Source organism: Meriones unguiculatus, chromosome 6, assembly GCF_030254825.1.
Source record: "Meriones unguiculatus strain TT.TT164.6M chromosome 6, Bangor_MerUng_6.1, whole genome shotgun sequence".
In the NCBI taxonomy this organism is placed as follows: Eukaryota; Metazoa; Chordata; class Mammalia; order Rodentia; family Muridae; genus Meriones; species Meriones unguiculatus.
Window position 1 is genome coordinate 43,844,636 of NC_083354.1, and position 493,875 is coordinate 44,338,510.

General features: G+C 42.3%; 7 protein-coding genes, 4 long non-coding RNA genes, 2 other non-coding genes and 2 pseudogenes across 31 annotated transcripts in view; 10 read left to right on the forward strand and 5 right to left on the reverse strand.

Moving 5' to 3' along the window:
- Hemk1 (HemK methyltransferase family member 1) overlaps positions 1 to 9,767 on the forward strand; it is a 12,308-nt gene extending 2,541 nt beyond the window's left edge. For 4 of the 8 annotated variants that reach the window (XM_060385327.1, XM_060385326.1, XM_021662080.2 and 1 more), the window contains 10 exons: positions 451 to 793; positions 1,302 to 1,393; positions 1,692 to 1,785; positions 5,602 to 5,736; positions 6,031 to 6,095; positions 6,362 to 6,411; positions 8,100 to 8,208; positions 8,942 to 9,037; positions 9,179 to 9,292; positions 9,397 to 9,767. In XM_060385327.1, coding sequence (XP_060241310.1) covers positions 551 to 793; positions 1,302 to 1,393; positions 1,692 to 1,785; positions 5,602 to 5,736; positions 6,031 to 6,095; positions 6,362 to 6,411; positions 8,100 to 8,208; positions 8,942 to 9,037; positions 9,179 to 9,292; positions 9,397 to 9,433 — 1,035 coding nt within the window. In that variant the 5' untranslated portion in view covers positions 451 to 550 and the 3' untranslated portion in view covers positions 9,434 to 9,767. Of the gene's footprint in view, positions 1 to 450; positions 794 to 1,301; positions 1,394 to 1,691; positions 1,786 to 5,601; positions 5,737 to 6,030; positions 6,096 to 6,361; positions 6,412 to 8,099; positions 8,209 to 8,941; positions 9,038 to 9,178; positions 9,293 to 9,396 lie in introns of those variants that run through there. The other 4 variants (XM_060385329.1, XM_021662096.2, XM_060385331.1 and 1 more) reach the window with 4 other exon arrangements.
- A 15,865-nt stretch (positions 9,768 to 25,632) lies between these two features.
- LOC132654658 (uncharacterized) lies at positions 25,633 to 31,349 on the forward strand. Its single transcript, XR_009592325.1, has 2 exons — positions 25,633 to 25,893; positions 28,920 to 31,349. It is a non-coding gene; the product is annotated as an uncharacterized LOC132654658 (long non-coding RNA).
- On the reverse strand, positions 30,748 to 36,304 carry Cish (cytokine inducible SH2 containing protein). Of its 2 annotated transcripts, XM_021662055.2 has the most exons (3): positions 35,928 to 36,304; positions 32,553 to 32,773; positions 30,748 to 32,339 (listed from the first exon to the last, which is right to left on the reverse strand). In XM_021662055.2, the coding sequence occupies exons 1-3, from the start codon at positions 35,945 to 35,947 to the stop codon at positions 31,807 to 31,809; spliced, it is 774 nt and encodes a 257-aa protein (XP_021517730.1). In that variant the 5' UTR covers positions 35,948 to 36,304; the 3' UTR covers positions 30,748 to 31,806. The 2 variants fall into 2 exon arrangements, with proteins under 2 accessions (XP_021517730.1, XP_021517735.1); XM_021662060.2 differs by lacking the exon at positions 32,553 to 32,773 and having other exon boundaries at positions 35,928 to 36,262.
- A 3,642-nt stretch (positions 36,305 to 39,946) lies between these two features.
- Positions 39,947 to 41,357, forward strand: LOC110564353 (small ribosomal subunit protein uS2-like; annotated as a pseudogene).
- A 1,529-nt stretch (positions 41,358 to 42,886) lies between these two features.
- On the forward strand, positions 42,887 to 74,449 carry Mapkapk3 (MAPK activated protein kinase 3). 2 transcript variants are annotated; one of them, XM_021662037.2, is made up of 11 exons: positions 42,887 to 43,043; positions 43,291 to 43,567; positions 65,823 to 65,962; positions 67,069 to 67,133; positions 67,552 to 67,631; positions 69,302 to 69,425; positions 70,505 to 70,580; positions 70,949 to 71,073; positions 71,857 to 71,942; positions 72,161 to 72,241; positions 73,035 to 74,449. In XM_021662037.2, the coding sequence occupies exons 2-11, from the start codon at positions 43,343 to 43,345 to the stop codon at positions 73,185 to 73,187; spliced, it is 1,155 nt and encodes a 384-aa protein (XP_021517712.1). In that variant the 5' UTR covers positions 42,887 to 43,043; positions 43,291 to 43,342; the 3' UTR covers positions 73,188 to 74,449. The 2 variants fall into 2 exon arrangements, with proteins under 2 accessions (XP_021517712.1, XP_021517719.1); XM_021662044.2 differs by having other exon boundaries at positions 43,030 to 43,162.
- Positions 74,450 to 96,428: 21,979 nt separating this feature from the next.
- Positions 96,429 to 405,483, forward strand: Dock3 (dedicator of cytokinesis 3). 9 transcript variants are annotated; one of them, XM_060385339.1, is made up of 54 exons: positions 96,540 to 96,851; positions 123,824 to 123,907; positions 151,246 to 151,286; positions 171,805 to 171,860; positions 194,259 to 194,355; positions 209,838 to 209,986; positions 218,444 to 218,528; positions 232,247 to 232,288; positions 232,893 to 233,047; positions 256,641 to 256,722; positions 263,652 to 263,712; positions 264,948 to 265,095; positions 287,013 to 287,101; positions 288,512 to 288,637; positions 299,005 to 299,129; positions 300,714 to 300,876; positions 301,484 to 301,590; positions 302,117 to 302,288; positions 302,873 to 302,970; positions 304,566 to 304,649; positions 307,066 to 307,166; positions 309,593 to 309,674; positions 316,840 to 317,010; positions 321,115 to 321,307; positions 324,707 to 324,834; positions 330,614 to 330,760; positions 333,194 to 333,292; positions 344,653 to 344,747; positions 347,033 to 347,108; positions 347,482 to 347,582; positions 347,846 to 347,904; positions 351,205 to 351,353; positions 359,646 to 359,731; positions 362,213 to 362,239; positions 362,361 to 362,456; positions 366,380 to 366,440; positions 366,557 to 366,650; positions 370,659 to 370,807; positions 371,751 to 371,837; positions 373,239 to 373,343; positions 382,856 to 382,997; positions 384,296 to 384,462; positions 384,614 to 384,700; positions 385,152 to 385,331; positions 385,917 to 386,000; positions 386,113 to 386,229; positions 389,392 to 389,513; positions 390,623 to 390,761; positions 391,329 to 391,410; positions 396,415 to 396,533; positions 397,528 to 397,615; positions 400,917 to 401,039; positions 401,524 to 401,606; positions 402,418 to 405,483. In XM_060385339.1, the coding sequence occupies exons 1-54, from the start codon at positions 96,815 to 96,817 to the stop codon at positions 402,925 to 402,927; spliced, it is 6,150 nt and encodes a 2,049-aa protein (XP_060241322.1). In that variant the 5' UTR covers positions 96,540 to 96,814; the 3' UTR covers positions 402,928 to 405,483. The 9 variants fall into 9 exon arrangements, with proteins under 9 accessions (XP_060241324.1, XP_060241322.1, XP_060241323.1 ...); XM_060385340.1 differs by having other exon boundaries at positions 396,433 to 396,533; XM_060385335.1 differs by having other exon boundaries at positions 96,542 to 96,851; positions 391,263 to 391,410.
- LOC132654925 (U6 spliceosomal RNA) lies at positions 174,776 to 174,879 on the forward strand. Its single transcript, XR_009592527.1, has one exon. It is a non-coding gene; the product is annotated as a U6 spliceosomal RNA (small nuclear RNA).
- Positions 204,369 to 212,289, reverse strand: LOC132654660 (uncharacterized). The gene is made up of 3 exons (XR_009592327.1): positions 212,187 to 212,289; positions 204,801 to 204,889; positions 204,369 to 204,508 (listed from the first exon to the last, which is right to left on the reverse strand). It is a non-coding gene; the product is annotated as an uncharacterized LOC132654660 (long non-coding RNA).
- LOC132654958 (small nucleolar RNA SNORA48) lies at positions 226,333 to 226,475 on the reverse strand. The gene has a single exon (XR_009592559.1). It is a non-coding gene; the product is annotated as a small nucleolar RNA SNORA48 (small nucleolar RNA).
- Positions 245,239 to 245,549, reverse strand: LOC110565664 (large ribosomal subunit protein eL39-like; annotated as a pseudogene).
- An 852-nt stretch (positions 405,484 to 406,335) lies between the features above and the next one.
- Manf (mesencephalic astrocyte derived neurotrophic factor) lies at positions 406,336 to 409,467 on the forward strand. Its single transcript, XM_021627033.2, has 4 exons — positions 406,336 to 406,493; positions 407,121 to 407,248; positions 407,941 to 408,082; positions 409,007 to 409,467. The coding sequence occupies exons 1-4, from the start codon at positions 406,409 to 406,411 to the stop codon at positions 409,189 to 409,191; spliced, it is 540 nt and encodes a 179-aa protein (XP_021482708.1). The 5' UTR covers positions 406,336 to 406,408; the 3' UTR covers positions 409,192 to 409,467.
- A 156-nt stretch (positions 409,468 to 409,623) lies between these two features.
- Rbm15b (RNA binding motif protein 15B) lies at positions 409,624 to 414,201 on the forward strand. The gene has a single exon (XM_060385345.1). It carries the CDS (start codon positions 411,200 to 411,202, stop codon positions 413,870 to 413,872), a length of 2,673 nt encoding a protein of 890 aa, XP_060241328.1. The 5' UTR covers positions 409,624 to 411,199; the 3' UTR covers positions 413,873 to 414,201.
- Positions 414,202 to 417,207: 3,006 nt separating this feature from the next.
- Dcaf1 (DDB1 and CUL4 associated factor 1) lies at positions 417,208 to 473,925 on the reverse strand. 2 transcript variants are annotated; one of them, XM_021657035.2, is made up of 24 exons: positions 473,771 to 473,925; positions 467,031 to 467,148; positions 465,058 to 465,134; positions 461,917 to 461,990; positions 460,827 to 460,940; positions 459,993 to 460,130; positions 457,511 to 458,020; positions 457,097 to 457,198; positions 453,181 to 453,339; positions 451,377 to 451,556; positions 450,032 to 450,241; positions 446,190 to 446,359; positions 443,668 to 443,792; positions 438,862 to 440,125; positions 437,965 to 438,163; positions 437,275 to 437,357; positions 436,669 to 436,753; positions 434,589 to 434,822; positions 434,127 to 434,220; positions 433,543 to 433,647; positions 433,048 to 433,121; positions 432,495 to 432,596; positions 423,675 to 423,927; positions 417,208 to 418,200 (listed from the first exon to the last, which is right to left on the reverse strand). In XM_021657035.2, the coding sequence occupies exons 2-24, from the start codon at positions 467,138 to 467,140 to the stop codon at positions 418,145 to 418,147; spliced, it is 4,518 nt and encodes a 1,505-aa protein (XP_021512710.1). In that variant the 5' UTR covers positions 467,141 to 467,148; positions 473,771 to 473,925; the 3' UTR covers positions 417,208 to 418,144. The 2 variants fall into 2 exon arrangements, with proteins under 2 accessions (XP_021512710.1, XP_021512709.1); XM_021657034.2 differs by having other exon boundaries at positions 417,208 to 418,203.
- On the forward strand, positions 444,757 to 451,439 carry LOC132654659 (uncharacterized). The gene is made up of 3 exons (XR_009592326.1): positions 444,757 to 444,826; positions 447,513 to 447,630; positions 451,318 to 451,439. It is a non-coding gene; the product is annotated as an uncharacterized LOC132654659 (long non-coding RNA).
- Positions 473,309 to 478,256, forward strand: LOC132654661 (uncharacterized). The gene is made up of 2 exons (XR_009592328.1): positions 473,309 to 473,465; positions 474,524 to 478,256. It is a non-coding gene; the product is annotated as an uncharacterized LOC132654661 (long non-coding RNA).
- The last annotated feature ends 15,619 nt before the right edge of the window (positions 478,257 to 493,875 follow it).

The following is a 493,875-nucleotide window of genomic DNA, read 5'->3' on the forward strand; positions in this document are numbered from 1 at the left end:
TACAACAGTTTCAGCTTCCAAACAATAATAGTACATACACAGTGTCACAAGCAAAGCTCCCAAGCATGACAGTCGCCTGCCATCTATTAGCCAGTCCCTGGTGTGTGATATACTGTCTTCCATGCCCTTGACATTCACTGATGAAGGCACCACATACTAGAGAGCTTGTATTATTTTCTCAGGTTATGGATGAGTAAACTGGAAGCCAGAAACAATGACTTGACTGAGCTCACTCACATTGAGGTCTGACATAGGTGCCCTACTCCCAAGCCTACACCTTGGCTATTAACAGGGACCAGGCTCTACCAATTCAACTTGGAAATAACATTACTAACAAAGACAAAAAGAAATCAGATAGGTGGTTGAGCATAGGAATATAGTTCAGGAGGTGATAGACTAAAAGCACATTCTTTTCAGGTAGTTCTTTAATCTTTCCACATCTTCCTCTAGGGTGACAACATCTGAGAAAACGGCCCAGCCCAGGGATCACTCCCAGTCCCAACCTCAGCAACTGATAGCACAAGGGAGCTTGGAAATCTTTCTCCAAGACATGAAGCTTTGGGGCCGAATTCTTTGGAGCCTCCTCTCTGGTCCCAGGGGAAGAAGGGGAGTCTCCCAGGGCTGGGCCTTCAACTCACAGAAGTCTCATTCATGTCTGGCTGGGCTGTTGAGTGCCACAGAGATGGTGAGCCACTGGACACGGGTCTTTGAGGAAAGAGGTATCCCAGAGGCCCGGGAATCCTGTGAGTACATCGTGGCTCATGTCCTTGGAGCCAAAACAGTTAAGTGCAATGTAAGATAGTACAGGAAGAGGGAGGAGGGAGAACTCAGGGGAACAGATATTGAGGAGGTTTTGTTTGGTTTATTTTTTTATTTTTATTTTTATTTTTTTAAGACTCATTTATTATTTATATGGCATTCTGCCTATATACCAGATCTCACATTAGGTGGTTGTGAGCCACCATGTGGTTGCTGGGAATTGAACTCATGACCTTTGGAAGAACAGCCAGTGCTCTTAACCTCTGAGCCATCTCTCCAGCCCCCTGTTTGTTTTATTTTTTATTTAAATTTTGCCTTAATCAGGGAGCTTAATTGAGACTGGTGGGATTTTGTGGAACAAATATTTCAGGCAGATAGTTATTCATTCGTCCAACAAACTTACTACAGTATGTTCCAGGCGCTATGGGTTCAGGGATGATCAAGTTGCTAGTGTTGAGTCCACAGACATTGTCCACACAAGAAACCTGGGTGTGTGTCCCTAGACCAAGGAAACCAGCCACTCACATTCTCCATGGGGACAGTTTCAGAGCCTGAGACCGGTACTTCGGACCAAGCTTCTGACCCCTCAACAACGGGAGTCCATTCAGGAGCTATGTAGCCATCGGTTACAGAGGTAAGCACCGGTGGACAGATCTGAGAATTCTACAGAGATCCAGCCATCCCTGGTTCTACCAAACTACGGTCAGGGAGGATTGAAGTGCCTAAGGACTAAGGATCTGTTGGGGTAAGGAAGTAGCAAGAGCAGGATTGGTGTAGTAAATTGGAAGAAGGGAAAGAGGGAAGGCCTAGACTGTCCTAGGGTAATGCAGATAGGATCCGGCCTGATAGCCTTCACAGTAGTCCTCAGTTCAGCTCTGGCCTTATTAATCCTGGTCCTGGTACTGATGACTCCCTGGATGCTCCTCCTGCAGGATGCCAGTGCAGTATATCCTTGGGGAGTGGGACTTTCGGGGGCTCAGTCTGAAGATGGTACCTCCAGTGTTCATTCCTCGGCCAGAGACAGAAGTGAGTATATATCACTAGGACAGGATGGAGAGGAGAAAAGGTTCAAGGTACCTGTCTTGCCCTCAACTTCCTCCAGGGGGTGCTGGGACCCCATGGTTGCCATTCACAGCATCCTTCGACACATAGGTCTTCTTGCTGGCTAGGTTGGCTGAGCCATGATAAAGGACCCCCTCTTGCCCTCTCCCTTTGACTCTCTTCACATTCTAAGCCTCTGCCCCAGCTCCAAGGACTGGAAGTGACACAAAACGCTCCAAGTAGTGCTGTCCCTGTGCTCAGTTCATTGTGGCCATTTCTTAGCTTTCCTGTAGGCTGGCCAATGGCAGACTCGGCCCATGGGAAATAAATGGCCTTCAGCAGCTTAGAGAGCATGGGAGAAATAAAGAGGGCTGTAACTGGACACCGGAGGCCTGGTATGAGTAATGTGACCTTAAAGGTGGTTGCTACAGGTGGTGTTGGCCTGTCTGGTCAGGCCATCTCTGACATTGTCTGGTCAGGTGATTGCTTGTGTCCTTCCCTCAGATTACTAGAGCTGGCAATTGTGTGGCCCATGCATGCTGCTCCTTGGGTACACACCTGATGTGGGAGAGATGTGTTCCTTTTTTGACTTCTTACTTTATTGATGGCAGAGCTGGGAGCTGGAGAGTGGGGTGTGGGGTGAAGTGGGGCCACATAGGGCATGATGAGAAAAATCAGAGGGCACTAGACTCTGAAAAAGATTATTTCTGCAAAGATATCCCGGTACATAAACATTCTTGAGAACAGTCTGTCCCATTCCACCTCTGCTAGCCAGAGCCTTCGAGCTGCCCATCTTTCCCCCTTTCAATCTCTGTCCCTTGGTCATGAATCCACCAATATGTCTGAGAGATGGCTCAGTGGTTAAGAGCACTTGCTGCTCTTTCAGAGGACCCAGGTTCAAGTCCCAGAACCCACACAGTGGTTTACAGTCCTGTGGGATCTGATGCCCTCTTTTGGCCTCTGTGGGCACTACATGCACATGGTATGTTGATATGCATACAGGCAAAATACTGTACATACACATAAAAAAAAGAATCCTCTGGTCACCTGGTTTTTCCCTTCTCATGTGGCAGAATGACAGGAAGTTTGAGGCCTTGAGAAGTCACAGGGTGGTCAAGAAAGGGACCCATGGGCAGCATCTGAACTTTCTGACTCTGTCCTCTTTAGAACTGGGATGATCTGGGATGGGGTACAGATACTCCAAGCAGGATGTGGGCTGTCATCTTCAGGCTTTCGGGGGATCGTTCTATAGCTTCCCCCAAATATGTGACTTCTGCTTGCCATCCTTGGAGACTGTCAAGGCTTGGAACATAGCAGGGAAGCTGTCATGGTGGCCTTTGCATCCTCTTGGAGCTGACCTGGTGTCTGCCATGTGTCTTGGGATTCTGAGTGTCAGGTATGAGCTTTCAGGTCCTATGTGCCCCACCTACTTGAGGTGGGTCTGGGCCAGGAAGGCAGCTTTGCTGCTGGAGCGGGGGGGGGAGTGAGGACGCTGTGGTTGGTTGGGAGGCCGGGTCTGCCTCACTCACTGTACAGACATTTCTGAGAACTCACCAGGTTTGCCCCCATGGGAAGCCACATCAGACGGGGGTGCTTTACTAAGAAATCAAGAGGACGTGGCCTGTGGCAGGGCGTGGAGAGAATGGGTGCAGGGGAGGGGGTCACAGAGCCTGTATTCTTTATCCATCAAAGGGTGGTTTTTGATGGTGGGTGTGAAAGTCTGAAATGCAAATTTGCAAGTGGCTTGTGGCCTGATGAGTTTGGTTTTCCTTGGGGGGGTGGGGACGGGCAAGAGGGTGGCTAATATATACAGTGGGAAACCTAAGGCTGGTGTGAGCTATTTGCATCTCCATCTGGCATGGTATGACTGTGTATGCTTAGAGGGGCTCAGCTGCTATGACTGTTTCAGGGAGGCAGTCTATCTGACTAGGGCCAGCCCACCAGGGATATGACCTTAACAGAGGGCGTGTGTGGCACTTGTATCCTGAGACCTCAGGGCTACCTCCATAGGGGTTGTGGAGTACTTCTGGAGTCCAGGGAAAAAACTGAAAACCGCCCATTCCCTGCCTCTGTCTCATATTTCTCTCCTGCTGTACCATGTTTTGAATTCTTGCTGGATTCAGTTGGAAAAGATGCCCTGCCTCTGTGACTAGCTTGGCTCAGAGCCAACAGCTTTTGGTAGAGGGAAGGTCTTCACTGCATAGGCAAGAACTTTCTAGACTTCCTGGATGTGGTCTCAACATAGTTCCCACGTAGTCCGCAGATAGTCCTACAGTTCAGATGAGATCTCCATGGCAGAAAGGAGGGAAAGAGGCCACTGGTAGCAGTGGGGGCCTAGTCTGTCAGCGTCATACCCTGTGCCAGGTGGCCATTTGCATAGATGGTGTGTGTGTGTCTGAGGTCAGGGATGCCTCTGTGAGGTGGCTAGCCAGTGTGGGCTGGCTGAGGGGTCATCCTCCAGCCAGAGTGGGCTATTTGTGGCCAGGAAACCCAGAGAAACTCACACCCCTAACACAGGCTGTCATTTTGCTGGCCTTTCAGCCTGCTCCCTGTACCACAGCCTCTCAGTCACAGCCCTAGATTGCAAGTTCTACACTGGTCATAAGCCCGGTGCTCCTCACTCACTCCTGGCACAGGACTCAACCAAGCTTTCTCACCTATGAGCAGTATCTCTTTAGTACAGAAGGGGCTTGAGACAGAGAAGGCCAGTCCAACTCTCTGGTGTCTGTTTGCTTTGGACTTGTTTCCTTTGGTGTGAATGAGCACTGCCACTGAGATTGGGGCCCTAGAAGGACAAATGCCTTTTGGGACTCAGCAGGACAAACTTAAAAGCAAAGTAGGTTTGGATGACCTGGTGCCGTTTGCTCCACCAGCCCAGCTCGTGGGTCAGACCCAAGGTCTTCTCATAATTTAATGTAAGAGAGGCAAGCCCTGTCCTAGATCTTCAAGTCATGAAGATGGTAGAAACATTTCAGCTATGGAAACAGCAGCGACCTTCACCCTTCATTCCTAGCTCACCCTGTATACACCATATATGGCCTGTGTAGACAGCAGATGGTGGATGAGATACTAAACCCTCTGGCATTCATGCTGATGGTGTCTGAAAGTATCCTCCTACCACAGTTTTGGGTACCATCCAGACAGGCTCCTACTGTGCCCCTTTACCATGTTCTATTTGTGCCATAGCCACTTGCTAGTATGAGACTCAGGCAGGGATGTGCTCCTGTCCCATTAAGGGAATTACTTGCCCTTTTGGCCTAGGAGTCTCCTGGGAAATTCTCAAAGTCAGCTCTTTGAGAACACTGTGAACACACCAGGTACCTCTGCCGTATTAATCTTTTCCCCATGGTACTGGGGTGGAACCCAGGACCTTACAAAAGCTAGGTAAGTGCTCTGCCTTTGAGCTATATCCTCACTTCCAAGCCTGATTCTTGACCACTGTGAGCCACAGTTCAGGCTCCATAAAGGGCTTTTTGGGTGTTAGTGTCTATATGATTCAGTGGTGACGATCCAGCACATCAACACAGGCTCTAGAAGCAGGACCAGGCACAGAGGATTGGCCGTCAAATATGGGTGTGTGATTCTGACTACCCTTTACTGGGTTGCTGAGAGAAGTGCTCAGTTTTGCAGATGAGTAAACTGAGGCATGGAGGGATGGCATGAGCCACCCAGGGTCCTTGCGAAGATCAGTTTGGCCTTGGTTATCCCCCACCCTCCTTCAGTAGGAGCCAGCTGCCTGGACTTCCTTGTCAAGGCACCCCAGGAGCACTCAGTCTGATCCAGACCCTCTCTGCCCTCCAGGAACTAGTTGAATGGGTCTTAGAGGAAGTTGCCCAGAGGGCCCCTGCAGTGGGACCCCAAGGTGGTCCTCTCATTCTGGAGGTGGGCTGTGGATCAGGAGCCATTGCTCTCAGCCTGCTGAGCCAGCTCCCCAAGGTAAGCCCCTCGTCCCTCTACCCTGCCTTTAGCACATGGAGATAGTCACTCACCGTGCCTTCCACTGATCCATCCCCCACATCCCTGTGCTAGAAGCATGCAGGGAAAGTGGCCAGATAAGGAAGGTGTGCCCAGCCCAGCGTGATCATAGCCTCTGACTTCCATCGATGTCTGTCTGGTTAGAGCCTAACTACAGGAAAAATTTGTTACATATTTCTTTCTTCTTAGGAACTAGGGCAGGATCCCTAGGCATCTCACAGAATTCCATTCTCTCTTTCTTTGTTCTTGGAGCAGAGTCAAGTTATTGCTGTGGATAAGGCAGAAGCCGCTGTTAGTCTCACCCGTGAGAATGCTCAGAGGTAGGTGGGCTGTGAGGTCCAAAGGCCAGCACTGGGGAGTTGGACTCTGCCTGGGACCTCAAACCTCCTAGTGTCTGGCTTCCACTCTTGAGGGAGAGCTTCGATGAGGGTAGCCCGGCATTGGCCCCATGGGTTTAGGAACAGATGGATCATGAGCAGTGGCTCTCATACTGATCCAAGAAGGGCTCCCTTTCAAGCTCCTGGTCCTTTTAGCCAAGGGTAAAGGCTTGCATCCTATACTCACCAGCATGTCTCCATCTCTCCAGGCTTCAGTTGCAGGACAGGATTCAAATCATCCCCCTTGATGTGACCTCAGGTAACTTCCCCTATACATATTCCTGGGGTGGGGATCCTGGAGAAAGGTGCTGCTGGTGGGTGAGACACTTCAGAAATGGGGTAAGGGTTTCCCAATAATCATACCCATGGACCATCTCAGACCAGGCCTTGCCGAGGACTGACAAGGTGCTATTGTCTGTGGGGCCAGGGAACTGTTGGGGGAGGGGGAAGAGGAAGGGGAAAAGGGGTTCAGCAAGAGTGGGGTCAAGGCATGTCCAAATTCCAGAAATGTCATCCTGAGATTGGCAGGAGTAGGACCACGACTTTAAACAACCCCCCTTCCCCCAGGGCCTGCATGCCTCTGCACATTTAGCCCTGTGCCCCAGCCCTTGCTCTTTTTGGGAGGCCATATAGCCTGCACCAGGTTAAACTTCCTTTCTCCTTATAAGGTAATGTCCAGCAGCACCTGGAATTTCTCCTTATGCAAATTAGGCATCTTCAGCATCCTGGCCCTGGCCAATGATATCACTCAGCATACATCAGCCCCTACTCACTCATGGATCCACACCATTACAGCTGGGCAAGTGGGCCAGGAATGGCAATTGGCTTCTTGACTGACCTGACCCATGAAGGGGCTATCCATCGGGCCTTTTTTTTTTTTTTTTCTGCTCCTCAAGACAGGGTTTCTCTGTGTAGCCCCTGGCTGCCCTGGAACTTGCTCTCTTTGAGACTGGCCTCAGACTCAGAAATCTGCCTGCCTCTCCTCCTGAGCTCTGGAATTAAAGGTGTATGCCACCACTGTTCAACCACAGGTCTCTCTTACCTGCTGGATCCCCTGTATGACTGTTAAGTTTAACTAGGGTTTGTTTACTGTGAAGAAGTAAACAGATGTTCAAAGGAAAGCAATTCAGAGACAAGTATGGCAGCTTATACCTGTCATCTTAGCAGTGGTGCGGCAGGAGGATTCCTATGAATTCAAGGCCTGACACGAGAACATAGTTCTAGACTAGGATGGGATATAAAGTGAAGAACATCTCAAAAAAACAAAAATCAAACAAATTAACAACAAAGAGAAAACCTTAGGACTAAAAACACACATGTGCCTTCCCTGTGCCCCCCTGGCCTGGAAAAGGTGATCCGGCAGTGCCTGGCATGTGGCGGACTTAGCAGTATCCTCAGGTTTCCAGCTCCAGTTCTGATTTTGTTGTTGTTTGTTTGCTTGTTTTGTTACCCACAGAATCCCCTAGCTTTGAGTGTTATAGACCTGGTTTAGCATCTGGTACAAATGGCACCCAGGAACAGCCATAAGGGGTTGTCTGAGGGCAGCAAGCCTGGCCTCCTTGTGCTCTCAGACTGTGTTGGTTATAAAGCAAAGAGTGGCAAGGCCAGGGAGCTGCAGAGCAGAGAAGCCCTTCCTTTGCCTTTGTAATCAAGGAGGGCTTGCTGGAGGCGTCACTTAAATATTGCTTAATGAGGAGGCCTTGATAGGGAGGAGAGAGAACATGGATATTCCAGGTGAACAGCTGCATGTCAGAGCTTGTCCGCTCCCAGCCAGCCTGCTAAGTAGGGACTCTGGCTACTAATCTCTGAGTCTGGCTTATCAGGTTTAAAGACGGGCCCACAGTATAACTTGAGGGGTGGGACTGGCTAAGGGACAAGGTGGCAAGTGGAGCTGCCAACTTTTACTTCTCTGAGCTTGATGCTATGCATCTTTCTCTTTGCCCACAGAGGGGCATTGGACACACCTTCTGCCCTGTGCCCCCGTGGACTTGGTGGTCAGCAACCCTCCGTACGTCTTCCACAAGGACATGGAACAACTGGCTCCAGAGATCTGCAGGTACAGTGTGGGTGGGACAGCAGAGAAGGTCTAGTCGGATTGGTCGGCCCCTGGAGGCCCTCCCATCTGGAGAAAACAGTGCAGTGTTGAGAGGCATACTGTAGAGCCCGCAGCCTTCCTGGGGAAGTTTTTGCCTTTGCACTTCTGACTCATGGAGGCCCTACCCTCTGAGCACCCCTTTCCTACTTTGAAAGAGGAGCAAGCAGTAGTGCTTGCAGGGCCATGGGAAGGACTTAGCATCAGGCATAGTAAAGCCTTACAGAAGGTACTCATAGGGGCGTGTGTCATTTTATACAAGACCAAGGCCTAGGAGGAAAGGTGCCTTGTTAAAGGTCTCATGAGGGCTTAGTGGGAAAGCCATCCTGCATTCACATGGCCGGAAAACCCAGTATAACCACATGAGCACTGGTAATATGTGTTGGGGGCTGGCTCCTCTTTTCTGGACTCAGTCAGGATCAGCCTTAGATGCCACGTTGTGGGAGCCTCATGCCCCAAGGGCTGTGTCAGTGGGACTCAGCAAGCCCATCCAGCCTTGCTGTATGGAATGTGTCTGCATGAGAGAGGAGAGAAGGAAGAGCTATAACCATTTAGGAACTACTTACTAATGGGTCCTCAGCTTACCTCCCAACTGGAGTCTTAGGTCTCAGAGGGCCCTTTGTGAAGGTCTGCCTGGCTTCTCAACCCTGGACATACTCCTCCCCAGGCTCTCACCTTGCACTGTTTTCTCATTCAGTTATGAAGATCTGGCGGCCCTGGATGGTGGTGAGGAAGGCATGGACGTCATTACCCACATCTTGACCTTGGCACCCCAGCTCTTGAATGCCTCTGGGTATGGACAGTAGCCTCCTCTTCCATTGTGTAATTGGCATGCCTTGGCAATCACTGTGCCCCGCCTCTTACAGGCCAGACAACCTAGAAGCACATGTCCTGGCCCTGCCTAGTTGAGCTGACCCATTTCTCCTCCGTGTAGAAGTATCTTCTTAGAAGTGGACCCAAGGCACCCAGAGCTTGTCAGCAGCTGGCTTCAGAGCAGGCCTGACCTGTACCTTAGTCTTGTGGCTGTCCGTAAAGACTTCTGTGGGAGGTAAGTTCTCATTGCCACAGCACTTCCGTGCGCTTCAGCAGCCCCACTGCTTGTATATTCCTTAGAGCGTAGATGGCACCCAGGTACTCGCCCTGTCTCCTCAGGCCCCGGTTCCTGCATGTCCAGAAGTCTGCATCATAGTGTGGCTACTTTGTGAACACCTGGCCAGGATTCTAGCCTGCTGGGCGCACCTGGCTGCCCCTGCATGGGTGTTCTCAGAGGAAGGTGTACAGTGCCTTCCCAAACCCGAGGTGTGGCCCATGGTTCTGTGATTCCTCATGGTGAATGTTTCTAGAAGACGCGGAAACACAGAGGGAGTGTTCTTCCCAGGGCAGCAAAGAACAGAGACTCAAGAGCTGGGTTTCCAGCCGAGCGCTATCCTCTCAGTGTAGGGGCCTACTTGGTGTTCCTCTTGGTGAAATTGCTGTGATGATATTGGGAAGTGTGGCCAGTAAAGTATTGAGAGAACAATAAATGGTGAATCAGTGTCTTGTTTGTGGATCCCTGTCCCCCATGTATGGACTAGGCCCGAGAGCCTCCTTCTACCCCTCCAGCAAGTCAAGCAGACAGTCTATAGTATAAGATAGCACATGATGGTAGGGTTGGGGAGGCCCAGTTCCAGCCTTGAACACTGCAGGGCCTTCACAGAAGAGCCTACTCTGGCATAACATCTACCCCCAGCCTGGGTATGTCTTCATACACTTCCTTGACTGGGCCTAGGCTGAGCATGGGGGCTGTGTCTGCAGGTGAAGATAGGGCTGAGGGTCTTTGAGATGACCCTAGGGTTGTATACCCACATTCATGTAAGTGAAGGTTTGAGACAGTAAGGTGGAGAAAAAAACAAAACCCACAGGACTTTTGTTTGTTATTGACCATCCTTTCCAAATATGGAAATTCAGATTTGGAGTTGAAATAACCCACGTACCTCTCCTTGTTTGGTGCACTGACATATGATCTTCACCCAGCTCTGGTCAGATTCCCAGCTACCAGGGTGCCTGAGACCAGCCTGTCATAAGCAGCACCAGGAAGCCTATCCAGGTGGTGAGTGTGGATACAGACCGCATCTGAGTGGCTCATAAAGTGCGCCGACACCAAGCAAGTTCATTCCACTGGGCTCTGCTGCCGCCCTCAGAACTTGCAAGGGCCCGACTGAAAGTGTGTTCTGAGGCAGTGTGTTCTGATTGGCAGCAGCTCTGCCAAGACAGCTGGGTTCCAGGGCAGAGCCCTGCAGTTGGACCTTCATCATCTCCTTTCTCTCTAAGCAGCACAGAAGAGCATTCTACATGAGTCTGTCAGTCTCCACGAGTCATGTAGAAGTCTGTTCTACATGAGCAGAGTAGAATGTTCATCCTGGCATCTGAATGCCCACTGTCCAGACAGGAGGGTCCAGGCAGGTGGTAAGGCCTGCCTGAAGTCCCTTGATACAAGGGATTTAGGGATAAGCCCCATGAGAAAGGAAGTTAGGTCCTCGCCTTCTGAGCATCTGTACTTCTGGACACATATCTGATAATACTCATAAGTGATATCAGCTACTGTGGTTGATGGGTATATTTGTGCTGGCAGAGATCACACTGAAGGTCTCAGAGCCCCAGGATCTGGCCCTGTGACCTACCCTGTGTCCAGCCCTAGATATGTGGCCCTCAAGCTATCTCTGGCTTCCTTTGAAGGAACGAGTCTGGGCTTCCCCTCATGCCTGTTCCAGAAAGAACCAAGGAGGGTAACGGTACACTCAAAGTAGGGCTCCTCACCTCCCAAGCCTGTGCCATTTGACCTTTGCTTGCCCAAGCCTGTTGGTTGCCTTCTCTCTCTTGCCTTTGCCCTTTGGCCCTGGCTGTCTTCAGACATCTCAGGGCTGCTGCCCTGACCCCACAGCAGTCTGTGACCTCTTGTCTCAGAGCTTGGATTATACTCAGTGCTCATTTCCCTGACAGTTTTCTCGGCTGGCCTCAGGCCTGTTTCTGAGGTAAGTCCTTTGGGGAGCCTTCGGATCTGGCACCTAAGAGAGTACAATGATGGATCATGACAGCGGAGGGGCAGGTGGGGTCATTGGAGCAGGCTCCACCCTTGGGACAACTTCCTTCCCAGAAAAATGTGGGGCTTGACTCCACTGGGATAAAAATCCAAGCCAAGTAGAGTGGCAAGGCAGGGCCTCCAGACTGTATCTACCCGCTTAATTTGGCTAAACATTGCATTGCCATACTGGAGCCATATCAACCCAAGTTAAATTTGAGTCTGTCCCTTACCAGGATGTGTCCTGGGACAGAAGACTTTGACTTAATCAGCTTTGCCCTCCAAACCTTGATAACCGGACCAAAGTACTTTACTGGAGAGGGTGGTGGTGAGATTTTCTTGGTACATTGTGGGCGTCTCATCGCCTGTACCTTGCTGGGTCAGCTTAGCACCAGCAGGCAGAAACGCTGCACTGAGCAAAGGAAAGAAGGCAGGAGTTTAGTGCTGGGCTCTTGGTGACTGCTCCCTGGAGACGGAGTCACCAGGGGCCGCCCTCCCCCTCACTGATTCTTCCCGTCAGGGCCTGAGTACCTGAGGCCCGAGCCGTGGCAGCCAGCGGCTCCACTCTGGGAAAGCCAGGCTCCTATGCCCTGCCCTCCTCTCTCTCCTGATGGGAGTGCCAGAAACTTGGCACAAGTCAAGGACTCCCTTGGGGACAGCGCAGGAGAATGCAATACACACAGTGCTCTCCAGGCCCTGCACGCCCTGAGGGCTTGAGGCCAGAACCTGGGAGAGCGATTCTGTCCCCTCCAGAAGGTGGGGAAACTATGGTCTTAGCTCACAGTTGGACGGTTTTTGTTTTTGTTTTTTGTAGCTTCCCATGGATTAATCCATGGGGCTTATTCAGCTACCGTATTAAAATGTGTCCCCAGCTAGCAATTTTATACCTGTTCTGCATGCCCACTTCCATGGCAGCAGGGCATCTTCCCAATCTCTGCTCTAAGCCTTAACTAGATCCTTAACTAGATCCCAGGACCCAAGTATGGTTTCTGTGTCCTGCAGAGTGCTGTTGAAGAGGTGGGGAAGACAGTTCTAAGAAAGGCCCTAGGATGTGTCTCGCTGGCGCCATTAAGTAAGCTCCTGTCAGGACAGAGGGTTGCACCGCTGACAGGTCTGTGAACTGCTGCTATGAAGTTGGAAGCCCTTTAACCACTGCAGCCTGGCCTGACTCTCCTTGTCCACCTTGAGATTCCTTACTGCCCTGACCTCAGCTACCCTGCAGTGCCCTCCTCTAAACACCTTCCCCTAGCCCGGGCAGCACATCCGACGGAGTGCCCTTGCCCACCACTGCCAATCCGTGTCACACCTGCTAAACTCCAGCACACCTTTCCTGGCCTCGTGTTCTAGCCGTCTCCTACCCACATCTCTGTCAGTGCCCTACTATAGAACTGTCCCCCGAACTAGGAAACCTTCGGGTCTCATTCTGGGAATCCCTGTGAGACTGTCACATCCAAGTTTAGTAAGTGTCCACCGATAACTGACAGGATATCCATTTTCTAGACTTGAGGCTAGAACTTCCTGAGTGGGCTGTATCTGACCTGACAAGAAGCTCTCACATATTCCAGTCAGCAGAGGGAGGAAACCATGAGGTCTGGCCTCCTGCCTGGGCCAGGCAGCTGTTCAAGCTGAGCCGTAATGACTTTGAGGGCTCCAGTGCACCTGACACCCGCCCCGAAGCAGTGCCAGGAGAACAGGCTGTCCTTGGCGGCAGCGGGAGCAGGAGCCAGGTTTCCTGGAGCTCTTGGCCTTAAGCAGCCCCCAGTCAAGGTGGCGACTGGTGTGGTGGCCTGATCGCTCTCTCTTTTGTTTGTTTTTATTTTTTTGAGGCAGGGTTTCTCTGTGTAGCCCTGGCTGTCCTGGCACTTACTCTGTAGACTAGGCTGGCCTTGAACTCAGAGATTCGCCTGCCTCTGCCTCCTGAGTGCTGGGATTAAAGGCATTCGCCACCACGGCAGCCCTGGGTTTGAGACTAACAAAGCAATCCTATTGGCACTATAATGGCAAGACTCCTATATCCTTATCCCTCAACCCATGACTATTACTTTATATGGCACGAAGGATTTGGCAGATATGAATAAAGATCATCTGTGTGTGTGTGCCCCTGTGTGGTGTGTATGTATTCACATGAGCATGCAAATGTGTGTGTACATACATGCACATAGAGGCCAGAGGCCTCAATTGCCACCTTATGTTTTGAGACAGGGCCTTTCACTGACCTGGACCTCACCGATTACCAAAGCCCCAGGGCTCCTGCCTCTGTCCATTGCTGGGGTTACAGACGTGTGCAGCCATGCCTTGATTTTACATGGGCGCTGGGGATCCTGACGCAGGTCCTTGAATTCATGGAGCAAGTAGTTTACCACTTGATCCTTCTTCCCAGGCTTGCAACTCAAGATCTTGAAAAGGAAAAAGTGTCCTGAGTTGTCCACAGAATGCAGTAGGATCACAGGTGTCTGTAGGGAGGAGACGGGTGTCAAAAGTGAGAGGAAATGGGTCGCTATGGTGTGATTGCAAGGGGAAGGAGCCACGAGCCAAGGAATACAAACAGCTCCTTCCCTAGAGCCTCAGGAAAGAATGTCATCCTGCTCACACGCAGTGGAATTCACTTTGGGTTTCAAACCTCTACGATTGTACAGTGTGGTGGTGTATGCGGTTTCAAGTTTCAAAATCTGTGGTAATCTTATACAGCAACTGTAGGGAACTATAGCTCTGGGCTTGGGCCAGTCAGTTTGTATTCTTTTTTTTAATTTTGATATTGCACTTATTGAGTTTGTGTATTCCAGAGCATGCAAGTGGGTGTCAGAGGAAAACTGTAGGAGTCAGTTTCTGTTATGTGGGTCTGGGGGATTAAAGTCAGTTCTTCAGGCTTGGCCTTCAGTGCATTTACTCAGAGTCATCCTGGCTAGCCTTCACCGTATTCTTGTGACAAAACCCCGTACAAGGAGGAAAGATTAGTTTGGCTTAGAGTTTCAGCCCAGTATTGCCTGGCTCCTTTGGACATGTTTCAAGAAACATGCAGAAACATGGTAGGGGGGAGCTCCTCATCATAGCAGCCAGGAAGCAAAGAGAAGAAAAGGAGTCCAAGGACAGTGCATACTTTATGGCTAATCTTGGTTGTCAGCTTGTCACACCTGGGAAGCAGAACCCTCAAGTGAAGAACTGTCTCCATCAGATTGGCCTATATTCCTATCTGTGGGTCGTATTCTCAGTTGATAATTGCTGCCAGGGGTCCTGCCCACTGTGAGAAGTAGCAGCCCTGGGCAGGTGGACCCGGGCTCTATTAGCTGACTGAGAGCCGGGAAAGTAAGCCAGTAAGCAGCGTCTCTCCGTGGTCTGTACATCAGTTCCTGCTTCTGCGTTCTCATGTGAGTCCCTGCCCTGGCTTTCCCAATCTGTAAGCTGCAGTAAACACTTCCCTCCACAGTTGGAAGGGGAAGTTCACACACACACACTGCTGTTGCTTTGACACAAGGTTTCTCTCTGTAGCCTTGGCTGTCCTGGAACTCGCTCTGTAGAGCAGGCTGACCTCAAACTCACAGAGATCTGCCTGCTTCTGTCTTCTGAGTGCCGGTATTAAAGGCATGTACCACCACCACCGTCCAGCCCTTAGACTATTTTTAATTACGTGAGGCCTGCCTGGATTTTGGCCTTTGGCCTGGCTTCTCGTGGGGACATGTGGTTGGCCTAGCACACACACTCTCTATATGTGTGTCATGCTGTGAGCTGAGTACAACAGCCTGTGACTAAGCAGAAAGCCTGGTCCCCTTGCATGTCAGTGGGTAGCTGGGCTCTTCCCAGTCACCCAGGCAGTCCTCGCTTGGGTAGGACTGTGTCCCTACTTTATTCTGAAATTAAGTGTGGCTGTCCCTGAGGATCTTGCTGTTCTGGTTGTCAAAGCTGGAGTAGCCAACTGGTACATTTGGACCCTGTCCCTAGCCAGTCTGAGGCTGGGTGAGGACTAAGGGCCTGTGGTGAAATCTCACCTAGACAAGGTGTGGCCCTCTTGAAGCCACAGTCTTAAACCAGTTGTCACGTGGAGAGCTTCTGGAACTCTGTGGCCAATGTGCTACATTTCTGGGCTTAAGAGAAGCTGAGGACAGATAGTTGAGATGGTTGTTAGCTCCCATGTGAGTGGTAGGAATTGAACCTGGCTCCTCTGGAAGAGCAGCCAGTATGCTTAATCACTGAGCCATCTCTCCAGCTCTGGACAGAGGGTGGGAAGGGGCTAAAAGCAAGGTTTTTGTGCTGAGTTACAGGGTCATGTAGGCATTGGAGTTCTTCTTTCTGGGTCATAGGAAAAGGAAAGTGGCAGAGACTGCCCAGTCTCTGGAGTTGGCCGGAGCTATAGTGGAGGCAAAAAGCGTTCTGGATCAACTGACTCCCAAACTTCACTGAGGAGCTGAATCGGGGTGCTGATGAAGTAAGGTATAGCCTAAGGCTCTGATTGGGACCTGAGGAGATTGGACTGCTCTGGACTAAAGACTGGGGATCTGGAGACAGTGAGTCTAAGCGTAGAGGATACTGGGCATCCATATATGACCACATGGGAACACTGCATCCATTTGGGAAGTTGCTTCCAGGCCTTGGGGCTGGCAGCAACAGTCACAAGACATCTGCCATGAGACATGAGCACATCAAGGATGCCTGCCTGGCCCGTTGTCAGGATAGAGTGAGGCCTGCCCTGTCCATGGTCATATAGCTGCAGTTTGTGCCTAGCCCTCTAACATCTGGGCAGGAGAGGAGGTGAGCAGGCCACAGAGGCCACCTGCATCCCAGGGCATCACAGAGGGCTTGGCAGCTGGTGAGAGGCAGAGACCAGACCCTTAGGCAAAGGAGAAAATGGCCAAACCAAACAGCACCGATCTCTGGTGAGCTTCCTCTTGGCTGCCCTTGGGTGCCCAGCTTTCACGCCTCACTGAAGAGGAACCAGACAAGGAGGCCTGGGTGTGGGGGAGGAGGCCTGGCAAGTAACTGGTACTGTAACAGAACCCCTGTCTCTGGAGGTGAGGTGGGGCTGGCAGACGTCACACTCTGGTTCTTGACTGGCAGGTGAGGTAAAAAGGTAAGTCCCCATCTCACTGTGAGGAGGAAGCACTTCAGGGCCCCAGGCCTGGAAGGTTCTGGGAGGAGGCACCGGATGGATGTGCCTAAAATCCCTTTTGGAGGCACTCCACTGCTGAGGAGTTTTTTTTTTTTCCTCAAAAAGGCAGTCTCACTATATAGCCCTGACTGGCCTAAAGCTTGCTGTGTAAACCAGACTGGCCTCAAACTCAGCAGAGATCCCCCTGCCCCTTGACTCCTGGTTGCTGGCACTAAAGGCATGTGCCTCCTTGCCTGGTAAAACGCTCCTTCATCTTACCCCAGCCCCTTACAGCTGGAGAGCTTGTCCCTTTAAGCCAAGTTTCACGTGGCGCTCAAATACATATGTTAAAAAGGTAAAAGCATTTTAATAACCTAATGTTTAAAAGTTGAAAATCTTTCTTAGCATAAAGTCCATCAACACGAACAGCAAAGAACACTAATGTCTGCACCAGGGCCTAAGATGGGATTTTTTTTTTCATTTAAAGGTGTTTTTAATTTAATTTTATATGTATAAGTATTTTGCCTGTCTGTATGTCTGCACCACAGGCATGCAGGACTTGTGGAGCCCAGAAGGGAGGCTTCAGATCCTCTGGAACTAGAGCTATCGGCAGTTGGACACGGGTACTGGGATTCAAGTTCCAGTCCTCTGTAAGAGCTGGAGTTACACTGCCTGAGGCCGGTGCTGGGGACCAAAGCCAGGTCCTCTGGAAGAGCAGAAATGCTCTTAACTGCTAAGCTGTCTCGCCAGCCCCAAGCGTTAGAATTTCATGCTGGCCTAAGCTTCCACTTTCTTTCAGTGTCTCTTATTCTTTTTCTTTCTTTTTTTCTTTTTTTTTTTTTTTTTCCTGAGACAGGGTTTCTCTGTGTAGCGTTCACTATCCTGTCTCACTCAGTAGACCAGGCTGGCCTCGAACTCACAGAGATCCTTCTGCCTCTGCCTCCCATTACAGACCTGCACCACCACGCCCAGCTTTCAATGTCTGATTTTCATAACCCAGGACCACAGATCAGCTGGGAGTGGTGGCGGTGCGTCTGTGGCCCACCTGACAGTCTCCGACTGCGGGGACAGGAGAAGGTTCATTTCAAGCCCAGATCTCGGGAAAAACGCTGAGGTGTTACAGCGGTGGGCTACACCTGCTTGAGTCTGTGGTGCAGCTATCATTACCATTACCTTTAATGATCTGGGTGGGGGTGGGGGTGTATGCACGCTACAGTAGACCTTTCGTGGTCAGAGCTCAGTTTTTTGGAGGCCATTCTCTCCTTCCACATCTACGTGGGTTCCAGGGATGGAACCATTCACCCACTAGGCATGCACAGCAACTGCTTTCCTCACTGAGCCATAACACTGGTCTAAAATAATTTGTTTATTTTTTATTAATTCTTTTAATTAGCATAGAAGGTAATAAGTTTTCATTGTTAGGTTTTCATATATGCATGTATATACACTGTATTCCCCTCCCCACCTCCTTCATCCCCAGTCACCTGAGACAGGGTTTCTCTGTGTAGCCCTGACTGTCCTGGAACTCGCTCTGTAGATCAGGCTGGCCTCAAACTCAAGAGATTCGCCTGCCTCTGCCTTCTCAGTGCTGAGATTACAGACATGAGCCACCATTTCTGGCTGCATTGTATCTTGTTTTTATTCACTCCCCACTGCTCTCCCACCCCTCTTCCCCTCTCTTGTTTCTCCTCCTCCTCCCCAAATGGGCCCCTTCTGCCTTCCTGTCATATGTAAGTGTGTATAGGCACATAGAGAGAAACGTTCTCTGTGTATGAGAGAAAGCATTTGATATTTCATCCTGCCCCTCATTACCCTCTTCCTCTCCTCACACAGTCCCTCCTCTGCATACTTCCGTGCCGTACGTATGCTTGTGTATGTATTCTACTTATGAGAAGAAACGCTGGCTATTTGTCTCTCTGAGTCTGGCTTATTTCACTTCTGTTCCAGCCTCCCCACAGTGTTTATTTTTAAATATGAAAAAGAGAAAAGGGGAGGTAAGAAAAAAAGAGGAGGGAGGAGAGAGAAAGGAAGAGGGAGAGAAAAAGAGAAAGAAAGAAGGTTAGAGAAGGCTCAGCAAGATGGGGGTCAAGGTCACTGCCAAGCCTGATGACTGTGTCAGCTGTGGAAGGAGAAAAATGCAGATCGTCTTACCCTTCACATGCACATGGTGGCATCCACGTGCACAAATAATGTGACACAACAAATAAATGTTAGTTTGTTTTTTTTTTACATTGCCAGGCAGCGGTGGTGTGCCTTTAATCCCAGCACTGGGGAGGCAGAGGCAGGCGGGTTGCTGTGACTTCAAGGCCAGCCTGGTCTACAAAGTGAGTCCAGGACAGCCAAGGCTACACAGAGGAATCTCCTCTGGAAAAACAAAAGCAAATAAACAAAAATTCCAGTAGGTGGGGAACCAGGAGCATCATTTTCAGTGTTGACTGCTCTGTTCCTGAAGCCTTCAGTGTCCCCAACTCTCCTGTCCTAGAGGCTCCTCCTCCCACCCAGCCTCTGTCACAGCAACTGAATCTGGGCCATGTCTTTCTGAACGGTCCCTGGAGTCCACAGTCCTGAGCTGGCTGCGCAGGACGTGTGCCAGGTACATGATCCCTGGTTTGAGACGGTAAAAAGAAGGTCTAAGCAGTAGGCATGGCCTAGGGGCTTCCCCAAGCCTCATGGTACCTTTAAGGTGGGCAGAGTGGGGAACCAAGGGCCCCACAAAGCCTCAAGTTTCTCCGCTTCTGGGTATCTTCATTTCTGGGAACTGGCTGTGCTTTGGAAAGAGAGAAATGAGAAGCAAAACCCTTTTGGGCCCCAGCATTAACCTCCCCCCCTTTCTATCTTCTTCCGCTGAGTCACAGTTAAGAGCCAGGCACCTCAGCCTCCCTAGGGCCACCCGGGTGGGGCAGGATTCAGGGTCAGGTGGGGACACAGCATCTGAGACGGATTCCCTGCCCTGCCAGCATCCTCTGCAAGTGGCTAAGGGCTGAGACCACCTCCCCAAGCTTAGGGGAGGGGCAGCTGAGAGCCTTTCTATGTCCTGTCCCTCCCATTTTCATGTCACGTTGTTCAAGTGCCAACTGTATGCCGGAGCCAGGATGGTAGGATGGCTCAGATGGGCTTCGGTTCCGTGTCGTTAGAGAGCTCGTGGCTAGGATAGACACAGACTCCTCCTGATTGGCCCCCAGTGATTGAGTCTGGGTCTTTAGGATTTCTCTTGTGAGCAGTGGCAACCCACACACGTCTTGTCCTCCAGAGAGAGCTGGCCATCTCATACACACCTACACAGAGAACTACACACATGCCTCTTACAGGAATGCACGTGTCCACGCACGTGCAGGGGTGTGGGACTGGAACGCTGGCTGGTATTTATGACGATAGCTATCCATACAGAACCTCCCAAGGGTGGAGGGGCTGCACACTCTAAGAACTGGGTCGGAGCTCTCTCTCTCTCTCTCTCTCTCTGTGTGTGTGTGTGAATGTATGTGTGAGTGTATGTGGAAGTGTGAGTGTGTGTTTGAGTGTATGTGTGTGTGTTATCCTGTCTCAGAGGCCCAACCACTACCTCTGAGTCACGGCTGCCTGTGGAAACTCCAGCACATCACCCCCATTTCATAGAAAAGCAGGCTGAACTCTGAGGGTCTCCCTGACTTGGCTGGCCTAGGGCCACACAGCATTTTGGGAGTAGGCCTGGGGGGGGCTACCCAGGTTCCTGACCTTTTTTGGCTGGTAGTTGGAGCCTGAAACCCACTAAAGGCTGTACTCTATCAGCCACTCAGGAGGCTGTTGACTCAAAGAACTCAGCTGAGGACCAACCTCGGGTCTTCTGAAGCCTCAGTGACCTTTCTCCAGGCTTTCCTACTCACCTTTGCTAACACTGTTGCAGCTTCCTGGGATCCATTCTCTCTAGCCTGAGTAAACCAGCATCTCACGTCTGCTGAAATGTCCCCCACCTTCTCGCATCTTCTGGGATCTTCCTGTGACTCTAGCCTTCTTCCTTCTAGCCTTTGTGACCTTCATGTCCACCCACCAAGGCTAAAATTGACCCCTGTATCACTTTCTCCTGCCCTTTATATAAAGAATTATGTTGGAGGGGCATAGGAGAAGAAGAAGGAGGGAGGGTGGGATTGGGGAGGGGTGGGGGAGGGGCTACAGCTGGGATACAAAGTGAATCAACTGTAATTAATAAAAAGAAAATAAAAATTAAAAAAAATAAAGATTTGTGTTGGGCTGGGGTATCTCAGCGAGTAAAATGCTCTGGACCCACATAAAAGCCAAGTGTAGCTGTGCCCACTTATAATCCCAGAGGCTGTGGAGGTGGAGACGGGGATCCCTGGGACTCGCTGAGGCCAGCCTGCTTCATGAGTTCCAGGCCAGTGAGAGATGCTGTTTCAAAAGAGTGCCTAAGGATGACTCCCACGGTTGACCACTGATCTCCACATTACACGCGCGCGCGCACACACACACACACACACACACACACACGCACATAAACACTGTGAAATCTAAGTTTGTATCCACCATGTAAGCAAATGACTTAGACATCCATATTGTCAAAGACCCGGGCAGAAAACATGAAGCTTCTGGTTTAAACAAGGGACAGGGTACCTCTACTTTATTGGGAACAAGGGCTGGCAGTTCCTCAGCTAGGCTGGCAGGGGTACAGAAGTGGGAGAGGACTGTGGCACACAGTCTTCGAACATCCTGCTGGGGCTCCTTGGCATCACTTCCAAAAAAGCTGCTTGCTTTAGGGTCCTAGTCTCAGGGTACTTCTGGGGAATGCAGGGAGGCCATGTCTAGGAGGAAGCTGTGTCTCACAGCCGCTGCTTTGCGCCCCCGGGAGGGGCTGTGAAGGGCATTTTGAACATTGTCTCCCTTTAATCCTGAAATATTTCCTCTATCTAAGAATTCATGGTGAGGTAGACACCGATTTTTTTTTTTTTCCCAAAATTACTCTGGTATCACTTGTTGGAAATTACATCTGGTCGGTTACCATTCTCTCTTCACCTGCCTGAAGCCTGTTGTTCGAAGTACTATCCAAACCTATTTAAAAAAAAAAAAAAAGATTTCAGATATATTTACAAAGGACGCAGGGCCATTACCAATACCAGGGACTTGATACCACGTGCCTGGTGCAGTAAGACAAGCCTGTGATCCACTGCTATCATAACAGTGCCGGGAGACATGGGCAGCTGTCATGGAGGATTTGAGCTAAGTCAACTGAGAGGATTCGTCTCTATGAAAACATTTAACACGACTTAATAAAAACCTCAGGACTAAGGGTGGGCCTCAGTGGTAGAGCAACAGCCTGGGATATAGGAAACCCTGGGTTCAGTCTCTAAAAAAAAATTTTTTTATTAAATAAAAAAAAAAAATGAAAATTTAATTTTACCTCATCTTCACATTTGACGTCATTAATATGGTATATAATTTATTGCTTCAGTTTTTGTTGCTGCTGTTGTTGTTTTTATGAGCCACGATATTCCCTGTTTTTGCCAGGCTTCCTGGAACTCACTCTCTAGCCTAGGCTGGTCTCATACTGCCGGCGATCCTCTCCCCTCAGCCTCCCAAGTTAATTCCTTTTAATCAGTTAATGATTAATTTTGCATGTGTGTTTCTCTCTGTGCGTGGGAGGGTTGCCAAGTGGGTGTCTATGAAAGTAGGTGCCAGTGGAGGACCTTCAGGAGTCTTCCTTGGTTTCTCTTTGCCTTGCTCTTTGATGCTCTCAGGCTCTCAGGCTCCTTTGCTCTCCTAATGCTGGAAGCCCAGAAGGCCGCCCTGCCCCGCCCCCAGGGCACTTACGTGGGTTCTGAGGAAGAGAGCTGCTGAGGTCAGCGTTTCACCTCCTGAGCTATCTTTAATGCTAATAAATAATCTCACCACCAACAAAAAAGATCTGTTTATTCTTATGTGTGTGACCGCCTGTGTGTATCTGTGGGTGCTACGGGTGTCCCTCAGAGGCCGGAAGATGACATCAGAATCCCTGAAACTGGAGTTCCAAGTGGCTGTGCGTACTGGGAACTGAACCTCTAAAGACCAGCAAGTGCTCTTAACTGCTGAGTCATCTCCCCAGCCTCGATTTTGTTCTTTCAAAAATATTTGGGAGTGGGGGAGCTAGGGATGCAGCTCACTTGTGGAATGTCTGCCAAGTACGCCTGTTCGATTCCCAGCGCTGTATAAAACTGTGCAGGATGGCATATGCCTATTACCGAAGCACTCAGGAAGGGGCAGGAGAGTCGGAACTTTAAGGCCCCATCTCAATAAATATAAATAAATAAATATTGATCCTATATTTAAAGTACTGTCAGTTTTTGGTATTTTTCATTTAACCTAACTTTTTTTTTTTTAATATTCTTTGGTTATACTGTGTTACTTTAACTTTGTAAATCATTACTGTCAAAAACAATAATTAGATTCAAGTCTTGTAATAAATGACCTTGTACGTGATTATAATAACGGGATCATCTTTTCTAGAATAAATACAAGAACAAGTAGTGCTACAGGAAAAACAGAAAATTCATTATGAGCTAAGTACATCTCTGTTTTCTTACTTAAATCTCAGACCCATCAGAGAACACCAGACACAAGTATATTCTGAGGTTCAAAAATCCTTGATATCAGCTGGGCATGATGGCACTCACCTGTAATCTCAGCACGGAGGGAGGCAGAAGCAGGTGGATCTCTGTGAATGCAAAGCCAGCCTGATCTACAAAGCAAATCCAGGACAGCCAACCTTGTCTTGAAAAAAAAAACAAAAACAAAAACAACAAATAAACAACAAAAAAAATCTTTGCTATCTCCTAACTTTCAGACTTATGAAAGCTGTCCATTGCTATGTTTGTTAAGAGGCTGGCACATAGATTATTAGCAGTTTGTAGCGTATGATATTTCAATGTTTAGATCTGTGTATCAGGACCTCAGCTTGTCCCTTGGCCTGGAGCACTGCGCACATCAGGGCCTGTGCCGCAGAGGGAAGGAGGTGAGTGTATCCGCAGGTGCTTCTTGCTACCATGGGAACCAGAGGAAGTGCTCACATCCACAGGGGCCCTTGATGAAGGGGAAGCTAGAGAAGTGGGGGGGGACCCAGAGAGAAGATCTCAAAGAAACATGGACCGGTCAGAATCTACAATTTATTCAGCACTCCTTACAGTGACGCCGTAAGGTAAATGATGGCACTTTACAGAGGGGGAGACTGAGTTTCAGGGACATGCATGACTTGCTGGTGACCTGGTTCTGCAACCGTGTGAACTGGCCATGGGCATTCCCTGCAAACCCAGCACTCTAAGCACCAATCCCTGCACTGAGCCGGCCTCAGTTCTCCACAGCAGGCTTTCTGGCCTAGGCCAACCTACCCATGGTCAGGAACGGAGCTCCTCCCAGCGAGAGAAATGCAGACTCCCACTTTTTATCAGCTGCACTGGTAAAAGGGGCTGCAGTTGTTCTGGGTGGCTTGCACTGCCTTTCTACAGAGGTTTGAGGGTCTCTTTCTTACAGGCCACCTCACAGCTACTTCCAGCCGCCGCCCTGGCCTTTGCTCCCAGGACCAGCTTTGGAAGGGGGGATTCATCTTCTCTGAAACACGTGGGTGGATAGGTTTCAGGCTGGGAACGGTGCTCAGGGTGGGCCAAATACTGATGAGTAACTGAGTGCAGAGGCACACGGGTGAAAACCAAGGCACCGGTAGGCGGGTGCTTGCCCAAGGCTGCATGGCTGAATGATGCTGCCGGGAGAGCCCCCGACGACTCCATGCTGAAGCTGGGCCCCCCGTACTAAGGTGCGGGAATCCGAAGCCAGGAACGACACCAACCTGGAGGCTGCCTGGAACTAACAGGAAGTCCCCTCAGCAAGACCTGGCCCTGTTGACCTCCCCTTGCGGTCCCACTCTCTCTTACAGCCCTTTCCCCTAACCTGGCAGTACAGGCATATCTAACTCCCCCTTCGCCTACGCACAGGCGCCTTTTGATGCTGTCCACATCCATGTCTAGCTGCTCACTCTGCCCCAGGTTGGATACAAAATACCTTACAGGCCACACCAGACCTGGGCCTTCTCAAGGAGAGGCTTTAGTGTGATGGTGGAGGTGGAGGAAACACCTTCAGTCAAGGAGGGCTTCCTGGAAGCGAGGATCTAAACTGAAGCTTTGATACTCTTTCTTCCCGAGGTTACTTGATGTCCTCTAAGCCTCTCCCTTGAATGGACATCAGGTTCCAGGAAGTATCCCTGTCTCTGCAATGCCAGTTCCAAGAACAGCAGCTCCTGGCAGCATTCGCCTGGCATTCTTTCTTAGAACTTACTGAGGCCTCCAGAGTCTCAGGGCAGGGAGAGTTGGAGGTATAGAATGGGTAGAAATGACTTCTCAGCCCGGTGGGGTGGCACACGCCTGTAATCCCAGCTCTTTGGGAAGCATAGGTAGGCGGTTCTCTATGAGTTCAAGGCCAGCCTGGTCTACACAGCAAGTCCAGGACAGCCAAGGCTACACAGAGAAACCCTAGCTCAAACAAACAAACAAACAAACAAACAAAATGATTTATCTACAGAGAAAGCCCTTCATGAGCTGGACATGGGGAGGTGGTCCTAGACTGTCAGGCAAGCGGGAGTAAGCACACTGAGGTGGGCCTAGGAGGTCAGTGAAGTGAAATGCCTTATCTCGAAGTCAGCCGTGGGGACGGCCTACGAGTTTTTCCAACACACAAAGGAAAATGATTCCCTGGGCCCATCACTAGCTTCCACTAGCTTTCCATACTCCACTCCCCATTCCGCTAGCCCGGTGCCTAGAGTTCTACCCCACGGAGGTAGGCCCAGGTCTTCCCATAGCCTCAGAGGAGGCCTTCATCACAAAACACCTAGAGGCAAAGGCGAGGGCACAGGATGGCAGCTTCTCAGCAGCGAAGGGTCTGGGAGCAGGCCTTCTGGGGCCTTGAAAGAACGTGACACTCACAGCATGCATCCTGTTCTGATGTTACTCTTCCTGCTGAGGACTGAATAAGTCATCCCCCCAAGTCCCCCAGCACGCTGAGTGGGTGCATGGGGTCAGCGCCTTGATGGATGAGCAGAGACAAAGTCCAAATTCCCTCAAGGTCAGTTGGGCCTCTCCTCTGGGGATCTTCCACCCACCCCACCTCTGAGCTGGCACCGGGCCTGCCCTCCCGCCTGGGACCTGCCCCAGCACATTGAGCAGCCAGTTCCTGAGAAGCGTGGAAAAGCTGTTTGGTTTAAAATTAACTCCCCCGCGCACCCTCCCACCAGCCCTCCGCGGAGTTCTTGGAAGAGGCGCTCTGCTCTTCCCGGGAAGAGGCCTCTAGCCACAGCTGCTCTGATTCTGGCAAAAACACCTCACCCGGGGTGGGGGCGGAGCTGCCCACACTCTGCCTTCCCCGCCCTCCGCGAGCACCCACAGGTAACAACGCTGAGACTCGGGAGAGAAGGTGGGGATGGTCAAGCTGCTGGAAGCGGGTGCCGGCGTGCCCAAAGCCCACACCCCCCAACCCGGATAATGACCGGCTGACTCCAAGTGCAAAGGTACAGGACGGTGTAGACCTAGCCCGGGCACCTCTCGAGTAGGACCCGGAGCAAACGGATCCCACAGAGAGTAAACCCAGAATTTTGGCCGGTGACCAGAACGCATGTGTCAGGATGATAAAAGCAGCCTGCTGGGGCCACACGGCTTCGCCTGTCAAAGCCGAGCCTACCCTGTCCATACCAGACTCGTGCTGGCAAGCTCCCAGGGGCACAGGCGCCCGAGTGCCACACCTTTCCAGGAGGCCTCGTCACCATGTCAGGCTACCGGGGAGACCATCTCCATCTGCATAGGCCTTGGTGGCTCTGAGCTTTGAGGAAAAGTTTCCCCGAGGACATCTCTCCTCTATGGCTCCTCCTACCAAACTGTCCCCTGGAAGCAGCTGAAGAAAACAGAGGAATGTTGGCCAAGGGGAAAGGTCAGCACCACGGGCACACTGGCAAACACACACACACACACTTGCACATGCGCACTCACACACACACACACACTCTGATGTGGGCAGAGGGGAGTATAAAATGTTCTCAGGAAGAGGCAGAGAGCTGACAGGCGCTGAGAACAGAGCCTTGCCTATACCGGTGGGAACTGAAATCTGTATCTCTAGTGGAAATAGAGCCCATGTCTGGGGACAGGAAAAGTCTGGTCTGGTTTATTGGTGCTAGGGTCGGGGAAATCCCCAGAGCAGGGTTCTGCTTCTGGAAAGCATTTGCTAGAGGCCATGCCCCCTTCAACCACACCATCGGAATGTTTGGAGAACAGTAAGTTCCTTTGTGGGTAGAGCAGTCCTGGAGGGCTGCTTGGAGGAATTGTAGTAGCCCCAAGTTTCCCCAGCCTTTTCCCAAACTACCTAACTGCACCCTGGCCTCTGCTTGCTTCAACTAGGCTCGGGTAATGGAGACCATGGTCCTTCCTCTGAGTAGACAGCTTTGGCCTCCTTCTGCCCTCAGTGGGCTGCATCATCTCCACCTCAGAGATGAGTGCTGGCTCCCATGTACTTGGCTTTTCCCCAAAGCCAGGCCCAGCCACTCCCTACTCACCCTCTTCTCTGCTCAGCTCTTCTGGCCAGAGCTGACCCCCCAGGGACCTCCTCTAGCTTGTGTCCCAGACAAAGATCCCTCTCCTGTTGCCCCACAGTGACCACTGGGGTGCCCCTAGGCTGGCTGTGCTGCTCCACTGAGCCAGAGAGGGGTGGGGAGGCCAAGGGTAACCTGCTTTGGATTAAAACTGGTCTAACAGGTTGGTGTGAAAAGGGTTGCTCCCGCCTGCCCAGCCCAGGCTCTCCTTCTAAATGAAGACAGCCTCAGCAAGATTAGGGAGGGGGTGGAGGGCGGGGAGACGGCAGATGCCCTGTGCACATACCCCAGACCTTCCTGCCTGCTACACAGGAAGATCTGATTTCAGGCCCCAGACCCCTGGCCCTTCACTTCAGCCCCAGACACCTAGCGTAGAAGGGTTTCCATCTGAGAGTCATTCAGATGCATTTAGCTTTGGTCCAGCTGGATCTGCTCAGACGGCAAGCTAAATGCTGGACTCAGAGTTCTGGGGCTCTCAGGACCAAGGGAATGTTGTTTGACTCGGTAACCTTGAACGAAACATCCCAGCGAGACGCTGGCCGGTTCGTCCATCCTTCGGACAAGAGATGGCTTAGTGGCATCTGCCCCAAAAAAACGTTCCAGAGAGGATGTAAGCCCAGAGAGGAATATCACATAAGAGTGCTCGCCAAGTCCATCTTCCTGTTCCAGGGCCAGCATCCTCTCTAGAGAGCTCCTCCCAATGCCTCTACCCTTCTCTCTGGCCTCTGAATCGTGGCAGGCTGAGGCTTCAGGAGGCAGGTCTTCAGAGGCAGGGTAGAGGAGTGGTTACACAAATAAGGTCTCAAGACAGGCTTATGACCCTAAACTGGCCTTGGCCACTTCATAAGCCAGTGTCTCTCAGCCTTCCTGATGCTTTAATACAGTTCCTCAGGTTGTCGTGACCCCAACCATAACATTTCTGTTGCTACTTCACAGCTTCACAGCTGTAACTTTGCTACTGCCGTGAATCGTAAGGTATTGTCTGTGTTTAGGCAGCCCCTGTAAGAGGGCCGGTCAACTCCCCAAAGGGGTCATGACCCCTGTAAGAAGGCTGATCAACTCCCCAAAGGGGACGTGACCCACAGGTTGAGAACCGCTGCTCAAAGCCATACCTTCTCAGCTGAAAATGGGGACAGCCTCTGTCAGTGCGAATTAATGGGGAATGAACCACACCCAAAGTTGCCACCCTTGCCTCCTCCAGTTTCCAATGGCACCCCACCCCCCCTAAATTCCATACTTGTGAATCTTCTCACTGGCTGCCTGCTTTGAGCCCTCACAGAGCCATCCACCTGGAATTCTTTAGAAATGAGCTTCAGAGCCCAGGATAACCCTGCTAGACTGAGATGCTTAGCCATCTAGACTAAAATCAGTCCCGGCCCCCCTGCCCTCCCCATTCCATGCCAGAGTCTAGGCTTGGCTCTGCCCGACAGCCACCGTACTCATCGTTCCCAGTGTGACCAACCCCTGCTCTTCACGCCGGCTGCCAGGCTCACTGCCACCTTACTGGGCGACCCCATGCCTAAAGCCCCTCTCTGCCCCCGCCTCCTGCCTTTGCTTTCTTCACTCCCTCAAAACTTGCCCATCTGTTCACTTGCTTACTCCCTTTCTTGCACTAGCCACAGCCCCATGAGGGCAGGGGCCATGTTTATCTTGTTTCCTCCTGGGTCCCCAGGGCCTTGATGGAGCCTGGCTCAGTTAGTAGCCAAAGAGCACTAGAAGAAAGGGACACACACAAAGAAGGGACTCAGTCGGCCAAAGGTTACCACCAATCACTGTTTGGATATTGTGCCAGGTCCAGCATGCCCACCCCATGGCATACCCTTCCACTCTTATCAGTACCCACAGGATTGCCCTTTTTAGTAGCCCAGGACCATCCTGGCCAGCTGGTTTCCTTTTCCTTTTAGGCTTGGCTTTGGGGTCCAGTGATGATGTGTTTTCTGCTCTCCCTATCCCAGGCAGGCATTGCTATTCCCCGCATGTAAAGACTGAACTGTCAGTAGCTGGCAGATCCTTCTCAGGAAAGCGCCGGACTCTGCCTTGAGGTGAGTCAGGGGTGGCCCATTGCCAGGCAGGCCTATGGCTCCAGTGCTCTCAGCAGGCAGAGACAAGGTGGATAGAAACAATTGTCAGAGCTGGCACCCGGTTGCCTGTCCCCATCTCACCGAGATGTCTGGAGGCAGAAGGCCAGTTAGGGTGAACGCTGCTCTGTGCTCAACTCTCTGGGTGGCCTCAGGCAGGCCCTGCTCCTGGTATTTGAACTTAGGGTAGGGAGTATTTGGGCCCCAATCCCACGGAGTATGGGGTCCTCGCTCAGACTTGCACCTGGCAGGCATTTTTAAGACAGTCCCTTGTGTGAAGAATGGGGTTTTCTGATTCCTTTTGTTACAGCAGCTGAAGTGTCCAAGTTGTGACACCATGTGTGGAGAGCCAGCCTCTGGCCCCTGAGTGCTACAATTTTTCCACTCAATGACTCAGCTCTGAGGGAGCGGGAGGTGCGAGGTAGAAGAGCAATAGGGATCGCCTCACATATTTTAGGAACCACAAGAAGGCTAAGATCAGGGTTGGAGAAAAGACCCTACCAAGGCCATGATAACAGTTGGACAAGGCACACTGTTGGGCCCCACAGCCAGTAAAGGTTTTACCAGCTGCCGGTGGCAGTGAGGAAGGTTTCAGACTGAAGAGCTGGGCTTTGACACTACTCCTAGTTTTTAAAAAAAGTATTATCCCTCGTTCATTCACCTCTTGTTCACACTAACCCAATGTTTGTTTGTATTTGTGTGTGTGTAGGTGCACACAGGCCAGAAGAAAGCATTAGTTTCACTAGAGCTGGGAACGCTGATTCTCTGAAGGAGTAGCAAGCGCTCTTAACCTTTGAGCCATCTTTCCAGCCCTCACAGTGTCATTCCTGTGCTTTGTCATGACTGCCTCTTTGACTGGGCCTCCCTGATTCTAGGTTGTTTATTTTCTTAGCCTCTTCCTTATCAAGATGCCAGTCCTCACAGCTTCCTGCGCTCAAGCCAACATTACAGGCCTCCTGTCATTTGCCACTTCTGCTGGTCTCAGGACCAAGAACACATCCAGAATTGTTTCTGCAATAAGGTCTGAAGGCTTTGAGCAGTTTAGAGGAGCTTTGCCCTAAGGCCCTCACACCATACTAGGATCCCAGCAGCCTAAATAGTTCCGAGTCAGACCATCAACCCTGGACAGTGTTCATTTTAATTGTACTTCTGATGTAACAAGATCTTGACTGAGAGGGTTCACTGACCCCAGACCACGTGAGCCAAAATTCTGACACTTCCACCCCAGGCCAGACCCTACCAGCTATTGGTCACTATCCCTGACCCACTGGCCAGGAAGAGCCCTCACAGGCCCCGCGACCTGATCCTCATCCCACTTTAGTGCCTTTGTGTCCATTGTACTTTCTCCTTGTAAGGCTGGCCTGAGTCCTGTGGCTCCTCAGGTCAGTGCCCTCTGTGCCCACTTGCACTTTGAATGGATACTTCCTCTCCACACATCTCTTGGGCTTAGAGCTCTTCTCCTGCCCGCTTCCTCCCTACCCAGTAGCACAATGGATAGCACCCCAGAAGGGATGCCAACAGACCTTTATCTCCTGTCTCTCATCTCCCGAGGAGAACAAGGGGGAAGGTGAGAAGAAAGGCGGCTCTGTTTCCTGCACCCCTCAGTCCCCGGGTAGGGACTGCCGAGTCGTTAAGGTTCCGCGCTTTGGCTTTTCCAAAAAGGGATAAACTACACATGACTCCAGGAGCCCCACAGAAGGCTTCATAAATGGAAGGCATAATTTTATTACCATTACAGAAAAACCGGTGGAAGGAAAACTATCAAAGTGGTTCTCGTGTTATAATAATTGCTTTATAAAGTCTTGTCAGGCATGTATGTATTCCTCCCTCTCTCACATGCAGGCAGCTTCCTGGGCGGGAAGAAGACATGAAAGAGCTGCATCAGCAGCCCTAGAGCCAGCGTCCCTTCCCTGACCCAGCACAAGCCCCTCCACGGGGGCCGCACCACAGAGAAGCCAGCTCTCTGAAGCCATGCCACTGCCCAGTGAGGAGAGGAGAGTGAGCTCTGTGTTTCTGGCTCCTGTCTGTCTGGTTACCCAGCCTCCCAAAAGAGGCCAGGGAGAAAAAGAGGGCGACCCTATACGCAGGGGGTCAGGGCCTGGACATTCGGGACTACTTTGGGCCCAATAATACGACTCGGGGTGAGGGTCTCCACAGGGAAGAACCAGAGCTGGGGGTCTTTGGACCACCCAAGGCTTAGGGCAGAGAAGTGGGATGGCTCATGCCATCATCTGACCCCCGACCCCTGCCAGGAGAATAAATAAATAAATACTGTATAACTATGTAGTCCCTCAGCCCAGCCTGCTTCCCCCTAAGGGGGCTGGCATCACCAACCTCAGTTCTTCTGGCTGATATTCTCCCAGAAATGGGCTTCTGCTCTACAGGTGGGGAGGGGGCCTGCCCTACCCATCAGATTGAGAAACCAGGCCTGGGAGACTGACAACATTTGGGTGGCTAGGGCAGGCGAGTGAATGGGGACCTGGGTCCAGCCGCTGGGGTGAGACGAGGTCCTGCCTGTCTCACTCTTGTCTGACACATGACTCACCACAAGGAGCCATATGGGACCTGGAGGCATTGACCTCAGAGTTGTGTGGCAACCCCTCCTCCACCTGCCTTGTTCTTGCTGGCACTTTCTGGCCCAGCTGTCACATGCATGCTGGCACTGGGATGACTGAAGAAGGGACAGCAGGACTCCAAGTCCAGCTAGGGCCTGTGTCCCCTTCAGGGTGTAACTGTGTGAGGCAGGGCAGGGTGCCAGGCCCAGTCAGAGTTGGAAGGGGTACTGTCGGAGGTAGTCGGCCATGCGCCGGGGCAGCGGTAGGCAGTCCACGTCGGCCACCAGACGGTTGATGACCAGGCGACACAAATGCTGTAAGCTGCGGGCGCTGCTTCTGCGCACAAAGGGCTGCACCAGCTTCAGGTGCACAGCGGTGGCCACGGGGACGGGCAGCACGGGGTCGCCAGGGGCATCTTGCTTGGGCATAGGCAGGGCAGGAGCGGGAGGAGGATCTGGGCTGTCACTCCGGGTGTCAGCAGCACAGGAGGCCACATAGTGCTGCACCAGGCTGACCACATCCGGGAAGGCCAGGATTCGAGGTCTCGACAAGCAGTTGGAGTCCAGCCGGAAGCTAGAGTCGGCATACTCGATACGCACATTGGTGGGGCCGCGGGTGGTTTTGACCGACAGAGTGAACAGGTAGCTGGGGTGTGTGCTATCTCGTACTAGGAATGTGCCCTCTGGCATCTTCTGTAGGTGCTGCCGGGCCTCGCTGGCTGTAATGGAACCCCAATACCATCCTAGGCAAGTAGAGAGGAGGACTGGTCAGAGTGGAAATTACCTAAGGGCACCAACCCAGGTGCCCTTCACGTTTCCGTTTCCCTGGAGATAGCTATGTCTACCATCAGTCTTAGGGGCAGGACCAATCTTCCCAAACCAGAATCAAAGTCCATAGAGCTTAGCAACTCCACAGACTTCCCACCACAGGGTCTGTGTCTCCCCTCAAGACTCACCAGACTCCCGAAGGTAGGAGAAGGTCTTGGCTATGCACAGCAGGTCCTCCTCAGGGTCTAGCACCTTTGGTTCACTCTCTGCCTGGACAGGGGTCTCCTCGGCCACCTCCTCTGGGAATGCCCCAGTGGGCAAGGGCTGCATGGCTGGCCCAGGCAGCTCCAGGGACTGGGCCCACAGAGGCCGCTGCCCAATTTGCTCCAGAGCCAGCAAAGGACAAGATCTAGAGTGGGCAGATGGGTAACAGATCTTCACTTTTAGAAAAGTCCTTTGCTCGCTTCCCTCAAATAAACAGATTGCTAAGAATAATTTATTTACTTTTATTTTATTTTATGGTGTTCTGCCTGTATGTATGCGTGTGTGATGATGTCAGATCCCCTGGAACTCTAGTCACAGACAGTTGTGAGCTACCATGTGGTTGCTGGGAATTGAACCAGAGTCTTCTGAAAGAGCAGCCAGTGCTCTTAACTGCTGAGCCATCTCTCTGGCCCCCAGTTTTGTTTTTTTTTTTTTTTTTTTTAATAGCAGGGTCTCACTATATAGCCCTGGCTAGCCTGGAACTTGTTATATAGACCAGGCTGGCCTTAAACTCACAAAAGATCCACCTGCCTCTGTCTCCCAAATGCTGGGACTAAAGGTGTGTGCCACCACACCCAGCTCCTATATACAAATCTCTCTCTCTCTCTCTCTCTCTCTCTCTCTCTCTCTAGTAGTGCTGAGAACTGAACACAGAGGTTCACACATGCTAAGCAAGCAGTGTTCTACCACTGAGCTATATACACCCATTCCCCCATTTTCCTGGAACCTCTTCTGAAACATTCTTTTCTACTCTCCTGCATTTACTAGATACAAATTAACCCTCATCTTGTATCACCAAAACCACAGACCATTCCCCATGAGCACTTTCAGCATTCCTACCACAAGAATCGGGAACCCACCAGTGCCAAAGCTGTCTCACAGTTGTGCCCTCCTGGCTGAGGTAGCCTGTTAAATACCACCGTAGCTGGTGGAGTCACAGCATGGACTAGGGTGGAGTTCTCAGGAAGACCTTAAGATTACAGTAGAAAGCCTAAGGTTACAGGGTAGCTTCCTCTCCATAGGGGTATCTGTTACGGGGGAGAGGTGTGGAGCGAGGAGGGGCGCTTCAGTCCACACTGGCTAAAACTTGAAGACTTAAATAAGCTCCTACCCATACCGGCTAGAGTCCCATCCTGGGCTCTGCCCCTCCCAGCTGAGGGAAGCCGGTGTCCTCTAAAGGCAGTGGTGAATCTCATCCCTCATAATATGGGCTCCCACCAAACGGCAGGGTCCTCAGCCCACATTCCAGAGTCCACCTGTCAAGCCAGCCCTGCTAGGTTGTATGGTGTTTATGTAGTCCGCTCCTCTCTGTTTGTGGTTTCCCCTTCCAGATGAGGGCCTCCTTGCCCTGAGGGGTTTGCAGTATTAGAGGGCTGGGGTTAGGGGAACTGAGGTGGCTGAAATCTTCCTAGAGAAAGCCCACCCAGCAGGTGAGTCAGGGGCCCTGCTTCCTGGGGAAGAAAAAGTTGGCTCTCTCTCATCTTTAATAAAACACGTCCCCAGGCCTCCGTTCTGTGTCTAGTTCCCTGTTGAATCTTAGGACCTCAAGATAATGAAACCCTAGGCTCTGCCCATACTCCCTGGGGAAGGCAACAGTGTATCAGGTATTGCTTGTAAACAAGGGGTAGTTAGGAGCTGGTAGCAGTTAGCAAGGAGAGAAGCCAACCCTGGGGGCGTTAAGTGGTTTTTAGAAGGTCATGGTCCTGTGGCCACTCATAAGGAGGGGTGACAGGCTCTGGTCCACCAAGGGTTTTTCCACGCCTCCACTGACTGTGCCGTGAGAGCTCTGGAATCCCACTTAGGGTGCTAGAGGCAAAATTTTGAGGTGACCTGCCGGCTGGGGCCCATAGCCTGATTCAGGCACTTTTTGAGAGCCTGTGGGCAGCTAGCCAATCACTGCACAGCCTCTGCGGGAGGTGTGACCAGACAGCTTAGTAAGGCCCCTGGTATAGATCGCCTTGGGTATACAGTGGGCATCTCCGGGGCCAGTATGGTGTCTAGGTGCAGAATGATTACGTTAATCCCCACAGGTTACTGGGGAGGACTCCTGGGGAGGGGTGCGTCTCCCACTGTGTCATCACCGTGGGGGTGCGGGCTAGTGTGTTCCAAGAACCTGTGTGTGCATGTCTTGGAGTCTAGCCATCAAGTCCCGCCTGAGGACACATGCCAGTGAGATGAACCAAGCCGGGGCAGGGTGGGATACATTCCAGTCTGTTAAAAATCCTTTCTCCAATACCCCAACCCTGGCCCTGAGGTTCCCTGGGCCTTCAGTGAAGGCAGTCAGAGAGGCCGCGGGGACCCAGAAGAGAGAAGGGGGCCGCCCAAGAAAGAAGGCAGTGGGTGTGGGTCTGGCTGAGGAGTCCCAGAATTCAGAGACTGAAGGAACGTGGTGGGAACTACCAGGGAAGAGTCTTTCCAGAACCTCCGCGTCCTCCTTCTGGGACCCAGGGCTGCTTTAGAGCGAGCGCACTTCAGCCCGGCCCCACGTCCCCCTCCTGGGACCCAGGGCTGCTTTAGAGCGAGCGCACTTCAGCCCGGCCCCACGTCCCCCTCCTGGGACCCAGGGCTGCTTTAGAGCGAGCGCACTTCAGCCCGGCCCCACGTCCCCCTCTTCCTCACTTGGTACAACTGCTCCTGGACCACCCAGCTCTCCCCGGGTTGACTATATTTGCTCTCTCCTCGGCGCTTCCTGAATTCCTGATCAGTGATTGAAAGAGGCTGCTGAGACCTAGGGCGAACAGGTGTGCCGAGACCACTCAGCTGTGGCCAAGACTGATTATTTTTTTTTTAGATCAAAGATCCACTCTCACCAGGCTCCCATAGTCCATGCCTCCGGGAAACGTTAGGGAAGGCAGGCTTTAGTCTTTATCCCGCCGAGACCTCAGTCTGGGCTAAGAGAAGGTGTGGAGTGCTTCGGGACGGAGGAACGAACGCCCGAACGGAGAGGGGTCTAGGAGCTGCTCCAAGGACACTGATGGGTGCGGAGCTGGAAGGCTAGGTAGGCTCTTGGGCTCAAACAGAGGTCTAGACTTGTGAGCCCCGTCCTTGGGGACCGTTTACAGTTGGCGCCAGCGAGATCTGAGGAATGGGGGCTCCTCCCACCGCGCGCCAGCCCCGTTTCCCTACCCATACTGTGCGTGTGTGTGTGCGTGTGTGTGGGGTGGGGGTCTCCTAGGCACACCTTTCGCACGCCATCACCCTCAACCGGTCGAGCCATCCCAAATCCCGCAGCTAGCTCGAGGCCTGTGATTTCCCGGGCTTCCCGCACGAAGCCCGGGCAGAGAAAGAACTGAGCTTACCCCTGTACGCAAAGGACCATGTCCCAGAGGCAACGGCCGCTCGAAAGTTGGGGCTCGGCGGGGACGGAAGCAGAAGGGAGCCAGTGGGTGCCGAGGGCGCGGAGGTCAGGGTCCCGGGGCGCACGGGCGGCGATCAGGGACTGAGAGGCGGTGGCGCGAGCAGCTTGGAAGGACAAGGGGGACGGGCTGGGCAGGCGGGGCGGGGCCAGGCGCCTCCTAATCTTTTGTCCGCTGAGTCCCAGCCCTTCCCGGAAGCCGCGTCTTCCTAGAACCGCAGGCTTTGCGGCGGCCGGGAGGGGAACAGGGGCGCAGGCGTCTGGGGCTTTGGATTGAGAAAGGAAACACCTTTGACAGATTTCCAAGAACTTTCCAGGAAAACTGGGCGGGAGCGTCTGGAGCTGACCAATCGCATCGCTGGAGGTGAGCCGAGCAGCCGGGCGGACCAATTGAAATGCACGGACCCTGGACTGACGTGACCGAGTGGGGCGGGACCTAGAGACTGGTAGAGAGAAAAACTGGGTTAGGGGCAAGTTAAGGAGGAATACGGACGCGACTCCGACAACTCGAGGCCAGATTGTCTTCCGTCTGCTTCTTTGGGGATGGGTGCGCTTCTCTCCCTGCTACCTCGAGGGGCCCTCCTGCCTGGCCGCCCCTAGCCGAACGGAGGTTGTGCTAGGGCTCCCTGTTGGCTCTCGCCTACAGCGGGACGCCGTGTGGTGGGTTGGTGAGACCTGAGATCTGGAGAGAGACTTGGGGAGGGGCGTGGAGTGCCTAAGGGGGCCGAGGAAATAAGCAGGTCCACTGTGGTTACCACGGCCTAAAAGGATTCAGGCTACGTCTAATCTTTTGTATAAAATGAGCCCATCCCGTCTGTGCCTGATCTGAGTGAACCTCCAGTGGGGGGAATGAGCCTCTTATGGAGACAATCAGCTCCCAGATAGATAGCCCAGTCTGTGGGTTGGTGAGGTCCAACCAAATGCTGTAAGAAACCCGAGTTCAAGTCAAGAGAGACTGTTTGGGGATGGGATCATAGAGGTTAGGGACAGAACAGCGGCGCTGTTCTCCTGTACAACAGAGAACTTGCAGTGTTTTATTCTCAGTAACTCACCAGGGACAGAATGCAGGCTGGCCCCAAACTTCTGAGTGCAGGACTACAATGTGGAATTACAGGCTAAGCCACCACGTCCGGTTTACCGAGGAGCGTACTGAAGGACTATGGAGTCTGTGAGAACTCCCTCCAGACCATCGGTCCAGGCTATGCAGATATAAGATCTGGACGAGCCACTCCTTCCACACGCCCGGTGTGCGGGACTCTTCCCTCCGCACGTGATGCTCCACCCAGGTTCCTCAGAAAGGGTAGCTGTAAGATCGTTGGCAGGGCTGACAGGCTTCTGGCAGTATACAGCATCCTGAGTAAGTGGCTGGGGTTTTCCCCAGCACAGGCAAGGCTTTGGCTGCCCCACCCAAGATAGAGAGCTACAGATTAAACCCTGTGAAAAGGAAGATAAGAAATGACTCCAAGGAACCCAGATCTCCGTAGCTGCCTTGGAGGGGAAGTTAGGTTCCGAGTAGCCCAACCAGGGCTCCCAGACTACAGCAAGGTAGTGGAAGTTTTGGTGTCTTCAAAAACTCAGCTGTGTTCTGTAAACATGTTTTTGTTTTAATCCCAGGTGTGGAATAAGGGGCTGATTCGGATGGTCCACAGCAGCAAACAATTTGCTTCGTGTATGGCTTCTGAGAGGGGACTCTTTGCCAGCTACAGATAGTTTAATTCCGAGGACTCTGGTGGGGGAATGAGAGAGAGAGACTATGAGGAAGAAGGTTGCTGATGCCCCTCCCCCCATCACTGGTTGCTGTTGATGCAGTTTCAGAAGAAGTTGGAGACATCCTGAAATGAAGCTTAGACTTGCCCCAAGGAATCCAACAATCCTAAGCATCAGGAAGCAGCCAAAAACAACTACGACCCCTTTCCCCACTGACCTTCTCTCTCTCATCTAGGGCTAAAGGGTTGGTGGAAGGGAGAAAGCCCTATAAGAAACCAAAATCAAAGTAATGCGTACAGGGCAAGGAGCCAGTTTCTTGGAATGTGGATAGAATGGAGTTGGGGTACCCAGAGAGCGTGGGCTCCCTGTATGGCTGCTAACTCTTCAGTGGGAACTGTCTGTAACCACACTGGTATGAAAATATGGGGGATTTTAACAGGTGTCATGCAACAGAGCTGTGTTTTTCACTTATTTATTTATTTATGAGACAGGGTTTCTATGTATAGCCCTGACTGTCCTGGAACTCACTCTGTATAGACCAGACTGCCTTGAATTCACAGAGAGATCCACCCACCTTTGCCTCTTTCGTGCTGGGATTGAAGACATCTGCCACCGCTGTCCAGCCTGATTTTCTTTTTTTTTAAATCGTGGGTGTCTTCATGTATCTGTAGGTGCCGTGGCGCTCACACGGAGTCAGAGGCTAACCTGAGGGTGTCACTTCTCTCCACGTAGTATGTGGGTTCCAGGGCCAAATGCTCACTGTGACTCCTGAACACTTACCGTGTTTGCTAGACACTCAGCAAACTCTAGTTTCATTTTGCAGCCACAGGATTAGATATTACAGCTAGCAAGTAGTGGATTGCAGCCAAGGCCCTATATCCTTCCACACATTTCCTCTCTAGGTCATGGTAACCTGAAAACTCCTAGGCATCCTTCTCTGTCCTCACTCTAGTCTCTATCAGAGCATCCAGGTATGCCCTTAAGAGCATCTCCTGCAGAGGTCAGGGAATAGGACGTTCTGTGAAAACTATTTTCCCTCCAATAGTCTTTTGTGAAGTTGACAATGTTATGCCTCTCACCTGCATCCCGGGAACCGGGGTGTGGTCCTGTTCTGCCCAAACTGCCTGCCTACTTGCCTCATTCACGCTCTGCGCAAGCCCGTGGCTATTTCCTCATTACTGCGCCAGTCCTCCCTGACTGCTGGGCCCACACTGCCACCCAGTGCTCATCCTCTTTCAAGCCCTCCCTTGCCTGATAGTCCTAAGTGAGTCTTTTTCTAGTGTATTCCTGTTGTTTCAGGACACTTCTGCTCTTCCTCTCCCGGAACAACCACAGATGTGTCACAAGACTGCACAGCAATAGTCCCCCAACATCTGCTTTCTATCCTCTCACAACGAGTAGGTTCCCTTTCATCAAAAGGCAGTCGTGGGGAGCGGGGACAGCCCTTCACCGGGCACTTCACTGGATGGTCTGTTGGGTCTCTGTAAGCTGCTTCCCAGGCTCCCATCTCTGTTCCCGTGAACGCACAGCTGCGATGAAGGGCTAAGTGGGAGAGCCTGCTGCCAGGAACCCAGCTTGTTCCGGATCTTTCCAACAGTGTGTTTATACAAACACATATTTCGCCACACCAATCGTAAACAGCTGGACAACCTTTGCTTATGATTGGCGTGCGGAATATGTGTGTTTGTAGAACCACAGGCATTATAATGTAACATCTTGTTAGTGAGTGTGAGTGTATGTGCGGCCGGGCATGCGTGCCATAGTGTAAGTGTGGAGGTCAGAGGGCAACTTGGCAGAGTCTGTTCTCTCCTTCCATCTTTGCATAGATCCTGGGGGTTGAGCCTAGGTCCCTGGGCTTATGTAGGAAATGTGCATCTATCCACTGAGCCATCTCATGAGCCCAAGAAGGGCTTTTTTTTTTTAAATGGGACTACTTACTTTTTATACTTCAGTGTGGTTTGAACAATTGCAGCAAGCAAGTTTGACTTCTATAAATACAAATTTTAACAAAATGCAGTGTTTGGTGGCTCACATCTGTAAATATCACACTTGAGAGGTTGAGGCAGGAAGGGTCAAGAGTTGAAGGTCATCCTTGTCTACTTAGTGAGTCTGAGGTCAGCCTGGGCTACACAAAAACCCTGTCTCAAAAAGGAAATTAAATGCTTTCTGTGCTGCCCAGGGGTGGGTCTGTACAGCACTGTTCTTGATTCCCATTCTAACTTAAAGGGAAGCTCACACAATGTCTGAAGCTGTTGATATCCCGCAGGTGGAGGAGGGGAGGAGGATGTCCTTGAATTCCTTGCCTCAGAAACTCACTTAAGAGGCACCAACCCTGACACCCAGATGGACCAGTACATCTACAAAAGGAAAAGTGGTGGTATCTACACCGAAAATCTGAAGAGGAGCCGGGAGAAGCTGTTGCCCGTAGCTCCCATCGGTGCCACCCAGAACCCTGCCGATGTCAGCGCCATCTCCTTCAGAAACACTGGCCAGTGACCCCTGCTGAAGTTTGCTGCTGCCACTGGATCCAAGTGCCGGCTGCTTCGTGCCTGGGGTCGTTGCTAATCAGATCCAAGCAGCCTCTAGGGAGCCATGACTTCTAGCAGAGTGTGATCCCGGGACTGACTGCCAGCCCCTCACAGAGGTGTCTTATGACAGACTGTCCTTTGCACTGCACGGATGTTGCCATCCCACGCAACAACAAGGAAGCTCACTCAGTGGGTCTGGTGTGGTAGGTGCTGGCCAGGGAAGTACCTGAATGTGTGGCACTATCTCCCGTGAGCACCCGTGGGAGATCATGTCTGATCTTTACTTCTACAGAGACGCAGAGGGATTGAGAAGGAGGAGCAGGCTGCTGCTGAGAAGGCCGTGACCAAGGAGGAATTCCAGGGCGCACGGACTGCTCCAGCTCCTGAGTTCACTGCCGCTCAGCCAGAGGGGGCAGACAGGCCTGAGGGTGTTCCGGTGCCCTCTGTACCCATCCAGCAGTTCCTTACTGAAGACTGGATCGCCCAGCCAGCCACTGAGGACTGGTCAGCAGCTCCCACAGTTCAGGCCACGGAGTGGGTTGGAGCCACCGCTGAGTGGTCCTGAGTGGCCCTTGCAGACACCTGAGCAAAGGGAGAAAAGGTGGAAGGAAAATAAAGTTCCTAAAAGCTGGTTAATTAACTAACTAAACAATAAACAATCAGACTTAAAAACACAATTATAAGAATTCTAGAGTACAGGGCTGGAGAGATGGCTCAGAGGTTAGGAGGACTGGCTGCTCTTCCAAAGGTCCTGAGTTCAATTCCCAGCAACTACATGGTGGCTCACAACCATCTATAATAAGATCTGCTGCCCTCTTCTGGTGTGCAGTTGTACATGCAGGCAGAATACTGTATACATAATAAATAAATAAAGCTTTAAAAAATTGTAGAGTAATTAAAATCTAACCCTATCTGGGTGCAGCGGCACACGCCTGTAATCCCAGCATTCAGGGAGGCAGAGGCAGGCAGATCTCTGTGAGTTCGAGGTCAGCGTGGTCAACAGAGTAAGTCCAGGACAGCCAAGGCTACACAGAAAAACCCGTTCTCAAAACAACAAAACAAAAACAATATAACCCTGTTTTAAAAATTATTTTATTTTTAATTATGTGTTTGTGTTTGTGTGTGGGTGTCTGTACGTGAGTGTGGAAACCCAAGGAGGCCAGAGGTGTGGGATCCCTTGGAGCTGACTTTACGGGTGGTTGGGATGCACCTGATGTGAGAATGGAACTTAGGTCCTCTGGAAGAACGGTATGTGCTCTTTTTTTTTTTTTTTTTTAAAGCTTTATTATTTATACAACATTCTGCCTGCACACCAGATCTTACTATGGATGGTTGTGAGCCACCATGTGGTTGCTGGGAATTGAACTCAGGACCTCTGGAAGAACAGTGAGTGTTCTTAACCTCTGAGCCATCTCTCCAGCCCCCGTTATGTGCTCTTAACAGCTCTGCCCCTTAACTGTTTTCATTCATTCATTCATTCATTCATTCATTCATTCATCTCTCTGTTTATTTATTTAGGAGAGAAGACATTTTTACAGGACGTACACTGATATGCCCACCCGGAACCTCTAGCCTCAGTTGGCTAACTTCCTGTTCTTTGGGAAACCCTGTTCACAGAGAATGCGACCTTGGTGAGCCTTGGTCTGTGGACCGAGGTCCTGGTGGCTGCAGTTCTGAGTCTGGCCTGTAGATGGCAGCAGAGACCGGTTCAGAGGGTGCCACCCGCTCTGTAACAGCTGACACTTAGGGGAAAGCGGGGTCTAAAATGTTCTTGACGGGCTAAGACAGGCTATGAAGTGGAGGTCTACACAAGAAATGTCAAAGCTGATAGAGAATCTGCCTCTGGGACGGGATACAGGGATTCTAATGTTAAGATTTTTCGAGACAGGGTTTCTCTTTGTAGCAGCCCGGGCAGTCCTGGAACTCGCTTTGGAGCTTAGGCAAATCTCGAACTCACCGAGCGTGCGCCGCTACGCCAGGCAAACTTTAGTTTTTAAAAACATAGCCTCACGAAGTAGCCTGGGTTGGCCCCACAATCCTCCCGCCTGAGCCTTCCTTGCGCCGGAATTACAGGGATTCACCACCACGACACCAGAGACGCGAAACAGAGGCCCCCAAACCCCCATAAGATGAAAAGCGGATGCAGCTGAGCAAACGGGAAATCAAGATTCAAGAACGCTCCCAGGTGTGTTCAACCTGCGGCCGAGGGGCCCGTTTGCACTGTGACCCAAAGCACCTGGAGATGACAGGTACATTGCAAAATCAAGGGGTTGGCCAGGAAGTGCACAGAAAGGAGAGCTAGCCTGGGCTAAAGAGATGAGGCGTGGCGGGTTAAACAGCAACTCGCCGTTTCCCAGGACGGCGAATCCGGCAGCGCTCAGCCACCTGGACAGTTGGGCGTCCACAAAGCCCCCCGGCGGCCTGCAAAAGAGAACACCGCGCTCAGGAGCGCCCGAGGGAAACACAGGGTCTTGCGCCGTCACTTTTCTAGGTCGCGGATAAAACCCGAGATCGGGACAGACGGCAGTTGGTGGAGTTTCAATCAAGGCGACTCGGGGAGGCCACGCCCCATTCTGCCCCGGCTCAGGGGCGGAGCCTGCCAGGGGCTCTGCCCTGGCCAGCCTAGCCCGGACTTGCCTGGCCCTTTAAGGCTGACCTAGCGGGGCCCCAAGTCCGGATGACGTGCCGGGAACGGGGGTGGGGGGTCACGTGGGGCGCGGGCGGCGAGACTCTGAGCCCAGGGCGCCCCTCGGCTGCTGGCTCCCGGCCTTACTATCCCTTGCCCCTGTCGTCTGCGACAAGGTTTCTGTCTAGTGCGTTGCCAGGTACGCCTTCCCTGGACCCCGGGGTAGCCGGCTCCCAGGACCCGGCGGCCACTCAGCGCCTGACTCCTTCCCTACTCGACACGTGCCCGGGCGGAGGGCTCACCTCCCCGCTGCCGCCCGTAGGTACTCCCAGGCAGTTTCCAGCTTGTCTCGGGCCAGCAGCCCAGTCAGTCTAGTTCTGGAGAAACCAAGGCTGGGGTGTGTCCCAAAAGTCCCGGTGGGGAGTGACTCTCTCCCTTTCTCTCAGGTGCCTCTGGACGCGCCAGGCTGGGGCTCCCTCCGAGCGCCCCGTGGGGGCCATGGATGGCGAGACAGCAGGGGAGAAGGGGAGTCTTGTACCCCCACAGGGTGCGCTCGGTGGGCCCGCCTTGGGCGGCGCTCCGGCCCCGAGTGTGCGACGGGAGCCCAAGAAGTACGCGGTGACTGACGACTACCAGTTGTCCAAGCAGGTGCTGGGCCTCGGGGTAAACGGCAAGGTGCTGGAGTGCTACCACAGGCGCACTGGGCAGAAGTGTGCCTTGAAGGTTAGTGATCCATCTCTCTGGGAGGACCTGGAGGGGCCGGCAGCAGATACCTGTGGGTGCAGCTAGGTCTGGGGTCTCTATGAGCGTGCGCGCTCAGCGTCATGTTTTATTTTCATGGTCTTCCTCAGAGCCCAGACTCATGGTCCTCCTAGCCTCACACATGGGGAAACAGAAGTTGAACCTACCTAAGACCCGGGTGTGTCCCAGAGAGCAAGGGGAGGAGTCCGTGTGGGTAGCGCTGTTGTACCCGGAAGGCAGGAGGGAGTGGCTGTCCGGTCTGCTTTTCTGGCTTGGGCTGTGTGTTGGGGGCCCAAGTGGTGCTCTCACTGCTTTGCTGTTCCCTAAAAGTAACTCCTGTATGGAAATGGATCTAAGCTTCCTTCCGCTTGAGGGCTGAACCCCCAAGGCTCAGAGTGGGGTTGCTTCCTCTTCAGGGTCCCTGCCTGCTTAGGCTGCGCTATGGGCCTCTTAGGGTGTTCTTTGACTACTGGCCCCTTGTAGAAAGGGACAAGCTTTGCTCCTAGGCTGACCCACCCTGGACAAAGAATGGGCAACCATTTAGTCACGTCATACCCAGGGTTCCCTAGAGGAAACATGGATGTAGGTGGCATGGAGGGAGTGGCTTGGAGTAGCTGATCTCACTACCTGAATCTGGTTCAGGCACACAGTTCCTGCCCAAGAAGCCCTACCCCTACTGGTGTCCTAACCCTACCCCTATCTATCCCACGACCCCAGAATCGCTGGGATCTTGGTCCCTGGGAGCCTGACTCAGTTGGCGGTAGTGCCAACGGCCCCTGGATGGTACAGCGTGGTGGAGTGAGAGGCTCCGGGAAGTTAGTAAAGTCTTGTTTATGGCAGCCAGAGTGCGGAGTCCGATAGCTGTGGCTGTCATCTCTACCTTGTGTGTGCCAGCTCTGTGACCTTGGTCGATAGCTTGGGCTCTTGCAGTTAAGTCTCTGACTTTGTTCAGGGAGAAAGAACGGGAGTTGATGTGAACTCAAAATGAGATAGAGCTCACGGAGTTCTTGATAGAGGCCTGGAGGAGGCTAGAGAGGTTCCGGACTTCCTTGAGGCTCTCGATCTACAGGAATGTGAGTGAGGACCTGAGCACCATTCTCTGTCTTCCTCTGGTGTATCGGGGCTGAGAGCAGAGGAAGTCCGCTCACAAGAAGGACTATGGAAGGGTTCATGAATGTGGGTCAAGGGCAGGGTAAGGACTGACCTTGGGGCTGGGACCTAGGTATAGCTTCTTTATCCACTAATCCAGCAGTAAAAATGAGCTTTGGGGTCCCAGGCAGGGGTTTTCTGAGTGCTTCAGCGAGAAGGTGGCTTTTCTAATGGCAGATTTGTATGAGGAGATGAAAACTGAGCCCTTATCTTCTCCTTTGCCTGCAGTTGTCCTGCCTGAACTAAAAGGTAGCCTGGGAGAGGGTGAGTGGCTGATTGGGACCGGAAAACCTTTTCTCAGGTCCGAGGCTTTGACCCTGACCCTCTGAGGTTCAGATAGCGTGAGCAAGGCAGGGGTGGGTGAGAACCCCGGTTTTTCTGTGGCCCAGGGCTGGGCCTGCACCTCCCCCACGGATGATATCTGACTGGAGAACTTGTGACTGCCACAGCAGCCGCTCTGGCTCCTCCTATTTTAGGGCCCCCGTGGCCTCCCTGTCCTGGTCTGGCAACAGTGGCTGTCCTGAAGTAGTTTCACCTCTGTACCCCTTAAGATTATGGGTGAGCATGGCTTGAGGCCTCTAGGATCTACCCCTAAATTGACCCTCAAGGGGGGGATTAATGTGGCCCTCACTCTAATTCTTTCTGACCCCGGCTCCTAGCCTTTGTTGCCCAAGAGGTCAGACAGTACCTAGCAGGAAGCCCAAATGCAGCAGCACCTGTGAAAGCAGGAAGATTGTGGTCATTGTCCCCGTAGCTACTGCCATTTAGTGGGTCCATAGAGGAACAGGCCTGTCCCACTTTCCCCCTTTCTCCCGGCCTCTAACCACTGACTCATTCTGGTGTGGCTCGTGCACAGCAAGGCCTCTCTCTCTAGGCCTTCCTAGTTTCTGTGACCAGCAGATATTTCCATGGCTCCCCAAGCTCTTGTGCTGTACTGTTGGAAATGGAAGGTGGGGGTGCCTTAGGGAAAGTATGGGGTGCAGCAGTCCTCCTGCTGACATCTTGTGCTCCTTCTCAGGCCTAACCAATTAAAAACAGGTGTGACCATAGCGCTTAGTACCTGTACGTAAAAACTTGGAAGGCCCCAGGGAGACCTGAGGGGGAGTGGACTTGGGAAGAGACGTAGGGTCCTTTCTTCTGCTCTTGCTGCTGGACAACAGGGCTGGGTCCCTTACCTTCCTATCACCACAGCCTAATGGAATCCCCTCTGGGCCCCCAGTGCCCCCTCTTCTCTAGACTGGAATGGTCAGATGGGCTATCTCCAACAGAGTCTTCCAGATGGGGTCCCTACATCCCCTTCCCAGTGTCAAGGTCAGGGAGTGCCTGTGCTGCCTCATCCTGAACAGCTCTCTTCCCGTTGGTGCTGATGGCTGACTCGGGCTAGGCTGCTCTGGGGGTGTGTCTGGAGGACCACAGCAATGTCCCGAAGCACAATGCCACAGAGGATCTGTCTTCTTTGATAGATGACACCCTCGAGACCCGGACAGCTTCAGAGTCTAGACCACCAGGGTCTTAGACTTGACTCTATACACTTTGAGCCTCTGAGCAGGGTATACGAGGAGGCTTTCGTAGTTTAGCCCTCTGGTCTTTGCTTCCACTGGTGGCTGACTTTCTCCTGTAGCGGAGTCATTCCCACGTTTGGAGGCTCAGTCCCACTGTGGCCCCTTCCAGGAAGCTGTCCCAAGTCTCTGATTTTCGGAGCAACGGGATCTTCCTTGCCCCTAAAGCTATATTGTCTTTGAATCAAAGCTCCCCTTCCCCACCTGGGCCCAGGGCTTATCATACAGTAGTGGCTCATAAATCCTTGTTGCCAGAACCAAGCTCAGCCCTTCGGAGTTTTGGAAGGAGCTGGACTTTTCCCAGTTTCGCCTACTGTCCCGGTAGGGGCCTCTGGGAAGCCTGAAGAGGAGGAAGTAACCGGCTACATATCTGCCATTGGGCCACACCTGTGGGCTGATGGGGCTTTCTCCTGAAAGAGAGCCAGAGGGAGAAAGAGGCAGAGAAAGAGAAGGAGGAGAGGCCCGAGGTCGCCCCACCCTGTTGCCTCATGGGCAGGGATGGCCTGTTGGGGCGGGTGCTGTAGAGCTGGATTTGAGGCTAGGTGGGGCTACCAGGCAAGACAGGCTCTTTCTCATTGGGCACCCACCACCCCCTCACCCACCATCTCCAGACCAGTTAGATCAGTCTCTGTTCCATGTTACTTAACCAACAGGTCAGAAGCGCTCAGATGGGCCAGCGGCTCTGCACAACAGAGTCCCTGGAAATGAAAGGGTTTCACTGGCCAAAGATTCTCACCAGGAAACTCCTTGCTTAGAAGAAAGAAAAATATCTGAGGAGTCTGGTGGAAGTTCCTGAGCTGTCAGGGCAGATCAAACAGTTTGCTTAAGCAGGTTTCAGAAGAGCATCAAACTTGCAAAGTGCAAAAGAGGGTGTAGCTTGGGCTTGAGTGTCCTGAGATTGTTATATCAGGGGCTTCTCAATTTTTTCCTGCTTTACTGGAGAAAGTTTTACACATCTCTGGGTCTTTAGATATATAAAATAGGTATACGATTCATACATTTACTGACAGTAAATCATCAAGGCGTTTATTTTAAATGACTCTGTTGTAGCTATAATATTTCATTTATTATTAATATTTCATTTATTAAAGATGAAAGCAAAATCCCATGCTAATGAGATGAATGTGCTTGTTTATTTTTGACAGAAGGCAATCTTGGCTGAATATTGGACACCATAGGACTTACAGTGTTTTTCAGAGTTGATCAATATTGCGATTTATAATCATTAAGGCATTTTTGCGTAAATATTACAAGATGGAGTTGGACAGGGTAGCACATGCTTTTAATCCTAGCTCTTGGGAGGCCGAGGCCAATGGATCTCTGTGAGTTCCAGGCCAGCCAGGGCTACACTGTGAGATCCTGACTCTAACAAAGAAGTGTCCAACATATAGATGACCGAGCAGTCCAAGAGCATTTGTTATTTTAGCAGAAGAGCAGGGGTTCCAGTCCCAGCACCCACATGGTGGCTCACAACTGTTTGTAACTCCAGTTCTAGGGTATCCAGTGCCTTCCTCTGTGGGCATCAGACACACACGGGGTACACACACATACGTGCAGGTAAAACACATAAGAAAAGAAAAGAAAAAGGCAGAAGTACGTGTAGGGCCTTTTCAGAAATTGTTGGAAATTCTGTCCTAATCTCAAGCCAAAATCTCTTTTAATGATTTATTTTAAAAAATATAACTCAACTGTGCAACCAGCAATTTCAAAAGTCAGATAATTTAACAATGTAATTTAAAGCTATGGCAGTATAATACACGCTGAGGAATGAAGGTAGGAAATTATTAAAGGTCTTGTTTTCTATGATTAAACCATTGTGCTTCTTGTAAGAGCAGACAACTGTGTAAACATGGCTTTAAAAAAAAAAAAGCCATGCCATTCATAATGTACAATTGTATTAACTCTCAAGTGAGGGAGGTGGTTTCAGGCCGGCAGCTTCCTTGTTGCATCGGATGATGGCATGAACATTGCAAAGTGTGTTTGTTGTGCGTTTAGAACAAAGGCTGCAGGGAATGATCGGAACAGGCCAGCATTTCAGCAAGCACCTTGGATGCATTGCATGTTTGGTTTTCAATTTCTTTGGTGGTTTTATATTCAGAAACCTTTTACTATTTCCAAATATCTGACAACTCCCACATTCAGTGAGGCAACCCCATAAGGGGTCTCAACCCACTGTTTCAGACACAATACTTTATAGCATGCTTGGTGGGCTGCCAACCAACCTTCGAGATTTCCTCTGCTGGTCTTCCAGAATTCCACCCCCCCCACCCCCATCCCAGTTCCCTGCTCTATCCAGGAACTAATGCCAGCATTGCTTGGTATTTTAAATTAAAAGGTGTTTTCTAAACATTTATTCATTTGTGTGTAGATGCACACACTTGGGCGTGTGCATACAGTGGCCTGTCTGTGGGGGTCAGAAGTCAGCATGTGGGAGCCAGTTCTCTCCTTCTACCACATGGGGTCAGGACTGAAGCCAGGTTGTCAGCTTGGTGGCAATAGTCTTTGCCCTAAGCCATCTTTAACAGCCCTGGTTGTGTAGATTTATTTTCATTAGGTTTATTTTATTTTAAAACACTGTGTGTATACACTTGTATCTGTGTGTGGGTATGTGCATACGAGTGCCGGTACATGCAGAGACCAGCAGAGGGTGTCAGCTTTCCGGGCTGACGTTACAGAGCTGCCTGGGTGCTGGGAGGTAAACTCAGGTCCTCTGGGAGAGCAGTAAGTGCTCTTCACCATGGAGCCATCGTCTCTCCAGCCCCTGGTTCTGTAGCTTCTAACCTGCCCATGAACGGCTAGCTGACAGTTTCCTAGAGAAGTCCGTCTGGCAGGCCTGTCTCTAATGTACAACATGCACTGTTGTAATGAATTCTCATCACTCTCTGTTTATGGATGAGGACACTTAGGTTCAGAGAGACCATAGACTTGCCTACGGTAGATGGCAGGGCTGGGGTAAAGCCTAGGAAATTTGATACTAGTCTTGGCATCCATGTCACCCTTACCTTATGCAAGTCCTTGAAGACAAGGGAAAGCCTCTGAGACCTGGCCTCTATGAGGGTGCTGGCACTATAATTTTATTGGGAACCTTTGCATAGTCCCACCAGCTTAGCCCTCTGTAAAACTGTCATGTTGACATGTATCTGTCCTGTTCACTCACTGGGTGGGAGTGTGTATCTGTGACTACTCAGGTGTGATTTGATGATATTGGTGTATAAAAGTTATGGTGGATGTGGGGCTCCTCAGGCTACAGAGTTTGTCTCAGGCCTCATGAAATCGAGCCCACTATACTGGAGCCCAGTGTAGCACAGACATGAAGTTTGGCTGCTGAGTGTGCAAGAACCATCTGGGCTGGGGTACAGCGGGGGAGGGGCCTCTCTGGAGTTGCCCTGTGTAATCCGGGCCTCTGGGCTGAGTAGGAAGTACAGTGGCAGAGAATGGTCTGGTGTGTGTGACAGTGCATCTGGTTTAGCTCCTTAGCACTTGCTGTGGGCTACCACTTCCTCACTCTCAGAGCAGGTCCTGGCAGGATGTGGCTGATTTCAGTGGGGCCCATGTCCCAGGCTTGGGAAACAGTGGCAGGACTGAAGAGCTTTGGGGAGGAGGGTAATCGGGAAAGCACCATTGCTGGGAAAGCAGTGGGGATGTCTGGGTCAAATGGGCTATTGTTTAGGGTCTGGTCTCCATGACAACAGATGTCTCTTTATCTTTCCTGAATTTGGAATTTGTCCTCTTTGCGTTATCATGGGAATTGGAAAACCCTGGCTCTGTTGTCTCTCAACAGAGCCCCTGTGGTGCCAACCTTGTGGCTGGCAGCAGATGTTCAAGTGTGACGGAAATTAGGCAATGAGCTGAGCTCTGTGGTTGAACCTGGGTTTGTGTGTATGTCAGGGAGCAGGGTTCAAGTCTCTGTGGCTGTAACCGTCTTTGCATGTGTGAGGAGACTGCAAAGGCTAGCACACACTCTCAGAGGGTTGGGGTTCTCCCTTGGGTGGCTCAGGTACAACTTTTTGGTGGTACCTTATTGGCCCTTATCAGATCTCTGCTGAGTTCCCTCTGCATCTGGAGGAACCAGCCCTCATGGAGTGGAGAGGATGGTCTGAAGGAAGCTGGGTTGCTGAGCTCCTCCCCACTCTTTTGCCCTTTTGGAACTAAGTGGATTAGATTGTGGGTTTCAATTGTGATAGAAGCCCTGCTGTGTGGGAACCTCAGAGGCTTTTCCTTGAGCAGGAATACAGGGCACCCGCTTTGGGAACCAGAACTCCCCTCCCCCCAAAGCCTTTTCAGCGCAGGACAGGGAGAAGTTCCGAGAATATCGATTTTGCTTTCAGTGCAGGTTTGGGTTAACTCTGCCACTCTCTTTGTCTTTGCCGCTTCGGTTTCTTTGCCTCTTTGTCCCTCCCATTTCTCCTTTCCCCGCCCATTTCTCCTGCTTGTGGCTCACCCCTCCTCTCTCAGGCCTTGCCACTGCTTGTTTCAAGTGTTTCCGGCTGGGATGGGCTCTCTGCTGTGGTCCCCAGGCTGAGGACAGGGTTGGACAGGTGCTGGGGCTTCGTTACTGGTCAGCCCCCTCCCCCATACTCAGGGGAGGGTGGGGTGGGACAAGTCAGTGGCCTGGCTGTACCCGTGCCACTCCCAACGTCGCCTACTTCTGTCAGCTTTGACCAGGTGCTGGCAGGACAGCGGAATCAGGCGCACTTGGGCTGAGCTGTAACTTGAGGCTTCCCTGTGGAGAGTGGGAAGTCAACTTTAGCTGCGGTCGCTCCTTACTGGATCTCTTTATGGCCCAATGGTCCAAGAGTATTGCTTGGACAACAGTGTGACGAGGCACATTCTGACTCCTAAGGTTAGCTGGCTGAAGCCAGGAAAGCTCAGAGCCTCAAAACTAGCAGAGGAGCCTGGGGGAGACCGGGAGGGCTTACTTTGCAACCTGATTCTGGTTCTGTAGGGTGGGGCAGAATTCGGGCTGCCCCTGCCCTATCTGGGACGGTTCCCTAAGACTTTTTAGACTGTATTTAACTCTGTTACTCCAGTAATCTCAGAGGTATTTCCAGACTCGGAGTGGCCAGGGCCTGATCAGCCACACCCACTGCTCCATTCCCAAGGGGTTCAACCTCTACAGGGGACAAGAAATCTTGTCTTACAGATTTCTCCAACACGAACAGCGCTCTTCTTGGGATGTGGTGGCGGGCCTAGTGGGTCCTTTCTGTGATCCCTGGTAAGGCAGCTAACCAGGAGCTGGAGGAGAGAGAGGAGAACCCCACTTGCTGCTAAATGCAAACAGCAGAGTCTGAGAATGAGCATTCCCCCGACACCCCATCCCACCCCCTCATGGCTGCACCCACCGAGGTTCAGAAAGCCAGAGTAACTCACCCATGTTCACAGAGCAGGGTTGTGTCCAGGCTGGGCTAGATCTCAGGCTTGGCAGGTGGCCAACCCCTGGTCCTCTGCCATCCTTCCCTGTGTGCCAGAGTCGGCCTGTCTGTAAAATGAGGGGCAGCGTGCTTTGCTTGGCAAAGGGTCTCCCTTCTGACTGGGATACTTCGGGTGGTCAGTGCCAGGGAAATGGGCTGGAGGAAGTCTTAGTCTCTCTGTTGGGGTTGCTCTTGCAAGCAGTTGGGCTGTAGGATGGAGACTGGCCAGAGGATGCCCCAGGGTGCCTGTCCCTCAGCCCTCAGTGAATGGTGTTGCCAGGGAAAGTGTCAGCCGCGTGATGCCACCAGCAGGGTCTGTAGTCAACTAGCGACAGGAAGCTCTGGGGTTATGACTCAGGTTTGGGGACTCCTCTCCATTCTCCTCCATGGCTCAATTAAGCGTTTGAGTCAGGCTGACCCAATGCCAGGGAGCATCCTCAGAAGGCCCAAGAGAGCAGAAATGAGTCATTGTAGCCCATCCCCTTCACAAGGGTGTCCCTTGGCAGTGCCAGGCCACCATCCTGGTCACCAAGAGGGCAAGGTCTCTCCCCTCCTCCTGATCATGGCCATGGCTCTGTGGCATGGCTCTCAGAGACAGGACAATTCTTCTGGAAGCTGGCTAGGTATTGGGGAGTTAGGCAGGAACAGGACTAGAAAGGGCCTTGGGGTGGAGGAGGGGGTCAGATGAATCTGGAAGCTGGGACACATCACCAGTGCTTCTGGAGGAATCTGGATGGAGAGATGGCTGCTTAAACCCATACAGACCTGTATGGGGAGCTGCAGAGACACGGATGGAGCTAAGGAAGAGGGAATGATGCTGAGTTCAGCTGATACAGGCTTCAGAACTGCAGGGCTGGAGGATGGGGTCTGAGGCTTCCCTAGGGTCTCTTATCATGCCTGTGATGGGATCTAGGCCACCTTCCCTGCCCTCACTTCATTTTTTAAACAATTATCTATCTATCTATCTATCTATCTATCTATCTATCTATCTTCTATCTACTTACTTATTTTTTTATGTGTATAGATGTTTTGTCTGCTCGTGTGTCTGTGTATCACTGCATAGCTGGTGCCCTCAGAGCCCTGGGAATAGAGTTACAGACAGTTATGAGACGCTGGATGTGGGTGTTGGGACTTGAACCCAGGTCCTCTGGAAAAGCAGCCAGTACTCGTAACCACTGAGCCATCTCTCCAGCCTCCCCACCCCCACTTCTTATAGTCCACCATTTCCATGACAACCAGAGTCAGAGAGACTATTTTCTATTCTTTTGGGAGTTACAAATGCACTGGCTCCCTTTTCTCTAGAAATTGAGTGCCTCAGCAGGGTCGTCTGTGCATGGCCTCGTTTGTCCTGGTCACCCGAACCCCATGCCAGCTGTGTGGACATCGCTACAGCACAACTGACCAGTTGAAGCACATATTTATGGCCAGGCTCAGATCTGCTCATGAAGACAGATCAATGAAGGGACGTTACTTCTGAGATTGAAACAAAGCACTGTAAAGTCTCTGTACTTAGGAGGAAAGACACTCTAAACTATTGTGGAAGAAATAGTACTTGGGTAATGTTAATGTTTAACAAGTATGGAGAGGTTTTTTTTATAGTTTAAAAAAGAATATATATATATGTATGTATATATATATATATATATATATATATATATATATATATATACATACATGTATAGGTCCCCCCACCACCTCACCCCCTGTGTAACAGCCTTAGCTATTCTGGACTCACTACATAGGCCAGGTTCCAGACTGGCCTCGAACTCACAGAGATCCATCTGCCTCTGCCTCCCAAGTGCTAGGATTACAGGTGTATGCCACCACACCTGGCCCTACTTTTCATTGGGTAGAATGGCATCCCTTTCCCTCCTCTCTTTCTGTGTATGCGTGCACGTGTGCACACACACGCACATGAATGCTACTTGAGTCCTTTTCTTTTCTTTTTGTATTTTGGTTTTTCAAGTCAAAGCTTCTCTGTGTAGCCGTGGCTGCCCTGGAGCTCTCACTCTGTAGACCAGGCTGGCCTTGAACTCAGAGATCCACTTGCCTCTTCTTCCCCAAGTGCTGGGATTAAAGGTATGCACCACCACTGCCCTGCCTGAGTCCATTTTTATTGTTTGTGTATGTATGGTTTCAGGGCTGACACTGCATTGGAGCAAACATTAGTTGCTTGTAGCTCTTTGTCTGAGGTGGGACCCTGTGAAATTTCTACCTGCCGATTAATTTTTAAGTTTATTTTTTGCTTTTAATTGAACTTTATGGGTATGAGTACTTTGTCTGTGTGTAGGCCTGTGCATGACTTGTGTGCCTGGTGTCCACTGAGGCCTGGAAGAGGGCATTATCACCTGGAACTGGATACAGATAGCTGTGAACCACCATGTGGGTGCTGGGAATCAGACGCTGGTCCTCCAGTGCTCTTGACTTTTTAGCTGTCTCTCCAGCCCCATTGCATTTGATTTGACAGGGGAGAGAGACAGAGACAGACAGACAGACAGACAGACAGACAAGCCATTTTTCTTCCGAGAAGTTAGACGTAGGCAGCAGACAGACCTTTGAGTGTGCCCTTGCAGGACTCACAGTGTTGCTTGCCCCTCTGAAGAGCTGAGGTTATTTTCTGACCTGTTAGATCGCCCCCCGAGTCCACATCTACCTTTCTTTAAGTTCTGGGAAATGGGGAGGAGAGCCTGAGTTTGTCTTAGGGCAAGGCCTGGACGAAGCCAGGAATCTTCAAGCAAACTTGAAAAGCCGTGTCCACCCCCGAAACAGTAGTCCCCAGTGCATCCAGTGTGCACTTGTCATCATGCTAATCTGAACTGTTCATGTGTTCTCAGTCTATCCCGGAGATGGCCTGGAGAATGAGTACTGTCATTTTCCCCATTTTCAGACTGGGCCAGCCATTCAGAGGTATGAAATGGCCTACCACTGGGGAGTAGGGGGACAAATTAGCCTTCAGTGTTCGGGTATGTCTCATCTGAAACTCTATGGCCACAGCTGCTCTCTTGCCATGTGTGACCTGACGCACCCCCAACTAGCATGCATGTGCCCACTCTCCTTGCCCCTGAGTTTTACTCTATGCCCACCAGATTTGGCCCCTCTGCCTTTATTTCTAGGTTGTCTGAAACTGGCAGGAAGCAGACAAACTGAGGCCATCAGAATTTAATAAATTGAAGGAGTCTGTTCTGAGACTTGCTGACATCAAAATGTGCCTTGGCTCTGCTGTCAGCTGCGCATCTTGGGGAGGCTGGGGTTTGGTGCAGCAGCTGATTTCCTCCTCCCAGAATCTCATGCATTGTGGTCAGAGAGGTTCTAGCCTGCCAGGAATCCTGGCCTGGGTCTGGAAGGGCACAGTTATTTGGGAGCCCCTCCGTGCACCCGGGCAAGGGTGCTCTGCAGGCAAGGGTACAGCTCCTGAAAGAAGGGAGAAGAGAGGGAGCCAAGGCCAGTTCCCCAGAGCTAACCTTCCCGTCACACAGGGTGGTGACTCATGCGGAGACCCCCCAAATCCTTGAGAACAGAGAGTCAGTGACAGCATTCCCTGCCAAGTTTTGGGCCTGGCACCAAGGTGGGGCCTGTAAACGTTTGTGGGATCTGGGAATGGGCAGGCCTTGCTAGGGAAGAGAGCAGAATCTGGGATGCCAGGGGACTTCTCAGACTTGGGGATGGCCTCATGTGAGTCACAAGACCTAAGGAAGCCACAAAATCTCTGAGCCACAGGCTGCTCAGCTGGAAAGGGTAGGTAACAGTGCAGCTGTTGGAAGGTGAGAGCTGCGGCTATAACATGTCTAGGACAAGGCATGGGCTCTGCCAACATCTGTCACTGTTGACATATCTGCCAGGCCTGTTCTGGACCCAGAAGTATGGGGTTTAGGTTTAGGAAGGACTGGCTAGCGTCTCCCCCCACTCCCCAGTTTGTTTTTCTCTAGTTGATGTGGTGGGTGTATTGCCCATTCAGCTTCACACCTACAGAAAGAAGGTAAAACCTCTCTTTTTCTCCATGTATGTGTGTACTTAGAAGCCAACAGCTCTGGGTTCAAGTGTTGGCTCATTATCTGGTTGTGTGACTTTGGTAAGTCGTGTAGCCCCACAGAGACAGCTTCCCCATGTCTCCTCTGGATAGGCTGGTGAGTAAAGTGTGAGATGTGTCGGCAGCACAAGCACGGGCTACGCACCAGGGGAGAACAGTTGCTTTGAAAGGGGGTGCTCACATTGAGCCCAAACTGTCCTTCCCTAGATGTCTAGCTTGGGCCTGGACATTTGGGGGTCATTGGTATCATATGAACTGACCTCTCTGGAACTTTGCATCTGCAGAGGAGAAGGTAAATGACCAGCGGGCCACAGAGGACAGGCTGTGGTCAGGACTTAATGAAGTGCAGCCTGGTCTGGCTTGAGGCCAACTAATCCATAGCTGCAAAATTGGTTCCATTAGCTCTCTTAATGAGCTACAAAAGCTGGGAAAATGAGTGTGCGAGAATAATGGCACATGTCTGAGGCTCTAATTTGAAACTGTGGCTAAGAAGTTAGATTTGACATCACTAGCAGCTCTTTAAATAGCACTGGTACTCTTGGGGGTACGGCCACATGGAGTGTGTGGGGGGAAATAGGGGAGTCGTGACGCCTTCAGTTTTATAAGGTCCACGCTTAAAGAAGCTCCCTCGTCGAGCCAGGGAAATGGCTCAGCGGGGAAAAATGCTTGCCACCAAGCCTGGTGATCTCAATTTGATCCCCAGTACCCACACGACGGAAGGAGAGAACCCACTCCAGCAAGGCATCCTCTGACCTCCTCCACATGCCTGCTATGGCACACGGGATCTCACAAGCATTCAGGATCTCACAAGCATTCACATGCACACAAGATAAAAGCAAACAAGTGTTAAAAATATTAAAAAGGGAGCCAGGCATGGTGGTGCCACACCTTTAATCCCAGCACTTAGGGAGGTGGAGGCAGGCGGATCGCTGTGAGTTTGAGGCCAGCCTGGTCTACAAAGTGAGTCCAGGACAGCCAGGGCTACACACAGAAACCCTGTCTCGAAAAACAAAACAAAAACACACACACAAAAAAGGGAAGAAACTCTTGTCTCTGCACCCTGAACTGACCAGGATGGTGTTTGCACCCAGGCCTGAGGCTGCAGTTCATGTTCTCAGCAAGCAACAGAGTCAGAAGAACACCCTGGCAGGTGGGGATCAGGTGGAGGTGGAGGCCAAGGGCAAATAACCCTCCCAGAGTTAAAGGCAGGGTGGTCTCATAATAAGTTGGAACCAGGTGTGATGGCACATACCTAGAGTATCCGCACATGGGAGGCTGAGGCAGGGGGATCCCGAGTTGGAGGCCCCCTGGGTTTCATGGTAAGATCCTCTAAAACAAGCAAAAAGACTGAAAAATGAACTCCACTATTTCAATGGTGTCTTTTATAAAAATAGAGGTAGCCCCCAGTCACTGTAGAATCAGGAGACAGAGGGACTTTGAAGATGGCTAAGTTGGAAACTCTTGTCAAGGAGGAAGCATGGTTTGTCTTTTTGTTTTCTAAGATAACACATACAGTATTAGATTTTTTTTAAGGCATTTTCAAACTTTTTTTTTTTCTCTCGAGACAGGGTTTCTCTGTGTAGCCTTGGCTGTCCTGGACTCACTGTGTACACCAGGCTGGCCTCAAACTCACAGAGATCTGCTTGTCTCTGCCTCCCCGAGTGCTACAGGTGAGCACCACCAGGCCTGGTCCATAATTTGGTTTTGTTTCTCCTTCTTTTCTTACACTCTCCTCTTCCCCCTTCCACCTCCATTAGCCCTCTGTTGGCTTCCACATCACGTGTTCACATGTGTTACCCTCAGAGACCTCTTCTCCCCACAAATACCTGTCCCTTACCCTCCCTGATGGCCCCCTTTCTAATTTTAGTGCTTTTGCTTATCCATAGCCTCCTCTGTGAGAATATGGGCTTCCTACAGAGAAAACAGTATGAGTCAAAAGCTGTATTTTCCTGTATCACTTTGTTCAGTTCTTTCGCCCTAGTGCTTGAAGTGGGGCATGAACGACCCTGGTTTATCAACAGCTGTGAAGGCAGTGTGTCAGCTTGGTGTCTGCTCTGGCCAGAAGCCAGGATGAAACCTCTTACGTGGGTGAGAAGTGTTAGAGGGAACATACTAGTCCTTGGCGTTTGTCTCCTCTCTGTCCTCTGGTGTAGAACAGAGCTGGAATCCAAGAAAGTAAAGGGTCTAGCTGGTTTGCTACCCCCAGCCAGCAGGTCAGACAGGTACAATGTGCTAAATTGTCTTTATTAAAGATGTCCATATTATTATTATTAAAGATGCCCACATTAAAGATGTCCATTTGTATCTTCCTGTATCTTTTGCAGAATTACTGTGGAAGGTGTTGCTGGAATGTTTTGACTGTTGATTGCAAGCATCAAACTAAATGTAGAAAAATTCAAAGCAATTACACTAAAATCAGGGACAGGGTTGGGTTGATACTAAATCCCTTTTGGAATTTGGTCTCTTGTAAAAGCAAGAACAAGTACCTGGCTTGCTTCTTTGCCAAGATTTCCAGGAAGCTCAGAATTAAAATCTGTCTTTGTTTATAGTTACAAACTGAAATGGGTTTCTGGTAATTTTTGTCTATTCGTTCTAGAGACAATCAAAAGCTTTTGCTTCACTCGGCTTCCATCGTGCTTTGGGATTACATATAATGCTGAAATCTTGTGGTTAGTTGGCAAGGTACAAGATTGGAGTTTGGAGTGGTTCATGGGTAACTGGGAGAATGAGGTCCAGGGCTTGTGTCTGTGGAGCTGTGTGTTAGCAAGACACCTAGAGATTCATCTTCTCGACTGTTACTGTCTCACTGATGGGAAAGGCTGAAAGCCAGCCCTCAGCTGGGTGATGGTGGTACATGCCTTTAATCTAGCACTCGACAGAGGCAGGCAGATCTCTGAGTTCAAGCCCAGCCTGATCTACAGAGTGAGTTCCAGGACAGCCAAGGCTACACAGAGAAACCCTGCCTCAAAACACAAAAAACAGGGCTGGAGAGATGGCTCACCTGATAAGGGCGCTGTTTGTTCTTCCAGAGGTCCTGAGTTCAATTCATAGCAACCACATGTGGCTCACAGTCATCTATATTGGTATCTGATGCCCTCTTTTGCCATGTAAGTGTACATATAGATAGAGCACTCATACATAAAATAAATAAATAAATAAAATCTTAAAAAAAAAGGGTTCCAGCCAAGACTACATAGTGAGACTGTCTCAAAGCAAACAAACAAAAGTCAGCCCTCTTCTACATAGGGAAACTCTGTCTTAGAAACAAAACAAAAACAAACAAAGAGGAGTCAGCTTTCTTCCTCTGGAAGAAGTGGATGTTCCACCCTGAGCGGAAGCGCTGCCGAGTGCGTGGGCAGCAGGTGAACCAGCGGGGGCATTTGGAGGTTGTGGTTGTGTTAGCAGCGGTGGTAGAGTAGGCTACCTGTCCAGACTGATAGTCTCGCTGCCTTCCGTGTGAGAGGCAGATGGAGATAGTGTGATCACTTTGATTTGAGAGAGTAAACTGAATCCAGGGACCCAGGATGTGAGGGGGTGTGCGCGCGTGCCAATTAGCGGCCCTTCTTGGGCCACCGGAGACTGGAAACGAACCTTAAGAGCTGTCTCCAAGGCTGTGTTTTTGTTGCTGACCTCTCAGCTTCGCGTGATAACTCTGGGAAGACAGAACAGGTTTCTAGGTTGTGGCCAATGGCAGGATAGCAAATGTCCTGCCATGGAGACAGGACCTCAGTGGGAAAAGGATGTCTAAATGGAAGTTTCCAGGCCCTATCTTGGGCAAGGCTGTCATAGGTTGAGTAGTGGCAGCAAGACCATCACTCTAGCTTGAGGACCTCCTTGTGGCCAATTCTCTGCTAGTCATGTTGGAGAAATTGAAGCTATTGGAAGAAGTGATGGACAGATGGTTGAATCCATTCTGAGAGTCACCAAAACCGAGACTGAACGCATGCATACCCAAATGCCTAATTCCCACCCCACCCCAGACTTCCCACACACCTTGCATATACCCCACGCGTGCTTTGGCAGGCATGCACACGCCCACCTTTCTACGTACGCGTTTACTTGCCTGTGTTTATACAGCTAGTCACACATTGACTTGGAACTTAGTTTCCTCCATCTTGTGCAAGCCCTGTGGCTTTCCAGCCTGTGGCCACCCCTTCCTCTCATCTCTCAAAACTCGGTTCTTCTCTCCCAGCCTCCACAGTGAGCCTGGAGGCCCCAGGGCAATGACTTCATCTCCCCGAGCCTCTGTTTCCTTAATCTGCAAATCGAGGCTAATGGCTCCCACCCTGCTTGCCTCACAGGGTGGCACCAAGCATTTCCATGAGATAAAGGACGGCAGAGGGTTTTTCTAAATCGCAAATTGTTTTCCAAACAAACAAACAAATGCTGCTGTTGTGTTTTTAGCCCTGGAACTCTAGAATCAGTCCACCCTCACTAAGCCCTTATTGAAACTGGGCAGAATTCTGAGGTGGTACGGGGCAGGGGGTTACAGTGGGGGTGGGACTAGCTTTTCTGAGGCTGGGTTCCACCTGAGGATGCCAGAAGGGCACCAGCAAGTCACTGGCTTTCTAGGATCTGGCCATCTGGCTGCCAGTTCTGAGAGCAGGAGAGAGAATTTGGCAAAGGTGAGTGAGGGGAGAAGGCAAAGTGGAGACCCACTGCATCGAAAGCTTAGGCCAGAGAAGTGTCATCTGTTCCAGGGCAAGCCACCTCAAATTCAATGCTCTGCTGAGCTTCAGCGGGGTCCAGGCTTCAGCTATAGTCAGGAGCCCTGAGTCCTCAGAAGGAAGCCTCATAGTGTATGTGTGCATGTACACAGAGGTCCCTCTGTGTGGAGCTATTTGTATCTGTTGGGTACTAGCTGCTGTTGTGGAGCTGCCCAGGTGTCATTACTGATCCCTCAGCTTTGATGGGTCCTTGAGGAGCCCAGGAGACACAGTATTCTATTGTGCAGGCAATTCAACTGGCCTGCCTCTAGGGTCCTGGCAATGTCCTATGTCAGTACCTGTGTCCTAAGACATCATCTGGGCCAGGTACTTAGTGGCAGGTCTGCTACTCCCTCTCCCTCTCGCTTCCTTCTCTGTTGCTCTCTCCCCTCTCTCTGTTGGGGTGCCCTCACCCCCTACCATGTCTCTCTCTCTTTCCTCTCTCTCACTCTCTATCCAATAAATGTCTTTCATACTAGATCTGTTGTATGTGTGGCATATTTTAGAATATATCTCAACATTGTGATATGTTATATATTCAGAAGGGATGTTGCCTCCTCTGAATAGACCTGGTCTCAGGTGTGTGGCTATGGGGCCCCTCCATGGGCGGTGGTGTAGCAGTGGACACAATAGGGACTTTGCAAGTAGGCTCTGTCCAAAGGATCCCTTTGTAACTAAGACTTGCAGTTTTACATTGGGGAAACAGAGGCCCAGAGAGACAAGGATGTACTAAGAATAGAGTCTGGGCCTCCTGTGCCTGAGCCTGAGCTCATTCTCATGCTTAGAGACACCTTTATAGAAATTCTGAGAGAAGGGCTGGAGAGATGGTGGCTCAGTGGTTAAGAGCACTGACTGCTCTTCCAGAGGTCCTGAGTTCAATCCCCAGCAACCACATGCTAGCTCACAACCATCTGCAATGGAATCTGATTTCTTCTTCTGGTGTGCATGAAAACAGAGTGTTCATATACATAGAATATATAGATCTTTTTAAAAAATTCTGAGACAGGCCTTTCTGTATGTAGCCCTTGCTGTCCTGGAACTTGCTCTGTAGACCAGGCTGGCCTCAAACTCAGAGATCCACCTGCTTCTGTCTCTTGAGTTCTGGGATTAAAGGTGTGTGCTGCCACCACCTGGCTTGGGGACGTCTTTAAGAAGGATCATATAGAATCATGAACTTGCATGAATGTAGTTAACTTGCCTTGGGGACTAGAGTAAGTTGTCATGTGTCCCCAGAAGAAGAAGTAAATTCTGGGTAACTGGGGAAAACAGAGGAGGGATGTACAGAAAGGTTGGTCAGGATGTCATGCCAGTCCTTTGTGGACCCTGCCTCTTGCTCCTATCTTGTTCTCACAATGCATTGTAAGAGTTTCCTCCTTTCATTCCTCCTTCATGGATGGAGTCAGGCTAATTTACAAGTAATATCAGAGACACAGCTGGGCTCTGGCAAGGACTGGGAACCCGGGTTGATCAAGCAGACAGATCCTGCTCTGTGGACTCACAGTTGGATGATGGAGGCAGCAGGTTGCTGGCCTTGGGAGAGATTGGGAGAGCAGTCATGTGATCAGGGATTAGTTCCTTCCTCTCTTTGTGCTTCAGTCTCTTATCTGAAAGATGATGGTGCTGATGTCTTCCTCTCCTACTGTTTGTATCCTGTTCTGAACAAAGCCAGGCACCTTGAAAGTATGGAGTCTGTGTATATTTGTTTAGGAGTGATCAAAGGAACAAGCTAATTGTAGGCTGTGAGCACTTCAGCGAGGGAGGTAAAAAGGGTTCTGATGTGGGAGCCTTGTGGGGAGCTGGGAATGTTTTCCATCGCAATGAGGGTGTGGTTCCCAGGGTGTGTAGGGTTGTCTAAACTCATTGAACCTGACCTGTGAAACCTGTACGTTTTACTAACCGTAAATTATACCCAATAAATAAACAAACAGAAACTATCTAGACAGAAAGAAAAATAAAGGGTGAAAGGAGACTGCTGGAGTCCTTTTTTAGGAAAGATGGTGAGGAGGGCTTCTGGAAGGAGGTGACTTTAAAGGGAGGGGAAGAGATGAGGTGGAGGAGGGGAGAGGAGGAGGCTCTAGCTATGGGGAAAGAAGATGAGGAAACTTGGGTTTTAGAAGAGGTTTGGAAGCTGACAATGTAGAGTGCTTCACCCCCAGCACTTCACAAACCAGGTGTGGTGGCACATGCCCGTAATCCCAACACTCAAGAGGTAGAGACAGCAGGATCAGGAGAGCAAGGTCATTCTTGGCTACATGGTGGGTTCAAAACCAGCTTGGCTGGATTCAACGGTGCACACCTGGAATCCCAGCACTCAGGGAGGCAAAGGTAGGCGGATCTCTGTGAGTTCGAGGCCAGCCTGGTCTAAAGAGTTCCTGGACAGCCAAGGCTACACAGAGAAACTCTGTCTTGAAAAACTAAAACAAACAAATAAAAACAAACTCAGCCCTAGCTCAATGAGACCTTGTCTCAAAAAACAGAAAAAGGAAGGAAAAAAAAATTCAAACAGATTTTTGGGGCTGTGGAGATGGCTCAGTAAGTAGGTAAATACTTCCTGAGTTGGGAATCCCCAGCCCTCAGGTAGAAATGGGTGTGGCCGAGCATGTCTGTAACCCCAGTGCTGGGTGGGAGGAGGTGGCAGATACTAGGGACTCACTGGCCAGCCAGGATATCTGAAACAGGGAACATGGGGTTCAGTGAGGGACCCTGTCAAAAAAAAATATTAGGGTATTATGGTTCAGTACTTAAGCACACCCACACGGAAACTCACCACTGTCTCTAACTCTAGCTCCTGGGCATCTGACACCTTCTTCTGGTCCCTTTGGGTGCCAGACCCACATTCAACGCACATACATGTATGCAAGCAAACACTCATACACATATAATAAAAATTAAAAAAAACTGGAGAGGAATAGAAAAAGGCACCCGTTGTTGACCTCTGGCCTTCACATGTTCATGAACAGGCAAGTGCACACATACATGTGCTTACATACAGCACACACACACACACAGATTTGAAGCTATGCTGAGGGACAAATCAAGGTGGCAAAAGTGACAGACTGGGAGATTTCTTGACAGTTGGGCCCCTGAGTGGGCCCAAGTTCAGGGCCCTGACCCCTGTGGTCTCACCTGCAGAGAGAAGAGAGGAAGCGTTTGTTGATTTACCGGCAGCAGCCACTGTCCCATCCATGCCTGGGCCTGTTCTCAGGGCCTTGGTACTAAAGGACTATTTAGTCTACAAGGAAGGTGGGGTAGGGGCTCTGTCTCTGAGATGCTCCTTCTGCTCCTCTGTGGAGGCCCAGCTCCAAGCTTCTGGGACTGCTCTGTGGCCATCCTCTTCCCTCCCTCATCTCCTCTCTTCTTCCAGACCCTGCCATCCTCCCCTCCTTTGTTTGCCCAGGAGCCCAGTGTTTCCTTTGAGGACCAGCCCAGGGAACCCTAGTCCACCTGTGTTGCTTTTGCTCTGCACCTGCTGTAACCTGGCTGGTAAAATGGAGGGACGGCTGTTTGGGTATAGCAAGGGCAGCCTCCTGGCCTGGACAAACCATTTAGGGCCCAGGGATAGCATGTCAGAGGCCTTGGCCCACAGCAGTCCCAGGCAAACTACCCCGGCCAGAGTAACAGAGAAGGGAACCCAGAACTGACCGAGGGGCACAGGAACCCCTTTGCTCCCTGTATTTCTTGTACTGCCTGTATTCCTACGCTGAAGAAGAGGGTTGGAGGAACAGCCATTCCAGAAGTTACCATTTTCCTCTCCCTTCCCTGGGGACACTGCCCTATCTTTATCTGAAGAGCTTTGTCTTAATTGGGCCTTGTATAAAAGTGGTCTAGCTCTCCCCATCTTGTACGGGGGAAACTAGAGGCTAATGTGTCCTAGGTTCCTACAAAGATGATTGGATCGCTAGTCCACAGCCCTCCTCAAATAAGAAATAAAATGTCTCTGGTCCTTGAATGATCAAGCCTGCTGGGGGTGGCTTGTCACTATTGTCCCTGTTCCGGGCCCTCTCCCCTGTGTGCTGACTTCTTTCCCAACTCCTCTAGGCTCTCTCCTCCGGCTTTGCTCATTTCGGATGAGCACCCTTATGGAAGGCAGCCATAGCCCAAGGCTGTTAACCTGAGTGAGATTCCCGACACTTGTCTGCCTCATGCCCACTTCACTGAGATGAGTCTTGTGGGAATGACTGTGTTATTACTACATTTCACAGGGTTGTGGGCTGTGGCTTGGAGCTGTGCACACTTATTTAAGGGCACAGGAAGTTACTGGAGGAGTTCAATCCCAAACCTACATCCAACTCAGCTCTCATTTTCCTCAAGTTGGGTCCTTCCTGCCCTGTTTATGCCTCTGTGCTATAACCTAGGGTCTGTAGGCGTGGGATGAGGGTGAGGTCACCTTGAGGTGGGTTGCTCCATTTCTCTAGCGTCATCCCTTCCTCTCCACAGAGATCTCAGGGAGGCTACAAAGTTACGCCGAAAGCTGGAGGTCATAACCAAGCAACTTATTTTATTTATTCAATTTGTGTGTGTGTGTGTGTGTGTGTGTGTGTGTTTTTAAAGGGCAACTTGCAGAACTTGGTTCTCTCCTTCTACCTTGTGGGTCCAAGGGATCAGATTTAGGTCAGCAGGCTTGGCAACAGGCACCTTAACCCACTGAGCCATCTCACCAGTTCCAAGAAATTCATTTTAGAACCACTTTTCTTGGTAGTGACAGTTTTATTTCTGCACCCACTCCTGGAGAATGTGATGTCTTAATTACATTTGCTCCTGCGAGAATGCAGCTTGGTCTTCCTTCACCGGGGGCCAGGTCCCAGAGGGCTAGACTAACGGACGCAGCCCTCAACGCCTCTTTAGCTAGCCTGTGTATGGTGCTAGTGTCTTCTCTGTTTGCTGGCTTTCCCTCTTGCCTTTCTCTAGCACCCCACTTTCCCACAGAGACACAGAATGAGGAACACAGGGCCTGGCATATGCAGATCCCAATCAGCCCAGATAACTGGGGAACCCTGTCATCAACTGTAAAAATGAGGCATAAAAGATGTATGGTCCCTGGCCTGGCGCCCCATGACTCATGTCATTCACCACAAATCTTGCTCAATCTCCACTTCATTTTTTTTTTCCCCTGAGAAAAGAAGTAGGGACTTTTCTGACCCCTGAACTCCAGCCTGTCACCCAGCTCCCACGGCCATCTAGACCTACTGGCCAAGCTCCTTGTGCCTAGGGCTGACCCCTTAAGTCCAGAGCCTCACTGGACCGTAAGGCAGGAAAAACTGGATTTGAATTTTCACTCTGCTCCTCGTAGATAAATGTCCGGTGCTTGGGCAGGCCACAGGTCTCTCTGAGCGAAGGGAGGGGAGTGAGCACGAGCCTGACGCCCCGGGTGCCTACCTCCTACAGCTCCTGTACGACAGCCCCAAGGCCCGGCAGGAGGTGGAGCACCACTGGCAGGCCTCAGGCGGCCCTCACATCGTGCGCATCCTGGACGTGTATGAGAACATGCATCACGGCAAGCGCTGCCTCCTTATCGTCATGGAATGGTAGGCGGGCACCCTGCCTTCGAACCCCTCTGGTGCCCCCTCAGGATCACTGCTGTCCAAGGGCTTTCTCCTTCAGATAGCAGCTCTGGGTACCTCTCCAGCTCTAGAGGACGAGACAGTCACGGGCCGTGGATCTGTAGAGCTGGTTACCAGGGCATTTCCACAAGGGCAGGAAAAATACCACCACGGCTCTGTTTCCTTCCTGGACAAGACTTCCGCTGCGCAAGGAGTTGTCAGAAAAGGCTGCCAAGCCCTGGATGTGTGGGCAGGGAGCTTTGGGGAGGGGCAGATACACACAGCTCCTTGGCTTTCTCCCTTCCGTGGGACCTGTAGTCCTATTGGATGCTGGTGATGAGGGTGCCAGGAGCCATCAGCTTTTTCCACCTTGGGCTTCTGCCACTAGCGCTGGGGCTCAGTCTCAGCCTTCCTCAGACCTTATGCCTCCTGTCTGGGTTCTTTCTGTCTGCCTTTCAAGTTAGCTGGGCTGGTTAGCTGTTTAGATTCAGGGGTTCAGTGCTGGCTCTGCCACCCACTAGCCGTGGGACTGTGGGCACCTGCTAATCTTTCTGAATCTCTGTAACTCACATGTTAGATGTGGAGGAAGATCGTAAGGAGGCATTCACCCCGAGCCTGACTCTGTTCCAAGCTCTCCCTGTATACCACACAGTCAAGCTTCATGACTCTTGGGGGTTGGTGTTATTATTCTCCTTTAACAAAAGAGGTAGGCGAGGAAAGGAAACAGACCAGGGTTAGGTAGCAGTGTACGTGAACTCAGGGCATGGCAAGCATCGAATACTCAGAAAGCAAAAGGCCATGAAGGTGACAACTGACATGTCATCATGCATCTGGGGAAGTACCCACAGATAGTGTTGTGGGGAGTCTAAGGCCTCACAGCCAGGCAGAGCCAGCACCACAGGCAACATAGGAGTTTCCGGGCAAGGATCTGGCCTCACCACCAGTTTTTAGTTCTGGAAGTTCAAATCAACCCACCAGAGCTGACAGCCCACCATCTGCCAGGTTCTCCATGGCTCACAGGCCTAGACCCCTGATCCAGGGCAGAGTGAGTTGGTGATTCCCAGGTCTCTTCCTTTCTGCTTGTCTTGCAGCATGGAAGGTGGTGAGTTGTTCAGCAGGATTCAGGAGCGCGGTGACCAGGCTTTCACTGAAAGAGGTTTGTGTGGACCCTGGGACCAGTAGGGAGTGAGGGCGGGAAGGCTACACTGGAGTTGCTGTGACATAGCAGGCCAGGCCTGCCCCTCACTGAACCTCAAGATTCACTCAAGAACTAAAACGAGTGAGATGGAAAGTCTCATCCCCTCAAGGGGTTCTTCCTTTGGATCTGTGAGGAAGAGAGTCTTGGTTCTGACCCATGGTGGAATTGATTTGAGGCAGTGCAGACCTGAGGAAAGAGGCCTTAGAACATCCCTGGAAGAAATTGGAATGTCTGGACGGGAATCTAGGATGGAAGACCTGGGTTGCAGGACTGGTGTGCCAGAACGTGCTCAAGAGAGATTACAGGCTGAGCGCCACTCAGGTCACATGACTGTTAACTGACCTTGTGTCCTCCCCTCCTCTACCCGTGCCTGCAGAGGCTGCAGAGATAATGCGGGACATTGGCACTGCCATCCAGTTCTTGCACAGTCAGAACATCGCCCACCGGGATGTGAAGGTGAGCGGCCAGAATGCAGCCTCGGGGACAGGAAAGGAGTTACTCTCCCAATCCCAGCCCCTGATGGCTCCCAGCACTCACTGAGTCGAGGCTAAATTCCTTGCCTCAGCTTCCCAGCTCAAACTGCTTGTCTCTCCTCCCATGGTACAACACACTCATTCTGCTCTTGCCAGATGGACCTCCTTGTTTTCTTCAAACACTGGGTAATCCCAATAGTAATGAGAATAACTGCCTATTTCCAGCCAGTGGGCCCCCGACAAGCATCTCTTTTAATCCTCACCTGGCTCTGTGGGATAGGGACCATTGCCTATTTCATAGTCAAGCAAGCTGAGGCTCTTCAAGCAATGAACTGTCTTGCTTTAGGCTGTGAAGTTGTTGCTTTGGGATTTATTCATTTGTTCACTTGCTCAGCAAGTCAGGTCTCCTGTGAAGTTCGATATAAGATTTAAACAAATTAGGCCACCAAACAACAGCATTTAAATAGAAAGAAGCCATTTGCCGGCTATTTGAGGAAGGAACCCAGGTGGTCCCAGGCTGATTCTGCTTGCCTTCCCAGTGGATGGGCTTGAGACAGGAAGCATAATCCTCCAAATTTTCTTTCCTGGGAAAACTGCAGTCTCCCAGGCAGCCCTACATCCATATAACACACACACACGCTTCCATTTGCATACACATAAGCATTGGTGTGTGAGCCACGGTTAGCACAGAATCTTTTTGTTCCTCTTTGTGCGTCTGCTTATTTCTTCCTAAGCCCAGACCTCGGAGAGTGGAGAGGCTAGCTGACATGCCTCTCTGGCAGAGGCATGCCAGCCCGTGCAGTCACCCTTTGATTCAGGATACACAGGCAACCCACCTTCTAAATCTTTGCTGTAGCTTAGCCCCTGAGCAAACTTCTTCTTAAGGGAAGAAAAGCTGCCTTCGAGCAGAGTATGCTAAACTGCTTCTTTGTTTATTCCAGTCCAAGGTCAGGTCGTCTCAAACAGAACCTACGAAACAACTCCCACTGCATCCAAACTGGAGCACTATTCTTCCACCCAAGTTTTGCTTGGGCATTGTCCCTCCTGCTCTTTGGCATGGACCTAGATCCTACCTGTTCACTAAAAGCCAGGGCTTTCAGGGCTGCCTTCTCCCTGGGGCCCTGTGGGCTGTCCCCATCTGCCAGCCCCATCTGTGCTTGCAGCTAGGAAGATTTCTTCTGGGTAGCTCCTGGGGTCTGAGTTGGGGGCATGTGCTCTCCACCTACCCCCCTGAGTGAGCAAACTCAAGTGGGCTTGGCCTGCTGGCTTTGTGGGCTTCCTTCTGGCCTGGGTGGGGGACATGTGCTTGGTGATAATGGCTCATGAGCTCTCTGTCTTCTACCCCAGCATCCTTCTGGCATTTCATGGTATTCACACCAACTCAGAAACAGAAGTTTCTGCCTAGGGGCTTTCTGTGGCACCTGGTCATTCATGGACTTGGTGGAGCACCTGCCTTACTTTTCTCTCTGTGAATGAAGGTGCCACTTCCGATCCTTGCTGGTGGTGACCAAGGTCCAGGTCTTTTCATAAAGCAGAGCCAGCTTATCATGTGTTGGGATGGAGGCACAGAATTTGAATAAAGGTTACCTTGGGGCTCTGTCCCCTCCTGGTACCTTCCTCTATACCAGTGCTTTCTTTGTCTCCCGGATGCAGCCTGAAAACCTACTCTATACATCCAAGGAGAAGGATGCTGTGCTTAAGCTCACTGATTTTGGCTTTGCCAAGGAAACTACCCAAAATGCCCTGCAGACACCCTGTTACACTCCCTATTATGTGGGTGAGTCTCATGCACGTGATTTGTCTCCCCCTTGCTGTATACTGCTGTGGCACGGGTTAGCCAGTGGGTTGTGGAAACCGAAGAGTTAAAGCCTGTGGGGAGGGAGCGCTCCTGTCTGCACGGAGGCGGGTGACGTGGGGGGCCGGAGGCTGCAAAAATATTCTTCCAAACTTCAGCTTCTGCTTTTGAAAATAGATCCAGGAAAATTCTGGCTGTGGCCTGTGAGCTGAATGACGTCACAGCAGCTCTAAATATATACGTGATAAAAGGCTGCCATCAGCTCAGGACGGAGCCCAACCGCGGTTGTTTTTCTCTGGTTTTCATCTTCATATTCAGAAAGTGGGCAGGCCTTTTCTCCTACATTAGAGGGATACGGGGTGCTAGTCACCTGCTTTGTGGGAAGGGGTCCCTTGAGTCAGGAGTTAGGTGGGGCTTGGGGGTGTCCACGTACTTATGATTCCCGGGAAAGCTCCAGGCAGCCTCCAAGATTGCCAGAGGCCCCTGTAACAGGTGCCCCTTCCCGGAGAGCAGGGCAGCTGAGGGGTAGGAAGCTCCAGAAACAGCCTCCTGTTTATCAGAGCGTATCCTTCAGGACTTTAACGCTAAGTCTGGCCTGTCGACCTCATTGCACCGATTGGAAGACTGAGGCTGATGGGAGGGTGTCTAAGCTGACAGTGGAGTGCAGAACCCTGTGATGTAGCCAGTGCATTCAGGGAGCTGAGGGATTTGACACAACGGAGCTAGCAGCCCGAGACCCTCTTGTCAGTGGCAGGGGTCTCCCCAAACTTGGGGCTCGCCTTCTCCCCTCCTCTCTCTTACCAAGTTGAGACTGGCAGAGGGGCCCAAAGGAGCTAGGGGGCTGTCTGGAAGCAGTTTCTTTTTTATTTTTCTCTGGGAGCTGTCTCTCCTCCCCCTACTTCACACACATGCCGCCTTCCCAGAAGGTGCCAGACGCCAGTCGGCTCTGTCCTATCTCCCAGCCTGGGTACCTGTTCCTCACCTTACCCAGGCTTAAGACTCCTTCCTGGGCCCCAAGACCCCCGGGGCTGAGAGATCTCCTGTGTCCTCTGCTCTGGTAGCTCCTGAGGTCCTGGGTCCCGAGAAGTATGACAAGTCATGCGATATGTGGTCCCTGGGCGTCATCATGTACATCCTGTGAGTACCGCTCCTTCTCTGACCCACCCAGCCCTGTCTCAGTCCTTTGCCTCTACTTTTCTGTGTGTATCACCAGTAGCATTTCAGCTTCTCACCCCTTGTGCCCTTATGGAGGGATTTCTGCATGTCATCCCTAGGCCAGGTTGTCTTTTGTTTCTTGTGTTGTGAGACACAATCTTTGAAACTGCCCGAGGGCTTCCTCATGTTAAGGCTGATGGCATTGCTGGGATATGTTGAGGAGTCCACAGGGCTGGTGCTATTGCTGTTGGTGTCTGGCTGCCTGTCTCCCTAGTGACAAGGTGAGAATAGGCCTGCCTGACCCCAGTGTGCCCCGACCCTTGTACCAAATGACCTCTTCTTTTCCCCAGTTTGTGTGGATTCCCACCTTTCTACTCCAACACTGGCCAGGCCATATCTCCAGGGATGAAGAGAAGGATTCGCTTGGGCCAATATGGTTTCCCCAAACCTGAGTGGTCAGAGGTCTCTGAAGATGGTGAGTGAGCTTCTCTATCCAACCCAGTCCCTTCAGCCTTCATTTTTGGGGGGATATCCCTTTGGTTGTCCAAGTGACCTGCGTTCAAATACCAGCTGTGTGAGCCTAGACAAGGTTTCTGAACTTCTCAAGTCTCAGTTTCTGTATGTGTCAAGTGAGCTCAAAATTTGTCTCCTTAGCCAGGTGCACACCTTTAAGCTCAGCATTTGGGAGGCAGAGGCAGACAGATCTCTATAAATTTGAGGCCAGCCTGGTCTACAGAGAGAGTTCCAGGACAGCGAGGGCTGTATGAGAGACCTTGTCAAAAAAAATAATAATAATAAAAATAAAAATAAAAAAAAGCCTGCCACATGGTGGTGTGTGCCTTTAATCCCAGCATTCAGGAGGCAGAGGCAGGAAGACCTCTGTGAGTTCAAGGCCATTCTGGTCTACAGAGCTAGTTCTAGGACAGCCAAAGCTACAAAAACAAAACAAACAAACCCTCTATTGAAAAACAGCAACAACAAAACAAATGAAAAAAAAATTGCCTCCCCAGGACTCTCTCTTCCTTGTAGTTTTGTTCCTATTTTCCCTTCTAGATAGCAAAAACAGTTCTGCTTTGCATTAATTATCTGTTGTTGCTTAACAAATTATCCTGAGTACCTAGTGACCTCAAACAAGAAGCTGCTGTCAGCCCACCATTTCTGATCATGAAGAATGGAGGAGAATCTATAGCCCTTGTATGATTCACATGGTGGATTGAGGGACTGCAAATCACTGCTCTCTCTTTTCTGGGTCCCCTAGCCAAGCAGCTAATCCGCCTGCTCCTAAAGACAGACCCCACAGAGAGGATGAACATCATGCAGTTTATGAACCATCCTTGGATCAATGTGAGCATGGTCTTGACCTGGAGTGGAGCTGGCAGGTCTGGGTGCAGAGCTAGACTGGGACCTTGTACACTGATGTATGGTAACACCCCACCTATAGCCCGGCTTTGCCACTGTCCCATTTCCCCACCAGAGAATGGGAGAAGGGTATGTGGTGGAGGTAGCCTATGTTTACCATACAGTCTCCAGGCTCTAATCCACGACCTTGGGGTGCCTTCTAGCAATCAATGGTGGTCCCACAGACCCCACTCCACACAGCCCGAGTGCTACAGGAAGACAAAGACCACTGGGATGACGTCAAGGTGGGTAGATTCTGTCTCAGTCTCTATATACTCCAGGGTAGCATTTTCTTACAATCTGGAGTTTGGCTCTTCCATTGCATCTAGACGATGTCAGTGACCGCCCTGGTGATCCAACCAGGGAATGCCACTGAGCGCTGGGCTGCTTCAATTTCCCATTTAGGATTAGGTGCTCATGGGTTGCTCTTTAGGGAGGGGACTTTAGGCTAGGGATTTGATGAAAGGATTTGGGGCCTAAGCATTGGCCATAAACTCTCTTAAGGCCAACGGCACTCATGATAGGAACCAGCATTGTTTTAGACATAGTACAGGTCAGGTGTGTCCTTATGCGATAGTATCAAAGAGCACTGAGGATTCCAGGGCACAGTCTCAAAGCTTCAGGCCCTTGGGGACCCAGGGAAATGTCGTTGTCTGCAGGCCTTGTGGCTCTGTGCAGATGACATTGGTTCTGTCCGAGTAGCTTAGGTGTGGTCCCACGGAGTCATCTGTTTCTTTTGCCTTTGTGAATAAATTCAGCGTCCAACACACACGTGCGAGCGCGCGCGCACACACACACACACACACACACACACACACACACACAATTGTAGGGAGAATTTTGTGCCCCGGAACAAGCACATAGTGTTCTCTGGAGCAGTGCGCGCGCATGCGCACACACACACACACACACACACACACACACACACACACACACAGTGTGTGTGATATCATTGAGGGTCTTCTCAGGCACCAAAGTGATGGTTTTAAATGTTGGCCTGTCATAACCTCCTCTTTCTCCCACACTAATGGTACACAGGAGGAGATGACCAGTGCCCTGGCCACCATGAGGGTAGACTATGACCAGGTGAAGATCAAGGACCTGAAGACCTCTAACAACCGGCTCCTCAACAAACGGAGGAAAAAGCAGGCGGGCAGCTCATCAGCCTCACAAGGATGCAATAACCAGTAACTCAGGAGGCCTTGGAGGAGCCAGAATGACAGACTGCAATGTCCTGAGGCTCTGGCCAGGGGGGGCCGGAGTCATTCTTATAACAAAACAATAATTCTGTTGTCTTAATACATCACATTCAACTTGAGGATGAAGAGCTTGGCCCAAGAGTCCCAGCCTAAATCTCAGGCTCTAGAAAGCTGCTGGGTCTCAGGGATGGGGAGCCCTCTGCTACAGCTGAAGCATCTTTGTGGCTTGCTTGGCTGAGGGCACAGCTCTGTTCTGTCTTAAGACATAGCCTTACTTCTAGGCCACTGGGAGTTGTGGCGGACCTAAGGCTTTTTTTTTTTTTTTTTTTTTTTTTTCCTACAAAGCCATATCCTGCTGTGTGGGCAGATGGGTCTGGCCTTGAGAAAGGTATCAGGCCATTGGTTGCTATGGCGACCAGAGGCCATGTTGCTGTCTGTGAATACAAAGGAGGAAGGAGGGACAATCAAGGGTCTACCTTCTTGGGAAGGTTTGTCTCTCATACACTGGCTGCCCCTCCCCAGGCTCGCTTCTTTTTGGTCTGCCAGAGGCTGCAGAGCCCAGCTTGCTTACTTCCCTGGGTGGCCTAGCCATGCCTTACTGTAGCACCAGCCCATATGACACCCAGAGAGATCCACTCTGTCTGGGGCCAAGCATCCTGTCACTACCCCCTTACCCAAAAGGGAACTTTTCATCTCAATTGAAGGTGTGGGTATGTGTGTTGGGGGCGGGTATCCTTAACCTTTTTCCATTTTGGAAAACTTCACTGTGACAAAAGCCCCCCCATCTTTTACTGCTCACCGGGTCTCAGGTAGGATAGCCCCTGACTGCTGATAGCACGGGCTACCTTTGGATATACTTTGTGAAGGGGAGAGCTTGGCTCCCTGTTATCCAGGACCTCTTTCTGTACTCTGATCAGGCCTGAGTGGTGAAGGGCTGCTGGGCCATGCTTCCAAGGTCTGGTCCTGGCTTTAGCCTGAGCTGGAGCAGAGAGGGTCCTTCTTGGCTGACTCCACATTTAGCCAGCTCTTCCCTGCCCTGCCCTGCCCTGCCCTGCCCTGCCCAGCCCAGTCCAGGTTAGCGTCCAGGCGCTGGGTGCTTGATGGGTGAGCTGACAAGTGCCTGGCACCCAGCCTAGTTCCTAGATCCTGGCCTTTCTCTCTGGCTGAGAAACCTTAGGTCTTATCAGTTAGAACAACGCTGCTGGATTTTACATCCAGATATTAATAAACACATTTTTAACATTTTTCCAATGATTCCCGGGTGTCTTTTTGTCTAACTAGGTGGATCGAAGTGGTCAAAGGGCAGCTCCATACCCCGACTGGTGACTTTATCCTGGCTTGGAGAGGGTGCTTCAGGCCTGGTAAACACAGCAGGCTGACTCCAGCACCTCTGCCTCATTCATCGTAGAAAGGTCAGAAGGACCGAAGGATGGCAGCTGCCACCTGCCTCCAGCTCTGTGCCGCCCCTGTGCACTGTATGTGTGACACCCACCCCCGGCCCTGTGTGTGCCAGTGTCTGCCCACAGTGGCCACCCCCAGCTGTGTGCCAGCCTGCTGAAGGGCGGGCAAAGTGCCTGCTGCAGCGCGGAGCTATTTTCAGAAGCTGCCAGGTTTCATTTGGCAGTGAGAATATCGGGGAGGGGAGGGGTGGTATGCTGGAAGACTGTCTTTTCACTACTCTAGCAAGCGAGCACCCTCACCCCTTGGGAGCCCTTGAGGGCAGCCTCAAGGGGCCTTCACGGTGGCATTTCTCCTCCCAGCTTCAATCTTGAAACCTCACAGTTTTTCTAAGAGCTCATCTGGCTTGGGCAGGGCTCACTCTCTTCAGCCCCTCTTCCCTCGGGGGGGGGGGGGAATGGAGTCGGGGAGCGGGGAGGAGAGGGGAAGGGTGCAGAGGTGTTAGAAGGCAAACACTCCAGAGATATTCTGCTGCTTCCTAGCTTGGTGACCTTGGGCAAGTCCCTCAGCTTTCCTGACTTCTAGCTCCTTAATTGGATACTGCAGATGAGGATGCCCATCTCATAGTGTTGGCTAGGGGGTTGGGGTGGATGCCATCTGTGCAATGCTTTTAAGAGAGTGCCTTTGGTGCCTGGTGTGAGCCCAGCCCCCTTTAGCTACCTTGGTACCCAAATCCAATCAGAAGAAGAAAACCTACGGTGGTCTGAGGAGGAGGGAAGCTCAGTCCAGGCACACTTTTACATCTGGGACTCTGTAGCCATAAAATTAGATCTCCCGTGCTTGTGGGGTCTCACTTCCAAGGATTTGCTCTTCAGGATAGCAACGTGTGGGCTTTTGGGGCCATTATTGCAGCTCTGGACTTTAAAGGAGGTCCCCATGATGCCTGAGGTTCAGGTCAGCATTCCTAGTGTGCGCTCTAAGGCTGGAGAAATGCTGGCCGTGTTGGAAGAACAGACGGCACACAGGCATAGGTGGGTTCTTTTCTATGTCTGAGACTTATGTTAGGTACAGAGTAGGGGGCAGTAAGAGCTTCAGGTAGGGTTCTCACCTCAAGGAGTGTACATTTGTGGGAGAGGGGAAGAGGATACCGGGTGGCTAATAGGGACTGAACATCCGCTGTGTACCAGGCACTCCCATTAAGTACTATGCAAATGTATAGCATTGAATCATGGCCTTCATGTGGTCAAGGCAGTTTAAAAATTCATGGGCACTTTAAACCAAAGAGAGAGTTTATGCAACCTAGGGGACAGGAAGGGTACCTGATAGGTATGGGGTTTAAGTATAGAATGGCTGGGACCAGACACTCAGGGACAGACTACCCTAGGGCTCTTCCAGTTTGTATTTCTCCTTGGGGCTAGCCTTGACTCTCTGCTGTACCCACTTTCTCCAAAGGTAAGACCACAACTGCAGTAGTTTTAGAAGTCTGTTATCAGATCTAGCGTCCTTCTGGCAGCCCCAAGGGAGACTTATTTAGTCGGTCACACTCGGCCCATTGCTGTTGCAAGGGTTTGCAAGGGAGGGAGCTTGCCCTCTTAGGCTCTTAGGGAAGAGGTGCTGTAGGGCAGAGACGTTAAAGAAGAGGGTGGGAGAACCCTCTTATCCTTTTGTCTCTTGTGTCTCCTTGGCCACTTTCACAATCGCAAGAGAAAATCTGATGCAGTGATAAGCCCAGCTCAGGGCTTGGCCCCCTGATCTCTGGCATTAGATATAGTTACCACAAGCCAGGACTGGAAGTTGGTATGCTGGGGCCTCAGTGTAGCAACCTGTGAAATGGGCGATGGAAAATGACAATCAGATGGTATGTGTTAGATGAGCTGGCTATGCATTCACACGAGTTACCGTGGTAGCTTCTTTAGGAGCTTTTAGAAGATGGTGTGTGTATTTATGTGTGACAGATATGCTTATATGTATGTGTGCAAGAGAGGTACTTGTGAATGTATGTGTAACAGATCTCTGTGTATGTACACACACACACACACACACACACACACACACACACGTGCAGGGCCTGGGTGGGGGAGCCATGACTCTGTCCTCAAAACCTGAGGCTGGCCGGCTTCCAGCAGCTTGGCTCATTGCTATTCTATACCAGCCCCTCTCCACCCTCGCCCTCAATTCAGCCCCTCCACCGCAGCATCAGAACCGAGCCTCAAAATACAGCTTGCTACAGCCTCTGCAGGGGTCTCAATATTTCCTGGCCTCTTGACACTCTCCCCCGTGAAAGGCGTGAGGGTGCAGTGGGAACTGTATTGCCTGGTTGCCTAAGGTTGAGCCTCTGTAGCTCTCGTGAATTCTCAAAGCTGCCTTCCAGCTCAGAAGGGTAAAATCCCTCCTTTTGTCCCACTGAGCAGCCAGCCCGCTTACCCTTTGGAATCACAATCAGCAGACAGAAAGCCCACCTCATACCCTATGTGTAGGATGGAGCCTACACCTAACCAGACCTGAACTTTGGTTTGCCCCAGGCTTTGGTCAACGCTGTACTCATTTTTGAGGTTCTCTGTCAGTAAAATAAGATGTTGATTAAGCATGACCAGAATATTCCAGCAGCTTGGTAGACATGTTGCCAACAGCTGATAGACTGGGAGGCATGTTCTGTGGTCTCAGGCGGCTTTGCTGGGTCTTAGGTCTCTTCTCTATTAAATGGGAGAAACCCCTTACAAGGGTGGGGGAGGACGATGGGTAGATGAACCCCCCAAAGTCTTGGTCACCAATATTGGTTGTTAGGTGGGCCCAGCCATGTGGCATCCTACTAAATCTTTCTCTCTATTTCCTCTACCCCACTCCCCCAATATAGCTGCTAAGTCAAGGGAGCCAGTTTCTTGGGGCTCAGGGAGCTAGTGAACAGCAAGACATGTTTGTTGGGGGTGTGAGGCCACCTACTGGTCACCCACTTAAGCATTTTGTTGATACCTACTATGTGCCAGAACTTGGAAGAGGGTGCGATCACATGATGATGAACTTTCTGCTTGCTGACTGCCTGCTGCGTGCTGGGCCTTACCTGGGTCACTTAATTTAGTTCTCTATTAATCAGGAACATTTAATAGGTGGAGAAACTGAGCCCACACTCTTAGCCTCTGTATAATCTCCCCATCTCCATGCTACAGGAGGCAGAGGAAGGAACTGCTATTCCTGGTCTTGGCTGTAGACCATCACGCAAGGCCTCTGAGAGGTAGTAACACTGCAAACTCAAAGGGTACACCAGATTTGGATAGAGAAATTAGGGAAAGGGCATCACAGCTAGCAGATGCGGGGTGAGGCAAGGCTTTCTGTGGGAAGAACGGAGAATGCGTCCGCCGAGCAGCCGAGAGGCAGCGGTGGCAAGGAGTCTCATTTCTTCATCTGCCTGTAGGAAATTAGGAGTGGGGTCCTCGGTATGATGGTGGACACCTACAGCCCGCTTCTTCCTCTATGTGCCCCCAGGGCACGCTCACGTGTGCCACATTTCCCACCCTTACCCTTCATTCTTGCCTCTCCTAGAGACACACCCACCTTTAATGCCAGTTTGTCAAACCATCCATCCACCTCCTCTTGCTGCTGTGGCATTTCCAGTTCCCTCCAGAGCTGGCTGTCAGAGTTGGAACTGGGTCTCGTCTGTGTTGGACTCCTGAACTCCCAGCATTTGGTGGAGGAGTCCTAGCTCCTTGCCTCACACCTCTGCTGCCAAGAGAGAGCTATTTTATATACTGGGATTTCTCTTGAGATTTAAATTGAGCATGAATTTATGTGCTCTAAAAAAAGTTTATGGACCACTGCACGAGACATTATCGAAATACACCCTCAATGCTACAAGGCGAGTGCAACAGTCCTCAGTTTACATATGGAAAAACCAAGATTTGGAGTAGTTCAGTGGCTTGCTAAGGTCCAAAGCTGGAGAGGACAGGAGGCGGGGCTCTGGTGTGGCAAAATGACCTCCAGGTCGTCCTTTCTCCTACTGTGCCTCCCCTCAGAGGGTCCAGATTCTGCAAAAGTTGCCTCTGCTTCAGGTACCGTGTCAAGTGTCCACAGCGAACCAAGGGCAGTTGACTCCCGCATGGGGCAGAGATTTTCTGTGTAGGAATGAGGCGTGCTTCTCAGCTTCTCCACAAAGCAGCCTTTCATCCCAGTGTGTATGTGTATCCCAGTCCAGCCTGCCTTTCAGGTGGTAGGACTTATAAGCTATTTGCTCCAACATAGTTACCTATTTTAGGAGCTAGATGAAGGGTCTTGGGCCAATGAAGAAGGCCAGTCTCTTGACTGGGCCCATTGCAAGCAGAGCTTTCAGCTCAAGTTTTGTGTGCCAGATATATCTCACACAGCCTCCCTTATGTTTCTGTTCTTCCAATAGCTTCTGAAGCAGAAGTTAATGCCCATATTGCAAGCAGAGTCCTTGGAGCTTGAGCAGCTATGTCATGGCTAGGGACAAGGATCTCCATAGTCTCTTCCTAAAGAAGTCTGCCTCTAACCAAAAAGGGTTGGTGCTCTGCTCTCTTCCCAGATCTGTTCTAGCTGAGATGTCACTGACCTGCCCTTCTCCTCTCCTGATCTTCATTACTCCTGGTTACCAGAAGAAAAGGCTTCTGTGGCTGTGGCTCCTGACCCTGAGCATGGACGAAGGTTTAAAGTCAGGGTGTTTATCCGCAAGTGAGAACACTAGTCTTACAACCTAGGCTCCTTTTTGGCTCTAGACTTTTTTGACAATCCCTTTAGTCACCCTGAGTCCATTTCTTATTAGGGTGTATGGGTAACAATGCCTGTCCCTTAGATCATGAGACTAGAAAAGGTAAAACATGACATTCTGTAGAACTCCTAGCTTGTCACAGGTCCTGAAAAAAATTCACCTCGCACAGGCATCTGTGTGGGGCATGATGGCATTCAGAAGTGTTGAGTCATGGGTAAGAGCCTCTGAAAGGAGGCAGCCTTTCTGGGAGGGGCTGCGTCAGAGCTCCTGTCTGATGGAGCTGCCCACATCTTTTGGGTCTTTTTGTGAAGGTCCCTTGCCAGGCATAGTAGGCTGTGTTACGAGGCTGCCAAGGCTGCTAGAGAGACAAGAAAGGCAGGGAAGGCTATGCTAGACAGGTCCAGCGACCCTCTCCTTACAGGGTGGTAAAGGGAGAGAGAGGCTGTGGGGCACAGGCCTACACGCTATGGTGGTTGGGTAATGGAATGGACTGGCTCTGGGTGCCTGCAACGGGCAGGCTTCCTGTACTCTGGCTGGAGCAGGCTAAGCAGAGGGGTCTCTATGTCCACAGTTGGAGCCCACAGTTGAGAAGTCAGGTCATAGATAGGGACAGAAGGGACAGAGAAGACTGAGTAGGGGACATTCCAGTAAAGACACATGACCAAAAGTTGGCTATAAGGAGAGGAAAAGGAAGGACATCGCAGGCAGAATGAAGAACAAGTGCCAAAGCTTTAGGGGTAGCAGAGAGGTAAGGAGTCTATGTTGCTCCTGGAGAGGATTGTTTCCCATCAGACTCTCCCTAGCAGGAGTGAGCATGTGGGCTGTCTATGGGGTAGAGTTGAGGTAAGGTTTTCTCATGCAATTCTGCCTAGCCTGGAACTCACTCTGAAGGCCCAGCTGGCCATGAATTCACAGAGAGCTGCCTGCTTCAGCCCCTGCCCAAAAATGCAGGGATTAAAGGTGTGAGCCATTGTACCAGCTGAAATAGGTTTTTGGAGGTGTCTTTTACTCTATTCTGCACTGACTGCACAGAGCAGGTCAAGCCCAGGCCTTAGGGTAGCTTGGCTAGATGTTTATCAGTCTCTTCTAGCCTTTGACTCTACAGAAAAGCCATTGGCTTCTGACATGGCTTCACTGTCTTATTGTTGGTAATAAATTGAATTCATTAACCTATAGATACATAGTTTTATGGGGGCTCTTAGCATCAGCAAACCCAATGGCTGTGTCTTTTTATATGTAAAAAGATATAATTCATAGGGCAGGAGAGAGAGGTGGCTTAACAGATAAGAGCGTGTACGGCTTTTCCAGAGGACCTGAATTTGGTTCCCAGCTCCCAAGTTGGGTTGCTCACAACAGTCTGTAATTCCAGTTTCAGTGGGAATCTGATGCCTCTTGACTCTGAGGCCACCTGCACTCAACACACAACCCCCCATGTATGTAAAATTAAAAATAATAAAAATAAATCTTTAAAAAGATATAGCTCAGTTGGGCACAGTGGTGTATACCTTTAATCCCAGCACTCAGGAGGCAGAGGCAGGCAGATCTCTGAATTTGAGGCCAGCCTGGTCCTACAAAGTGAGTCCAGTATAGCCAAGACTACACAGAGAAACCCTGTCTTGAAAACACTAAAACAAACAAACAAAAAACAGGCATGGTGGTGCACACCTTTGATTCCAGCACTTGGGAGGCAGAGGCAGGTGGATCTCTGCGAGTTCAAGGCCAACCTGGTCTACAAAGAGAGTTCCAGGACAGCCAGGGCTATTACACAGAGAAACCCTGTCTCAAAAACAACAAACAAACAAAAGATTCGAGCGTGTGTTTTGTTGATGTGCATATGTACACAACCCTACATTTGTGTACATGTGTCCAGTGGTTGGAGGTCAACATTGGGTGTCACTCCTCAGTTGCTTCACCACTTGTTTTGAGGCAAAGTCTCTCACTAAATTCAAGCTTGTCAATTCACTTAATCTGGATGGCCAACAAGCCTCAAGAATCTTGCTGTCTGCCTCCCCAACCTGGGATTATAGGCATGCACAACTATGCCTGGTGTTCACATGGGTGCTGTGGATGGAACTCAGATCTTCGTTTTTGCACAGAAAACACTGTACATTCTTAGTCATCTCGCCAGCCTGGAGATAGAGCCTAGAGAGTGTGCTCTATCTACTTGCCCAGGGAAAGAGGGGCCAGGTTCCTCTTGGTGAGCTCTCATAAAATTGGCATTTCACTTCACTGGACTTATGTAGATGCTTGGTAGGCACATGCTCAGGTTGGAGTAATCCAAAGGTCTCTGTAATAGTCATATATCATAATCTCAACCAGCAAGAGTCAAGTGCCTCCTTCCCCCAGCTTGTGATCCGGACTCCCTGACTGCACCTGAAGCTTAGAGCTGTTGATAGCCATAGCCTGTCTATAATGGAGCCTCTTTCTCTGGATGAAGATATGGTCAGCCCCTACAGGCTGTCTGTCCTAGGATGTGGTTCTAGAATCAGAGCTGTGGAGATCCTGGGGAGAGAATGGCAGCTTTGCTTGCTTGTTGGTTTTTGTTTTTGTTTTTATTTTTGTTTTTTTGAGACAGGGTTTCTCTGTGTAGCCTTGGTTGTCCTGGACAGCTTTGTAGACCAGGCTGGCCTAGAACTCACAGTGATCCACCTGTCTCTGCCTCCCTGAGTGCTGGGATTACAGGTGTGTGCCACCATGCCCGGCTAAGAATGATCTCAGGGCTTGAGGTAGGTTTAGAAAAAAAAAAAGAGGGGACTTGGGACAGGTCAAAGCTTGACTTTGGGAAGAGCCAAAGAGTCAGCTGAAGCCAGCTATAAGAGGTGTAGCATAAGAGGATAGGAATATTGTCAAGGGACCACAAAATGTTGCCATAGGACAGCTACTCCTTCTATACTTGACTTTCAGAGTGTGCTTTTGGAAGGTTTTTGTCTTGCTGCTCTGGAGGTCATGGGGGTTACCTCAGAGAGCAAGCTTCAAAGAGTAACTGTTTTCACCTGACTTTGCCTGTAGGATTTAAGGACACAGTGAATTCAAGGGAGTGTAGGTTTTATGGGTATGATGGTTTGCCTTGGTTATCAGCTCTGTGGCATTGAGTATCACCATGGAAACATGGGCATGCCTGTTGGCAGTTTCTAGGTTAAGTTAATGGGGGTGGGCAACAGCACCGCATGGGCCGTGTTGCTATCCTGAATAAAAAGAGGACAGTGAGCTGACAACCAGCATCCATACCTTCTGCTTCATGATTGTGGATGGCCCTGCTGCCATGCCTTCCAGCCATGAGAGACTGCAGCCTTCCACTGTGAGGTGACATAAACCCTTCCTTCCTTAAGGTGTTTTTGTTAGGTATTTAAGCAGCACTGAGAAAGTTAACAAATGAAAGGGGGGATGGGATTCTACAGTTGGGTCAGAGGACCTTGGGTCAGATGCCAACACTAGTGGTCTCTCTGGCTAGTGGTTGCCAAAGACAGGAGCCTGTTGGAAGATGTTTTTGTGTACTGTGTATTCAAATGCTGATTTCCGTACCCAGAGATCTTATTGCAGTCCAGACTTTGGCATTGTCATTATTATGAAGCATCTCTTGTCTTGGTAAGTTGTAAACATTGTTCTCTATCACCTTCTGATTGTAAATAAAGATCTGAACATCCAATAGCTGGGCAGGAGAGGATAAGGTGGGACTTCTCAGCCCAAAAAGGTCTCAAGAGGATGGAGAAAGAGCAGCCAGGGTGAGACTAAGATGGCAGGTAACAGGTCACATGGCTGGGAAGTAGGCCAGAACAGTGTTAGAATAGCTGAGTCTCTGCCCAGCTATAGTGCCTGAAGCTTTTAATAAATATAAAGGTCTCTGTGTCATTATTCAGAGCTAGGGCGGGCATAGAAAAGACATTGCATTTTACAGGTGCCACCTTCAATTTCCTCACCATTCAAGAAGCTGTTCAAGGATTCTCTGCATCTAGACATGGGTTTAAAAATATAGGCTGTTTCTTGCATTGGTAAGGGGGAAGAGAACAACCTCTTTTCCCAAAGTATGCCCCATAGCTTTCAGATTTGTTTTCATGGAATGTCACTAGATCAGGCACTTCCCGAAACTCAAGGTTCTGAAGAATTTCCAAGTTCAGTGCTCCTTGAAGACTGGCCCTTTCCAGGAAATGCTGGAGCTCTGGGACCAGCTGTTACATGTGCTCTTTTTGTTTATTTGTTTATATTGTTTGTTTGTTTAAGTTTTTTTCAAGACAGGGTTTCTCTGTGTAGCCCTGGTGGTCCTGAAACTTACCCTGTAGACCAGGCTGGCCTCAAACTCAGAGTTACCTGCCTCTACCTCCTGAGTGCCGGGATTAAAGGAGTGTGCCACCACCACCTGGCAGTTACACACAGTCTTAGGCAAGCCTCTTTTCTTTGGATTCTCTATTTTATTGTCTGCAAATGGCCACAATGATGCTCCCAAGGAGCATCATATTGGGAGAATTCGATATGAAAACACATAACAAAAAAACACAGTCTCAATTTGAATTCAAAGTCTTATAGTGGCGGTATACCAGTATGGGGGGAGTTAGGAGACAGCTCTTAGATGAAAGTAGCAAGTGATATGACAGAAGGCATAGGGTGTTTAAAAGTCTAAGGGTCCTGAGTTCTGCAGAGGGCTCTACTGTAAAGACACTGAAGTGGTCCATGGATTTATGAGAACACACAGTAGTGAGGCCAGTAGCCACCACTGGAAGATAGAATCCTGTTTTTCAAAGGCCACACATAAACTTTTAGGCCACTTGGTCTACAAATGAGTTACAGGACAGCCACTCCTACACAGAGAAATTCTGTCTTGAAAAACAAAAACAAAACAAGACAAAATTACATAGGGCTCATGAACTTGAATCACCTTCCGGTCTTTTTTATCAGGAGTGGGATCAAACTTCCATACCTATGCACAAGATGGACTGACTGACAGGGTAACAAAGCCTTTTAGCAAAAGACAAGCTCCAAGAGTTCCCAGCCCAAATCCTTCAGCTGCCTGTCCCCTCATGCTCTGGAAGCCCTGGCTCATCTCAAGTGAAGACCAAATACATGCTTTGTATTTCCAGGCCTGATTTGTTTGTTTGTTTGTTTGTTTTGTCCCTCAAGACTACAGGATGTTCATGTCCTGGTTCTCATGGGGGCATTTCACTGTTTGTGTCTGTTTTGTCCAAGCAAGGAGCTTCTGAAGTCCATGTTTGTAATAAAGTTTACATAGAACGGCCAAGCATGGTGGCGTACGCCTTTAATCCCAGCACCCAGGAGGCAGAAGCAGGAGGATCTCTGTGAATTTGAGGCCAGCCTGGTCTACAAAGAGAGTTTCAGGACAGCCACTGCCACACAGAGAAACTCTGTCTTGAAAAACAAACAAACAAAAACAAAAAGAATTATATAAAATGGAATCTGAATGAAAACTTAGATAATTTAACCAGTTTACCAACCAGGATAAAGAATCTCTGTCACCTCAGTTTCTTTTCTCACTTCTTTTCCCAAACTCAGCAAACACGTCTGATTTCTATCATCACAGACAAGATTTGCTTATTCTAGAAGCTCATAAAAGGGACTTTTACAGCATGTACAGGCACAGCCCTTTGTGTTTGACTTCTTTTGGAGATTTATCCAAGTCGCATTAGCAGCCCTTTCCCTTTTATTGCTCCTTGTATTTTTAGTTTTTGGATGCTATTGTAAGTGATATTTAAGAATGTTTTAATTCCCCAGTAGTTTATTGCTGGTTTGTGGAAGTGTTATTGTTTTTCTTACATTGATTGTGTATTCTATGATATTGCTAAATGTGTTTATTTGCTCTTCTGTTCACCACATAATTATGCTATCTGTGAATAAAGACAGCTTTATTTCTTCCTTTCCAATCTTATTTTCTTTTCCATTCCTTCTCTCTCTTGTGCAATAGGAACTCATAACTCAGGCTGGCCTTGAACTCACAATCTTCTTGCCTCCACCTCCTGTGCGCTGGTCTTACAGGTCGGTACTACCATTCCTGGAACTTCCCTTCCAGTCTGCATGGTTCTGTTTTCCTTGCCTCGTTGAATTGGTGGTAACTTCAGTTCAATACAATATACAGGCTGAGACTTAAGTTCTCAACAAGTCCTTATTTTATGCTATGATTCACAATCAACTCCTCTGGCTGTCTGGGAACAAGGAGATTGAGATTTCCAAGAGGAAGAGGGAGATGGTTTGGCTTCAGAGAAAGGAAGATCTGGATGAATTTGGAGTTAGAGTCACAAACCTCCCTGTGGATAAATATGAGAGATGGTGAGGGTACCAAGGATAACCACTAAAGTCATTTGGAGAGGTGGAAAAGCTTCCCCTCGAGATGAGGAGACTGGGATGGAAGCTTTGCCACCTTCTTTTCAATATGCTATATGACACTTTTGATCTTTGGAAGGTAGCTGTAATAATGCAGTTTAAAACACTAGGAGACAACATGACTTAGATGTGGTTCAAAGCTGTAAAAGCAGACAGGAGAGGAGAGAAGCAGAGGAGAGAATTGAGAAGAGGTGGTGGTTTGGATGAGAGAGGCCTCAGGAGGCTTATGTATTTGCATGCTTGGCAGAACTCTTTGGGAAGGATTAGGAGGTTTGGTGTGGCCTTGTGGGAGGTGTGTCACTGAGGCCACTCCCTGAAGATTCGAAAGTCCATGACATTCCCAGTTAGACTTCTCTCTGCTTCATGCTTGTAGATCAAGATGTAGGATCTCAGCTACTGCTCCAGTGCCCTGCCTGCTTGCTGGCTGCCATGCTTCCCATCATAAAGGCCATTAACTCTCACCTTCTGAAACTGTACGCCCCCTAATAAGCTCTTTCTTCTAGGAATTGCCTTCATCAGTGTGTCTTACCACAGTAACAGAAAATAACTAAGAGAGAAATAGGGATTAAAGAAAGATCCATTAGTTGCTTTTTTCATGACCACTGGCGAGAAGGCAGGGGTAGTGAGAGGCTGTTCTTTCCTGTCATAGAGGATCAGGAAGCAGGGAAGAGGGAACACTGAGCTGAGCCCGTGCTCTCACAGATACAACGGAAGGTATGGATCATTAATGCCCTCGCTGTATCTCTCACTCCACTCAAGTGCACACGCAAATTAACCATCAAAAAAGATGAGCAGGTATCAGGAAAGTAAACGGATAGCGAGCAGCCAGGCAAGAGAAAAGCAAAAGAGAACAGTTGTCCCTTGATATCAATGGAGGATTGATTCCAAGATCCGCACGTGTACTAAAATCCGGAGATGCGCCAGGCTCTTATGTAACACGGCATAGTATTTGCATATAACCTATGCAGACTCTCATAAGTACTTTAAATCATCTCTAGATCAGTTTTAATACTTAGTACAATGTAACTGCTGTGCTAATAGCTCTTATACTGTTTTGTTTAGGGAATAATGATGAGAAAAAAATTTGTGTTCAGTACAGATGTAATTTAAAAAAAAAAATCTATTTTCCAATGTTGGTTTAAAGCACTGATGTGGAAATCCGCAGATCTGGAGGCCTGACTATATGGTTTATTATAAGACTCTGAAATGCAAGTGTTCCCAGCAAGAAAGAGCTGGTTAATGTGTAAGATACTGCGGAGTAGGGAAAGTAGGACAAGGACAGAGAAGCAATCATGAGCGCCGGCATTGCAGGCCTCCTCTGTAGAGTCGAGGCGGGCCTTTCTGCGGAGCAATAGAGCTAGAGGCCTATTGGGTGGATGGAGCGGTGTGCGGTACCACGTGGTGGTGATGGAGGCGACGGAGGAAACCTTTCTCCTCCGCCTCTTCAAGAAGCTTTGAGGTGCTCTTGGTGATCAGAGGCCTCCCTGGCCACAAAGAAAAATACAGGCTCAGTGTCCTGCAAGGCTGGGCTTGGGGGCTGGCAGGCAGGGCAGGTCAACTGAGCTAGGGAGGATGAAGCAAGTGTGGGAAGGAATCCCTTCGCAGTGTCGCAGTGTTGCTGTCTCTACGGCAAGACCCTCACTGGGACCGTCGGTCCTGCTCATTTCCAGCGGAGGTGAGCTCCAAGGAAGGCGAAAGGGCGGGCTCCAGGCTTGCTCAACGCCACGTCCTGCCTGTGGGTGTTATTATCCCGAGAAAGTCACAACGCTTTATACAGTTGGCTTTCGGGTGGAAACTATACACACACATTGGGAAACTGCAGAAAAGTGAAGGATTATCTTTTGACGCATTTTACTCTAGTCTGTACCCACGTGCACTTGTTCTTGCATAACCCCTATCATTTTTCACTGAATGTTGGGTAATGCATACTTTCTATCTTGATATATGGCTTTCTTGGTAAAATTGCATGGTGTAACATCTCTTGGGCAAGCAATTCTATGTATGGTCATTTGGGTCATATCTAATATTTATAAACAGCATTATATTGAATTTCTATAGAAATAGAACTTACTCAATCCATTTCTACAAAACAAATAATTACATGTTTTTGGCATTTATAGCCATATTGTTGGTGGGAGATCAACTGGACCCACCCGACTTAGAATACCCAGTCCAACACTCCTAACTGCCTACACGTTCGTCATTTAATTAAAAAAAAAAGATGCACCAAAGAGGGGTCTCATCATAGCTTCAATTTGTCTTTCTTTTGGTGGTTAAATAAGATGCTCATTTCCCCCATCTGTTCATTTACTGATTCTATTTCTCTCCATGGGAGCAGCTCCCAAAGAAGGATTCACATTGGTATCTTTCTCAGCAAGGTCTCTGAATGGCTCCCTCATCCCTGCCTCAACGGTCCTCACCTACAGGGCAGAAGGTGCCCTCTAGGACACCATTGGCTCTCTCTATAGCCACTTCCTGTGGGCCTCACAGAAACTTCAGGAAACACCTCTTAACTAATTTATTAGTCTAGTCCCCACTGACTGCTCAGAATTATTTAGTCTGTCTCCATCTACTGCTGTGTCCCCAAAGGAGATTCCGGGTTTTAGTTTGACTTGCTGTGCCTTCTTCTATGTACCTCTATTTCTTCCTCCCTCTCTATCTCGGTTTGTGAGACCCTCTTCCTAGAGTACTTCTACTTCCTCCTTGCCTGTGCCATGTCAAATATTCTCTGAGACATAGCTTTCTTGACTGACATTCTCTCAGTCAAGCTTTCTTGGATTTTCTTCCAGTCCACCTAGCCTCCAGCCTGCCTCGAAGTGTCTGAAGCATCTGCAGTAGATAAGAATCTAAAAAAAAAAAAAAGCCATCAGTACTGCAGTAAGTAATTTTTCTCTCCTTCCATTCAACTTCTGAATAAGTTGAAAAAGGAAGTCCAGTAGAGGTCAAAACATCTCTTATTATTATTATTATTTTGGTGATACAGGCTTTGTGGAGGAAGCAGCTTAGTGTGGAGCTAAATAGAGCTACAAACTGACCCCAGAATTCTTTTTCTATCCCTCCCCTAGTCTCAAGTGCTCTGAGGGGGCTGCTCAGATGCCATAGTCACGAGAGGCACATAGATGGAAAGGGACATCAGGAATGAGGTATTTGCTGCCCTTTCCATAGAGGATCCCTCAAGAAGAAATGCTAAATCTCATCGGCAGTTATGATCTTGTCACTTTGTGGATGTTACTGCCTCGGCTACGCATTGACCACCTTAAGGTCCAACGTATAGAAGCACTTCTTATCTACTCTGTGCTTTTAGTCAGGTGAAAAAGAGATTCACCTAGCAAGCACACCCACTCCAGCCAAATCTGAGATTCTGCTCTCTTTTGAGGGCCTCGTTTCTCTATTGATGACGGCCTAGTTATGCAAGCAGAACTCATGGGAATGGGTTAGGAAGCTTCCATGAGGGTGCAGGAAATGAGGACACTGTTGTCCTTGCGCTAGAATAGCAGGGACACCCAAATGAGAGGTGGCCTAACTCACAATTGTGTCAAGAGCTTCCTGAGCCTTTACTGGACTTTGTGGTGGATGACCAGTCAACAAAAGCATAGGGAAATGACATATTTTTCATTTGTCAGGGATTCATGGACAGAGCCAGGTTGCTGATTCTGCTGGTCCACTGCCTCCTCCTGCTGCTTTGTAGAGGAATCTGAGCCCTCACAGAGTCTGGAGCCCACCTGCTAATGCCTGGATTCCAGAGCTGTGGGTGCACACACATCATTGCACCATGTAGAGTTAGAAAAAGATCTCTCTAAAAATAACCACCGAGGAATATTTAATTTGATAGCAAGACTGTGACTAATCCATGAAACAGAGAGTCTGTGTGACAAGACACAGTACAATAATGGGGAGAAATTCATGTTTGACCTTTAAGCAAGTGCAAAATGAAACATATCTATGCCTCAGCAGCCGAGGACCCTGTGGCTGTAGGGAGAGTGACTATGAGCAGGGGATTTGATGGTCGTGGTGAACGGATGGCATTTATAGATCTCGAGGGTGTTGTTTCATGAAGATAGAATGGGGAAATCAATATTTTTGGTGTTAAATAGAGAGAGGAGGCTGGTGCTCATCTAAGTGCTGGCTGATAAAAGGTAGATGTGGACAGCCAGCTGAGCAGGAGTGATCAAACCAATTCTCTCAGCCTGGCTTGGCAGAAAGGCAGGTCCTACAAATTTGTGGAGACCCAGTGTTTCTGGGTCTAACATGGGGAGAGCAGCAAGATTCCAGTGAACTTTTACTCCATGCCATGCTCTTTGTTGAGAATTTTACAGGCATTATCTTATAGGCATCTCTTGTACTGAAAGCATTATAATCTTCGCTTGCTAGATGAAAATGGGTTCAGAGAGGTTCAATTACTTGCTTAGGGTCACACAGTATGAGAATGTCCAGGACTGAATAGGAGCCCAGTTCTGAGTCCAGAGCCTTAAGCTCTAATCTTTATTCCAATGTTACTTGAAATTTGTAGTAAGATTAGGAGTGGTCTGGAGTGAGTGGGGCTGGGGATGGGAGATCTGAGTGCAAGGCCATCCAATGATGAGTTCTCATAAAAAGTTTCAGAGGATCCTGGCATGGCGGGTTGGTAGAGCAGTATTACTTCTCTGATTGTTTTATAATTCATGACTGCATAATAAGTTCTGATCCATCGCCCTCAGTGTTAATTGTAGAGTAGGTTCCATTTCTTCAAGTTTCTCTTCCTCAGTGGCAACAACGTGGATACTGTTTCTGTTGCTCTCTGGGTCAGGACCTTGCATTTTCTAAGCACATATTCAAGGTCTGTTCTCGTGACTCTTTCAGGTTTTTTTTTTTTTTTTTTCACTCTCTATAGAATGTTTCTCAAGGAAAAAAAAATTCAGCAATGGTCCCTGATCGGATTCGGGCCCAGCTGTTTCCCAGCATGCTTAGTGCTCTTCTTTCCACTGCATGCGCAGAGTTGTAGGGAAACAAACAAACTGCTAAGTCTGCACTTGGAGCAGTGGGTCCCTGAACTCTTCTGTGGTTCTGGAGACTAGGCTGTGTCCTTCTGAGCCTGAGAAATGAGGGCTGGAGTCCGTACATGTAGGCTGTGTCGAGAAAAAAAGAGGGATTAGCTCAGGGAAGAGAGAGAGGCCTGGAGTGATTCTGGGTGAGGAGGGGCCCTAGTTTGATTTTTATATAGTTAGTCTTTATTTGGTGTTCAGAAAGTTGGGAAATGTGCAGAGATAAGCTCTGAGCCCAGTACTCAAGTGGACTCTTGCTAAATATACTCAAGATTTCTTCTAAAAGCTTTGTCTGCAGGCTGTGTCTTACTCATGTGTCTTAGCATGGCTTGTTAGGGCCTGACAATGTCTAAAGCACAATGTCACAAGACCCACCAGGGTCCCAAGACCTGGACCTACCTTTTACTGCAGACACCTCTCTTCCCACTCTCTGCTTATCTGCTTACATCCTAAGCACCTTCGGCAGCTTTTCTAGTACATCTACCTCCCCAAAGCTCTTTCTGTCTAGAATGCTTTCTTTATTTGGCTGATTCATCTGCTTCACTAGCCTCCAATTTAAGTATCATTTCCTCCAGGAAGTCTTCCCTGACTTGCAAACTAGGTCAGGCTCCCTGACTGGTCCTCCCTTCCTACATTAGTCTTGAGTCTCTGATTAGAGATTTGCTTATGTGGTAACTGGTTCATTTTTCTCTTTCCCATGATTAGATCATAAACCCTTTTATGAAGAAGACCATGAATATCTTCTGTCATGACCCTTGTCCATAATAAGTGAAGGAATGCTGCAAAAAAAAAAAAAAATCTCATATTCTATGTGGTAGGCATAGGAATAAGGCCTTAGTTCCCTTCTTGGTCCCAGTCCCACAGCAATCGAGATACTGGGCAAACAACAGCTTCGTCAAGGAAGCGGGCTTTGTTTTGCACTTCAGTGAGTTGGTGAATGCATTGCAATTGGTTGCTTTTTATGTGTAGAGAAATTACCTCTGTCCTGATTTGCAATATCTGTGCTATTTTGGGCTGTTTTTCTCTTTTGGGCCTATTTGTATTAGAGCAATAATTTCACCATTTGGCTACACAGAGGCTCAATTAATATTACAAATATGGTCCCATAAAATTCACTTCTTGACATTAGAATGTTTTGTTGCTAATTACTCTCCAAGGTTTTTAATTTCAATCGCCCCTTGGTGACTTAGTGTAGAAATTCAAGGGCAAAGTTATTTCCCCCAAGAGGAAGGAGAACTAAGCAATGCCAAGCTTCTATCTGTTTGCCCTTCCTTCTGGGGGTATCTCACTTTGTAACTTGTTTTTGCTCATTTCCTTAGTCAAAAAATAATAAGTAAATGGGAGCTTTATTGGAACAAAGATATAAAAGGAAAGCCTTCTTTTACTAATGTATTCAATTCAAAGGACATTTACTGAGTGTCTACTGTGTGTGATAGACATCCTCTGGGTTAGGCAATGAGGATGACAAAGAAGGACATCATGTTACTGTCTCCAAGGAGCTCAGTGCTGGGTGCTTCAGGTTCTCAAGCACATTTAGACACATCTTGGGCTGTTCCTCATGGTGGGACTAGATAGCCACAGCCCATCCAGAAACGCCCTATTCAATCTTCAGGGGCTGAAGTCAGAAGAACCTTGGTTTTTCCCTCATTTGAAGACGCTGCAAAAAAAAAAATCTGCATTTTAATAATATTTTGAATGGGTTGATTAAATAGGAACAGATGGTTAAAGTTTGTCATTTTAGGAAAAATAATGAAATATTGCACTGCTTAATCTGTTTCTCTTTCACACTCCTCCCTATTCCCTCCCCACTGCATAGAGAGTCATTGCAAAAACAACTTAAGGCAAAATGCTAATAATGCTTTTTTTTAGCCACTTCAGGTCTCCTTACCTGAAAGGACCCTAATGCGGGCAGCTATCTCTGTGTGCTGGGTTAGCCCTTTGTTCTTGGGCTGCCTCAGAGGCAGCTCCTTACAAGGTGTCAGTTTGGTGCGAGAGTGGCTACCTGAGGTGTTTGTCTTCACAAAGAAAACTAGCTCTGCAGGTGTTCTACCAACCAGAGGAGGCTCCCACCTGGAGGGTGCCAGCAAAGCAGAGGTTAATTGTGTGAGTCTCATTCTTTGCTCCTGGGCTTTGTGCAGGTAGAAGTTCCTCCTGGTCAAGGGAAGGCAGGGTGCTGCTTCTGTTTGCATTCTATTTAGATTTGCCTCTATGCCAGATGCATTTTTCTGAAGTTTTCTTACCATTCTGTTTAGACAGAGCATCATGTGAGATCAACTGCTGGGAGAGAAAAGTGAGTGCTGCTTTTTCACGCTCACCAGAAACTCTTGGGAGAATGAGCATCGTGTGCCACATACCCACAGCTTGCCGGCTTCAGTAGCGAAAGCCTCCAGAATGCTCCCGGATAAACATCATCTTTGTGGCCACACATTGTTTTATGAGCTGAGTCATCAGCCTGGCTGGCTCCTTAAATGCTGCTGTCTGAATCTCCAGGCAGAAGGGAACAAGAAGGCTTGAAGTGCAAGCTGACAGAACAGTAGAGGGTCAGCCTCATCTGCCAAAGCTGATGAGGGATCTGCCATTCCAGAGTTTGCTCATGGTAAAAGGATTATTGATCAACTGAGGAAATATGATACTTTTCTGCATTTCTTATACACTATTTAGGAAATCTGTTTCATTATAGTTACTTTTAATAGCCACTAGTATTAAGGGATTTCCTGATGAAAATTTGATTTCTTCCCCAGTCATCAAGTTGCAATTTATCATTTAAGGTAATGAGGCAAAACCAAAAGTGATGGTGACGTGACAGGACAAGCTGTCTGCAGACTTCTTTGTTTCTTAAATTGTTCTACCATGTTTGCCTTTTTATATAGCTGTTCAGTAAAATGTCTCACAATTAAAACTGATGTTCTTATAATAAGGACATTTATTCTGATTGGGAGATTTGTGATTTGCTAAAGCATCCCGGTTCTCTTTGTCATCCTAAGTTATTATGGCTTCCATAGAAATGCAGGTAGAGTATTCACCAGAGAGTATATGTGATATTCCTGTTAGGTGCCAGCCCCTGTTAGCCTCTGTGTGGGCTAAAATAAATGAAATCCTTGCCACTGAGGAATAAAATGGATGGCTGTCAATGTGCCAAGCAGACACATTCCATCTTTTAGAGCAAGGTGGAGGAGTAAATGCTACAGGGGAAAAAGGCCCTGATAGTAGAGAAAAACTTTGATGGAGGGCAGCTGGGGAGTCTTTCTGGAGAAGGTGTGAGGATGAGTTTCAAGCGGGAGAGGTTGTGGGCTATGGGCTATAGTTCACAAAAGCCCCATCAAATCAAGAAATGGTAGATATACATCCAGTGTTTGGAATTAGGACAGCTCTGGAGAGTTCTGGGAGAGCAGTTTTAGGTGGTAAGCTTAGAAATCAGATAGCGAGGGGCTGAGAACCAAATACATTACACTGACACAAAAGGACCTGGAACAGACAGTTCTGTTCTGAAGTCACACAGGAGAGAGGCGGAAGAATGAATGGTTGAGGAGTGGTGAGGTTACTGACAAGCTGGTCGTCCTAGGGTAGCAGGAGCCTGTGGAGCAGGGCAGGGTGAAAATGGGAGACAGGCTTCCAAAGGAGGAGCAAGAGCCCGGGTGTTGGCAGGAACACAAGGAAACTGGCTAAAGAGGACACAGAGGTCAGGAAGGATTCTGATTTTTCAGATGCAAGCTGGAAATCAGCTTATGGCTGAGAGGGTTGTGCGTTGAGGGTTATCAAGTGGACTGAGAGCCTGAGGAAAGGAAGGCTCAGACCAGATGCTATAGGGACAGAAGAGCAGGTGCTAGGGTCCTGCTGAGGTCTGATTCTCCACAATGTATGCTGTGTCCTTTCGCTCTATTTCAAGAAAACAACCTAAATTTAGTGCGAACAGCAAGAGTAAAGGAGTCCAGAATGTCCTTTCACTCCTCCTTGCTCCCACCCCCCACGTTCTCCTCTTACAGGTTGGAATTAATATTCTCTGACCTCTGAGCTGAGATGAGCAGCAATAGGGTGGATTTTCTTTGTTTGGAAATGGGAGTAAACTTTGGGAAAACTGGACCTTAGGCTCTGCAACTGTCATATGCACACCAGTCAAGGGGATAGAAGTAGAGGATGAAATAAGAGCTTCGTGGGTGTTTAGAAGACTTGTGTTGCTTGGACCCACCAGGTGGTCAGGGCCCTCTGGAGAGAGCTTTGTGGGAATGTGGTGCCATTATGTGGTATGCCCTCCATGGCTGACACTGTCCTGCGGGGTGGGGTGGTCTATGTTCCTGGAAGAGCTAGCTAAGTAAATAAGGGAATCTCTGTTGTTTTGCTTTGGTTCTTTGGATCCCTCTTTCCACTTTCAAAGTGTATCTGGTTATTGACAAATGCAATTGTTCACAGAGAAGACATTGTCTGGGCAGGAGTGGCAGCCTTCATTGGTGGAGGAAAGAGTTCATAGATCACGAGGTAGTGATGAGGACAGTCAGGACGCTTTGAAGAAGAAACCAACAAGATCTAGCAATTACTAAGATACTTTTGAATTAAAAAAATTTAAAAAGCAAGTTCTCTGTATGTAGCCCAGGTTGGTCTCAAACATAGGAGTCTTTTGCCTCACTTTTCAGTACTATAATTACAGGTGAGTGTCACCGTGGCAGTGGCACCAGAATATTCTTATTCTACCCTTGCTTGTCAGTTAGTGGCCATGCACTAAATGTTGAATTGTGTGGGGGCTCAGAGGCCAGAAAGATGACTTTAGCCTAAAGCTTGCCTACAAGCCAATACACTGAGAGTCCTATGGGAGAAAGATTAGAGCTGTTAGATACAAATGGATACCTGAAATCCCAGACAAAACAGGTAAGGGGGAGACTGGATAAATGGCGTTGGCACTAGGGTACTGCTTCTCCAGGGGACCTTTAAGGCTTCCTGGAATAGAGATGCTGAGGTGGGCTTTGAAGAACAGGGCACCCAAGAGTGATAGCGAGGCACGACACCAAGGTTTTGAACTTAGAGTGCTGGTGACAAGGCATGATTGGATACATGGTGGTTTTACATGTAGAGTCCCAAAGTTCCCCGTGTTGGCCGAGCAGTGACAGTAGGGATCCTAAGGTCATGTTGGTAGCCTTCAGAGCAATGGATTCTTAGGAGGGGAAGGGGGAAGAAAGTTCTACAAGGGAGCCTCAACTCAGGAGGGCTGGAGGCCCCACGGAGGCTGTGGCATAGATCTGGTGTAGACGACTAGACACAGTTCGGAGAGGAAAGGTTTCTTTGCTAGGAAGGCTGCTAAGCTTGCTCAGGCCCCACACTCTCAGCACAGCAGCCAATTCAACAAAAGGACCCAGGAGGTGTTAGGAGGCCTTGGCCTAGATAAGGCACCCTAGGAGGCCGGGAACCCGTGCACTTGGTTGCTCTGAGGCGATCCCACTCTGCCAGACCCTCCCATGGCAGTAGAGGACCTTTCAGAGGATGTGGCGGTCACAATGAGACGAGTTTAGTGACGATGGCTCCCTTTTTGCCGGTTCTCCCCTCTCCGACCAGAGGGCGATCGGCCATCTCCGTGCGCCTGGCGGGAGGCACCGTGCCCTTCCACACGCAGGACCGCGACCCCCCTCGGCGCTGGCCGCAGCCAAGGGCTCCGGGTGGGCGGAGGGACCCGGCCTCCGAGGCCGGGCTAGCCAATAGCCTCTCGCAGATTTCCCTCCGCTGGCCCGCAGCGGCATCTCGTGGATTCGCGCGCGGGCTCGGGCGGCGCGAGCCCGGGTCCTGCGAGCCCCCGCGCGCCGGGGAGCGGCGCATGCGCGGGCGTCCTGCGAGCCCGCTGAGGCGAGGCGAGCCGCGGCGGCGCCGGGGAAGCCAGCGGCGGAGCGGTGAGGGAGCGAGCGGCGGCGGCGCGGCGACGGACAGGGGCCGAGCCCTCGCCCGAGGAGGAGCCGGGGGCTGCCCGGCCGCCCGTGGAGCGTCGCGGGCAGGACCGGGCGTCCCGAGGTGGCGGCGGCATCCCGGACGGCCTGGGAGGGATGCGCCGCCTGCCGCCCCGCGCCGCCTGACCGCCCGCCCCCGCCTCGCCTCGCGGTGCGCCACAGCCGGGCCCGCGGCCGCCCCTGCGGGCCGTCCCCTCCGCGCCGTCGCCCAGCCGCCGCGCCCGGCCCGGCCATGTGGACCCCCACGGAGGAGGAGAAATACGGCGTAGGTAGGTGAGGCCGCGGCCCGGCGGCGGCGCGGGGGCCGGGGGGCACCTGCCCCAGCCCCGGGCCCCGCCTCGCCCGCTGCCCTGCCTCCTCCGCCCCTGCCCGCAGACGGTGCGGCCTCGGCGCGGGGCGCGCGCGGGGCGGGCGCGGGGCTGGGCCGGGCTCTGGGCGCGGGAGGGCGGCAGGGGGCGCTGGCGGGGCGGCCTCGGCAGGGGCGGCCCGCGGGAGGGGCCGCAAGGCTGGGGCAGTTGCGGGAGGCGTGTGGTGTGCGGCGCGCAGGACGGTTTATCCGGGAGGACGCGTTCCGAGACTCTTGCTTTCTCCAGCAGCCGGAAGCCTCGAGCTTAATGAGTTTCTGCACCAAAGTTGATGAGCCCGATGGCGGTTTATTTCCCGACTGGGATCTTACCAAAAAAAAAAAAAAAAAAAAAAAAAAAAAAAAAGATGCAGAAACGTTGACATCATTTTCTCAGTTCAAAGTGATGCAGATATTTTTTTGTCTTGCTTTAAGTATCAGAAATAGTTATCTTACTACCGTGGGGGAGTGTTTTAGACACACATCACTGTTGAAGTTTATTGTATTTTGTTGACATTTTTTTTTTTAAATCTGTTTTCAAATGAGAACGTTACTCCGTAGTTTTTCCTTAACTATTAGGTGAAACTCCGGAAGGCTTACGATTTCTTTTAACATTCCATTTCTTTAAAAAGAATATTCAGTTAAGGGACAGAGCGTTTTACTTTTACAATGTTAGTATTTCGTGGTCATTACACGACAGGAGTGCTCAGCCACTTTACATTATTGGAAATAACGTATCGGGTTTACTTAGAAATATCTAAAATGTTGAGTGTGCAGGGTTTTTCTTTCTTAGCTTGTGGATGGAAAAATCTAAGAAAATTTATAGGCAATATACTGCCTAAAGGCAGATTATTTCAATTATTGCAACAATTCTATCATTATTTTGTTCACAATTCATTACAAAGTAACTTTGTAAACTGCGGTGGTAACAATTGTTTCGTAATACCCTCGGGCAAGGTGTATAAAAAGAGTATTTATAACAGAGAAGCCCTCTCTCTTGTTCTGAAAAGTAACATTCCAAAGTTTGTAATTAGCTAATGCTACAATGGCACTGGTAAGAAAGGTTCCAAGTCCTAGAGTCTTTTGAAAAGGGATTAGGAAATGATGCGCACGCTGGAATTCACCCGCTGGGACCCCTTACCTTTTCTATTTAAAGCATTCCTTGAATACTACGTCGATACTGTGGAATGAGGAGGTGACGGTTTTTCTTCTGACTAGACTAACAAGCAGTTTACGTGAAAGTGGTCGGCTGTCCGGTGGTATTTGATGGATTTCTTTTCTTCAGGGGAGGACTCTCAAGTTGTAATAGTGGGGTTCAGAGTGCTGGCTTCTTTTAGCTGTTGCTTTGGGCAAATTACCTAAATCATTTTCTTAATGTGTAAATGAGGGCTCACGTTCACATATCTTGCAGGCTGTGAAAACTAAACAAGCACACGCTAAGTAGTTCGTAAATGTTAATCCCCCATTAGTACTGAGAGAGTGGTAACGCCGTGATAACACTGGGTGTGTTAGTTCTGAGACCCATAATTAAAGCCAATCAGAATAGGTAGATGTGACTCTTTTAAGTACTAGGATTTGATGTGTGTTGTACCAAAACAAAAGATGGAATGAGATTCTTGAATTCTTTGGATTGTGTGCTCAGCATTAGAAAAATTGTTATTCTCCGTGGAGGGCCCAGCTCTGGGTACAGGGCAGATCTTAAGTGCCTGTTATTCTCAAGACAGCTTCTTTGCAGCTGTCTGGTTCTGGTATAATTTTGATGCTTTTTCTTTTCTTTTCTTTTCTTTTTTTAAAGGCAAATGCTCACTATTTCTCTCACAGTTTTCTTCAACTGTCTTTTCCTATTATGGTCTAAACGTTTTTGTTTAAATTGCTTAAAACTCAGGCCATTTTCCCCCTCTAAACACGTTAGGGGCTGTACTTCTAGGTGTTTTCCTAAATTCTAATTCAATCTGTAAGATATCTTCAATGTCGTACTTAATAATGAGAAAACATGTCAATTAAAATGATTTCCCATTTGTTCCATTGTTTAATTGCTTTAAGGACTATTGTTTCAATAAAAAATATTTTGAGTTCAGCTTTGATTTTTTACAATTAAACGTTTATTTATTTATTGCCTTAGCCCACTGAGCCATCTAACTGGCCCCAGCTTTGCATTTTGTGATGAAGTTGGAACACAGATTTTTGTTTCTGTTTAGCAATTTATAGTCCTACATTTAGGAGGAAAACATACTTTCCATCAATCTGGAGAACTGTGAGAAGGAATTCCCAATGGTGGTGAGGGAAGGAGTCCCTGTTGCAAAGTCTCCCTCCTCTGCCCTGTAAGCAGTTGTTCCATTGTGTTTTGACATGTGTAAGGCTTTTGAAATCTAGTAGTAAACAACTTTTTTTTTTTTTCCTGAGACAGTTTCTCACTATGTAGCCCCTGGCTGTCCTGGTACTCACAGAGCTCCACCTGTTTCAGCCTCCTGAATACTGGAATTAAGGGCATGTGTCAATAAGCCCAAAATGAACTTCTTTCTGCCCTTTAAACTTTATGTTTACAGTGAAGGAGCTCTGTACAGGTTACAACATTTCTGAATTATTATTATTTTTCACTTAAGACTGTCATACCCGAACTCCCTTTTGTTACAGTATTCTGTGATTGGCTTGAGAAGGTGGGAAGGGCACTGCCCTTTTGTAAAGATGAATGATGTTCCTCCAGGTTGCTCGAGGAACCCAATTGTGTCGCCATATGTAGATCCCAGAGTTGTCTTAATATGGTCTCTATTATAAGATGAATAAAAGGATCTCAGAGTTTGCTTTTCTTTCCTTCCTGCCTTTCTTTGGTCATTCAACAGTTATGCATAGTCCTTTTAAATTTTTTTTTTTTGGCAGAGGTATTTTATGCCATACTTGATTGCTTTTGTTCTTTGCTAATATTAGGAGATTCTTTGTGAATTTTTTTTTTCTCTGTGACTTTGAAACAAGGTTTTACTCTATGGTTCAGTCTGGCCTGAAAGCATGATTCTTTGGAAACTTTTCTGTGTACATATTTATTTCTTAGGTTGTCTTTCCAAGGAACGTCCTGCTCTACAGTGCATTAAATAAGAAAACACTTGTCCTTTATACTGATTGTGCCCAAATACCAAACAGGGAACCAAAACTAAAAACAACACTTTTCTCACCCTCTATTAACACAAACAAGAAATGTCCCCAACACATAAAAATGTAAGTAAATTCATTTATTCAATAGATGATCAGCAAAAGTGTGAGTGTGTATTAATTATTTTGATATTCTAGATGTGTGTGCTGGTTAGTTTTCGTCAACTTGACAAAATCCTCTGGGAAGAGGGAATCTCAGTTGAGGAGTTACCTATATCATACTGGCCTTTCGTAAGCCTTTTGGGGTATTTTTCTTGATTAATGATTGATATTGGAGGACCTGGCTTACTGTAGGTAGTACCACCTGTGAAGAGGTGGCCTGGGCTTTATAAGAAAACAGGCTGAGCAAGCTACAGGGAGCAAGCCTGTAAGCAGAATTTCTCTGTGATCTCTGCTTCATTTTCTGCTGTGGCTTCCTCTGATGAGGAACTGAAATCTGTAAGCCAAATTACTGTAATACGAAACTGTAATCTGAAAGCCAAACCCTTTCCTCCCTAAATTGCTTTCAGTCATGATCTTTAGCTCAGCAATAGAAAACCTAACAAAGAGAAGGTGAAAACTGCCTCAAAAAAGCCACCTTGTTCCTACCACTGCTGTCGTTAGGTTAGAAACAAACAAACAAACAAACAACAAAAATCTCACATGGATATGCCAGGCTGGCACTCTGCCAATGAGCTGCCCTATGGTAAACTTTTTAATAATTCAGAACATTGATTCTTGTTGTTTGCTATTTTTCAGTTCTTTTACTATGACATATTTCCCTCATTACCCTCCAGAATACTTAACGTGTAGTTTTGCAGTGCTATATTTATTTTCTCCTAATTACATTTTTTCTTTAATTTCCTATACCTTGGTTTTCTCAAGACCAGGGTATGTGTATACAGTCTTTTATTTTTATTTAAATAAATCACTAAGTTTAACAGAAATTTAACTTCTAAGGGTCTGTGGTAGAGCCTGGTGTGGTTCATACCTCCTTGAATTGAGGAGACTCAAGGATCAGGAGTTTGAGGAGAGAGAGAGGCAAGGGAATGAGGGAAGACAGAAAAACAGGATGAAAGAAGGAAAGAAAGGGGATAAAAAGATCTGTAGTACAGAGGAGTCTGAGGTGGAGTGGGAGAAAGAACCATCCATCATTGTTCACAATACTTGAGTAAATCCACTGGTCACTAGACTAGCCTGAAGACAGTGGCTTTTTTTTTTTTTTTTTTTTAAAAAGAGTTTCTCTGTGTAGCCTTGGCTGTCCTGGACATGCCATGTAGACCAGGCTGGGCTTGCCTTGTAGACCAGGGTGGCCACAAAGATCTGCCTGCCACTGCCTCCCTGAGTACTGGGATTAAAGGTGAGGGCCACCACGCCTAGCTGACAGTGTCTTTTTTAGTTATTTTATGGCCCATCAGTCCCAGCAATGAAGGCCAGTTTTTGAAGCCTCTGAAAGAGAACCAATTCTTCTTTTTGAGGCCAAAAGAGGAATAGATGTCACATCTCTAGAACTTTATAGTGTTCTGAAAAACAAGGGTATAGTCTGCATTTTATAATCATAGGTTTAGTGTTTGTAGGGAGTGTTAACATTTAAGATTTTACTTGAGCATTATGACAAGAGTAAAATAACAGATCTAAGCTACATGGCTAATAAGTCCTGAATCGAAATTAGCATTTTTTTAATTATTTATTTATTACGTATACAGTGTTCTGCCTGCATGTGTGCCATTGTACCAGCAGCAGGCAGCAGATCTCATTATAGATGGCTGTGAGCCACCATGTGGTTGCTGGGAATTGAACTCAGGACCTTTGGTAGAACAACCATCTCTCCAGCCCCTGAATTGAAATTTGAACCCAAGATTTCAGAATTCTAAGCCACAGAGTCTTCTCTTTCACAAGAATTTATTATTATTATTATTATTATTATTATTATTGTGTGTCTGTTTATGTGTATGTGTGTGTTAAATATGGGTCTGAGTGTTGACAGATGAGGTCCCATGGTGGTAGGAGAAGCTTTTGGGATTTGGTTCTTTCCTTCCACTGTGGGTTCCAGGGATCAAACTCAGCTTGTTAGGCTTGGGCAACAAGTGCTGTTTTATCTAAGTTACCCTGCCAGCTTTACAGCTTCTTTTATTACACCCTTTGCCCTTGAATACAGCTTGTCAGTACTGTATGTCTAGTTTGAAAGTTGAGACAAAGTCTAGAGCAGTGGTTCTCAACCTTTCTAAGGCTGTGACCCTTTAATACAGTTCCTCATGTTGTGATGACCTTCAACCATAAAACTAATTTTGTTGCTATTTTGCTAACTGTAATTTTGCTACTGTTATGGGTTGTAATGTACCTGTGTTTTCTCATGGTCTTAAGAGATCCTGGGAAAGAGTTGTTAGGCCCCCAAAGGAGTCAAGATCCACAGGTTAAGAACCACTGGTCTAGAGTTTTCATTTTAAACTAGGTAAACGAATATCACGTAAGTGGACATTAGCCATAAAGTACAGGATAATCATACTATAATCCACAGACCCAAAGAAACAAGGAGGGTCCAAGGGAGGACCCTCACTCAGAAGGGGAGTTAAACTAGGCATTGAAGGTGGATGGAGGGAAGGAACTGGGTAAGGGAGGGGATGAGGAGGGGAGCATGGTGGGGATTAGGAATAAGGAGCTTGGGGGAGAGAGGGTCAGGTGAAAAATAGAAATTCGAGGTGGGAGGACATGTCTGGGGCATGCCAGAGACCTGGGAAAGGGGAGGCCCCAGGAAATCTATGGGTGCCACCGTAGCCGAGACTCCTAGCAGTGGGATATATGGAGCCTGAAGTGGCCACTTCCTGTAGCCAGAAAGGCTTTTAGTGGAGAGATAAGGACACCAACCCACCAGCAAAAGCCTTTGACCAAAATTTTGTCCTGCTGACAAGATGTGCAGGGACAAAGATGGAGCAAAGATTGAGGGAATGGCCACTATGTTCAGCCTATTGTTCTTTTTTAGAAAGACACTTAGGACAGAGGAAAGAACTTTAATTGAGTGGCTTTTTTAAGCCAAAAGGAGTTGTCCTAACCTCTTATTCTCTAAAACAAACAGGGAATCATCATTAAAAAGTCTGTGTTTATGTGTTTTACATGTGTATAAGGGGATTGACCCTTAGGTGTCTATCTCAACTGCTTTCAACCTTATTTTTTTGAGACAGAGTCCCTTGTTGAACTTGGAACTCAAGGATTTAGCTAGATTGGCTAACTGGCCAGAGAGTGTCCAGAGAGCTCCCTGTTGCCATCCCCACCCCAGCATTGGTGTTACAGACGTGTGCTACAGTGCCTGGCTTTTACATGGGTGCTTAGGATCTGAACTCATGTTCCCAGGCTTGTGCAGCAAACATTTACTGATTGAGCCTCCCCACTTCCCTTTTATCTTGCTGTATTGTCCAGGTTAGTCTCTAACTTCTGGGCTCCCACCTCAGTTTCCGCAGTAGTTGGGCAACAGGTGCGCATGAGCTACCATAGTCATCTTCACGATTTAGTAGAAAATCTAGCATATAGCACATTCAGTAGATTTCAGATTTACAGATCATTTTATCTTGCAGCATTATACTATACTTTAGAAGCATTAGAGTACATTGTACACATGGCAATATTTTCAGTGTAACATGAAACTTTTATTTATATATACATATTTTTGTGCCTACCAAGTGTGTTTTAGTGTTCACAGAGGTCAGAAGAGGGTGTCAGATCCTCTAGAGTTGGAGTTCCAGGCAGTTGTGAGCTGCTGGACATTGGTGTGGAAATACGAACTCAGGTCCTCTGGAAGAATAGTCTCTTAACCCCTGAGCCATCTTTCTAGCTCCAGGTGTAACATATCCTAAAGCATGACAGTCTGAAAAGAATGGCCATTGAGGTTGTTAAGTACCAGATATTCATACTTGGTGTTTGCATTGGTGATGAATGTTAACTTTTAATAGCTTTTGGACTTTATATCCTTATTTTTGATAATATGTTTAAAATTAGCCAGGTGTGTTGGTGCATGCCTTTAATACCAGCATGCAGGGAGGCGGAGGCAGGCAGATTGCTGTGAGTTTGAGGCCAGGGATGCCACAAGAGAGTATCAGATCTTTTGGAACTGGAATTACCAATGAATGTGAGGTGTCATGTGATAGCAGCTAGTACTCTTAACCACTGGGCTATCTCTCCAGCCTCACTAGTTCAGTTTTTGGCCTGTAAGAGATTTTTTAAAAAAGGTTTATTTATTATGTATACAATGTTCTGCCTACATGTATGCCTGCATGCTAGATGGTTGTGAGCCACCATGTGGTTGCTGGGAACTGAACTCAAGACCTATGGAAGAGCAGCCAGTGCTTGTAACCTCTGAGCCATCTCTTCAGCCCCCCTTTAAGAGATCTTAGAAAAAATACAACACAGGGTTCTGTAATTTGATCCCTAGGAAGGAGCCACATGGTAAAAGGAAAGAACTAGCTCCTGCAATCAAGTTTTCTCTGACTTTCACGCACATGCCGTGACACACACGTGCCCAGACACAGGTACACATCTGCACAGAATAAATAAGAATGTAATAAAAATTTCAAAAGTATTGGTGGCAATTTACTAGTTTTTGTAACTCATGGTTAAAACAAGCAAACCAGCAAGAGATTGTACTTTGTAGTACAAACCAGAAGAGATTGTGCTACAGTTGTATCAGTGTTCTTGGAAGAGCTCAGTGCTTAAAGTATGTATTCTCAGTTTGTACATAATCTCAAATGTTCTTGTTGTTAGAAAAAAATGGTATTGGGCTAAATATCATTTATTATTAACCCTGTAATTATTATGGCAGTATTATTTAACCCGCTGTCACAATCAATAAGACACAGACACCTGTTAGATTTTATAATTGTCTTATTTACCTTGGGCTGGACAAATATTTCACCTATGCTGTCTCAGTAAGCTTACCATCCACCTCCCAGCCTCTATCCAGTGCCATCTGCCTTCACCATACTTACCTGGGCTACCTTCCATTCATAATCTTATAAATATGTGCTTGTATTCTTCATCTGGGCCTTTTGTTATTGGAGTGCTTCCTCCTGGCCCACGTGGTTCCTTCTCCATGAGTGTCCTTCTCCCTCCTCTCTTCCCATCTGTTTTTTTCCTTCCCATAGTTCTCCTGTCCTCAAAGCCTGGGAACCTTAGCCACATCTACCTTCTTTCAGCCTGTTCAGGTACAGGCCTTTTTTATTAACCAATCAGGAATAATGTCTTAGGCAGGTCTACACAACAAGGATAGGGCATCAAAATACGAGCATCAGCTAACCCCCAACAATTCCCCTTTTCTGTCTAAATAAAAAGGCCATATTCTTTATATAGTAAGAATGATTATGGAATACCTATAAAGGCCAATAGGTAAGACTTATATATATAATGTCCAGTCTAAATGTATTTGGCAGTCTTGAAGAAAATATCCTATCCATGAGGGTCTAAAATTTTGTACCAAAGTTATTTATTATAGTTTGTATCTATCAACCTAAAAACATCTATCTAGACCTAAAACATCTTTTTAATTTCTAAGCAACTAAGCTAATTATAAAACTATGGCTATCTAGTCATCAGAGACTTGAGAAGGAATAAAATTAATTACTTGAATAAATAGGAAGTGCATACTAGCAGCTTCCAAAAAATAAAAATCAGAGACAGTTTGTTGCATGAACAGCCACCCAAAACTCTTTATAGAGTTGGAACATCATCTTCAGTTATTTGGCCCAGTACCTTTGACAGACATATATGTGAAGCAGGAACTATTTAGGACTTGCTTACCTTGTCTTGGCAAAGGTTGGCAGTTGACTTGTCCTGGATTAAACTTGCCCATTTTAGGCAGATTATGTCTGTCATAAATCGAGGGCATTTCCCTTGCCTAGGTGGCTGGTTTGCCACATTTGAAGACATCTCCATATGGAGGTTCTTCAATGCTCATCATCTTTTTTAAGGTAGGCTGGGTGCTGCCAGGAGATGACATATCTCATTGTCAAAGAATCCTTAAAATAATAAAACATTTTGAAATGCCATATTCTGTAGATCTCTGAGTTTTTGAAGACTTATCTATTTATCCTTATGTAATCTATCTATCTATAGAATCATATCTATCTGTTAAGCCTAGGATTTATATTCCTGTGATAAATTAGACTAGTATCTGGCTTGACCATGAGTTGATTAGCTAACAGTGTGTATTACTTAATTATCCTAAACAGCTTGTAAGAGCAGTTTAAATACACACACAGACACACACACACACGTGTCAAGGATAACCTTGAATTCTATACCTATGTAACAAAATGACCTTATTTGAGAATAATAATTAAAGCTTTAAGTTGAGGAGTAGATTCAGTAATCTACCCTTTGTCTTATTATTTCTATATACCCCTTCCTCCTTACCTAAGAAAGAAAGGTAGAGAAAAGAAAAAAGAAAAGAGAAATCCCTGAGTCTAACCTAATTTTATCTCTGAATAAGACCATTAGTAACATATAACCATCTCCCAATGAAAATAAAGATTCATAGCCCCAGAAAACAACCAAAAAGCTACCCAACCTCCCTTAAGGGAAATGTGTTAATTTCAAGATTTGCTTCTTGCTGATTTTTGGGGTAAAGGAATCCTGTTTGGGGGCCCAAGGAAATTGGGAAAAGTGGTTAAGTAGCTAGCATTAACATTTATGTTCCAGTCTCTAAATGTTGAGAAATTTCAGGCTTAATAGAAGTCCTGTTTGGAACAGTCTGAAATACTTGACCAGTTGAGATTGGCAGGTTTTTTCAAAGCTTTCTTGGGAGCAGCATCTGATGAGGAACAGCATCTGATGTGGTTGAAGCTGGAAAGCTGGACCACGCAGGATGCTAGAACAGATGTGCCAGCATCTCAGCATGCTGGAGGTTTGATCCAGCGTCACCAGTGTCCAGGTCTTTTGTTCTGAAAACATATAATTTCTCACAAGCATTATACAGTCCTAAAATTATAAATGTATGAGATGTGATGTACAGCATGCACAGATCAGTTAAGGATGGTTTTCTCCTCTTTGTATGAGCAAAAGAAAGGCATTTTTCCATAATCCAGTCTGGGTTGTAGACCAAACTAGAAACCAATTTTATCTAAGCCATTTAAAAGAATGGTATGTTAAATTTTGCGGAGGTCTCCCCCTGTCATATCTGATCCTTATTATTTTGGGTGGAGTCCAAAGCTTTTTTTCCTTTTCCTGTTACCATAAACATAAAGCTTCCCTTCTAACATAGTATAGTCTCTGTCCTCCGGTATGAAGTTGTTGTAAGTATAGAATGATCCAATTTACTAGCTCATTTTTTTATTTAGGTTTGTAACATTTTGATTTTTCCCCAAAGGGGATAAATAATGCTATTATTGAATATATAAACATCTTTATGTTGCTAAATTAGAACAAGATTGTAAGGAGTTAAAATATACTATTTTTATAGTGATATAATTTTTATGGAGACAGGGTTTTTCTTTGTAGCCCTGGCTCTGCCTCTTTCCCGAGCAGTGGGGTTAAAAGCATTAATGAATTATTTTGTGTTAGTTAGAGTTCCTATTATTTTCTGTGAACTGTAGGCTGTTCTGAGCATTAATTAATTATTTTGTGCTATTTATTTAGCACTGATTAAATTACCTTTCAGTTTCTGTGGAAGTTCCACACTAGAAAACTGTTAGGTTACTCAGAATATAAATTATTTATTTTGTGTTAGTCTGAGTTCCTTGCATTTGATTTCCCATGTGGACCCAAACAAGGCTGTCTCCTGGATGTTCCCAGGTGCCACTCTGTGAGCTGATGGGGATTGTTCCTGCCTGCTCATCAGAAATCCTCCCTCTGTGGTAATTGCCTTTCGGTTTGGTAGGTTTGTTAGGAACTTGAAGGCAGCAGCTGCTTCCGTGGTATCTGAGGCAGCACGTGCACTAAGCCGGCCTGCGTGCAACCATGGAAGGGTTGAGGAACAAACCATCTTTGCTGAGGAGTCATTCCTTCCCCTCTTTTTTAATAGTTTGAAAATGGCTTATGTTTCCCCATGGTGGCAGCCAGCTATGATTTGTTAAGTCTGCTCCATTTGTCTCCTGTCTGTCTGCAGTAAGCTGTCTTTTGTTTGTGGGCCTGTTTAAGAGTTTCTCTTAAAAAGTCATGTAGGAGACAGTTTTTGACCGGGGAGTTTTTAGAATTTAAGCTTGGGTTGTCTTCCTGGGAGTTTATTCCTCCTGCCAAACTATGATAAAGTATGAGTTAAAGGCTATGGATACATAAAATTAGTTGGGTGCCATTTGTTGTTGTATATTAAAATTGGTATAGGGCTAATAATAAACATTATGTAGCCAATTTTAATATATAACAACATGTTCTTTTAAAATATTTATTTGATCACATTTTATATGGCTTATCAGTACAACTTCTCAAATATTTTTGAAGCTTAAGTTTGTGATTATACACATCTTTCCTTGATCATTTATCTATACAGTTAAGACTTTATTATCCAAGTGTCTTGTCTTTTTGCAGGTAATAAAAAAATTAAAAAGTCAATATTTAACTGATAAGAACAGATACTGCACTTGATCTTAGCTAAAAGGCAGGAGGGAGGGTGGGATTGGGAGGGAATGAAGGAGAGGGCTATAGCTGGGATACAAAGTAAATAACCTGTGATTAATATTAAAAAATAAAAATCAAAAAAGGAGTATGTCATACTATTAAGGCAAATGAAAAAAAGTCAATATTTAATTTTCAACAAACACCAGAGAGAGGTATTTAGTTTATAAAATTTGATTTTTTTGCTGTGTTACATTTGAATGCAAATTATCTGGATGACAATTTCTTGACAGTGCTAACTATTCTGCCACCTTTGTGAACCTAATAGTGCTTGGGGTTAGGGCAGGTTTTAGATTATGGTCTGTGCAAGATGTTTTAACCTGGAAGAAAGATGTGTTTGAGAAGATTGTGTGGATCTACTTTTAGTTACGGGGCATATGAAAGAAATGTTAGTATTTGAAAGAGGTTAGTCCTATTTTCATCTTCCTACATAGGAGGAAATGTAATGCTAAAATTTTCTTTTTAAATTCCAAAATTGCTTTAGTTTGGACTTGGAATGCCCCTGTTTCCAGGGCCTGTGTGTTAACGATAGCCCCTGGCTTGGGCTATTGGGAAATGGTAGCTGCAAGGCTTTGTGAGTAGTCCTCCGGCTATTGGTGGTGTGTCCTTGAAAAAAATAGTGAGAACTTAGCTACTGCTTCATTTCTTCCTGGCTTGAGTAATCTGCTGTGCTGTGTGTTCCTGATTCCTGAGAGCACTAGTTTCATCTACCCAGTCATGGGCTGAATATTGTAAGATTGTGAGCTAAAATAAAACTTTTCTGTTTGTGAATTTCACATCATGCACCCCAGTCGCACTCATTTCCCTGTTTTTCCATCTTCGGATCTCCACTCTTGCAGCCTTCTTCCCTCCCCCCCAAAACAAAACAAAACAAAACAAAATCTTTCCTTGGAAGCTGTGGTGTGTCACACAGTGTATCCTTTTGCCCAAACAGCTTTACTTGAAAATGTTCTTTTCAATGAGTCATTGGTCTGGTTCCAGGCCTTTGGCTTCTGCTACAGTACTGGATCATTCCTAGGACTCCTCTTGGATATTCTGTTGTTAGCCTGTGTCATAGAGATCCTGAAGCTTTGGTTCTGCAGGACCAATCTCTTCATGAGCTCTAGCAGTTCATAGATGGGGTAGATGCTGTGATTGGTCAAGTCAAAGCCCAGGATCTGGGCCCCTGGGGGAGCTGAGTTGGTTGGCCTTCCTGTTCGCCTGGGCCTGTGCCGCCAGAGCCAGGTCTCCAGCACTGCCCTGGAGGGACAGGGCCAGTTCAGCCTAGTGCCACATCTGCTGAGGGATGGGGCCAGCTCTTCCTCTCCTGTGTCCTGGGGGCTGGCCAGCTCTGTGGCGTGGAGTGGGGGTGACAAGGGGCACAGCCACCCTCCTACACCACCCTGGCGGGGGATAGGGCCGCTCTCCTGCCTGTCTCAGGTGGTGAGCGGCAGGGCCGCCTCTCCTGTGGCCACAGCCTTAGGGCTGGGGGTTGGTGTTAACATGGGCCATGCACATCAACAGGTGGGCTGGACTTCCCCGTGCCATCAGCTGGCAGTGCAGGTGACTCACATCAGGCCTTTTTTTTTTTTTTAATTTAAATTTTTTATTTCCCCCCACTCTTCTGTCTTTAGTTCCATTTCTCTTCATAGTACACAAACCATCCCGGGGCAGGGGCCTCTGGGTGTCTTCCACCCTACCTGCACCTACAAGCTAATTTATCTCAGGTGTTTGTTGACTATAATACACCTATGTTCTTGGTGTACTCCTATTCAGAAACATGTTAATTTTTCAGAAATTTCAACAAAGACCTTTTTGCTTTGCTCAGGGTATAAATATGACCAAGATTCTATGACTACTTTTTTCTACTTGGGGAATGCCAACTGAAAGAGCTCAAATGTTATCTCTTTGGTGCCTTTTCACAGCTCTGCCTGATGTAAGTGCTGCTTCTGATAAATCCCTTACTCCTTTATAATATGCTTAATTGCATTTCTTTGCCCTAGACTTAGCTTTTGGTCAAGGAATGTTCTTCATGTTTGTGTCATCAGGATCTAGCATATATTCCATTAGGAGTCTGAACTGGTAAAGAGTTTATTTATTTTTTTTAACCTTGAGGCTGTTTTAAAAGGCAGGCAGTGAGTCTAATATATGGTTATTAGGCACATGACATTGTGAGTATATATTTGTGCTTGACCCTTTTCTTTCCTGAGCCTGTTAGGGATTTATTGCTTAGCACTGAGTTCAAATGACTGATTTTGGGTGGGAGCCTGAGCAATTCATTTCACCTTGAATTGAAGTTATCACAACAGTGACTAGGAAATCTTACATCAGTTAATTGCAATGTAATTTAACTTTTCCCCATTACCTTTTGTTCAGCATCTTTAGGGAATTCTGTGTTTTGAATTAGTGATTTTTCCACCCTTAAAAGCACAATGAAGAGATTTTGTCTATTTTGGTTGAAGTTTCTCCAGAATGTAATGTATTTCAGTCTTCTCTATAGTGTGAGTTTAGTATGGTGAATTCATTTGATGTTTATTTATCTGTATGCATTTTTCTGATTATGTAAGATAAATTGTTCATTCTCCTCCTGCCTGGGGACTGCTTCCCAGTAGCCCACAGAGTCAGGAGAGGCAGGAGACAAGAAGTATGCCTGGAATGGCCTGAACACACCCTGGGAATGGCTGATGGCTAGTTTAGCTTGAATTCCAAGAACAAAGGTTATAGACACCTAGGGGAGTGGGTGGGAGGGGCTCCAAGAACAGGTGTACATAATTGGTTGGAACTAGGCACTTTAGGGATGCTTGATTTGCATTATGCAGCATGCTCCTATCATAAGAATGCTGTGTCCTTACCTAATTAACATATAGGCACAGGGAGGGGAGAGCTGGCAGGGAGCTGTGACAGAGGTCATATATCAAGTGTGGGTAGGGGAATCTGTGTCTAAAGACGTTCTCCAGATGAAGTCAGGCAGAGAGTAGGGGACCCCATTAAGGGGAAGTAGTTCTGTCCTTAGTGCTGAGCTCAGAATGGCTGTCTGGTCCAGGCAAGAACTGCAACCTCCACCAGCAGGTACCTCCAACAATGCATATTGATTATAGAAATATCAGTAGATATGAAAAAAAAAACAAGAAATTTAAAGAAATTAAACATGATTTTTTAGAGATGTAATTCTTGCTAACGTATTGACATGTCTTACTAGTCTTTTTTTTTTTCTGCAGAGGCATTTAAAATAACATTAGGACCATAGTGTTTTACACACACACACACACACACACACACACACTTGAAGTCAAAGGACAACTTGTGGAGTTAGTCTTCCTTCCACCGTGATCTCTTGCTTAGTCAGTCTCTCCTTTGAGGAGGTCTGTAGCCTGGCTGGGATTATACAGACCTCCATGCCCAGCTTCTTAAATGTGTTCTGTGTATCCAAACTCAGGTCCTTGTGCTTGAATGGCAGGCACTTTACCAGCTGAATTTTCTCCCTGGCCCTTAGTTTCCTTCTTGACTTCTTTAATAAGTCATTCCTCATTTAATAGTGTGTTATTTAATCTCTATGAGGTTGTGAATGTTCTGTTTCTGTTGCTTTTGATTCTAGTTTTATTCCATGTGGTCAGATAGAATACAAGAAAGTTTTTTGTTTTTTACTTTTTGGTGTTTGTTAAGATTTGCTTTGTATGGTCTATTTTAGAGAAAGTTCTGTGGGATGATAGAAAGCTTCTGAGATACCTGTTTTTGACCTGTGATGTCACTAAACTCAGATATTTGTTTTTATCAGGCTGACCTGACTATAGACTTAGAATGCCTTATTAACATCAATCACTATTATTGTGTTGGGATTAATCTGTGACCTTACATCTAGTAGTAGTTGTTCTATGAAATTGGGTGCATAAGTATTCATAGTATATGTCTAAAATTGTAATGTCCTCTTGATAGATCATTCTCTGAATTAGTATAAAGTGATCTTTTTAAGAAAATCTCTAATTTGAAATCTATCTTGTCAGATACTAGAATTGCTATACCTGCTTACTTTGTAGTGCTATTAGTTTTTTTTTTCACCCCTTTACCCCCCCCCTCCAAGGCTATGTTTGGCTTTCCCAGTGAGGTATATTTCTTGCAGACAATACTTAAATGGATCTTAGTTTGTCGGTTGGTTTATAAAATTTTTTTCTCACTATGTAGTCCTGGAACTCCTGTGTAGATCAGGTTGGTCGCGAAGTCAAGAGGTTCACTTTCTTTTCCCTCTCAAGTTTACGAAATAAAGGGTGTGTCCCTGTGCCCAGTGGAAATTGATTTTTAAAGTCCATCCTGTTTGTACCTTTTGGGTGAGGAATTAGAATGTTAGCATTTGGGGTTTTTATTAAAAGGTATACATTTATTTCTCTCATTTTGTTGTTTTAGTACTATTTACGGCTTTCCCTATCTTCATTGCCTTATTTAGACTCTAGTGCATCCTTTCCACCCCACAGTCTCATGAATGTGTTCATTTTTCTCTTTTGTGTATAAGATTTATTCAGGTATCTTCTGTAGTGTTAGCTCAGTTGTTATGAATTTCTTTTTTAGTTTGTAATTATTATGGAAAAGTTTTTCTTTCTTTTCAGTGATAGAGAATAGCTTCACTGGATATAGTAATCTGGGTTGACAGTTATTGTCGGTCATTCAGAAGTTGAAATGTGTCATCCTGTGCCCATTTGGCTTTTGGGTTTTTGTTGAGAAATGTGCTGTTACTTTGATGATTTGCTTTTATATCTGACTTGGTGCTTCTCTCTTGCAGTTTTCATTCATTGAACTTTATTTGTTTTACATATTTAGTTTTCATGGTTAACATTGTTTGTCATTTTAATGGTACCCAGAATTACTTTGGAGCCAAAACTCTGGGCTGTCTGTGAGGGAGTTCCTAGGTTGGGTTTCCTGAGTTGGAAAGATATATCCTTAATTGTATGTAGTACCATCTCGTGGGCTGGGTTCTTAGACCAAATAAAGAGAAGAAAATGCGGTGAGCACCAGTTTTGATGTAGTTTTGCTTCCTGGCTGCAGATACCATATACCACTTGCCACGTGATCGTGACTCCCACAGTGGCAGACTGCACTCTCAGACTGTAAACCCAGGGTGCTTCTTCTTCAAGTTTATGTTCTAGCTTTCTTTCTTTTGCTATAGTAAAGTGCTCTGATAGAAAGGGTTTATTTTAGAGAGAAAGCTTACAGTCCATTATTTTGGAGAAGTCAAAAATGGCAGAAATTCACATCACATCTTCAGTCACGCATGCTGCCTGCCTGTATATGCTTAGTTCAGTTTCTCTACTCTTAAACAGTTCAGGGAATGATGCCTAGGGGATGATCCCACCCATAGTGTGCTGGGTCTTCCCACATTAAATTAATTAAGACAATCCGCCACAGACATACTAAAAACCAGTCCAGTGTAGACAGCCTCTCAGACTTTCTTACCAGGTGATTCTACGATATGTCAAGTTGACAAAGTTACCCACAGTTGATTTTGTCAGAGCAATTAGAAAAGTAACTCCTAGTGCCTCCTAGATCTGGGTGGATGTCTCTTTTCCTAAGTTTTGAAAGTTGTTTGCAAATGATTTTATTGAATATGTTTCTGTGCATTTTCCTTCAATGTCTCTGAGTCATAGATTTGGCTTTTTAATAGTGTCTTGCAGCCTGGCATTGTGGCGCACACCTTTGGCCCCATCACTCAAGGAGGTAGAGACAGGCAGGTTCCTGTGAGTTCTAGGCCAGCCTAGTCTACAAATCGAGTCCAGGCCAGCCTAGTCTACAAACAAAAAAAGTGTCCTGTAGGTGTCACATGTTCTGTTCTTACCTTGTTACTAATTTTAATAAGTAATGTTTAAATGTTCTAATTCCTCTTACTTGTCTTCAGGTCCACATGCTTGATACTGTTTTCTGCTTGATCCATTCTCTTGGACGGCTTTAACTGGTTTTATCTTACTGAACTTTTAAAATATGTCAGTCATATTTTTCTAGTATTTTTATCTCGTTATTAAAATTCACTTTTATAGCTTGTATTTGTATAGAAGCTTTTTGGTTTCCTACAAAATTCTTAGTGAATTAAAGTATTTTGCATGTTATTTACTTGTGTGTGTGTGTGTGTGTGTGTGTATGTGTGTGTGTGTGTTTGTAGACATGCATCTGCTGTGGTGTGCCTGTAGAAGACTGCTTAAGGGAGTCTGTTCTCCCTTTCTACCCTGAGCATGCCAGGGAGCAAACTCAGACTGGTAGGCTTGATGGCAAGCACCTTTTCCTGCTGACCTGTCTTAGTTCATCTAGGAATTATAAAAAAATTGTTTTATTTTTAAAGTGCATGGGTGTATGTGTACATGTGTACGCGTGTGTACATGTGTGTAATGCCCACAAATGCCAGAGGTATTGGACCTTAACTGGAGCTAGAGGTGATTGTGAGCTGCTTGAAGTAATGCTGGGAGCCAAACTTGGGTCCACTGGAAGAGTAGTTTGTGCTTTCATCCACTGAACCATCTTTCCAGCCTCCAAATCTAGACATTATTTATATTCCTTCTGATTTCATCAGTGACCTAGTGGCCATGCAAGAGTATATTGTTCAATCTGCAAATTACTGTCTGTAATTTCTCTTATTATTAGCTTCTACTTTTCTTTAATTATCTGAATAAACACGCTATTTTGAACCTTGTCTGTTTGTTAAGACATGTTTTAAAGGAGTGCAGTTATGGTTCAGTGGTTAAGAGCACTTGCTGCTCTTTCAGAGGACCTGAGTTTGGTTCTCAGTACCCATAATGGTGGCTCACAGCCATCCATCACTCCAGTTCCAGGGGATTTCATGCCTTCTGAGCTCCGGGCACTGCATAATGTGGTGTACATACACACATGCAGGCAAAACACCCATAAAAATAAAGTAAAATAAGTAAATATTTTTTTACAGTCAGGCATAGTACTGCATTTCTAATAAGATTAACTCAACACCCAAAGGTAGAGGCAAGTAGATATCTGAGTTAAAGGCCAACTTTATGGGTTAGAATGAAGACTGTTAAGATACCATGTGCTTCAGATGTATGTATTTTGGATATAGTGGGTTGTCTTAGTTACTTTTCTATTGCTATTAAGAGACACCATTGCCAAGACAACTTTTATGAAAGAAAGCATTTAATTGGTGGCTTGCTTAAAATTTTACAGGGTTGTCCATGATCATCATGACAGGAAGCCTACAGGCACTGCACTGAAGCAGTAGCTGAGAGCTACTTTTCATTTATATTGTTGTTTTTCTCATCCATTTTGCTGACTTTTGTCTGTTGTTTTCTGTGTTGTATTGAATTTATCTGCTTACTTGTAACATCCTATTTGAGGTCATTGACCATGAAAATTTTTTTTAGATAATTTTGATTTATGTTTTTGAGTGTTTTACCTGCATGTATGTATGTGTAGCACCTGGGTGCCTTGCTCTGCAGAGGTCAGAAGAAGGTGACAGATTAAGGTGTCACTCATTGTTTTCTCTGCACGTTTCAGGTATCCTACCTACCTTTGCTAATTATTTGAAATTCTTGTTGTGGGAAAGTCTATTTTTTTCCCTTTTTTAACTTTTTTCTTTACTGGGTCCTTGAAAGCAACTTCTGCTCTTACTCAGAAGTCTTTCTTTCTGATTTAGATTTGGCAGGTCATAGTTTTTAGGAATATTTTCCTGTTTCTCCTGTTATAAAATGTTTTTGTCTGTAAGTTTCCTGATGGCTTGTTATGGACCTTTTTTGGTGCCAGTTATGAGGTCTCATATCTCATATATAATTATCAAATGAAAATCATATGAAGCACCTGCTTTATTCTTGGTCTGTTTGTTTTTGATTTCAAAAATTCAAATCTTATTTTCATTTCACCTTTTTTGTTTTTTAGTCTTCTATTTTATTTTTGCTCTTTATTTTCCCTTTAATGCTGATGTTGGGTTCAATTTGTTCTTTTTCAGCCTTTTGAGTTTTTATCTTCATGTCGGGATCTATTATAAATTTCCTGCCTAAAATTATTTATTTGCTTCATCCCATATTTTTGTATATTGTGTTTTCAATTTTGTCTCGAGAAATTAAATTGTATTTTTGTACTTGTGCCAGGCCCACATGTGGGCGACAGAGGAAAGCTTGTGGGAATTGTTCAAGCCTAGTTTTACTCTGTTGATTTTATTGGATGGTATAGCTGTTGTTGAGAGTGTTATGTTTACATCCCCTAATGTGACCGTCTTGCCTTCTGTTTACTTTCTTTTTAGACTTGTTAATGTGTGCCTTTGTTTAAAGATGTTGTTGGATGCATACATGTTTGCTGATATTACAGCTTCTTTTTGAATTAACCTTATCTCATGCATTTTTTCTTTTGTGACAAATTTTGATTAAATTCTGTTTTTACCAGATAGAAGTTTTGCTACTTCTCCTTTCTTTTGGTTTCCCTTTGAATGTAATATTTTTTTACTCCCTTTTACACTCATCTTGGTTTGTAAAATGCAAACATTTTAATTGAAAATGTTTTTAGGGGGCTGGAGAGAGTTCAGAGCACTGGCTGCATTATTATTAATAAAAATAATAAATGGTATAAATGTGTAATACTGTCACAATAAACTGTCTTTATTATGACATCATAATCTTGAAATTTATAACCACTTTAGAAAAAATGTATTTGTTAAAAAAAGAAAAGGAACACGGGCTGCTCTTCCAGAGGACCTGGGTTCAATTCCCAGCAACCACATGGCAGTTTACAACTGTCTGTAACTCCTGTTCCAGAGGTTCTGACACCCTCACACAAACATACATGCAAACAAAACACCAATGCACTTGAAGTAAAAACAAATTAGGTTATAATATCATTACATATTTTTTCTTTCCCTATCTTTTAAAAATAATTTATTTAACTTTATTTTATGTCTGTTAGTGTGAAGGTGTTAGATCCCTTGGAATTGGTGGTACAGACAGTTGTAAGCTGTAATGTGGGTACTGGGAATTGAACCTGGGTCCTTTGGAATAGTAAGTACTGTTCTTAACCACTGAGCCATCTCTCCAGCCCTTCTTTCCCTTTCTTCTTGCTAGACCTCCCATGTACCATCATTTGCTTTCTGTCAAATTCATTGCCCCTTTTTTTTTGTGTGTGTGTGTTTGTGAGAGAGAGAGAGAGAGAGGGAGAGAGGGAGAGAGAGAGAGAGAGTGAGTGTGTGTGTGTGTGTGTGTGTATGTTCTTAAATATAAATATACAAACTGCTCAGTCTGAATAACGTTACCTGTATACATTTTATGTTTTCAGGGCTGACCATTTGGTATTGGATAACCAATTGGAATGCTCTTCCCTGGGGAAGACTATTTTCCCTGCTCAGTATTCCTTAGTTTCCTGTAGTCCTTTGTCCTTCTGAGGTCCCCACTTCCACATTAGGATGTCTATTGGTTTAGGTCATGTTAGGCATCCATGTTGGTGAAACGTAAAGGGGTAGCTTCTCTGATAGTTCTGGGAGATACAAACTTACAACAAACTGCCTGCACTCCTCTTTATTTTTTATTTATATACTACAGATTTTGCTTTGATAGTACCATTAGACTTACTTAAGCTGTCTTACAGGTCTACTTAAAACTGATAACCAATTGTGGCAATATTTAAAAAGTGTACACTTACAACATGGTAACTATAGTTATAGTAATATATTCTTAAAAATTGCTAAGAGATTTTAAATGTTGCACAAAATATAAATATGTGAGTGAATATATAATTCAAAATAGCATTTTGTACATAGTAGAGATGTACACTTTTAACTAAGTATAAATTAAAAAAATTCAATTTCCTCACATGCTATTTTCTTCTCTCTATATATTTTATTTAATAATGTTTTATTTTTTTTTATATTGGACATTCGTGAACAGAAGCTGGAGATAAGAGTTATATTTAATTCTGTTGTCTTTTAACTGTTGTACTGGAATGATACATTTTATTATTCCCAATTTGACTGTATTATCTCACCTTCAGAGTGAGTGTTTTCACTTTGATTGAACTCTTTAATATTCCTTATAAGCTAAGTCCAGTGGTAATAAGGTGATGTCTCAGCAGTTTTGTCTGGGAATAGGAACTTTTATCTCTTGTATTTCTGAAGGACAGCTTTGCTGAGTAATCTGTTCTTTTTATCAGTTTTTCCTTTTCTTTCATTAGTTTGAATGTATCATTCCACTGTCTCCTGCCTGGAAACTATTTGCTGAGAAATCTACTCACAATCTTATGGAAGAACTCTTATATTTGATAAATTGCTTTTGGTACTTTCAAAATTCTGTATTTGACATGTTAAAATTTGATTATAATGTGTATTAGTTAAAAGCTCTTAATTTTTAATCACTGTTTTATGGCTGTGGATGCTGTTTGCTTGTTTGTTACCCAGGACCTTGAGCATGCTGTAATTCTGCTAACTGAATTATACCGCCAGCCCTGTCAGTTAGGTCTTTGTTTTTTGAGACAGGATCTCCCCATGTACCTGAAGCTTGCCTGTAGCATGCTGTCTATCTCAAGTTGACTTCAAACTTGGAATTCTCCTGTCTTTGCCTTTCAAGTGCTAGAATTACAGGCACAAACCACATCACACCTTATTTTCACTTTTTAGTCATTCTTTACAAAAGCTTTCTTTACCCTCTTCCTTCTTTTGAAATTTCTATACAGATACATAATTGGTTTACCTTTTTTTTCTCATTAGATGAATGTACTGTTGAAGTTCTTGTGATATTTTATCAGCTTTGTCATTGTGTCTGGGATAGATTCTTTTTCTTAATGGTGTATATTTGTTGAATTTCTTATCTTGTCCACTTAACTCTTTTCTTGATGTCATTTAGTTGTCTGTGTTCTCATAACATACTCTGCTCTCTCTCTTTTTTTCCCCCAAGACACACTTTCTGTCTCCTCTTCTGCAGGGTTCCCTGAAACCTGAGGTGACATATTCCATTTAGGGCTGTGTTTCAAGATCTCTCATTTTCTATATAATGTTCAGATGTGGGTCTCTGTTTCCACCTTTAATTGATGCAGAGGCAGATAGATTGTCGTGAGTTTGAGGCAGCCTGTTTGGTTTATGTAGTGAAAACCAAGTTAGGGCTACATAGTGACCTTGTCTCCAAAAAATAAATAAATAAATAAAAAGGATGTTTGTTGGCATAGTTTTAAAAACTTTTATTTGGGTTTCTTATACCTCTTCTTCCCTTCTGTACCCCAATCCCTTCCAACACCGCAATATGGGGTAGAAGAGAAAGAAGGTTAGCAGGGAGACAGGTTGTAGTTCTCTCCCCTGTTCCTCAGAAAAGGGGAGTGCCTCCTTATCCACCACAGCTCATCAAGTTGCATCAGGGCTAAGCGTGTCCTCTTCCTCTGTTTTCTGGCAAGGCAGTTCCACGAGGAAAGTGATAAAAAAGCTGGCAAGAGAGTCCATGTCAGATGCAGTCCCCGCTTTCCTTACTTGAGGATCCACATGAAGGCTAAGCTGCCCATCTGCTACATCTTTGTAGGGGGCCTATTTCCAGTTCAAGCATGGTCCTTGGTTGATGCTTCAGCCTCAGCAAGCCCCTCTGGGTCCTGGTTAGTTGGCTCTGTTGGTCTTCTTGTGGAGCTCCTGTCACCTCCAAGTCCTTTTCTCTTTCCTCCCACTTTTGCACAAGACTCTGTACACATCATCCTATGTTTGGCTGTGTGTCTCAGCATTTGTTTTGATGCATTCTAGGTAGAGCCTCTCAGAGGACAACTCTTGATAGGCTTCTGTTTGTAAGGTTAGAGTGTCATTCATAGTGTCAGGGGTTGGCTGTCTCCCATAGGAGGATGGGTCTTTGGTTCAGCCAGGCATTGGTTGGACAGTCCCTCAGTCTCTGCTCTGTCTTTATTCCTGTATAAGCCTCCTATTTTTTTTTAATATAACAATTAGGATGGCAAAATTAATGGTGAAAAAAAGAAAAAGAAGAAATATTCAGTGTGGCCACATTGGGAGAGGGACAAAGAGCTCTAGTGATCCATCTTCTGGATCCTGACAGGAGATGTAGGTGTTAGAAGAGGGCCAGGGTTTTATGCATATCTGAGAAGTCCCTGTCAAGGTTGGTCCCATCAGCATTGACCCCTCATTTTCTCTTCTGTAAGGTAGTTATCTAACAACTTGTAAATCTCTTTCGGGGATTTGGTTTCCCAAGTGCTGAGATTAAAGGCAAGTGCTATTATGCCTAGTGTGACTTCATTTAAATTCTGATAACTCCTTGGCTTGTCCCTGAAAGCATGAACTGTTTGGTAGTTTGTTCTCTTTGTCTCATGTTGATATGACAAGTTTTTTCCTGGTTGGTGTGATTTGATCCCACCTTGGGGGAAATAAGTGACAGGCGTTAAGGAGCGAGTGCCAGTGAACCCTTTACAGACAATTAAAAGCAAGTGTAGAAGAAATGGTTCTTATGTCAGGCAAACATGAAGTCTGTTCTGCTTGTCCTGTGGATGCTTCTGCATGATGTTGACAGTCTAGAGCCTTACAAAACATGGCTGTCAGGATGATCAAGTACTTGCTCAGAATTAGCATCCAGAAGTTCCAAAGCTTTGTGATAACACAACCAACTGATTTGAAAATTAAGTGCTTGTGTATAGAGTTTTAATTATTGAAAGGCACTGCTTGGAGTTCCCAGTCTTAGGGCCTGTCTAAAAATTGCCTTTGCTGAAGAGAATCATCATGGTAAGATTAGGAATACACAGACATAAATCCTGGGGAAGGTTCATGTCACTAACAAGTCTGTTTCAGAAGTTATTATCTTTGTAAAGTAGTTTTCTTTAATATATATCATAGAGGGGGGGTATATAATATCTGTGAAATAACCAGTAACAATTAACATCATTTCATGGTGATGTGATGCAATGATGTGAGTTTAAGAGGGACACTGAGACTGATTGTTGAGGGTAAGGAATTTATTAGAAGAGTTACTAATGCCATGTACAAACAGGTACAAGCATGCAGGGTCTTTGAGGAAAGTTTAGGCTCCAACAACAAAGACAGCGAAGTAGTAGTTCTGAAGAAAGGAAATCAGGGGCCGTGCGGCAGAAGTGGGAGAGGGTTCTTTTTATACCTTTCCGAGGATGGGGTTGTTTCATTGTACAAGTCTGTAACCATGCTCACTGATTCTCAGGCAGGAGGTAGGAAAAGGGATGAGGAGAAGGATGTTGGCCATCAATATTCCCTTTGATGTAAACTCACTTCCCCCAGTGAGATATCCTGGTACCTGGAAATCTGTTAGCTAGAAATTCAGTATTTCAGTGAATTTCAAGTGCTGGATGGTATCTGTGAGGGGGGAAGGGCCGTGTGTGCATTATTGTGGCCTGAGCATTACATTATTTTTTTCAATATGATGTATGTATGTATGTATGCATGTATGTATGTAGGTGTTTCTGCCAGTTGTGTTTGGTTCTATCCTAGGTGCTGGGCTATCCAGCCTCTGTTCCTAACCTTCCAGGCAGTCTCTTAGCATGGGTCTCAGGACCAGTTATTGATTGGCCACTTCCACAAGTTCTGTGTCACTACTGCTGCCAGCACATCTTGCAGGCAGGACAAATTGTAGGTTGAAGGTTTTGTGTCTAGGTTGGTGTCCCAGTCTCTCCACTAGAAGCCTTGCTTAATAACAAGAGATGACCAGTTCAGGCTTTGTATCCCTCATTACTAGGGTTTTCACTAGGATTACCCTTGTTGATTCCTGGGAGCTTCTAGTGCATTAGGTTTCTACTGTGTCCCTGAAATGTCCCTCAATTTTAGTAGTTTCTCCTAGTCCTGTCTTCCTCCGTCATCACCCCCACCTATTTCCTCCTGTTTCCAACCCTACTTGTCCCCAGTCCACCCGCAAAATGTATTTTATTTTCCCTTCCCAGGGAGATCCATGTTTCTCCCTAGAGCCCTCCTTGGAACTTAGCCTCTCTGGTTCTGTAGATTGTAGCATTATTATTCTTTATAGCTAATCTACTTAAAAATGAGTAGGCTTAAATTTTCAAATTCTTACTTTATTTAACTCCTTTACCTCCAACTCCTGACATTAGGTAGATTAGTAAGGAAAGGGGCTGTAGACCTCTTTTAGCTACTTCCTGCTGATTAGGGTCATTGGGTTCTTTGGGGATACACCAATCTCAGTCATGATACCAGCAGTTCAAACAGCAAAGCAGCAAACCACAGTAGCGGCAGCAAACAGCAAGCAGCAGCGGCACAGGTGGCACCACTCAGCAGAAGTGGCCGGACTCCATCCAAATGGCACAGGTCTACCAAAGTGGCAAAACTCCACCAAAGCAGCACAAGACGTTCTGTGGTGCATTTCTCTCTGCAAAAATCAGCAAAGTGATCCAAACTATTGCAAACTGTAGTGATGCAAAAAGTGTTGTCTCACTGTCTGTGGGCTTCTATTTACCCCTTCTCAGAGTCCACACAAGGATGTTTTCCAGCTTGCAAAAAGCACACCCCTTGCATGAGGTAGTTTCAAGCTGACAAACATCAAGAGGGTTGTTTTCCAGTGGGGAGTTCCAGGGCATTTCCACATTTCTTGCAATGCTGGTGTTTCCAACAAATTTCATCTATCAAGAGAAAGTAACTATTTGAACAAAGGGAAATATGAAGGAAATGCTCAGGTAAAGTTGGGGAGGGCTTCTGTTCTAATGCTTTGCATTATAAGAATGAGGCTCTTTATTAAAAAGCGAACATGAAAAAATAAGCTCTTGAATTGATGTTGAAACTGTTATATGCTGCTGATAGCAGTAAATGTGCATACATAAAACAAAAAGGTGAACAAAATCTCCAGTAGCATTTTTTCATGTTGCATCTGTCAGAGTTACATAGTATATCTATATCTATAAGACCATTTTGTCTACAAATATAAATATTGAGTTTAATAGTCCAGCAGAGACACTAAATTCAATGTCTTTTTGTGAACTACTGATTTTATCTTTTCCCACAACAACTGCCATGAAATGTTTTATTTAGGAACATGTGCACAACACTCAGGAAAAATAATTTTGCTACAATGTATGTAACTTTCTGACTTAATGATATTACCATTCACAATGTATTGACTGTTAAAGATGCTTACACATTTAAACAGGAATTATAATGAAAAAATATATGGGAAAAATAATGGAGAGCTTTAAAGGAAAATTTAGTGTTTAATTTAGTAGCTCTGACTATAAATATTGAAAAAATACTAACTGATATTTTTATCCTTGCTTTTTTAGTGATATGCAGCTTTCGAGGCTCTGTCCCCCAAGGACTGGTCTTAGAAATAGGAGAAACCGTTCAGATTCTTGAAAAATGTGAAGGTAAGTGTGGGCCTATAAAACACACATACAGTGATCAATTACTGTTAGGTTATGCAAATATATTTTTAAGCAGTCCCTGTGAATCCATTATTAATCATATTAAATACTGTTATAAAATCTTCCCTAATTTATATTCAACATAAAGGTGTAAGTTTTTTACTTCAGTATAGTTATAGACATTTCTGGCCATCAGAATACTAATTTTACATATTATGTCAAATGATCATTTTAGATTTCCTAAAAATCTACTTGTACCTAAGTGCATTTGAGTGTATTGTTATTGGTTTATCTTTGTTTGTTTGTTTTTTTTGTTTTTTTTTCTGTCAGATTGACTAGATATCTTTAGTTGTAATAAGACCAAATACATGCTCCACTGGAGTCTGATTCCACTACTCTTCTTTTCTCTTATACATATATATTTTTACTATGACATTTATGCATTCTGAAAATATATTTTTCAAAATTCTGCAAAAAAATCAAGTTTGAAACCAGGCCGTCATGGTGAAATCCTTTAATCCCAGCACTTGGGAAGCACAGGCAGATGGATCTTCGTGAGTGTGAGGACAGCCTGGTCTACAGAATGTGTTCCAGGACAGCCAAGGCTACACAGAGAAACCCTGTCTTGAAAAAAGAAAAAAAAAAAAAAAGTCAAATCAGAAATTATACAGAATCAAAATGTTAGCAAAAAATTAGGGGTACTGGGAAGATGGCTCAGATGTCAAGGTAGCTGTTGGGCCACACAGGAAGATCTGTGTCCTGCAGCTCCATATCTGTAACCCCGGCACTGGGGACTCAGACAAGCAGGTCACTGGAGCTGGCCAGTGTAGCCAAATCATCTGAGCTCCAGAGTCAGTGAGGGACTCTGAATCAATCAAAATAAGGTGGTAAGGGCTGGAGATATGGCTCAGTGGTTAAGAACATGCACTGTGCTTTCAGAGGACTCAAGTTCTATTCCCAGTACCCACATTAGGAGGCTTTCAACCAACTATGACTCTAGCTCTAGTGGGATCCAACATCCCCGGCCTTTAGGGGTTCCTCATTCACATGCATGTATCTACACACATACAAGTGCGAAAAGGAAAAGGTGGTGAGTGATTGAAGACAACACCCTTCGTCAGCTCTGGCCTTTACATGCATGCTCACGTGGTACATACAACCATGTGTTGGCACTGCACCTGCTTGAACATTTGCACATGCACATGAATGCGCACATACGTCATACACAGAAATACACATATGCAAGCAAACAAAAACCCCCTAAAATAAGAACTAAATTGATGTCATTGGCAATAACTTCAGCAGCCTGGTCTATCTGTTTGTCGTGACTAGAAGTCACTTTATTTTATTTATTTTTTTAGGTACTTTACACAATGAAATGAGAGGGCAGTATAATGGCAGCTTCTTTTACACACCACTACTCCATAGACTCTGACGTTCCTAGATTTAGATCCTACACCTAATCGTATTTGATCTCTTGTTGCCTTACTACTCAGCTCCTACATTTTTCCTAGATTGTTGTCTGCACCACAGATGTATTTACTCCTGTATAGACCTCTCAGTATCTTTTTTGATTTTTTTTTTTTTAGAATTAATTGTAGACAAACTAGCTTTCAAGGTCGATACTCCATTCACTTGTTCAGTAAATTGATATTTGCTGTGAGTTCTAGAGATAACTACATACAGAGATTCTGACTTCAGACTAAAAATCTCAGACAAGACCTCCTCAAGATGACTGACTCACTGGGGTCAGTAATGTGACATTTGCCATAATGCCTGATGACCTGAGTTTGATTCTCAGAACCCATTTAGTGGAAGGAGAGACCTGACTTTCACTGGTAGTCCTTTGATCTCCACATATATATGATATAGCACTTGTAGGAAACACACACACACACACACACACACTCACTTTCTTTTTCTCACTTTCATAAACACATATACAAAGTGCATGTGTGTGTGTGTGTTTAAGAAATGTCTTCCCGCCACAAGGACCAAATATATCTGGGCACAGGGGTCTTTTCTCAGAACTCCAACCAAGGACCATGCATGGAGATAACTTAGAACCCTTGCACAGGCGTAGCCCATGGCAGCTCAGCGTACAAGTGGGTTTCCCTAGTAAGGTGAACAGGGGCTGTCTCTGATGTGAACTCAGTAGCTGGCTCTTTGACCCCTCCCCCCCCCCCCCGCAACTCCCGAGGGAGGTGCAGCCTTACTAGGCCACAGAGGAGGATATTACAGCCAGTCCTGATGAGACATAATAAACTAGGGTCTCATGGAAGGGAAGGACTCTCCTATCAGTGGACTTAGACAGGGGCAGGGAGGAGATGAGGGAGGGGGTGGGATTGGGAGGGAATGAGGGAAGGGACTACAGCTGGGATACAAAGTAAATAACCTGTAATTGATATAAAAAGTAAAAATTGTATATTAAAAAAAGTCTCCTTTTATCTGCACTAAGATATTTTGAGAAGAGAGGAAATTTTCCCAATCTGGAATGGTACACAGATTCCAGGTCTCTTGTCTTTTTATACTGATTCATGATTTATAAGCTATTTTGACTTTTATTTTGTCATGTTTTTCTGTAGGTTTTTTGGTTTTTTTTTACTTGATTCAAGTTTCTACTTAACACTTCTGCCTTCTAATTCTCTTCGTATTTTTTGACTTAGTGGTGTGTTTTTGTATTATCTATAGTCTTAAAATTGATGCTGGCTGTTCTATAAGAATGTTTCTATTCTCAAGCTGGAGAAAACCTGTTTTCAATTTCATACAAATTTAATAGCCTTTTAAAAAGTAGTATTGAAGAAACAATTCATTCCTTAAATAAGCCATTGTGTAAATGGTTCTTTTATGGCTGGGTGGTGGTGGTGCACGCCTTTAATCTCAGCACTTAGGGTGCAGAGGCAGGCAGACCTCTGAGTTTGAGGCCAGCCTGGTCTACGGAGTGAGTTCCAGGACAGCCAGGACTACGAACAGAGACCCTGTTTCGAACCCCCCATCCTCAAAAAGGTCTTTTTTCCAGAGAGATCTAAGCATTATAAATGTTGGTGAATTCTTTTCCTTTTTCTTTGAGCCCACTAAACCAAATGTTGGCATGATTATTTTGTTTGTAGAGGGAAAATAGTGAGTTCAGTCTGTGTTTCTCAGAGAAAAGCAGTTAGTGAGCAGACAAGGTCAGTCAAATTTACTTACCTAGAAACTTTATGATTATCTTTATTTTATTTTTTTTTAATTCATGTATATCCTGTTAGTTTTTCATTTGTTTAATTTGGTTCTCTCTTTTCTGTCTTGCCTTGCTGTAATGTTCAGGCAACCGTCTGTAGCAGAAAAGAGTTAACTGTCTGAATCATATATGGAAATGAAAGAAAGAACTTTGTATCTGCCAATGTTATAAACACAAGAGGATATAAGAGAACAATGGTGGATTCCATTTTCACTAGGTTCCACTGTGTTTAGTAGGAAGATATTTCCTACTCCTTAATGGTGGCATATGGACAAAGTTTACAACTTTTCAATAAAAAGTACTTGTAGCTGTAAAACGTTTTTATTAAAACAGGAAATTATTTTATGTGTAGAAATTATGGAATTTGAAGTCAGTATTACATTTGCTAATACATCTCTAAACACTTAAAACTATAGCTTTGAAAAAAGTTTTCATATTCTTATAAATTAAGTTTAATGTGTAAAAGCAATTGTTTTCATTTAATGTGTAAAAGTAGTAGTTTTCATTTTTTCCTGTATTGATGTTCTAGGCAATACTAAAAGTATTATAGATTTTGAAACATTATTACATATGTTGAGAAAGTTAAATAGTAGGAAACTGAGGAAATAAGAGTGATGTTGAGGATAAAGATTAGCATTCTTCTGTCTGTTCTTCATATTTAGCTGTTTGAAATTCACTGAATGCCTAGTTTTGAAAAGACTGCTGGTGGTTTCAGATACTGCTCTCTTCACACCTATTTCTTTTACTTTGCTTTCCTATAAAAGCAAGTGTAAATATACCGTATAATCCCATGAAAACCTCTTAATTTTCTGATCCCCAGTTTTCAAAATGTTAACAAAATGAGATAAAATTACCATCTGCTGAGGTAGTTATGCATGTATGTAAAAAAGTATGCTGGTTACTCAGTGAATATGTCATGAGTCCAAATTTAGGTTAGAGGCAGGTAGATTGGTCTTAGATTCTTGTTGGGCTAGACTTTTTTTAAATTACATTTTTTTACATTAATTACATTTTATTTGCTTTGTATCCCAGCTGTAGCCCCGTCCCTCATTCCCTCCCAATCCCACCTTCCCTCCCTCATCTTCACCCATGCCCCTCTCTAAAGCCACTGATAGGGGAGGTCCTCCCCGTTGGGCTAGACTTAATCCTATGGATTTCTAGCTAATTTCCACACTCCTCACCTTTAGAATAAACAGTTGAAGGTGTCTGTGGAAGTTCATGTATTACAGGGAGGGACTTAGCTGAATGAAATGTATGCAGTACCACAGTGACTCCAGCTTCTTTGACTTATGTTTCCTGTCCTTGGTTGTCATGATGTTATAACAAGATGGGCAGTTACAGAGCCAAAACCTGAGATGACCTCACTGTAGTTTACTCATTGCTACTAGTTTTTATGTTTGCCTCAGTGTGAACATTATCAATTGGGTATGGAGGCAAAATAAGACTTTTGAGAGATCTTAGATCTTGAGATCCATGTCTAAAGTCTGTTGGGTTGTTTGAAACTTGTTCTTTTCCCTGGTAGGTTACTTTAACTAAGTATGTTTGTCAGATTTTATAAATAATGGTAGTTTGAAACCATGGTTCTCTGGTCAAAAGGAAGATTTTCATTCATGTATATTCTATGTATATTTAATCTAGTAGTAGGCTATGGGCTATCATAGAAAGAAGCTTCAGGATTTGAAGTTTTGTGTAGGCTTGTGTTTACTTTTTCCTGGTGGACAGAGGAGGGTTTTAATTTGTTTTGTAGTTTTATTAGTATTTTAAAATGACATTGATAATCTCTCACGTGTCTCATGGGAATTGAATGGCTCCTGGCAACACAACACAATAAATAACCTCTGTGTTGAGAAGTCTTAGCTAGTCACTGTTGTTTCATCTTGTGTTTTCATTGGATATACCCTTGACTTTGTGGAGCTGATAGGAAAGTGTAACTTGAGAAACCAGAGTTCTGTATAGGGCAGTGAGTTTAACCTTGCAATTCTCAAGTTTTCTTTCTATAAAATAATTAAAAAAAAAAGTACCTGTAGTAATTCTGTGCATGTGTGAGAGGCTGCTTCCAGAGCAGTTGGACTAAGGAGGAAGACTGATCCTGCATTTGAGCACCACCCTTCTGTGGCAGTTGTACTCAGATTTGTTTAGGGCTCTCTACAGTAACTAATTTCAAAACAGTAATGACTCATTGGAAGAAAATTCTCAGAGTTTGAATGCATATTTACTTATCACTGATTACCAATTTTTATAGTTGTAGGTCATAAATAGCGTTAAATTATATGAGTAAATATTCAAGATTATTCTGTAGGGTTTTCAGTAAAAATAATGGAAAGATAATTTTGAAAGTCAGCCTTTCAAATAATTATGTTCTTACTTTTGGGAGCTAAATTTTTGCTAAAAGTTGCTTAGTTTTATAATTGATTGGCACTTCCTTTCTTGACTATTATAAATGATATAATTGGAAAAGAGATCAAGAAATTGAAGGCTATGTATATTTTTATTGATATTCCAAATTATAAAATATATTTAAAGGTTGTAGGTTTTATGTTTGGCCTTCAGATTCACGGTTGGTTTCTTCATGATTTTTAGAATGTGCACTCAGTCTAGTCTGTTCTTCACAAAGAAACAACTAAAATTCTTTTTAGTATTACTTATGTGTGCAGGCATGTGTGTCATGGTGTGTATATGGAGATTATTGTGGAATTGGTTCTTTTTTTTTTTTTCATTTTTACATGGGTGCTGAGGATTGAACCTAGGTCACCAGGCTCGTGCAGTAAATGTTTTCACTTGTGGAGCCATCTGACTGGCGTGGATGGTTTAAAAAAAAAAAAAATCAGGCTAATTTAAATTATGGGATAGAGAAGAGAATATACTTATTTTTTTATGTATTTTTTTTGCTTGTCTGTGATCTTTACTACATGGGTATTTGTTACTGTAGTTACAGGCCAATAAGTTTGGACTGTTTTGCCTTTGTCAGTGAAAAATATATGTTACACCTTTGAAATAGAAGGCTTGAGGTAATGCACTTTTGATCTTACTTGCTTGGTTTGTGCCTGGTTGGCTGCTGATTGTTGACTGTCACATGGCGTGGTCTGTACAGAGGCTCCATTCTTTGAGCTAACGCTGCTCACATTGTTCTGTGGCCTCTCCGTCAGCAGCAGTGGTAATCGTACTTTTTGCCTCTGTGGGATAGTATGGCCTCACTCATTTTACAATCTCAACAATAATGCATATTTGCCAAAGTGATAGCCATCAGTATTTGAGATAATAAATGGAAAGACTTCTAGCACAGAATGTGCAACAAGAGAAGTTGCTACCACTTTTTATGCATATGTTTAAATGTTATGCCTTTCACATAAATTAATTTCATATTTACACTAAGACTAAGAATATTTTCAAATAGATTTTCTTCTTTATTAGTATTTCTCTTATTTACTTGCTTGTTTAATATAGCAGAATAAAAATGAAACAAAACAATTTTTCAAGTTGATTTGAAGTGACTTAATTTACATATGAAGTGTTTGGTGTGACTATGACAAATGTAAATCTCAGAACTCTTACCTCATGCTCATATCAGGTAATCACTGAGCACTTAACTGATGGTAATCACAGTTGCAAACTATTGTGCTTCCTCCTTCTGTGGTAATTGTCTAGTGTTCTTAGTTTCTTCTTTTGTACATTAGTGACCTTTACACTGTTTGTAATATTTTTATAAATTTATTATCTTTGAAAGTATTGTAGATCTAGGTCTTCTAATACCCATGGTTTGTTTCTTGCTCTAACGTGGTTATTTTTATTTAAAACAGCTTCCCATAATATTTTCTTTTTATTTGTGAACCAATTGCTTAAGCAGAATGTGCTTTAAATAATTTTTTATGGTGGGTTAACCTTATCACTTGGGAGAACTGTAGATTGACTTTGAAGGCATTGACAGAGATGTTGTTTAGCTGAGGAGGGAAAATTCACCCTAACTGTGGGCAGCACCATTTCATGGGATGGGGTCTGGTAGTAAAAAGGGAAAATGGAAGACAGTATCTGGGCACTGGCATATGTCTTTCTTTGTTGCCTTATTTTAGAGGTAGTGTGACCAGTTATCTTGAGCCTGCTGCAGTAGACTCTGTTTCTTCAAACCATGAGCCAAAATAAATCTTCTGTAAAGTTGCTTTGTCAGGTATTCTGTCACAGTACAATAAAAGTAACCATTACCCTCTTAAAATTTAAAATTCCTAGTATAAGAAAGGAATTAATATTTATGTCAGAAATTTAGTTGATTTCATATCTTATTATTATTTTTAGAGGCTTCTTCCTTAGCTCATGGGAGTGAAATAAATATGTCTGTCTGTCTTTGTTTCTTTCTCTTTCTGTCCTTCTTTCTCTTTCTGTCTTTCTTTTTCTTTCTTTTTCTTTCTCAGAGAATGGGAAGGTCCCCCATGGATACCAACCCACCCTGGCACATTGAGTCACTGCAGAACAAGGCACATCCTCTCCCACTGAGGCCGTCAAGGCAGCCCAGTTAGGGGAATGTGATCCAAAGGGAGGCATCAGGGTCAGAGAGGGCTCCTGCTCCAGTTTTTGGGGATCCACATGAAGACTAAGTTACGCATCTATATCTGTGCAGGGGGCCTGGGACCAGTCCATGCATGTGGATCTCTGCATCTGTTTCTATCAGCTGATGGGTGAAGCCTCTCAGAGAATGCTAGGATCCTGTCTATAATCATAGTAGAGTAACATTAATAGTGTCAGGGATTGGTTTTCTCTCATGGGATGGGTCTCAAGTAGGTCCAGTCTTTGGTTGGCCATTCCCTTAATCTGTCTTTATCCCTGCACATCTTGTCGGCAGGACAGCGATGGGTTGATGTCCTTATCTCGCCACTGGAAGTCCTGTCTGGCTACAGGAGGTTGCCACTTCAGGCTCCATATCCCCCCCGCCAATGCTAGGAGTTCCAGCTAGGGTGGCCCCCATAGACTTCCTGTGGCCTTCCTTCTCTTTCTTAGGTCTCTGGCATGCCCCTGAGATGTTTCCTACCTCCCGATTTCTGTTTACCTGGCCCTCTCTCCTGCTCTCTACTCATAATTCCCATCACTGTTCTCCTCATCCCTTCTCCTACTCAGTTCTCCTCTCCATCCACCTCCAATGCTTATTTTATTTCCTTTTCTGAGTGAGATTCAAGCATTCTCCCTTGGGACCTACTTGTTACTTAGTTTCTTTTGGGTCTGTGGACTGTAGAATGGTTATCCTGTACGTCATTGCTAATGTCCACTTATAACTGAGTACATACCTTGCATGTCTTCTAGAGTTTGAGTTACTTCACTCGGTGATTTTTTTTCTAGTTCTGTTTATTTTACTTCATATTTTAAGATGTTTTTGTTTTTAATAGCTGAGTAACACTCTGTTGTGTAAATGTAACACATTTTCTTTATCCATTCTTCAGTTGAGGGACATCTGGGTTCTTTCCAGTTTTTGGCTATTATGATTAAAGCTGCTAATGAATGTAGTTGAGCATGTGTCTTTGTGGTATGGTGGAGTATCTTTTGGATATGTGCTCAGGGGTGGTATAGCTGGGTCTTGAGGTAGAACTATTCCAAATTTTCTGGGAAACCTCCAGATTTCCACAGTGAATAAGTTTGCACTTCCATCAGCAATGTAGCAGTGTTCCTCTTTCTCCACAGCTTTACCAGCACTTGCTATTGCTTGAGTTTTGACCATAGCCACCCTCCATTCTGAGGGGTGTAAGATGTAATCTTAGGGTCATTTTGATTTGTGTTTCCCTGATGACTGAGGACATTGATATTTCTTTATGTGTTTCTTAGCCATTTGAGAATTCTCTGTTTAGATCTCTACCCCATTTTTTTTTTCAATGCAGTTTATTCAGGAACATTGAACAATCCTCGGACCCCGGGGAAAGCCAGCCCACAGCTTAAATAGCCTCTGGGTAGCCAACCCAGGCATGCCACGGGGGCAATGCAGATAGGTCCACATACATGGAAGCAAGCCAGATCCTCAGCCTTAGCCAAATGTGGAATTGTTCATGACAGAGAGCACTCACCATCGGGAAGGTGGAAGGCGGAAACCAGCTCCATCTTTAAGGCATAGCATTCCGCAGCTCTCTACAGTTCCCCCTTTTTGTTTTAGATGCATCAGGCAAGAGTAGAGGTCTGATCTCTGATATTAGAAATAAATTGGGACTTTGTACAGATGTTCATTTAGGTGTCATCCACCCAAAGAGCATCAGACCCGTCCAATACCTTTTTCTCAGAGGCGGGACCTGGGGCATCAACCCGCATGCAATCAGACATGCTCTTCTCTGGGTCCAAAGCGGCTGACCCTGAGTGCAGTGCTTAGCCTCGCATCCTGAGCGTATCATTTTAGCTTTTTATGGTATCCAACCATGCTTGGGGAGAATGTCCTGCTTCAATGGCTGTAAAGGCCTGAATGATCATGGCTGCATCACACTGTTGTGAGATTCTAATCTTGCATATATACCACAGGCAAACCAAGGAGACCAACACCAGAAGGCCTGCTAACACTCCCATGCCCGCCCATTCCTTCAGATGATTCATGGCTGCAGCAATCCATGTTGATAATCCTGTGGCTAGTCCTGCGTCCACTCCGGTAGAATTTACTGTGACAATGGCCACTCTCAGCTGCTCCATCGTAGTATCGAATTCTCCAGTCCAATTACCTAAAATATAGCTCGACAATTGTTTAGACAGATTTGCAGCACAGGAAAAATTCTCATGTTGTATGCTAGTGACACAAAGTCCAGCATACTTTCATTGACAGCCAGGTTGAGCGATTTGCCATAGGGTATCAATTTGCTCCTGCACGAGGTCAATCCTCTGATTGAACACCATCAAGCTTCCTTTTAGTTGAGCATTAATTCCTTTATGTACAACTAAGGCATGAGCTACATTGGCTAAATGATTATTCAGGGTCTGAGCAGTCTGCCCAGTATGACTCATGGCTAATGCCCTGGTGGAAAAAAAATAATTTAAGAACCTTAAATGACTTTCAAAATTGGAGGAAAACATGGAGTTAGTCAATTGGCATGGAGCACGTCTCGCCCCTGGGGGCAATGGTCTCCTGAACCTACTCAGACCTCGGACACCACCACTGCTAGTTCTAGAACTGACGCAGGATGTTCCAACGAGGGGTTAAGGCTTCTCATAATATTTCCTATAAGCCCACACCTGTTTGTCTATATCCCCCATTTTTATTCATTATTAGCCAGATAGAGCCAAGTAATTGTGGTAATGATACTTGCTTTTTTGCCCAATGCTGGAATGCTAGTAAATTTAGGTATGCCCTGGTTACTCGCATGCCTCACTGGGTGCCTGTGCCCATTGATGCCCCTCACGCTATGACTCTCTTCAGATAGAAAAGGGATCTTGGAACTACAGCCACCATTGTTACTACCATCTACCCCATTTTTAATTGGGTTATTTAGTTTTTGGTGTCTTAATTTCTTGAGTTCTTTATATATTTTGGTTATTAGCCCTCTGTTGGATGTGGGGTTGGTGATGATTTTTTCCCATTCTGTTGGCTGCTGTTTTGTCCTATTGACAGTGTCCTTTGCCTTATAGAAGCTTGTCCGTTTCATGAGGTCCCATTTATTAATTGTTGATTTAAGTGCCTGAGCTTTTGGTGTTCTGTTCAGGAAGCTGTCTCCTGTGCCAGTGAGTTCATGGCTATTCTCCACTTTTTCTTCTGTTAGATTTAGTATTTGGTTTTATGTTGATCCACTTGGACTTGCTCAGGTGATAAATATGGATCTATTTGTATTCTTCTACATGCAGACCTCTAGTTAGACCAGCACCATTGGTTGAAGATGCTTTCTTTTTTCTGTTGTGTGGTTTTGGCTTCTTTGTCAAAAACCAGTGTCCGTAGGTGTGTGGGATTATTTCTGTGTCTTCAATTTGATTCCATTAATCAACCTGTCTGTTTCTATGCCAGTACCATGCAGTTTTTATTACTATTCATCTGTAGTACAACTTGAAATCAGAGATGGTGATACCTCCTGAAGTTCTTTTATTGTACAGATTGTTTTAGCTATTATAGGTTTTTTGTTTGTTTTTCTGTATGAAGTTGAGAATTGTTCTTTCAAGATTTGTAAAGAATTGTCTTGGTATTTTGATGGGAACTGCATTGAATCTGTAGATTGATTTTGGTAAAATGGCTTTTCTTACTATGTTGATCCGACTGATCCATGAACATGGAAGGTATTTCCATCTTCTGATAATTTTTCTTCAGAGTCTTGAAGTTCTTGTCAATACAGGTCTTTCACTTGCTTGGTTTGAATTACACTAAGATATTTTATGTTATTTGGGCTATTTTGAAGGGTGTTGTTTCCCTAATTTTTTTCTCAGCCCGTTTATTGTTTGTATATAGAAGGTATACTGATTTTTTTTTTTTTTTAGTTAATTTTGTATCCAGCTACTTTGCTGCAGGTGTTTTATCAGCTATAGGGGTTTTCTGGTAGAATTTTGTGGGTTACTTATGTATGTATACTATCACATCATCTGCGAATAGCAATATTTTCCTTCCAATTTGTATCCCCTTGCTCTTTTTTGTTGTTTTATTGCTCTAGCTAGGACTTCAAGAACTATATTGAAGAGATAAGATGAGAGTGGGCAGCCTTGACTTGTTCCTGATTTTAGTGGTCTTGCTGCAGAGAAGTTATTTATTTCTTGTGTTTTCTTGGGTGTAGTTAACCTTTGAGTTGGGGATTTTCCTTCTAATATCTTCTGTAGGACTGGATTTGTGTACAACTATTGTTTAAATTTGGCTTTGTCATGGAATACTTTGTTTTCTTCACCTATGGTGATTGAAAGTTTTGCTGGGTATAGCGGTCTGTGCTGACGTCTGTGTTCTCTTGGGGTCTGCAGGCATGCACTCAGGACCTTTTAGGTTTTAGACTCTCTGGTAGAAGTTAGGTGTAATTCTGATTGGTCTGCCTTTTTCCTTTGCAGCTTTTAAGATTCTCTTTGTTCTGTACATTTAATGTTTTGAATATTATGTGGTGGGAGGATTTTCTTTCCTGGTCTGATCTACTGTTGTTCTGTAAGCTTCTTGCACATGTGTAGGCATCCCTTTCTTTAGATTAGGGAAATTTTTTTTTCTGTGACTTGTTGAAAATAATTTCTGGTCCTTGGAGCCAGGAATCTTTTCTTTCTTCTATTCCTATCGTTCTTAGGTTTTGTCTTTTCATAGTGTCCCTGATTACTTGTTTTGTTTCAGGAACTTTGTAGATTTAACATTTGCTTTTACTGGTGTGTCCATTTCTTCAGTTGTATTTTCTGTGCCTAAGATTCTCTCCTCCATCTCTTGTGTTCTGTTGGTGATGCTTAACATTTGTAGTTCCTGTTCTCTTCCCTAAGTTTTCCATCTCCAGGATTTCTCATTTTGTGATTTCTTTATTGTTTCTATTCCCATTTTCAGGTCTTGAACCATTTTATTCATTTCCTTCACCTGTTTGATTGTATTTTTTGTATTTCTTTAAGGGATTTTTTTTTCCTCTTTAAAGGCCTTTATCATCTTCATAAGAATAGATTGAAGACCATTTTCTTACGTTTCAGCTGTGTTAGGATATCCAGGGATTGCTGTAGTAGGATAGTTGGGTTTTGGTGGTGCTATATTGCCCTGGTTCTTGTTGGTTCTCTTTTTACTCTGGCCTTTAGCCATCTGGTTGTCCCTGGTATTGATTGGGTGTTTCTGGTGCTTTCAGGACTCCTCAGGAAGGTGGGTAGTGCTACGGGCCAGAGAGTGGAACTGTGTGTCCCTATGCCAGGGGAGGCTTGATGATCCTGGTGTCGGGTCTGGCAGGTCTCCCCAGGAAGGCAGGTAGAGCTCTGAGCCTGAGGCTGGATGCTCCTGTAGTCTGGAAGCCCTTCTTGCTAAGGTGGGGAGAGCCATAGCCCAGAGGTTGGATGATCCAGGGGCCCAGGAGTCCTCATAGTGGAGACAGGTAGCACTGTGGGCCCAAGGTTGGAACTCAGGGGATAGCCTGCAGCTCTCTTCTGCTGACTGTGTTCCAGTTGGACTCCCAGGCAGGGAATTGGGGTGGGGTTGTCTAACCTGAATGTTCTTGGGGTCTGGTCTGGCAGGTCTCCTTGGGAAGGTGGGTAGAGCTCTGGCTGGAGGCTGGCAACCTTTCTTGGTAAGGCAGGTAGGACTTGGGCCAGAGGTTGGAACCGTTTATTCCTATGGCCCGGGGAAGGCTGGATGATCCTGGAGTCTGTTACCACAGGTCTCTTTGTTAAGGCTGGTAGAGCTATGGGCTAGACTAGGCTTGGCCTTCCTGGGGTCCAGCATCTTTCCTTGTCTATACCTCAATTTTTAATCATATTTGGTTACGTATAATTTTTAAATTATGTATTTATTATTGTGTCTATGTGTGTCCTGGCACAGGTGTGGTATTTGTGTATGGGAACATGTGCCACAGTGCATGTGGAGAGGTTAGAAGGCAATTTTATCAGTTTCTCCCTCCACTTTTATGTAGTAGCGTTCAAACTCAGATTTCTGTGCTTGCTTTAACAAGAACTTCTGCCATTCTGTAGGTTTTTTTTTAAGAGGTTAGGTTTTCAGTATCTTAATGTAGATTTTTTTGAATATACATTATTGAATTTTATATCTTTACTAAATATATTTGTTGTTAAAAAAAAAAGAAAATCCTAACTGTTCTGTTTTACCAATGAAAACTCAGGAGCCAGATGCTGGGGTGAAAACCTAGCTCGGAGAGGCAGAGAAAGTACCCAGCTGATTTTCCAACTCAGCTCATGTCTAAGAAGGGAAAGGCCGAAAGCCCAAAGCTAAAAGCTTCCTAGCTCAGCTGATGGTCTAGGAGGAAAAGGCATGCTAGCTCACCCAACAACCCAGTAGGAAAAAGCTAAAAGCCCAAGAGCTAGAGAGGTAAATTGCCCTTCTTTTCCATGCTGTCTTAAATATTCTTCTCTCAAAGTTCCTCCATTCTGTTAATTCCTGTCAGCTAGTTACCTGTTCTGCCTCTTGGGTTAATTTTATTAAATCCTGTGTACAGAAATTTCAAAGATTAAAGCTGTGTGGTAGGGCTGAGCACACCAAACAAAAATTGTAATCACCTGTTTACAATAAACAAAGTTCTTAGATTAAAGGTGTGTGTTAGGGATGAATCACACCAAACAAACAAACAAACAAACAAACAAAAAACAGGTTTTTACAGTTCACAATCTCGGGGATCAAAATGGGACCAACTATCCTGTAACATATATTTAGATAAATTTATTCTTTTTAATGAATGTAATTGGTAATGTTTGCAGTGAAATAGAAATGCTTCATTTTTCTGTCATCCTTACTAGAATTACAACGTCTGAGTGAACAAATTTTTGCAGCATAGGGCCATTTCTGTTTTAATTTGGGCTAATGTTAGAAGAGACAATACAGGCTAGGTTAATACTTCAGAGCCTTTGGCTTTATGTTGCCTTTTCTACTTCTTTCCCCATTATCCTGTAACTTTCCATTTCATTTTAGAAGCTTTAAGAATCAGTCATTTTAAAACAGTCATTTAAATTCTGATTATCATTGATATTTTGCCTTCTAAGTAGAATTTCAACCCTAGATTTTTGTTTGTTTTTCTTGAGTCTTTTCAGCTTAAATGTTTTATGTATTTTGTCAGTGAAGGAGCTGTAATTGTAAAAACGTGGCTTAGATGACACCCAGTTTGCCTTTTCATGAAAAATTCTCCTCTGTAATAAACAGTGTAAACAGTACAGACTAAGAACATTTTTTTTCCCCTTGTGCTTGTGTCACCAAATCAAAAGAGACATTGTAATATACTTTTTGTATCTTGGTTTTGCTTAAATTTTTGTTTTTTAAGCCTTAAAGACAACCAACAGATGGATAGTATCTTTAGTTTTTTTGTTTTTTGTAAAGGTGAATTGTGAGAGATTTCAGTGGTGATAAAGGGTCTGTGGGGCTGCAGGTGGCTTAGTCAATAACGTTCTTGTCTTATAAGCATGAAGACCTGGGCTTGGATCCCCAGCACTCCCACATTATAAATCTGGGCACAGGACTACGTGCTTGTAATCCTGTCATTGCTGAAGTGGAGACAGATAAAGCAATGAAGCTCACTGGCTAGCCAATTTGATGATTTGGTAAGCCCTAGGTTTAGTAAGAGACCCTGCAGTGGCTTTTGACTTTTTGCCACTTCATGGATTTTTTGTGAGCTCTTCTGTCTTCTAACAGTATTTTCTCTTTCTCAGCTCAGCTTCTGCTGGCTCAACTGCCTTCTTTTTTTCACTCTGCTAACCCAATTCTGCATCAACTGCCTTCTCTTCTTTAGTCCTACTCAGTCTTCTTTCTTCCTGCACCAACTGTCTTCTCTAACCTTACTCAAGCTCTCTCAGCCTCTGCTGGCTTCTTATATCCTCTCCTGTTTCTAGAAATCCAAGAGGTAACCAACAATGAAGACCATAGTGTCAAGCAGTTCTAAGGAGATGATCATGTGGTTTTTCTCCTTCAGTTTGTTTATATGGTGGGTTACATTGATGGATTTCTATATATTGAACCACCCCTGCATGCCTGGGATGAAGCCTGCTTGGTCATGGTGGATGATATCTTTTATGTGTTTCTGGAGTCGGTTTGCAAGTATTTTATTGAGTATTTTTGCATCAATATTCATAAGAGAGATAGGTTGGAAGTTCTCTTTTTTTTTTTTTGTTGAGTCTTTGTGTGGTTTATGTATCAAGGTAATTGTGGCTTCATAGAATGAGTTTGGTAATGTCCCTTCTGTTTCTATTTTGTGGACTAGTTTGAAGAGAATTGGAATTAGCTCTGTTTTTGAAGGTCTGGTAGAATTCTGTGCTGAAATCGTCTGGCCATGGGCTTTTTTTTGGAAGGGAGACTTTTGATGACTGCTTCTATTTCCGTGGGGGATACAGGACTATTCAATTTATTTGCCTAATCTTGATTTAATTTCAGTATTATCAAGAAAATTGTCCATTTCATTTAGATTTTCAAATTTTGTGGCATATAGGCTTTTGTAGTAAGACCTAATGATTGTTTGGATTTCTCACTGTCTGTCGATATATCCCCCCTTTTGTTTCTGATTTTGCTGATTTGGATAGTTTCTCTCTGTGTTTCAGTTTGGCCAAGGGTTTATTTGTCTTGTCAATTTTCTCAAAGAACCAGCATTGATTCTCAAAGACCAGCATTGGTCTCATTGATTCTTTGAATTGTTTTCTTTGTTTCTAGTGCACTGATTTCAGCTCCGAGTTTATTTCCAATCGTCTGCTCCTCTTGGGTGTGTCTTCTTTTTGTTCTAGGGCTTTTAGTCGCTTGTATGAGATGTCTCAAACTTTTTCCTGGAGTCACTTACTGCCATGAACTTTCCGTTTAGCACTGCTTTCATTGTGTCCCATAAGTTTGGGTAAGTTGTGCCTTCATTTTCATTGAATTTTAGGAAGTCTCTAGTTTCTTTTCTCATTTCTTTCCTGACTAAGCTATCATTGAGTAGAGAGTTGTTTAGTTTCTATGTGTATGTAGGCTTTTTGCTGTTTCTGTTGCAGCTGAGGTCTAGTTTTGGGCCATGGTGATCTGATAGGAGACAAGGAATTATTTCGATCTTCTTGTTTCTGTTGAGGCTTGCTTTGTGCCCCACTATATGGTCAATTTTTGAGACGGTTTCATGAGGTACTGAAAAGAAGGTATACTCTTTTGAGTTTGAGTGAAAAGTTCTGTAGACATCTATTAGGTCCATTTGATTTAGGACCTCTGTAAGTGCCATTATTTCCCTATTTAGTTTTTGTCTAGATGATCTGTCCTTAGGTGAGAGTGGAGTGTTGAAGTCTACCAATGTGTAGATTTAAGCTTTAATAATCTTTCATTTACAAATGTGGGTGCTCCTGTATTTGGGGCATAGATGTTCAGGATTGTGATGTCCTCCTGGTGTATTTTTCCTGATGAGAATGAAATGTCCCTCCTCATCTTTTTTGATTAATTTTGGTTGAAAGTCTATTTTATTAGATATTAGGATAGCTACCCCACCTTGTTTTCTGGGTCGTTTGCTTGAAAAACATTTTTTTCCATCCTTTTATTCCGAGGTAGAGTTTTTCTTTGTTGCAGAGGTGTGTTTCTTGGATGCAGTAGAATGTTGGATCCTGTTTCTGCAAACATTTTGTTAGTCTTTGTCTTTTTATTAGGGAGTTGACTCCATTTATGTTGATAGATGAAAGTGACCAATCATTAATTCCCTTTATTGTGGAGTTGGTGGTGTTACTACATTTCTATTAATTGTTTTCTTCTAATTTTTTGTTGTGAAGTTATCTATATCCTGTGTTTTCTTGGGTGTAGTTGATTTTGTTAGATTGGAATTTTCATTTTAATATCTTATGTAGGGCTGGGTTGCTGTGTAGATATTGTTAAAGTTTAGTTTTGTTACGGAATATTTTGTTTTCTCCATCTATGTTGATTGAAAGCTTTGCTGGGTATTGTAGTCTGGGTTGACATCTGTGGTCTGTTAGAGTCTGCATAACATTCACCCAGGCCCTTCTGGCTTTCATAGTTTCTGTTGAGAAGTCCAGTGTGATTCTGATAGGTCTACCTTTATATGTTACTTGGTCTTTTTCCCTTGCTGCTTTTAATATTTTTTCTTTGTTTTGTAGATTTTGTGTTTTGACTTGTTATGTGATGTGAGGAGTTTCTTTTCTGGTCTAATCTATTTGGTGTTCTGTAGGCCTTTGTATGTTAATGGACATTTCTTTCTTTACATTGGGAAAATTTTATATGATTTTCTTGAAAATATTTTCTGGACTTTGGAGCCTAGAATCTTCCTTTTTCGTCTATTCCTATTATTCTAAGAGTTCGTCTTTTCCTGGCGTCCTCAATTTCTTGGATGTTTTATGTTTGTAGCTTTTCTGATTTTACTTTTTCTTTGAGAGATGTATCAATTTCTGCAATTGTATTTTCAGCGCCTGAGATTCTGTCTTCCATCTCTTGTATTCTGTTGGTGATGCTTACTTACCTTTGTGTTTTTTTTTTTTTTTTCTCTTAAGTTCTTAGTGGAAACATTTAATGACTTTGGTCTGAGCAAGAAATTTTTGGATCAGGTCTGAAATGCACAGGCAGTAAAAGTAAATGTTAATTAATGGGATTTTGTCAAATTGAAAGCTGCTGATTTCATAGCAAAAGTAAATAAAAGTGAAGACAAAACCAACAGAATAGAGGAAAATATTTGCAAACTATGTATGTGACAAAGAACAGGAGTATTATAGGAACACAGTAGCAAAGAAGCAAATATTTTAGAAAGTGGGTGAAAGATTCAAGTAGAAATTTCTCAGAGAAAACCTAAAGATGCCAGGCAAATTAATATGTAAAAAACATGCAGATCACTAATCATCAAGGAAATAGAAAAAAAAAAAAAAACCATACCGTGCTGTCATACCCCTGTTAGAACAGCTATTATTAAAAAGTAAATGTGAGTGGGCATGCCTGTTGATATAGACCGTCCTGGACGGTGTTTCACCATGGAGTCCTCAGCCTTTATGATCTCTGAGCTTTGTGCTGGTGTAACCACTGCTTGTGTTTTTCCTTCCTTTCAGTGTTTTGAGGCAGGAGACTGAGTGATGTTTTGACATATATGTAGTGAAGCACTTGCACTAAGAAGGCTACATATAAGGGGTTGAAGAAGGCCACATATAAGGGGTTGAAGAAGGCCACATATAAGGGGTTGTCCGGTGGCCACATATAAGGGGTTGTCTGGTGGCCACATATAAGGGGTTGTCCGGTGGCCACATATAAGGGGTTGAAGAAGGCCACATATAAGGGGTTGTCCGGTGGCCACATATAAGGGGTTGTCCAGTGGCTACACTTTGTTGTACAATGCACAGGTTTTCCAGAAACTAAGAATACTTGAAACATGAACAGGTATTTCCCCAAATAAAATCTTTGATTGTGTTTTGTTATTTAAGTTGTAATTTGGGGTGACTTTTGGTTGTGGTGCTAGGGGTAAAGAAATAATAAAATTAGCTCTCATGTTTTTGAAAAATGCTCAGTATCATTATTGTTAGACAAATGCACATCAAAACTACAATGAGATACTTTGTTATTCCTATTAGAAGATATTATAAAAAGACAAAAAACAAAACAAAACAAAAGAAAACAAACCAATTCTGGCTGGTAATATTCTGGGAAAAAAGCAACCCTTATGTACTGTTTGTGAGAATGTAAATTAATACAGCTGTTATGGAGAACAGTTTGGAGATTCCTCAGGAAGCTATACATTTAGAGTTACCATATGATTCAGCTATTCCTGTATCTGGTAGCTGTCCAAAGGAGGTGAAGTCAGTGTAACAAAGAGGTACATGTACTCGACATATTTATTGTTGCATTATTCGTAATGGCTAAAATAAGGATTCAACCTGGATATCCACCAACCAATGAATGATAAATGTGTTGTGTATACATAATAGAGTATTATTAAAATGTAAATAAGATCAAAGTCCTGTCATTGACAATATAATGAATAGAGGTAGAAGACATCATGCTACATGAAATAATCTAGACACAGAAAGACAGTTACTCTCTATTCTTTCTCATACTTAGAAGTTAAAAAAGTTAGTCTGAAAATTAAAGTAATTACTAGGGACTGGGACAAATACATTGGGGTAAAAGTTGGAAAAGAGGTTACATTTTTATCACTGCACACCATATACATGTGTAGAAATAGTACCGTAACCTCAGCTGTATTACAGTTAACTCATGCTAATAAATAAAGAGAAAATGTGATACCTGAAGTTCAGTCAGCTTAATGCTCATGACCCTCAGAGTGGTTGCACCTGAGGTTTCTTTACATAGACCAGGCTGGCCTCGAACTCAGAGATCAACCTGCCTTTGCCTCCTGAGTGCTGGAATTAAAGGCATGTGCCACCACCACCTGGCTGATACCACATTTTTGAAGCTATGTATATTCGTGCTTGCCAAAAAAGAGAGTTTGTGCATGGGTACATGATATTTTGCATTTTCCTCATGTAATATTAATAAATGAATGAACATATTTAACGTTCATTACCAATATTCCAGATGTAGATGATTCTGTGTGCAGTTGTATCCTATTGTCGTTTTAATCTGAAATTCCTTAATCAGTTAATAATGATGTCTTTTTATTCCATCATTTGTCATATGTATATCTTCTTGGTGATATGTCTAGTTTTATCTTTTACCCATCTTTAAATTTGTTTTTTTCTCTTTCCCCCCATTCTACTCTCTTCATCTCTTCTTCCTTCTCCACCTCTTTTTCCCCTTTTCTCACACTTTGGCTAGCTGTTTATTTTCTTCATGATGTGTTGTGTGCATTCTTTATATATAATTGAAGTACTTCTATTTTATCAGACACGTTCACTGTAAAGATTTTCTCTTACTCAGTGGACTGTCTTACTCTCTTGATACTGTCTTTTATAGGGCAGAAACTTTAAATTTTTATGTAGTCCAGCTTATCAATTATTTCATGAATTCATGTCTTTGGTTTTGCACCCAGAAGGTCATCACCATGCATAATATTCCTGGAGTTTCCCCCTCTGTTCTGAGAATTTATCGTAGGCACTTTACATTTAGGTTTATGATCCATTTGAGTTAATTTTTGTTAGGGGTAGAAGGTCTGCTGTCTGTCAGTCTCTCTTTCTGATTCTCTCTATCTGTATATCTATAGCATATATAGATATATAAAATATTTTTTCTCTCATACAGCGAATCCCAACTGAAGCTTCCTCTCCCTCCATGTAGTTCTCGCACCTTCTCCTTCCTCGTGGCCCCCCTCCCCATCCCCTAACAATTGAACGACAAGATACAGTAAGACCAGGCACAAACCCTCAAATCAGTGCTCAGTGAGGCAACCCGTCAGGAGGAAAAGGATCTCAAGAGCAGGCAAAAGAGCCAGAGACACCTCAGTCTCACCGTCAGGATTCTCCCCGGAAAACACCAAGCCAACAACCATAACATATATGCAGAGGACCTAGTGCACATCCATGCAGGCTCTGAGATTGCCTCTTGAGACTCTGTGAGCTTCCAAGAGTCCTGCTTAATTGATTCTGTGGGTTGTTTTCTTCCAGTGTCTTGGACCCCTCTGGCTCCACCAATTCCTTCTCTCTCTGTTGATGACTGGAGTAGACACCAATCTATGAGTATAGCAGAACATTATTAGGAATCATTTCCTACTCTTTCTTTTCCCCAGTTGTGTTTGGTTCTACCCTAGGTCTCTGGGCTATGTAGCCTACTGTTCCTGGTCATCCAGGCAGTGTCTGGCATGGGCTACACACACACACACACACACACACACACACACACACACCTTTAAAGTGGTATATCTGGGTCTTGAGGTAGATTGCCAGTTTTCATATTGGTTTTTGTACTGGTTTGTACTCCCATCAGCAATGGAGGGGTGTTCAACTTGTTCCACATCCTTGCCAGCATGAGCTGTCACTTAGGTTTTTGATCTTAGCCATTCTGATAGATGTAAGATGGAATCTCAGAGTCGTTTTTATTTGCATTTGCCTAACAGCTAAGGATATTGGTCCTCCCTCCCTCCCTCCCTCCCTCCCTCCCTCCCTCCCTCCCTCCCTCCCTCCTTCCTTCCTTTTTACTCCTTTCTTTCTACAAGGCACTAGTAAAGGCTTTCTTTTATTTTTGTTTATTTCCATTAATCAAATAGTTTATTCACTTTACATCCTGATCACAGCCCCACCTCCCTTCTCTCCTTCCAGTCCTATCCTCAACCCCCCTCCCATCCATTTTCCCCTCCTCCTTCTCAGAGAAATGGAGGCCCCCCATGGGGCACATCCAGTTGCACATCCTTCCCACTGAGGTCAGACAAGGCAGCCCAGCTAGGGGAAAGGGATCCAAAGACAGGCAACAGAGTGAGAGACAGTTCCTACTCCATTTGATAGGGGACCCACATGATGACCAAGCTGCACATCTGCTATATGTGGTTGGGGGACCTAGATCCATGCTCTTTGGTTGGTGGTTCAGTCTCTGTGAGCACCCATGGGCCCAGATTAGTTTCCTCTGTAGATCTTCTTGTGATGTCCTTGACTGCGCCCCTCCCCCCCATTCCCTCTATTCTTCCTCCTGCTTTTCCACAAAACATCCGGAGCTCGGCCTGTTGTGTGGCTTTGGGTCTCTGCATCTGTTTCCATCAGCTGCTGGATGAAGCTTCTCTGAAGACAAGTTATGCTAGGCCCCTGTCTGCAAGCATAGTAGAGTATCATTAATAGTGTCCAGGGTTGCCTCTGTCCCATGGGGTAGGTCTCAAGTTGGACCAGTCATTGTTTGGCCATTGCCTCAATCTCTGCTTCATCTTTATCCCTGCACACTTCATTCATTTTTTATTCATATCCATCCATCTTTCTTTCTTTCTTTCTTTCTTTCTTTCTTTCTTTCTTTCTTTCTTTCTTTCTTTCTTTCTTTCTCTTTGTTCTAATGCTTTCAGGTGTGCTGTTAAGTTGCTTTTTGAAATGGTTCCAATTTCTCTTTTCTGCTTAGTACTATGAGCTTTCCTCTTAGCACTACTTTTATTGTGTCTCATAAGTTTTGGTATGCTGTGCATTCATTTTCATTTAATTCTAGAAAGTCTTTAATTTTTTTTATTTCTGCCTTGACCCAGTAGTCATTTAGTAGAGTTGTTAAGTTTCCATGAGTTCGTAGGCTTTCTTTTGTTTCTGTTATTGTTGAAATTCAGTTTTAAGCCATGGTGGTATGATAGGATACAGAGGGTTATTTCAGTTTTCTCATATCTCTTGAGATTTGCTTTGTGACCTGGTATGTAGTCAATTTTAGAGAGATTTCTGTGAGGTATTGAGAAGAAGCTATATTCTTCTGTGTTTGGGTGAAATGTTCTCTAGATATCTGTTAGGTCTATTTGGTTCATACCATCGGTTAGCTCCATTTTTTTCTCTGTTTAGTTTTTGTCTGGATGACCTCTCCATTGGTGAGGGTGGGAGTATTGAAGTCTCTCATTATTAAGGTGTAGGTTTTGATACGTGATTTAAGTTTCTTTTTACAAATGTGGGTGCCCTAGTGTTTGGGGCATAGATGTTAAGAATTGAAATGTCATCTTGGTGGATTTTTTTTTTCTTTGATGAGTATGAAGTATCTTCCCCATCTATTTTGATTAGTTTTGGTTTGAAGTCTATTTTGTTAGATATTAAAATGTCTACACCAGATATTAAATGTCTTGGGTCTATTTGCCTGGAAATTTTTTTCCCAAGCTTTTGCTCTGAGATCATGTCTATCTTGGATGTTGATGTGTTTCTTGTATGCAGCAGAAGGATGGATCCTGTTTTCACATCCATTCTGTTAGCCTGTGTCCATTTTTTGGGGGAATTGAGTCCATTGATATTGAGAAATATCACTGACCAGTGATGGTTAATTCCGCTTATTTTGTTTTTGTTGTTGTTGGTGGTGTGTTGGTGTGTGTGTGTGTGTGTGTGTGAGTGCGCGCACTTCCCTTTTGTTTTTTTCTGGTATGAGAGTATTTCTTGTGTTTTCTTTGGTGTAGTTAACCACCATGGGTTGGGGTTTTCCTCTTACTACCTTCTGTAGGTCTAGATTTGTAGGTAGATATTGTTTAAATTTGTCTTTGTCTTGTAATATTTTGTTTTCTCTATGTAGGTGATTGAAATTTTTCTTGTATAGCAGTCTGTGCTGGCATTTGTGATCTTTTAGAGTATGCAGGACATTTGTCCATGCCCTTCTGGTTTATAGAGTCTCCATTGTGAAGTCAGGTTAATTCTAATATGTGTGCCTTTATATGTTTCTTTCTCTTTTCTCCTTGCAGCTTTTCATCTTCCTTCTTTGTTCTGTATGTTTAGTGTTTTGATTAGTATGTGGTGAGGGGACTTTCTTTTCTGGTCCAGTTTATTTTTGTGCTTCTTGTATCTTTATAGGTATTTCTTTCTTTAGGTTAGGAAATTTTTTTTCTGCTATTTTATAGAAAATATTTTTTTGTGTCTTTGATTGTGGGATTATTCTCTTCTATTCCTATTATTTCAGGTTTGGTCTTTTTTCATAGTGTTCCAGATTTTCTGGTTTTGTGTCAGGAATTTTTTTCTCTTTGGGTTTTTCAAGACAGGGTTTCTTGTGTAGCCTTGGCTTTCCTGGACTCACTTTATTGATCAGGCTTGCCTTGACCTCACAGAGACCCACCTTTCTTTGCCTCCCCAGGTACTGGGCTCACAGGTGTGCATGACTACATTTCTTTGACTGGCATGTCTATTTTCCTATTATAGCTAACAGTTGAGATTCTCAAGTGTTGGTGAAGCTGCCTCTGTAGTTTCTGTTCACTTTATCTAGATTTTTATTTCCAGAATTCCTTCCATTTGTCTTTTCTTTATTGTGTTTTCTCTTTTGCCTTCCTTTCCCCCACTCCTCCCCTTGTTCCTCCCTTTTCCCTCTCCTTCTCTCCACTCCCTTCCTTCTTCCTTCCTCTCCCCTCACCCCCCTCTCTGTTTTTTTGAGATAGGGTTTCTCTGTGTATCCCTGGCTGTCCTGGAACTCACACTGTAGAGTAGGCTGACTTTGAACTCACAGATCTGCCTGCCTCTGCCTCCCAAGTGCTGGGAATAAAGGTAGGCGGTACCAGTGTCTGGCATTTGCTTCTGTTTTCATTTTTAGATCTTGAACAATTTTATTCTTTCTTCAACTCTTTGTTTTTTCTTGATTATCTTGGCTTTTAAAAAAGGATTTGTCAATTTCCTCGAATTTTTTGTTTGTGTTTTCCTTTATTTCTTAACCACTGAGCCATCTCTCCAGCCCCATTTCCTTGATTCTTTAAATGATTTATTCATTTCTTCTGTGTGGGTCTCTATCATCTTTATAACGTTGGTTTTAAGGTGTTTTTCTTGTGGGTCAGCTCTGTTGGAATATTCCCTGGTAGTGATGTATTGCCTTAGCCGATGTTGATTCTATTTGTATTCGGGCCTCTAGGCTTCTGAGTTTGGGGTGATTATAGGTCTAGGTGATAGGTAAGTTTGTCTTTGTTTTATGGGTGTTTGTTCCTTGGTTTACATTTCCCTTCTGGTCTTCTGGCAGGTGTGGCTTTTGGTTGAGCTGGGATTCTCCACTGGAGTTGGTGCTGGACTTATGGTGACTGGCATGGCCTCTGGTGGAGCGCGAGGTCTCTGCCTGAATTGGGGATTGGGACACAGTGATGAGGAAAGAAGGGTTGGCTTGGGGTTCTGGGGGTGGGTCACCAAAAGAGTGGAGGAGGTCCATGGGCTGGCTATCTACCTGGACTTCTGATGGCTGGTGTGGCCTCTGGTAAAGAGTGGGGAGTCTCTGCTTCAGTTGGGCACTGGGCTGTATCTATATATTTTTTTTGCAAAGTTGATAACCAGTTGTTTTGACAGCATTTGCTGAAAACATCGTTTTTTTTTTAGTTTCTTTTTTTCTTGATATAATTTTTTATTTTTTATATTAATTACAGTTTATTTACTTTGTGTCCCAGCTGTAGTCCCCTTCCTCATTCCCTCCCAATAACACCCTCTCTCATCTCCTCTTTGCCCCTCTCTAAGTCCACTTATAGGGGAGATCCTCCTCTCCTTCTATCTTAACCTAGCTTATCAGATCTCACCAGGACTGGTTTCAGTGTCCTCCTCTGTGGTCTAGCTAGGCTGCTCCTCCCACGATGGGCTGCAGAGGTCAATTAGCTAGCCATAGAGTTCATGTCAGAGACAGTCCCTGTTCCCCTTACTAGGGAACCCACTTGGATACTGAGCTGCCATGGGCTACATCTGAGCAGGGGTTCTAGGTTATATCTATGCATGGTCCCTGGTTGGAGAATCAGTCTCAGACAAGCCCCTGTGTCCTGATATATTTGGTCCTTGTGGAGCTCCTGTTTTCTCCAGGTCTTATTAACTTCCTCTTCTTTCATATGATTCCTTGTACTCTGCCCAAGTTTTGGTTATGAGTCCTAGTTTCTGCTTTGATACACTGCTATGTAGAGTCTTTCATAGGCCCTCTATGGTAGGCTCCTATCCTGCTTCTCATTTTCTCCTACTTCCAATGTCCATCCTATTTGTCTTTCTAAGTAAGGATTGATCTTCTTACCCTGGGTCCTCCTTCTTGTGAAAACATCTCTTTTCCTATTGTGTTACGATTGTTACTTTGTCAAGGGTCAGTTGAATTCTGGGTGGGCCTGTTTATGGATGTTATCTTTAGTTCTGTAGATTGTTTGCCTTCTGTTTCCCCAATACCTCACAGTTTTGAATGCTGTTGCTTGGTAGCATATTCATGGCTTTATTTGTTTATTCTCAAGGTTTTTAGAGACCCTCATTCTGCCATGTGGTGTCTCTTAATATATTCATGTTAAGTATAGTAAGATTATTATTTAAAATGATAAATGAAGAACTTGAGACTCAGCTGTGAAACTAGTTATTAGAATTTATTGCCTTAGCTGTTGTTACTAAAAGAAGCTGAATTTCTGTTCTTTTGTAGTCTGTTGTTTTCATGTGGGAAAAATTAGGTTTTTTTTCTTCCTTTCATAGCATTGTCATGAGATTTGAAGATTAGTACATTGAAAAATCCCTCAATTCCAATATTTAGAAATAATAATAAAAGTTCTGTTAATATTAGCTGCTATTTATAATTTTCATATTATTTTCCTGTTGAAGTGCTTTTCTTGGTTTATACTCTGATATGCTGTTTCCTCTAAAACACAAGTGAACTATATCAAAACTCTGAAAATAATAGATTAGTATGAAGAAAGGTTGTCCTTGCCTGAAAATTATACTTCTGTTGAAATTGAACGTTTTGTTAGTATTTCTGTATATGAACGCTGAAAGGAAAAGGTTGATCTCTCTATGATAGTTCCACAGGCTTTATCAACTGATCAGAAACAATAACAACAAACAAGCGAATAGTATAGCATGCTGCATTGGAGAGTGAATGAATCAGTAAGTAGTCTGAACTGTACTTCCTGTCTGCCATGAAAAAGAAAAGCGAATAAAAACAAAAAGCTGTTCCATCAGGCGTAACCTGCTAGCACGGACGTGATCCTAATGAAGCCAAGATATATTAAGAAAAATCTCACAATCATCTGCTTTAAAAAAAAAATGACTGTTGTGTCTTTTACAGAATAACAGTAACATTATTTTAATGTCTTTTTAGGTTGGTACAGAGGAGTTTCAACAAAGAAGCCTAATGTAAAGGTAATGAAGTTCACTGTTGTGTTCCTTCATGTGCATCATGTTATTTACAGTCAGTAACAACTGTTTCCACTTGATCTTTAACCCTTTACAGCAGCTACAGTCATCTTTCTGGCAGAATTGTCTAGGTATCATAGTGCAATATTAAAATGATTTTTCAGAAATCACAGAAAATGCAAATGTGGTTAAAGCTATATACTTGTTCTGAAGAAGTCTAGTCATACTTTTAAGTGATTTTTTTTTCCCCCAAGATTTGACCAAAATTAAATTGGCTTATTTATAGTTTTAGTGTTATAGAACCTTATGTCTGGTTAGATAAATTTATTCCTGAGGTGCAAAGTGGGAAAAATGAAAATAATGTTCAAGTATGCATTCCTTTGTTGATATTAATAATTTTGTTAAAATGTGAAATTAAATAAGACTGTATAGGATACTGATATTATATACTAGATTTTATCTTTCAGTAAAGTATGATTAATAGTAACATACTAAAAATATATATATTTTGTGACTATATAGAATTTTTTTGATGTGTAATTTTATTTTATTTTTTTATTAATTATACTTTATTCACTTTGTATCCCCCCATAAGCCCCTCCCTCCTCCCCTCCCGAACCCACCCTCCCTCCCCCTTCTTCATGCATGCCTCTCCCCAAGTTCACTGATAGGGGAGGTCCTCCTCTCCTTCCTTCTGATCTTAGTCTATCAGATCACATCAGGAGTGGCTGCATTGTCATCTTCTGTGGCCTGGTAAGGCTGCTCCTCCCTCAGGGGGAGGTGATCGAAGAGCAGGCCAATCAGATTATGTCAGAGGCAGTCCCTCTTCCCATTACTATGTAACCCACTTGGACACTAAACTGCCATGGGCTACATCTGTGCAGGGGTTCTAGGTTATCTCCATGCTTGGTACTTGGTTGGAGTATGAGTCTCTGGGGAGACCACTGTGTTCAAATTTCTGGTTCTGTTGCTCTCCTTGTGGAGTTCCTGTCCTCTTCAGCTCTTTCTATTTCCCACTTCTTACATAAGATTCCATGCACTCTGCCCAACAGTTGGCCATAAATCTCAGCGTCTGCTTTGATAGTCTGCAGGGCAGAGCCTTTCAGAGGCCCTCTGTGGCAGGTTCCTAGGTTGTTTCCTGTTTTCTTCTTCTTCTGATGTCCTTCCTCTTTGCCTTTCAGGATGGGGATTGAGCGTTTTAGTCAGGGTCCTCTCTCTTGATTAGTTTTTTAGATGTACAGATTTTAGTAGGTTTATCCTATGTTATATGTCTATATGAGTGAGTATATACCATGTGTGTCTTTCTGCTTCTGGGACGGCTCACTCAGGATGATCCTTTCCAGGTCCCACCATTTACCTGCAAATTTCATGATTTCCTTATTTTTCATTGCTGAGTAATACTCCATTGTGTAGATGTACCACAATTTCTGCATCCATTCTTCAGTTGAGGGGCATCTGGGTTGTTTCCAGCTTCTGGCTATTACAAATAAAGCTGCTACCAACATGGTTGAGCAAATGTTCTTATTGTGTACTTGAGCCTCTTTTGGATATATGCCTAGGAGTGGTATGGCTGGATCTTGGGGAAGCGCTATTCCTAGTTGTCTGAGAAAGCATCAGATTGATTTTCAGAGTGGTTGTACAAGTTTACATTCTCACCAGCAGTGGAGAAGGTTCCCCTTTTTCCACAACCTCTCCAGCATGTGCTGTCACTCGAGTTTTTCATCTTGGCCATTCTGATGGGTGTAAGGTGAAATCTCAGGGTCGTTTTGATTTGCATTTCCCTGATGGCTAATGACGTTGAGCATTTCTTTAAGTGTTTCTCTGCCATTCGATATTCCTCTACAGAGAGTTCTCTGTTTAGCTTTGTTCCCCATTTTTTAATTGGATTCCTTGGTTTGCTGCTTTTCAGCTTCTTTAGTTCTTTATATATACTGGATATTAGCCCTCTGTCAGATAAAGGCTTGGTGAAGATTCTTTCCCAGTCTGTATCAGTCGTTTTGTTTTGATGACAGTGTCCTTTGCTTTACAGAAGCTTTTCAGTTTCATGAGGTCCCATTTATTGATTGTTGCTCTTAGAGCCTGTGCCATTGGTGTTCTGTTCAGGAAGTTGTCTCCTGTACCAATGAGTTCTAGGGTATTCCCCACTTTTTCTCAAATATTAATGGAAAGCAATGATTAGTGATGTTACACACTTTTTATTTGTGGTTATGATTTGTGGACTTTACAACCCCTTTACCTTGCTTCTAGTAATAGTTGGTGGTTACTATGCAGTCTGTGAATAATGATACCTTTAAAATGTTAAATATAATATATATTTTTTTCTGCATGCATGTGTATGGAAGCCAGAGGACAAGACAACCTTGGGTTTATTTATTGGAAAATTTACTGGAAATTTTCTGATGTTTCTGAAGTACCTATCTCATATGTGACTTATAGCACTAATGCGTCAGCCACAAAATCCTCTCTGTTTAAATATTGTTTATGCATCTTTGATTTCATTGTCTTTAGTCTGCTACTGAAAGTTGATATGAATAGTACCTACCTACTTAGTGTAAAAAGGCTATGTGTATACCTTAATCAGTCATATTTTACCACATCCTCTCATGTAAACACTTGGAATAAATGATTTTAGAATTGAATTGTATCACTAATTGCTTTAAAAAAGAAAATGTTTACTTTAGTACTTATTGTTGTTTTGTCTGCATGTGTGTCTGTGTACTTGTGTACCTGGCACCTGTGGCCCATAAGTGGGCATTTGATCCCCAGGCACTGGAGTTACAGATGGTTGTAAATTGCCATGTGGGTGCTTGGAATTAAATTCAGTCTTCTGGAAGAGCAGTCAGTGCTCTTACCCACTGAGCCATTTCTCCAGATCCTAGTGTTTACTTTTTATAAATAAATAATAATAGATAAATCTCAAAATTTGGAATACAGAAGTGTACATTGAATATAATTATAACTCCAAAATTAACCTCTTCCCAGTTTAAATATGTACATCAGTTACTTATTTTGATTATTCTTTGTTAGCAGTATTTAAAGAGTAAGTGCCTTAGTAGTTTCTAGTGTGAGTCTTATTTTTCATTTGTATTTTTCCCCAGAAACAGAAAGACACACATGGTATATACTCACTTATAAGTGGATATTAGACGTATAAGATAGGATAAACATACTAAAATCTGTACACCTAAAGAAGCTAAGCAAGGAGGACCTTGGGTAAGATGATTGATCAATCCTCACTCAGAAAGGCAAATGGGATGGACATCAGAAGAGGGAGAAAACAGGGAACAGGAAAGGAGCCTACCAGAGGGCCTGTGAAAGATTATACAGCAGGGTACCAAAACAGATGCTGAGACTCATTTAGGCAGAGTACAGGGAATCTTATGAAAGAAGGGGGAGATAGAAAGACCTGGAGGGGATAGGGGCTCCACAAAGAGAGCAACAGAACCTAAAAATCTGGGCCCAGGGGTCTTTTCTGAGACTGATACTCCAGCAAATGACCATGCATGGAGATAACCTAGAACCCCTGCACAGATGTAGCCCATGGCAGCTCAGTCTCTGTGTGGAAGCCCTAGTAATGGGAACAGGGACTGTCTCTGACATGAACTCAGTGACTGGCTCTTTGATCACCTCCTTCTGAGAGGGGAGCAGCCAGCCTTACCAGGCCACAAAGGAAGACTATACAGCCAGCCCTGATGAGACCTGATAGGCTAGGATCAGATGGAAGGGGAGGAAGACCTTCCCTATCAGTGGACTTGGGGAGGGGTATGGGAGGAGATGAGGGAGGGAGAAAGATTGGGAGGGGATGAAGGAGAGGGCTATAGCTGGGATACAAAGTGAATAAACTGTAATTAATAAAAATAAATTAATTAAAAAGAATTAATTAAAACTTTTTTTTGAGACAGGGTTTCTTTATGTTGCCCTGTCTATCGTGGAACTTGCTTTGTAGACCAGGTTGGCCTTGAACTCAGAGATCACTGGACTCTGCCTCCCGAGTGTTAAGATTAAAGGCATATACCACCATACCTCCACACCTGGCTAAAAATTAATTTTTAATTAAAACGTAGTTTCACCATTTTCCCCTCTCTTCCCTTTAGCTCTTTCCATTTTCCTGCTGCCTCCTCAAATTCATGGCCTTTTTTCTTTAATTATTATTCTTATACGTGAATCTATCTATATCTATAGACTTGGTTTTTGATTAAATTTTTTCATATTAATTCCTAGTCATATTTTTTTTTTACTTTGAAATTTCCGGTGTTTTCCAAGGTATGCATTTTGAACAAAGAACTTTTTATATTTATACATTTGAATTATCTAATGTTAAATAAAGTTTGAATGAAAGCTAAAGGCTTTTGACATTTAATAGGCTTTTCTTCAAGTATATATTCTTTTAGATACAGCAAAAGACTGATAGTACTGCCAGTCAGCTGGCTGTTTATCTATTCTTGTAAAAATCTTTAGTTGCTGGGGAGATGGCTCATTGGTAAAGTGTTTATTGTGCAAGCCTGATGACTTAAATTCAGATCCCAATATACTCCTGTTGAGAGAGGGGAGGTAGAAAGAAGAGTGGTTCTGGAAGATTGGCATACACAACAATGGACAAGAATGTCCCTGTCTCCAACAAAGTAGAAGACAAGGACCTGACTTGATACCTGAGGTGTCTAGTATCTACATGTGTCCTGTGACACATGCATATCCACACAGGGGCCGTGGTGGGAGGAGAGCGAGCCATGTTGGAAATTTATTGTTCTAGGCTTTTAATTGCAAGCAACCATTAATTAGTAGCTATCATAAGCTTCATCTTCAAAACGGGTTTGCTTATTTATTTATTTATTTAGAGAGAGTGTGCATGCATGCAGTGACACACACGTGGAGGTCAGAGGACACCTTGTGGGAGTTGGTTCTCTCCTTCTGTCATCTGGTCCCGGAGAGAATTCAGGCCGTTGGACATGGTGTTAAGCGCCTTTACCCACTGAGCCATCTCTCCCATCTTTTTTAGGCAGCAGACAGTCAGTGGCAGCAGTTGTAGCTTCCAAAGCCAGGGCTCTTAATGGTAGGTAATATGTATCTCTTGGGCATTGAATGTCAGGATCCTGGAGTTTGGTAGTTCCCTGGAACTCCTCTAGTAATAATTGCCCATAATCCCTTGCCTTTGCCTCTGCAGAGCCACCTCTATACTTCTACCATCTTTTGTCCTCTCAGATAACCTGTTTCCCACCGGCTCTGTCACTGACCTTTCTCTGGAGCTCTCCAGCCACTTTCTTGCCAGTCTTCTATTTCTTTTACGACTACTACGGCTGTTGTTTCTACTGCCATCACTACCACCCCGACTTTCTTTGTTTTTACCCACTTAGCCTTCTCTATTTCATGATAAAAATCTAATTCCCGTTAAGAAGAAGTCTTTTATTAGGCCTAATTTTGCAGCACCAGGGGTCAATAAAAGAGGGTGTCTTCCAGGTAATCTATTTATATAGTGAGGAGAAGGTAACCATTCATGCAAATGAAGGGCTGTGTTTATACTAATCAGAAGCCTCCAGCTGGGCCACCAGGAGAAGTGTGCACTCTCTGGTATGCATAATGAAAATGACTGTAAAATATTTTGGAGTGCTGCTTTCTAAGCAAGGTATCTGGAATGGTTATTCTTTAGCCACACCGTGGTTGTAATGGTCCTCTGCATCTTTTGGATTGTCCTCAGCGTGACTCTATCTAAAATAGCTAGGTTTCTAAGAGGACAATTTGGCCAGTTGACAGTAAAGAATTTCTTGCCTGACAGTTACTCTCTTAAGGTCACTATGTTTAAGGAAGGAACCTGTTAATCAAGGTTATAAAAATATTAAATAAAAATGTATAGTTTTAAAGAACATTCCTAAAGTTTAAAGAATAAGAGAAAAATAAGAAAAACCAATATTTAATTATAGCTTTTGCTTTCTATAAAGCACATACTTAAGAGGGAAAAACAAACAGTTCTGAGAGATGACTAGAATTCCATTAATTAAGAAAGGGAGTTTAGTGGGTTCCACAGTAAGGGGAACAGGGACTGTCTCTGACATGAACTCAATAGCTGGCTCTTGGATCACCTTCCCCTGAGTGGGGAACAGCCTTACCAGGCCACAGCGGAAGACAATGCAGCCACTCCTGATGAGACCTGATAGACTAGGATCAGAAGGAAGGAGAGGAGGACCTCCCCTATTGTGGACTTGGGGAGGGACATGGGTGGAAAAGGGGGAAGGAGGGAGGAATTGGGAGGGGAGGAGAGAGGGAGCTACAGGGGGGATACAAAGTGAATAAACTGTAATTAATAAAAATAAAATAAAAAATAAAAAAGGGAGCCTTATAGAATGTTTTGTATGGTACAAAAATGTACAAGCCATGTTCAAGAAACAATAAATAATGCAAGCCATCTAGAGTCCATTATTAAAGAGAATGATAGTTGGTATGGTAGGAAAAGTAAGTCAGACATGTATTTAGAGTATTACATGCCAAATTGTACAGAGAATGGTAGGGACTTCAGGCTTTCTCATTGGTCAGCTGAGCTGCACATGTGCTCAGTATTGTCACATAGTATTCTAACTTTCTGTTACTACAGTGAAATACATAAAATAGTGAACTTAATAAAGAGGATTATTTTGGCACATAGTTTTATAGCTGCAAGTCCATGATCAGGCTGCCTGTCTTATTAAGCCTTTGGGATGGTTATGCCAAATGGCAATGGCCATGGAGCATATGGTCTGAGCACTCTCTACACAATATGAACCAGGAAGCAAAGCAAGGAAGTCTGAATAGGTCAGAATACCAGAATTTCCCATGGGTGCTTGCCTTTAATGACTTCTCAGGGGCTTTACTTTCCAAAGAACGCATACTGCTCAGTAGTGCCTCCCTGAGGACCTTCAATACATGAACTTTAGGGTACACAAACCATAGTACATGGTATAAGACTTATAAGAGAAACTGTTATTAATGATACATACTGATAAATTCCCTTTCTGAAGAGTACGCTACGGTACTGCAGTGAGTGTAACTGGGGAGTGATGAATCAGTACTGTGGTACTGTTTAGCGTTAACTACTGTAAAGTACTGGAGTGGGAATTGCATTGTTTCATTTTCTGAGACAGGGTCTTCCTATTTAGATCAGGCTGGCCTCAAATTCAGCGTGTAACTCAGGCTGAACTAAAATTTTAGAATCCCTGCACAAGTACAGTTAAACACTATTGGAATGGGTGGTTTTTTTTGTTTGTTTGTTTTGTTTTGTTTTTTGATTGTTGTTCTGATTTCCTGAGGTCTTTATTGTAAATACCCCTTTTAGTGCTTTCTGTGAATCATTTTGTTGGGATCCTTTTTCTCTGAGTAGAAATTGTGTGTAGGTGGGTAGTTCTGCTGGCCTCTGGCAGCTGTTATATCCCTTGGCATTTGACAATGGTGAGTGGCAGCAGCAGACAAGAATGAGCACCAGCACGTGTTTTCCTCTACTTTTATAGGTCTTGTCTAAGGCCCATGTACTGGGATCCTTAGCTTTATGCTAATAAGTATTACTACTCTTGTTCAGGCATAGTTTACAAGGGTTACTTACTTATTTATTTATTTATATTAGTTACAGTTTATTAACTTTGTATCCCTGCTGTATCCTGCTCCCTCATTCTCTCCTAATCTCACCCTCCCTCCCTCATCTCCTCCCTGCCCCTTTCCAAGTCCACTGATACAGGAGGACCTCCTCCCCTTTCATCTGACCCTGGTTTATCAGGTATCTTCAGGACTGGCTGCAGAGACCTCCTCTGTGGCCCAGCAGGGCTGCTCCTCCCTCTGGGTAGGGAGAGGTCAAAGAGCCTGCCATTGAGTTCATGTCAGAAATAGTCCCTGTTCCCGTTAATAGGGTACCCATTTGGATACTTAGCTACCATGGGCTACATATCTGAGCAGAGGTTCTAGGTTATATCCATACATGGTCCTTGGTTGGAGAAAAACAGTCTCATAAAAGACCGCGGGTTACATCTCTTCCAGAAGTCTGGGAAGTTGTAATTCCTTAGCTCTTGCTAATGTTGTAGTTAATAAACCTAGGGAATGAACTTCAGCTTTTGTTGTTCCCTGCATCTCTCATGGTTCTTCCTTGTATATGGCTATCAAAGCAGCTCGCCGCTCCACTGCTGCTTTTCTACTGTCTCTGCTGATGTTTTCTTTCTGAGTCATCTCAGCTCTCTCTATTAAAATTAGACAAGAAAAGCTCTCAATCTCTAATGCCATCACCCTTTCCTCAGAAGACATGGGTTATTAAATGAAAAATCCTGTGCCAGGTGTGTGATACTGCTTCACAAGTTATTAGTCAGGGAGGCTCCAAAGTTTGATTTGCATTTTCCCATGCAGAATCTATTAAACAAGCTTTAAAATAGTAACAACAGCCAAGCCACACCTGATATGATGAGATCCTGGAATTGGGGAATTGGGTCTTTGAGGCTGTGTGCCACAGTAGTTGGAGTAGTGCCAGAATAACTCTCAGTGGGGTGTGGGGTAACAACTGGGAGTCACCTAGTTCAAAAGATGGGCTGACTCAGTAGTCCCAGTTTGGCATTAGAACCCCAGTAAGTTCCTAGAAAGCTGCTGTTCTCTGTTACATTATGAAAGCTTGGGATTGCTGGCTGTACTCATTGAAGCAAGCAACAATAACAGCATCCGCAGCAAAACCAGGGCAAATCAACCCAGTAGCATGAGAGAAGGCCAAGTGATCAAAAGGGGAGAGAACAAACTTCCTCTAAAATACCCATTTTTATCTGGGCTCCTACTAGAAAGTGCTACCTACAATTGGGATGAGTCCTCCCACAATAATCAGGGCAGTTCTTCAGGTGAGACTCCCTACTCAACTGATTCTCATTTGTGAGAAATAGACATTAAAATCAGCCATAATAGCTAAGGGTATTGAACATGACTTCATGTTTTTATTGGCCATTAGTTTTTATTTTTAAAGAAAAGATTATTTTTATTTTACATATATGTACGAGTGCCTACATGTATTTGTGGGCACCATGTGCATGACTGGTGGCCATGCATGCCAGAAGAAAGTATCAGGTCTCCTTGAACTGGAGTTACAAACAGTTGTGAGCCACCATGTTGGTGTTAGAAACGGAATTCAGGTTCTCTAGAAGAGCAACAAGTGCTGTTGACCGTTGAGTCATTCTCTTGGGAGCTGCTTATTTATTTACCCGTTTGTTGATTTGTATTAGTGTGTTTCGTTTCTTGGTGTATATTTGCTATGAGGTGAACGTCTGACAAAGATGTTCTCCATCATGTGGACTTCTTGCTCCACTCCTCACTATTTCCTTTGCTGAACAGAGGCTTTTAACTTTATTAGTTGTTGTTTTTCTTACTTTCTTTTTTCTTTTATTATTATTTTTAAGACAGGCTCCTGTTGCTGTTAGTTTAATGGTATGGTCTAATAATGTTTATTATTAGCCCTGTAGTTATTAGGGTGGTATATCTAACCTACTATCGCAGTTACCTGGTAGATTTTATAATAGCCTTATAACGCCTGGGGCAGGGCAGCTATTAACCTTCTAAACTACCTTTACCTCCCAGCCCCAACCCAGGCTACCTCCCACCCATGGTTCCATAAATACTTGCTTATTATCTAGGCTGCTGCTTCCATCCATGCCCTCATGTGCTTCCTTCACACTCACCCATAGCAGCTCTTTGCTTTCTTCCTCCACCTCTTCCTCTCTCTCCCATGATCCTTCAGTTCTCAAAGCCTTTGAACATTGGCAGTGTCCACCCATGTTCAAACTCTTTTTTTAAAAAAAGCAATATTTTTAAATTAACATTTGAAGTAGTCGATTTCCATAAGGCTGTTTTTATACAGCGTGACTTTTGGTTATTCCATTCCCTTTCCTCTCCTCTACCTCCTCATACTTTGTTTTGTTGCCCCCTTTCCCTTAATCCTCCCTCCTTAATTCTCTTGCACCCCCATGCCAGCCCCCTTTCTTTTTTTATGTTACATGTATTCTTTTATCTTGTTTTTTCCCCGTCTCCAATTCTTTTTTAAAACCCCACGACCTACTTTCTAGTCTCATCACCTGAACCTCCCGTATATATAGTGGATAAATAAAATTTAAAATCTAGAATCTGTATATGAGAAAAAAAACAGGATATTTATCTTTCTAGGATACTTAACTAAAATATAATTTCCAGGTCCATTTATTTTCTGTTGTAGTAAATAAAAATATAAATTACCAATACTGTTTATTATTAAAGCCTATAATTATTGAGACAGTTATTACTAACCCACTTCCTTAAATGCCGATATCAACATGGGTAAAAAACATATTGTATTTTAAGTAAGCCTTATTTCACCTGGGGCTAGGCAAATAATTTCCCCTAAGCTAATTCATTACTACCCATCTCCCATCCCATGCCCTCTGCTTTAATTATGTCTAGCTGGGCTACTTCCCATCCATAATCCAAAACTACTTGCACATGCTTTGCTTCTGGGCTGCACCTCTCCACACCATTCTCAGAGTTCTTTCTTTCAGCCCATGTGGCTCTTTACCTTCTTTCTCCTCTTGTACCTGTCTCTTCCTCCTTCCTCCAAGCTTGAACCTTGACTATGCCACCCTAACTTCTGCCCTCCTGAGGTGTGTAGGCACTTATTCAGCCAATCAGGGATATTTTGTCAACAAGGATTACAAAGGGCACGTGGGTACAAAGGGTGCATGGATTTCTGCTCTTACAAGAGCAGGCAGACCTTGGGGCAAAACAGTTACTTAAACACAAAGCAACGGAAGAAGCCTTTACCATTTTCTGTGATGTCATAATTTTCTTTTTCTTTTGTTTGTTTATTTATTATTAATTACAGTTTATTCACTTCGTATCCCAGCTGTGCTCCCCTCCCTTGTCTCCTTCCAGTCCCACTCTTCCTCTCTCCCTCTTTTCCCCCTATGCTCCTCCGCTAGTCCACTGATAGGGGAGGTCCTCCTCCCTTCGACCTGACCCTAGACTATCAGGTCTCATCAGGAGTGGCTGCATTGTCTTCCTCTGTGGCCTGGCAAGGCTGCAACCCCCAGGGGGAGATGATCAGAGAGCCAGCCTCTGAGTTCATGCCAGAGACAGAGCAGTCCCTGCTCCCCTTACTAGGGAACCCACTTGGAAACTGAGCTGCCTATGGGCTTCATCTGAGTAGGGGGTCTAGGTTATCTCCATGTATGGCCTTCGGTTGATTCATCAGTCTCTGCAGGGACCCCAGGCCCAGGTTTGTTGGCTCTGTTGGTCTCCTTGTGGAGCTCCTGTCCCCTCCAAGTCTTTCTGTCTCCCCCTTCTTCCATAAGATTCCCTGCATTCTGCCTAAAGTTTGGCTGTGAGTCTTAGCATCTGCTCTGATACCCTACTGGGTATCAAAGGCCCCAGTCCTGTTTCCTGTCTATTCACACTTCTGATGCCTATCCTGTTTGCCCTTCTGAATGAGAATTAAGCATCTTCTCTAGAGTCTTCCTTGTTGTTTAGCTTTTTTAGGACTATAGATTTTAGTATGTTTATCTTATATTATATGATCTCATTATCCAGTCTTGTTTTATGAACATCTAGGTTGGTTCTATTTTCTTGTTAATGTGAATAGTGCATCAGTAAACATAGATGTGTAAGTATCTCTGTAGTAGGATTTAAAAATCCCTGTGTATATTCCCAGGAGTGGTATAGTACGACCATATGTTAGTTCCATTTTTAGTTTTTGGAGAGAGATACATACTGATTTTCGTAGTGGTTGCACAAATTTGCAGTCCTACCAGCAGTGAAAATATGAGTTCATATTTTCCTTTGTCTTTACCAGCATTTGTTGCTTCTTTTTTATGACAGCTATTCTGACTGGGATGAGATGCAGTCTTCAATTTGTATTTTAATTTGTATTTCCCTAATGCATAAAGCTGTAAAGCACTTTTCAAATATTTGTTGGCCATATGTTTTTTCTTCTTTTGAGAACTTTCTTTTTGGTTCATCTATTTAATGAGCAGAAGACTTAGTTTTTGATGTTTGCTTTTTGCTTTTTAAAAAATCCATATCTAGATATTTTTATTTTTCCATATCTAGATGTTTTTATTTATTTTTTCATATCTAGATATTGTATTAATTTTTTATCTGACATAAGCAAGCAAAGATTTTCTTCTGTTGTCTTCTAGAGCCAGTTTCTTTACTGTGTGGATACTGTATTTTACTTACTGTGAGGAAGTCTTTTGATTTCGTTTAATACCATTTGTCAATTCATTTATTTTCCACTGTTGTCCTTTCCAGAATTAAAACAACCAACCAAACCAAACCAAACCAAACATTTCTTTAAGTGATTTCCCTATATTTTCTTCCAGCAGTTTCAGCATTTCAGGTTTTATAATACAGGTTTTTAAAATCAATTTTGAATGTAAATAAATAAGATAAAGGGTAATAGATGCAGGTTTAACTGCACTCTTACATATATAAGATACCTGGTTTTTCCAACACCCATTTGTTGAAGAAATCTTCCCCCTCTGACTTCTATTTATGGTTTAAAAACCTTTGTCAAAACTTAGGTGGCCATAGTTGTGTGGATTTATTTCTGCATTTTCTTTTCTGATGCCTTGGTCCACATGTCTGTTTATGTGTCAGTGCAAAGCTGTCTCTGTCACTTTGGCTAATCTGATTTTGTGGTTTTTGTTTGTTTGTTTGTTTCATTTAGAAATTTTGTAGCGTTTTGAGTCCATTGTATTTCTCTATGAGATTAGGCTTCTTTCCTAGTTCATCAAGGAATGCCACTTATATTTTGATGAAGAGTACATTGAATCTTTAGAATTTTCAGTAATATTTTTTCACAGTATTAATTGTGTCAGTCTCTATGTATGGGATGCCTTTTTATTGTTTAGTGATTTTATCAATATCATTATTCAGTGTTTCAAAGTTTTCGTTGTAGATTTTTTTATTGTTTCAAGGAGGCTTATTCCTAGCTTTAAAAAGGATATATCTTCTTATTTATGTTTATTTGTGTGCCTATGTGTGTATGCATACATATGTGCCAATGCTTATAGAACTTAGGAGAGGTCATTATATCCCCTGGAGCTTGAGTTATAAGAGGTTGTGAGTCCCTGACATGAGTGCAGAGGACCAGACTTCATTCCTCTGCAAGAGCACTCTTTTTCTCCAGCCCCCTATTTTTTTAAGCTATTGAAAATAAATTATTTAAAAAATATATTTTTGGCCACTCTGTTACTGGTATATAGAACAGCTGCTGGTTTTTATGTTGTTTATTTTTGTAGTCTGCTGCTTTGCTGAAAGTATTTATCACACTTAAGAGTTTTCTGGTGGTGTTCATACATCCTATAAGTATAGGATAATGTCATCTAAAAATGGGGATCTTAACCTCTCTCTGTGTTATTTTATTCCTTTTTTTTCTCTTACTGCTCTGGCTGAAGTTCTGAGCACTATATTAAACATGGGCCCCTTTGTGTCATTTCATATTTGAGAGGGTGTTCTTAGTTTCTCCATTTAGTCCAGTGTTAGCTTATAGGTTTGTCTTATGCAGTAATAATTATATTGATGTTTGGTAATCCTATTTCTTGAGGATTTTACAATGAAATGATGTTGGGTTTTTGTCAAAAGGCTTTTCTGTATCTTGAGATGGTCATGTTATTTCTAATTTTTTTTAAAGATTTATTTATTTTTATGTATATGAGTGCTCTATCTGCATGTACACCTGCATGCCAGAAGAGGGCATTAGATAGATCCCTGTATAGATGGTTGTGAGCTACCATGTAGTTGCAGGGAATTGAAGTCAGGGCCCCTGGAAGAGCAGACAGTGCTCTTAACTGCTGAGCCTTCTCTCCAGACCTCTTTAAGTTTTTTTGGATAGTATTTTACTTTTATTACTTTGCATATGTTGAAGAAACCTTGCATCTCAGATATGAAGCCAGCTTGATGGTCCTGTAAGAGAAACTGTGGTACATCTACACAGTGGAATATTACTCAGTGATAAAAAAAAACAAGGAAATCATGAAATTTGCAGGTAAATGGTAGGAAATGGAAAAGATCATCCTGAGTGAGGTATCCCAGAAGCAGAAAGACACACAGGGTACATACTCACTCATAAGTGGATATTAGACATATAGGATAATCATACTAAAATCTGTACACCTAAGGAAGCTAATCAGGAAGGACGACTCTGGCTAAGACGCTAAATCCCCATTCAGAAAGGCAAAGAGGATGGACATCGGAGGAGGGAGAAATCAGGGAACAGGACAGGAGCCTACCACAGAGGGCCTCTGAAAGGCTCTACCCTGCAGGGTATTGAGGCAGATGCTGAGACTCATAGCCAAACTTTGGGCAGAGTGCAGGGAATCTTATGAAAGAAGTGGGAGATAGTAAGACCTGGAGAAGACAGGAGCTCCACAAGGACAGCAACAGATCCAAAAAGTCTGGGCACAGGGATCTTTTCTGAAACTGATACTCCAGCCAAGGACCACTCATAGAGATGGCCTGGAACCCCTGCACAGAGGTAGCCTATGGCAGTTCAGTATTCAAGTGGTTTCCATAGTAATGGGGACAGGGACTGTCTCTGACAGAAACTGATTGGTCTGCTCTTTGATCACCTCCTCCTGAGTGGGGAGCAGCCTTACCAGGCCACAGAAGAAGACAATGCAGCCACTCCTGATGAGAGCTGCTAGACTACAATCAGAGGGAAAGGGAGGATGACCTCCCTTTTTAGTGGACTGGGAGAGGGACATGGGTGAGGAAGAGGGAGGGGTGGGATTGGGAGGGGAGGAGGGGGGAGCTACAGGGGGCATACAAAATGAACAAATTATAATTAATAAAATAAAAAATAATTAAATAATAAAAAATATCTTAATGTGTTCTTAAATTTTTTTTGTGAATATTTTTTGAGTATTTAAAAATCTATGTTTATTAGGGAAACTGGACTATAGTTTGTTGTGTTGTGTATCTAGTTTTGGTATCAGGATAATACTGATTTCGTATTTTGTCAAATAGTTTAAGAAGAATTGATGTTAGGTATTCTTACGCTATTTGGTAGCAATGAATCCTTTTGGTCCTGGAATTTTCAATCTGGGAAACTGTAATTAATCCTTCACTCTTAATTGTTTCTTAGGCATATATCTGTTTAAATTGTTTATACTTTATTTAAATTTGGTAAAGACCACAATTGTTTAGGAGCTTAGTTATTTCTTATGGATACTCCTTCTTTTACAGTGTAAATTTCCAAAAAATTTTCTCATAATCCAATGGATTTTATTGAAGTCTCTTGTAAAATACCCTTTTCATACCTAATTTTATTAATTTGGCTTTCTCTCTTTCTTAGCTTGGCCAAAACAGTTGTTTATTTTTAAAAGATCAACTCTTTGATGGATTTTATGTATTGTTCATTTAACCTGGATTTCATTAATTCTTGCACTGCTGTTTATATTACATATAAACAAAATATATACATTATTTCTTGAAGTCTAGTGCATTTGGGTTTGGCTTCTTGTTTCTCTACATCTTTGAGGTATAGCATTAAATTATTTATTTGAGAGTTCACTGATTTTTTTTTTTAATGTAAGCACTTACAGATATGATTCACCTTGCTATATTCCAAAGGTTCTGGGAAGTTTTGCTCTCATATTTTAATTTGATCCTAGAATTTTTCTTCAGTTCCTTCTTTTTATTAACTCATATGCAACTGCTTGTCTTCTGTTTTGTTGAAGCAGTAAGCCACACAACACTTGCCACAGTAATGTCTGTCAAAGTGGCTAGCTGTGAAAACTCCAGCACCACATTTATCTAAAGAACACTCCCGATGTAGTTGAGTAATTCGCCATTTTCATCCCCCTTTTAGTATTTCAGCAGAACCAATGTAACCTTCTTCCTCTTGTGCTTATTCTTCTTGGGAGTGGTGTAAGACGTCGTCCTTTCTTAGCACCACAAAGTCTCTACACGAGATGAAGGTGGACTCCTTTCGAATGTTGTAGACAAAGTGCGGCCGTCTTTCAGCTGCTTACCAGCAGAGATCTGCCTCATGAGGAATTCCTTCCTTATCTTGGATCTTGGCCTTTTCATGTTCTATAGTGTCCAAGGTTCAACCTCGAGTGTGATGGTGTGCCCTGTAAGGGTCTTCACAAAAATCTTGGTGGAGGCTCCACTGCAGAAAGCAGATCAGAAAGGATTCTAGAAATTTTTTAGTTCCCTTCTTAATTTCTTAGTGACTGAATGTTCAGTCAAGTTTGTTGTCTTAAGTGTTTGTGTAGTTTCTATCGCAGGTGATTTCTAGCTTTATTTCACTGTAGTCTGATAATATACAAGAAATTATTTGGATTATTTTTGTATTTGATAAAGCATTTTTTTTCCATTAAAGTCTTTGTTCTTTATTCCTGTCTCAGTAAACAAGTTGTGTTTTCCAAAGTACCAATCTAGAGATGTTAAGAAGCACCAGTGAGTTTCACAGAGTAATATTCAGTGACCTCTTTAAATACAACTTTAATCTTTATTATAAAGTAAGCATAATAATTTAATGCAATAAGCTAAATATACACAAAGCCTCCATATTTTGAATTATGAAAGTTTTTATAGTATACTTGATTAAAACTATATGTGTAATCATGTGTGCATTTCCACAATGCAAGTATTTTCAGATATGTCAGTAAAACACTGGTTGGAATACTTGTCCTGACATCAGCTTTGTAAGCACAGCCATTTCTGCTACTGAAAGCATTTATTTTGAGCTTTAATATCATCAAGGAAGATGAGGCCTACCAGAACTTAACAAATATAAGCATCAAAATTTTTTAATTTTTTAACTCAGTACAGAAAAACTAATATAAAACTTTTACTTTCTTTTTTAATTTAATTTAATTTTATTAATTACACTTTATTCACTTTGTATTCCCCATAAGCCCCTCCCTCCATCCGTCTTGGTATCACCCTCTCCCCCCTTCTTTGCCCATGCCCCTCCCCAAGTCCACTGATAAGGGAGGTCCTCCTCTCCTTCCTTCTGATCTGAGTCTATCAGATCACATCAGGAGTGGCTGCATTGTCATCATCTGTGGCCTGGTAAGGCTGCTCCCCCCTCAGGGGGAGGTGAAGCCTAAATGGTATATACTCACTCATATAGACATATAACATAGGATAAACCTATTAAAATCTGTACATCTAAAATAACTAATCAAGAGAGAGGAGCCTGACTAAAATGATCAGTCCACATCCCGAAAGGCAAAGAGGATGAACTTTTACTTTCTTTAAAACACTTCTTTTTTTTTTTCTTGAGTTGCGTTTAAGTAAGGAATTTAGTGAAGAATGATAATAAAGTGACTTTCTTTCAGAAAAATAGCAACCCTGCTGTTTAGAAAATAGTATTAAGCCACACGGTGGTGCTCACCTATAATCCCAGCACTTGGGGAGGCAGAGCCAGGTGGATCTTTGTGAGTTCGAGCCCTCCCTGGTCTACAAAGCAAGTCCAGGACAGCCAAGGCTACACAGAGAAACCCTGTCTTGAAAAAAAAAATTAAAAGAAATGCTCCATTAAGACATAAACATTCTTGCAGAAGTGTGGTTTCTTAAAAGAAACAAACCAGTCACTGTCTCTAATAACGTCTCAGGCCACTGTTGTCTAAGAACTTCAGATATATAGAGTGCAAGCCTCAGCTTTCAAAAAGTTAAAGGACATTCAGATGTCACATGTTATGCACCTATAGTATATAACTCGTCATGCACAAATCTACCTAAAGCATAAAGACTGTTTCTCCTTTATAGATGGCACCATAGGGTTTGCAGTACTCTAATTTGTGTATAGTCATCAAAACCCAGTAAGCAATTCAACTATGGTGAATTCAGATAAGGCAGGCAACTAAGGACTTGAGTTATGAATCTAAAATGAAGGACCTCTTCTTTAAATTTAATTTTATTTATATACTTATTTATTACAATTTATTCACTTTGTATCCCCACTGTAGCCCCCTCCCTTGTCTCCTCCCAGTTCCACCCACCCTCGTCTTCTCCCTCTATGCCCTCTCCCTAGTCCCCTTCTATCTGACCCTAGCTTATCAGGTCTCATCAAGGCTGGCTGCATCATTTTCCTATGTGGCCTGGCAAGGCTAACCCCTGCCCCCCAAAAAAGGGGAGGTGATCAGAGAGCCTGCCACTGAGTTCATGTCAGAGACAGCACCTGTACCCCTTACAAGGGAGCCCACTTGGACACTGAACAGAATGTCTAGCTGTCAGGATATTACTGTAAAAAACAGTTACAATGTAAGGTTTCCACAGAAAATAACAAAATTTCAGAATTTACAAAGGTGTGAAGACCCATAGTTGGAATTTTCTAGCCCATTTCAATTCTTCATTCTTAGTAAATAAAATCTTCAACTTTATCAACTATCCTTGGGGCCTCAACTGTGTCTTCCAATTGCCATTGCCTTGTGAGTGTTTTCAGTGGTGAACTCTTATGACAAGATCTTTTAAGAAGATCCACGGATTCAGTGTAAGGATTCTACTCCTCCTAAACCCATAAATATATGCCATCCTAAATCCATATACATGACGTGATTGTTTTTCGGGTGCAAGTTGTTTGTTTTATCCTGTTTCTGTTTCGAAACGCAGTCTCACTGTTGTATCTATGGCTGTCTTGAAACTCACTGTGCAGATCAGGCTGGCCTAGAACTCATAGAGATCTGCCTGCCCCTGCTTCCCAAATGTGATTAAAGCCAAGTGCCACGATGCCTGGCATACACTGTAATTCTTTAGGGAAAAAAAAAAAAAAAGGATATTTCTTTTACCCTGTCTACTTTCTGCCTCTCTTCCAATTTCTTCCGTTTTCCTCCTCAAAGGCAGAGTCTTCCTTTCATCTGTCGTCCTGCCAACCCAGCAGCTTGCCAGACGCCTCCTGCTTGTTTAGACATGCTTGAAGGTCTATCCTGGGATCACTTTTGAGAAGGTTCTCTAGGCCGCTGAGAGGAATGTGAACTTTTTATCTGTTAGATGGAAATTTTTGTTTATATCTGCTAAGTCCGATTAACGGATTGTATGATTATTTAATCCTGAAGGTTCTTTATTGGTTGAGTGGTGAAGACCTAGCTAAAGCTCATAGCGAGGCACTGAAGCATCCCGCTGTCATTGTCCTTTAATGTGCTTTTGTGTTTATTTCATGCTATTGGGAAGCTCTTACACTTATTGGAATTTTTTTGCAATAATTATAACATCCTGATAAATTATTCCCTTTATTAGCATGTAGTTGCTTCTTTACCTTTTCTACCTAGCTTTTCTTGGAGGGCATTTTATCACGTGTGAGAGTTTTATTTCATTACTTCTGTGTGCAGTTGCACATTCAGAGTCTATATATTCTCTTAGAATAATATTCCTTGTCAGTGTACAGATTATCTTTTGTTATGAGCCATTTTATAAAATGAATTACTGTAGTTCAGTTGCTGACAGCATCATATGTATTATATATTATTAGGAGACTATAATTTATCATACCCTGGGTTAAAGGATAAAAAAGTATTTAGGCCATTATATTTTATTTCAAGGAATTTGCATGTATTAAGGGAAAGTGAAATGACTGGAAAACTGAAATGGGTTTCTTAAAAAGAATGTCTTGGGAGGGAGGGTGGGGTTGGGAGGAGATGAGGGAGAGGAACACAGCTGGGATACAGCTTGAATAAATTGTAATAAATGATAAGAAAGAATATCTTTTTGGATTGTTAAGGTAACTCAGTTGGTAAGGACACCTGTCACTAAGACTGACCACCTGAATTAAAGCCTCAGTACTCACATGGTAGGAGGAGAGAAGGAACGCCCACAAGATGGCCTCTGACCTCCACACGTGCAGCGCGCGCACACACACACACACACACACACACACACACACACACTTAATTAAAATGTAATTTAAAAAGTGAAAATATAAATCAGGCACGTTGGCACATACTTGTAATCCCAGCACTTGGGAGGCAGAGACAGGCAGATTGCTGTGAGTTTGAGGCCAGCCTGGTCTACAGAGTGATTCCAGGACAGCTAGGGCTACACAGGGAAACCCTGTCTTGGGCAAACAAAAAAAAACAAAAACAAAAAGTAAAAATATATTTCTTACTAAGTGAAAATAGTTTGAAAAGAAAAGAAATATTTATAAAATCTCCCAAATTGATGCATTCTTAAATATTAGCAAGAGTCTAAAACTTGTTTCTCACACTCAAAGCTGGATAACTGTTACCATGATGAGATGATGATGTGGGTTTTGGACACAAATGGCCTGTACACAACACTGTAGTTGGTGAGTCATCTGATAGACTATTCCTACTCTGTAATTACATTGTAATGTTTATTATTTTATTTATGAAGTGTTCAAGGCTGTCAGTGTTTTTTTCTTTTGAGGATACAGGTTAGTTATACATGACTGTAAAATCCCAACCTAATGCTCTTTGTTCAATTCTGTATTCTTGATCTGCAAAGTGGTTGTTTTAATAGAATATCTACTGCATTTCCGTTCTCTTTTAATGTATATGACATGTTAATCACAATTTATATTTTATTAACTGGATTTTTGTTTGTTTTACAGGGGATCTTTCCTGCGAATTATATTCATTTGAAAAAGGCAATTGTCAGTAATAGGGGGTGAGTAATTACCATAAGTTAACTTATGATTATTAAAGGTTACAGAGGAAGTCTGACTTGGTTCATAGTTTAAAATGTATCATTGACAAGTTTTTAAAAATATGTGTTTATTATTATATAGAATCCTGAGTTCTAAATATTTTAAACCATATTCTGGGTAAATACCCTTAGCTGCAGTTTTGTCAAAGCAGGCATGCATGTAGTGTTTTTATAATACAAGGATACTAAGAATAATTATTTATAGATTAGGTATTAGAGACAAGTTTGTCGTTTTATTGTTGCATGTCAGAGTGAAGGAAACTTTAAAATCCTTTCTTTGTAGGTAGAGATTAAAAAAGTTTAAAGGTGGGGCTGGAGAGATGGCTCAGAGGTTAAGAGTGCTGGCTGCTCTTCCACAGGTCCTGAGTTCCATTCCCAGCAACCACACGGTGGCTCACAACTATCTGTAATGAGATCTGGTGCCCTCTTCTGGCGTGCAGGTGTACATGCAAACACACATTGTATACATAATAAATAAATATATCTTTAAAAAATAGTTTAAAAGTGTACCTTATGGATAGAAAACATTATGTATGCAAAATAGATACTTTAAAGCACACATTTGAAAAACAAAAACATTTTTGTTTTGTTTGTTTTGTTCATTTGTTTGTTTGTTTGTTTGTTTTTTAGACAGGGTCTCACTGTCTAAATCAGGCTGTTCTCATAGAGACTTGCCTGCCTCTGCTTCTCGAGTGCTAGGATTAAAGGCATGTGTTACCATAGTTTAGTGTTTTTATGGGATTCCTGAGTGTATGAATGAGTAGTCTCTAATTTTTGTGCCTAACTTGAACTCTTTTTCTTCTGTTTGTTTTTCGTGATTCTGATGTATTTTGTTTTATCTTATTATGTTTTATTATTATTTCTCAAAAACCTGTTTGTTTTTAAATGAAAGATAGAACAGAAAGGGTATGGATCTGGTTGGGAGGAACAGAGGGAGGGGAAACTGTAACCAGGATATATTATGTGAGTAAAAAATCCATTTAAATAAAATAAAAAATTAAAATAACATATTAAAGAGATATTTATACTACAACAACAAAGAAAATCAAAAGCAATCCTCATAAAAAAGAGATGAGATATAAATATACCAAATGTTACCATTGTTGTTTTACATGTGGAGAGTGCTTTTTAAGGTTATTGTTATTGTAATGTCCTATTTTGTATTTAATTCTTCAAAATTTATCTTAAAATGTAAAATTCAAGTGCTACTTAATTTCTACTAAGAAAGCTTTTGACTGGAGAGTGAATAATAATCAGAGTACCATAGTCATAAAAACATAAAATTATGAAGTGGAATTTAATATAGGACACTGTTTGTGCTCATGTTTAAAGGGTGCAAACCGAAAGAGGAAATACTGATATCAACCAAATAATGACAACAACAGATATCAGTCTACTCAAATGTCAGAGTACAGTAGGGTGGGGAGACCAGATCCTCGGAAGTGGGGGGCATGGGTCTGGAGCCGCTAGAGCACAAGTATTTGAGAAAGGGGATGGCAGGGCTGCTGGTGCTGCTTATGAACAATGTGGTAATAAGGGCACACTCTGTTGCTGTTAAAAGAAACCTGGATGCTAAAGCCAATTTTCATCGGTAGAGAATTGTTTATAGGAACAGTAAGGAACACATCCTTTTTTTTTTCTTCTTGATATTATTCTAATAACTGCAGCTGGCAAAGGAGGTTGTGTAACAAAGTTCACGTGCTCAGCCTTAACCTCAGTTCTCAGAAGGTTAGTTTGGAAGTAGTAATTACTAGTAAATCACTGATCTGACTTCCAAGGTAAAGTTTGGTATTGGAGAATTGTAAAAATTGCAACAGTATGATAATATTAAAATACTATTAAAACAATTATTTATTTCCCCCTTTGTGTGTGGGTGTGTGGTGGGAAGTAAACACAGCCCTGTATGTGACAAGTGAGCAGTCTACCACTGAGCCACATCCACAATCCCTGACGTATTTCTTATTCTTGCCTCTTTCCTTTTTATAAAATGAACACACACTAAGTGTGTATGTCTGTAAACGTGGATATCCTACATTACAGAATCTTTGCAAGACATAATCTGCCACTTCAAATTTTTAAATAAGAACTTTCAAAAGTATAAACACTATAGAAGTTGTATGAGGAAAAGGGTGTATCTAGACTTACAATAGGGAAGGTATAAACCTCAAAAGTTACAAAAACATTTTCTGAGTTGAAATGGCATATAGCAAAACATAACAGTGTTATTCTTGATCTGTAGCACTATGATCTTTGACAGAAGCACCATGGAGTGAGTGGAAGGACTGACTTATATGTAGTGATGGAGAAATAGAGTGTCTCAGGAAATATCAGCAAGACGATTCTTCCTCATGATAAGTGACTCACCTTGAATTCAGGAACCATGTGCCTTAAAAGAAATAACTGTGAAGACTTGAGAGACAATGTGGTAGTAGAAGAGCACACACCTGAGTTCTTTCTGCCTCAGGGAAAGCAGAGGAGCTGTAGCAGAGCGTTACTCCTGTCAGACACACTTGTTGGATGTGCTCTTTCTCTGTGGGAGCACGGCAGCAGAGGCCTTTGGACATGAACCTTAGAAAGCTACCTAAAACTAACTGTTGCATCTAGATGCCTAGCAGGGTCATCGACCAGAACAGAAGTTCTAAAACTCAGATAAAGTACAAAACAAACAAACTCTCTGCAGGCACTGGAGAACAATGGGCACACAGGATTTTAAAGGTTCTGATCCATGGAGGAGCAGATGCACATAGGAAGCACTTCATGTTTACTTTGCTTTTTTTTTTTTTTTCTCAGAAAATTTCATTTTGTCATCATATGGTAGAACAGAGCGTAGGAAGACAATGGTAGTCTTTCTTGGCATCAGCAAGATGGTGGAATAAATGCTCACTTTGGCAGCACACATAGTAAAATTGGAGCAGTACAAAAATTAACATGGCCACTGTGCAAGGATGACACACAAATGCATGAAGTGTTCATATTAAAAAATATAAAAGGTGTGCTAGGAAATCTCACCCCTCATCCTTTACAGAACACTGATTTAACAGTCATATATACAGTAATGTATTTATTATGAGTGGTTCAGAATCCAGTTAAGATGATTCAGGGCCCTAGGAAGAACAAAATGGTCAACAGCCACTTTTGAAACAATGAATACAGGATAACCATACTAAAATCCACTGACCTAAAGAAGCTAAACAACAAGGAGGACTTTAAGGAGGATGCTTAATTCTCATTCAGAAGGGCAAATACTGGAAGCAGTTGAAGAGAGGAAACAGGATGGGAGCTTACCATAGATGTTCTCTGAAAAACTCCACCCAGCAGGGGATCAAAGCAGATGCAGAGACTCACAGCCAAACTTTGGGCAGAGCACTGGGGGTCTTATGGAAGACTGGAGGGATAGAAGGGCCCGGAGGGGTCAGGAGCTCCACAAAGAGACCAATAAAGCCAACAAATCTGGACCCAGGAGTCCCTGCAGAGACTGATGCATCAACCAAGGACTATGCTTGGGGAGGACCTAGGCCCCTTGCTCAGATGTAGCCCACGGGCAGCTCAGTCTCCATGTGGGTTCTCTAGTAAGGGGAGCAGGGACTGTCTCTGACATGGACTCTGTTGTTTACTCCTTGTTCACTTCCTACTGGTGGGGCAGATTTGTCAGGCCACAGAGGACTAGGCTCCAGGTGGACCTGATAAGACTTGATAGGCTAGAGTCAGATGGTAGGGGAAGAGGGCTCCTACTTTATGTAGAGTAGGGGAGGGGAAAAGGCGGGAAGAGGGACAGAGGTTGGGATGGGGGGAGACAAGGAATGGGGCTACAATGGGGATATAAAGTGAATAAATTCCGTCTTCTCCTGCTTCCAATGTCTATTGCATTTTCCCTTCTGAATGAGGATTGAGCATCTTCCCTAGGGTCTTCCTTGTTGTTTAGCTCTTTAGGAGTATAGATTTTGGGATGTTTATCCTTAATTTTATGTCTAATAACCACTTATGAGTGAGTATATACTGTGTGTGTCTTTCTGCTTCTGGTTTACCTCACTCAGGATGATCTTTTCTAGTTCCCACCATTTGCCTCCAAATTTCATCATTTTGTTTTTAATAGCTGAGTAGTATTTCATTGTTTAAATTGTACCACAATTTCTGTATCCATTCCTCTGTTGAGGGACATCTAGGTTGTTTCCAGATTCTGGCTGTTATGAATAGAGCTGCTATGAACATGGTTGAGCAGATGTCCTTGTTGTATACTTGAGCATATTTTGGATATATGCCTAGGAGTGGGATAGCTGGATCTTGAGGTAGTACTAGTTTCTAATTTTCTGAGAAAGCACCAGATTGATTTCCAAAGTGGTTGTACAAGTTTACATTCCCACCAGCAATGGAGGAGGGTTTCCCTTTTTCTATGTCTTCTCTAACATGTGTTGTCACTTGAGTTTTTGGTTTTGATTTTTGCCATTCTGATGGATGTAAGTGCATCTCCCTGATGACTAAGGACTTTGAACATTTCTTTAAGTGTTTCTCTGCCATTTGATATTCCTCTATTGAGAATTCTCTGAACAGGAGCCTACCGCAGAGGGCCTCTGAAAGACTCTACCCAGCAGGGTTTCAAAGTAGAGACTGAGACTCATAGCCAAACTTTGGGCAGAGGGCATGGAATTTGATCAAAGAAGGGAGAGATAGAAAGACCTGAAGGGGACAGGAGCTACAAAAGGAAACCAACAGAGCCAAAAGAAAAACAAACAAAAACAAAACCAACCAACTAACCAAACAAACAAACAAAAAACCGGTCCCTAAGGGCCCTGCAGAGACTGATACCCCAACCAAGGACCATGCATGGAGAGGACCTAAAACCCCTGCTCAGATGTAGCCCATGGCAGCTTAGTCTCCAAGTGGGTTCCCTAGTAAGGGGAGCAGAGGCTGTCCCTGGCAGGCTCTCTGATCACCTCCCTCTGGGGGGTGCAGCCTGGCCAGGCCACAGAGAAGACAATGCAACCAGTGCTGATGAGACCTGATAGGCTAGGGTCAGATAGAAGGGAAGAAGTACCTCCCCTATCAGTGGACTAGGGATGGGGCATAGGGGGAGAAGTGGGAGGGAGGATGGGATTGGGAGGAGATAAGGAAGGGGGCTACAGCTGGGATACAAATTGAATAAAATAATAATAAGGTAAATAATGTTTTAAGATATATTTTTTTATGTATATGAGTGCTCTATCTTCATGTACATCTGCAGGCCAGAGGAGGGCATCATCCCAGTATAGATGGTTGTGAGTTACCATGTGGTTGCTGGGAATTGAAATTAGGAACTCTGGAAGAGCAGACAGTGCTCTTAACAGTTGAGCCTCTCTCCAGCCCTAAAGTGAGTAAATTATAAAAATTAAAAATATTAAAAAAAAAGATATATAGCATATTTCTCAGTACAGTCTTTTCAGAGTAGAACAACATACCATAGGAACAAACCATCTAGCAAAAATGTTGTGTCTAATAAAATGACCCTTTAAATATGAAGAGAAAGATTTTTTTTCCCATACAAACAGTAGCAGAGGTAATTTATCACAAGTAGACATGTCTAGCAAGAAATGTAAGGAATGAGATCTTTAAGTTGGAGGAGAAAGGATGCTTGCTATGTGGCATAAAGGAAAATGAAAGTGTAGAATTCATCAACGAAGGCAAAAATAGGAACATGAAGACATGAATATTAGCAAGGTAGTATATAAATCACTTGTAATTTCAATATTAAAATAAAGTACAAATAAGAATAACTGTAGTTGCAAAATTTATCAGCAGATATATGACATTAATTGTGATGTCAGTGACAAAAGTTTGGGGAACTAGCTCTGTAGAACAGGCTGCTCTCAAACTCAGAGAGATCCGCCTGCCTCTGCCTCCTGAGTGCTGGGATCGAAGGTGTGTGCTACCACTACCTGGGTCTTTCTTAATGTATTTGAGTTTGGTCTATATTAAGAGGAATGTATTCGAAGCTTCCAACTGAATTGTATGTTTATGTTTTTGTTTTTGTTTTTGTTTTTTTTTAACAGAAGACAAAACATACAGGCTTGTTTTTAATTTTATGTGCACAAGAGCTTCATAGAAGAAATGAATACCCAAAGCAGCAATGATATTTGAGAGCTCATCATAATATTTTAATAGAGAAAAGGGGCATAGAAGCACTTCTAGAAAAATAAATGGCTTTTTAAAGGAGCATGGGGGATGGGGAAGAGAGATGTGTGGAAGCACAAATGACATCTGAAACGTAAATAGGTTTTGAGAATAGTTGGGAGACCTGACAGTTTGCAAAATGTTTATTCTGTATATTGTGTCAGCTTCACCTGGTCTCTCTCTCTCTCTTTTAACGTACTTCTTAAATCTGTTTATTTACATTTTTTTATATTAATCACAGGTTATTTACTTTGTATCCCAGCCATAGCTCCCTCCCTCATTCCCTCCCTCCCCTCATCTCCTCCCTGCCCCTTTCCAAGTCCACAGATAGGGGAGGACCTCCTCCCCTTCCATCTGACCATAGCAAGACTGCTCCTCCCTCGGAGGGGGGGTATCAAAGAGCCAGCCATTGAGTTCATGTCAGAAATAGTCCCTGTTCCCCTTAATAGAGAACCCGCTTGGATACTGAGCTACCATGGGCTATATCTGAGCAGGGGTTCTAGGTTATATCCATACATGGTCCTTGGTTGGAGAAACAGTCTCATGAAAGACCCCTGTGCCCTGATATATTTGGTCCTTGTGGAGCTCCTGTCCTCTCCAGGTCTTACTAACTCCCCTTCTTTCGTATGATTCCCTGCACTCTGCCCAGGGTTTGGTTTTGAGTCTTAATATCTGCTTTGATACACTGCTAGGTAGAGTCTTTCAGAGGCCCTCTGTGGTAGACTCCTGTCCTGATACTTGTTTTCTCCTACATCCAATGTCCATCCCATTTGTCTTTCTATGTGAGGATTGATCATCTTACCCTGGGTCCTCTTTCCTGCTTATCTTCTTTAGGTATATAGATTTCAGTATATTTATCCTGTCTTATAGGTCTATATAAGTTAGTATATACATTGTGTATCTTTCTGCTTTTGGGATACCTCACTCAGGATGATGGTTTCTAGGTCCCACCATTTGCCTGCAAATTTCATGATTTCCTTGTTTTTAATTGCTGAATAGTATTCCAGTGTATAAAGTACCACAATTTCTGTATCCATTCCTCAACTGAGAGACATCTGGATTGTTTCCAGGTTCTGGCTATTACGAATAAAGCTGCTACAAACATGGTTGAGTAAATGTCCTTGTTGTGTACTTGAGCATCTTTTGGATATATGCCTAGGAGTGGGATAGCTGGATCTTGAGGAATCACTATTCCTAATTGTCTGAGAAAGCGCCAGATTGATTTCCAAAGTGGTTGTACAAGTTTGCATTCCCAACCTGGTCTCTTATGATGTGTCAGTTTTTGGTTGAAACTCCTGGTAAGAAGAAATTTATGACAATTTTTTAAAAGGATGTATTTTTACATAATTAAAAGAAAACTTCTTCCTTCACTGGTTGATTCTCAGACATCTTAATCTCTAAACAATCTTTATGCCCCTATGGCACAGCTGGATTCTTTTTGGTATTAATATGCCTTTAATGGATTATGTTGCTTTGCCAGAGAAAGGCTTTTAAATGCAGTAGGTGCTAACAAGGAACTAATTTTAAACAACATTTTTTTTTTCTGAAACAACGTATTTTTCACAAGAAGCTTGGGTTTTTGTTTGGTCTTGAAGAGCAGTCATTGTGTATAAGAGCTTCTGAGCATTATAATTTCATATTTTGTATAACTTGTGGAATTATATAAATTTAATGCAACAAAATTATCAAAATGGAAATATATCTAGGCTGAGGAAGATAGTGGGAAAAAACACTTATTATACAAACATGAGGACCTGAGTTCAGGAATCAGAACTCATGTACAGTCTGGAAATACATCACCAGTATGTACTGGAAATACAGTACATCATCACTGTAATCCTAGTGTCTCTATGATGAGAGGTAGATACAGGAGACTCACTGGAAGCATATGGGTCAGATAGCCTGTATACACAATATGTATTCGTTAGGGTTTTCTAAAGGAGTAAAATTGATTCAGTGAAAAAGTGTCATACCGTCTGTGTTCCAGTAGTCCAACAATGGCTGTTTCCTATGGGAAAGGCAAAGAATCTGGTAGTTGTTCAGTCCATAAGACTGAGTGTTGATGAAGGCCTCTATCAATTAAAGGTGGCACATGCCTTTAATCCCAGCACTTGGGAGGCAGAAGTAGGTGGATCTCTGAGTTTGAGGCCAGCCTGGTCTATATAGCGAGTTCCAGGACAGCCAGGGCTACACAGAAACACCTTATCTCAGGAAAAAAAAATCAGTCAAAGAAACAAAAGACTGTATATCTCAGCAGTCCCAATCTAGTGCAGGAGTCCTGGGGAATTCCAGTGGACCTTCTGGTTTTCAGTCTGTGTTGTAATTCTGAAGAAGCATATTCTGATATAAGTAAAGAAATACCATAGCAACAAGATAGATGAACTTGCCAGAAAGAGTGAGGACAAGCAGGCAAAAAATCAAAAGCTTCTTTCTTCCATGTCCTTTTATGTGGGCTGCCACTAGAAAGTGTTATTCATTTAGGTTGAGTTTTTTCATCTCAAATGATCCAATAAAGAAAGCCTTTCACATGCATACCCAGCTACTTGGGTTTTTAGTTGACTGAAGATGTAGTCAAGTTCGCCACAAGATTAGCCATCAAATGGCCAGAAAACCTCAGAGAGATCTTACATCAAACTTGGAGGGGGAAGGTGAATACTGACACCCCAGGCTGTCTTCTGATCTCCAAATATGTACCAAGGTACATACTTGCCTGCATTCGCTGGCATGAATGCACCCACAAAACATACATATATTGTATATATACAAAGGACACACACAGGTATATGTATGTATCTTTTTGTCAGTGTAGAGAAATTCAGCTGTGTGTTTTTTGTTACTTTGGATTTTTCATTTTCAAGATTTGTTTGTTTCCTTTTTTGAGGCTCCATTGTCTTGTCTTAAATTTCTCATACCTTGCATTGTCCTATGTCTTTCAATTATTTTCCTGTGGGGTGTGTGTGTGTGTGTGTGTGTGTGTGTGTGTGTGTGTGTGTGATAGGTAGCATAGGTCTTAGACATAGATTATTGTCTATGATACATTTCCTACTAACATACTCAGTTATACAGTACTAGATTGTTCTTGAGTCTGTAGTCCTGGTAAGGGGAAATAGTCAGTACCTCAGATAATCGGTACCCAATACCTATGCTAACTGGTTCTGTGGCTAGTGAGGTTTCAGAAATAGAGGGTTTTTTTTTTTGTTTTCAGCTGACTATATCAAGCCTTGACATACTTTCATAGCCAAGATCAGAACCATGATCAGAACATCAGAAGTATATAGGCTGTTTGGGGCCGTTTGTCCTTTGTCAGAATCTACAATTGAATCTGTCCTAGTCTGTGTGCACCTTTACCTCTTCAGGATGAGCTACCTATGTCTGATTAACAGCCAGTGTTGCTTAAGTGAAAGCCATCGTGTAGCTTCTTCCTAGTCCCATACTACCTCATTGCCACTCAAGTTATAGAGGGACTTTAATGTCTGGACGGGATGTGAGACAAAACCCCACGAGTAGCCTAGTAGCCTCACAAGATTGTGATTGGCTTGGCCACGTGAGGAAAAAGGAAAAGTTGTACTTTATGGCAATACTTGGATCTTACTCAAGCATGCAAAACCCCCGGTTTTTACCAATAAGCCAGCTCGTTTGGACCTTTTTTTTTTTTTAGATTCATGGCTCCTCTTCTCTCAGGTGACCTAGCAAGCTTCTAAACCAGACTGTATATTTGGAAGAGAAAGATGTGTGTATATCATTAATGTAGTGAGACATTTTAGTAGTTGGTGGTTTGGTCAGTGATACTGGATTAAATGCCACTATCCCATAGCTTATTTTGGGCTATGCAGCTTCCCTGGGGCCAACATAGTAGCCCACCGAAGGCTATCAGTTAGGCTTGTTTTTGTCTCTATAAGTATTTACCAGGGGCTTTGGGGACTATCTCTGCTTTATTTTTGTTGTTAAAATCACCAAAGGCTTAATTTAAGAGTTTACTTGCGAGGTTTGACTCAGTGAGTAAGAGTGCTTGCTAAACAGAATGAAGACCTGAGGTTAAATGCCAGCATCCAATAAAGATCTGGGTGTGGTCCTGTGAGTCTGTAACCCCAGTGCTGTGTTGGGCAGAGATAGGAGGGTTGCTTGGCCCTGTTGGCTGCCAGCCTAGCTATAGATTTCATGAGAGGCCCGTTTCAAAAGAACAAGGCAGAGAGTGAAAACAGGACACTTAACAACCTCCTCTAGCCTTTCCATTCTTGGGCACCCCGCATGGTATATGCTGTGCATTTACACCACACACACACACACACACACATATTCAATAAATCGGAAAGAAAAAAATAAAACAAAGTTGTTTGGAGTGTCTGGGATTCTACTGCCTCCTTTTGAGGTTTCTTCCTAATATATGGAGAAGATAGTGCATCAACTAAGTTTGTAGTAATACCTGGCCTTGGGAAAAAAGTAACTGAGTCATATTTATATGCTGTCATTCTTGTAAGTTGTGTGTTTACATGTCTTACTGTGACTTACTCAGACGTTCTACAATGTGCTTAAGCTTTCTGGTCTTGTCTTCACTTTTTTCTATTTCCATTTTAAAATAATTCTTAATGTAGGACATAATGAGTTAAAGTCTTTTCTCCCCTAAAGGTATTTCCTTTGTTCTTTAACCTTTATCAAAAATGTGTTTTATATCTATAACTTTTTACATATATAATTTTAGATCTAAAAATTTTTAAGTGTGTGTATTTGACCCATTTCATCGCCCTTCTATATCTTTTTGCTTTTGATGATTTCTTTCTGTTGTAGCTGAAACACAGGCAAAACATGTTTACTGTCCTTTGTATTTCTTTTCCTTCGGTAAGACAGGATACAAGTATCATAGCTCTGCCTGTACTTTGCTTTTGTCTCCTTTCCCTTGGCTTATCTGCTTCACTCTGTACTTAGGCATATAAAGCACAGAGATAAGTCAATGTCCTTAATAAACCTCTAACTAGCTGAGCAGGCAGCAACAGCTTGCTTTTAAAATGACATTTTTTTCCTGTAATCCGAAATTGCCTAAGATAAGAACATTGGAAAAGCCTGCTGTTCACAAGAAGAGAGCACAGGAAGAAAGGTTCTTGTGCCTTTATGCTAAAGTTTTTACATTCTCTGTTTAGCTTTATACCCCATTTTTCTTTTTTTTAATTAATTAATTTATTTTTATTATTAATTACAGTTTATTTACTTTGTATCCCAGCTGTAGCCTCCGTCTTCATTTCCTCCCAATTCCACCCTCCCTCCCTCATCTCCTCCCTGCCCCTCTCTAAGTCCACTGGTAAAGGAGGTCCTCCTTCCCTTCTATCTGATCCTAGCTTATCAGGTCTCATCAGGACTGGCTACATTGTCCTCCTCTGTGGCCTAGCAAGGCTGCTTTTCCCTCACAGAGGGGGGGAGGGAGGTCAAAGAGCCAGCCACTGAGTTCATTTTAGAGACAGTCCCTGTTCCCCCTTACTAGGGAAGTCACTTGGAGACTGAGCTGCCATGGGCTCCCTCCATGCAGGGGTTCTAGGTTATATCCATACATGGTCCTTGGTTGGAGAAACAGTCTAGAAAAGACCCCTGTGCCCTGATATATTTTGTCCTTGTGGAGCTCCTGTCCTTCCCAGGTCTTACTAACTCCCCCTTCTTTCATATGATTCCCTGTACTCTGCCCAAGGTTTGGTCATGAGTCTCAGCATCTGCTTTGATACTCTGCTAGGTATCAGAGTATCAAAGAAACAGCTCCTGTCCTGTTTCTTGTTTTCTTCTACTTCTACTGTCCATCCCATTTGTCTTTCTAAGTGAGGATTGATCATCATACACCCGTCATTCTTCTTGTTTAGCTTCTTTAGGTGTACAGATTTTATTATGTTTATCCTATCTTATAGGTCTAGTATCCAATTATAAGTGAGTATATGCCGTGTGTCTTTCTGCTTCTGGGGTACTCACTTATAAGTGGATATTAGCCAATATACTATAGGAAAAACATACTAAAATCTATAGTTTTAAAGAAGCTAAACAACAAGGAGGATCCTAGGGAAGATACTTAATCCTCATTCAGAAGGGCAAACAGGATAGACATCAGAAGCTGTTAAAGACAGGGAACAGAACAGGAGCCTACCACAGAGGGCCTCTGAAAGACTCTACCTAGCAGGGTATTTGAAGCAGATGCTGAGACTCAGAGCCAAACTTTGGACAGAGTGCAGGGAATCTTAGAGAAGAAGGGGGATATAGAAAGACCTGGAAGGGACAGGAGCTCCACTAGGAGATCAACAGAGCCCAAAAATCTGGGCCCAGGGGGTCCTGCAGAGACTGATGAATCGACCAAGAACCCTGCATGAAGAGGACCTAGACCCCTCTAGTCAGATGTAGCCTGTGGACAGCTCAGTCTCCATGTGGGTTCCCTAGTAAGGGGAACAGGAGCAGTTTCTGGCATGAACTTTGTTGCCTACTCTTTGATCATCTCCCCCTGGCAGGGTAGCCTTACTAGGCCACAGAAAATGAGGATCTACGCAGTCCTGATGAGACTTGATAGGCAGGTCAGATAGTCCTCCCCTATCAGTAGACTAGGGGAGGGACATGGGCAGGAGGAAAAGATAGAGGAGGTACAGCCAGGATACAAAGTGAGTAAATTGTAATAAATAATAATAAAAATTTTTAAAAGGAAAAAGGTTTTATATTCACATATGTACATATATACATTTTTATTTTTTTTCCTTTTAATTTTATTTTATTTTACCGTCCCTTTAACTTTCAATGTAATTAGTACCACATATATTTAAATGCACACATCTGAATTCATATACATAAGAGAGGGGGGTACAGTATCAACTTTTCACTGATAATAATTTATGATCAGGGCCAGAGTGGTGGCTCAATTGGTAAAGGCAACTGTTGCCAAGCCTGTTGGCGTGGCACCTACTTGGTGGAACAAGAGAATGAACTCCTGCTAGTTGTTCTTTGAACTCTACACACACATACACACAAACATATATGTATATAGTCACATATATACATTTTTAATTGGGTATGCCAAGAATGATCATTTTGGCTTACAATCAGTTAAGAAGTGTTAAATGAAATGAAATTGGTTTTGTTACACAGTTATTTTAAGAATTCTAGTGGCAGATTGAGTTTTTTGTTCCATGCTGTTTTAGATATAGAATGACACACAAAAACAGTATCCATGGACACACTTTACACAGTTCCTTTATCAGAATATATTCCTTTTAAATTAACTATTTTTTGCATTTTATTCACTTTGTTTCCCAGCTGTAGCCCCTCCCTCATTTCCTCCTAATCCCACCCTCCCTCCCTCATCCCCTCCTTGTTCCTCTCTAAGTCCACTTATAGGGGAGGTCCTCCTCCCCTTCCCTCTGACCCTAGCTTATCAGATCTCATGAGGACTGGCTACAGTGTCCTTCTCTGTGGCCTGGCAAGGCTGCTTCTCCCTAAGGGGAGGTGGTGGTCAGAGAGCCAGCCACTGAGTTCATGTCAGAGACAGTCCCTGTTCTCTACTAGGAACCCACTTAGATACTGAGCTGCCATAGGCTACATCTGAAGCAGGGGTTCTAGGTTATCTCCATGAATGGACCTTGGTTTGAGTATCAGTTTCAGAAAAGACCCCTGTTCCCAGATATTTTGGTTCTGTTGCTCTCTTTGTGGACTTCCTGTCCTCTACAGGTTTTACTAACTCCCTCTTCTTTCATATGATTCCCTGCTTTCTGCCCAATATTTGGTTATGAGTCTCAGCATCTGCTTTGATACACTGCTGGGTAGTCTTTCAGAGGCCCTCTGTGGTAGACTCCTTTTCTGTTTCTTCTTTGCTCCTTCTTCCAATGTCCATCCCGTTTGTCTTTCTAAGTGAGGATTGATCATCTTACCCAGGGTCCTCCTTCTTGTTTAGCTTCTTTAGGTGTACAGATTTTAGTATTTTTATCCTGTATTATAGGTCTAGTATCCACTTACAAGTGGGTATATACCATGTGTTCTTTCTGTTTCTGGGACACCTCATTCAGGATGATCTTTTCTAGACCCACCATTTGCATGAAAATTTCATGATTTCCTTGTTTTTAATTGCTGAGTAGTATTCCATTGTGTAAATGTATCACAATTTCTGTATCCATTCCTCAGTTGAGGGACATCTGGGTTGTTTTCACATTCTGGCTATTATGAATAAAGCTGCTATGAACATGGTTGAGCAAATGTCCTTGTTGTATACGTGAGCATATTTTGGATATATGCCTAGGAGTGGTATAGCTGGATCTTGAGGAAGCGCTATTCCTAATTGTCTGAGAAAGTGCCAGATTAATTTCCAGAGTGGTTGTACCAGTTTACATTCCCACCAGCAATGGAGAAGGGTTCCCCTTTCTCCACATCCTCTCCAGCATGTATTGTCAGTTGAGTTTTTGATCTTAGCCATTCTGATGGGTATAAGGTGAAATCTCAGGGTCACTTTGATTTGTATTTCCCTGATGGCTAAGGATGTTGAGCATTTCTTTAAGTGTTTCTCTGCCATTCTGTATTCCTTCCTCTACAGAGAATTCTGTTTAGTTCTATACCCCATTTTTAAATTGGATTACTTGATTTGTTGCTTTTTAACTTCTGAGTTCTTTATGTAGTCTGGGTATTAGACTTCTGTCAGATATAGGGTTGGTGAAAATCCTTTCCCAGCCTGTAGGCTTTCGTTTTGTTCTGTCGACAGTGTCTTTTGTTTTATAGAAGCTTTTCAGTTTCATGAGGTCCCATTTATTGCTTGTTGATCTTAGAGCCTGTGCTGTTGGAGCTCTATTCAGGAAGTTGTCTCCTGTGCCAATGAGTTCTAGGCTCTTCTTCTAAGCAATTTCGTGTGTCTGGTTTTATGTTGAGGTCTTTGATCCACTTGGACTTTAGTTTTGTACAGGGTGATAAATATGGATCTATTTTCATTTGTCTGCATGTAGACATGCAGTTGGACCAGCACCATTTGTTGAAGATGCTATCTCCCCCCCCCCCCCATTGAATGGTTTTGACTTCTTTGTTAAAAATCAAGTATTCATAGGTGTGTGGATTTATTTCTGGGTCTTCTATTCAGTTCCATTGATCCACCATTCTGTTTCTATGCCAATACCATGCAGTTTTTATTTCTATTGCTCTGAAGTACAGCTTGAGATCAGGATGGAGATACTTCCAGATGATCTGTTGTTTTGGAACAGGATTGTTTTGGAAATTTTTCTTTGTTTGTTTTTCGAGATAGGGTCTCTCTGTTCCCTGGCTATCCTTGCACTCACTCTGTAGACCAAGTTGGGCTTGAACTCAAAGAGATCTGCTTGCTTCTGCCTACCAAAGTCTGTGATTAAAGGTATGAGCCACCATTACCTGGTGGATTTTAGGTTCTTGTATCCTGGAACAAAGAATTGTGCAGAGACAAACGGTTGTGGCAGTTGTGGTTGGGGTAGATAAACACTTTCATGGGAGGAAAGGCGCTAGAACAAAGAGAGCCCTGCTGCAGAACAGATGAGGGTTTTTTGTTTGTTTGTTTACGTCAAATAGTAACATTTTGGTCATTTGCATAATATAGGCTTTTCCCCACATGTTCTGTTTTATGTAGTTCCACATATAACTTCATGCCTTTTCTGTTTTATTAACATTTTAAATGTCTAATCAGGGGTGTATTTTTTAGTATTATAATGTGTCATAAGGTCACCTTCAGCCACTGTGGAGTGCCTCTGCCTGTGGTAGCTGAATTTAGTTATCCTCAGCCGGAGATTTCCAGATTTCTTCTTTGCTTACTTTTTGCTTTGTTTTTATATTAACTTGACAGCTTATGCCCAAGGCTTTTTGGAACCCATTCTCTGATCTATTCTCATGTCTCATTTTTGTCTTGAGATACCAAACTTTCACTAGAGATTATAGTTCAGATGCTCATATTAGGCTGTCTGTGCCCTCGTAGATGGCATAGTGATATGGCATGACCTGTGTACCGTGAAGGTTCTCATTGGCTTGATCAAGTTTTCTTGTCAGGGTATCCATGCTGTCAGCCTGTGCCAAGCTGTTGTCCCTTTTTAGTTTTAGTTCTTCTTAGTCTGTAATCTGCGGGTGGACACCTACGCCTTTTTAGAGGTATTCCTCAGTACATCAACAGGGCAAGGCAATGCATAACCAAGTGCCACTGCCGCTCAGTTTTCCAGAAACTGACTCGTTTGCTGCCTCCAACCTAGTAAGCTCTGTCACCTTCAGGGTATTCTTGTACTTGACATGGCATTTCCCAGGAGTGATGCAGTGAGGCACCATAAAACTAAATAAACATCCTGGGTCTATGATTTCCTCTTCTGTACCCACCCCAAGATTTGCTTTACTGTATTTCTTTTTAGTATGCTGCTGACTGTGCCATTTGTTAAGCAAAACCAGAAGGCCCGTAAGTCCCAGAGTACTGTTTCAGGGTAGCAAAGAAAAACCAAGAGGGTCAGGGTTGCTGTATATGGCAGGAAGTGGCTTGTGTTTATAATCCCCAGCACTCAGGAAGCTAAGGCAAGATCATAACAGTTCTTTGAGGCCAGTTGAGGCTCTACATAATGATTCTCAGCTCAGCTTGGAATATAGGATAAAACTTGTATCAAAAGCAAACAACCCTTTTTCTTCTCCCCCTCACCCCCTTCTTCATTTCTTTTGTGGAAACTGGCTAAAGCTTAGGTGTGCTTTCCTGCATGTTGTGGGCATTTTCTCCGAAGGGCCCTTTCCTTTCCACGGTGCAGCTGCTTGCTTATCTCCATTGTATAATGTCCATGTGTTAAACTTTTTCATATCTAGATTTTCATTTCTCATGAACTCAAAATCTGTTAAACCTGGGGTTCCTTTGGATTCAGTTTAATGATTTGGTGTATTTTTGTGAGTTTTTTTGGTAGTATATATGTACTTAGTTTATGTAATAATATGTTTATATATTATACTATTTCTGAATCTTAAATACATTGATTACATATTATAGCTTAAGAGAAATGAGTATCAATGTAGGTTGACAGTATAGATTTCAGTATGTTAGAAATTTTGTAAGTTTAAAGTAGGAAAAATATGAGTCTCTCACAAATGCTGATGATTTTAGTAGCTAAAAACAAAAAAGAGAAGGTTCCAAAGAAATGACATTCTGTTATTGATCTTATATGTCTCATTTCTGTATTAATTTTGCTAACATGCCTATTTCTTTCTGTAGTTTCAAGGTTAAATCTCTTACCTTTCACTGAAAACACAGTCTGTCATATCAGATGTATTATTACCTTGATGTCTCTTGTACAAATCTTGTTTAGCATGCATTTCTCATTGTTTTCATGTTTCTCTTTATAACATAGCATAGTATGCAGAGCATCTTCATACCCATTTGCCTTTCAAAGTTAACTTTCTTTTAGCAACTTCAGATCTTTTACAGATGTTTATCTTAATGTAAGAATTTGTAATAAGTCTTTTCACGCAAACCAATTCTAGAATCTGATAGCTTATATTATTCAGTTGGCATAATTTTATATTTGTTTTGTTATTAATAATGTTATCTCCCTGATTATTTCTTTATATCCCCTAGATATTTCCGCAGTACTCTTTTTTTCTTTATTAATTACACTTTATTCACTTTGTATCCCTTCTGTGGTTCCCTCCCTTCTCCTGTCCCAATCCCTCCCTTCCTCCACCCTCTGCATGCATGCCCCTCCCCAAGTCCACTGATAGGGGAGGTCTTCTTTTCTCTGCAGTACTATAGAATTAACTTCTAAAATTGTCATTTGCATCTAGTTATTCAATAGTTTGAAAAAAGTAAAAATGTCCTCATTCAATACAATTTTTCTCAAGTATGACATTTATCATTGATTTTCTTTTTGTTAACTAACTAACTAACTAACTAACTAACTAACTAACTAACATTACATCCTGATCAGAGCTTCCCCTCCCTCCTGTTCTCCCAGTACCTCCCTTTCACCATCCCTTCTCCAGTGCCCTCCTCCCTCCCTCCCTTCCTTTTCAGAGGAGAACCCTCCCATGGATATCAACCCAACTTGGCATATCAAGTTGTAGTACAACTAGGCACATCTTTTTCTCTCTTTTTTTAAAATTTATTTTTTTAATTACAGTTTATTTAGTTTGTATCCCAGCTGTAGCCCCCTCCCTCATCCCCTTCCAATCTCACTACCCCTACTCATCTCCTCCCATGCCCCTCCCCAAGTCCATTGATGGGGGGATTACTCCTCCCCTTCCATCTAACCCTAGCCTATCAGGTCTCATCAGGACTGGATGCATTGTCTTCCTCTGTGGCCTGGTAAGGCTGCTCCCCCCTCAGAGGGAAGTGATCAAAGAGCCAGCTACTGAGTTCATGTCAGAGACAGTCTCTGTTCCCATTTCTAGGGAACCCACTTGGAGACTGAGCTGCCGTGGGCAACATCTGTGCAGGGGTTCTAGGTTATCTCCATGCATGGTCCTGGGTTGAAATATCAGTCTCAGAAAAGACCCCTGTGCCCTGTTTATTTGGTTCTGTTGCTCTCCTTGTGTCTCTTTTTCCATTGAGGCAAGACAAGGCCTTCCAGTTAGGGGGAAAGGATCCAAAGGCAGACAACAGAGTTGGAGACAGCCTTTGCTCCTGCTATTGGAGGTCTCCTATGAGGACCAAGCTGTGTGTCTTTGACATATGTGTAGGGGCCCTTGGTTCGTCTCATACATGCTCTCTGGTTGGTGGTTCAGTTTCTGTGAGTCCCTATGGGCCCAGGTGAATTGATCTGTAGTTTTTTTCGTGGTATGCTTGAAAAAACAAGCTCTGGCTCTTTCAGTCCTTCCTCCCTTTCTTCCACAAGATTCCCTGAGCTCCACCTAGTGTTTACCTGTGGGTCTCTGCGTCTGTTTTCATCAGCTGCTGGGTGAAGCCACTCGGATGACACTTATGCTATCCTCCTGTCTGCAGGTCCAGAAGAATATTATTAATAGCATCAGAGACCTCTCTCTAATGACATTTATTTTTCTTATCTGAGAAAATCTCTGTCTTACTGGTTAAATACAATAAACCAAGTTAAAAGATTTTAATGTCAGAACTTTTACAGTCATAGTTGAATTGATTGCTAAAGTTGAATCTGGGATTTGCTATCTTGGGTGCTCGCAGGAAAAATATTTATTATTCTTTTTTTTCTACTTTTAATAATTCTTTAGTATGAGACTGATGACATTTTTTCTTGTAGTTTTATTAATGTGTAACTGTATATCTAAAGTGTACATTATGAAATGATTACCAGGTTCAAGGTAAATAATATGCTTATTACCTCACATAGTTAAATTATTTGTCTGTAGTTAGAAAAAAATACATAAGTTCTTCAGCACAGCTGAAGTTTATAAAATATTATTGTCAATTGTGGTAACCATGTAGCCATTAGGTCTCCAGAGTTTATTCATCTTTAACTGAAAATATATGCCCCTTGATTTTTTCCCCCCATTTTCTTCATTCTTGGTAAACCAGCTTTGTTCCTTGTTTCTGTTAATTTAATTTTTATAGATTCCATAAGTGTCTGTCTGCCTTTCTCTGTTTGGCTTATTTCACTTAGCATAGTATTTTCCAGTCCTGCATGTTGTCACAAATGTTAGGATATTAGTATTTTTAAGGCTGAGTAAAATTCTGTTATTATGTATACACTGCATTTTCTTTTCCTTCTCCTGATGTGTGTATACGGGGGTGGGTGGAGAATGCTTGTGTGTTTATAAGTGCAAATGCATGTGTATGAACTCGGGGCCTGACGTCAGCCTCTGGTATGGCTCCTTAGGAGCTACTTCCTTATTTTCTGAGCAAGGTCTGTAGCTGAGACGAGCAGTGCAGCAGGCTGTGACCCACGTGTCCCTGCTTGCCCAGTGCTGAATGGACAGGCACACCTCCTTATCCAGCTTCTTACGCACGTTCCAGGGTCAGGCGTGGGCTGCAGTGCTGTGTGGCAAGCACTTGCTGACTGAGCCATGTATCTCGTTAGCCACCTGATGAACGTTTTGTTGTTTTTATCTCTTAGGTGTTACGTGTCAGTGGACTGAAGAGAGTAAATGTTTCTTGAGTTAGTGATTTAATTTTCTTGGATATATATTCAGAACTGAAATTGTCAGATCATATGGTTATTCATTTTTAATTTTTTGAGGAACATCTCTTGTTTTCACAATTGCTATAACTATTTATATTTCTACCAACAAGCAAGGGCTCTCTTTTCTCCACATTTTTGTCATCTTTCTTACCTTTCTATATATCTTCCCAACAGGTATGAGATAATATCTCATTGTGGCTTTGAATGAATTTTCTGTATGAATATTGAATTTCAACACCTTTTAATGTATCTGTATCTGTTTCATGTGTAATTTTTTTGAGAAGCGTATTTTCATTAAATATTTTCTTCTTTTTGATGCTACTATAAATATATTTATTCTGTGGTGTTGGCATTAGATCCCAGAACCTCACACACTCTATGAAAACACTCTTATCATTAAGTTATATTCTCAACCATTGTAAATGATATTTTCAAAACGTTAGATGTTAATTATGAAAATGGTACTAGTATGTTGGCTTTGTCTCCTGCAACTTTATCAAATTAATTTATTAGTTCTAACAAGTTTATTTTGGTGGACTCTGGGTTTTTTCTTTTTTTTTCCTTTTGTTTTTATTTCATGTGCATTGGTATTTTGCCTGCATTTATGTTTGTGTGAGGCTATCAGATCCTCTATAACTGGAGTTATAGACAGGTGTGACCTGCCATGTGGGTGCTGGGCATTGAATCTGGGTGCTCTAGAAGAGTAGCCAGTACTCTTAACTGCTGAGCCATCTCTCTAGTCCAACTCTAGGGTTTTTTAACTTAAGAACTAATGTTTTTATTTCCTTTCTTTGCATCTCTGTTGTATATTTTGTAGAGCTTAGTTTTATTTTCTTTTCTCTTTTCTTTTTTGCCTTCTCTTATTTTGTCTTTTCTTCTTTTCTTCCTTGTTGAAGACCAAACTCATGACCATGGATGTGCTAAGCAAGCATTCTACCACTGAGTCATACTCCCAGCCCTGAGTTTTTAATTTGTTTGTCTCCCTTTTTCATTGACTTGCTTGTTTTCTTTTTTCTTTATTCTAGGTCAGTTTTTTTTTTAATTAAAGTGAGAAACAAAACAGACTCTTTCCTTATTGCCCACATATATCTATAGTAGAATTAATGAGCACATTTGATGCTTCACTTATTTAGGCCTTGCCTGCAAGTCCTGAATGAACACAATACTGTTTAAGTTACATTCCCTGCAGAAGACTGTGTGGGACCTAATCTCTACTTAAGATCATTTGTTCAGATGACAGCTAAACACATCTTGTAGTTTTGAGCTTAATTCATTAATACCCTAGTCTGCTACAATCTTTAGTTGGAGGTCATATAATCTCTGGATTTCTTTAGCTTTAGATATAATGGGAAGCTCCTTTGTGTAGTAATAAAATGCCCTTGATTTAGCAAGATATAAATCTGACGGCATGTTACTCTCTTATGAATGGGCCTCCTCTCCTTTCACCCTAGTGTCTCTTGGCATTAACTGCTAAGCCCTGCTGTCCAGCTTTTGTTTTCTATTGTAAATTGAGACTTCTTAACATAAACATTTTGAATTATTTTCCATGAAATTCATAAACCTTCATTTATTTGGTATTGGTTATTAGCATGTTATTGTAGTGTTTTAGTTGTATAATTTTAACTTTTGTGTGTATTCCTTGTTGGAGGTTTCCATTTCTGTTTTCCCATTTGAATGTAAAGTCATCCTCTCCAATCTTACCTACCTGGTTTCATGAGAAGAATGCCATCACAAAGTGTGTACTGGGGACATGAATTTGTTCAGATCGTTTAGTCTAGGGTATGAGCTACTTTGAATTATGGAAAATGTTGAAGGTGCAAGTGATTATAAAAAGTTATCTAAGCAAGAGTCTTGCAGTGGTACAGTTTTTCTAAAAGAAACTTAATTTTTAAGACTTCTAGCCCCCTTTTAAGACTTCTAGGCAGCCTTTCTACAAGCATTTGGAAGTTACATAATAAAACTAAATATTTTTACATTAATTCTGCTAAGTTACACTATTTTATACTACCACTATACAAAGTTGTCTGAACAGTTAGCTGTGTTTCTCTTTGTGTTTCCATGATTTTAGTATTTGAGTTTAAAACACTGAAAAATGTAGCAAGTAGCACCTAAGATTTTATCAAAGATAATGTGGCTATTGTGATTTTGGTTCTAGGCAGTATGAAACTGTGGTTCCACTTGAAGATTCTATTGTGACTGAAGTTACAGCAACTTTACAAGAATGGGCCAGCCTGTGGAAACAGCTGTATGTGGTAAGTGGCTCAGTATAACTTAGTAGAGCAGCAAAGTTCTGTTACCAAGTGAGAAGAAAGTCTGCTTTGGTGCTGATTCTTCAGTTTGAAATTTTAAAATATTTTCAGTTGCTAAATGAATGTTCTGATTATCAGTTGTAATATAGTAAACGGAATTTTTTTAACCTGAGCAGAACACATTTTTATATATTAATATATATGACACCTTTACCTTGATCTGATCATTAGAATGTAAATTCCATAACCGTGAGTCTTAGCTGTCTTATAAGTTGCATGTCCATATATGCTTTTATAAACATGTGTTTACTGAATGAATAAAAAATTTTGAGAATTACTTACCTTTTATAGTTTATTACCTTAATAATGGTTTAGACCAAGAATTTGTATTAACGGTTTCTTTCCTTAACTTAAGGAATGTATCCTAGGTAATGCTTTGTTAGTCTGGCAATTAATTGGAACTTTATTAGAAACCTATATTAATTGTTTGCCATCTCTCTGACAAGATAACTTAAATAAAAGAATAAAAAAGAGAGAAAGAAGAAATATTTCAAAAAAGGAAGATTATCATGGGTCATGATATTAGTACTTTTCAGTTTATGACCCCCTTTGCTCCATTGCTTCTGGGCCTGAGCATAATAATGCATCCTGGCAGCAAGATTATAGTGGAAGAAAATGGCAGGTTGCAGGCAAAAAGAAACAGATTTAGTGGTGCCAAGACCAAGATACAATATGAAAAAGCACTCCTCCATTGACTTACTTCTTCATTCAGGCCCCCTTTTCTATTCTATGAATCCATTGGTGATAAATCCATTACTTGAATCGGAGCTTCTCATAATCCTCTCACCTCTCAATGAGTGGATCCACCAGTATGGAACCAGACTTTCCGTATCTTGGCCTTTAGGGATAACTAAATCCAGTAAAGAAAAAAAAAAAAAAAAAAAAAAAAAACAAAACTATGATAACCTTTTAAGAAACAAAAGTAGAGAATGACAAGAAGTGCAAATAATTATATACTAAAAATAAGTAACAGAATTTGATTTCTGAGCAAGATGAGCTAGACACAACCCATTTTAGGTTTGAAGTCTAGTCAAGATGGAGTAAGCACATTTGTTGTCTTTAGCACTGTTTTGGCTGTACTGATTTTCACCTACAAACTTTGTTTACAGTTACCTTTTCTTTGAATCCTTGCTAGTATTTTTGTTTTTGTTTGCTGATAATAGTATTGAACAGAGAGCCCTGGGCAGAACAAATAAACCACATACAAGAAGACTCCAGAGGATAGGGTAAAGAAGGGAATGAATGGACTTGCTCCAGGTAGCAAAGGCACAGTTCATGAAGAACAACTTGGTAGATTAGACAGTAAAACCTAAAAAGTTTTGCTCTGTGAATCACCTTGGCAAATGGAAAAGATGAAACTATAGACTAGGAAATATTTGCAAGTCACACATCCCTAGAAAGAAATGTATTAAAATATATAAAGCATTCTCTAAGCTAAAAAATAATGAAATTATTCAGTTATACAGTGGGCAAAAAATAAAAGTCTTCATTCAGAAGTGTATGTAGATAGCCAGTAATCTCGTGAATATTTTTCTTGTCATTAACCGTAAGAATAATTCAAAACAAGTCTTCAGTAAAATAAGTGAAAAAAAAGTGAATAAGTGAAATAAAAATACTGCTAATAATCAAGGCATGGCAGAGATGTGGCTCAGGTTCTCTTCTGTGTTGCTGATGAATATGTAAAATTATATAGTTAATTGGAAGATTTTTGTATTTCCTTAAATATCAAACATGGATTTAATAAATGACCTGGATTTGTATATTTACAAATATACAAAGTGAAAACTTCATTTGCATACATAAAACTTCATTTTATGACTGTTCATAAAACCTTTTTTTAAAGCGTAAAACTGGTAAAAGACTAAATATTTTACAGTAGGAAATAAACGCCTTGTCTAGCAAGGCTGAAGATCAGCCACAATTAGTTTGTTTTGGGAAGAAGGAGAATGATACCTGTGTGTAATTTCAAATGACCTTATAGTTTTTTGTTTGTTTGTTTTGATTTATGTAATAGAAAACTAAAAGAAATCAATGAATGGTACTTTTCAGCAGTCTGATTGTTCTCAGGGGTACCATGTTAAGTAAAATTCGTAAGATTCATAGAGTGGAATATGTCGTGATTCTGCTTATCCTCAAAGTGAGGAAATCCAACCTGAAGTAGGTTGATAGGAGTTGAGGTGTGACTGTTAAGGTGTTTAATACTAAGAATTTTTTTGCTAATGACCTGACTGTGGTAATAGCTATTTCAGTTACATATGATTTCTGTAAGTTAACTGTATCTTAACAGTATCCATTTCCTGGTTATGACAGTGTACTGTGGCAGTACAAGGTACAATCAATAAGTGAAGTTATATTTATTGAATTATTTATTTAATAATGTAGATGGTATTTAATGACAAAGCAGTTCTATCTCTTGAGACTGTTTTTTTTTTGTATATAGAAATAAATGGACATGATGAGTTTTATTTATATAAGAAGGTTATTTGGTAATACGACATATATGACTATAATAGAAAAAACTCCTCTATCTGAGTCATCAAACCAGTCTCCCTGTTCAGTAGTCTTATTTTTATATAATGATTATCTGGACTTTGATTTGTAGAAAATACATGATTATGGTTTTCTGTCAGCCAGGTGTGGTGGCACACGGCTTTAATCCTAGCACTTGGGAGGCAGAAGTAAGAGGATCTCTGAGTTTGAGGCCAGCCTGGTCTGTAGAGCAAGTTCCAGGGCAGCCAGGGCTGCACAGAGGAAAAAACAACCAAAAACAACATTGTCCAATTTTAAGTACATATTTATGTTCCAAATAATTTTTTTTAAAACTGTGAGCTCAAGCCAGACATAGTGCTGCATGCCTTTATTCTCAGCACTCTGGGAGGCAGAGGCAGGAGGATCCCCTCTGAGTTTACATGGTGGGTTCCAGGACAGCCAGAGCTACATGTTAGACCCTGTCTTGAAGAAACAAACAAACAAACAAACAAACAAACAAATATATGCTCATTTAAAACCATACACAAAAGTTATCTTTCTCTTATAATATTGCTAAACAGGTATTTATTTCCCAGAATTACTTTTATTCTTAATTTTAAAGAGTTAACCATAGTTACCAGGCTTTGAAACAATTTCCCATTATCATTTCTATGCAAGATATGTTAAGGCGCTGAAGTATTTATGGCTATTGTTAAATCAGTTAAGTGAAATTTATAGTTCGAAAACTTAAAAGAACTTTATAAATATAGAGTTATATAATGTTAATATATTTTATATGGATTGTTATGACTCACAACATTCAATTTATTGATTTGTTTGTTCATATATGTGTGTTATTTTTTAGTTAAGGTCTTGCTACCTCTTCCAGGCTGTCCTGGAACTTACTAAGTAACACTGCTTGACTCTGAACTTCTCATCCTCCTGCCTCAGCCTCATGAGTGCTGGGATATAGGAACAACTCTTCTGTCCCTTGTATAAAACATGGACTTTTTATGGAGACTACTATTTGTAAGCTAACAAAGTCCAAAGTTTATGAGGTGAAAATTTTGAAAGTCTATAAATGGGCAGTTGGGATAATGTTTAGTGGCTCTATTCCTATTTTGACACCTTGATTTTCCAACCCATGTGTTTTGACTGTGGGGCAGAATGTAGTTTCATGATCAGTTAATAACCAGTCAATTCTACAGGCATAATCTCATTGCCACAGTTGTATTTCAGGAGTGTGGGGATAAGGTATTATGCGAGTCTATGGATAGTGATTCTAGAAAAATGATTAACAAGGAAGAAAATCTGTATCTAGAATCTATGTCTATTCAGTAAGTTTGGATCTATACTCCCTCACCATAAAAAATCCAATTAATCTGCCTGTTACCACATTCGTAAAAGAAAGAATGTCATACTAAGGACTCAGCACTGGTTTTTGCTGTTGGTAGATTGAACACTCATCAATAACATTTGTCATATGACTGTCAATTAGGCGAAATCAATGTTGCTGAGATTATGGGCAGCTTCTGTCACTGTCTCCCTGGCCACCTTGCTGTGGGCTAATTGAGCAAGTATTAGGATAGCTGAGGAGAAAATTTTATTCATATTTGCAGAATGTGTCATTTTCCCTCAGCCTTGTGATAAGTATCCTATCAAGACCCTGAATATGTTCTAGTTAATGTTACCTTGCAGAGAGATCCTTACATAGTTCCTTTACCCTGTATTTACTTTACTGGTCTTCACTTACCTTCCTTCCACTCTCCTTACCACCCAGCAAAACTTTTAAAACTTATCATGAATCAATATTTATATCTAGTTAATCAATATTTATTTCTAGTTAATACCCACAACAAATACAGCAAATAAATGACCTAAACACATCACTCAAACATCTGTTCACCTGGAAGGTATTTCTCATTATTCTTCTGTGAGTGAGACTGTTCCATCAGGGAGCTATGGTATGCTTCAAGATTCCCATATGGAGGTGATATAAACATACTGTGTAGACCTATCTGTTTACTTGTGAGACAGGCGTCAGTATTTTTCTTCCTTAGTTAACTGGATACCAGGAACATCCTGGGAAGCTATAGGCATGAATTGAGGGAGAGGAAACAGTGAAATCATGTTTTGGTATCAAGGAATTTGAATTACTTATTTGCTCAGGATATTATGTCTTCTGGACCTGTCCAAGCTTGGTCTCTTACTATTTCCATATGATGACATACTGATTATTTTTATGGCCATCCTATTGGACTGGACATATAGCTCAGTAGCTAATCTATCAGTTCACATATTTAGGATTCCTGTTTAGGTCTCTACAATGTTTTGGACTCTTTATCATATATGGGACTTTTTTTTTCTGACAAAGCTTCTCTGTGTAGACCTGGTAGTTTTGGTATTCTTTATATAGACCAGACTGGCTTCACACTCAAGAGATCCATCTATCTCTGTCTCCTGAGTGCTGGAATTAAGGCTGTATGCCACTATGTCCGGTTCTAGTACTACCCTTAAGAATCAGATATTATCTTCAGAAGCAATTGCAACCTATGAATAGGCCCGTCACTAAAATACAGTAATAACCAATTTAAACAGGAGAAGGAATAAGTTTGCAAGGATGGTTTGGCTTTGTCCTAAGACATTAATTTTTAAGCATAGGAATGGAAAGAAAATAAGGAGAGCAAGACTAGTGATTAAAATTAGAGTGAAAAAGAAAAAGGAAAGTACAAAGAAGAGAAGAACAGTAAGAAATGGAAGAAGGAAATAAAACAGCTTCAAAGGTAGAAAAAAAAAGACAAAAACAAAACAAAAAACAAAGGTAAGGAAATGAAGTGAAACAACCTAAGACAAAGTCAGAGTTTAGGAAGCTGAGGCAGGGACCCAATCCAAGGTAATCTATGCATTTTAGAAAACCCCATAAATGGGAAGGCAGAATAATAGGATAGGACTAAGTTTATCCAGTAAATTAAAACTACATATTAAATAAGGGAAGTTTAGTGGTGTAGTGGTAAAGTTTTAGCTTCTAGACTTGTTTTTGTGCGATCTCTCTGGGTTGTGGTTTTGCTTCTGTGCAGTTCCTTGCCGAGGTGTGGTACAGGTGCTCTTTTGTTGTGGTTTTGCTTCTGTGCAGCTCCTTGCCGAGGTGTGGTACAGGTGCTCTTTTGTCTTTGTACAGTCCAGTGTGTGGAAGGCCTTGAGTGCTCATCCTGTCTCTGTACAGGCCCTCAGCTATGTGGCTGGTAGTGTGGTGTCTTTATCTAAATGTTCCATTCCACTATGGCCTAGGCTAGATTTCCACCTTGCAAAACAAACTACAAGTTTCTGATCGTATTTTCTCCTTCCATGTAGAGAACAGTAGGTTAAGTCTCACTTGTTCTGGCCCGTGGCATCTATTCTATAATTCTAGAATGAGCTCTGAAGATAATTGTTTTGTCTCTAGTATAAAATGTGTTCTTTTTCTTTTAATATTTTTCTTTTTTTTCTTCCAAACTCCCAGCCCAGCCCTTTTCTCAAGTTTCCAGCTCAGCACCTTCAAAGGTTTCTCCCAACCGCTGTCTTCTCTTCAGGCTCTGTATCCCCCACTACTTGGAGTTTTTGCTAGGGTCACCCTCATAGAATCCTGGGAGTTTCCATTGCACTAGGTTTCTTCCTTGCCACTGAAATGCCCCCAGTTACAGTAGACTTTACCTGTAATCTCTTCCTCCATCGCCCATGTTACCTTCTGTTCCCATCCTCACCCACCCCTAGACCGCCCACGAAATCTACTTTTCCTTCTCAGGGAGATACATGTCCACCTTTTCCCCCCTTGAGTCCTCCTTGTTATTTAGCCTCTCTGGACCTGTGGATTGTAGCATGATTATCTTTACTTTACAGCTAATAGCCACTTATAATTGAGTACATACCATGTTTGTCTTTCTGTCTGTCTGTCTGGGTTACCTCACTCAGGATCTTTTTTTTTTTTTTTCAAATGCCATCCATCTGTCTGCAAATTTCACGATGTCATTTTTTAAACAGATGATTAATGCTTTATTGTATAAATGTACCAATTTGCTTTATCCATTCTTAAGTTGAGGGTCATCTAGGTTGTTCCCAGTTTCTGTCTGTTGCAAACACAGCTTCTATGAAAAGAGTGTGTGCCCTTGTAACTGCGGAGCATCCTCTGGGTATATGCCCGGGAGTAGTAGAGTTGGCTCTTGAGGTAGACTGATTCCCAATTTTCTGCAAAACTGCCATGTTGATTTCCAAAGTGGCTGTACAAGTTTGCATGCCTAACAACAACGGAGAACTATTCCCTTTGCCCCACACCCTCACCAGCACGAGCTGTCACTTGTGTTTTTAATCTTAGCCATTTTACAGGTGGAAGATGGACTCTCAGAGTCATTTTGATTTGCATTTCTCTGACAGCTAAGAACATTTCTCAGCCACTTGAGATTCCTCTGTTCAGAGTTCTCTGTTTATATACCTATCCACACTTTTTGATTGGATTGTTTGGTTTGTTGATGCCTAGTTTCTTGAGTTCTTTATATATTTGGGGTATTAACTAACCCTCTTTCAGATGTGGAGTTGGTGAAAATCTTTTCCCATTTTGTAGGCTGCTTTTTTGTCCTGTTGACAGTGTTCTTTGCCTTACAAAGCTTTTCAGTTTCATGAAGTCCCATTTATTAATCTTAGTGCCTTCCCTATCCATGTCCTGTTTAGGAAGTTGTCTCCTATGTCAGTGTATTAAAGGCTATTCCCTACTTTTTCTTCTATCAGGCTTAGTGTATCTGGTTTTACATTGAGGTCTTTGACCCACTTGGACTTGAGTTTTGTGCAGGGAGATAGATATGGACCTATTTACATTCTTCTATATGGGGACATTCAGTTAGATGAACACCATTTGTTGAAGACACGTTTTTTTTCCCCATTGTGTATTTCTAGCTTCTTTAGATATAAAAAAAAGTTGTCTATAAGTGTGTGGATTTATGTCTGGATCTTTGATTCAATTCCATTGATCAGCCTGTCTGTTTTTATGCCAATACCATGTGTTTTTTTTTTATTACTGTTTCTCCGTAGTACTGCTTGAAATCAGGTATTGTGATACTTCATCATCATCATTATTATTATTAATTACAATTTGTTCACTTTGTATCACAGCTATAGCCCCCTCCCTCATCTCCTCCCAGTCTCACCCTCCCCTTTCTTTTCCCCCTATGTCCCTCCCTTAGTCCACGGATAGGGGAGGTCCTTCTACCCTACTCTCTGACCCTAGCCTATCAGGTCTCATCAGGACTGTCTGGATCCTCTTACATGTGGTCAAGTAAGGCCACCTCACCAGGGGGAGTTGGCTAAGAGAAAAACTCAAGTGACAACACATACTAGAGAGGTTGTGGAGAAAGGGAAACCCTCCTCCATTGCTTGTGAGAATGTAAACTGTAACAACCACTTTAGAAATCAATCTCTCTCTTCTTTTTTTTTTCTTTTTTTGTTTTTTTTGAGACAGAGTTTCTCTGTGTAGCCTTGGCTGTCCTAGACTATGAGTCTAGTGAGATCTTTCCTTCTCTAAGTTGCTTTGGTCCAGCACTTTTTTTTTTCTTTGTGGCAATGAGAGAACTAGGCCAGGCTGGCCTCTTAACTCATAGATCTGGCTGCCTCTGCCTCCCTGAATGCTGGGAGCAAAGATGTGCACCACCACGCCTAACTTTACCTGCTATTTTTTTATTGTTGTTTTGAGTTTTGTTTGGTTGGTTCATTTTTGAGTTTGTGTGTTTGATAAAATAGTAAATAATTAATTTCAGATTCTGGTTACAGAAATACCTGTAACTTTATAAGGTGAACTAGTAATTTTACAAGGTGAACATCACCACATTTTCAAACTCAGACTCCAGAAAAAAGAAAACTATAGACCACTATCCTTAATAAATAAGCATATACAATATTCAACCAAATATTTGCAATCAGAATCTAGCATCATATTAAAGTATCCTGCATCATAGCCATCTTACATGTAAGAGTGATTAAACATACAAAAATTAATGCATGTACCATGCCATGTTAACAGAAGAAAGTTGAAAATCTTATGCTCATCTCAGTAGATGTAAGAAAAGCACTTAACAGAATTCAGTACCTTTTATGATAAGTTATATAATAAAATAAACAAATATAATTTTTTTAGTTCTTCCATTTCTGCAAAAAAAAAAAAAAAAGAAAAAAGAAAAAAGTGCTGGACCAAAGCCACTTAGGGAAGGAAAGATCTCGCTGGACTCATAGTCAGGTCCGTCATGGCCAGGAGATCATAGCAGCAGGAACTTGAGGTGGCTCGTCACATTTCAGCAGAGACAGACAACACTGATATTCAGCTTGTTTTCTTGTTATTTTCTCTGGGATATCAGTCCATGGTATAGCGCTACCCATACATAACGTGAGTCTTCGCCCCTCAATTAGCCCAGTCTAGAAGCTCTCAGAGATATGCCCAGAGGTTAGTCTCTTAGGTCATTCCAGATCCTGTCAAGTTGATACATTTAACCATCACAGTAACAAGTGCACTTCAAAATAATTAAGGTCATGTGTAATATGCTAATTTTAATCTATTTAGTGGTGATAAACTGAAGCTTTTCTTCCAAGAATAGGAATAAGGTAAAGACCCCTGTTTTTATAAATTTAGTCCTGGAATTTTGAGCCAGAACAAATTGGTAAGAGAAAAATTAAAGGCATTCAAATAGGGAAAGAAGCAAACCTATCTGTTTTTAGAGAACTAGAGAACTGTCTTATACGTAGACATCTGTGGTGACTATGTGTATACGCACACCTCATTAGAATTACGTCAGTAAAATTATAGGTTAGAAGGAACAGACCAAAGTTGTTTATGTTTCTATAAAACTAGCAGACTATCTGAAAAGGAAATTAAGAAAAAAAAATTTCATTTATGATAGCATCAAAAATAATAAAATACTGGGAAATAAAGTTAGCCAGGAAGGTGGAAAATTTCTACACTGAAAGCAAAAACATTGGTGAAGGAAATTAAAGTACAACAAAAAAGTAGAAAGATCCTGGGCCATGGTCATTCATATTTGGCTCCAGAATAAATGAGCTTGTGCTTACTTGGAAATGATAGCTGTGCTTTTGCATCAGTGTATACTTATGTATAACTGTATATACCTTTTATGATAACTGAAAATATTATTAAATTTATAGTTTCATACTTTGTAGTTTATCAGACTGTTGATAGCCTTTTGAGTTCAAGTCTAAGACTTTATGAGTAACTTTCTCTTTTAAAACAAAATTGCTGACTTGTTTACCTTATTCAGAGCAGCAGAGCAGCACATACTTCAGAAGAAAAAGGTTCATTTCATCAGGAAGAAACAGAATTTCTGTATATGACATTTCTTAAAAACACATAAAAATGAGCCATTCTTTAAAAAAGGAATCATGTATACAAGTAGTTAAATTAGAAAGGGACTAATAAGTTACAAACCAAATTGGGTATTAAAAAGCATTATTGTTAGGTGGGGTGCTTATATGTAAGTAGGACTCAAGGATGCAAGGGCTAGCTGTTGTGTTATCTGGTGGGTTGCTGATGGTCCTGTTTTGAAGCTCATCCAGCAAACAAGGTGGTATTTTGAGGGCAGGTCCAGTGCAGTGTCTACTGGAGAAAGAACAAAAATAGAAGTGTGATAACAGCTACAGTTTCAGATAGATTCATTTTTTTTTCCTTTCCCTCTGTGTCCATCTTTTTTCTCTAACCCACAATGAAAAGACCAAGGCATACCACAGAAGTTAGTAAATTTTTTTCAGAGCGCTGTGATTGGCAGTTGAGATAAAGCACCAAGCATTCTTGACTCTCTATCTGGTATACCTTACCCACTGTGGTGCATTGATAAAGAGTTACTAAACTTCAGAGGCACAATCAGTAGTAGGAAGGCAGGGAATGTTCTTACGTTACTGCTGATTGGTGATGAACTTGAGAAATCTCTTGGGAAGTGCAGGGGTGAGGTATTTAGCATTTAAAGTATCCAGCTTCTTTTCCCTAGGAGGAAAAACAGACCTTTGAGAGAACTAGAATAAACAAGATGTAGGCTTATTAGTATAGTATAACACTGAGCCTTTAAAAGGAAACGTTTGTGTTCCCTTGGTATTAGGTCCTGGTATGAAATGGCCACTGCTGTATGTCTAGACAACTGGATGTAAATATGTACCTTCTGCCTTTTTATTTTTCTTTACTGCTGTGGGGTGTCTGAGACCCTTCAAGGGGCTTGGTTGGCAGGGTAGCTTCTACCACTGCTGCTTATATGCACTATCCATCACCAGAGTGCGAAAGCTGTCTGTGGACAAATGCCATACTGTAGTTAAGACACAAGGCTTTCTCCAGGGCCACCTTCTGCTGTGGAATGTATTTCATTTTCTCATGTGTTCCAGGAATGAGACATGTAAGTGGTCTAGCTTTTGTGTTGATTCTGAAAGGGAGTCGTTGTACTGAGACAGATTTTCTAGTTCCATTTATCAATATTTAAGTTGGTAAGAAGGAGTGAAGGCTGTATTCAGATTCAACTTTGTGTCTGTGATAACTCAGCTGGGGTGGGGGATGGAGGAAGGCCTTTTATAGTTGGGGTTATTCAGTTTTATCTTTTAAAACAGTAAAGAATGTATGTAAATCTGGTTTTTAAATTCATGCACTAGGGATTGCTAGTCATTTAATTAAATGTGGGTCCTGGTGCCTTCTCTTCTCACTCCTACTTCCAAGTCTATACTTTTTTTTTTCTCTTGATCTTTTAGCTATTTCTTCAGTATTTATCTTTCTAATAATATTTCCCAAATTAATGTCTTTTTAAACTTTAGGTAGTATTTCATGATTTTCCTACTGTAAAGGGTAAGAATTAAACTTAATGCTCATGCATCTACATATGTACTATCTCCTCCTGCCTGCGTCCAGAATTCCAGGTCACTACCTTTTGAGTCAGTAGTCAGAATGTCTGTGTTACTGTCTTCATGAACTCCATATCACTCCTTTTTGATCAGTATTCAATTATTGTGTGCTCTGTGTAATTATTTTAATAAATAAGTGTCTTGGTTGTGCTTCTTTTCTCTTACTGCTTGTTTTTATAGTTCCTGACTGCTTGGTCTTATTTACTATATTTTCTAAAATCTAACCTCTTAGCAGAAATAAAAATCTCCACTGAGTATGTTCAAATACACTAGGTATTTTTAATCAACATAATTTTTCTTCATTATAGCCTGGGTGGAGCCCTGCCACCTTCTATATTAATATGTCCTGAAAGATATCTTTGTTTCTTTACTAGGTTTCTATGTCTTTTAGACTAAACAACTTTTGCCTTAATTTTGGCTTATTTGTTCATTTGACAAAGCACTTTACCAGTAACTTTCTTTAAAAAAAATCAAGTAAAATAAACATTAACACTTCTCATTTTAAAATATATTAGCTTACCCTTCCCTGTAAGTGATAGTTTTGATGAATATGAAATTTTACAAATAAGATATAGAAAGTTTAGCTAGCTATAGGTATACACACGTATCCTAGCCAGCACTCAGAAAGTTGAGGCAGGAGGAACAAGTTTGAGTTCATCCAGGCCCAAACATACAGTGAAACTCTTTGAAACAGACAAAGGAACAACAAAGGCAGACCCTGCAAAACTTTTAAAGTGCCCCTTCATTATTTCCATTGTCTAGTGCTGTTGTTTCTGTCATGCTATGCCACTGTCGTTCCACTTCATCTTATTTATAGTTTGCCTCCCTGAAAGTTTTTGGATCATCTCTTTGTCCTCAACATTGTAAAATTTACAACAATATTCATCATTGTGTTTATTTCTTATTTTTATTTTATTTTATTATGACTACACACCCAGTTATTCCAACATGGGAACTCATTTTCTTCTGGCACATGCAGTTGTGTGCCAGCTTAATTCAGGAGTTGGAGTGCTACAAGCTAGAGTTCTAGAGCTCTGCTTACACAGAACTTCCATTGAGTCAGTGGCTTTAGGTTCTCATCTTGAGAATTAAAAAGAGTGAATTTTACCCACAACAGGTAGGTAAGATTTTAGGAAGGAAGTTATTACAGGTAAAAGCAAGTTAGCAGAGCGGCTGTGTGGCAGAAGTAGGTCCTAGAGATAGGACACCACTGAGTTGAATGTAGGGAAAGAAATTGACACCATAGTGATTGCAATAATAGTGCTACTTTATAATTACATGATCCATTTCATTCTTACTTTATCTGTACACACTAGACTAGGGCAAGTTTTTCCACCTTTACATAGTTATAGAGAATGGATTTTCTCCTAGATAAAAGTAAGCAGTTAATATTCCATTTACCTATATAACAAACCATAGCTTAGTAGCTTAACAACTGTTAACTATTTCAGTAGCTCAGCTGGTCAGTTTTCTCTATGGTTTCTCATTCTGTTGTAGTCAGATAGATGTAGGGTGGGCAATAGGCCTCCAATGATTTGGCAAGGCTAGGTATACAGTATTGCTCACATATTCAGAACCAGTTATTAGGGTGCCTACTTGTGGCTTCAACAAGGTAGCTTTTACCTTGAAAAGCTTAACTACTTTATTCATTCACTTATTCTTGCATGCTAAGAGACCTAAGAAGTAGACTAGCTAAAGGCCCACAGCCAACTTAGTTCACTGCTGTTATGTTCTGTTGCTCAGAGCAGTCTCAGGATCTGCCTTGCTAGATTCATGGAGAAACACACTGTCTTTTCCTGTAGGATTGTCAATGTCACATTGTTACAGAAGAGCAGGGTATGGGAGATACTGTCATCTCTGGAAATTTTAATATGAAACTCATTATTTAAAAAATGAATAATTATTTGTAATTCTCTAAAGACTATACCACTATAATTTTGCATAGATATTGTGTATATATATTACACGTGTTTATGTTTCTACATGTGTATATGCCAATTAAAAAATTATACACATATATTCTACACATATACTCTTAGTTTATTAAGGGTGCTGTATCAAAACTATGAACTGTAAAGAACAGAAATTTATTTCTCACAGTTCTGAAGTTGAAGAATTACTGTCATGGAAGAGTCCATTTCTGTGTAACTGTTACCTCCTTACTACATCCTCAAATGGTGTAAGAGATGAATAAACTCCATTGAACAATGTTATAATTGCATTAATGCTATTTGGGTTCTGCCCTCATGACTTTAATCATCTCCCCAAAGTTACTCCATTCTAATACCATTGCCTTAGGGGTTAGGATTTTGATAATGTGAATTTGGTGTGACAGAAACAAATTGTAGCACATGGGCTGCAGAGATGCTCAGCAGTTTAAAAGCACTGGCTGCTTTTCCAGAAGACTCATGTTTGATTTACAGCACCAACATAGCAGCTCACAGCTCTCTGTAACTCTAATTCAGGGGTTATCCAGTGCCTTCTTCGGTCCTCTTTGGACACCAGGCTTGCATGTGATACACAGATAGACATTTAGAAAAAACACTGATACACATAAAATAAAAATTAAAAAAAATTTAAGAGAATCAAAGCACATATGTGCACATATGTGATGCACTGATATCAGAACACTCCCATACAGTTGGCCTAAAAAAACAACCCCACTCTTAGTTAGTGTTAATAAATATCAGAACTACCTTGCAATTTAAATTCTTTTCTCCTCTCATTCATGTTAGCATTCTCTAAGGAACCATTTTGTGTATTCTACAGCTTCAGCATCCTTTTGTATTACTCTCAGCTGATGATCTTGCCTTTTCTCTGAGTATGAAGCAATCAAAGGAAAAATTTAGTCATTTTATTAAATTTCCAACTCTCTGTGTCATTACCGTTTTTAGGGTCCTTTCTGTGACAATACAGTTGTCCCTTTCTACCAATGGATTCAAGCAATTATAGAACAAAAATACTTGGAGAGCCTCTCCTCTCCTCCTCCCCCTCTCCCCGCCCGGGGCGGGCAGCCCGCGGGACGCCACGGTGTCTCTCGGCCAATGCCCGCGGCCCTCTCCTCTCCTCTTTCCATCGCGTGACTGTAATAAAGGTTTTGTTGCGGGAGGAAAACAAACAAACAAACAAAAAAACAAAAACAAAAAAAATACTTGGAGAAAATTGCATCTATAGCATGTGTTGATTGATCATTAAAAGCATTCTTTATAGATTTGCTATATTCCAAGATCCTCAGTATTCATATAAAATCATATTTCCCTCTGAAAGAAACAGAATCCTAAGTATTCAAACATCAAGATGTTGCTTCTGTGAAATAAGACCTCAGTTCTTAAATTTATATTATTAAGAACAGTTTTTAAAGCATAAACTTAGTTTTTTTGCTTTTTACTTGCAAGGTAATAAACACTATAAGGCCCTTAATTAACTTCATTATGTTTCTACTTAACTTTTGTAAATGTAAAGATCTTTATTAAGCTGAAAGGAGTGGAAATCTACTACTCTAGGGACACTCACTTTTTAAAAGAAGCTAATGAGAAAGCTAGATGGGGTCTAGAAACTAAAAAAGGAATCTCACTCTAGAGACTGGCTTTATATGAAACCTTAGTTGCTTCAAAATAGGGCAATTAATTCTCTTCCCTCCTTCTTTTAACTTGACTATCCTTCCTGATGAAACTAGAGGTGTTGCCAGATGGTCCAAGTCTTTGCTGTTAAGGGCATTATTACTTCCGTTGTGAAATCAGCTTTGGGCTCCTGTGTAATTTACTTTTCTGATTAAGCTTAATAACTTTGATTTACTTGAGATGAGAGGGCTGGGTAGCGGGGGTGTTTTTTCCATGATCCAGATTTAGTTACGCTGCCTTGTTAGATATCACTGTGTGTGTACGAATTTTTATAAAGTAGGAAGTCACTCTCTGTCTCTAAGTAAGCTCCTTCTTACATTGCCTTTACAGTTCAGGGAAATGAGCACTTTCATAGTTTAACTATTTTTCTTTCTCTTTTCATTCCCTTTCCATATCCCTTTTGTATTTCACCCATACCAAAATACCTTTCAGAAACACAAAGTAGATCTTTTCTACAAACTACGCCATGTGATGAATGAGCTTATTGACCTGCGGAGGCAGCTGCTGTCTGGTCACCTGACTCAGGATCAGGTGCGGGAGGTTAAGCGGCACATCACCGTGCGTCTGGACTGGGGTAATGAGTAAGTACGACTGTTACTTGGGCATCTCTTAGTTTCATTGTAACTCAGTCCTCACAGAATTTAAGCTTGATCTAAGCTTCTTTTTAATGATTAAAAGATAATATATTCTCCATACAGTTTTCTGGGTATCCTTTGTTATTTTTGTTTGTTTTTGTTTTCTTTTTGTTGTTGTTGTTGTTTCCCCTAGTTATCAAAGGACATTCACTAATTTTAGTCTGAAGTTTTCTTAGCCTGTGTTTTATTTCTGGAAAGAATTAAATAATTGGACTGGGTTATTCTCTAAGCTGTCTTCCAGGAGATCAAATTCCTTTATTTTAAACCTCACTAATCACAGTATACTTAAAAAGAATTCTGTGGAGCTTTAGGAAAAAAAAAAATAGGAAGTCAGTACAGGGAAGACAGCTCAGCAGATAAAGGCACTTGCCGTCAAACCTTTCCACCTGAGCTTGATCTTCAGGTTCTGCAAGGTAGAAGAAAAACTGATTCCTACAAGTTCTTTGACTTCTGCATGGGCATCTGCATGCCTACACACACAACATGTAAACATACGTGTGTGTATGAGACTAGTGTTCTTAATACATGTTATAGCCATGCAATTAATCTGAATAACCTACAAATAAAGACTTATACTTCAGAAATTCTTAACTCATTTGCTATTCAAAAAGATTCCTGAATTTGTACATTGGGAGTGATGATTTTCTGTGCCCTTAGAATGAAGTTTGGGGCCTGGAGAAACGGCTCTTTCAGAGGACCCCCGCTTGATTGCTAGCACCAACACGGCAGCTTACGAGGGTCTACAACTCCAGTTCTAGGGGGATCTGTTCTCACCTATGGCTTTTCTGTCACCACACATGCACATGGTACATACACATGCAGGCAAAATACTCACACGCTTAAAATAAAAACACGTCTTTAAAAAAATTGAGACTTTGTCATTATATGTTGAGATTGATTAAAATTGTATTTCTTCCTAAATTTAATTATTCATGTCCACTGAACTTTGAAGCAACCAGTTGTTTCCTACTTCAGATATACATATTTACTTAAATATATTTAAATGTTTATATTCAGTTCCTCCATCCAAGGCATTTTGAAATGATAGAAAAGGCACAGGAGCAGAGCACCCACTAGGAAATGAGATATGTGAACCTATTTTGGAAAGGCAGGAAGTATGTTACTGACAGAAGAAGCCAATATAGGCAGTCAACTTTAGCTAATGTTAGAGCCAGTCTTCTCTGAAGCTTCCAATGTCAGGGAAAATGAGAGGGACCTTAAAAGTCACAGTAATGGTTTGAAAGAAATGTATGGAGAAATGTAACTGAAATTGATTGTAATTTTTCTGAATGGACAAGATTCTATCCTGGTTAGTTTTGTTTTATTGCTTCTTGTAATTTTTGTTATGTACTAAACTCATCTATAGTATATATGAATTAAGGTTCTCCTGACTGTACACTGTAATCACTGTTATATACTAAACTACTTCTGTGCTGTAATGTCCTGGTTACACTAATTAGTTACACTAAATTAATGACTCAGAACAATAAAAAACTAAGTAAAATATAATATGTTAAATTACAGCACGACTAATAAATATGCCTCGTCAGCCCCCTACTTTTTATACTATAAAATGTCATTGCATCTACTTTAAGCATCAATAGTAGTAGCCTGGAGTGGTGTTGCATGCCTTCAATCACAGTACTCTGGAGTCAAAGATTCCAGGATCTCTTGAGTTCGAGGCTAGCTTGGACTACATAGTGAGTTGCAGGACAGCCAGGACTAAAGAAACCCTGTCTCAAACAAAAGAAAACAAAAATCAATAGTAGTAAATGAACTTGAATCAATGCCATTAATAGCTATACAATTCATCATGTTTATGCAGTTTAACTGCAACCATAAAACCAGTAAATAAAGTATATAATTGTTTTTTTAAATATCAGTTAACCTTTTACTGTAATGCTTGAGACACAATTCAAACATATTTTACAATCTTACTGAGCGTAATTTAAAGTGATGTCTTATAAACGAGTACAGATTATTTTTTAAGAAAACTAAGAACACTGGAAATACCTTTTGGTAGCTCTACAACTATTTCATTTTTTCAACTTTTCCAAAAATTAAAATCCATACAAAAACTATGTAAGTCTGCCTCTGTTTTTGTTATTTTCTCTTTTAATTTATTTCTCATACAGTACATTCTTACCACACTCTTCCGTCTCTCCAGTCATCCCAGTACCTCTGCCCCAGATCTACTCTTCCTCTCTCCCAGATCCACGTCTCCATTTTCCTTCAGAAAAGAGCAGGCCTCCCAGGGATGTCAGCCAAATATGGAAAAACAAGATAAAAATAATACGAGGCCCCACCATTTGCCTGCAAATTTCATGATTTCCTTGTTTTTAATTGCTGGGTAGTATTCCAGTGTGTAAAAGTACCACAGTTTCTGTATCCATTCCTCAACTAAAGGACATCTGGGTTGTTTCCAGATTCTGGCTATTACGAATAAAGCTGCTACAAACATGGTTGAACAAATGTCCTTGTTGTGTACTTGAGCATATTTTGGATATATGCCTAGGAGTGGGATAGCTGGATCTTGAGGTAGTACTAGTTTCTAATTGTCTGAGAAAGCACCAGATTGATTTCCAAAGTGGTTGTACAAGTTTACATTCCCACCAGCAATGAGGAGGGTTCCCCTTTCTCTACATCCTCTCTAACATGTGTTGTCACTTGAGTTTTTGGTTTTGATTTTAGCCATTCTGATGGGTGTAAGTGCATCTCCCTAATGACTAAGGATGTTGAACATTTCTTTAAGTGTTTCTCTGCCATTTGATATTCCTCTATTGAGAATTCTCTGAACAGGAGCCTACCGCAGAGGGCCTCTGAAAGACTCTACCCAGCAGGGTTTCAAAGTAGAGGCTGAAATAAATATTTTTATTTTTAATAATATATTACATCATTTCTCCTCTTTCTTTCCTCACTCCAAACCCTTGCATATATTCTTGCTTGCTCTCTTTCAAATTCATGGCCTCTTTTTTTTTTTTTTTGTTCATTGTTGTTTTGTGTGTATATGTATGTTAATATACGTACAGAAAGCAGACAGACACACAGACATATATAATCCTAAATACAACCTACTCAGTCTGTATGTTACTTTCATGTATATTTTCAGGGCTGACCATTGGTATTGTGTAACCCATTGCTGTGTTCTTCCCAGCAGAAGACTTTTTCTCCCATTCTCAGCATTCTTTTTTTTTTTTTTTTTTTTTTTCTTATCGGTTACATTTTATTAACTCTGTGTCCCAGCTGTATCCCGCTCCCTCATTCCCTCCCAATCCCACCCTCCCTCCCTCATCTCCACCCTGCCCCTTTCCAAGTCCACTGATGGGGGGGGGGGCTCCTCCCCATTCATCTGATCCTGTTTTATCAGGTATCTTCAGGACTGGCTGCAAAGTCCTCCTCTGTGGCCTAACAGGACTGCTCCTCCCTTGGGGGGTGGGGAGGTCAAAGAGCCAGCCATTGAGTTCCTGTTAGAAATAGTCCTTGTTCCCCTCACTTTGGGAAACCAATTGGTTACTGAGCTACCATGGGCTACATCCGAGCAGAGGTTCTAGGTTATATCCATACATGGTCCTTGGTTGAATGTCAGTCTCAGAAAAGACCCTGTGCCCAGATATATTTGGTCCTTGTGGAGCTCCTATCCTTTCCCCGTCATACTAACTCCCCTTCTTTCATATGATTCCCTGTACTCTGCCGAAGGTTTGGTTAGGAGTCTTAGTATCTGCTTTGAAATACTGCTAGGTAGAGTCTTTCAGATGCCTTCAGTAGACTCCTGTCACACACACATCCCATCTGTCTTTCTAAATGAGGATTGATCATCTTACCCCATATCCGTTCTCTTGTTTATCTTTTTTAGGTGTATAGATTTCATTATGTTTACCATATATTATAGGTCTATATAAGGGAGTATATACCATGTTTGTCTTTCTCCTTCTGGGATAGATATTTCACTCAGAATGATCTTTTCTAGATCCCACCATTTGCCTGCAAATTTCATTATTTCCTCCTTTTTGATTGCTGAGTAGTATTCCATTGTGTAAAAATGCCACAATTTCTGTATCCATTCCTCTGTTGATGGACATCTGGGTTGTTTCCAGGTTCTGGCTATTATAAATAAAGCTGCTATAAATATGGTTGAGCAAGTATCCCTTTTATGTACTTGCATTCTCAGCATTCTTTAGTTGTCTGTAGTTCTTTTGTAGAGTTGGGTATTTTGGTCTTTCTCCCATCTACTTTAGCATTTCTATTGTTATTGCCTTGTTCAGCTCATGATTTGGCAGTCGTGTTGGTGATACTTTGTGGGTGTAGCTTCTGACATTACTGGAAGACACAACCTCACAGCAAACTTCTTGTTCTTCTGGCTCTTAGAATATTTCTAACCCTTGTCTGCAGTGTTCCCCGAACCTTCAGTGTGATTTTGTTTTTTTTTTTTTTTTGTTGTTGTTGTTGTTGTTGTTGTTGTTTTTGGGGGGGTAGATTTAACCATTTCGACTGGGGTACACAACTCTGCATTTTGATTGGTTGTGGTTCTGTAATGGTCTCTGTCTCTTGCAAAGAGTTTGCTTGCTTTCATGATGCCAGAAGGTGCCATGAAAGCTTCCAAAGGAAGGAGGCAACCACCAATCCTATTCAACTGTGCTGCTTATGAACAAGCATGAATTTCATGATAACCTTCAGAGAGTTGTAGTGGCATGCACTCTTAAAAAGATTATGAAATTTTATGTGTTGCATTCTTTAGGAAGGAAATTTAGATTTGAATAATATGCAGGTATTTGTGAAAACTTGAGTTGGAATTATGATTCTATACATTTTGTTGAAAAAATGAAATTGGTATTTTTATTGTGAAGTCAAAATTGTTAAAATGGATCATTTATAAATTTATAATTCTAGTTATTTTATTTGTGTTTGTCTCAGAGAGAGTCTCACTATGTAGGTTAGCCTGGGCTTGAATTCATGATTATTTTACCTCAGCATCCTTATGTTTCCATTCACAGTCTTCGAAGTAATTTACAGAAAGAAATAGCCAGAATAGGGAATATGTATTAATTACGTTTTTTATGCAGTAACTCTTTCTTCAGTGAGAATAGTTACGAGTTTAACTTTTGAAACTTTTCTTCCTGAATTGAAAATTACCATAGTAAGGCCAGAGAGATAGGTCAATAGTCAAGAGTACATTTTGCTCTTGTGGAAGACCTGAATTTGGTCCCCAGCAGCCACTCCAAATAGTGCCTAACTACCTATAACTCCAGCTCCAGGGGAATCTGATGTCCTCTTTTGGCCTCTTTGGGCAGTTGCCCTAACGTGCACATATCCCACAAATGGACAACACATGCATACACTTAATTAAAAGTAAAGTTTTACTTTAAAAAACAATCATAGTACATGTAATCCAGTTTTTAGTTTTTACTAGATCACTCCTTAATTATTCTCTATTCCTCAAGATAATGAATTTGATGAACTGAAAAGGCACTTCATTCTGGCTACTTCTAGGAACTGGCAAGCATTGTTCTCAAAGGAGTGAGTTTGATGAGTAACATTTTCTTGATTCAAAACTGGTATATTCCCTGTGTCTAGCACTGTTAGTATGATGTGATCAAAAGAAAAGAGTGGAACACCGTCTTTAATGAAAGACATCTGTTAACTCAGCATTCTAGTCTAACTGAAAATTCTTTTAAAAAAAGAAGTGACTTTTAATTATTTTTTTAAAAAAATTATTGAATTGAAATTTATCTAGTAAAATTGATTATTGCGACCTGTACAGTTTTGTGGCATTACATGTATATTGTTCCACATATATTGCTGTCATTCATCTGCAGATAGTTGTAATTTTCAGAAACTTTTTGTATAGATCAGGTGGGATGGTGTATAGTGAACAAGCCAGCTAAGGCGCCAGGCCCATCATTACCTGTGTGTATGGTGGCCAGAGCACATTTGTTTTCAATTCCTGTCCCACTTACTTAGATACAATGAGAGTTTTAAATTCTTGTACCTAAAGCATCTGTTTTTCATTGGGTTATTTGCTTAGTTTCTTTAATTGTTGTTGTTACTTATTTGTATACTTAGGCTATTGCATATACATTTGCTCCTCTATATGTCAGATTCTATATCCATGGATTAAGCTGATCATAAATGGAAAATGTTTTTATTAATTTACACGTTTTTTTATTTTTTCTTAAACAATGCAATACAACAATAATTTGTATAGCATCTACATTGTAGCATATTAGAAGTGATGTAGAGATGATAAAGTATCTGAGAATATTGTGTAGATTATATGCAGAGTGTATGCTGTTTTATATCAGAGGCTTGACCATCCTTGGATTTTGTTATTCTTGAGGGCTCCTAGCACTAATCCCTCTTGGATATCAAGAGACAGCTGTACATCCCTGAACTTCCAGCAGTTAAAGGATATCTATGAAATGTTTTGTTCCCTCCCACCCATGCTTCCCTTTCCATTTGTTCTCCTCCCCCCATGAATACAGATCTTATTATGTAACCTAGGCTGGCCTAGAACTCATTATCTTCTTGCCTCAGTGAGGACTAGGATCTTTGCACAATCTGCTTTGTAAATGTGTCTTCTGTGTAGAAAAATTTAAATGGCATGGCTTATAAAGACTTGGAAAATATTTTAAAAGATAATTTTATAATTCTAGTTTTCTAACAAATACTGATATGTTCTTTTCATTCTTAATTATAGTAATTGTTTTACTGTTAATACTTGCTTTTAATATGCTGGCCTTTATCTTCATCATATAGTTTTTATTTTCTGTTTTTATTTTACCATTATCTTGTAATTTGCTACTTTTAGGTCCGATACAGGCTTGTTATGTTTTGTTTTGTTTTGTTTTCTGATGCCATGATAAATACCACAAAAGCAACTTAGTGAGGAAAGTGTTTATTTCCTCTTACAATTTATAGTCCATCTTGAAGAGGAATAAGGGTAGGAACTTCAGGCAGGAAGTAGAGCAAAGATCATAGATAAACACTGCTTACGGCCTTGCTGTCACGACCGGCTCGGCCTGCTTTCCTATAAAACCCATGGCCACCTGCCCAGGGGTGGCACCACTGTGCCACATCAGTTTTAATCAAGAAAATGTCCAGACTAGCTCATGGGCCAATTTGATGGAGACGTTTTCTCAGATGAGATTAGTCTTCCCAAATTATTCTAGCTGTGTCAAATTGACAAAAGAAAAACAACACCTAGCACAAAGCTATAAACTATAAGTAAAATAATCCTCCATTTTGGGTGCACAACTGACTTTATTTTAAATGAGTAGGAGTTTTAGTTTTGTGTACTGAAAGAGCTTACAGAATTAATTTTGCTAACATGTTATGAAAAGGTTCATAGCTTAAAATAGAGTGGTGGTGGTTGTTTTGAAAAGTCCCATGGAATACTTTTGCCACACATAGTAATTCATAATCTTATTTGAAATAAGATGGTCACAGAACTCTCTGAAACTCTGGTAAGTATAGCTCTCCTCGAGAAAAAACAAAACATGATGTTCTTCAATCTTGTCACAATCCATTTCATAGCTTCACAACCCTCCAGCTTCACTGATCTTCAGGGTTTAGAGCTAATATCTTAGACTGTGAGAAGGGACTAATATTTATATTGACTCTAAATTACATCTGGAGTTCTTTCCACTGCTTAGTGCTAACACACCATCAACTGAAAAGTATCATCATTTCTTTTTTTCTGTCCAAAATTATATCTTTAAGTTCTGTTGCTTGAGTATTCCATAACCCTCTGTCTAATGTTAAAGATACTACAGCTTATCTGTGTTTAGGACTTAGCAGTGTTAGTATTAGATTGGAAACAATAAACAACTAAAGTAAAACACATTTCTAGATGTGAGTTTTTGTTTGTTTTGTTAAAACAGAGTCTCACTGTATTTATATATAGTCCTGAAACTTGCTTTGTGGTCCAGGCTGGACTTGAACTCACAGAGATCTGCCTGCCTCTGCCCTTGAGTGCAGAGATTAAAAGTGTGCCACCATGGTTGCTTCTGGGACATGATTTTTATGTGTTAATTTTTTTCTTTTAATGAAAATAATGTATAATTGAACTGTGAACATATTGGTATGGTGGGAAAAATAGAGAAATAAAAATGGCTTATTATTTGCCTAACAAAAAGTAGTCTTAATGAAATAAAGTACTGTTATGGACATACTGAATGAAAGCTTTTTGTAATTACAAGTGGAACTGCTTGGTAGCTACAAGTGTGTCTTAAAATCCCTTGCTTTATTTATTTGCCCCAAAGTGAGTACAATTAGATGTTGCCAGGTAAGGGCAGGTGCTCAAAGCTCCGTCTACAAAATCATGACAGGTGATCTAGTGTCCCATTCTACAGAGAGATGAGTAATCTGAGGACCTGCAAATCTGAGAGTGGTCTTTCTCTTTATTAGGCATTTGGGCCTGGACTTGGTACCTCGGAAGGACTTTGAAGTAGTGGATTCAGACCAGATTAGTGTCTCGGATCTCTATAAAATGGTAAGATCTTAACAAGGGATGGATTGTTCTTTCATCCCTCATTTTTCTCCTTTGTTTTCCATGATAATGTTGTAGATTGTTATTAGGTTTCAAAGAGACCTTTTTAAAATTGTCCCTTTTCTTCTGTCTCCATATTTAAGAAGCAATTATTCTTACTCGGATGTCACACTTTCCAAGTGGAAATACAAAACAGAGTTCTCAAATTCATTATACTTTCTAGGGGTCACGTCTCTGCTAATTCTGCTCTCCTGGCTTTTCTGCCACTTACCAGGGTTAATAACATTATATACCCCTCCTTGCCTTTTATAATGAAAAGATGGTTAAAGTTACAAAGAACTAGTTATTAGTTGAAACAATGATTGAAAAAAGTGATTGACCCTGGAAATGATACACTAACCTTTCTAGAGACATGCTGTTGTGAAGAAGCATATTCAGGGTCCTGCTCTCAGCCACCAAACTCATAGTGCTATACATGGTCTATGAGCAGTAGAAGATGGACCACGCTAAAGTACTCTTAACATACAAGGGTTTTCATTCTCAGGGTGAATGTTGTAGATGACAAAGCATATAAATATCGGATCGATTTTTAGATATATGTTAGTTATTGTAAAAGTATACTAGACAAGTAAAATTGAACTGTAATGCAATTTTTTTTAGTTATGGGGTTGAATTATAAACTCAGACTGAAGTTAAGAATACTCAATAAAAATTATAAACGTTAAACCTCAGTCGTATTATGTAATAGTTGTGTGACATAGTTACCCATATTTAACTACTTCTAGCAATACACTGTGTATTGTTGTATAATACCTAAATCATATGATAGTTATAAGAATATGATGTTGTGTGTAACTAAGTATGTATAATGTTTCTGGATAAAGTAAAAGATCAATAGATCTAGATGAACATTATAATGAAAAATATACTGGGTTGATTGATAACCACAACTATATGTTACATGCTGAATGATAAATTTTTAAAAAGCAACATTGTAATGTAAAATACAGTAGAAATGTGAGGTGAAGAGTTCTGTATAAGGGACTTCACTTTGAAGCCACAAGTTTTAGAAACCTTTAAGAAAATGAAATCCTTTTGGAGAACATAGTACTGATTAGTGGAGAGTATTCCCAGTGCCTGCTTATCATGAGCCTAAACAATTACCATTGTATGTGCTTCACAGCATAAATAGAGTTTATGTTGATATTAGAATCAGTCATTAGTATTCTGGGGACTGGAAAAGGAATGGAAATAACTTCCAAAATTGCACACAATATAAGGAAATAGCAGTTCCAGAAAATGTGAGATATTTGATAATTTTGGCTAAGAAGGTGTCAGGAGCTAAATTGTGAAGAGCTTTGTACGTACCAAGCTAAATTCTCTCCAGAAGTCTGATAGAACATGATAGTAAGTTTTTCAGATCATAAGATGGAACCACAGTAAGAGAGCTTTACTTTGGAAATTTAGGCTAGAACCAGGACAGTGGAAATGGTAAGAAGCTGTTGGATATTGAATATATTTTGGCATTAGAGCCAGAGTTATTGATAGATTGAATTAGAATGTATGCGTACAGAAAAGAGATAGATTAGAGAGCAATGACTCCTGTATTTTATCTGCCCAGATGATAGAAGTACAATGAGGAACTATATAGAGGAATCAGATTTGTGTCGGTGTGTGTGAAAGAGACCCTTTAAAAGATAATACTGAAGAATAAATTATCCTTCAGAATGAAAGAGTAGACAAGGGAGAAAGGAGATCAAAGGTACTATGTGCTATCCAAGTGGAACCTGCCCCAAATGAAATGGGCAAATTGTTATGATCAGTATAGGGAAGACCCAAGGTAACATTTGTGTAAGTATCTAAGAGAATAACTGTTGAGAATTGGTCCACAATAGGTGAACAGAAAGTAACCAGAAAGCTTATTTGTAGAAGAAAGACTCGATATCTGATAATCTTAGAGCAACTGGAGTGCATAAAGAAAGACCCTGTACAATTGGTACTCCCATGTCTATAGGTTCTAAATCTGAGGATTTTACTAATTTCTTATAGAAAATGTTCAGAGAAAAAAGTTATGTCTGTTTTAAACACATTGCTCCATACTTAGAAAAAAAAAAAACCTCTTTTATTTAAATCTTTTATATCTCTTTCTCCCTGCTCCACCCCAATCCCTTCCAAAACTGCAGCACCACGTAGGAGAGAGAAAGCGTTAGTAGGAGAGAGGTTGCAATTCTCTTAGCTGCTTCCTGCTGGTTAGGGTCGTCAGTTTCCTTGGTGTGAGGCCAATCCTTGTTTCAGGTGATCTCCCAACTTTTTGTCTCACCACCTCAACAGCAACAGGAGCCAAAGGGTGGAAGCAGCAGAGCTTCTCCACACTTCCTTGGCTCTGGCATGTACTCTTCCTCCAGTGTCCTCAGATTCAAACTATCTGCAGCCGGCAAAGAACTCCTCTCAGAGCCTGCACTAAACAAGTCGTTTGCTGCTGCTATCAGAAGCAGTCCTACATCCCACACCTGGGATTAAAACAAAAACATGCTTATACCACAACACATCATTATTCCAAAGATTGTGTCTTAGTCAAGGTTTCTACTGCTGTGATAAAACCCCATGGTCAGAAGGATTTATTTCGCTTCCGCTTCTGCATCACAGTCCTTTGTCAAAGAACTCAAGGCAGGAAGCTGGAGGCAGGAATTGACGCAGAGGCCATGGAGGGGTGCTGACTACGAGACCCCCAAGGCTTGCTCAACCTTTTTTCTTACGGTGTCCACAGGTGGCACCACCCACAATAGGATGATCCTTCTCATGTCAAACACTAATTAATAAAATATCCCATGGGCTTGCCTATAGGCCAGTCTTCTGGAGGCATTTTTATCAAGTATAGTTTCCTCTTCTCAGATAACTCTAGCCTATGTCAAGTCCACAAAAAACCCAACCAAGAGCTATTTCTAAACAGGGTGGTATAGCTTCTCATTATATAACATTTACATTGTATCTGGTATTTTAAGCAGTTGAGAGACAATTTAAAAAGCAGAATGTGTGTAGGCTGTATCCATCTTACAGGTTTTGGTATCTGTGAAAGCCTAGAAAAATTTCTGTATAAAAAGAATGCCTATAATTTAAAGAAAAATAATTATACCAGTGATAAAAATATAAAACAAAAGAAATACTTGATGTTTATTGACTAATTTAGCAGTGAACAATGGTTTAGGTTATAATATTATGAACAATTTAAGCCAAAAATTTTGAGAGGAAGACAGATGAAGAGAAGATGTAAAAAACTTTTAAATCTTAAGCTGCCATTAGATAAGAAGCCATTAGATAACTTAAAATTGGATAAAGGGAGAACAGTATAAATATAACATTTAGAAGTATTTGAAAATTTCTGGAGAATAAAATAGAAAGGAGTTAAAATTGCTTATCTCTATGAAGCAGGACAGACAGGGGGAAAACCTAATAATTTTTTTTTTGCAAACTTTTGCAGATATTTAGTTTTTAATTTTTTAAAATTTATTATTTATTACAATTTATTCATTTTGAATCCTGGCTGTGGTCTCTTACCTTATTTCCTCTCAATCCCATTTCTCCCCCTATACCCCTCTCCTAGTCCACTGATTGTGAAGGTTCTCCTCCCCTTCTATCTGACTCTAGCCTATCAGGTCTCAACAGGACTGGCTGCATTGTCTTTCTCTGTGTCCTGACAAAGCTGCACGGGGGGGGGGGGGGGGGGGGGAGTGATCAGAGAGCCTGCCACTGAGTTCATGCCAGAGACAGCCCCTGCGCCACTTACTAGGAAATCCACTTGGAGACCAAGTCTGTGGGCTATATCTGAGCAGGGGGTTTTAGATCCTTTCCATGCATGGTCTTGGTTGGGATATCAGTCTCTGCAGGGTCCCTAGGGCCCTTTCTTTTTTTTCTTTTTTCTTTTTTTGGCTCTGTTGGTCTCCTTTTGTAGCTCCTGTCCCCTCTAGGTCTTTCTATCTCCCTCGTCTTTTGTAAAATTCCATGCCTTCTGCCCAGAGTTTGGCTATGATTCTCAGCATCTGTTTTGATACCCTGCTGGGTAGACTCTTTCAGTAGCCCTCTGTGGTAGGCACCTGCCTGTTCCCTGTCTTCTCCTGCTTTTGATGTCTATCACATTTGTCCTTCTGAATGAGGATTGAGCATCTTCCCTAGGGTCTTCCTTGTTGTTTAGCCTCTTTAGGACTATAGATTTTAGTATGCTTATCCTATATTATATGTCTAATAACCACTTATGAGTGAGTATATACTATGTGTGTCTTTCTGCTTCTGGGTTACCTCACTTAAGATAATCTTTTCTAGTTCCCACCATTTGCCTGCAAAGTTCATATTTCCTTGTTTTTAATTGCTGAGTAGTATTCCATTGTGTAAATGACCACAATTTCTGTATCCATTCCTCCGTTGAGGGACATCTAGGTGTTTCCAGATTCTGGCTATTACAAATAGAGCTGCTATGAACATGGTTGAGCAAATATCCTTATTGTATACCTGAGCATATTTTGGATATATGCCTAGGAGTGGGATAGCTGGGTCTTGAGGAAGCACTATTACTAGTTGTCTGAGAAAGCACCAGATTGATTTCCAAAGTGGTTTTACAAATTTACATTCCCACCAGCAATGGAGGAGAGTTCCCCTTTCTCCACATCCTCTCTAGCATGTGTTGTCACTTGAGTTTTTTATCTTAGCTATTCTGATGGGTGTAAGGTAGAATCTCATGGTTGTTTTGATTGATATTTGGCATTTAAAATATATGCTCTACTTTTATTAATTTTTTTCATCAAAATATTGATTTATCCCAAAAGCTTAAATTCAATTTTGTTCAAAATTCAATAAAATTTTGTTTTCTGTTCTATTTTTCTTTTGTTTAGTGTATTTGTTTTTTTAACATTGAAAGAATCAGCTATATAATAAACTGGCATAGCGGTACACACCTTTAATCCTAGTACTTGGGAGGCAGTGACAAGCCGGCCTGTATGAGTTCAAGGCCAGCCTGGTCTACATGTGAGTTCCAGGACAGCCAGAGAATACATAGTGAGACTTTGTCTTGAAAATGGAAATAAAGAAGACAACAAAAAAGAGCTGTAATAAAGAAAACCTGGTTGTGAGTTCACAAATTCACCACCTAAGGATTTTATGTTAGCTTATATACGAAAATGTAAATAATTTGGGCCTAATGTAGATAAGAGGACACACTTTACTGCCCTTGTAGAAGTCTATAATTCTGTTCTCAGCACCCTTGTCAGGTAGCATACAATTGCCTATAACTCCAGTTACAGAGGATCTAGTGCCCTCTCCTGGCCTGCAGGATGAACACACACACACACACACACACACACACAAACATACACATGCAGTCTCTCTGTCTCTCTCTGTCTCCTGTCTCTTTCTCTCTGTGTGTCTCTCTCAAGACGTAAATCTTTTGGGGAATTGGAAAAAGAGCTCAGTAGTTAAGAGTATTGGCTACCTTTTCTGGCTTTGGTTACCAGCACCTGACAACAAACAGCTATCTCTAACATCAGTCCCAGGGTGTCTGATGCCCTTTTCTAGCCACTACAGGTACCAGGCACACATATGGTACCAATATGTACGTATAGGCAAGGCACCTATACATACAAATAATAAAGTAAAATTTTAAACAAATATTTTATAAAAAAGGAAACAGACAATAATTCACACATTTTTGCTAAATATTAAAAGCTACCAATGATTAGTGAGGTCCAAAAAAGTCTTTATATTAAAGTTTAAGTAAAATTAGAGATTATAAAAATTAAGTATGGAACTTTCTAATTCTATTACTTTTTGTTAAACATTTTCTTTAAAATTATAATTAATATTTTAGTGTATAAATGTTCTCTCATTGCAGAATTAATCATTTGACTGTATTATTTATCAAAATTTAGGTGTCACTGATAATTCTGATCTTATATTTTCTTGTAAGACTCAATTCTTAACACAGTCCCTAGTATATACAACAATTAATTTTATTATTCAAGCTAATTCTTTGTTCAAAGATGTATAGTTTTGTTTTCATATTGGTAGATCTGATTGACTAAATAGACTAGAGATTTTAAAGGACTGAAAACATTTGAACTGGAGGAATAATGCTAGAAGAAGTAATGCAGTCTGTGCATTTCTTAATTTTTTTTAACTTTTTATTCTTTATGAGTTTCACATCGTATACCCCAGTCCTGCCCATATTCCTTCATATCCATCCTTCTCCCTTGTAGCCTCCCCCCAAAACTAAAAAAACACACATGCATACAAACAACATCAATAACAACAAAAGCTATAAAACATCTCATTGTGGGAACTGTGTGTCCCACAGTCTATACCTCTGTCCACGCATCTTCACATGTAAATGTTTATTGTAATGAGCCACTGAGCTGGTTCAAGATCTCTAGCTTCTGTGACACCATCAGTATTGGATCCTCATCAGGAATTCTCCCAGCTTTCTGTTGTCATGGAGATCCTGCAGCTTTAGGTCAGCAGGTCTGGCCCTTTCACAGATGATATAGATTTTGAGGTGGGCCAACTGAGAGCCCTGGATCCGGGCCTGGGTGGTAGCTGAGCTGGTCAGTGACTGGTTCTCCCTTTTCTGCACTACCAGCGTGAGTTCCAGCACTGCTGCAGTTAGGCCACCCAGTGCTGCCATTGGCAGGAGGCAGGGTCAGCTCTTCTGCTCTCATGCCCACATGTCCAGAGCCAGCTCTGCTGTGCTCCCCAATCAAAGTGCAGGGCCCACTCTCCCAAGTGCTGCAGCCCGAGAGGAGCTAGGCCAGCTCTCCCACTCTCCCACCCTTAGGACTGGCTTGCTTGTGTTTTCGCCATCAGGGCCAGCTCCACTGTGTTACAGCTGGTTGAGGAGCAGGGCCAGCTCACTCATCCTTATGACCCCAGGACCAGGTCTTCTGACTGCTGCAGGTGGTGAGGTGTTGGTAGGGGGCATCACGCACACCCACACTACCTTAGAGCAGATGAGTGGTGGGGCCAGCTCTCCCACGTGGGGTTGGCGCGCCTGTACCTCATCACCAGGGTCAGCTCTGCTGTGCTGTTCAGGTGAGGTCAGGGCCTGCTCTCCCGAGTATTGCAGGCCCCTCACCCATACCCCCACTACAATAGAGTAGTAGTGGGGCTAAGCCTTCCCATTCTCAATGCCATTGGGACTGGATCACCCACACCCATGTCACTATGGCTAGTTCCACTGTGCTGCCTGGTCGAGGCACAGGGCTCACTCTCCTGAGTGCTGCTGCCAGTGAAAGATGGGGCCACCTTTCCAGAACACCATAGCCAGTGAGGAGGGGCACCAGTTCTGCCCAGATCCTGGAATTTCACGTAGTCCTCGGCTGCTGCCTGACCAGGGATGTCCTCATGATCTCTAGTGGTAATATGATCCACAGATATTGACACCGACCCCTGTCGCTGTGTAGCCACAGACCCAGACTTGGCCCACAGTGGCAGCTTGAGCTGGGACCTTACCAGGGCTCTAGTGGCAGGGCTGGCCACTTACGGCAGGCTCCTCCTCTCCACCCGTGAGTTTCCAGTTCCCTCTCACTTCACAATGTTGCTCCACTTCTTTCTCTCTCATCTGACAACCACATACTTGCACATTGTAGTGGCTTCTGCTGCAAGCAGGCCACACAGCTGGCAAGCCCCTGGTTGACATCCTCCAGCCCAGCTGTGCTACATGGCATGGCAGTCTATGGCCTGTGTGTGCTTTGTGCCCGAGGGCAGGTTTGTGGGTGGCGTGGTGGTCTTCAGGCTGTGCTGCCTGGTTTTCATTTTATTTTTATTTTTATGAGTTCTAGGCAGAAAACATCTTTGGTTACCAAGCCAAACATCAAGTTAGGATGACCAAAGATCTGCCATCTGCTTTGCCCCTGACTGATATAAGAACAACACCACCGATACGGTTTCTCTTTGTCCATGGTAGGGGTTGGGGGGTTTCTTGATTTTTTAAGTTGTATTTACTTTCTATGCTATTAGGATATGAAGATAAATAGGCTATTATTTTGCTTCCTGGAAGCTCATGGACTAAAGTTAGGTAGTAAACATGGAAACATTAATGAATTAAATTCTTGAGATATGTGTGTGTGTGTGTGTGTGTGTGTGTGTGTGTGTGATGATTGCTGTTAAGAGGAAAGTTCTAGCTAACCAGTTGAAGACTGCTTGACACTAGGGTAGTGATTTTTCTTATTTCTTTTTTTTATTATTTATAGAGTATTCTGCTTGTATTTGTGCGTACAGGTATGAAGAGGGCACCAGATATTATTATAGGTGGTTGTGAGCCACCATGTGGTTGCTGGTAATTGAACTCAGGACCTTTGGAAGAGCAGCCAGTGCTCTTAACCTCTGAGCCATCTCTCCAGCCAACCTTATTTATTTATTTATTTATTTATTTATTCATTCTCTCATACAATACATCCAGATCACAGCCTCACATTCTTTTACTCCTCCCAGTTCCCCAACACATGCATATCTCCTCTTCCCCAGATCCACTGCTGCTTCATTTACCTTCATAAAAGAGCAGGCCTTCCAGGGATATCATTTGAACACAGCATAATAAGATACAATAAGACTGGGTACAAACCCTCAGTATCAAGGCTGGATAAGGCAACCCAGGAGGAAAAGGGTCCCAAGAGTAGACAAAAGAGTCAGAGATATCCCCACCCCACACTTAGGAGTCCCACAAGAGCACCAAGCTACACAAACATAACACATACACAGAGAACCTAGCACAGACCTACTTGTACAGGCTCTGTGACAGTCTCAATGAGCCTCTTTGAACCCTGCTTAACTGATTCTGTGGGCCATGTTCTTGTGGTGACCTTAACCCCCCTGGATCCTACAATTCTTCTTCCTCCTCCTCCTCTTCTCCTGGGTTCCCTGAGCTCCATCTCATGTTTGGCTGCAGGTCTCTGAGTCTGCTCTGATCAGCTGCCAAAGGAAGCCTCTCTAATGGCTTGGCAAGGCACCAGTCTGTAAGTATAGCAGAATATCATTAGGAATCATTTCTTTGCCTTTTTTCCCCCCCAGTCGTTTTTGGTTCCACCCTAGGTCTCTGGGCTATCCAGCTTCCCATTTCTAGCCTTTAGACAGTGTGAAGTGTAGTCTCCTTCCTGTGGTGTGAGCCTCAAGTTAGACTAGTCATTGGTTGGCCACTCCCACAAGCTCTGAGCCACAACTGCCCCAGCACATCTTGCAGGCAGGACAGATTGTGAGTTGAAGGGTGTCTACTCCCACCATGGGAGCTAGCCTGGTTACAGAAGATGGCCAGTTCAGGCTCTGTATTCTTCATTAGTTTGAGTCTTCGCTAGGGTCACTCTCATAGATTCTAGGAGCTTTGCACGGCACTAGGTTTCTGCATTGCTTGCTCTCAAGTGCTTTCCAGTTCCAGTTATCTTTCCTGTTACTCCTCCATCTCCCACTTGATCACTCCTATTCCCATTCCAACCTACTCCCAGTCCACCTGCAAACTGTATTTTGTTTCCCCTTCCTAGGGAGAGCCATATGTCCACCTGTATGCCTCCTTGTTAGCCTCTCTGGGTCTGTGATATTGGTCTTGAGGTAGATCAGTTCCCATTCTTCTGAAGAACTACTCTGTGGTTTCACAAGAGCTTCTAAAATGCTGGTTGTGATTCTTTTCTCTGCCCATATGAAAAACTGTCCCAAAAGTTGATGCCTCTAATGTCTAAAATATTTGTTATAATCAGCAGCTGTATTTCCACATATAGTTCTAGTGGCAAATTTATGACTAACAAAGCTGAAAAAACTTTAATAACCAATAAATTTCTTCTCCCAACCCACAGTGGTCAAAGACTATTTTTTTTATTTTTATCTTTCTCATTATTTATTTATTCACTTTAGATCCTTATCGCAGTCCTCTCTCTCCCCTCCTCCTGGTCCCACCCTCTCTCCCAGTCTCCTCAGAAAAGGGGAGCCCCACCACCAACCCATCCCAGCACATTAAGTCACATCAGGACTAAGTTTTTCCTCTTCTACTGAGGTCCAACAAGTCAGTACAGCTAGGAAAAAGTGATCCAAAAGCGGGCAACAGAATCCATGTCAGAGACAGCCCCTGTCTAATTGCTAGGGGACGCTCGTGAAGACGGAGCTGCCCCTAGATTCATTCCATGAATGCTCTTTGGTTGGTAGTTCAGTTTCTGTGAGCCCTTATGGTCCTCCTCAGTTAGTTGATTTATGTTGGTCTTCTTGTGGAGTTCTTGTCCCCTCTGGGTCCCTCTATCCTTCCTCTCACTCTTCTACAGGACTCCCTGAGCTCTGTCTAATGTTTAGCTGTGCGTCTCAGCATCTGTTTTGATCTGCTGCTGGGTGGAACCTCTTAGAGGGCAGTTATGCTAGGCTTCTGTCTGCAAGCATAGCAGAGTGTGGTGGATAGTGTCAGGCGTTTAGCCAGTGCATTTTTAAGTCAATAAAGAATGGCTTGATGCTGTCTCTGATGTAGAATAAAACAATTATTTTTGCCTACTAACATTATAGTGACAGCTGGAAGATGGTAGCATATGCCTTTAATCCCAGTACTTGGGAGGCAGAGAATGTAGATTTCTGAGTTCGAGGACAGCATGCTCTATAGAGTAAGTTTCAGAACAACCAGAGCTACACCAAGAAACACTGTCTTGAAAACAAACAAACAAAAAACATTATAGTGACATATAATCAATGAGCTACAGAAAACCTAAATTTGTTGAAACCTGTTGGTTTATGAAGTTTGTTTTTTCACTGTCTGAGATCAAGCCCAGAGCCTAGTGTAGGCTAGATAAGTGCTGTAACATTGAGTTATAACTCCAACCCTTAAAGTGTTTTAAAACAGTTTTACATGTGATGTTTTCTTTTGTGTAATAAACATTCTATTAATAATTTACCCAGTTTAAAAACTTGATTTTATTACTTTAATAAGTATCATGGGAACATGCAGGTCCAGGAATAAACATTAATAATCAATAGTAATTAGCTAATGTTGCCAATTTACATAGATAATTATATATGACATTTAAATTCTCATTTAATTTTACTTAGTTATTATAGTGTTTGTGAATGAAATGAGATAATTCTCCTGAAATAATAATTCTTACCTCAGCTATGTGAAACACCAGTTGAGTTCTATAACATAACCTTTAGCGGCAAAAAGGAAGCAGAATACTAGTACCAGGTGCTAAATGCTTGCGTTGTCATGATGTTCTTAGACAGGATTTACTCATAAATGTGAATAACATTTTCCCCTGTAATGTACCTTTAGTAATAATATCGATTAAGAATAATAAGAATAGTAGTTACAATTATAATTATCCATTTACAATATGATAAATACTATATTGAGTTAATCCATTTACAATATGATTGATACTATATTGAGTTAATCCATGTAAACTTCTATAAAGTTGATGTAAGCACAAAATTTTATATTGAATTTATAGATGAGAAAATACCCAGCTAGTAGACATGAGTCAAGATTCAAAACCAGAATCAAACTTATGTAATTAAGTTCCTAACTTATAATATATGAGTAATTCGCACTATGCAATTTGAGCATCAAAAGAACTTACTAGTGGGTCCCTGGAGGTCACTGGACAGCAAGCCTAGCCAGTTGGTGAGCTTTAGGTACATTGAGAGCCCTGTCTCAAAAATTAAAGTGGAAATCAATTGAAGAAGATATTGAACACTGTTTTCTGGCTTATACACATGCATGTACATTCATGAATACCTGAAACAATGTCCTGGGAAATATGAGACAAGTTCTTACCTTTGTTTTATAATTGAAGGAAAGACAAGTTTTGCTTTGTTTTGAATTTCACAGCCTAGGTGTTGGAGAAGAGGCCCCAAGCAGTGAAGGAGCTGCTTCGAGTTCCTGCTTGGATTTGGTTTGGGCAAAATGGTTGGGATGTTTCTGGCTTAGAACTATGATGTACATGCCAAGCTTAGCTAGAAACTTGAAGAGATTACAATTTTTAAAAGGATGTGGAAGCCGAGAAGAAACTCCCTAGTTCTTAATGCACAGTACTGCAGTCTGGATCCACTGGGTCCACCTCTTGGGGCCTTGCTTCCTTTACAGCCTCATTCTTAAGCTTTTGTGCTCCTCTGCAGTCTCCAATCTTGTATGTTGCCTCAGAGCCAACATGGGGCCAGAACTTATGAGTAACCCTTTATGTTCCCAGAAGCCTCCCCACTTCCCATATCTTTCAGCTATTCAGAGGCTCTAAGACTGGAATTAGGATGCTGAATTTACAAGCACAACTTTTTTTTTAATTTTCTAATTTTCATTACATTTTATTTTTTATTTTTAAAAATTCTTTATTAATTACACTTTATTCACTTTGTATCCCCCCCCCATGGTTTTCTCCCTCCTCCCGTCCCAATCCCTCCCTTCCTCCACCCTCTGCTTGCTTGCCTTTCCCCAAGTCCACTGATAGGGGAGGTCTTTTCCTTCCTTCTGATCTTAGTCAATTAGGTCTCATCAGGAGTGGCTACATTGTCTTTTTCTATGGCCTGGTAATGCTGCTCAGGGGGAGGTAATTAAAGAACAGGCCAATCAGTTCATCTCAGAGACAGTCCCTGTTCCTCTTACAATGGAACCCACTTGGGTACCGAACTGCCATGGGCTACATCTGTGCAGGGGTCTTAGGTTATCTCCATGCATAGTCCTTGGTTGGAGTATCAGACTCAGGAAAGACCCCTGTGCTCAGATTTTTTGGTTCTGTTGCTCTCCTTGTGGAGTTCCTGACCTCTCCAGATCTTACTGTTCCCCACTTCTTTCCTAAGATTCCCTGTATTCTGCCCAAAGGTTGCCCATAAGTCTCAGCATCTGCATTGATAGTCTGCAGGGCAGAGCCTTTCAGAGGTCCTTTGTGTCAGGCTCCTGACTTGTTCCTTCTTTTCCCCTTCTTCTGATATCCATCCTCTTTGCCTTTCTGGATAGGAATTGAGTATTTTAGCAAGAGTCCTCCCTTTTAATTAGTTTCTTTAGGTGTACAGATTTTAGTAGGTTTATCCCATATTATAAGTCTATATGAGTCAGTATATACCATGTGCATCATTCTGCTTCTGGGATCAAGCACAACTTTTAATTAGTAGTTGTTCACCTGTCCTTTGAAATGCCTACCACTTACTGTCAAAAGAAAGAAAGAGCTTTGGATAGGTGATCAGATAAGTAATGCTGATTTCACTGTCTAGCCGTTACTGTGGGGATTGTTAGATATCTGTTGTTTCAAAGTACTGAAAATTAGTTTCTCCAAAAAAGTTCAGTCTATGTTATAGAGCTCATATCTACATCTTGTAGCTTCAGCCAGTGATAAAGTAAAGAGTAGAGAGCTGTTTGGGAGATTTTGATAAAGGGCTCCATTGTGAAAAGCCTGAAGAAACTACATCAAACAGCAGAGAAAATTATACAATGTAAGAGATATTGCCAAATCAGAAATCTAGCATCAAGCATCCATCCAAGTGTGGTTTGGTTATTACTCCAGAATAGAGAGGTTTGAATTTTACACATGGATAATACCTCCTTCTCGTGTGTGACCTCCAGTGAGAGAGTCTTTTCCTGTGAGTTTTAGTTGCCTCTACCAAATATGTATAACACATACTTAAGTGAGTTCATGACTTTAAAGGCATAATAGACTGATAGGGTTGAGGGGAACTAAATAAACGTTAGTTTCCTTTCTCATAGTGACTATTTCTACATTTCTTTCTTTCTGTAGCATTTATCTAGCCGGCAGAGTGTGCAGCAGAGCACATCCCAAGTAAGTGACTTCCTCAAACTTCCCATTTTTTTCCCTTCAACTCTTTTAAGATATTATACACATGAAAACACCAAGAAATGACAGACACCATTCACTTTGGGGGGAGCTACTTTGTAACTGAATTTTTTAGGACATATATAAAATAATGTCTTTTCTTTATGGCATTGTCATAGCATGTGTATTATTGTGTTTAGCTCATATTTGCCTCCCTAAAACTGTGATAGTATTATACCTTTATTCTAAGGAGCTTTGGCCTCCAGTCAGTTTGGTCAGTCTCCGTTCTTTTATGTAAATTTATTTAAGCATAATTAAAAGTAAGTAGACTGGGAAACTAAAAAGAATCCATTTGGGAAAAGATAAAATGATATCTAGGATGGAAACTATTACCACCTATCAGTTTAAATCAAGTACATGAGATGGCTTCCCCAGCTCTGTCTTAAGTCTGCTATAGCAGTTCATATTTCCAGAGAAAACATCTTCATTCTACCTATTTAATAACTCCTTTTGTCAGTACAATGAGAATTATTAATTTAGCTTTGTTTCTTAATGGTGAATATAACAAGCAACTAAAATATAAATTATAATGCTTTACTTTCCTCAATAGGTAGATACAATGCGCCCACGCCATGGGGAAACCTGTCGGATGCCAATACCACACCATTTCTTCTTCAGTCTGAAGAGTTTCACCTATAATACCATTGGGGAAGACACTGATGTCTTCTTTTCTCTATATGACATGAGAGAAGGCAAGCAGATCAGGTAAGAGTTCGGGAAAGTTTTGGTAAGATTTATATTTATATTATTTATATTTATTAGAATGGGATGTGTCAGAGCAACTCTGGCCTTTAGAGTAAACATTGAGAAGATAAAACAAGATAAACTAGCATTGTTTAATTAGCTGGGACTTTCGTGCCAATTCCCAGCAGCCCTTGATGTTATCCAAATTATCCCATAGTGTGTTAACTTTCCACCGCTGTGACAGCATACATGAGGTGGGACAGCTTTCAAGAGGAAAGATTTATTTTCAGTCACTGCCTCAAGGGTATCAGTCTGTGGTTGGTTGTCTTCATTGTTTTTAGGCTCTTTTTAAGGTAGAGCTGCACTGTGCGAATACGTGATGGAGTCAAACTGTTTACTACATGGCAGCTAGGAAGTAGAGAGAGGAAAGGCTGGCGTCTTCATGTACTCTCTAAGGCACATGAGCCAGTCACCTGCTTCCTCTAACTAAGCCTGGCTCCCTGTAATGTCCACCACCTTCCAGTTAAATCACCAGGTGGGAAGAAAACCGTCAACACACAGGTCCTTGGAAGGATATTACAGAGCACATCTGTAACACAAACAGCTTCTTTTTCTTTTCTTTTTTCTTTTTTTTAAGAATTTGTTTTATTTTATTTTTTTTATGTACATTGGTATACATATCAGATTCCTTGGAATTGGAGCTACAGACAATTGTAAGCTGTTGTGTGGGTGCTGGGAATTGAACCCTCATCCTTTGGAAGAGCAAACAGTGCTCTTAACCACTGAGCCAACTCTCCAGCACCCCAGCTTCTTTTTCTTCAGTACCTAATTCCATGTGGAAGCTCAAAATTAAGTTTTGGCTACCACTTCCTCAGAAAAAGTGTACTGTGTTTAATGCTAGAGAAAAGGCAGAGGAGAAGCATAAAGACAAAGAGAATATGACAAAGATGCCCAGCCCCAGAATACAGAAAGCCCTGGGCCCTACCTTGCTTTGTGTGAGTGAGAGGGCTCACAGAGAAAAAGTGTTATAGCTGAGGGCATCTTCAGCCCTCAGTGCTGCTGTAGCCCTGTGAAAGGGAGGTCATCTTCTGAGCAGAAGGGAAGGCTGGCATTGTTACTCATTTTACTTTGGTTTGGGGAAAAAAAAAAGACAATAAATGGCTGGTTCAAGTAGACTACATTTCAGAGCTTTGGGTCCTTAAACATAAATAACTACAGCACTGCTAATTAAGGAGACCCTAGGCCTCCTTTTGTCTAGAGGCACAAAGATCTGATAAGTGTGTGATGGCATTTATAGCCAAAATGCTATTTTACAGAATTCAGACATTTCTTCTCTGGTCATTTACTAAGTGTAGTCAAGAGAAAAAAAGAAAATCTTGGATACTTTTTTTTTCTCTCTCTCTCTTTTCTTTTCTTTTCTTTTTTTTTAAAAATTTTTTATTAATTACACTTTATTCATTTTGTATCCCCCCTATAAGCCCCTCTCTCCTCCCCTCCCAATCCCACCCTCCCTCCCCTTTCTGCATGCATGCCCCTCCCCAAGTCCACTGGTAGGGGAGGTTCTCCTCTCCTTTCTGATCTTAGTCTGTCAGTTCTCATCAAAAGTGGCTGTATTGTCCTCTACTGTGGCCTGGTAAGGCTGCTCCCCCCTAGGGGGAGGTGATCAAAGACCAGGCCAGTCAGATTATGTCAGAGGCAGTCCCTCTTCCCATTACTATGTAACCCACTTGGAGACTGAACTGCCATGGGCTACATCTGTGCAGGGGTTCTAGGTTATCTCCATGAATAGTCCTTGGTTGGAATATGAGTCTCTAGGAAGTTCCCTGTGTTCAAATTTTCTTGTTCTGTTGCTCTCCTTGTGGAGACCCTGTCCTCTCCAGCTCTTACTATTTCCCACTTCTTACATAAAATTCCATTCACTCTGCCCAACAGTTGGCCATCAGGCTCAGCATCTGCTTTGATAGTCTACAGGGCAGAGGCTTTCAGAGGCCCTCTGTGGTAGGTTCCTAGTTTGTTTCCTGTTTTCTTCTTCTGGCTTTCAGAGACCCTCTGTAGCAGGTTCCTAGGTTGTTTCCTGTTTTCTTCTTCTTCTGATGTCCATCCTCTTTGCCTTTCAGGATGGGGATTGAGCGTTTTAGTTAGGGTCCTCTCTCTTGCTTAGTTTCTTTAGATGCACAGATTTTAGTGGGTTTGTCCTATGTTGTATGTCGTGTGTGTCTTTTTGCTTCTGGGACAACTCACTCAGGATGATCCTGTCTAGGTCCTACCATTTACCTGCAAATTTAATGATTTCCTTATTTTTCATTGCTGAGTAATATTCCATTGTATAGATTTACCACAATTTCTGCATCCATTCTTCAGTTGAGGGGCATTTGGGTTGTTCCCAGCTTCTGGCTATTACAAATAAAGCTGCTACAAACATGGTTGAGCAAATGTCCTTTTTGTGTACTTGAGCCTCTTTTGGATATATGCCTAGGAGTGGTATGGCTGGATCTTGAGGAAGCGCTATTCCTAGTTGTCTAAGAAAGTGTCAGATTGATTTCCAGAGTGGTTGTACAAGTTTACATTCCCACCAGCAGTGGAGAAGGGTTCCCCTTTCTCCACAACCTCTCCAGAATGTGTTGTCACTTGAGTTTTTGATCTTGGCCATTCTCATGGGTGTAGGATACTTTTATATTACTTGGGAGTTTTCTCATCATTGGAGTGCTTTAATGGAGCTTTTATATTATTTATTTATTTAAATTTATTTTTAGAATTAGTTAAACTTTTAACTTTTAATAAAAGTTAAAACCATGTGAAAGAAAAAGTTAATTTCCCTGTTCTATGATGTTCTGATCTTGACAAAAAATAAATTAAAGCACTGCTTTCCTTTAGCATATAAATAGATTCCCAGACTATTGATCATTACTCAGTGATACCATCTATAGTTGATAAGACAGGCAGGATTGTAGTCCAGGCATATATTGATAGAGACTGTGGCTGATTTTACTTATTTATTAAATATCTTTAAACGTTTTATTTATTTTTACTTATTATTATTTTTTCTACAATTTATTCACGTTGTAGCCCCCTCCCTCATCTCCTCCTGGTCCAACCCTCCCTCCATCATTCCCCCATCCCCTCCCCTACTATCTGACCAGTCTATCAAGTCTCATCAGGACTGCCTAAAGCCTCTTCCTCTGTGGCCTGGTAAGGCCACCCTGCCAGGGAGAAGTGATCAGACAGCAGGCAACCAAGTTCATGTCAGAGACTGCCCCTGCTCCTCTTATTAGGGAACCCAAGTGGAGAGTCTAGGTCCTCTCCATACATGGTCCTTGGTTGATGCATCAGTCTTTGTAGGGCAGCTTGTTTGGCTTTGTTATTCTCCTTGTGGAGCTCCTGTCCCCTCCAGGTCCTTCTATCCCTCAGTCTTCTATAAGATCCCCTGTGCTCTGCCCAAAGTTTGGCTGTGAGTGTCTGCATCTGCTTTGATACCCTGCTGGGTGGAGTCTTTCAGAGGACATCTGTGGAAGGCTCCTGTCCTGTTACCTTTCTTCTACCACTTTCAGTCTCTGTCCTGTTTGCCCTTCTGAATGAGAATAAATATCCTCCCTAGGGTCTTCCTTGTTTTTTAGCTTCTTTAGGTCTATAGATTTCAGTATAATACTCCTATATTATATGGCTAATATCTGCTTATAAGTGAGTATATACCATGCCTGTCTTTCTGCTTCTGGGTTACCTCACTCAGGATGATCTTTTCTAGTTCTATCCATTTGCCTGCAAATTTCATGATTTCCTTGTTTTTAATAGTGGAGTAATATTCTGTTGTGTAAATGTACCACAATTTCTGTATGTATGCTTGTGTGGGGCCTGCTAGAGACATGTGATCCCTGCAGCTGAAGTTATAGGTAGATGTGAGTCACCCCATAGGGGTGTCGCCAAGTGAAGCAGGTACTCTGTGCTCTTAAACCTCTCAGTGGTTTCTCCAGTCCTCACTCTTGAGGGTTCTACCCTCATGACCTAACTACCTCTCAAGGACCCCAATTCCGTTACAGGTTTAGAATTTCAGTAGTAATTTGAGAGTGACCCAAACATGGTTTATAAGCATGGTTTATAACCTTCCGTCCCTGCTACTCCCAAATGAGTATCTTTCTGTTACAGAAAATACATTCACTCTGTCCCGACAGAGTTCTGCTTTGTTCTAGCATCACCTCTGAAATTCGAAATCTCATCTAAATATCTAAAACAATATGGTGAGACTTGAGGAATAAGTTATTCTGTGCCAAAATTTATCATTATCTGTGAACTTATAAAGAAAAGTTATATATCTCCAAAGTACAATGATGTGGTAGGCGTTCTCATTCTAATAGGGAAGGATAATAAAGATGTGTGGTAGCCCCCCAAACTTCCTGAAATCTTAAAGGCTAAGAATAATTTCCTTGGTTCCACTCTCTGCTTTCTTGCGCGGTAACGTGGCACCAGCACCCCCACAGCTTGTCAAACTGGCACCTATCTTTTCTACTCTGTGGATTTTCTTATTTCCAAAAGACTATCATTGTTTGGTGTATTTTCTCTGTGCCACTGGTGTGTCTATGGTACAATACCCACATCTTTCAACTGGACTTCTGCACATTTAGTTGTCTTCAGAAGTCCCAGGGTGCTGGTGTTTGAGTTCATCATTCACCTGACATTTCCCACAGAGCCTTTTCCATGTCAGGACTTGTAGTTGGGTCTTAGGAGTAAGACCTTCTCCTCAGAAACTTAACTGTATTGATTATCACATGTAAACCCTTATGCTAGCCGTCTTTATATGAGTACAGTGCAGAGCAAGCTATAGCATCGTCATCAACCTCATAACTTTCTGGAGTATACTCAGCATTCAAAATACCCTTACAGAGAATACCTTTTTTAAAAAATCAGCTGGTTCTGTAATTGAAGTAGAAGACTCTGAGAGTTAAGCTTTCTACTTAAATGAGATAATTTGGGTCTAAAATCTCAAGAGCCCCTGGAGAGAAATTTTCATTTAAAATTATAGGTAAGTACTCTGTTTATTAAAGTTAACAGTTTTGTTTCCCTCTGCAAAAGAGGCCATGTCTTATAATGCAATTGGAGCTTATCTGCAGGCACTTGGGCAGGTAATTATAGACCATCAGTTAAGTCCTGGTAAACTCTAGTTGTCTTAACTGTTCCAGGACATGGGCTCTAGCTCATTACTCAACATCCCAGGAAGATTCCTGTGAGTCCCAGCAGGAGTGAGACAGGAACTATCCAGCATTGGTATTATGAGCATCACCCTTTCTCTTTACTCTACTGCACTCCCCCACCTCATACAGCTGGGATGTGAGACTTCTGTATTAAATGAAATCGTGTATAATCCTGTTGTCTTTCTGTCTTATTGTTATGTTTTTCATATAATTCCAATCAGAAATGAACGCAAACTAGCCTTAAAAGCTCAATATTTCCCCTCCCATTTGCCAGGCTCTCTTGACATGCTTCATCTGTTTTCAGTATATCAAATCTTATTTAGAAACACTTAAGTCAAAGTCATCTGAGAAAGCCAGACACAGAGTGAAACTTTGACTTTAGGTATGTTCCTTGGCCTGTGGTTAAACTTTTGCCTTTTCCATCCATGAATAAGATCAGGTGTTACTATCCCTTGTTTGTCATCTGTGTTCTGAGTCTACCGCTCGGGTCAGACAAACAATGACAGTCAATGTAAAAAGCAGTATATGTGTCAGTCTGTTGATATGCATAAAACCAATTTAAACTCAGATGCTCTTTTAAAGTTTTATGTTCTTTATAAGAAATTTTAGCTTGTGTGCGTATAGCATAAATTAGAGCAGAAAAAATGCAGAAAGGTTATATCATTAGCTTGGGGGCTTAAAAAATCACAGAAATCAGCTAGATTCCCAGTAGAATCTGAGGGAGAGCCAAGTGTCCTGTACAGTGAGATTTCCAAGTAAAAGTACAAATAGCAACAGATGGAGATAATATCAAATCAAGTGTTTAACAATATCCAGCAAAAAGCAACTAAGGAAGTTGAGATGGTCAGCTGGAGTTACAAATTGAGTCTTTTCTCTATGGCTAAACATCCTGCTTCCCTTTCCCACTGCATGGACCTTTATAACATAGCATAGATGATAGTAACATCTGTTGTAAATTGTTTACCTTTTCGTTCTCAAGGACACTGTGGGTTTACTCTGGTGCTATTTTCTGTCTTTCCCTCTGTGCAACAGATTTAGCAGGATCACCAGACAAGTTGCCTTGGGTGACATTTTGAGAAATATGCTTGGGCCTCAAATGGGGCATGGATGTAGGCCTTGCTTTCAGAACCAGCTTCCCAAAGAGATCAAATGACACTAGACAGTCTGTCAGTTGTGTCAGACAGACCCATGCCTAAAGATTTGAAAACAGCAAAGACTCTGGTGTCATTGAAGCAAAGTGAGAAAGGAAGAGGAAAACTCATAGGACAGAACAGAAGGTGAGGCCAGAGTAATGAGTGGTTAGTAATGAGTAATTAGGGGGTGATGGAGAACTGTGGGGGTTTTGATGACATCATAAATACTTTGGACTTTACTCAGTTGTCGGTGATTAATACTTATTACTGATTTTTGTTTAAGCAGCAGTTATTGGTAAACCAGCTGTATACCTTAAACACCACACGGAAACTAAAATATATTTAATTAACCTAGAGCACAATGCTGCTGGGCAATAGTTACTCCATCCTAAAGCTCCAAGCCCACAGAGTTTCCTCCCATTCAGATTTCCCACATTACACTTGCTTTTAGTCTTATCTTAGGTCCAGTTCATCTCTCCTCATAGTTCCAAGACCTCTCCTCCTGATCTCTCCTCTCCCAGTCCTCCCACTGCCTTCCTTCTCCTCCCCTCTGGACCAGGATGTCTCACCCTATTCTCTTCATTGCTCAGTATTGGCTGGTTGTTTTATTGACAATTACAGCGAACAAATGGTGGTATGCTTACACAAACTTGAGACAGGTGATGCTTAGAATAAACATTGCAATGTCATATCCAGAATAAACATTACAATACAATGTCCGGATTGAAACCACATAGTGGGGTAGAGAAATCAGCATTTGAATGAACAATGGTAAATTGTATATATTCCACAAGAACATTATACCAACATTACTCTGATGAAAAGCAATTAGAAGCTTCTTAGTTGAAGAAGAGAACATGATTTAATTTGAGTTTTAAATTTTACCTTGGTAGCTATGTTGTCAATGGGTTTATGAAAAATGCACTAACAGGGAGGCCAGTGAAAAAAGATTGGAAATTAATAGAATTCTTTTAGCTTTTCCTACTTGAAAAATTTTGTGCAATATATTTTAATTATGTTTCCACCTAGATCCCCCCCATCTCCTACCTACCATACTTTGATCTCTTTCTTTAAATCATACAAAAACAAAGCAAAACAATAAGAGCAATGAAACACACACACACACACATACACGCAGAGAACATTTTGGTAAGAAGTGGAAGTGTATGTCCACTTTCTTCTTAGTGCTGGGACCCCGTCTGACTTGAACATGTGCTGGTCTTCTAGGTGCTGCTGTAATCTTTGTGAGTTCGTAATATGCCTAGTTGTGTCTGTAAGACACTGTTTCCTTGGAGCTATCCATCCCCTCTGCTCTTACAACCTTTCTGCCTCCTCTTCCACATAGATCCCCAAGTCTTGAGGAGAGGACTTTAATGAAGACATCCATCCAAAGTCTCTCACTCTCTGCACATTGCCCAGTTGTGGGAGTGTTAACGCCCATCTACTGCATGAAGCTTCTCTGGAGGTGGTTGAGTGGCACAGTAATGTGTAGTACAGCAGTATGCAATTGGCCACTTTATTGCTCTTTCTTTTGCAGGATAGCAGTACTAGGTTTTTCTTTATGCCTGTGGCTCACAACCCCTTTGGGGGATGGTGTCCTAAGACCATTGGAAAACACAGACATTTACAATACACAACAGTAGCAAAATTATAGTTCTGAAGTAGCAAGGAAAATAATTTCATGGTTGGGGTTACCACAGTATGAGAAGGTGTATTAATGGGTTGTAACACTAGGAAAGTTGAGAAACACTGCTTGAGGCCCGTAACCTATCTAGTCTCAGGTTCTTGGCCACTTTGGCAGTGTCAGGTATGGGCTCCATATCATGCAGTGGGCATGAAATCCAGAAAGCGGCCAGTTAACAGAACGTCTGTGCCACTGTTGCGTCAGTGTATCTTGCAAGCAGGTTACTGTTACAGGTCACAGGAATTGAAGCAGAATGATGGAGAGCATGATTGGGTTTTAAGAAAGAACCTGGCATAGTCATTGTTACAGACCAGAGGGATCCCTAACTTAGTGTGGCTGTAAAAGCAGCATAGACAATATGCAGGGCCTGAGGTTGTACCAGTTGTTGTTTTTTAAATTGTGTCTTTCTCTGGTGTAAGCGAACAAAGTGAATAATAACAATGCATATATGTATCTTAAAGCCTTTAAAGTAAGAAAATAAAAATTAAATATTGTAACCTGACAGTTGGTATTGACAAATAAGTAACATCAATTCCACAAATGAATGACAGTGAGTCTGATTTTTAAAAACTGCTCAATATGTCATAGTATTTGGGCTAAAAATACTTAGATTAAAGGAATATGATACAGTCACCATCAAACTGCTGTCATAGCTCATTTTAAACTGGAATGAAATGACCTTGATTTATGTACAAGTTACATATAGCACATTTCTGTCAATAAACCGAGTGAGATTTCATGTTTATAGGCTGCTATATACACTGACCAACTTGTCAATTCCTTATAGCTTTTTAGAAAAATACCTGCCTTTTCGTTATGGATGTCTAAATGTTACACCATCATTGAAAATGGAGGGGAAGAACACACGAGAGGGGAGGGAGGGAGAGTTTGGACAGGAGGAGATGAGGGAGGGGGCTACAGCCTGGATACAAAGTGAATAAAGTATAATCAATAATAATAAAATTTTTAAAAGAAAGTAAAGAGAATAAAGTTGAAAAAAAGCACAAAAAAAAACGAGAGCTCTGTTAGGCTAGTAATGGAAGCATCTATGTGGGTCCAGTGATTTGAGATGTAATAGTATCTGACTGTTTAGTGACAGGAGTCAGTCTGATTTATGGTTCATGCTGTTGCGTATGTTTGCGTGGGGAAGGGTGAGCAGTCCTGGGGCCTGTGGATTAGCATTTGTGCATGACTATCTATGTTTGAAGATCCTAACAGTTCTGGTGATTATACACCTTCTAGGAGGATCTGTCTTCCATTACCAGTGTATAGTTGAGGTCTTTTATATGTCAGTGCCCAAGGAAACCTGCAACTGATGCCATTTACTTGGGTATTGCTCAGTAGGTATTAACTTCTTAGGGTATAAAAAGTGTAACACATTATTTTTGCATTTTACATTTTAAAAGTAAATATTTGAAAATAAATGTTATATCTGTGTTACTAGCAAGTTACATCCAGTATTCTGTAACTACCTTCTAGATGGAGCAACTTAACTAAAAATTCAGCAGGCAGACTTATTTCAGAGCTTCTTAATCTTAGACATTGGACTTATGTACGTTCTTGTGATTTAACTGGCCCAGGCAATGGCCCGGCTATTGGGGACTGGGAACTGAAATTAATGCACAGAAAAGGTTAAGGCTACTGGTATAAGCTAGGCATGGCATAGCCTGTAATCCTAGCACCTGAAAGACGTGTGCAGGGGGCCTACGTCCAGACTACGCATGCTCCCTAGTTGATGTCTCAGCCACCATGGGACAGGACTAGTTGTCTCTGTTGGTCTTCTTGTGAGGCTCCTGTCCCCTCCAGGTTCTTCCATCTTGCCCCCAACACTTCCACAGGAACCCCAGAGCTCCACCCGATGCTTGACTGTAAGTCCCAGCATCTGTCCCAATCTGCTGCTGGATGGACCCTCCCTTTAGTAATTCCACTACTAATTCACCTCATATTCTTAACTTAACAATTTAACTTAACAACTCTGCTATCTCCCCATTCCCTAGGGAAATGGAATTTTAGCTATGAGATGTTTCCTGCTTTTCTTCATAACCTGTTTGTTTCTGCTTACTTCAGCTGCTTTTTCACCTCTTACATTTTCTGATGCCTTTCTCTTTAGTATGATAATTCTTTTTATTCAGAGTTACACAGAGATGCTTATTATCTAAGATCTTATCCTGGAAGCCACTGTTTGCAATTTTTTGGGATCCATATTAAGTCTTTCTTTTTAATTTATATATTCACTTTACATCCCGATCATAGCCCCTTCCCTTCTCTCCTCCCAGTCCCTTCCTCCCACCCTTTTCCCCCATTTCCTCTTCCCTTCTCCTCAGAAAAGGGGAGTCCCCCAGCAGCCCACCCTAGTATATCAAGTCGCATCAGGACTAAGCTTATCTTCACCCACTGAGGCAAGGTAGCCCATTAGGGGAAGTGATCAAAAAGCTGGCAAGAGAGTCCCTGTCAGATACAGTCCCTGCTTTTCTTACTTGAGGACCCACATGAAGCCTAAGCTGCCCATCTGCTACATCTTTGTAGGGAGCCTAGGTCCAGTCCATGCATTGTCCTTGGTTGATGCTTCAGCCTCAGCAAGCCCCTCTGGGCCCTGGATAGTTGGCTCTGTTGGTCTTCTTGTGGAACTCCTATCACCTCCAGGTACTTTTATCTTTCAGCTTTCCAGAAGACTCCCTACACATTGTCCAGTGTTTGGCTGTGAGTCTTTTAAGTTAAGGATGTGTTACTTTTCTAGCTGCTTTTCAACAGTACCTGACAAAAACAATTAAGGAAGGAAGGGCTTATTTTAGCTCACAGTTTGAAGATGCAATCCATCATGGTGAGGTAGGCATAACAAATTGAGTATGAGACAACCTGTCACCTGGTATCTGTGGGAAGGAAGGAGAGAGAGAGAGAGAGAGAGAGAGAGAGAAGAACGATTGTTTTCAGCTCACTTTCTCCTTTTTATTTGTGCTAGGACCCCAATCCTTAGACCCCTGCAGCTCATATTTAGAGTGGATCTTCCCACCTCAATTAATTCAGTTTAGAAACTCATAGACACTCCCAGAATTTGTGACACAAATGCTTATAAATCTTGTCGTTGACAAGTGGTTAATATTTCTAAACCCTATATATGCATATATATATATACGTGCATGCACATGGATCTCTGGTGCCTATGGAAGCCAAAAGAGGATGTCATATTTCCTGGAACTGGAGTTACGGGGGGGGCTTGATCCACCATGTTGTTGCTGGGGACTGAACCTGGATTCTCTTGCAAGAACAGCAGGAACTCTTAACCATTGAGTCATCTCTTCAACCCATAACAATCCATATTAACTATCACAAAGTTCTTGGGAAGGGAGGAGGTAGTGATCTTGTCAGTTTCAAAGACTTCAAGATATTTTGAATTGTTTACTGACTTCCTGTCCTAAAGAGCTTCACTGCAGGATAGAATATTTCAGTCTTGGAAGAAACTGCTACATAGCTCTCACCTACCCCACCAGCACGTTTTCTAATATTTCTTAAAGTGAAATGAATAGATAAGATATGGGCTTTTAAGTGAGGCAGATCCAGATTTAAATGTTAACATGACCAATTTTACTTTTTTCATCTCAAACCAGAAACCTTGCCTATTTGACCAGTTAGCTTCTTCAGAGGTGACCTACCTGTTATACAGATTAAATTATATTAGGCAAGAAAAGAATGCTTGATACATAAAAGGATACTCATTAAGTAGTTGCTGTTCCTGTTGCTGCAGCAAGGTGATCAGTACCAGAGTTTCTTCTACTTTTTTTTTTTTCTGAACTTCACACTTGGAGTTTCTGTTCACCTACATGTCTGATATCTCAAATTCAACATGTACACTTGAATTTTCTGTCTTCCCTATATCATGTCTGGTTGACTCTACCACATGGGTCAACTGCTAAATCTGGTCAACTCAGTCTTCTTAAGTGTATCTCAAATCTGTTCACCTCTTTAGTACTAAAACTATACAGTAGCTTGTTAGGACTGTTGTGTCCAGCATCACTAACCTGGCTTCCATGTTGCCTATACCACCATTCTAAACACTTGTAGTCTTGCTGCGTTTTCAAGGATGAACTTTCAAGACTGATCTAAGACCTAATTAATTTTAATTACCAAGCAAGCTTGAAGAACCCTCATATATGATTTCACAATACTGTACAACACCCTTGATTACCCCCAGCTTCCCAGTGCCTTTTTTTTTTTTTTGACACGTTCTACATTTTATTATGGGACAAACTCCATCCCCAGTTTAGACAAAACCAAAATTCCATCTGGTAGGATTGACTGATGATCACAGGACCCAGTTGATGATGATCATAACTCTGTATAAACCTTCAGTCTTGCCATTGTGCGAATCCTTACAGACCCAGCTTTGTTCTCCTCCAGTGTCTTCTCTTGGAGTTGTACCTGATTTTGTTACCAGTTTTCATCCGAATCCATTGAGGAATAGAACGATTCTGCTTTTGTTTCTTGGCCAGGAATTACTTGATTCAGAAAGTCTTGTGAGAAGACATAGCAAGAAGCCCAGGAAAGGCGAAGAGCTCCAGTGCCTTTTTAACTCATGCTCTGAGCATCCTCGTGGCACAAGCTACATCATACTTCAGAGTCTCTTGACTTTCTTTTCTGCAAAACCTTTTCTTTTTTACTACTTGCCAAGTAGTAAAAAGCTAACCACATTTCCAGAACCTGTTTGAATACCTCTTTGTGGCTGCCTATGTTCTCCGTAGTTGATCTACCCCTTTCTGTGTGGAAGGAAAAGTACTGTCTCAGGACCTCCAAGACAAAGTTTTTAGTACAAAGGAAATTTATTTGGCCCAGCAGGACAGAGAACAGAGAATAAAAGACAAAGACAGGAGAGAGAGGACAAGGGAGGAGAAGGGTACAAGAGGGGAGGGGGTATTTGTCCCAGAGGACAAAGGACCACCTCTGGATGGATAGGAAACAGATGGGGCCCATAGGCAAACAGCAGTTTATAAAAATAAAGGAAAAGAAACCCTGTGTTAGGATGAGGTATTTCATTTTAATTGGACATGTTAGTTACGTGAGCCAAAGAGGGCTTTTTAGTGCTAGACTTCCACACTTTGATAGCTGGACCCTTGTAGTCAGCCTCAGGAGGAGGTAGCTAAATAAGGGAATAGTCTTTGGTGGCTGGCTTTAGAAGTGTCCTGTAACAGTTTTTAGCAAGGCGGAGGGTATGGGGGAGAAGGGCAAGGCCTGCCAGAGCATGTTGACAGGCTGGGCTGGCCAAAGTCCCTTCACTCTGTGTAGCAATTTTTTAAACTGATTTTATTTTTTGAGATTATAATTATATCATTTCTTCCTTTCCTTTCTCCAAAACACCTCATATATCCCTCCTTTTATCTTTCAAATTCAGGCTTTTTAAAAATTGGTATATGTTCACAAACACACACAAATATTCCTAAATACAACCTGCTCAGTCTGTATGTTACTTGTATATATGTTTCCAGGGCTGACCATTGGTATTGCCTAACCCATTGCTGTGTTCTTCCCAGGAGAAGACTTTTTCTCCCATTCTCAGCATTCTTTAGTTGTCTGTAGTTCTTTGTATAGGGTTGGGACCTTGTGTCTTTTCTTTGCCCGCCTTAACATTTTTGTTTTTGTCCTTGTTCAGCTCATGTTTAGTCAGTCATGATAGTGAGACTTTATGGGTGTAGCTCTAACATGCCTAGGAGACAACCTCACAGCAGATTCCCTGATCTTCTGGCTCCCTGTTCAGTTCTTTCTGCAGTGTTCCCTAGGACTTAAGTGTGGATATTGTTTTGCAGATGTATTCATGGTCTGGGCTTTACAACCTGGCATTTTGATTGGTAATGGTCTTCTGTAATAGTCTCTGTCTGTTGCAAAGAGAGACTTTCTTATGAGAGATGAGGAATACACTTATCTGTGGGTATAAGTACAATATTTAAAGTGTAGTTAGGGATTATGTTTGTTTAGTAAAGTGGTAGTTGTAGGTTCTTCTTCAAGATCATGCTTCAGTAGTGTGGGTGCTTGGCTAGCTTTCCAGTCCAGGCCTGATTTCCCTGTTAAGCAGGTCTTAAATCTGATTAGAAGCTGTTGGTTACCACCAAAGTATGCATGCCAGTATTATATTGGAGGGGAAAAGTATGCATGCCACTACTGTGCCCTTAAGGTTACTGTGCCATGCTGGTTCATAGACATCTTAGATGTGTGGGACTGTTGGTTAGTTTTCTCCTTTGGAAGCTTGCATAGCTTCTGGTACCATAAAAGCTAGTTCTCAGGGACAAGGCAGTCAGTTCAGTTCCAAATTGGGGTTATGTGGGCTCTGTGCATCGTGTCTTCAGCAATAGGGACTTACCTTCCACCTCTGGGGAAACAATAAAGAGTAACAGCAATAGTCTGTCATGTTTATTGCAATAGTAAAATGTCTCTTGAACAACCCTGACCAACAACTCAAAGGAAGGCTTTTCATATCTGGTCTTGTGGATTTCGTTACATGATCTTTGGACCTTGAAAGGGCCATTGTTAGCCCAAATGAGAAAGTTTTATTCAAACTATAATTTATATGTAAATATATAAACTTACACACAGACATGTATTTCAGTGTTTATTTTAGGTAGATAGTTAATAGTATTATTCTTTACAACTTTTAAAAATATTCTTACTGAAAAAAAATATTCTTACTGTTATTTTTACCCTCGTCACTCCTTCTGTATGTATCTCCCTCTCTCTCTCTAATTAGAGCCCTCCCTTTTTTTTCCACAGTCAGATCTTGTATACTACTGTCCTCTCTCTATTTCTCCTCGACTCAACTACCCAAGGAACAGTCCCTTTTCTATTTTCCTGATTTCTGTACTTATTCCAGGATATGTACTCACATCTGAAGATTGGCTAGAAGCCTCTGCTGTCTTTCTGGGACTGAATTACTTCACACAATGTGATCTTTTCTAGTTCCAGCTATTTACCCGCAAAGTTTCTGATTTCATTTTTCTTTAACACTAAATAGAATCGCATAGTGTATGTGTACATTTTCATTAACTAGTTGTCAGTTGAAGGACGTCTAGGTTGTTTCCTTTTCCGTTTCATAGCTACTGTGAATAGAACAACCATGAACATGGCTGAACAAGTATCTGTAGAGTAGAATGTGGATTCCTTCGGGAATATACCAAGGAGTGGAGTAGTTAAGTCATAAGGTAGATTTATTTTTAGCTGTTTGAAAATTCTCCACACTGATTTCCAGAGTGGCTGTACCAAATTGCAGCCCCACCAACAGTGATAGAGGGTTCCCTTTCCCCCACATGCCTTCTAGTTTTGTTTGTTTCTTTTTTAATCTGACTGGGTAAGATGAAATCACAAAGTTGATTTGATTTGCATTTTCTTAATTGCTGGATATAATGAACACTTTTTGATATATTTCTTGGTCTCCCTTCCCCACTCCTGGCTTTAGAGAACTCCAGCATTGTTTTAATTTTTTTTTTTTTTTTTTTAAACCTCAGGATTGCTTTGGCTGTCTGGGGTCTTTTGTGGTTCCATATGAATTTTTAGATAGGTTTTTTTGTTTGTTTGTTTGTTTGTTTGTTTTTCTGTTTCTGGATGAGGTTGGCTATAGATATATAGCATTTATTATGTTGAAGTATGTTCTCTCTAGATCAACATTTTCTAGGACTTTTATTGTAAACACATGGATTTTTCTGCCTCCATTGAGTTGATCATAGGATTTTTGTCTTTAAGCTCATTTATATGGTTTATTACATTTATTGACTTGAACCATCCTTGCATTTCAGGGATAAAGCCAACTTGACCATGGTAGATAATTTTTTTATATATGTCTGTATTCTGTTTGCAAGTTGTGTTATAATTGCATGTTCATCAGAGATACTGGCCTATAGTTTTCTTTTGTTGTATTTTTTCTTTTTATTTTGTTTTTTCTTTATTAATTACACTTTATTCACTTTGTGTCCCCCCTGTGGTTCCCTCCCTCCCCCTGTCCCAATCCCTCCCTTACTCCACCCTCTGCATGCATGCCCCTCCCCAAGTCCCCTGATAGGGGAGGTCTTCTTTTCCTTCCTTCTGATCCTAGTAAATTAGGTCTCATCAGGAGTGGCTGCCTTGTCTTCTTCTGTGGCCTGGTAATGCTGTTTCCCCCAATTAAAGAGAAGGACAATCAGTTCATCTCAGAGACAGTCCCTGTTCCCATTACTAGGGCACTCGCTTGGAGACTGAGCTGCCATGGGCTACATCTGTGCAGGGGTCTTAGGTTATCTCCATGCATGGTCCTTGGTTGGAGTATGAGTCTCAGGAAAGACCCCGGTGCTCAGATTTTTTGGTTCTGTTGCTCTCCTTGTGGAGTTCCTGTCCTCTCCAGATCTTACTGTTTTCTATTTCTTTCATAAGATTCCCTGCACTCTGCCCAAAGGTTGCCATAAGTCTCAGCATCTGCATTGATAGTCTGCAGGGCAGAGCCTTTCAGAGGTCCTTTGTGTCAGGCTCCTGACTTGTTCCCTCTTTTCTCCTTCTTCTGATGTCCATCCTCTTTGCCTTTCTGGATAGGAATTGAGCATTTTAGCAAGAGTCTTCCCTCTTGATTAGTTTCTTTAGGTGTACAGATTTTAATAGGCATTCCCAAATTCCTTCTATGAAGCCAGTGTCTCTCTAATACCAAAAACCAGATAAAAATACACGGTTGAATAGATCCTTCACCAATGAATGCACAGGGATGGAAAATAAGTTAGAAAAAATATCATTTAAGTTGAATCTACTTGCCAGTAACTGCTTACATTCTTCAGAGGTTTAAAAGTAATTATGGTCAAGAGAGTAGAATTTATTCATGAGATTTTTTTCCCTTAAAACAGCAACTTAATATATATTCCTGGCTGGGACATAACTTGCTGTGTAGACGAGGATGACTGAACTCACAAACATTCACCTGCCTCTGCCTCCAGAGTGTTAGGATTAAAGACACGTGCTCTTGCCCTTGCCCCTATATGAATATTTTATCAACACCGATACAGTTACATGATTTACAGGTCAGTCTTTCCCTTAAAAAACAGTTTAAAAAAACCTCTCTAATTTACTATTTGATCTCTTTCAAGAATAAAGTTGTATTTTTATCTGGTTTTTGGCATTAGAGTGACACTGGCTTCATAGAAGGAATTTGGGAATGCATTGGCAAACATTTCTGCAGGATTGTTAGGTTCTGGAGAGAAGATGCTGGTTTGATCTTTTATGTTGTTTATAAATTGCAATGAGATCTGAGCATGTGGACTTCCTTTGTTCTAAGTATGATATAGACAGGGCAGTTTGGGGCAGAAAAGAAGATATGCGGGCAGATTGGGCCTAGGAATAGGAAATAGCTTGAGTAAAGTGAAGAAGTCAGGATGACAGTTGGAACTGAACTCTTCTACAGGCTGAGCCTCCTAGTCCAAGCCTGGAGTGTGGGAGTAGATCTGGAATGGGTGAAGAGGTTGAATGTGGCCTGGGAGGTTGTGGAGTTAGTACACCTTTGGTTTGGGAGGTAGGCAGGCTGGGTCCTGGAGGAAGCCTAGAAATTAGTATTGTTTAGGCAGGAATGGCCAGACTAGGCCTCAGCAGTAGATATGGGGTCCCAGATTAGATCTGGCTGGTCGGGAGGGACTGTACCCTGAAGAAGGATGTGGGTGATCTGGGAGGGTGAATACGTTGGATGAAGTGCAGCAGGAACCTGTGGGTCAGTGGCAGGTAGCGTGGATCCGGGTGGAATCCTAGAGGTCAGATACTGAGCAGGCATGGGTGGCCTGAGAAAGCCAGGGTGCTGGATGTTGACTCCAGGCTAGATTTGGCTGGTTTGGGAGGGTATGTGGAGAAGAGGGTCAAGCAGACTCATTTAGCTGTACCTGGAAAATGATATGCTGATCCCAGTCTCTAAAAACACGATAAAGTCAATGAAGATTTGTTGAAAACGTGAAAGGGCAAGGGCAGGGAAAACTGAAGAGAGGCCTTGTGTTAGTAGCTATAGAAATGTTTTGATACCACCAAAGTAACTCTGCTCTTTAATTTTTCATGTGTTGTTGAACAGTAAGATTTTGTTGAAGAGGAAAGCAGAAAATAAAAATAAATCCGGAAACCAAAACATTGGACTCTAGTTTGCTTTTATGAAACAAACCCTTTTGGGCATGTTTGCTCTGTCTACTTTAATGTGAAGTGGGAAAACTTAAGGAACTTGAAAAATAAAGCTAAGTGATCTCAATTAGAAAACTAATCTATGAGGGCGTGTTAGATTCCCTAAACTGTTAGGATATACAATGTAGTACATCCTTGGGGCTACTTGCCAGTTTTCAAGCACCTGGCCAGTTATCATGAGAGAGATGCTAAGTGGAGGCATCCATCTCCAGGGAGGACCAGAGGAGAAGCATAAAAAATTAAATTGAAAGAGTTGGGAGAATTAAACTGATTTTATTTGAGGAAACTGCATTTATTTTTTAAAATCTGTCTTTAGAAACGATTGCCCTTAGGATGAGAGATTTTGCCCCTGGCTCACTGTACCTCATTCAACAAGCATTTGCTATAGGGACCCATGAACTGCCAGCAGTGAAGTGTATGAAATGCGGTACCATCCAGGAAGTAGTAATGTTTATAAAAGCAAGTGATCTTAAAATAAAGATATATTACACTTGTCACAGATTCAAATTATGGAAATAATTTGTAAGACTTGTTTTATAATATGAAATTAATGTAGTTTTAAATAGTGTCTGTCCATAGTTCATCATTAGAAAGACAACTAAATGTAGAGTTCTCTTGTAATATAGCTCACTAAGGAGGAAAATTGGGAACACAGGAGTACACACTTGTCGTTTGAGCACTCGGCAGACAGAGAGGCAAGAGGAGCATCACAAATTTGATGCCAGCCCAATACGCATAGCAAGTTACAAGCCATCCAGAAATAATAACACGATCCTATCTCAACAAAACAAAAAAAGGAAAGAATATTAGTCATCTCTCTTTATTCTTGAAAGAGATCAAATAGTAAATTAGAGAGTTTTTTTAACTGTTGTTTACGGGAAAGACTGACCTGTAAATCATGTAACTGTATCGGTGTTGATAAAATATTCATATAGGGGCAAGGGCAAGAGCACGTGTCTTTAATCCTAACACTCTGGAGGTAGAGGCAGGTGAATGCCTGTGAGTTCAGTCATCCTCGTCTACACAGCAAGTTATGTCCCAGCCAGGAATATATATTAAGTTGCTGTTTTAAGGGGAAAAAATCTCATGAATAAATTCTACTCTCTTGACCATAATTACTTTTAAACCTCTGAAGAATGTAAGCAGTTACTGGCAAGTAGATTCAACTTAAATGATATTTTTTCTAACTTATTTTCCATCCCTGTGCATTCACTGGGGAAGGATCTATTCAAATCTTATTTCCATGTTTGTCTTTTTCATGTGTATGTGTGTGCGATATCTATGTGTATGCCTGTGGGTACAGTTGTATATGCACGTATATGCATGTGGAGGCTTGAGGTTGGTATTGGTTGGGAACCTTACTTGATTGCTCTCTCTTTTTTTGAGACAGTCTCTCTCAGTTAAATCTAGAGCCTACCAGAGTCTAGTTAGCCATGTTGCTCTAAAGATTCTGTTTCTGCCTTCTGCCTTCCAAAGCTGAAATTACAGAGAGGCACATTTATGTGGATTCTGTGGATTCAAATTTAGGTCTTCTTGCTTGCATGGCAATCACTTTAACCATTGAATCATCTCCCCAGCTCCTTTTTTCATTTTTAAATAATTTTTTCCATATTACTGAATTCTTTATATATCTCAATACAGTTTTTTTTTCTTAGATGAGTGTTTGCTAAACATTTTCTCACGGACAGTACCTCATCCTTTTATTTTCTTAGCATCCTGTTTCAAAAAGGAGATAGTTTACACTGGATAAAGATTATTTTATCATTTTGTGACTTATGATATCTTCTTAATTTCCCAGGCTACAAAGTGGTATATTGAGTTTTATATTGAGTATAAAAACACAAATTTAAGCAAGATAGAGGGCTATTTATTTTTCATCCTGTATTTTGTCTTTTTTTATTTTTGTTTGTTTGTTATTTAATTTGGCCTGTTATTTAATTTGTTATATAATTTGGCCTGTTACATTTAAGTATGTGATCCATTTAAGTTAATTGTAGATAAGGATCAAGGTTCATTTTTAATATGGATTCTTCAGTACTATTTGTTAAAGAACTGTGCTTCTCCCTGAAAGTTTATTTAATGTATAGATGTTTATTTATTGTATATATGTATGTATCTGTGTGTATGTGCCATGTGTGTACCATTAGCAGTGGGGGGAGGATGTTAAATTCCCTGGAACTAATGTTATAGGCAGTTGTGGGCCACTCAGCGTGAGAGCTAGGAACCAGATGCAGGTCCTTTGGAAGAGCACTGGGTGCCCATAACCACTGAGACACCTGTCCAACCCCGTACTTATCTCTTTGAATTACCTTGATAACTTTATAAAGTTAGCAAAATAAGTCATTTGACTATATCCATGTGGCTTATCTGCTCATTTAACAAAGACCTTCCTCAGCTCCATGTGACTGTTAACTAAAAGTACATCACTTCTGCTTCACAGCCGTGGTTTTCAGAGAGCCATAGATTTGCTGTTTGAACTTCCCCACTCTTCTCACATAGACATTCTTTCCTGTTCCACTGAGACAGCTCACCCCAGAATCATCACACTATTCTAATTTCTGGTACACAGCTTTTTCCTTAGCTCAGGTGATTCTCTTTGGTCTTGACCGAAACAGCATCCCATTGTCCTTATTTTTCTTCTATGGTGATGTTTGTCCCTATAAATCTTTGTTGTTAGTTCTTCTTTTGCCTATTTTTTTTTTTTAAATCTCCGGACCTTTACAATTCTGATCAAAGCCTGTTTTTTCTTTTGTTTGTTTGTTTTGTTTTTCTTCTTATTCTGAGGTGGCCCCTGCAGGTATCCAGGCAGGGAAGTGAATCCTTTAAAGAGATAAGAGTGAAAATCTGGTGCAGATTGATTTTTATATCAACTTGGATCAGACTTCACAGATTCTTAATAACAGGCAGTTTATTCACAATGTATTTAAGCCCAGTATAATTTGAAAAAAAAAAAAAAAATTCCTGGTGTAATACAATCCCTGGTGCACAAGGAAGCTTAATTATATTGAAACTAAAATCATTGTGCTAGAACCCATCTTGTAGTCCTTATTACTAGCTTAAGGGCCTAAGGGTATGGTCCAGACTCTATAGTACAGAGAGCATAGAGGTCTGTGCTGTTGGGGCTATTAGCCCCTTCTGGTCCTGCTTGGGGGAACTTGAGGGACTCTCTGGCTATAATGGTCATTTAGATTACTAACTACTACCTCCAGTCCTGGTCATGGGAGCTTGATGTGGCCTGGACCAACAGATAATGCAGATCACAAGGCTGTTAATCACTTTCTGTTCTCAGCTTTCTAAATAGAAGAACAGGTTTTTCATCTTTCCCATTAGAAAGACAATTCTGTGTGATTAACATTGCTGGTGTCTCTGGAGATTTGTAGATGCAAGGACCTCCATGCTATGCTTCCAAAATCATTCTATATGTATTCCTTTCTTATTCACATCTACTCCTTCAGAGAAAGAATCTCAAATTTGTATCAGACCTAAATCTTTTGAAATTTGGTTATGTATACCTACCTACCAGGTCCAAAGATGAAAGAAAATTATCTTGTATATATCTTGTTCACATTTGTAGTCCCATATTTAGAACATAGAACCTTGTGGGTTATTAATATTTATTATTGATTTATCTTTTAGTTAATCAGCGATTATTCCTAAACCAGCTGTATACCCAAATCACCACACAGAGACTACGATATATTTAGTTAACCTAGAGCACAATGCTGGGTAATGATTACGCCATCCTAAACCTCCAAGCCCACATAGTTTCCTACCATTCAGATTTCACCCATTATACTTGTCTTTAGTCATATCTTAGGTCTGGTTCATCTCTCCTCATGGTTCCAAGTCCTGTCCTGCTGATCTCTGCTCTCCTCCGTGCTCCCACTCGCTTCCATCTCGTCCCCTCGGGACCAGGTTGTCCCACCCTATTCTCTCCATTGCACAGCACTGGCTAGTTTTTTAATTGACAGTTACAGAGAACAAATGGTGGCATGTTTACACAAACTTGAGTCAGGTGATGCTTAGCATCACAATGCAATGTCCGGATTAAAACCAGTAGTGGGGTAGAGAAATCAGCGTTTGAATGAACAAGGGTAAATTGTATGCATTCCAAAAGCATTATACCAACATTTCCCCCTTTAAGTCCAATAAAGGGCTCCTTTTCTTTCAATACAATAATAATTATAAAAGTTATGAAAACTGTTAGGTAAGATTTACATGTAAAATGTCTAGTTCACGTGCATTAGGCAACTTAGGAGGAAGTATCTGATTATCTTCTATCATATCTTGACAAGTTTAGAGTTCTATACCTAAATTAACTTTTATCCTTGTTGGCATTAGGAAATGAAAGCATTTTCTTAAGTTCTAAGCAATGTAAGCTTAATTGTGGAACTGTAACGATTTGGTCTTCAACCCCACCAGAGACTTGAGAAGGAATAAAATTAGTTACTGGAGTAAATAGGAAGTGCATGTTAGCAGCTTCCAAAAGATAAAAAATTGATAGAGACAATTTGCTGCCTGAACAGTTACCCATAGCCCTCTATAATGTTGGAGCATCAGAACCTCGTAGAAATTTATGACTTTTTACTTAGTGAACAAATAAATATATGAAAAACGAATCAAACTTGATAGGATATATCTTACTATCCTAAGTATAATATTTTAATGCCTTTTGCTAATATCACATACATTTAATGAGTGTAACTAGTCACAAAAGAAAGTGCATTTTCTTATAATCACAGAGTTTGTTTTCAGTGTGGCGCAGTGTTGCTGTTCAAGTTGGTAAGGAGCCTCAGGAGAAAGAGGTAGGAAGGAGAGTAGAGAGCAAGAGACAATTTCTTCAAATGTCACAAATACTGTTTCTGATGTGTTTTATTCCATAATTTCTTCCAGGAATACTCTATATGAATTGAGAATAAAATATTTACTGGCTCTGTTAAATGCTGATTGCAGAAAGAGGAAAAATACTTATAAAGACTTAAAAGTTTTTTAAAACATATATAGTAGTTAAAGCCCTAAAATAATTCTCCAGAGTTATATACAGGAAAATGTAAACTGAATAATATAACTTCTTTTAGTTCTAACATGATACATATTTTCATAATGAACTGAGTGTTCATGTTGAAAAGTATTATATCTGCTACAGTAATAGGTGTAGAGTTGGACCCAAGCGTCTTTGAGGGGAACTTTATGGAGGAGTGTAAGTTCATTGCTACTGTCAAGAAGCTCACAACTTAAGAGAGGCCAGACACACAACCACAACCAATAAATAAGCATCTATGATGGGTTTAGAATAACCATTACAAGTTGCTTGGCACTATTCTGCCAGTGCACATGGTTTTATCCTTGCCTATCACAATAAGCTGTTTCATAAGCATTTAGAGATTTTTATGTATATGCCTTTTTTAATCTGTTCTAGAATCTGTAGTTTGTTATATTTTTCTATCTCTTTCTTTCCTACATTTCAGTGAACGGTTTCTGGTGAGACTGAACAAGAATGGTGGACCAAGGAACCCAGAGAAGATAGACCGAATGTGTGCCCTTTTTACAGTATGTGCAAATTCTCTTTCCCCTTTATATGTTAACTCTAACCAAGGGCTTGTTGTGTGGATATAGTTACTCTGGAAACAAACATCTGTTTGTTTATCCCCACAAGCCCCCTGGTAAGAAGAGGAATTGATTTATGTTTCCATCAAGTTTTAATGAAATATTTGCAGAGACCTTCAAATAGCAATGGCTTTTAATTGAAATTATATTTTAAAAATCAAGAACCTTTTACTAATATAGATTTTATAAGCAGTTTCATATTAAATTTCTGATGTCCAAGGCATCCACCAGATCTACAGTTTAGGGGCCTTTTAGCAAATACATGTAAACTAACCAGTCCTTTTTCAAATACCAAATGGCAGGTCTTTTTCTACTCTCATCTGTACTTTAGATTTTCCCAAATAACCATGTTATTACTCATGGTCTCTACTCATGAAGCCATCACTTCAGAATGCTTGGCAAATATGCGTATTGAAAACTAAGTCTCATAATACTATACTATCTTTTGTGTTCTCCAAATCAACTTTTATTTATTTTTACTAAGTAAAACTGTATGACTTTGTTTATTTGAATTAATTTATTGAAGAAGAAAACAGAGTGTGTCACAATTTAAAGCACCTTTACTCTTGTAGATTCTTTTGTCTGTTTCTGTGATAATTAGGATATATCATACTTATTGGCTAAGCATAGTTTGCTTATATCTGTTAATAACTAGGTAGTTAGGAGGCATAGGCTGGAGGATTAGCAAGATGTTAGCAAAAACAAAACACCTCATGAGCTTAGGAAGGTGTGATAGTCTCAGTGTTATTGGCCTTGCCTGCGGCCTGTGACTGGTAGGTGGAAAGATACTTTAAAGCAGACTTGATGCCCTTTAAGGGGAAAATAGTATTTATCTGAAGATCTAATGTGTGACTGATTTCTTGACTTGATTTCCAATCATGTACTACAAGTTAATCTTTCAAAATGTAAGATAATGGCACTACAGAGTTAGAAACTGCATTCACGTGAGTAGCTTTAACTGAAAATGCTCTGTGCTCGTCGTATAGAAAAAAATTGCTGCAGATGTACAGGAGGATTTGCAAATCTAGCTATGCTCAAATAATGTTTTGTCCATGTCTGATCTCAGCATTGAAGCCTTACATGAAGAAAAAACTGGAAAAGCAAACCCATGTCAGTCATTGAGGGACTTAAAATGGCTGACCTGGAAAGAACAATGCACTCTCTTCAGCATCGTAAAGAAAGAAGGAAAGAATCTAGAGTGTAGTGAATGGGATTTATGTTAGCTGAGAACTTCTGGAAATGACAATGCCTGACTGAGGCCTCTTTGGGGACTCATTTCTAAAACAGAAAGTGAATGTCTCAGTCATTCTAGAGGCTTTTCTAGATCTTGATCCCTCATATTCTCTGGTAAAATAAGAGAAGCTGTTTATGCCTGCTGATGCAAGAGCTAACTGTATAAGTGAGATGTTGTTCAATTCTTACGTATGAATGTTCCTTGTCGCTTGAAGAATGAACTTAATTATGGAGTTGTTTGCATGTAATTACAGGAAGTCAAATTTTTTATTTAGCACTTTAATTATCTATGTGAGCCCAGAGCTGTAGCATCACTTACGTAAAACATGTGCACAGTACTCTTGCTGTGCCCCTCTTCTGCCACGAGGGGAAGGCACGACGCTGTTAAGTACACTGCTCTGGAGCTCCCTCTGTGGTACAGCCCTAGATTTTTAAAGTTCCCAAGCAGTAGTGGAGGAGTAGCTACAAAGTTTTAAACAGTGTTTTATTAATTCCTTGAGAATTCTATACATGTTGTTTTTTTTTTATCATATTCATCCCCTTCCTTAAATTCCTCCAGCGTCACACCCATTCCATCCTCTCCCAACTTTGAGTCCTTATTTAAAAAAAAAAAAGTCGAGTGCAGTTTGTGCTAACTATATACTCTTGGGTGTGTGGTCACCACTGAATATTGTGGATAATGATGTTAGGCATTTTGAAGTGTGGGGTAGCACTAACTTAGGTTATGTAGGTGGAACTGTTTCCTTCGAAAATGTATCTGACCTTCTATATACTTCAGTTTCTAATTTCTATCATTTATTGTGTATCATGAGTGTCAAAATACAGTATTACCTTGAAAATACCATTTAAAATTTTATTTTTATTTAACGTTTTTAGATTTATTTTATGTTTATGTGCGCACGCACACACACACACACATATCTGTACCGTGTGCAAGCCTGGTACCTGTAGAGGTCAGAAGGGGGCATTTGATCCCCTGGAACTGGAGTTCTATATGGTTGTGAGCCACAATATAGGTTCTGGGAACTGAACTGCATTCTCTGCAAGAACAACAAATGCTCTTAACTGTGAGACATCTCTCTAGCTCCTCAAATTCCTGTTTTAAATTAGAAAAATGTTCCAAATGTAGTCCAACAAATCTATTCACTATTAGAAGATAACTTTCATGTAAAAACATATCTTTGTGATACAGAGAGATGATGTTCAATAAGTTTTTGTAACTTATTTTACTGTTAAATTACTATTTAAAAAAAAAAAACAAAAAACTTGGCAATATATGGTAACCATTTAGAATCTAAAACCTCAATTTCATTTTTCTGTATTACCTTTTCCTGTCCCCCTGGTTTTATTGTTTGTTCAGAGTCATTTAGCAGAACAGAGCTGGAACTAAAGCAAGACAAGCAACACACAGGATCCCGAGAGTGAGAGCCTCTACATTCTAGTCCTTAGTTTGCTTGCTTGCGTCACCTTAGTTCTAGTCCAATGAAAGTATATAAATCGAGATGTGTGGTAACTCTACATTTAGAAGCTAACCTAAAATGATGACCACTCATTTCTCCTTCCTTCTTAAAAGAGAGACAGGCATGTGAAACTAACCAAAGAATGAAAGATGGGCAGGAGATAGAGCTGAAGGCATTGTTCCTAGTAGTGAAAGGGAAAGCATGAAAACCTGTCTTGTGAAACCCAGGGGTCACTCCATCAGGCATTACTAGATCACAGTGTGCTTCAAGTGGATAGCTGCCTCGTGAAAGGTCTGAGACAGTCGTAGGTAGGTAAGTAGATAGGTAGATGGACAGTATATATGAAATACGTAGGGAAGTTTTAATTCCTGGTATAATTCTCTAAATAAGAAAATAGCAAATGTGTTACATTACAAGATATTGTAAATGTAAACACCTCAGACTGATTTTTGTAATATGTCAGCTTGAAAATTTCTTGATTTGAGATCAGATTTGTTTACTTAAAAGAAACTCTTTTAAATTTCCAATAAAATTGTTTTCAGGGCCAGTAAGATGGGTCAGGGATAAACATACTTGCTGCCAAACCTGATGACCTGAGTTTGATTCTACTTCCCACATGGTATAAGGGGAAAACTAATTCATGCAAGGCGCCCTCTGACTCCACATGTATGCCATGACACATATTTTTTTCTCCATAGATGAATAAATGAAAAAAGGAAAAAGATTTTCATCTTTATAACTTGGTATATATAATAACAATAAATATCTTAATTTAGACCCAAATCTTTTATCAAGGTTTCACTGAGGCCAAATTAATCTCATTTACAGGAAATATGGGCAGTGTGTTATAATGATTTGATGACAGTAGGATGAAAATAAAATTAGTACAGAATAAAGTTTTAGCATATTAGTCATTAATGAGCTTTTAATTTTTTGCTACAGTTTATCACACTGAACATTTATTTCTTGTATTACAAAATGTTTTTGTATGATGACAGAATAAACATAAGTGAAGAAAATAAAATTTCCATTGTGAAACTTTTGTAGATATATGATTTAGTAAGTGATCTAAATGAGAACTAGAAGAATACTATCAATAAAATTTCAAAGGACTATGATATACAAGTTTTTACTATATAAATTTTTTCTTTGCTTGTCTTTCTTTTTTTTTTAATTTTTTATTAATTACACTTTATTCATTGTATCCCCCTTGTGGTTCCCTCCCTCCTCCTGTTCCAATCCCTCCCTTCCTTCACCCTCTGCATACATGCCTCTCTCCAAGTCCACTGATAGGGACTTAGAGAGGGGAGGTCTTCTTTTCCTTCCTTCTGATCCTAGTCAATTAGGTCTCATCAGGAGTGGCTGCATTGTCTTCTTCTGTGGCCTGGTAATGCTGCTTCCCACTCAGGAGGAGGTAATTAAAGAGAAGGACAATCAGTTCATGTCAGAGGCAGTCCCTCTTCCCATTACTATGGAACCCACTTGGATACTGAACTGCCATGGGCTACATCTGTGCAGGGGTCTTAGGTTATCTCCATGCATGGTCCTTGGTTGGAGTATGAGTCTCAGGAAAGACCCCGGTGCTCAGATTTTTTGGTTCTGTTGCTCTCCTTGTGGAGTTCCTGTCCTCTCTAGATCTTACTGTTTCCCATTTCTTTCATAAGATTCCCTGCACTCTGCCCAAAGGTTGCCCATAAGTCTCAGCATCTGCATTGATAGTCTGCAGGGCAGAGCCTTTCAGAGGTCCTCTGTGTCAGGCTCCTGACTTGTTCCCCCAGCAATCAATAAATGGGACCTCATGAAATTGAAAAGCTTCTGTAAAGCAAAGGACACTGTTGTCAGAACAAAATGACTGCCTACAGATTGGGAAAGGATCTTCACCAACCCTGTATCTGACAGAGAACTAATATCCAGTATATATAAAGAACTCAAGAAGTTAAACAGCAACAAATCAAGTATTCCAATTAAAAAATGGAGTACAGAGCTAAACAGAGAATTCTCGATAGAGGAATATTGAATGGCAGAGAAACACTTAAAGAAATGCTCAATGTCCTATATAAATAGTTTAATTTTTTATTTTAATAAAAAATTTCATGCAATGTATTTTGATCAAATTTCACCCTTTTCCAGATAGTCCCAAGATTCTTCCACCTTTCCTACCCACCCAACTCATGTTCTTTCTCTCTCAAAAAAAAGAAAGAGAAATAAAATTAAAACAAACAAAAAATACAAAACAAAGTGAAACAAAAATTCCCCCTATACTTGCACACAGAGTCCCTTTTGTGTTGGCTAGGGGCCTGCCCTGGCGTGTGGTTGATAAACCCAGTGACACTCATTAGGAGAAAACTGACTTTCTCTTCTTGACCGGGTTTCAATGCAAATAGTGTTTTAGCTAGATGTGGAACTTCATGCCCATGTCTTCTTTTGAGATTCTGTGTGGTTGCGCCTGTGCAGGTCTTATAGGTGCTGTCAGTCTTTCTGAGTTCATATGTATGTGAGTTCTGTTGTGTCTGGAAGGTACCGTTTCCTTGGAGTCACCTACCATGTCTGCTTCTTACAATCTTTCCTCTTTTTTTTTTTTTTTTTTTTTTTTTTTTTACCATAGATTCCTGAGCCTTGAGGGAGAGGGGCTTGATGAAGTCATTCCATTTAGGACTGAGTCCAGTTCTTTGCACACTGTCCAATTGTGGGTCTCTGTGTTAGTTCCAATTTAAGAAGAAATTTCACTGATGAGGTAGAGCAAGGCACTTATCTCTGGGTATGAGAGTCTGTCATTAGGACTCATTTTATTTGTGTGTGTGTGTTTAAAGGAGAACAATAGTAGTCGGTTTTCCCCTAGAGCCCACGACTTATCTAGTCTCAGTTGTTGGCCATTGAGCAGTGTCAGGTATGAAAGCTGTCTCATGGAGTAGTCCTTAAGTCCAACCAGAAAGTGGTTGGTTCCTCCCAACATTTGTATCTTGTAGGCAAGGTGCTGTTGTGGGTCATGGTTTTTTTTACCTATTTGATATTGGTGATTAATTTTTTTCTTCCAATAGTATTATGTAAAATACCTTCCAGTTTCATGAACACTAGTTAATAGGGGTTAAACTTCTAGTTGAGCACCAGCTCAGTTTTTCATTGTTCAATGACAAAAGTGGTGTTTTTTAAACTTTTTTATTATTATTTATTACAATTTATTTACTTTATATCCTGGCTGTAGCCCCCTGCCTCATCTCCTCCCGGTCCCACCCTCCTTTCCTCTTTCCTCTCTAGTCCCTCCACTAGTCTACTGATTGGGGAGGTCCTCCTCCCCTACTATCTGACTCTAGCCTATCAAGTCTCATCAGGACTGTCTGGATCCTTTTTCTCTGTGGCCTAGTAAGACCACCTCACCAGGAGGAGTTGATTAAAGAGCAGGCAACTGAGTTTATGCCAGAGACCATACCTGCTTCCCTTACTAGGGAACCCACCATGGAGACTGAGCTGCCCTGGGCTACATCTGAGTTAAGGGGTCTAGCAGACCCCAGGACCTAGGGAATCTAGGTCCTCTCCATGCATGGTTGTTGGTTGATTCGTCAGTCTTTGCAGGACCCCCTGGGCCCAGTTTTTTTTTTATTGTTGTTTGTGGCTTTTGGAGGGGTGGGGGAGGCTCTGTTGGTCTCCTTGTGGAGCTCCTATCTTCTCTGGGTCTTTCTGTCTCCCCCTTGTTCCATAAAATTCCCCACAGTCTGCCCTAAGTTTAACTGTGAGTCTCAACATCTGCTTCGATACCCTGGGTAGAGTCTTTCAGAGGTCCTCTGTGGTAGGCCCCAGTCCTGTTCCCTATCTTCTCACACTTCTGGTATCTATCCTGTTTGCCCTTCTGAATGAGGTTTAAACATCTTCCCTAGGGTCCTCCTTGATATTTAGCTTCTTTAGGACTATAGATTTTAGTATGGAAAAAAACAAAACAAAACAGAATAACTAAAATAACCCTGTACAATAAAAGATCTTCTGGAGGTAAGTGTTGTTTTCAATGATAGGGCCTCTGTATAAATCTTGTATATATTAAATGTTGTGTTCTATAATCTTTCTTCTCCTTCCTGTAATATATACTAAAAGCAAATTACTATGAAGTTTGAATGAATTGAAATTTATCTTTATATTATTTTCTGTGTATTATTTGCCTAGATTTATTTATTCTGTTTTATTCCTTAGGATCTAAGCAGCAAAGACATGAAGAGAGATTTATACATAGTTGCCCATGTGATCCGAATAGGTATTGTCCACCTTAACTGTTCTTATGATTAAGACTGACCAAACTTAGGTTAAGTATACAGCTGAAGTTTGTCTTTTTTGCTATTTCAAGGTTTCAGAATTAGAGTGTTGGGTTTTTTGTTTTGTTTTGTTTTGTTTTTTTAAGCTTTACCTTTAGGCTCAGCTGTTACAGCAGCTGGATTTAGTGCCAATGAATGTGTTTTTTTTTTTTTTTTCCATTTCAGGTTTTCTGTTCCCTCATGCTTTTAGACCCAAACTTTGTATTTTAAGTGGTCTGCCTTTTTTTTTATTTTTTTTTTTATTTTTAACATTCTTCCTGTCACATTGCCTGCTTTTGTATGTCTTTTCCTCCAGAGTTCTTACAGTGATCCTAGAGTGCCTATTAACTAGGTGGTACTTGCCCTCTGCTGTGGTTTGCTGTAGTTTCTGTCCAAAATTATGCACCTGGGCCATTTTCCACAAAATAAGAGTTATTTTCGCCACTGAAGAAGATGAGTAGCATTTCATGTCTACTCAAACTGAGATGAAAGAAAGTGACTTCACTACTGTTCCGTTGTATGACTAACCAAGTTTTCCCTCATAGTTTAAGTTCTAGAATATAGCGTATAATTTTGTCAAAAATATGTCTAATCCTTTGACAATACAGCAACTATTCTGCCTTACTTTATAAACCATTTATTGAAATCTCAGCGTTTGCAAGTCCTTGTATCATTGTTGGCACAGCCTTGTTTCCTTAGAAGAATAAGCAGCTATCCACAACTAAGGTTTCTCCTGCTCCCGCAGTAGTTTGTCAGTACCTTTCAGCATTGAAATTTAGTTAGAGGAAGAAAACATAGTGTCCTTTTTACTTGTGAAAATACAGTTTGAATGAGGAGTGTGGCTAAAAATACTGAACTTTTGTCATTAATATGGCCATCAAGTTTAAATCTATAAACATCCTGATTTTTCTAAAAAATCAGTTAAGTCATTCTTATTTTTTATTTGAGTAATAAATGTATTATTGGTGTTACTTGACTGAAAGTGTCACAGAAAAAGGGCTTTGGCCAGAGGCTAATTTAGTGATCTTGTGCAGATATCCTTATCCTTAGATTAAACAACTAGACTCACTTCAGCTTCTTGTTTGTCTTAGAGGATCTTTTGGGTACCCGTAGCTCTGATATCATTGGGTGATAATTAGAAGATGCTAGAAAGGAGCATGGAGTTCTCTGTCTAATTGGTGTTTTTGCTATACCCAAGGCCGGATGCTCCTGAATGACTCCAAAAAGGGTCCCGCTCACCTACACTATAGGCGACCATATGGCTGTGCGGTTCTGAGCATTTTGGATGTTCTACAGTCACTTACAGAATTAAAAGAAGAAAAGGATTTTGTTCTTAAGGTTTACACGTGAGTAATACTACACATTAGGAATAAGGATGATTTGCAGCATGCCCTGAGATCAGCAGTTCTCACGCTTTATGAACATAGACTCACCATAATGTAACATAGGGAGGCTAGTAGGAAAGCAGAGATTTTGATCTAAGGTTTTAAAGGCCCAGGTATTTTTATTTTTAATAGAACATCTAAATTTGGAACATTCTATCTTAAAGGGAAAATCTGATAGTACACATTTCTTGTATGTGCTGTAATATTCATTTTCTCTATAGAATAAGCCATTTTTATTATATATCTTCAGAAAAGCTAACAGTATAATTTCTCATGTATCTTAGATTAAAAAAAAATGCTTTATTTGTACTTGCCCAACAGTTACTGCTGCTGAGCTAGCCAAGAATGCAGATTACTTAAAAGAATTATTATGAGTCAGGTTACAGTATATTTAAAGGAAAGCCAAAACTCTTGAGGATCCAAGATCTTACTCTTTTCTTCGGCTACTACAGAACTCTTGTGTCATATCCAGCATGGCATGGAGCTATTTATAGTATTATCCAACCAGGGGATCTGCCTTATAGATGCATTCTATCTTCTCATGCCATTGTTGAACAGCAGGAAAGAAAAAAAGGAACTAATAAAAGAAACAGGACATGAGTGTAATAGTCTGTCTTTGCTTATGGGGAATCCAGAAATAAATAGTAGTCTTAAAAAGGATTAGTGGTGATTTTAGTGAATTTTTGTTTTGCTTTTGCTTTTTTGGTGATGAGGATGATTTTGAGACAGTTGGTATTCCTAGGTGGCTTGGAACTCACTATGTATCCCAAGCTGGCCTCTGGGAATTGATGATCCTCCTGTTTCAGCTTCCTGCATGCTGAGACTGCACCCAGCTTTAATGAGTTTTTAAAACAAGTCTATCTCTGATAACTTTTAATATTTATCTTATTTTATGTGTATGGATGTTTTCCTGCATGTATATACCATCACATGCCTGGTGTTTGCAGAGGTAAGAAGGGGGCTCTGGATCCATCCCCTGGAACTGGATTTATGGATAGTTTAAGTCCCATGTAGGTGCTGGGAATCAAACCCAGGTCCTCTGCAAGCATAGCCAATGCTCTTAACTGCAACCCCTATTTCTGTTAATTTTTTAAAAAATCACTTCTCTGTTAGCTTTAACATAGTATCATTTTCCCAAATTAAGTCAAATACTGTCAGTCATTTTGTTAATGTAGTTTCACCATAATATTGTATGTATATTTTCCTGCTTTATCTATTCTGTCTGACTCAGATATGGAATGAACTTAATTTATAATTACATTTAATCCAGGACTTTCTATAATCAAGTAAATTTGATGAATTTTAAAGTAAAAGTACAAATATATTTATGTTGTTATAAAGAAAAGAAATGATGAGTGTTGGGCTATGCATTATTTCTTATTAGCCCTATAATTATCCCGGCAGTATTATCTAAACTGCTATCACAAATAATAAGACACCTGTTAGATTTCATAGTTGCCTTATTTGCCTTGGGCCGGGCAGATATTCCTACCTATGCTGTCTGAATCACCTCCCCATCCATCTCCCAGCCCCATCCAATGCCATCTTGCTTAACCATCCTATCTTACATCAATAATCTTTTAAATACTTGCTTTTATACTTCATCTGGGCTTTTTCATGCCATTATTGGAGTCCTTCCTCCCGGCCCCATGAGGTTTCTTCTCCAGGTTAATCCATCGTGGTGTCCTACTTCTTACTCTCTTCCTGTCCCTCTATCTCGTGATTCTCTTGTCCTCAGCATACGGGGAACCTTAGCCATGCCTTGCCCAGGTATAGAGCATTTAATGAACCAATCAGGCATAATGTTTTAGGCAGGTTTATACAAACAAGGATGGGTGTATCCGGTGGGCAGTAACCAGATCTTGAGTGCCAATAATTAGCATTAGACCAACTTCCAAAACGTATTTATTACATTTTTTTCAGCTCTGCTGAGTTGTATAATTTATAGGGTGAAGAGCTTTTGTGGAAGTAGTCATTTACAAAGAAAAAAAATTGCCTAGCTTCCTTCTTAGTATATGAGTCAGAGTTTCTAAAAATACGGAGTTTCTTCTTTGATGGGTGGTAGGGCCTGCTTCTTCATACACTTTCCCTTAAAAAAGAGTAAACAGAAATCCAAGATTGTTATCATCATCTTACTGTATTATATTCTTTCCAATGGCAAAGGGTTGGAGGATAGTACAAAAGACGGTATGTTTGCGTGTAGCAAAAATCCTTGCTTTAGGGTAAAGTCTCCTTACAGATAAGGAACTTACACTTCATCCCTTCTGAAAGAGGCAGTTCAGTAAATTGCGTCTAAAACAACAGCTTTCAGTACCAATGTGTCACTTTGTAAGAAGTGGGATTCATGAATACTATTTTCCTATAGGCTGTGTTAGTTCTAAAAAGCCAAAGAAAGTTGTGTTTAAAGAAAGGAGTATTATTTTTCCTTTTAAAGGATTAATAAAATTAAAATGTAGAATGAAGAGGTTACAAGACTTTTCCACTTGAAGAAATTACAAGACTTTCAAACAGATTTTCAAGTGATGGTTTGTGAAGTTGATTTTTCATGTAGTTTGGAATCCTTTCAGGATTAGTAACATACCATTTCATTGAACCTAGCCCCCGGAAGAAGCAGTATTTTTTCAGTATATTTAAGGTGATGTATTTGTTGGTTCAGTTAAATTGTAAACCTAAAGGCTCAGTGCGTTAGCCTTTGCTGAAATAGAATTTTCTAACTATTAAAACTTTTTCTACAGACTTATTCAGTAATTGGCAAAATTACCTCTTTAGTTGTTAACATTCTTACTATTTTTTGTATTATGCAGAGTCAATCTTCTATGAGAGATTTAAACTTTCTCCCTGTCTCTGCCAAGGCCACTTCTGTGCATTATAATATTTTTAAATGCAATATGTGGCAAGATACCACACCCTTTTAAGGAAATGGTAACAAGTAACTATTTGTTGAGTCAAATGCCTTAAGACTATAAATAACCAAATAAATAAATAACTGTCATATGCATTTCAGTCTGATACATATATCATGTTTCTTGTTGCCTAGAGAGCTAAAGGGTTACAAGGAACAATAATGTTGTCAGGCTTTAGGAAACTAAAGAAGAGGATTTCCAGGAACTAAAGCCAGTATTTGGAAGGGGTGGGTACCGATAAGTTATGAATGTGACCAAATACAAGAAGATCCCGAGTACGTGATAATCACTGTCCAATTCCATAAAGACAGAAGTTTAAGTAAGCATTTATAAAGGGAAAACTTTAATAAAACATATTATAAATATATTAAAATTCTAATTTGTATTTTATATTACTTGTTATATAAATATTTATTATAAATTATGTACTGTGTCTCATAATTTGTCAAATTAAGAAGTGTTGCTTACTCTCCATTCTCACATTTTATGAAAAAATTCCATGGATTCATCATATGTAACCATGCTATCATGGCTTTGTTATCAGAGGAGCCACTTTCTGCATCAACTGACAATATTTTCCAAGGACCGTAATTTTTACTCCCATCTGGCTGCTTTTTTATGCATCCTTTGATTTCTTAATGATGTTCTCTCATCTGAGATTCTTTCTGAGACATAGATACGTATTTGTTAATTGAATTGTGATTGGTGAATTGTGATTTTTTTTTAAGTCCATGCGTGTGAACTCACAACATAGCTACTACTTTTTCTGCTTTTAAGGTGATTTGTGAAGGGGATGGAATTTGAATGAGACTAGATGAGAACACATGAGAGTTTTACATACACACAGTTAACACACACAGGTGAGATTGCTCAGTCTTGTGGTAGCACCAGTTTTCATTTTTTGAATGAACTTCTATACTGTTTTCTGTAACAGCTATACCAGTAGACATTTCCACCAAGAATGTTCGAAGGTTCCCCTTTTTCTACACCACCAACACGTGTAGTCATGTTTTGATTGCAGACTGTAGCCTGTATGAACTGATACCTCATAGTGGTTTGGGAAAATTTTCATATACTTTCCCACTTGTATATATTTTTCCATGTGTTTATTTGGGCTCTAGCCATTTATTTTATTTTATGTGTGTGCACATTTTGTCTTTGTGTATATATGTTTACCTTATGCATGCCTAGTACTTCTAAAGGTCAGAAGGTCACAGTTGGTTGTGAGTCACTGTGTTGGTGCTGGGAATCTTTGAAAAGCAGCAAGTACTGTTAACTTACGAATCATTTCTCCAGCCTCTATCAATTTTTAATTAGCATGCAAAATAATGGACCTCATATGACATCTTCAAACACATGTATTATTTTATTTGCTCATCTTTATATTGTTCCCTGATTATACCCCTTTGTCTCCCTCCCCCTCCTCTGCTGGTCTCCTTCCCTTCTTCAAAGAGTCTTTTTTATGCTTTTATGCTCTGTGTGTGTGTTTGTGTGCGCGAGCATGTGCACTTGTGCATTCACATCCAGATTCAGCATGAGAAAATGTGCGTATGGCTGTCAAACTAATCTTTTTTTTTTTAATTTTTATGTACTGGTGTCTTGCCTGAAGATATGCTAGTGTGTCTGTCACATATGTGCCTGGTGCCCACAGAGGCCAGAGGAGAGCATCAGAGGCCCTGGTACTAGAGTTTCAGACAACTGTAAGCTGCCATGTGGTTGCTGAGAATTGAACCTTCTGTCTTCTGGCGGAGTGTTCGTAGTTCTCAACTGTGAAGCCATCTTCTCAGCCCCTATTCTTTGCTTTTACTGCCTACTCTACCTTCAGTGCCTAATTGTGTGTGTATATCAGTTCTGCTGCAGTAAAGAACTTAGTGATCCAGAGTTCAAATGTCATCTTGGGATAGCTGTTGTTCATGTAAGAGCAAGCAGCTCACAACAGGGATCTAATACAGATCTCACTGATAACTCCAAGCTTTTTTTTTTTTTGCCTCAAGATTGGAAAACACACCTGAATATTTTCCTTTCTGTTTCTTTTTTTTTCTGTTCAACTGATCTACCATAGGGACAAAAAAGGAATATCTGTTCAAATAATAGACACACATAAAACACTTGATCCGTTTACCTTTGTGTGAGGTACGTATACTGACTTTGAATTAATGAGGCAATGTAATGAAGAAAGAAGTGGCCTGGGGAGTGACACGTCCCTGTACGGTGGCTCCCACGTGCCATCCAAAGTTTGTTCCCCGTCTTTTTTTTCTGGTAACTTTTGCTCATTAGTAAGTCTCACTTTTATCTCTCAACTACACATCCTACATGATCTCTAATACCTGGAGTACTCTGTGATTATCGCAGGAGATAGCACCTGGTTTTATTAGCAGTGCCAATATAGATATATTTAATTCTCTGAACTCTAAATGAGCTTCCTCGTCTCACACGTGAGGGTATGATCACACTATGAGTGACTCAGCAAGTTAACCTCCCGTCCTGAAAGAACAGGAGAATGATAATGGTCATATTTTGATTATAAAAATTAATATTTTACCCTCTAAGAGAACTACTATTTGTTCCAGCAATCTAGTTTTTATGTGTATATCTAAAAGAAATGAAATCAGTGTGTCAGAAGACATCTGAACTCTTGTGTTCATTGCAGCACAATAGTTATTCACGGTATTCAAAAATGGAAACACCCTGAATGTCTTCCAGTAAGGACTGGGTAAAGGAAGTGTACATTTACGCAGTGGGCTACTTTCGAGGTGTCCTCTGTGACAGCAGTGAGTGAACTAGAGATCACTGTGTCACATAAAATAATCAAGCATAGAAATGTATGGCAACATGATATCACCTACATATGGAATCTTAAACAATGAGTCTTGTAGAAATAAGAATGAAGGTTACAGAAGCTGAGGAGCTGGGAACTTTAATTAATAGGTACTGTTACGGTTAAATGGTTTACCGTCGAGTAAACCATTTCTTAAAAAGTAGGTAGACTTTTAACATACATTCCAAATAACTTAAAGAATCCTGAAAGTTTTACTATAAAGAAATGCTAGGGTTGCTAAAGTGCTTTCCTTGCAGCCGTGAGGATTTGAGTTCCATCCTCAGTGTCTCCACAGAAAAAGTTGGACTGATGCTGTGTTCATTTAATCCCAGCACCGGAGAGGTAGAAAAGAAACAGGCAGGTCTCTGGTGCTCACCTGCTAGTCAGCTTAACCTGCTCAGCAAGCTCCAAGCCCCTGAGAGACTCAACAACAAACAAGATGAATAACACCTGCAAAATAACACCCGAGGTTGACCTATGACCTTCTCCCCGACATGTGCACACACCTACATACACAGGATTAAACATTCATACATAGAGCTGAATATACATATATACAGATGAACAAGCTCAATGGAACTGACAATATAACTCAGTGGTAGAGCACTTGCCTAGCATGTGTAAGGCCCTAGGTTTGATTCTGGTACCACTTCCTAGAACACATTCAAGGTTGGGTAGGTAGATCTTTAACCTTGTTTAACCTTTGCACAATGTGTGTGTATGTGGAAACATTACACAACACCTTATCAATAATGCAATTTCTGTTTGTTTTTTGTTTTTCAAGACAGGGTTCCTCTCTGTAGCCTTGGCTGTCCTGGGACTCACTCTGTAGACCAGGCTAGCCTAGAACTCACAGAGGTTCTTCTGCCTCTGCCTCCTTGAGTGCTGCGATTAAAGGCATGCGCCACCACCATCCGGCTATACATGTAATTTATATATATATATACATATATATATATATTTTCACACACGTATATATATATATATATATATATCATATTTTATTTTATAGACTTTGAAGATTCACTGCAGTATTAAGCAGAAGCACAGAACATTCTCATTTATCCCTTGTCCCCTCACATTACCTCCTAACCTACCCTACAATAACCTCATACTACAATTGTGCAATGATTATAGTTAGTGAATTTTAAATAAAACATCATCATCAAAAGTCCAAAAGTCTTTTGTGAAGAAGGGGGAGGGAGGGTGGGACCAGCAGGGGAGGAGGGAAGGGCTTATGGGGGGATACAAAGTGAATAAAGTGTAATTAATAAAAATAAAATAAAATTATTTTTAAAAGTCCAAAAGTCACTGTAGAGGTAATTTTTGATGTCCTAAACAAACACCCACAATTATAGTATTATGTAGTATTATCCTGAAAATAGCCTAAGGCTTAGCTACTAAGTTCTCTTTTCCCTAACCCTTGGCTTTCAACCAGGGATCTTTGCATTGTCTCCATAGTTTTCCTGTAGCCTTTGAAAATAATTGTGAGTGCTTTAAATAGTTCATATTGCTTCTTTCTTAAATGTTTTATAGAATTCTATTTTATAGTGAACCTATCTGATATTGTTGCTTTCAATTTAAAATTTTTTCATTATTGGCTAAATTTATTTTATTTTATTTATTCTCTTATACAATACATCCCAGTTGCAGCCTCCCCTCCATTCCCTCTTAATGGCCCTCCTCACCTCTCCTTATCCACAGATCCACTGCTTCTTTCTTTTCAGAAATAAGCGGGCCTCCCAGCAATATCATCTGATCCTGGGGATATGCCCAAAAGCTAGATCAGGATTTACCTGATCTGGGACCAAAATGTAAATTGAATTAATTAATAATTTTAAAAAAGAGAAATTGAGGGGTTGTTTGGAGGTTCTAGCAGAGCACAGCTATTCATATACCCTTGACTGAAGACCGTCCCTCCTCTACTTGGGGAAGGTTATCCTCTTTGACCAAGTGTGCAGCTTTGAGAGAGATGCATGAAGGAACGAGGAAGTTAGGTGATAGATGCAATTTTTTATGGTTTATTTATTTTAAATATTTTATGAAAAGACAGTTTAATTTAAAAATACTTTGTTTAACCTGTAGTTATTCTTAATAGTAACAGGAAAATGCTGAGTAATAACCATCTCATAATTTTATGCAACATGCGATTTTCAAAGTATCCTTTATGATGAATATTTCATTCTTAATGATGTTTAACTGTCATATTTCTTACCCAGTAATAATAAAATATTCATATTATATTAAAAGACTATGTTACTATTAATTTTAGTTAAAAACTTGGATACTTCTAAAGTCAGACAGTAACCAAAGTGGACATAGACCATGTAATCTCTCATCACACATGTGAAGAAAGGGCACAGGTTATGCAGGTTAGGAGCCCCAGTGAAAAACAAGACAGAAGAAATCTCAGCCTGTGTCAGTTGTAATGACAAATGTAAATGAGGTGAAAAAATCATAGAAGAAAATAATTCTCTGCAGAGTTAAAAGACAAATTCTATATATTAATAAAATTCATGAAGTTAATAACATTATCACAAAACACACAAATGTAAAATAGATAGGACAGGGAGTTAAAGAGCATTTGCTCTTGTAGAGGACCTGGGTTCTGCTCCCAGTACTCACATACTTACTTAAAGCCAACTTACAGAAACAGAAAGTGTACTAAAATAGAGGAGATATGATTTTGTATCTCTTAACAAACAAGAAGACTCTGATATTTAAGAAAATATGAATAAGGTTGATATAGCAATGATAATAGCATCATCAGACACACGCTGTGGTCTTTGTTACCTCTCTTTTATAGAAAGAAAAGGGAAACATGAAAGAACTGAGAGTTTCTATATAAAATAAATATGAATAATATGTAAAATAGTTTATTTTTTTCATAAATAAAAGGTAATTTTAAGGCCAGGATATAGCTCAGTTGGTAGAACTTATCTTTCATGTATAAGGCCCCGGGTTGAATTCCCAGCTCCACAAGACAAGGGGAAGAAAATTTTCCATGTATCTTCTTTCCACTACTCATTTATTTATTTATTTATCTATCTATCTATCTATTTATCTATTTTTTTATAATTTATTCAGTTTTATGTGCATTAGTATGAAGGTGTCAGATCCCTTGGAATTGGAATCACAGACAGTTGTGAGCTGCCATGTGGTTGCTGGGAATTGAACCGGGGTCCTTTGGAAGTGCAGACAGTGCTCTTAACCACTGAGCCATCTCCCCAGCCTTATCTATTTATTTTTATTTATTCACTTTGTATCCCCCCTGTAGCTCCCTCCCTCCTCCCCTCCCGATCCCATCCTCCCTCCTTTTTTCTCTGCCCCTCCCCCAGTCCACTGATAGGGGAGGTCCTCCTCCCCTTCCCTCTGATCCTAATCTATCAGGTCTCATTAGGAGTTGTTGCATTGTCTTCCTCTGTGGCCTGGTAAGGCTGCTCCCCCCTGAGGGGAAGATGATCAAAGAGTAGGCCAATCAGTTCCTGTCAGAGATGGTCCCTGTCCCCATTACTATGGAACCCACTTGGACACTGAACTGCCATAGGCTACATCTGAGCAGGGGTTCCAGGCAATCTTCATGAGTGGTCCTTGGCTGGAGTATCAGTCTCAGAAAAGACCCCTGTGCCCAGACTTTTGGATCTGTTGCTTTCCTTGTGGAGTTCCCATCCTCTTTAGGTCCTACTATCTCCTACTTCTTTCATAAGATTCCCTGCACTCTGCCCAGAGTTTAGCCATGAGTCTCAACATCTGCCTCGATACCCTGCAGGGTAGAACCCTTCAGAGGCCCTCTGTGGTAGGCTCCTGTCCTGTTCCCTGTTTTTTCCCTCCAGTGATGTCCATCCTCTTTGCCTTTTGGAATGGGAATTAAACATCTTAGCCAGAGTCCTCCTTCTTGATCCGCTTCTTTAGGTGTACAGATTCTAGAATGTTTATCTTATATTGTATGTCTAATATCCCCTTATGAGTGAGTATATACCCTGTGTGTCTTTCTGCTTCTGGGATACCTCACTCAGGATGATCTTTTCCAGTTCCTACCATTTACCTGCAAATTTCATGAATCAATAAATAGGATTTCATGAAACTGAAAAGCTTCTGTAAAGCAAAGGAAACTGTTGTCAAAACGACTGCCTACAGATTGGGAAAGGATCTTCACCAACCCTATATCTGACAGAGAACTAATATCCAGTATATATAAAGAACTCAAGAAGTTAAACAGCAGCAAATCAAGTAATCCAATTAAAAATGGGGTACAGAGCTAAACAGAATTCTCAATAGGGGAATATCGAATGGCAGAGAAACACTTAAAGAAATGTTCAACGTCCTTAGTCATCAGGGAAATGCAAATCAAAACAACCCTGAGATTTCACCTTACATCCACTACTCTTTAAAACCTTGTTTAGAAATACATAGTGTCCCCTGAATACCATATAAATGAATATTGACTGTAGGTTTTAAAATAAGGGAAAGTAATTAAAGAAAATAAGACTGGGGTTGTGGTTCAGCAATAGAGTTTTACCTGATGTGTGCAGTGCCTGTGTTTAATCCCTAACATCACCAAAAATAAAAATTAAAACTACAGAGTTCAGGATACAGATTATCTATGATCCTGTTAATAGCTAATAGTTCAGAGTTATAAGGTATGTCCTCTGAGCCCCTCCCCCTTTCTTGACTGGTTATTGGTAGGGTTGGCCTTGTGTAGGCCCAGTGCAGTAACTGTAGGTGTAAGTTACTGGTAGCAGTGGTTATAATGAGTCTAGGAAATGCCTTTTCACAGCCTTTGCTCTATCTTCCAGCTCTTACATACTTGTCTCTCCCCCTTTTCCCCTTCATGATTATAATATATTCGATTTTCAGACCAAACTGATAATTGGAGCTTCCTCTAAATGATGTAGTGAACTATTTTGATCTTCACAGACCAGGGCGCTAATCCATAATGAAAACTGTTGTTTCTCCTGTTAACAGATACTCTCTGAAAGTCTTATAGGATCAATTGTTTGAATGATTCTGCTTGTTGTTCCAGCTCTATGAATTGTGCTGAGTGGTCTGAGGGCCTTTGATGAGAACTTGACCAGTAAGCAGTTTGTTGCTCTTTATCCCCAGCATAGACTTTTTGTGCTAACCCCAATTCATGACTTTTTATACTCAACCTCTCTCACATCTGTCAGATCTAAGCCTGGCTGAATCTTGTAAGCTTTGTACTCTAACTCCCATCCTTTCTCCATGTTTTTATATGTTCCCTTTTATTCTAGTTCATTTCTACCTTGTTTGTGTGTGTATATGTGTGTGTGTGTTTGTGTGTGTAGTTTTCCCTTTATTTAAGCTTCTGCTTTTCTCTCTGTGCTATAAGGACACAATACAATTCAAGAACGGGAACTGTGGTAATTGTGTTCGTGTGAAGTTTCCTCGTGATAGATGGGCTACCAATTTAAACTGGTATTCTGTTCACTATTAAATATTTTTAATGCTAAGACTACCTATTTCATAGAATAGATTATTGATACTGTTTTATCCTTTATGCTCTTGACTTAATTGCTTAAGTCCTCTGAGCCTCTATTTCTGACTTTGAAAATAGAACTAATGTTTGCCTGCCTCATACACTTATGTATTTGTTTTTATTTCAGTATATTCGTGTTGCTTAATATAATGCCTATGCTCGCAGAAATGAGGTTTTGTAATTTTATTTTCCTAAAACAATGCTTTATATAAACATTTTTTGGAGCAAGACCCTTTTTTAAAGAGAAGCATACTTATGGGACCTGATTTGAAAACACAATCCATATGCTTCAGCATTAGGATATTTGTTTCTGTTTGTTCCTGGGAAGGGATTGTACACATTCATGCTCAGGCAGGTGCCCACGTGGGTGCATGTGGGTGTGGAGATCAGAACTGACCTTATTTCTCAGGTTCCCTTTACCTTGGTTTTGGTTTTTGTTTTCCTTTTTGTTTGTTTGTTTGTTTGTTTTTGGTTGGTTTGTTTTTGGTTTTTGGAGACAGGGTTTCTCTGTGCAGCCTTGCCTATCCTGTAGACCAGGCTGGCCTCAAACTCAGAGAGCCACCTGTCTTTGCCTCCACTGTCTGGCTCTCTACTTATTTTGGGGTTGTTGTTATTGTTGTTTTGAGATAGGGTTTTCCACTGGGACTTGGAGATCACTGAGTAGGTTAGGCTGACTAGCTGGTAAGCCACACTTTCAGATTACAAGTGTAAGTATTCACCCTACACCTTGCTTTTTATGTCAGTTCAGGGGATTGATCTTGGGTCTTTACACAATTGGCACTTGACTGGCTGAGCTGTGTCCTCAGCCCAGCTTTGGTGTTTTGATTTCCTTCTGTTTGCCTGGCTCTGCTAATTGTTCAAAAATACTATAACTTGATCAAAGTAATCATGGGAGGTCCATAGTACTATTGCCATTTTCATAGATGAGTAAATTAATATTAATTGGTTTCCAGAGTCATACAGCACAACTTCATAGGGCTAGGATTTTAATTCAGCTCTTTTTAATTATAAATAAATTCTTTTTAAAATTTTATATATATATATATATATATATATATATATATATATATATATAAAACAATTTATTCACTCTGTATCCCCGCTGCAGCCCCCTCCCTCATCTTCTCCCAGTCCCACCCAACTTACCCCTTTCCCCCCTCCATGTCCCTTCCCCAGGCTCCTGAAAGGGGGGGACCTCCTCCCCTTCCATCCAACCCTAGCTCATCAGGTCTCACCAAGGCTGGCTGCATACTCCTCCTCTGTGGCCTGGCAAGGCTGCACCCTGCCCCCAAGGGGGAGGTGATCAAAAAGCCAGCCTGAGGGACTGCCAAGAAATCTATGTCTCTGAGTTCATGTCAGAGACAGCCCCTGTATCCCCCACCAGGAAACCCATTTGGAAACTGAGAGACCAATAGGCTTCCTTTGAACAGGGGGTCTAGGTCCTCTCCCTGCATGGTCCTTGGTTGGAGCATCGGTCTCTACAGGACCCCTGAGTCCAGATATTTTGTCTCTGTTGTTCTCCTTGTAGACTTCCTGTCCCCTCCAAGTCTCTCTTTCTCCCTCCTCTTCCATAAGGATTCCGGCACTCTGCCCAAAGTTTGGCCTTGATTCTCAGCATCTTCTTCGATACCCTGGTGGGTAGAATCTTTCAGAGGTCCTCTGTGGAAGGCTCCTACTTCTCCTACTTCCAATATCTATCCTGTTTGCCTTTCTGAATGAGGATTAAGCATCTTCCCCTAGGGTCCTCCTTGTTTAGCTTCTTTAGGGCTGTAGGTTTTACTGTTTCTTACTTCATTCTGTCGGTACATTTTTTTGTTTGTTTCACATTTAAAGTATGCATGTATTATATTGGCAAGAGGCAGCATTTGGAAGTTCAGTGGAACTGACTCATGGAACAGCTGTGTTACTCTGAGCCTCTGTGAGTCTCAGTTCTCTCCCTGTAAGGTGGAGATCATGGAACCTGTTTCAAAGGACTAATGACTAAATCTTGTAAGATAATGTTTATAACATAACCATCACTAGTGATATTTGACTATTTTCTACATTCAGGCACTCTGGTAAACATTTGGCATGTTTAACCTATATAATCTCTACATACATTTGTTGATCCTCTAAAGCTCCTACTTCCATGCTGAGAACAAAAGGCCTACTCAGGTAATGGTGTTTTCTCATTAATTTTAGCTTAACAGGAAGGGGTTGGTTTGATCATACATTTCTTGGCAGCCCCTCCAGCTGGAAACACCCACATTTCTCATGCAACATGGCATTAGATTTGTGAGAAGAGGGTGCTTCTGAAATTAAAAACAACAGCAACAGCAAAAACATCACAGTTTTCAAACATATTTTTAGTTGAGATATAGAAATGTGTTAGTGGTTTAAACAGTTTCCATCTGGACAATAGAGGACAGATATGTCTCATCAGAACTCATCTAAAATCAATTATATTGGTAAGTTTGCATTACCTTGGTCTTAGATTCCATTTGATTAGTCAGGTCATTTTTATAGAAAAAAAATTTTTTTTCAATTCATCCTTCTAATTTCTTCTTTCTTCTTTTGAACTAAAGGCAAAGTCATCATGGGATCCCTAAATATGAAGGTTACTTCCTATTCTAACATAAGATCTTCAACTAAATAAACAAAATTAAGTAGATTTCAGAGATAAATACATAACATTTTAGTCAATATATAAGCAATTAAGTCAAGTCTTGACCAAAATTTAATAGTTACAGTTAGAAGGAGGCAGAGAAAATGAGAATACTGACTTAACATTGGGCATACAGGGATCTGGAAGCCTAATGTGTGAGAGAGACTCTGCAAGCCTGTCCTGCTCTCCCAAGTCAGCCTTCGGGATCAACCAGACTCATGTTTGGGCTCCTGTTCTACCTTGTTCTCCTTATCTGAAAAAAAAAAAAAAAAAAAAAAAAAAAAAAAAGACATGGTGACACCTATCATCTTGTTTTCTTAATTTTGGAAATGAATACAGCAATTATTGAGCGTTCACAGACACTCTTTTAAAAATGCAAGCTTACAGGTCTTAACAGCCCTCTCAAATGTTTTAAATGATGTCTTGGAGGCTACCTAATCAGGGAAATATGTGTGAATATTTATCAGAAACTATAAAATAGTAGGGAAAAATAATGAAATCTGCTTCAGTGAGTGAGGTGAGTGTTATGAACTCTGTTGAGCCTGCTTACCTGCCCTGTGCTTCTAAATGCTTGGATAACCCATATGGGGAACAAATGTTTTTCACCCCTCTAATTTAATCCGTGGACATGCAGTAGCTGAAGTGCTACCCATTTGTCTAGGCTTGTTGTCTCCGTTATGAAGAAATAGGCTGCAACGGCAGTATACAGATGATGAAATCATGCATCATATAAATGAAGACAAACTATTGACATCAGTAATCATACTCTATATATCAATTTGATTGGGTTTAATGTAATCATGTTTCATTATAATCATGAATCATTTGATTATTTAATAAATACATTTAAATTTTTCCTACAAAATATCCTAGTGATTGGATAAAATATACTGATGAAACTACATCCATCTAAATAAAATGATTTGAGTAGAGAAGCTTCTCTTTATCCTTAGTCTGTACTTAACATCACTCATTTCTTCACCCTACGTACACAGTGAGCATATTCATTGCCAGTCACTTGCCTTACGTCCTCATGAAGTTAGGCTTTGATCCTAAGTCAGAATGTTCCTCAGACAAAGATCAGACTCCATTAAGAGCCATTGTTACTAATCTATAGGAATAGGCTTTGTTTTTTTAATCTGCTAATTTCTGTTTCACTTTGCTTTAGAGCCATGCCTTTGATACCTATTCACGGTACATTAGCCTATCTGAGTGCTTTGTTCTTTCTTTCTGCCTCATTTATTGCTCTTTTTTCTTTTCTTTTTTTTTTTTCCAATGCAGTTTATTCAGAAACCTTGAACAATCCTCGGACCCTGGGGAAAGCCAGCCCACAGCTTAAATAGCCTCTGGGTAGCCAACCCAGGCGTGCCACGGGGGCAATGCAGATAGGTCCACATACATGGAAGCAAGCCAGATCCTCAGCCTTAGCCAAATGTGGAATTGTTCGTGACAGAGAGCACTCACCATCGGGAAGGTGGAAGGCGGAAACCAGCTCCATCTTTAAGGCATAGCATTCTGCAGCTCTCTACAGTTCCCCCTTTTTGTTTTAGATGCATCAGGCAAGAGTAGAGGTCTGATCTCTGATATTAGAAATAAATTGGGACTTTGTACCGATGTTCGTTTGGGTGTCATCCACCCAAAGAGCATCAGACCCGTCCGATACCTTTTTCTCAGAGGCGGGACCTGGGGCATCAACCCGCATGCAACCAGACATGCTCTTCTCTGGGTCCAAAGCGGCTGACCCTGAGTGCAGTGCTTAGCCTCGCATCCTGAGCGTAACATTTTAGCTTTTTATGGTATCCAACCATGCTTGGGGAGAATGTCCTGCTTCAATGGCTGTAAAGGCCTGAATGATCAAGGCTGCATCACACTGTTGTGAGACTCTAATCTTGCATATATACCACAGGCAAACCAAGGAGACCAACACCAGAAGGCCTGCTAACGCTCCCATGCCCGCCCAGCTCTTTTTTATTTTCAATGCCTTTTTTCTTCTGCCTAGTACTTACTCCCTATGTCTGTTCTCATATTTCTGAAGCTTAAAATGCTCAATATATTCTTGATGCTTTTTCTCTTTTTATTTTAAAATCATCCCCTTTTTCAAAACTCATTGAGCTAGATGTGGTGGTACATGCTTGTAAATCCTTAAGAGAATGAGGAAGGAAGATCATGAGCCTGGGCTATAGTATGAGACTCTGTCAGAAAAAATCATAACAAAAAATTAATGATCCGTGTAGTTATGGAAATGAGGTTGGAAGCATCACTGTGAACTTCTCTGTCTTAATACAGAGATAGATGGTTGCATATAGACATTTATAAATATCTCTGTATATACATATTTGTATACACATATATTTTCTTGTTTTATCAGCTGAAGGGGCCTAAAAGCAACAATGTCCAAATTACAATGATAACATATAGAGAACAAATCTTGTTTTTATATACTATTATTCAACTAAAGGATCCAGGGATCTTTGGTATAATAGATGAGCCAAAGACTAGAATAGGAAATATACAAAATGGTCAAGAAACAAAGTAAGGAAATGCACAGAAAAATTTTTAAACATTCAAGGGTTAAGTTCTATGTTAAAGGAACATAGGAAGAGCCAACTAAATGCACTCTCAGTGACCAAGGATATAATTAAACAGTATTGAGTTTTAATTTTAGATATTTAAATTACCACTAAATCATTATTGTAAACATTATTGAGAAAATAACTTGCAGAGAAGAAACAAATCTGTTTATAAGGATTTCAGATAATACATGTAGATATTAAACCCAAAATGCATAATTCACTATTTTTAAAGAGTGGGATATACAGAGAAATCTCTTATCCAAATGGTGCAATGTGGAAAATGGAGGCTAGAAATGGAAAGTAAAAGAATATTAAACAAAACAAAACAAAAACCCACAAACATTGCTACAGCCACATGAGCAGAGTTAGCCTTCAAAGTGGTAAGCCAAGGGAGGAGAGATGGATCATTGCTTATGAATACATACTACTTTCTTTTTTCATTCATTGATTTACTTATTTACTCTACACCCCCTCAGAGCTTCCCCTCCTTTTTTCCTCCTATTCCCTACCCCCCCCCACTTTCCTCTACCCTCCTCCCTTTCTCCTCATAGAAGGGGAGGCCTCCCATGGGTATCAACCTGCTTTGGCATGTCAAGTTGTAGTAGGACTGGGCACATCTATTGAGGTTAGACAGGCATGTGGAGGGCCAGAGTTTAATTCCCAATAGTCAGGTCATATGGCTGCTACTTCTCACTCTAGCTCCAGGGATCTCATGCCTCTAGCCTCCATGGTCACATACACTCATATGCACATACCATCACACCTACATGCACATAATTCAAAAATAAACCAATAATCAGGGAGCCTGCACGTGTTTGGCCTAAGCCCTCAGCATATATGTTATGGTTGTGAAGCTTGGTGTTCTTGTGGGACTCCTAACAGTGGAGGCAGGGGCTGTCCCTGACTCTTTTGCCTGCTTTGGGGACTCTTTTCTCTCTACTGGGTTGCCTCATCCAGCCTTAATGTGAGGAGAGGTGCCTAGTCTTGCTGCAGCTTGGTATGCTAAGTTTTATTGATAGCCATGGGAGGCCTGTTCTTTTCTGAAGAGAAACGAAGGAGTAGTAGATACGGGGGAGGGAAGAGAGGTGCAAGGGGAAGCTGAGAGGGGAGCAGGAAGGGGAAACTTCAATCAGATGTAATATATGAGAGAATACTCTTTTTTTAAAAAAAGGAATGTGTTGATAGTATGTGCCTCTGACATGATGTAATAAAACATCACTTTATATTAGTGGTCATCTCCCCAAATAAGAAACCTCAATCTAGTGAGAAAAAACCTTCACAAATACCAGTTTATAGTTTTTAACTGATAGTTGCTCCACAAGACTGACAAGGTCATTCTAAAGTAAAGTTTGACAGTTGTCATGGTTTAGGAATCTAAGGAGACATGATGCCACAATGATAAGGCATCCTGGATGGAAACTTGGAGTAGAGGGGGAAAAAGTATAGACTTAGGTAATAATCATACCTAACAATGAGGCTTAAATGTTTTTCATTATCTTAACAAATGTACTATAATAACATCAAGTGTTGATAATTGGATCAACGCTGTGGGAATTTATGTGAACCTTTTGTAATATTTTATAATTCTTCCATAGATGTAAAGCTGTTACAAAGTAATGTATGTACTTAAATAGAGACTATCCAGCATAATGGCCTCTCTGTAGTAATGAGCAGGGGCCACTTTCATAAACATAAAAGGCATTTAATACGTAATCTGTAAGTAGCAAGTGACAAACTTTATACAAACAAATGTTTGTTGAGAGTCTCCTCTGTCTGATTTGAAGTTTTGCTTTTCTTGTTCTAAGACAGTAAAGCTGCTTCTTACTAGGTAAGTCTTTCTAGTGCTGAGATAGAGGTATGCACCAACAGGCCTGGCCAAAAGTTTTTTCTTTTTTTAAATTATTTTTATTAATTACAGTTTATTCACTTTGTATCCCCTGTAGCTCCCTCCCTACACCCCTCCCAGTCGCACCCTCCCTCTTTCCTACCCATGTCCCTCTCCCAGTGCACTAAAAAGAGAGGTCCTCCTCCTCTTCCCTCTGATCCTAGTCTATCAGCTCTCATTAGGAGTGGCTGCATTGTCTTCTTCTGTAGTCTGGTAAGGCTGCTCCCCACTTAGAGGGAGGTGATCAAAGAGCAGGCCAATCAGTTCCTGCCAGACACAGTCCCTGTCCCCATTACTATGGAGGCCACTTGGATACTGAACTGCCTTAGGCTACTTCTGTGCAGGGGTTCCAGGCCATCTCCGTTAGTGGTCCTTGGCTGGAGTATCAGTTTCAGAAAAGATCCCTGTGTCCAGACTTTTAGGATCTGTCGCTGTCCTTGTGGAGCTTCTGTCCTCTCCAGGTTTTATTATCTCCCACTTCTTTCATAAGATTCCCTGCAAAGTTTGGTGGGAATGTAAACTTATATAACCACTTTGGAAATCAATCTGGTGCTTTGTCAGGCAATTAGGAATAGTGCTTCCTCAAGATTCAGCTATACCACTGCTAGGCATATATCCAAAATACACTCAAGTATACAACAAGGACATCTGCTCAAAAATATTTTTAAAAGCAGAAAATTATGATATTCTAAGAGCAAATTGTTTATTAATTATGCTAAATATTTTGAAGCTGAAACTATATTGCTTATTTAAGTCCATTACACTGAAGACAGAATAGGTTTCTAGTTAATAAAAGGGCCTATGTTTTATTTTAATGTTGATTAAATGTTACAGAAGTACATTTTATGCTAGTTAGTAATGTAAAAGAAAAAGAAAAATATAGAAAGTGAAGAAGCCAATACATGTGCAATTCTGTGGATTTGATAACTCACTTCCTCTTTATACTAATCCAAACTATTGACCTGTGGGTAAGAGTGGGATATAAAAGACACATCTGTCAGCTCAGAATGGGCTTTTGATAATTTTAGGTTATAGAGTATTTTTGTCTAAATACACCAATAAAAACAACATTGGCCATGAGTTGGAGCTGCTGCTAGAATAATGGGAAGATAAGATAGAAAGTCATGGAGTGATCAGGTCTAAAAAATAACTACTAATTTCATAAACCTAGAAAGATGTCAAGAAGAAAATGTTATCAAGGCAAGTCTTGTGAGTCCTAATCAGCTAGATAGCTCTGATGTCTTGACTGCTTAAACAAGATGAGAAAGTGTGCAAGTCAGACATGTGCTGCTGCCAACACTTCTCATTTTTTGTTACCAGATGAGTTATAAATTGGAAACAATTACTTTAAACCACCCTCCTTTGTTTAGAAGGGATTCTGTAAGCAGAGGCTATCCTCAGAGATACAGTGCTCTGTGTTTAACCATGCATCAGAACAGTTGGGAACACACAAAGCTTACTGATTTGTTAACAAAATGAATCTAGTTACTTGCCTCCTTTATGTGATTGCCCTCTAACCAAACCTTTTCACTTAGAGACTTGTGGTGCACCATACTTCTAAATGGGATGTTGCTCCATAGCCATTATTCTGGTGTTTTCTTCTGAAGCAGGCACTTCTGCGTGAGCAGTAAAAGATACTGAGATCCTCTGGGGTTTTCTTTGTTCATGGATTCGGTTTTCTGCCCTTGGTAAGACTGTGAACAAGGGCTTAGTGTAGCAAATAAAAATTTAAAAGATTACCCAAATCTCATTGTGTTTTATTGGAATGTCCTTTAGGTTGAGGGATTTATTTGTAATAGTTCTCTTTGACTTGACCTTTATAGAGTCACTAAACTTCTGTTCTTCCTTTATTCTTTTTTTTTTTTTTTGTCCTAATCTTTAAATCCTTTGGAAGGAACTTTTAGTTCTCATATATTTAGGAATCCAGCCATTTCTGTTAAGTTTTCCATCCCTAGGCCACAGAGCATTTGAACCACTGTTCTCAGAAGCTGTTCATATTCTCTTCTGGTTGAAAATGGTATCCATGTTACTAAGCTTAGTAAGGCTTTCCTCTAGGATTAGTATAATGACAGTTGGATGACAACAAATGCTTGAATTTTTTTTTACTTCAAAAGAATTAAAAGTGTTGAGAGGAGAGGGAATGCTACCCAGAACAGAAATGATAATTGTTCAAACTGGCAGATGGATTGCATATTTGGTATCTCATTTTTCTAAATAACTGAAGGGATCTTTTGTATAAAACTGGATGTTTTTACTCTTGCTAAAATTATGTGATCCCCCAGGAAACTCTACAGGGCGGGCAGAGGGCTGGGAGTGGGACTGACTTAAAAACAAACAAACAAACTAAAACTTATCTGAACTCTCATTTTTTTTTTAAAGTAAAATGTAGGACAGGAGAGATGGCTCAGTGATTAAGAGCACTGGCTGCCCTTCCAGAGGTCCTGAGTTCAATTCCCAGCACCCACGTTGTGCCTCACAACCATCTATGATCTGATGCCCTCTTCTGGCATACAGGTGTACATGAAGATAGAGCACTTGCATACATAAAATAAATAAATCTTTTAAAAACGTAAGACATGACATTATTTACTCTCTGTTAGTTATTTTACTTAGTCCCCTGGACTACTGCTGCTCACTTGACTCACTCAGGGGAGGTTTGCTAACCTGTGTGGGACAGTATATAAGCGCTTAAGCTCCATATTAATCACTAGAACATCATTGGTCCTTTTTTTTTTTTCTTAAACGGACATAGTTGCAGCTTAAATATAAACTAGAAGGGATAATTATTAGCATATTTTTTTTCATTTCAGGAAGCAATCACATTTGGGCCATCTGATGATAAAGTGTCATCAGAACGTAACATGGGACAAACAGACCATTTATGCCAGAAATGCAGCTAGAATATTTGAAAATGTTCATTTACTGAACACTGTCACTTCAACTGTTAAATAGACCTCATTAAGGATTCATATGATTAAAAATGAAAGCTAATGTCATGGCATTTTCTAAGCACTGTCTGTTGAGAGAAACTTTTCATCACAACCCCACCCTCTCTCCTGTGTGTGTGTGTGTGTATGCAGAGCTAGAAGAGAACTCATTCCACTTCAGAGATGGAGATATTTTACCACTCAACAAATATGTATATCTGCTGATGTAGCTCAGTGGCAGAAAAATATGTTTAATTGGGTTCAATTCTTAGCACCCACAAAAGTTTCATGTGTGTCTGTATGTATATGTATGTGTGTGTATACACATTACATATAATATTTATGTGTGTGCAAACTAGCAAGGATTCATTTTAAAGTTTCAAAATTATAAATGTTATCTATTAATATGCATAGTTATATGCATGTATGTAAGGGTTAATTTTATGTTCTACTTTTCCCAAAGTGTCAGTCTTCTATACTTAAGTTAAAGGGCCTGATAAAATTGTAAAGCAGTCTCATTTCTGTAGAGAGTGAGAGATCCTTTTCTCTTTAAACTTATTGTTATACATTGAGCCACCAGACCAGATGTCTTAACTTCTGTGAGCCACAAAAACATGTCTTTCTGTTACAGATGTAACAATGAGAGTGAATGGACCCAGATTCATGAGAACATCATTCGAAAGTCAAGCACGAAGTACTCGGCCCCCAGCGCCAGCCATGGTGATGTATTTCTTTGGCTAGAAAATTTTGTGTTTCATTTGTATGTGCTAATCATGTAACATTGCAGTGTTTGGCGTTGATTGACTGTGCTGTATAAAGCTTAATTTCCTACCCACATTTGTTTCTTAGAGTTTTCTAGTAGTAGTTCTTTATGTAGTCATTAAGACCTTTTTAGTATCTGCTGATTAAAAGACATTTTGTTCTTTTTAATAATGAACTCTATGAAGTTTTCTAAGTAACTTGAGCTCCAGTCCAGTGAGCAAAATATTTCAAGGTTTGTTACATTGTGAAGTCTGTTTTCTTTAACAAGAAGACAAAGATTAGTATCAGTTCTCTCTCTATTCCTGTTGAATTCAGCATCATGAAGAAAGTTTGACACTAATGAGTGAGGAGTTTGCCAAATTCACTCTGGAACTAGAATAGAAAAATCTTTGAAAGCAGCTTTCATCTTAATTCACTTTTCTTTTTCCTTCCTTTTCTTTTAAACCTATGTTTAAATGATTCATATATGAATCTCAGTGAAATTTTACACTGTAGATTATGTTTTCTAACTTGAACATTTTTTATTATTAGAAGTACTACTTAAAAGTGCAAGAGCTTTTATAAACTGTTGTATATCTAATTTATGTGGAACAATGTTTTTCCTGAGTTTCTACCTTCAAATAATTTCATAACTTATATAATTTATATAAGTTCTCTTTTAACCTTCATAGAACTTGTTGGAAATTAAAATTTAGTTTTATGTGACAGTATAAAACTGTTACAAAGCCTGGCAGTTTTTCTTGTTAATAGAAAAGAAACTTCCCAGGTGGGAGGGCCTTTAAAGGAGATCCATATCAGATGCTAAAAAGGTTGAAACCTTCACTTAGAAACTACTGAGTTCTCTGAAACCTATAGTACGTGGGTTCTGAGAACCTCTTTCATAGTTTCATTATTAATTTTTGGAAGCATTGGATATTGAACCTAGGCCTTACAGTTTGTGTGACTGCCTAAACGCACAGCCTGTGTAGTTCATCCACATCATTCCAAATCCCCTAGGGGACTGGCAGGCTCTAGGCAGGGTGCTGAGGAGCTGGAGGCAGGAAACTCAAGCTCTAAGATTTTAGTATAGCATGTTTTTAATGGACTACTTCTGTGTGCTATTGAGATCACCTTAAATTTTTTATCTTTGTACTTATTTGTGCTTCTTCAAAATAAGTCATATTTTCTACTTTGATTATTTTTCTAAGAAAACTGTCGGGGTAATGGTAACAGGTTAGTGATAAAGTGCTTGCCCAACATGTAACCCTAGGTTCTATCCGTAGCACTGTGGCAGGAGAGATGGAAAAGAGACCAAATTTGGTGTCTTTCCTAGTACTATGCACTGCATAGATGTGTGATTCTGAATAAGAAAATATTTTGTTTTTGTAGGTCTTATTATTTCCCTACAGCTTTTTCGTGGTGACATGGAACAGATCCGGAGAGAAAATCCCATGATATTTAATAGAGGATTAGCAATTACAAGAAAACTGGGATTTCCTGATGTCATCATGCCAGGTAAGAAGAACTGCCTGGGGATGAGAAGGGAGGTGGCTTAGCAGGATGGCGGTTAGTGTTCCTCTCTTGAGCAGGTGGTAAGCTATTCCAGTGAGCTATACAGCCATTAAAGTCTCTGCCTCCCAAGTCAGGTGGCTGACTGTAGTTTCCAGCAGTAGCCCTCTGGGCCTTATAAGCATTTGTTCTTTACCAGAAGCCCCCATATCATGTTCCCCAGTGCAATATGACAGTTCAGCAGATGGACTTTGTGGAGTTTTGGTGATAAGAGACTCAACATGAAATTTCTTCATAGAGATGTGTTTTTGTAACTTTCTCTTCCATCACATTCCCTAGTTGAGGATTACTTCACAAGAATTTCCTGCTTAAGGGAAATATATGCTCACACCATCAGAGACTCCCATTTGTGTAGGAATTACAGGTACATTTTAATGCAACAGAAAATAGACTACACTAAATGGTATATATAGATTTACTGCCTGGTCATTTTCTTAGCAGTTGTCTCAATGGAAATCCAGAACAGAAAGTAGGGATGCATTGCCCCTCAAGTATGCTTCTGCTAGGCAAATACTAGGCTTATGTTTTCTCCTAGGTGGACTGAGGTAGATAGTTGATCCAAATGGGCTGTGAGAGCTGAAGGAGCAGTTAGAAGTGAAAGGGCTGGGTAGAAATTGATGACGAGGAAGTTGTGACGGAACAGGGAGCTCAGAACAAGCAAATGCCTGGCTGTCTGGATAGATTCTAGGAGAGGTGGGCCTTCCCTCTCAGTTGAGTTTTAATTCCCTGTACAAAGCTTGTTTTGTTGAGAAGAGCCAGGTTATCTGTTAGTTCTTCCCAGTTCTTCACTAAATCCTCTTGCTGGAAACATTTACCAATACCACCCCAAAGTGGACTCTGACTTGAGCCTAAAGAAGACCCACACAATGGTTTCCAGCTGCCTTCCAGCAACTCTGTCTTACCCAGATTTATTTTCTATCATCTTCATTCTCTCTCCATGGATACTGTGAGTGCAGAGCAAGCTGCTGTGCACTGCCTTTATTTCCTACTCATGAACACAGGGGCCTCTTTGGGTGGCAAATTTAGGCCAACTAGATCAATTATGTTTATTGCTAAGTGCTAAGAGACTCCATGCTTATGAAGGGCCTCCATCTGGTTGTACAGGTGATTGTTCCTTTGGAAGTTACTCCTATACTTTTCCTGATTCCATTCTTCAGCCCTGTCTGCACCCTGTAATCAGGGAAAGAAAAGCCCAAACAACAGTCTCTAGCTTTGCAGCAACATGGTTTTGAAAGGAGAATAGAGGCTTACTAAAACTGATCTTTTCCAAATTAGATGTCTAGGTTCTAACTGTGGAATATTATGTATCCTTTAAGCCCTTCCTTTCTTCTCTTAAGGTTTTTAAAGATATTTCCCAATATCTCACAGAATTAAAACTAACTAAACAGAATCTGGAAAGAAATATACTTCAGTCAAAACTTTACGTAAAGGCTGGAGACAGCTCTGCCAGTGGGTAGAGTGCTTCTCTTGCAAGCATGAGGATGTGAGCTCAATCAGCAGAACCCATTTTAAAAAGCTGGGTATGGCAGTTCCTAATATAATCTCGGCACTCAACTGGGAGGCAACGACAGGCAGATCCCTGAGGCTTGCTGGCCAGCTGGCCGAGCAAACTTGGCAAGCCAGTGAAAAACACTATCTCAGAAAAATATCCAAGATGGGCAGTTTCTGAGAAATAACATCTGACTTTCCTTGACTTCCATACATGCATATGTTTGAACAAATTATATTAGCAAGATACATTTTTGAAACGACCTTCTACTCGAGCATTCTCTATCACTTTTTATCATTGACACACTTAAGGGATTTTTGTCTGCATTAAAAATGACTATGAAATTGTGCAATGTCAAGCATTAGTGAGGTGAGCCTAGGTTAAGGAAGTATTCAACTGTTTTCCAAGAAGTTAAAGGGTCATCACAGGGTGCAGGCAGGGCTGAAGGCAAGGCATTGGGTATTTCATGAGACCTGAAGCAGTGACATACGTGTATCACTTCTTTGTTGTCTGCCTTTGCTATACTATACTCAGTGTTATAGCTAAAAGTAAATAGTAGTTTGTACATACTCTCCTATCCTTAGTCTTTTCTCCTTCTTAGCAAAGAGCTCAGTTTTACACAAATGGCCACCCATGAACTTACAGCTATCATCTCCTTATATTGTGCTCCAATATATTCTCAGAATGGGTTTCACCATTCTTAGACAGGGCTTCAACAGTCCCTCGGCTTCCCAGTGCTGGCCAGCTTACACAAAGCTGCAGCTTCATTTTCTTGACACATGGACACATGGAGCAAGAACAAGAAAAGAAACTATGTCAGTAGCTGTGAGCTTATCAACACTAAAGTCTGAAGAATTATAGTAAATGAAAAATTAGAATTACTCGTAAGCTGTGATTCTTATTTTTAAAGTACCCAGCATTTGGCAGAAACTACCAGATACTCATATGGAGAGGCCTATTTTTGTCACACTGGCCCAGATAGAGATCCCTGTCAAAACATGTTGCTAGAGCTGCATGGAAGAGTTAAGCCAGACTCTGAGCACAGGTACCCAACATGTCACTTCTAAAAAGGTTTTTCTGACATCTTTTCATTCCTTTCCATGAGAGTTTGTATACTGGATGTTGAAAGCAGGCGACACCTCCTGTGTGCCACAGCTGAGTGCTTGACTAATCCTTCTTGCTCCCCTCATGGCCCTTTAGAGAGCAAGAGCAGCAGGAACAACTGCAGGGACTCTGAGAACCGTTGCCCTCAAAGCCCCATAAAAAGCCATGCCAAACAGAAATGCCATGATGTATTATAAAAGAACAAATAGATGTGGGGATTGTAGCTTTGATAGATTAAAAAATGGTGGCTTTGAACTCCTTATATTAGTGAGTATAAGTGAGACTGGCTTTGAACTCTTGATCTTTCTGCCTCTACCTCCCAAATGCTGCTATTGCAGGTTGGCCCTACTATACCTTGATTGTGGTTTGTTTTTTGTCTTGTGTAAATGTGTAGTATTGTGTGTATTCATAGTTTTGTACATGTGTATGTTTGTAGAAGCCAAAGCTGACACTGGGTGCTTTTTGTCACTTTATGTTTGTTTTTGGGACAAGGTGTCTCACTGAACCTGGAACTCTACAGTTGGCTAGACAAGCTGGTGAGCAAGCCTCTGGGAAACTGATGTCTCCATGCTCTCAAATGCTGGAGTTAGAGACACATACCACTGTACTTGGCTGTTTCCATGGTGCTAGTGAGCTGAACTCAGGTCCCCATGCTTGTACAACAAGCACTTTACCAACTAAGCCATCTCTTCATTTTTTAGACCGAACACATAAAACTTTTTATTGGTTAATCACAATTTTTCCATTCTCTCCTTACTTCAAAACTGTTTTTACTCAGAAGAAAAGCACACCCTTAGTTCTTTACTATGTTCTTAAAAGGAAAGACGTGATTAGGACAGATATTCCAGGGGTACAAGTAGGTGTCCGTCTGCTTTCCTATGACTCATGGGTTAGCATTAGCCACAGTAATACCTCAGAGAATGTTGGCAGCCAATAGAGTGTAACATTCTTAAATTACCCTCTTGAAGAAGGTGGTGTACCCATGTACCCTTCTTCTATGCCATGCTTAAGCCTGCAGCAATGTGCCAAAACCTTCTGTATCCTCTTATTTTATCCTCTTGTCTTTACTGGAAAGCATGTGTCTTAAGGTTAATGGCATTCTTCTGTGGTTCCATAAGATGTACAATGTTTTAACCTGTTTTCATTGTCTTGAATTTCTAAGGGTATTTATTGTCTCTTGTGGATAAGAGCCAAGTTTCAAATGAGTTGGTCTTTTATCTTAATATAAAAGTCCACCTATAGTTTAGTATATTGTTCTAACTAGAGTAAGTCTTCTCTAAAGCAATAGTTCTCTAATCTTATTATGAATCAGAATTATTTACAAGACTTAGAAAAAGAGATTGTTGTGTCTACCTCAAGAGTTTCTGATTTGTTGAGTCAGGGCCCAGCACTTTGGTTTTCTCACAGCTTTTAGGTAATGATGATGCTAATTTGGGAACCTCTTTAAGTACCATGTCTTAGGATAAGAGATGGCTCAGTGGTTAAGAACATACACTGCTTTTGAAGAAGGTCCAAGTTCGGTTCTCAGCACTCATGGTATGGCTCAAAACTACTTTTAACTGCAGCTTCAGGGAATCTGACTTTCTACCTGGGCTTCACAGACACACGTTTGTGTATACACACAAAGTTAAAATTTAAATTATGAAAGAATCATGTCTTAAGGACTGTTAAGATGGCTTAGTGAGTAAAAGTACTTACTGTGTAAACCTGAGTTTGGTCCCAGAACCCACAATATAACTAGCAGATAAAAGTTGCCTTCTGACCTCTATACATACATCAGGGCTCCAGTAACCCCACTCTCACGTATATAAACCATATACCCATCCACACAATAACAATAAATCAAACTTTAAAAAAGTCAAAGTAAAAGAAAAGAAAATGTCATTACTTAGTACTCTGCTTTGGGTATGGGTGGTTTGTTCTTACTGAGTCAGAGCTAAGGTAATCAGTACTTGTCCTTGGATAGTTCTGGACTAGCACATTAGAAAATAGCTATGCAGACATGCCAGCCTCTTAAGGGCCCTCTGATTTTTGTCTTTGTGCTTGTAAATACACTCTTGTCATTTTCTTTGATCCTTAATAAAAAGTGCATGTTTCATCACTGACCTACAAGTGATGTTTCTTTCTCTTTTCCTATTTGTCTTAATTGTTCTTGTTTTTCTCTATGCTGTCCCCCTCATTCTCGCCCCTTTCTTTCTGATGCAGAGATGAAGATAGTTGGGTGTAAGTTCTTGATTTTGTGTGTCCTGACTGCTTATTGCCTGCTTTGTTCCCATCACCATTTGTTTCATGGAATGTTGCAATACTGGGGTGGGGTGTCATATACATTATTAATCCTTCATCGGTCTCACCTTCCTGGGTAACTGACAAGAACTAAAAGAGAAGCTGCCAGCTAATCTAAAATGCCATATATTTCTTTGGGTGTTCATTAAGATCTAAGGACATTTAAAAATGTTTTAACAAGACTGAAGTATGTAGACAGAAGAAAGGAATTTTAAATGAGACATTATGCATTCCTCCAATTATAAAGAAAATGAATAGTTCTTGTTCTGAGCCACACAGTCAAAAAGGCAAAAACTTTCTTTAGTTATGCTAGTATGTAGCTCATAAAAAGGGCAAACACATAGAAACATGACTTTTGGGGAAAATTCTCCCCAGAAGCAGTGATAGAGTTTACTACAGATGTGTTCATGGGACTGTGGTCAGTGTTTACCAAATGAGTTTTGGCCAAGGTATGTTTGACCTTCTGGGCTTTAAGGGAGGAAAGTGGGGCTTTGGCTATATCTCTAAAGTATAGAATATGAGTCAGTTTTCTCTAAATAATGTAGTCCCTGTTGAGTCACCCATTGTCCAGTGGAAGCCCCACATCCAAGCCCCACAGCTGTTTATGGGCAGCACACATGGTCTTGATAGGTGTTGGAAAAAAAAAAATACAAAGATGGGTAGGTGGAAGGGGTGGGTATGGTACAAAACACATTGCACAAGATTCTGAAAGGACTAATAATTTTTCTTTTAGTGGAAGGGCATCACATTCCTGGCCCAAGAAAGGATTCATTATTTATAACCATATCCTTTTGTCTCATACTGTCATCATGTTAGAAGAGAGGGCACTTATGACTTTGTTATGATAGAAGCCAGAAGTGTGTGGCTGAAGACAGAGTGGGAATAATAAAGAGCCCATTGTTTCTGGGTAATCTACTGAAGTCTCTCCAAGCAAGAGTCTTTTTCCTTCCCTTTCTTAAGAAAGTAAGAACTATTATAAAATAAAATGCGGACCCCTATGCCTGAAACTCCATGAAGAACAGCACCTCTACATTTGATAAATGCTGATGGAATACATCTTCCTTTTTCTGCCAAGAGAGAATTGGCACTACCTCAAGTTAATGGCCGTCTTCTAGGATAAAGTCAGGTTTTGTTTTTCATAGTCTCAAGAGGAAGAAAGTACATCCACAGAAGTTCCTAGAACAAAATATAAATGTTATAGTATTAAACACTATTTTACTTAAAGTCCCCTACTTTGTGGTATGAATAATCTATGTAGAATGATGTAAATATAACACATACTAGACTGTATATACAAATCTGTGTGGACCTCATGGACCATTTCTACAAAGATGGATTTCCAGAGAGGCCAGAATGATGTCAAACATAAAGCCCAAGACTCCCAAGCAAGGATGGAGAGTATTTAATAAGAGATAATCTTCCTAGCAGATTGTTCTGGTATCTGAACTAGATCTCAGAGGTTCTGATATTTATAAGGAGACTACTCCTGGAAGAAACAATAGTGCATGTGCAGTGTTTCTTCGGAGCCACTAGGATGTACATTTGGCGGGGGACGGACTGCCAGAGTGCTCCCCAAGGTTTCTGGTAGCTAAACAACACTGCTATCTTCTCAGAACTCTTCCTTTATAAGAACGCTAAAGTATTTCAAGGCAATTCCTATCATATTAATGTGGCCTCAGATTCAAAACTGTTCTTCCAGAAGTTATTTCTGTAGGCTCACAGAAATCTGGATTTTACATGTATATATGTGTGTACATGTGTATATACATATATGTGTATATATGAACATATATAAATATTCCAGTCTCCTGAGCCAAATCCAGCCAGATTTGGTATTTTTTTTTACTACTTACCAGCCAAAAATATTTTCTTTGTCTTTTGAGACAGTGTCTTTCTGTATAAAATAGATTGGTTTTGAACTTAGATCCTTCTACCCCAGAATTTTTTAACATAATAAAGGATTGTGAAACGCACAATATGCACCTGACCCATGATACCTAAAATACTATCAGAAAGTTTGCCTACCTCTGCCTTCTATTACGTAACCAGTCTTCTGACCTGCTGCTCTACCAACAGCTGACACTGGCTATTATGAGAGCTGTGAAGGAGGAGGAAACTATTTATTCTGAGGCACTCTTACAAGAATGAACCCAGTTAATCCATCTCCAGGCCAGAAACACTACTGCATGGCACCCAAGGACTCAGCACTGAAAGAGATAAAATATAAAGTCCTCTGCCATCATTAGAAAATTGTGAGTGCCCAACAAAGAGAGGCAAGGATGCCCAGCTCCATTCTTAAATTTTGACAGCCCATTTAGCAGGACAATGCTCAGCAATGCCACATTCTGCATAAAAACCTCACCCTTCTTGCACTCTCCAAACTGATGCCTGAGGGTTGCCCAGGCCTTTACTCTCAGCAAGCCTATGGTATATACTAGAGAGACTATTAGAATCACCTAGTGACATTTTGTAAATCTATGTACATAAGACCCACTATAATCCCAGTGGGTAGAAATCCATTTTTTAACATGCTTTATGGGTGATTAAAATACAGTCAGTCAGGCACTAGCCTCAAACCTTCAAAACTAGCACTACCCCTCTCTCGTGCATCTTCAATACAAAATGCCTGTCATCTTCCCTCCCCAGAAACTAGTTCCTAGCAATCAATGAGTTTAAATTTTTCTCCTGAAGACAGTGCTTTAACCTTGAGACGTGATTGCATTGATGGGTGTGGGAGCATATAATGTACGCTGGGGAGAAACTAAAGAGTGGGAGAACCTGCAAGGTGCACTTAGGCTGCTCACACTTGCTTTTTAGATGTTTCTCTTAATTCCAGGACAATTAGTGGAGAGTGTGATTTTAGTGATACCACTGAGACCTTTTGACAAGAAGCCTGCCATCACCTCTAGCAACATTAACCTTCACAAAGTGTCATTTTTTAAAATGAGCATAATTTGCAAAATTACAACCCATAAGGCAGTCTAATATCTTTCTGAGATTATCTCTGGTCTAGGCAGATTTATTCTCTAAATAAAGAGCAGCCAGGGACATGGTGAAATCAGGCTGCTTCAGTTTGTACCTCAGAGGTTAGTACTTGTGTTAAAACTTCTAAAGGGTATCTCAAAGGCACTGTGTTTCAAAAAGAGCAAAAACTAAAGCAATATCTAGCTTAGCCACTTATTTTAGTTGCCAGCACTTTCATTTAAAATGTCCTGCTCAAAAACTAATAGCTCATTAAATGAAGCCACACAGATCAAATTTTGTCTTTAGCAGTCTACAAGTTAAGCTCCAGTTTTGCCTTCTGTATTGTTACTGCTAAGAAAAATTTAAAAACATTAAATTTCAAGGGTATGTTTATTGTTGACCTGTACATGAACCCATAGAAAAGTTTGCATGTGTTAGAAAAATATTTCAGATAGCTAGCAGATACCTGCTTTAAAAAGCCACATAGACTGTCTAAAATAACTCCCAGAAACTGAAAACCAGGGGAAACCAAGCACCTGGTCTTTAGATTAGACATTAAAATTATTTTAGTTCGTTTATTCACTTATAACACTGAATCATTTTAAAAACTGAATTACTACTTAAATTTTACAGGAAAGCTAATGTGTAATTAAAAGGCTTTTATTAGAAGAGGCTGTTTCCATTGTTAAACATTCTGTGTGTCATCAGTTCTAATTCATCCCATAATGACAATAGTCAATAGTATATTTCCTGGTTAAGTTTGAATTTTAGCTTTGTGAAGGGCTTCCAATACATTCAGGACTAATTTTATTCAACCTGTTAACAGACAGTGACAAAATGGTGAACCTGAGTTTCCTTTTCTGACTGCCTTCCCTACCCTACCTGTGCACATCAGTACTAGTTTTTTGTTTGTTTGTTTGTTTGTTTGCATCAGTCGACCTTTAATGTCCAAAAGAGGTGTAGGTACAGAGTGTAGAAGTGGCAGGGTCACAGTCCCTGCCCCAGAAATGAGAGATGAACAAAACTAGACACTTCCAACTAGCCAGAGTCTTGGAGGGCAGGGAGAAACACAGATCTAGACATTCATAAGAAAAATGAAACCTAAACTCAAACATTCAATCTTGTACCCAATGAAAGGTTTGAACAGGGAACTCAGTCACCACCAGTTCCCACTCTCCCCTGCCAGCACTGAAGTAAAACAAAAGCTCAATACACACTAAGGGCTTAGGAGGAAGGGATGTTCTCCTTCCTTCCCCCCCCCACCCCCAAGAATGGGCTGGGGGGGGAGCTAGATTTCCCACCCCTTGCAGTGTCACCCATACACAAGTTCCAACTGTGATTCATAAGAATCAGCAGCTCAATTGGCAATGATAACCCCCACCCACCTCAATTACGTCACCAACAGTCCCACATCAGTACTATTAATGGTACACTAGAAAGTCTAAAACAAAGGAAGCAGATTAAGGTTCTAAATTTATTAAAATTTAAAGCAGACTACCCAACCAAAGAGAAAAGTTTAAAAAAAAAACTGTAGAAATGAACACCCTAAAACCTATATGCAATAGCAATATTTCTGAATGACTTTAGAACACATTTTCTTTTTCCCTCCATGACTGCCTTAGGAAACAAAATGGCTCTCAGTATTAGAGAACGTTCCCCAGGCTCTTAAAAAAAAAAAAAAAAGTTCATTTTTCATAGACCACTCTTTTCTACTTAAGTCATATTATTTTGAAAACTTTGTGTAGCCATATAATTGTGATTGTTAGGTTGCACTTCTATACTATGAGGGTGACCTGAAGAATGGAAGGAAATGTTGTGAAGACCTCAAAAGAATCCTTACATATAGGCCAGACCTATTCAGTGTTTGATGCCTAAGACACTTTCAAAGTCAGAAAGGAAAGACAGTTGGTGCAAGAAAGAGAGCAGTGCTACTTAATCTGACCAAACCAGAAAGCTCACTTGCAAACTAAAACCAAATTTTGTTTCTCTCATTGGGACTCTAGATAATAAACATATTTTGATAAGCCTCCAGAAAGAGGTAGGATGTCCTTTATTCAGACGTGGAAGTTTTGAGAATTGTATTTAAAAAAAAAAAAACTATAAAAGAAAAATCTCTTAGAGGAAAGAGAAGGGCCTAGTAGCAAGACAGACATAATTAAAATGAGTTCTAAAATCTTCCTTCTTTGAGGGGCTTATACCTCAGCCATCTTGGAAGGGAGAGACTGAGTAGTCTGAACACCATGATCTGAGGCAGGCTTCTCTACCTAAGCTGTAGTGAACACCTTTAGAATTCAGACTCGGAGAGTATGTGACTAGCCTTCTGAGTACTGCTGCACCGGTGCTGGTGGACAGGCCATTGTTATTAACCAAGCTTGGAATGCCCCGAGGACTCAGATGCTAGTCTGATCTTCCTTCAGGTGGGGCACTGTGGCGGCTGTGGTCACGAGCGTGTTGCATTTTTACCCTTCCACAGGTGATATCCGCAATGATTTGTACCTGACTCTGGAGAAGGGGGATTTTGAAAGAGGAGGAAAGAGTGTGCAAAAGAATATCGAAGTGACCATGTATGTACTTTATGCGGATGGAGAGATCCTGAAGGTGAGGCCTGATAGTAATTTGGAATAAAAGAGAATGTGTTTCCGTGGACTTTGTCCAGACACTCCTTTCCTTTAGGCAGGACTGAATTCAAATTGCCCAATAGTATTTTTTTCCTACCTTCTTTTTCATCCAGGAACATCTACAGTGTAGTTTGAAAAGGATTTCTAATGTCATTAAGTTCTTCCATTAAGTCTTCTAGTGTCTGACCTGTATGCCTCTTATTCCAATTTAGACCTAATCCCTGCAGTCCTGCCCTGTGTGTTACCTGTTCTGCATTCACCAAGCACAGAGCTGCCCGTTTTTTCTGATGATTACTAGGCTTTACTTTGCCTTTTTGCTCTTTGAGATAACACAGAAAATTATGTTTGTAATTTAATCAATGATAGGATTTAGATTTTTTTTATTTTTGGTGCCAAGTTTCAGGACAGAGGAGAACAGATTCAGCCCTAGAAAATTATTTCCAGCAATGTAGCACAAGGGTTCTTTGTCATTCTTCATTGAAAATGGAGACTCAGGGGGATGATTTTTTTTTTTTTTTTCTTTTAAGCTTCTCTGTTTTTTCCTCAATCCTGTCATGGTAAAGACCCTGGAGAACAACGGTTAGGCTCCATTTCCAGGGTACTTGTCAGATCAGCCTTTTACAAGCCTCATTTTGGTGTACTGGATCAAACTCCATGAGTAAGGCAGAACAGGAATTACTAGTTCTACTGTTCAGAAGGAAAAGGCTAAGTTAGTTGAAACTGTCTCCCAAAACACAGAAATAAAGGGAAATGTTCACAGGGTTAAAATAGTGATTCACTTATCACTGTAAAACATTAAGTAAATTCAACTCAAGGACCCTAGATAAATATATTCATTGCTTACGTGGGAAAGCACCAGAGAGGCAGAGCTACCAGCCACTCATGCATGTGTGGAAAGGGAACTAGCCTTAATTTTGTTGCCCAAAACTCCTTCCAGGACAAAGGCAGAACCGTGCAAAGTCTACATCTTTGTAGTAATGTTTAAAAGCCAGAGTCAGAGTAAGCCTGACCTGTCTTGTTTATGGAAAGTTAATAAAGGTAACCTGAAATGGTCCAACATAGCACTAAGGAAAATTAGAAAGGAGTCTCTCTCTGCCTTGTAACTTAGGGTTCCTTCTTGGTCTGACAAGATGTCATGTGGACCCTTCTCACAAGACTGAGAGGTACCATGGTAATGCAGACACACCAGGCAGTTCTTCCAAGCTTGTCAGTTTGTGTGCTCACCTCTGACCCAAGGAGAATGAAGAGCTGGCTAAGTGCCATCAGGGGTGCCTAGGCTTTTGACATTTTGAGATCTACAAATGTGTTGGCAGCACTCATAGCTATACCACGATGCATTTGGCCCATGATAGGCCTCAGATTGGGCATTCTTGGTATAATTATACTGTCTATGCAGTTATAGTTACAAAAATACTGAATTTAAGTCAAATACATTATCATCTGGTCAGTTGCAAAAAAAAAAATATGACCTTAAAATAGGAAAAAATAAAGTATTCTAGTGACAGAGAGAAATTGAGGTCCTCATTCCATGAAGATAACATCTTACTTTGCTTCTCTTTTCCAGGACTGTATCAGCTTGGGTTCAGGAGAGCCAAATAGGAGTTCCTATCACTCCTTTGTTCTCTACCACAGTAATAGTCCTCGTTGGGGAGAAATTATCAAATTACCTATTCCCATTGACAGATTCCGGGGCTCCCATCTACGCTTTGAGTTCAGACATTGTTCCAGTGAGTGAGACCTCCCTTCATATTCCCTTGAGGATAAAAATGTGACTACACTCTTGATGTAGAATTGTGAGGATTCTTGGTATGAAAATGAGGAACCAGAAATAGGATGTTATCAGAGGTTCAGAACTATGGGATTTGGAGCAGGAGAGACGGCTCAGCCGTTAAAAGCCATCTGCTGTCCTAAAGGACCTGAATTCAGTTCCCAGCACTGACATTAGATTCACAACTGCCTATAACTTCAGCTCCAGGGAATCTCATGTCCTCTTCTGGCCTCATGCATACATGTGTGGTGTACACACAAATGAAAATAATTTAAAAAAATCCTTGGGATATAATACTGGCTTTCTCTAATATCTGAAATGTCCATGTTATATGGGGTGTTTTCTTTTGTACTTACTGACTACTTTTAAAGAACTTTTCCCTGTTTTATCAAGACCAGAAATTTAGCTTCTGCGGTGGTCATGGTAGCCTATAATGCCTTGGGATATGAAATGGAAATTCAGACCAGCATATTTCTCATTATTCTGCAATCAGGTTGCTACCTGAAGTTAAAAAGAGTGTGGGTGACAAACACAAGGGCATTTCTAATAATTGGCTCTGCTTACAGCAAAGGACAAAGGGGAAAAGAAACTCTTTGGCTTTGCGTTCTCTCCCCTGATGCGTGATGATGGCACCACACTATCAGATGATATTCATGAGCTTTATGTGTATAAGGTACGGACCTGGCTTTCTTTCATCTCCATCCCTTACCCCACTATGGCCATTCTCAAGTATGATTCTCATTTAACTGGTTGTCATTGGTCAGGCCAGAGGGTTCTAGATGTACATGGTGGGTGACAGTAAGACAACTGTGCTCAGGCCTTAGTTTTCTGAGTGCATTGTCCCTTCTCCCACAGCTAATTCCAGCAGGCCCTTGTTTCCCATGTCTCACTTCAGTAGAGGAGATCACTTACCAACTCTCCTATGCCATTATCATTTTAACTAATATGCTCCAAGTCCTACTATTTGAGATCACGGTGTTGTCAGTTGCCGCAGCATACAATGTATCAGATAGAGGCCACATATCTTATCATGTCCTGGGAATTGGTGAACAGAAAGCACTCCTGTAAGAGAACCTGCAACCCAAGGTCCAACTTGAGGAAGATAGTAATAAGCATTTACTCAGAAGTTCCCTGGGGACCTGGCTTTTGCATATTGTGTGGCTTAGGAAATATTCTCTGCTCTTTATGTTCATCTCCAGTGTGATGAGAATAGCACGTTTAACAACCATGCCCTGTACCTGGGCCTGCCCTGCTGCAAAGAAGACTACAATGGCTGCCCTAATATTCCCTCCAGCCTCATCTTCCAGCGTAGCACCAAAGAGTCTTTCTTCATTTCTACACAACTTTCTTCTACCAAACTCACACAGAATGGTAGGTTATGGTACATGCAAAGTACCCTCCATCATTTTCAGTTGTTGTTTCCACATTGCTTGCATGTGATAAGGAGGAGACTGCTTCTTAATGATTTAAAAAAAAAAGGACCATTTTCTTTATTTGCTTTTGTTTTTTGAAATAGAAGGAATTGTTCAACAATTATAGCCCACAAAGTTATCCATGGTTTTTGTAGTTGTAGGATTCACATCCAGAGTGCAGATACATCTTTGTCCTTTTTTTTTTTTTTTTTACAATTAAAGAAACTTTAGGGTTGGAGAGATGGCTCAGTGGTTAAGAGCACTGGCTGTTCTTCCAAAGGTCCTGAGTTTAATTCCCAGCGACCACATGGTGGCTCACAACCACCTATAATGTGAACTGGTGCCCTCTCCTGGCCTGCAGGCACACATGCAGACAGAGCACTGTATACATAATAATAAATAAATAAATCTTTAAAAAAAAAAAGAATCTTTAATTCTGTCACAAGTAGGGCTATTACTCTAGATTCCACCTGTCTTTGTCTGAAAGAAACTGAACCTTGCTTAAATTTATGAAGTTCACTATATTTTGGGTTTGCTTTCTAGTGGACCTCCTTGCTCTGCTGAAGTGGAAGGCCTTCCCAGACAGGATCATGGACATACTAGGGCGGTTGCGTCATGTCAGTGGAGAAGAAATTGTTAAGGTATGTCTCTCACTCAGTCTAAACATGCTGTCTGAATATGGACAGAAGACCTTCCCTGTGATTTCTGCCAATAAACCTCCAAGACCATTTCTCCAAATACATAATAGAGGAATAGCTTGGGAGGTTTAAAACTGGTTTATTACCTCTTAATATTACATTTAAATTAAAAGTTTTATTTCATGATTTATTTCCCACAGGGGGAAAAATGATACTAAAGGATAGTGGTAAAAAGTATCTGCTTAGAGTCCATCCCAGTGTTTGTGCTGTCTGAATATCTATGTTTTCTTCTCTCTTTAGGTCTTTCCATTTTTCTTACTTTATAACTCTTTAACACAAACCCAGGCTCTTGACTATAAACACTCTGAATGCTGTTGATTAACTTAACTTGTGGCTGTTAGTTTTGCCCTATTTCTTACCTGGAGTCCATTCTAGGGGACTCTTTCTTTATCGTCTAGCACAGCTTATTTCTCTGTGTATCTTTGTGATACTTGCCTGTAATGAAACCGTGTCCTTCCCAGTTGTATTTTTAGGGCTTCTCTGAGCAGCATGTGTGCACATGGTTTTTGGTTAAGATTGTACCAGGCACTTCTGGTAGTACAAGTCCAGCAGGGAAATACTACACACTAGACCAAGCTCTGCTACGGACAGTGGAAGAGCTTTGCGTTTACCATAAAGAGCAATAGAACATCCCTAATTTGCTTCATACTGCTTAGAAATAAATTGTAAATGTTGTATCATTTATATGCTCTGAATGACAAGTTTTTTCATTTTTCAAGGCTCCAAACAGCCATTGTTATTTACTGTATTTCTTAGTTTTGCATCTTAAAAAAGAAAAAAAAGAAAAAAAGAAAAGGAAGGCATGTTACAGCTGGGTGGTAGTGGCACACATCTTTAATCCCAGCACTCTGGAGGCAGAGGCAGGTGGATTTCTGAGTTTAAGGCCAGCCTGGTCTACAGAGTGAGTTCTAGGACAGCCACGGCTACACAGAAACCTTGTCTCAAAAACCTTAATTTTTAAAAAGGCGTATACTTAAAACAAAAAATAGGAACAAATAACACTGTCAGATTTTTATTCACATCGAGAGCCCTCATTGACTGCATTTCCCTTTCTCCTGGGATACTAATTTCCATACCAAAAAGTAGCTCTCTGTAGATGAAGCCCAACTCACCGTAACCTCGTCCAGATAGACTCCATGTAAGCAGGCTACAGCAGAATGGGAAAGAGCTAAACTCTCTCAGTCCCAGAAAAGTGATCACAAAGTGAATTGGATATCAGAGTCACTATTTTCATTTCAAAACAGGTATTCTATATGGATTTTTTTTTATAAGTACTCCTTCCTTAGAAATTTAGTATTGGCCCAGTGAGAAGAGCCACTTTAGATCTTATACAAGAGCCTTGAGCTATATATAATCCCAAGAGTCCACCTAATTATCCCTTACCTAGGTAGAACAGGTAACAGATAGTTTTTTGTCACACTTTTAAGATTCTTGGAGATGTTTTGTTGTTTATTGGGAGCCAAATCATTGTTGTATGAAAATTTGAGCATGCATCCGCAGTCCTGAGACATGACCCTTTGTTTCCTGTGTTGTTACAGTTTCTGCAAGATATCTTAGATACACTCTTTGTGATTTTGGATGATAATACAGAGAAATACGGCCTTTTAGTTTTTCAGTCTCTGGTAAGTCATTTCCTGAATTTCAGTTTTTTAAAAAACGTTCATTCTTCTATCATACAATACATCCCAACCAAAGCTTTTCCTCCCTCCAGTTCTCCCAGCTCCCCTCACCTCCTTTCTCCCCCAGCTCCACTCTCCAACCCTCTTCTCACCCGATAAAAGAGCATGCCTTCCAAGGACATCAACTGAACATAACGCATCGAGATCCAATAAGAGAACAGGCACAAACCTTCTCGTCAAGGTGGACAGGGCGACCCAACAGGAAAAGGGTCCCACAGCAGGCAGAAGAGTCAGAGACAGCCCCGCTCCTACTATCAGGCGTGCCCCCCAAACGCCACGCCAGTAACCATAATATACTTGCAGAGGATCTAGCGTAGATCCATGCAGGCTCTGTGATTGCCTCTTCAGTCTCTGTGAGCCCCCATTAACCCTACTTAGTTGATTTCACTGGTGGTGCTCTCCCAATGTCCTCTGTCCTCAAACCCTCTGGCTCTTTTCAAAATTCCTCCTACCTCTCTTCTGTGGGGTTCCACAAGCTCTGGGGAGAGACATGGTAAACCTGGGCTCTCTGTCTGCCCAATGTTTAGCTGTGGGTCTCTGCATCTGCTCCCATCAGTTGCCAGAGGGCGTCTCTCTGATGTTGACTGGTCTAGAAACTGATCTGTAAATATATTAGAACAATGTTAGGAATCATTTCATTTAGCGTTTTGTTTTGTTTTGTTTGGCCAGTCGTATTTGGCTCTATTCTTAAGTCTCTGGGCTTTCTAGCCTCTGATTCCTGGTCATCCAGGCAGTATTGGGCAGGCTCTTTATTAATCATTCTCATCATGTGTTTCAAAAAATCTAAAGAAAGCATCTTATTAGACTGAGTGAGCAGATTTGTTTTCAGTAGAAAAAGGTCTGAGAATTATCACCCAAGAAGACTTAACTAGCCAGGGCTAGAGAGGTGGCTCAGAAGTTAAGAGCACTGTGTGCTCTTCCAGAGGTCCTGAGTTTGGTTCCCAGCAACCTCATGGTAGCTCACAACCATCTATACTTGGATCTGATGCCCTCTTCTGGCATGCAGGTGTACATGCAGATAGAGCTCTCATATACATAAAAATACAGAGGGCCTCTGAAAAGACTCTACTAGCAGGGTATTAAAGCAGATGCTGAGACTCATAGCCCAACTTTGGGCAGAGTGCAGGGAATCTTAGGAAAGAAGGGGGAGATAGAAAGACCTGGAGAGGACAGGAGCTCCACAAGGAGAGCAACAGAACCAAAAAAATCTGGGCCCAGGGGTCTTTTCTGAGACTGATATTCCAACCAAGGACCATTCATGGAGATAACTTAGAACCCCTGCACAGAGGTAGCCCATGGCAGTGCAATCTCCAAATGGGCTCAGGGGAACAGGGGAACAGGGACTGTCTCTGACATGAACTCAGAGACATTGGCTGACTCTTTGATCACGTCTGCCTGAGTGGGGAGCAGCCTTACCAGGCTACAGAGGAAGACTATGAAAGACAGTCCTGATGAGACCTAATAGGCTAGGGTCAGATGCAAGGGGAGGAGGTCTTCCCCTGTCAGTGGACTGGGGAAGGGGCATGGGAGGAGATGAGGGAGGGAGAGAGGGTGGGATTGGGAGGGGAAGAGGGTGGGGCTACAGCTAGGATAAAAAGTGAATAAGTTGTAATAAATAAAAATGTTATTATAAACCAAAAGACTAACCAGCCAATATACACATCAGATCTCTCCAAGATCAAGTTTGAAGAATTGGATTTGAGAGCTAGAGAGATGGCAGTTAAGAGCACATATTACTCTTACAGGGGACCCAAGTTCAGTTGAGTTTGATCTTAACTCCTAAGGTTGCTTTAGTGAGAATGGATAGTGATACCGGTGTTGGGCACACTTTGCTGAATTTATGCAGCCCCACAGGAAAGCGCATATTCAAGAAGAATCAGTTCTCCAATCTAAGGGATAGGGAACTGAAGGAAAAGCTAGAATGGACACTTGCAGTTTGCTCCTGGCTTTTCTTCTTCCTTGCTTCCTTGGTCATGAGACCCTTTTTGAAAACACATAGCTTTCCACAGGCTTAAATTACTCCCTTCTCCAAGTTTTGGAGGGTACCTGAGTATGTTTGCCACTTCCACAGATATTAAATAATCTGCCCCTGATCCATACTGCGCCACTCCTCATTGTTGTGAATGGAGAGGCTCAGGGAAACATAGTCACAGACCAATGAAGCACAGATTTTGATTGGAAAGTCAAAGGAAGATTAAAAACAAGACATAAATACAGACAGTGGAAAACTTATGTTTAGTTCCCGTAGGGAACACTAACAGTTTGCTCTTTGAAGAACAAGACTTTGTTCCCGCCAAGGCATTTTTTTTTTTTTGAGGCCTCTGTTGAACTATGATGGCCTTCTTTCTGTTTGTCTCAGGTTTTCATCATCAACCTGCTTCGAGACATAAAATATTTCCACTTCCGGCCTGTGATGGACACATATATCCAGAAGCACTTTGCTGGAGCCCTGGCTTATAAGTAAGTTGTATTTGGTGTCATTATAACAATTTGCATTTGAGAAGAAAAAAAATCAGAAATTTAAGTAGTTCAGTTGTAGCTATCATTCATTTAGCTGACTCTTTAAACTTTACTTTTTTTAAATTGTGGATATACATATATACACATACATGTCTATGTCTATGTTATAAAATGTGTCACCGTAACCATTTTCAAGTTAGGAGTCCCTGTAGTTAACTCGCATTGTTGTACGACCTTCGCCAGAGCTCCACAAGTCAGAACTCTCTAAAACTGTGTGATGTTCGGCTTCTCAGTCCGCCCAGCTTCTAAAAGCAGGAGGGAGTAATTGAGTTCCAGCCTCACTTCCCTGTGCCCTGCAGCTGGGGTGTGGGGTGTCTTCAGCAGTAAGATCTTAACAACCAGAGAGCAATGGCCTTGCCTGTGTTGTTTTGTTGTCTCTGGACCTTCCTGACCTGTATAACTCACAGGGAGGTATGTTACACCTGGCCCTGGGACATTTGTTTGATTGTCTGTGGCTTCTGAGATTGACTCCACTCCTGTAGGTTACCTCCATTCAACTTCATTTTTTAAATATATTTTTAAATTAGCTTATAGAGTACTAGGTTTCCATATATTTTCTTATACCCTTACTTTTAGTTAACCTTTCTCCCTATTTAAACCTTACCAACCCAGTATTCCTCCCTTTTTATTCACATTTCCCATGTGCTGTACTGTCTGCTCCCCTTTTGGCCTCTTTCCAGCTGTCTACTCTAGTTCTAATAGTTTTGTTGTAAGATCATCAGACACACACACACACACACACACACTGATGATCACGATGACTAGTAGAGCAAGAAATGGACATATATGAAATCTAAATACAGATATTTTTTGCTTCTTCACTTCAAATTTAGATACCTTTAAATTATTTTTCTTACCTTTTTGCTCTAGGTAGAATTTCTCTATATAAACAAACAAACAAATTATTAAAAACAAGTGTTCTTTCCTTTATCCTCATCTTAGAATAGCTGTCACAATGTAAGCTATGGGCTTTCTGCTGGGAGATTAAAATATAGTTTATTACATAGTTGCTGTACTTTTTCTTTTAAGAACTAATGGTAGAGCTATAGAAATTGTCTTACTTGCATGAGAAATATGAGAAGTTAACATTATAACATCCCCAAAAAATAATCAAATAAAACAAAAAGATACTTCATATGAAACAAATTAGCTAAGACCATTGGATAAATAAGATACTGTTATTTTATGAAGTTAGCATAATTTTTACAGCCATAAATAATGCTTGACAGTGGTAAAGCAGCGGAGCTCTTAGAGTTCAGATCCTTTGACACTTCAGGGAGTATACACTGTATTTTATGTGTCATCATCTTTGTTTTCAGCAATAACTTTGAGGTAGACTGTTATTTCCTCCCTACGTCAGATGAATAGAATGAGGCACAGTGGGTTAAATAACGTACCTAAGAACACAAAACTGCATACTAGTGGACCCAACAGCTTGTACCCTTTACCTCTATGATCTCTTGCCATATATATGTGTATACCTTCCTGATAGATTATGGAACCGCCGCTTTAAGATACAGTCCCTTAGAGAGATTAGGTGTGGCAGGCCAGGAGAAATTGGGCTACAGATCTTCTGTAGTCATTCCCTAAAAACAGAGAACTGACAGGCACTTGCTGTGGTTATTAGAGGAATCCCAGCCTTCCCTCTGCTGCTAAGGACAAGACATCTTTAAACTATGGTCTCACCTACTGCCTGCCTCCATGTCAAAAGTCATATAGGCTAGGCCAAAAAGTGTGAAGCTTCTCCACTTAACTCTGGAAACCCATATGACTCAGAAACCCTGTTTATTCCATAAATTTAAAAGCTCTTTCCTTTAGAACCTCCATAAACTATACAGGGCATTTGTCTCTTCTAATGCTTTTACACTTCAAGGTTTGCTCATGGCCCCGTTAGTTGTGGCATTCTGTCTCTTAATAAAGCTTATTCTGAAGGGTAATTTGTTTCAGTTCCTTTAGACAAAGCTACTGCTTCTTTTCTTTTAAACTGTAATACCTAGCAAACTCGTTGCTCTCAGGTGGCTTGGTCCTCAGGAGATGAGGTGTAGAATGGAGTGGCATTTAGAACCATACACTTTTATTCAGTCTACTAGTTAGTGTTGTATGTGCTGGAGATGTTGCTACTTAAGAAAATAAAAATACATAATAGAGTCTAAGTTTGAGGGAAAATGAAAATGAGCATGTTTGTGATTACCAATAAAATTCTGTAGCTCCTGATGGACAGAGAGTGCATCTCTCTTGGATAATATGAGAATTTCACAGCTCCTGTTTGACAGTTCTTTGTTGATTCTTCTATTTGACTAAATACAAATTTGAGACTACATTGCATTTTGATTAAAATGGAATTTCTGTAAATGTCTTATTTCTAGGGAGCTCATCCGCTGTTTGAAGTGGTACATGGACTGCTCAGCAGAACTGATTCGGCAGGACCACATCCAGGAAGCCATGCGGGTAATGCCTTGAGCTTGCCATGTATAAGGGAGGCATTCCTACAGTTATTTGTGAGTAGCACCATTAGCATGGTGCTCACGACTACTGTAGCCTGCTGGCCTGCTTTCGGGAATGAATGCCTTGATACATACAGTCCCTTTCCTCTCCTCGGCTGTGCTTTGGAGCACAGCTGATCGTTACCCATGATCATTTTACCTGGAAGCAGGAAGTACACACGGAGCCTACCCATTGTTACATTTGTTTACCATCTGGCTCACTTTTACCAGTAGGATCAGTTTGCACTCCCACTGTCTCAAGTATTGATACCGCTTCTAAGCTAATACTGGTAGTAACATTGATTAGAGTCAACTCTGAATACCATTTCCTTCTTTGGTGGCTACTACATATTTATTATTTTGGGGACTGTGTTAAGTAAGTAAAAAGGGAGAAGTGGATAGGTATACCATATGAAGATGGTTGTAAAGATAACCTTATAACCTTGGCCTTAAGAAGAATCTGGAGTCTTCTGTGGTCTGATGTCAGCATGGTGCCTTGAAAAGGTTCCCTGGCAGTGGAGCTTGCTTTTCATTGCTGGGTGGCTTCAGGTGATAAGAGGCTCCTTACTGTAAGTCAGCTCTGGTCTGTTAACTTCTTCTTATAGCTACTCTCTATACAATAAAGAGCATATAAGAGGAATGAAATCCTTTTTTCAAATGTTTTCAAGATAGCTTCCATGTCTTCTAGAAATGCCCTTAAATTGACCATACTTTCTGTATCTGTCCCTGTCTTGTCCTGTACTTGGGTTATCTTTCCTTAAAGTTTCTTTTTAGTTATGTTTTCCACACTTTTTGCGTAGTCATAAAAGGAGAATGGCTTCAAAGTTCTTCTTTTTTTCCCTGTCTTCTTTTAAGATCATATATCTATACTAAGTACAGGCCCTGTACCATATATTGTTCTTCTTGCTTATATGGTACAGTGTAACAGATAGCATGGGTAGAATTAATCACAAATCTCTTTTTACTTTATTTGACTCTCAGAGCATGCTTTAAACACCTGAAGGTAGAAGTTTTATTTTTTTTCCTCCTTCATACTAAATAGTTACTGTCTGTTCTGGGTGCTAAAAAGCATATATAGGACCAGCTCATCTCCTAAAAGTTGAGGTAAATGCAAAAGATTCTGTGTGAATCCATTACTTAATTACTTAAGGGTACTATAGAAAATTTGGAAGATTTCCCCACCCACGTTGGCATGCCATTACGCAGGTCTTGTTTAGAAAGCTGTATTGTTAAGATTGCATGGGTGCATCTTCCCTGTCTTAGAAGACACTCTCTCAAAATACACATCCTAGTCCTCGTGCCCTTACAATTTTCTGCCCGTCTTCTGTCATATTCCCTGAGTCTGAGGTGTAGGGACTGTATTGTAGGTATACAATACAGTTGGGGTTGAGCACCCCACAATCGGTTGTTCTTTGCATTGTTATTAGTTGAGGATTTTTAAACTAGTACCTATCTGCTGTTAAAAAAAAAAAAAGAAGCTTCTTTTATAAAGAGTGAGTGCTACGTTTATCTGTAGGAATAAGAATAAGCATTTAAAACACAGTTAGCAATTACACTGGTCTAGGAAAGTGGCAGTAGTAGGTTCTCCTCTAGGGCCCATGACCTCTCGAGCCGTGAGTAGTTGGCTAAGTTTATAATACCAAGCATTAATTCCCTCTTGTTGAATGAACCTTGAGTTTCATTAAACAGCTGTCAGTTGCATCTCAGATAGAAGTGTCACTTTACAGCAATGGGAATATGCTGGGCTGGTCATTTTTATGGTTCATAGGCTTTAAAGCTAGATAGGACTATTGATTGCTTTTCTATTTTGACAGCTTGCATAGCACCTATGAGGATTAGTCTCAGGGAAGTGGCTTCCAGGTCAATTTCGGCTTGTTCCTTCAAGTCTGTTGTCTGAAGTGTGTGATGTTTTTCAACAATAGAGTCTTACCTTCAAGTTCTAGGCAGCAGCCAAGGCTAATGGTAATAGCCTGTATCTCTTGGACTCCCTCACTAACAACTTGAAGGGAAATATCCCATGCTTTACATCGAAGGTTTTGTTAGATAGTCTGTGGATGTTGGGGAGAGCATTATTACCCCATGTGGTATGTCTTAGTCACTGTTCTGTTGCTGTGAAGACACACCATGACCAAGGCAGTTCTTAGAAAAGAAAGTATTTAATTGGAGGCTTGCGTACAGTTTCAGAGGTTTAGTCCATTATCATCATGGTGGGAAGCATGACAAGCAGGCATGGCAAGCATGGTGCTGAAGAAGTAGTTGAGAGCTACATCCTGATCCACAAGTAGCGAAAGAGACACTGGGGTTGGCATGAGCTTTTGAAACCTCAATGCCCACCCCAAGTGACACATTTCCACCAACAAGGCTACTGGCTGGTGTTTAAACATTCAAATATATGAGTTTCTGGGAGCCATTCTTATTCAAACCACCACATGGTATAACTCCATTAAACACACATACACACACACACAGCAAAGTAACTTTTATTTGCCTGAAGTAATTGTTATCTCCAAGGCTTATTGCCTCCCTATGCCAACCTAGGCCTAGTCCTGGAGACTTCTAGCCTCTGTCCAATCTAATCTAGGCCTAGAATGCTTTTAGCCTCTGGGACTTACTGCTGAATAAACTCACTCTTTCTAGTTCTTTCTAAACTCTTGCTGGCTGGCCCAGCTCAGCTGTTCTGGTTCAAAGCTCCTCTCCAGCTGACTGATTCAATCTGGCTTCTCTCAGTTTCTCACTGAATTGCTCTGCTTGACCTCAAACTAACTCTAGAAATCTAATCTGGCTCCTTCTCATTCTCTGACTCGTTCTGTCTTCACCTGTGTCTAGCTTGTTCTCACCTCAACCTGTGTTTGTAAACCTCTCCCAGTAGAACTGCCTCTTCTTTTTCTCTGTGCTACTTTCTGGTTTCAGCTGCCTCTGCTGACCTGCACTGAACTCACTAATTAACTCCACTGCACTGCCTTTCAACTTACTCTTAATCAAACTGCCTGAACCAGACTGACTAGATCTCATGTCTCTGTCTCCTGAGTGCTGGGATTAAAGGCAACACAAAGCCTAGAGCAAACTTTTGTTTACCTGAAACTTGCTTTATACCAGGCTGGCTTGAACTGGGAAATCTGCTGGCCTCTGTCTCCTGGGGTTAAAGGCGTGTCTGTATTCCAGCCAGATCACACAGACCTAGAAGGTCTTTGGATGTGATCTCTTGCCAAGCAGCCATGTTCAGAATTCAAATTCTTGTACACACATGCTTGCATCCATGCATATGTATGTGTTTAAGTAAACACCAAATAATGTTTCACTTTGGTTTTATCAGCTATTGTTAGTGTTATTTATCTTTCCTCCCTACTCTTCCCCACATAAAGTCTCCCTCCCTGTTTTTCTCATTTCTCTTTCATAGCACCAGTCTTCTACTACCCTTCCTTTCCATGTGTCATCCCCTCATGCTTCCTTTTTATTTTTCTTGTTTCTGTAGTTACACCCAAGCTACACACTAACATCTAAAGATCCAGAACTAGGATCCACAAATGAGAGAGAATATGTGGTGTTGGTCTTTCTGAATCTGGGTTCCCTCACTCAGCATATTTTCTAGTTCCATCCATATGCCTGAGAATTTTATTATTTCATTTTTTATAGCTAAATAGAATTCCATTGTGTACATGCACCACATTTCCCGTGTCCATTCATCAGTTGAAGGTATTAAAGTTGTTTCTAGTACCTAGTTATCTTGAATAGAGCGACAGTAAACACTACTGAGCAAATACGTGTGGAATAGAATATGAGGATAGCTTTTGACAAGGTGGTCCACAAATATAGTGTACTTTCCACTGCTAAGCTGTGTCAGGGACCTTAGAAAGGACCAAGAGGGTACAGTGAATCTTCTTGGTGATGAAACAGTCATACTAGAGGATGGAGATTACTCAGTAGACAAGAACACTTTCTGTGCAAGCTTGAGGACCTGAGTTTGAATCCTAGCACCCAAGAAGCCTGGCCACAAGCATGCCTATAGCTCCAACTCTACGGGAGGCAGAAATGAGGACCACTGGGGCTTTCCTACTGCCAGTCTAGCTCCCGATTCTGAGAAACCTTGTGTCAAAAGAATAATTCAGATATCTGAAGTCTTCCTCTAGTCTCTGCACATGCACACAGGTGTGTGCACAGACCATTATATATACCATACACACATTGCCTCTCCTCCCATGTTCACGCTCACAAAGAGAAAAGTTGCAATAACTTTCAGTCTCCTCTCCTTTCAGATCTATTGATTAAAAAAAGGACAGAATAGCTGCTTTAGCTTCAACTAAATGCTTCATTTTCTTCAAAAAAGGGTTGGGAGCAGCCCTTCTTGAATCTTGAACAAACACCCTAAGATGCACCCTTCACCTTTGACCCCACTCTGTCTTGGGATCTCAGAGATAGCAACCTGGTTATCATTAGTGAGGAAGGGAAAAATCATTTGGTAATTGAAGATTTGAATTGTTTTTCTTGTTTTTTTTTTTTTTCTACCTCTGTCCAGGTTGCACAGGACTTTGACACCATCCTGTGTTGCACACTATTTTATGTCATAGAACCTAGTAAAAGAACTAAGCCATCGTGTGTGAAAATGCAAGCAACTTTGCTGTTAGATTCTGCTCTTCTAAAACTAGAAAATATTTCTTAGTGCATCTCTTGTAGTCGACATTTCTGACTGAAAAGTAAACAGCTAAACAATAGGACAGTGGTGATAAGAAAATACTTTCTTTTTAAAATGCAAGATGTGGGGGTTGGCGAGATGGCTCAGTGGTTAAGAGCACTCTTATCCCCTGTTCTTTTAAAGGTCCTGAGTTCAATTCCCAGCAATCACATGATGGCATACAACCATCTATAATGGCATACATGCAGGCAGAACACTGTATAAATAATTAATAAATCTTTTTTAAAAATAAAAAATAAAATGAAAAGATGTGTATAGTACATAACTAGCTATAATATAATAGCATTTCTAGGGTTTCATTTTTTTAAGAAAAATAACTTTTTTTCTGTCTATTTTTCATGTTCTACATCATCACAGACCCTTTGCCTTCTGAGGCAGCTAACAGTGAGACATGTATGTAATGGGCTAACGTTCTATCCTAAGCATGTGGAAATTTTGAGATATTTCTCTGGGAGTGAAACTCTTTGTGCTACAGTAGAAGAAATAACTCCAGGAATTTGTTACTGGCATAACTAATAAATGAGACTAGATCTTGGTATTTTATATTTTCTGCAGCACAGGTATAAAGAATCACTAAAGTGTAGGTACCCTGGAGCAAAAGCAGCACATAGCTTGCAGGTATCTATTTAGATTTATAAACTAACAGAGTTTTCAGGCTTTCTATTCACCGGATGTTAAAGAGCTGCTGAAACAGGGCTCTAGGACTGTATGAGACCACTGTTCTTGTTACCCTTTCCATTGGTGTGATCAAATTCCCAATTTAAAAAAAAAAAAAAAAAAAAAAACTGTTTTGGCTGACAGTCAAGAGGAATGCTGTTCATCATGGCAGGAAAGGCCTGCAGGATAGGCTTGGTCTATGGCACAGTAAAGAAAGAAGGGAAAATACAAGTCCTTATCTGGCTTTCTCCTTCCCTGCCCTTAAAAAATTAAATTACTTTTATTTGTTTGTTTATTTGGAGAGGTAGAATGTGCGTGTAGAGGTCAGAGGATGACTTATTAGACACATTTTCCTAAACCAACAGTCACCCATGTGAACCAGATTTTCTGAGCCAAAGCTGACAGGCAAATGCTAAAAAGAGGCTAAAAGTTGTTTTCTTTTAAGTATTTCAAGTAACTGGGTTTCATTTGTTTTAATCTACTGTCTTTGCTATATTATCTGAGATAATATAGCATTTCTTTAATTTAAAAACTGTTCTCTTAAAGGAGAATTGCTCTGTTGATAAGTATCACCAAATTGCAAGGATCCATCTTTCTGCTCTTAAGCCATTTTTTGAGAATACTGCCTTCTCTTTTGCTTATGAACTGTTAATGGCAGATGTCGTGGCTGGGAGGAACTGGAGAGTGGATGTGTCAGGCACACTAGCTGCTGTATAACCTAGGGCTAGTTTTTTTCTAGACTTCTTTGACCTTCTATGAGGTAGAAGTTCCTTTTCCAGACCCCACCGGTCATGTAAAGTTTCAGGAAATTTCTTAAAAGCCCTTCTTTCCTTATCATAAACTTAGGTAGAGTTAGACCGCGTGTGGTGGCAATGCATGTAAGCCAGCACTCCAGGGATGTGCAGGTGGCTTGTAAGTCTGAGGCCAGCCTTGACCAGATAGCAAGACCCTGCTTCCAAATAAGGAAGGAAGGAAGGAAATAGGAAGGAAATAAGGAAGGAGGGAGGAAGGAAGGAAGGAAATGAGGGAGGGAGGGAGAGAGAGAGGGTAGCTAAGCTATATCCTGTCTTTAGGTTTTTACATTTTCAGGTCTTTGGAAAAAAAAAATACAGGAGCTGGAGAGATGGCTCAACAGTTAAGAGCACTGGCTGCTCTTGCAGAGGACCTGGGTTCAATACCTGGCACCCACACTAGATATACAAATGGTATAGATATAGACATACATGCAGGAAAACAAATACATATTTTTTAAAAAACAAAGAAGCTGAATTTTGAGTTCTGAATGATCTTTAATTTAACTCTTTGAAATTTTAACTGTCTATGGCTACTTAGTTCCAGAACCTAGAATATTATTTATAAAATCATTTGATCATTCTCTCAGTAAACAGACAGCTTCTGCTTAGTGACAGTTTGGATCTTTGAAAAAAAATATTTTTTTAAATAAATTGCCTATCCATAGTTGGAACCACCTGTCACCTCACTTTTTGCTTTTTTTTTTTTTAAACTTACATTCTTTTTTATTTATTTATTTTTGTTTTATGTGCACTGGTATTTTGCTTGCATGTATGTCTGTGTGAGAGTGTCAGATCCCCTGGAACTGGAGTTAGAGACAGTTGTGAGCTGCCATGTGGGTGCTGGGAATTGAACCCCAGTCTACTCTGGAAGAGCAGCCAGTGTTCTTAACTGCTGAGCCATCTCTCCAGCCCCTGCCCTTACGTTCTTGATACGTGATTTTCTGACCATTTTAAATGTCTCTCCATTACTTTCTCTCTCACATTTCTAGGCCCTAGAGTACCTTTTCAAGTTCATTGTTCAATCACGAATCCTGTATTCAAGAGCGACATGTGGGATGGAAGAGGAACAATTCCGGTCAAGCATCCAGGAGCTTTTCCAGTCTATCCGGTTTGTGCTGAGTCTGGACAGTAGAAACTCAGAAACACTCCTCTTCACTCAGGTCTGTGAACGGTGGAAAATAGTATGGGGTTTCCTGTTCCTGTTGTGTTGTGTTGGAATTTGGGGGAGGGGCGGGTTCGAGACAGGGTTTCTTTGTGTAGCCTTGGTTGTCCTGGACTCACTTTGTAGACTAGGCTGGCCTAGAACTCACAGCAGTACACCTGCCTCTACCTCCCTGAGTGCTGGGATTACAGGCTCGTACCACCACATCTGACTGTTTGGGGGATTTTCTAAATTATTTAAATTTTTGGACAGTTTCATCTGTAACTTCTGATTCCTTTTCCCTCTTTTTATCTCTTTTTTTTCTTCCTTAACAACTTTCTGCTCTTTCCTACTAGTCCTTTTCCAATATTATTGACTTCTGGCGTGGTTTTGTGGCCCATTGAATTTAATCGTGGCCATCCGTGTGACCACTGGATTGGAACTTCTGTCAGTGCCTGGTGGGGTATCCAGTGTGTACACAACTGAAGGCAGTGACTTCCCCTCCTCTTTGAAGCTATTAGTAGCAAGTAGTTTAGTAGTAGGGGTAGGACCCCCGAGACCCTCCTCCATCCATGCCTTACTATTGACAGTCGTGTTGTGGGACAGACATTTACATCTACTGTGGGGAGGGGGTATTGCTGCTGGGATTCTTTGTCTTAGCAGGTGGTTTCTTTGTCCTGATTCCAGAAATGCAAAAAACTGTGACAAGATTCCGTGTGTTGGGAAAGAGGTGATTTACAAGTAAATATTTGTTAGAACACAATGCTGCTCTTTGCCTCAGCTATGAGGTATGAAAGAGTTTAGTGGCTTTATACTAGGAAAGCGGCAGAGCTTTGTTAGTATGACTTTATGACTTCTCTTTAGACTGAATCTGTTAGTTACCATGCTATAGTTATTATGAACATAGCATGCATAGGGAATATTCAAAATATATAGGGAATTTCATTTCCTAGTTAATTTTATTACAGCTTGCCTGTTACAGATGTTAAGAATGGGATAAATTGAAAGCTAATAGGAATAGTTGAATGCATTGACTAAGAATTAGAGCTAGGTTCTTTTAGAAATATCAGTGTTAGAAATTTTCTTCCTCATATCAAAATTTTCTAACCAGCTAGTCTATTACCTTTAACAAGCAAACTTATGCTATAATAAACCAAGCATCATTACTTGACCCACATCGGGTTATTTTCTATTATCAAATTACTATACTTTTATCTAAAAGATATAATCCTTTGGCTTCTTGAAGCCAATTATGCCAAAAGGTGTCAACAGAGATCAGATAGCGTCTCTATGTCTACCCTTTCATTACTGCATGTGTTATTAGGGAAGTGAGTATTTAAATCCTATCTCATTTGAGTTTAGAATAGTCAACTATTTTTTTTTTTCTTCTACTTGCCTCTATATTGTCTCTTGATGCCCATAAATTGCCTTTAGGTTCCTTGGCCAAAGAGCAGGTGATCATCTGGGAGCTGTACACCATAAAGAAAACCTCAAGGTTTTCAAGAGCCTCTCTAAGGAAACTCCTTCATGATCTCATTTTTAAAAGTACCACAGGAAACTCAATATTTTTCTCCCCAATTTTCTCCATATTTATCTGTTTCTTCTAATAGGGGCCAAGAGTACCTACTGCTTCTCCCCAAGCCAAAAATAGTTACAGGGAGATTGAAGGTAGCTAACAGAGGAGAATAGATAGCTTTCTGGGTATTTGGCAATGCTTTGTACAAACAGTGGTACTCCTCCCACATCAGAACAGATAGCTTAGACCTACCTGATAGACCTAGTACCAGCTTAGCTATGTTAAGGATCAAATCTGATTCTTTGCTGCCAAGCTTGTTTCATGAGTTTCAGAACTCTTGAAAAATTTACTACCCAATTAGACTATCTTTGATCATGACTCTCAGAAGTTGTGAGATTCTGTCTTTCTTTTCTAGTGTATAATTGCAGAAAATTTCACCATTTAAAGGAAGAAATCAGCTACCGTGTTATTACTGAGTGTGACATACTCCCCAATTGCTTGTATGTTGGTTTTAACTGCTGTAAAACAATTTCTCTGATATTCCATGGAGTTACTAACCTGAAGACAGAATTTAAATGATTTTACACGTTAATCTGGCCTTAACATAAAGGACAGTAATATAAGCCTTTCCCAAGGCATAAATTTTCATTGTACACCATTATCTACTGTACTGCCTGATGAATCATTTAAGAAAAACATACTCCCCACAAGCCCAGCTCACTTGTTGAAAGTGACCTGTTACCTTCTGGTCTTAAGGTGCCACTTCTATTTCCCTTTGTAAACCTTGTTTGTATTAGTGGTATAAGAAGACTAAGAAGTCCAAAAAATTTTCCTTCATGGTGCTTTCAATAAATAGTGGAAGAAAATAAGAGCCAGCTCATCTTAGCTTCTTTTCTTGCCACTGTTGTAAAATACTGTCACAAAAGGAACTTAAGGGGGAAAAGTTTATTCTGCTCATAGTTGGAGGTGCAGTTCATCATAGTGGAGGTCAAGGCGGCAGGAGCTTGAAGAGGCTGGTCACATTACATACCCAGTCAAGAGGCACAGAGCGACGAGGGCATGTTACTGCTCAACGCTTCCTCCATTTATGCAGTTCAGGATCCCCTGCCCAAGAAATAGCCCTGCTTCGATAAAGATGGGTCCTACGTTAGTTAACCTGATTATGTTAATCTCTCACAGGCGTTCCCAGAGGGACATCTCCCAGGTGATCCTAGATTTTGACAAACTGACAGCGTCACAGAGCATTTACTCCAGACCTGTTGTGCTCTAGGTACCCTTCTGGAAACAATGTGCCTAAGTCTTCCCATATTCCAGTAGTAGCACTGTCCCTGTTTCCTGCTTGAGAAAACCAAGGATTAAGGCAACCACCAAACACACAGTAGGCAAGTGATAAAACTGAGAATTTATTTAGGTTGAGTTTTGTTATGTCATCCAGGCTGGTCTTAAACTTGCAACCTCCTGCTTCAACCTCCTGAGTAGCTAAAATTACAGATGTGAAGCACCACACCTGGCTTAAAGCTGGAATTTGAACTCATATGTGTCTAATTTTAAAATCTATTATTTTTTTCCTATAGTGTTCTGCCTCTCAAAAGTTATGGATCAATATTATCAGATTGGGGCAGCAAGATGGCTCGGCAGGTAAAGGCTCATGATGCCAACCCTGATGACCTGAGTTTGATCACCAGGTCCCACATGGTGAAATGAGAGAACCAGCTCCCATAAGTTGTCCTCTGACCTCCACATGAGCATGTGCTCCCCCCCACTAAATAAATAAGTAAATGTAATTTAAGTGAATAAACAAATAAAACTACTAATGCCATCATGCTTCCCCTACCTCATTAAAATATATTAGTACATTTTCCTCAAGAGACCACATCTTGCTTCCAGAGCTTAGATCCTAGAAGCCCATGAACACATGTCTTCTCTCTCCCTCTCCTCTTCCCTTCCCTCACTCTCTTCCTCTCTACTCCTCTCCTTATTTGGGCCTTGTTTGAGTCACTTAATTCTTAGGCAATGTTATCAGTAGTCCTCAAGACTTTATAGCTGAATGAATCCATATGTTTTTCATACTTCTGAATTTATACTTGAGAGTATCAGGGAACACATACAGGAAATTCACTTACATGTTCTTCAGATTACCTACATGATTATATACAAATATGACTATCCCTGGAAAATAGTCTAGTTCTTATAGTTAGGTTACTGCTCTTAATGGAGTCCAGCTAGTGCTTCTTGAGGGTACTCAGCTTTCATTGGAAACCAAAATTGAAAAGTCAAGAGCTTAATCATAAAGACTAAAAGTTTGAATACCCTTTATGAAGAAAAATAGCTGTTTCTTAAGCTATGTTGTGAAATTTTCTCCTTATACTTTTCTTGTCTGCAAATGCTGGGCAAATAATGAAAACCCTAGTAAAAATCCCTTGTTTTGTTTTATTTTTGCTCTAAGAGTGCTATAGGGATTAGTAGAGTCGAGGGCCAAGGGAAGAACCCTCTCAAGGCAGGGGTGCTATGGTGCCTTCTGAAACTCTTTCAGCCTCATACCTTTGAACTAAGAAGATAAACACAAACCTAGCTTTGAGCTAACTACTGCTTTCCTTGCGCCCGCAGGCTGCACTACTTAATTCTTTCCCCACCATCTTTGACGAGCTGCTGCAAATGTTTACTGTACAAGAGGTAGCAGAGTTCGTGAGAGGCACACTGGGGAGCATGCCCAGCACTGTGCACATCGGGCAGTCGATGGATGTCGTGAAGCTGCAGTCCATCGCCAGGACAGTGGACAGTCGCCTGTTTTCCTTTTCAGGTAAATTAAGTTGAAAAGGGAGTCAGATTTTATTTCTTCCCTTTCTGGATAGTAGCCAAGGTTAAATTGTTCAAAGTGTTAGTTTAACAACTGTGATGTAAGAAACCACTAACCCTTAAAGTGTAAAGATTTTAATAAACCATGTGAGAAACTTAACCAAGATCCAGGCTTGCTGCCTCTCTTTCAGTTTACTCTTAGGAACCCATAACTTAGGCTGTGCTCATAGGATGTTGTGTTAGTTCATTCATCCTGTGACAGTTAAATTCCATAAAGTAGGTGGATTTAAAACAACAAATACTGTTAGGTATAATGCCAGGTGGATTTCTGTGAATTTGAGGCCAGCCTGATACACACACGCACACTTGTGTGCGTGTACACATGAGGACACATGCCTTAACTCAGCACATAAAAGTAAAACTCATTCTTGGCTCCATATGAAGCTTGAGGTCAGCCTGGGTTACATGGAACCCTATGTCAAAAAAAAAAAAAAAAAGGTTCAAATGCTTAATTTTTACAGTTCTAAAGATTAGGAAGTCCTGGATCTAGGTACCAATAGGTTTGATGTCTAGTTGAAACTGTTTCGACTGTTTCCAGTTTCACAGATAATCTCTTCTCTCTGTTTTATCACCTAGAAGGAGCAAGAAAGATCTCGAGATCTCTTTTAAAGAGACACTAGTCTCAGCCTTGTGAAGTAGCACACACTTCTAATCTCAGAACTTGGGAGGCAGAGACAGACAGACCTCTGTGTGGCCAAGACTACCCCGGTCAATATATCAAGTATGTTTATATCCTAGGCCAGGCTGACTTATATAGTCAGACCCTGTCTCAAGAGGAGGTGGGGCACTAATTTCATAAGGATAAGGCACTCGTGACATTATCCCTAGGAAGTATCCCCCTGCAGAGGCTGTCACACTGGGCATTCGGTTATGATGTATGAACTTGAAACAGACATAAATATTTAGTATCTAGTAGGTGACCCTTGGTGTCCAGCCCGAAGATACAACCATATGCTGGCTATAGAATCTGTCACAACCTAGTTGGATGAAAGGGCAAAGGGGAAAGAGAGAGAACAAAAGAAAAGGACCCAGTCCAAGAAGATGAGGATAAGCCAACAAAGTTTAAAAGGCTCTGAAAGGGGACTTGGGAAATCCTGTGCTTGCTTGTTTCTTTGGCTCACCAGTCAGATTCTTCACTCTTTTTCTTTTTTAAAAGAGAAGTAGATATAAAGCCTTTCATAGTCCCCTGGAGGTCAGGACAGCCCAATACATCAGGAATCCAGGATGCCTTTCAGTAAGAGCCTCTGGATTTATCGTTGAAAGTATATTGCTTGTGATCAATTTCAGCCTTACAGCAGCATCAAACATGAGCCTGGTTATTTAAGTAGGCCAGCACTGTTCTAGAATAAACCTCCAAACTCAAAAATAAATCTGAAGCATCAGCAGAAGTTATCTGAATTTTCATAATTAGAATTTTACATATTAATTTTTAAAGTTTGACTTCAAAGCATAAGAAAAACTTATTAATTCAATGCTGTGTATACTTGGAATACTAAGGAGATGTTCTCACTGACTCAGCCCTACCAGTGGAGAGCATTGATGAGTGAGACTGCCATTCAGGAGATCAGCCCTTCTCCAGTAACTGTTGATGATAAACTGCTTGCTCCTGCCTCAGACTGAAAATGTTATCAGTGATTTGGACACTGTCACTAAATCCACTGCTTTCAGCTTTCACGTTACGTATGGTCAAAAAAGGGTGCTTTCAAAAAATATAGAAAAAAATGAAACAGCTGCTCTCATTGACATATTTTACTTCCATTATTTTTGTGTATGTTCAGCTGCTTTCACAGTCACTTAAGAAAACTCACGTAATGTTGTCCACCACCTATTTGTATTTTATTTTAATTGATTGTTCAAGTTATAGCACCTTCCCTAAAACAAGCTTTGTACTAGTGATGGAGTATAAATACAGTTCTTTATTCTCTGAGCATACCAATTGTCTTTGGCATGTTCTAATAACAAACTTCTATCTGAAAGCAGCTATTGGTTGTTATAAACCTTACTGTTTGTGTTTTGATCTAAAATACAAATATTAGCTTTTTTGTCCAAACATCCCTTTAAATATAGAACAGCTACCACTCTGTTCTTTTCGTAACATATTATAAGTATTGACAAAACAATGTCAAAATCACTTACATGTTGTATAATTTATCTTTGGCTTAATTTTTTTTTTTTATTTCTGGGGGCTGCAGAGATGGTTTACTAGTTAAGAGTACTGACTGCATTTCTATATAACCTAGGTTCAATTTCCAGCATCACCATCTGTAGTTCTAATCCCAACAAATCCAGTGCCCTCTTCTGACCTCCGTGGTCACTGCATGTATGTCACATGCAGACAAAATACCTAAATGCATAAAATAAAAATGAAAGAAACTATTTCTGAAGTTCATGCAGAACTGTTAGCTATGGTCAAATGTGAACAGTAAATTATATTTTTCATGGCTTGTGTTATTGATAATCTAACTGAATCATTATGGAGAGGTAGGACAGTATCTTCAGGGATGTACCTACCACAGAAGAGTTTGGGGTGCCAGAAACAGGTTCACATGGGCATTTTATTTAGTAGAAGAAGCCATTAACACCCCATTATATACAAGGGAAATCAAATCTGTGGGAAGAGAGTCAGTCTGCTTAAGAACTCGAAATGAATTAGTAAGAGGGCTAGAATATAATTCAGCCTGTCTGAATTAGGGGTTCCAAACATGATTTTTTCTTCATAAAAGGATAGTCTGGTAAAATGAAAAAGAAAAGAAAGCTGTTTTAATGTATAAGATAGGGTTGACGTAAAAGCTCCCTAGTTATCAAAGGCTACGACAGGCTAGCATTACACTCCTGTTCCATTTGCAGTCTAACAAGCCCAGGACAGAAACAAGATAGGCCAGATGGCTTGACAAAGTGAATGCATACCAGAATAGGAACGGCAGGCAATTTAGCCACACCAAGAAGAGAAGCAGTTAGTCATTCCTAGTAAGCCTACAAATCTGGCCATTGTAACTCGTGATAAGTGTGACATTTACATGGATTTTTCACTACAGACTGTTTTTAATTTGGAGCTTAATCATTAAAGAGATCATTTGGAAGCAGAATTCTACTGATACGTTATATCAAACGCCATTAGTGTAGGGGTCTAAATTAATAATGAACGGGAAAAAAGATGGCGAAACCATGTCATAGGATGGCCTATAATTTCTAGGCCATAAGATTTTTGGACTTTTAGAAGCGGTTAACCTCTCCTGTGATTCTATTCTTAACCTTACCTCCTTTTAGTCTCATAATGCTGCTATCTTCTAGCAGTAATTAGCTGCCCTCCAATGGACAACCTCTTCTCTATTTTCTTCCCTAGAATCCCGCCGCATCCTACTTCCTGTGGTTCTTCATCACATTCATCTTCACCTGAGGCAGCAGAAGGAGTTGCTGATCTGTTCAGGGATTCTGGGCAGCATCTTCTCCATCGTCAAGACCAGCTCTCTGGTAGTGACCCCACAACCCTCCCCACTTACCTCTGCCCTGATTTTATGTTATTGTAGTCGGGAAGAGATCAACAGTGATCACACTGTACACTTCTCAGTCAGAGATGCCTTTGCTGGTGAAAGGAAAGTGCCCAAATGAAGCCTGTGTCTTCCCAGCAGGTTTCTCCGTGCAGTACATCTTTGTTATATTACCAGTACTACTATAAATGTACTTGGATATATAATCTCCCATACTATCAGAAAGACCAGTCATGTTTCTTCTTCTGTTTCTATCAAAAAGGATTCAGTTAGGACTCCTGGGAATTTTCTTAAGATTAGAACTATGCATACCAGGAGACAGACCCAGACTAGCAGGGAAGCTTGATTATACAGACTTTGAGCCTTGAGGCAGCTTGATTCCACCCATGGCATCCTTACATCTTGCCGGATGAGGTCAGAAAATGCAGTAGCTATATACTACCCATAAAAGTGCTGAGTCTGTGGGATGTAAAACTGTTCTTTGGATGTCAGGTTTCAACTAATAATGTTTTATCTATTTTCTCTGTTTAATGTTTAAGGAAATATGTGGTAGAAGGAGAGAGATTGGGGTAGGGGAAAAGCAAAGGCATGGGTGAGAGTAGAATTTACTTTCATAATATTTATTTTATGTACTTTTCATAGAAGAAATGTTTATTATAGAAAATTAAGAGACTGTAGGAAAGGTATAAAGTGATTGAAGAACAAGCATAGGCTTAAAGTTAATTCTCCTAGCATAAAATTTAAAGTGAAGGATATAGCCCAGGTGATAACATACTAAACTAAACTACTTAGGTGAAATAAAAGAGGCTCCTAGAGGAGGACACCCCCTCTCAGTGGACTCGGAAGGGGGCAGGGAGGAGATGAGGGAGGGGGGGAGGACTGGGAGGGAAAGAGGGAGAGGGCTACAGCTGGGATACAAGTGAATGTATAAAATTATTTAAAAATAAAAAATATTTAAAAAAACATAACATGTACAGTCTTGTTACAGGTATGTCCTGCTTTTTAAGTTTTAAGTGAGGTAGTATATTATTAACTTTATATTTTGACTAAAATATCTACGAGATGAAGCTGGATAATCTATGAATAACATGTCACTAAAAGCATTAAGCTTCCAGATTCTGGAGGTATGTAAATGTAGATAATATTCTGAATATTTTTTGAAATGAAACACTAGGTATTAAATAAAAGAATAACAAATTGCTTTAAAAAAAAAAGAGGCTCCTAGAAAAACCACATAATCATCTCCTTAGATGTGGAAAAAGCATTTGACAAAATCTAGCACCCATTCATGTTTAAAGTCTTGGAGAGATCAGGGATACAAGGCACATACCTAAACAAAGCAAAGGCAATATACAGTAAGCCTATAGCCAACATCAAACTCAATGGAGAGAAACTTAAATCAATCCCACTGAAATCAGGGACAAGACAAGGCTGCCCACTGTCTCCGTATCTCTTCAACATAGTACTTTAAGTCCTAGCTAGAGCAATAAGACAACTAAAGGAGTTCAAGGGAATACAAATCAGAAAGGAAGAAGTCAAAGTATCACTATTCGCAGATAATATGATAGTATACATGAGTGACTCCAAAAATTCAACCAGAGAACTCCTTCAGCTGATAAACACCTTCAGCAAAGTGGCTGGATACAAAATCAACTCAAAAAAATCAGAAGCCCTCCTGTATACCAAAGACAAAAGGGCCAAGAAAGAAATTAGGGAAACAACACCCTTCACAATAGCCACTAATAACATAAAGTACGTTGGTGTGACTCTAACCAAGCAAGTGAAAGACCTGTTTCAGAAAAACTTCACATCTCTGAAGAAAGAAATTGAAGAAGGTATCAGAAGATGGAAAGATCTCCCATGATCATGGATTGGTAGGATTAACATAGTGAAAAGGGTCATTCTGCCAAAAGCAATCTACAGATTCAATGCAGTTCCCATCAAATTCTTTACAGACCTTGAAAGAAAAATTCTCAACTTCATATGGAAAAACAAAAACCCAGAATTTCCAAAACGATCTTGTACTACAATAGATTGTCTGGAGGTATTTCCATCCCTGATCTCAAGCTGTACTACAGAGCAATAGTAATAAAAACTGCATGGTGTTGGCACAGAAACAGAATAGTGGATCAATGGAACCGAATAAAAGACCCAGTAATAAACCCACAAACCTATGGATTCTTGATTTTCAACAAAGAAGCCAAAACCATTCAATGGAAAAAAGACAGCATCTTCAATAAATGGTGCTGGTCCAACTGGATGTCTACATGCAGAAAAATTAAAATAAATCCATATTTATCACCGTGCACAAAACTGAAGTCCAAGTGGATCAAAGACCTCAACATAAAACCAAACACATTAAATCGGTTAGAAGAAAACCTGGGAAAGACCCTAGAACTCATTGGCACAGGAGACAACTTCCTGAACAGAACACCAACAGCACAGGCTGTAAGATCAACAATCAATAAATAGGACCTCATGAAACTGAAAAGCTTTTGTAAAGCAAAGGATACTGTCATCAGAACAAAACGACAGCCTACAGACTGGGGAAGGATCTTCACCAACCCTGTATCTGACAAAGGTCTAATATCCAGTATATATAAAGAACTCAAGAAGTTAAAAAGCAACAAATCAAGTAATCCAGTTAAAAAATGGGGTATGGAGCTAAACAAAGAACTCTCTGTAGAGGAATGTAGAATGGCAGAGAAACACTTAAAGAAATGCTCAACGTCCTTAGTCATCAGGGAGATGCAAATCAAAACGACCCTGAGATTTCACCTTATGCCCATCAGAATGGCTAAGATCAAAAACTCAAGTGACAGCATATGCTGGAGAGGTTGTGAAGAAAAGGGAACCCTCCTCTATTGCTGGTGGGAATGTAAACTTGTACAACCACTTTGGAAATCAATCTGGTGCTTTCTCAGACAATTAGGAATGGTGATTCCTCAAGATCCAGCTATACAACTCCTAGGCATATATCCAAAAGATGCTCAAGTACACGACAAGGACATTTGTTCAACCATGTCTGTAGCAGCTTTATTCGTAATAGCCAGAACCTGGAAACAACCCAGATGTCCCTCAGTGGTGGAATGGATACAGAAGTTGTGATACATTTATACAATGGAATACTACTCAGCAATTAAAAACAAGGAAATCACGAAGTTTGCAGGTAAATGGTAGGATCTAGAAAAGATCATTCTGAGTGAGTATCCCAGAAGCAGAAAGACACACAGGTTATATACTCACTTATAAGTGGATACTACACCTATAATATAGGGTAAACATACTAAAATCTGTTCACCTAAATAAGCTAAACAAGGAGGAGGACCTGGGGTAAGAAGATCAATCCTTACTTAGAAAGACAAATGGGATGGACATTGGAGTAGGAGAAAACGAGAAGCAGGATAGGAGTCTACCATAGAGGGCTTCTACCTAGCAGTGTATCAAAGCACATGCTGAGACTCATGGCCAAACTTTGGGCACAGTGCAGGGAATCACATGAAAGAAGAGAGAGTTAGTAAGACCTGGAGAGAACCGGAGCTCCCCAAGGACCAAATATATCTTGGCACAGGGGCTTGTCTGAGACTGATTGTCCAACCAGGGACCATGCGTGGATATAACCTAGAACCCCTGCTCGGACGTAGCCCATGGCAGCTCAGTATCCAAGTGGGTTCCCTAGTAAGGGGAACAGAGACTGTCTCTGGCATGAACTCTGTGGCTAGTTCTTTGACTTCCCCCCCACACACACCCTGGAGGAGCAGCCTAGCTAGGCCACAGAGGAGGACACTGCAGCCAGTTCTGATGAGACCTGATAAGCTAAGGTCAGTTGGAAGGGGAGGAGGACCTCCCCTATCAGTAGACTTAGAGAGGGGCAAGGAGGAGGGTGGGATTGGGAGGGAATGAGGGAGGGGGCTACAGCTGGGATACAAAGTAAGTAAACTGTAATTAATATAAAAAAATAAAAATTTAATTTAAAAAAAGAGGCTCCTAAAACAAAAACATGCTTTAATTGAGCAAAAGACAGAAACCCAAAAGGAAGCTCTGGTGTCCAGAATTAAAGTACCATTGAATGGCAGAGGCCCAACTTGTCAGATAGTTATTGTAATGGTTGTAGTGACCCTATTGTTTGTTCTTTTCTCCAGTCAAGACCTGGTAACTTTTATTCCCACTGCGACTCATAAAAGCCACATCAAGCACATATATCTACAGTATCCAAGGTCATATGTGAGGTAGCTTATTGCTAAAAGAAGGGAAGGAATTGAAGAGGGGGTTTAAAAAAAGAAAAATGGAAACCAGTGAAAAACCTAAAGGATGTAGTTTAATGGTATTTGGGGGAGTTAGAGAGTTGAATATAATTGGTTAACTACAACTGCTCAAACATGTATCAAAGAAAAGAGTGTTACACTTTGATAGATGGGAAGAATTTTTTTAGCCCCAAGAGCCAATTCCTCTTGGAAATAGGGCAGAATATAATTATATTTGATAGATAGGTAAAAGGAAATGAAATTTAAGCTCTGTGATAGTCTCTCTCTAGTTCAACTCAGTATAGTCAGGTTTTCAAATAGTGAATGGCACATAGTCAATGTTAAGTGATGATAAGGCGGATGGGTAGAGTATGAGTATTAAGATCAACAGTAGTACAAATATTTCAGAGGTCTGGGGAGGTGACTCAATGTTGAAAATGCTTGCTTTGAAGACACAAGGATATACATTTGTTTCTCTAGCACCCATGAAAAAACCTAGCATGTTGGTGTATATGTCTATAACCCCAACACTGTGGGGAGGAACAGGAAGTCCAGGAGGCTTGATGACCAGCCATTCTGGATAAAATGGCTAAAAATAGGTTCAGTTGAGAACTTGGTCTCAAATTATAATAATAAAATTAATAATAATAATAATGGTGATGATGTGGAGGACAAAGGAAGACATTTGATGTCAAATTCTGGACTCGACTTGTGTGCACTCAGGTGTGTGCACCTGCACACACCTGCACCACATGTAAACCACACAGGTACACAAAATAAAAATTTTAAATATATTTTGGAAAAGGGACAGTGAGAATCTCTTTTGAAAGATAATTGAAGCCACCCTACAAAATTTAAAATGAATATGTAATGTCTATAAAAGGATAATACAAATTCTTCTAAAAGTCTAGCAGCTGGGAAGTGAGAAGGCATGTTCTACTTTTGTAAAGCTGCTAGAGAAAGATGGATTGAGAATGGAGTCTTTCAGATGAATGGGAATAGCAACAGACTGAGGAGCTAGAAATGGCCACAGAAGGGGTTTGCAAAAATTAAGGGGAGGGTGGATGAAAGGAGAGAAAGAGGAGGAGGAAAGGAGGGAAGGAAGGAGGGGGAAAGAGGTGGGAAAACTTGACGTTTTTCAAACTTCATTTCTCAAAGTTTCAGTAGAGGCATGCTTTTTCTCTTCACTATACTGGGGAAATAAAAGAAAACTTTTCGCTTAGAGCATCCATCTCTGTCCTGTGTATCAAAATTAACATGTCTTCCTGAGATTGAAATTTGTGGCTGGCATTACCAAAGCCAAGGCCTCAGCCACCATGCTTGGAACAGTAGAGGCAGGCATATCTCACCTCCTGCCAAAGCTATTGTCCTGGATTCCTTGCATACTTCATATCGGTGAGTCTGTGAGATCAGCATTGGAAATCGAGTTAGAAGATCCCTCCTGAGGTGGCTTAGTGAGTTCTGCTAGCTGAACATCTGCCTGATGCTAATGGTGTGCTCTCTCACTGCTCACTCCAGGAGGCAGATGTCATGGAGGAGGTAGAGATGATGGTGGAAAGCCTCCTGGATGTGCTCTTACAGACTCTACTAACCATCATGAGTAAATCACATGCTCAGGAGGCGGTAAGAGGGCAGCGGTGCCCGCAGTGCACAGCCGAGATCACTGTTAGTAACTAACACTCAGGTGTTCTTGCTTTCTTTTCTAACCTGGGGCTCCTTACATTACTCCCATCTCACCACCCCAGCATTTTCATCTCATTCTTCTCCCTGCATGGTGGTCAGCATGTCACCCTCTTCCTTCTTGAGTCTTAATCCCGTCTCTACATTGAAAGCTCTCATTTCCTACTCCCAGGAGACTACATTAGGGAAGAGTTCTTGTATGGTTTCCTGACCATAACTTTAGTTGGTCTTTTCCTTTAAGACAGGTCACTTTTTATAATGTTGAACGACACAGTGATACAGAAAAGCTGCAGGAAGAGGCTAAAGATGAACAACAGGCCCATCATCTCCTGTAGGAAACCTCCCTTATAGTTTTCCCAAATGACAGAACAGGATACTTTTCTTACAGTTTTCTTGGGTCTACAGATTAGTTGATTTAGTACATAATGTTTGTATCTAAATTTTTAATATCAAGAAAAATATAATATGGTAGAATTTCAGAGGTGTTGTTGAATAATGATTTTTATATGACCTAATTAGGGGAGGAACAAACTGGGGAAGCATCTCAGAAGGTAGAGACAGGAACTTTGGCATCCAATACTATTTGCATATCCAGAGTGAATTTTCCAGCCCTCATATGGTACCATGATAAACAGTTTATGTGAACTCTCTTTCATTTGGAAGATGAGAGATTAATAGAACTCTCTTTGAAAAAGTCATCTCTGGGAGCAAGTCAAGCTTTAGCATGTCAGGGTGAGCATATATTCTAGAGCATTTGGTCTAAGAAAAGTATCTCCTCTGTTAAGAGCCTCCTGTTGAAAAATATAAGGCTTAGTAATTTTTTTTTTTATTGTAGGCATTGTCATATTACACAGGTCTGTGGTATTCCTTAGTGTGGTAGCCTAGGCATAGACATAATCAGGAACTCACTTGTGATGAAAGAAGCAGGCGGTCAGGATTGAAAATCAGATAGTTCTAAAACAGATTCTACAGTAAACTTCGACCAATTAGATCCCAAAGATTTCAGATGGAAAACTTTTAATTTGTCCATAATATAATTTGTCCATAATTTTAGTATGTCCATAATTCAAGTGAAGATGAAAGAAACCTAAGTAAAGGAATTTGGGGCTGATAAGATAACTGGATTAAGTATCAGTTCTTTCTAAATGAACTGTCTTGAAAAAAAAATCTAGAACTTCAGCTTAGAACACTAGTTACCTTGGTGGGCAGCAAAGGAATTACAGCATGTAAAATCCTTTAAGAAGAATTTAGTGAGGTATTTGATTGAGAGCCCTGTGAAGTCACTCTCAGTGTAGGTGAAGTAACTATGTCACTGATATGTCCTAGTAATCCAGCCTTCTAATCAACACTCACACAGCCTTTGCTAGGGGTTCTGACACTACTTTTTAAACACTTGACAAATGTTACTAATGAAGTCATTCATTTCTGTAGATTATTATCATTTGTTGGGTACCTTTTCTGTATTACACTTTGTGCTTCAGTGCCACACACACACACACACACACACACACACACACACACAAATACGCACATATAAACACACATGCACAAACTCATCTGACCTTTACAGCAAATTAATTTTGACTTCTTATTTTCTGATAAAACTGAAGTTCATATACATGTGTAAATTTTGTGTAGTTTCAGGGCTCTAGAAAAGATTTGATAAGTTAAAAAGCTATTATCAAATTCTCTTGAATTTAGAAAAACTTTAAAATCATCTAGGTAAAAAATACGTTTTCCGCTCTCAGGAAACAGCTTTTTAACAACCGTGTCAGTATTGCCATAGCATGGTCTTTGGAGTCCTTAAAGCAGTTTTTTTTTTTTTTTTTTTTTTCAGTGTATCTTAAATTGGCTTTTAAAAAACTCATAATAATACGTAAATATGCCTTGAAGTTCATGGCTTATTCCCTCCCAAAAATCAAATTTTACTCCTTTGCCTTTTTTATTTTCATTTTTTGATCACTTATGTCCCATTTTCCCAGTTGAGCTGTCCTTCCCAAGAATATCTTTGTTAAAGGGCTGCCCTCTCCCAGCATATGATCCAGATTTTGTTGAGAGAAGGAGAAGCTCCTTTTCCAAGTAACCTCTGCAGACTTCAGTATTGTACTCTGACAATAAAAGACTATTTAACCAAAACTTTACCATAGAGAAAAATGATAATTAATATTTCACTTTGCAGTGTTCCATGTTATAAGTGAAGGTTTTTCAATAACCTTATACCACAAAACTCCAAAGCATTCCTAGAAAAAAATAGTTCATTTTCAGGAACATGGTTGTCACCTTTTCTCATGAACATTTGGGGCCATCACAAACCCTCCCCTCTCTCGCCTTACCCTCTGTGATTTGGAGAACAAAGCCCCTGTGACTGGCTGTGCTAAGTGGTTCTATTTTTGGTTTTGTTTTTGGATTGGTCCCCAGGGTGAATATGTGTCCTGCCTCCTCTCACTGCTCCGTCAGATGTGTGACACCCATTACCAACACCTCTTAGACAACTTCCAGAGCAAAGATGAACTCAAGGTAGGTAACAGAGAACTGGCTTTTCACCCAGGAAAGGAAGCAGGCAGCTGCAACTGCCCATAGGCTTCTCTTTGTCACAGGGTTGTATTCAAGTGGCCATCACTGCCTTAGGGTATTGGATTCAGCAGCCCAATTTACAGTAAACCATGTGACATCCAAAAGCTGAAGTCTGGCAGTGCCCTTCACATAGTCTGATGCCAGGTTAACACTTGAAAATTTTTCTCTGGCTGATAGCAGCCTTGTGAACATTAGTGTCTATTAAAGGATAACCCGAAGCACACTGGGTCAGAAAGCCAGGACGTTCCCGTTCTTATGTTTTATTCTGAGCGGGCCAGGCTTTACTGCTTTAGTAACAATCTGTTGATGATGATGACAGTGTTTGTTTATTTGAATGTCATTCTGGAGAATAGCTGTAGAGAGCTAAGATATCCGCTTCCTACCTTGAGCTGCCAGGCTTTGAATTTGAAGGACTGAGGGGTAGATGGTGCCGAGAAACGAGCCTGAAGTCCAGACAACAGAACATTGCCCTTGCTAAGGACTGCATCAGCTACTCAAAGACTGCTGCAGTTTGTGTCTATATCAAACCATGCTGCTTCCTCCTCGGGCTAAGGATATCTCAGACTCGTGTCTGTGCTCTGCTTTTATTTAGAACCCAGTCACTTGTACGTTACAGTGATATACCCCACCGTTGTCCACTTACATAATCTTCATTAACTGTGTTGTGTCAGTTATCACTTCTGATGTCTGATTCTGCCTTCTCTTCACAGATAGATCTCTGCAGGTTGGTATCACATACTACCTACCTGTAAAGTGAATCAAAAGACAGCCTAAATACAAAGTCAAGCAATGATCAAGCTGAGGTGTAGAGCTAGAAAATACAGACTTGCCTGTGCTAGATTTTTTTTTATCCTATGTATGTGATGCTGAGTCTCAATCAGACTAACATCATTAGCTTTTGTTTTTATTACAGAAATGTATTTGTGATTATAAAAGCTGAAATTATTCACAAAGCTTGTAATATATATATTAAACAGTTATTTTTTGGCTTAGCTTGGCAAATAGCCAGTTCCTTCTTAAGAGCAGCTTTTTTTAATATGCTGTTCTTCGGGAAGCTTCTACTGAAAATGGTTAGATATTGTTAGCTATCTGTTTGCTTCTTTCCAAGGAAAATTAGGAGAGCTCTTTTCAGTTATTCCTCTTTCACATGCCCACCTTTCCTGCTGTTCTCCTAATGTAGATTTTACACATTTTTATTGAAATTGGTAGAGAGCCAAAGCTGTACTGTGGTTCTGTTTTCTTGGTTTATGTTGCTTGTCCAGAAACGGTTGCCTCATTTCTAATGTGCTTTGTTCTGTCTTCACATTTGTCTTCTGCACTTTGGGTATCATCGTCTTAGTACACCCCTCCTCTCAACTGGACTCATTGTCAAAGCTGTCAAATACTGTACGGTCATTTTTCCGTGATTTGTTTTAGTCTATCTTGTTTCATTTTGTAGTGCTGGCATTGAAACTCAGGCTTGGCATTCCAGGCATATACCTTTACCAATAAGTTATATTCTGGTCTTGTTTTTTGCAGGGAATGGGATTTTGGCTGTGGAGCTCAGGTTGGTCTTGAACTCACTATGTGTCCCAGGCTAGTCTCAAACTAGTAATCTTCCTACCAGTGACCTCCTGAAAGCTGACATTACAGGACTTCACAATGCCTAGCTCATTCTCTTTCTTTTGTATTAAAGACTTTCTTCCTATATACAGATACTCTAATCTCCACTTATAAGTCAATATATACTATGTGTTTCTTTCTGCTTCTGGGATACCTCACTCAGGATGATCTTTTCTAGATCCCACCATTTGCCTGCAAATTTCATGATTTCCTTGTTTTTAATTGCTGAGTAGTATTCCGTTGTGTAAATGTACCACAATTTCTGTATCCATTCCTCCACTGAGGGATGTCTGGGTTGTTTCCAGGTTCTGGCTATTACGAATAAAGCTGCTATGAACATGGTTGAGCAAATGTCCTTATTGTATACTTGAGCATATTTTGGATATATGCCCAGGAGTGGTATGGCTGGATCTTGAGGAAGCACTATTACTAGTTGTCTGAGAAAGCACCAGATTGATTTCCAAAGTGGTTGTACAAGTTTACATTCCCACCAGCAATGGAAGAGGGTTCCCCTTTCTCCACATCCTCTCTAGCATGTGTTGTCACTTGAGTTTTTGATCTTAGCCATTCTGATGAGTGTAAGGTGGAATCTCAGAGTTGTTTTGATTTGCATTTCCCTGATGACTACAGATGTTGAGCATTTCTTTAGGTGTTTCTCTGCCATTCTGTATTCCTCTACAGAGAATTCTCTGTTTAGCTCTGTACTCAATTTTTTAATTGGATTGTTTGATTTGTTGCTTTTTAACTTCTTTAGTTCTTTACATATTCTGGATATTAAACCTCTGTCAGATACAGGATTGGTGGAGATCCTTTTCCCATCTGTAGGCTGTAATTTCAGAAATATTACCTACATTTTAGAGATGAGTATAAAAGCTAACAAAGGCCTCGAGCTTGGTTATTTCTCATGGAAAGTTCTGGTTGTCATCGAGATGCTGCCTGCCGCAAGTGTGTTGACTCAAAAAAAAATTATTATCCCAAAAGAGATAAGTATTTATTCTGAATCTAAGTATGAGTGGTGATGTCATGGGAAAAGAGATTTAGGTTACCTCAGATTGTATGTTCCGGTTTAGTAATAGAACACAGGAAATCTTAAGTCAAGACACTTTGCAAATACATTGATAGAAACATCCAGTAAATGAGTTACAACAAAACTGGAAATTTCTGTTATCAGCCTCAAAATACTGAGGACATTCTTAATCTCTTGACTTGTTTCTACCTGATAGTTTTTACCTGATAGGAATAAGTATATTAGGTTAGACACAGGTGGACAGGGAGTGATTAAGAGGATGAAAATTAGTTCAAGATAAGTTGTAATTAAACTCTGGACCTGTAATATGCTGTTACTGGGGAATCAGGGTTCCCTTGTATGTTGCTGGAAATTTGGGGAGTCCTTGAGGTTGTGAGTCTGTATAATAAAATTTAAGTGAAATTTAAGAACAGACTCAGGCTGGGCGTGGTGGCACACACCTGTAACCTCAGCACTCAAGGAGGCTGAGGCAGGCCGATATATGTGAGCTCAAGGCCAACCTGATCTACAAAGAGAGCCCGGAACAGCCAAGGAGAAGACCAGATTTTTAAATGCTTACCAAAACCATAAAAATGACCAACACTGAAGGTCATAGGGTCAAGCATTTCTAACAGCGAAGAATTCCCAAGGGGCCAGTTGATGAACAACTGGGGATCCTTTAAAGGGCAGACAGAAAATAAATCACAGTACATTTCCCTCCATTTGTTTTAGCTACTAACGATGCAGTTTTGAGGCTGCCCTGGGTGCTCCCTGTTGCCACACTACTGTTGTGGATTTTTTACTTCTCCATTTTTTCCAGTGTATTTTTCCAGGTTTCTTGGATTTCTGATGTGATCTTTCTGTTGATCTCTCAGGGGCATATCCACAACTGAGATAAAAACTAACAGCAATGCTTCTCTTTCCTATAATTTGGGGACAGTTTTTGAACCTTTTATACTCCTAACTGTCTTGCCTTCTAGCTCTGTGTGCTCTGGAGTTCCTTGTTGAAGTCTCTTAATCTCTGTCGCTAGCTCTGTGAACCTTTGGCCTACAGCCTGACTTGGGCATGCAGGATGTGGTATTCATTAGAGCCTTGTCTTAGAGTCCTACTCATAGGTCTGTTGTTGCTCTATCTACATTGTGGATGGTTCTGTATTTCAGGAAACCAGACTCCTGCTCATAGGCCTGTCAGTGGTTAAGTGCTGAATGATTTTTGTCCAGGCTTTTCTGGCTGGCAGGGGAAGGCAGTGGCTGGCCAGGCTCTTTTCTTTGCTCTTTTTGGGTCAGTGGTGAAGGTTTTCAGAAGACCTCCTGTATTCAACTCTGAGCTTTATTAGTTTTAATGGTATTCATAGCTTTTCATTTCCTAAGGAAATACAAGCAAATCAGTGTCCCCAATGCAAAACATTGCTGACTTCTATAATGTTAATATATTTTTATAGTATATAGACTGATTTAATTCCATGGTTTTTCTATAACCCAGTGTCTTCTCAGCTGCTGTTGTTCCTTTCTCATTAATGTTCAGAAAATTTAAAGTTAACACAGCACTCTTTGGTGTGTCCCTGAAGGTCTTTATTCTTCCTTTTTTTTTAAATAAGCATTTCCTTTAAGGTGAGATTAGATATCTACAACTGCTTGTCCTGTAGGATTGGGTGGCATTCCTGTAAAGTGCTTTATATTATAATATGCAAAGAACTGTTCATCTGACTGGAGATGTGTGAGGACATTGTCAGCCTTAATTTGTATAGGTATCCCCATAATAGTCATTATTCTCACTAAAAGTGTAATTACAGTATCAGCCTTTTCAGAACTCAAAGCAGTTGCCCATTGAAACCCTGAGTATGTATCAGTGATATAGTGTACAAAGATTAGTTTTCCAGATTCTGCAAAATGAAACATATCCATCTGCCAGATTTTATTTCTTTTGGTACTCCTAGGATTCCTTCCAGCAGGTAATGGATTTTGGTTATACAAAGAACAAGTAGGACATTTTCTTATAATTTCCTTGGCTTGTTACCAGGTGATAGAATTTTTTTTCCTTTAAGCTTATACTGTTAACATAGTGTTTTCATGAAATTTTGAGGCTTCTAACATATTACCCATGAATAGTTGGTCAATTTCTTCATTTCCTTGTGCTGATGGACCTGACAAGCCTGTATGACACCAAATATGGCTGATATGTAATGAATGATTTCTATTTCTGATTTCCTGCTGCAGTCGAATAAATAACAAGATTAATTCTGAATTGTACAGAATAAATTCAGCAGTTTCTAAATACAAAATAACTCTTTCTGCATAGTGAGAGTCAGTAATTATATTAAGAGGTTCAGGAAAATCTAATAATAAGACTTATATATAACTCTTGATTTTTTTAAAGGTTTATTTATTTATTATATATATTATATATATAGTGTTCTGCCTGCATGTACATCTGCACACCAGAAGAGGACACCAGATCTCATTGTAGGTGTTTGTTAGCCAGCTAGGAATTGAACTCAGGACTTTTGGAGGAACAGCAGTGCTCTTAACCTCTGAGCCATCTCTCTAGCCCACAACTCTGATTTTTGAACTGAAGTATATGGACTTTGATTTTTGGACTTGGATTTTTTTCTGACTTATAACCAGCCATTCCCAACTTATTTGCATCAGTATAGAATGTAGGTGCTTCAGGAATTGGCATTCCTTTCACTGTATGGGGGAGAATACAATTAGTCCTTTTTATAAACTGAAGCCACTTGCTTTTAGGATATTTGTTAGGATATTAGCTCTTTGCTAATTTTCACTGATTACCCGTAATGAAGTAATCTCAATATTAGTATAAAGCACTACAATTTCTGCTGAGTAAGTTCCTGACAATTGACATAGTTTTATTCTTCCTTTATAATTAATTCAGAAACCTTTTCTGTGTGTCTTTAATTTTTTTACTTTGTATTCTAAGAAGATCTATTCTAAAATACTATTTTCCCTTTGTATATTGAGCCCAGTAGGAGAATGAGTTGAAGGCAAAATAACCGAAATGCAGTCCAGTTTGGGATCTGTGTGATCCAGATAGGCATTTTGTAGTCTCTTTTCTACTAAAGTTAAGTTTTATCTGCGGTAACTTCCCAATTCCTAGAAACTGGATGTAAGCCTTTAGAATGGCCATTCTGATTTTGTGAAATGATAGATATACATCTCCTATATCCATGAACCCTTTTATTTCAGTGTCATTCATTTGCAACTTTAATTTTGTCCTCTGATCCTTAACAACTGTTTGACAAAATATATACTTTCCTGTACTTCCAAAGCCTGATCTTTCTACTGGAGCAGCTTTGCCTTTAATATAGGGAAACAGTAACAGCTAAGCAAGCCTATCACCCATGTTAGGTTCCTGGATACACAATGAATCTTTGAGAAGTCAAAGTGCTCCTTCCCAAGACCATTCCTACGGTCCCTAAGGGCAAAAGACCATAAACTCCAGTAGATATTTTATAATATTGAATTTTGAGGGCTAATGTAAGATGTTTATCCATGGCCAAGTCTAGAGCAGCACTGCCTACAGTGTCATACATTAGATCTGCAATATTTGCTTGAGGTTTTCCTGCCTGTTTGTTATTTTCTGGTTGAAAAGAAACAGACAGCTTTTACTTTATGCTACTAGGACCCCCATTTCATTTCCCAACAGCAAGAAATTGCCATGGATATCTCTCTTGTACCTACATTTATTTATCCATTGACAACCCCTGCCACATTGCCTGCATGCCCTTGGAAACCTAGGCCTTCTTTCTGGTTTATATTTAGAAGAAAGCATTGCCCTTAGAGATGCCTTGTTCACAGTTTGTTTCAGATGACCATATTTCTCACAATTAAAGCACCAGGCCTTTGATATTGGAGACTTCTAGCTATATGTTAATCTTTTATGTACTTATTACTAAGGTCCCCAGGACAAGTGGACTCAGGACAGATCTTGTGTCAACAGTGCTGTATTGTGAAGCTCTGTTCTGTTTCCTCTCTAGGAGAAGTTAGGTCTTGACTTCTGCTAGCCTTTCTTCGGCTCTGCTTACTTTATTTGACAATAATTTTTTAATTTTGACTTCTTCTAAGTAGAGCTGCTTATCGTTTTCCACTTCTATTTGATTACAATCTACCTGACTTTTCATTTTAGAGAATTCAGATTCCAGATCCCTTACTCTGAGCTCCATCTGTGTTCAGAACACTCAGGGAGGCAGAGGCAGGCAGATCTCTGCAAGTTCGAGACCAGCCTAGTCTACAAAGCAAATCCGTTACACAGGGAAATCCTGTCTCCAAAAAACAAAACAAAACAAAACCTCTTAGGTATCCAGTGACAACAAAAATCTAACAAAAAAGTAGCTGGGTGGTGGTGGTGGTGGTATACACCCAGCACTCTGGAGGCAGAACCATGAGGATCTGTGAGTTTGAGGTTACTTCATAAAAAAATAGTAATAAGTTCGGCAAGGCTGCAGAATATAAGATCAATATTAAAAACACAATTATATTTTATTCATTAGGACAAAATAAGTATGAAAATGAAATATAAAAATAATTCTTGGGAGGGGACCAAGGAGAGGTGCTAACCTCCCTTCCAAACTCCCAGCCCTGATCCAGGCTTGCAGGTTCAGTTTGGCAGCCTCATTTCTTGCCAAGTGCATCCAAGAAGCAAAAGAGGCCTTGGAAGACAAAACACATAAATAAAAAAGGAGGGTTTGCTAGAGAGGGTACCTATCGCCAGAGTCCATACCTCTGTGAACCCATGAAGAAAGAAGGGGACAAGGTCAGAGGCTGGAAAGGGAACAGAGAACCCTACTCTGCAGACTATCTTGGGAGTGTCAACTAAAACTGGACAGGGAACTCTGCACCATCATCCTCGCTGAACAGCCTTTAGCAAGTGTATGAGAAAGAGAGAAGGGTATGTTCCAGGGAGAGGAGCAAAGATGAGGGTTATCTGCAGGCAGATTGTGTTGTTTTCTGGATTTTGGAACCTATGGGAGCCTTTCTGAGTACTGTGTAAATGTGGTGGTGGTCTCTTCATTTGAAACATAGACCAGGAACATCCTTCTTTTTGTTTAACAATCTTTCTTCACAACACCAGCCCCAGTGTGTCAGAAGCATCTTCCAATTTGGTGCCTCCTGTGCACAGCATTGAGACAACCAATAGTTTTGCTGAGACAATGCCTAAAGAAGACAACATTAAGAAGATTTTGGTACAGATAAATGGTAGCTTGTCATGAGTGTCAAGTATAAGAGTTTACATTATCTATTTCATTACCTTTACTTTAGAAAGAGTGGTAAAATAAAATTGAAGTAGGAAACAAATTCTGGGCTGAGAAAGTGGTTCAGTTGTCAGCGTGCTTGGTGCACAATATGAGTACCTGATTTTTGTTTCCCAGAACCCACATAAAAAGCTGGATATAGGTGTATACCTTGTCCAGGTACGAAGGAGGTGGAGGCAGGAGGATCCCCTAGCTCTCTGCCTAGCCAATCTCACTGAATCTATCAAAGACCCTGTCTTAAAAAAAATAGAAGGCTGGGTGTGCACATATGTATATCACACATAAATATAGCTAAATAAAAAACATGTATTATATCAAGATCAATAAAATAATTGGGGAAAGCAATTAAAACTCAAATAAATGGAGAGATAATCCATATCTTCATGCATTAGAAAATTTTATGTGAAGACGGGAGTACTTCCAAAATTGACCTTCAGTTTTGATGTATGATTTATCAAAATTCCATCTCCATTTTTAAAGAGATTTGATGCAGTTTTAATTGAATTTAAAAGGATGTTGTTGAAAAAGTACAATATTGAAAAAGTACACTTTAGAACTTACTACAAAGGAACAAGTAATCAAGATTGACAATGGCAAGCTGGGACATGGTGGTCCAGGTCTTTTAATACCAGCACTTGAGGAAGAGGCAGGCAGATCTCTGTGAATTCAAGGCTGAGCCAGTCAGGGCCATAGAGTAAGAACCCTTCTTTAAAAACAATATTATTGACAGTGCCAAAAGGACACAGTAAATCAATAAAACTGAGATGAAGAGTTCAGAAATAAGTCTTTATGTTTACATCATTAATTTCCAATAGTGAGGCCAAGAAGATTTAATGAAGGGGCAGCCTCAATAAACAGTACTGGAATGATCTGATATTTGCATACAAAGCAAGAAAATTGCACTCCTTTATACATGGCTCCATGTTCCTCTCTTTTCTCCATCCACTGTATTTTCTTTGTTCTGTGTACTTCATGGTTTAGTTACGATATCACAAGGGAACATTCTTTCCTGGTCTTGTCTGTTTGATATTCTAAATGTCTCTCCTGTATCTGGACCAGCATCTCTTTCACTAAAAGTTGTAATTTTTCTGATATTATGTTGAAAATGTTTTCTATGCCCTCAGAATGATATTCTTTGCCTTTTCTATGTCTATGACCTTGTATTTGTTTCTCTTCAGGCTATCTATTCTATGTATCTTTTTTTTTTCTATCCTATATATCTTGGGAAAAGCTAAACATTTATCTAATGTGGCTACTCTGAAAATCAGAGTACCCCCACCTCAGGGTTTGTTGTGGATTTTTATTGGTTTTGCTAGTAATGATATTTGGTTGGTTGGTTGGTTGGTTGGTTGGTTGGTTGGTTGGTTGGTTTTGAGACAGTTTCTCTGTGCAGCCCTGGCTGTCCTGGAAGTCAGTCAGTAGACCAGGCTGGCCTCAGACTCAGGGATCCACCTGCTTCTGCTTCCCAAGTGTTGGGATTAAAGACCTGCACCACCATGCCTGACTGTAATGATGTTCATTTATTTACTGATTTTTTTTCCTGAACTAATTCTTTAAGTCTATATTCTAGATTGTTTGTATCCACAGGTGTTTCCAGTAACTTAAATTGGTGATCATGTAACAATTAGACAGAGATGTTCTAAATGTTCAAAGTCAGTAAATCTCTATACTTTGCTAAAGGGCTCTGTGTACATCCTGGGGCTTACCTTTACTATGCCAGCATTTTACAGGTCTATCTCTTTGCAGTTCTGTTTGTATGGAACCTCATGTTCAGTCAGAGGAGATTTGAGCTTTGTGGGTCTTTTCTGGCCATATGAGAAGCCCAGCATATGTGTGGCCTTCTAGAATCCAAGGAATATATCTAGTCTTTTCACAGATCCCTATCGATACCTCATTCTTCAGATTTTCCTTGAAGCTTTTTGGCAAGTCTCTTTTTGTTCCAATTAATGTGAATGTATCATGTAGCTAGAATGTTAAAATATGACTGGATTTTTTTTCAACAGATGTCCTGTGGATAGCTAGATAACTCAGAATTAAATTAAATAGAGACAAGCCCTGATTGTAGGCTTGTCCAAGGAGCTGTCAGACAGGTCCAATAATAGTAGTTATCTGGAGAAGGGCTTTTGGGGGCTCTAAAACTTATTTTATCACATAGCTGCTAAGCTGCTAGGTTTTTATGGCTGCTGTAGTTCTGTAGTTGAATGTTGAAGCAGGTAAAGAAGAGTAGACAAAATTCATTCATTTTTCCTACTAAACTTTTTGTTCTTGTTTGCTTTTTGTTTCTGTAGTAAAATATTTACCAAAACCAACTTGGGGGAGGACAGGGTTTAGCCTACGGGTTACAGGGAAGCCACGACAGGAACCAGAGGCAGCAGTCTGGAGGCCAGAAGTAAAGCGCAGATGCTGGAGACGCCCCGTTTACTGTTTACTTTGCTCAGTTTGCCCAGTGTGCTTTCTTAAGCAACCCACGGTCACACCACCCAGAGCTGGCACCACCCAGAACAGGATAGGCCCCTTCCACATCAAGCATTAATCAAGAAAAATAATTCCCTGGGCTGGAGAGATGGCTCAATGGTTAAGAGCACCATCTGCTCTTTCAAAGGACCCAGGTTCAACTGTCTGTAACACCAATTCCAAGGGATCTGACACCTTCACACTAATGCACATAAAAAAATAAAAATTAAATAAATTTTTAAAAGTTTTTTAAAAAATTCTCCCAAGGGTCAATTTAATTAAAGCAATTCTTCAGCTATGGTTCTTTCTTCCTAGCTGACTCTGTGTCAAATTGATAAAAGTAGCCAGTACATTCTTGAATTATGTAAACTGAATTGTTAATAGCCTCTTCATTATTTTCATGAACACAGGTTTACTAGAGGGTTTGTGAGGTTTGCTTTGTTTTTTGGGGGGTGTATTGAGAACTGAACTCAGCATTGTGGGTATGCTAAGTATACCTTCTGCTGCTGATCTTCAGCCCCAGGAACTTTTGGATGTTCTTATGCTTCCATTCCTAAAGTTGTTGTTGTTGTTTTTTCCTCAACAAAGTGTTCCTAATATTCAAAGGAAGCTTGTTCTTACCATTAAATGCTGCATTGGGGTTCTTTCTTAGAGACTGGCATGCATGGACTCAGTCTGATAGTTCTGCTGGAGGCTACTCTGCCCTGGACTAGGTTTAGGTTTTAGGTATGGATGTGGAGTTGATATAAGCTGTCCCGAGTCTACCAGCTTTTGCTCTGCTCCCATGTAGTCTGGAAGAATATCCTGAATTCATTCTCATATAACCTGTAAGAGAGAAGCAACTCAGAGAGGGAACTATATCTAACCCACTAGTCCATATATTCTCATAGCAGAAAGTTCAGAAAGGACCAGATGAGGAAATGGGACAGCAGTAGTAGCACTGACTCACATGGCTTTTCTTCTGTGATCAGGAATTTCTGCTGAAGATTTTCTGTGTGTTCAGAAACCTAATGAAGATGAGCGTCTTTCCTCGAGACTGGATGGTGATGAGACTATTGACAAGCAAGTGAGTAAGGAAAGTCCTGTACTGGCATCTGCAGAGCTCCACTCAAGCTGGGGGGTGGGGTGGGAGGGGTAATATGAATATGTGAGTGAGACCAAAACTGAGAAGAGAGTGGAGCTGACAAGTAGAAAATTTATTTGAAGATATAATCCATAGGATTTGGCCACTAGCCATAAAGACAATGAAAGTAAAGAATCAAAGATAATTCAAAAAGCCGAGTCTACAGTCGTGATAGAGTAAGGTATGTTACATATGGGAAGTACAATACTAGGAAGGAGCCATTAACCTCTGTTGCCCTGCAGCTGTAGACAAAGCTCGCCTCCTGCTTTGAGTCATATTGTCTGCCAGACAGAAACTGCCTCCTAGAGTTAGTGCTAACTATCTACCTGAGCCCTGGCTGCAAAGCTCTGACCACTTCTGAGTGTAGAGCTGGAATGCTACGGCTGTCTTGCTTCCTCTTGCCACACTAGACAAGTGATACATGTAGTAAGAGGTTTGTTCATCTGATCTCAGTCTAGGGTTGATTACTTAGCGTTCACTGTTAGCCTGCTGCCCTCTTACCAATCTGTCTTTTATGTTGGCATTCTATAGAATGCAGTCAGATGATTTATGTGAAGTGTATTACAAACCCATGGGATTTTTTTTCATGTTGAATTCTTTATAGTACTCTTTTTTTCCTTAAAACCTGAAAATGCTTTGTCCAAGACAAAGGAATGATAGGAAGTTGCACAAGTATTTCCTCAAATAGTGTTTATCTGTCTAGATATCTCTTGTTTTGTCTCTTAGCTCCACTCTGAAAACTTCAGCTATTCTAGCATGTCCTAAAGCCCCACTCTTTTCACCCTGATGCATGTTGACACCTTGCTCTACTAGAAAATTGTGTCTCTTTTCTGCTTCTTTTTTTCTTTATTAATTACACTTTATTCACTTTGTGTCCCCCCTGTGGTTCCCTCCCTCCTCCTGTCCCAATCCTTCCCTTCCTCCACCATCTGCATTCATGCCCCTCCCCAAGTCCACTGATAGGGGAGGTCTTCTTTTCCTTCCTTCTGATCCTAGTCAGTTAGGTCTCATCAGGAGTGGCTGCGTTGTCTTCTTCTGTGGCCTGGTAATGCTGCTTCCCCCTGTAATTAAAGAGCAGGCCAATCAGTTCATGTCAGAGACAGTCCCTGTTCCTATTACAGTGGAACCCACTTGGATATTGAACTGCCATGAGCTACATCTGTGCAGGGGTCTTAGGTTATCTCCATGCATAGTCCTTGGTTGGAATATCCTGATTACCACTTCCTCTCAGTTTCTCCCTACTTCCTCTCCCATCCAGGTCTACTTCCTTTCTGTCGCTCATTAGAAAACAACAGGCTTCTAGGGGATAATTATAAGACCTAACAGAATAAAATATAGTAAGACAAAACAAAACTATCACATTGGCTTTGGAAAAATGTGATTAAACAGAAGGAACAGAGCCCAAGAAGGGATCAGAGAGCCACTTGTTCACACACTCAAGAATCCCATTTAAAACAGCAAGCCATAACATATATACAGAGAACCTGGTGCAGACCTGTGCGGGCCCTGTGCGCGCTGCCTCAGTCTCTCTGAGTTCATAGAAGCTTTCATCATGCTGATTTAGAGGGCCTTGTTTACGTGGTATACCTTACACCCTCTTCCTCTTACACTCTTTCTGCCTATACTTACCTGCTAGCGCACTCCTAAGCATAGTTCTTTTGCTGCATTGCCAAGACTCTCTATAATAAAACCTTTAACCACCCATCACACTTCCATTCCTTTAGACTTCAACTCGTTCTTAATTCTAGCAAGCCAGCTTTCTAGCATGTGCCAGGCAAAGATTAAGAGTGATATTCTGGTTCAAAGGCCGAAGTCAGGAGGAAATAATACATGACAAAAGAAAATATTTAATCATTATAAATTCATACTACCTGGTGAAATAATAAAATTATACTCTAAATCTTACAAAGTGGTCAGTCTGTATTTTTATCCAAAGATGCCCCGAATACTAGAAATTACTTTTCAGCCAGAAGTCCTAAAGAACCACAGGACTTAGAAGAGTTATCAGTGACCCACTAATACCCTTTGCTGTCTTACCTACTAACGGGCATTTCTCTGAAAAATGGTTTTCAGTGTAGTTTGTGCCATTTTCTCTTTTCTTTAAAGCCACATCTCACATAATGTGTAAGCAAGTTGTCTTCAGGAAGTTTGCCTACAGGCACACAACTGATGCTGACTGTACCACTGCTAGTCTTTTAATTCTACCATTGCCTGTCTCCTCACTGTAGCATCATAGTCACCACTGTCCAGTACCTGTCCTCTGCACTGCACAAGAACTTCACAGACACAGACTTTGACTTCAAGGTAGGAGAGCCTGAGACCCATCAGTGTCCAGTGACTCCAAGAGCTAAATTTAACACTCACCCCTTTGTGCTTTAATATATTCATAGTATTGTAGATTCTGAGGCTGATGATTATTTTAGTATGACCTGAGAGCCTCCGCAGTGGAAATATTGGGAGCCAGGCATTTATGAAGATGCTTGATGTTGGCTTCAGAAAGAATCAAGAAAGCCAAAATGGGGACGGGTTTATTTCTAAAGGTAGTTAAATGGGAGAAATCTTAAGAAAATAATTTAGGATTATAAAATGGACTCTCTGCTAGATGCATGTATTTAGTAACTTTCCCTGCAAGGTTAAGAGCTTAGGCAGTCACGTGATTCTTTTTCTGTCTCTCTAGGTGTGGAATTCTTATTTTAGCCTGGCAGTTCTGTTCATAAACCAGCCAAGCCTTCAGCTAGAAATCATTACTTCAGCCAAGAGAAAGAAGATTCTAGATAAGTAAGACAGATGTCTTCTGTTCATGTCTCTACCACTTGCCCAGATGGGACTATTTCTATGACAGGCTCTTTTAGAAGCCCACAAGTTCCTCACAAGGATGGTTCCCCAAGGAGCCAAGTATTAAAGTTCACTAAATAACCAAATGGCTTAGTATTTTGAGAGCATTAGAAATAATACTTAATGTACTGACCTCATTAGATTTTCAGGTCTATCTCCCCAAACCTCCCTCCACTAATAGTTGACTTCTGTGTTGCTGTTTCCAGGTACGGGGACATGCGTGTGATGATGGCATATGAACTGTTCAGCATGTGGCAGAACCTGGGTAGGTCTTTTCTACTGAATCTTTCCTCACATACTGCATCAGTAAATAAAAAGTAATTCTCCAAAGCTTTCTGAATACCAGCTCAGACCCCAAAGATCCTCACATAGCTTTACTATAACACCTCGGAAGAGCGACATAGAATAGCATATGTACATAACACCCTTCCTTGGCAGCAAGCTATTGGCTCAGATGATCCTAGTATGGCATGTGCACTCCATTTTGAGAACTGAAGTTTTAAAAGAGCATGAGGAAGGCTCAGTAGTTTTTCCTGCTCGAAAATCCATGCTGTTAGAGCCTCTGTACTACTCATGACCCTGTCTAAGTGTTACAGTCTTAGATGTGTAGCTCATGGAGACACCAGGGAAACAAGGACAGGTGTTGGCTTCAATAAAGATCGGAGTAAACTTGGCACCTCAGGTATTCATGTATCCAGGTCGTGTACCTGATGCCACTTACATGAGAGTCAGCCTTGGTGAAACTGGCTTTGGCTTTTCCTTAAACACCTCTAACAGGTGTGTCTAAAGCACCTTTTAGGTCAGACTTCAACACCTGTTAAAGTCAGGTCCATGTTTCTGGTAGAGTGTTCCAGAACACCTAGATGTTCTATTGTTCTCGAACGCCTAGATGACTAGCTGGGTCAACTGGAATTCTGGAAAGATGAGTCTTCTGTCAGGAAGAGTTTTCAAAATTAGTTATATTTCCAATGAAGTATTATTTAAGCTAAACTTACACCTCTTAAGCCATAGGAATGATAGTCATAGAATCTTAAAGTCATGTATGAACCATTCTCACCCTGATCCAGAGATGAAAAGTAGGGTGTAAAACATCAATAGGGGCACTGGAGAGGTGGCTCAGCAGTTAAAAGCACTGACTACTCTTTTAAAGAGGACCTCGGTTCAATTCCCAGCACCCACATGGTGACTCACAGCTTCATTTCCAGGGGATCTGCCCTCTTCTGGCCTCCACACACATTAGGCATGTGCATGGTGACTCACAGCTTCATTTCCAGGGGATCTGCCCTCTTCTGGCCTCCACACACATTAGGCATGTGCATGGTGCGCCTTTACATACACGCAGGCAAACTTCCCGTGCACATAAAATAATAAAATACTTTTTTAAAGCCAAGGGTACACAGAGAAACCCTGTCTTAGAAAAATCATACTTTTTTTTTAAATGACAGCGCTATTCCTAATTGTCTGAGAAAGCGCCAGATTGATTTCCAGAGTGGTTGTACAAGTTTACACTCCCACCAGCAATGGAAGAGGGTTCCCCTTTCTCCACAACCTCTCCAGCATGTGTTGTCACTTGAGTTTTTGATCTTAGCCATTCTGATGGGTGTAAGGTGAAATCTCAGGGTCGTTTTGACTTGTATCTCCCTGATGGCTATGGATGTTGAGCATTTCTTTAAGTGTTTCTCTGCCATTCTATATTCCTCTACAGAGAATTCTCTGTTTAGCTCCATATCCCATTTTTTAATTGGATTACTTGATTTGTTACTTTTTAACTTACTCAAGATCCAGCTATACCACTCCTAGGCATATATCCAAAATATGCTCAAGTATACAACAAGGACATTTGTTCAACCATGTTCATAGTGGCTTTATTCGTAATAGCCAGAACCTGGAAACAACCCAGATGTCCCTCAATGGAGGAATGAATGCAGGAATTGTGGTACATTTACACAATGGAATACTACTCAACAATTAAAAACAAGGAAAGCATGAAATTTGCAGGCAAATGGTGGGATCTAGAATAGATCATCCTGAGTGAGGTATCCCAGAAGCAGAAAGACACACACGGTATATACTCACTTATAAGTGGATACTAGACCTATAATATAGGATAAACATACTAAAATCTGTACACCTAAAGAAGCTAAACAAGAAGGAAGTCCTGGGGTAAGATGATCAACTCTCACTTAGAAAGACAAATGGGATGGACACTTGGAAGTAGGAGAAAACAAGAAACAAGACAGGAGCTTACCATAGCGGGCCTCTGAAAGACTCTACCTATCAGTGTATCAAAGCAGATACTGAGAGTCATAACCAAACCTTGGGCAGAGTGCAGGGAATCATATGAAAGAAGGGGGAGTTAGTAAGACCTGGAGAGGATAGGAGCACCACAAGAACCAAATATATCTCTGCACAGGGGTCTTTTCTGAGACTGATTCTCCAACCAAGGACCATGCATGGATATAACCTAGAACCCCTGCTCAGACATTACCCATGGCATCTTAGCATCCAAGGGGGTTTCCCTAATAAAGGGGACAGGGACTGTCTCTGACGTGAACTCAGTGGTGGGCTCTTTGCCTCTCCCCCCAAGGGAGGAGCAGCCTTGCTAGACCACAGAGGAGGACTTTGCAGCCAGTCCTGAGAGACTTGATAAACTAGGGTCAGAGGGAAGAGGAGGAGGACCTCCCCTATCTGTACACTTAGAGAGGGGCAGGGAGGAGATGAGGGAGGGAGGGTGGGGTGGGGAGAGAATGAGGGAGGGGACTAAAGCTGGGATAAAAAGTAAATAAACTGAAATTAATATAAAAAAATAAAAATAAAAAAAGGAAAAAATGACAACAATAGGGCTTTTTTTTTTAGGTTGTTTTTTTTTTTTTTTTTTTTTGGTGGTGGGGGTGGTTGTTTTGTTTCGTTTGTTTTGAGACAGGGCTTCTCTGCCTTGGCTGTTCTGGACTTGATTTGTAGACCAGCCTGGCCTAGAACTCACAGAGATCTGCCTGCCTCTACCTCCCTGAGTGCTGGGGTTACAGCATGCACCACCTTGCCTGGCAGCAGTAGCATTTTTCATTCCTGTTTCCCCAAACAGACCTTGTAGCTTTATCACTCTTACTACTTGCCCACAACAGAATTTAGACATATATTTTAACATTGAACTTGACTTTGAAATTCCTAGGAACATAAGAGACTGACAACTAACTATACCAGACACCAAGTTACCAAGATCAGAATATGCAGAATGAACTTCAGAACTAACATTTGCTTCTTGGATAGGCTTTCAAAAGCAGAGGGAGTATCTCAAAAACCATAAAATAAATTATTCCCCCTTCCCCCTTGGAAGCTTCTAGTATAAATAAGCAATTGAAAGTGGGGTATGTTGGTTTGTCTTTTGCAGTGTTGAAAAATTCAGATCTATCGCAGGAGCTCATATATGCCAGGCGAACACAGTACCACTGAGCCTAGATCCCCAACCCTACTGTAAATTGGACCATGTGCTTGCCCCTACTTGTGAATCTTCTATGGAAGGAATAAAGCAGGAATGAACGGATACTCTCTGGGTTTTATTTTTCAGGTGAACATAAGATCCACTTTATTCCCGGAATGATTGGTCCTTTTCTGGGGGTGACGCTGGTCCCACAGCCAGAAGTGCGGAATATCATGATTCCTATCTTTCACGACATGATGGACTGGGAGCAGAGGAAAAATGGCAACTTCAAGCAGGTAAAGTAATAGCTGTCAGTGCTTGGAGTGCTCTCTTTTGAAATTAACCTGTTTGCATCAGGCAGGTAGTCTAGATGAGTAGGCCATGATTCTAATAGGACAATTAACCATCTTAAATCCTGCTTTAGAGTTTTTGTATAACTTGCTAGCCAAAATGAATATGTGAATTTTTTTCATCAAGTTAGTTACCAGAGCTGGGCATGGTAGCACACACCTATAATCCCAGTACTCAGGAAGCCAGAGACAGGCAGATCTCTGTGAGTTAGAGGCCAGCCTGGTCTACAAAACAAGTCCAGGACAGCCAAGGCTGCATAGAGAAACCCTGTTTCAAAGAAAAAAAAAAGTTAAGAGACCTGATCTAGCATTCAACAAACTGAAATAAGAGGATTGCCATAAGTCTGAGGCCAGCCTGAATGACATAGAAAGTACTAAAGCCTGGACTTCATAGCAATGTGTCTCAAAGACAAATAAGCAAACAAAAGAATTAGAGGAAAGGGATAAATATGTTAAAGAACTTTCTGATGAAGGAAAAGAATGACTGACACTGGTCTCTGCTGTTCCCGTCAGAGAGGGTCCTGGGAGCATGCTGTCCTTCCTCTGCTCTCTGGCTGAGGGACTTCTAAGGCTGGAGCCAGACCAGATGACTTCTCATAGTTTTCATAGAATAACCCAGATTTCAAAGGAGTTTGGGTCTAAGAGATGTTTCTATCAGTGTGCTCTAAGCTGTCCCCCTGTTCATGCCACCCCAGCTAGCCAAAATCACATCCACCATCAAGAACAGAGAAGAATGAATTCATGACTCCTTAGACCTTAGCCAGATTTTTCTACTCTTAAAAAATCCTGTGCTTCAAAGCAGAGAATGATACTGCCTGCCTTTGGGCAGATTCCTTCCGTATCATAACAACCCACCACAGGCATGACCTCAGGCTAGCAATCTCTCATGGAGAATAGGTAGCTGTGAGAGATCAAGTTGTCAATTAAAACTAAACACCATGGTTATATTTCAAAACGGCCTTTAGAAAGTAGATTTTAAATGTTCTCAGAAAAAAAAAAATATAGGTAGGTTGAGTGTATGTTAGTCGTATTTAGTCATTCTGTGGTCTATGTATCAAAACATCACACCGTGGCCGGAGAGACGGCCCAGCAGCTCAGAGCACTGGCTGCTCTTCCAGAGGGCCCAAGTTCAGTTCCCAGCACTCACATGGCAGCTCACATCATCTGTAACTCCAGTTCCAGGGGATCCATCTTCCAGCCTGTGTAGGCACCAGGCATGCACATGGTGTACACACATACATGCCAGCAAAACAATGTAAAATATAAAAATCTTAGAAACAAAATGAAAATTATAATACTGTACCCCATGCATATATACAGCTATTGTTTGTCAGTTTACATTTTTGAAAACTAGTTAATCCTGTTTTTGTGAATCCTTCTGGACACTCTAGCAAACTGGGTCATCCGCAGTAAGTTTCCATTGCTGTGATAAAACACTGACAAACCTACTTGGGAACTAAAGGGCTTGTGTTTCTCAGTCACAGTCCATTGCTGAGGTAGGCAGGAAAGGCACAGCAAGCAGGAGCAAACATAGAAACCATGGAGAGACGTTGTTTACTGGCATGTTTCCAGATTCATCTATCTTTCTGATACCTCCCAGGACCACCTTCCTGGGGGTGGCGCTGCCCACAATGAATTGTGCTGTCCCACATCATCAACAGTCGAAGAAGTACCATGCAGACATGCCTACAGGCCAAGCTAAGGGAGGCATGTTCGTGGTTCAGTTTCCCTCCTCCTGAGTAACACTAGCTTTTTGTTGTTTTGATTGTGTGTGTGTGTGTGTGTGTGAAGTTGACAAAAACTAACCAGTACAAATAGACTTTGTTGTACTTAGTTAAAAAATATTTCTGTGCCTCCCTCTGCTGTCACATTTTTAAGTGGTCTGTTCTTTTAATCCCATGCCTCCACTTTCTAGCCTCCCATCATTTCAGTCTGTTATATTCTTTAACATTTTTATCACGTTTATGTATTTGTGTGTGTGTGTGGCCATAGGTATCATGGTGCATGTGTGGAGGTTAGAGGATTAACTTGCAGGATTTTCCTTCTTCTATCCTGTAGGTCAAACTCAGGTTGTCATGCCTGGTGGCAAGCGCCCTTACCAATTGGTCCATTGCACTGGCCCTCTGCTATGTAGTCTACACCCATATTTATCGAAAATGCTTTATTAAAGGTCACTTATACCCTTCAAATCAGTAAAATCCAAGAATTTTTTTATCTTGATTCTGATCATGCTTTTTTCACAACTTTGGTGTTAGCTACTTTGCTACTTTTGCTTTCTAAACAAGTATATTTTCCTGGTTATAAGACAGTATTTAATATAAAGGAAATAAAAATGCAAATGCTATAATGAAATTATAAAAACCCTATTCCTAGAATATTAGTAACTGAAGAAGTAGTTTATGTCTTTTCCTGAACACATAGACTTCTATTTTTTAATGGAATGGTTAAATACACTGTTTTGTAATCTGCAATTTTGATAGCCACCTGTTGTGACTATCTCTTAGTGTCACTTACTGCTGCTCTGTACTGCACAAACCTGTAGAGTCCGTCTACCATATGACGACTCTCATGTATTTAGTTAAGTTCTTAAGAACTTAAGTTCGTTTCAAATTTTGGCTGTTAATATTGTGAAAACTATCCATTCCTATTCTTCTTTGTGTGAATATGTGCAAATGGCATGTCCTGTCGCTGCACATGTATGTGGAAGTCAGCAGTCAACTTCCAGTGTGATTCCTCGGGAGTCAGGTTGATTGACTGATTGAGTGGAGACTGGGTAAGAAATCTCACTGGTCTAGAGCTCATTGAATAGTCTAAGCAAGCCCCAGTAATTGCAAGTGTTTTCCACTTCATCTAGCTTTTTTATGTAGTTCTGCGGTAGGCCTCAAATTCTCTTGCTTGCAAAGTAAGCATTTCATCACTCAGGTTATCCTTCCCTTCTCCCTTACTTTTTTAGGTAGATTTCTCAACCTTTAATCACTGTGTCAAAAAGTATCTTAGCTTGCTTTCTATTGCTGCACTGAAGATACATTAACCAAAGGCATCTTGGAGAGGAAAGAGAGATTTTGGTTTACACAGTCCAATCATAGTTTAGCACTGAAGGAAGCCAGAGCAGGAATTCAGTGAAGCAAGGCAAAAACCTGGAGGCAGGAACTCAATCAGAGATCATGGAGGGATGCTACTTACTGGCTTTCTTTTCAGGACTTACTCAGTTTGCTTTCTTACACAGCCTAAGGTCCTACCTGCTCAGGTGTGGCACTGCCTAGAGTGAGCTTTTCCACATCAGTCTTAATCCAGAAAATGCCCCCAAAGATTTGCCTACAGGCCAATCTGATACAGGCGTTTTCTCACTTGAGGTTCTCCCTTCCCAGATGTGTCAAGTTGCCAGAAATCTAACCAGCACAAAGAGCAAAAACAGTTCTTAATTTTTTATAGCTCTATTTCTTGAAACTCAGTTGTGTGTTAAGGTCTCAATTCTCAGACTACTGCTTCAATGTGAGCTGTACCTGAGCATTTCCTATCCTGAACTCTGACCTCTGTTGCCTCTGTCTCCTTTACTGAATGACACATCTCCAGGAACCAGAATGATAGTACATTTTATTTCTCAGAACTCACTGTGGTACTTGGCACATCCTGGATTATGAGAATAACAATCAAAACTAATATTATCAAGCATTTCCCAAAAGCCGGGGCATAGTGACACCATAAAGAAATGTTACCATGACAATTGTTTCACAAATGAGGAAACTTGAACTTAGATATCTATTCAGAACTCCATAGCTGAATATGTCACAGGGTAAATGTTGAATGGATAGCAAGGTGTTGCTATCAGTTCTGCAAAGATAATGATGTTTCCAAATCCTGCCCCTCACTAGGTTTTTTGCCTGATTCAGAGGTCTTAGCAATCAAATATGGACCTAAGGCTTCTTAAAACCACTTGTGGACTTTCACCTCAACCCTGAGTTTCTAATCCATCAGATTTAGAGAAGCCTAAATACTAAATTTTTTTTTTTTTTTTAAACACGATCTATGGTGAAACGAAGGCTACTGGCCCAGGGACTCATTCAAAGAACACTTTGGAGCCCAGTGGACTACTGAAGCATGTTTGCACTGTTTATACCCTCTGCTACTGCAGTCCCCTCCCAGCCTTTGTGCTGTTCTAGCCAACACTAACTACTCTGTATGTGAAGACAGATCCTGGTTAGTAAGGATTAGGCCATTTCCTTAGGGAGGCTGTAACCACCTCATTGAGTTGGGGCTAAAGCATGCTCTGGATTAGGACTGAGGTACTTTGGCTTCTAGACCCACCAGACTATACTTAGTTATAAGTCCTGTTGTCATCCAGTTGAAGAAAGAAGCTTATTGCATGATTTGTCCTTGTTCAACAATAGCTGAGTTTGAGTGAGCTGTAGACTGATGACCTGAGTTTGATCTCCAGGACCCACATGGTAGGAAAGAACCAGCTCCTTGAAGGCTGCTCTCTGACCTCCACATATGAACCTCCAACACACAAAAAATAATAAATGTTAAAAGTGTTTTTTTAAATAAAGAAATATGGGAGCATTATAGAAGATGTGATGGAAAGATTGTAAGAGAGTCAGGGAGGGCTGGAATAAAATAAAATAATTGTTTTCTGGCCATTACAGGGGATTAATACACTCATGAACTCAGAGCATCCATGGTTGTCTGCACAAGACCTATACAAGATCAAGCCTGTCATCATTCCAGCATAAAATGGGGAGAGCCTTATTAGTTCTTACCCCCTAGCTGCAGAGCTATTGATGTTTGATGTCTGCTAGGAGAGAGAGAGTCTATTTATTTTAAGGGTGTAGCTTGGGCCCCACCCCTGCCTCTGGTGTTGGCAGTTGAGGAGTGATACATTTAGTGTCAGCACTCCAGAGGCAGAGTCAGGTCAGTCTCTGTGAATTTGAGGTCAGCCTGGTCTGCAGAGCAAGTTCCAGAATAGCCAGGGCTGCACAGAGAAACCCTGTCTCAGGAAAAAAAAAAAAAAAGTGTAGCCTGGTGGTAGGTCACTTTTACTCCGGAGGATAACACCACACCCATGCATATATGAGCACAAATTAAATTCAGTGGGCTATTTAAGGGGTGCATAAAGGGTGGACCCAGAAGCTGTTAGGGGTCAGAGTGGGGAGGTGAATATGGTCAAAATAAATTCTTTGTGTATATGAAATACTCGGAAAATTAATAAAAATACTATATTTTAAAAAGAAACATTTAACAGAGCCCTCTCTCTTAGAACCAAAACACACTTTTCTCTGAAAGAGTCCTCATTCTTAAGAGTCCTTAGCTCTTAAGACAGGAAATGATTATCTGAAACATTTACATACTTAAACTAAAATGAGAATGAAAAGCCTTCCTAAGCAAGGAAGACAGGCTTATTTTTCTTTACTTTTATTGATAACTGATTTTTTTCTCACATACTATATCCTGATCACAGTTTCTCCTCCCATTTAGAACCACTTATGTCTCTCATTAGAATAGAACAGGCTCATATGAAAGAAGGGGGAGTTAGTATGACATGGAGAGGATAGGAGCTCCACAAGGACCAAATATATCTGGGCACAGGGGTCTTTTCTGAGATTGATACTCCACCAAAGACCATGTATGGGTATAACTTAGAACCTCTGCTCAGATGTAGCCAGTGGTATCTCAGTAACCAATTGATTTCCCATAGTAAGGGGAACAAGGACTATTTCTGACATGAACTCAATGGCAGCCTCTTTGACCACCCCAACCCCCAAGAGAGGAGAAGTCCTGCTAGGCCACAGAGGAGGACTTTGCAGCCAGTCTTGAAGATACCTGATAAAACAGGGTCAGATGAAAGGGGAGGAGGTCCTCCCCAATCAGTGGACTTGGAAAGGGGCAGGGAGGAGATGGGGGAGGGAGGGTGGGATTGGGAGAGAATGAGGGAGCGGGATACAGCTGAGATACAGAGTTAATAAAATGTAACTAATAATAAAAGAAAAAAGAAAAGAACAGGCTTCTAAAGGTTACAAATAAAATAAACTGTAATAAGGTAAAACAAAAACTAACACATTGGAGTTAGACAAGACAAAGAGAAGGAAACAAGCCCAAGAGAAGGCAGAAGAAACAGAGACCCATTCATTCCCACACTCAGGAATCTCATAAAACACTAGACGGGGAGCCATTATATATATAATATATATTATACTTATTTTGTATGTATATATGCTGAGACCTGGTGCAGATGTGTGTAGGCCCTGTGCATGCTGCCTCAATCTCTGTAAGTTCATATGAGCTTTGATCATGTTGATTTAGAGGGTCTTGTTTTCTTAGTGTCCTCCATCCCCTCTGGCTCTTACATGCTTTCCACCTCCACTTCCAAAAGTTCCCTGCCTCTGAGGGGAGGGATTTGATAGAGACATCCCATTTAGGGCTGAGTTTTCAAAGATGTATCACTCTCTCCACAATATCTGGTATTGGGTTGCTGTATTTGATCCCATCTGCAGAGGAAGCTTCTGTGGTGATGACTGAGCAAAGCACTGATCTATAAGTATAGCAGAATGTCATAGGAGTCATTTTATTGCGCCGTTGTTGGGGGGATTGTTTGTTTTTGTTTGTTTTTTGTTTGTCTTTGTTTTGTTGGACTTTTTGCTTGCTTACTTTTTAGTAAAAAAAAGAAAACTGTTTGTTTTTTAGAACAGTTTTATTTTCCTCTAGGTCCCTGAGCTATCTAGTCTGTGGTTTGGAAGTCAAGGTTTTTTGAAAGCTATAGATGAGATCCTGTCTTTGCTGGAGTTTACTTGCAACCATGATAAAGTATAAAAAGAGGTTTTCCCAAGTAAGCCAATTAAAAAATGGGGAACAGAGCTAAACAGAGAATTCTCAATAGAGGAATATCAAATGGCAGAGAAACACTTAAAGAAATGTTCAACCTCATTAGCCATTAGGGAAATGCAAATCAAAACGACCCTGAGATTTCACCTTACACCCATCATAATGGCCAAGATGAAAAACTCAAGTGACTACACATGCTGGAGAGGTTGTGGAGAAAGGGGAACCCTCCTCCATTGCTGGTAGGAATGTAAACTGGTACAACCACTTTGGAAGTCAATCTGGCGCTTTCTCAGACAATAAGGAATAGTGCTTCCTCAAGACCCACCTATACCAATGCTACGTATCTACCCAAAATTTGCTGAAGTACACAACAAGGACATTTGCTCAACCATGTTTGTAGCAGCTTTATTCGTAATAGCTAGGACCTGGAAACAACCCAGATGTCCATCAACGGAGGAATGGATACAGAAATTATGGTATTTCTACACAATGGAATACCACTCAGCAATCAAAAAAGAAGAAATCATAAAATTTGCTGGCAAATGGTGGGATCTAGAAAAGATCATTCTGAGTGAAGTATCCCAGAAGGAGAAAGACAAACATGGCATATACTCGCTTATATAGACCTACAAGATATGATAAACATAATGAAATCTATACACCTGAAGAAGATAATCAAGAAAGCGGACACGGGGTAAGATGTTCAATCCTCATTTAGAAAGACAAATGGGATGTGCATTGAACGTATGACAGGAGTCTACTGCAGAAGGCATCTGAAAGACTCTACCTAGCAGTGTTTCAAAGCAGATACTAAGACTCATAACCAAACCTTCAGCAGAGTACAGGGAATCATAGAAAAGAAGGGGAATTAGTATGATGTGGAAAGGGTAGGAGCTCCACAAAGACCAAACTTTTCTGGGCACAGGGTCTTTTCTGAGACTGACACTCAACCAAAGACCATGAATGGATATAACCTAGAACCTCTGCTTGGATATGGCCCGTGGTAGCTCAGTAACCAATTGGTTTCCCATAGTAAGGGGAACAAGGACTATTTCTAACAGGAACTCAATGACTGGCTCTTTGGTCTCCCCACCCCCCAAGGGAGGAGCAGTACTGTTAGGCCACAGAGGAGGACATTGCAGCTATCCCTGAAGATACCTGATAAAACAGGGTCAGATGAAAGGGGAGGAGGTCCTCCCCAATCAGTGGACTTGGAAAGGGACAGGGAGGAGATGAGGGAGGGAGGGTGGGATTGGGGAGGGAATGAGGGAGCGGGATACAGCTGGGATAGAAAGTTAACAACATGCAACTAATAAGAAAAAAAAAAGTGGTTTTCCATGATCCTCACATCGCCACAGGACTGGAGATTTTCCTTCTCTGTCTGAGTTCATTTGAGCTTATGAATTCTCTGTTTCCTTCTAGGTGGAGGCTGAGCTCATTGACAAGCTGGACAGCATGGTGTCAGAAGGGAAAGGTGATGAGAGCTACAGGGAACTCTTCGGCCTGCTGTAAGCTGCTCCTTCCCGAGAAGCCCCATGTTGGGAGAAGGGGTGATGTGGGTCAGTGAGGGGTAGAAATGAAGCTAGCACTGGGCAGGCTCCAGGGTTTGGGTACCAGGAAAGACCCAGTTGATTCTGGTGGTAGCAATTCTCACTTTCTGTCAACAAGAAAGCAAGCACTCTTAGGGATTGTCATGGTTGACCGAAGATACACAAAAAAATAAATAATAATTCAGCTCCTAGGTTTGCTACAAGAGGTTGTTGTCTGTCTTCATAACATTCCATGCATCCTGTTGGACAAATAACCCATGAAAATTTATTCTATTTAGGGTTTAGTTCTTGCATTTCTGGGAGGTAAAGTATGAATTCTCTTCTAGGAAACATTGTAGCTTGATAAACACTGCAATAGGTTCTTAAATATACCACACAGCCTCTCTAGGGTGTTTTTCAGTTAATGAAATGATCTGGATATACTGAATGATACCAAAATTCTCTCAGATCTATCATATTAATAGCTTCTTTTTTAAGTTGATAAAGCCCATCAGGCCTCATGAGACGTTTACTTAGAGTTTTGCAGCATATAAAATGTATTGATACTTTATTTGTTAAGATTCTGAGTTATATCTGGGTAGCAGTGGCATATGCCTTTAATTCCAACACTTAGGAGGCAGAGGCAGGTGAATCTCTGAGTTCAAGGCCAGGCTGGTCTACAGAGTGAGCTCCAGGAGAGCCAGGACTATACAAATAAGAAACCCTGTCTCAAAAAAAAAAGACTGAATTGTTTTATTTATATTAGCAGTTATAATGAAACTACCATTAGCTGTGTCAGATTCATAATACAGATTTAATAATAGAAAATAGTACTTTTAGTTGAAATATAATTTGTTTCATAACATACTTGCTGTGTGTGATTTATTAATCTTGTATGAAAATGTCAAATTTAACAAAATTTATAACTATTTATTGTCAACCAATAGTTTTAGAAAATTAAACTCCAGAAATTTTATAAGTTTGCTTCTAGACTTGATGCTGACAACACACTTGAAAATGCTGCAGAATAGAGACTACCCTCCCCTTTTGAGAAGTGGAGAGGCTGGTCTCAAGGCATGCTATCAGTTTAGCTGACCCTGAAAAGATACCTCCAAAGGGAGGGCCCACAGCTGCAGCTTCAAGAGGGGAATTCTTTCTGGTACATAATGCTTTGGTTCTTGATAAGTCAGAAGAATTTTATTTAAAATTCATGTTGAAATATGTTCATTTTTATAATTTCTCTTTTAACAAATTATTTCCAGTTATAAAAGAAAGACATTGAATTCTCTTTGTTATCTACTAACAAATGACTTTATTACAAAGGAAAAGTTATAAAAATAGCCAACAATTACTAATTACCTGCCCAAATTATGTTTGTAAGCACTTTTAAAGACAGTTTGAGACCCTAAGAGCTACTGATACCATGGAGCATCAGTTCACAGTTTTAATTTGGGGATGATGTTTATAGGTGTAGGGTGAAAAAGAATAAAAGTGTGCGTAGATTTAATTAGAAAAGATTCAGTTAAAGGGGTAAGGTAGTAGCCAGCATTTCCCATGCTGTGTGCTCACAGAGCACCTCTTCCCCAATGTCCAGAAAGGTAAAGCTCCATAGAACAGTTAAAGAATAGTACAATGTTTTTGTACACACAAGTTAGAGGTCAGAACCTCAGTCTTCTCTCTCTAGCAGCATGATCATGAAACCCTCACTTCCCTGAACCTTTGACATAGGTGCATATTCTATAAAGGGAGACAGTGATTATAGCAAAAAAGCAAACCAGCAACCAAGCTGTGAGTGTGAGGCCCCAGTGCTTGTCTCTAATCCTGGGCCAGTTAACTCCAAATGACTCTTAGAAACTTGGAGAGGAAAACATGCTCATAGGAATCATAAATAGGTTTGTATGGGATGAGATCTAGACCTATTCTCACGACCAAAGCAAGAGGAAAGAGCAGGCCATAACCTCCTAGAAGAGTATATGGGATGTCAGTGTATCTCAAAAGCCAGACTTTTTGGACAAGCCAAAAACTGCCTCAAAGAGACAGAAGCATAGCGCTGTCAGTTTTTTTAAAGACACATTAAGCTTGTGTCTTTGTTACGTATTTTTGGAAGCTTCTCTTGACTGAGGTGACTTCAGTGTATAGCTCCTGAATTTACTCCCTGTCCCTCATCCTGGGCTCCTTAAGTGTGTGGGAACCTTTGATTTATCTGAAAAGGGGGTTCTGTATGTTTACTGAAAAATAGCTCTGGCCAATAGAAGCAATTAGATAGTTAGCAAAGCCAGAATTATCCCAACATAGGCTCTTCACTCAGGTATTCCTTGAGAACAGATTTATAGCATATATCTCTCTCACCTTCGCCTCAATGGTATCCTTAGCATCAAGCACAGAGAAATGGGAGAGATGTTCGTTTGTTGCTGCCAGTTCAATAATATCCTTATCTTTGCTTTTTGCTGCATGGAGTAGAACCCAGCTGTTTGGGCCCTACCCCAGGTAAGACTACAGTGTGGCAAGTCTCCTGCCTCCAGATATATCACAGCCTCCACAAGCTCATGGACCTCACTCTTTTCAGCAAGGAAGGCTCATGAATTATGTTTGCTTCTTCTGCCAACAGCCTTCTGGAAAAGGTTGAACAGGAAACATGGCGTGAGACTGGCCTTTCCTTTGTTACCTCAGTCACTCGCCTCATGGAACGCCTTCTTGACTACAGGTATTTTTTTAGTTTGAAACTTCTGTAACCTCTCCTCTGGTAAAATATTCTCTTCTGCAAAGGCATTCACTTGACCTTAAAACTGAGACCACAGTGAGGATTGGAGAAATGGCTCAGCAGTTGAGATGTTCTTGCAGAGGACATGCTTTCAGCTCCCAGCCCCCACGTGGCAAGTCCTAACTGGCTGTAACTCCAGGTCCAGATGTCCAATGCCCCCTCTGCCTTCTGTGGGTAAGAGGCATGCACAAGAGGTATACATACAGGCAGGGGAAACACCCAGACACATAAAAATAAACCTTAAAACAATAACTGCCAGCCAGCCATGGTGGCACGTACACCGTTAGTCCCAGCCACTTGGGAGGCAGAGGCAGGAAGATCTTTGTGAGTTTGAGGCTAGCCTGATCTACAAAGTGAGTTCCAGACATGCCAAGAAACCCTGTCTAAAAAAAAAAAAAACCAGCTGCCAGGCATGGTGAAATGTGCCTTTAAACCCAACACTCAGGCGGCAGATGGAGGTGAATCTGTGAATTCCGAACCAGCCTTGTCTACATTGAGTTCTAAGCAGGCCTATTTATAGTGAGATCTTGTCTTTAAAAACAAACAAACATCCAAGGACCATGCATGGAGATAACCTAGAACCCCTGCACAGTTGTAGCCCATGGCAGCTCAGTATCCAAGTGGGTTCCCTAGTAAGGGGAACAGGGACTGTCTCTGACATGAACTCAGTGGCTGGCTCTTTGATCGCCTCCCCCTGAGGGGGAAGCAGCCTTACCAGGCCACAAAGGAGGACAATGCAGCCAGTCCTGATGAGACCTGATAGGCTAGGGTCAGATGAAAGGGGAAGAGGACCTCCCCTATCAGTGGACTTGGAGAGGGGCATAGGAGGAGATGAGAGAGGGGGGTGAGATTGGGAGGGAATAAGGGAAGGGACTACATCTGGGATACAAAGTGAAATAAACTAATTAATATAAAAAAGAAAAATTAAAAAACAAAAACAAACGTGAGAAACAGGCATGGTGGTGCATAGCTGTAATCACAGCACTGGGGAGGCTGGGGCAGAAAGATCATAAATTTGAAGCAATCTAGGCCTATATAAAACAACCATGTTTAACAACCAAGATCATCGTGTCTTAACATAGGGAGGACTGTTATGGTTCCGTTGGCTATCATTAGAAGTCTCCTGATGACCAGTAACAGATTACTTTTTCTCAGGGATAAGTTAGAGCTTCTTGGGATCCTCTAAGATTAAATGTACCCAGAAGGCATCCCAAGGATGTGCAGTCATGTGGCCTTCTATCTAGAAAAGTCAGGGCTCAGAGGAATGGACATAGAAAGAGGGAAGACAAAAAAAAAAAACTGTCTGCATAGCAAATTAGGGAACAGCTGTAGTTCCTTAATGAAGACCTTCCTTGGCCATATGGAAGATAAACAGGGAATTTCACCTGGTGCCAAAATAAGACCAAGAACAACTTTCATTTGCTTCTCCGGGGACTAGGGAATACCCTTTTTCTCATGCCTATATTCTTTTGTTAAAATCTGTTTCTGTCTCCTAATCCTAGCAATGGTAACAGATTAGAGAAAATGTTTCGTGAACTCAGAGATTATGTTCAGCCTGAGAATTCATGTGGAAATAGGATTTTTCATGAAAGCCAGCCTTCCTAATCCTGTCATGACTGTTGAATTGCTCTAAAAATAACAGAACAACCACTGCAGCGTTAATTATGCTCTCAGCAGGACTAGGATAGTCACTAAGGGTGTTTCTGGAAATCAAAAAGATGAGAGGAGATAGGATGATAAAGGATGATAAAACTGAACCCAAGCTATAATCCTACAAGATTTATAAACCCTAGGATCAAGAAATAACAGGGCTCTTCCTCAGGCTGCATCTGAAGAGGAAAGCACTGGTGTCCCACAGACTCAGACGTCAGTGCTCTGACTTGAGTGTGGAAATGGAGTTCACTCCTGAGCATCCCCTCTTTCTGTCGCACAGCTGTGGTTGTTTGTTTTGTTTTTATTTTTTTTTTTTGTTTGTTTTCATTTTATTTTGCCCAGCTGTGTTTGAGAAAGCGTCTGCCTGTTTTTCTTGGGTCAAAGCTGGCCTTTGTTCATCCCTTTTAAGGCAGAAGACTTTCTTTTTACATGTCAGATCCCTAGCCTCTCCTGTACCTGTCATCTCACAGAGAAGAAAAGTGGGCTAAAGCCCTATATCTTTCCTTTATTGCAGTACTTTCTGAAGGTTGTTCATACTCACTTCCTTCTAGCTAAAAGACCCAAAATCAGTTTCTTAGACTTAAAGCCTTCTTTTTTTTAAATTTTTATTAATTACACTTTATTCACTTTGTATCCCCCCATAAACCCTTCCCTCTTCCCCTCACAATCCCACCCTCCCTCCCCCTTCTTCATGCATACCCCTCCCCAAGTCCACTAATAGGGGAGGTCCTCCTCTCCTTTCTTCTGATCTTAGTCTATCAGATCTCATCAGGAGTGGCTCTATTGTCATCTTCTGTGGCCTGGTAAGGCTGCTCCACACTCAGGGGGAGGTGATCAAAGAGCATAAAGCCCTTCTTTTAACTGACTTATTTTCTTTCTGCCTCTGTAAACAAATGAAATTCATGGCCAAACCAATTTTATTCTCCATTTCTTGTTTCAGTGTGGTATCTATAAAACAAGTATGCATGTCTTCAAACATGGACTGATCTTTGCCCTGTGTCTTTCCAGTACCCAGTGCTCACATGATGCAGTCCAGCCTCCTTGTGAACAACACCATGATTATTGTGGTGGTTGTAGCTTTTAAAAAAAAAATGTTAATTTTGTGCATACATTGCCTCTAATCTCATTTGCAACCGTGAAGGGTTACTCTTATAGTTGTCATTAAGAAGTACATTTGAGAAGTTCTGTTGTCAAAAGTTGAGCCAACTTCCAGCTGATTCAAAGGTTGTGGTCTAGATCCCCATCCCTGTTTTTCTTCACTGATCTCTTTTCTTCAGACTTCTTTATGCTGTGTCATGTGCCTAGAGTATCCCATCCAAGTCCAAACCCTCAGGGAAGCTTTCCTCAGCCAGGAGCTCACTTGGCTTTCTTTGCATACCCTGAGTATCTGTCATTTGCCACCTCTCTGACTCGGTTTGACAGAAAAGAGTAAACTCCTTGAAGGCAGGAACCTTGAGCTTTTTTTTTTCCTTGGTACTCTCCTTATCCCTGGTAGGTACACAGTAAATAAAGGTCAATCAGATGAACTTGCAGGGAAGACTATGCCAAAATCAAGAGATTCTTTTTCTCTACCCAAGAATTTAAACAGTTATTGACAGTATATGTGTGTATAATAAAAACTTTATATGTATATGACATTTAAGTACATTTAGATATAAGTTATAAAGTTTTAAGGGTTTTTTTTTTTCCAGTAAGTTGTAGCCAAGCATGACTTGGACTTTTGGTGTGAGACTTACTTTTAGACTAGCCAAGCTTTAAGTCTTCTAAGAAGTACCTCCTCAGCTTTGACAGTAATGTCTTTAACTTTATGCGAATTCTAGAATAGATTCATAGCTTCTGTCTCACATTTTCTCACAAAATGAAACTTGCTCTTTAAGAATAACTCTGTGCCTCCCTGGGGAACTTGAGAATTTGGTCTTCAGCCTAATAGACACATCCTTCTGTACTAAGGAAATTGGCAAGTGCCACTTAATTTCCTAATAATGTGTCTGGGTTCTATGCTCTGCAGCCAGAACAAGGAGCTCAACAGAGATCTTTGAATCCCAGGTTTGGGTGCAAAGTTGAGGGGAATCTCCTAATACAGTCATCTCCTGTGGAAGTACTTCCTGTTAGAAGGCAGACTACTTTTAGATTTGGACAAACTAATGTTCCAGTCATTGTCCCAGGAGATACCACTTCATAACATAGGCAGTCATCTGTGTTCTCTCTTCTAGGGACTGCATGAAAGGAGAAGAAACAGAGAACAAGAAAATTGGCTGCACTGTCAACCTGATGGTGAGAGGACATGAGCTCTTCCTCTCAATGGGCAAAGCCAGGCTAGCTGGAGCCTGGAAATTACCTTCAAAGAGGGGCAGACTCTCACATCTTACATACATTTCCTTCTCTTACAGAACTTTTACAAATCTGAGATTAACAAAGAGGAAATGTATATCCGATACATCCATAAGCTTTGTGACATGCACTTACAGGCTGAGAACTACACAGGTGAGTTGAGAAAGGGAAGAGCTGTGTCTTTCATTAGGACAGACTTGGGGGCCTATATAGAGAAAGACTGATCCTGCCAGATCTCAGAAGCATTAGGTTCCAAGGTTTCCCTTCACCTCACTCCTGTCCTTCTACTCCTTTGTGGTGATGAAAAATCAGGTGCACAGAGATATACATACATGCAAGACACCCATACATAGTAAATCAATAAACATTTTTAGGAGAAATTATATGGCATTGCATAACATGACCATTCTTTATACTGACTAATCATTATCTCAACAACTCTGAAAGAATGGTGAAGGGAAAAATTTTAATAAACTCCTTGTACTGGGCTGGAGAGATTTCTCAGTGCTTAGGAGCACTGGCTGCTCTTCCAGATGACCCAGGTTTGATTCCTAGCACTCACAACCATATGTAACTCCAGACGCAGGAGATCCAGTGTCCTCTTCTGACTTTTGCAAGCATGGCATACATATGGCACACAAACATACAAGCAAATGAAACACCCATACTCATGAAAATAAATAAGTAAAATATAAAAAATTCCGTGTATAGCCAGCCTGTAATGCCAGCACTCAGGGAGGCAGAGGCAGGCAGATCTCTGTAAGTTCGAGGTCAGCTGGGTCTATAAAGCAAGTCCAGGGCAGCCAAGGCTACAAAGAGAAACTCTGCTAAAAAAAAATAATAATAATCTGTGTATTAGTATAGACATTTGCTAAACTAGAATACTGGCTATCACTTAAGAGGCTGAGTCATGGATGTGAACAGAGAAGTGCTACACTTTGTCTTTTGTAGCGTTAGGTGTTAACATGTAAAAATAACAAGTCTTAGGGTTTCTGTTGCTTTGATGAAACAACATGACCAAAAAGCAAGCTGGGAAGGAAAGGGTTTATTTGGCTTACACTTCCATATCTCTACTCCATCATCAAAGGAAGTCAGGACAGGAGCTCAAACAGGGCAGGAACCTGGAAGCAGGTTCTGGCTTGCTTCCTCTGGCTTGATCAGCCTGCTTTCTTAAAGAACTCGGGACCACCAGCCCAGGGATGGAGATACCCACAATGGGCTGAGCCCTCTCCCATCAATTACTAATTAATCCAGCCTTATGGCTGGATTTTCTGGAGATATTTTCTCAATTTATATTCCCTCCTTTCAGATAACTCCAGATTGGCTGTCAAAATGACCTAAGACTAGCCAGCACAACAAGGAAGAAAAAGATTTCACATGATTCTCCAAGCTCCATAAAGAGGGCCTGCCAAGAGGTGTCAGTGTCAGGGCACAGGTAGAAAGTGAAGAATGAGAAGCTCAGAGTGGACGAGGGTGAAAAATGGATTACAAGATGATTAGAAATTAGATTCTTTATAATCATGAGAGCACTTTTTAGTATGGCCTGGAGATCCAGGCAGAAGCTAGACCTATTAACTTGCCAGTGGGGAAAGGCCATTAAAAATTACCAAACAGAAGAAGAAAGAGAATTCCTTAATAGGACTCTTGGACGATGGCTGTAATTCAATGTGACTCATCTTGTGGAATTTACACTACTTACATGCTGAGTCTTTATGTAACTAATTGTTCCACATGTAGAGTATTGCTAAGCCTACATCTGAGGCCAGGATCAAGTCCCTCCAGAAACAGAATCACCACATAGTCAATTCTACTCACATTCCTTAACTTTCATCCTTTTAGAAACGGTAGCAATAAGCGGAAAGAACATTTCCTGGGGTATTAGGCAAGAAAAGATTGAGGAGTGCTGGAGGAAGCCTTGATGAATTGGTGCTAACCAATTAGAACCAAGTCTAAGAATGTTAGAAATAAAGGTGTTAATAAAGTGAACAGAAAGGAACCCAAGAACTGTCAAGTATCTGTGCCACCCAAAGCAAGACCACTTGTGCATAGCTCAAAGTAGCTTGGCCACTCTTTTTTATTTTAAAAAAAAATCTCTATAATATACTTTGATCATATTATTTCTCCTCTCCCAATTCCTGCCAGCTCCTTCCCTCTTCCCTACCCACCCAACTCCATACATGCATACTCTCTTTCTAACCTCCTCCTCCCCCTTTTTCTCTCTTTCCCTCTCCTTCCTTTCTCTTCTCCCTCTTTCTCTCTTCCTCTCTCTCTAAAACACTGAAAACATAAACAAAAAACTAATAAGAAAAAAATAACAAAACAAAATGAAACAAAAGTGCCCCACCTCAAAAAACCATGGGGTCTGTTTTGTGTTTTGTCTATTTCTGGGCATGGGGCCTGTCCTGGGGTGTGTTTGATGTACACAGAGAGACACCACTTTAGAAAACTAACTTCCTTTTTCCCAGGGGGTATCAGTTGTAAACAGCTTCTTGATTAGGAGTGAAACTGTGTGTCCACCTCCTCTTAGAACTGGTGCTTTGTCTGGTTTGAACCTGTTGAGATCCTATACCTGCTGTCACTGTCTTTGTGAGCTCACACAGGCATCAGTTCTGTGGTGCCTGAAAGGTGCTGCTTCCTCAGAGTCATTTATCACTTCTGCTTTTATAATCTTTCCACCTCGTCTTCCTAGGGCTTGAGGGCAGGGATTTGATGAGTTCATCGCATTTAAGACTGAGTCTTCCAAAGTCTCTTACTCTCGGCCTATTGTTCACTTGGGTCTCTGTGTTAATTACCATCCACTAAAAAAAGAAGCTTCTCTAATGAGGGTTGAGCAAGATACTGATCTATGGGTGTAGTAATATGTCATTAGGAGTTGTTTCACTGCCTTATTCCTTTAGGAGAATAATAGTAGCAGATTTTTCTCCCAGGTCCTGACTGATCAAGTCTTGGCCATCTTGGCCACTTGAGCAGTATGAGGTATGGATTCTGTCTCATGGAGTAGGCCTCAGACAGTAGTTGGTTACTCCCCTGTTTGCTCCACCATTGCACCAGTCTGTCTGCAGGTTGCTGTTGTTAGTCACAGAGTTTGTAACTGGGTTATATTGATGATTATTTTATACCTCCAGTAATGTGCAGAATACTTTTCAGCACCATGAACGCTAGTCAGTAGAATGTGAAGTCCAGCTCCATTCTAATGTGTGATGACATAAGTAAGTGGTGTCTTCAGCAATAGAGCCTCACCATCAGATTGTAGAGAATAACCAATAGTTTTAGGGATGGCTTGTGATGTTTAGGGTGCTCTCTATAACCCTTTCGGCCAACAACTCAACAAGATGTAACACATTCTTGTAGCACTAGAGGTTTTGCTTGGTGACATAAGATGGCTAATGGGAGTGGGGGGAGGGGGGACTAGAGAGATGAGTCTTTCAGGGAACCCGTGTTCCATTCCCATCACCCACATGGCAGGTCACAGCTGTTTGTAACTTCAGTTCTAAGGGATCCTACACCCTCATGCAGACATACATTCAGGCTAAACACCAATGCATGTAAAGTAAAAATAAACTAAAAGAAATCATTGAGGCTTTTTTTATAAGATTTATTTATTTTATGTGTGAGTGTTCAACCTGCATTTACATCTGCCAGAAAAGGGACTCAGTTCACATTATAGATGTTTGTGAGCCACCATGGGGTCGCCAGGAATTGAACTCATGACCTTTGGGAGAGCAGACAGTGCTTATAACCCCACTGAGCCATCTCTCCAGCCCCGATTTGAGACTCTTTTAAAAATAACAAAAAACAAAAGATGTCTAATTGGGGCATCATCTCCCCCATTATATAGTGACTCCATTTAAATTCATTTCACATTTGTATATATTTGAATAAGCTTCCACCATAGTAGGTTTTCTTATGTAAACCATTCTTTAGTCTTTATCTGGAACTCAAAACAAGTGACCAAGTACTGGGAGCACTTATGGCTCCTTTGTTCTGTGAACAAAGGTTATTAGCTTAGCAATCCTACTATCTTACCTTTGGTATCCAGTATTCCTGATTTGTGCTACCCATGCCTTGCTCTGATGTTCTTGCTCACCATGGACCACCTAGCAGAGCTGTTCCTGGGCCCCCAGAGGAAACTCTGAGCCACCATGCTGTCTGTTCCTACAGAGGCTGCATTCACCCTGCTTCTTTACTGTGAGCTGCTGCAATGGGAAGACCGGCCATTACGGGAGTTCCTACACTACCCATCCCAAACTGAGTGGCAGAGGAAAGAGGGACTGTGTAGGAAAATCATCCACTACTTCAACAAAGGCAAAGTAGGTGTCCGAAAGCAAGCCTTTCATCCCCTCAATTTCTGCTGTAGTTTAGGACATGTTTGTTAGAAACAAAGAGTAACTGAGGTTGATGATGAGTATCTTAAATTCATCATGTGTAAGTCTGAATTAGAATTTGGAGTTTGGGAAGAATAAACTGAGTTAAATATCATATAAACTGATGTTTTTAAGTATCCAAGAGGAAGAAAACACTATAATAATATTAAGATGAAGGTGTAGTTCAGTGGTAGAGAACTTATCTAGCTTTCACAGGTCCCTGGGTTGAGTCCTCAGCACCACAAAAAGAAAACAATGAAGAAAATGAACAGTTCATTAGGAGGAAGCCCACTGCCACCTTCTTCAGGCAAGTTAGATGGGCCTATTGCTTTAACAGGAACTGCATCACGGAAAGAGTCTGTTCTCCAACTAGGCAAAGAGCATCTGAAGCCTAAAGTTATAGGCTGCTGCCAGGTGTGTAGAAGCCTCTTTCTGCTTGATTGCCGTATTTTTTTTGCAATTGATCTCTTCTAAAAAGTTTACAGTCCCTTTATTAACTTATTTAAGAAATACTGAGTAGCTACCATACCTGTTATTGCTCTAGGATCTAAAAATAAAGTAAATACATAATCTAATCTAGACTAATACAACAAAAAAATAAATAAATTTTTAAATGAGATAAGAATAACAGACCAAAGAGGCAGTCTTCTTGTAAAGGGATGCAAGAGAGACATGGAGGCTAAGGCATTTGAGCAAAACCTGGAAATCTCTACGTGAGCAAGCAGACCACAGAGCTGTGTGATACTCTCTGGAATTGGCTTTGAAGACAGTGTTCTTTGTAACATATGAGCTGGAGCTAGCCTTTTGTTTTAGTCTGTCATATGTTCAGTGGGCTTAACCACTCTGAGAATGCCTGAGATGCTGAACCCCTGTTTCCTTTTTTATACAGAGCTGGGAGTTTGGGATCCCTCTGTGTAGAGAGCTGGCATGTCAGTATGAGAGCCTTTATGACTATCAAAGCCTCAGCTGGATTCGGGTAAGTTTTGTCTTGTCCACTGTATCCCTAGCCAAAGGCTACTGGACTTCCTGGCATCTGTTTCTAAATGATTCCTAAGGCCCTTAGCTCAATGTCATGGACAGAGGCTAGGTTCTGCCTTTAAGATACTTGCAGTCTGACTGGGGAACAAAAGCATATGCCTGACAAATGATTTTGTGATCCTAACACTAAAAGCCACCTGTACTCAGGGAAAGAAGAAGGCATGACAGGATAGTGATTTCTGAGGGTGGGGAACCTGCTAGCTTCATGAAGAAGTTTTTCATGAAATGGTTTTGTTCAGTGACATATTTAAAAAACTTTTATTATTTGTGGGTGTTCATGATATAAGAAAGGCATCCATGATGAGGTATATGTGTAGAGTAAGAAAACTACTTTGTGGGTTCCATTCTGTCCTTCCATCTTTATGTGGATTCTGGAGATTAAACCCAGATCACCAGGCTTGTGCTGCCAGTAGGTGCTCTTAGGGTTCACTGACACCTAAAAAAAGTTTATTATGAGAGCTTTCCTGACTGTATCTTATAATTACTTAAGCACTTTGTCCTTGCTCCCTTCTTTGAAGCAAAATATTCAAAAATTATGTCAAATGTCCCATGGATTTTGAAAGTCCTTATAAAGTCTTTCCTTATTGCTGGCGCTATCTTCTTAGTTGTAACATCTTATTGTTTCATCAGCAGAGAAAGACTTGTGCTATCAGGGCATCATCCACTCCACCCTCCTCTATGTCTAAGCCATTTGAGCAAAGACCAGAAATTTTTGGCTAATTTTTAAGGGTTACTGCCTAATGATGGTTAAATAGCCATAATGAAAAACTTGCTGACTTTGTAGTGTTGGATATCATGAACATTAATTATCTTTTCAAATTTAAAATCTCCTAAATTGGAACCAGTACTACTGATGCTGGCAACTGAAGCTTCTTAATTGTAGTTAATAGTATCTTAAGTCAAATAATAGATGAAGAAGAGTGGATGCAGATAGACTGACAGGTAATGGTAATGAGAGTTGTTAGTAGACAGCTACCAGAAACCCTCTTCAAAGATCAACTAGTATAGCGAATGTCAGTCAAATCCATGTTAAATAGTTATTTTTCAAGTTCAGGCCTCAGATCTCTGTGGATCTGGGTCCATGCCCAGGAAGAATATGAGCAACCTCACGGGGATACAGTAGGCAGGCTTATCTTTATCTGGTCATCAGATAGCAGTGAAGAAGGAAGGAGGGCTTTCCTCTTCCATAATGCAATTCCCTGGAGAGAGGCTAGTAGTATCTAAAGGTTATTTCCTTGTCAGCTAGATTGAATTGTCATGCTCCCTCTCTAGAAGACAGTGTCTAGTTGAGCCTAGGAGAAACTGCTTGGCATACTAACCACACCTTTATTGTTAACAGAAAATGGAGGCCAGCTATTATGACAACATTATAGAGCAGCAACGCCTGGAGCCTGAGTTCTTCCGGGTTGGCTTTTATGGCAGGAAGTTTCCTTTCTTCCTTCGGGTGAGTCCATTCAAGTGATCACAATAATTTTTTCGGTGTATATGATAGGAGTAGTGGTGGTGGTGAGTAGGTAGTATATTCTATGTAGGTATGTACGTATGTTTACATATGCATGCAGAAGTTACCCTTTTTAAGATTTATAGGTATGTTTAGGGGTACAAGTGCCTGCAGAAGTCAAAATGACCCTGAGATTTCACCTTATGCCCATCAGAATGGCTAAGATCAAAAACTCAAGTGACAATACATGCTGGAGAGGATGTGGAGAAAGGGGAACCCTCCTCCATTGCTTGTGGGAATGTAAACTTGTACAACCACTCTGGAAATCAATCTGGCGCTTTCTTAGACAATTAGGACTAGTGCTTCCTCAAGATCCAGCTATTCCACTCCTAGGTATATATCCAAAATATGCTCAAGTATACAAAAAGGACATTTGTTCAAACATGTTTGTAGCAGCTTTATTCATAATAGCCAGAACCTGGAAACAACCCAGATGTCCCTCAGTGGAGGAATGGATACAGAAAGTATGGTACATTTACACAATGGAATACTACTCAGCAATTAAAAACAAGGAAATCATGAACTTTGCAGGCAACTGGTAGGACCTAGAAAAGATTATCCTGAGTGAGGTATCCCAGAAGCAGAAAGACACACATGGTATATACTCACTTCTAAGTGGATATTAGACATATAATATAGGATAAACATACTAAAATCTGTACACCTAAAGAAGCTAAGCATCTGGGTAAGATGCTCAGTCCTTACTCAGAAAGGCAAACAGGATGAACATCAGAAGAGGGAGAAAACAGGGAACAGGACAGGAGCCTACCACAGAGGGCCTCTGAAAGACTCTACCCAGCAGGATATCAATCAGATGCTGAGACTTATAGCCAAACTGTGGGCAGAGTGCAGGGAATCTTATGAAAGAACAGGGAGATAGAAAGACCTGGAGGGGACAGGAGCTCCACAAAGAGAGCAACAGAACAAAAATATCTGGGCACAGCTATTATGACAATATTATAGAGCAGTAACGCCTGGAGGCTAATACCCCAACCCAGGACCATGCATAGAGATAACCTAGAATCCCTGCACAGATGTAGCCCATGGCAGCTCAGTATTCAAGTGGGTTCCCAACAGGGACTGTCTCTGACATGAACTCAGTGGCTGGCTCTTTGTTCACCTGAGAGGGGAGCAGCCTTACCAGGCCACAGAAGAAGATAGTGCAGCCAGTCCTGATGAGACCTGATAGGCTAGGGTCAGATAGAAGAGGAGGAGGACCTCCTCTATCAGTGGACTTGGAGAGGGGGATGGGAGGAAATGAGGGAAGGAGGGTGAGATTGGGAAGGGATGAGGGAGAGGGCTACAGCTGGGATACAAAGTGAATAAACTGTACCTAAGCCATAAATTTTTTTAAAATTTTAAAAAACAAGTGTCTGCAGAGCCTAGAAGAAGGCATTGAATCCCTGTGGGCCTGGAGTTAGAGATAGTTGTGAGCTGTCTCATGTGGGTACTAGGAAATTAACTCAGATCTTCTGCAAGAGCAGTAGGTGCTCTTAACTGCCAAACAGTTTCTCTACTTTATTTTTAAAAAAAGGTCTCTCACTGAACCTCTGGCTCATCAATTCAGTTATGCTGTGTGGTCAGTGAGCTTCATGGATCTATCTATTGTCATATCACCAGTGCTAAGGTTAGATGTGCATACCTCCATGACCAGCTTCCTACATAGATTCTGGGGGTCCAAACTTAGTTCCTGATTCTTACACCACAGGTACCAACTAAACCATCTCCCCATCCCACAAGAACATTTGTATTATATACATAATTCACTTAACACTTGTACAGTCTCCTTTCTTTTTCATGTGTTCTCCTGACCACTTCTCTCCAAAGGACCGATCAGACTGTATTTGGTTTGATTTAACAACATTGGCTGCCACCTTCAATTCTATTCTGATGTGCAGTATTATTCAGTATTTACTAGGAATGTATCAGGAAGTGACTAGGGCCCAAAAGTCTTTTATATAGGTACCTTCCAAGTTCTGCCTCTAGTTCCCTCATTGTGGCTCATCTTAGCCCGTAGCATTAGTGTAGCCTGACCTCAACAGTAGGCACACTTTCTGGGTGTTCATCTAAATGATGATTGTGTTCTTCTGAGTGCACTGTAACACATATAGTCAGGATGGAGAATTGTTGACTTAAAAAACCTAGAGGAGAGTACACTTAGCTCTCAGGTCCTTATGAGAGCTCCAAGCACTAATTCAGCTGTGGAAAGACTAAGAAGCCATTTCCATGACACAGGATACAACAGCAACGTCTCTCTTTCAATGGGAGAAAAATGTCTAAAGGACTGATCTAAAATATACACAGTGCAAAAGGATGACTTGGTCATATACCTAGTGATAGAACTAGTTAAGTCAACGCAAAATAAATGTTGGAATTTAATCTTTGTTTACAGGTCACTGCAAGATAGGAAATTATACGTAGAAATAAGACGCCCATTCAGAGGTCAGGCTTCACATAGTATGTATAGTTTGGAACTACTGTTCAAGTATAGTTTAGTTTTTTAATGTTACAGTAACAAATTACGCTTTAAGAGAATTGTTAAGGAAAACATCTTGACATACACCTGTAATCCCAGTATTTTGGAGATGGAGGCAGGAGGATTTTGAGTTTTAGGCCAACCTGAACTACACAGGACCTTAGGTACAAAAAAGAATTTGTTAAAGAAACAGTAAGAAAAACTTGTTAAATATCATAAATAAAACAACAGACAACTTCATGCCTCAGCTGTAATATTTAAGATTAAGATCCTAGTAATCCCATCCTAAATTTGGAAAGTAAAGAATTCAGAAGTAGTTTCTGACACATTTTGATCCTCTTACTGTTTTTAGTTTTTCATTTTTGTTTTTGAGACAGTGTGTCATGTAGTCAAAGCTAGCCTTGAACTAGTTATATAGCTGAGACTGACTTTGAACTTCTGCTCATCCTGCTTCTGCTTCCTGAGTGCTGAGAGCATGGTATTATGCAGTGTTGATAATCAAACTCAATGCTTTATTCATGCTAGGCAAGCACTGTATCAGCTGAGCTATATTCTTAGTTCTTGATCTTATTCTATTCAGAAATATTTCTAAATTAAGCTTGATAATGTCTTATTCTTTTTTTTTTTTTTTTTTTTTACTTTATTTTTTTTTTTTAATGCAGTTTATTCAGGAACCTTGAACAATCCTCGGACCCTGGGGGAAAGCCAGCCCACAGCTTAAATAGCCTCTGGGTAGCCAACCCAGGCTTATAATGTTTGGTAGAGCCTCAATTTGCCTAATCCTCCACATACCCTTTAGTCATTATACCAAGTTTGTTTGTGGTCTAGAAGATACCGGAATGGTTCAGAATAACTAGTTATGTTTTAAGACTCTCTCACAGTTAAGAAATTTCACAGTGGGTCTGTTAAGCCACATTTAATAAAGTACACAATCTGTGCAGCCCTTCCACCACTCATAAGTTAGTCACAGCCTATACAGTTTCCGTCAGTGTCTTGAACTGTGCATTAGAAAGAGTACCAATCAAAAACAGGGCTAGTCCATAGTGTGTAGGTCTTGTTTCTGGTCCCGACAGCCATCTTTAAAGTTTGACATTGTCTCTGTTGCTTCCTTCTGAATATTACTAGTTTGAGGCTAGCAGGCTGGGAAATATGGCAGATACTCCTGCATCTGTCACAACTTGAGTATGCTCATCTGTGCCAGTGACAGTGTTCTCTGTAGCTTTTAGTATGAGAGTTACAGTCGGCAATTCAACAGATCCTAGAAGCTTCATAGGTTGAAGCACAACTCCTGTTTGTATGACCATTTCCTTGTGTTTGAACCATGAGAAAGGTAGGAAACATCTTAGCAGTGTCTGCTAATGCTTCTGGATCTTCCTGATGCAAGAGATGAACTAAAAGTAGGAAAAGTCGTTTAACAACATCTAATGAGAGTGCAGGATTCTCTTTTTTTTTTTTTTTTTTAAAAAAACTTTCTTCACCTGCTTATTCTGTCTGGTCCTATTTGCTGTTTTATAATTATTATTATTATTATTATTATTTTAGATTTATTTGTTTATTAATTATACCACATTCTGCCTGCATGTGTGTCTGCACACCAGATCTCATTATAGATGGTTGTGAGCCACCATGTGGTTGCTGGGAATTGAACTCGGGACCTTTGGAAGAAAAGCCAGTGTTCTTAACCTCTGAGCCATCTCTCCAGCCCCTAAGAGTGCAGGATTCTTAAAGTGACGAACATTTGAAGGTGTCCAGATAAGACCTTACCAGCACCACATACTAAATATATATCAGGAACTACAGAAAACTAATAGTGAATCAACTACACCATGCTTGATAACTGAGTCTAAGAGAACTAAACCATCATCTGCAATATGTCCTACAATCCATAAAGCTTCTCACTAATGTTAGCATGAAAAGATGCCAATAGAGAAAGCCACAACATTGGTCTCTTCTGGTTTTCCAGAAGCAGTCAGTGCTAACACCCAAACAGATTCAACCAGAAAGGGACTATAATCAGTTTTGCAGAAGGACACAAATTTTATTAGAGTCAACCCTGCTTGGATAATGTTGCTATAAAGATTTTTCCCTAGAAAGCAATTTCCTAACAGCTTCAGTAGCTTAGAGCAGATTTTCCAAGTTGTTGCTCTTTATATCTTTGATGATGTCATCAGCAGACCAATTTACAGTGCCCTGGCTGCTGTAGCTTTTCTTCTGGGGGGAAATGCCATCGTTAGGAAACAAACTTAACAGTTGTCTTTCCTAGTTTTCCTCTTTTTCATAGTAACTTCTATCCAGTGATATCCCTTTCCCATACTGTCATTTTCTGGCAAATTAGCATTTCCATTAGTAAATCTGGGAATGAGAGACAAAGGGGGAAATTTGCACAAGGGATTGAAGCTTCCCTAAGAAAGTGGTACAGAAGTCAGGCTACAGAACATTTACCATGGCTCAGCCCAAAGGTGGTATATGACTTTATTTATTCAGTGCAAACTATGATCCAGTGGTCATCCTGTGCCTTTAGACTATATTCCATTGATATTTGTTGGTTTTGGATGACTTAAATAAAGCTGTCCTCATGGATGGGTCCTGGAGCTGCATTTAAGGCCTAAAGCTAGCTCTGACTGTCCCCAGTTCCAATAAATTTCAATGTCTACAAACCTAAGCCAACAAATGAGAAATATCACAAGACCCTCTTAATATATTTAGGATCTCATTAGGAAAATTGCTTTAGCTAGTGAATGATAACAAGTTTAATATATCAAGTGTCTGCTAGTTCCCTGAGAGTTGGGGAAGAGGGGACCTAGTCTGCTAGGTCAGTACATCCATAGTTAAGATGTAAAGCAGGTCAGCTTTCACTTTTTTTAGGAATAATCATTCTTGGCTAAAAGAAAAAATTATCTATACTATAACAGATAATATAAGAGGGTCAGCAAACTGTTTCTACGTGGTAATTATGATCCCTAGGAACATCCCAGCTCTGTTGTAAAAACAGACCTTCTGAGGACTAGGATTCCTTGACCTATAATGATCATCCAGCCCAGGCATTTCAGAAGTAGCACATTTGGTACTCCAATACTCAGAGGTGCTATAATAGTCTGGTGTGATGGCTCGTGCTTGCAGTCTTAACCCTTGGGATCTAAAGTAGGCAAATTGTAAGTTCAAGGCCAGACTGAGTTGCATAGTAAGTTCTAGAGCAGTGCAGGCTCTTAAATAGGGAGACTTTGTCTAATTAAATAAATAGCATTGAGAGCCAAGTGTAGCAGTGTACACTTGGGGGGGGGGGGGTAGAGGCAGGAGGATCAAAAGGTCAAATTCATCCTAGGGTACATAGTGAGTTTAGGGCCAGTCTGAAATACATGAGACCCTGTCCCCCCAAAAAGAAAAAATAGTAATAGTTGAACTAAATTCAATAAAATAGGTGAGAGTATACAATAATTAGAAACCAAGAGCATCTCCATAAAGTCCTGAAACAAATCAATTTCTTTGGTTCTTTTATCTTTACAAAGGATGCTTAATTGTTGTATTCTCAACCCCAATTTGTAAATCATATCTAATTTGTGATACCATTCCAAGAATGTTAGGGTCCAAAACTCCAGAGCAACCCAACCAGGTACAAGAGTGTACACAAAGCAATATCTTTATTTGATTTAGGCAGCAGAAACTGACCAATCAGGGAGAACAGCACAAACTCAGGAATTGCATTCTCAGACGTTCATCTTAGTAAGTATTCAAGCAGATGACAAAAATTTATTGTACTCAGGCCACTACTAATCGATCAAGGTCACAGATGAGACTTGGAAGCTGAACTGCGACCCCAAACCAGAATGTTACAGACTTTTTAACCTTGATAACCACAAATGTTTGTGCCAAGTTACAATTTGCAATTTGCCAGCAATCAGAATCATTTGTTCTTTCATGGTTAGGAACAATCATTATGTTCTGGGGAACAAAAGGAGAAAAAGGAAGACATTGGCTAGCCATCTGGAAAGCTCCCCTATAGCCTAAAAACCTAAACTTAATTTCACTTTATGATCAAAATGGAGTCTGAAAACAAATTGGCAGTATTAGGATAAGTCTTGTTTGTTTGATTCCCAATAAGACATCATAATTTTGGATGAAGTAAATTCAGTGCTTGTTGTCTCGTGTTTTTCTCTTCCAAGCAAGTCACAACAGGCATTGAATTTACTTCATCTAAAATTATGGTGTCTTGTTGGGAATCAAACAAGTAAGACTTATCCTATGTACTGCCATCTTGTTTTTAGACTCCATTTTTATCATAAAATTAAGTTCACTTTCACCTTCTAATGTACATGCCACAGAACATATCAATATATCAGATTCTTAGAAATTTTGGACAAGAAGGATCAGCCATAGAACCTGTACCTTATGCCTGCAAGTAACAGTCTGTAGGTTTAATATGGTTTCAAAGTTTCTAATAATGGAAGAAAAACAAAGAATGTTAGGAAGTATCACTTGTCAGTCCATTGCTCCTGCTTACAGAGAGTAGCAGCTACTAGCTGATTCAAGCATACAGATTTCCCTGGCTTAACCTCATGATACCTTCCCTTCCTTAAGCAGTCAGTTCATCTGCGGCAAATGGAAGTACATGGTAAAAGTACGAAGTAGTGGCAACCAGACCTGTCTTTTTGTGGGGATACTGGCACTTGTGTACAAGTAAATATGAGACTAACAGCCAGCCTCAAGGTCAGCTTTTGGGTTCCTTCCTTTACTGGGCCTTCCCCGCAAGCTTCAGCTATTCCTGTACCACCACTCCATACACAGGGCATCTGTTTCTTTAGCTCACTCATCTTGTTTTCCTTGGGTCATCTGCCTCCCTCACTTCACAAATAGTATCATCTATTAATCTTCAAGGTGACAGGAAGAATATCCAGACCTCTTTTCTTGGGAGAATCCTATTTCTCTTCATTTGATACATAAAAGGATGTTTATGAGGATTGTGTGTATCTTAGTGGATGTTGAAAAGCTAGTTCTTCAAAGGCACAGGCAGCCCCTGTGTCCATGGGTTCCACGTCTACAGATTCAACCAGCCACAAACAGAACATATTTTCAGGAAATTCTCCTGTACCAAATGTATCTTGTTTTTCTTGTCATCATTCCCCAAATAATACAGTGTAACAACATGTTTTGTAGAATTTACATCCTTGTATTTCATATACTCTAAAGATGACTTGAAGTAGTCAGGCATGGTGGCGCAAGCCTTTAATACCAGCACTTGGGAGGCAGAGGCAGGTGTGTATCTGCGAGTTCTCAAGGCCAGCCTGGCCTACAAAGTGACTTCCAGGACAGCCAGCGCTACACAGAGAAACCCTGTCTTGAAAAACATTTTTATTAAATTTAAAAGATGACTTGTTCTCTCTCTATACACACACACACACACACACATACACACACACACACACATAGATATACATATATGTATACATATATATGCTTATACATGAAGGTATTCCTTTACGTAAGGAACTTTGCTGGTAATAGTTTTCCATCCTGATTCACCCCGATATGTGGCTCAGTCTTATTTGAGTTTACCCGTAATACTAGGTTGAGGTCCTCCAAAACCTGGCCTGTGATCAGCTCTGCCGCCGGAAGTATATGGCTGCCCTTACGGTGATGTGTCTTTTCTGCCTCTCTTTTTCTTCTTTCCCTGCCTTTAGAACTCCCCCTTTGACTAAGACATGATAATAAGCGATGCCAGTGTCTGAGGTGACTTGCTGAAACGGGTCTGGTGTGCCAGCTAGTTGGGCAGTATGACTAATAGGCTTTTTTTTTAAATGTTTTATTTGTTTGACTATGTGTGTCTGTGTGAGTGTATGACCATGTGTGTACACACACAGAGACCAGAACGGGGAGTCAGGTGTCCTCCTCAGTCATTCTTTCCCTATTTCTTTGAGGCAGGATCTCTCCTGAACCCCGGTCTCATATTTTCTCCACTAGGCTGGAAGACATCAAACCCCACTAAACCCTGCTATCTCTGTTCACCTCAGAGCTGGTATTGCAGGTCTGCTTAGGATACCCAAATGTTACATGGGTGCTAGGATCTGAACTCTGTTCCCCATAGTTGTGCAGCAAGCACTCTCAAACCATTCAGCCATCTCTCCAGTCCCCCTTCTAGTAAGCTTTCCTGGGGCTTTTAGCTATTATTCATGAATGGCCAGCTGTGAGCTATGCAGAGCAGCAGGAGTTAAGGATGTCCTGTCTACATGGAGACTTCAGTCCACAAAGAGAAAACCTGAGACCTAACTCAAACCAAACGTGCAGTGCGTTCAGGAGGCTGAGGCAGGAGAAATGCCTCTAGTCCAGAGCTAGTCTAGCCTGTGTAATGAGACTAAAGGAAGGAAAGAAAGAGAGAAGGACTGAGACTTGTTCTGTTGGCAGACGTGTTTGGAAAGAAATTTACTGCCAAAGGGGTTTATCACTGTAATAAGCAGTAGATATACACTCATTTAAAATTGTCAGCACCATGGCAGTCACTCCTCAGCACACATTTGCTAGTCTCTCCAGCCACCCTCTCACCAGTTCTGCAAACATCTCTGCCTTCTCGTGGTTTGGCTGTTGCTTGGGGTGTTATCACACACAGCTTGCTTGTCCTCACTCCTCTGCAGTAGGCTAACCAAGTGGGACTTTAGGTATTTTTAAAAAACATTGATTCTTCTAAAGCCCTTCCCCTACTCTGCTTCCTTTCACAGGTAAAGTATTCCTCCTTCCCCCAAGTCCCCAGCTATCTGTACCCCTCCTCAGGACTGCCACACCACAGGGCACCATTTCTTCATCTGTCCCTCGCCTTCCTTCTCTACTGTCATTTCTCTTAAGAGAGGAGCTGAGTACTGTGCCTATACTTGTGCCTAGGCTGGTATAAAGGAGGCTCCGAGGGCATATTTATGGGATGAGTAACTGCTACTGTGTGGAATGGAGGCAAGGTACATGCAAGGCCTAGAATGTGCTTTCATGTTTTTGGCAGAACAAAGAATATGTGTGCCGTGGTCATGACTACGAGAGGCTAGAAGCCTTCCAGCAGAGGATGCTCAGCGAGTTCCCACAAGCTGTTGCTATGCAGCACCCCAACCATCCTGATGATGCCATCCTGCAGTGTGATGCTCAGTGTATCTTTTGAAACTTGGTAGAGTAGGAAGGGCTGGGATCCTGAGAGGTAAGTCCCACCCAGCCAACCATTCCTCTACCATGTGGCCGGCTTTCTACCTTTATTTAGCTTAGCTGTCATCCTAAACCTGGTGTCTTTACTATTGAGCTCACATTTGACGGGATACGCAGTCTTCATAAGAGGCAGTGGCATGGCATCCCATTAGCCATGGATGACCTCGTAAGTGGTCATAGGCTGAGCTTCAGGGACTGGTTGTCAGGCTAGTTACTGTCATGACTTCGGTGCCTACCCTGGACTCTGGAGCCTGGCCAGGCAGTCAGGACCAATCACTGGATGAGGGATTGTGGTCCCAGCATGACTCTAGCCACAGGTTTACCACCTATTCTGCAACCTGTTCTACTTTCCTGTGCAGTTACTGTCCCTTGTCTTTGTTAAATTGCTCGTAGCAGAGTGCCAGGGAGGAGGAGGTTAGAGAATGCCTATGATTTGTTGGCACTTGAAAGTTTCAGTGAAAACGCTGGCCTACCCCTGACTACCGATTTTACACAGCTTTCTTGAAAATTATATGCTAGTCATCATGTGACAAGCTTATTCCAGAGAGGAGAGGGTAAGTAGACTCCCATTCATGTTCTCTTCACAAAGATGTCAGAGAATATTTTAATTAAGAGGTTGTTTTGACTGGGCCTTTGGCACAGGCCTGTAATCCAAGTTACTTGAGACGTTAAAGCAAGAAAATACCGAGTTTAAGACCTGCCTTAGCTACAGGGTGAATTCAACACTACCCTAGGCATTTTAGTGAGACCCTGTGTCAAAATACAAAAGGGGATGAAAATATAGCACAGTGAATAAGCACTTACCTATCTTTCCCATTCCAAAGTCTTGGTTTCAAGCCCTGATGTCACAAAAAAAAAGAGAGAGAGAGAGAGAAATGAAATGAAATGAAAAACAAAAAGGTTGTTTTATATAAAAGCCATTTAGCTACAGTGAGCAGGCTCAGACACTTATTCCTATGCTGATATTACATCTGCTTGCTTAATCGCACCCTTAAAGGGACAGCACAGGACATTTGCCATCTTACCTTGGCTCAATGGTCATGACATTCACTGTTGGAGCAGAGAAGGAAGGGGATAGATAGGTTTAACTGTGCTTAGGTCTGATCTGCACCTTAGGATGATGCAGCCCCCCACAGCTCCAGTAAGGAACAGGGCTATAATGCACTTCATCTAGGAGATGACGAGAGGATACCACCCCGGCCTTCTCCTTTGCCAAGTCTAGATTTCTCCTTCACTCCATGTCCAGACTTACAGATCTATGCAGTGACACCTATTCCAGATTATGTGGATGTTCTACAGATGGATAGAGTACCTGATCGTGTCAAGAGCTTCTATCGTGTCAACAATGTGAGAAAGTTCCGGTATGACAGGCCTTTCCACAAAGGCCCGAAGGACAAAGAGAATGAATTCAAGGTAAAGGATACAGGAAAGGGAATGCAGGGCTCATAGCAACTCTAGGGGCAAGCCCTGCCTCTTGGGAACACATCACTTTTGCATCCCTCAGTTAGGCCAAGTGCAGCCAAACTTGTCTAGCTTCTTATACTCGTCTGTGCCCTCCCTGCAGAGCCTGTGGATTGAGCGTACCACACTGACACTGACCCACAGCTTGCCTGGCATCTCTCGGTGGTTTGAAGTAGAAAGGAGGGAACTGGTAAGCTATGCCTCTGAAGGTTTAAACTTCTTTTCTCTTCAACCTCATATCCTCATATCCAGGGAGCTTTCTCTAAGGACTAAAAAAAAAGAAAAAACTTTGGCCACCTGCCTGGCCTTGGTTCCCTAAGGCCAGTCCTATGCCAGAAACTTTGATGTCTTCTCTTATCTAGACCACAGGATACTCCTAAGCATCAGATGTTTTTTCAGTTTACAAATAAAAAGAAATTCTCTGAAATTCAAGAAATCAGAAATCCCCAATTTTTTAATCTGACACTCCTCACTATTCTCTGTACTTGCAAGTACCCTGAATCAGAAAAGAAAAGCCTAGGAAATGTTATGTCCATAGAAATGAGAAAGGAGAAATAGCATTACAACTTATACCTCTTTGTTCTCAGGAATATGATGAGGGGTTAGCATGCCTGAGAGGAGTCTGTGTTGTGTACCCACAGGTGGAGGTGAGCCCTCTGGAGAATGCCATCCAGGTAGTTGAGAATAAGAACCAGGAGCTGCGAGCTCTGATCAGCCAGTATCAACACAAACAAGTGCATGGCAACATCAATCTGCTTAGCATGTGCCTGAATGGTGTCATTGATGCAGCTGTCAATGGAGGCATTGCACGCTACCAGGAGGTAAGATGGAAACCTTGACCAAACTCAGACAGGCAGTCTGGCTAAGAACACAGTTCATTAACCCCTCTTCCCAAAACTATAGCCTCCTTGGAAAAGCTTCCAAGCTAGCCCTCTTCTGGATGAGGTAGGTAGTTTGAGATGGTTGAGTTGTATGCTCCTGGCCACGCTCTGTTTCTGTAGTACAGACCTTCAGTGGGGTCTTTTCCCACCCTAATCTTTGTCAGATGGATAACTCATTTAATTATAGAAATTAAGTAGCCTCCTGGGGTCCTTAAGAAATCTAGTCCTTCATGAGCCAGGCTACCTAAGAAACTAGTACAAATCCTCAGGCCACTGGTTCTGCCTAGCATACCCTGGCAGGCCAAGCTTTGTAAGAGCTAGAGCAAGCATCCAGCCTTGGGAGATTAGGACCCACCTCTAGTCTTTCCCAGGCACTGAAAATACACAATTCCTGACTCTTCGATTGGGCCAGACTAGAGGTACTGGCAGGACAGCTATGAAGAAGCAACCTAGCTGCCTTCTAAGGGCTCCATCTGAGTACTAATCCTGGGAAGAGACTCCATTAACTTACCTTTCCTTTCGCAGGCCTTCTTTGATAAAGATTATATCACCAAGCACCCAGGAGATGCTGAGAAGATCGCCCAGCTCAAAGACCTGATGCAGGAACAGGTATGGTTTGTAGGGCATGGAAGGGCCACAACCAGTGAGAAAAATTATACACTATAAAAATACCCCGTTCTCAGAAGTTTAACATAGAGACCTTATTTGGCAATTCTCATAGGTCCATGTTCTTGGAGTTGGGCTGGCAGTTCATGAGAAGTTTGTGCATCCAGAAATGCGGCCTCTGCATAAGAAGCTGATTGATCAGTTCCAGATGATGAGGGCCAGTCTGTACCATGTAAGCTAGCCCCATACCTTCCCATTAGAACCAGGTTTCACTTCCTCCAGGCCTATACCACAGTCAAAGAAAAGTAAGGGGGGAGGGGAAGTAAGGGAGAAGCTGTCCCTGCTACAGAGGGGTAGGGAGGTAACAGTAGTGGATACCACATCCAAAGCAGAGTGTTCAGTATCCTCTTACTGGTTCACTCACTCCCCGAAGGAGCCAGATTCACAGGCAAAGAATGGGCACTGTGCTAACAGATAAAGAGTTTTACACATACAAAAAGGAATTTCTTAGATATTTTTCTTGCCAGTAACCTAAAGAATAAAGGCATGACCTGAACCAGCCCTCTTGTCATCTCTGTTCTTTACCTACTCATTTTCTTCTCCCTTTCTCTCTTTCCTTCTTCTTATCTGTCTACCTTTTCTTCCTTAATTTTCTTTCCCTCTAACTTCTTTTCTTCCCATCTCAGTTTCCTCTATAATATGTTTATGACCCGGGATCACATCTAAGAAAGCTTTTGGCAGCAAGTACTTTAATTCTGGTTGCTCTTAGAGGTGTCAGACAGTTCTAAAGCTACACCAGCCCCCAGATTGTCTGCCTAAGTCTGCTCTACCTCTTTACCTTCATAGCAAGTTTGGCCCAAGAACTAATGTGCACAGGCAGGACTTGTATTTCAGGGTCAGTTTTCTCAACATGGAATGATGTCTGGTCAAAGATAATATTCAGGCATCCCTGAGTCCCCTGGCCCTTATTCACATCATATACCCTTACCTAATTTTTCAAAATATATAACATTTTTATGAAGAAGATAAACACTAGAAATTTAAAACAAGGCTGTAATATACATGTAATCTCAAATACTAGCATGGCAATAATGCTTACATAAAATATAGTCATACTACGAAAAAAACACTATACTACAATATGCATAAAACACTGGAATAGTTGTACTCTTTTTATTTAAGCATGGTATCCTAATATTCATTCAAGAAATGCTATTCTATGCCTCATTTCTTTTTTTAATGATTTGTTTTACTTTATGTGCATTAGTATGAATGTGTCTGATCCCTTGGAAATGGACAGTTGTGAGCTGCCATGTGGTACTGGGAATTGAACTCAGGTCCTTTGGAAAAGCAGGCAGTGCTCTTAACCACTGAGCCATCTCTCCAGCCCCCCATGCATCATTTCTAATAGTAATATCTACGTATCAGTAATTTTACATATTTGAATAATTATGTTTCCAACATTGCTGCATAAATAGTTCATTTTCCAACAGACATTTGCTGACTATGAAGTACATTTCTCAATATAATGTTTTCAGATTTGTAGCCAGTGCAGCGCTTCCTAAGGAGACTTCCCTAGTATTGGCTAAGCTTTGACAATTAATTGCAGGCTTTGAATCTGTGTGATAACATGGCCCTTGAAAACTAGTACAATAAAGGTATACTAAAAAAATTTATGAAGCTTACCAGTTACATGAATGTTCTGATGCCTCCTAAGAGACGAAAATGTGGTAAAATAATTTTGACATTCTTGACATGTTCAAGGCTTGTCACCAGTATGAATTCTGTGATGATTATAAGAGCTGACCCTTACCTAACTTTTAACCACAGGGCTGATGCTAAATTATTTCTAGAATAGCCTCTCTGTTAAATATCCTGGCTCCCAGACCTCAGTGGCCATAAGCCAAATTACCTGCCACTACCTGACAAGCTCTTATCCCATTTTACTGAGGGCTACCAAGTATAAGTATTAGGGAAACAAAGAAATGTAGCTGTCAGATGCTAGATGATGCTGTCATAGAGAAGTTCCTCTTCAGGGATGATGTAAAGACCTGGGAAAGGTTGAGCATCCAAGGACTTCCACTTGGAACTGGCCTGCTTTGTTCTTGGATGCTGCAGGTTGTAGTTCTCTTAATCTCTCCAGACCTCCAGTGCAGGCCTCAGCTGGTTCTTTGCTAGAGTGGACAGCAAAAAAAGCAAAATAGGAACAGAAGCTCATTAGAGTTTGAGAGACTGGACCACTTTCCAGAGAAATTTCTATAGATCACAAAATTTCACCCTCCTAGGAGGTTCCTCCCATGGTATTTCAGAGTGAAGCATGAAGAACATCCATGTTTCCCCTTTAAAATTGAGGTGGCTGGGTAGAATAGAGCCTGAGTAGCATCCCTGAATCTGATGGGAATTCTACCTCAGGATACTGGTTCCTGCCAACATGGCTGGGCTCTGCTCCATGTAGACTTCCCATCTCAACTGGTAGCCCAGGCAACCTAGAGCCTGGCACCATGGGAAAGCTCCCTGCCGCATCTCTGCAGTCAGACTACTGCACGAAAGACACAAAGTGCTTGTCCATGTGCATCAAGGTCTCCATTGTGCATCAAGGTCTTCTACTGTTACAGAAGCACACTGTAACAGTATGCCTGCTTTGGAAAAAGAAATTGAAAAGTGTGCCACTTTAAGTCCAGCTCAGAAGTCCATACCCAGAAGACAAGAGCTTTTGTCCAACATATATTATAAAGAACTTGAGAAAACCTGGGAAGTTGTGCTTTAAATTTTCCTTAGTGTCACGGAGACAGGGACCAATATGCTTTCTGCCACCCAGTGGGAAGTTAGAAGTTTCTGCCAAGAAGTCTACATATTAAGAATTTAATTATGCTAAAACAGAACTGTGCTGTTTTCAATTGCTTACATCAGGACGTTGTTTCCTATCTCCCTATAGACTGAGTCACAGGCAGCTTAACTCAGGTTACTAAGAGCTGGGCCAGTTAGCAATCCAGTAAAACTTAGCACCAGTTCTTATATAAGAGTTTGTACTGACTGACAGCTGAATAATAAATTCTTCCTCTCCTTCTTCCCAGCCATTGTTGTACTTACTTTGAAGTAAGGAAGCCCGTAAACACTCTCCTATAAACTCAAATTCAATTCCAACTGTTCCAGATATGTCTCTCTTAGTGGAGTTTACCTGGGGCTCCACAGCATCTGGTCTAGGCTCCAATGAGCTTAGGGGAGTATTTGGTAATGAAGGAGTGATTGTCCAGAAATAAACCAGAAGTATATCATATGGTTCTCTTTATGTTTGTTCATTTGTTTTACATTTTTACCAGCAGTCAGCTCATCTCTCATACCCTTTACTTATCTATTCTTTGCTCTCTGTGAAAAAGCATTCATTTCTCAACAGGAATTTCCAGGTTTGGAAAAGCTAAGTCCTTCATGTTCGGGCACCAGCACCCCACGGGGAAATGTTCTGGCATCCCATAGCCCTATGAGTCCTGAGAACATCAAGATGACCCACAGGCACAGGTAAGGCATTAGGGCTGAGGAGGGTTCCCTCCAGAGAAGAAGTCTGGAGGGTACGCATGAGAAGGAAAGAGCTGCATCCCCTCTTATCTCCTAGCCCCACTGTCTTGCTTCAAGAAGCTCCTTGTACTAGATAGTAGCATTTGACCTGCGTTAGTCACTGTCCTACATAACAGAAGCATACACATGTTATTCTGCATACCCAGAGGAGGGAACATTGGGCTAAGTCTTGAGGGACAGACAGAAGTTTGCTAGGCAGAAAAAGAGTCCAAGTTAGAAGAGTAATGGGATGAGATCCACCCACGCCTGCTGTGAACAAGGCAGCCTAGCCAGCACTATGAGTAGAGCCAAAAGGCAGAGGTGTAGGATTCCTGAGCATGAAAGGGGCCAGGGCCAGCTCTCCATGGGCCTTATTCATATGTACCTTTGGGAATGAAGACTGTTAGTTGTTTCTAAGAGAATAATGTTGGTGGTATGGGCATTCAAGTAATGACTGCTCAAAACTCAAAGCTTTAGAACAGGAAAGCCAGGTTTAGGAAAGGAAGCCAGTACAAGGAGTCTCTCACTTAGATTTATTTTCCAGCATGACTAGCAACTCAGAAGAATGGCCACTCAGCAAATAAGAAGAGGAAAAAATGAATAAAGAGCTTCCCAGTATTGATAAAGGAAAGTTGTTGGGAGATAGTTTATAGCCATCTCTTTTGATCATGTCTTTATACCAGTAAGATACCTCTGATCTCAGAGCCTCTCTTATATTACTGTGTGCTGTATTAGGCACTGTTCAGACTGACATTCCATAGAAAGAAGGGTTTAGGATCCTTGACCTGATTTATCAATTCTCTCTTTCATTCCTCCTGATAAACTGCTAGTGCCTTCATACTGAATGGCTATGATCCATTTGACTCTAAAGAGAGACTGCACTAGCATAAGCCTTCCCAAGTCTGTGGCAGAGTGGGGCTTATCAGGTGTGAACATTGTCTATAGAACCCTCCAAATCAGCGCTGGCTAAGGTTGAGTATCACTGTTTAACACATCTGTCCACTGTTCCTACTGCCTAGCATGTTTTCTTAGCTATTGCCTGATTCCTCCCTACTTCCTATTCTTGCTCACAGCCCCATGAACTTGATGGGCACAGGCCGCCATTCATCATCCTCTCTCTCCTCACATGCATCTAGTGAGACAGGAAACATGGTGATGATGGGTGACAACTCTATGGGTGAAGCTCCTGAAGACCTCTACCACCACATGCAGGTACCTGAGCTATGCAAGAGTGAGCATGGTATCATGACTACACGACTCACCTTTCTGGAGTCTGTTCTAATGGCTGGGACTCAAGTCCCCTGGTTTCTGGATTCAGAACACACTTCTCCATAGCAAGCAAGACTGCCTTCTTTCTGTATACCACCCCAAGTCTTGTTCCCATACCTTATTTTATAAGCAGGAAACCTAGCTTCAGACCTAGCTGCTATTCCAGATTGCATGGCAAAGATCTTCTGGCAAATTAGCCTTCTGCTTGGCAATCCTGATGGCTAAGTCTTACATTCTTCTCATGTGTAACACAATAGAGCCAACACAGCTGTCTTGTTCCATGTGGATGGTATGGGTAGTCCTTGGTGTATGCTATGAGCCCAGCCTCCAGCAGGGTTCAAAATAAAGCATGGATACTTCAGGACATGAATGCATAAGCCAGCTCTCTCTGTGCCAGCTTTACGGTACTGATCATTCAGAAGTACTGATTTTTTTCCTTTGCAGCTTGCATACCACAACCCCAGGTACCAGGGCTCAATCACCAACGTCTCTGTTCTGTCCTCGTCCCAGGCAAGCCCTTCTTCCTCCAGCCTGAGTTCTACTCATTCAGCACCATCCCAGATGATTACCTCTGCCCCTTCTAGCACCCGAGGTAAGGATGACAGGATGCTTGCTGAAGGAGAATAGAAAGTTTTATGAATCCTACTTGTCTTCCTTTCATCTTTGTCACCAAGAGACACTGAATTTCTTTTGTAGATCGATAAAATTAAAAGCAAGTTTAGAAGAAAAATCAAGGGAAATTTTATTGGAGTTAGAGAAAATAACAGGGCAGGCAAGCTGGAAATCTCACCAGTAGCCTGGAGGAGAGAGATGGAAGAGGGAAAGAGAAGTTATGCTTTCTGGTTAGTCAAAAAGCAGGTATGTTCAGCAATATAAATGTACAAGAAGCAGCAGTAAGGAATGGGAATCTCTGAGGTAGGATTACTGGGAAAAGGCATGCCTAGAGTGTTAGGAAAAGTAGATTTAGGACTGGGTAAGTGTCCAGAAAAGGGAAATAGAAAAAGAAGAGAAAGTGAAAGCTGAATCTGTAATAGAGTGAAAAGTAACAAAGATGCATTGGAAGACAAGGTGAGGACAAGAGAGAACTGAGCATCTAAAGCCTTTATGGTTTGGGAATGGGGGGGGGTGTTTTGGAGTTTTGTTTGTTTGTTTTGAGATAGATTCTCACCATGTAGCCCCTGGCTGTCTTAGAACTCAATGTATAGTCAGGTTGACTCAAAATCATAAAGATCCAAGATCCACCTGCTTCTGCCTCCCAAATGCTGGGGTTAAAGGTATGCCAACATGCTTGGCCTGCTGGTATAGTCTTTATCGATGGGGTACAAAATTGCCTTCCCAGGGGAGTGACATAGGCCTTGAGTATAAAAGCACTGTTTCACCTTTTGGGCCCACTGAGGAGGAAATATTTAAGTTTGGTTTAGCCTTGTAGTTAGTTAAGACTTGTTCTGGGTAGCTTAGAAGTTAGGGCACACCCAAGATAGAAGTAGGTGGATTTATTATTGTCAGTTTTAGCTTCTAGATTCTTAGCTTTGGGCCAGTAATGAATAAACAACAGCATATATTGCTGTCAATTTACCTTTTGGGTTTGTATGTTTGGGGTCAGTTTGGAGGCCTTGTTGCTGATTTAGATCTAACCTTAGTTACAACCAGTTTGTGGATCTTCATTGCTTACTAAAGGGCAGGTATTGTTTATTTTTAATCTTGCCACGGAAGGCCAGCACTTGAAAATGTTATAAGCATTGTGGATATTTTCTGTATCGTGTGTAATATCTGTCTCCTTTTAATAGTCTTTCATTCCCTGTCTGCCAAGGTATTACCACTGATCATGATATTTGTCACTGACATTGATATTTATGTGCCTTAAATGATGCCTGAAAAGTTGATAGCTTCTTAGGGACTGTTCATTCACTCTCTTTCTGCCTAGCAACCTTATCATTGTGTTAGAGAATGCTTGCATTTTCAGCGCCCAAACTTGTAGATTTGGGTCACCTCTCCAGCTAATTTCAGAGCCTTCTCCGGCTGTATTTACTATCATGCTGCTACTTGGTAGCCAGTATTGCATCTCTACCTCAGTAAAAGGAGGAGAAAACTCAGTTCTTTTCCAATGAAATGTTTGCCATGCAAAATGGTCTGAGCCTGTCAACCAGTCAGTTGCTGACTTAAAGCTTCAGAAGGATAAACTCTTTTTGTTCTGGTTATCTAGTATACAAAGGAAGACAGCACAAACTTACAACACTAAGTACGGGCTCTCTCCAAAGTATACAAACCTTGAGACCCACAGTAGGCAAGATATAAAGAAGTGATGTAGTGTGATGGGTGGAAAGATGCAGTGGCCAGCCAGGAAAACCTTGTAAAAGTGGAGAGAAGTGACTAAGGTTACAGTAGACCGACCATGGACTTTAACTTAAAGCACATTTTGACTATGTTCATAGGTGCAGTGAGGAAGTGAATGCTGAATCTGGGGTACATGTCTTTACACTCACCAACCCTCTACCTATGTTTCTTTCCTAACATAAACTATGAGATCCAGATAAGAGGGGCCAACTTTAGGAAACACAGTCCGTGAAGGCTGTAAACAGGGGCAGGACCATGTCTTATGAAAAGAGCCTACTAAACAATGGCTTTGGGACTAGAAAGGAAGGAAAGCCCAAGAAATAGCTGTGACTGTCTGGACATTGGTATTTACAGTGTCTTTCAGTAAGTGCCCTGATTAGAGCTGGGGAAATAGACCACACTACCATCCAGGCTTTGTTGTTTTCCATAACCTGATATCTTAGATATGCTTAGCCAGATCCAAGACTTGATCTGGTTAGTCTTACAGATTAATGATGGATATTTTAGCTCAGTAATACTCTGATGCTGCTTTAAAAAAAATTATTTATGTGTATGTCAGATTTCCCAGGACTTGAGTTACAGACTGATGTGAGCTGCCGGATGGGGCCGCTGGGAGCAGAACTCGGATTTCTAAAGAGCAGCAGGTGCTCTTAACTACTGAGCCATCTCTCCAGCCCTGATACAGCTAACGCTCCTCTGTGCTGTGGCTGCAATTAGAGACATTTCAGGCTACCTGTTGCCACCTGTATTTGGTTACTTCTATCATCACTGTGACTAAATACCTGACAAGCAACTTGAGGAAGGGTTGTTTTCGCTCACAGTATGACGGCATTACAGCTGGAGTGTAAGGTGCACTCACTGGCTTCTCCTGATTTTCTGTGTATTCAGCTTAGGACTCTGGCCTATGGGGTGGGTCTTCTCCTTTGACTTACACCTCCTAGATGATTCTAAATCACCTACCAGTTTTGCAGAAGACAAAGTAGTCTTGTAAGTCCATGGCTCCCCCTGGTGGTCAAAAGGCTGATTAAGCTTGGGGATAGATTTGTAAGCCAGTGTCACTAGGACCCAACTTCCCTAGGTATTACTGGAGTGCAGCTGAAACCATTCAAAGTCTTAGGGACAGATAAGCCTTGGTGGCGTCTAAATGTCTAATGAAAGTTAACATCACCCTGTCCCACCCGGGCATTGGCTGCCCAGGACTTAGGAAAGTGAATCGAAGAAAATTAGTGTACAGTACTTCTTTGCTACAACACGAGGACCACCACAACTGGAATTTAAGTCCTCAGCAGAGCCCCGAGACCTTCAGGATGATTCTCCTCCATCCCAGCCACCATCATGGACAGAGACAGCACATAATGGACACACAGTTGGTATCATGACTCAGGCTTCCTGAGGTTAGAGAGCAAAGCTTAAGGGAAACAACTCCAACCCTATGCCTAGAGTGGTATGGACATTAAATAGACTTTTTGATTGAGCTGATATCAAAATGATGCTTTTGTCCTTTGTAGATAGTCATGTCCAGATATTGTCCACAGCGCTTAGAGGCATTCATACTCTATCAAATTGGAAAGGCAGAGAGAAATCAGCGGGATTTGGTATACACCTTTAATCTGAGAGTGTAGGAGGCAAAAACAGGCAGATCTCTATGAATTCAAGGCCAGCCTGGTCTACAAAAGGAGTTCCAGAGAAACCCTGTCTCAAAAATTGTTTTTATTTTTACATAGCCATCTTCTTGAGATTGCCTAAAAGTACAAATTTTAAAAGAGAACATAAATATCAGTAAAGCCACAAAACAAGAAGTTTAAGTAACCATAATTTACACATTCCCTTATCAATGAAGGACATTATAAAAGATAAAGGTCCTACAGCCTGCCTAGAGGTTCTCTCAGAACAGCAATAAAGTTACAAAAAGAACTGTGAAAAAAGTTGTTTCTGGCATCTGTGCAGACGCTTTGGACTAAAATGAACACAAGGATTTCTCAGGGACTCCCACAGTAAGCTGGTTACAGACCTGGATTTGCTTTGATTTGTTGGATCTTTTTACTGTGCTGGCACCACAGGCTCAGAGGAGAGCCCCAGAGGCTTCAGGGATTCGGAGCCCTTCTAGGATCTGCATATTCACCTCTCAGCTAGAGCCCACAGGCTTGTCTCCATGGCCAAGCTTCTCAGCACTGAGTCAGAAGCATTGAAGCATTGAAGTCCAGGTGACTTTGCCATGAAGGGACTGGTAGATAGGATGTTGTCTGATGCAGTGAAGGGTGTGTTTGCAGAACTGTTCATTTACCCTATCACAGGAAAGCTAGCATATTATCTTACTGCTTCTATTGAAAGTTTTCTTAAGAACCATAAATGAGAAGTTCCTCAGTGCATTACTAGTACCTCAGTCAAAATCACTATGGTGACTTCATGAAAAGTAACAAAGGAAGCTGGGCAGTGGTGGTGCATGCCTTTAATCCCAGCACTTGGAGGCAGAGGCAAGCAGCTTTGAAGTTCGAGGCCAGCCTGGTCTACAGAGTGAGTTCCAGGGCAGCCAGGACTATGCAAAGGAACCCTGTCTTGAGAACTACAACAACAAAAGAGCCTGAGTACAAGTCTCTTGACTTCTGGATTAGTTCCATGCCTGTGAGCTCAAGGGCCAGCAAGTATCAGACCCACCTGTGTGCAGGGACCTGGGTTTCCAGCCTGGCTTTAGAGCTACAGTAGGTCTGACAGGTAGGTAGACTTGAGGTTCTGGGAGCCTACTCAAGGTTCTGGAAGGGATGTGCCACAAAGGAAGTAGGAAACCAGCTAAAATAGAACCACTGGCCTTTGAAGAAGGTAAGTGTGTGTAGACCCAGTATGTCAAGTCACAACTATGTGATTGTTATTCTAAGTGTCTCTTTGTCTTTGTGTGATGACTCCATTACAAGATGGCCTTGGCTCACACCCAAATCCTCTGGAAGAGGCCAGTGTCCAGGCCACACCTCTGTCCTGAGAGCACAATGTTCAGAAACCCCAAACAGCCTGCACCAGGCTTCAGCGCTCTTTACCCTTTTCCTCTGGGGATGACGGTAGCCTCTGTCAGTGGGTACACCTCAGCCAAGGGACCAGATACAGTCTCTACCATGTAGCCACTAGATCTGGTTCACTCTTGTGTTTTGCTGAGCTCACCCTAACTGTAAGGGACACCTACCCTGGTCCCCAGTCCTAAGGATGTTGGCCACTGAGCCCTCCTCCATCTGTGGTTTGTCATCTGTTCGTGATTGTTCTCACTTGGTTACAGGCTCTCCCTCTCTGCCAGATAAGTACCGACATGCCCGGGAAATGATGTTGCTGCTGCCCACACATCGGGACCGCCCAAGCAGTGCCATGTATCCAGCAGCCATTCTGGAGAATGGACAGGTAGCAGATCTAGTCCTGACTTAACTGTCCTCTGCTACAAGTGTGTTGGCTTAGGCTCCTGCATTGCATTTGCTAAACCTTTGTACAGGCTTGCATGCCTCCCTCATTCTGCTCTAAGAAGGCTGTTGGGGGTGGGCTGCTGGACTCCTGGTTGGGGAGGACAATGAATCTGAGGGCCAGAAGTCAAGACAGAGTGCAGGTATGAGCAGACTGGCAGCAGGTATCTGGACACGCTTAGCTATCAACTTAAACCTCCGGCCAGCTTTCTGGACTACCCACTCCCTCTTCCTCTGGCATAGGAAGTTGGTTTTTCTAACATCCTGAGAAGGCTGTAGTGCACATAGGTAGGAAATGCTGTGTGTCTTGCTGGGGTTGCCCTCTAAACTTAGTTCTGTAGACACCCTGCTTGGGCCAGCAAGTAACACTTGACCCTGTGCAGTGTGCCCCTCCCTTTCCATCCAAGCCCATAAAAGTCATTTCTAAGTACCTTGTCCTAGGCCCAACAATGCTAGGAGTTTTTCAGTGGCACATCTCTGCCAGGCAGAGGTCAGATCTGATGGGAGCTACTCATCAGAGCAATGGGACCTGCTGGACTCCAGGTTTGGCTGCTGCATTTCTCTCCCCTCATGGGTCTGGGTAGGGCTCTCCAAGAGTGGAGCAACAGGGTCTTTAAATCCTTTCTTCCAGTGGTTTCCCTGCATCAGAAAGATGTGACAGTTAAATAATGGTGGAAGGCACCTCTGTCCTGTACAGGAGAACCTGGGTGATGTCTCAGATATCCATGGAAGTGCTCAGATCAGAATATACCTGGATACCATAACAGACTTCCCAGGGCTGCTGTGGAGCTCTCAGCATATCTCAAGCATGAGCCATCTTACTGCTTTGATATCCTCATCTGAGCTTAGAATGTCCTGCATCCTGTAGTCCATGACACTGCCTCCCAAGATGTAGCTGGCTGGTTTTACACTCTTTGATATTTTTCTCCTTCCCTCAGCCACCAAACTTCCAGCGGGCCCTGTTCCAGCAAGTAGTTGGAGCCTGTAAACCCTGCAGTGACCCCAATCTGTCTATGGCTGAAAAAGGTATTTTTCTCACTCTAGGAACTCTCTTGTGTTTGTCCTATCTTGAGTGTCTGACTCTTGTTCCTGAGTCACCAACTGTCCAGTCCTGAGCCACAACCCAAAGTCCAGGTCTATTAACCTAGACATAGTGCTAACCAATCCTTTAGTTCACCGTTTAGACCACACCTGGCCTAGATCCTGTTTGTCTGTATTTCTCCCTCTCTCCAGGGCCCACCTTTCCTTGAGTAATTCATTGTAGCTGAGGTTGCTGTGGGCATCTACTCTCCTAGGTTCTTCCTATTGACTTCTAGAATTTAGTATGCCTAATGGTCCCTTTGGGGCTTCAGAAACTTTTCCTTGGAGCTCAAAATGGACTCTGGTCAATGAAAGCCCCAAAGGAATGGAAAAAGAGAAAATATAATGAATTTCCCAAAAGTAAGTTTCCACAGGGAAAGCTCTGGGTCCTTCAGTGAAGTCCAGTCATTCTTTAGCTACTCTGGCCAGCTAATGGGTCCATCTCTACAACGCCATGCCATTGAGAAACTCTCCCTAAAACTGCAGCTGGTGGCAGGTTACTTTGTGCTGTGCAAGCTGATATACGAACCAGCATCTAACCTCTGTAACCTTGAGCTGAAACCCCAGACACCTAACTTTAGTTTTAGCACAGCAGTACCTAAATGGGGATCAGGCTGAGCTTGTGTGCCAACTAGAACCTGGACCATAGTTCTCCCCTCGCCATCTATTGTGCTTCGTGCATATTCACTTCCCACCAGTGTAGTCTGTTGTCCCTTAGCCCAGACCATGTCCCTTCAAAGCTTTCATCGTGTTGTCATTGCATCTGCTTACCAAGTGCTGTCTGCTGTCCCCTCTGTCATTGTTAGCCCTCGTGATTATCATAGAGGACAAACTCTGTGACCTTTTTAAGGAGTCAAACACTGGGTACAAAACCTTGTTTCCTAGTGGGCATTGGTGCCAGATTCTCAGCCACACAGAGCCTACCGAAGATGCCTTCCTAACCTCAAGGCTGCACAGCCTGAAAAAGTGGCTTCTTGGATTCCTGCACCTATGACCCCAAACAATGGGCCTTCTTGACCTGGAAGGCCAGAATCCACAATGGGTTTTCTTCACCTAAGATGCAGATCAACTTCAAAAATAGCCAAGAGTCACACAGCTCAGAGCTCAAATGACTATCTGTGGTCAGACCAGGATGCTACATCAGCTGGACACAGAAGAGTTTCCGGCCTCAAGCCACACTGCAGCAAGGATCTGGACATGCCCACGCTAGGTGTATGAGGGAAGGACCAGTGTCTCCAACAACAACAACAACAACAAAAAAAAAAAAAAAGCCAAGAGCTACCATATCCAAAACACAAGGTCAGGACTTAGTGTAAACAAATTAGACAATTCCCATTGGTAATACAGAGGCCAGAATACCAGGTGTCACTAGGAACCTACCTAGGTTATTCTTTGCCAGTCACTCCCAGACAAGACAAGCCTGCCCTCCGGCCAGGAGCTGTGTACTGAGGACCTCAGGCCAATGCTGTAAATCTGTTAATGCTGATCAGGCCTCAGTTGGTATTGCTTTTCTACTAGGATAAATCATTCTTTGGGCCACTCCACATGGCGACGGTCCACTGACATCACTGCAGATTTGTGGCTTCTAATTGATACAGAGTGACTCACCCAGACACCATTTTAAATACACCATTACAGCCTTCCTATCATTCTTCCCCTATAGCATTCTTGACCTCAAGTTCCTTTGGACCCTTAGAGGTAAACATTTGTAGCCCCTTCAGTTCTTTCAGGAGTTAGGGATGACCTGAGGTTGGACTGTCAGATCCTTTTGGAGAAGCTTCTCAGAATCATCTCTAAGATGCTGCTTCCCTGAGATGTGTGGCTTTCGTTGTAAATGTCATCTTTGTTTTGGGGGAAGAGGGAAACCTGAAGAACTAAGGAGAGGGTGTGCCTATGCTTAGGCTAAGATGCTTAGCAGATTCAGGGCTCTTTCCTGCAGGTACCAGCTCAGTGGCCACTCATCAGACTCAGATGTCTCCTTCCTGCTATGAGCCATCAATACATCATGAGATTAAATATTCCTTATACTGAAGTTTTACCTGTGCTGTGCTGCAAGCCCATGCTAGTTCCTGAGGAAAGAAAAGGGAAATGATGTCATCCATGGAATGCCATGTGCCCAGCACTTTGGACCACATCCTAATCAAAGGCTAGACTCTAGCTCTTTCTAGAGACGCCAGCTCCTGTCAGGCCTTGGAATTTTCCATTGAGTGTCTGGGCCAAGAAAGCCCAAACCTCAGATATCTTGAGCTCCCTCTGGCTAACCCTGCCTTAAAGCAGCCCACACCTGGTCCACATAGGCTTCCCTTCCCAAAAGCTTCAGCAGAGGAAAGGCATGTCTCTTCTTGCTGGTATTTGTTCTCTGGGAAGAACCAATTAAACATGCTTCACATTTCTTTTTCTGTACCTTCAGAGTAGCCAAACCCTAAGTCGTGAAATCTAGCCACTGCTTTTCTCCTCTCCCCTTTTACAAAGAACTTTCACCCCAGCTGTAGCCAAAAAGCCAGTACTGAGGCATTGGACTGTGGTCTGCAGCCTACTCTAGTCTGCATCCAAGGGCTCCACAGCCTCCCCCTTTCTCAGGAAGCAGTGTGTTCCCCCGGGCCTAGGCTGAAACTCCTGGGCTTCGTTACTTCAGTGGGTACATTAAGTACCTCTGCTTGCTAGAAAAATGTCTTGCTCTTAAGCCCGGCCAGTAGGCATTCGGACAACAGGGATGGCTCAGCATCTTAAGTGTCACTGCAGGCCCTTTGTGAAACCAGTTTGAGGCAACTCTCAAAAGATACTGTCTCTGTCTCTTATCTTGCTTCCTGCTTTTCACACAGGGCATGAGCAGAGCAAGAACCTTGGCCTAACTCTTGACTTGTAAAGAGCTCTATGTTCCTGTGCTCTTTGTGTTCTTGATCTCTTCAACCTGTCCTGTTCTCCTCTCCTGTGGGCTTCTGGTTTTTCTTCTTAGATCCCAGAGACTGCAGGTGTTTACTTCTTACTGCACTTTCTCTGAGTTTGCCATATCCTGAATACTCTTCAAAAATCAGCTTGCTGTTGCCATCATAAGCAGCTTCAATCCCTGGCCAGTCATCTCTTTGGGCCACACAGTGCCTTGCTCGGCCAGTACTTTCAGCTGTAGGGCCTGATACACTATTTGTATGCTAGAGCACACCTAGAAGCCTCAAGCTATAGGCAGTTTCTCCCAAGTGGGAAGTTCAAGAAGTAACCTCCGTTCACTCCATCTCTTTCCACCCTTCAGCGGTGCCAGCAGCCCCCAGCAGCTGGAGCCTGGATAGCGGAGCCCAAGAGGCCCAGCCCTTCCTGTCTGCCCTCATGGGGCACATCCTGGCCCCCCCAGTGCCTCCCCGAAGCCTGTTGCATGGTAAGCGGGTCCCCTAAATAGTTTCTGGTCTCAGACTCTGACCAAGGGCTAGATCAGCTGCTGTCTAGGCCGTCTCAGCTGAGAAGAAACATCCATGCCACAGAAAGGAACCTGCTGAGTATTGGAGCCTGAGGATCCTGAGCCCTGCAAGCTAGCTCAGGAAGGCCATCCCAGCCAGAGAGGCTGAAGACAACAAAATCAACTCACCAGCCTGCCTGATGGTGGACTAGAACTGCCAGCTGGTGGACTAGAACTTCTCCTGCCTGAGGCCCACTGTTTCATGGGCTGTGAAGCACTCAACTTTCCTAGCCTGTGTGAAACCTGTATTTTTCAGGCTGTCAATATAAAGAAAGGTTTTCTGTGGCCTTCAGTGCTGAGATGTTCCTGGGACTTTTCCACACCTGCCCAGTGCCCAGCAAGGTGATACTGCTGTGCAACTTGTGCAAAGGTCCCCACTGAGGCTCTGGTTCTGTTCCCTTTACAGGTCATTACTCCCTACACTTTGACGCCTTCCACCACCCTCTGGGTGACACCCCCCCGGCCCTCCCTGCCCGGACACTGCGCAAGGTAATGTACTGAAGCAACTGTCCTACCGCCTCATCTGCTGTAGAATCACCCCTGGGGCCTACAAGAGGAACCTGAACCCTCCCCTGCTCCTCTGCCCTGAGAGCCTAAGCTGGCAGAAGCTGGGGTTGGCCAGAGCCACACTAGCGCTGCGGGTGACCCATGCATCCTGCAACAAATTCAATGAGGACAGGGAGATCAGAGGGTCTTGTGGACAATACATGGCAACAAGAGTATGTGCATAGTGAGCACTAAGAAACTTGGGGGGCTCTCTGCCAATACCACAGGCTCTCAATACACTGTAGTCCAAGAGTTAAATAAATGTCCCTGTTGTAGTTTTTAAAACTAGGGTCAACTGAAAATGAGAAATATCAGGCACTAAAGTTTTATGAAAATTTCAAGAAGTTAAATTTGAATCCTGTTGTTATCTTAATTTTTCTGCAAATGGGAAAAGACCAAGTCTCTGACAGATTTTAGCAGCAGAGTAACATTCATCTGACCAATGGCCCACCAGGGTTCCTTCTGCCTGATGACCCAGCCCTGTCAGTAACTCCGACCACAACCAACCTGGCACTTAGCCTCAGGTACACCGATGCTCAGCAGCCAGGGCAGAAATATTAGTGGTTCTGGGGCCCCACTAGCTTGCTTTGGGTGGGGGTGGGGATACTTAGGGGAATCACTGCTGAAGAAACAAACATGAAACTGATGAGATTTTAAGATTCATTGATAAGCAGACTCTTGGTCTCCACATGGCAGGCCAGTCCACCTGTCTAGAGAGAGGGATTCTAACTTACCCACCCTTTCCTTCGCACAGTCTCCTCTCCACCCCATCCCAGCTTCCCCTACAAGCCCCCAATCGGGCCTGGATGGCAGCAACTCTACGCTGTCTGGCAGTGCCAGTAGCGGTGTGTCCTCCTTGAGTGAGAGTAACTTTGGGCACTCTTCAGAGGCCCCACCTCGAACAGACACCATGGACTCCATGCCAAGCCAGGCCTGGAATGGCGATGAAGACCTTGAGCCGCCCTACCTCCCTGTCCACTACAGCCTCTCTGAGTCTGCTGTCCTTGACTCCATCAAGTCCCAGCCATGCAGAAGCCACTCAGCCCCAGGGTGTGTCATCCCTCAGGACCCCATGGACCCACCTGCGCTGCCACCCAAGCCCTACCACCCCCGCTTGCCAGTCTTAGAGCACGATGAGGGTGTGCTACTTCGGGAGGAGGCTGAGAGGCCAAGGGGCCTGCACCGCAAGGCCTCACTGCCTCCTGGGAGTGCCAAGGAGGAGCAGGCCCGCATGGCCTGGGAGCACAGCCGAGGGGAACAATGAGGAGCAGAGAGGCAGCTGCACCAACCATCTTCCATGAGCAGCTTGCCCAGGCACTCCAGGTCTGAAAAGCAAGTCCCTCCCAGGGAGCTAGAGGCTTGGCACTCAGGAGAGAACCACCAGAGTCTCTGTTCTACTGCCGTGAACTCATGTATTGCCATGTTTAGAGGCCACAGCAGCATGAAGGTTGTGGCTTCTCTTTTATTTTACTTTGTTTCCATTTTTCTGGGTTTTTCTTTATGCAGTAGTTGCTTTCTTCCTCCTGCAGTTCCAGAGCACACGGAGCTATATGGAAATATTGCACAGACAGAATTGCTTTGCAGCATTGCAGAGTCCAGGAGTAGGAGCCCAGGCCCTCCCTCCAGGGTAGAGAATCGAAGAATGGAAATTGCACTAGGGACCTCTTCCTTTGCTGTATGGATAGAAAAACTCATGATTGCATTCAGGGATTGCAAGGACCACATGGACTATATGTCACAGGTGGATAAAGGGGCCGTTTTGCACAAATGCTTGCCCACTCTTCCATCTAGGAGTGTGCAACTGAGGGGCTAGCCAGGCACATGACTGGCCTAACTGCATGCCCAGGGCACACTGCCAGACTTTCCATGGGCCAGCCTTGTCTCTTCTCCCACTTTGGACGTTATTCATCACTTGTATTACGGACCCTTTGCTCCTTTCCACTCCGAACACCTCATGGTCTGCAGATGCCTCCCTGGCTCGATTGGACTTGCAAGGGTTATCTTTTATGCCCTGGGGCTTGAATGAAACGAAGCTAGAAGGGCTGTCACTCTGGCAGAGAGTTAGGTCCCTTCCCTTGTATCAGAAAGAGCTGGTGTAAGAGTGAGGCTGGAGTGTGGCAGGAGCCAGAAAGCCTCTTAGCTTTCACAGGTGGCCCCAAATGCCTGCCATTTAGCGCCTGAATCAGGGATTTTCAGCACTACCTCTGAGCCTTGGGGTTGGCTGCCCAGCCTGGCTTCCAGGCCCTGAGGGTGTGTGGTCAGGCTCAGCAAGCTCCTGGGTTTAAAAATAAATAAACAATAAGTAAATAAATAGAAATTAAAATGGGGGAGGAAAACTTTTCCTTTTGGAAGCAGAGAGCCACACAGGTAAAACTGTTATCTTCCAAGCAGCCAAGTACTGAGCCCCCCACTTCAACCCCATAGGGACCGCCGCCACTCAGGGTTCAGGACGGGCAGAAGGGCAGTTTTTCAAACCTCCCCAGTCTGTTAGGCAGGGCACAGTGGTGACTTTATAGGAAAAATTCTTCATGTCAGGGCACTGATTTTTTTTTTCTCTTGGTATTATGGTGGGGTTATGGTAATATTTCACCAGGGTGCTTCTAAGTTACTTTTAAAAAACTTGTCTTGAGACAATTGTTTTCCTTTTGTTTGCTTACATTCACATCAGTGATGGCCATAAGACTGCCTTCTCCTTGGTGAGCAGGTATGTTACTCTCCTACTCCCTTTAACTTTTTGGCCTTGTGGCCTCCTGTGGCCAAATTCTGGGCCTTAGCTGCTCATCCCTTCTCCACAATTCTTTCCCAAATAGAAGAACCCATGGTGATGGTGTTTTTCTCTATAAACAAGTTTAATAGAGCTGCCAGCAAATAACCTATGGAAAAAGATAGAAAGCCCATTTTACTTCAGAGTATGTTGGGGTCCAGGTGCCAGCCGTTTAGGGATCATTCAGGCACAGTAAAGCAGACTGCTGAGGATGTAGGCCAATCCAAGGAGGCCCAGCTCCAAGGGCACACCTGTCCCTGAGCCCAGACTCACAGCTGAGCTTGTCTCTGGACCGTCTGGGTTCACAGGTATGAGGGTCAAGGTCTAGCTTTGAATGTGAGTCTTGGGTAGGGCAGCCTTAGGTCTCCGGGCATGTCTGAGCCTCGGTTCATGGAGACAGCCAGTCATCATCACATGCAGACGTCTCCCTTCTCCACTTGGTGGCACAGGAGGCAGGGAATGTAGGGTTGAGTCCCTCGGCCTTGCTTTATGCAAGGTGAAATATTTGTGTTGTTCCTCTCCATTTTCCCCAACTGGATGAAAAGGACCTATTCTGAATACTTTTTATTGAAAAACCAGCCAGGGTGAGGGAAATGGGAGGTCAGAGATGGGAATCCTTTGAAAAGATTGTGAAATACTGATTTTCATTCTTTCAAGCTTACTTGTAAATACCTATTTGAATGCTGTGTATTTGTACAGGAATTTGAGCAAAAAATGTATAGAGTGTGATGTCTAATTGGTAATAAGCTCTATAAATGTGTTTTTAACCTCTGGCATTCTGTGCTTATTTAAAACAAGAAAACTTCTAACCATTTCTTTTGTGTATTCATGTCTAAAGAAAAACTGACTTAAAATGATCTTACCTGTACCAGAAAAGTTAAAGAAAAAAAAAAAAACTGTGCCGGTGTCCAAGAGGCATTTTACTGTATATATTGTGGTAGCATGTTATAAATCCAACAAGTCATGTGAATTTTAGATGTAAATATCTGCCAACTGACTCTCCCCCTCTCCCCCCGACTGCTGTGATGTGAATTAAAGATGAATACCTGATACCGATCCACTGATTTCACTGAATGGGAGCGTAAGCGCCCCTCTCAAAACCTTGTCGCCGGGCTCCAAGCCCTTTTAGCTCCAGACTGATCCCTTTCCGTACTTAGCCGGCCGCTCTCCGTATTCTGCCTCCCAGCGTGAGAGGCTAAGCCCTTGCACTTTAGCATCAGGACAGTCCAGGCGGTAACATCTCCAGTTCCCACCTTCGCGTATCCAAGAGTGGAAAAGGAAACCTCCCAAGACCCCCTGGCCTCCACGGGGAAACTATCCCTCCGCCTCGGCTGGCAGCCGTGCCGCGGGCAGGGTCCTCAGAGGTCCGGGACGGCAGCTGACTTGGCAGGCCTCCAGCCTCTCCTCGGCGGTTCTGCAGTCTAGGGCGGGGTCCAGGCAGCCGGCGAAGGAAGGCGGACGCTCCCCAAGACCGGTCTGCCAGTCCACGTGGTGCTTCAAAACAAGGAACCGCTTCCGATCCTTGCTGGCGCCACCTACCCCGCCGGACGCGGGCTGACGCCAGAACTACCGCGCTGCGAGGCTGGGGTCCGGAAGGGGAGTGGTTGTGGAGCCGAGGCGGGGTACTTGGGGCGAGTCACCAGTGTGAGAGGGCGCCCGGCAGGCGGCCAGGGCAGCTGCCCTCAGCCAACATGGCGGCCCGTGCCCGCCGCCCAGCCGCTTCCTATGGACCGCCCAGGTTCAATCAGCAACCGACAACTGTCTAGGGGCCCCACGCCACCAGCCAATGAGGGAGGGCAGCGTGGAGCCGCCAGTCTGGGCTTCGGGGCACGTGGACCAGTGAGGACGCGGCGTATGGGTGGGCGCGGGGGCCGGCCGCCAATGGGAAGCTCCGGTTTGTGTTCCAGCCCCCTTGGCGGCGCACCGCGCCGGGTGCGGTTCAGTCGTGCGGCGGCAGTGGAGGTGGCGACGGCCGAGGAGGATGTGGGCTACGCGCGGGCTGGCGGTAGCGCTGGCCCTGAGCGTGCTGCCTCACAGTCGGGCGCTGCGGCCGGGCGACTGCGAAGGTGCCGGGGTTGGGGGTTGGGAGCCGGGCGCCGCGGAACCCAACGAAACCGAGAGGGCGGGGTGACGGCCCATCCCGAGGGGTCCGCTGGAGGAAGGGCCTAGAAACGTTGACCCCGTTTAAGGAAAAGCTTCGGTTCAGTCGCGTCGAAAACTTGGCCGGAAGCCCACATCGCGGGAGTTTTTGTCCCTTCCCATCACTTTAAAGATTATGGGAAGGGACTCCCTGGGCCGCAACCGTCTCGGGTTGCCAAGCTGCCCTTAGGGCTTCGGGGTTGTGTTTGGAATGAGAAGCATTTTGATCGTTTTCTTCAGCCTCCAATCTGTCCCTTATGAGGTCACAGTGAGTTTCTTCTCAAGGACGCGTGTCCACTCTCGGCTTAAACTTGAAAAGAGCTGGGAGGATTGTGTGTGGGTCACTGAGGTAATGTTCAGTCCCGGAATGCACCGGGTACTAGGCCCCCAGCAACCTCAGGGTGTTGTGCACCTGTGAGTACCAGAGAAAAACCAGTGATGAAAAAAACGTTTGATTAACATCTCAACCCTTCCATCAAAACTGCTGGCAGAATTCCTTCCTGGTGAAATGGGGACTAGTAATTGCTTAACATCTCTCTTCCCTCTTTTTCCAGTTTGTATTTCTTATCTGGGAAGATTTTACCAGGATCTCAAAGACAGAGATGTCACATTTTCACCAGCCACTATTGAAGAAGAACTTATAAAGTTCTGCCGTGAAGCAAGAGGCAAAGAGAATCGGTTGGTGAGTAGCTGGTGACCCACACAGGCTGCCCCAGGCTCTTGTGTGCTGTCCTCTTAATGATGGGACATGTCTGTAAACTAATGTGAGACTGAAATGGTTTTAGCCTGTATTTGTTGAGCTGGTATTGGTAATGTCAGAAGTGGAAAATGGCAGGCAAATGCAAAGCAGTCAATGGCATGAAGAAAATAGACCAGGCTCGTTTGGTGGGTGGGGTAGGAAGTGGTCAGGTATCTCTGAGAAGGGGATTGGTGTGGTGCAGTGAGTGCCCAAAGGCCAGAAAGACAGAAGTGGCTAGCTAGGTGCCCCAAGATGGCTAAGGGCAGAGAGCCCTGGTGAAGCATGGGCCTTTGTAGCTTTAATTTCCATGGTGGTGCCTCAGTGGAACTCTGATGGCTCCTAAACTCATCTGGGAATTCTGGGACTGAGCATCATATATCAAGTGCCTAGGATTTAACAACCAGATCTGGACAATACTAAAACCTGAGGCCCTGGCAGAGAGGTTTTCACGATAACGTAAGGGCTGTTTTGTGGAGCTGGAGAGATGGACCTGAGTTTAGTTCCCAGCACCCACAACACCCTGAAACTCCAGCTCCAGGGAATCTGATACATTCTTCTGGCCCCCTCAGCACCTGCACATACTTTGACTTATCCATACACATACATTTTCTTAAAAGACTTGTTTTTTGCTACAGTGCTACTACATTGGGGCCACAGATGATGCTGCCACCAAGATCATCAATGAGGTGTCGAAGCCCCTGGCCCACCATATCCCTGTGGAGAAGATCTGTGAGAAGCTGAAGAAGAAAGACAGCCAGATCTGTGAGCTAAAATATGGTGAGTGTGACTAGGACTGCGCCTTCTGTGATCTCTGCATGCCCTTCCTGGGCTTTGTAGCCAGAAGAGTCCCTGTGAGTGGGGGTGAGTGGCATGGTGGATGACATCTGTGCTTCAGGGACCAAACTGCCACAGCAAAGCTAGGTGGAAATCAGAAGTTGACGAGGTGGCTTGTTAGCATACTTTGAAGGAGGGAGGATTAGCCCAAAGGCCTTCTAATAGAAAAACAGTGCAGATAGAGAATATAGATAGCGGCGTGATACATAAGTGGCTAAATTGGACACTTGGGGTTTGGTGAGGAATTTGGGTTTTCGTCTGAAGTTAGGAGAATTAGAAGTTTTTGATCAGTGAAGAGGTGTGGTGGGACTTGAGTTTAACAGATTTGTCATGGCTGTACTGCTGATGGCCCCAAAATCTGTACCCCAGATGCGACAGTCACAGCATCACCATGGCAAAGCCCATCTGGTTGCGCATAATCCCACAAAGCTTAAGCAGTGCCAGTGTTTATTGTACTTCAAGTGTCCAGGAACTTTGTGCTTGTGCAAACTTGGCACCCTGGTTGGTTCTGGTATTTGTCTGGATTATGGAGTCAGCATCAGCTTGGTGCCCCATGGGGAGACAGGACATCCCTGCCACCAGCCTGGAACTGCCATTCTGTGCTGGCACGTCGGAAGTCCTTGGGGACCTGGAGCTGTGTCCCTCCTCTGAACCATGTGGGCTCCCTGCACTGTGTGTCCTGTAGTGGATGCGAACAGCCTGAGGTGGCGTTCCTGGTGAAGAATGCCAGCTCCCTCGTGTGCAGAATGCATATGTCTTCACTGCTGCAAGTAGGGCTAGTCATCCTGAGCAGTGGTTTGGCATGCAGTACCGTTGGGGGCTGAAGCATCTCCTACTCGGCCATTTACTATCCTGCTCTCCCTGCAGACAAGCAGATTGACCTGAGCACAGTGGACCTGAAGAAGCTTCGGGTGAAAGAGCTGAAGAAGATCCTGGACGACTGGGGAGAGATGTGCAAAGGCTGTGCAGAAAAGTCTGACTATATCCGGAAGATAAATGAACTGATGCCTAAATATGCCCCCAAGGCAGCCAGCGCACGAACTGATTTGTAGTCTGCCCAATTCCTGCTGCACCAGAGGGAAAACAGTTCGCCTGTCTTTTTCCCAAACAACCATTTTGTAATTTATTTTTTAAGCGGGCTCCTGACAATGAGATGTGAAGCCTGGAGCTTTCCTAATGATGATGCTGGCTCTGTGGTATCCCCTCACCCCCAGGTGGGGAGGAATTTACTTCCTTCTTTTGCTGGTTTACTCTAGGACTTCAAAGTTTGTCTGGGATTTTTTTATTAAAGGAAAAAAAAAAAAAAAAACTTGTCTTTGGAGAGTTGAGCTGATACAAGATTCTGTCCTGTGAAAAGATCCCTGGGCCTGCCAGTGCTGAGGGCCAGAAACTCCAATAACAAGATTTAAGGGCTTGGGGTAGCCAAAGTGTGTGGGTTCTGGGCTCCCAAGTGCCCCATACTTCAGCCTGATAAAAAGTTAGGCTTGACACACACACCCAAGCCCCAGTCCAATCAAGTAGGAGGAGCTGAAGCTAGGCCTGTTCCTGGGCTTAGGTTAAGTCTAAAGCACATTTCCATTTTGGCTCAGTATATACAGAACAGTTTTCTGTGCTGAGTGCAAGTGGTCAGAATTGGCACTTGCTCGTTCTAGTGAGTAAGTTCTAGTCTAGGTCTAGTCTCAGAACAAGGCCTCCCTGCTTTTTGCAAGTCTGGCAGGAATTCACACAGGAATCCGTTTGAGGGCTGGTAGCAGTAGAGCACCTGAGAGCTATATGCAATGTGGTTTTCAGCTCTTCCCTTGCACTTTGAACTGTGCCTCAGTGGGGATATTGAGGTCCAGCTGCCTCCAAAGATAGGTGAAAGGAATGACTGCTAAGAAGTTGTTTTCCAAAGCGCTGGTCTTAGCTCACTTCTTGTGTGGCCTCTTAAGTTTACTTTGCATCCACGGGGTCTGCCTTCCACCCTGCACTGGAGACCACTGCTTTTTCCTCCAAGTTCCTCTTACATTTGTCTCCTGCCAATTGCTTTCTGCTTATGGGAGGAGGGAAGAGCTGGGTGCATTCTTCGTCGTCCTACAGTGGATCCATCAACTGTCTGTGGAGAACATAAACCCTGGTGGCCTTTGGGGACCCTTGCCCATTCTTCACCTCACCTCCTGGATGTCGCCTGAACACTAGCCAGCAAGATGTCGGCATGGCAAGAAGTGACTATCATGGCATCACCTGCTCTTTAATCTTGGCTCCGCAGCCCTACCTTTCTAAGCCTCCTGTCCGCCCAGACACCTACAACAGAGTTGGACCCAGTGGCACCAAGATGCCTGTCTGTAGTTGCAAATGCATTCTACTTTCTGTACCTGGGCCTGCAGCTATAGTCTTTGTTTTCAGAGTCTTGCCAGGTCGGTGCCTTGAAGAATCTGAACGCAAAGATGCCTGTGATGCGGGTCGTGGACAGGGTCTAGGGATCCTTGTGTGTCCACCTTCACGGATGTCACCCCTGGTCCCAGTCAGAAAACGCCACTGAGGGGAACAGGATGTCTTCAACCTAGTTGGAAGGTTTGAGTGGGCTACAGTAACAGTTAAAGACCGGCGGCCATTCCTGGTCCAGTGGACCCAACCCCGAGTTCGCAAAAGGTACACGGATCCGGCGTAGCCGGCCCGGGAGCACAAAGCCTAAATCCAGCCGGGCCCGCCTAGCTCCGGAGCGAATCCGCGCCCAACACGGTAGCCGGGCACCTCGCCCCGCCAGCCACGCGGCGGCGCCAGAGCTCGCTGTCAGGCCGGCTCCTCCGGCTGCCGGGCTGTCACGTGACGCAGGACCGCGGTGCCCAATGAGCGGCGCCGGGCGAAAGTCTCGCCCCGCCCACCTCGGTCACGTGGTGCGTCCGGCGCAGCTTGATAACGCAGCTCCCGGCCCCTCGGCGCAGCTCCCGCCCCGCCCCGCCGCCGCCGCCGCGCCGAGTCCTTTTGTCCAAGATGGCGGCGCCGGGGGCGCTGCCTCCTGGGCCGCCGCCGCCGCCGCTGTGAGGAGCCTGCGGGCCGCCCGCCCGCCGCGCCGGCGCCATGAAGCGGCAGAACGAGCGAGACTCCAGCCCGAGCGGGCGTGGCTCGTCGTCGTCCGCCAAGCGGCCGCGGGAGCGCGAACGGGAGGCAGAGGCGGGCGGGCGGCGAGCAGCGCACAAGGCCTCCGGCGGCACCAAGCACCCGGTGCCAGCGCGGGCTCGTGACAAGCCCCGCGGCAGCAGCAGCGGCGGCGGCGGCGGCGGCGGGCATCGCGACGGTCGCGCTGCCGGCGATGCGAACCACCGAGCGGGCAGCGGGCGCTCCTCGGGCGCGCCCGGAGGCGGAGGACGGACCGGCAAGGCCTCGGGGGACCCGGGCGCCGGCGGCGCGTCGCCCCGCGCCTCTCCGCTCCCGCCGCCCCCGCCGCCCCCCGGCGCGGAACCTGCGGGTCCCGGCTCCACGGCTGCTCCGGAGTACAAGACGCTCCTCATCAGCAGCCTGAGCCCCGCGCTGCCGGCCGAGCACCTGGAGGACCGGCTCTTCCACCAGTTCAAGCGTTTCGGTGAGATCAGCCTGCGCCTGTCGCACACCCCGGAGCTGGGCCGCGTGGCCTACGTGAACTTCCGGCACCCGCAGGACGCGCGCGAGGCCCGCCAGCACGCCCTGGCGCGGCAGCTGCTGCTCTACGACCGGCCGCTCAAGGTGGAGCCGGTGTACCTGCGCGGCGGCGGGAGCAGCCGGCGCAGCAGCAGCAGCAGCGCCGCCGCCTCCACGCCGCCCCCGGGGCCCCCCGCGCCCGCCGACCCCCTGGGCTACCTGCCGCTGCACGGCGGCTACCAGTACAAGCAGCGCTCGCTGTCCCCGGTAGCCGCCCCGCCCCTGCGGGAGCCCCGCGCGCGCCACGCCGCCGCCGCCTTCGCCCTGGACGCCGCCGCCGCCGCCGTGGGGCTGTCTCGGGAGCGGGCCCTGGACTACTACGGGCTGTACGACGACCGCGGGCGCCCCTACGGCTACCCGGCCGTGTGCGAGGAGGACCTGATGCCGGAGGATGACCAGAGGGCCACCCGGAACCTCTTCATCGGGAACCTGGACCACAGCGTGTCCGAGGTGGAGCTGCGAAGGGCCTTCGAGAAGTACGGCATCATCGAGGAGGTGGTCATCAAGAGGCCCGCCCGCGGCCAGGGGGGTGCCTATGCCTTCCTCAAGTTTCAGAACCTGGACATGGCACACAGGGCAAAGGTGGCAATGTCCGGCCGGGTGATCGGCAGAAACCCCATAAAGATAGGCTACGGCAAAGCCAATCCCACCACCCGCCTCTGGGTGGGTGGTCTTGGACCCAACACCTCGCTGGCAGCCCTGGCCAGAGAATTTGATCGCTTCGGGAGCATTCGGACCATCGATCACGTCAAAGGAGACAGCTTTGCCTACATCCAGTACGAGAGCCTGGACGCCGCCCAAGCTGCCTGTGCTAAAATGAGGGGCTTTCCCCTGGGCGGCCCCGACCGCCGGCTCCGGGTGGATTTTGCCAAGGCAGAGGAGACCCGATACCCCCAGCAGTACCAGCCCTCCCCTCTCCCTGTGCACTACGAGCTGCTCACTGACGGATACACCCGGCATCGGAACCTGGATGCCGACCTGAGGGTGCGGGATAGGACCCCTCCACACCTTCTGTATTCAGACCGAGACCGGACCTTTTTGGAAGGGGACTGGACCAGCCTCAGTAAAAGTTCGGACCGCAGAAACAGCCTGGAGGGCTATACCCGCTCAGTGCGCAGCCGGAGTGGTGAGCGCTGGGGCGGGGATGGGGACCGGAGCATAGCCAAGCCCTGGGAAGAGAGACGCAAGCGGAGGAGCCTTTCCAGTGACCGCGGGAGGACAACTCATTCCCCTTATGAGGAACGGAGCAGGACCAAGGGTGGGGGACAGCAGCCGGAGCGAGTGTCAGACCGCACCCCTGAGCGTAGCCGAAAGGAGAACCACTCCAGTGAAGGGACCAAGGAGTCAGGCAGCAACTCCCTCAGCAACAGCAGACATGGTGCGGAGGAGAGGAGCCACCATCACCACCACCATGAGGCTCCAGACTCTTCGCATGGGAAAAAGACTAGGGAGAGTGAACGCAATCATCGGACCACGGAGGCAGAGCCCAAGACTCTTGAAGAGCCAAAACACGAGACCAAAAAGCTAAAGACTCTTTCGGAGTATGCTCAGACACTGCAGCTTGGTTGGAATGGGCTTCTAGTGTTGAAAAACAGCTGCTTTCCAACATCTATGCACATCCTGGAGGGCGACCAGGGAGTTATCAGTGGTCTCCTCAAGGACCACATCTCTGGCAGCAAGCTGACCCAGCTGAAGATTGCCCAGCGCCTTCGACTGGACCAGCCCAAGCTGGATGAGGTTACCCGCCGCATCAAGCAGGGGAGCCCCAACGGCTATGCAGTGCTCCTAGCCATCCAGTCACCTCCCAGTGGGCCTGGCACTGAGGCGGTGCCCGCGGTGGAGCCAGGCCTACAGAGGCGGCTTCTCAGGAACCTGGTCTCCTACTTGAAACAGAAGCAGGCTGCAGGGGTGATCAGCCTGCCCGTGGGCGGGTCTAAGGGCAGGGACAGCACTGGCATGCTCTATGCCTTCCCACCCTGCGACTTCTCACAGCAGTACCTCCAGTCAGCACTGAGGACATTGGGCAAGCTAGAGGAAGAACACATGGTGATAGTGATAGTGAGGGACACTGCCTAGCCCAGTTTTCTCCAGCTGTGTGTGTCACAAAAACGGTTATTTTAAAACCTCCCTTCTCCACCTACCTGACTCCCTTGGTTGGAATTCTCTGCTGGGTTGTTGTGGCTCATCTGGTGGCGCCCTGTCCACGGCAAAAACTAAGTTCTTAGATTGGGGGGATTGGGTTTTTTGTTTTTTGGGTTTTTTTATAAGAAATTCCTGTTACGTTTCCTGTGTATGAGATACTGTCTGCTGTATTCTGTATTTTTTTATATTTTATTTTATTTTTTGACTAACTGTATGGAAAATTGTCAGTAAAGCCTTTGTCAGAGGATGAATTTTTAATTCCACCAGAGTCCTGGTTTAATCAGGTTTTTTTCTTAAAGAATGGAAGGCTTCCCTGAGCGCATGCCCTGCGTTATGTTTTTGGCACCACTGCTTCTAAAAGTCGTGCTGAGTTGGTATTGCTCAACTCTTCATGCTGTCAGGACTCTGCTCACACCTGTCGATCGTAGTTGATGGCCAGCAGGTTTATGTTCTAGGGGCCTTTTCCAGCACCCTGACCTGAGCCCACTTAGCGGAAAGGCCTAAGATCTGTGCTAACAGCTGCAGGTAGTTGTGTTTTTCCCTGCCCTGGTTGTGTGCTTTAGTTTGAGCTGTGGCTGTTTTAAGACCTGTTTGACAGAGGGTAGTTTTTAACTGTGTGGTCTTGCATTTGGGGGGAGGAACAGTGCAATATTGATGCCGAGGGACCTTGTGCATGACCTGTCCGCACAAGGTTCAGTCTTTTTGTCTTACCATAGTTCAGGCAATCAGCTGCCTGATTGCCAGGGATCCTTGGAGGCAAAACATTGGCATGAAGGGTGAGAGCCAGCCTGACTTGTTAACTCTTCAATGTGCTTCCTTTGGTCTCTCAGGGCTGTGTCAGAGCGGCCTGTGCCACAGTCACACCTCAAGCTTTGTGACTGACAGACCCCAACTACAGTGCTCAGCGCTGCAAGGGAGTCAGTGCCAGGAAGATGTCCTTGATGAGTGACATAGTGTTCCGTGCTCTGACACAAATATGAGGTAAGGAAATAGATACTCCTTTGTGAGAAAGAACTCGGAGTTGCGAAGTGGTGTGCTAGAGCCCAAATCCACATCAGCTGTGGAAAGGAGGAAACCTGTGACCGGGAGGGCAAAGTGGCCTGAGGAATTTTAGGCTCTTGCCTTTGCTGTCTTAAGTAGGAAGCCAGAGCAGGCAACAGTTGTGACGACAGAACACAGCCAGGCTCAGAATGTGGCAGTTCGGTGGTCCAAGCCAATCAGGCTGAGGAGACTTTCTGGTCAGAGGTTCTGGCCAGGTTTAGGATCTGGCTTACTTACTCCCTGAGGCAGCCCCCGTGATCGCTGGGCTCTGAGACAGACTGTGGAGGTTTCATGGAGTTCATGGCTGTCTACAAGGACAGAGACATAGAGATTGGGAAGAACAGGGAATGTTCCACTCACAAGGCCTTGGCCAGTATTCAGCCAAGCATGGCTCTAAAGGAGAGGTTCTCAACCTGTGGGTTTCAACTCCTGGCAACCCTCTACTCCCAAATATTTACATTATGATTCATAATAGTAGCAAAATTAGTTATGAAGTAGCAATGAAATAATGTTATGGTTGGGGTCACAACGTGAGGAAGTGTATTAAAGGGCTGCAGCATTAGGAAAGTGGACAACCACTTCTCTAAAGCAGTGAGAATGTTAATATATCTGCCTATGTTTACTTGAGCTATGGCCACTGCCTCCAGGGACTCAAGTCAGTTGGCCTGGTATCCCAAACTATTTCAGGGTTCTTTCTAGTACCAGCAGAAACCAGGGTAGGCCTCACCTTGAAAGCCTGTTGCAGTTTTTAGATCTTAATGTCACAGAGTAGTTGTGGCACATCTGGGTCCCCATAACAAAGCAGGTTTCGTCACCCAAATATACCTTTCCTAGGCAGAACCAAGTCCCCTCAGCCCCAGCTTCATTAACCCTCTTTGGAAAGGGACAGCCTTTTGGCTCTAGTGGTAACCTTTTTCTTGGTGAAGAACCACACCCCTCTGTAACCTTCTACCTTCCTCCTTGGACCACCTTAGCGACTTCCTTTTAGTCCTTCAGACAGACACAACAGGTTCTGTGGCCTCTCATCCAGCCCTGCCAGCAAGAGAAGAAGATGGGTCAATTGGCCAACGCCTTGTTTGATCATGACATTGTCTCCAATGAGAAAGCTAACAGCAGGTACCCGGTGCCTGGGATGTTGCATGACGGCAAAAAAAATGAGCAAACAAAAACCGTAATTGGTAGTTTTCATATCCTGAGTCTTCCTAAGTGACTCAGGTTTTGAACTCTAGTAGAACGAGGACGACAGATGTTTTCTTTTAGTCTCATGAGGCACATTCCTAAGAGAGTGTTGTCAAGTCAACCAGAATTGTGCTTTCCTATTAAATGTGCCATCTCCACCTTGGAGGCCTGTGGGTACTCCCAAGAGTTCCTGGCAGATGAGATGCACTAGTGAAAAGGCAGAGTTTTTACTGTTTTCTCTTAAGCTGCGTTCAGGACCAGCATCAGACTTCCACTGGATGGTGTCAGCTAACCGAAATGCCATGGTATGAAGCAGATGCTGACCTAAATAAATGGACCTAAAACAGAAAGCCAGGGCTTGCTTAAAGGACCAGGCTGTACCTCTGGTACAGGCCACCACCTGAGTGTGACAGGCTGTGTTCCTGGCGGAGCGGGCACTCCCTATCCCTGGAGAGTTTTCACCTGTGTTGTTTACAATCAGCACGCCCTTCTCAGCAAAGGGACAGAGGTGTGTCTGAGGCTGTGCGATGCCTGTGTAACAGAAACAGAAGCTACAATTTGGTCAAAATCAGAGAAATTAACCTTTTATATTTATCGTAGGAAGTGGTGGGACGAGCAAAACGTGAGCCCCTGATACCTTGTCAGTTTTAGACCTCTGAAGTTTTTCTCCAAATCCAGCCTAACCAAGCCTCAAGTACCTCTCAACTCTTAGGAAGGAAAACCTGTTCAAGTCCCCCTAATCCCAGGTAAGGGGTGGCCAGAATATTCCTCAAAGGTTCACACGTGAGGACAGAGATGCAGCCCCCTGAGCCCACCCCACCCCACCTCTTCTACCACCTGCTCTCCTCACAAGGCCTCCAGCAACTTCAGGCCAGGCTCAAGGACAGAACCACTGTCCGCCCTAGGGATTTGCTGTGGGAAGGCTGTGTTCTCTCAATGTAGAGGGCTCTGAGGCCTTCTTTACCAGTCCTGTGGGCTCTTACCAGAACTGTAAGGAGACTCAGAGGGAAACCCCACTTTGGTAACAAAGAAAACAAGGAAAGGCCATAAACAAAGACAGACTTGTAGTTTATTTTGTATTTTTTTTAAATAAATACACTTTACATTAAAGAAAAAGACCTTTGATTTGTAATTTCCACATTGGGGAGAAAGGGAAGGAAAAAAAAAAAGACTTTTTGAAAAACTGAATCACAAAGAGAAAGAGAGGGAGTGAATTTATACCCCTAAAGTTCTCTCAACTCCACAAAACAAGGGTCCACACGACTGACTGCGCCTGGCCACTAAGGTTGGGAGTTAGGCATTTTCCCCAGTAAGCAGGCTGTGCCTTCTATTCCCGCTCTGGCACAAAGGAAAACAAATTAACTTGACAGCATATGAGGCAACAAAACAGGTTAAAAAAATCATATATTATATTTATAATAAAATATTCTTAATCCTTATCAATTTAAGAAACCACGATTTTCCTCTTCATTTAAATACGTATGTAAAAATGCCTCTATATTGTTCTTTAGACATCATTTTCTTCCAAAGAAAATGAAGTGCAGGGATAGGAGACTGGTGGATATAAGTTCAGACCCTCAGTTATAAATGCCTGTTGCTTTTTTTTTTCTTTTTACAGTTTTATAAAAAACTATTTCTTGTTCTTTAAGTAAAGAACATTATACAAAGAAAATATATTGTGAAATACCCAGAGACATGTTTGTTTTTTCCCTTGAGGAAAGCTATGTCCGTCCTAAGAGGAAGGGACGCAAACTAGGGCCTAGTCCCTGTAGGCGTGTGTGTATGTGTGTGTGTATGTGTATGTGTGGTTATTGTTTTTAGAAGGGCCCTCAGATTCCAGGGAGACTCTAAATCATAGTCCTCTGAATGCAGGGCACACAGCTCCTTAACGGACAGCCCTGGGAGGCAGCAAAAGGCAGGTGTTCTGAATTCATTCACTCAGTTTCTCTCGCCTGCCAAGATTCTCTTCCAAGTGGGGATGGCACATCACTCATTCAGAGATAAGATGATGTCATCTTCCAAATCAGAGTTGTCCGAGCTGTCTGCTGAAAGGTAAGAGAAGGGAGAGACGATTATGTGCTAGGATTGTAGGAAACCCCTGCATTCAACACATTTACGCCTGAGCAGGGTTAATTACCACTTTCCAGAAAGTAGAAAACACATCAATTACCTCCTTGGAGCTTAGCTCCAGAGACTCTGCCTGTTGCTGGCAACAATGGCCACCCCTGGGATCTCTGGCTCTCTTCCTTTCAATAGACCTGAACTTGGAGGCCCTGCTTCCTGCCTGGGATGCCCCAGAGAGATTAAGCAAGTGTCCTCAAGCCTCCACCTGAGGCACTGGGCTGAGAGGAGCACTGAGGTTCCAGCCCCAGGCCTATTGTGTCCTTATGGCAGGATCAGAAGCCTGACCCCAGGAAGCACCGAGTTCCAGGCCAGCTTTCAGAGTAAAGCCAGAGGAGTAGGAGAGAGGAATAGGAGGATAGAAATCAAAGTAGCAGGTATGATGGATAAATAAGTCTAGAGTGCTAACAACATGACAGTACAAATAAAAGCATATTCTGGATCAGACCAAATGAGATTTCTTAGCTGTTCTTATCAAAGAAAGTGGGTGATGGTTAGTCAGCATATTCGTCTTTTCACTATAATAGCCTTTATACATGAACCCCATACTTTCATGACAGATACCTTATTATGGACGCACTAAAATTTATTTTTAAAAGTGAGAAGCAGGCTGAATCCCTTCCTCCGGCCTCAGAAGTCTACAAAGGCGCACCATCCCAGGGCTCAATCCTTGTCAAGCAGCTACAGAAAAAGAGCCATCTGTCACAAGTAGGAAGCCAGCAGGAGCACAGAGACCAAGCGCCCCTGACTCACTTTGCAGGCAAGGAATGAACTCATTAACACTTCTGGAAGGATCCACTGAGGACTGAAACTAAGTGGGAGCAAAAAAGCCTCTCAGACCCAGGTGTGAGGGACAAACCTCAACCCTAATTTGGAAGGAGTACCAGCGCAAGGCCAGCCTGGCCACAGTGAGACCCTGTCCTAACTCTTCCCTCCACCAAAGGACCTTCAAAACAAAGGAACACCATGCCTGTCTGATCAAAGTCAGAGAAAACTGGTAACACTTAAGGCCTAGTGTTTGTCAAGCTATGAAGAGGCCAATCAAACTGCCACCAAGCCTGCCAACCTGACTGCTACCCCGGGAGCCTCCATGGTAGAGAAAACCATGGGTGTTTTGCCCTGCATGTACATCTGTGCAACATGTGTGTCTGGTGCCCGAGTGAGTCAGAAGAAAGCATCAGATCACCTAGAACTGGAGCTACAGGTGGTTGAGAAGCATCATATAGGTGCTGGAAATCAAGCCCGGGTCCTGCAAGAGCAAGTGCTCTTAACCACTGAACCATCTATTCGACCCCTCTAAAAAATTTTAAAATAGTAACAAAGCCATGGAAATAATTTCATACGGCTCCAAGGAACATGGGCAATACAGCCCAAGGCCTGAAACACCTGGGCCCTGGCATGTCCACATGGAAAGGGGTGCCCACAGTATAACGCTTCACCAACCTCTCCAAGGTACCTGAAGATTCTAGGGCAAGCTGAGGAAGGAGAAAAAAACATGGCCAAACATGCCAAGGAGTAAGAAACACAATGGAGTGGTCACAGAACGAGAAGCTGACACCTGAATCTAGACCATGCCTCAGGAGCTTCTCTGAGACAAAAACTACAGGAGGAAGGCACTGTCCACGGCCCAGAGCCACCCAGCACCTGCCCCGCCAGATGCCTCTGCTGACCTCTAAGGATCCTCCAGTACTTGCATTAAAGGCAAGCCAACAATGCAGGCCCACCTGCCCAAGACCTCCAGGAAGCCAAGGGGTTCAACCCCATACCCCACAGCAAAAAGAGCCACAACTTAACTTTGTATCACATCTAAGGGCTGAATACTGGCTCAGTGACCATCACAGCAACCTTTCTCATATACAACAGCAGGGATCAGGTGAAAGGATTCTTTTTATTTACCTGCTCTAGGCTTTTCTCAGTCCCAAATGTTGCAGTGACTCAATCCCCAACCTCTGGTCAGGACCTCCCATTTGAAAGGTCTCTGCAGCACAGGCAGATGAACTAGAAATAATCCCTCAGTGTTCCGACCTATTGTTGCCTTACAACATCCAGGCCTAAGAGCAAGAAGTAGAATCACAAAGACCCTGAAGACAACATGCCTCTTTCAAGGTTTAGGGTTCTGGATATAGAGCTGTATCCCTGCAGGAAGGAGGGCCAGTGCAAAGTCAGACAGCAACCCACGGTGTGGCTTTCTATGGTTTCTATGGCTTTCATTCTACATTAAGATTCCATAAGCTCAGAAAAGTTGAGTTCCTTCAGAGAAGTAGAACAAGGCTTGTAATGACAATACTTGTAAATGAGGGTTTTAGCACAATCTGCTCTACTGAGAGCCTCGGGGATAGCAATATTCACACTAAGCAGGATATAAAACACAGGGAAGAGCAATAGCGGACAACCTACAGGTGTCACTTCTGTGTCTCCACCTCAGAGTCCAAGCAAAAATATCCACATATGTTGTCATATATTATACATCAATATTTACATCCAAGTTACAGTGACAATATTCTCATAACTAAAGTTTTCCAGATTACCTTTGCTTTGAGAGAAGGAATTTTCAGAATGACAAAAGGAAGGTGTAATGTTACCAAATACAAATTGAGAGGGTTTATATTCAAATTACCAATGGAAAACCAGAAGCTGGGCGTGGTGGCACATGCCTGTAATGCTAGCACTCAGAAGATAAAGACAGAGGACTGCAGAACTTGAGCCAACCTGGGCCAAACAGTAAATCATATTAGGTGACTAGGCAAACTCGGGATCTGAGGGGATGACCATGCTGCCCCATCTGATAAAGTAAATCCAAGTGTTGTTGGATGAACCAGTATCTATCATGGAAGTACAATAGCTGAGGTCAACATGCATTATCAGTGTGGTCACTGTTGCCCAGAATCCCCCCTTTCAGAGAAACACTTAAATGTCAACTGTTCTGACCAGAATAGGACCCAAAGTATAACTTAAAAAGGTGTGTTTCATAACCAAAATGTATCATCCCAATGCAGGCAAACTAGGATTATGCTACGTATCTGGAAAGCAAGTTGTCCCCAGCACTGGGGATGCGAACAGTTCTACTATCAAAGTAGCCAAGTCCAAGCCCTAGACAAAGTTGGGGCATGGGTCTGGCTCCTTGCTGTAAGTAACTCTTAAACCCATCTCATCACCACAGGGGCATCCCTGCTGCTCTGCCAAGACTCCTTCCATTTTTCTTTGCATTTAATGGGTACAGGCTTAGAAACATAACAGAATAAAAAGCCCAGATATCTTCGCTCCTCTGGTGATTAAATGCACATAGCACATCTATGTCTCATTTACTGTTGTAAAGCATGAGCAGAAGCTGGAAGTGTCATCTGGATTGTTGGGACACGGTCACTGGTAGCGGATCTCTGCTTTCACTCACTGCCCCCATCATGGATTAAGTACACAGCCCTGTGAATGAAGGCAGTTGTCAGGGTTAGAGTAGGGGGTAGGAAGGTTTCTCTATTTTATCTTTGATGGGGAAGCAGTTTTATTTTCATTGTCTAGGTTATATTCCCCCCTTTTATGGAGATCTCTGTACTGGTTAAAAGCAGGGATTCAATTCTTCAGAATTTGCAGTCTAGCCACTTCTCGTTATAAGTAGGCACATGGAGGAACAGGATTGACTGAACGAAAATGGAATACCCAATACTTGTATTGCAATCCTTGTTGGTAATACTGTAACTCTGTTGCTGAATCCCCTTCCTTCAAAAGTAGCTTTTGACTGTCTGTCCAGTTTATCTGAAAACTTCTTTAAATCTTGGATTTTGGTAACGTATTCTTTTATTTAAAAACAAAAAAACAGCAAATCAAGTAACACACATGGAGGTGGCACCAGCTCTCTGCTGTTGACTGGTCCCACTGTTACTAACAGTTGAAGGGAGGTATAATTTGTGTCTAATATCTCACTATTGGTATCTTGTTAAAAATGTCCCTGGGTCCTTACCTGGCTCTCAGGTCATGGCCGTGGGCTAAACCACAGAATCATCTCAACCTTTAAATAAGATATACAACAGATGGGTGGATATAGGCAACCCCACTCCTACCAAGAGCTTCAAGTACTGTGGGAGGTGATCAGCTGTCAGTCTCACTCTAGCAATATATAAGAGATATTTATCCCAGAGAAAATGAAAGAATTACTGTGCGCAGTACATGTAACAGGAGTATCTACATTAAAAACACACTGTCACCCACCTCTCTCTCCTCTACCAGGAAACAGGGTCATGAACAGAAGGCCCTCTGATGAAGGCCCTTGGAGTCTGCTTGGCCTAGGCCATCACAAAACAACTTTCTGTCATACTATAAATGAGTATATTCTTACTGCTCAGCACAGTAGCAACATGGCTACAGAGCAATTGGAAATGAGAAGCTAATTTTTAATTTAATTAAATGTGAACAGCGCTCTGTGATGAGTGGCTGTCATTATCACAGAGTATCTGCCATGCCTGTAGAATGCTGGGTATATTAGCTAAATGAGACAGCACTCCTCACTCAGGCAGGGTAGTAATATAAAGAACCAGGACCATAGCTAGCAGAAATCTGCCAAAAATGGCACTCTTGTGGCAATGCTGAGACGTGTAAGAGGGCGATGGTGGTGCCTGCCCAGTCTTAAAGCTGCTGGTTGGCTTATTCAAGATTCACTAGCAAAGGTAGGAATGGCCTCAGACATCCACCAGTAGGAAAGTAACAGCTGACACCAACACAAACTAGAGTTTGTTCTTTAGACTTTAGAACAAGAAGAAGGGTGGGAGGGCGGGAGAATGAACAAAACAGATGCATTTGTTCCTCAGCCTTAAGAAGGAACTGGCCAAAAGCAGCCAGCAAAGAAATCTCCCACAAAAGGCCCTTAATTTTTATACAACAGTCAAAGAAGCATATAGCAGTCTGTGAAGAGCTATTTCAGACTGACTCCGGTCTAACCCTCAGGTGATAGCTATGCTTCTGCCTTCCTAAGGCCAATCCTTTAAAGCAGGAATTCAAAAGCTGTAAGCTCACTACCTATTTTGAGAATAAGTTCTATTCAAACACAGCCATAACCTCAATATATGTATGGCCTGTGACTTCTTTCTCATTACTACGGCAGAACTGAGTGGCTGTGACAGAGACCACAAGACCTGGAAAACAAAATCATTGGCTTTGCCCTGAGAGAAAGACAGAAAAGTATACCAGCCTTTGCTTCAAAGTTAAGAGGTGGGAGCCAGTTGGCATGGTTACAAAGTATGACAGGAGAACATGGGTGCCTGATGCCACAGTGCTTTTCCTCAAGGGACCAGAATGATAAATCAGCAGAACCCAAGCACAGCTGTCTTCAAAATTGGGTTGGTACAAGAGGAAGAGACCTGGACCTGGATGCCAAGGCTCATCCCAAACTCTGCCCTATACTTACTGTCTCCCAAGATCAGTTCCACTTCCTCATCTGCATCAGAGTCTTCATCTTCCCCCTCCTCTCCCTCCTCTAGAAGGTTTGCTAACTCCTCATCAGAGGGAGAGAAGTCATTGTCTCCATCCTCTCCTGCGTTCTCATTGTTGTCATCTTCCTCCAGTTCTGCCTCCAGCAACTGGTCAGTGTCTAGTTCATCTAAATCATCAGTATCATCATCATCTTCATCATCATCCTCTTCCTCCTGTTCTTCCTCTTCCTGGTGAGAAAGCATAAAGTCCATTAGGACAAATACAAAGGCTGAACCAATATGGGCCATGTGGTGACTCCTATCCAAGGGGACAGAAGAATAAACTGTTTCTAGCACAGACCTACTTACTAGTGGTAATTGGGATGGGCATACATGTTCAAGACATTTGAAAACAACCTCAGCAAGGTTCACTGACCCTCCACAAGAGCATTCTAGTCATGCAGCCCTTATGCAAAGAAACAGAAAACCTGCCTCACAGATGTCTCAAGCCATAACCTTGAAAGACCAAAAGGACTCCTCTGCCTCTTGCATCAACCAAAGCAAGTGAACTGAGGTCAGACTCTGGAACAAAAGGTCTTGCCTTAAATCTAAAACTCCACATTCTGGCAAAACAAAGAAGGAGCACAGTTGCTGAGTGACAGCTCCTAAACCCCTCGGCTCCTAAACAACAGGCAGATCCCTACCAGAGCTGCTAATCACTCAATATAAACACTTCAACAAACCATGCACACAAGTCAGAGGAAACAGATACCTACCATTCCTGCTACACAATGATTATGGCTAGGTAGGTAGGAAGACAGACAGATGATAGAGATAGATAGATAGACAGACAGACAGGCAGGCAGGCACACAGATAGATGGATGATAAGAGTGCCAGAAAATTCATCCATTCTTCTATTCTACAATAAGTTACCAAAGGTATGGAACCTAATAAAAAAAACAGTGAAACATTTTCTTTAGGTACCCTGGATTCTAAACCTCCTGTCACTCAAAAAAAATAATCACTGTGTTGATGAGACCCTGTGTTCAAACCGCAGCACCACAATGAAGGGGGTGGAGAGGAACAGAGCTACAGCATAACCCAGACTTGTCAACAAGCACTGTGCGTCAAGGCCTCTGGTGTGTGATTGCGCTTCTCTGGTGTTAGCGCAGGTGGGCATGCATGTGCCGTGGGATACATGGAGATCAGGGGATAACCTCGGGTGCTGATCCTCATCTTCTACCTTGTTCAAGACAGGATCTCTTGTTCTTCCGCCACAGTATCTAGCCTAGTCTGAAAGTTTCTCCGGATTCTCCTGTTCTACTTCTCACATCACTATAGGAATTATGGGATATAGTTGCTTGCTGCTTCCCCCAGCTTTGTATGTGCTCTGGGGATTCAAGTTCAGGCACATGCTTGTTCAGGAAGCACTTTACTTACTTAGCCATCTCCTCAACCCATAGAGATATTTTGATAAGCTGTTTGATACAGTGATTTAGACTTTTAACAATTTATGGCTGCTACATGGAGAAAACTAATATTATCCAGTAATCCTAATGTATATAAGCATGTGACTTTACGTGTGTGAGAGTGAGAGAGAGAGAGAGAGAGAGAGAGAGAGAGAGAGAGACAGACAGACAGACAGACAGACAGAGATCACTTGAGACCACTATTCTACAGCTGTGGCTATATATCACTTCCAGAAACAGAAACTCAACAGCTACTGAGCATTGGCCCACCTGAAAAGAGCTAAAACTGTCTGGAAGAAGCAGGGAGTGAATAATACAGACAAGCTCACACAAATAAAAGATATACAAAAGGGGACCAAAATCAGAAGAAACCCAAAATGCTCATCAGATCATAACTTCAGCTCTTTTGCAAGCACATTTGCATGGCCGTGAACAAAAGTAGCTCTCATCTATTAACCAAAGTTAAAATCAAGCAAAGAAGAAAGACTCCAGGACCATATGTCTCTCATCTTTGTGGAACAAAACAATTATGTTTTGCTTAAAATTTAACGTTAATTTAAACAAAACAATTTTAATTAATTATAATTATGTTTTGTTTAAAATTTATGACAGATGAGATCTGTCAGAAACAAAAACTAGGGTAACTCTCAGGCTTTTTCAGGGGGTGAATGGGGTGGGGGTGTTGAATGTATGAAGCTGGGATACAAACCAGGACATCATCTATGCCAGGCAAACACAAATGTCTACCACTCCAGCCAAAGAAAACATGATTTTGTTATGTTCCACAGTTAAGGGGCCATGTTAACTGCTTAACTAGGCATTGACCAGTCAACAAATTCAAGCTTGGTTGTTTAAGAAGAGCTAAAAAGTTTCTAAATCAAGAGCAATGCTGGAGGAGTAGATAAACCAAGGGTTAAACTCCAGCATCTATAAAGCAGAACTTTTAGCCTTAGGATATAGACTCATTACTTCTGGAAGACCAGCTGGAAAGAATGAGCAGACTATAGAGAAAGTTAGGCACATTTTGTTACCTCACTGTCTCTGAATGACCACTGTTGGTGCATGTATGTGCTGTGTCACAGAGAGTTATGTCCATTTCACTGTCTAAAATCCAAATCTAAAACTTGGATCATGGAACAAGGGCTCCCAGACTATCCGAATTCTGCAGCAGAATCTAAACTATGTGGTGGAACCCATACAGATATTCTAAAGAAACAACAGTTAGAACCATCTCTGAGTCACAACAACCTCCTGAGACAGCTTGAGCCCTCTCTTGCCTAAGTTTCCATTGGATCTAGATGTGAACTGCTGGCTTTTGTTCTTCTAATTCTCTTAAGTCTTTAGTGAGGACATGAGGACAGTTTACAGGAACTAAGGACCAGAGCATTTTAAAGCCTACTAATAAGTTTTAAAACTGAATGAACTATAAAATGATTTTCTCTCTTGAGCCCATCTTAGTCAATTTCATAATTATCCAAAGCCCCCAAAGCTTGCAGGAAACAACCTACCCTCCTCCTGCCAAATCAAAGGCAAAAACTCCCTCTTCTGGCGTCTGGTCTTATATTTGACTCTGGCAAGCTTACTGCTCTGGGCTGAATCCACCCTGGGAGCCTGTTACACAGGTGTGTTTTGTTTTGTTTTGTTTTTACATCTCTCTCTCAGAAACCTTTAAACTCTCCTCCACTGCTGCTCACTTCTTATACAGAGGATTGAGCTCCTCAAACCTTACAATTTCTCATTAGTAGTCAGTTTCCAAGTGCCTTCCACATACCTACTGTTGAAAAGACACCAAATTGGTGTCTGGGTACTCAGCTGCCACTACCCAACTTGCTCACTTAGGCTTTCTTCTTCTCACACAGGAACAACTGGCTTCTGCCTAGACCAATCCAGTGTACAATGTGCTCTGAAATCAGGCTGCCCCCACTGAGCCCAAACTATTAGCAGGAAGACCAACTGTGGGGTAATTTTTAAGTGGGATTTCACTGTTGTTGTTTTGGTTTGTTTGAGATAGGGTCCCAACTTGATAGGTAGATCGTGCTGCCTCTGCCTCCCCAGTGCTGGAATTACAGTTATGCACCACCATACCTGGCTAATTTAAGTGTTCTGTGTGGCTTTGTTTGTTATCCCTGTTTAATGTATGTGCATCTAAGCTGTTGCAGTATTTGATGTACATGCACGTTCAAAGCGCATTTGTTGTTAAAAACTCATATAGTTTTACAACCACTCCGGCTGTTTCTCACAGCACTAGAACCTTGTTTCTCAATTACCAGGTCAGAATTTGAAACTTACTTTCAACTCTCCCACTTCCTTGGCTCCACTTCCAGTTAACTTGTTTCTCAATCACTGGAGTCTGCAACCCTTTCTCCTTCCCATGTGCTGCCCTCCACTGCTGTACTGCTCTCTACCCAGCAGCCAGTTGTCTCTCAGCTCTGTAGGATCTTTCATGAGCTAAACATCCCAAAGCCTCTGGGATGCATCCTACAATACAGAACTGCAAAAAACGCAATGGCCACTTACTGAAAATCTACCAAATGCCAATTTCTCTGAATCTCAATTTCTTACCAAATGAAGTACTCAGATTAAATCAGGTCTAGCTCTCAGGTGTGACCATCAAAATAACCTGAGAAAAGTATATACTGCCTACCTTCCATCAAAGATGCAGAATGGTAAGTCAATTCTTCAGTTTTGTTTGGAAACAGGGTCTCAGTATATAGCCCTGGCTGAGCTGGAACTCACTACAGTAGACAAAGCTGGCCTCAAACTCGGAGATCCAGATGTCTGAAAGCTGGATTAAGGCATGGTGGACCATGCCCAGTAAGTCAATTTTTGTGGATGAAGTTTACACAAATGAAATTGTGATGTGAATCCCTAAATAACAACTACAGCTCACAAGCTCCACTTTTCTGTCCACCTCACCTTCCCCAGGACAGAATCACAAGTACAGGCAATGCCATTAGCCACCTTTGCTACAAACTAAGCAATCTGGTTCTTCAGGATTTGTGCAAACTTTCTACAGCTATGCTTAACTTATTTAGTGTAGCATTTGTTCATAGATAATTCAAAATTCTTGAAAAACTGTTTTTCAAGAGAAATGGCATATAGCCTATATTTCCTTCCAAAATATAACCAATCAGAAAACCAAATTTCTGACTGTACTTTAAGAAGGTCTTTGTTTTAAGAATGTACTTTAAGAACATTCTTTTAGTTCAAAATAAGGATAGCTTTTAAAATGTGATTAACTGAGACACAATGCTACCGTTCGACACTTACTGTGTCATACTTGCCTACCTCACACTCCTGCTCTCACTTAACCCTGTCCCTGGACTGACTATCCTAAAGAATACAGCTTCTTTCAGTGTCACACGCCCATGTGCTTGTCTCCCCTCACTAGCAGAACTTAACTCAGGTACATTTTCACTATATTTTTTTAAGGGGGGAAAAAAGAGACCTTTTGGCCAAGGGTGTAGTTGCTGTGGACTCACCATCCACTTCTAGGCAGTGGAGAACACACAGGAAGCACAGCACACAGTGTGTCCCAGATTCCAAACAGAGTGGAAAAAAGAAAGCATTATTCCCTTATTCAGATTATTCTTAATAAATTTAAACAGTAAATCAGTTTAATTTAAAGTTATCAGTAAACAACTGATAACTCTTAACTTTTCAAAATCTAGAAAAAATTATTACTTATTAATCTTTGGCTTCATAATTTTCTCTAAAAGCCAACAACAAATTAACAAAATCAGTTTTTTACAATGCAGACAGCAAACATTGAATAATATGACCTCAAGCAGGTGACAGGCTCATCCATACTCTTATGAACTGCCTGAAGCCATGCAGAGCAGCTGCCTCAGAACCAACTATGGAAGGCTACGTCTTCCTGTACATCTCTCATTCATCAACATGATGTATAGCTCAATGCTTTCTATTACATCTCCAAAGCTTATTTACGCCTGGGGGTAAAGGGCAACTTTTTCATATATTTATGCAGTTAGAGATCAGAGGACATCTCTGCATGTGTGCGTGCATCAGAAGACATCTTGTAGGAGCCTGTTCTCTCCTTCCAACACATGGTTTTGGGAACTGAATTCAGGTCATCAGACTAGCAGCAGATGACTGTAAGTGCTGAGCCATTTCATTGATCCAAATGGAAACTACCCTGGGAGTATTTTAAATGTATCTCAATAAAGCTCTCTCAATAACTACCATTTTGTACAGGTACTTTAAGGTAAACCATTTTGGCAAACAGCAACTAACCATCCATTATTCTGAGCTTGTTTTGCTCAGATGAAAAGGCAAATTCAAAGGTGTTGGTCACAGGTGCTTGCTTGCATCCCTAAGCCACACGAGACACCTGAACCATCTAAGAAGACCAAAGACCAGGTAGCAAGACCAGAACAAAATTTTGAATAACAAATAATTCATATGAAAATGAAAAGTCTAGTTTTAAACATCAGGTGAAGCATATAAACCAAAATGTGCACTTAAAAAATTCAGGAGGCATTCAGAAAGGTAGTGGGGAGAAGATTCAATGGGAACTGTAAATACATCACAATATCACCACAAGAGTCTAGAAACAATTTGAACCAATACAATATTGTTACAAAGAGGACTAATAATAATAAATAGTATTATTCCATCCCAAACATCTCTAAATCAAAAGCATTCAGCAATGGATGTCTTTCAGACTTGAAATGTGGCAGGTGGGGGACCAGACGAAGGTGTTAGCACACTGTGAACTTCTAGATCCTGAGAAATCTGAAAGTAGTATTAACTCACCCATGCCACACACCAACGCATACAACGAAGCCCCTCTGGCCTAGAGAACTTTCACTCTTCTACACCCTGGGCACCAGAGCTACTTGCCAGGGGCCACCTGAGCCTGCATACGCAGACATTAGCATCCATGCTGAGATAACCTATTTTTCCTTCAGAACTATAAAGTAAAAAACCCTTAACAACCACCTATCCTCATTCCAGCATCTTTCTCACTTAATTATTCAAAGGTAAAGTCAAGCAGAATCATCGACAGAATTGGCCTTTTTCCTAACACAAGCTCCCTAGAGAGGGTGGGGAGAGAAATGCAGTACTACTTCATGAAGGCCTCTGATTGCAAAACTACATACAACCTATGCTCAGAGCCTTTGTCTCTCTCACTACCCCACTTACTCAAGAATGAAGCCAACACAATGAACAGCCCTTTACCTCCCAGTGTCTTAGGTAACCCTAGCTTCCTTTTAAAGCTCCGCCTTGAAAGACAGACACCAGGCCTCACTGGTACAGGTGATGATCCCCCAAGAAGACCACAGCCCACAGCTTTATAAATTTCAAAAATATGGAGAGCAGGCATAATGATGTTACATGAGTAATTTAAAATACACCTCAAGTTTGTTTCAGGCTTACAGTTAGTAAAGTGTTTGTCTGACTTTCAGGAAGCAGATGATGGGTTTATAACTGTAAAGCCTAACAGGGAAACAAACACCTGAATTTCAAAGTTGCACAAAATGCCTTAGTTTAGTCAGTGCAAAGGTCTATGAGAGAAAAATGTGAGTCCTTAGCCCACTGCACTCAGGAAACTACTGGTTTCTGGATTTTTTAATTTGTTTTTAGTACTGTTGTTTGTTTTGTAAAGTTGCTTTGCAATTTGGTTTTGCTGTTTTAACATGACATGGGCAACTTGGTTACTCCCTATGTCAAAGTTTAAAAACAGTGAGGGGCTGGGATATGTTCAGCATTGTATTCATTGAGCTCTAGTACCAAAAAAGAACAGAGAGAACATGCACAAAAGGGAGCAAGAAAAAAAAGGAAAATTATACTTTAAAATATTCTTGTAGCCAGGCAAGGTGGGGCAAGACTTTAATCCCAGCACACTAGAGGCAGAGGCAGGCAGATCTCTGTGAGTTCGAGGCCAGCCTGGTCTGTACAGAAGTTCCAGAAACAGCCAGGACTACACAATAGACAGACCCTGTCTCAAAAAATAACCAACTAAACAAACAAAAATATTCTTGTAAATGTAAATGTTAAATGCATGATATTTGGGATACACAATAAAGAAAGGTACTTCATTAGCCCTGACCAGAGCCTAATTATCAATCAAAACAGGAGAGTGATGAGAGCATGAACAATAGCAATACAAATAGAGAGGACACAGTTCTTCTCATCTTGTGGCATCCAGGGGACCTTCAGGTCCCTTACAAAGGCCTAAGATAAAAGTGAAAAAATTAACTCAAGATCTAGAAAGGATTATTTTACTGGCCCTCATAATCTGTAGTTAAAAGCTAGTCCTTCGATTTCAATTCTGTATCAACTCTGCAATAGATCCTCTGAAGAACAGGACGGGTGAAGTACACCAAAGGGTACTCCTGTAAGAACACTGGGAGCCCAGCATCAGGAAAACTTGCTGATGCTCTCAAGTTGGAGACACTCTTCAAAGCTGATGTGGAACAGCACAGACCTAACTTGTAAGAAAGGCAAAGCTAAGACTATGAGACATAACATGGCCTATTTGTACTTACGTTTAAATCTCTCAAAACCATCAAAATGATCTTTACCTATTCATTCTACTCTTCCTATCATCCATCTCCAGCAGGAGTGACTGTCTGGATTTCACTGACACTGGAACATGAGAGCTGCTTATCTTTTTTTGTTGCAATTATGGGGGTGTGTGCGATGGTACACATATGGAGGTTAAAAAGACAACCCTAAACACTTTAGACAATTTGGCCTTCTCCTTTTACCACATGGGTCCAGGGAATTGAATTCAGATCATCAGACTTGGCAGCAATCAATTTTAACCAATAAGGCATCTCACTGGCCCTACAAAAGCTACTGATCTTGAAGCCCCAAAAATACACTATAAGAAGCATGGGAATAAAATCCGGAGCTTGCTCAACTGCACATTATAAATGGAGCAAGGAGTCACTAAGTACTGCGGTTTTGGTTGTTGTTACTGTTAACATTCTGGTTTGGGATTTGTGTTTTTGAGCTATGGCTCTCCAGGTAGCTCAGATTGGCCGTACTATGTGAACTAGGTTGACTTCAAACTCACAAGCCTTCCACCTCAGTGTCCTGAGTACTGAGACAACAGGCATGCAATACCAGTTTGCTTGTTTGAAACCTTGTCTGATGACAGTAGTTTCCTAGCCCCTTTTTGTTTTAAAATGAGTACTGTAATATATACATCTAAAAAAAAGATTTTATTCTAACAAAATTTCACTTTCTATAAGTTTCAGACATAATAAAAGGTGTTCCAAATATGGCAACATGTAGAGACTTATCTTAATTCCCTCCAAGAAAAAGTAGAGAACATACACCTCAAAGCTTTAACAGAAAATTCAAAGATCTCTGACCTGGTCTTCCTCTTCATCCTCATCCTCTGCCAGACGCTGTCTGCCCACTTCATAAAGCCTGCATACCGTGTCCATGTTCAGTGCATCCATACTGCCTTGATTCTGGAATGGAACAACCATTCTGAAATAAGCAGTGAATCAGAGGGCCCATATCCATACCACAGCTCTGACTGCTGTCCTTTACCTTGACCACATAAATAACAAAGCTTCCAGGACCTACAATTATTTGGCAGACTCTAAAAATGTGTAGGCAGTGGTAGCTGTGAGCACAGGAGAAGCAATGAACATCTCACTCTGATGGGAGATAAGCACTCCTCTAAGAAAGGAAGGACAAGCTAAGTCCAGGAGCCAGGAATTGAAAGGGGGATTTTTCTCATTGTTTCTCTTCGACTATACATCTCCCAAGCCCTAACAATTGAGCAGGTTATCAACAATCTATCATTAGGAATATTACTTCGGAATGCATTGATGTCAGATAAAATGCCTAAATACAACTTGGAAATTACCTTAAATACCAAAACAAAAGGTAACAGTCTCTGTAAGCCTCCCTTACCTCAATGACAGCAAGATAGCAGTCTTTGGTGTCTGTACACAGGTCAAATATATTCCGTTTCACATCAATAGTTGCTGAAAAATAACATGTGACTGAAAATTAAATTACTGCTTGACCTAAAAACCTGGTTTTTGTTTAAAGGAATTAATTAAAGGCCAATATTTAAGACTAGATAGATGGCTCAACAGTTAAAAGGGCATCCTTTCAGTTCAGTTCTCAGCACCCATGGTGGGCAGTTCACCAACACGTGTAACCAGCTCCAGGGGATCTGATGCCTACGGCTACTGCGACACATTTGCACTCACATGGGCATACCCAAACACAGACCACACAAACACAGGATTAAAAATAAATTTTGAGGGCCAATATTCATAGATATTTCTATAACTTCTGTACCTGTCAATAAGGAGTCTGGAAAAATGGAAGATTTTAAGGAAGAATATAAAAACATGAAGAAAATAATGATCAGTGAGTACCTGTCCTTTTCAGACTTACCTATAGGTTTATAATCAGTTGCATTAAATGTTCGGAAGGATGACCCAAAGGGGCTTTTCATCCTCTCTTCCAATAAGTCATCTTCATCATCTGCTTGCAACATTGCTGATGAGGGAGGGAGAGGAATGAAACAGTACCGAGAATCAGAAACACTCCTGATCCACAAATGAGGAAGTTACAAAGGTCAAAAAAGACTTTGGTGAGTATCCTTGCCAATCAATTTATTCAGCTTTTAGTTACCTCTTATCCAGGAGCCTTCATTACATATCCAACACAGTACAGCACACAATATCCCCAATCTCAGTACGTATTATGGCTGAAGTTTTATAAAATATCCCAAGAAAACAAATATAATGTCTTTTAAGTTAACAACATGAAAATGACTTTCTGTACAAATCTGTTATCTTTAAAACTAGTTGCCTTTTATCCTAAATCAACAAAAATGTTCATCTTCTCTTGCGTCACCATGTTTTTGTTTTTGTTTTTTTTAACTTTTAATGTTCAATTGCTTTTCACAAGTGAAGTGAAGTACCCAATCAAGAGAGTGTGGAATGATAAAGAGAATGAAGTAAAGGGTTCATTACCTCCATACATCACTGTCCCAGTGTGGTTAAACACCACACGACATTGATCCAGAGCAGGAACAGTGTGTAAAAGATGGAAAGTTCGAAGGTCCCACTAGGAGGGGTGTAATTAAGGGAAACTATTTTATACAAACACTGAGAATTCTTGTTCTATGAGAGTAGGAGTTGAACTTGCATGGCAAGTACTCTGCCATAAGCCACATGCCCCAACCCAAAAAGGTTCTCTAAACCTAATAGAAACTGAAGTTTTTTCTTTTTCTTCCAACTAAGTACTGACACTTTAAATGCCAATAATTACTGATATTCCTGCAAATAATCCCACATACATAAATGCCATGTGAGCTATCTTTCTGCCAACAGCAGCAGTCCATTCTCCTCTTTTCATGTCTAGAAACTGACTTCTGTGCAGCAAACGAAAAGAACCACTGAAATATTTCTGCGTAACACTCAGGTAAAGGATACAATCTCTGTATTGATGATGACCTCCAGGCCATTTGGATGGAAAACACCACTGATGTTCATGTTGAACTTGTCAAACTTGTGGATGGCCTGTGCAGATCGGACGTCCCAGAGGACGCCATCGTTTAAGACAAGGTCATCTGTAGGATTAAAGGTGGCACAGTTCCTCTTGTAGTTGTTGGCAAGATCTGGGTTAAACAGAGTCAACAGCTTGTTGCCAGTCTGAATATCATAAATCTTTAGAGAAGAAGGGGTGGGAAGAGAAAAATCAGACCAATTTACACAGTGACAGGTTCAAAGAGAGACTGTGAAATGCCTCCCCGTGTTCTCAAACCACAATAAAGAAGCTCTGATGCTACACAACTGATACTGCAGAGTACTTCTATCTGAGCAATGGTTAAGTTCCCAGCAGAGCTTGGAAAAAACCTTTTCCCACAGTAAAATGAGAATTCAACACACACTGAAGATTTAAAATAACAAACCTTTTCTTTTCCTGTTCTGAAGAAACAGAAAATGTTTCCAAGGTTAAAACTTGAACAGTTGTCATCAAAGATCAATGACTAACCATAAAATACTACTCAACAGCTATCAGTGAAATACCTAGTTTTTCCCTTAAAATTCCAGAGCATCTTTTAGCTATATCATACTAAAAAATTCTAAAGTCTATAATTTGCAACTGATACAGATATCAAATCTTTCCCATAACCTAAGACATGCTGTAATTTTCCAGTTTTAAAAAGATCCCCCTCTGATAAAGAAAGAAACAAGCCTAAGTCATGGACAAGACAACCAGCCTGGTTGCTACAAAATTCAAAGTCAGGAAAACTGGAGGAAAGATTCTTAGCACTAAAACATTAGTACGACATAACCCAAGTGGCATTACATGAATCTTCAATAGGTCCTGGTTTAAAAAAAACAAAAAAACAAACTTTAAAACAAAGTACATTAGGAATAATTTAGGAAACTGTATGTGGACTGGATAATAGATATCTGGGAATTATTTGGAATTGGTTATATAATTACCTCTATTGTTAGAAGATAAACAGTATGCAGATAAAAATGCCACAGTCATTACCCCATTCTAAATGATTTTTTTAAAAAGAGAAATTTACACAGAAAATACTGCAAAATACTAAAATGACAAATCTAGGTAATAGGTGTATATTTTTTTCTTTTTTACAACTTTCTATATATTTTATGTTTCCAAAGGGGGAAATCCTCAGGATTTACTGTCTTACATCCTCCACAAGCTCTTACCCCACTTTTTCAGCTATTTGAATGATAGTCACACTTCCCTCAGGGTTCTTACTCCACAATCTAATATATAATGTTTCTTTATTGTCTCCCCAATAAGGCTCCCTAAAGGCAGGGGTTTTATTTCATCTAAAATTTGGTAAGAAATCAATAAACCTCTGTTCTCAACTGGGTGTGGCTGACCCACACCTATAATCCTAGAATTTGGTGGGCTAAGGCAGAAAGATCCTAAGTTCAACACTAGCCAAGTCTTTATAAAGAAATCCTGTATCAAAAACAAAAAACAAAAAGGAAAAAAAGAGACAGATAGACTACTGTGCTTTTCAAACTGCCAGATTCACTCAATCCTTTCACATGTTCCCCTTACAGCTTACTGTTTGTGACGAAGACTCACTAGCGGTCAGTACTAGCCTTGTTCTCTTGATCTTCTTGCCCCCAAAGTGAGGAGTCACAGGTATCCACAATCATGCCTGGCTCTCTGTGTAATTTACAATTATTTATTTACTCTGGTATTTTTGTAGTTTAAGATACTATAGATTGCTTCTAGATCATGTTAGGCAAGAGTTCTCGGTGAGCTACATTTCCAACTCAGCTCCCAGGTCTTTAAAGGTGTTTTGAAGAGGCTCACTACTTGTTCAGGCCAGTTGTAAGGTAGCTGTCTCCATCTTAGTGCCTGGAGTGACTGGGATTACAGACACGGACTACTACGCCCACATCACCAAATAATTTCTAGCTGCCAACAGGACACAATTCCCTCATTACCTCCAGAAATTGCAGTGTAAGTAAATGAGTAAATCAGCTTGATAGAAGTAGGTTCTTAAGTACTTACATGGGCAATGTCTCCTTTTGTGCCTATGACTCGATCCTGAGAGTGCTTACTGAACTCAACATAGTGATCTTCTGTGAAGGAATGCCTATGAACAACAAAATTACTGAGGTAACAGACTGTACGACATACTCTTCAATCATCTGAAAATACAAGCAAACCACACTTACCTAAAGATCCTTAGTTTCTGAAGAAGAAATAATTGTATACATAGATTAAAAAGAAAAGTCCCTCATTCAGTCCACCAGAGCAGATCCCAAAGAACAGGAGTATTATTGGTTAGAGAAATAGCTAAAACACTGGCCATGTCCTTTTAAAATATCTCAGAAATTAATACAACTGTCATGAGAACATAATACATAAATGTCCATTTGGGGCTATTGAACAGTCCACTATATAACAGGAATATAAAGTCATCGAAAGATTATTTGTAAACTAAGATAAATTCTTATTAAATACAAACTTTAAATGAGAAAGGAAATTACCAACAGTTGACATTATTCCTCTTTTCTCAAAACATTGTAATTTAAAATAGGATGAAGGGAAATAAAGTAGGTAAATAAAACACAAAATACAGATACTATGCTGCAAAATCAAATAAATACATACTTCATATCAAATACTGATTTCATCCCCCAAAGTGCAGACAAAGGCTGGCTCCAAGTGGCAGATGTCAGAAGTAAGGACCCATCCTACAAGAGGAAGGAGTTAAAAATCACTAGGATTATAATTACATGTGCCTATAGGGGACTAGAAAAATATACTTATCACCAGGGACCTAAAGATGGTTCTTTTTTTTCTTTTTATTACTCATTTACTGTTCAGGTGTGTATGATGTGTAGGTATGAAGACCAGTGTGTCATGCATGTAAGAAGTCAGGACAACTCTGGAGAGTTGACTTCTAATTCACACGGGTTCCAAGGAGCAAACGCAGGTAGACAGGAATTGAACAGAGAGCTCTTTACCCACAGACCCACCTTGTGGACCCAGGTTTTCTTGTCTGTTTGTCTTTTGTTGAAATAGGGTCCATGTACTTAGGCTGGCCAAGAACTTACTCTGTAATCCAAATCAGCTCTGAACTCACGATTATCCTGCCTCAGTTTCCCATGTACCACTTACACACAGCAGAAACTACCATTTCAAAAGCTGACCAAATATCTCACATTCTTCTGAAATAGGAGTCAACATCAACTGGAGTTCTAGTTAATGACTCATGTAAAATAAAGACCTATAAGACTCCTTTAACTCTAGCTCCCCAATCCATCCCAAAATGAGAGCACCCAGCGAAAGAACCCTCACCCTGGAAGGTTCAAGATGTGTAATGGCTGAGTTGTGACAGTTATAGCTGGCCTCTTCCTGCCCACTGAAGACATTGTAGAGCTTCAGCTGCCCTGTACAGGTGCCAAGCATCAGGAACCGCTCCCGGGCTGAAAATGCACAGCAGGTAAAGCCACTTTCATCTTCATTAGCTTCCCGGAACACTGAAATAGGGCGAAATCTAAGCAGAGAGGATGCATAAATCAGAACAAAAGATGTCTGGGAACTCTGAAAAACACAAATTTTGCTAGATGGTATGAGAGAAAAATATGTTTCAAAATGTGAAGTCTTTCAAACAAAAGGTAGATTCTAAAGAATTACAGTGAATTTTCTTTTTTGTTGTTTGTTTTTTCGATAAAACAATTTTCTTTTTGTTGTTTGTTTTGCTTTCTCTGTGTAGCCTTGGCTGTCCTAGACTCACTTTGTAGACAAGGCTGGACTTGGACTCACAAAGATCCACCTGCCTCTGCCTCCCTGAGCGCTGGGATTAAAGGCATGTGACACTACACCGAGCTAGTAGTTTAAATTTTCAATGAAAATAACTTGTATAAAGTGTGTGGTCCTATGATCTGTATGTAAAATTTATAAAGAATCAGAGAGAAGGCAACTTGGCCAGCACAAAAGGCAAGTCTGAGAAATGGCTATAAACAGTGAGTTGTTTAAATTCTAAAAAAAAATACTGATTGTGATGACAGCAAAGGAATCAAAATACTGCCAATAATCTAAAATAAACCCATAACTGAATTATTTAGTTCCCATAGCATATTAAATGACATTCGGTAATACTTCAGGCCAACAAATGACTTTAATCACTCAGTGATGAAACTGACCAAACACTGATTAAAATCATTCCAAGCAGTATGGGGAATCTCTCCTTACCTGCTAAAGATAAGGTGCCTATCAAAGCACCCGCCATCTACCCCTCCATATTTTGGAAATGATGCCCTGCGGTTTAGCCTTGAGGTAAAGTTTATTGGCGCCTGCCGCCTCTGTTTTGGCTCAGGACACTGGTGAGGAGTAAAGAGAGAGAAAGGAGGACAGGTAGCAACAGGGTTCTTGCAGCGAGCATGTTGCTCTCTGAGATACTCTGTGATGATGCTGTCCAGCGTAGGTGGGGAAGGAAGATGTCTATCCAGTTGCTTTTTTATGGCAGGGCTCTGGCTGTATGCACCGTGGTCCGACTTCTGCCGCAACACCCGAATTTTCCTGCCATTGCACGGTGATGGCCTTTCTCTGATAAAACTGATCCTACCAATCAAAGGGGAGTTGCCTGCATACGATGGGCCAGGCAAAGCCAATGAACCCTGGGGAGGACGTGGTGGAGGATGGGCAGGGGGAGCAGAAGGGGCAGAGGCACCCACAGCAGCATGGCCACCCAGTCGACTTGCAATGCCATTGGCAATCCTAGGGGTCCGGGGAAGAGAAACAGGAGAAGCAGCAGCAGTTACTGGGGTGAAGGCAGAAGAATGTGAGGCAGCAGTCATGGGCAGGTCAGCCTCTCTGGTCAGCACAGTTGCTGTCTCCCCAAGCCCTTTAGAAATGAGATGGTTTCGTATCAACAAGAGCAGCTCTTTCTCGGGGAAGGAGATCCTCGACTGAGCAACAACATCTGCCTTCTGCAGTCGTGCCAGTGACACATCAGTGCCAATGAGAAGAGGCTTTCCTGATACTCGCTCAATGAGCTCAGCGGCATATTTGCAGAATTTGACATGGTCACTACGCTTGTCCTGCAGCACAGGCTCCTTCATCAGCTGTTGAATCTGGCAGCTACTAAAAAGGGGAAGTTTGCTGATGATCTGCCGAACAGTGCTACTTCGAGACAGGCCCACCAGGGCCTTGCAGGCCAGGGCCCGGATCTGGTCAGCATCTGTGATGGGCATCTTTATGGACAATAGGGACAGAAGCACCTTGATGCCATTGTTGGACTGGACCACATTCCACATCTTGGCCAGAGTATGCTCACTGCTCTTGGGGGTCTGAGACAGCTTTCTCCGAGGAGTGCCAGAAATAAATTTGCCAATACTGGATATTCGGTTATCTGGGCCACATACACAATTGATGATAATTTGAAGTGCTGACTTCTGAATTTCAGCATCATGGATAAAGAACTCACCCTCAGCCACTCCCAAAATAATGCTGATACCTATAACACAGAAAAAAATTATATTATTTCTCATAAAATTAATAGCTAAAAGGGCCTAAGTAAGCACACTACAGGAACACTTTATACATCCATCTTTATTGTACACTATTGGCAACAGCCAAGTTATGGGATCAGCCTCAATATCCATCAACAGACAAATGGACAATGAAAACATGGCATGATGCCCAATGGGAATCTTACTCAGCAAGAAAAACAGAATGAAATTATATCATCTACAAAAAAAAAAAAAAAAAGATGGGGCTAGCAAAATGGCTTATAGGGTAAAGGCTGCTGGCATCAAGCCTGCAGATCTGAGCTTAATTCTCAGATCCATATTTGTGGAGGAGAAAACTTTCTCCAGTAAGTTGCCCTCTTAACCTTCACACATGCACCATGGTGTGTAAGTAGATGGATCTCGAGATATTGAAGTAACCCATATGCAAAATCTACAGTTAAATGAAACAGAACAAAAACCCACAGATGCGAGAATGCCAGTACTGAAAAGGATGAAGAAGAAGATAACCAGCATGTTCAAGGCAAGCATGGGCTACATAGCAAGTTCCAGGCTAGCCTGGGCTAGAGTAAAAACCTGTCTCAAAAACAAACCACCACCAAACAACGCATAAAACTAGAATGGGGCCTAAGAAACAGGAAAAAAAAAGTGACTTTTTGTTTTATTTTATTGGTTATTGTTATTGTTGTTGTTGTTAAGACAGTCTCTCCCTTCATAACCCTGGCTGTCCTGGAACTCACTATGCAGACCAGGCTGGCCTCAAACTCAAGAGACCCACCTGCCTCTGCCTCCCCAAGTGCTGGGATTAAAGATGTGTGGTACCGTGCCCAGGAAAGAGGTCTTAGAAAATGGGAACAGCCAGGTATGGCCATATAAACCTTTAATCCCAGCACTCTTAATCCCAGACAGAGACAAGTGGATCTCTGTGAGTTCCAGGCCAGCCTGGTCTACAAATTGAGTCCAGGACAGCCAGGGCTATTACACAGAGAAACCCTGTCTGAGGGAAAATAAAAAAGGGGTGGAGAAAGGGTGGAGGTTTGACGAGACAGGTAAGGGTAATGGAAGAAAAAAAAACTTTTTGTCCTATACGCATAATCTAAATTTAACTATTTGTATGTGTGACATGAATGTAGAAGGGAAACATGTAGTGACAAGTTTCAAAAACTCTGAAATTTTGGTTTCTTTAAAAATATACAGAAATATTTTAAGTGTTTACATTTTAATCCCAAGTGTGGGAATATGGGACTGCTTCAAACCGACCACAGCAGGAGACTAGACTGTCTTGTACTCTAGGAGAGGCATGGTTGGGTCAGCTGCAGATAGCTTCTGTGATTGCATAACGTTTGGAATTCAGAACTTTCAGAGGGAATAATAAGTAATAAATGTGAGGGCCTGAGATGATTGTAGGCCATTTAGAGAAAACAGTTGCAATTTTGTTAGCAGCCATGGTCAAAGAAGAAACAAAAGGAGAAAAATTAGATTCAGAGATTTTTCCTAATTCCTCTCTCCCTTCTATCCTTGTTTCTCTCCTATCTAATATTAGGGGGTAAAACCAGGGGATAAAGGGTGGGAAAAAGAAGAACCCACAAAGGAGCAAAAATCAACTACAGAGACAACAGGATGGCAAAAAGGAAGTGGAAGGTATATATGAGCAAGATACTATGATATATATTACAAAATACAAAGAAACCCATTATTCTACAGAGCTCTAAGGGCCAAGAGATGGCTGAGAGGATAAAAAGGCTTACTACTGTATAAGCCTGATGATGTGAATTTGATCCCTAGAACCCATGTAAAAGAGCTGGATGTTGCACTAGTCTGTTATCATAGCACTTTTATAGGAAAACAGGGACAGGAGAGCAGAGTGGTTGGAAGTTCATGAATCCACAGCAACAACATGAAAGAGAGAGCTTCATCTACAGGAACACACATACACACACACAGACATATATATATATATATAAACATAAATATACACACATACATGTACACACACATGCACATATACACACACACACACATACATACATAAAGACATACATATACACATACAACACAAGCACATCCACAAACACAACTTTTTTTTTAGGAAGGAAGGAAGGAAGAAGGAAGGAAGGAAGGAAGGAAGGAAGGAAGGAAGGAAGGAAGGAAGGAAGGAAGGAAAAGTACAAGGACAGCCAGGCATGCTGGTACACACCTTTAAGTCCAGCACTCCTTAGGTAGAGGTAGGTCATCCTTAGCTACATACTGTGTTAGAGACCAGCCTGGGATCCAGCCTGGAAGCCATGAAACCCTATCCCAACACACACACCTTTCAACAACCAAACAAAAGAAAGTACATGTAACTGTTCTACAACATGTTCTGCACCTTAATGGTAGACTATCTCATGTAGAGTGAGTAGACAGAGGGGTTATGGGAAGTGTGAGAGTCAATGTTTGTGCACATATTTCCTAGGTAAAAGGGGCAAAAGCAGCAGGAATAAATTAAAACCTTCTATAGAAAGGTAAAAAGCCCTCACCTAGCAGCTACTACACCTTATTCACTATATAGTAAAGAATTAAAAGCAGGTGCTTGAGCCTTAGGCACTTTCATTCCCACAGTGGTACAACTGAGGACCCACAGTCAATCACTTCACCTCAGTGGCCTTCTCACACAGCTTTGTCCTTTCCTGTGGTTCTGAGACAGTGCTCAGGTTACTAAGCTGTCTTTCATTGCTTGTCCCAACTTACTAGTTGTCATAAAGGTAAAGGTCAGGGAAGTGCACACATACTAGTACAGAGATATCTGAGCCACCAAGAAGCGCTAATTTTATTAGTATGACTCTCTATATAAACTGTACAGTGCCAATTAGAGCAGAAAGAAACCCTCTCCACAAGTTTCTATTCCTGTGGTTTTCAACATTCCTAACACTACAAACCTTTCAGACTGTTCCTCATGCTGTGGTGACTCCCAACCATAAAATTATTTTCACTGCTATTTCATAACTAATTTTGCTGCTATTATGAATCTTAATGTAAATATATGATGTTCAGGATATCTGACATGCTACCCAAAAAAGGGTTGTTCAACTCCAAGGGGGTTGAAACCCTCAGGTTGAGAACCACTGTCCTATTCTAACATCCTGAAATTAGAATACAAACATGACCAGAATAGTGCAGGCAAATCCATATCACACAACAAAAATGGCAAAGTGTGCTTGAGAGTCAGCTCAAGCTGAGTCCGGAAATTATCTGTCTGACCATCACAGGACAGAAGTTTGATCCCTAAAACCAACCAAAAATAAAAATAAAAAAATAAAAATCCATGCATGATAACCCATGCTTGTATCCTACTACCAGGGAAAAAAGGAGAACATCCATGCCCAGGGATCAATGGCCAACCAGGCTAGCCTACTCAGTGAATTCCAATATCATGAAGAAATATGGCTGATGGCTAAGGACTGATATCTGAAGCTGTCCTGTGGCCACCACACACATGCATGAGCATTCATATTCACAAGAACCACCACAGTAGCAGGGTGCAACCTACCTACAGTGGAGACAGTAGAGCCAGCCTCATCCAACACATCCACTGACTCTGCCAACTGGAGCTGGATTTTTGGCACCACAGTGAGAATAGCCAGGACATCCAAAGCAAAGCGTACAGTGTCATTCCTAGACAGGAAAAAGAATTAGTCAAAGTGGAATTAAAGCCACAAAAAACAATTTTAAAAACAAAGATATAACAGACTAAAACTACCATTTGAACAATTCTAAAAAAATTATTTTTTAAATGCTTAAGACTGAAAATATGCTGGATAGTCTGGAAAATAATCTGGAAGATGAGTTGTGGTGGAGCAAGCCTTGAAACCTAGCACTCAAGAGGCAGAGGTGGGTAATTAACTTTACAAGCAATCCCTTCACAATCATCTAGTAAAGGTGAAAATAAAGATATGCCATTATCTGGTTATACAAACCACAGCCTCATAAGACACCAAACATAAACAAAATATTATATATAAATATACCATTTTGAATGTTTGTTTTTCAAGACAGGGTTTCTCTGTGTAGCCTTGGTTGTCCTAGACTCACTGTGTAGACCAGGCTGGCCTCAAACTCATAGAGATCTGCCTTCCTCTGCCTCCCTGAATGCTAGGATTACAGGCATGCACTACTGAGTCTGGCTACAATGCTCCCTTTTCATTTCCTTCACTGCCTTAAACATACAATGGAACCCTGTCTCAAAAAACTAACAGATGGGGACTAGAGAGATGGCTCAACGGTTAAGAGCACTGGCTGAACTTCCAGAGGACCCAGGTTTGATTCAAAGCATACACACAGTCTTTTATAATTCCATCCCTAGAGGATCCAATGTCCTGTTCTGGCCTCCATGAGCACTGCACACGTCATACACACATATATACATGCAAACAAAATATCCATACATATAAACAATTAAAATGAAAGGGAAAAAAGCTGGAGATGTAACTCGGTAGTAGCATGTGCAAGGCCCTGGCTTGGACTCCCAATATAGTTACACATTTTAATTTCTAGTATAAAAAACACTAATAAATATGGCACAAAACTTTTTTTTTCCATACTGTGTAATTATTTTTGGTTCTGTTTTCTTGCTTTCTCCAGACAGGGTTTCTCTGTGTGGCCCTGGCGGCCCTGGAACTCTCGCTGTAGACCAGGTGCTGGTATTGAAGGTATGTGTCAGCACACACCCAGGGGCACAATGTTTTCTCATCTTCATTTCTTTCCCTGTCTTAAAGTTAAGAAGGGGCTGGGGTGAGGGTGAGGGGCATCTTTAATCCCAACACTTAGAAGGTAGAAGCAGACAGATCTCCAGGTTCAAGGATGCCTGGTCTACAAAGTGAGTTACAGGACAGCCAAAGCTACATAAAGAAACTTGTGTCAAAGAATAAAAAGTGCCAAAGCCAGTTGTGAGGATGGACACACACTATAATTCCCAGCCTTTAATTCCTTTAATTCCCTCCCTCTCAGCACTGGGAGCAAGTAAATAAGGCTAAAGCAGAAGGCTTTCAAGTTCAAAAAGAGCCCAGGCCTATTTAAAAGACTCAGCAACTGTGCTCTTCCTGTGATGAAAATGAGGAAAAGATGGATAAGAAAGGACTGAAGGAGAGAACAAAACTTCCCTGCTTCCAAATAATCACCTTGTCACATATGTACCCACAAAGATTTAGATGACAGATAAATAAGATAGATAGATAGACAGATGTGATAAGAAATTTTTTAAACAAAAATCACACTTTTGAGGCCTGGGATATAGATCAGCAGATACAGTTACTTGCTACCAACCCGACTCAGTTTGATCCCAGGGATTCACCCAGTGAAAGAGGAGAAACAACACCTGTTAGTTGTCTGACCTACACACACACACACACACACACACTCACATATATAAACTAAATCACATTATAGCTGGGCATCATAGCGCACAGTTTTATTCCCAACACTCAGGAGGCAGAGATAGGTGGATCTCAATGAGTTCCAGGCTAGTCAGAGCTACATGGTAAGATGCTGTCTCAAAATATAAAATAGTAAAACAAAAAGACTAGAACGATAGAAGAGGGGCTAAGAGCACTGGATGTTCTTCCAAAAGAACAGGTCCAATTCCCAATACCACATATCTCACAACTGTCTCTTAAATTTCAGGGTATTTAACACCCTCTTCTGCTCAAGATCCTGCATGTAAGGCACATAAGCTTACACAACTACATACACATACACATTTTTTTTAAAAAAGGAAAGAAATAAGATAAAAATCACACTTTCAGCCTTTGATCCCAGCACTCAGGAGGCATAGGCAGGCGAATCTCTGAGTTTGAGGCCAGTCTGGTCTACAAATACAATCTAGTACAGCCAGAGCTGTTACATGCAGACCACCTGTCTTTAGGAACAAAAAAACAAAAACAAAACAAAACAAAAATCACACTTGCATACTTAATCTACTTCCTTCTCAGAGTCAAATATAAAACTTCAATTCAACAACAGCTTGTTAAACACGTACTATGTGCTATGAACTTCATGTGAAATCTCTAGTCCTACCTTGCATAATAGGTCTTCCAATTGCAGGCGATGGAAATAAGCTGCAGTAAGAGCTGCACACAGGAAAGCTTGAGAAAGACTTCAGCAGGTTCCCAATATAGCTGAGCTGGGCCATACTCTATCAAAAACTCCATCATTTCCACAATCTGCTCATGAGTATATGAACATGCCTATAAAGAGAAGTACATACTGTTTTAATACGTAATTGTCTCATTTGCAACTTTCTCAATGCTTGCCCAAAGATTTTAATAACAACTTTCAATTTCCATAATTCTTGAGTCAACAGTGTAAAGCAATGCTACATAATGCCTATTTCTTTATTTGTAATAGCACACACAATAACAAAATAACAAAAGGTTGATTTGTGCGTATTTATGATGGTTAAGAAGAGAAAGAAGCACCATAAATAGGTATCTCTTCAACTTATAAATTTTGAAACATGCAGACACTGATCTTAATCCCAAACCTATCAAGTAAGTTCCAAAACAATAGAGCTAGACTTATGAACACATTCTTTCCAAAAAGAAATTCTTCACAGGAGGCAGAGTGCTTAACACTTTTCACAAAAGCAAGCGGTTTTATTCACACTGCAATCCACCCTTTAGGCCTAGTGTGCCAGAGAAGTAGTGACTCGAAACTAAAAAGGTCCTTGAGATTCATCTATTAACTCCACTTTCAAGTGTTCTCATTTCATATAGGGCAGGTAAAAATGCAAGCTGTATATCCTACAGAAATGACACTTGTCTCCATGTGAACTTCTGACCTGGAGCTGCTTCAAGTAATATTAACTTTTAAGACTGCGTCCAACATCAGGATGCAGTTAAGTTTTACAGCACTTATCAGACATGTTATGAGATCCTGGTTTTGCTCCCCAAAACACAAACAAAAAATTTTAAAAAATAGAAGACTAGCAGGGCACAGTGGTGCATGCCTTTAATCCCAGCACTTGATAGTTCTCTATGAGTTCCAGGCAGCCTGGTCTATATAATAAAGACCCTATGTGATGGCCAGCCTTTGATACCAAGTTGACTATATCTGGAATTAACTAAAACCACATCAGCTGGACACACCTATAAGACCTTTTTTTTTCTTAATTAAATCATTTGAAGTGGGAAGAGCCACTTTTCACCTGGATCTTTTAGGATAGAAAGATATACCATTAATCCAGATCTTCTGATGTGGTAAAATCCACATTTAATCTGGGCCATAACCTCCTGGGACAGCCTATATAAAGGACATGGAAAAAGGAAGCTTTTGCTCTTTACTTGCTTGCTTGCTTTGGCAAGCCCATTCCTTCACCGGCAGTACAATTTACTTCTTCAGGATTCTGCCATATACTGAAGACCAGCTGAGACATCCAGCCTCATGAACTAAACAACTACTGGAATTTTGGATCTTCTGTTAGGAGAAAGCCATTGTTGGACTACCTGGACCATAGCATGTAAGCCATTCTAACAAATCCTCATAGGAGGGGGTAGAGGGGTGGGTGTGTCTGGGTGTGTGTGGGGGGGGGTGTTTTCACTCTATAAGCTTTATTCTTTTTATTTGTTTTTGGAGACAGAGTTCTCTGTGAAGCTGTGGCTGTCCTGGACTCACTTTATAGACCAGGCTGGCCTCGAACTCACAGAGATCTATCTGCTTCTGCCTCCTGAAGTTCTATTCTTCTATAGAACATGACCACAGATTTTGGAATCAAAAGTGGTTCTAGAGCAAGCAACAGAAGCATAAGAATGTTTTGTTTTCTTTTGTTTTTTAATTATCTGGAACAGGCTTTCTAGGTTGCCAACACCTATAGTTAGTGAAGGCCCTCCAGTTACTGAAGCCTCTCCTAGAAGCTCGGAGAGTATTGAAAGCCTATGGTATGAAGTATTTTACCAACTTAAGAAGGCAAATACATTTGATCATCCTGATTCACCAATTCTGAGAGAAAATGGATTTGGTGACTCTGTATATAAAAATTTGGAAGCTGGGCAGTAGTGGTACACACCAGAGGAGATGAATCTCTGAATCTGAACCTGGTCTACAGAGTAAGTTCTAGGACAGCCAAGGCTACACAGAGAAATCCTTTTCAAGGAGGGGAAAAAAAAAAAAACTTCTGACTGTGGAAAAGTAAGAAAAATGATGCTGCTGGTTGGCTCCTAGCATCTCTGGATAATTTGACAAAGGATAGAAATGAACTCCATGATAAAATTAACTTCTAGCATCTCAGAATAAAGTGAAGAACAACAATGAACTCTAATAAAACTGACCAGCTCCAAACGCACATGAACAGTCTAAATGTTCCTAAGTGTACCCTGGTAGAGAATCTTCTCTCCAGCAGCCACAGAGCTCAAGTTGTGTAAAATCAGAAGTCCTTGTTATTAGACTAGCTGAATTATGGAAAAAATTCAAGTCCCAGCCTCAAACGGTGTTAAAGGACCATGTAACTTGGGATGGTGATGTGTGTGAGGACCTGAGGCTGAGAACTTTGAACGCTCTCAAGGGTTTACCTCACTTGAGGAAGTAGTCTCTCATCCCTCAACAGAAGATATAATCCCATCCCCATCCCGAGATAAAACACCTTTTAACCCTTTTAACCCTTAACTGAGGAAATTAACTCTTCATTGCATGCTAAGCCAGCAGTGACTTTTCTGAAGGATGTATCATGAAAGACAAGACTCACCAATAGTTGCCTCTAGACCTATAACCTGACTAAAGGCTAAGAAGGCTTCGAGAGGGGAGGTAGAAAGTATAGTCCCATGAGGAAGCATACTACACTACTAAAGAGCTTAATGAGTTTTATAATTCATTTAGGCATTAAGTGGAGAATATTTATGCAAATGGATTTTAGGGTTGTAGGCTAATGGTGAAAGAGACATAAAACTAGATCGGGCTGAGTTTATTTGTATGGACCCACTGGGTGAAGATTCAAGGTTTAATATGGGAAGTTCAGTTTTAAAAGGTGTCAAAAGTTTGTTTAAATGGTTGACTGGAACACTTGTCAGAAGATGACCTACTGAAAAGGAGTTGGAGATGCCTGATATCCTTTTCTTAGTGTTGATGAAGGGATTTCAAAGGCTCAGGATAATTGCAATGCTAGAGTGGGTAAACTGTCTAAAACCTAATCCTCCACAATGGCAAGGTCCAGAAGGCACACCCTTCACTAATTCAATAAGACACAAAATGTTGAGGGGCAGACACGAGCACATTCATAGAACTCTGTTGTCACCCATCTCCTTACATCAGGCAGGCCTTAGGGTTGGAGATACTGCTCTGTTGGATGAATTAAATGCAATGGGTTTAACTGGATCTCAAAGTAGCAGGGGCCAGGTGGCAGCACCTAACTGTCAAAAGCAAGTCATTGTAATGAGCAGCATAGACAAGTCATGTCCATAATGGACTGACTTGTAATGGGCAGCAAAGGTAAAGTGATTTTTATGGTGGTGTGACTCATATAAACCTTGGAACTAGCTAGTCAGTCACAATGTTTCCAGGCATGAAATAGGTGAAAGGCCTACTGCATGCTTGATCTGTTCAAGGGAAAACATTCTCAAACAAATGAGAGAAAGACTACATCAGATTGTAGCAGAAGACAATCTCAGCCCATGAACCAATTTCCAGACTTGAACCAGTAAGCAGCATCCCTCTCTGGCCCCAGCATCAGTTCCTGCCTCCAGATTCCTGCCCTGTTTTGAGTTCCTGCCCTGACTTCCTATAATGATGAACAGTCATATGGAAGCATAAGCCAAATAAGTCCTTTCCTCCCAAGCAACTTTGGGCATGGTGTTTCATCACAGCAATGATAACTCTAAGACACCGTGTCTCAAAAATAAAATTAAACAAATAAATGACTATCCTCTTACCTTGTATGGAGGTTGAGGGTGAACAAGAATGCCACCCTCAGTCCTCTGAAGTGACTGCTTGACTTGTTCCAATTTAATGGCCAGGTGAGCCTCAAAATACTTTCTCAGAGCCATACAGGTATGTTTTCCTGTTTGGCGGCTAGCAAATATTTCATCATCACTCAAAAGTGCACCCTGGTCTTCCAAATTTAAAATCTCCAAAGTACTGATCTGTTAGTAAACAGGTATAAGATTGCAAATAAGATGTGGTAAAACACACAGAAAAGTAAAGACAACAAAAAGATTCTGGTAAATGTTTTTGTTCAACAGTACTGACAAATATCAAAGTCTGTCTTATACAACATGTTGATAGTCATACGAAACAAACAAATGACAGCTTCTAATCATATTAAGATACACACAGAAGGGCTGGAGAGATGACTCAGAGGTTAAGAGCACTGGCTACTCTTCCAAAGGTCCTGAGTTCAATTCCCAGCAACAATATGGTGGCTCACAACCATCTAAGATGTGATCTTGTGCCCTCTTCTGGAGTGCAGGTATACATGCAGGCAAAACACTATATACATAATAAATTAAATAAAAAAAAAATAAAAAGATATACACAGGAAATGAGGTATTCTTGTAGTCCGGCACTTGAAAGGCTGAGGCAGTAAAAGACTCATTTTCTAGCCAGCCTATCTACATCGAAACTTCAAGGCTAATTTGAGCTACAGAGGAACTCTTAAAAACCAAAAAGGAAAAAGAAAGAGACAGCAGCCTAAAGTTGTTGCATTAACCAGTAGCCCACAACTGCATTCCAGCTCCCAGCACCTGGGAAACAGGCCCAGAAAAACTGACACAATTCAAAAAGGATAGAAAAATTAAGGATATCATAATAACCCTCCTACAAAAATACTCTATCAAAAAATAAAAATAAAAAGCCTATAATGGGCATGGTAAATCCTCACCAAAGTCACAGAGCAGGGCTGAGTGCAGCAGGGCTGCAGTACACTAAATGTGCACGAGGCCCTGGGTTCAATCCTCAGCACCCAAAGACCAAAGGACAGAAAGCTAAGAAAAACTCGGAAATCATTTCTACGGCAAATGCCCCAAAACACCAATCTGAAAAGTTCTCCCAGCTGGGTACAGAAATATGCACCTGGGATCCCTGCACTGGGAAGTGGAGGCAGGAGAGGTAGTAGATCAACTGGCTACACAACACATTAAGACCAGCTGAGCTACATGAGACCTAGATTCAAACAACCAAAAATAAATTTCCTTTCTTCTACGTGATGTCTTTCTTACAGGATAGCTGAAACAAGTAGGACCCCTACAACTAACAGAAGAGCCAGTGGAAGAACCTCACCAAGTTCACCAGGCGACGGAGACCATCATAACGGTCAAAGAGCTCCAAGACAGCCCGGAACGAGAAGCAAATTGAGAAAAACATAGTAGCATGGCAACATCCTGAAGCGTGAGAACACTCCATCAACCACAGGGTATAGTTCACCACATCAGACAGAACATTGTGGGGATGCATACAGACCTGAAAAAATAAAACAAATGTATTTGAACATCTGAGGCAAACATATCTTTAAAAGTGATGAAAAATTCACCCATGTAGATAGAAATGTTTACAAAATACAGTGCTAATTCTAAGTCAGTCAGTTCTACAGCATAAACCTGAAAACTACCTTTAATTAAGGTACATTTAATTAAGTACAACCTATACTTACTGAGAGTGAAAAAAAATATATCACTTAATGCTTCTAAATTGAAATAACTCAGTGCATAACATCTTGCTTAATAATTATGAAGAGGCTAGAGAAGTTAAGGAATTTCTTTTTTCTTTTTTGACACAGTCTCACTTGGTGGCCCTAGCTGAGCTAGAACTCACTCTGTAGACTAGACTGGGCTCAGACTCACAGAGATCCACCTGCTTCTACCTCCCAAGTACAAGGATGTACTACCACCACGCCCAGCACAGATATTCTTAGAAGTGGCTAAACCACAGGGCAGGGATGCCTTTAATCCCAGCACTCAGGAGGCAAAGGCAAGCCAATCTCTGAGTTAGAGGCCAGCTTGGTCTACAGATTGAGTTCCAGGATAGCCAGGTCTACACAGAAAGACCATGTCTTGAAAAACAAAAGTGGAGGTGGCACTGAGCCTATGCTGATACTAAGTCTTCAAATGTAGTAACCGCTGATTCACTGATTCATGTATGTACGTGCTTCCTATGAGCTAAACAATCTGTTATAAAGTTTTCCCTAGGTTTGCTTGCTACATTTTAGCTAAAGTAACTTCATGCACAGAAAATAAAACTTTACTTACAGTTATCTTAATAAATGAGCAAATACAACACTTAAGACAATCATCAGCTTACCTTAAAAAGTCATATTCTAAGCCAGGTAGTGGCCCATACCTTTAATCCCATTACAAGGATTAAAGGCATGTGCCACCATGGCCAGCAAGAACATTCTTAAAAGTGACTGAGCCACTGAGACAGTAGTGACGCAGGCCTTTGATTCCAGCACTCAGGAGGCAGAGGCTGATGATTTCAAGGATAGCCAGGGCTACACAAAGAAATCCTGTCTCAAAAAACAAAACAAAACAAAAAAAGACACTCCCCCTGCAAAAGCCATATATTACACAAAACATGGTACAGAAATGATAAGGTGTCTCCTAGAGAGACCCAGAAGAACCATCACTTTTCAAGCATACAACCCACTCAAAATTAAAAAAAAAAAAAAAATCACTAACATGAAAGACTTAATGAATAAACAAAAGACTCAAACTAAGAATGAGAACAGCAGGAATTATTTTACAATCCATCAAATTATGTAACATATAAAACATTGCCTGTTTTTAAAATAAATTGACTTTAAAATATAATACAGCTTTACTAGGAGATGAATGAAAAGTATCTAGCTACTAATCATAACAACACAGAAACCACAGAAAGCAAATAAAGCTGGTAGAACGTGTCCTGCACTTTCTCCATAGTCAGAATTCTTTCTAAACAACTGTGCATTTTAGGATGCTTCATGAAGACTACACATTCACATTCCTCATGTCTTTTGTAAAAATGATGCTTTCAACTATTCATTTCTTCTTATGCAAACACTGATCTCTCCAAATCCCATCTCATCACCTAAATGGACTGGACTTACCCTTTCCATAGCATCCTGGTTGTACGACAGGTAATACAAGCACATGGATACACCAGTTGCAGCCATAGAAGGACGAGGAATTTCCAGTAATTTCTGTACTCCACCATGTGCAACAAATTCTGTGGCAAATTTGTTATGAAGCAGGAGAGATGCTAGGTGCTAAACAATAAGGACACATGTTACAGTGGAATAATAATAATAATAATAAATCACAAATCTCTTAACATTAAATTGCTATAAAGAATCATGTAAAGCCCGGAGGGGAGGGGTAGCACATACCTGTAATCCTAGCATTTGGGAGTCAGAGGTAGATGGAGCTCTGTGAGTTCGAGGCCAGCTCGTCTACAAAGCAAGTCTGGGACAGCCATGGCTACACAAAGAAACCTTGTCTTGAAAAAAAAAAAAAAAGTACACAGAGAACCAGCCTCTCACAAAAGAAAAGCCAGAGTAGAGGAAAAGAAGGGAAAAGAAAGATAAGAGAAAGAAAAAAGAAAAAAAGGAACAGAAGTGAAAGAAAAAGGTCTAAAATTCTACAGCATTCCTCTTTTCCTTCCTAACACAAAAAGGTGTTCATCTTTCAAAGATCTGTCAGGGTAGGCAGGAAGGGTACGAATAGCTGCACTAGTGAGTTACAGCACACCAAAGGTTTTTGTGTATGCTAAAAACAAGAAATGGGGCCGCCTTTGGTATTCTTCTTATCCCTATCCTTGTATCATATGCAGGAAACTAATAAATCTGTTTTGTTTTGTTTTTTAATAGAAAAAACTTTCTACTTCCTCTTTTGCCAGGGTGTGAGGAGATGAAAAGTTGCCGCTATTCCTGCTATCATGGAGCTATGTATTGCTGTGCCTTGCCTTCCCTCTGTGATGGACTGTATTTTACCCCTTCAAACTGTAAGCCAAAATAAGCTCTACTCCCATTAAAAAGAAAAAAGTCAAGCAAGCAAACAAAAGTAAGCTATGTGCAGAAGGACATGTCTAACCTCAGCAACTTAATAGGCTAAGACAGGAGAGCCACAACTTCAAGGCCAGCCTAGGAAACTTAGTGTGACCCTGTCTCAAAATTGACAAACAAACAAACAAAAAAAAGTTAAAGGTGCTAAAGGAAACATATTCCTAAGGTCCTAGGAATACCCACAAATACAAAGGTTGATAGACCGGACTGTAAACAATGGCACAATTTTACAATCATTATATTACGACATGACTTTGCTAACCTTCTCAATGTAAATTTTTCGTATGTAATCAGCTCAGTGTTCTAATCGAAGTTCAGTCATTGACTTTATGAAGTTCAAAACAATTCCTTTTATATTTTCAAATAGTCCCAAACAACAAAAAAACTTTTTGGGACAAAATTTTCATTATGAATCTTAAGCTGTGTCCACCTCCCAAATGCTAGAATTACAGACTCCCAAAGAACAACATTAAGCAAAGTATCAAAAATAGTAGAATTCTGATGTTTGAGAATGTATTTTTAAAAACTACATCTTCAAAATTTTAGGTATTTTATTATATTTATTATGTGAGTGTTTATGGTATTATGTGTGGAGGTCAGAGGACAACTTGCAAGAATTGGTTCTCAACTTCCACCATGGGTTCCCAACACATGCCTTAACCTGAGCAGCGATATTTCAGTAGCCCTACTGTCCTTGAACCCACTGTCTCTGCCTTCCCAGAGATGAAATTAAAAGAATACACTACCACATCCACTTTAATTTTTAAATTTTAAGCTTTGTCTATTTCCTGCCCGAGGCAGAGTTAAGAGCTCCCCCTCCTGTTTCCAGAACAGATAATACAGATTTGCAATTACATACTTGAAAAGTCAAGGTCAGTGGCACCATCAACAAACAGGTATATACCCTCTCCAGAAGTTCTCAATACCTACAATTGAACTAAGCCTTGCATAAAACTCAAATCCCTCCGGTCATTATCCTTTTTTTTTTTTTTTTTGTCATGCATGATTCTATCATTCTTCTACCCAATTCTTCCCTCAAGAAGTACCTAAACTAGGTACCCAGTCCCAGTAACTCAGGCCACATGGATGGTTTCCTCACATCATTACCATACCACCATGACAATTCACCATCACACTAGGTATAGAAACAGAATAAGCAAGCTTAACCTTTATCAAAAAAAATCAAATTTTATTTGGGTCCTCAACACCTACAAACCCACTTTACCCCACCCTGTGAGCAGATCCTGTTTTCTTTCTTTTTTGATAGTCTTGTCCTGGAACTCACTATGTAGACCAGGCTGGCCTCGACTCAAGAGATTTTCCTATCTCTGACTCCTGAGTACAGATATTAATGGTGTGCACCAGCATATCCAGACTCAATTTTCTTTTAACCTATTTTGCTTCTATTAAACTCAGCATCTGTTCCTTGTCTTACAGAACTTGAATCTTTTTTAAACAAAATAATATACCTATATATAGACAGAGAGATAATAGACATATAGAGATTAATTTCCCAGGAGACAGGGTTTCTCTGTGTAACCCTGGCTGCCCTTAAACTCTAACTGTAGACCAGACTGGCCTCAAACTCAGAGATATGCCTGCCTTTGCCTCCCACCTAGCTCCCACCCAGATGTTGTGTGTATCTGTGTGTGCGCATGCTCGCACACACGCAAAAAGAAAAAGAATAAATTTGTATGCAAGGTATTATAGGTGTGCGAAGGAGAACATTAGAAATCCTGCAGCTGGAGTGACAAGCAGTTATAATCTGCCAAACAACGGTGCTAGAAACCAAACTTATTTTGGTTTGGTTTGGTTTTTATTTTGGTTTTTCTCAAGATGGGGTTTTCTGTGTAGCCCTGGCTGTCCTGGAACTCACTCTATAGACCAGGTTGGCCTTAAACTCAGAGATCTGGCTGCCCCTCCCTCCCGAGTGCTGGGATTAAAGGCAAGTGTCAGCACTGCCTGGCCAAATTTGCTATTTTTAACTGCTGATTTGCTATTTTGTCCAGCTTCAGTTTTGTTTTTTGTTTTTCTCTGTTCATACATTATTTTAACATCTTCTGTCCCTTATATAACTTTATATAGACACATATAAATGGGACTAAAGGTATGGCTAGTGATTAGGAGCATTGACTCCTTTACCAGAGGTATTGAGTTCAATTCCCAGCAACCACATGGTGGCTCACAACCATCTGTAACACAATCTGAACCCTCTTCTGGCATCCAGGCATATATGCATATAAGAGGACTCATAAACATCAAATAAATAAATCTTTTTTTAAAAAGACATATAAATAACAATACCCACTATAATTCCAAAAAGATCAAGCAAATATCCACAGCCATTCTCCAACTGCATCTTGTTCAAAATCAATGTTGTAACTGAATACATTATTTCTGGGCCACTGGACATAGCTCTGATCTCCAGTGCCATTTCACTGTTCAAGCCATAATAACTGTGTGCAAACTGACACAGACTGACATAAACAGGCAGGCAAACAGAGACACACAGATACAGACCCACACACCACTGCACAAACTACTCTAATTCTGTCTGATCTCATCCAAACTTAAAATGTCTAGGGACTGAAAGATACACTACTGTTTGATATAACAGACACTGGTGACATGTGGGTTCACCTTAACTAACAATTTTAAAATTTAAAGCCAGGCATGAACTAGCTCACAAATATAATCCCAACATCAAAGAGGGTGAAGGCAAGAAGGCTGCTGTAAGCTGGAGGCCAAACTGATGTAGATATGAGTTCCATGCTAACCTTGCCACAGACTGAGACACTGTATCAAAAATAAATAAATGACACTTCAGTTCTTCAGAGACACTATATTTTCAAGTGCTGAAAAATCACAGAAGACTGGCTCTACTGTACTAACCTCACTGAACATGAGTTTTACAAACAGTACTAATAAAATACTCAGTGACCTACTATTTTGAGAACTTTACCTTGAGTGCCTCAAATGTAAGCAGGACATCATTAGTCTGTTTCAGATCAATATAAAACATCATCAATTCTCGTGATCCAAGTTGCATGAATATGGGAAGTAACTGAAATGAGGACCAAAAAAAAAGTTTTAAATTTTGGCTTTTTCACATTCTCCACATTTTATGAAGGAAATAAATCTTTTGAATACCCCATAAAGAATATGGTATGTTCACATACCATGTTTGTATGAATACACTTTGATTAAACTAACCTTCATCAGGAGGGACCTGCATAAGACCTTATTAATTTGAGATGAAGACCTTTCTGGAGCGGAGTTAAGACTGTATCAGTGGGTAAGATACAGCCACAAAATGCTCTAGAAGCAAAGATAATTAATCCCAAAATGGGAATAGCACCTTATCCTAATAACTTACCTCCTGATACTCTCCTAGAGGGGTCAAATACTGGAGAATAAGTCGCTGCTCAATAGCAGGAGTCATAGGATAGAGGGTATAATTGGTGCCAATCACCCAAGGGGACATTTCTGACCAGCTACTATTAGACAGCTCAACAACCACACGATCTGGGTCAGAAGATGAGAAACCCAACTTCTGCTTGGCTTTCCTAAAGTTCTCTCTGTCACCATGCTTTGCTGACTTGTTTTTCTTCAATCCTCCTTCTTCAGGCTTAGTTGCTGAATTCACTCTACTACTGGTCTTGTGACTTGAATCAAGACGAAAGGAGATCTCCATATCTCTAGAAGCTTCTTGCTCTCCATCCACAACATCTACTGCCATATCACCATAGTCCATATCCACAGCTTCCTCATCCAGAGGCAAAAGGGGTTCCGAAGAGAGCTTCCGTGGACTAGGGCGTTTATTGTCCTGCCGTGAGGCAACTTCCTGAAGCTGTAGCTCCCTCAGTCTTCGAAGCACTATTGCCACCTAACAGCATTCATTTGAGAAAAAGAAGTCGTTTATTCTAAATTTTAATTTACATGATTCTTATAAGTTTTCTTGTGCTTTAAGGTAGAATCTCTCAAATGCTATTATTTGTAAATACATGCCACCACAGTTTATTGTACATTACTTCCTATTAAAGAGAACTCAATATTCATGCAGTTAACCCAATGCCTAGAAATAGTAAACATTTGATAAATATGTTAATTTGATTCCTATAATTTGATGAAATAAGCTATAGCTAAAATCTAATTCATATGTATTTTTTCCCAGAAAACCCAAACCAGAAGATTTGCATTTACAACTGATATGTTTGGGCCAAGGCAGACTGAACAATTCATCACACCTAAGACTCTGTGTAGTCCTGGCTGTCCTGGACTCACTTTGTAGACCAGGGTGGCCTTAAACTCAGTTATCTGCCTGCCTCTGCCTCCCGAGTTGCTGGGATTAAAGGTGTGCACCCCCACAGCCAGCTCATAAACCTTTTATTTTTTTTTAATTGCCTTTGAAAATTAAAAATGAAGATTTAAAAACTTTACTGACTACACATTGTATGCCACTAGCAAACACATAATGTAGTTTCAGGTCTTTTTTTTTTTTTTCTCTGTGTGGCCTTGGTTGTCGGGGACTCAATTTATAGACCAGGCTTGGGCTCAAACTCAGTGATCTGCGTGCCTCTGCCTCCCACAGCAGTGAGATTACAGGCGTGCACAACTACACCCAGCTCCCAGGTTTTCTTTTTTAAACCTTTTAAGTACTTAATTTTGGAGCCAAAACTAAAAAGTGATACTTGTTTACTTGAGTATAATGGTTCGTGCTATGACTTCCACTTGGGAACCTCCTGCAAGTCTGAAGCCTAGCCTGAGCTACACAAAGTGAACTACCCAGAAAAACATTGTCTTAAAAAAATTTTTTTTTTTCACAAACAAAAAGAAATAGCAAAGCAATAAAGAGTGGTATAGTACTACATTAAAAAGGTGTTTCAAAAACCCAAGCAAAAACAAAAATTGAGCCATGCATTTGCCTTTGGTCCCAGGGCTCCAAAAGGCAGAGGTAGGTGGATCTTTTTGAGTTTGAAGGCAGCCTGGCCTACAGAACAGGACAGCCAGAGCTACAAAGTGAAACACTGCCTTGAAAAACAAAACAAAAAGGTTTGTATCTTGAATTCAATCTGAATTGCATTTCTTTTAAAATTAACATTTAGAACAGTGGGTAAATGGAAGGTAGATGAGTAAAATATTATTATGAGTCTACTAAAATGTTAATAATCCATTCAGATAGTACAGAGTCAACTACTCACTAAAATTCTTTTAACTTTGCTACATGTTTCAAGATTTTCAAAACACGGACAGGCCCGGTGGGGCAAGTCTGTAATCCCAACATTCGGGGAGGCAGAGGCAGGTGGATCTCTGTAAGTTCGAGGCCAGCCTGGTCTACAAATTTAGTCCAGGAGAGCCAAAGCTACTAAGTGAGACCCTGTCTTAAAAAACATAAAACAAAATCTTCAAAACACAAAAGTTGAAAAAAGAAATGAGAGCAAGACATAGAATGGTTTATATGTCATGATCCTTGACTAGGTAACAAAAACAGGTAGTTTACATGTAAAAGTGGACAAGTAAAATCTAAACTCTTTACCGTGGAAAAAAAATCTTTAGGTGCTGATATAACTATGCTCTAGTACAGGTTTTTGGTTTTGTTTTTTTAAGATTTATTTATTGATTATATATACAGTGTTTTGCCTGTGTGTATGCTGACATGTCACCAGATCTCATTATAGATGGTTGTGAACCACTATGGGGTTGCTGGGAATTGAACTCAGGACCTTTGGAAGAACAACCAGTCCTCTGAACCTTTGAGTCATTCCTCGAGCCCCCTCTCGTACAGGTTTTTTATTAAGATATACATATTAAGATTCAGGCAGCAAGTGTGAAACAATTCATTCAAAGATGGTCCTTACCAACTGTGAATTTTCATCTCTGTAGTTAGCAGCAATATCTTGATTTTCCATAGCACCTCCTAACAGTCCAGTAGAATATGTCCTCAGTGGCTGATCAGCCTCTCGGGCCCATTTAAAAAGATTTTCAACAATTCCTTCCTAAGTAAAGGACAAAAATATGTAACTCAGAAAGGGCCTATTTTTGTAACTAAAATTTTGTTGTTGTTTTGTTTTTGAGACAAGATTTCTCTGTGTAGCCCTGGCTGTACAGGCTGACCTCGAACTCAAGAGATCCACCTGCCTCTGCCTCCTCCAGTGCCCCGGGCCCAGCTAAGCCAAAAAATAAAAAATTGGTTCAGGCACTAAGAGAGCTTGCTACAGCTGAGAGGTGGTGCTGCACTTTTAATCCCATCACTTGGGGGGCAGAGGCAGGCAGATCACTGAGTTTGAGGCTAGTCTGGGAACTTCAATAGGGAATTTCAGAACAGCAGGTCTATACAGAAAAGCCCTATCTCAAAAAACCAAGAAAGAGAGAGAGTGAAAGAAAAGAGAGAAAGCAAGATTCTGAAAAATACTATTACACTCATATAGCAGGTAGTTAACCAAATAACATGCTTTTGTTGTTTTGGAGACAGGATCTTAGGTAGACCAAGGTGGCTTTGAACTCCAAATTAGGAAAGAATGACCCTGAAACTCCTGAGATTACAGTTATATACCACCGCTTCAATAACTGTGTTTTGCCATTTTCTTTTGCCCACCTATAGCATAATCTGCTACTTAAATAAAAAGAAATTAACAACTACTGAATCTAACAATTCAATCCACTCAAACAATAATTTTTCTTCTACCAAGTACCTTTTCTTGAAAGACAACCGCAGTTTCCAGGCCTGGCATGATGTCTAGCAGCAGCCTGCACGCTGCAGTGTTTAAAGGGGGCTCTCTGCTTGTCATCACATACGCATTCACCAACTGGAAAGGAAGGAAAACAAAGGGAACGGAATGAGAATGAAAGAAATGCAGATTGACATGATCAATGTACAATTTATACATGTAGAAATATTAAAATAAATCCCATCAATTTGTATAATCACTGTGCTAATAATTACAATTTTAAGAAAGGTATAAAGGAATACTACTTGTCTGGAATTCAGTCAAATTAAGGAAGTTTAATAAATCCTAAATATATTCCTATGGCTTTTTGGGGAGAGGGGGAAAGCAGGTTCATACATAGCTCAATCTCACACTAAATCCTTCTCCTGCTTCAGCCAAGAGCTAGAATTGCTTACAAACAAGCCATCCCACTGGCTCTCATCATTCCACCTCTAACTCCTAATATCCATAATTGCTTGAGCTAATGCTATTTCTAGGAACTATGACAAAATATGTACATAACATGTATACACACACACACACACACTCATTTGCTCTTCAAAACAGACAAAAAGTACCTTCCTACCCACTCACATACCGCCCACAACATTTCAATGCTGTCATACACTAGATATCAGTCTTAGTTTTCCATTCAGGAATCCAAGAGAACGTTACATTCCCGAATCAACATAGCCCTGCAAAGAGTGAGTTTGGATACCCTTACAGCTTTTACCAATACTTCACACTAAACAAAGTACACAACAAATGGATAATTTTATCACAACTGCAACTTTATTGAGAAAGAAGCTCCATTACTTTTTCTTTTTTTTCTTTTGGACTCCCTTTGTAGAACAGGCTGGCCTCACACTCATGGCAATCTACCTGGCTTTGCCTCCCTGAGTACTGGGATTAATGGTATGCACCATCACGCCCAGCATCCATTACTTTTTCAATAGTAAAATTGAAAAAAAAACAAAAAAACTGTCAACTTTCACAAAGTTTTAGGTGACAGAAAACTATTAAAAACACAAATCAATGTATGATAATTTCAAAAGAAAAGAAAAGTAAAACCTACTGCATTCATGAAGTCATCATTCTTGAAGAGGATTCTCAGCAAATGGCCCAGCATACACTCTGGATCAGCTCGACCTACCAAAAGAACAAGGAGACACAAAGGAACAGGTAAGCCAATGCTGTCACAAATTAGATCTTCAGAAGAACATCTGAGTTCTTGTAAGAATGGCTAATGAACAGTCAGCAAAAACAAACAAAAAAGCAAGATTCTTATGAGTAAATCTAGTAAGCATTTTTAGAGCTAGACATGCTGGCAGACACATTTAATCCCAGCATTTAGAAGGCAGAGGCAGGCAGATTTACAAGAGTATGAGGTCAGCATGGTTTACACAGCCAGTTCCAAGTCATCTAAGAGCTACATAGTGAGACCAGGACTTAAAAAAAAAAGAAAAGAAAAAGCAACAATTACCTTAAGGGAAGTAGGGTTTCAAGACAAGGTTTCTCTGTGTAGCCCTAGCTGTCCTAGAACTCACTCTATAGACCAGGCTGGCCTCAAACTCAGTTATCAACTTGCCCCTGCCTCCCAAGTAATGGGATTAAAGGTTGTGCCATCACTGCACAGTAATTTTTTAAGAACGATTCATTCTCTAGATTAGTCATTAAATTATTTGCCATTCAAACAAACATGAAGACCTGAGTTTGAACCCTGAAACCCATGTAAAAAACCAGGCATGGTGGTGCATGCTTGAAATCCCAACCATGATAAGACAGATACAAAATGATCCCTGGGGCTTGCTAATCAGTCATCCTAGCCAAAGTGGAAGCCCCAGGTCCCAGGGAGAGACCGTACCTCAGAAAGAACCAGGTGGATGGCTCCTGAGAGACAATATCTTAAGGTGACTTCTGCCCTCCACACACATACATACCCTAACATAACATTGTACTCACAGCTGTGGAGCAAGCGTTGTGATCCCAGCACTCAGGGAAGCAGAGGCAGGCATATCTCTGTGAGTTCAGGGCCAGCCTAGTCTACAAGGAGAGTCCAGGACAGCCAAGGCTACACAGAGAAACCTGTCTCAAAAAGCAAAAAAACAAAAACAAAAAAAAAACGAGTGTACTCACATATATAAACACGCACACAAAGAAATTTGAAAGTTTAAATTAAATGCAATATAAACTTTTTTTTTCAAGACAGGGTTTCTCTGTGTAACCTTGGCTGTCCTGATACACTTTATAGGCCAGGCTGGCCTCAAACTCAGAGATCCTCCTGCCTCTGCCTACCCCTGGGATTAGAGGCGTGGGATACTGAACCGTGCTGGAAACACAAACTCTTTTTAAGACACTGATCTTCTCACTGCTCAGAATACTGCCTACACAACACTGAATTAAATAATGGCACTCTGGATCTAGACAAGCATCTAGATTATACTAGTTTTGTTTTGTTTTTTTAAAAAGGGAGGCTGGGGACTGGAATTGACTGTACTTGCAAAAGATCCACGTTCAATTCCCAGCATTACCATGGCAGCTCCCAAATTGTCTGTATTTCCTGTTCCTATGGATCCAATGCCCTAGCATAGACATACAAGTAGGAAAAACACCGATACACATAAAAACAAAAGTAAAAAAAAATTTTAAAAGCATACATTTTAAAGTGTTGCTTTTTTTTTTTTTAAGGGAGGCTGAAGAGATGATTCAGTGGTTCACAGCAATTGCTGCTCTTGCAGAAAAGGCAGATTCAATACCAAGCACTATATGGCAGCTCATGTCAACTATATTTCCCCACAAATACAATAATTATTATTTCAGATGAAGGTGCAATGGAAGCCTGTTTTGCCTTTTAAAAGTTAAAAATGGAGCAAAGTGCAGTGGGACATGCCTGTAATCCTAGCACTTGGGGAGGCAGGGGCAAGCAGATCTCTGTAAGTTCAAGGTTAGCCTGGTCTACAAAGTGAGTTCCTTGACAGCCAGAGAAATTCTGTCTTGGGGTGAGGGGGACACATGTAAGGTTAAAAACTGAGGGAAAGAAGCTAGTAAAATGGCTCAGAGGATAAAAGTGCTTGTCATATGAGCCTGATGATTTGAGTTCATCCAGAGAAACCAGAGAACCAACTCTTGAAAGCTGTCCTTTAAAGTCGACACGCTCAACATGGCAGGAACACACCTGTATACACATCACACACACACAAATCATGAATAAAAATTATAAAGTCAAAAGCAAAAGAATCCTTAAGTCTTTGGTGTAACTAAGTGCACTTAATTTAGTTCCTTTAACCAACATTCATTTTATTTGATCCTGAAAGTGATCATTTGAGTACAACACATGAACTATAGTATGTACATTCCCACAGCACATGTTCCCAACACTCCCAGATAAAGAACATAAGAAAAGGATAAAAGAATAGATATATTTGTATCACAGTGGAACGCACCTTCAATACCAGCACTCAGGAAGGCAGAGGCAGGCAGATCGATGTGAGTTCAAGGCCAGCTGGTCTACAAAGTCCAGGACAGCCAAGGCTACAAAGAGAAACCCTATCTCAAAACAAAACAAAACAAGACATGCTATCATGCCTAGCAAAATTTAAGAACTTAAAATTTACCAGAGAATATTATTTCAATTAAAAAGTACTATCAGCGATTTTCTTTTTAATTGGTTTTTATTATCCATGTGTTGGAGGCACATATAATGTACAAAGTGTGTATATAAACATGCTGTAGTGCTCAGGCACATGTGTGGAAATCAGGTGACAAGAACAGTTCTCTCCTTCCACCGTTATGTGCACTACAGAGATCAAGTCCAAAATTCAAGCCGTCAGGCCCACAACAGGCACTTTCATCCACCAAACCTTCTACAAGGCCCAACAATTTTTTTTTTTTAATCTTATCAGAAAGAACAATACATGGCCTGGTGGTGGTGCCCACTTTAATCTCAGCAGTCAGGAGACAGAAGCAAGCAGATCTCTGTGAGTTAAAGGCCACCCTGGTTTATATGGCTAGTTCCAGGACAGCCAGGACTAAAACAAAGAAACCCTGTCTTAGAAAAAAAAAAAGAAAAGAAAAAGAAAAAAACACATGGGCACAGTAGAACACACCTTTACAGAGGGAGAATCCAGAGTTTTAGACCTGTCTGAGAAACATGGCAAGACCCTCTTTCAAAAGAAATAGAAAATAAAATTGTCTGAGATGTCAGAGTCCATCTTACCAGGATGTCGATCATCAAATGGGTCTGGATCTCCTTTCCGATACTCTTCGGTTTCTTTTTCAATTAATTCAGACATCCTAGCACAAAAAAGAAGAGTCAACTCTGAACAAGCATATTAAAAAAAAAAATGTCAGGCATTAATATGTCTGTAATCCCAACACTAAAGAGGTTGAAGCAGGAAGCCTGCCTTAAGTTCATGACAACCTGAGCTACTTAGTGAACACCATCAGGTCAGAACCATATAGCAAGACTGTATCAGGAAAAAAAAAGCGAAAATAAAATTCAAAAAAGTGTATCATGGATGACAATCAATCAATAGACAAGGTGCAAAACACAAAGTTAGAAAAACATGATTTTCCTCATAAAATAATTTATATTTTTTCCATTTATTCCATCTATTTTTCTCTAAACTTTCCTTGCATTACAACACTACCATCACCTCAGAAACGAAAAGCCATCAAGTCAACATGAAAACCTTCATTTTCAGATAGGCATGGGAGTACATGCCTGCTACCATTAACTAGCTCAACTTTCTTTTTAAGATTTTTTTATTTACTTACTTATACAGCACTCTAAAGGAGGGCACTATAAATGGTTATCCGCCACTATGTGGCTGCTGGGAATTGAACTCAGAACCTCTAGAAGAACAGCCAGGAGCTCTTAACCTCTGAGCCATTTCTCCAGCTACCTACCTGAACTTTCTAATACCCACTTTCCATCTCTTGCTTCTTACCTCTCTGCTTTACCTAGCACACCAGCTTTCAGGGACTATCTATATTCTTCAAAATAAGTCCAAGTACTACAATGGCCTGCAATTATCTAGCAACTACCAATTTTCTGAAAGTTTCTTTTATTCCTCTATCTCTTTTATGAAACTTCAAACACATAGTCCTCTCTGGTAGTCAAAGAATCCACGTTCATTCCTGCTTCAGGGCCATTCCATATTCTACTTTGTTAGCCTATAATGTCCCTTACATAATCTAGGCCTCCACCATGGCCTGAAGAAAACATTCTTTTGCTTTTACAAAAGATTAGTTTTACTTGTTTCAGAATTTCACATAAATAGCATCACATAAAGTCTTACTATGTCAGGACCCTTCTGAAAAAGCATCCATGTTGTGATATCAAATTCCTTTTTATTCATGAACTCCTTTTTTGGTTCTTGTGTATGTATAGATATACGTGATTGCCAGAAGACAATCTCAAATGTCATTCCTCAGGAATGCAATCCAGGATGGTTTTTGAGGAGGGGTCTCTCACTTAGACTGGAACTCACCAAACAGGATAGGTAGGCTGACCAACAAGCCTCAGAGACTGTCCTGGCTCTACCTTCTAACAGTGAGACTGCAAGTGTACATCACCATGCCTGACTTAAAAAGCACAAAAAGGACTTGAGACGAGAGCGGGGGGTGCATGCCTTTAATCCCAGCACTTGGGAAGAAAGGCTGATCTCTAAGGTCCAGGCCAGCCTGTTCTACAGAGTGAGTTCCAGGACAGCTGGGGCTACACAGAGAAACCCTATTTTGAAAAACTAAAAGAAAAAAAAAACAATAATAAAAATAAACAAGTAAATAAACCCCTGGAAGCCAAGCAGTGTTGGCACATGCCTGTAGTCCTAGCACTCGGGAGGCAGAGGCAGGCAGATCTCTGTGAGTTCGAGTCTTAAAAATAATTAAAAGGAAAAAGAAATCAGATTCTGTCAAAATATTTTTACACTTTCCTCCAACATCTGTGTGTGTGTGTGTGTGTGTGTGTGTGTGTGTGTGTGACCCACAGAGGGGAGAAGAGGCATGGAGTTGTCAGAGCTGGAGTAATAAACAGCCCAACATGGGTGCTGGAAAACTACATGAATAACTGTTCTTAACTTCGCTTAGCAATCTTTCTAGCCCCAACACATCTAATTTTTAATATGGTAAGTTTTGTGTATATGAAAAAAATAAGTAAGTTGTGTACAGGAAGACTTTTGTTCTTACCGGGTAAGGATGGGTACCATGTCCTGCCCACTGCCATGGTCCTTTTCCCACTGCTCCAGCAGGGTAGTGAGCTCAGCTTTGGAGTCCACATGCACCACCACTGTAGTCATGGCTTGACCTAAGAAGTCAAAACAGTAAGAAATAAACAACAACAACAAAAAAAAACATATTTGACATAGTTCGTACAAAAAGAAAAGTATGAAGGGATCAGCTGGAGCTCAGAGATGGCTCACTTGTTAAGAGTCTTGAGGCTAGCCGGTCTATACAGAGGGCCACACATAAAGACCCTGTCTCCAAAGTGGGGGATGGGGGGAGGCTTGAAACTAAAAACGTGATGGCTGCAATCCATTGTGAATTTACTAAATGCCACTGGGTTATACATTCATAATCTTGGGATATGGGGAGACAGGCTCTCACTTGTAGCTCCAGCTGACCTAGATCTCACTATGTAGCAACCATACCAGGCTTTTCCTTTCTTTTTTCTTTTCTTTTTGAGGCAGGATATGTATGGCAGGCTAGTTTAAAACTTACTTTGTACCCAAGAATGACCATAACTTTCTTATCCTCCCGCTTCTACCTCCCAAAACTAGGGTTAAAGACATACAGACAACACAGAAGGTTAATACAGTGCTGAGGATTGAACCCAGAGCTCCATGCAAGCTAGACAAGTGCTCTACCACATAAAAACGTCCCAGCCTTTTTTTATTTTTTATATTTTTAATGGAGGTTAAAAATTTAAAGAAAGAAAAAAGCCAGATGTGATATTACAATGCCTTTAATTCGAGCACTTGAGAGGCAAAGGCAGGGGTATTTCTTTAACTGCCAAGACAGCCAGGACTGCATTAGAGACAGAGCCTGTCTTAAAAAGAACAAGCTGGGTGTGGGGATGAACACCTTTAGTTCCAGCACTTGGGAGGCAGAGGTAGGTGGATCTCTGAGTCTGAGGCCAACCTAATGGACAGTGAGTTCCAGGACATCCAGAGATAAAGGGCTATGATACACTGCCTTGATTTTGATTTAAAAAAAAAAAAAAAAACACTATGAAGGAACTCCCTTAAGCATCAGCCTTCTAGAATACATACTTTGTTGCCGTTTTGTGCTTATTTCACTCTTTTTTTTTTTTTTAAGGTTGGCACTCTTTCTTTGTTCTTGAGTGACAGGAATGAACCCAAGGCATTAATATTACTTATATTAAGTAAGAACTCAGCTACAGCCAGGGGGGTGAGTGACCCATGCCTTTAACCCCAGCCACTCCAGAGCAGAGGCAGGTGGATCTGAATTTGAGGCCTGCCTGTTCTACAGGATGAGTTCCAGGACAGCCAAGGCTACACAGAGAAACTCTGTCTCGAAAATACAAAAACAGAAAAACCCAGCTACATCCCTAGCCCTAGCCCTTGGTTTATTCATGTTATTATTTGGTACTAAAAATTCTAGAGTCTCAAACATGTTTGGAGGGTTTTGTTGGTGGGTTGTTTCTTGTTTATTTAGTTTGGTTTGGTTTTTCAATCTGGACTTGCTTTGTAGACAAAGCTGGTCTAAAACATCTTAAGAATCAGTCTAACACTGACCTACATCCCCAGTGAACGCTTTGGTTTGGGTTTTTTGTTTTTGTTTTTTGGAGATAAGGTTTAGTTGCCCAGGTTATCCTTGAATTCACTCTGTCCCCCAAGTAGAACTTGAACCTTGTGTATCTTGTGGGGGTTTTTTTTGAAACAATGTGTCACTACGTTATTTGGGCTTAAACTCAAACTCAGGACTGTTCAATTTCAGCCGCCTGAGTGCTGGGATTATGAATGTGCACAACCACATCTGCTGCACTAAGACTCAAGGTTCCCCCACATTCCCACAATTTAAAAAAGAAAAAAGGTTTTTAAAGAACAAGAAAGTAATTGTAATAAAGGTGAATTCAAGGGCATTAAAACAGTAAAAATTTAGTACTCAATTTAGAAACATGCATAAGAGTTGCAGATTCATCTCTACAGTGATATTGAATTTGCCTGTCATCACAAAACCCTGGGTCTGAGCTCTAGCATATATAAAAAACAAAAACAAACAAACCAACCCTCAATCTAGTAGTGACACACACACATTTAATCCCAGCACTTGGGAGGCAGAGGATCTGAGTTCCAGGCTAGCCTGGTCTATAAAATGAGTCCAAGACAACCAGGAGTACACAAAGAAACCATGCCTCAAACAAACAACAAAAAAGCTAGTCATGATGGCATACACTTATAAGGGAGACAAGACTATAAAAGAAGTTCATAATCAAAAGAAACACACACAAAAGGGGCACTAGGGAAAACATACGGGGGGGGATTCAAGTGGGTAAATGTGCCTGCTGCTGAAGCTGATGACCTAAGTTTGATCCCTGAGGCCCATGGTTGAAAGAACTGATGTCTGAAAGTTGTCTTCTGATCTCTAAATGCAAGCCACAAATACAAGAGCCCTCATTCATACATACTAAAAATAATAGTAATTTATTCTACGTGTATTCGTGTTTGCTTGCATGTACATACAATGTGCAGAGGGCAGAGAGGGCACTGGATGTCCTAGAAGTGTGGCCTGGACAGTTGCCAGCTCCATGGGTGCTGGGAACTGAATTTGTTCCTCTACAAGAGTAGCAAGTACTTTTTAAACCCTAAGCCAACTCCCCAGGCCCAGAAATGTAAAAGAAGAAAAGCTAGCTTTTCATAGTTCAGTGGCTTACCTAGGTATATCCTGTATGACCTAGGTTTGATCCTGAGTCTATGAGTATAACACACGTGGTATTTTCACAATTTCTAATGATCTATGTCTAAACATAACTGTAACTGTGGGAAAATTACTTTCCCATAGGAAATATGAACCTAACCTATATAAATGGAAAGAGAAAATACACTCTCCAAATTGTCTTTTGACCTCCACATAGGTATGCGCACACCCAGGCACACAGAAATAAGTGATAAAAAAAAATTTAAGCATGAATGTGTTGTGGTACCACACACCTTTAATCTCAGCACTCGGGACACACAAGCAGATGGATCTAAGTTTGAGGCCAGCCTGTTCTACACAGCAAGTTCCAGGACAGCAAATATTACACAGTGAGACCTTGTCTAAATAAATAAGCAAACAAATACCATGAATGCTAACTCATTTTACTATTATTGAAAAGCTTTATTAATATAAATTTACAAGGTATAATCATTTTGTTTGGCATAAAATAGTTAAGTATGAACCATTTCATTCATCCTTTCTTTGTTTTGGAGGGAGAGACTCCATGTAGCCCTAGCTAGCCCAAAACTCTATTTAGTCCAGGCTGGCCTTGAACTCAAAGATCTGCCTGTCTCTGCCTCCCAATGATTAAAGACATACACCACCACAGTTTTTTCTAAGTATCAAGCAGAAATTATGACACATCTAATGAAGACACAACCAATGATCACCAAGAAGGAATATCCAAGCCTAGGGCACTGAGCTAAGTGATTTACTTACATGCTTAAATTTCATAGCCACCCGTCCCCAAGACCACCCAACTGGCACAGGCCAGAAAAGAATTTACAGTTTAAAAGGACTCAAATCTCAACTCTGCTGACATGCCTTCGGATTCTTGGTTACTTCTCTAAACATCAAATTAAAAAAAAATAATAATAAACTCAATTTCTCTTTCCATTAAACAGAAAGAGGTGTGATGGGCTAATGATAATTCTATTACAAAAATAAATCCTTAAATACAGTTAAAATATGTATTTATACACATGGAAATTTCCTTATTCATAAGAATGTGTGTCAGGAGGCTGGGGAGATGCCTATCAGTTGAAAGCACTGACTGCTCTTTCAGAGGACCCGGGTTCAATTCCTAGCACCCACATAACAGCTCACAACTTTCTGTAACCCCAAGATCTAACACCCTCACGAGACATAAGTGTAGGCAAAATACCAATGCACATAAAATAAAAATAACTTATTTTAAACGTGTGCCTAAGTATTAAGAGGTGATGTGTCTACCACCTCAAATAATTCCACAAAATAAGCACAGAAAGAGTTACAGTACATCCGTTACCTATTGCAACTGAAAGATAAACACTTATTTTCACTTTCCTATTGAAAACTTTTAATAAAAAGTTGTCGGGGCTCAAGATGTAGTTCAGTTGTAGAAAGAACATAATCAAGAAACCCTGGGTTCTAACCCCAAAACTATCATCACCAAAAAAAAAGAAAAAAAAAAAAGAGTAAAACAAAATGTTGGAACTGAACTCTCTTGGGTCGAACTGTCTCTCAAAATTACTAGGGTTTTTGGGTTGTTATTTGGGTGTTTTTTTTTGGGGGGGTTGGTTTTATTTTTTTGTTTTGTTTCGTCGTCTTTTGGTTGGTTGGTTGGTTGGTTGGTCTGTTGAAAGAGGGTTTCTCTGTGTAACCTTGGCTGTCCTGGAACTAGCTCTGTAGTCCAGGCTGGCCTTGGACTCACAGAGATCTGCCTGCCTCTGCTTCCCAAGTCCTGGGATTAAAGGTATACATGACCATTATATATTGTTAAATACAAAAATCAAAGTGAGAAACTTTGTGCAGGACTGCCACTTGTGAATATAAAAGTGTATGCAGATGCCCCTTAAATGGGGGGCAAGAACTAGATGAGTATTACAGTATGGCAAGTAGTGAAGTAACTGTGTGGATACTTTTGTTACACTTTACTCCATTCCACCACTTCTACACCATTTCCTAACTTTTTGTAACTTTTAAATTAAACTACAAAATAGGTCCTCTTCTAATACACTATACTGAATGGCAAAGTCAACAAAACTGTCCCCATGTCTAAAATAAAATCTGTATTAAAAACAGATCCTGGATCTGAGTTGGAGGCCAGCCTGATCTACTGAATGAGTCTTCCAGGACATCCAAGGCTACACAAAGAAACCCTGTCTTGGGGGGTAGGGGAGGAACAAAATCGATCCTGGAACAGGTAGAAAAGGTGGGAGAGCATTCTTTTAGAAAAAGGTGCAACCCTTACTCTTCCTTACTTAGAGGTAGGGAGCTAAGAGGCATAGCTCAGTGGTAGGGCCCTTGCCCAGCATTCTTGGAGCCCTTAAGGCCCTAAATTCAATTCCTAGCACAAAAAAAAGAAAAAAAGAAAAAAGAAAAGCCAATCAGAGCTTGTAGTGCACACCTGTATCACAGCACTCAAAAGACTGTGTGAGGCACATTCACAAGTCTGAGGCCAGTCTGGACTACACAAAGACTACTTCAAAGGCCTTAAGGGAGGGAAAAGAAATGTTCCTACAAGAGAAAGGCCCTGGGTCAATCCCCAACACAAAAATAAAAATAAAAAATAAAATTAAAGTGGGGGGACCCGATTTTACAGCTTCAAGCAAGAACTTAACACTATGACATTCGATCATATGTAACTTTATCACTGTCCATGACTATCTCCTTTACAAAAACAAAGGAGGTAATAAACCAACTCCAATCACTTTAACTTAACAGTTTGTTTTTCCACATTTTATTAAATTTCATAAACGACACTGTAGCAGTAAAATACTTTGCTCAAATAACGTGTAAAAATTCCTCAAACTATCTTAACACCGAAAAATATATCCTCACTCAAAAACGATTAATGAATAACTACTAAATACAAACATAAATCTTAAGGTGGGCAGTGTTGGCTCACAACTTTAATCCTGGCAGAGGTAGGCGGATTTCTGAGTTCAAGTCCGGCGGTGTACTGAGCGAGCTCCAGAGAAACCATGTCTCAAAAAAAACCAAAAACACAAATCTTGACATCGAACAGAAATACACACACGCTTATAAAAGCCTTAAAGGTAAACTCCAGTAAACCCAAGGGGGCGGGGAGAGAACCTTCTGGTGACGCTACCAATGAACCTCTCACCCTACCCATTAACAAAGGGCTTGCAACAGGAAGAAAAAAAAGAGCCAACATGACAGTCAAAAACGGGTCGTCTGTTACTCAGAAAGTCCTACTACACACACTCTAGGCATATTTCCTCCACAAACGGAAAAACCAGAAAGCTATCACTGCAGTGGGAGAAAACAGACCAACACCTTCTAGGAACAGAAGACAAAGTACGGCAAACGCCCTAGAAAGCCCAACAGGAAACAGCGACAGGCCCTCGGACCAAGCGCCCGGGAGGGCCGGCCGGCAACCTCAGGGCAGACCAGGCGTCTCGGCACCCGCATACCTCTCTCCCCTTCCACTCTCCACCGCATTGTACTAGTGGGAGGGACTCCCGGAGAGCTCCGCCCCCTCGCCCGGTCCAAGAGCAGGGCGGGTGCAAGTGGGAGGTGGCACCGAGCCGAAACGAGGGAAAAGCCCGCCTAGGTGACTGAGGCTGGAGGCGGAGACAACAGTCCGGGAAGGGGTCCGTCGTGCGGTAGGGGAAGCAGAACCTCGGCCGGCCGGGAGGAGAGACCGGGAGGTGACGAGAGAAAGAGCACCTCCTTCAGGTAGAGGCGAGCACGCCCCTGCCCCCAACTCCCGGGCGGAAGAGTTACTCTAAGGAAGCTTCCTTGGAAGAGCGAAGGAAGAACCTGGAGGCCCCGCCCCCGGGCCGGGGACCAGACAGAGGGAAAGTCTGGTCAGGCCCCGGGCCCAGCCTCCCGGGTGGTCGCGCCCGCCCCCTCGCCGCCGGCAGCCTAAGCAGGTGCCGCCCCTCCCCCAGCGCGGCGCCCACTCTCCCGCCCAAGCCGGCCGCGCGCTCGGTCTCCTCGCGCCCCTCCCGAAGAGCCGGCTCCTTCCTTACGCCGCTCACCTTCGCGGGCGGCTCCGCCGCTTCTCCCCCGGCCCCTCCAGCGGCCACGGTTCTCACACACCGCCTCTGGTACCGCACTCTCCCTCACTCACACACACAGCGCGACCACGGCTCCTGAGCGGCCCACATATTATGCGTCACTCGCATGCTACGTGCTGTGTGCGCGCGCAAAGTTGGCGCGAGACGCGCAGGCAGGGAGGAGGGGAACGTCGGCGCACGCGGACGAACATCAAAGCGCTCCTGGGAAATGAAGTTCCGCGTTTGAGGGCGGGGGAAGGTAGGAGGGCGGATAGACACACCAGTAAGCGCCTCCCCGACGCATTGGCTTCTGGTATTTGTAGTTTTCTGTAGTAAATGTGAATTGCTGTGTATTCATTGGCTGCTGCCAAAGCCGCAAGGGAAAAGTGAAGAAGGGAATCGATCTTTTCTAAAGCCCGGCCGGCTACAGATGCCTGTACTTCGTCAGTAGTACTCTGTTCGCCGCATCAACCCTAGAATACACCAAGGTCAAAGAAAATGCATTTCGCACAGATGTATCAGAAATGACTATACCAGTTAAACAGAAACTCACTGGTTTTCCTTTGTCTTTGTGTTAAAAACATATTCGGGAGGAATTAAAAAAAAAAAAAAAAAACACTCGTTGCCAGGTATAGGTAGTATTCTATGTGAAGCAGAAAAAGGAAAAAAAAAAAAGTCCTTCGGCGAAGACTGGACTAATCACGGAAATCATTTAATTCAATTCCTCGATTTTAGAGTTGAAGAAAGTGAAGCCCACAGTGAAGGACTTGCCTAACATTACCAGCCAAAGTGAAGCATCCGACTTTGACCCAGAGCACCAATGTGAAGGCCTGGAAGATAAAGATACCTCCACAACTGAGCAGAAACTTGACAAAACCTACCCAGATGTCAGGCCTGATGCAACTCATTCTTGCTCTTGGCGTTCTGAGTGAGTTCTGTGCGTTTCCATAGAGTTCTCACAGCCAATACTATCACGTGGAAATTATTAGCCTCTGTGAGCCTATTGTCATGATCAGATTCTACGGCTGTTAAGCCTGTATCTGCGGAGTGGTGATGGCGGATGCTCTTAATCCCAGCATTTACAAGGCAGAAAAAGGCGGATCTCCGGGTTCGAGCCTGGTTTACATAGTAAGTTCCAGAACAGCCAGGGCTACACAGAGAAACCCTGTCTCGAAAAAAAAGAAGAAGAAGAAGAAGAAGAAGAAGAAGAAGAAGAAGAAGAAGAAGAAGAAGAAGAAGAAGAAGAAGAAGAAGAAGAAGCAGCAGCTCATCTTTGGGTCTCAACTCAAGTTCACCATCACCCTATCCCACCCACCGATCTCTTTTCCTTCCTCATTTATTTGTGTAGTTTGGAGTAACAGCTGCTCAAGGTACAAATTCTAAAGGATGATGGCAATGCTACAAGACATGTAACCTGTAATCACTCCTCTTTCCACAACACAGCTGTCTCCTGTGCTTCTGAAATCTTGTCTCTTGTGGTAATGGCCACTATTATTTCATTTGACTTTATAGCAGACTTGAATCAAGTGTTTTAGTTACACCCATTAGTCTCAACACCAGGGATCAGGGCTGTCCTGAACTCACTCTGTAGACTAACTAACTAACTGGCCTCTAACTCACAGTGATATGTCTGCCTTTGCCTCTCGTGTACTGGGATTAAAGGTATGGGCTAGCCAACTTTATGGAGGAGAAATCAGAAGCAGTTAGGATGAATCAAATGGAGTATTGCTGGGCTTGCTGTCACACACCTTTAATCCCAGCACTTGTGAGGCAGAGGCAGATAGACCTCTGTGAATTGGAGGTCATCCTGGTCTATATATTGAGTTCCATGATAGCCAGAACTACATAATAAAAAGACCCTATCTCAGAAAAACAAACAAACAAATAAGATATATATTTTGGGTCAGGAGAAGCAGTTAGCATGTAACAGCACTGGCCGCTCTTCCAGAGGACCAGATTTTATTCCCAACACCCACAAGGCAGTTCACGACCATCTGTAACTTCAGTTCCAGTGGATCAAATACTTTCTTCTGTCCTCCTGGATCTCATGCATGCATACAGTGCTCAACATACATGCAAGAAAAACACTTATACACATAAAATAATTTTTAAATTTATTTTTCTCTTTTCTTTCTTTTTATTTATTTTTTTTAAAGACAGAGCTTCACTATGCAGCTCCGGCAGTCCTGAACCTCCCCTATGTAGACCAGCTGTGGCTTTGAAATATCCACCTGCCTCTGCATTCCAAGTGCTGTGATTAAGGCTTGTGCCACTGTGCCCAGCTAAATTTTTATCTTTAAAAAGAAGGAGAAAAACAGAGATGGAGTTCACAATACCTACAATACTATTTTAGGCAGCTTTCCTGCCTACCTCCCTAGGCTGTGGACTCAAAATGTAGAGGGATGGGTTCTCTGTGACCCTCCCTAATCCCTTGGATACTTTATCTCTGCCTGTAATCAACTCTAAAAAAAGCCCTGCTGGGAACCCAAAGTCTTAATTCATCCAGGCAGTGCTAGTGCATGCTTTTAATTCCAGCACTTGGGAGGCAGAGGCAGGCAGAGATCTGTGTTAAATCCGAGGCCAGCCTGGTCTACAAAGTGAGTTGCAGGACAGCCAGGACTGTTACACAGAGAAACACTATTTACAGAAACAAAACCATTTAAGTCCAGTTCATCAAAGTGGGAGTCAGTGCCTCATTCTGTCACCAGATGGCACTCTCCACTTTGGGGACCCAGTCTGGGGGTAGTGGGTTGGTGGTGGTCCTAAGGGCCATCGAAGAGGGGATTGGGGGAAACTAAATCCAGGACATTGTAGTAAAAGAGCAGAACTACAGGGCCTGTCTAGGAGCAACTCTCTCAAGAATCTCCACCATGGTAGGCAGTGGTGGTACACACCTTTAAACACAGGAGGCAGACGCAGGGGGAATCTGTGAGTTCGAGGCCAGCGTCATCTACAGAGCAAATTCTGGGACCTGTCTCAGGGGGAAAAATTCATCTCCACCCTAAACTGGTGAGTGCAATCCCAGTACTCAATCCCAGTACTTGAGTGGAGAGATGGGGATCAGAAGATGTAGAGGAATTTTAATTCAGAGAATGGTTGCTCTGGCAAGAAATCCCATCCAAAGACCTTCTAGGTCAGTGTGATCGGGCTGGAATACAAAGATGCCTTTAATCCAGGAGGCAGAGGCAAGCAGATCTGAGTTCAAGAACACTCTAATATAGAGCAAGTTTCAGGTAAAGAAAAGCTTAAGTCCAGGCATAGTGGTACATGCCTTTAATACCAAACAATGAAGAAGTTAGTTTGTAGAAGGAAGCACCCATGTTTGAAAGTGATGCCTGTCTGGAGAGATGGCTCAGAGGTTAAAAGCACTGTCTGCTCCTCCAGAGGTCCTGAGTTCAATTCTCAGCAACCACACTGTGGCTCACAGCCATCTACACTGCTCTCTTTGGGCGTGCAGGTGTGCATGCAGATAGAGCAGTTATCAACATAAAATAAATAAAATCTTTTTTTAAAAAAGGAAAGAAAGTGATATCTAATTAAGTGGCAGAAAAAGTGACAAATCAGAGAAAGATTTGACAGAATAGGATACGACCAGCTCTCTAAGAAGAGAGAGAAAAGGGAAGCTACTTAATGGGCAATTCGAGAAGAGAGGAGGCAGTTTTGCCTGGACAGCTTTACAGAGAGAGGTTGAATGAGAGAACAAGCTAGACACAGGTGAAGACAGAACGTTTAACAAACCAGAGAATGAGAAGGAACAAGGATATTAGAGCAAATTGTTGGAGTTAGCTTGAAGCCAAGCAGAGCAATTGAGAGGCCGAGAGAAAAGCCAGATTGAGTAAGTCAGCTGGCAGAGGAGTTTGAGCCAGAAAAGCTGAGTTGAACTAAGCAGCCCAGATAATAACAAGAAAGGGTGAGCTTATTCAGCAGTAAGTCTCCAGAGAAACCCTGTCAAACAACAACAACAAACAAGATTGGCTGGTAGGCAAATCTGAAGTGCCTTTTTTTTTTTTGTTTGGTTATTTGGGTTTTGGTTTTTAAGACAGGGTTTCTCTGTGTAGACCTGGCTGTCCTGGATTCACTTTGTAGATCAGGCTGGCCTTGAACTCACAGAGATCCTCCTGCCTCTGCCTCTGCCTCCCTAGCCCTAGGATCAAGGGTGTGCGCCACCACCATCTGGCTGAAGTGCATTTTCTTAGTTATTGAATAATACTTGGAGGGTCCAGCCAATTGTGGGTAGTGCCACCCCTGAGCTGGTGATCCTGGGTGCTATAAGCAAGCCATGGGAGAGCAAGCCATTAAGCAATGTTTCTCCATGGCCTCTGCTCGTGTTCTTGCTTTCATGTTCCTGCCTTGATTTCCTACCCTGGCTTTTCTCAGTGATGGACCTATATGCTGTAAGATGAAATGAACACTTTTCTCCCTGTTACTTTCTGTTAGGGTGTTTTACCACAATAAAAAGCTAAAATTCTGTTGTTCTCTTTTACCAGCTCAGGGACTTTAAGTTACTTCATTTCTCTTGAGCTTCATTTTCTTTTTCTGGTTGAAACTATGGTTTTCTTTTTTCCAGCTCTGTCACTAGAGTTAAGTGTAAAGTGCTTAACCTGTTATGCACTTAGTACCAGATCCCTAATTCACAAAACCTTAGCTCTGGTTGGATACTTTGCCCTTTTGATGATTACAGAGGAGTGCAGACTTTTCATATAAATAAGAAATTAGTTCCTTATCAGAATAATTTTAGAGCACATTTTCAGCAAGCCCTGGACAGTAATAGAATAGCCACTTTCTTTTGAGGGGAAAGTAGATTTTGAAACAAGATCTAGGGCTGTAGAGATGGCGCGGAGGTTAAGAGTCCTGTCTGCTGTCTTCCTAGTGATCCTGAGTTCAATTCCCAGCAACCACATGGTAGCCCATAAGCATCTATACTGGGATCTGATGCCCCATTCTGGCATGTAGGTGTACATGCAGACAGAGCACTCATATACATAAAATAAATCATTTTTTAAAAGACAAGAAACAGGATCTCACATAGCCTCCCAGACCGATCTTAAGTTTGTCCTAGATTAGATATAGATAAATATATATATATGTATATATATATACACACACACATACACACGAGAGAGAGAGAGAGTGCACCAAGGATGACTCTGAACTCCTGATCCTCTTGCCTCTACCCCACAGAGTTCTGGGATTACAGGGCCACACCTAGCAAGGTATACTAGCCACTTCTTGGCCTGTTTCTCCACTCTTTGTTCTAGCAAAGGACTAAAAATAACAGAGTCAGAGAACAGAAGAAAGGAGACCTTCTCCGGGCTTTCTCCCCATTGAAAGCCGTATATCCAACCAAAGCTGAAGGACAGTAAAAGCCGAGGAGTCTTTTGGACGTGAAAGTAGACATGTTCACTCTTCCCACAAACCAGCCCGTTCATACTGACTTCCTGTTGGGTTGCTGTCTATATTTGGAGTCTTAGCCTAAAGCACACTTAAACTCCTTCCCTGGGATTCACTGGCAGAAGAGTCCTGTAATCAGAGAAGAGGCCAAAGGGCGTGGCCAGAGATAATATGCATAGACCATTCTTCACAGTGTGCTTGTCCAACACAAGATAGAAACGGTAGCATGATGGGGCCAAGTGTCCTTCCGGTTCTCGCCCATCCCCACTCTGCCCGACTTGATCCCCTAAGTGAAGTTATCAGTGATCATGCCACTGACTCTCTGGAGTTTTGCCCATCCCAAAAATCATGCTCCAGGTGCAGGTTTGGGAGGGGGAGGGGGTACAGGAAAGGTTTGAAGCAATCATCCCAGCGTCTTTAGCCTCAGGTTCCTTTAAGAGCAAAGAGCAGTCACGGTGACATCGAGCAGGCAATGCAAGCCTGGCCTTTAAGATCCCAGAAGACTTTTGGATTGTTGGCAAATAAGCTTATAGCTATAAGATTTCTACAGAATGCAGGAAGTCACTGGTCTGTCCCATCGGGAACTGCTCTGGGGTCTGAATGGGCAGATCCTACGAAAGATTCACACCATCAGTTCTTTCATTTCAGAAGCATAGCGATATCTAATGAGAAGAACCTGCTCTTACCTGATCTCCCCCTTCCTCCTCCATCCCATTTAGAGAGCACCACCGTCACCCAGAGTAACTACCTCCTATCTCTTTACAAGTCTAGCTTTTATGAACCTGGATCCCTGAGATATTGCCAAATATAGCCTAGAGTACCCCTTCGGGCTCGGAAACCAAACCATTGAGTAGAGAGATTGCTGGGTGCAGAGGATATCCTGGGCTCTTACCGTAGGGACAGCTCTTCTTCATTCCCTAATAGGTGGGGGAGTGTATCTCTATGAAAAGTCACATGATGTTCCTGAGAGGAGCCCCTTCTGCCAGGGTCCTGATTCACTGGGTTCAGACTTGTCACAAGAGATTTTTGTGAAGTCACAAAGCTGACTCCCTCCACACAGTGCCAAGGACCAGGACAATCAGGAACCAAATGGACATGGTTTATTGAAAGGGAGAACTTCAGAAAACAGACTTTGGACTGAAGAGGAAAATGTGGAGCCTGAAAGAACCCACTGGAACAGCCACAGTTTGAAGTGGGTGAGGTCAGAGACCTGAGGTTGAAGACAGTGTCTCAGGTTTTATCAGTAACTGCTAGGAACTTGGGTTATGGTCCTTACTTGTGTGTCTGTCTCTTGAGCCTCCTTCGGGGGACCTTTCCCCAAATGAATACATATAATTAGGATCCTGATTACCGGCATTCAGGGTGTTCCATGGGAAAGGGAAGTTTAAACCTTTGACCCAGAACCAGTTCTTCCCATTAATGAGGTCCATCTGTGATGATCAATTTGTTTGGCCTGCTTCCTGGGTAACCATGGGCTACCATATTTTGCTACACTGAAAAGCAACTTTGCTGGAGATGATACTGTATGCCTATAATCCCAGCATGTGGAAGATAGAGGCAGGAGGACCAAGGAGTTCAAGGTCAGCCTTGAATGGAGAAAAAAAAAAAAAAAAGGAAAGGAAAGACATGACTACTAAAACCTCAGACCAGGCTAAACCACCGAGAGCCTGTTCAAGAAAAAGGGGTGGAGATGAAAGAAGGGAATTAAAATAAAGAAATCTTGGTGGCCTTTGAGTTCTGTTATTTACCTGCTTGACTACTCCAAGTAAAAAAGACTGTTGGCAGAAGAAATGAGTGCCCAGCACCCACTCCAAAATGTACAGACTTAATTCTTGAAGAGCCAAGCAGAGCAGAAAATAAAGTGAAAGAGATCACTTCATTCTACAAAGAGTGGAAAGGTAGTCACTGCTGTGGAGGTTTAATGTAGGTTTAAATGCAGGTCATGACAGGAGCCACCGATAGAAACATGTTTTAGAAACAAATAGGGAGGGAGGGTGGGATTGGGGGGGAATGAGGGAGGGGGCTACAGATGGGATACAAAGTAAATAAACTATAACTAATATAAAAAATAAAAATTTAAAAAAAGAAAAAATAGCCTCGAAATGGTGCATGCCTTTGATTACAGCACTCAGGAGGCAGAGGCAAGTGGATCTCTCAGTTTGAGGCCAGCCTGGTCTACAGAGTGAGTTCCGGGACAGCCAAGGCTGTACAGAGAACCCCTGTCTAGAAAAACCAAAAAAAAAGCAAACTAAAATAAAATTTAAAAGGCTGGAGAGACAGCCCAAGTACTTGACTTGAGTGCTTGCAGCTCTTCCAGAGGACCTAAGTTCAGGTTCTAAGCACCGGTATCAGGCAGCTCACAACGGCCCGTTGCAAAAACTCCAGGGGATCCAGTACCACCACCTGGCCTCCATTGGTACCTAAAGATGTGTGACAGATGTGTACACATAAATAAAAATAAAATTTGTAATGAATAAAATTATATGTTTCAATTTAGGATTCATGAGCCCGCTGTTCTGTAATTCACCCATACCATCTGTACCTTGAGGGAGGAAGTGTAGCACTTTGTGGACACTACTGACTCCGCCTTCACCTGGCTCTCTGCTCCCAACTTTACCTCCTACAGGTCTTGAAATGAGCACTTCCTATTTTGTGCCTCAAAGTTCACAATGTTTCGTTTAATTGCCATGGCGATGATAGATGATAAAACACAGGACCTTGCACGTGTTGAGCGAAGCACTCTACACTGGGCTATATATGCAGCCTCACACAGGAGGCAAAAAGTCATGAGCACGAGCTACTTCTCTGTTCAGTAAACAAGGGATAGCAGTCAAGTCTTTTTCTAGATATCTGACTGTGCTCTGTTGATCCCTGTAGGCACCTGATTGTCCTTGTTGTGTCCCCACCCCCACTACTGAAGATGAACCCAGGGCCTTAAAGCCAGGCAGGTGCTCAACCAACTGAGCTATAGCCACAACAGTCCTTTTCCTCTTTTGGATGTAGGAAACATATGATTTCAAGAGGTGTCTAAAGACGTCCATATTGAAAACAAACCCTGTCCATTTTCTTTTCCCCTAGATGCAAATCAGAAGAGACACAGACAGGTTAGACTCACTACTCCACAAGTTAGACATGTCTGGATTCCAGAAGCTTTTGTCCCAAAGAATAAACGAGAAGTTAATGACCTTAGTTCATTCTAAGGAGGGCTGCAAGTCAAGAGGGCAGAGCTGTCGTGGGGTGGACCTTCTCACAGAAAGAGAGAGCTGCATGGCAGCTGAGGGCAAACACTGCTTTGCCCTTTTGTCTGCAAAGGCAGGAGAAAGAGAAACAGTCCATCCTCAGGGCCAAACACAAACCAGAATAGGACAGTGTGGTTGTGTGAATGAGAATGGGCCCGTAGGCTCACATGTTTGAATAATTGGTTCCCAGTTGGTGGAACTGTTTGGGAAGGACTAGGAGGCGTGGTCTTATTGGAGAAGGTGTGTCACTGCAGGAGGGTGGTTCCACACCCCCCACACACACACACCACTATTCTGAGTTGTCTCTCTCTGCCTCATGCTTGCAGAGGAGTGCTACTTACTGTTTGCTATCAATGGTTTGCTCAACTTGCTTCCTTATACAACCCAGGACTACCTCCCTAAGAGCAGTACTTCTCCCCATCAAGCATTAATCAAGAAAATGACCCACAGATATGCCCACAATCTAATAGATGCATGCCTATAATCTGAGCACTTTGAAGGTAGAGCCAAGATCAGGAGTTCAAGGCCAGCCCAGGCTACACATAGAGTACATAATACACTGCTTCACAAAATAAAATGTTCATAATATTGTCAAAACTCATACTGAGTATAATAGGAAGAGTAAACCCAATGTAGATTGTGAACTTTAGATAATAGTGTTATTTTTATGCAAGTTCATTACTTTTTAAAGAACAAAAATTTTGAGGCAAGGTCTCATGTAGCCAAGCTGACCTCAAACACATCATGTCACCTGAATGAAAAAAAAGAAGGAAGGAAGGAAGGAAGGAAGGAAGGAAGGAAGGAAGGAAGGAAGGAAGGAAGGGAAAGAGAAAGAAAGAAAGAAAGAAAGAAAGAAAGAAAGAAAGAAAGAAAGAAAGAAAGAAAGAAAGATTAACTGGGTGGTGATGGCACATGTCTTTAATCCCAGCTCTTGGAAGGCAGAGGCAAATGGATCTCTGTGAGTTTGAGAGCAGCCTCATCTACAAAGTGAGATCACAGGACAACCAACACAGAGAAACCCTGTCTCAAACAAACGAAAAAGAAAGACAGAAAATAGTAAAAAGAAATGACATGACTACTCCTAGGTATGGTGGAGGAGAAAGTTTATTACAGATAAAAGGGAGAGCAATAGCCAGAGGCCAGGGTAGACATGACCCTGAATCATGTGAGCATGGGGGTAGGAGAAGGGAGAGGGAAGAGAAGAGAACCAGGTACAGCGGCCAAGGTAACAAAAAGAGCGGGTAATGAAAAGGTCTGGTTAGGTAGGGAACAGCCCCTGGGGAAAGGGCGGCCCAGTCCCTGGACTGATGAGTTGGGGTAGAGGGCGAGGTATGCCAGCCAAACCCCAAAACAGGTAGGAACTGAAGGATGCTGGAAGAACCTGGCAACTAGGTCAGCATTGATATGTCGAATAGGCACCTCAGCCATTTGTTAACATAACCATGGACTACCTTGAACTTCTGATCCTCCTACCTCTGCCTCCCTAATTCTGGGAGTCTAGGAGGCACTGGTTTGTGCAGTCCTGGGGATCAATCCTAGGATTTGGTGCACACTTAGCAGCATTTTACCAACTTAGCTACATCCCTGTTTCATCAGTTCTAACAATTTTGTCAAGATGGCATACTTAGTTGTGTTTTTCTAGCATGGAGAATTCGATCCACAACAGTAAAAAAATTTCATTGAAGGCAAGTAAAATGTCTCAGCAAGTAAAGGTACCCTCAATAAGCCCAGTGACCGGGAATTTGACCCATGGGACTTGCATATTGGAAGGAGAGACGTGATTCCCACAATTCGTCCTCTTATCTTAACATGTTTGCTGTGGTGGACATGCAGGCATGTGGAGGCACACACACACAAATTAAAAAAATAAATCATGTTTTGTATTCTGTTCATTTTTTAAATTTTTTAAAGACAAGGTTTCTCTGTGTAGTCTGCCTCAGAACTCTGTAGACCAGCTAGCCTTGAACTCACTGAGATCTACCTGCCTCTGCCTACTAAGGTGCACACCGCCACCACCCAGCTATAAATAAATAATGTAATTTAATTTTTTATTTTTCAGATAATGCAAAGGCTGAGAGTTCTGTTGTAAAATGCTTGTCTAGCCTGCTTGATTCCCTGGGTTTGATCCCTAGCACTATATAAAAGGTAACTGATACAAATGTACTAGTATAGTGCAGAATGTTAAAAATGGGAGAGAGATCACATGTACGGGAGCAAGGAGGATACATTTTGATAAATTCTTCTATTGACCTAAAATGGCTTTGAAATTACATACATATACATATATATATGTATGTATATATGTAATTGAATATATATAGATATGAATACAGAGACAAGACCCCACCCCATGGATATGCATAGATCATATGCAAATTGAGATTGCCACCCCTTGTTTGTTTCTCCCTCAGGGTAGCCAGGCCCACTGCACACCAGCCTGGGCTAGAGGGAGTGAAGCTTATCTGGGCGCTGCTGAGTGCAGGGTGCAGTTCGGGGACTCAACTTTGTGACACCAGGTTGAGAGGGGGGAGGTAGCCAGCTCCTGCTGTCCTCACATTAGAGGTTTCCAGGGTTGAAGCTTCCTTGACCCTTCCACCATAACCCTGGGCCCTTATGGTCCCACAGCTCGTTGTTATATTGTCATCGTCAACATCTATGTTGGGAATGGGTTGTTTCTGAACCAGAGCCTGGTTGGTAGTGACTTGTGCAAGGTTGTTTACTTGTTGCTTTAGAAACTGGATGATATGGGGCCAGGAGGAGGAGGAGGAGGACCCCAGTGGCCAGTATGGAGCCAAGGAGGAGAAGAAGCCAAGCCCCCAGAGGGTTTGATTACCAAGGTGTGGAGGTACCTGGGGCACAGTGAGCTCAGAGATCTAGCCAGAGATCCTTAAACACCTGTATGTTTTGTTCTATTAGCCCAGATTCATTAACACAGACACAGCATCCCTCCCCGATAGTACAACATAAGTTCCTCCATGTTCAACTGTCAGCCGTCACGAGCTCTCCAATTCTGGAGAGCAACCTCCCCTAGGTGATTTGTTGCTGAAGGGACTCGAGACTGTCTGTGGTGGAAGCCATGGCCTGTTCAGGCTTGTCCTAGAGGCTGCTAACCAGGTGTTGTATCTGGTGCTTCTGCCATCCAAACTTTTGGAGGTAACATTGTAGAGAGGAAAAAAAGGTAACATTGCAGGTACATTTCTACATTAACACATGTATGGAATGGGTAGTGTGCCCAGATCAGCTAGTGATTCTCTGCTGTGTTTGAGCAGGCAGGTGAAAGGCATGGGCCAACCTTGTAAGTCCGTTTGGACTGCGTAACCAATCTGTAATATAAACCTCCATGCATGCCATATGAAAGGATGGCGTGCAATAGTAAGTAGCCAAAAAGATCAGTTGCTTTCTGCAGGGACATTCCTGTCTCAGACATTCTCCCCAGCTGTTTTACGTAAGGGGAATCAGTAATGTCACCTGTTTGGTTGCTCTTCTGGGTCTCTTTTTTCATGTCTGCAGTCAAGATTTTTAAGAGGGCTTCCTTGGTGGAGTCTAATCTTAATTTTGAAGGGATCCACAGCTTTTGCTTCCTGCTGAAATGAGAGCAAAACCTCTTCTCCAACACTACACATTTTCTGATTTCCATTCTGAGGTTAAATGTATTTAAAGTATATAGGCTGGTTTAATTTAGCAGTCCTTCCTAAAATCCAGTGTTTTTTAGCAGCTGTGTGACCTGTCTCGTTGAGACCTGTTTCTGAGATCAATAAAGCATGCTTTAATTTATCTCTGGGAGACCTTGTATCCTCCTTTTGTTTTATGAGCATTTACTTGAAGGTGCAGTTAGATCTTTTATAATTGCTTGATCTATAATATTGTAAGGTATACCAGTAACATGTTCTACGTTGTTATTGGATACATATGCTAGAGCACAATCAGTTTTAATTTGTAAAGATATCCCCGTGACAGCCATTACTTCTATCAATACATGTTTATAATAGAATCGGTCTCTTTAGAACTCAAAGCAGAAGCCCACTGAAATTTTGGGTAGGTATCAATTGTATGATGTACAACAAACTAGAATTTTTTTTTAATTCTGCAAAATGAAACACCTGAGTCAAATTTTATTTTATTTATCTTTTGCTACCTTCAGCATTACTTCCAGTAGGTAATGAAACTTGAGTGTATAAAGAACAAGTAGGATAATTTTGTATAATTTTCTTGACTTGTTGCCAGGTTATAGAAATTTTTTTATTTAAATATCTAATAGTAACATGATGTCTTTTATAAAAATTTAAAGCTATTAATTATAATAACAAAGTTATTATAAATAACAAAGTTAAATTTGAATCATCTGGAATAAGTTTAGTAGTTTCTATATGTAAAACAACTTTTTTGCATATTGAGAGTCAGTAACCATATTAAGAAATTTTGGAAAATCTAATAGAATCATGAGAATAGCATATAGCTCTGTTTTTGAACTGAAGCACAGGGACTTTGAATTACTTTATTTATATTTCCTGATTTATAACTTATCATTCTTGTGTAAAATGTTGGGGCTTTAGAAATTGGTGTTTCTCTCATTATAGAAGGAAGAATACAATTCTTTTTATAAACTGAAGTCACTTGCTTTTGTGATATTTGTTGTTGTTAATCTCTCCCAATAATGTATTGGGAGTTCTTTGTCAGTCTTCATCGGATGCCCATAGTGAGGTAATGTCAGCACTAGCATAAGGCATTACAATCTCTGCTGGGTCTGGTTCTATCAATTAACAAAGTTCCATTCTTTCTTTTATAGTCAATTTTGAAACCTTTTTAAATATAGGGTTTTTTTAAGATGTATTTATTTACTATGTATACAGATCTCATTACAGATGGTTGTGAGACACCATGTGGTTGCTGGGAATTGAACTCAGGACCTTTGGAAGAGCAGCCAGTGCTCTTAACCTCTGAGCCTTCTCTCCAGCCCTTATATAGGTTTTTAATTGTTTTACTCCGCTTATGTGCTTAAAAACATCCATTTAAGATACATATTTTTTTTCTGTATAAGAATTCCTGTGGGAGAATGAGTAGAAGGTAAAAAACGACCAAAACACAATCAAGTTCTGGACCTGAATGATCCACATGTGCCTCCTGTAATTTTGTTTCCATTGAAGCCAGTTCTTTTCCAGCATCAGCTAATAATTTCCTTGGACTATTAAAATCCTGGGTCATTAAGGTCCCAGGTGAGATAACGGACAGAAAGGGCTTAAGTTTGCCCAGATGAGTTTTCTTTCACGAGGATGGGCACCTGAACTTGGAATGCAGGTGTTAGTATTCTGCACAAGGACCCTCAGCCCTGCCTAAACTGTGTGTAGTGGTATGTGCCTGTAGTCTCAACAACACTCAGGAGAAGGAGGCAAGGAGGATCAGAAACACAAGATCACCCTTAACCCTTTGTCAATTTGATGCCAGCCGGAGATAGCTGAAACCCTGTCTCAAAAAACAAAACAAACAAACAAACCAACAAAACGGGGGTGTAGAGGTGCTTACCTTTAATCTCAGGAAGAGTTGGGTGGATCTCTATGAGTCTGAGGTGAGCCTGACATACTGTCTCAGTTTGAGTTTTATTGCTGTGAAGAGACACCATGACCACGGCAACTATTATAAAGGAACACAATTAAGGCTGGCTTGCCGTTTCAGAGTGTGAAAGACCTCAAAGCCTGCCTCCACAGTGACGCACTTCCTCCAGCAAGTCCACACCTCCTGATTGTGGCACTTAAACACGTGCGTTTATGGAGGCCATCCCTATTCACACCACCACACATGCATAGTGAGTTCCAGGACAGCCAGGACTATGTAGAGAAACCCTGACCCAAGCAAACAAACAAAAACATGAAATAGGATATTACCAGACATTGTGGTACACACCTGTAATTTTGGCATTAGGAAATGATGAGTTTGAGGCCAGTTGGGACTATATGGTAAGACCCCTTTTCTTTTTTACTTTTTTGTTTCGTTTTGTTTTGTTTTTGAGACAGGGTTTCTCTGTGTAGCTCTGGCTGTCCTGGAACAGCATGCTCTATAGACCAGGCTGGCTTCAATTTACAGAGATCTGCCTGCCTCTGCTTCCCAAATTCTGGGATTAAAAGCATACACCACTACCTCCAGGCTTAATATCATTTTTCAAAAGAAAGAGACAGACAGATAGACCACAGATACACACACAATCATTTTGATGCCTAGGCTGGCCTAGAACTCATGGGCTCAAGCAATCCTATCTCAGCCTGCCAAGTAGTTAGGATTACTGGTCTGTGCCACTGCACCATGACGGTTTTTTGTTTTATTGCCCTCTCTGACCTATGTTTCCTCTCAGCTGCTTCCGTGGGAGGGAAATCCAGAGAACAACCCTTTCTCTCAGTATGCTGAAGCAGCAGAGTCTTTGTCATTAGCTCAACTACAGGGCTTAACTGGTGCTGTTGCAAGCCAGGCCTCTGGGAACAATCACTGCTCTCTGTCAGGACCAGAGCTCTCTGCTCTCTGAAAGCAGACATCTGAAAGGCAATGAGCTCCTACCCATTTTATGTCATCCCATGCCAAGTATTATGGCTGAAATATGAAATAACCCCTTAGTCTCCTGTATTCATCCTTAATTAGTGATTGAACTGAAAACACATTGTTCTATCATGCTCTCCTGGCCTCACATCTGAATGGGTGGGTTGTATTATACAGAGTAGGATGAAGCCAGACACAGGGGTCTAAAAGTGTAATTGCAGAAGTCTGGAGGCTGAGGCAGGGGTAGCATGAGTTCTAGGCTAGCCTCGACTGTACAGCAAGACCCTGTATTGAACAAAGAAGAAAGGGAAGAAAGAAGAGCAGGAAACACATTTGTTTTTTATTCTAACTCAGGTGGTGGCTGTGTATTTTCCCTATTGGCTGGAATCCGATCTCACAATCTTAGTATGTAGTCTGAAAAGAATTGTGACTCTCCACACCAAATGGAGGAGGGGGAAGGGGGGAAAGATTACTGCTCCAGCACGCCTTTAATCTAGCACTGGGGAGGCAGAGGGAGCAGATCTCTTTAAATTTAAGGCCAGCCTGGTCTACAGAGTGAATTTCAGGACAACCAGGACTGTTACACAGAGAAACCCTGTCTCAAAAAATAAAACAACAACAAAAAGATCACTGCTCTGAACCATCAAAATTCTGGAATGGAGCAGTGGGCATTTATGTAAACGAAGGTGAAAAGGATTAAAACATTTGCATTAAAGTCTTGCAAAGTAGGGGAGATAAAATGCTTGTACTTCCTTGTCCTAAACACAAACTTTATAGTATTTAAAAATACTACAACTTCTGTTTGATAGTTCTCACACTATGTAAGCTAGGGCTATCATTGAAATTTCAGTCCTCCTGCCTTAGCATCGTGAGTGGTGAGTGCTAGGATTATAGGTATATGCCACCATACCCAGACTTAACATTTGCATACTGTGTAACCTTGGCTGACCTAGAAATTCACTCTGTAGACCAGGTTGGCCTCAGACTTTCAGAGACCTATTTGCCTCAGCCTCCTGAGTGCCGAGATCAAAGCATCAAAGCTGGCTGTGCACTCTCTTTTTTAAAATCTTTTTCTTTTTCTTTTCTTTTTTTTTTTTTTTTTACAGGGCTTCTTTGTATAGCTTTGGCTGTCCTAGACTTGCTTTGTAGACCAGGCTAGCCTCAAACTCACAGAAATCCACCTGCCTCTGCCTCTCTGAGTGCTGAGATTATAAGCATGCGCCACCACACCCAGCTGCAACCTTTTTTTTTAACATGTTATTAAATTCAATTTGCCAATATTTATTGAGATGTCTTTTTTTTTCTCTCTCTCTCTTTCTTTCTTTGTTTTTGAGACAGGATTTCTCTGTGTAACCTTGGCTGTCTTGGAATTCACTCTGTAGACCAGGCTGTCCTGGAACTCACAGAGATTCACCAGCCTCCGCCTTCCGAGTGCTGGGATTAAAGGCATGTAACATCACTGCCTGGCTGGATTTTTGTTGTTCGTCTGTATTCCTCAAGAGAACATGGGTGTATAGAGGTTTTGGTCTATTTATTTATTTATTTAGGACTTTGTTTTTTTGTAGCCTTATTGGGTTTTAGTTTCAATATAATATTGGCTTTGCTTGCTTGCTGACTGTTCTCCATAAAGTTGTCCTCTGACCTGTACACTTGAGTCATGGGACTTGTGACCACACACAATACACACACGCACTTTATACATGTGTACACATTAATGATAAAAAGTTGTTAAAAATTAAACTGAAGGAATTTTAATTTATCGGTGTAGAGTCTGTTTAATTTACTGGTGAAAGCTTATTTACTAGTGGAGTCTCCACTACTGTCTCCCAAATGTTGGGGTTGTAGGTGTGTTCTACTGTGTCTGGTTTTATTTACCTTTTTTTTAAAATAGTATTTTTTTTTCAAGACGGGGTTTCTCTGTGTAGCCTTGGCTGTCCTGGATTTGCTTTGTAGACTGGGCTGTCCCTTGTCCTGCTTGGCTTGTAGCAGCCAGGTGTTTTGGTCAGGTTGCTTCTACCAAGCCTGACGGAAGCAAGGATGGCATGCTCCGGTAGATCCTGCCACAGGGGGATTCCATTCAATCCAGGCATTGGTCCTTCAATCTGTAGGTTGTGAGTTTATATTCATATGAAGACTGATGCTGGAGTAGCTCACTCTCACTCAGGCACTGCCGAGGGACTTCCAACATTGGCTCAAGCTCCATAAATCTCTCTTGGTCCTTTCTCTCCATCTTCAGAGGAATGACAGAAAGACGAACTTCTTTGAGATGTCTAGTGTATGTAGCTGTTCATCTGAAGTCACTAGACCAGCAGTTCGAAACCTTCCTAATTTCATGACCCTTTAATACAATTCCTCATGTTGTGGTGACCCTCAATCCTAAAATTATTTTTTCTGCTACTCCATAACTAATTTTTCAACTGTTATGAATCATAATGTAAATATCTGTTTTCTAATGGTCTTAGGTGACCCCTGTGAAAAGGTAGGTCAGACTGCAAAGGGGTCATGGCTCCTAGGTTGAGAACCATGGCACTAGGCTATACAGCTTTTGAATGAAGTGTTTATTCATCTGCTGTAATCTAAAAGGGATATAACAACATCCACTTTTCAGAGCTAGAGGGATGGCTCAGGAGTCAAGAACACATACTGCTTCTGCAGAGGACCTGCATTCAGTTTCCAGCGCCAAGGTTGGGTGGGTCATAACTGTCTGTAATTCTAGCTTCAGAGACCTGATACTCTCGCCTCTGCATGTACCTGCACTCATGTGCACATACCTCATACACACATATACGGATATCGATAATTTAAAATAAATCTTAAAAATGGGATTGGAGAGATGGCTCAGCAGTTAAGAGCACTTGTAGCTCTTGTTGAGGGCCCGGGTTCAATTCCCAGCATCATCAGTAATGGTGGTTCTTGGGAATTTGATGATCTCTTCTGACTTCAGAGGCAACCAGGAATGCACCCAGTACACATAAGTCCATGTAGGCAAAACACTCACATATATATATATGTATATATATGCATATATATACATATATATTAAATATAATAAAGAAACAAATCTTTAAAAATTTTAAGTTAAAAACAAACAAACAAAAACATAGGTAGTGGTAGTGCACACCTTTTATCCTAGTACTCAGGAGGCAGAGGCAGATGGATCTCGGAGTTCAAGAGCAGCCTTGTCTACAAAGCAAGTTCCAGGACAGACAGGGACTACACAAAGAAACCCTGTCTCTTTCACACATGGTGTTGTAGCTCACACTTATAATGCCTATGCTCAGAAGACTGGGACAGGAGGAAGGATTGTAGTAAGAGTTGAGCCTGGGTTACATGGCAAGTGCCAGGCCAGACTGGCCAGCAAATGGGATACTGTGAGAAAAACAGGGGGAGGGGGGAGGGGGGAGTGGAAGAAATGAAGTGAGAAAGAAGCAGAAACATCAAACAGAAATAGAAAAGAGCCACACAGCCAAAAGGAAAACCACAAAACCACAAAACCCTGACAATTCTTTTGTTGTTTTGCTTTTTTTTTTTTTTTTTAAGCTCAAGGACAATTTTATTAAAGGTTAAAAATAAAAATTAAAGAACACTCCAAAGTGCAAATCTTGGCAGCTGCCAGAAGGAGGGAGATAAAACAGAGAAAAAGTCATGCCATTTGAGTTAAGCCAGCATGGTGTTAGCCACATGGAGGAGAGAGGAAGATTAGAGAAAAGGTTAAAAAAAAAAAAGCCAAACTCTCAGAGAATACATATTTAGGCTCTGACCAGCATCAGGAAGAAAGTGAAAAAAGACCCTGAGAGTTCTGAGATCACAGATGTGCCATGTGTGTGGCAAAGATTTATTTACTATTTATACTGTGTTCTGCCTGCACACCAGCAGAGGGCACCAGATCTCACTGCAGATAGTTGTGATAGTTGTGAGCCACTGTGTGCTTGCTGGGAATTGAACTCTGGACCTTTGGAAGACAGCCAGTGCTCTTAACCTCTGAGCCATCTCTCCAGCCACCCCCCCCCAGCTTTTTTTCTTTTTTTTAAGACCATGTAGGTAAGAAGAGGAAGTTGAACCCTTCTAGAGTTGGAATTGCAGATGGTTGTAAACTGTGAGTGTTGGGAATAGAACTTGGTCCTCTGTAAGAGCACTATGTGCTCTTAACTACTGAGTCATCTCTCCAGTACCCATTTCCTTTGCTGAGATAGATTCTCACTATGTAGCCCTACATGGGCTGGAAATCGCTATGTAGACCAGTGTGGCTTCAAATTTGTAGCAGTCCGTCTGCTTCTGTCTCTGTCTGTCTGTCTATCTGTCTATTTCTCTCTCTCTTGATTTTTCTTGGATTTCTCTGTGTAGCCCTGGCTGTCCTGGAACTCACTCTGAGACCAGGCTGGCCTGGAACTCATAGAGATCCACCTGTTTCTGCCTCCCAAGTGCTGGGATTAAAGGCATGTGCCGCCACTGCCTGGCTTCTGTCCCTCCCTCTCTTGAATGTTGGGATTGCAGGCATGAAGCATCTTTCTTGTTTTCTGGTGTACTTCTTTCTCTCCTCAGAGTTCAGTCTCTCCCTTGTTACCTTGAGTTTCCTCATTTATGTTACATGAAGGACATTTCTACTCTACCATCTTCCTTCAGAACATCATTACTTCTTTATTTTTTTGCCTCCAACTATGCTACCCTCCCCAATGCTGTTTGGCTTTCTAGGACCTCCTCATAGTTTTCTTAAAATTAAAAAAGTGAATTAATTAATTCTGTACATGAGTGTCTTGCATGTCTGTATGTGCACTATATATGTGCCTGGTGCTCTCAGCAGTCAGAAGATGGCATTAGATTCCCAGGAACTGGAGTTATATATGGTGGCTGTGAGCTACCGTATTTGTGCTGGGAATCAAACCCAAGTTCTCCACAAGAGCAACAAGTTAGCTTAACTACTGAGCTATCTCTCCA

Coding starts and splice junctions, on each gene's coding strand:
- Cish (XM_021662055.2), bottom strand. CDS start 35,947: ATGGTCCTTTGCGTACAGGG. Junction 32,774..35,927: donor ATGGTCCTTTGCGTACAGGG/GTAAGCTCAGTT, acceptor TGCCCACTCTAG/ATCTTGTCCTTTGCTGGCTC. Junction 32,340..32,552: donor CTCCTACCTTCGGGAGTCTG/GTGAGTCTTGAG, acceptor CTACTTGCCTAG/GATGGTATTGGGGTTCCATT.
- Mapkapk3 (XM_021662037.2), top strand. CDS start 43,343: ATGGATGGCGAGACAGCAGGGGAGAAGGGGAGTCTTGTACCCCCACAG. Junction 67,632..69,301: donor TCGCCCACCGGGATGTGAAG/GTGAGCGGCCAG, acceptor TCCCGGATGCAG/CCTGAAAACCTACTCTATAC. Junction 71,943..72,160: donor TGAACCATCCTTGGATCAAT/GTGAGCATGGTC, acceptor GGTGCCTTCTAG/CAATCAATGGTGGTCCCACA.
- Dock3 (XM_060385335.1), top strand. CDS start 96,815: ATGTGGACCCCCACGGAGGAGGAGAAATACGGCGTAG. Junction 218,529..232,246: donor TCTCGGATCTCTATAAAATG/GTAAGATCTTAA, acceptor TTCTTTCTGTAG/CATTTATCTAGCCGGCAGAG. Junction 321,308..324,706: donor TCGCCTGTTTTCCTTTTCAG/GTAAATTAAGTT, acceptor TTTCTTCCCTAG/AATCCCGCCGCATCCTACTT.
- Manf (XM_021627033.2), top strand. CDS start 406,409: ATGTGGGCTACGCGCGGGCTGGCGGTAGCGCTGGCCCTGAGCGTGCTG. Junction 407,249..407,940: donor GAGGCAAAGAGAATCGGTTG/GTGAGTAGCTGG, acceptor TTTTTGCTACAG/TGCTACTACATTGGGGCCAC. Junction 408,083..409,006: donor GATCTGTGAGCTAAAATATG/GTGAGTGTGACT, acceptor CTCTCCCTGCAG/ACAAGCAGATTGACCTGAGC.
- Rbm15b (XM_060385345.1), top strand. CDS start 411,200: ATGAAGCGGCAGAACGAGCGAGACTCCAGCCCGAGCGGGCGTGGCTCG.
- Dcaf1 (XM_021657034.2), bottom strand. CDS start 467,140: ATGACTACAGTGGTGGTGCATGTGGACTCCAAAGCTGAGCTCACTACC. Junction 443,793..446,189: donor TGGAAGACCTATTATGCAAG/GTAGGACTAGAG, acceptor TTTCCTGTCTAG/GAATGACACTGTACGCTTTG. Junction 423,928..432,494: donor AGGATGAAGAGGAAGACCAG/GTCAGAGATCTT, acceptor CTTTCTCACCAG/GAAGAGGAAGAACAGGAGGA.